Raw genomic sequence first — 576,716 nt, forward strand, 5'->3', positions numbered from 1 at the left:
TAAAGTCGACCGACTCCAAACGTTCAAATGGGGGCAAACTTAACCCCCTTAGAACCACAGATAAATCCCAGTCCGGGATTGGTCTCAGGATGCTAGGTTTAAGTCTCTCGGCTCCTTTGAGTAACCTCCTGAGTAGTGGATCTTTACAAAGTGATCTGCCAAGACAGGGAGATAAAGCAGCACCTCCTGCTGGGGCGGGGTTACCTATATAGGGGATGGGGTTAATTGCTTAATGATACTTGGTAGAAATTTTTTATCTACAAAAATTCCGCCTGTCCTGACCAGCTTCACAGGGGAGGAATCCCCACTTGTGCTGCTGGTTAGGACAACAGGGAAAAGAAGCAGCATGCTCTATCTTGGATCAGAATCTGCTCTTATTCTCTCACTGAAATGAATGGGAAGCTAAAAACAGGTGCCAAAAACCGCGTGTTTTCTAAGGCTACTTTCACACTCGCGTTTTGGCTTTCCGTTTCTGAGATCCATTTAGGGCTCTCACAAGTGGTCCAAAACAGATCAGTTTTGCCCTAATGTATTCTGAATGGAAAAGGATCTGCTCAGAATGCATCAGTTTGCCTCCGATCAGTCTCCATTCCGCTCTGAAGGCGGACACCAAAACGTTGCCTGCAGTGTTTTGCTATCCTCTTGACGAAACTGAGCCAAATGGATCCGTCCTGGCACACAATGTAAGTCAATAGGGACGGATCCGTTTCCTCTGACACAATCTGGCACAATTGAAAACGGACTTTCAATGGAGTTCATGACGGATCCGTCTTAGGCTACTTTCACACTAGTGTTTGGAGCGGGTCCGTCTGATGTTTCATCAGACGGATCCGCTCCTATAATGCAGACGTTTGCATCCGTTCAGAACGGATCCGTCTGCATTATAACTTAGAAAAATTTCTAAGTGTGAAAGTAGCCTGAACGGATCCGTTCAGACTTTACATTGAAAGTCAATGGGGGACGGATCCGCTTGAAGATTGAGCCATATGGTGTCATCTTCAAGCGGATCCGTCCCCATTGACTTCCATTATAAGTTTAGACGGATCCGCTCGCCTCCGCACGGCCAGGCGGACACCCGAATGCATCAGTCTGCCAGCGTTCAGGTGTTCCCTCACTGAGTGGAGCGGAGGCTGAACGCTGGCAGACTGATGCATTCTCAGCCGATCCGCCTCCACTGAGAATGCATCAGGGCTGGACGGCTGCGTTCGGTGCCGCTTGTGAGACCCGTCACGAGCGGACACCTGAACGCAGGTGTGAAAGTAGCCTTAGCTATGTTACAGATAATACAAACTGATCCATTCATGACGGATGTATGCGGTTGTATTATTGTAACTGATCCGTTTTTGCAAATCCATGACGGATCCGCCCAAAACACGAGTGTGAAAGTAGCCTAAATCTGTTGTGTGAGCATACCCTTAATCTGAATATTTGCTTCCTTATGGGTTTGAACTGGATCTTTAGTACCTCTATGAATGTATTAGATTGCTAGTTGTTTGCAGTTTATAACTTTTCTATACATGTGTATCTGCTCTTATGCTGTTGTTATGTAACCTCTGGTTCTACTTTCTATTGGTGATTTGGGTTTGAAATCACTGTGGTTTCTCAAGACTATACGCTATGACTAAGCATGAACACATGCGAAACGCCTAGGTGTCTTGAGACCTTTTATTATTTTTTCACATGCATTGATTTGTTTTATTATCTTGGAGTAAATATGCAAACGTTAGCTGCTCAATGCAGAGTTTTTTTGTTTTTTTCCAAGGCTGCGTGGTGTTTCTCCACCTTCCTCGCTGTCATTTGCTGTGTGGTGTTTTTCTAAGCCCAGTCCTCTGGATCACCATGCACTGAAAGAGGTACATGCCAGAAGAACTCTCATTTCTGAACTATCTGCACCTTGATCTTTGTCTAACATGAATGACAGCAACATTCACAAGAAAGATCAAGCCATTTTGATTATTAACCACTTCCAGACCGGGCCATTTACCCCCTTCCTGACCAGCCCTAATTTTGCAAATCTGACATGTGTCACTTTATGTGGTGATAACTTTGGAACGCTTTTACTTACCCAAGCCATTCAGAGACTGTTTTGTCGTGACACATTGTACTTCATGTTAATGATGAATTTAAGTCAATATGTTTTAACTTTATGTATTAAAAAAAATCCAAAAGTTTACAGAATTTGAATCTCTCTGCCTCATAAAATATTCATTAATTAATATTCCCCATATATCTACTTTATGTTGGCATCATTTTGCTAATGTAATTTTATTTTTTAGGACGTTAGAAGGTCTAGAATTTTTGAAGCAATTTTTTTATTTTTAAGAAAATTTCCAAAGTCAACTTAAGGACCAGTTCAGTTCTGAAGTCACTTTGCGAGCTTACATAGTGGAAACCCCCCCCCCCCATAAATGACCCCACTGTAGAAACTACACCCCTCGGGTTACTCAAAACTAATTTTAAAAACTTTGTTAACCCTTTAGGTGTTCCACAAGAATTAAAGGAAAATGGAGATAAAATTTCAAAATTTCACTTTTTTGGCAGATTTTCCATTTTAATCCATTTTTTTCTTTAACACATCGAGGCTTAACAGCCAGTCAAAACTTAATATTTATTACCCTGATTCTGCGGTTTACATAAACACCCCACATTTGGTCGTAAACTGATGTAAGGGCACACGGCAGGGCGCAGAAGAAAAGGAGCGCCACATGGTTTTTGGAAGGCAGATTTTGCTGAACTGGTTTTTAGATGCTATGTCCAATTTGAAGCCCCCCTGATGCACCCTTACAGTAGAAACTCCCAAAAAGTGACCCCATTTTGGAAACTAGGGGATAAAATGCCAGTTTTATTGGTACTATTTTGGGGTGCATATTTTAATTGCTCTATATTACGTTTTTTGTGAGGCAAGGTAACCAAAAAATAGCTGTTTTGGCACTGCTATTATATTTTACAACATTCATCTGACAGGGTAGATCATTTGCTATTTTTATAGAGAAGGTTGTTACAGACGCAATGATATCAAATATGTCTACTTTCTTTGTTTGTTTCAGTTTTACATAATAAAGCATTTTTGTAAAAAAAATTATGTCTCCATTTTCTGAACGCCATATTTTTTTTATTTTTCTGCCGAACGTCTTTTGCAGGGGCTCGTTTTTTGCAGGAAGAGTTTATGTTTTTATTGGTGCCATTTTTGGGTACATATGATTTTTTGATTATTCATTATTACACTTTATGGGGCAAGGTGACCAAAAAATTGGTTGTTTTAGCTCAGTTTTTATTCATTTATTTTTACAGCGTTCACATGAGGGGTTAGGTCATGTGACATTCTTATAGAGCAGGTCATTACAGACATGGCAATACCTAATATGTACTTTTTTTTATTTATTTTACTTTAACACAACAATAGCCGTTTTGAAGCAAAAAAAAAAAAAAAATTCAGTGTCTCCATTGTCTGAGAGTCATAGTTTTTTTAATTCTTGACCGATTGTCTTAGGTAGGGTCTAATTTTTTGCGGGATGAGGTGATGGTTTGATTGGTACTATTTTGGGGGGCAAACGCCTTTTTGATCGCTTGGTGTTGCAATTTTTGTGATGTAAGGTGACAAAAAATTGCTTTTTTTGGCTCTGTTTTTATTTTAGTTTGCTTTCAGTCTTCACCTGAGGGGTTAGGTCATGTGATATTTTTATAGAGCTGGTTGTTACGGACGCGGCAATACCTAATATGTATGCTTTTTTTTTTATTTCACTTTAACCCAAAAATAGCATTTTTGAAACAAAAAAATTATGTTTTAATGTCTCCATAGTCTGAGAGCTATAGTTTCTTTTATTTTTTGAGCGATTTTCTTATGTAGGGGCAAATTTTTTGTGGGATGATGTGATGGTTTTATTGATACCATTTTGTGGGACATACGCCTTTTTTATCACTTGGTGTTGCACTTTTTGTGATGGTATTTATCGGACTGGGTGGATTATGTGATATTTATAGAGCCGGAAGCGACAATACCAAATATGTCTATTTTATTTTTATTTTTATATTTTAAAAAAAAATATGTATTACTTAATTGGGGAATTTTTTTTTTTTACATGTGAAACCATTTTTTGTTATAAAACACTTTATTTATTTTTTATTTTACACTTTGCTTCCCCCATAAGGTCATACAAGACCTCTGGGGGACATTTAACTTAACTTTTTTTTTTCACTATTGATTTCTCCTGTAACAGTGGAAATACACCCCCAGAGAGGCTGTACAGCATAATACAGTGCTGTACAGCCTCAGTGCAGGGCTGATCGAGGTCTGTGGAAGACCCGTCAGCTCCTGCACTCTCCCGATCCCGGCGGTCACATGACCACCAGACCGGGACAGGAAGCGCATAGCTGTGTATACAGCGATCTAGAAGGCACCGAGAAACGGTCCCTGCCTTCTCTCTGGGTTGCCCTGCTGTCACTGACAGCGGGCCCCCCGCTCAGCAGCTGCACGATTAGAGTGCAGCTGCCATCTCTGAATGCATGGCCGGTTTCAGACAAAATGTGGCTCTGGGCAAAATCAAAAGGGGGGCCCGCATCTTGAATTAATATGCTAAAAACACAGTCCGACACCCCCGCCGATCAGCTGTTTGAACAGACGGCGCTTTCTGTTCACTGCTGCTGCCCCATAGACATACAGCAGCAGAGCAGGAAGAGAAGGGATATGGCATGTGCGCACAGCGCACGCCGTCTACTCAAACAGCTGATCGTCGGAATTGCCGGGTGTCATTAATATGAAAAAACCCGGAGAACCTCTTGAAGCTACCCCCAATACTGTGCTTGTTGTGCTCACCCCATGTCCACAAACACTATTCTCCCAGACTGCCCTCATTAGTAATGGCGCCCCCAATAGTCATAATACTCCCCAAGATAGCCCCCATTAGTAGCAATGTCCTCCATATTGCGTCAAATAATAATAACGCCCCTACAGTACCTTAGTAGTAATAATATAACAATAATGCTCCCAGTGGCTCTAATGTCCCCCTGTAGTGCCTCCCACTAGTTCCAATATATAATGCTCCACCCATAGTGCCAATTTATATATATAATGTTTCACTGTAGTGCCAGTATGTATATAATGCTCCTCCATTAGTCCCCAGAAGTGTCAAGTATATATAATGATCTCCTTTCCCCCATCCCTGGTGCCCCCAGCAGTGTGGACACTTAGTAATGCTCCTCCATTAGTCCCCAGAAGTGCCAAGTATATATAATGATCTCCTTTCCCCCATCCCTGGTGCCCCCAGCAGTGTGGACACTTAGTATAAAAAAAACACAGTTTTATCTGTAGCTTGTGTTGCTGTGTCCTGATGCATGCGGTCCCAATGACATCACCACTCCTGCTCCGGGTCTCACTTGATGACGTCATCATGCGAGACCCAGAGCAGGAGGTTGCAGTGATGTCATTGTGGCTTCTTGCTCTGTTCTAATGCCTCACAGGCTTGATGCCTAGCGGCCTGAGGCTTGTGAAGTTGGACGGCCATGAGTGCTCCCCCCCTTTATGGGACGAAGTGGCGCCCTAGGCGGATGACTTCCCTCCCCTATCCATCGTACCGGCCCTAATTCAGAGCACATTACTGCAGGAGGTATAACAGTAGAGGACTATACCTCCCAGCATGTCTAAGCCATTATTATTTAATATGAGAGCACATTACAGGGGGACGTATAAGAGGATGGGACTAAAACTCCCAGCATGTCCAAGCCGTTATTATGTAATATCAGAGTACATTACAAGAGGAGGTATAATATAAGACTACAACTCCCAGCATGTTGTTAGAAATACAGTTTCAAACTTAAGTCTTTTGTCTGTTTCAGATATCTCATAACTCTTTAAATTGCATTCCAGTCTCTTTGACGTGGTTTATCAACTCGCCTGCAAAGAAGAGACATGGCAGCTGCAATGTCTGGACGTGTAGTGGTTGCAATTTAGAGAAGTGCCCCCAACTGTTTGTCTGTAATGTTCATTGGATAGGCTGTATCCTTAGGTGTGCTTGTTCCTTTGGCCTCTGTCATGTTGAATTGCTGAAGTATAGATTCATTTTTTGCACTCTGGTTTAACAGGAAACTTCCATCTTTCTCACGCAGGATGTCATTTCCAAGATACTATGTCACTTCACCTAGGCCTTTAGTTTCGAATGTGCTTATTGAGGACTACTGTTAACTTTGCAATTTCATCGCTGTTTTTGTGAGCAATGATCAGGTCAAATCACTGCAAGAAATGCACCAAAATGATACGCAACTGACAATACTAGCTAATTCCTCAGGCCAATGTTAAAAGCTGAGAACTTTGGCAATATCTTCCAGTCAGGAACATATCGGAGCCCCTCATGCACCACGTCACGGTGTCTCAGCACGCATGGGGTCCTACCACTCAACTGCCCGTGGTGTGTGAACAGGGTCTAAACAGTGCTAGAAACAAACTCACAGCCAGGCTCTCACATGCCTCCATAGTGGTATCACCAATGCACTGTGAGGTAGAATAAAGCTGTGAGCCGCACCCACAACAGACCATGTGGCACCGAAGCTACCAGGTGCAAAAGAACGTTACCACCACAATGAAGTGGCACATTCCATACACATAATGATCAGGTCATCCACATAAATTAGCAGATACATCCATTCAGCGTCTACTTGTTTAGCGTATAGGCACGGATCAGCTTTGCGTCTTGTAAATCCTTCATTTAGTAGAACTTGATTCATCTTCAAGTTCCATGCTCGAGCTGATTGTTTAAGGCCGCAAAGAGATTTTTGCAACTTGCAGACAAGGTGCTCTTGTCCCTTTTTCTCATATCCTTCTGGCTGAGACATGTCAATTTCTTCTTCAATATCAGCATTAAGAAAAGCTGTCTTCATATCGTGATGTTTCACAATCATTGTACACATGGCAGCCACTGTCATAAGTGTTCTGAAAGTACTTTGTTTTTGCATTCTAGCTTTCCAGATTCTACAATCTGCCTTTAGGTGTCCTGGCTTTTTGCACAGAAAGCATTCCCGCTTTTCTAGCTGCACGTTACAGTTTTTATTTTTGTATTTCATCTTTAAAGCAGTCTCTGAACACACACTTGCATTACTCATGCTTTCTGTTTTGCGCTTGTCTTCATCCACAAGCTTGCCTTTAACATATTCCAGTGTCAGGTCATCATCTGGACGTGCATCTAGTGCTGTGACAAGTGTCCCATAACTTTCAGGAAGTCCACTTAATAATAGCGCTGCAGCATGGAAATCTTTTATATCTTCTCCAATCCCTCTCAGTCTCTCCACCATTTCTAAGGTTTGTCTTATATAGTCCTGCATGTGCTGGTCTTTCTGCAGCTTAGTCTGATAGAGCTTTCTGATTAAATACAGTTTATTGCTGAGATTAACTCTTTCATGCACTTTTTGTAATCCTTCCCACATGTCTTTAGCAGTCTGACAGTTACATACAGTCCTGATCAAAAGTTTAAGACCACTTGAAAAATGGCAAAAAATCATATTTAGCATGGCTGGATCTTAACAAGGTTCCAAGTAGAGCTTCAACATGCAACAAGAAGAAATGGGAGTCAAACAAAACATTTTTTGAGCATTCAATTTAATGAAAACAACGAATAAACTGAAACAGGCTGTTTTTCAGCTGATTAAAAGTTTAGGACCACACCTCCAAAAAAAAACTAAACCCCCCCCCAAAACAGAAATCCAACTTCCAAACATGAACTCAGTAATGAGTAGCTCTGCCGTTATTGTTGATCCCTTCCAAAATTTGTTTCGGCATGCTTGATGCAAGCGTTTCCATGAGGTGAGTGGGAACATTTCTCCAAGTGGTGAAGACGGACGCACGAAGGCCATCTACTGTCTGGAACTGTTGTCCATTTTTGTAAACCTCCCCCTGCCATCCATCCCCAAAGGTTCTCAATTGGATTTAGATCAGGGTAACACGCAGGATGGGCCAAAAGAGTGATGTTATTCTCCTGGAAGAAGTCCCTTGTCCTGCGGACATTGTGTACTGTAGCGTTGTCCTGTTAAAAACCCAGTCGTTACCACACAGACGAGGGCCCTCAGTCATGAGGAATGCTCTCTGCAACATCTGGACATAGCCAGCGGCCGTTTGACACCCCTGCACTTCCTGAAGCTCCATTGTTCCACTGAAGGAAAAAGCACCCCAGACCATTATGGCGCCCCCTCAGGTGGGATCTGCTTGTCATGCCAGTAACGTTGGAAACCATCAGGACCATCAAGGTTACATTTTTTCTCATCAGAGAATAAAACTTTCTTCCACCTTTGAATGTCCCATGTTTGGTGCTCTCTTGCAAAGTCCAGACGAGCAGTTCTGTGGCGTTTAAGGAAACGAGGTCTTTGAAGACGTTTTTTGTTTTTGAAGCCCTTCAGTCTCAGATGCCGTCTGATGGTTATGGGGCTGCAGTCAGCACCAGTAAGGGCCTTAATTTGGGTCGAGGATCGTCCAGTGTCTTGACGGACAGCCAATTGGATCCTCCGGCTCAGTGCTGATGAAATTTTTTGGGGTCTTCCACTTGACTTTTTTGTTCCATAACCCTCAGGATCATTTAAGAATTTCCAAATGACTGTCTTACTGCGTCCCACCTCAGCAGCGATGGTGCGCTGTGAGAGACCCTGCTTATGCAGTTCAACAACCCGACCACATTAAAAAAGGGAGCGTTTTTTTGCCTTTGCCTTCACAACGTGTGACTACCTGACAGAAAATTACAATGAATCCACATCTTTGCACAGATTTGGCCTTTTAAAGGCATGTGGTCCTAAAATTTGGATCAGCTGAAAAACCGCCTGTTTCCGTTTAATCGTTATTTTCAAGTAAATGCTCAAAAAATGTTTTGTCTCACTCTTATTTCTTCTTGTTGCACGTTAAAGCTCTACTTGGAACCTTGTTAATATCCAACAATGTAAAATATGATTTTTTGCCATTTTTCAAGTGGTCTTAAACTTTTGATCAGGACTGTACAATATATGTATGATTTGATCATCGTCTATGCACAGGGAGATTGCGCTGTGGGCCTTCTGATCTCTGTCTGACCACTCCTCTGTGGGCTGTGCAGGTCTGGGCTCATTTAGACATTTCCATGTACCTTCTCTTATAAGCAGCATTTTCATCTTGAATTTCCAGGATTGGTAGTTCTGATTTGTCAGATTTGCGATGGAGAACTTTAGGGCTGCAGCTAACGATTATTTGAATAATCAATTAGTTGTCGATAATTTCATTGATTAATCGGGGAAAAACACCAAAATTACAAAAAAAGGGGTTTATATGATCTTACTTGAAAAATTTTGTTCAAAGGCCATAGTAAAACAAATTGTGGATGGCACTGTTATGGGGGATCTGTGGATGACACACTGCTATGGGGGATCTGTGGATGACACTGTTATGGAGGATCTGTGGATGACACTGTTATTGGGGGGGATCTGTGGATGTCACTGTTATGGGGGATCTGTGTATGGCATTGTTATGGTGGATCTGTGTATGGCACTGTTATGGGGTATCTGTGGATGGCACTGTTATGGGGATCTGTGGATGGCATTGTTATGGGGGATCTGTGGATGGCACTGTTATGGGGGATCTGTGGATGGCACTGTTATGGGGGATCTGTGGATGGCACCTTTATGGGGGGATCTGTGTATGACACACTGTTATGGGGGGGATCTGTGGATGACACTGTTATTGGGGATCTGTGGATGGCACTGTTATGGGGATCTGTGGATGGCACTGTTATGGGGGGATCTGTGGATGGCACTGTTATGGGGGGGGGGGATCTTTGGATGACACTATATAGCATCTTATGCTATATGTGTCATCCACAGATCTCCCCCATAACAGTGCCATCAACAGATCCCCCTTCCCATAACAGTGCCATCCACAGATCCCCTCCCCATAACAGTGCCATCCACAGATACCCCTCCCCATAACACCCCGGCCCCGCCGCTCACAGCAGGAACTGGCAGTAACTTTTAGGCCTCATGCACACGGCCATTGTTTGGGTCCGCAAAATGGCGGGTCGGATGCGGACCCATTCACTTCAATGGGGCCGCAAAAGATGCGGACAGCACTCCGTGTGCTGTCCGCATTCGTTGCTCCGTTCTGTGGCCCCGCAAAAAAAATAGAACATGTCCTATTCTTGTCCGTTTTGCGGACAAGAATAGGCATTTCTACAATGGGCCGCCCGTTCCGTTCTGCAAATTGCGGAAGGCACACGGGCGGTTTCTGTTTTTTGCGGATCCGCGGTTTGCGGACCGCAAAAAACGGAACGGTCGTGTGCATGAGGCCTAACTTCAACTTTAAATCAGCGCATCTTTATTACCTGACAATAAAGCTCCAGTAGTTCAATAGAGAAAAAGAATGTCCCACGGCGTTGTACCGCTTGCTTAATAAAAAAGAACCCTCATTCTATTCCAACTACTGGGTGGTTCTTGCGCCGTGGGACATTCTTTTTCTCTATTGAACTACTGGCTTTCTGAGGGATTCCAGGCATCCCTGAACAGAAGCACTCATCCCGGGCTGCATACCATCCGCCGTGAGGGGCTTATGCCAACCTGACATACGTCTACATTAGAGTTGTGCCTAATTTAGCACAACTCTACCAGGTGAGCCTCCATTTTTTGAAGATACTACTTATTACCTATCTAAAACGTTATTACCCTATGGTGCGCCATTTTTTTGTTCTACAGCTGAACGAAGCCTGCTTTTATTAATGAAGCTCCAGTAGCAGGCAGAGCGGGCGGCGGCGTAATGTCACTCACTCACATGACGCGCCTGCTCTGCCCACTTTATGAATATGTGACGTTACGCCGCCGCCCACTCTGCCTGTTACTGGAGCTTCATTGTCAGGTAATAAAGATGTGCTGATTTAAAGTTGAAGTAAAAGCTACTGCCGGTTAAGGACCCGCAGGCATAGCGCCTGACCGCCTGCTCCCACCCGCATAGCAACGAATCGGCTGATTATTCGATAACTGGAATCATTGACAACGAATCCCGTTATCGAATATTATCAATAACTTCGATTAATCGTTGCAGCCCTAGAGAACTTTGCTGAGGCGATGGTGGCAGCCATTTCTGCTGATTGTCTTTCTGTTGCTGTCTCCTGCACTCAATTGCTTTAGCTCGCTGTATCTGGTTATATCCAGGCAGTGGCGTACCAAGGGGGGGGCAGGGGGGGCGGCCCGCCCCGGGTGCCACTCACAAGGGGGGTGCCAGCCGCGACTGAGGATAAAAAAAAAAAAAAAAAAAATGTGGCGAGTGGGCCGGCCCAGGCGTGGCACTGTGATAGGGGCAGGGCTCCAGATGGTCTCTCCCTCCCCCTGTGCTGCTGCCGCCGCGGCGAATAAGAAGAGGGACAGGGCCGGGGGAGGGGCTGTGGCCACTGCGCCACCAATAAAGATAACTGAGCTGTTAATACAAATACAGGAGGCGGGTGCCGGAATCAAATAGCCGGCACCCGACCTCTATGACAGGGAGCTGCGATCAGCTGCAGTTAACCACTTAGGTGCCGCTCCCTGTCACAGAGGTCGGGTGCCGCTATTTGATTCCGGCACCCGCCTCCTGTATTTGTATTAACAGCTCAGTTATCTTCAGAGTGGCCCCCCCCCCAGTATAATAAACATTGATTGTGGCGCCCCCCCCCAGTATAATAAACATTGAGTGCGCCCCCCCCCCCCCAGTATAATAAACATTGGTGGGCAGTGGGCAGTGCCAATGAGGGTTAAAAAATAAAAAATTAACTCACCTCCTCCAATTGATCGCGTAGCTGCTGCCGGTCTCCTTGTAATTTCTTCAGGACCTGTGGTGACGTCACTGAGCTCCAGCCTCTATCACATGGTACATTACCATGGTGATGTATCATGTGATGTATCATGTGATGAGCTCAGTGACATCACCACAGGTCCTGCGTCCTGAAGAAAAAGTACATGAGACCGGCTGCTACGCGATCAATTGGAGGTGGTGAGTTAATTTTTATTTATTTTTTTAACCCTCATTGGCACTGCCCACCAATGTTTATTATGTTGGGGGGGGGCGCACTGTGCCACCAATGTTTATTATACTGGGGTGTTGGGGGGGGCGCACTGCACCACCAATGTTTATATGTTTATTATGCTAGGGAGGGGGGGCGCACTGCCCACCAATGTTTATATGTTTATTATGCTAGGGAGGGGGGGCGCACTGCCCACCAATGTTTATTATGTTGGGGGGGCACACTGCGCCATCAATGTTTATTATACTGGGGTGTTGGGGGGGGCGCACTGCACCACCAATGTTTATATGTTTATTATACTAGGGAGGGGGGCGCACTGCGCCACCAATGTTTATTATGTTGGGGGGGCACACTGCGCCACCAATGTTTATTATACTAGGGTGTTGGGGGGGGCGCACTGCACCACCACACCAATGTTTATATGTTTATTATACTAGGGAGGGGGGGCGCACTGCGCCACCAATGTTTATTATACTGGGGTTTAAGGGGGTGCAGGTTTTTATTTTATTAAGGAAGGGTTAAGGGGTCTATTAAGGGGTGGTTAATGGGTTTTATTAAGGGGGGTTAATGGGTTTATTTCGTTAAGGGGGTGTGCAGAGGTTTATTATTTTATTAAGGGGTTTTATTTTTATTTATAAATATTATTGAAAACATTGAAAAAAGTTTGCATGTTTTCTTAACTTTCTTGGGGGGGGGGGGGGGGGGGGGGCCAAACAAAGGGTTCGCCCCGGGTGCCAAATGCTCTAGGTACGCCCCTGTATCCAGGGGTAATCTGTGTTTTATCCTGGGCTTCTGTAGCATGTCCTGGGCCCATAACCTGTTAGAAATACTTTCTGAGGCTAAACAAAGGACAGGCAGACGGTCTGTGCAGTTTGCTCGGTAACAGATCGAGCACTGAACTCTTTTATTTTGCGGACATAGCAAAAACAGGAACTTACAAAAATGTAACATTGCCACCTAGTGACCATACAATATAGTAGGCATACAGCAATGACATACAGTGGTTGTTGCTTATACTGTACAATACAAACCTTGTATGCTAACACATGTCCAAGCAGTTATTATGTAATATCAGAGTACACTATAAGGAGCGTATCCAGGGTGTTGTAATGTACCCTGATATTATATAATAATGGCCTGGACATGCTGAGAGTTGAAGTCCTCTCCTCTTATACCTCCTCTTGTAATGTACTCTGATATTACATAACAAGCTGGACATGCTGGGAGTTGTAGTCCTCTCCTCATACCTCCTCTTATAATGTGCTCTGATATTACATAACAGGAGGTATAACAGGAGAGGACTACAACTCCCAGCATTTCCCTTGCACTTACATTGAATCCATACTTCTTCACAAGCATGGCTGGTCTTCTTCTTCATTACTTTACTGCACTGCTGAGCTCCGCCTCCTGTTTTGGTCACATGATGGTGGGTTCATCACAGGTCCTTTATTTCCTCCTCTGCTGAGCTCCGCCTCCTGTTCTGGTCACATGATGCTGAGGTCATTACAGGTCCTTCATCCCTTCTTCTCTGCTGAGCTCCGCCTCCTGCATCTGACATTATTGCAGCTCCTGTCAGCATTGTGGTAATGATTTCTCTTATTTGTGAGGGAAGAGACTGTACACTGCATTGTAAAGTGCAGCTGTTCAGCTGTCCACCCATTTGCTTCCTCGGATGTTCAGCTAAACAGCAGCACTGAAGCAGGAGGCCCTTTAGACAATGGAGTCCCTATGTGGCTAAGGGTATAGACTACAAATAAACCTGTGTGTAGTCTGATCTTCCAGTCATAACTTATGTGCTGATAAACAATTATCTAAATCAAACAATTAGTTCCAGGTCATTGTCCACTTGTTCAGCCGCAGTTATATGCAGCAATCGTCTCCTCTGTATGGGGATGAGTGATTGTTCGTCCCCATGTAATTGCAGGTAGATAATGTGATAACATGATGGGTAAGGAAGAATAAACAATCTATTTTACTTAATTTCTTCAGACAATCATCTCACAATATCTGATCAACAAGCCCAAGGTGCAGCACTTAATTTATGGATAAGAGGGGTGGGTACAGCACAGCCCTTCAGCCTTGGCGCTCTGGCAACAAAACAATCCCGACACTGCCATTGTCTCTCACTTTCTCTTTATATCTTGGGCTGGCCTCAGTGCCTCACATCTGATACTGGCCACTCTGATGGTCTCAGCTAGCCACATGCCAATTCTTTGTGCACCTGCTGCTTTGTCTTACTCCACTGAACCCACCTCTCTGACTTGGCATTTGCCAACCAGGCGGGACTTGCATAGGTGAAGGCAGCTGAGTATCTGGAGCGGGGTATATTTGACCATGTCCCACTTCAGATTGTCCTCACACTAACACTAAGCTGGCCACTTACTAATTAGCTCCTAAACCCTACTTGGTTGATGTTGCTTCCAGTGGAGCAGAAATGCAGGGAGGGAATATCGGAATTCTGGGAAATTAACAGGTTCCTCTAGTCCGTTGATTGAATGGGATGCATACAAGGCAGTTATGAGGGGAGTACTGATAGCAGCGATAGCATTGCACAGGCCTGAACTACTCTCCACATGTAAGAAGCTGGAGAAGAAGTTGGTAATCGCAGAAGAGGCTTACATTGCAGATCCCACAGCGGAACATGAGGCAGTATGGCTTTCAGCTCAGAGGTTATATACCCTACACTTGACGTAATATACACAGAAATGTGTGTTAGCGCAGAAGCAGTTCATTTTTTCTGAGGGTGACAGGAGCGGTAGAGCTTTGGCGTATTTGCAAAGACAGAGACCCCGCAGACAGTGGTAGCAGCAATCAGGACTGAGCAGGGTGAGATGGTTACTACTCCAGAAGCTATATGTGAGCAATTTGTTAATTACTACTCTACCCTTTACTCCTCTAAAATGATGAGAGCTGAGACGCTTCCTTCAGAATACTCCCCTTCCCTCCTTAACTCAGTCGGAGAGACAGGTATTGGATGCTCCCATTACCCCAATAGAAAGCCAAACTGCCATTTTATCCATAGCAAAGGGGAAAATCCCCGGTCCGGATGGCTTCCCGGTTGAGTGGTATAAATTTCAGATTGACAAAGTTAGTCAAAGGCTGAGTAAGCTGTTTACATACGCACTGGAGCACAGGTCATTACCTGTGTCTTTTCATGAAGCTACAATAGTAGTGATCCACAAAGCTGGGAAGCCACCAGACCAATGTAGTTCTTATCGAACTATTTCGCTGATAAATGCGGATGCTAAACTTCTTGATAAAGTCTTGGCATTTCGGTTATCATCGGTCATTTTATCTATTGTTGTAATGATCAGTCAGACTTCATGCCAGGGAAAACCACCGATATAAACCTGAGGTGGCTATTCAGCAATCTACAGGTCACCCATGATAATGTGGGCAGTAGAGCGATCGCCTCACTAGATAACGAGAAGGCTTTCGACTTGGTCGAGTGGAGCTTTATGTGGGAAGTACTAAAGAAAATGGGGGTCCCCCAGAACTTCCTCAAGTGGTTACAATTGCTCTATCTGCAGCCGACGCCCCGAGTGAGAGTTAATGGGTATCTGTCCAAATCATTCTCATTGGGAAGGTTTACTAGACAGGGGTGCCCACTGTCACCCCTCCTGTTTGCTTTCGTAATGGAACTATTATCTGCGCGTATAGCGGGAAGTGCGAGAATACAAGGTTGGGATATTGCTGGCCTCTCTGAGAAAATTAGACTATATGCAGACGATATGTTAATTTACTTGGGAGATGCGGGCCCTTCGCTCGAGGCTCTACTTGAGGTGGTCAACAAGTATGGCTCATACTCGGGGCTAAGGGTTAATTGGGGTAAATCGGTACTATACCTGGTAGATGACGTAAATGCCAGATCTATATCCTCCCAATTGTCCCTGCAGATAGTAGATAAATTCACATACCTGGGGGTGGTTATTCATAGGGATGCCACCCAGTTCCTTGCCCTCAATGTGGGTCCAGTGGTGAGCAATGTCTTGCAAAAGCTTAAAGCCTGGGAAAATGTACCCTTGTCCCTCATTGGACGAATTAATATTATCAAAATGGTTATCCTCCCTAAGCTCCTTTATCTCTATAGGGCGGCCCCAGTGATATTGCCAAAGTCTCATTTTCAAGCACTTGACCACATATTGACCCCCTTTCTGTGGAATCGGTCGGTACCCCGCATTGCCATGTAAACTCTTTGGGCCCCCTTATGGAAGGGGTGGTTTCGCTCTCCCAGACATGTATCTATACTATATAGCCAAACAATTGAATTATGCATCCTGGTGGATGAAGGCAGATTTAAGCAAACCTGCAGTGGTACTGGAAGCGGCTTTGATAGGATCATACGAGGCCATGACAAATTTGGTCTATAGGGGAGGCAAATACCCGGTGAAACACCTTACTTCTCTTATGGTGGGGGTTATTAACACATGGAATACATTTGTTGTTGTAAAGGGGGAATATTAATTACCAATATTTATGGAAATATCAATAATTAAAATTTATAAATAAGAGGAGTCGTTCTAGTGATGACTCCGCCTATCTATACCTTAAGTAAAGAATAATACTTTCACCTTGCCTTACGCTAATTACTAAACTAGCTGCAAGCGCCTAACTGAGCTAGCTACTGCTAATAACCACACATTACACAGTAGGTATAATACAAATAATGCAAGATATTTATTATCACCTACAGTACACAATACACACAATACAGCACCATAAATACAGCACTAAATACACTATTCAATCCCAAGTTCCACCCACAAACTAACTATACAATACACTTACATACAGTACAGACCAAAAGTTTGGACACACCTTCTCATTCAAAGAGTTTTCTTTATTTTCATGACTATGAAAATTGTAGATTCACACTGAAGGCATCAAAACTATGAATTAACACATGTGGAATTATATACATAACAAACAAGTGTGAAACAACTGAAAATATGTCATATTCTAGGTTCTTCAAAGTAGCCACGTTTTGCTTTGATTACTGCTTTGCACACTCTTGGCATTCTCTTGATGAGCTTCAAGAGGTAGTCCCCTGAAATGGTTTTCACTTCACAGGTGTGCCCTGTCAGGTTTAATAAGTGGGATTTCTTGCCTTATAAATGGGGTTGGGACCATCAGTGGCGTTGAGAAGTCAGGTGGATACACAGCTGATAGTCCTACTGAATAGACTGTTAGAACTTGTATTATGGCAAGAAAAAAGCAGCTAAGTAAAGAAAAACGAGTGGCCATCATTACTTTAAGAAATGAAGGTCAGTCAGCCGAAAAATTGGGAAAACTTTGAAAGTAAGGGCTATTTGACCATGAAGGAGAGTGATGGGGTGCTGCGCCAGATGACCTGGCCTCCACAGTCACCGGACCTGAACCCAATCGAGATGGTTTGGGGTGAGCTGGACCTCAGAGTGAAGGCAAAAGGGCCAACAAGTGCTAAGCATCTCTGGGAACTCCTTCAAGACTGTTGGAAAACAATTTCAGGGGACTACCTCTTGAAGCTCATCAAGAGAATGCCAAGAGTTTGCAAAGCAGTAATCAAAGCAAAAGGTGGCTACTTTGAAGAACCTAGAATATGACATATTTTCAGTTGTTTCACACTTGTTTGTTATGTATATAATTCCACGTGTTAATTCATAGTTTTGATGCCTTCATAGTCATGAAAATAAAGAAAACTCTTCGAATGAGAAGGTGTGTCCAAACTTTTGGTCTGTACTGTATATATTAGACATATATACACACACATGCACAATTATACCACTTTCCTCTACACATATACATATATATCCTCAGATGCTTGGGGCACATCTATAAACATATACACATACATACATACAAAACCGGGGGTATGAATGGGCAGCAATAAGCCCACCTACATACTGTCATGCTGACATAAGTGTATATACATAGACATACGTGCAAATACATACACACATATCTATATATACACACACACACTCGCATATACCCGGGGCATCACATACAGGGGACATACTTATGTCCCCACTTGTCATACAGGGCCAATATATACACAGCCATACAGGAAATATATATCCCTATTGGCCATATAAAGGGGCCCATATATATACATATCAAAGAAGGGGCAGATACATATATATATACATACGCCCACCTGACTTCCCTCTACAGTTGTTGTGATGGGGGATAAGACGCAGGGTCCGACATGGTCACCAGATTTACCCCTATGGAGAAACCCTAAACTACCAGAATTAGTTTCTCTGCCGGACTTTGAGTTCTGTCCGCAGAGGGGCATTAAATGCCTCACCCAACTATACAATAGGGGAAGGGGGGGTTTAAGGCCTTCTCTGCTCTCCAGGCTGAATACAATATACCACGCTCATCCCTCTTTAGGTTTTTCAAATTGAGACATGCATGTGTGACCCAATTTGGGGTCGGCCCTCTGCGGCTAGAATATGGGGAAGTGGAGAAAGTTGCCAGACACGCAAATCATGGTAAAATGGTTTCCTCCTTTTATGGGACACTAATATCCTATCAATCTTCGCCTTTAGCTAAGGCTTTTACTAAATGGAAAGATGACATTACGGCCGTAGACTTGCAGCATGAGAGAGAATTGGCCTTCTCATGGAAGTCAATGGTCATTTGTGCATGGGATCAGCTGATTCAGGCTAAGTGGATACATAGAGTATATTTAACTCCAGTACGTCTGGCACGTATGCATAAACTTTCATCAGATATCTGTACCAGATGTGGTAGTGGCAGAGGGACATTGATGCACATGGTTTGGGAATGTCCAGTTATTGCAGACTTCTGGGAAGAAGTCCACAGATACCTAAACTCCAGATTGGGTCTTCCGGCAGTTATAGCCCCAGAAGTTAGTCCACTGGGCCTTGTCAATGACATCATTCCTACTAAGTATACTAGAATCTTTTACAGGTTATTACTGTTCTACGCTAGAAAGTCCATCCTGCTAAATTGGAAGCCTCCAAAGAGCCCTTCCTTGTCCCACTGGATCCAGCTTATTAATGCAACACAAACTATGTATAAATTGACCTTTGAAGCCAGGGGTACACCGGATAGGTTTGAAAAGATTTGGGGTCTCTGGTTGAGTTCCAGTTCGGTGTCATAATAGTTCATAGAAATGACTCTGGTGTCTGCAGGTCGCTGCCCGGGTGAATGTGGTGGGTGAATGTTTGACAGCCACTGATGAAGATCAGCTATGTACAGGAATACTAAGGTTACGGGATGTTGGTAAAATGTACTGATCCAGAACAATATGACAATGCTACGTAACTCCATATTCTTGACTGTCAGTTGAGGAATTCGAATGTAATGTGTTTCTTGTTTGGAACCTTATTGAGAGGTTTTGTTTTTCTCTTTTTTTCTGTAACCTTGAAAAATAAAAATAAAGTCTATTAAAAAAACAAAACACGGTGGTTATGGAGAACAGAGAGTTCTTAAGGGTGTATTAGATGGCCAGATTTTCTGCCCGATGAATCGCTAACAAGTTGGTATGCTCGTTAGCGATCATCTTGCATTGTAATACTGCCGCCGATTGCACGATGGGCATGCTGAAAGATCAGGATTTACCCGTGGCAGATTGTGCTGTCTTATTATGATCTGCTGCCTGCAAACCACTGTACAACAGGTGGACGAGCGTAGACATACCGATCGCTCCTCCCTATGTTGCTGAGGAGAGCAAGTGATTTCCATGAGGGGTGTCTAATACACCCTTAACTCCTTTCCCTCTGACCAAATGCTTTTTGCTAGCCTACTTACTTCAAGAGCTGTAAGCACTAAATGGTAAACTATATTTAACAATGAACATTTTTCCATTTTTATTTACGGTATATTAGAAGAATAAAAAATGGTTACAAAAGTGGACAACCCATTCTAGTCTGCTGTCTGCATGACCGTGTGGCCTACTGTGACAACCTGAGGTGCAATGCAGTGTTTGTCTGGTGGAGGACACAGGAGGTCCTCTGTAACACTGTTGCACAAAGGGCAACATAAACCTGAAGTCTAGTATTGCATGAAGTGTACTGTATGTATAAAACCAGAGTATTTATACAGATATACAATATGGATATACCAGGGGCGGATTGGCCATAGACATTACAGGGAAATTTTGTGATGGGCAATGCCCAGGGGGGGACATCCATGCCCTCCTTTCGGCCGCTGTCCAGGCTCATAATGAGCTCTCGCCTCCTATACTCCCTGCTCCATATCCTAATCAGAGACAACTGGGGGAGGACAGAAAATGGCATCTACTGATGGCCACCACATAGGGGCAGCTTTTGGGGCAGTATATTGTGCTACACTGTGGTATACGGTTCTGATGGGACAGTATTTTGTGCTATGCTATTGCTGACACTGCCTAATTGTGTTGCCCCACCTTCTGTCAGTTTGGACCTGCGGCCCACCTATAACATGGGGCCACTTTAGGTTCCCAGTTTGCCCCTGGGATATACTGTAGGTATACAACCAACAACCTTCTGCCCAGTTTTTTTTGGGGGGGTCAATATGGTATTTATAGATTTTTTTGGCACGTTTTGATACAGTTTTATTCCTGATATTTTTTTTATATCACTGATACCTTTTTCCTTGCAAAAATGTCCTTACGCATTTATTTTATCTGCCATAGAACTATACAGTATATATATATATATATATATATATCTTTATTTTATTTTTTCACACCTATATATTCTATAGAATCATATATAAGAAGCTAACATTGTGGCCTTTCTTGTGAGAAGTTAAGATCCATGTTTATTTTACATCATGCTCCCTTTTTTTCCTGATACATACGGCGAGAAAATAACTTGTTCCATACACTAAAGGGTTAATCACTCCATCTCCGTCACTTCCGGTACCGCGGACTCTGGGAAACTGCGCCGATCCCAGTCTCCTTCCCCCACTAACCGGATCAAATAAGCCCTATGGAGGCTTCTCATTATAGAATATATTTTTTATGCTTTTTGTATGTTGGTCTAATGAAATACTTTGCCAATACATTTATGAAAAGAGTGCGATCCACAGTGGAACGCACCACTTCCTGTATGACCGAAACTGACGTCATGTGCCATATGTTTGGGCGTTTTTTGTCTTTTTCTATATATACTATATATTGAATGTTGTATATTATTGCTCTATGTTTGCTCCTGAAGGGGAACCAATAAGACCCTGAAACGCGTTGAGACCTGAATTTATCATTAAAGGAATTAACAAGAAGCACCCCTTGTGGAACTGCCGTTTCTTCCTAAGATTCTACAGGCGATCCAGGCGAGGGAGGTTAGTTTTTGCGGGTGTCTTGAGCTTCAGGCCGCCAAACACCTCCCTGGTGAAGTAAATCTTCTTTTTGGGTCTCGTAATTCATCCAATTATGGTTATCTATATCCCACTCCTCAGGGATGTTTTGATGATTTTATGCTTTATAACCCTATGATGTATTTTCCTATATTATACTAACATACCACTTGGTATATTGGTGGACTAAAAGAAGTAGCTATTATTTATCAGCTAGACTTCATATTATTTCTACTATTACCTCTAACTGCTCTAAATCACGAATAGGTGTGAATAGGCGCCGTTGTTGTGGTTCTAATTTCTTTTTTTCACTCTTCTCATTTCATTTATGTAATGATTATTCATACATACATAACCACTGTTGGCAGCCTTCCCTTACCTCCAACCTTTTCACTTTTTCACCTAGTCCAGCTTTTTAGGCGCCCTGCAGTTATTTTCGGATCCCTCTGGGAGTTTCATCGAGGGGTTTCTTTGATTAACATTTTCTTAAAATTTTTTCTTTCCCTGCCCCAATGGGAACCCAGCCTGATAAGGCTAATTTTGTAAAATACAGTGGATTTGTGGACTGCATATTGATACAATCACTTCAGGGAAAGAAAGTTATCGTTGCCACCTATATACAGTGATGTAGGAACACGTTCTGTGCTCTTTTCCCTCTCTTCTTTCTTCTTGTCTGTCAGTCTTGTGTATTTTACTAGCATGCTCATATCTCGCGCCTTCTGAGCTTACGTACATTATTACATGGGGGAAAGACATTGCTATAGTACAGGGGTAGGCAACCTCTAGCTGTTGTGAAACTATAACTCCCAGCATGCATACTTCCTCTTCTCAGAACTCTCACAGAAATGAATGGAGCATGCTGGGAATTGCTGGAGTGCGAAAGTTGCTAATCCCTGCTATAGTATATGTATGACTGTGAAATCATATTAGAAATTTAAAATTTGCTTTAAACGTAACCTGTGCAAAAGTTCCTAATAATTTAGATATGTCTACAAATAATGAAAGCTGCTGATGAAAGTCCATTAAAGGGGTTGTCCCACAAAAAATATTCTACATTTTTCGAACCAGCACCTAAATCTGAATACTTTTGTAATTGCATGTAATTAAAAATTTGTTATAGCCACTGAGTTATTCGCTGAAATCTACCAATATAGCGCCACCTGCTGTTTGCCCCTTTTTATAATTTCTCTGTCCAGCTCACTGAGGTTGACATACATGCCCAGTGCCATCCTTCCACTGTCACCAGCTGCAGCAGAAAGGGCACACCCCCTGAGAAAGTGCATGCTGCCTGAGCTGCCGGCTTGAAATAAATCTAGCAGAGCAATTGGAGCAATGAATGGGGGATCTCCGGATCCATGTGAGGTACAGGGCTGGTTCTAAGTTGTTGGAGAGAGACTTTCTTGTACTATGTGATATCATTATTTTTTTTTTTACTCTACACATGGGGTAACCCTTGACTTATAAACTGTGTGCGGTCCAGCTGCCTTGGAACCCAAGCCTTGCCCTCCTTTCTATATATCCTCCATTGAGAATGATCTAATGCATTTATATATCCAAGCATCTCACCCAGTTATCCCTAGATACTGAAAGCCAGATGCCCTCCTCACGTTTCTACATAGTACAAGGAGTTTTTGGGAATATCTGGCTGGTGACACTGGTCAGAGCAACACATTTAGGCTGGGTTCACACGGGCGTTGCGGGAAAAGATGCGGGTGCATTGCGGGAACATGTGCCATTTTTCCCCGTGAGTGCAAAGCATTTTAATGCGTTTTGCACGCGCGTGAGAAAAATCGTACCCAGACCCGAACCCGGACTTCTTCACAGAAGTTCGGGTTTGGGTTCAATATTCTGTAAATTTTATTATTTTCCCTTATAACATGGTTATAAGGGAAAATAATAGCATTCTTTAATACAGAATGCTTAGTAGAAGGTAATTGAGGGTTAAAAAAATTATAATTTTTAGTCACCTCCTCCAATTGATCGCGTAGCTGCCGGTCTCCTGTTCTTTCTTCAGGATCTGTCAAAGGACCTGTGGTGACGTCACTGAGCTCATCACATGGTTCATCACCACGGTGATGGATCATGTGATGAGCACAGTGATGTCACCACAGGTCCTTTGACAGATCCTGAAGAAAGAACAGGAGACCGGCAGCTACGCAATCAATTGGAGGAGGTGAGTAAAAGTTTTATTTTAATAACCATGTTTCTTTTATTTTATAACCATGTTATAAGGGAAAATAATACAGTGAATAGACTTTCATCTTAGCAACCATGCGTGAAAATCGCACCGCATCCGCACTTGATTGCGATTTTCACGCAGCCCCATTCACTCCTATGGGGCCTGCGTTGCGTGAAAAACGCACAATATAGAGCATGCTGCGATTTTCACGCAACGCACAAGTGATGCGTAAAAATCACCGCTCATGTGCACAGCCCCATAGAAATGAATGGGTCCGGATTCAGAGCGGGTGCAATGCGTTCACCTCACGCATTGCACCCGCATGGAAATCTCGCCTGTGTGAACCCAGCCTTATGGCACACATACAAAAACCTGGTGCTCAGAGATTCTGTGTAAAGATTTCACTGCATGCATTTCTGAGATAGCCAAGCACTGCACACCATAACCGACTGAGGATTGAACAGACCATCACCTGTTCCTTTTATCTTAGTAGATACTTGTTCTGTCCTAATGATTCTGGAGCATCTTTTCTTAGAACTCTGCACTGTGCAGTTCCTCTGTTAGGACTCATGCACAAGGCCATGCCCGTATAGTGGTCCACAAACAGTGGGTCTGCTATATACGGGCACTGCCCGTGTGCACACCACATAACGGATGGGGACCCATTGAATGGGTCGCAATCCAGAAGGTGCGATACGGAACAGAGGCATGGAAACCCGCGGAGTGCTTCCATGGGGTTTCTCTCTGCACCACAAAAAAAATAGAACTGATCAAATTGAACCAGACTGGATCCATCTGCGGCAGCCGCACGGATGTTGACCGTGCATTGGGGACCGCAAATTGCAATCCCCAATGCACGGAACGGCCAAGCAACGTTCGTCTGCACGAGGCCTTACTCCTGCTAGAAATTGATAATCATCTGAGTTTTTAAAATGTAGGGGTGTGTCCCTACACAGTCTGACACTGTCCAAAAAGTGATTACAGACTGTGTAGATGTCACCACCTTTCAATGGTAACACCTAAATGTCAATTTTATTCATAAGACGGGAACAGCACAATGTAGAGTTCTTAGCAAAAATGATCTAGAATTGCAATTTAATGGGGAATACAAATATCAGGAGAGCGGACAGGTCCCCTTTAATTATGGCATATGATTATACTTCGGGCAAATCAGATAACATGAGGAAGGCATCCCGCTTACTTCATTTTCATGTGTGCACTTTTACATTTCTTTGATTGCCCACTTACCTCCTGAACTACATCGCGCAGCCTTGTGTATGAGCGTCAGGAACAATGATTCTAGATTCCAGCTGCTTTGTGTTTTTGTTCTCTGCACTTTTTTGTGCGCTGTTCTCCAGACTTGGCACAAAGAACATAACAGGTGTGAAAGAAATGTAGATTACAGTACGCAGCATTCAGTCCTCCAGGATCTCCCCGCTGTGAGTTATTGTTCACTGAATTTATATGATGAGTAGAATGTTAAAATCCCACTTGAATTATGATTTCTATGGATATTGGTTTCATTGCCTTTGACAAAATAAAAGGACACGTAAATTGGAGTATTTTTACTATTGAAATGCAATATGCTATGATTGTGACAGGCTAAAAATGCTATATTAATCCCCTTAGTGACCGTCGATGCAGGTTTCCATGGTGGTCCACTAGTAAACTTTGGGGCACATTTATTAAGACCGGCGTTTTAGATTCAGGTCTTAAAGAGATTGTCCAAGAATTAAGAAAATGAAAATACTTGAATATTACTTCATTATAAATATATTCCCAAATAACTTAAATTAGTTATAATGGCTCGTTTTGTCTGGGGAGTAATCATTAGGAAAAACAAAATGGCCGCTGTTCTATTAGTACACACAAAACCTGTCCTAGCCACACAGGAAGACAAGTTACTTTATACAGCTGAGTTAAAGAGCTGCCTCATCTTCCTCTCTGCTCTACTTGTCAGGGATTATGATCCAGAATACAGTTTAATATGGTCATCAGCTGAATCTCTGTAGGAATAGAGTTCATGAGCAGATGTGGCTAATGAGCAGCAGCTTTTGTATGCAGTCTCCATTACCACAGCCCCACATTACCACATTACCACAGAGCTGAAGATCTTCTCATCTGTATTCAGGATCATAATCCCTGACAAATAGGAGAGGAGGATGAGGCAGCTCTTTACCTCGGTGTTGTGAAGTAACTTGTCCTGCTGTGTGATTAGGACAGGTTCTGTGTGTACCAATAGGACAGCGGACATTTTGTTTCTTCTAATCATTGCGCCATAGACAAAACGAGACATTATAACTAATGAAAGGTATTTGAGAATATATTTATAATAAAGTAATATTTACATATTTTCATTTTCTTATTTCCTGGAGAACCCCTTTAATAAAACCCCATAGCTGGCGGTGGATGCACTGAAGTTATGAAGAGGCACAGGCCTCTCCATAACTTCTGCGCATGCAGCGCCAGTTCTAAATGTAAGACCGCTTTTTATTGAGCAAAAGTAGTAAAATGTCAAAAAATAATAATAATATTCAAATATGGTATCGCTGTAATCGTACCGAACCATAGAATAGTTTTTATGCTAAAAAATGAATGCTGCAAAATTTATAAAGTAAAAAACTCTGTGGCAATATTGCTTTTTTCCCTTCCTCCCAGAAAGAGTTAATAAAATGTAAACAGTGCCATTAAAAACTATAACTTGTCCTGGAAAAAACACGGCCTGATTCGACTAATGATGGAAAAATAAAAAAGTTATAGCCCTTAGGGCTCATGCACACGGCTGTTGCCCGTCCGTGGCCATATTGCGGCCTGCATACAGCGGGTCTGCAATACACGGGCACCGGTCGTGTGCACCCCGCATCACGAATGCGGACCCATTCACTTGAATGGGTCCGCAATCCGGGAGATGTGGTGTGGAATGGAAGCCCACGGAAGCACTACGGAGTACTTCCATGATGTTTCTGTCTGTGCCTCCGCACTGCAAAAAAAATAGAACATGTTAAATTTTTTACAGTGCGGATGGATCACGGACCCATTTAAGTTGAATAGGTTTCGATCCATCCTGACCGTCGCACAAATGTTCCCCGTGCATTGGGGACAACAATGCGGTCCCCAATGCACGGAATGGCCGCACAACGGCTGTGTGCATAAGCCCTTAGAATGCAATGATGAAAAAATGAAAAAAATTATTTGCTTGGTCACTAAAGCAGGGGGAAGGGGGTTAAAATCAATTATCTCTTTAGTACGGCTCTGCGCCCGAGATCTCGCGACCTTTTGCGGGATCTCGGGTGCCATCTTGCGTTTTCAAAACACCACCTTTTGCCACCGTCTCTTCATACTGGGCGTGCGAAATCTCGCGAGATTTCGGACGCCATCTTTTCATGCATTGGCCGCACCGCTGAGAGTGTATTCAGCGAGCGGCCCCTGCACTGCAGTTTTTCTCAGCTCCTGTTTTTTCTTAGTTTGGGGTGACTAACCCCTGTCGGGTACACCCATCATGTCCTCTGCACCCTCCCATAGGCCCTCTAGACCGGCCCTAGTTATGCATGAAATTCCTGCTCAGGAGACCAACCCCCCTCCTTCTAGGCAGGGGGTCATGCCTGCATCTATGGGGATATTACCGGTCTCTTCTGAGACACAGGCCCTAGCCCTTCAGCAGTCAATCTCCAATGCTATCATGACTGCCATGGGCTCCATGTCCTCAGTGCTGACGCATTCCATATCCCAGGTGCTTATTGCCAACCCGTCCAATCCACCTCCTTTGCCGGTCCCAGATGCCTCCAGAATTAATAGCATTGACGGCTTTGTCCCATCCCATAACGGCGCGGCTAGGTCACGCAAACGAGTCTGTCCGCGCCAGGCAGAACGTGCAAGGAATTGGAAATCGGCTCGGTCACAGCTCGAGGCTGATTCTGACTCATGTGTAGAGTCTGAGGAGGAGGCCTTGCTGGAATCTCCACGTGATTCCGAAGAGGAGGGTATGGATTTAGCAGCGGTCCCGGTTGTGTCAGGTTCTGATTCACCTCCGTTGCTATGGCCTAGTACTTCCAAGTCGGCAACGACTTCGGCTTCACCCGCTCCCCTTATGGACCCAACGGGTGAGCCCTTATTTGATCCAGACTCCCTCCACCACCCTAGGTCCGCGGAATGGCTTCCGGCTACCCATGTGGCCAGTTATCTAGAGGCCATGGTCCGTAGGCCTCTTAGCAAAGAGACACGGAATAAGCTACGTGCTGAGTGCTCACGGCCGGCTATCCTGAATAAGGTCTGTGAGACACCTGTGGTGGACCCTAAGATGGTGCAGTTTTTATCTAAATCGGGTTTTAGTCCCCGTAGAGGTCTGGATTCTGCTCTACGAGCCTGCCAAGACAAATTGCTGGATATCTTGGGGCCGCTAGCAAAGATCTTCAATCTGGCAGAGTCTGCCAAGACAGAAGGGCGACAGGTCAACCCGGAGGTTGGGACCAAAGAGCCATTTACATGGCAGGAAATGCAAACACATCGCTTGCCATTGAGCGGTGCAAGGCCATTTTGATTAAACTAGAGCCAAAACTAGCCAATGTGGCCCTGACGGAATCGGGAAAGGAGGCCCAGGGGTTTCTCTTCGGAGACCCATTTATAAAGAACCTCGGTAAATTTGTAGGAACCTTCACCGCCCTAGATAAAGCGCAAGCATCCATGCACAGGGTCTTCCACGGTAGGGTTTTCTCCAGGGCCGGCAGTGCAAGGGGCCGTCATCCTTTCAGATGCGGGGCTCGGGTCGAGGCTCCTTCTCCTATCGGACTTCAGGTCAGGATCCAAGGGACCAGCCATCCTTCTTCCCATCCCATTGTGTTCCAGGAAGAGTGAGAGCCTACAGAGGAACCCCGAATCTCAAGCGTCCCTTTGGTAAGTCTTCAACCTCATCCCCTTTCTTCAGCCAGTTGTTGTCTAGGGGGCAGACTCCAGCTTTTTTCTCATGTCTGGGCCACCATCACCACCGACCCCTGGGTTTTAGTCACGGTTCGGGGCTTTCAAATAGACCTCGTGGATGTTCCTCTGGTCGTGCCCCCTCCACACCCCATGTTCCAGTCCCAATCGGCGCGATCCCTTATGGACACGGAATTGGAGGCTTTATACCAAAAGGGAGCCGTGGAGCGGGCCCCTCATGCTCGCGGAGGTGTAATAAGCAACATATTTCTGGTCGAAAAGAAGGGAGGTCAACAGCGACCTATCATCAACCTCAAGGCTCTGAACGCTTTCATCAGGTACTGCCATTTCAAAATGGAGGGCATCCACCTTCTCAGGGACATGCTTCTGCCAGACGATTGGATGGTGAAGTTGGATCTCAAAGATGCGTACCTTACGGTCCCAATCGCATCCTCATCCAGAGATCTGCTCCAGTTTCTCTGGAAGGGGAGCATTTGATGTTTCACGTGCCTTCCATTCGGCCTGTCCTCTGCCCCCTGGTGCTTCACCAAGCTCATGCGCCCGGTGGTGGCGTGGCTCTGCAGCCGAGGGGTGAGACTCATAATTTACCTGGACGACATTCTGATCATGGCCAGGGATTGTTCCACCCTCCTGGTCCATCTGCAGATGTCTATGACCCTCCTTTCCGACATAGGTTTTATCATCAACCGCGAGAAGGCGTGCCTAACCCCGTCCAGAACCATAGAATTTCTAGGCTTCCTAGTAGGTTCGTCATCAATGACGCTCAGTCTCCCTTCAGCGAAGGTACGGGCGATTCACAAGGAGTTGCGACACACTCTGGCACTGCCCCAGTTTCTCTCCGTCATCTGGCTCGAGTGATAGGTCTCTTATCTTCGCCTATTCAGGCGATCTTCCCGGCACCTCTGCATTATCGCGCCCTCCAGCGACTCAAGATCGCCCACCTGCAGGCGGGAGCGTCGTATGCGGACCTGATCTCGCTGGATCCAGAGACCGAAGATTAGCTAACGTGGTGGATCGGCAACCTCTCCGCATGGAATGGCAGGGCGATCGTCGGTCCTCAACCGGATTTGATTGTGGAGTCGGATGCCAGTCTCCACGGCTGGGGGGCCCACTGCGAGGGAGTATCCACGGGAGGCCCATGGTCGACTGACGAGTCGCACCTACACATCAATGCCCTGGAGCTCCTGGCAGGTTCCTTCGCGATTCGCAGCTTCACCAGCGGAAGAGCCAGGGCATGCATCCGTCTCCGGATGGACAATATCTCGGCGGTTCGTTACATCAATTCCATGGGGGGCACCCACTCCACCATGCTGACCCACTTGTCGAAGGAGTTCTGGGATTATTGTCTGGCCAACGTCTCGGTGGTGGCGGAGTACCTTCTGGGACTCCACAACACCCTCGCCGACTGGAGCTCACGTTACATTTCCGATGCCAGCGATTGGAGGTTAGACGGGACGATGTTCTCCACTATCTCATCGCATTGGAGACCGTTCTCAATCAACCTTTTTGCGTCCCGCTGGAACGCCCAGCTTCCCAGATATTTCAGTTGGAGGCCGGACCCAGCCGCGGAGGCGGTAGACGCTTTTCTTCAGCAGTAGTCCGGTGCCCTGATGTATGCCTTCCTGCCGTTCTCTCTGGTTCCGCGAGTCCTGGCCAAACTCCGTCACCAAGCATCAGAGCTCACCCTAATATTACCTTTTTGGGGGACCCAATCCTGGTTCCCTCAACTGCTGGAGTTGCTGGTGGACAGGCCCCTCCTGCTTCCTAGCTACCAGGCACTGCTGCTGGGTCCCATGAACCAGCCACACCCGTTGCTTTTAGAGGGCTCCTTACGTCTTCTGGCATGCAGAGTATCAGGGTTCCTAGGAGATCCCGGAGGTTTCGGAGATGGCTAGATTCCTTTTGGAGAGTGCGTGGGCCCCCGGGACCAGAAGGTCCTATCGGGCAGCCTGGCAGTCTTGGTCTCGTTGGTGCTTCCTTTAGGACCTGGATCCCGCTACTACATCTGTGAATAATGTTATCCAATTCCTCACCTCTCTGTATGAGGAAGGCAAAGCCTACCGCACTATTAATGTCCTTAGGTCCATCATCTCATCCGGGCATAGGGGTTTTGAAGGCTGTTAGGGCTGAAACGATTACTCAATTAAATCGAGTAATTCGACACAAACAAATCCTTGATGCAAATTTTTTGCATCGAAGATTCGTTTGTGTCATGTGACCACGGAGCGGGAGTGAAGCGCTTGCTATTACTCCCGCTCCGTGGTCTCCCGCTGCGCTTGGAATACTCACCTTTCCAGCAGGGGGCCTCCGGACACTTCACAGCACGTCCATGGTCCCACGCTGCTCTGACCTCCTGACGTACGCACGCCGTGACCTGACGCACTGTGTGACGTCAGGCGCAGAGCAGCGTGAAACGATGGAGTGTCCACAGCACCCCTGCTGGAAAGGTTAGTTAGTGAAACTGAGGGGGTGGGGGCACGACTAAGGCCGGGCGCCTGGAGTGCACAGCGTCATAGTAACCAATGACACTGTGCAATCCGGGTGTCAGGAGGAGCATGGCAGCAGAGATTATGGCACAATGGGGGAGAGCTGATGGCACAATGGGGGGAGTAAAGCTGATGGCACAATGGGGGGAGTAAAGCTGATGGCACAATGGGGGGAGTAAAGCTGAAGGCACAATGGGGGGAGAGCTGATGGCACAATGGGGGGAGAGCTGATGACAGTGGCGGCTGAGATGATGGCACAAGGGGGAGAGATGATGGCATTGGGGGAGTAAAGCTGATGGCACAAGGGGGGAGAGCTGATGGCACAAGGGGTGAGAGATTATGGCACTGGGGGAGTAAAGCTGATGGCACAAGGGGGCAGAGCTGATTGCTATGGGGTGGGGATGAGCTGATGACACTGGGGTGGGGGAGAGCTGATGGCACTAAGGTGGGGGAGAGCTGATGGCACTAGGGTGGGGGAGAACTGATGGCACTGGGGTGAAGGAGAGCTGATGGCACTGGGGTGGGGACAGCTAAAGGCACTGGGTGGGGAGAGCTGTTGACACTTGGTGGGAGAGAGCTGATGGCACTGGGGGATAGTGGAGCTGATGACACCAGGGGGAAACAGAGCTGATGGCACTGGGGGGAACTGATGCACTTGGGCTGATCGCACAGTGGGGAACGAAGGGTGTTGGGGACTAATGGCAGGGGGTCTGATGAGTTTTTATAAAGGAAAACAGTCTATTAATTATTTTTTTATTAGATTACTCGATTAATCGTAAAAAATAATCGATAGAATACTCGATTACTAAAATAATCGTTTACTGCAGCCCTAAAGGCTGTCCTGCGGGACACCACCCGCTCGTGTGTCGGTTGCTTAGGGATTCCCGCCTCACTTGCCTTCGTTTTACGATCTCTTGGGACGTCTCCACGGTTCTGTCTTTCCTTTCGGCCAAGTTGGCTACCCTGTTTTGTCTTATCTCGTGCAAGAGTGTTTCAGATGTCCGAGCTTTGGATTATGCGCCAGGTCCTTTACCCCTGAAGGGCTTACGTTTAATATTTACCACCGTACTAAGACCAATATTAATTTGGTCTCTTAGCCCAGTTTCCCATCGTCTTTGGCTCTCTGTCCAGTCGCGTGCTTGAAAGAGTATGAGTCTAGGACCCTATCACTTTGGTCCCCAACTTTTTCGCAATTGTTCATTTCTTTCCGTCAAACCTATGCCCCGGTTACCAGTGTCACGCTGTCGCGATGGATTAAGTGGATTCTCTCCTTGTCGGGAATAGACACTTCCATTTTTACGGCACATTCTGTTCGTGGGGCATCCACCACTTCGTTGGCAATGTCAGGGGCTCGTCTGGAGGATGTAATGAAACTGGCACTGCCCCAGTTTCTCTCCGTCATCTGGCTCGAGTGATAGGTCTCTTATCTTCGCCTATTCAGGCGATCTTCCCGGCACCTCTGCATTATCGCGCCCTCCAGCGACTCAAGATCGCCCACCTGCAGGCGGGAGCGTCGTATGCGGACCTGATCTCGCTGGATCCAGAGACCGAAGATTAGCTAACGTGGTGGATCGGCAACCTCTCCGCATGGAATGGCAGGGCGATCGTCGGTCCTCAACCGGATTTGATTGTGGAGTCGGATGCCAGTCTCCACGGCTGGGGGGCCCACTGCGAGGGAGTATCCACGGAAGGCCCATGGTCGACTGACGAGTCGCACCTACACATCAATGCCCTGGAGCTCCTGGCAGGTTCCTTCGCGATTCGCAGCTTCACCAGCGGAAGAGCCAGGGCATGCATCCGTCTCCGGATGGACAATATCTCGGCGGTTCGTTACATCAATTCCATGGGGGGCACCCACTCCACCATGCTGACCCACTTGTCGAAGGAGTTCTGGGATTATTGTCTGGCCAACGTCTCGGTGGTGGCGGAGTACCTTCTGGGACTCCACAACACCCTCGCCGACTGGAGCTCACGTTACATTTCCGATGCCAGCGATTGGAGGTTAGACGGGACGATGTTCTCCACCATCTCATCGCATTGGAGACCGTTCTCAATCAACCTTTTTGCGTCCCGCTGGAACGCCCAGCTTCCCAGATATTTCAGTTGGAGGCCGGACCCAGCCGCGGAGGCGGTAGACGCTTTTCTTCAGCAGTAGTCCGGTGCCCTGATGTATGCCTTCCTGCCGTTCTCTCTGGTTCCGCGAGTCCTGGCCAAACTCCGTCACCAAGCATCAGAGCTCACCCTAATATTACCTTTTTGGGGGACCCAATCCTGGTTCCCTCAACTGCTGGAGTTGCTGGTGGACAGGCCCCTCCTGCTTCCTAGCTACCAGGCACTGCTGCTGGGTCCCATGAACCAGCCACACCCGTTGCTTTTAGAGGGCTCCTTACGTCTTCTGGCATGCAGAGTATCAGGGTTCCTAGGAGATCCCGGAGGTTTCGGAGATGGCTAGATTCCTTTTGGAGAGTGCGTGGGCCCCCGGGACCAGAAGGTCCTATCGGGCAGCCTGGCAGTCTTGGTCTCGTTGGTGCTTCCTTTAGGACCTGGATCCCGCTACTACATCTGTGAATAATGTTATCCAATTCCTCACCTCTCTGTATGAGGAAGGCAAAGCCTACCGCACTATTAATGTCCTTAGGTCCATCATCTCATCCGGGCATAGGGGTTTTGAAGGCTGTTAGGGCTGAAACGATTACTCAATTAAATCGAGTAATTCGACACAAACAAATCCTTGATGCAAATTTTTTGCATCGAAGATTCGTTTGTGTCATGTGACCACGGAGCGGGAGTGAAGCGCTTGCTATTACTCCCGCTCCGTGGTCTCCCGCTGCGCTTGGAATACTCACCTTTCCAGCAGGGGGCCTCCGGACACTTTACAGCACGTCCATGGTCCCACGCTGCTCTGACCTCCTGACGTACGCACGCCGTGACCTGACGCACTGTGTGACGTCAGGCGCAGAGCAGCGTGAAACGATGGAGTGTCCACAGCACCCCTGCTGGAAAGGTAAGTTAGTGAAACTGAGGGGGTGGGGGCACGACTAAGGCCGGGCGCCTGGAGTGCACAGCGTCATAGTAACCAATGACACTGTGCAATCCGGGTGTCAGGAGGAGCATGGCAGCAGAGATTATGGCACAATGGGGGAGAGCTGATGGCACAATGGGGGGAGTAAAGCTGATGGCACAATGGGGGGAGTAAAGCTGATGGCACAATGGGGGGAGTAAAGCTGAAGGCACAATGGGGGGAGAGCTGATGGCACATTGGGGGGAGAGCTGATGACAGTGGCGGCTGAGATGATGGCACAAGGGGGAGAGATGATGGCATTGGGGGAGTAAAGCTGATGGCACAAGGGGGGAGAGCTGATGGCACAAGGGGTGAGAGATTATGGCACTGGGGGAGTAAAGCTGATGGCACAAGGGGGCAGAGCTGATTGCTATGGGGTGGGGATGAGCTGATGACACTGGGGTGGGGGAGAGCTGATGGCACTAAGGTGGGGGAGAGCTGATGGCACTAGGGTGGGGGAGAACTGATGGCACTGGGGTGAAGGAGAGCTGATGGCACTGGGGTGGGGACAGCTAAAGGCACTGGGTGGGGAGAGCTGTTGACACTTGGTGGGAGAGAGCTGATGGCACTGGGGGATAGTGGAGCTGATGACACCAGGGGGAAACAGAGCTGATGGCACTGGGGGGAACTGATGCACTTGGGCTGATCGCACAGTGGGGAACGAAGGGTGTTGGGGACTAATGGCAGGGGGTCTGATGAGTTTTTATAAAGGAAAACAGTCTATTAATTATTTTTTTATTAGATTACTCGATTAATCGTAAAAAATAATCGATAGAATACTCGATTACTAAAATAATCGTTTACTGCAGCCCTAAAGGCTGTCCTGCGGGACACCACCCGCTCGTGTGTCGGTTGCTTAGGGATTCCCGCCTCACTTGCCTTCGTTTTACGATCTCTTGGGACGTCTCCACGGTTCTGTCTTTCCTTTCGGCCAAGTTGGCTACCCTGTTTTGTCTTATCTCGTGCAAGAGTGTTTCAGATGTCCGAGCTTTGGATTATGCGCCAGGTCCTTTACCCCTGAAGGGCTTACGTTTAATATTTACCACCGTACTAAGACCAATATTAATTTGGTCTCTTAGCCCAGTTTCCCATCGTCTTTGGCTCTCTGTCCAGTCGCGTGCTTGAAAGAGTATGAGTCTAGGACCCTATCACTTTGGTCCCCAACTTTTTCGCAATTGTTCATTTCTTTCCGTCAAACCTATGCCCCGGTTACCAGTGTCACGCTGTCGCGATGGATTAAGTGGATTCTCTCCTTGTCGGGAATAGACACTTCCATTTTTACGGCACATTCTGTTCGTGGGGCATCCACCACTTCGTTGGCAATGTCAGGGGCTCGTCTGGAGGATGTAATGAAACTGGCGAGTGGTCACGCGTTTCCACTTTTAGGGAGTTTTATTTCAGATCGAATCCACATGTGTTTGCCTCTATCATTAACTGGCTTTAAACTAGCAATAGGAGCTTCCGTGTCTTGAGATAAAATTCCATGATTTTCCTAGTTTATGACGGTCATGATTTTATGAAAGACACGGAGGCGAGTATTGACCCACCCCACTACCTCCCTCTCTCTTATGTCCGTACCTATTTGGTTTGTCTGTTCTGAGGGCTGTCTATTTATTTATTGATTATTTATTACTGTTTGGTTTTTACTTGTCTGTGACTGTACTGATAAGATATACGCCTCGGTCGTGTTTTTCTCTCTACTATTACCTGTTTTTATTTCCTCTTGTAGGCTGAGTCCATTAACCCCTAGGAAGAGGTTGTTTTTCCATCATTCTCACGAAGCTCGTTGCAGTTGGTGTTGGCAGCCGGCCAGTTGTTTATCTTGCCAGATCGGTTCTCCAAGTTGGATCGTCATCCATTGAATCTCTTATACAGGAGAATCAGATTTGATGGTCCTGTCCCTAACCTGCTAGTATTTACAGGTCCATCTACATACCAACTTGTGCTATGGATCATTTCATTTACAAGAAAAGACTACATATTCTGGGTGCAATTTATTTATTCCAAGTAAAGAACATGCAAAAACAATAAAAATTATAATAAGATAGTAGATTTATTGTTTGGAATTATACAGAACATAGTACAGTTCAAAAGACATTCCCTGAGCTCTGCCCTCTATAGACTTACCTGACACTAACACATATAGTCAATGGGTCTCTGCAGACAGAATCGCAGCATGCATTACTTTGGTCCAACTTTAGAGGTAGACTCGCTCATTCAAGTCAATGGGTCGGTGTAAAAACCAGAGAGCATATGGGCACCACCCATGTTTGGTCCGTTTAAAAAAATCGCACATATTAGTGGACGAAACAACATCACTCTTCTGAATAAGCCCTTGTTTTTGGTTTGGCATTTGTTACCTGTTTAAATGAGCAAAGTGGAATGTTCTGTGTCAACTGCGAATTTGATACTGAAACAAAGTACACCGTGATCTTAGGGGATAATCAGAAGGCGTATTCCGACAGCAGAATTTTGGGCCAAAAACCACCAGGAGACAACATGGATCCCACCTCCCACTGTTCATATGGACAATGAAACAACAGGACGCGGTTTCTGTGCGGCCACCATGTCAAATTTCACTGTCAAAATATTCTAACTGGACAACCTCTTAGGAGGTGATTTGCTATCTTGTACATGTTGGAAGTGGCAAGAATACATTTTTGCCATCCAAGCACGTGTGCCGTTTTGAGTTATTGCATGTGGCACTCACAGTATACACTGCATACATTGGACCCAAATTCACTTACCTGGGACAGCAAGCAGTCTAGTGTCTTTACCTGAGGGAATTAACAAACTCAACTACTAACATTAGAAAATGTGTCTAAACATTTAAAGAAGCTCCGTCACCAGGATCAACCTTATTAAACCAGACATTCTGCCTAGTAGGGCTCATCATGCTAAAACTATACCTTTCTTTTGTCTGTACGATAAAAAGCTGCAGAGAAATCTGACTTTTTATTCGTAGGCAAATCAGTAACTGGAGCACCAAGAGGTGGGGCTGAAACCTTTGAGCATTGCTCTGTAACACCCCCTGTGCTCTGCACACTCCCCCCTCCCTTTGATTGACAGGGATAGACATCAGGATGAGGGCAGAGCTGTGATCTAGCATCTATATATCATATACTCTATGTACTATAGCTTCACCACACTGAGATATGTTCAGAAAGCAAATCTATATATTAAAGGGCTTCTGTCACCCCACTAAAATCTTCTTTTTTTTTTTTTTGGGTACTTATAATTCCTATACTGCGATTTATCCATACATAATGTAATTAATCATTTTGGTTCAGTAGATACTGCAAAAAAACTTACTTTTATAATATGCAAATTACCTGTCTACCAGCAAATAGGGCGGCTACTTGCTGGTAGCAGCCGCATCCTCCTATCATAAAGACGCCCCCTCCTCATGTTGATTGACAGGACCAGCGGACACGCTCGTTCTCTGCTGGCCCTGTCTGCATTCAAAATCTGGCGCCGCACCTGTCTTGAGTCGGCACAGGCGCAAAGAGGGGAGGACGCTCGCTCGGCCGCTCCTTCCTCAGTGCGCCTGGTGTAGATGTGACGTCAGGTAGACAGGTAATTTGCATATTATAAAAGTACGTTTTTTGCAGTATCTACTGAACCAAAATGATTAATTACATTATGTAATTGTGTGTTCAATAAAAACATGGTAACATTTAAGTCTTTGTGTGTTATTAGTTTAAGCAGACTGTGATTGTCTATTGTTGTGACTTAGATGAAGATCAGATCACATTGTATGACCAATTTGTGCAGAAATCCATATCATTCCAAAGGGTTCACATACTTTTTCTTGCAACTGTATGTACATTTTCTGTTATTTTTTTCTCTCTCTTATTTAAAACCATATTAAAAGGCTATACTAAATAATAATAATGATACTAATAAAAAGGCCAAATTATAGGATAGTGTTTTTTTTGCTAAAACCTATTACTGGTTTATTCATAGACACAACATATGATTATAAAGAAATCAGTAAAAGTTACTAGCTTTCTAAAAAAAAAAAAAAAAATAATATTCTCAATGATTGATTATAGGGGCACATTTATTAGGACTGGTGTTTTAGACGCCGGTCTTAATAAAGGCCCTGCACCGACGGTGGTTCCACCGAAGTTATGAAGAGAAGCCAGCCTCTCCATAACTTCGGCGCATCTACAGCCAGTTTTAAATGTAAGACAGCTTCCTTGCTGTCTTACATTCAGACCATTTTCTACGCTTAAAACAGGTGTAGAAAATTATTAATGAGACGGGCCTGTCCCCGCCACGCCCAAAATTTTAGAACTGGCGTGAGCGGGGCGAAGCCACAGATAGTGGCGCAACTAACCGTTGCACCGCCATCTGTGCCTGAAATACGCCTAATTTAGGCATATTGCAGCTTAGTAAATGACCCCCATAGACCTTTCTTATGGGAGAAATGTGGAAGAAAAAAAATATCTAAAGAAAAACATTTTGACGTCTCTTCCAAGATTTAAACCTGGGATCTCAACATGCAAAACCAGTAAAGTAGTATATGTTTTTCCCATGCTTATACGTTACACACATTACTGGTGTCTTTAGAATCATATATTGTGTGGGAATAAAGCATTAATATGTAGATTAGCATTCTGAGCAGATCTCAGTGTGGTGAGGCTATAGTATATGGAATATATGATATTTACTTGCTAGCACACAGCTCTGCCTTCAGCATGTCTAGCCCTTACAAGGTAGTGCTCAGATGATTCAGCCCCACCTCCTGGTGCTCAAAACTCTAATTTGCATATGAAAAAGTACCGATATCCCTGTAGCTGTTTAGCATACAGACAAAAGAAAGGTATAATTTTAATCAGTATGATGAGCCCTACTAGGCTGTATGTCTGGTTTAATAGGGTTGATCCTGGTGACAGAGCCTCTTTAAAGATGAGTCTACTAAACCAGTTGAGGCCGTCTGTAGTAGATTTATATGGTTAGTGAGCCAGGTCTGTAAAGCCTGCGCCACAGTACTTTTATGGCTTCAGCTTTAGCAGGTTGGGTACCCACTGTCCTGCACAGTGGGAGACCCGAGAGAGAAGACAGAAGCTGTCATCATGAAAAATAAGAGCAACATACAGATTACAGCCAGAGAAAACATGGAAAGCCAAAGCAGCCTGGTGCTGAGGGATGGTTTAAAGGCAGAGGTTAAAAAATAATGTCTGGAAGACTTCCATGATAACAAACCAAATATTTAGATACAGCAGCAGATCAAACTGATCTGTGGATTACTGTGAATTGGATTACGCTGTCGTCCACACATAAAAATGTGATCAATTATGTGGTTAGACTGTAACATCATTGTTTCCAAACAGCATCCATAGGCCGGTGGCTTGGTGGACACCTTAAAGAGGACCTTTCATCTGGCAAAACATTGTGAACTAAGTATCATGATATGTATAGCAGCGCCCCGGGATCTCACTGCACTTACTATTATCCCTGGGCGCCGCTCTGTTCTCCTGCTATGCCCTCCGGTATGTTCGGTCACTTGGTTATAGAAGGCGGAGTCTTCCCTTGTTCTCCTGGGCGTCCTCTTCTCTTAGGCTGTAGCGCTGGCCAATCGCAGTGCAGAGCTCACAGCCTGGGAGTTTTTTTTTCTCCCAGGCTTTGAGAAAAAACGCCCAGGAGAACAAGGGCAGTCTCCTCCTACTATAACTAAGTTCCCTAAGTCTCCTCCTACTATAACCAAGTGACCGAACATACCGGAGGGCATAGCAGGAGAACAGAGCGGCGCCCAGGGATAATAGTAAGTGCAGTGAGATCCCGGGGCGCTGCTATACATATCATGATACTTAGTTCACAATGTTTTGCCAGATAAAAGGTCCTCTTTAACTTTGGCTCATAGTACTATAGATGTTATTACAACTGACCATATGCTTCAGATACACCACTTCATTATTCATGTACAAGCATAGCAGCAAAGGTTAAATGAGTTAGCACCAAAAATATTTTTTCTTATAAGGTGCTTGACGTGTGTCAGAAATTGTAGTGGTCTACTTAAAGGGGTTGTCTCACTTCAGCAAACAGTATTTATTATGTAGAGGAAGTTAATACAAGCCCCTTACTAATGTACAGTCGTGGCCAGAAGTTTTGAGAATTACATAAATATTGGAAATTGGAAAAGTTGCTGCTTAAGTTTTTATAATAGCAATTTGCATATACTCCAGAATGTTATGAAGAGTGATCAGATGAATTGCATAGTCCTTCTTTGCCATGAAAATTAACTTACCGTATTTTTCGCTTTATAAGACGCACCTGATGATAAGACGCACCTAGGTTTTTGAGGAGGAAAATAAGAAAAAAATATTTTTAACTGGTCTGTGGATGACGCACTGTTATGGGGGGATCTGTGGATGACGCACTGTTATGGGGGGGGGGGGATCTGTGGATGACGCACTGTTATGGGGGGATCTGTGCATGACACTGATGGGGGGGTATCTGTGCATGACACTGATGGGGGGGTGATCTGTGCATGACACTGATGGGGGGGTGATCTGTGCATGACACTGATGGGGGGGTGATCTGTGCATGACACTGATGGGGGGGGGATCTGTGCATGACACTGATGGGGGGGGGGATCTGTGCATGACACTGATGGGGGGGGGATCTGTGCATGACACTGATGGGGGGGGGATCTGTGCATGACACTGATGGGGGGGGGATCTGTGCATGACACTGATGGGGGGGGGATCTGTGCATGACACTGATGGGGGGGGGATCTGTGCATGACACTGATGGGGGGGGGATCTGTGCATGACACTGATGGGGGGGGGATCTGTGCATGACACTGATGGGGGGGGGGATCTGTGCATGACACTGATGGGGGGGGGATCTGTGCATGACACTGATGGGGGGGGGGATCTGTGCATGACACTGATGGGGGGGGGATCTGTGCATGACACTGATGGGGGGGGGATCTGTGCATGACACTGATGGGGGGGGGATCTGTGCATGACACTGATGGGGGGGGATCTGTGCATGACACTGATGGGGGGGGGGATCTGTGCATGACACTGATGGGGGGGGGATCTGTGCATGACACTGATGGGGGGGGGATCTGTGCATGACACTGATGGGGGGGGGATCTGTGCATGACACTGATGGGGGGGGGATCTGTGCATGACACTGATGGGGGGGATCTGTGCATGACACTGATGGGGGGGATCTGTGCATGACACTGATGGGGGGGATCTGTGCATGACACTGATGGGGGGGATCTGTGCATAACACTTATGGGGCTCTGTGGATGACACTTATGTCATCCACAGATCCCCATAAGTGTCATCTACAGATCCCCCATCAGATGCATCAGTGTGGAGGGAGGAGGCGGAGACACTCATGGCGGGACCCGGTGCAGTGACTCTACTCTAATACACCGGGCCCCACAGCTGTTAAACATTCAAACGGATCTATATCTAATAGTATATGCTCTGTACGGCTCTTACTGTAGTACTGTAAGTATAGCGCAGACCGGCATCTCCATCGGTCATGCGCCGCTTGCCGCACCTCCTTCCTCATACGCCCGTCTGCTCCAGCTCCCTCTGTCATGTGCCGCCTGCCCCAGCTCCCTGTCATGCGCCGCCTGCCCCAGCTCCCTTTGTCATGCGCCGCCTGCCCCAGCTCCCTTTGTCATGCGCCGCCTGCCCCAGCTCCCTCTGTCACATGCCGCCTGCCCCAGCTCCCTCTGTCATGCGCCGCCTGCCCCAGCTCCCTCTGTCATGCGCCGCCTGCCCCAGCTCCCTCTGTCATGCGCCGCCTGCCCCAGCTCCCTCTGTCATGCGCCGCCTGCCCCAGCTCCCTCTGTCATGCGCCGCCTGCCCCAGCTCCCTCTGTCATGCGCCGCCAGCCCTTTCATTCATAAAGTGAGATAAGCAGGCAGGCGGCGCATGAGGAGGGAGCTGGGGCAGGCGGCGCATGACAGAGGGAGCTGGAGCAGACGGGCGAATGAGGAAGGAGGTGCGGCAAGCAGCTCATGACCGATGGAGATGCCGGTCTGCGCTATACTTACAGTACTACAGTAAGAGCCGTACAGAGCATATACTATTAGATATAGATCCGATTGAATGTTTAACAGTTGCGGGGCCCGGTGTATTAGAGTAGAGTCACTGCACCGGGCCCCGCCTCCTCCCTCCACACTGTCACTGATACTTCGCTGGCCGAGCTGTGCAGCATAGCGGCCAGCGAAGTATTCGCTTTATAAGACGCACGGCCATTTTCTCCCCACTTTTGGGGGGAAAAAAGTGCGTCTTATAAAGCGAAAAATACGGTAATCCCAAAAAAAACTTTCCACTGCATTAAAGGACCTGCTGAGATCATTTCAGTAATCGTCTTGTTAACTCAGGTGAGAATGTTGACGAGCACAAGGCTGGAGATCATTATGTCAGGCTGATTGGGTTAAAATGGCAGACTTGTTAAAAGGAGGGTGATGCTTGAAATCATTGTTCTTCCATTGTTAACCATGGTGACCTGCAAAGAAACGCGTGCAGCCATCATTGCGTTGCATAAAAATGGCTTCACAGGCAAGGATATTGTGGCTACTAAGATTGCACCTCAATCAACAATTTATAGGATCATCAAGAACTTCAAGGAAAGAGGTTCAATTCTTGTTAAGAAGGCTTCAGGGCATCCAAGAAAGTCCAGCAAGCACCAGGATCGTCTCCTAAAGAGGATTCAGCTGCGGGATCGGAGTGCCACCAGTGCAGAGCTTGCTCAGGAATGGCAGCAGGCAGGTGTGATCGCATCTGCACGCACAGTGAGGCGAAGACTTTTGGAAGATGGCCTGGTGTCAAGAAGGGCAGCAAAGAGGCCACTTCTCTCCAAAAAAAAACATCAGGGACAGATTGATCTTCTGCAGAAAGTATGGTGAATGGACTGCTGAGGACTGGGGCAAAGTCATATTCTCCGATGAAGCCTCTTTCCGATTGTTTGGGGCATCTGAAAAAAGGCTTGTCCGGAGAAGAAAAGGTGAGCGCTACCATCAGTCCTGTGTCATGCCAACAGTAAAGCATCCTGAGACCATTCATGTGTGGGGTTGCTTCTCATCCAAGGGAGTGGGCTCACTCACAATTTTGCCCAAAAACACAGCCATGAATAAAGAATGGTACCAAAACACCCTCCAACAGCAACTTCTTCCAACAATCCAACAACAGTTTGGTGAAGAACAATGCATTTTCCAGCACAATGGAGCACCGTGCCATAAGGCAAAGGTGATAACTAAGTGGCTCGGGGACCAAAACGTTGACATTTTGGGTCCATGGCCTGGAAACTCCCCAGATCTTAATCCCATTGAGAACTTGTGGTCAATCTTCAAGAGGCGGGTGGACAAACAAAAACCCACTAATTCTGACAAACTCCAAGAAGTGATTATGAAAGAATGGGTTGCTATCAGTCAGGAATTGGCCCAGAAGTTGATTGAGAGCATGCCCAGTCGAATTGCGGAGGTCCTGCAAAAGAAGGGCCAACACTGCAAATACTGACTCTTTGCATAAATGTCATGTAATTGTCGATAAAAGCCTTTGAACCGTATGAAGTGCGTGTAATTATATTTCACTACATCACAGAAACGACTGAAACAAAGATCTAAAAGCAGTTTAGCAGCAAACTTTGTGAAAACTAATATTTGTGTCATTCTCAAAACTTTTGGCCACGACTGTATTGTTATTATTCATATTGATTCCTTTGCTGCCTGGATTAATTTTTCCATCACATTATAAAGGTTACTTTCACACTCGTGTTTGGTGGTGATCCGTCATGGATCTGCACAAACGCATCCGTTCAGATAATACAACCGTCTGCATCTGTTCAGAACATCTTTAACATAGCCAAAACTGATCCGTCTTGAACACCATTGAAAGTCAATGGAGGACGGATCAGTTTTCTATTGTGCCAGTGAAACTGATCCGTCCCCATTGACTTACATTGTGTGCCAGAACGGATTCGTTTGGCTCAGTTTCGTCAGACAGACACCAAAACGCTGCAGGCAGCGTTTTGGTGTCCGCCTCCAAAGCGTAATGTAGGCGGAACGGAGCCAAACTGATGCATCCTGAGCGGATCCTTTTCCATTCAGAATGTATTAAGGGGAAAAACTGATCCGTTTTGGACCGCTTGTGAGATCCCTGAACGGATCTCACAAACGGAAACCAAAACGCCAGTGTGAAAGTAGACTAATACTGCTCATTACGACCACTCTGAAATCCAACTGTGGTGGCCGTGCTAGAACACTAAGGCCTCTTTCACACGGGCGAGTATTCCGTGCGGATGCGATGCGCGAGTTGAACGCATTGCACCCGCACTGAATACCGACCCATTCATTTCTATCGGGCTGTGCACACGAGCGGTGATTTTCACGCATCACTTGTGCGTTGCGTGAAAAATTGCAGCATGCTCTATATTCTGCGTTTTTCACGCAACGCAGGCCCCATAGAAGTGAATATGCGGATGCAAGTGCGGATGCGGTGCGATTTTCACGCACGGTTGCTAGGAGACGATCGGGATGGAGACCCGATCATTATTATTTTCCCTTATAACATGGTTATAAGGGAAAATAATAGCATTCTGAATACAGAATGCATAGTAAAATAGCGCTGGAGGGGTTAAAATAACTAAAAATAATTTAACTCACCTTAATCCACTTGTTCGCACAGCCGGCATCTCCTTCTGTCTTCATCTTAGCATCTGGATCAAATGAGCTACACCAAACGTTTGTAACCCACACACAAACACATCTGTAAAATGGGACCTTTCTTGTCTTTATCCTATGTCTAGTGTAAAATATCCCAACCACTTCTCTAGTTGTACTTGTTACATGCTGCAGTAATAGTGACTGCCAACATAGAGGAATATCTAATATATTTCTGACAGTTGGGCAAGGTTTCCGGCAGTCAGAAAAGATTTTGTCTCACAGGCTGTCACCATAAACAATAGTTTTTGATTCGTTTTACAAAACAAACCAGGACAAAGTGGGCTTCTGCACAGGGCTGCATGGTTCAGGGGCAGCATTGAAATAGAAAAATACCCTGCACCTATCTCTTTCCCCCTGCAGAAAATAATAAATAAATAATTACTTGAATCCAGAGGAAAAAAGCAGTCTGGTTTGAGAGCTGCACTTATGCAAGCAGACAGACAGCGCGAGTTTGTGAGCATTCGCGTGTTTGAGTTCAAGTGTGTGTTTGTATTAAGTGTGTGACTTTAGATTACGTGACTTCAGTTGGGGACTACAGTAAGCTAGATTCTTATCACTGTATTGTATTTTTTTCTCTTTTATTGCTTAATCCCCATTAGTATGTGTTCCATTATTGACAGCGCAGTCCAGTGCACCTCTTGTCTAATGTATTCAGTCCTGGAACAGCCGTTTGAGGGTGCATATCTTTGATCAAAATGTGAGCAAATTGCCAGTTTGGAATTGCACATCGAGTATCTAACCGGGCGAGTTTCAACACTGAGAAGTGTTGACAATTTGGAAAAGAGTTTGCTGCTCACTGAGCAGGCACTCTATGGAGGAGGGTGGTGGCAATGAGGCTCAGGAAAGTGAGGTAGCTACTTTCCTACTGCCCTCCTCCTCCAGAATGGCTGAGATCACATCCATCTTAGGCCTCATGCCTTTCAATGGGTCCGTGGAAAAATCGGAAAATGCACCGTTTTGCAGCCGCATCCGTGTTTCCTGTCCGTCAAAAAAATATTACCTGTCCTATTTTTTGACAGACAACGGTTCACGGACCCATTCAAGTCAATGGGTCCGTGAAAAAACACGGATGCACACAAGATTGGCATCCGCGGCCGTGATCCGTAGGTTACTTTCATACAGACGGATCCGAAGATCCGTCTGCATAAAAGCTGTTTCAGACAGTATATTCTAACACAGAGGCGTTCCCATAGTGATGGGGACGCTTCTAGTTAGAATATACTACAAACTGTGTACATGACTGCCCCCTGCTGCCTGGCAGCACCCGATCTCTTACAGGGGGCTGTGATCCGCACAATTAACCCCTCAGGTGCTGCACCTGAGGGGTTAATTGTGCATATCATAGCCCTCTATAAGAGATCAGGGGCTGCCAGGCAGCAGACCCCCCTCCCTCCCCAGTTTTAATTTCATTGGTGGCCAGTGTGCGGCCTCCCCCTCCCTCCGTTTATTGTATTATCATTGGTGGCCAGTGTGCGCCCCCCCCCCCCCTCTATTGTATTAATATCATTGGTGGCCAGTGTGCGGGCCCCCCTTTCCCCATCATTGGTGGCAGCGGAGATTCCGATCGGAGTCCCAGTTTAATCGCACTGGGGCTCCGATCGGTAACCATGGCAACCAGGACGCTACTGCAGGCCTGGTTGCCATGGTTACTTAGCAATATTACAATATTAGAAGCATTATACTTACCTGCTGCGCTGTCTGTGACCGGCCGGGAGCTCCTCCTACTGGAAAGTGACAGATCATTAATTAGCACGTAACACACCCTCTGCCAGTGCTGGACACAATAGCAGCATCTCTGAACAAATGAGCTATTTAACATCTCACCTCACATACAATGAAACAAACTAAGATAGCCCATTCACCTTGTTAGCATATAGAGGGAAACCTGTTCAGTGTAAAACAGCTCTTTTGCAAGTATTGTATACAGCAGATACCAGCATTGTTTAACAAAGTTTCAACTGTAATTTGGTGACACATGTTCCCAGAGCCTCTTTAGAAATACCAGGATTGTTCCAATTGGACCTTGAGAAACAATATGCGCCCACCCCCAAAAAGCCCTATAAGTATGTGATGAAAAATAAAGATGTCAGATATTTAACAACCTAAGTTGGTCTGGGCTGATATTTATCTCTCTGATCAGAAGCAAAGGGATATTCGTTGCACAGGGAAATATTCACGGGTTGGAGGTCTGATGCCTCATCTCATACCAGCATAAACCTGCCTGAAGAAAACCGCTAACAAGCAGTCAGCAAGTAAGTATGATGCTTCTAATATTGTAATATTGCTAAGTAACCATGGCAACCAGGCCTGCAGTAGCGTCCTGGTTGCCATGGTTACCGATCGGAGCCCCAGTGCGATTAAACTGGGACTCCGATAGGAATCTCCGCTGCCACCAATGATCGGGGGGGAGAGGGGAGGCCGCACACTGGCCACCAATGATAATACAATAGAGGGAGGGAGGGAGGGGGGGGCCGCACACTGGCCACCAATGATATTACAATACAGGGAGGGGGGGCCGAGGGGGGGGGCCGCACTGGCCACCAATGAAATTAAAACTGGGCAGGGAGGGGGGTCTGCCGCCTGGCAGCCCCTGATCTCTTATAGGGGGCTATGATATGCACAATTAACCCCTCAGGTGCAGCACCTGAGGGGTTAATTGTGCGGATCACACCCCCCTGTAAGAGATCGGGTGCTGCCAGGCAGCAGTCATGTACACAGTTCGTAGTATATTCTAACTAGAAGCGTCCCCATCACTATGGGAACGCCTATGTGTTAGAATATACTGTCGGATATGAGTTTCACGATCTAACTCATATCAGACAGTATATTCCCATGGTGATGGGGACACTTCAAGTTAAAATATACCATCGGATTGGAGAAAACTTCGATCCGATGGTATAATAGGGACTCCTGACTTTACATTGAAAGTCAATGGGGGACAGATCAGTTTGAAATTGCACCATATTGTGTCAACGTCAAACGGATCCATCCCCATTGACTTGCATTGTAATTTAGGACGGATCCGTTTGGCTCCGCACGGCCAGGCGGACACCAAAACGACTTTTTTTTCATATCCGTGGATCCTCCAAAAATCAAGGAAGACCCACGGACGAAAAAACGGTCACGGATCCCGGACCAACAAAACCCCGTTTTGCGGACCGTGAAAAAATACGGTCGTGTGCATGAGGCCTTAAAGGGAGAAGAGGCTACCTTAACCATTTCTATCTTGGGCTGGGTGATCCTGGTCTTGTTTAAAATCTGAAAATCTAAGTGTTTAAACAAGACCATGATCACAGTGCTAGGTGAGTAACTGAAAGATACAGCTATTAGAAATAGGGTCAGAAGTGAAAGCTGAAGGTATATACAGCTTTCACAGGGGCAGTAACTTGCAATGTATCAGGGCTAGTGACATCAACTTTGTTTTTGTTTTAAAGCTGATAATCTAATCTTTTAAACAAGATCATCGAAGCTGTGTCCCTATTACAGTCTAAATATAGCTATGTGCCCATATTTCTGCAGGCACATAGCCCCCAAACAGCTTTCTAAAAAGGACTGCCCTTTCCCGCACAAACACTGTTCGGGATCAGCAGTGGGTGGGGGGTAAAGGACTGGGTCCTTTTTAAAGTAAGCCACCTAGCATGTGGTCCCAAGAAGCAGCAGCAGTAAGGGAAAAAAGTCCAGGACTAGAAGATTGCCCCTCTAGTTTGACAGGAAACAGGTGAGTATGGTGCTTTCCCTTGGTACCACATGCTGAAGGCTTACTTCATAAGGCGACCAAACCTGGAATAGCTTTTTAAGGACACCGCTTTTTTTTCCTCCCATCTTGTTAGTTGCCCAGGAGTCTGATACTGATGGCATATCCTTAGTCCTAGCCGATCAGCTGTTTCAGCTCACATTCACTTCTATGGGAGCAGTGGTGCAGTTACCAGTGGCAGCCATTACACAAGGGAGGGAGCTATGGAGTTCTGATGCTGACTTCCGGTAACAGCTGATCAGCAGGGGTGCAGGACCACTGTCAATCTGATACGGATGGCCTATCCTAAGGATAGGTATCAATATCAAAATCCTGGAAAATCCCAGTGGACAGAGCGGGTAACTACAGGACTGCTCCCACTGAAGTGAAACATCTGATCGGCAGAGGTGTGGGGTGGGCGGACCTCCACCGATTAGAAAATGATGGTCTATACAACCTCATTAAAGGGGTTAATAAATTCAGTGATGGCACATGCAGGGGAAATCATCACAGTGTTCCCCGTAATTCTGAGTATCAGCGCCAGCCTCAATAGCGCTGTCCTCCTGGGGATGCACTCCCACCTCTGCAGAGCATTACATCCCTACAAGGAGAGGCCAGAATCCCTAGTCCCTGTACCCAGGGGTCCACATAGAGCGTTACACCCCAGTGCATAGTGCCTAATTCTTACAGAACAAGTGATCCCATGGCACCCAAAGATCCCAGTCCACGCAGAGCACTGCACCCCAGTCCATGGGTTACATCCCAGAGCATGCAGAGCACTGCACCCCAGTGCACCCAGTCCATGCAGAGCACTGCACCCCAGTCCATGGGTTACATCCCAGAGCATGCAGAGCACTGCACCCAGTCCATGCAGAGCACTGCACCCCAGTCCACGCAGAGCACTGCACCCCAGTGCACCCAGTCCATGCAGAGCACTGCACCCCAGTGCACCCAGTCCATGCAGAGCACTGCACCCCAGTGCACCCAGTCCATGCAGAGCACTGCACCCCAGTCCATGCAGAGCACTGCACCCCAGTCCATGGGTTACATCCCAGAGCACGCAGGGCACTGCACCCCAGTCCACGCAGAGCACTGCACCCCAGTCCACCCAGAGCACTGCACCCCGTCCATGTAGAGCACTGCACCCCAGTGCACCCAGTCCATGCAGAGCACTGCACCCCAGTCCATGCATTGCACTGCACCCCAGTCCATGGGTTACATCCCAGAGCATGCAGAGCACTGCACCCCAGTGCACCCAGTCCATGCAGAGCATTGCATCTGTGGACAGCCAGCGTCCTCAGCCCCTGCAGAGCATTGCATCTCAGGACACCCAGCGTCCCCAGCCCCTGCAGAGCATTGTACCTGTGCTCAGCTCCCAGTGATGATGTGCAGCCGCTGCCCAGAACCCCGGTAATACAAGAAGCTGTCTAGCAAACTTCCTAGCATGGCTCCTCCCACAGGAAAGTCTGGTCACATGGGTATGATGTCATCAGAGGTCCTTTAGCCCACTAGGAAACAGCATCTACCAAGTGTCGAGTCCCCAGCCGCGATCGGCAGTGTGCATGGTGAGTTCCCGAGAGACGCTGGGACTTGTGGTTCCCCCGAGTCTTGGGCATAGCTGTGGGGATACACTGTGATGTGCTGAGTGTCTTGTCATTGGCTGGCAGTGTGCGATCCATCAATGTCACGCTGGACAGATCCCCAGAACTGTAGTAGATCCCCTCTGCTGTGTGGACGGCGGTCCCGGATCGCAGGGACATTGTGTGATCGCCTGCTGTCTGCGCCTGATCGCCTCCTTCACGAGGACCTGGGATCTCCCAGTGATTTTGACGCTTCATCTCCAGAACTCTATTCATATCCGCTAGCAGTTGTCTGGTTCCCATTGCTTGGGGGGGGGGGGGGGGGGGGATTTCTCCTGTGGGAGATCCGCATGCAGCTATTATTTCCCTCAGTGATGGAGCCCCCTGCTGCCCCCGGCTCCATCTCCTCAGCCTTCACTTCCTTATATATATATATGGTGCTATTTACTATATAATCCGTTTATTTGGACACTGTTCACATCAGAGGTCCATATAGGCTGCGGCCCCCTGGTCCTCGGTGCATCCTATGTTCCAAAATCTGGATGAAGAGGAGCAGCTAGAGGAGCTGGCTTCCCAGGGTCTTGCCTGGACCCTGTGTTTGGCCACGACCGCGTGTATTTTACGATCATCTAACTGCAGATCCGCAAAATTCGGATACCGGCCTTGTGCACCCTGCACTTTCCTCAGTCCCTATCATAGAGATGGCTATTCTGCATTTTTTGCAGCCCCCCTAGAAATGATTGGGTGCAAACCGCCAAAAATGGGGACCGAAAATAAGGCACGAGGCCCTTTGGTGACGTTTTTCGACACTTTTAGGCTCGTTTCACACCTGCAGCAGCAATTTCTCCAGAGAATAGCCTGCCGGAGTTCTCCAGATCCGGCACTGCCAGATGCGCCCTGTATGCCCGCTGGGCACATTAGCTATAATAGAGTCCGGCGGAAATCTGGCAAAAAGGCAGAGAATCGGCCGGATGAAAACTGCTGCTCGCGGCTTCTCTGCTGGAACTGGCGACCGGATCACAATGGCGCATATGTAATATATATATATTTTTTTACACCTGCAGTTTTTGCAGTTAACACGCCAGCTCCAGATGTTTACTGAAAGGGGTTGTTCGCCCCTGGCAGCATTTCGGGCATGGCCGGACCTGCAGAAGGAATCCTACCTACCTGATTCCAGCTCCTTCGCAGCTCTCCAGTCTCCTCACATATACATCCAATTTAAGGTGGGTCACGTAGTCACTGCAGCCAATGACTCTGCGTGTCATGTCGCCGGGTCACGTGATGCCAGGGAGACATGTTACTGCTGCAGCGGCCTCGTTACCCGTGTCAAACCAGGAGACCTGAGAGCTGCTGTGGAGCAAAGGACCTGGAACCCAGCAGCAGGGATCACGGAAGTGTGATTCAGGTCTGACCATGCTGGGGAGTCCGTGAACAACCCCTTGAAGGTCTTTTGGAAATATGAAATGCAGGACTTTCGTGAATTAGGTGGCGTTCTATGTCCTTCTTGCTTCTTTTTAAAAATGCAGCATGCTGGAGCTTTTGGCGGTAAATTTTCACCTTCTCTATAGTGGAAAACCCGCAGGAATAAACCCCTAGAGGTAAGACACACTGGCCCGGATTTACTGATCCTATAAGTGGTGTCTAGACCTGCACCAGATTTATCACAGGGGCTCAGGCTGGATGATAAATCTGGTGCAGGGACAGACACCTTTCTCTGACTTTATACCAACTATTGGTTGCTAAAGTTTTAGGCCAGAATTGTGGCGCCATTTTGGCACTAAATGGTGCATCTTGGGCCATGCCTCTGGTAAGCCGCGCTCCCTTGTTGAACAAGGTGCAGGGGGTTTCTCAAGAACAAGATGCGTCAGATTGTGCCAAAAATGCGCCAAATTGTACCAATTTGTAACATAATTTGGAGCCAATTATGACATTGTCTAGGTGCACTGTGACATTATAGTTAATGGGGCCAGCGGCCATATGGGGTGCGTCTGGCAGTGCCACTTGGGGCCACATCACTGCTGTGGCCAGTGATTGGCTGCAGTGACACATGTAACCCTGTCCCTGCTGGAAGTTTACCTGGAGGGCTAGAAGTCCACAGAAGACACCAGCCCGAATGCCGCCCCTGGGCACTTTCAGCCCGAATGCCGCCCCTGGGCACTTTCAGCCCGAATGCCGCCCCTGGGCACTTTCAGCCCGAATGCCGCCCCTGGGCACTTTCAGCCCGAATGCCGCCCCTGGGCACTTTCAGCCCGAATGCCGCCCCTGGGCACTTTCAGCCCGAATGCCGCCCCTGGGCACTTTCAGCCCGAATGCCGCCCCTGGGCACTTTCAGCCCGAATGCCGCCCCTGGGCACTTTCAGCCCGAATGCCGCCCCTGGGCACTTTCAGCCCGAATGCCGCCCCTGGGCACTTTCAGCCCGAATGCCGCCCCTGGGCACTTTCAGCCCGAATGCCGCCCCTGGGCACTTTCAGCCCGAATGCCGCCCCTGGGCACTTTCAGCCCGAATGCCGCCCCTGGGCACTTTCAGCCCGAATGCCGCCCCTGGGCACTTTCAGCCCGAATGCCGCCCCTGGGCACTTTCAGCCCGAATGCCGCCCCTGGGCACTTTCAGCCCGAATGCCGCCCCTGGGCACTTTCAGCCCGAATGCCGCCCCTGGGCACTTTCAGCCCGAATGCCGCCCCTGGGCACTTTCAGCCCGAATGCCGCCCCTGGGCACTTTCAGCCCGAATGCCGCCCCTGGGCACTTTCAGCCCGAATGCCGCCCCTGGGCACTTTCAGCCCGAATGCCGCCCCTGGGCACTTTCAGCCCGAATGCCGCCCCTGGGCACTTTCAGCCCGAATGCCGCCCCTGGGCACTTTCAGCCCGAATGCCGCCCCTGGGCACTTTCAGCCCGAATGCCGCCCCTGGGCACTTGCGAGCCCTTTTTACATATGAATAAAACTGCGTTTTTTCCTTTGGTGAACATCAAAACAAAAGGCGACAGGTACCATTGGACTCCTCTATAGTTCTGCCACAGCGCTATGTAAGCGGTGTAGAATGGCATACTGTGGTGACTCCCTTCAATTCTAGTAAGATTTGACAAGTCCATCACATAGTTTGCACCAGAGATGAGTCAGTCAGTTCATCATAACGAGTCCTCGATTCTGACGACGCTCACCCCTGCCGCTTGATTGACCAGGCCAGACATCTCGACCAGCCCTGACCATCTCGTGCCCACCCAGAGCAGCGGCCCATGAACACTGTTTGGGGCAGCTGCACAGGCCTGAGATTGTCTGGGCCGGGGGCGAGGTGTTCGGCCCTGTCAATCAGGGGGAGCCTTCGTCAGCAGTGGAGACAGCCCCTCGCAGGTGAAGAACTCGCTGTGATTCGCTCCTGACTAGCCACCACCGCTGTGACCGCCTCGTCTAAGTGAATGAGGGAGTCTCACTTTGTAGAGGGCCCGATCTCCCCTGTGGGCCCACGTCCGTACTGACACGCTGCTTGGTTCCATGGATTTTCATCACTGACCTCCTAACTAGCTTTAAATATCTAGATCATTAATCTCTATGACAACTAGATGGAGTGCACTCTCTGATTTAGCAGAAGGCGTAGGAGCTTCATTACTTCTGCTTTTTGGGCCTATTTCACATGAGTGATACGGAAGGAACGTGTCAGGTTCTGGTCAGTGAAAAACAGATGGTTTTGCATGGAAGTTGAGTATTATGTGCGATTGAGTTCAGCGCCCCGCTTTCTTCCATCAGGATCAGGCCTCATGCACACGGCTGTACCACGTTATTCGTTCCGCCAAGAAATGACAGCGCTCGTTTGCATGAGGTCCTACATCCGTTTTATATCCGGTTTTCACGCATCTGAAGAAGAAAGACTGAAGAATGACACCCAGCATGTCCTAGCAACGTGCATCCGGATGGAGAGCTCGCTCGTGTGTAATAAGCATTAGGCTAATTTCACACAAGCCAGTTTTTTGTCAGGATGTGGTCCGTTTTTACAACAGACAGCATCTGGACAGAACCCTGACCCATTCATGTCAATGAGTATATACACGAGCATTGTTTTTCACTGACCATCTGTCCGTTCAGGACAAATTGTGGCGCGTTCTATGTTAATTTGTTTTTCACACAGGACTGGTCAATTCAAGTCAATGGGTCACTGAAAAAAATGTTGGCATCTGGATGCAATCCGCTGTTTTTTTTTTTTTTTTTACTGATTTTTGTTAAGTCTTCAGTTATTTCCATCAGTTAGGGCTCATGAACACGAATGTATTTTTTTTCCCCCTTTTCCGTGCCTTTTTTTTTTTTTTTTTTTTGCGGCCCGTATGAGGATCCATTCACTTCAACAGGTCCGTATGTCCATAAGTGTTCCGTAAAAAAAAATAGTTCTATTATGGGCTGGATATTATGTTATAGCCATACATCAGGGACGGAGAAATCATTGAACACTGTAGGAGTCAATTGAATAATTTCCTTTTTGGTAGCCCAGCCCTAGGAACTTCCATGGAAATCAATAGAGAACAACCCATGAAGTTGTTGTCTGTATTTTGGGTCAGCGTCCCATTTTTTTTATGGATCACACGTTGACCCATTGGGCCCGTAAAAAATGCGGACAGCACATGGATTTCATCTGTGGGCTGTCTGCATCAATACAGCTTTATCGTAAATTATAGAACAAGTCTTATTGTTATCCATTTTGCAGACAAGAGTAGGCAGTAAATGCAACATGCAGATGGCCGATATCCGTATTTTGTGGCTCAGCGGTTTTCTGGCCGCAGAATACATACGGTCGTGTGCATGAGGCCATAAATGACAGCAATTATACTGAGTGGCCCACGAAAAAGTAGCCCGCCTCCAATATCTCCTAATCAAACTGCCTAAGGCCTATTGCACACGACCATATGGCTTTTTCAGTGTTTTGCCGTCCGTTTTTCATGGATCCGTTGTTCAGTGTTGTGTTTCCGTTCTGTTTTTCCGTATGGCATATACAGTAATTACATAGATAAAATTGGGCTGGGCATAACATTTTCAATAGATGGTTCCGCAAAAAACGGAGCGGAAACGGAAGACATACAGATGCATTTCCGTATGTGTTCCGTTTTTTTGTGGACCCATTGACTTGAATGTAGCCACGGAACGTGATTTGCGGGCAATAATAGGACATGTTTTATCTTTGAACGGAAAAACGGAAATACGGAATGCATACGGAGTACATTCCGTTTTTTTTGCGGAACCATTGAAATGAATGGTTCCGTATACGCAAAAAACGGCCAGTAAACGGGGAAAAAAAAAAAAGGCTGTGTGCAGGGGGCCTAATAGTAAATCTGTCTTTTTTGTCCATAGCAACGAGTCAGAGCTCAGCTTTAATTTTTTGAGTCCTGTAGAAACTATAAGCTGGCCTGTGATTGGCTGCCATAGACAACTAAGGCTCCATTCACACGTCCGCAATTTGCGGAACGGAATTGCAGACCCATTCATTTCTATGGGGCCGAAAAAAATAGAACATGTCCTGTTCTTGTCCGCAATTGCGGACAAGAATAGGCATTTTCTATTAAGTGTTGGCAATGTGCGGTCGGCAAAAGGCGGAACACACATTGCCGGTGTCTGTGTTTTGTGGATCCGCAAAACACACACACGGATGTGTGAATGGACCCCAAGACAGATTTACTATTATATAAACCTATTTAATGCCTAAATATATAAAAACAGTGTGGCGCAATGTTGTCCAATCTCATGTATATGACTGGGTCCGCCAATCACCGGTCGCAGCCGTCAATATGTAACCGTTCTGACTACATCCTGTAGCTCAATGATGGATGCATAGAAGCTCAACAAAGTCAGGTGAGGTAGCAGAGTCACATTGGAGCAGTGATGGCGGCGATTTTATCAATGACTATATCATCATTTGTTATTTCTAAAAACTTACAGCTTTTATTGACTGTTATTCTAAAATGTTTATGCAAAGAGTTATCTCCCAATTGAAGAGAACCATGTCTCTGGCGCCATTTTGTGGAAGTGGCTCCCTATGAGTCAGAATCCAACTTTTTAACCAAGCCTTGGGGTCTGATAAGGGAATGTAGACAGCTGTTTCTGGGTGCTTGCCCCTCGCCAGTGCAGGGTAGGGTTCTGGCTGGTGTGATGCCCTGCATTGCAGTTTAGGCAGGCTATTGGCTCACTTTAAGGCCGAATGCACACGCCCGTGAGTGGTCCGTGGTTACACAGGCTGGATTCCTGCTGAGAGCAGGAGCGCACGGCATCATTGGTTGCTATGACGCCGTGCGCTTCCTGCTGCCGCCGCAGTACAGTAATACACTGGTATGATCTATACTAGTGCACTACGGTACTGCGGCAGCAGCAGGAAGCGCACGGCATCGTAGCAACCAATGACGCCGTACGCGCCTGCTCTCAGCAAGAATCCAGCCCGTGTTACCACGGACCGCTCACGGCCGCGTGCATTCGGCCTAAAGAGAACAGTCTTGTATGGAAACTTACTGGAAGTACTCCATGGTATGGAGACTTATTGGCAGTGCTCCATGGGAAAACAATATGCAAGGAGGTATCTCCCAAGGAAAAAGAACCAACCCGCTAGCGCCACCTTGGGGAAGTGGCTCCCAATGAGTCAAAATCCAACTTTTTAACTAAGCCTTTGGATCTGACAAGGGAATATAGCCAGGCCAAATATCCATCTGTAGACAGCTGTTTGAGATGGCAGATGGTTCTTGTTAATTGGGAGATACCTTCTTGCATATTGTTTTCCCGTGGAGCATTGCCAATAAGTCTCCATACCATGGAGCACTTCAAGTGAGTCTCCACATAGGAGTGGTCTCTTTAAAGGGGTTGTCTCATCATGGACAATGGGGGCATATACCTATATCGAGAACGGAGCCCCGCAAGTGAAGGAGGGCGCACTGCGCATGCGCAGACACCCTCCATTCATTTTCTATAGGGCCGGCGAAAATAGCCGAGCACTGGCTCGTCTATTTCAGTCGGCCCCATAGAAATGAATGGGAGCGGAGGCCGCGCGGTATGCTCCCATTCACCTTCTATGGGAAGCCGGCTTGGTGGTGGCCGGACCAGAGTCCTCCAGCCACCACCTTGCAGGGCTCCGTTCTTGATATAGGTGCGGGTCCCACCTAGCGATATGCCCCCATTGTCCATGATGAGACAACCCCTTTAAGGAGATTCCACACTCTGCCTAATCTAAAACCTCTTTAACACTATAGTAGTCTCGTCAGATTAAATCCAGTAAGCTAGACCTAGTCATGACTTTGTCACTCTATGGTGTTTTGCTTGTCCGGTTGTAAATCGCTCTTGTCAAACTCCTTAGAAAGTCGTCACTTAGGAATGTAGGTTGTGTGAAGCAGGGATTTTGTAGATGCTTTATATTGACATTTCTGGAGCGTGCCGCTTGAAGGATTTCACCCAACCACCATAGTATAAGTGTTTGAAATACATTCCAATAGCCAAAATATGGAGAAATCCAGCTTCTATAAAAAGATAAAAAGCCATACACACAGACAAGTGTCTACGCGTTTCAGGTCATTGCATACAGACCCTTGCTCATGACAAGGGATAATATATGGACATTTGTTTGGGGGGCACTGGTTTAAGCAGTCCCCTGCATCTAGATCAGCAGCATTCATCTCTCTTGTCCTGTGTATCAGCGAAGGTGAAAGGTATCAGGATTGACTAGATGCAGCTGTGGTCTTCAGAACTAGGCCTGGAAGGTTTTAAGCCTCTGGATATATTCAGGAATTTCCATTCACTGGTAGCAAAGAGAAATCTTGAAAATGATGAAGAATTACTTGACTTCGGTTTAGGGTGATTATGAATTAAATACAACTGGAAATCCCCTTTAATCAGTGGATTTGTGTCTCTAAATACAGATCCACATTTGTGAATGCCATTTATTCTCTTTTATTGAGCCATAATTGACAATGTCTTCTGTAGATATGAAGTCAATTATCTGGTCACGGTACAGCTAGTGAGGCATAGAAAAGCGATCTGTTTACTGCATTAGCTATGCTTTGTGGCTCTCAGAAAGTACCTGAAATCCCAAGATGTAGGGTAGGGGAACATGTTAACGCGTTTGTCCGAAAGTGAATATCGCCGTGATTCTGGACTATTATTTCGAGTAGTACATATAAGGACCCCAGATTGCCATTTTTTATTTTCTTCTGCCCCTTGTTCCCCCTTTGTCCGCTCAAAGCTGCTCTGAAATACACAGTCCAGACTGCTGTGCTGTGCCATCATAATGGAGAGGACTTGTGCGCTTGCACAGCAGTCCTGACAATGTATTTCAATGCAGCTCTAAATGCTGACAGCGGAGATACAAGAGGCAGACAGGAAATAAAAAATAGTCATCTGGACTCCTTATGTGTAAATGTAATTGTAAATATATAGTATTTTTCGCTTTATAAGACGCACTTTTTTTCCTACTGTTGGGGAAGTGCTTATTAGTATGCAGGAGGCACTGGGAGTGCTGAGTGTAACGCTGGCTGTGCTCAACGCTCCCCGGTCGTCTTATGATTGCCTGCTGGTCGTCTGCGTTATGACTTGACGTCCCGCAGCGAGTGCAGGAAAAGTGCACTGGATGTGCAGAGTGGCGTCTCCTTCCGGAGCACACGAGGTAGGTTCATTCATTTGTTTTATGTCTGAGCTAAGGTCTGATACAGATTGGGGATCTGATTAAGTGGTCTGATCTGAGGTCTAGTAAAAATTTGGGGTCTGATGAAGATTGGGGGGGGTTAGAACTAAGGCCTGATGAAGATTAGGGGCTGATTTAAAAAAATAAAATAAAAAAATATCATATTTTCTTCCTCTTAAACCTAAGTGTGTCTCATAATTGGGCGCGTCTTATAATGGGAAAAATATTATATATAATAATTCCCCCCCCATTTAACATAATTTGTTTTCTGATACTGTACAGCTCCTACTACTGTGCTCCATTATAATGGCTGTTAATATAAATCTTACTTTAATGAGCCAAGAACACACTCCCCTACCCCCCAGCCTGTATTGTAAAGCCGTGGCTCTCTTCGGCAGTGATCCTTCTACATGAAAGGTGATAATATAGCATTAATTATACATCAGCAATGCCGCGCTTCTCCACGTGTCAAGTCATTACATTGCTTTAAGAGCAACATTTCCGATATTAGCGTTTAGAAACTCTTCTTAAAATATAAATTATTCGGCTGCTATTATTACACCAGGAGTACAGCCTGTTTAAAGAGATTATCAGCATTCTTTTTATCTTTTAATAAAATCTGATATTTGGTAAAAAGCTGGTAAGGCTGAGTTCACATCAGCGTTCAGCCTCTCCGTTCTCCTACTCCGTTATAGGAGCAGGAAAACGGAAAGGACGGATTCAGCACATAACTGAGCCGAACAAAGCCTACAGACCCCATAGACCATAATGGGGTCCGTTAGGTTTCCGCCCAGAGGAAGATTTTTGAAGCGGAGATAAAAATCCTGCACGCACTACTTTTGTCTCCGCTCCAAAATCATCTTCTGGGCGTAAACCTAACGGACCCTATTATAGCCTATGGGGTCCGTAGGCTCCGTTCGGCTCAGTTTTGTGCTGAATCCGTCCTTTCCGTTTTCCTGCTCCTATAACGGAGTAGGAGAACCGAGAGGCTGAACGCTGATGTGAACTCGGCCTAATATGTGACTGCACAGAGGTGTACTGAGGCCTTGTGGCGTCTTACTACCCCTTGTGCTCTGTACACCGCTGTATTAGATGTAACGCTTCTAGGAGGGGATATCATAATAGGGCGTCCTACGGCAGTGTATGAAATCTTAGACATGTGGCAGTACAGTAGGGTCCCATAGAGGTCTATGGGCAGCATCTTATGGCCTGGTACTACAGTAGCGCGCATAATCCACTAAAACATATGTATCGGACTCTCTAAAAACAAAACAGGACACCGATGTCTCTGTAGCACCGCAGACTGTGAATGGAACACCTATTTGACAGCCGCTCCTTTTAAACACCGTTTCATCATGGTCATGCGGGTGAGGAGGAATGAGGTGCATGCGGCCTCCGCCAGAGAAATCGGACATCTGTCACCTTTGCTGTATGTATCATATCCTGGGTGTTTGGTGGCAGAGCTTCTTTAAGACAAGATTATCTTTTATATATCTGCCATGGATGTAGTATTGTAGATCTTGATGACTTCAGTAATACTACAGCTTCTTATGGTGTTGGGAGGTCTAGCTTCTTGGAGAAAGCAGTTCCTCTTTTTCTGGAAAGGAGAAGCGATCTGTTTAGTATAATCCTCACCGGAGTACAGGCCTTGTTCTGCAGATATGACTCATTTAAGAGGATATCCCCATTTTAGGCAACTTTCACACTCTTCCGTTACTGATAATAAAACCATCTGCATCCGTTCTGAACGGATCCGATTGTATGATCTTTAACCTAGCAATGACGGATCCGTCTCTAAAGCCATTGTAAGTCAATGGGGGACGGATCCGTTTTCTATTGTCCCCTTTGACTTGCATTGTGGATCATGCCGGATTCCGTTTTGGTCTGACAGAAAGAAAGCTTGCTGCGCTTTGCTCTCCGGTATGGGAACGCAACCACACGGAATTGAATGCATTTTGGAGCATTCTGTTCAGTCATGTTTTGTCCTCATTGACAATGAATGGGGACAAAACGGAACCATTTTTCTCCAGTATTGAGACCTTATGACGGATCTCAATACCGGAAAAGAGAAACGCTAGTGTGAAAGTAGCCTTAGCAATTCATGCCCAAGATCAGAATACCCGTCGTATCGAGTGCCAAGGGTTATGGAAACAGCCGAGCTATGCTATGCTTCCTTTAGAACCCATTGAAGGGGTTTTCTGAGACTTTTATGCTTGGTGTTAGAGCTCCAGCTTCTCTCAGCGCACCAAGCGCAGCGCCGTACATTGTATAGCGGCTGTACTTGGTATCGTAGCTCAGCCCCATTCACTTCAGAGGGGCTGAGCTGCGTCTAGGCCATGTGACCGATGAACGTGACATAGCATCACTTAGGCTAAGCTGCTAGAAGGCTGGGATGCCCCTGTCTTTTTAAACAGCTGACTGGCGGAGGTCCCAGGTGTCAGACCCTCAATGATCAGATCACAGAGGTTAGGTCATCAGTTAAAAAATCTCGGAAAACCCCTTTAAGGCCTCATTCACACGACCGTATGTATTTTGCGGTCCGCATTTCGTATTTTGCGTAACGGAACAGCTGGCCCCTAATAGAACAGTACTATCCTTGTCCGTAATGCGGACAATAATAGGACATGTTCTATTTTTTTGTGGAACAGAAATATGAACATACGGAATGCACACGGAGTACCTTCCGTTTTTTTGCGGACCCATTGACATGAATGGTTCCGTATACTGTCCGCAAAAAAAATGGAACGGACACGGAATGAAAATTCGTTTGTGTGCATGAGGCCTAACTTCTATGTAGTCACAGAAATACTGTGGTTTACGCATAAGGGCTCTTTCACACTTGCGTTCTTTTCTTCCGGCATAGAGTTCCGTCGCCGGGGCTCTATGCCGGAAGAATCCTGATCAGTTTTATCCTAATGCATTCTGAATGGAGAGAAATCCGTTCAGGATGCATCAGGATGTCTTCAGTTCCAGAACGGAACGTTTTTTGGCCGGAGAAAATACCGCAGCATGCTGCGCTTTTTGCTCCGGCCAAAAATCCTGAAGACTTGCCGCAAGGCCGGATCCGGAATTAATGCCCATTGAAAGGCATTAATCCGGATCCGGGCTTAAGCTAAACGTCGTTTCGGCGCATTGCCCGATCCGACGTTTAGCTTTTTCCGAATGGTTACCATGGCTTCCAAGACGCTAAAGTCCTGGCAGCCATGGTAAAGTGTAGTGGGGAGCGGGGAGCAGTATACATACCGTCCGTGCGGCTCCCCGGGCGCTCCAGAGTGACGTCAGGGCGCCCCACGCTCATGGATGACGTGTCGCATGGATTACGTCATCCATGCACATGGGGCGCTCTGACATCATTCTGGAGCGCCCCGGGAGCCGCACGGACTGTAAGTCTACTGCTCCCCCGCTCCCCACTACTACTACGGCAGCCAGGACTTTAATAGCGTCCTGGCTGCCATAGTAACACTGAACGCATTTTGAAGACAGATCCGTCTTCAAATGCTTTCAGTTCACTTGCGTTTTTCCGGATCCGGCGTGTAATTCCGGCAAATGGAGTACACGCCGGATCCGGACAACGCAAGTGTGAAAGAGCCCTAAGAGAGGTATTCCGATGACATTCATGAATGATTGTATTATATACATTCCCGGGCAGGTATGGGCACCACGGCACTTCCCGGGCAGGTATGGGCACCACGGCACTGGCTACCAGAATCCCATGTTTAATCCTCCACTGCGAGCCGCGGGCTGCGCTTTCTGGCTGGGCCTCCTGAGCCTGCCCGTAAGTCGTGTGGTCACCGGCTCTTAAAGGCCCAGAGCACGCACTCTAATCTACCACAGCTTATGACTGGGTACTTAAGGCACCTTCCCCTGTACTTGTATACAAGGTAGCCCATTAACTGCATCTGCAGCTTAGTAGAGGACTGTGGGCCGTTTACTGCTTCAACTAGTTTAGTGCTATTAGAGCATCTGCCCATACCGTTATATCCTCTGTCTTTATACTGCTATGTTTAACCTTTTTGCTTACCGCCACACGACTACATACGTTATGGCAGTAAGCTCTTAACTGCAACCTGACTTATAAAAGCGTTGGGTTACATTGTGATCCTCTGGCGCCCCGTGGCACTTCAGATCGCTGTGACCGTGCTGTCATTAGACAGCTGCGCTCACAGTAAGGATCCTTGAGACCAGGCTAAGTGGCCTGTCTGCATGGCATTGTTGTAGCTGGGTGCTAAAATGATCCATTGCAGTGTAAAAGCCATCAGGGGAGCGGTCTTCTTGATGTGAGAGCACCTCCTACTGGCTGGAAAATTAACCATGAGCCTACAGTCTGTGAATTAACAATTTTTTTATTTTACTTTTTATTGTAATTTTTTAATGAAAACTGTGAATAAACTACCCAAAAAAGTAATAAATAAAAATTTATAAAAAAAATAAGTGAAAAATAAAGAAAAAAATTAAAAGTTACAGCTATAGTTAGGCCTCTTTCACACGAGCGTGTCCGGATTAGGTCCGGATGTGTCCCGGTGCATTGCGGCAAATGCATAGTACAATAGGGCTGGAGGGGTTAAAAAAAAAAATGTGTATATATATTTTAACTTTAATATTAATCCACTTGTTCGCGCAGCTGGCATCTCTTCTGTTTTCATCTGTGAAGAAAAGGACCTTTTGATGACGTCACTACACCATGGTGATGGATCATGTGATGAGCGTAGTGACGTCACCACAGGTCCTTTACCCAGGTCCTTAAGAAAGAAGACAGAAGAGATGCCAGCTGCGTGAACAAGTGGATTAAGGTGAGTTACATATTATTAATTTATTTTTTATTTTTTTATTTTTTTTTACCACTCCCGCCCTATTGTACTATGCATTCTGTATTCAGAATGCTATTATTTTCCCTTATAACCATGTTATTTCCCTTATAACCATGCCTGCGTTACGTGAAAAACGCACAAAGAGGAGCATGCAGCGATTTTCACGCAACGCACAAGTGATGCGTGAAAATCACCGCTCATGTGCACAGCCCCATAGAAGTGAATGGGTCCGGATTCAGTGCGGGTGCAATGCGTTCACCTCGCACATTGCACCCGCGCAGAAATCTCGTCCGTGTGAAAGGGGCCTTAGTACTAGTTTTAGCAATACTGCAATACAATAGCAGACTGTGCGTGCACACAAACATTTTTCCCCCTTTTTTTTTTTTTTTTTATAGTTTTAGCAGTAGTATAGCGGACCAGACTTTGTGTGTTTAAGGGCTCATTCACACAACCGTATGAATGGGTCCACATCTGTACTGCATGGGCGCAGACCCATTTATTTCAACGAGGCCGCAAAAGATGCAGATAGCATTCTGTGTGCTGTCTGCATCCGTTGTTTTTGTTCCGCGGCCCTGCAAAAATATAAAGCAATGTCCTATTCTTGTCCGTGATCGCATAGGCATTTTCTGTATATCGGAACGCACACGGCTGGTATACGTGTTTCGCGGATCTACTAAACATGGCACGGTCGTGTGAATGTACCCTAGAATATATTAACATACACATTTTTTTACTTAATTTTTTTTCCCCTTTTTGCTTTATTGAATAATTAAAAAATGTGGAAATATTTTGTCTTGAAATCATTTGTAACAGTTAGAAATTTTTTTTATAAGAAAGGAAAAATATACTTTCTTTCATCATTTTCACAGTTTTTCCTTAGATAATTTATTATATCTGTCATCTAATGGCACAAAAAAAAAGGTCTAAGATGTCCCGTGAAAAATAATATCAAATACACATAGGTTGGCTCGTACATTAATTTGTTATTTGCAGTTTGATAGGCCCTTTGCTAAAACGGAAAAATTGGCCTGGTAAGGAGTGTGGGGGGGGGACGACAAGCACTCCAGTAATGAAGTAGTTAACCTCTTGTGTGCTGGGGACCGTTTCAGCCTTTGTTAGGTGCTTCTGCTTTCATAGTATAACTAGCCACTCTGGTAATAAAGAGTAGAAGATAACAGCGACTGCACAAGTGAAAGCTGTCGAGGATGATCTCACGGAGAACAAACGTCCTGTCGCAAAGTGACCCTTTCCTCTCACTTCTTCTCATTAGCCCGGGTAACATAATGGCACATTGCATCAATAATACTTTTTCCAAACTAACATAGTAACATAGTACATAAGGCCGAAAAAAGACATTTGTCCATCCAGTTCGGCCTGTTATCCTGCAAGTTGATCCAGAGGAAGGCAAAAAAAACCCTGTGAGGTAGAAGCCAATTTTCTCCACTTTAGGGGAATAAAAAATTTCTTCCCGACTCCAATCAGAATAACTCCCTGGATCAACGACCCCTCTCTAGTAGCTATAGCCTGTAATATTATTACGCTCTAGAAACACATCCAGGCCCCTCTTGAATTCCTTTATTGTACTCACCATCACCACCTCCTCAGGCAGAGAGTTCCATAGTCTCACTGCTCTTACCGTAAAGAATCCTCTTCTATGTTTGTGTACAAACCTTCTTTCCTCCAGACGCAGAGGATGTCCCCTCGTCACAGTCACAGTCCTGGGGATAAATAGCTGATGGGATAGATCTCTGTACTGACCCCTGATATATTTATACATATTAATTAGATCTCCCCTCAGTCGTCTTTTTTCTAAAGTGAATAACCCTAATTTTGATAATCTTTCAGGGTACTGTAGTTGCCCCATTCCAGTTATTACTTTAGTTGCCCTCCTCTGAACCCTCTCTAGCTCTGCTATGTCTGCCTTGTTTACAGGAGCCCAGAACTGTACACAGTACTCCATGTGTGGTCTGACTAGCGATTTGTAAAGTGGTAGGACTATGTTCATATCACTGGAATCTATGCCCCTTTTGATGCAACCCATTATCTTGTTGGCCTTGGCAGCAGCTGCCTGACACTGGTTTTTGCTGTTTAGTTTGCTGTTTATTAAAATTCCTAGATCCTTTTCCATGTCAGTGTTACCGAGTGTTTTACCATTTAGTATGTACGGGTGACTTGCATTTTTCCTTCCCATGTGCATAACCTTACATTTATCAGTGTTAAACCTCATCTGCCACTTATCTGCCCAAGCCTCCAATCTATCCAGATCCCTCTGTAGTAGTATACTGTCCTCTTCAGTGTAAATTACTTTACACAGTTTAGTGTCATCTGCGAAAATTGATACTTTACTATGCAAGCCTTCTACAAGATCATTAATAAATATATTGAAGAGAATAGGGCCCAATACTGACCCCTGAGGTACCCCACTAGTGACAGTGACCCAATCTGAATGTGTACCGTTAATAACCACCCTCTGTTTTCTATCACTCAGCCAGTTACTTACCCACATACAGATGTTTTCTCCCAGTCCGAGCATTCTCATTTTATATACTAACCTTTTATGCGGTACAGTGTCAAATGCTTTGGAGAAGTCCAGATATACGACATCCATTGATTCGCCGCTGTCAAGTCTAGAACTTACCTCCTCATAGAAACTGATTAAATTAGTTTGACATGACCGATCCCTCACGAAGCCATGCTGATATGGCGTTATTTGCTTATTTCCGTTGAGATGCTCTAATATAGCATCTCTCAGAAAACCTTCAAACAGTTTACCCACAACAGATGTTAAACTTACCGGCCTATAGTTTCCAGGCTCTGTTTTTGGCCCCTTTTTGAATATTGGCACCACATATGCCACGCGCCAATCCTGTGGGACATTCCCTGTCAGTATAGAGTCTGCAAATATCAGAAATAAGGGTCTGGCTATGACATTACTTAATTCCTTTAGGATACGGGGGTGTATGCCATCCGGTCCTGGTGATTTGTCTATTTTAATATTTTTAAGCCGCTGATGTACTTCTTCCTGGGTCAGACAGGACACTTTTAATGGGGAATTTATTTTTGCATTCTGCATGTCATCTGACAATTTATTTTCCTCAGTGAATACATTGGAGAAAAAAATATTTAACAGCTTTGCTTTCTCCTCGTCGCTCTCTGCGACTCCCCCCTCATTACTCTTTAAAGGGCCAACACCTTCAGCTTTATACTTTTTAACATTTATATAATTGAAGAACATTTTAGGGTTGGTTTTACTCTCTTTGGCAATTAATCTCTCGGTCTCTAGTTTGGCCGCTTTTATTTGTTTTTTACATGTTCTATTTTTTTCCTTATAGTTTTTCAGTGCTTCCGTGTCACCCTCCTGTTTTAGTGTTTTATATGCTTTCTTTTTGTCATTTATTGCTTTCTTTACAGTTCTATTTATCCACATTGGTTTCTTTTTGTTCCTTAACCTTTTATTACCATAAGGTATGTACCTCTGACAATGAGTTTTTAGGATGTTTTTAAAGATATCCCATTTTGTGTCTGTATTTGTGAGGACTTTGTCCCAGTTAGTTTGGCCTATGGCCTCTCTTAGTTGGCTAAATTTAGCTTTTTTGAAGTTTGGTATTTTTGTTCCTCCCTGTAGAAACGCTCTTTTGAATGATAATTGGAAGGTTATTACTTTATGGTCACTATTTCCCAGGTGTCCCCCGACCTGCACGTCTGTTGTTCTGTCAGGTCTATTGGTTAATACTAAGTCCAGTATGGCCGTCCCTCTAGTCGGGTCCTGAACCAGTTGGGAGAGGTAATTGTCTTTGGTTATAGCCACGAACCTGTTTCCCTTATGAGATATACAAGTTTCAGTTTCCCAGTCTATATCTGGGTAGTTGAAGTCCCCCATAATAACCACCTCATTATGATTTGCCGCCTCGTCTATCTCGTTTAGTAGTAGATTTTCTGTGGACTCTGGTATATTAGGTGGTTTATAGTAAACTCCTATTAGTAATTTATTGTTGTTTTTAGCTCCATGTATCTCTACCCATAGTGACTCCACATGTTCATGTTCCTCACTTATATCTTCTCGGACTGTGGGCTTTAGACAGGACTTTATATAAAGGCAGACCCCTCCCCCTCTCCGGTTTTGACGATCCTTTCTAAACAGACTGTAACCTTGTACATTAACTGCCCAGTCATAGCTATCATCCAGCCATGTCTCAGTTATTCCCACTATGTCATAGTCCTCCTCACACATCACTAATTCCAGTTCACCAGTTTTATTAGTCAGGCTTCTGGCATTAGTATACATACATTTGAGAGGTTTATGTATATTTTTTACCCTACACCTTTCCTTCTGAATTGTTCTAGTCCCTCCTTCCATTCCTCCCCCATTCTTATTACCTTGCCCCCGGTCTCTATCTGCACTATCTTCCCCTCCTATAACGTAATTACCCTCCCCCCCAGTCCCTAGTTTAAACACTCCTCCAACCTTCTAGCCATCTTTCTCCCCAGCACAGCTGCCCCTTCCCCATTGAGGTGCAGCCCGTCCCTACGATAGAGCCTGTTGCCGATAGAAAAATCGGCCCAGTTCTCCAGGAACCCAAACCCCTCCATCCTACACCAGTTCTTGAGCCACTTGTTAATCTCCCTAATCTCCCATTGCCTTTCTTGTGTGGCTCGTGGTACAGGCAGTATTTCGGAAAATACTACCTTAGAGGTCCTTGCCCTCAGCTTTTGACCTAAATCCCTGAAATCATTTTTAAGGACTCTCCACCTACCTCTAACTTTGTCATTGGTTCCGATATGGACCATGACCGCTGGATCGTCTCCAGCCCCTCCCAGTAATCTGTCAACCCGATCCGCGATGTGTCGAACTCTAGCGCCAGGAAGACAGCACACTGTTCGGCGATCACGGTCTTTGTGACAGATTTCCCTATCTGTTCCCCTAATAATGGAGTCTCCCACTACCAGCACCTGTCTGGCCTGCCCTGCTCTCCTGGTTCCCTGCTTACTGGAGCTGACATTCCCCTGACTGGCAGAGGAAGTGTCTGGCTGCAGCAGTGCCGTCCCCAGACTGACATCCCCCTCATCTGCCAAACGTGCAAACTTGTTGGGGTGTGTCAGATCAGGGCTAGCCTCCCTGGCACTCTTCCCTCTACCCCGCTTTCTAACTTTTACCCAGCTAGCTACCTCACTTTCCTCAGCCTCCTCTCTGTCACCCTCCCCCTCATCTACCCCAAAGAGTGCTTGCTCGGTGAGAAGCAAACTCTTTTGCAAATTATCAATGCCTCTCAGTGTTGCAACTTGCCCATTTAGAGACTCGATCTGCGATTCCAAACGGGTAATTTGCTCACATCTAGAACAAAGATATACACCCTCGAACGGCTGTTCCAGGACTGCATACATCATGCAAGATGTGCACTGGACTGCGTTGTAAATTGTGCAACACATACTAAATAGGGATTACAACAGTAAAAAAGTAAAACAGTATAAATGATTTAGATTTAGACCCTGTCTGCTGTAGTTGAAGGACTACCTAGGATTAAGCCAACAACACACAAGGAAATTATATCCAACCTTAGTTTCCAAACTCCTTTTCTTAAACTCCTTATTTTTTAACTCCACTTAATAAGAAGCCACTTAGTAGAGCAAGCCTCAGAAAGAGCAGGCTCTGAAGAGTATAAGTGGCTCAATTTATAGCACCTGGTTGCCCCAGGCACTCGCCTTAATTAAGCAGAGAAAAAAAAAAAAAAAAAAAATTTTAAATGCAAGTACAAAAATACAAACACTTAACTTTCAATGATCTCTGCTGCAATCCACACTCAGCCACCTGCAATCACTCCCACAAAACCACACACAGCTCTAGAACTCCTTATTTTTTAACTCCACTTAATAAGAAGCCACTTAGTAGAGCAAGCCTCAGAAAGAGCAGGCTCTGAAGAGTATAAGTGGCTCAATTTATAGCACCTGGTTGCCCCAGGCACTCGCCTTAATTAAGCAGAGAAAAAAAAAAAAAAAAAAAATTTTAAATGCAAGTACAAAAATACAAACACTTAACTTTCAATGATCTCTGCTGCAATCCACACTCAGCCACCTGCAATCACTCCCACAAAACCACACACAGCTCTAGAACTCCTTATTTTTTAACTCCACTTAATAAGAAGCCACTTAGTAGAGCAAGCCTCAGAAAGAGCAGGCTCTGAAGAGTATAAGTGGCTCAATTTATAGCACCTGGTTGCCCCAGGCACTCGCCTTAATTAAGCAGAGAAAAAAAAAAAAAAAAAAATTTTTAAATGCAAGTACAAAAATACAAACACTTAACTTTCAATGATCTCTGCTGCAATCCACACTCAGCCACCTGCAATCACTCCCACAAAACCACACACAGCTCTAGAACTCCTTATTTTTTAACTCCACTTAATAAGAAGCCACTTAGTAGAGCAAGCCTCAGAAAGAGCAGGCTCTGAAGAGTATAAGTGGCTCAATTTATAGCACCTGGTTGCCCCAGGCACTCGCCTTAATTAAGCAGAGAAAAAAAAAAAAAAAAAGATTTTAAATGCAAGTACAAAAATACAAACACTTAACTTTCAATGATCTCTGCTGCAATCCACACTCAGCCACCTGCAATCACTCCCACAAAACCACACACAGCTCTAGAACTCCTTATTTTTTAACTCCACTTAATAAGAAGCCACTTAGTAGAGCAAGCCTCAGAAAGAGCAGGCTCTGAAGAGTATAAGTGGCTCAATTTATAGCACCTGGTTGCCCCAGGCACTCGCCTTAATTAAGCAGAGAAAAAAAAAAAAAAAAAAGATTTTAAATGCAAGTACAAAAATACAAACACTTAACTTTCAATGATCTCTGCTGCAATCCACACTCAGCCACCTGCAATCACTCCCACAAAACCACACACAGCTCTAGAACTCCTTATTTTTTAACTCCACTTAATAAGAAGCCACTTAGTAGAGCAAGCCTCAGAAAGAGCAGGCTCTGAAGAGTATAAGTGGCTCAATTTATAGCACCTGGTTGCCCCAGGCACTCGCCTTAATTAAGCAGAGAAAAAAAAAAAAAAAAAAGATTTTAAATGCAAGTACAAAAATACAAACACTTAACTTTCAATGATCTCTGCTGCAATCCACACTCAGCCACCTGCAATCACTCCCACAAAACCACACACAGCTCTAGAACTCCTTATTTTTTAACTCCACTTAATAAGAAGCCACTTAGTAGAGCAAGCCTCAGAAAGAGCAGGCTCTGAAGAGTATAAGTGGCTCAATTTATAGCACCTGGTTGCCCCAGGCACTCGCCTTAATTAAGCAGAGAAAAAAAAAAAAAAAAAAAGATTTTAAATGCAAGTACAAAAATACAAACACTTAACTTTCAATGATCTCTGCTGCAATCCACACTCAGCCACCTGCAATCACTCCCACAAAACCACACACAGCTCTAGAACTCCTTATTTTTTAACTCCACTTAATAAGAAGCCACTTAGTAGAGCAAGCCTCAGAAAGAGCAGGCTCTGAAGAGTATAAGTGGCTCAATTTATAGCACCTGGTTACACTGTTACACTTTATACCACTATCTAAATTCTTCACAGCTTCCATAACTTGCTTTCCGTAGCGATCCGCACCCTCCTTTAAAGTTATATTACCCAGAGAAACGAGGCTGCTGTAAAGTGTGCGGTATGAATATCCGCCATAGGCTCATTCTTTAATACCTCGTGATATAATGTCGTGGTTTATATTGTATCTCTTCTAAAAAGGTGCTTCCTGTATAAAGGCAATATTCCTATTTGCACAACGGATTGCGAGAGCTGATGGAGCCCTTCGTGGGATAGTAACAGTGTGATTTTAGTTGCTTATGTTATTTTAGGACACCACTTCAATGATGTGTGACTTGCAGGAAATAGAGTTAAAAGGAACTTATCAGCAGAATGTTACTCCTATATCCATTAGGGGATGTCCAGACCGCACTGCCGCACCACGGTTGCGTTGCAGCAAAGTGCTGTGTGCCCCTTCGAGCTGAAGCAGGATCAAGGGAACTAATTACACAATCCTGGACCATAATCCGCAGTGGTCCATGAGTAGTACTGCAGATAAAGAGTCCAAATCACCATTTTTTATTCTCCTACTGTCGGCTTTCAAAGCTGCACTAAAATACAAATCAGGACTGCCGTGCTGTGCTGACCTATTGGAGAGGACTCCTCGATGCACAGCAGTCCCTACTGTGTATTTGAATGCAGCCTGTGGGGGAACAGAGCAGTAGGAAAAGGAAAAGTAGCAGCTGGACTTTATCTGCCGCAATACTCGTGCATTACTGCAGATAATAGTCCAAAATCAGGGTGACAGATTTCCTTTAAAGGGAGTCTTTCACCCAATCTGAGCGTTTTAGACCATTATGGGCAGAGGAACAGCTTTTCATATTGCGCATGCGTCGGCCAACTAAAGACAGCTGGCCCGACGTCCTCTGGTGCCATTCGTGACTTTCGCCGGCTGGAGGCGGAGGAGGTAATAGGACAAAAGGGCTTTCCGGCTTTGTGATCACAGTTGCTGCTTACAAAGGGACCAAAGAGGAAAGTGCTCTTTATGCACATCATTATACTAGTTTACTATTATATTAGTGTATTAGTGACTGATGCCTAAAGAAAAACCTCTGTTATTACATTTTTCCATCTACCAATGAAACTTATAAAAAGGTTTATTCCACTTTTATAAACTATAATGGGCCTGGGAAATGATTGTGTTCAGTGACAAAAACTTAAAGGGAACCTGTCAGCAGTTTTATGGTGTCCTAACTAAGGGCAACATAAATAAGTGACTGATTCTCTTAGCAAAATGCTGGGTCACTTTCTTTAATTGACCCAGTCAATCTGCCAACATCTTGTATTGAAATGCTCCAGCTGATAATGATGAGTCCTGAATATTCATGAGCTCCTTACTCTCCCCGCCCACCTGCTGCTGATTGACAGTTATTTTCCATATGAATCAGCAGCAGGTGGGCAGGGGAGTGGCTATAGCTCTGAATTAAATAAACACTGGACTCAATGACATCACACTGGACTCAAATCAGCTCATTAGCATGCGGCATGTGGCATCTTTGTGTGTATATTATGAGTAGAGATGAGCGAACTTCTGTTTTAAGTTCGGCGTCTAAAGTTCGGCTTCCGGTTAGCGGAGGATCCCGATATGGATTCCGAATTCCGTTGTGGTCCGTGGTAGCGGAATCAATAATGGCCATTATTGATTCCGCTACCACGGACCACAACGGAATTCGGAATCCATATCGGGATCCTCCGCTAACCGGAAGCCGAACTTTAGACGCCGAACTTAAAACAGAAGTTCGCTCATCTCTAATTATGAGGTAACCATCTCTCACACCAGTAAGTGATACATCTAAGGTACTTTTTAGTAGTTAATGATTGTATATAATTAGTTAGTTAGAATATAATCAAATATCCACATGACAGGTTCCCTTTAAAGGGATTGAACCTGGTCATATCCCCTTCTTCACCTAGGCAGCTCCTCTAAGTGGAGCATTTCATGACCCGATGCTCTCCCTTGCCCTGCGCTGTATCGCGCAGGGCAAGGGCTTTTTTGTTAACATTTTTACACTACTAGGGGGAGGCTTCCACCTAGCAGTGTTACCGGTGACATCACTGGCACTAATAGGCAGTCTTTACCGCTGCCATAGCCTGTTTTAGAGGCTAAGGCAGCGCTAAAGCCTGCCCACTAGTGCCGGTGACATCACCGGGAACCCTGCTAGGTGGAAGCCTCCGCCTAGCAGAGACCCGGTACGTCACCAGATCTGCTGAATTGCTCCAGTGCGCAGCTCAGAGGGACTGTCTGGGTGAAGAAGGGAATATGTCCAGGTTAAGCTCTGAACCCGGACTACCCCTTTAATATTTGGTACCCATTTTAAACCATAACATAGGCACTACCTGTTTGGTTTAACGGAAGACATACAATGACACAGTGCCCCCACTCCTTCTCCTCATGATTTAAAGGTGTTGTCTCGCATCAGCAAACTGCAATTATTATGTAGAAAAAGTTTAGACAAGACACTTACTAATGTACTGTGATTTATTTTTACATCACATTATTCACTCCTCCTATCCAGAGGTTACGACCACCCTGCATTCCAGCAGCAGTGGTCGCGCTTGCACACTATAGGAAAAAGCGCTGGACTATACACACTCCTATGGTCCCGGCCACCAGAGAGGCCGGCACTTTTTCCGATAATGTGCAAGTATGACCACCACTGCTGGATTACAGGGTGGTCGTATCCATGGAAAGAGCAGTGTATAATGTGATGGAAAAAAGAATCAAGCCAGCAAAGGAAGCAATATGGAGAATAGCAATACATTAGTACCTCTTTAATGAAGGTGGATATTTTCCTGCCAGGGTGACATTTTTGGGCTACATTGTGAAATTCGGCATATTGAGCCTGAGGTATAACAATAAGCAGACAGGAGTGGGATGACTGCCATTACATCTCTGACTACTGCCAGGTTGCAATGTGTAGATAATTTTTTCTGATTTTACAAACTCCTATTAAATGGGAGGTAACCAGTTTCATACCTTGGGGGTCATTAACTAAAGACCGGTGTTTCACATGCCAATCTTATTAACATCCCCGCTGAAGGAAGATACAACTAATTTATTAAGAGGCAAACTTTCGATTTTCTGTGCCCACTCTGCAGATCACACCCTCCTGAACCCCTCTAATTTCAGGCATGTCCTCTTTTGAACATCATTTTACTGTTTGTATGAAGCTGAATAATGTGTTAATGATCTATACAGTGCAATCTTGCATTCTTGGCTTCAGACCTGAAATTTCCTGGCATTCATTGCTGTCTTTGCATTATAAAGACACAATTAAGTTGTTGAATGTTCACATTTCTTCTGGAGGCTTCGGCAGAAGCCTCAGTCGTAAGTTCTGTCAAATTTGACAGGAAAATAATGCAGCGTGCCGCACTGCTCTTCCTATTGAAACTGCACGCACAATGATGGAAACCCGATGCACCCCTTAGGGTACCTTCACACTTGTGGTAGAGTGATCCGGAAAGTAGTTCCGTCGCCGGATCCGGCAATCTGCATGCAAACGGACAGCATATGTAGACGGATCCGGATGCGGATCCGTCTTACAAATGCATTGCAAGAACGGATCCGTCTCTCCGGATGTCATCCAGAGAAACTGATCCGTTATATGTCTTTTTCACATGCGCATGCGCAGACCGGAAGGACTGATCCGGCATTGCGGTATTTTTAAAGCCAGATCCAGCACTAATACATTTCAATGTAAATTATTGCCGGATCCGGCCTTCCGGCAACTGATCCGGAATTTGGGACAGAGATAATACCGCAGCATGCTGCGGTATTTTCTCCGTCCAAAACGCCGTTCAGTGACTGAACTGAAGACATCCTGATGCATCCTGAACGGATTGCTCTCCATTCAGAATGCATGGGGATAAAACTGATCCGTTTTTTTCCGGTATTGAGCCCCTAGGACGGAACTCTATGCCGGAAAAGAAAAACGCAAGTGTGAAAGTACCCTTAGACTTCAGTGGGGTCCATCAAGCGCCGTTTGCAGATCTAGCACTCCATTAATAAGCTTTTTCTTTAGAAATCTTAAAGGAATTGACCACTTTCTGGCTTGACTAATATGTTTGTAAGATGACTATATGGCATTACTAATATAGCCTTTGTCGAAATTCTGCATCATTTGCTATATTTCATAAGGTATTTTCGCTTGTTGGTCTTTTGTGCTGTCCACATAGAGGTCTTGTCCATAAAATGGCTTATGGAGGGTCATGTGACCTGGCAGATCACTCAGTCTCTTCCATTTAAATACATAGCATCTGCACTTGCACTGTTGGAAGTTTAGTGCAGGTGAGGAAGGCTGAGTTATGTGTCTGGTCACATGACCCTCCATCAGCGGCCATTTTATGGACAGGACCTCTATGCGGACAGCACAGAAGATTTTTCATCGAGGGGACATGGCTTATGATGTATAGCAAACGGCATCAACAAAAGGTAAATTGGCAAGGGCCATATCCTCAGCTTAAACACAAATTGGTCAACAGTAACCAGAAAGTGGACAACCCCTTTAATGGAAGTGTGAACAGAGACTAAGCTTTGTCAGTAAAAAATAAAAATCTGTTTCCAGTAGCAAGCAGTAGATAACAGTATTGTTTTGTGTGCATTTTATACCTTCATTGATTTATATCTTGTGTTTATAATATTATGATATAATGTGATCTTATTTCTAATGTACAGTAATCTTCTGGGAAATAAAAAGAATATATAAATCCGAATGAAAGCTAGTAATTTTCGAATAATACAGATATGATTGAAAGTGAATCGAGCTGTTTTCTGAATAGTTTAGCAGAGTAGATATTTTATTTTATTATTTTATTTTTTTCCAGTTGTTAACATTAATGTAATTTTACTTTGTAGAACCTCAAAATGTCAACTGAAGGTCAAAGGGTAGATGATAGTCCAAGCACTAGCGGAGGTAGCTCTGACGGAGACCAACGAGAAGGTCTTCAAAATGAGCAAGAGCGGGAAAAGGTTCAACCTAAGAAGAAAGAAGGGAAGATATCCAGCAAAACAGCTGCCAAACTGTCCACGAGTGCCAAAAGGTACAATATTCCTCATTAATGTTGTACTTTATTTCCTCAGTATTCTCAATTGGGTTTTTAAGAGCATGCAGAACCAGTATTATCACATTTATAGGAGTCACAGTAAGTGTATAACGTCTTCATGGCTTTTTAGGCGATTGGTTGCCTTCAAAAACCAAAAACCCATCTGCAGATTGAAATAAACATTGATTAGTTCTGTCTCTTTCCAGGAGATCTGGGTGACAACTGATAGAGCTGACTTTCCTGTTCCCAAAAGTGTTGTCAACCAACTTAGTTCTGAATGACTACTCTAGCAAGTTAGGCAGTGACATGTGAGTGAAGGAGGAATTGCTGCACAACTAAGCAAATTTGCACTTAGTAGACTGGCAAAATTGGTTTTCCCACCACAAAGGGAAAGGCCACTGTGGCAGACTTGATACTTTAATGAATTACATTAATGTGATAAGAAACCGTGTAATACTGCAAATCCACTTAATTTTCTTTGCATGGTGCCTGTGACTTGACCATAAATCACTTTCATTCGACACATCTCCCTAGTCTAAGTAGCTTCACCAGGTACAGAAAGTGTTGTCCTGTGTGGAAGTTACTGAGGAACACCTGAATCTGTATTTGCTTCGGTTTACAGCCAGTCACTTTTGTGTTGTAATGCTATACAGCATATGGTCAGTAAAATATTTTATAGTGCTAAAATAGCTAAATATTAGTCACTTCACTTGACCAACCACAAATCGGGAACAAGCCATTCGTCCCACAGAAATGTCTGACCATGAATGATGGAGATGAAAGCAGCACTTGCATGTAGAAATTACCTCCTCCCCATACAGATTCATTGTTTTTGGGCAGCAAATTCCCATTAACACAAGATGATCTGTTGCCCAAAAATTATAATTTTGGTGTCCGCATTAACAATGCTTTCACTCAATGAACGAGTGTTTACTCGTTCATCAAGTGATCGGTAGGACCTTTACACAGGGTAGTTATTGGGAATGAGCATTACAAAGAACTCTCCTTCCCAATAATTGCCATGATCGTTGGCCAGTGTAAAGAGGCCTTAAAGAGGACCTTTCACTAGTTTAAAAACTAAAAACTAACTATATCAGTGGGCAGAGCGGCGCCCAGGGGTCCCCCTGCACTTACTAGTATGTCTGGGCGCCGCTCCGTTCGCCCGGTATAGGCTCCGGTGTCTATAGCTCCCTCTGTTGTACTGGGCGGAGTTTTTGTATTAGGGTTGTCCCTTGCTGCAGCGCTGGCCACTCGTAGCGCACAGCTCATAGCCTGGGAGCCTATACCGGGCGAACGGAGCGGCGCCCAGACATACTAGTAAGTGCAGGGGGACCCCTGGGCGCTGCTCTGCCCACTGATATAGTTAGTTTTTAGTTTTTAAACTAGTGAAAGGTCCTCTTTAAAATAGGTAGTGAAATATTCTGAACAGTCATCCATTAAATTCTGATAAAGATCGCACTACTGTCCAGCAGTGCGAGTAAATACAGTGGTGCTTTAAAGTTTGTGAACCCTTCAGAATTTTCTATATTTCTGCATAAAATTTCCCTTAATCAGATTTGAACACATCCTAAAAGTAGGTAAAGATAACCAAATCAAACAAATGAGTCAAAAATATTTGTCATTTATTTATTGAGGAAAATGATCCAATATCACAGGTCTGTGAGTTGCAAAAGTATGTGAACCTTTAGGATTAGCGCATGATTTGAAGTTGAAATTAGGTTTTTCAATCAATGGGATGATAAACAGGGATAATCCAAAGGAGATTTTTGAGGACCTCGGAAGAAGAGTGGATGGTGCTCATCAGGCTGGAAAAGGTTACAAAACCATATGTAAATAGTTTATCCATATTCCAGCGACCCTCCAGACTCCCCATTAATACGAAGGCTTATTTCCTTCAGCCTGTGTGTGTAAGATACCTGATGATCATCTTTTTCTCTCTAGTAGTTTAGTAAACAGTATTTTGTATTAAATCTGTCCTTGCTGTGCTGATATTTTGCTTTCCATGCTCTAACATCCTATGGGTTTGTGGCAGACTTGTGTTAATATGCAGCAGCCAATCCGAGGAGGCAGAGCTGCAGGAGGAAGAAGTAAGGGTACTTTCACACTTGCGTTGTTTCATTCCGGCAGGCAGATCAGGCAAACTGTATGCAAACGCATGTCATTTTTTCTGACTGAAAATACATTTTTCAGACTTATCAGGATCCTGATCAGTCTGAAAAATGCATTGCAATACCGGATCAGTTTTTCCGGTGTCATCAGGCAAAACGGATCCGGTATTTATTTTCTCATTTTTAAAGGTCTGCGCATGCGCAGACCGGAAGGACGGATCCGGCATTCCGGTATTTTGAATGCCGGATCCTGCACTAATACATTTCTATAGGAAAAAATGCCGGATCCGACATGCAGGCAAGTCTTCAGTTTTTTTCGCCGGAGATAAAACCGTAGCATGAGAGTCTTGGTTTCTTTTGGTTCCAAATGAACGAGCTAAAAAGTTTTCTGAGGGAGCCATAGTAAGACTTAGGGACGGGGATGGGTAAAACCTGTTGGAGGTAAGTGAGGCGAGGTAGTATTAGCGAAACCAAAAGGTTTTTACGACCAAACCAAGATATGGTAGGAATATTTAGTCTATTTATGTCAGGAGTGATGGACTGTAATAGGGGCAGGTAGTTAAGTGCAAATAGTTCAGACGGATTAGGGCTTATCTTGACCCCCAAGTAAGTGATATAGGGAGATGACCAATCGAAAGGAGAGTTCTCTTTTAGGCTCAGTTGGTTTCGTTGGGAAATCTTTATACATTTTACCAAGGATTTTTGTTTATTGATCTTAAAGTTGGATAGGAGGCTATACGTATCCAGATAATTTTGAATTATGGGGAGCGAAAGACTTGGGTTAGATGTCATGATCATGATGTCATCTGCAAAAGCCGCAAGTTTGTGATCTTGGCCTCCCAGCATCACTCCGTGGATGTCCCGGTCTGCTCTCAGTCTGACAAGAAGAGGCTCCAGGGCTAAAACAAAAAGTAAGGGCGATAGGGGACATCCCTGACGGGTACCGTTTTGTATTCTGAAAGGGTCAGTTAGGTCTCCATTGATCAGAACTGAGGCTGATGCTTGAGCATACATTGCGAAGGTAGCTTGCACAAAGGGACCAGGCAGGCCAAACCCAGAAAGGATTTGCTTCAAGTATTTCCAGCTAATTCTATCGAATGCTTTTTCCGCGTCTGTGCTTAAGAGGAGTAGCGGCTTAGAGCGAAAAACAGAGTGGTATATCACGTTTAGGACTCTAGACGTATTATCTCTGCCCTCTCTTCCTCTGACAAAGCCCACCTGATCCCCATGTACAAGCAAGGGTAAAAGGGTAGCGAGGCGATTCGCTAGCATTTTCGCTAATAATTTGAGGTCTATGTTGAGAAGTGAAATGGGCCTATAGCTTGCACAATGTTTTGGGTTTTTCCCTTCCTTGGGGATTAAGGTTATGTGAGCCATTGTCATATCTCTAGATAGCTGTTTCCCCTGTAGAGCCATGTTGCAGACTGAGAGCAGATGTGGAAGAACCACTTGTTGGTATGTCTTATAATACTATACTGGGAACCCATCAGGGCCTGGACTCTTGCCATGGGGAGATTGTGTTAGTGCCTTAGTCAGTTCCTCTAGAGTAAAATGGGATGCCAAACTAAGTTTATGCTCAGGAGATAGAGTGGGCAGGGAGATTGAATCCAGGAAGGACGCAAGGAGATCTGAGTGGGTTTCTGGGTTCAAAGTTGGGGGAAGGTTATATAGTGCCTCATAGAATGTGCAGAATTGAGTTCCTATTAGTTTTGTAGAATAAAGGGGAACTCCTTGGGGGGATTCCAGTTGGTGTAAATAGTTTGTAGCTCGCCTGTCCCTTATTCTACGCATCATAAATTTGGACGCTTTGTCCCCATGTGCATAGAATTTGTGTTGAGAGTTTAAAAAATATTTGGCAGTAGAATGTTGCATAAGAGATTTCAATTCTGCTTTTAGGGATGAGAGCTCCGTGAAGTGTGACTCTGATAGGGATTTTTTTATGTAGGTTCTCTAAAGAGAAAATCCTGCTACTCAAGGAATCTATCTTTTTATTCCTTTCTTTTTTTTAGGAATGCCCCAAGGCTAATGAAGTGCCCTCTGATGAAAGGCTTATGGGCGTCCCAAAGTGACTGGTCTGAAGTCTCGGGTAGTTTATTAAGGGAGAAATATTCCTTGAGTAGATTAGATATCTTTTCCCTAACCTCTTGGTTGTTCAATAGGGACTCGTTTAGTCGCCATCTGAATTTACTTTGGTTAGGTGTAGGTGCTGAGATCGAGAGAAATATGGGGGCATGGTCCGATAAAAGGATGGAGCCTATTTTGGTTCCATGACAGAGCTGGAGATGTTCCTTGGACACAAAGAGGTAGTCCAATCTGTGATATGATTTGTGGGGGTGGGAATAAAACGTATAGTCGTTCGTGTCTGGATTGAATATGCGCCATGCATCCATGAGGTGCAAATTCCAGAAACCTTCCCTTATAAGGCGTAATGTCTTAAGAGACAAACCCGACCTGTGGGATGAGGAATCAAGGAGTGGATTCAAGGTAGCATTTAAGTCCCCTCCAACTACTGTCAATCCCTCAGCAAAGGATTCTATTAGGGGAAAGATTTTAGCAAACCATGAGTGTTGTCCCGTATTAGGAGCATACAGATTAATAATGGTATAGGTTGGAGGACCAATAGAGCCTTTAACTAATAGGTATTTCCCTTCTGGATCTTGGAGGTGGGAGATATATTTAAAGGGAATCCTCTGGAATCCAATACTCACCCTCCCGGACGCAGCAGAATTACCTCCGCAATGATACCAAAGGGGGTAGTTGGAAAAGGATAAATTGGGGTAATGATTAAATTTGAAGTGTGTCTCCTGAAGGAGGAGGACGCTGGCCCCGGATTTGCGTAGCAATGTGAAGACCTGGCTCCTCTTAGAAGGGGAGTTAAAGCCCTTAACATTAAAGGACGCAAATGATAAGTCAGCCATGTGGTCTGTTGTAAGGGTGTTTACCTTGATGCAGCCAGGTCCCCCTCCTGGAGACCCACCTTTGAGTGCTACTGGAGCTACAGATTCGGGGAGGTGAGGCAGGAGCCAGAGGATTCTTCCATAATGTCATGCAAGTTGGAGTGAAGAAGACAAGTACCTTTAACCAAAAGTAAACAAAAGAACAGGTAACTATTAAATGAACTTTTGAATAATAAGGCCCATCTGTATGGGTCATTCTGAGGAGCATAATAAGGATCGCAAGGGGGGAAAAGGTTTATCAACCCTATTGTGATCCTCACAGCACATAGAAACAGCCTCAACAGTGAGGCAAAGTGACAGACTGATTAGGGATGTCAGAGGAGATTGTAAAAGGGGGAAAGGGGGGGGGGGGAAGGGAGATATAGGTGGGAGGACATTGTGAGCAGGGGAAAGTAGAGGGCATAAGGGGAGGAATTGCGAAAGGGTACATACGTGGTTAAATTATTTCTGACATTCAGGCTGCAGTTAGTTAACCAGGATCTACAGAGTCATCTGGGTGGTCTTGCGCTTGATCTTCTGGGACCTCAGAGTGCGTGGAGGTTCAAAGGGTGAGATCTTTGGGACCTCTGGCAAGTCGGTGAGGTCCTGGTAAAGTTCCCAGTTTTCTATTGGAAGTGGAGGAATTTGGAGATGTTCGTATACTCCAATTAAATCTATGAAGGAGGAGACGGTAAGACGGCACCCTTCATAGAAAAATGAGATCCCGAACGGAAAGGTCCATCGATATGGCGTCTTCTTAGCTCTGAGCCAGTCGGTCAGGGGCTTCAAACTTCTTCTTTTCTTCAGGGTGGAAGGGGCCAGGTCTTGGTAGACAGCTATAGGAACTCCTTCAAATGTCAGATCGGAAATGTTCCTTGCGGCTTCCAGCACTGCCGTCTTGGTTTGGAAGTTGAGGAACCGACAAATGATGTCCCTAGGTAGCTCCGAGGGTTTAGGTTTGGGTCGCAAGGCCCGATGCGCTCTTTCCACTGTTATATCTGTGTGCATGTCTGGGCCCAATATGGAGCTGCAGATCTCCGTCACCGCCGCCGGGATGTTAACTGCTTCGACAGATTCTGGAACTCCCCTGAAGCTCAAGTTGTTTCTGCGCCCCCTGTTTTCCTGATCCTCCACTGCATTATGGAGCTCGTTCAGGTAAGTGCGGCATTTCTGTAGGGAAGTGGCCGTAGCTGACTGATGTTCCAGGACTGCAGTTTGGTGAGACTCTAGGGCCACGACCCGGTCACCTATGTGGTGGACATCATGGCGGAGAGCCGTTAACTCACTCAGTATCGGTTCCATCGCCTTGCTGAGGGACTGTTTCAAGAAGCGACGGGTAATCGGGAGAGCTGTCTTGCATTGAGAGTCTTCCGTGTCGCTTTCCCCCTCGGACACCTCAGAGGAACGTTCGCGCGCCCTGTGCGATGTAGCCGGCGCCATTTTAGTTTCTCTAGCCGCTACTGTGGCGGCAGCCTTTTTTATAAATTTGTCCATATCTCCACTGATATTTGGAGGTTTAGGGACACTAGGGTTATCTCCAGCCCTTGGGTTACCAATCTTGACCATTGTCCCGTCTGTCGGCTTGCGTTAGCTAGTGCTGTGCAGGAATCGGTACGGAGAGCTCCTGACTATGCGGCCATCACAGTCCGGCGCTAGCTCCGCCCCCCCCTTTACACCCACTTAAAGGGGTTGTTGGGCTCTAGATATGATGACCTATCCCTAGGATAGTTACAAATATTTAAGGACAGCACTGACTTCCCATAAACGATCCTTGATGCAACAGCTTCTAGCAGTCAGGCTCATCCCACCCAGTTAGCCGGAATAATTGTACAAAAAAAGCATCTTCATCCTTCAGCTTTTTTTGGATATCCAACATGTACAAAACTAGTGACGTTTTGGCTTATTACATGCCTTCTCAAGCCATAAAATACAATTACACAGACATACAGATTTAAATACCATACACGTGGGACATAAACATAACACCAATCACATGGCATAAACTTTATTTCGGTAGAATATATCTGTGTCACAATCAATAGAATTGTAAAGCAGTTGATTGACGTTTCCATATTCCCTCCCTAGCACTAATTTCATATTACGTCATCGGAGGGTCTGCAAGATAGAACCTCCACATTATGACAGTTTTCCTATTTAACCTGCTCATGTCCGGAACATATCACACCCCGCATAGCTTTTATACACTGCTCAAAAAAAATAAAGGGAACACTTAAACAACACAATGTAACTCCAAGTCAATCACACTTCTGTGAAATCAAACTGTCCACTTAGGAAGCAACACTGAGTGACAATCAATTTCACATGCTGTTGTGCAAATGGGATAGACAACAGGTGGAAATTATAGGCAATTAGCAAGACACACCCAATAAAGGAGTGGTTCTGCAGGTGGTGACTACAGACCACTTCTCAGTTCCTATGCTTCCTGGCTGATGTTTTGGTCACTTTTGAATGCTGGCGGTGCTATCACTCTAGTGGTAGCATGAGACGGAGTCTACAACCCACACAAGTGGCTCAGGTAGTGCAGCTTATCCAGGATGGCACATCAATGCGAGCTGTGGCAAGAAGGTTTGCTGTGTCTGTCAGCGTAGTGTCCAGAGCATGGAGGCGCTACCAGGAGACAGGCCAGTACATCAGGAGACGTGGAGGAGGCCGTAGGAGGCCAACAACCCAGCAGCAGGACCGCTACCTCCGCCTTTGTGCAAGGAGGAACAGGAGGAGCACTGCCAGAGTCCTGCAAAATGACCTCCAGCAGGCCACAAATGTGCATGTGTCTGCTCAAACGGTCAGAAACAGACTCCATGAGGGTGATATGAGGGCCCGACGTCCACAGGTGGGGGTTGAGATTACAGCCCAACACCGTGCAGGACGTTTGGCATTTGCCAGAGAACACCAAGATTGGCAAATTCGCCACTGGCGCCCTGTGCTCTTCACAGATGAAAGCAGGTTCACACTGAGAACATGTGACAGAGTCTTGAGATGCCGTGGAGAACGTTTGGCATTGGGTCCGTAATGGTGTGGGGTGGCATTTCTTTGGAGGGCCGCACAGCCCTCCATGTGCTCGCCAGAGGTAGCCTGACTGCCATTAGGTACTGAGATGAGATCCTCAAACCCCTTGTGAGACCATATGCTGGTGCGGTTGGCCCTGGGTTCCTCCTAATGCAAGACAATGCTAGACCTCATGTGGCTGGAGTGTGTCAGCAGTTCCTGCAAGACGAAGGCATTGATGCTATGGACTGGCCCGCCCGTTCCCCAGACCTGAATCCAATTGAGCACATCTGGGACATCATGTCTTGCTCTATCCACCAACGTCACGTTGCACCACAGACTGTCCAGGAGTTGGCAGATGCTTTAATCCAGGTCTGGGAGGAGATCCCTCAGGAGACCGTCCGCCACCTCATCAGGAGCATGCACAGGCGTTGTAGGGAGGTCATACAGGCACGTGGAGGCCACACACACTACTGAGCCTCATTTTGACTTGTTTTAAGGACATTACATCAAAGTTGGATCAGCCTGTAGTGTGTTTTTCCACTTTAATTTTGAGTGTGACTCCAAATCCAGACCTCCATGGGTTGAAAAATTTGATTTCCATTTTTTTATTTTTGTGTGATTTTGTTGTCAGCACATTCAACTATGTAAAGAACAAAGTATTTCAGAAGAATATTTAATTAATTCAGATCTAGGATGTGTTATTTTTGTGTTTCCTTTATTTTTATGAGCAGTGTACATAGGAACAGAACGGCCCTTCTCTCCTGTACTCTATTGCCTCCATATAATTACACAACTCACTTGTGTCACATCCGGTCTGTTTGTTATGACACGCATAGCTCTACTACACATGACCTCCAAGATTAGCATCACAACCCCAATGCCTTCCTCCGTACTGACACTGATATTGATTGCCTATCCTAATGATAGGTAAAAGTCGACCTTGTAGCTGCTATATACCCTCTCGTTTTCCTCTTGTCACTCCTAAAGCGTCTAGGATGGAAATAGTCTGAACATCTCCTCTAATCCGTACACTGCAGTAATGGGCAGACTGTCATATATATTTATGGTTTGTCAGCATTTTTACATTTCTGAAGTGACTGAGGTTTTAGAAAGTACTTGTGACAAGTGTGACGAGTGACCTGTATGTTATCAGTGGAGCGTTTGCTGTATATTAGGTATAATAATCACACTCTGTTATGTGCATGCTTTAGTCCAGTGATTCCTAACCAGTTAGTCATAGGAAGCTGACTCACCTCTATGTCCAGATCAGTGTCCTAAACCTGATGGGTTCATGGATTATTTGCTGGCTGATGGATAGTATAATTTTATAAATGTGAACGATGCTACAAGGTCAAAATCACGTGGAACATTTATATGAAAAGAAAACAGCAAGGCTAGTATAATGTGAATGTCGCAAATGATCAACCACCTTTGTTAGGATATAATGTATTCATTTTTCTAAATTAGAATCAGTAATCTGAATTAGAATCCATTTTAAAGAGAACCTGTCACATCAAACATGGTGTTTGAGCATATTGTAGAGCAGGACGAGCTAAGAAGATTGATATATAATTTTGTGGGAAAAGATTCAATAAAACCTTACAATTTATTCATTTAAATTCCCACTCCTTCTGGACTTAGAAGTCATGGAGGCGGTCCTATCAGTGATTGTGCATACACAGATAGCTGTCAATCACTGATAGGACCGCCTCCACGACTTCAAAGTCCAGAATGAGCAGGAATTTAAATGTATAAATTATACGTTTTACTGAATATTTTCTCACAAAACTATATATCAGTCTGCTCAGCTCCTCCTGCACTATAACCTGCTGCCTGTACCTTACATTGCATTTTTGTGGTGACTGGTTCCCCTTAAATCAGTTTAAATGGCACAATTTTTTACAAAAATGGGATGTGACAAAAAGAACCCCTAAAAGCTCTCTTGCTAAGTTCACATCAGCACTAATGATTTTTTTTCTGTTCTGTTAAAGAACAGAAAAAACTGAGAAAAATGTTTCCATTAATTAGTTTGACTCCATTCCGTCATGTTTCTGTTTATTTACAGGAGAGAATGACAGAAAGGAGCTTTGTGTGTGTGGTTTTTTTTTTTTTTGCAACGTTAAAGTCAATGAATTTTACATAGTTACTACGGTTGAAAAAAGACTAGCAAGTTCAACCAAGAGATAGATGGGGCTGTTAACCCCAGAAGGAAGGGAGACTCAGATTTCTACACATTTTCATAAGCATTAATGTCATTTACTTTAAGAATTCATCTGAACCCTTTATAAAACTGTCCACTGTTCCTGCTGTGACCACGTCCTGGAGAAGTCTATTCCACAGATTCACAGTTCTTACAGTAAAGAAGTTTTGACGCTTCTGGAGACTAAACTTTTTCTTCTCCAGTCGGATGCAGTGCCCCTTGTCTTTTGAGGGCATTTTATATGGAACAGTTTTTTACCGTATTTTTTGTATGGCCCATTTATATATTTGTATAGGTTAATCATGTCCCCCTTAAGCATCTTTTCTCAAGACTAAATAAGACCTAACTAAGACCCTCCAGGCCCCTTATCAGTTCAGTTGCTCTCCTCTACTTTTTCCAGCTGCAGTGCATCCTTTCTATGGACTGGTGCCCAGAACTGGACTGCATATTTCAGATGAGGCCGCACCAGCGCTTTGTAAAGTGGTAGTACTACATCCCTGCCCTCGTTTAATGCTTAACAATATCCTGGTGGCCTTAGAAGCAGTTGATTGACATTGTATGCTGTTATTCAATCTATGACCTACAAGGACACCTAAATCCTTCTCTAAGTGACTCCCCCAGTGTTACATCCCCTAGGACAGTGATGGCGAACCTTTTAGAGACCGAGTGCCCAAACTGCAACCCAAAACCCACTTATTTATCACAAGGTGCCAACACGGCAATTTACCCTGAATACTACAGTCCAATATAGTGTATCTTCCATGTACTTTATCACTTAGCTATAATAGCCTGCCTACATTCAGTGTGCTGCCTGTGTTCATAGTGCGCCCTGCGCTGATGAATGGCAGGAAAAGTCTAAGGCATATTAGACTTTTTCCAGGACGTGGGTGCCCACAGGGAGGGCTCTGAGTGCCACCTCTGGCACCCGTGCCATATGTTCGCCACCACTGCCCTAGGACATATAAAGCACAGAGATTTATTACTACTAAGGGCTCTTTCACACCTGCGTTCTTTTCTTCCGGCATAGAGTTCCGTCGTCGGGGCTCTATGCCGGAAGAATCCTGATCAGTTTTATCCTAATGCATTCTGAATGGAGAGAAATCCGTTCAGGATGCATCAGGATGTCTTCAGTTCCGGACCGGAACGTTTTTTGGCCGGAGAAAACGTTTTTTGCTCCGGCCAAAAATCCTGAACACTTGCCGCAAGGCCGGATCCGGAATTAATGCCCATTGAAAGGCATTAATCCGGATCCGGCCTTAAGCTAAACGTCGTTTCGACGTTTAGCTTTTTCTGAATGGTTACCATGGCTGCCAGGACTTTAGCGTCTTGGCAGCCATGGTAAAGTGTAGTAGGGAATTCCGGCAAATGGAGTACACGACGGATCCGGACAACGCAAGTGTGAAAGAGCCCTAAGATGCATACCTTTACATTTATCCACATTGAACCTCATTTGCCAAGTTGATGCCCAATCACTCAGAGTGTTCAAGTCAGCTTGTAGTTTATGGACATCTTCCATAGACTGCACAGTACTACACAGCTTAGTGTCATCTGCAAAAATAGAAATGGTGCTATTAATCCCGTCGTCAATATCATAAATAAATAAATTAAATCGAGAACCCAGCACTGAATCTTACACCACTTATAACCCGGGACCATCTGAATAGGAATCATTGACCACAGCTCTCTGGACACGGTTCTTCAGCCAGTTTTCAATCCAATTACAAACTATGCTTTGCAAACCTGTAGACCTTACCTCAGGGCTTGACAAATTTCCTTCGAATCTAGGAGCCAGCTAAAAAAGTTAGGAGCCAGGCGGAGCCGCGTCATAAAATCTATATTGCGATATAATTTTTAGCATGTGCGATATATATCGCAATATATTGTTTTCTATATTTGGGGGGGGTGTTTAAACTTTTTTTTTTTTTTTTTACTTTTTATTTAATAACTATTAGCCTCCTTAAGGGCTAGAACCCTTGTCATATATTCACCCTAATAAAGCTCTATCAGGGTGAATAGGACTTTACACTCTCCCTGCTGCCCTGTGCTTTGTGCACACAACAGCAGGGAGCTGACCATGGCAGCCAGACTCTGATCAGCCCCTCCAGCCTCTGATCAGCCGCCCCACCCAGCCTCTGATCAGCCCCCCAGCCTCTGATCAGCCCCCCCCAGCCTCTGATCAGCCCCCCCAGCCTCTGATCAGCCCCTCCAGCCTCTGATCAGCCCCTCCAGCCTCTGATCAGCCCCTCCAGCCTCTGATCAGCCCCCCCAGCCTCTGATCAGCCCCCCCAGCCTCTGATCAGCCCCCCCAGCCTCTGATCAGCCCCCCCAGCCTCTGATCAGCCCCCCCAGCCTCTGATCAGCCCCTCCCTCTTATCAGCTTCCTCTGGTAACAAACCCACCCCCCTCCCTCCCCAGTATTAATCATTGGTGGCAGTGGCCACAGGGTCCCCCTCCTCCCCCCATCATTGGTGGCAGTGGGCAGTTCTGATCGGAGTCCCAGCAGTGTAATGCTGGGGCTCCGATTGGTTACCATGGCAGCCAGGACGCTACTGAAGTCCTGGCTGCGATGGTATGTTAGTGAGCAGCATTATACTCACGTGCGCCATGATCGCCGGGAGCTCCTTCTTCTCATAGGTCTGTGCGGCGCATTGCTAATGCTATAAGCATTAGCAATGAGCCGCACAGACAGAAGAAGGAGCGCCCGGCGGCCACGGCGCACGTGAGTATAATGCTGCTCACTAACATACCATCGCAGCCAGGACTTCAGTAGCGTGACTCCTGGCTGCCATGGTAACCGATCGGAGCCCCAGCATTACACTGCTGGGACTCCGATCTGAACTGCCCACTGCCACCAATGATGGGGGGAGGAGGAGGAGGGGGACCCTGTGGCCACTGCCACCAATGCAGACAAACATTCCCGGCACCCGACCAGGCTCTGACAGGACTCTGTGATCCGCGCGATTAACCCCTCAACTGAGGGGTTAATCACGCGGATCACAGTGTGCAGTCATAGGGGCCGGGATATGGCCAGCACATTCATTGGTGGCGCAGTGGCCACAGTCCCTCCCCTTCTCCTCCTACTCTGTTCTTAGTGGCCAGCGGCAGCCGCGCACAGTGGGGAGGGAGGGACTCCTCTCCTTCTCCACTGTGCCGGCTCAGGAAACCATGGTGCGCGCCGAGCGCATCTTTGAAAACGGGCTGACAAATACCCAAGCGCCAGGACCAAATTCCTGGTCGCCCTGGCGCCCGGGATTTGTCGAGCCCTGCCTTACCTTACCTATTAAACGTCTATGAGGAGCAGTATCAAAAGCCTTTGCAAAATCCAGAAACACTCCTTTTTCTTCTTTTGTATATACAAAGTGAAAAAACCCATTTAGTAACTCTGCCTTTTCTTTATCTTCAGTGACTAACCCCCCTTTATCATTATTTAGGGGACCTACCTGCTCAGACATTGGTTTTTTAGCATTTATATATTTAAATAATTATTTGGGATTTGTTTTGCTCTCTTTTTCCACCTGCTGTTCGTTTTGTATTTTTTTGCAAATTTGATCTCCCTTTTACAGATATAATTAAGTCCTTTGTAAACTTCAAAGGATACAGCTGACCCTCAGATTTGTATTTTTTTAAATGCGCTTTTTGTCATTTATTGCCCTTTTTACATCAGCTGTAAGCCATGGGGGGTTTAATTTTAGCCGTTTATACTTGTTATCTAAAGGAATACATTTTTTTGTGCAATTACTCATTGTGGATTTAAAGCTCTCCCATTTATCCTCAGTATGAGTCCTCTTGCACACGAACGTTGTGTGCCCCTGGCCGTATTAAGGCCCGCATACGGCGGGTCCGCAATGCACGTAACGGATGCACAACGTTCGTGTGCAAGAGGCCTTATTATGTGACCGTAGCTGCTCCCAGTCTATGCCCTGAAATGCTGCCCTCAACCCAGGGAAATTTAGCCTTTTTAAAATTCAGTGTCTTTGCTCTGCCTGACAGAGTTTGCTTCTCATAGTTTAGGGGGAATATAATAAAATTGTGGTCACTTTTACTTAGTGTTTCTCGAACAGTAACATTTCCAACAAGTTCTGCATCATTAGAGATTACCAGATCCAACAGGGCATTGCCCCTAGTGGGAGATTCTACAAACTGGCCCATAAAGTGGTCCTGCAGTAAGTTTAGCAATCTTCTCCCCTTTACGGTTGAGGCAGAATCATGACCCCAGTCAATGTCTGAGAAGTTCAAATCTCCCATTATGACCACTGTACCAGCCTGTGCCGCCCGCTCTATTTGGTTATACAGTTGCGTTTCTATCTCCTCTGTGATGTTATGGGGTCTATAGATTACACCAAGTATTATTTTTTCAGTGTTTATATCCCTTTGAACTTCCACCCATAAGGTTTCCACATCCTCACCATCCTCACCCACAATTGTCTCTTTCACACTTGTCTTCAGATCACTCCTCACATACAGGTACACGCCACCACCTTTTCTATTGACCCTATCTTTCCTAAATAGTGTAAAACCCTCAATATTAACAGCCCAGTCATGAGAAGAGTCCAACTATGTCTCAGCCACACCAACTACATCTATGTGCTCTTCTAGTACCATAGCCTCCAGCTCCCCCATTTTGCTAGCTAGACTTGTTACCAGCAGTTCTATTTTTCATCAGTGTATAGTTCTGCGCAGTCTTCTCCCTACTTTCCTCACTAACCCCAGCCCCCACTAAATCACCACTATCCCCTACTATATCCCACTCTCTATCTACCCCCTTATTAGTATGACCCCCCCCACCCTCCCCCCAGATTATAGTTAAAGGGAGTCTGTCATCAGCATTTCACTTTTTTAACCCTTCCCATAGCTCCCTAGCATGCTTACATTTAATAAAAACATTACCTCTGGCATCAATCCTGGACTTGTAGAACCATCAAAAACGATCTTTATAACTTATGCAAATGAGGGCTCGCAAGTGCCCAGGGGCGGCGTTACGCTCGTAGGTGCCCTGCTTGCTCAGCCTTTTCATTGCGTCCCCCCGCCCCTTCCTACCCTCCGCCCGCCCATCCTTTCCCTCTGACCGCCTTTCTACTAACTTGTTATTCCGCCGAGATCCCGCGCCTGCGCACTCTGTCTGTCAGCTGGCGCATGTGCACTGCGATGCCCATTCCTTGTATGGCATCACAGTAATTAATGCGCATGCGACGGCTTCGCGCCGTTAGCCGGCGCATCCGCAATAGTTACTGTGATGCCATACAAGGAATGGGCATCGCAGTGCGCATGCGCCGGCCCACGGACTGACTGCGCAGGCGCGGGATCTCGGCGGAATAACAAGTTAGTAGAAAGGCGGTCAGAGTGGCTGCAATGTTCCAAAAACTCAGTTTAAAGGGGTTTTCTAGGTTATATTTATTGATGACCTGCTAGATCATCTGCAGCCGTGAGCATGTGTAATTACAATCATTTCAATGGGACAGCTCGTTCCTATACACTTCTATTTCTTCTTGAAATGAATGGGACGGTTTGGGTGTAATTACACCTGCTCACCGCTTCAGACGTGACGGCAGGTAATCAATGAAGAGGAGGCAGCACTGGCACGACCCGCGCCTTCTTTTCAAACAGCTGATCGGCGGGGGGTGCCTGGTGTCGGACCCCCGCAAATTTGATATTGATGACCTATCCTTAGCAGCTAGCGAACAGTGTAGCCATCCTTGGCAAATGTATAATGTCCAAGCGTGATCTCGTACATCGATGTAATAAGGGTGTGCACATAGCATGACGCCACTGTGTTTTTTTTTATTTTTTTGGGGGTTTTTTTCATAAAGAGTTTTTGTTACATAAAATAAAACATGGAGAAATAATATTAAAAGCAGCATAAAAAATCCAGCTCATTTCTGCAGTTTATTACTTCAGCTCCGGTTCATGGGGCCTGAGGACATAAAGGTGATTTGTTTCTGTTTTATACGTCCAAGATGAGCTGAGTATATTTAGTTCAATCATTGATTATCCTAAAGCTTTTGGTTTAGGTACACTGTTTAGGTGAATGTATACAAAGGCTACAAAAATAGCGCTATGTTCTGAATTTCATTAATCCCAGTTATCCATATATTTTATTTATTCATTTATTTCTATTGAGATGCCCGAGATCTACTCCATTGACTTGTATGGAAAGCCAAAAGCATACATCTGTATTCTTAAAGGGGCTGTTCAGCCATATGTGCACACCCTTATTACATAGATGGTTTGGAAAACATTCTTGCTGCTTTGATATTGTACATTTGCCAATGATGGCTACGCTGTAGCAAGCAGCTTCACGGAAAATGCTAAATTCCTTGTTCAGCCATTAATATTTTTTAAAAGGAAAACACTGAGAATGTTGTTGTTGTTGTTTTAAATCCAGTAAATGACAAAGGAATACCTGGAAAACTTAATGCGATTGAGCTGAGATTTACAAAGTATAAACCGCTAGCGGTGCTTGATCATTAATCACACAGCCAAGGTGGTGCCCCCTTTATATTGATTCTGGGTTCACACCGGCGTGACGAAAGGCTCAGGGTGCTTTAAGGGTGCGTTCAGTTAAAAACGTGCGATTTTGGTACCAAAATAAGTCAGTCTTGTCTGCGATTACGTTCAGTTATTCAGTTTTTTTTTCTGTGCGGGTGTAATGCATTTTGATGCGTTTTTTTCACGCGCGTGAAAAAAACCTGAAGGTTTACAAACAACATCTCTTAGCAACCATCAGTGAAAAATGCATGCATCGCATCCACACTTGCTTGCGGATGCAATGCGTTTTTCACGCAGCCCCATTCACTTCTATGGGGCCAGGGCTGCGTGAAAAATGCAGAATATAGAACATGCTGCGATTTTCACACAACGCAGAAGTGATGCGTGAAAAACAACGCTCATGTGCACAGCCCCATTGAAATGAATAGGGCCGGATTCCATGCCGGCGCAATGCGTTCGCCTCACGCATAGCACCCGCGCGGAAAACTCGCCCATGTGAAATGAGCCATATATGTTGAACCAGGGTCACATTAATACTGGTTGGCATCTTCACTTGTTCCGATACAGGCCTCCACTCTGGCGTGGTAATGGTCATATAGATGCTGGATATCCTCCTGTTTATGTCATTTCAAGCTCTCTCAATTTGGACATGTAGTTCAACCAAGGTGGTTGTCGGCTGCTGTGCATGGAAGATCTGTTGTCCCAGTCCTAGATGTTCTCAGAGGGGAGAGATCTGATGATTGAGCTGGCCAGGGAAGCTGCTGGATACCCTGAAGGGCATATTATTTAGTGCGGGCAGTGTGTGAGCGGGGGTTATCCTAATGGAATACCAAATCTCCTGACCGAGTCACAAAACGCACTAGGACTGGTTCCACGATGTCCTGAAAATACAAAAGGCTGGTCAGTGTTCCTCCACAAATACCAGATGGGAATAGGCATGGTAGCTAATGGCACCCCACACCATGACACCCGGTGTTGGTCCTGGGTGTCTCCGCACTATGCATGATGACAGTAGTAGGTGCTTTCCAGCTCTCTCTCTCGAACTCTGATGTGGCCATCAGTGGCGAGCAGTTGTGTTCAGTGATGAAAGCGGGTCCTGCTGTAGTATTAATGATGACCGCATCGGAGTTCACAGGAGGGCTGGCGAATACCTACTGCATAGTGTGGAGACCTAAAGGACCAACACTAGTTATCATGGTATGGGACGCCATTAGCTAAAGCTGACCATATACATAACTGCAGGTTGTCTCACTCCAGCAGATAACATGTATCATGTAGAGGAAGTTAATACAAGGCACTTACTAATGTATTGTGATTGTCCATATTGCTTCCTTTGCTGGCTGCATTCATTTTTCCATCACATTGTACACTGCTCGTTTCCATGGCTACGACTACTCTGTAATCCATCAGTGGAGGTCTTCCTTGCACACTGTAGGAAAAAGCACTAGCCTATGTGTGGTCCCACTGTCCCGGCCACCAGGGAGGCTAGTGATTTTTTTTTCCTACAGTGTGCAAGCACGGCCACTGCTGCTGGATTGTAGGGTGGTCGTAACCATGGAAACGAGCAATGCATGATTGCTCAAGTGTATTTTACAGGTGAAACATTTTGACATTTGACATGTAAAACTTTCAAGGGAAATTACCGTATTGTAGAACGTGGCAATTTTTCTTTTTTTTACAATACACTTTTTTTTATTCTGATTTGTCCACACTGTATAAACCCATCCAGACACAGAAGGCGGTACCTGTCCACCTCGCCTGTCCCTAGTACTGCTGGCGGTAGAGCTGTTATCTGTCAGTACAGTTGCTACCAATTTTTCCTAAGTTAAAAACTGACATAAGACGCTCCTAAAACAACTGTCCCTAGTGACTTGTGTCCTATACTTCAAGCAGCTGTGACCCGTATGAATTTTGTCTTGCCCCGGCCTTGTCTTATTAGTCACGGCTAACAATAGGATTTTATTATACGAAAGCTGCAGCAGATGCTTAAGAGCTCGCAGCTAACAACACGTGTCGTCTGTTTTATGGCCGCCTGTATTATCGGAGACATTTATCATGAGGATTGTGACCTATAGACACATATGACAGATTTTCCGTACGTAGAAGCAGAAAGTGACTGCCGCCTTATTTCTAGATCTTCCCAGTTGCTATTAAGTCATTCGGAAAATTCTGAGATGCAAAAAGTACAAACATAAAATAAAAGGATAGGATGTCCATGAAATCTTACCGGATTGGTGTTCTGTTCCTGGCGCAGGCATGGTTCACGTCATGGGATATCTTCATGGTAATCCATGCCCAGGGATTGCTGCCTCCTCCTCCCTGATGCGATGATGATGTGATTGATTAGAAACTAAATTCTGAGGGCAGCGCTGCGCGAAGCAGCTGGAAGCATATACCGCCACCTGCTGTGCCATGGTCTCTTCATTCATCATCCGTCATATGTTGTTGGAGAATTCCTCCAGGCACATGTATTCTACCAGGATTTTATCATCTGCAGACTAGAAATGGGATTTCGACCTAACCTGTATGAGACTGCCCGGTGGCCAATCTGTATAGTTATATACCGTTCTGAATATAAAGGGTATGGAGCTATGTTAGGATATGGCCACTTTGGGCAGAATTTCCACTGTGGATTGTGCTGCTTTTCCACAGCAAAATCTGCTATGGATCAGTGGCAAAATCCATTTGATTTTACTTTGGATTTGCCCTGGTTTTAACTCTTTGCATTGCAGAGGGTGAAATCTGCACCATAAATTGACAGGCTGTGGATTTAAAATCCACCCTGCAGGTAACTTTACACTGCAGATTTTTAGCAGCAGCATGTGGATGAATTTTCTTATAAATCGCACTTTACTGTTTCCGTAAAATACTGCAGATTTGCCGCACAAGAGTATTTGACCCATGTCAATGACGCGCAAATCCGATCCATGGGGACATACCCTTAAAGGGAATGTGTCGCCATCTGAGGGCAGCATAAACTGGTGAAGAATACCAGTTGGGTCACTTACTTAAGTTGAAATCTGCATTGACAAGCTTCAACGTGGGCCATGCTCGGCATTCTGCACAAGGTTGGAAGTCCTCCTATCCAGGAGATCCTGGCTCTCCATCCCGCCCAGGGGCAGACTGGAAACGAAAAGTGGCCCCTTGTTGTAGAGGGGGTCCAAACTAACAGAAGGTGGGATAACACAGGTAGGCAGGGCAAACGCAAGTAGTCGGGGCCAGTGCAGAACAAAATACCACAGTGCAGCACAAAATACTGCCCCAGCACAACCAAATACCCCAATACAGAGCAAAAGAACTGCCCCAGCAAAACCAAATGCCACAGTGCAGCACAAAATGCCGACACCCTTGTCATAGTATTCAGCTGTATTACTACTGAGTATAGAAATACAGTTGATTTCAGGAGGGCACCTGTGCCTGATGTTCCTACATTACTTAATCCTGAGAGCATCAGATCTTTATGTACGCGGCTGGTGGCCATGAGGAGGCCTTGAGTGGCCCACTGGGCATCGTACCTCCGGGAAATTTCCCTGTAGGGTCTATGGCCAGTCTGCCGCTGGTACCGCCAATTGACAGCTATTTTCCTATTGCATTCATTCACCTGTGGGGGTGGGGAGAGCAAGGAGCTTATAAATATGAGGACTCTCTGGCGCATACTATGTATTGAAGAGCTCTAGAGCTGGAGCTATTCGATGGAGGTTTTAGCAGGACAGCTGGGTCAAGTCAAGTAAGGAAGTCACCCAGCATTCTGCTAAAGGTTTCAGTCAACAGTGTATGCTACTCTCGGATAGGGCAGCATTAAACTGGTGGCAAATTCTCTTTAACACCGAGGTATAGTCCACCTCAGGAGGTGGTCACTCTAGGAATAGTTGACAGTTTTAAAAAGGATTAGATGAATTCTTAGAATTAAATACCATGTATGGAAATGTGTAGAAGTCTAGTCTCTCCCTCCGCTTTCCTTAATTCACATGCTCACCCATCCCTTGGTTGAACTTGATGGACTTTTCTCTTTTTTCATGCATACTATGTCGCTGTGTAAGGTAGATCACTCCATAAACGAGCAGAAGATATACCTCCTGGGGTTTATTTTCGGTAAAAATGTTCTTCAATTGTCCCAGGTTTCAGCCCTGAAATCTGAGGCTGGAGGTTTTAGTTAGTGCTGTACTTATTACTTGTAATTGTTCTCATTTGTTATGCTTCTCTAGAACTTTTCCTTTTCAGACGGGAAGAACATTTGATGCAGACGGTTTCCATTATCCATTTTCTGCAGACAATAGCACTTTGATTCATCCCAGTGACTAGTTAATGAATGCATAGAAGTATATAGTACTTGAACCGCCATCATAAATATTACATGTGTACATATATTGGACACAGACATGGTTCATTTAAAGTAGTGTTTATTATTTTAGAATAGATATGTGTTATGCCCTCTGGATGTTCATGTTATAATGGATATGTATTACACAGCCAGCACTAGGGTACCTGGATCCGGTTTATTGCCATTTAGTGTGTTTGTGTAGTTTCCTCTTAAAGGGGTTTGAGGAAGTTATCCCCTATCCACAATAGTAATAGTTTTACAGGCTAGCAATAAAATTGTGGAATCAGGTAGTTGTCTCTCAAGATTACTTAAAGGGGTTATCCATGGCCTATAATGCCCCTCACACAGACAGTACTTACCTCGCTCCCCATCACCCACGGCCGCTGTTGCATCTCCCTGTTACGCGGATGAAAACATCCGGCGACGGCGGGGAAGGAGGTTGGGGGGGAAGGAGGCTGGGGGGGGGGGGGGCGGTTAGGGGGTTGCAGAAACGAGCCCCCCTAGCATCACCGGGAGGCTTGTTCCCGCCGCAGCCTGCTATTGGCTCAGAGATCAGAAGTGAAGCGGGTGCTGGGGAGCGAAGGAGGTACTTTCTGTGTGAGGGGCCCGGGCATATGGGGGGGCATTATAGGCCTTGGATAACCCCTTTAATCTTTCATCAGCTGATCGGTCGCTTGATTATACGAGCCAATTATTGAGAAAGAGCTTGTTCATGATAATTTGCCGATAATCTTGCAGTCTAATATGCCCTTTATCCCCAGAGGATCAAAATCCACTGAGGGAGATTTAGCAAACTGGTATAACGTAAAACTGCCCCTAGCAACCAATTAGATTCCACCTTTCATTTTTCAGTGCTCCGCCCCTTTGAAAAATGAAAGGTGGAATTTGATTGGTTGTATCTGCAACTAAGCCAGTTTTTCTTTACCCCCGTTTGATACATTTCCCCTTCTGTTCACTTTGTTTTGTTCAAGAATGCTGTATTTATGTATTTAATCATATATTTATGTAGTTTCAGCTCTATACGATCCAGATACGTTTAAAGGGGACCCTCACGGAGAGCAGCATAAAGGAGTGAAAGATATGCTGATTTCAGTGGTCTGTCACTTATCTGTTCAACAATGTAATGCTGGCGACATGCGTCTGAGAAGAGTCCCTTGCTGCCAGGGAAGAGTCCGGCTTATTCATGAGCTCCCTCTCTCCCCGCCCACCTGCCACTGAACGACCGTTTTCTCCTAGGGATAAACTAATAGAAAACGGCTGATCATTGTGAGGTGGACAGGGGAGCTGGAGCTCATGACTAAGGGTAGGTTCACACAGAGTTTTTGGGAGGTAGTTTTTCCTGCAGGTTTTTCGGCCAAAGCCAGAAGTGGATCGAGCAGTAATGAGAAGTATAAGTCCTTCCTTTTATATTTCTAATTCCGTTCGAATCCGCTTCTGGCTTTGGCTGAAAAACCTGCAGGAAAATTTGCTTCAAAACTTCCTCTAAAAACTGTGTGTGAACCTACCCTAACCCGTACTCTTCTCTGGCGGCCCATGACCCTTATCAGGCATGTTTTGGCAGCATTAAACTACATTCTTGGCAGCTACTTTACATTACCATATGGGTAACAGACCGCAGAAATCAGTGTGTCTATCACTACTCAGTGAGGGCAGCATAATGGATATGACCATTTTCCTTTTAAAATCACCTTTCAGCTGGATCAACCCTATGAAACCAGGCATTATGCCTGGTAGGTTTGATCCTGCTGATTAAAATGATACCTATCTTGTGAAAATCGGTTATGGCGTTCCTTTTATTCTTTATGGAAATGAGAGCTTCAGTGCATTGAGGGGCAGACGCTAGCCCCTCCACGCACCTCCGCTCCTCATCTTTCCAGGGCTGGTCACAGCCCTTGGTGCACTAAAGCTCTAAATTACATAAAGAATAAAATTATTTTAGCTCTAGAATGCTGAAACTGATTTCCACAAGACAGGTAAAGTTTTAATCAGCAGGAGCAACCCCACCAGGCAGTATGCTAGGTTTACTAGCATTGATTCTGCAGACACGTTCCCTAGGCTTTAAATATTCATTATATGGCTTTACTGTTGGGTTTCACTTAATAATATAGGGGCACATTTATCAAGACCGACGTTTTAGACGCCGTTCTTAATAAAGCCCTAAACTGGCCGTGGATCTGCTGAAGTTGTGAAGAGGTGCATCCAGATCCAGTTCTAAATGTAAGCTGCTTCCACGCTGTCTTACATTTAGACCTTTTTCTACGCCTGAAACAGCCCGTCCTGTCCCCTTCGCCCACACCCACAATTTTAGACCTGGCGTGAGCAGCGGGGCGAATTGCGCAGCCATCTGCGCGAAATTTAGGCGTATATCAGAATAGTAAATGACCCCCATAGTGCGTATATTATTACTAAAGTTCTCATTAAAACAGCATAAAATAGATATTTTTGTTTTCCAAAGTTTAAAATAATATGAAAAATCTATTTTTAAAAGGACAAAATTCCATAATTGCATGTGTTTAGGAATGGACAATTACGAATGCTGCTGTGAATGAACTGTGTAACTGAGAATGAACGTCTGGAACATAATATTTATTCAACCTTACATTATAAATATACATGCACCATTTATGTCTAATAAATATTTGCAGACCTCCCGAGGACTTTCTCGCCAGTGCACTACAGCGGTCTACCAGCTGAGCGCCTCAGTGTTGTATGCAGAATGATATGTGAGAATAAGGATACTTTCAGGTCAGGTCAGTAGACAAAAGGCATAAAAATACAAAGTGATCGTCACGTTCCTGCCCGACCCGGGTTTCGCTACCTCGCTTCTTCAAGGGCGATGAAGAAGCGAGGTATCGAAACGCGGGTCGGGCAGGAACGTGACGATCACTTTGTATTTTTATGCCTTTTGTCTACTGACCTGTTGTAAGTAGAATAAAACCTTTTAGAATAATATTCTCAAGGGTGCTTCACTATCTTGCCTATCTCCTTAAATCTTGTAGAGGAGGAGGTCTGGGAGGACCGTATCCTTTGGTTGTCGAGGAGAGGGGCTGACACCCTTGTACCATCCACCTGTGACCGGAATATATAGTTTCCAGCAGCGCGGTTCCAAAACCTATTTACTTGACTTTGCCAGTGTGAAACCTACCACACTAACCCGGGACCAGCAGCAGCGCAAGTAACTGTCCGTGTTGGGACACAGGACTGACTTTCTGTTTTATCTAAATCATCTAGTACTGCCTCCAAATGCCCGATGAACGAGCAAACGCTCATCGGGCAATGCATGCTTAAAAATCACAGTGTGCCGGCGGCAGATCGCGCTGTGTAATAGCCATCTGCCGCTGGGATACAGCTGACCTGCATGGGGACGAGCTATGGCATAGCGATCGCTCCTCCCCATTCAACGGAGTACATCGCTGAATGTAATAGCATGTCCTCCTCTTCCCTCCCGACAATCGTTTGCATCATCGGGGTGTCTAATACAACCTTTAACTAAGTGTTTATGATCTTTTAGTAGTTTAGAGATATGGTTTATTAGATGACCGGCACAACGTGAAAGTACCAGTCACACAGCTAGTTAACCCTGTGTGACAGAAAGGCTCAATATTTTTTTTTTTTAATAAAGACCAATTGAAAATATTATTTAGCCCAAAATGAGTAAAATGCAATCATAAAAATAATTACCCCTGAAGGTGTATATAGCCTTTAAGTGTGTGTTTTTTTTTTTTTTTACAATATAAAGTTGCAATCTATTAATCTAGCTTTATAGTATCTAGCACAGAACTGCATGATAATCTTGGAATTTTTATAGACTAGAAGCAGTGTATTTCTGAAAAGCAACTAATTAGAAGTCTGCTCTGTTTATTATCCCTAGTGGTAGTAGTGTATTTTATCCTAACCTTTTATATTCGGCTTCTAGCAGATCTGTCTGTCAGCAGATCTGAGGCCCCTGAACTGCTGACACTCCAACATAGGTCCTGTGGAGTCAGGTTTAATCCTACCTATGTCGCAGATCATACTGCAAGGAAAAAAACTGAAAAAAGTTTAATAACTCGTACAATATATGCAAATGAGTAGGCAAGTGTTTGTGGGGATTTCCTGAAACCGGGAAGTGTCCTGTTTTTACAGTCGAGTCTGCTAGAAGTGCGCACTGTGGAGCCAGCACCTGCTGGGCATTCTTTTCCTACTGTGAGCAAAGGGGTTCCACAGGACAGGGAATAAATGACTGGGGACCAGCCACTGGAACCCCCAGCGATAATGAAAACTGAGGTACCAGGGACCTCTATGAGAATGGAGTGGTGGTGCACATTCATGACCAACACATTTGCACCACCACTCCGGTCTCATACGGAAGTCCGTTTTTGTGATTACTGGAGATGCCAGCGATCAGACACTTATCCTGTGGATAGGGAATAAGTGTTATTAATTTTGTTAGTGGGAAACCCCCTTTAATATACTTTTCTGGGACCTTCCATTAATCCAGAACAATTCATAATCCAGCATTTATTACTATAATCTGAAAATTGCGGCAGTCAGATTGTTTGCAATTTTGGTTATTTATCCGGTCGTCGTCATCATTATCAAGAGTGGTTATCTATTTTGGCTTACATGTAACTGGATCATGAACGTTATATGATATTGTATCAATAAATAACCAAAATCGGAGTGCCGCAATTTTCCGATTATTGACTACGACTGCCCAGTAATTACAGTGTGCGGTGCTCCACTTCCACACTTATTACTATGACATCACATAGTGTGAATGTGCAGAGCTTTCAGTCACGGAGTGGTACTGCTCACCAGCCATGAGCGAGCGGGGGTTCAAGCTAAAAACAAAAATCCAAGTTCTACGTAAAAGGGTTGTCCCATCTGAACATTTATGGCTTATCAATAGGTTATGCCATGAATGTTCAATGAGGACGGTCCCACCCCTGGGACCCACTCTTATGTTAAGAATGGGGGCCCTGCTGTGAACATAGAGCATGCTGCAATTGTACGGCGTCCTCTCTGTTCAATGCTATGGGACTTCCAAAAATAACCAAGCCAACACTCGGCTATTTGGTTAAATAGAGGGGTGGCTGCGCACTCCTCCTGTTTTTCTCTCCTTTCACGTTTTTAAGATATTAGCAGGACTCTCCCCTATCGGACAATTATGGCACGTCTTATCTATATACCATGAATGTCCAGATTGGAAGACCCCTTTTGTCTTTTCCTACAATACTGTTAAGCCTTTCAGCTCCTCCTGCACTATAGCAGCTGATAGGACACCGTATTCAATGTGACAGACCTGCTTTAAAGGAATTTAACATATTATATTTTATTTTATATAACATTAAGTCTTGTTTCTATGCCCTGTATTAGGCATAATCCCATATGACATGATTGTATTTACAATTTTTTTTTTTTTTTTTTTTAAGAATTCAGAAAGAACTTGCGGAAATAACACTGGATCCTCCTCCAAACTGCAGGTAAGATGCCTTTTATTTTATTTTCAGAATAATGTTTATGATGACCATGGTAATGTAACCCAGCTTTTCCCTACCTACTGTAACGTAACACCACGTTAGCTCAAGTTTGTCAGGAAAAATATGGCGCTCAGAGTGAACACTATTTTTGTATTTCAGTAAATCTCCTTCATTGCTTTAATAATGCTCATTAGAGTGATCACATCCAGAGCGTTCTTCTGCAGGTCATGAAATGATGGGGTCTGCAGGAGTCAATGATTGTGATCTTGTTTCTTTATATGTTACTACAATCAAACATTCCTGGTCTGAACATAGATTGGTCCATACAAACTAACCTAAGATACTGAATCTAGTGGTGCTCGCATCTAGTCTGCAGTCTGTTGGAATGGTTGGGAACTGTTACTGTTCATTGTCATTTTAGAGCTGTATGACGTGTTCTGATATGTATATTTTAGGTGGTTCTCCTTTCTCATTTTACTTTACATGGTCTTTTAAAATTTCACCAATTGTAATAATTGGGACTCTGTGATTTTTAAATATTGGATTACTGTAATGTCTGTATAGTGTTGGTGATGGTATGTTCAAAACGATATGACAAGTCTGCACGTCGAGACGGTTGGTGAAGATGTGAACGGACAGATTGGTTTGGAGCTTTAGAACGGTTTTTGCTCATTTGAAATGTAGGTTTTTGTAATGCACTTTATTCATGTATCTATTGTCGTAACTGACTTCACTAATGTTCTTAGTGTAGTCAGAACCCCTCCTTTATCTGTGTTCTTTGGTCTGATCCATTTTATTGGGTAATACTGCCCTGCTGATGGCATGTCTGTGGAACAGACTACTTCACAAAAAGGGGTTCTGACTACACTGAGGTTGATTTAATTATACTAGGATTTTAGTTTGACCTCTGTTTTTGCTACAGATTGCAAAGCGAGGCAGCAACAAGAAATACATATACATTTGTCTCTGTACAATTACCCAATTTTGTGAGAAAAGGGAATTCACACTTTAAATCGAAGATGTCTGCTCCGTTTACTTTGCTTGTTTTTTGTGCATTTTCTTTTATATACCATACTTTTTATTGGGCTTCAAACAATGACTAAAATAGTCGCCAATGCAACCAAACAATACTGTTTAGCTCCTAGATTGGCTTCTTTTGAGTCCGGTAAAGGTGCCAATTGCCCAGGGTGCCACTGAAGAGAGCTTTCTGTAAACTATTACTATTAAATTGAATCTACATGTAACAGTATGCAGTAAGCTCCCTCTTGCGGTGGCTGCTGGTAGCCACTATGTAGAGAACATGGTTTTCTGTAAAGCCTACAGTCTAGTGCAAAGGTCGGTCATCCCATTGTCTAGCATGAATGCTTTCTTTATTTTACATGTAATGTTGATTTTTTTAATTTGGCAACCAAAAATATAATTTGGGTACCAATTAATATTTCTATCCTGGAGCCTTTCGTTATGTGCTTTTTATGCTGTTAAAGGTGTTGGCCACAACACCCCTCCACCCCCTGGAAGACCTGCACAGTGAAGCATGCATACGGTTCCTTGCCACTTGGTCTCAGCTCCTTCGCTTCCCAGCCTCAGATGCTCAACATCTGCTTTGACACCGCTGCAGCCAGTCACTGGCCACAGTGGTTACCTGCTCTCCTCGCATGATGTCAGCTGGTCACTTGATGAAAGGGGAGTAGGTCACCCGTGTGGCCAGCGATTGGTTAAAGCAGATGTTGACAGCAGAAGACCAGAACGAGGCAGCTAAGCCCTGGGAAGGAAGTTGTCGAGACTCAGCGGTGGGGAGCAGTATGCTTCCCTTTATTGGTCTACCCAGGAAGGAGCGGGGCTGCCTAAAAAAATACCCCGATTGTTTGCCAGCCTCTTTAAAGGGGATCTGTCACGTCCGGCAAGCCATAGTAAGTACAATAATTTATAGAATACCTGCCGCTGACTCTGGATCAGTAATTTGTATGTCGATACTCACCCCCATTCTTCTGTTGTGCTCCCCAAACTGGTAGTGAAATACATAGAGAGGACTTCTTCTGGAGTCCTCTCCATTATGTGCGCATGCAAAGGAGTCCTCTTGCCTTCCGTGCCTGGTTTGCGGGCACACAGTGGGGTAAATGGGGCTCTATATGGACATTAAATTACTGATCTGGAGTCAGAGGCAGGTGTTCTGTACATGTATTACTGTACTTATTTAAGCCTTGCTGGTGGTGACAGATTCCCTTTAAAGCGAAGCTCTGCCAAAAGCACTTTAGACTGTCAGTAGATTCCACAATATATAGGCCATTGTAAACTAGCCTTTGTCTGCTGATATATCTCCAGGACAAACCTAGACAGTTTGAAACGTCTGCTCCCCTGCAAAGTATTATTGGAATGCGTTCTCCGCATTTAACCATTTATTTCAAACCTCTCTCTACGTGGATCTTTACTTCCGTGCTATTAATTTTGGAATCTGTGGAGCAGTAAACCTTTTGTTGATTTCTGTTTCTGTATTTTATCAGCTATTTTTTGGGTATTTTAGAAGAGCAAGTCGGGTTTCGTGTCGGTCGCACCAGCCATTATCTCAGGAAATTGGCAGCAGTAGCTACAGAGGGAACATGCTTTTATGTTCTCCTGATTCTGTGTGGTTGGTAAATAAAACGGTGACACCTATTCAGAGCTCTGAATAGACGGATTCCATACTGGAAACAACCCTTTTAGAAAACGCCTTTGATTCATCTTTCAGTCTGAGTGGATAAGCACTTGCTGTCTAGATAAATCCTCATTTATCTACATAGTACGTCAGTTTTCAGATGACACCAGCCCACAGTCTTGTAATGTCACTTTTTTTTTTTCTACAAGACGGTTTATTTACACTACAGTTTCTTAAAGACAAGGACAGATCTACACAAGACACAATTGCTGAAATAAAATGCTGGATTTTTGTACATCAATAATTGCTTTCGTTGCAGGACGAAAGGTCAAAATGAAGCAATTATTCATACTGTAGCAAAGCGTTTCTGGCGGCTTCTTTTCTGTGTGAGATAAATCCACTTGTGTCCTAAACACAGTCTATGGGAGGGTTCAGATCAAGGCTGCGTATTACAACTTGTTTTGGTGTTGCTTATATGCTCATTTGCTTTCCTTTCCTTCAGTTGCCTGCTGAGATAGGTCAAGTCTCAGATTTCAGGCCACTTTGACTTTGCTTCTGGATCTCAGTGTGAAATAAATCTAACATGTACCATGTGCCATTTATAATACTGGTGTGTTGTTGTGTGGCAGAGGGCCCAAGCGTCAGGGTGTGGGCGCAACTGCAGCCTATCCACCCTCTGTGGCGATACCCCTGCAGATCACCGCTGATGTCAGTAGACCACTCAACATTTTGCTATTTCCACCCTGTCAGACCAATGAGGTTGACTTGCACTGTTGCACATGGACATTCACCATCTACTGTAACACCAATATTGTAATTTCCTAATACACCAAAAGCTCTCAAAAGACCTTTTTTTTTTTTTTTTTGCGAAAACCAACCCCATTATCGAGACCAGATTTCCTGTGACTGAATTTGTCCCACCATAATATTATTCATACTGACCATCTTGCTTAAAAAGACCACACTGTTAGGAGACCACTTTTCAATGCAATTTTGTGTGGTCCTCCCAACAAGGTTTCATGTTATACTTAAATTGTCAGCATTCATGGCTCCATTCTATAGACGGGTAGGCCGGAGTTTTACAGCTACCATATTTTTCTCTTTATAAGATGCACCTGATGATAGGTTTTTGAGGGGGAAATAAGAAAAAAAATATTTTTAACCAAAAGGTGTGCTTTTGTTGGGTTTTGAACTAATGGTGGTCTTGGATGACACTGTTATGGGGGTGATATGTGGATGACACATGTTTTCTGGTAACACACTCCATTATGTCAGTGGGGTCCACTGGCACCCGCTACACCCCTCAACATCCAGCTCAGGGACCAAGTAGAGTACACCGAGCGATGTGCAGCATTGTGCGCTGTTATTGGCTGGAATCCCCTCTCGTGGCTGAGCTTTGGAAGTTGATTGGCCCAGAGCATCTGGCACAGGCGGGAGTTCCGGAGGCGGTGACGGGGTTGCCCAGGTAACCGGCTCGATGATGCCCGGAGCTGGCGGGGCTGCGCGGGTGTCTTACTCTTCTCAGGTTATGTGACTGCATAGGAGAGGGAAGTTTTATTGTGTGTGAAGTAGACTGTAAAGTACCGGGCGCACTGTGGTAACGGGGGCGGGAGGAGGAGAGGGTCTGCACCCTGCTCGCTACCAGCCGTTGTGTTCTCCACACCATCTGCGTCCAGCCAGAGCATCACCTCCTCATCCCGGCTCTGAGAAGGACAGGGGAGACCCCAGCATTACCCCACACTGCATCTGTCACAACAGACGAGAGGAAGTTATAGGGATTCTCACATATATCGGATGAGACACTGGTTGAGGATTAATCCTCAACCAGTGGCTTTGGTTTGTTAAACTAGTGTAATCGTCTGTAGTAGTACTCCCTATCAAATCGGCGGGCAGGCCAGCAGTGTAACGTCACTCATTTATTCACGCTCCTGCTCCGCCAGCTTCATTAATGAAGTGGGAGGAGCGTGAATGAATGAGTAACGTTACACTGCCAGCCTGTCTTCCGCTTTGATAGTGAGTACTACTACATACGATTACACTAGTTTAACAAACCAGAGCCACTGGTTGAGGATTAAATAAACAGACTTTACATGTAAAGACTGCTGTGAGGAGGTCGCGGTGTAATGCAGTACAGTGACTGCATCGGGCCCCGCTGCCAGTGCACAGCAGATGCCAGCCTACAGCCCCTCCTCCCACCCCGCTTACTGTAACTGATACATCGCAAGCCGCGCTGTGCAGCATAGTGGCAGGCGATGTATCAGTGTCAGCAATGTAAAAATTGCACCATTTGCTTTATAAGACACACTGCCATTTCCCCCCCACTTTTGGGGGGAAAAAAGTGTGTCTTATAAAGCGAGAAATACGGTATCTCTTCTTTATTAAAGGGATTATATGGGGTAGCCAAAAATCCTCTTCTATATATTTAAAATGCTGAGGTATAAAACTTACTCATAGAATGTTGTCATCCAGAATCCCTCATTCTGCCACTCCACCCTGAGTCCACGTGACACCAGAAGTTCCGATGCTTCTTCCTACGACACGACCCCCGTATCACATAACTGAAAGGACTGCAGGCTGCAACTCCCCACACATTAATCTCAGATTGTAATCACTTACATCACACGATTTCTGTACTTGCGAGGCAACCTTGAAGGGATGGAGTCCGCTGGAGCAGCCATACTTGGGATCTTGCGTCAGTGAGCGGATCAAAAACAACAGTGTGTATTAAACCTCATGCAGGCGTCCGTGGAACACGGTCCGTGAGATACCGGACTGGCATTGCAGGAGCGCACGCCGCCGTCATGCCAGTATCCGGTAGCTCACGGACCGTGTTCCACGGACATCTGCATGAGGCTTTAGGTAAGGGGGTGGCAGTGAGAAGTCCCGTCCTGACCTCCCCTCCTCTCACAAGATGGGCAGAGCATTATACTGATTTATAATGCTGTGTGACCTGAGTCCTGAAATCTATTGTATTACACTGACCGTATTAGGTTCCTTGCATTCAATTCGCTCAACCTGGACATTCAGGAGAGCATCAAGCAGCATAGCCGGGTAATGTATGAGATAATTTATACATGGAAAACTCCTAAAAATATTATGGGACAATTACTAACACTGCAGTGAAGAGTTTGGGAGCTTTTTTTGTTTCAGAAGCTCCCAGGATAACCCCTTTAACTTTATAGTGAGGTGTTAAGGCATCCATACACCATCAATAGTTGTCATCCAGCAGCTATTCATACTGACTCCCCCAAACACGTACACACTGAGCTTGGCTAAGCATGCATGTGTTTTCGATGGTGAGAGGAGAAAGCCACCATCAGACCCCTCTGGAGATGGATTTTCTCTCCGGAGAATAAGTATTGGGCGTTGAAATTCAACTTGCTCGATTGTTCGCAGATGAAGTCGGGGGAGAGCTGGAAGCTCCTCGTATACATTAGATTGTCAGACAGTCTTGCTGAAGATTATGGCTTTGGCCAAAACAGTCTAAACTGTATTGGGTCCTTTAAACATGGTCTTCTAATAATACTGTATAATACAGGCACTTCTAAATGAAGTTTCACATTGGAATTATTCACTGGAATTATTCAGGTTGTGCAATGAATAGTTGTTTAGCCATTTATGTGTAGCTCTAGCGTCTGTGGCCCCCACCGGCCAAAGTGAGGGACCTGTTGGCCACGAACCATTACAGAGATTAGCAAAAAGTGAAAAATGTTGTTTGTAGCAGCGCTTACGGCAAAGGCTCTTGGTTTAGTGGTGGTGCTCGCAGTGTTGGGGACCGGCCTGTAGTACCCCCAGTCATCCAAAAACTAAAATGGGGACTGCAGCACTCCATAATCTTCAATTCATAAAGGTGATTTATTCCCCAAGCTGACATGCAACGTTTCGACCGCGTTGGTCTTTATCAAGCACGTCGAAACGTCGCATGTCAGTTTGGTGAATAAATGACATTTATGAATTGAAGATTACGGAGGGCTGCAGAGATTAGCAAAAAGTATCTGCTTCTGGTTTTCCTCCCAGAAATGGAGTCATTCTTGTCCTTGGGTCACTTCTAGTATTACCGCTTAGCCACATTCACTTAAGGTGCTTCCAGCTTTATGTCTTCCTTCAGGAGTTTTTCTTTCAGTTTGAAAATAATCAGAAAATTCGGCTTTTAGTCAAATGTGTTCCAACTGTGTGCAGGTATAATTGAAGGCGAAATGAATGTAAACTGCCGGCAAGAAATCTATATATACTTACAGCTACAGTTACAGGCACATTGGTGTGACATCCTCCGAAGCAGTCAATTACACATAGATTGGCTCTCTTCTGGGACTTGGTACACTGCGTATTTAAACGTTATTTACCTCAGATGGCTTCTTGAGCCTGGCAGCGCATCAGGGAACTGTCACAGCGGGCACCATCACCTCTAGGTGAAAAGTGACAAGTCATCCCTCTGGTCAGCAGTGGAACATGAAGGTTGTGAAAGCCAAAGTGATGAAGACCTATTTTCCTTCATCCATAAGCAAGTTAATGATCTTTCATGTCTGGTGCAAAATGAAATAAAATCGAACTCTGTTATTGATTATATTAAAAGAAAATACATGCAGCCCAGTTAAAGGGGTTATCCAAGTTAAAGCGGTTTTCCGAGAATTAAATACTAATGGCCTATCCTCTGCATGAGTATCTGATCGGTGGGGTTCCGTAACCCAGAATCGGCTGAGAAGTGCCCCGGCCTTCTCTCAGCTTTGCCTAGGCCTGGTGACATCACTTTCATCGGCCACGTGTCCTAGGTGCATCTCAGCCTCATAGAAGTGAATGGCCGCATCCCGGGCATTAAGGAGGGATCCACATGGCCTTATCAGCATTGTCCCATGTTAAGTGTCTCCTTCACTGTGCTGAGGTTTATTTCTGCCCAGTGATTGAGATACTATTTTTAGTATGGGTTTTGGAGGGAAAATTTCCCTCCGTTTTTGCGGTGGTCACTGGGCAGAGTGGATATTCTGCCCAGTGATGGCCGTAATTGGCTAAAGTTTAGGGCCTGTCTGGTTTCAGGGTTTCGGGTAGAGATACCCGGACCCTGGCAACAAGTACCTGATTGGTGGGGGGGTTCAGGAGTGGGGCTATAAGTGTCCTGGCTCCGCGGGCTGGCTTGCCTTTTGTCTGCGGAACCCCATGAAGCCTGGACCCACATGCCCCCCCCACCCTCTTTTCTGGAATAGGATGGTCATTGGCCTATATGGGTGGTTTTACATGGGTCATCCTGTGTATAGGATGGACTCTGAAGTTATTATTATTATGGTTTGAGTCTATGACTAGGCTCTAAAATGTGTTATTGGTTATTAATAAACAGGCCTCGGCCATTGGTTGTCTCCACTGTCTTGGTTATGTTTTTATTTCTATTGTATTTATAGTTGAATGTGTTATGTATTGGACATGTATGCGGTATGATTGCCATGGGGCTGAGCTGCGATACCGAGCACTGCCGCTATACAATGTACAGCGCTGTGCTTGGTGAGCATGGAGAAGGCTGCGGTGCTTACAGGGGCATCGGTGCCTTCTCAAACATCTGATCGCTGGGGTTCCTGGGCACCCGACCCACCCCAATCCGATATTGATGACTTATCCAGAGGATAGGTTATAAGGATTTAAATCTCGGAAAACCCTAAATGATAACTCTGGCAGCAACATTCAATTTGCTAAAATAACAAAAGATGCGCTGCTCATCATTTTTCTCCCCTGCTTCTTCCAGTGTACGTCCTCCAGTCCAGCTGTGATGATGACCTCTTCCTGGCTGTAGTAGTGATGTCCAGTACACACCAAGTCACTGTGCAGCCAATCACTGGCCTCAGCAGTATACAGTTCATGACCGCCGAGGCCAGTGATTGACTGCAGTGATAACATGGTGTGTATACAGGACATCACTGCTGCACCCAGGAAACGGCATGGGAGAAAAGGCGATGAGTAGGAATTCTTTAGTTTTTTTTAAACATATATACTGTTGCTGTCTGTGTAAATTTAACTTGTCAACCCCTTTAATGCAGCAGTGCAGGAGCTGCATGAACAAAAGGGGAGAAATATTTAATAAAGATGTTCTGAAAAGGGACAGAATGGGTTAAAAAATGAAAAAAAAAAAATAGTTACCATGTGGTTATCCCATGATTAATGTAAAAAAATGAAAATCAGACATCATATAGCACATGCCAATCTCTTTCTAACAAAGCTAGAACCAGCTCTGTACCTCACATGGATCCAGAGATCTCCCCATTCATTGCTCTGCTAGATTTCTATCAAGCTGACAGCTCAAGGGGAGTGTCTTTTCTGCTGCAGCTCAGGGGCGTGTCTTTTCTGCTGCAGCTCAGGGGCGTGTCCTTTCTGCTGGAGCTCTCTCCCTGTCACCACTCAGGAGGCAGGTGAAGGATGAAACTGAGCATGTGCGGCCTTCTCAGTGAGTAGAGCAAACAGCAGGTGGCGCTACACAGATACATTTTATTCAATAACTCAGTGGCTACGCTAAATTTTTAATTACTTGTAGTTACAAAAGTATTCAGATCGAGGTGCTGGTTTGAAAACAGTAAAACTGTAGAATATTTTTTTTTTGTGGGACAATTCTGTGCTGAATTCTGAAAATATGACTTAAAGCACCCACTGGTACCCGTAGGCGTGTTATCTTGCTTGTATCCTTGATAATGCACTTCGTATCTATTTGCAGAAATGCGTAGAGTGAGAACAGCTATACTACAACACGTGTGAGCGTTGTGCGTGAGGAAGGATACCAGACAAAAATAAATGCGTCTTCCTAAGGACCACAACACATTGTTCCTGCTAAAAGTCTTATTGATCCAAGAACATCTGATACACACTATATTAAATATTGACTTGAAGACACATACACTGAAGGGACAGTCTTGAGAACTGGACTGCCAAAGTAGTTGGGCAAAAGTACGTGGGCCCACACTGCCCATTCCCAGGGTGATGATTAATTGTCCTGCTGAGTCAAAGTGTCGGCAAGTCTAAAGACGCCGTATGGTTGAGAAATGCGGTTCACGTGCTCCAGTGGAGGAATAGAAGGGAGCTGAGAATTTAGGAATAAAGCAATCTGTAGGAAAATTAATAATAATGATGATTATTATTATTATTATTATTATTATTATTATTATCATTATTATTTACTTTTTGACCTTAAATACAAATTTTCCCCCTGGAGTGCTCCTTTAAATTCTGCACCCTTGCCAGGAGACAGTAAAATGACCTTTCCTTTATTATTTAGTTTTTTTGAGTAGTTATAACTTTTCGACAATAACTGTATTGTGTTTATTTTAGCCTTGGCAGGAACATACCTGGCCGTTATTAGCGCACACTCATTGGAAACCTTGGCAGCGCATTGTCTTGATAAACTGGATCATGCGCAGTAATATACTTAGTCTTATACTGAAAACCTTGCACCAGCCAAAAAAGTAACAATGACCTCTATCCAAGGCACACTTTTACCATCCAATTCAGAGCTGTGACCGTATTTCAGGAGGCTTTACACAACCTCGTCTGAAGTGCAAACAAAAGCTCCTCCACGCTGGAGCAATGCTCGTCACTAATTATTAGAGAATTGCATTATAGCTACGCCCTAATATGCTGCATTTCTGGAATAAAGCTAATTAAATGCTCTGAATGCAGACCCCAGACGTAGGGACGCTTGATTTTCGGGCAGTTTGTGGCTTCGGTCTGTCATGTACTGCCGCGAGGGGGTGTAGAGCGTGCTGATACTGCAGCAGCCTGGTCCATCCATGGAAATATCACTGATGTTATAGATTGTCTGTGAGTGAAAGTATGTGAAGAATGTGTTGTAAGAGAAATATTCTCTTACAAGACGTGAGGGGCAGATTACCTAATCCTATAGGTGGAGTAAGCTTAGACAGGTTGTCCAGACCTGCACCAGATCTATCACCGGGGCTTAGACTGGATGGTAAATGTGGCACAGAGATGGACCTTCTTTTTCTCTATACCAACTATTGGTCGGCTTACTTCAAGACATACTTTTATGCCAAATTTGTGATGCAATTTTGACGCTAAATTCCACATCTGAGGCCATGCCCTTTTCAGCTGAGCCAAACCCCTTTTTGCTCAAGATAGAAAAAATTGAGAAACCCTAGTTGCGCCGTATTTGCGCCAATTTTGACACTTTGTAGACAGATTCTAGACACAGACACATTAGTAAATGTAGGCCAATGTATTTAACCGCCGAGAAACAAGCAGTTCAAGTGTCCTCCCAACTCTCAACCACAGGCAGAGAGTCTGTCACCAACCTGACCGGATTTAGGTTGAAGGATGGAACTGAGCATGTGCGGCCTTCTCAGTGAGCAGGTCAAAGAAATAAGAAAAAGAACAAACAGCAGGTGGCGCTATACAGATACATTTTATTGAATAACTCAGTGGCTATGCAAATTTTTTAATTACATGCAATTACAAAAGTATTCAGATCCAGGTGCTGGTTTCAAAAGTAGAATATTTTTTGTGGTACAACCCCTTTTAATTGTGCTGCCTTGTCTTTAAACGCTGGTGAGTATTGATGTTACTAGCTTATAGTTGGATATGGCTTCATTTTAAGGTTCTTGCTTTTCTCTGCTGGGTTAAAACCAACATGTATTTTTTACAAGAGAATAGTGACAACTGGTTAAATAAAATTATGGTTGTGTAGCCTCCCAAAATAAACTAAATAAAAAGTTAGGAAGAAATCACAGACTTCAAAATGGTATAAATAAAAGATACAGATCACCCCGCAACAGCTATGTAGTCAGAAATATAAAAAGGTTATGGATGTCAGAATATTGCAATGTAAAGAATTATTTTTATGGCTTAAAATGAGTGTTTTATAAGCTGTCTGATTCACTGAAAACCTAAAAAAAATCATCTACCTTAGATTGTGAGCCCCATTGGGGACAGTTGGGTGCTAATGCCTGTAAAGCACTGCGGAATATAGTAGCGCTATATAAGTGCATAAAATAAATAATTTAAACCAATCAAATAGGTCAGTGGAGCACAAAGACATGACACAGATGTTACCTGTGTTTAGTTTTTCAGATCCTCTAAATTGCCCAAAAGGTTTTTATGATATACGTTCCCAGGGGAGGAGAGTTTGCTGAAAGTGTCCAGGTTCCCCTTCCTTACTCGTGCCTAACGCCGCCCCTCAGTAAGCTTCTGCTAGCCCTGTGTCTCTGTGACATCATATTTTCCCGTAGCCCCTCCGCGCATCACCGCCCGGCCTAGGCCGATTTCGCACCAGTAACCGGAACGCAACAAACCAAAATGGAATGCATTCTGGTGCACTCCGTTCCCGTTTGTTCAGTTTTGTCCCCATTGACAATGAATGGGGACAAAACTGCTGCGTTGTGCTGTGGTTTGAAATCTCAAAACCGGACAGCACAACGCAGATGTGAAAGTAGCCTCAGCAATTCTAGTTTCACAGACTCCACAACTCCCAGAATTGCTGAGGTGACTCTCTAACCACATTGCACTTTCTACTGCTTGTTTCTGAGTGGTAAGAACATTTCGTGTCCTTTAGATGAGTTGGATTTTCACTGTCTTACCTGCTCCAGCAGATTGTAAAAGGGTGCTAGTCTTGTGCATTTCTGATACTACAATTTGCACCCTGCCCTTTGCTAAACCCCATTACAGTGATTGCTAGGCCTTTTTTGTTCCTCAGGAAGCTGTAAGGCTTGCTTTCCACATCCAGGTTTTTAAGTGCAGTTTTTGAAGCCAAAGCCAGAAGTGGATTAGAAAAAGAGCAGAAGACTGAGCCTCATACTTTAGGGACATATCACCAGGAGACCTGATCTCTGAGACCTGTACCTACCTTTAGAACATCCACCCTCCATTCATTTCTGTGAAACTGACTGCTAAAACAAATTCAGAAGTCCCATAAAAATTAATGGGAAGCACACTGCGCAAGCGTGGCCACCATGCCATTCACTTTTTATAGTTAACTCTTGGCTATTTTCGGCAGTTCCATAGAAATGAACAGAGGGCGACTGCGCATCCATGGTCCGCTCTCTTTCACTTTGCGGATTCTGTTCTGGAGATAGATGCGGGTCCCAGAGGTGGGACGCACACCTATCAGACATTGGGGGCATATCCTAGCGTTCTCCCCCCAATGTATGAGATGGGCCAACCCCTTTAATATGTGTCCTACGTTTATCACTTGTTCCTCACTTTGGCTTCTAAATCTTCATCTGAAAACCTGAATGTGGAAAACAACCCTCAGTCAACTGGATGTGAGTCAACTAGATTTGATCACTTTTACGCCACTTTTTTTTAATTTTTTTACTGTTTAGTAGCTTCCTAAATCTGATCACCAAATGGAGCTACTTGAAGGACAACACATCTCTGCTGACTAGGGCTGCAGTAAACGGTTATTTAAGTAATTGAGTATTCTATCGATTATTTTTTACGATTAACCGAGTAATCTAATAAGAAAAACCTTCTTAAAATAACGTACTGCTTTATAAAAATGTCCCCCTTTCCCAGTGCCTTCTGTGCCATCCACCATGTCCCCCACTCCCCCAGTGTCATCAGATCAGCAGCCCCCTCATACCATGTCCCCCAGTGCCCCCATCATGGCACTGCCAACAGCACCTCCATGCCATCCAGATTGCCATGATGTCCCCCTTCCCCAGTGCCTCCTATGCCATCCACCATGTCCCCTAGTGCCATCAGATCAGGAGCAGCCCCTCCATGCCATGTCCCCCAGTGCCCCCATGATGGCACTGCCATCAGCCCCTCTATCCAGATTGCCATGATGTCCCCCTTCCCCAGTGCCTCCATGCCATCCACCATGTCCCCCCACTCCCCTAGATCAGCCCCTACATGTGCCAAATCACAGGTGCCCCCATTAACACCTCTCCCCCCCCCCTGCCAATTACTTTATACATGCCAAATCACAGGTGCCACCATTTCCCCATGCAAAATCACAGGTGCCACCATTTCCCCATGCAAAATCACAGGTGCCACCATTTCCCCTCCGCCTTTGCTTCCTGTCAACTTTATACTTACCTTTCAGTGCAGAGTGTGCCGACACATGGAGTCCGCAGGAGACACGTCTTCATCCCGGCATGCACTGGGGACCTGACGTCACACACAGCGTCAGGCAGCGCGCTGACAATGTGTGAACGCAAGGTCCTGCAGCGCGGTGCTGACGGGAGGGCATGGAGCGGTGAGCGAGAAGCTTCATTTTGCTCACTCTCCGTGGTCATGTGATTTAAACGAATCCTCGATGCAGAAAAACCTGCATTGAGAATTTTTTGTCTCAATTACATCGATTAAATTGATGAATCGTTTCAGCCCGATTGCTATTCGTGTGCATTTTTTCGGATATTCAGCATCTGAATAATCTGAGTTATTGGATTGACACACAATTCATCAACCCAAAAACAAAGAAGGGGCGAAAAAAAGTGGTATCCACCATAGCAGAATAAATCCCAGCTATCCCCCATAATGGGGGCTGAACATACGAAGCTCAAATCAAACCAAACACTGTAGCTACAATTAATCTTCAATAAAATGAAGACACATAATTGGCACCATAACAGTATCTGTGACTAATCGGATTATGTGATCTAATGACTTTTGGAAGGATTGATACCATTATTAATATATTGCTCATACCGCTGATACAGAATGAATACGTTGTTTATGTAGTTTGCAGTAAGAACGATCGTTCTCATAGTTTACATTTATGGCTAGCAGTTTATTAGGGTATAATTCCAGAAATATGTAGACTCCTTTATGGAATCGCTTAGTAAAGTGAAATTGCTCCTTTCATTTACGGTTTTATACTGTGTGTAGACATAGCATAACCTTGTGCTCTGCAGCCGGCTTTGGGGAACGCTACAGTCTGCGGATAAATAGCTTAGTGCGCGCCGTCTCTTTAATGTGGTATCCATGTTTATTTTGATTGTAAATGGCAGGTAAACCTTCTTCTTTAGCACTGGGATGGCGGTCCAGGGGATGGCGGTATATGTACTAAGATCATTTTGAAGGCACTGTTTACATGGAGCCGTTAGTGTCAGCTTCTTTCTACAGAGCTAAGTGTAAAGTACAGACTTGAGTTGTACTTCTGTTTGGCCTGGTGCCATGACCATTGGCTCAGATAGATTGACTGTGAAAACAAATGGCATTCGGCAGGTGGCTGACTCGGAGAGTGCTGCAGCGAGCAGGCAAGAATGACGGGCGTAGTGTAAAGTCACATCAGTGATATACCGGGGACTCGGTTGATGACATCTGTCTTTAAATTAATGTTTGCTATTATTAAGGAAAATAAGTCGCCTGTCAAAAAAGATCAGTTCTACTGTTCTTTAGTTATGTGTTTCTCAATAAGCTGGGTGACGACCAATATGGCTGCCATAACAACTCCCAGTAAGTATCTGTTCAACTTTCCAGGCTTCTGAATGCTACTCCTTTGCTCTGATGTCGATGCTTGTAATTCAGGGCTCTAGAAACGACCAGCAGTAATGGTCACTATATTGAATGACATCCAGTCTTTCAAAAATGAATGTGAGGTGTCGCAGCGAAATCCCTTTAAAAATCTCCATCCGTCCTCAAAAACAAATGATGGGAACTGAGTGAATGATCAAAGAAGGGTGAGAAGTAGCTTCTAGCCATAGCTAGGACTTGCCTGTAGGGTGGGTTTAATGAACACAGTGCATCAGAAGTTGGCTCTAAGAGAGAGCCTAGTCAGTATTGAGCCTAATTGGGTAGCCCCATTGAGACTCACATAGGCATTTCATAGAGCTATTCATGAGTGTTAGATGAGAAGGACTCCTTTGTGGTGAAAGGTGCCAATGGAACTTCAGAAGCTCTCGGCCAAATGGTTGTTGGCCAACAGCTATTCCCCCAACTCCCCTATACCCGCCCGTGCTTAATTTGGCTGAGCATGCTTACATTTGTGTTATAAAGTACAGTTCAGATGCTTGAACACCACAACTAAAAAGCCACAAAGAGATGCTGCTGCAGAGTACAATTTTAGGACCACCTGGTATGACCCCTACGCCATATAGAAAACTAGTGACAATAACCTCCAGTTCTCACAGGTGCACAAAATAGTAGTTACCAAATCATTTTGGGATATCCTATTAGTGACTGTCTAGCACTCCAAGCAACAAGCCTATCTAGGAATACAGTGTATTGGCTACCTTTCGATATATGTGGGACCACTAGCCGCAGTCAAGTACCTGTGTTACTACAGCATCGGTCCATCCATCCCCAATTCTCCGATCCTCATGCATGCTACTGAGTTGTAGAGCTGCTGTTGCGAACAGAGGCCTTTTCACCCCACAGGGAGATCTTTGCTTCTTCTCATCACTTGAGAAGCCCTGGCTTGTAGATGCTCACTCGGATGAAAACTAACAGAGGCCTTCTAAGGGACTTGTGTGAAGCTCCTTACTTTTTTATGGAGGCTTGCGAGGCACAAAGTTCTTTCTTCATACACTTTTAAGGATAGGTCATCAATATAAGATCGCAGGGGTCCAACTCCCACCATGCTGTTTTGCAGTAGGTCTGGGGCTGGAAAAGACACCGGAACTACACCGCTCTGTCCACTGTGTAGTGACAGGGGGACTGGTTACTGCAGCGCACTGCAAAACAGCTGATTGGTGAGTGTGCTGGGAGTTGGGCCCCTGCCGAACTGATATTATGGCCAATCCTATAATAAAGTTTGAGAAACTGTAAATATAAGCTTGTATAATATACTACTTACCATCACAGAAACGACCGAGAAGAGGGAATGGAAATGAGCTCGTAACAAGCTCTTGCTCTGATGCCACCAGATGTAAAGTAGCTATCTATTAGAGGCAGAGCTTGCTCATTTGCATACCCCCCGCCCAGAATTCACAGGAGCGTTGCCTGGCCCTTTAAGACTCACGTCACTTAGGCACTCTCCATAAGGAGGTATATTATTCCCCAAATCCTGACCTAAGCCTCTCACCCAGTTGAGCCAGTACTCTCTTCTTTGCACCTATGAGGGGCAATCACCCCGAAACAGCTGTCTGCAGATGAGATGCTGGCCTAGTTATTACCGGAGTCATGACTTAAGGCCTGTTTAAAAGGTCGAACATTGACTTACAGGGCAGCTGCCTTACATCTAGTGGCATTCGGGGCAGAGCTCATTTGCGTACCTTCTTCCCAGAATTCTAGAGAAGCATTGCCTGGCTTCTAAGTCTCCTCACGCCACTGTCCATAAGGAGAGAAATAACTGAGAAATGTAGGTTTTCCACTAGAAATAATCTTTGCTCTGAACCTCCACCCTCAATGAGAAATTGACCAATAACTGGTGTGAATACATATGTATCCACATTAGTCCTTCCATATTCTTTTACTCCTGGTTCACTCATTAGCATCACATTCATAACTAAGAAAAGACTAAACAGAATCTTTAATTTCTTGGCAGAAGAAATAAGTGAAGGTTATTATGAGGGGGCAGACGCTCTTTGATATTACGTCGTTCATTTTGGACCGCTGCTTTCTCTGATGCTGCTTTCTTTGATGCATGAATGTTTACAGTGATCAAAGTGGAGAGCATAATCTGAGGCTGCGGTCGCCGCTGTCTTTTCAGCCAGAATCTGTTTTCCGTTAATCACATGTATGTGAAATTGTCTGCTATCTGAGCTGAGCTCATTTCTGTATCAAGCCTTTAAATTCCTTATAGCTTTCAATAGCCCTCAAAATACAGATGACCTGGAAGTTTGATCTCGTATGTGACACTCTTCTGATGGCTTAGGCTACTTTCACACTCGCGTTTGGTGCGGATCCGTCATGGAACTGCACAGACTGATCCGTTCAGATAATACAACCGACTGCATCCGTTCAGAACGGATCCGTTTGTGTTATCTTTAACATAGCGAAGATGGATCCATCTTGAACACCATTGAAAGTCAATGGAGGACGGATCAGTTTACTATTGTGTCATAGAAAACGGATCCGTCCCCATTGACTTACATTGTGTGTCAAAACGGATCAGTTTGGCTCAGTTTCATCAGACGGACAACAAAACGCTGCAAGCAGCCTCCAAAGCGGAATGGAGACGGAACGGAGGCAAACTGATGCATTCTGAGCGGATCCTTTTCCATTCAGAATGCATAAGGGCAAAACTGATCTGTTTTGGACCGCTTGTGAGAGCCCTGAGCGGATCTCACAAACAGCCAAAACGCCAGTGTGAAAGTCGCCTTAGATGTGCTCCTAGAAGGCTGTATTATTTGCATTCTGGTAAAATTAGTATCGGAAACGCTCCACCCCCTGCCCGACATTAGACCATAGAGTGTTTGTACAATATTACTGAGAGATTTCAGCTCTGAAGCCAGCAGGACTATTATTGCAGCTTTGGGTTACAATACAGGCTACATGTCGTGTTTACCATGCCTGCATTTAAAATTTGATCATGTAATATAATCTGTGTCAGCTAGAAACATATGAGGAATTTGCTAATAACAGGTTTTGTAACGTCAGCAGGTCTTTGATATTATTAAACTAGCACAGAAAATAATGAAATCTACAAAGTTTGGCCAAAATTTCATTAAATACTGAGGGCATCTGTCAGCAGATTTGTAGCTATAAAGTTGGCTGACCTGTTGCATCTGCACTTGGCATCTGCGTTGATCCTCTGTTCATACTTATGGGTACATATGAACATGGGCCTTCAGCTGCCAAGTGCTCCATGTAAGAGGTCAGTCAATTTCATAGGAATAGATGACCTTTTAAAGGAGCTGGATGGGTGGTCTACTCTTGAAATCACGTAGCCATGTGGTCTAACCGAGCCTGATCCACCTAAATAATATGGAGAGGGGGGTGTGGTATGGGGGTGTGGCTATTGCAGAGGGAACAGTGTAGAATGTGGAGCGAGCCCCTTGAAAGATTACAGAGCAAAGCATGCTGGGTTTGGTTAGAAAACTCAACAGAAAGCAGATGAAAACAGGAAGTTCTGCATGTAAATAACCTGCTCAGGTATTTGAGGTATAAATTTTCAATGTGTGGGGTACTGAAAGCAAATAAAAAAATTATTTAAAAAATCATTACGAGACCGGAGAACCATTTCATTTTCTGACGCCATCTTATTTACTACTTTAGCTTGGGCAGAAAATAAAACCCTTGTATAGTTTGTAAATGTTAAAAATATAATCTTCCATGGTTCATGTGAGATGTCGTCATAATCTACATGCATTCCCTATACATTATCCGGCATCACCAAAGCAAAGGTTCATTCCACGGCGTTCTGTGCCTTTGTATGGACACAAAGGGAGGCTCATCTCCTCTCCACAGTTTGCCATCAATGTGTCCTACTACTTTTGCCCCCTCCCCCATTGTGCTTTGCTCATAAGCGTTATCTGTAAAGCCAGTTCATAAAGCTGGAAATGTACATACATTTCGTATTAGGAGGAAATGAAGATCCGTGATTTCCACATAGGGGCCCATTTAAAAAAAATAATTGTATTTTATTTATTCTTTTAACCATTTATTTTGGGTATCTTCAGATCTACATCACATTAGAAATCACGTTACATAGGCAAGGAACGGAGCTCTGTTACTTGACGTGTATCAGTCATTAAAAAAAACCCTCCTAAATATTCGGAATATGCGGTTTTTGCCATTGCCCTGAAATTTATCCGGACTATGATCATACGCTGTGCTGTAAGAAGGGCAGCATGAGGACAGAGCCAGTACCCTATGTGCCCCATGGAGTACACGTACCACAGGGCAAGGGTGCATTAGGCCAAACACAAATAACCCTTCAAATGTAACAGCAGTGGAAAAATAAAATATACTGTTATCTTGGCTATGTTAATTAATAAATGTCAGCTGGAGAGCATATGTGGGGCTCACACAGGCAAGGGCAGGGTTCACTGCTTCATGAGTAAATCATGGATCACATGTCAGAGATCATTAAGCTGGATGTCTAATGTCTGCTTAAGACGTTGTTACAAAGCTTTTACATGCATTAGCCCGAGCAGAGGTGATGATTTCCAGAAACCAGATTCACTGGCATCTGGGGTCATTCACTGCAATATATCCCACACACTAATATACCCCAGGAAATATTAACATTATTAACGTACATAGATGTGCCACAAATTGTCCACAAGAGGCCTGCAAACAAATTAGATTTGTTTCTTCCACGATAGCCCGAGACTTTCGATATGCAATTTAAGTATCGCCAATGTATCATGCATGTAAAGTTGGCCATACACATGACACGACCGATCTTTCCCAATCTTCCCATGCATTAACTGTGGACAAAAGTATAGGGAAGCATACACATTGCGCCTACAGAAGCTTTTAAGACATCCCTTTCTAAATCCTTATGCCTGAAGGTAGATTTAGAAGAACCAATAATCGTCCAGATTATCCTGCGAACGCTCGTACCCGATAATCTGGCCATCTAAATGTGCCGCAAAATGCTTGTTCATTGGGGGAGCCTGACGTTCGTGCAGGCACCACTAATTATAGTTTCTGGGCCGCAGATACTACGTAATACTCGGCCCTTGGAGAGGGCTCCCTGGTGAGCTTAATGCACACACAGTTGCTTGTATGGAGACACCCCTCCTACTTGGGGAATAGTAACATACCATTGTCAATTTATTCATAATTCTTTGTTAATCAGAAATGTATTAACCCGTAGGATACGGCTCTGGAGGACGTGACTTAAATCCCAGTGCCAGGTGGCTAGATAATTGGGCAGATTATCGGGAACGAATGTTCCAACCCTACAACCTGCATCCGATCTCCCGATGAATGAGTCGTTTGTGCCGGCAGCTAAATTATTGATTCTGGGCAGCAGACTGTGCTGTGTGAACAGCGATCTGCTGCACCGAAACAATGCATATGTATGAAGACAAGTTATCGCAATAGCGACAGCTCGTCCTCATACTGTGGAGGTGATCGCAGTGCTTCCACCCCACTGAACAAGCAGTCGACTGTCGGGAAGGAGCTCTTTCTTCCCGACCATCTGCTGCTCATCAGTATGTATAAATCCTGCTTTACTTACTGGATCATTACAATGATCATTTGAATATCGGTCATTAAATTTTCAAAATGGATTATACAACCTATGTGAAATTAAATTTCAAAGTAAGTACACCAGCCTCATTAGGTCTAAGAGATATATATTAATAATATATGCAGTTTGTATTATGAATTCTGGTTACATTCCTCTTTCATTTTGGTGTGAAATACTTTTTGGTGCTTCAAACAGTTCTTGGTGTACTCGGGTTTCAAGCCACATCTCATAAACATAAGAGTTATGGTATCTAAAGGCTATAGTCAGAGTTTGAGTGAGTTAAAGGGGCTTTCCTAGACTTAAAGGGAACCTGTCATGTGGATATTTGATTATAATCTAACTAATTATATACAATCATTAACTACTAAAAAGTACCTTAGATGTATTCACTTACTGGTGTGACAGACGGTTATCTCATAATATACACACAAAGATGCCGCATGCTAATGAGCTGATTTGAGTCCAGCGTGATGTCATTGAGTCCAGTGTATATTTAATTCAGAGCTATAGCCACTCCCCTGCCCACCTGCTGCTGGTTCATATGGAAAAAAACTGTCATTCAGCAGCAGGTGGGCGGGGAGAGTCAGGAGCTCATGAATATTCAGGACTCATCATTATCAGCTGGAGCTTTTCAATACAAGATGTTGGCAGAAATGGGTCAATTAAAGAAAGTGACCCAGTATTGTGCTAAGAGAATCAGTCACTTATTTATGTTGCCCTTAGTTAGGACACCATAAAACTGGTGACAGGTTCCCTTTAAATACTGATGACCTATCCTCAAGATATGTCAGTAATATCACATAGGTGGAACTAGCACAGCGTAGTGAACGCCACGGCTCCCCCTGTGCCAGAAGTCGGGACCCCACCAATCTATCCGAAGTATTGGTCATTAATATTTAATTTCTAGAAAATGCCTTTAAACAATATTTCGGGAAACAATAGCAAGCACTTCTGGATATGCCCTTATAATATTCAATATTCTGAAACCTACATTTTGTATCTTTTTAAGAGTAGAAATAATCTTTTTGCCATGAAATGAGATTCTGTTCCAATTTCTTGGAGGCCATGGTATAAATTCACATCATGTAGCAGTTCCACGGTTAATGTGCCATCATACCCATGGTAATGGTTTATGGGGTGATTTTAGTGTGGATGATTATTAAACATTTAGCAGCAGTGCATTTGTTTATCTTGTCTTTTATTGAGATCTCATCTTGATTCCCATTTGAGGCGGAAAGAAATGTGACTTAATGTTTCTCTATATTATCTGAAATTGCACATCTGTTTGTTTACTGAAGATCACTCAGCATGTGCGAGGGATAGAGCGCTTCACAAATTGCCGCTCCATTCCTTTTATCATATCTGGTTATAGTATAGTCTTGTGTAATCACAGTATATTAATTGAGATGCATTTTCCTACCAATATCATCTTCTATTTAATACGCCAAATCTTTATTCTCAAATCTAGTGTGCAAAATATGTATCCTTCAATAGAAAGAAAACTGTATCATACCAGCCAAATCAGAGACTTCTCCAAAAGAAAGAGGTGCCCATCTGCTGGTAGATGTTTCTATGTTCTTGCATGAAACATCTAGTTGACTGGATAATGTACCTTAGATGTAGCTTGGAGGAGGGGGGGAGGGTACTGCTTCTCAGTGAGACCTGTTTTCTGGCAATGCTCTATAGGAGAAAGTATGCAAAATAGCTCTCCTCGAAAAGGAAGAAAAAAATCTCATGTCTGCCAAGCCAGTGACACTTCCGAGAGGATGAAGAGGGAGGTACCAATTGCATACCTTTTTTTCCATGGAGCATAGCCTAAAGTATGTCTCCATACACCAGCTGGATCTCTTCAATGAGAAGCACTACACTCTTTAAAAATCCAAATTATAGCCTAAAGCAGGGATGCTCAACCTGCATCAGATCCAGAAGGCACCTGAAGAGGTTTTAACTCAGAAACTTGTTATCTGTGGAACCATTTTTATCAATGAAGGGGTTGTTCCAAGTTGGCAAGTTGTCCCCTATCCACAGGATAACCTCCCACTCTGATACTTTGAGCCACAGAGTTACGCTAACTCTTCCCCCTTTAGCTATCTGACCCCCACAACTAAGGGATATTATTTGCCACCCTTGATATATTAAGTGGACAAGACGCCTTAAACTAGGTAACTCACAATTACCCACTCAAACCCACTACTCTCTCTAGCATTCACAAGGTTAATACACCGATACGTAATGCTTCTTCTGAAGTTGTGAAATTGTTAAGAACACAAGAAGGCTCTTATTAAAGTGAAGTTTTAATATCTAAATTACAGTAGGTACACAATACCGTTATCAAAAGCTAAAAATACAGTGACATATAAATACAATGCAAAAAAATAATTGTTTTAAAATAAAAAGTATAAAAGAAACGGAACTTAATATGTTACAGGACAGTAGAAGTCCTGTTGCCTGGGGGTAGCAGGAAAGACGGCCAGTTCATCAAATGAGTTGTCCCCCAAAGAAATGACAAAGCTAAAGGGGCATACAGCTTAAAGGGGTATTCCCATCACATACAATGGGGGCATATCGCTAGGATATGCCCCCATTGTCTGATAGGTGCGAGTCCCACCTCTGGGACCCGCACCTACAATGAAAAAGGAGCGTGGAGAGCTGTGGCTGAAGGACCCCGGATTTCCCGAGGTCCGTCCACCACCAAGCACTGCTCCCCCTGCTCCCATTCATTTCTATGGGGCAGACGGAAATAGACGAGCCAGCGCTCCGCTGTTTTCAGCGGCCCCATAGAAATGAATGGAGGGCGGCTGCGCATGCGCTGTGTGCCCTTCATTTCCCTGCCTCGTTCTTATTGTAGGTGTGGGTCCCAGAGGTGGGACCCGCACCTATCAGACAATGGGGGCATATTATAGCAATATGCCCCCATTGTCTGAGATGGCAAAACCTCTTTAAGAAGGTCTGCTGATTCTACCACTAGACCCTCCCCCCCGCCTCTGATGGCCTTTTTTTACGACCAGGTTTTTGAGGTCAGTTTCTGACTCTGTCTACTAAGATATATTTTCTTGCAACTCCATACCACTTTCATGCAACCCGTTATAATGTTCCGCACACGTGCATATCAAATATGGAGGGGGTAGAGGCAGCACGGAGTGCGTTCTTTAATTACCACATCTTGCAGAGCCCTGATTGAGGTGACGTTAAGGGTCCATTTACACACCCGTATGTGTTTTGCGGATCCTCAAAACGCGGACACTGGCAATGTACGTTCCGCATTTTGCACATCGGCGGCACTATCCTAGAAAATGCCTAATCTTGTCCGTAATTGCGGACAAGAATAGGACATGTTCTATTTTTTTTCGGGAACTGAGGTGGTCACAGGCACTCCGTTTCAGTCATGCCACCAGGCATGTTTTCTGTTAGAAGCTGTGGCAGTTACAGTGAAAGAGATGTAGTAAAAAGAAGACGCACGCCCCCTGAGAAAGGACATGCCCCCGTGAGTTGTCCTCCTGTAGAGAATCTATCAGAACAATTGGAGCAATAAATGTGGAGATCTCTGGATCCATGTGAGGTGCAGGGCTGGTTAGAAAGAGATGATTTTCATTTTTTATATCAACCATGGCAGAAACACGGAAGGACATCTGAACTCGATGGCTCTAATACTTTTTGTCTCCATCTAATTTTCATAACTGACCTCTCGCATGGATTGCTAAGGGCAAACAGCAGAAAAGAAACACTTGAAAGTGAATGTAGTGAGTAACCATGAAGCCCGTCTGCCATCGCTGTTACGTTGTATCATTGCTCATTCACAGTCAGACGTCTATCAGACGCAATTATCATTACCATGGTGCTGAGTCACTTTAAGGAGCCCTGTCTGCCAATGTATTTTTCCTTTCCTTTGAAGGGAACTTTTCAAACGTATTTAATATTCCTCTGTCGCCTGAGCATGCAGCCCTCGGCAGTGCTAAAATGCTCTTTCATTACATAGTCACCGCAGGTCTTTATATTCTTAACGCATAAGTGCAGTGTCTACATCTAAAACCAAGGGTCTGAAATGTTTCAGCTGTAATTTAGAGGGGACCTTTAAACTCTAGTTCACGTGATATATATATATCCGCTATACACACAGCTAAAAAATGGGGCACCCCTGGGACCCTGTTCTTCCGGAGAAAGCAATTTGCTTTGAGCATATTGTTCTCTTCTGAGAAGGCAGCTGCAGCAGACCTGCCGGGTAAAAGCATGATCCAGCGCCCATTGTCAAGTCGTTCAGCCAGGGACAGGACATTGTGTGTGTGCACCTCCCACAGTAGTGTGAGTGACAGTCAGGCTCGATGACGCAAGGGAGCCTGACCCTGTCTGTCAAGCAACCGGGGAGCACTGGGAAGAGGAGGCTGCAAAGCTGGGGTGCACTCCCTGCCCTCAGTGCACCAAATCACTAATTTGCATACTGAATAAGAGACCTTTTTCTCAAAGATGCAGGAACAAATTAAAAAGCAAAAGTTATACTTATTAGACTAGGCAAACGCACTAGAAGGGATTGGGTTAATACCATTTACCTTTAAAGGCATTCTCCAGTTTCATAATTTAATTTTTTTTTATCTTCCCAGAGTACCCCAAACACTGCATATTTTCACCCGGTATACTTTTTTTTTAAAATTTTATCTGTTATGTAATGTCGGCGCTTTACTTGCCCTTCTGTCAGCACCAACGTCACTAGTAGTTTGTTTACATGCAGAACTTCCTGTTTTCCTCAGCTTCCTGTTGAGTTTTTAACCAAACCCAGCATGCTTTGCTCTGTCATGTTGTACAGGGCTTGTTCCGCCCGCTGTACTGTTTGTAGTAGTCGTGCCATCTGCACCTGTAATCTCTGTTCGCTAGGCAGAGCAAGCCCTGTGAAACATTACAGAGCAACAGGAGGTTCTGCCCGGATGTAGTGATTCCAATAAAAGGGCATAACGTTGCCTGCCTAGCCATTATTACCAGCATAAGGCCAAAGCCGGTTTATAATTTAAAGTGTAACTATCATTCTTTTTTATTTATGTAATGTATAGGGGCAGTGATACTGACCATTTTTGTAATATACTTTAATTACTGAAACCGTACATTTCTATTAAAAAAAGTGGCCCATTTTGAGCCTTAGCAACGTCTTCTGTTTATATAACACAGTCAGTGTTAGCAAGTCTCCACTACAGTTGCATCGGGTATCGAAGTATCGATACCCAATCGACACTTTTAGACCCGGATTGATCCGATACCAGGTTTTACCATTTAACGATACTAGGCTGCGCAGCCTAGTATCCGTTATAGAACATGGCACGCGCCGCTCTCAGCGCGCGCCATGTTCTCTTCAGCGGCACAGTGGAGAAGGAGGCAGCCCCTCCCTCCCCACTGTGCCGCTGCCACCAATGGGAACTTAGTACTGAAGAGGAGGAGAGGGGTTGTGGCCACTGTGCCACCAATGAATAGAATTAACCCATTAATTTAAGTGTAGGCAGCGGGTGTCGGCGGCAGTATCATGCACCCGGCCTCAATAACAGGGCACAGAGATTCCACAAACTGCGGCAATTAACCCCTCAGGTGCGGAGATCGCAGCGCCCTGTCGTAGAGGCCGGGTTTGTGATACTGCCACTGGCACCGCTGCCTACACTTAAATGAATGAGTTAATTATGTTCATTGGTCTCCCCCCCCCCAACCCCAGTATTAAAAAATGTAATCATTGGTGGCGCAGTGTGCCCCCGACCCCGATCGGAGCGCCAGCAGTGAATTGGCGGGCTCCAATCGGTTACCATGGCAACCAGGACGCTACTGAAGCCTTAGCTGCCATGGTAAGCTCCCTGCTGCTGGGCAGGGCAGCAGGGAGTGTGTAAAGTCCTAATTACCCTAATAGAGATCTATTAGGGTGAATAGGACAAGGGTTCTAGCCCCTAAGGGGGCTAAATGTTAGTAAGTAAAAAGTAAGAAAAAAAGTTAAAACAATCACCAAAGTACTAAAAGTTTAAATCACCCCTTTACCCAAATTTACATAGAAAATATATAAACAATAAAAAATAAACATATTACATATCGCCACGCTTGAAAAAGTGTGAACTATTAAAATATAAAAAAAATCTCCAATGCGGTAAACGCCGTAACAGAAAAAATATAAAAACCGAGCGAATTGCCATTTTTAGTCACCTTGTCCGCCCATAAAATAGGATAGGACTGTTCTATTATAGTTACATAGTTAATACGGTTGAAAAAAGACATACGTCCATCAAGTTCAACCAAGGGATACGTGGGGACGCGAATCCCAGAAGGAAGTGAGACTCAGATTTCTACACGTTTTCATAAGCATTAATGTTTTTTACTTTTAAGAATTCGTCTAAACCCTTTTTGAAACTGTCCACTGTTCCTGCTGTGACCACGTCCTGAGGAAGTCTATTCCACAGATTCACAGTTATTACAGTAAAGAAGCTTTGACGCTTCTGGAGATTGAACTTTTTATCTTCTTCAGTCGGAGTCAGTGCCCCCTTGTCTTTTGAGCACATTTTACATGGAACAGCTTTTCGCCGTATTTTTTGTATGGCCCATTTATATGTATATTTGTAAAGGTTAATCATGTTCCCCCTTAGACATCTCTTCTCAAGACTAAATAAATTCAATTATTTTAATCTTTACTCATAACTAAGACCCTCCGTGCCCCTTATCATTTTAGTCGCTCTCCTCTGTACTTTTTCCAGCTGCAGTGCATCCTTTCTATGGACTGGTGCCCAGAACTGGACTACATATTCCAGATGAGGCCGCACCAACTCTTTGTAAAGTGGTAATATTACATCCCTGCCCTCGAGTCCATGCGTCGTTTAATGCATGACAATATCCTGGTGGCCTTAGAAGCAGCGGATTGACATTGTATGCTGTAATTTAATCTACCATCCACAAGGACACCCAAATCCTTCTCTATAAGTGACTCCCCCAGTGTTACATCCCCTTGGACAGTGGTGGCGAACCTATGGCACTGGTGCCACAGGCGGCACTCAGAACCCTGTCTGTGAGCACCCGCACCCTGGAAAAAGTCTAAGGCATACCAATATGCCTTAGACTTTACCCGCCATTTATCAGCGCAGGGCGCACTATGTACAGCACAAGCAGCACACTAAATGTAGGCAGGTTATTATAGCCAAATGATAAAGTACATAGAAGATGTACTATATTGGACTGTAGTATTCAGGGTAAATTGCCGTGTTGGCACTTTGCGATAAATAAGTGGGTTTTTGGTTGAAGTTTGGCACTCGGTCTCTAAAAGGTTCACCATCACTGCCCTAGGACATATGAAGTAACGGCCAAAGGGTGAGAGAGGCGCTCATAGGGTAAGTAAATCGAGGTACAACAGCTTGCTTCAAAGAGCTGGTGGATACAATAGACTCACCTGTTTTGGTTGCACCGGAGTTGAGTGCAACCATATTGCAGGTGGGCTGTAAGGTATAAAAGTCGCAGGTTGGTGCTGCCAGATGCGTCAGGAGACCCCTTGGGGCGAAGGCCAGGTTGCCACTCGGGTATATATATATATATATATATATATATATAGGAAAATGTATCTCAGCTTGTCACTAAGAAGTGATCCAGCTGATAGATGATCATAAGGCGCAATTACCACAACCCGGTACAGGATACATCAAAATTTATTATGAGACTTATAATAAATTTTGATGTATCCTGTACCGGGTTGTGGTAATTGCACCTTATGATCGTCTATCAGCTGGATCACTTCTTAGTGACAAGCTGAGATACATTTTCCTAGGACATATGAAGCACAGAGATTATTGCCTAACTTTACATTTATCCACATTGAACCTCATTTGCCAAGTTGATGCCAATCACTCAATGTGTTCAAGTCAGCTTGTATTTTATGGACATCTTCCATAGACTGTACAGTACTACATAGCTTAGTGTCATCTGAAAAATAGAAATGGTGCTATTAATCCCATCCTCGATATCTTTGATAAATTATATAATAGGGGACCCAGCACTGAACCTTGGGGTACACCACTTATAACCCGGACCATTCTGAACAGGAATCATTGACCACAACTCTCTGGACACGGTCCTTCAGCCAGTTTTCAATCCAATTACAAACTATACTTCCCAAGCCTATAGACCTTACTCTACCTATTAAACGTCTATGAGGGACAGTATCAAAAGCCTTTGCAAAATCCAGAAACGCTATATCCACAGCCGCCCCTCTGTCCAGGCTACTACTCCCCTCCTCATATTATGGGCCGGACGCTCCATGAAATGCAGAATGCACGCAGCTTTTTTTGCGTTTTTATTTTTTTTGCGTGGTATTGAGTATCGAAATACTTTTTTATGGTATCGAATTGAAATTTTGGTATCGTGACAACCCTAGTCTCCACAGTTATGTAAACAGAAGACGAGGTGCGTTATGAAGGCTCAAAATGGGCCACTTTAGAGCTAGTTTTCTAATAGAAATGTACGATTTCAGTAATTAAAATAGATTACAAAAATGGTCAGCATCCCTGCCCCTATACATTACACAAATAAATAAAAAATGACAGTTACACTTTAAATCAAAACAGCGACTTTTTAAAAAAGAAATTGTCGCATTTCCTTTTGCACCTTCCTCACCACTTTTCTAAAAGTGGGTGTGGTAATGGCGGGAAGGGAGCGTGGCCAGCCACAGCGACAAATTTATCTTCATTTACGCCAGTTTCCTGGTGTAAATGAAGCCAGAAATCTATTGCAGCTCGGAGCTGTCGTAGATTTCTGGTTAGGTGCACGGACTCCAGAAGGATGCGCCTAATTTATGGAAAGATGCGCACGTCGTCCTAAATAAGGCGCATGCTTCGGTAGTGCCTATCTATCTATCTATCTATCTATCTATCTATCTATCTATCTATCTATATCTATCAGCTCCAGTCTTACTAAATCTCCCCCAATGTCCTTTCTTGACACTGGTTTGTGGTTTTTAAATCCACGCTAAAAATTTCTGCTTCCATATAAGTGCCGGCACGGATTCCCTTAGAGCAGGGATGCCCAACCTGCGCCCTCCCTCTGTTGCAAAACTACAACTCCCAGCATGCCTGGACAGCCTCCAGCTATCAGCCTACAACAGGGCATGGTGGGAGTTGTAGTTTTACAACAGCTAGAGGGCCGCAGGTTGGGCATCACTGCCTAAGGCCTCATGCCCACGAGCGTGGTGTGTTTTGCGGATCCGCAAAACACGGATGGCGTCCGTGTGCATTCCGCAACATGCGGAACGGCACGGACAGCCATTGATATAGCTGCCTATTCTTGTCTGCAAAATGGAGAAGAATAGGACAGGTTATATTTTTTTTTTTTTTGCGGGGCCACGGAACGGAGCAACGGATGCCGACAGCACACGGAGTGGTGCCTGCATCTTTTGCAGCCCCATTGAAGGGAACGGTCGTGTGCATGAGGCCTTAGAGGAACAATTGGAGGTAAAATGCATTTGGATTTCCCACAAAATGAACGCCGAAATCTGCATGGAAAGTTTGTCATCTGAACATTCCCTAAGTGTTGCCTTATATTTTTTTGAAGCAACGGCCAAAAGAGCATTCAATTTTTATTACAATATTATTGCAGGGCTTTTACCTTTTTCTATGTTTTGTCAACCTTTTTCAATTCTATTTTAAAGTTGTAAAATACTGATAATACCCTAATGACTTCTGTCTATTTAGCTATATTTTATATGCAGCGTTAGCGAGCTCCACGTTTCGTTTTGCTTCATTCAGGAGGCGTTTGTGCCCGGCTGTATTATTATGGGAAGGATGAATGGCTAAATGATGTTAGCTGGAGAACGGTTGCTGCGTCTCATGCCTATAATGGCAGGCTGCCAGCTTCCTTTAGTAGTGGAGCAGAATATTTACCTAGTGATAAAGCAGCATTCAATTAAGAAACCTACTGTGATGGTTTTATAAATAGCGTTTGGAAAACCCAATGTTCTCCTTGGTATTGAATAATATAATCATTATTTCTAGCACACCATATGCTTGTTCTTAATAGACTGAAAAGCCTCCACTCTCCATTGTGAAATGTATATTTGGATTTTCACAATGTAAAGAAAACGTAGATGGCTGGCCTAAATAATGTCTTTTTCTATTGCTACAGTCATTTTAAATGGTAGGAAAAACAGATACATAGATGATAGATTGATACATACAGATACATCCAGATAGATGGATACAGATACATCCAGATAGATGGATACAGATACATACAGATAGATGGATACAGATACATCCAGATAGATGGATACAGATACATCCAGATAGATGGATACAGATACATCCAGATAGATGGATACAGATACATCCAGATAGATGGATACAGATACATCCAGATAGATGGATACAGATACATCCAGATAGATGGATACAGATACATCCAGATAGATGGATACAGATACATCCAGATAGATGGATACAGATACATACAGATAGATGGATACAGATACATCCAGATAGATGGATACAGATACATCCAGATAGATGGATACAGATACATCCAGATAGATGGATACAGATACATCCAGATAGATGGATACAGATACATCCAGATAGATGGATACAGATACATCCAGATAGATGGATACAGATACATCCAGATAGATGGATACAGATACATCCAGATAGATGGATACAGAGATGCATACAGATAGATGGATACAGAGATACATACAGATAGATGGATACAGAGATACATACAGATAGATGGATACAGATACATACAGATAGATGGATACAGATACATCCAGATAGATGGATACAGATAGATGATACAGAGATACATCCAGATAGATGGATACAGATACATCCAGATAGATGGATACAGAGATACATCCAGATAGATGGATACAGAGATACATCCAGATAGATGGATACAGAGATACATACAGATAGATGGATACAGATACATCCAGATAGATGGATACAGATACATCCAGATAGATGGATACAGAGATACATCCAGATAGATGGATACAGAGATACATCCAGATAGATGGATACAGATACATCCAGATAGATGGATACAGATACATACAGATAGATGGATACAGATAGATGATACAGAGATACATACAGATAGATGGATACAGATACATACAGATAGATGGATACAGAGATACATACAGATAGATGGATACAGATACATACAGATAGATGGATACAGATACATACAGATAGATGGATACAGATACATACAGATAGATGGATACAGATACATACAGATAGATGGATACAGATACATCCAGATAGATGGATACAGATACATACAGATAGATGCATACAGATAGATGATACAGAAATACATACAGATAGATGGATACAGAGATACATACAGATAGATGGATACAGATACATGCAGATAGATGGATACAGATACATACAGATAGATGGATACAGATACATACAGATAGATGGATACAGATACATACAGATAGATGGATACAGATACATACAGATAGGTGGATACAGATAGGTGGATACAGATAGGTGGATACAGATAGGTGGATACAGATAGGTGGATACAGATACAGACAGATAGATGGATGGATACAGATACAGACAGATAGATGGATGGATACAGATACAGACAGATAGATGGATGGATACAGATACAGACAGATAGATGGATGGATACAGATACAGACAGATAGATGGATAGATAGATGGATACAGATACATACAGATAGATGATACAGAGATACATACAGATAGATGATACAGAGATACATACAGATAGATGATACAGAGATACATACAGATAGATGATACAGAGATACATACAGATAGATGATACAGAGATACATACAGATAGATGATACAGAGATACATACAGATAGATGGATACAGATACATACAGATAGATGATACAGAGATACATACAGATAGATGATACAGAGATACATACAGATAGATGGATACAGATACATACAGATAGATGGATACAGATACATACAGATAGATGGATACAGATAGATGATACAGAGATACATACAGATAGATGGCTACAGATAGATGGATACAGATTTAGATAGATACAGATAGCTATAAATATAGAGATAGATGCAGATAGCTCTAAATATACAGATAGACAGACGGCCACATGGGTAGATAGATTGATAGATACTAAAACAAAAAATCAGGATAGGTGCAATCCCTCTAAGATTGTCGGTTCTTGGTCTCACCATATGTAATTTGCAAAGAAGATGCAGCACTCCAAATGTGGTTAAGGGTGCAGACAGATAGAATAAAAGAATAATCCAGAGTCTTTAACAGGGTTTTCAAGAATCTTTCTATTCATGGTCGGTCTTCAGGACAAGTCATCAGTATCTGGCTTGTTGGGGGTCTGATACCCCACACTTCCACTGAGCATCTGTTTAGCACCTCCAGAGTCTGAAGCAAATTCTGAAACTACACACCTCTGTCCACTATGTAGTGCATGGATCATGTTACTGCAGTGCTGCTCCCATTGAAGTGAATGGGAGCAGCTCTTCAGGAACCAGCTCCATCCACAACACAGTAGACAGAGCTGGAGCTATTTAATTCTGGTGCCAACTTCCAGCGACAGAGCCACCCTGAAACAGCTGATCAGGTTTTGGACCTTCGCCAATCAGATATTGATAGCCCATCCTGAGAATAGATCAGTAGTAAAATCCTGGACAACCTCTTTCAGTTCCAGCAGGTTGTTTATTCACCCATATCACTGCAGGGTTTCAGTAGGACTGAAATGTTACTCATGTGGGTGAATAAGCAACCTACTTGAATTTAAAGACTGGAGTGCTGCGATTCTTCATTTTTGTGTTACTTGGACCCTGGATGAATGTCTGGTCCATCACTGCAATCCTTTAGATGTTTTTCTTTGCTCCTATGAAAGATAGTAAGGCCTCGTTCACATCACTGTTTCTCCTTTCCATTCTCCGGCTGAGCGTAACGGAGCCTAAAGACCCCATAGACTAAAATGGGGTCCGTTCGGTGTCCGCTCAGAACATGATTTTTGAGCGGAGAAGTGGCCAAAATCATGGTACTCTGCGGAAGTGGCCAAAATCCTTAAAAACTAAAATATAGCATTTAGTAATTATAACAAAAAACTAAAAACGAGGATTACAGGGAAATTTATAAGATTCGACAGAGAGAGGCCAAGCAAGTTATAAGAGCTTCTAAAGCACAGGCAGAAGAGAAATTAGCTCAGTCAGTGAAAAAAGGCCATAAGACATTCTTCAGATACATAAATGAAAAAAGGAAACTAAAACAAGGTATTACCAAATTAAAAACAAAAGAAGGAAGGTATATGGAAGAAGATAAAGAACTAGCTGACTGCCTCAATGAATACTTCTGTTCAGTTTTTACAAAGGAAAATGAAGGAAAAGGACCTCAGTTAGGAAAGAAGACTAATGAATCTTTTGATGCTTGTGTCTTTACAGAGGAAAAGGTTCTAAGTCAGCTGTCTAAAATTAATACAAATAAGTCACAGGGGCCTGATGGGATACACCCAAAGCTATTAAAAGAGCTTAGCGGTGTACTAGCAAAACCATTAACAGATTTATTTAACCAATCACTGGTAACAGGAGTTGTCCCAGAAGATTAGAAATTAGCAAATGTTGTGCCCATTCACGAGAAAGGTAGTAGGGAGGAATCGGGCAACTATAGGCCAGTAAGCCTGACATCAATAGTGGGGAAATGAATGGAAACCATACTTAAGGAGAGGATTGTGGAACATCTAAAATCCCATGGATTTAAAGATGAAAAACAGTATGGGTTTACTTCGGGGAGATCATGTCAAACTAATCTTATTGATTTTTTTGATTGGGTGACTGAAATAATAGATGGCGGAGGTGCAGTAGACATTGCTTATCTAGACTTTAGTAAGGCTTTTGATACTGTCCCACATAGAAGGCTTATCAATAAATTGCAGTCTTTGTGCTTGGACTCCCATATTGTTGAATGGATTAGGCAGTGGCTGAGGGACAGACAACAGAGGGTTGTAGTCAATGGAGTATATTCAGACCATGGTCTTGTTACCAGTGGGGTACCTCAGGGATCTGTTCTGGGACCCATATTGTTTAATATCTTTTTCAGCGAAATTGCAGAAGGCCTCGATGGTAAGGTGTGTCTTTTTGCTGATGACACAAAGATTTGTAACAGGGTTGATGTTCCTGGAGGGATACACCAAATGGAAAAGGATTTAGGAAAACTAGAGAAATGGTCAAAAATCTGGCAACTAAAATTTCATGTTGATAAGTGCAAGATAATGCACCTGAGGCGTAAAAACCCAAGAGCAGAATATAAAATCAGTGATACAGTCCTAACCTCAGTATCTGAGGAAAGGGATTTAGGGGTCATTATTTCAGAAGACTTAAAGGGGTTCTGCACTTTGTTTAAACTGATGATCTATCCTCTGGCCTGGGCGGGCTCCGTTCCCTTGAATGGAGCTTAGCCCCGCCCAGGCCAATCGATACAAGTCGTGACGTCACTCGGCCAGCGGTAAACAGTGAGAAGGCCGTGGCGCTGCTGAAAGGCCGCTGCCTTCTCAAACAGCTGATCGGCAGGGGTCCTGGGTCTCGGACCCTCGCCGATCAATCCAGAGGATAGATCATCAGTTTAAACATAGTGCAGAATCCCATTAAAGGTAGGCAGACAATGTCATAGAGCAGCAGGAAAGGCTAGCAGAATTCTTGGGTGTATAGGGAGAGGCATTACTAGTAGAAAGAGGGAGGTGCTCATGCCGCTCTACAGAGCACTAGTGAGACCTCATTTGGAGTATTGTGCTCAGTACTGGAGACCATATCTCCAGAAGGATATTGATACTTTGGAGAGAGTTCAGAGAAGAGCTACTAAACTAGTACATGGATTGCAGGATAAAACTTACCAGGAAAGATTAAAGGACCTTAACATGTATAGCTTGGAAGAAAGACGAGACAGAGGGGATATGATAGAAACTTTTAAATACATAAAGGGAATCAACAAGGTAAAAGAGGAGAGAATATTTAAAAGAAGAAAAACTGCTACAAGAGGACCTAGTTTTAAATTAGAGGGGCAAAGGTTTAAAAGTAATATAAGGAAGTATTACTTTACTGAGAGAGTAGTGGATGCATGGAATAGCCTTCCTGCAGAAGTGGTAGCTGCAAATACAGTGGAGGAGTTTAAGCATGCATGGGATAGGCATAAGGCCATCCTTCATATAAGATAGGGCCGGGGGCTATCCATAGTATTCAGTATATTGGGCAGACTAGATGGGCCAAATGGTTCTTATCTGCCGACACATTCTATGTTTCTATGTTACCTCAACAGTTGTATGAATGGAGGAAGCTTAATTACAGGTAGACCCGCATTGCTTTCTGACCACTTTATCTCGCTTCACTTATATAAATTGATCTCCATTGTCCTAAGGCTTTACCTTGGCGCTGCTCAAGCGGTTTCCAATTTCAGATCTGAATAGACAACATCTTTATAATATGAAATGACTGAGGACAATGCAAGATTCTTCTTATTAATGTCTGGGAGCAATGTGAGTAATGCAGATAGAAATCCTTCATTCCTATAAATCAGCACAATGCTTGCCAAATATCTCTTTCTGTGCGTAATGAACTTTTTAATTTTGGAAATGCCAGGAAGCTGACAATGCGATGCTGAGACAGACACCATTACAATTCTTACGTCTGAAAATAGATGGATTTTCGGAATACGTTTTATGCCCTCTCCGAATATTTTTTTTTGAAAGTCAGGATGCGACTAGTGATCCGAACATATCCTAAAATCTGCGAATGGCAGATGATTGATATGAATTTAGATAGATAAATCTTAGATAGGATAGATATTGGATGGATGTTTGTTGTCAGCTGTAGTTCTGAGTTGCATGTGGAGCACAGGCATGTTCTCTGCTGAGAGCGCGGTTAGTGAACGCTGCGTGTCCGGAGGATGTAGTAGTACAGTACGGTGTTCTACACCTGCTACTTCTACACCACTCATCTTTTCACTGCTCTGCAAACGGTCCCAAAAATAGGACTGTAAAAAGCGTTGTCTCACAGCTTCCTCCAGCTTTATGTCCCAGAACCCACGTATTTGTATAGAAGTAGTACTTGTTGGTGCAGGGACGCAGTGCTTATGGCACATCAGATCAGAACAGAGCATTGTTCACATACCCCAAAATCCTAACTTTGATGGTTGTATGGAAATGGTGTAAGTAGCAGCATCAAACTGTAATATCAGGGGTTGTTGGAGTAGAAGGTGTCTGTTAGGTTAGGTGCAGATCCCACTTTACTTTTATGGCTTGCACTACGTTTATCAGCTTTTTCACACTGATGAATATGATTATGTAGACTGCTAGGACTCATGCACCCGGCTGTGCGCTTAGCGGACCCGTGCTACGGACGTCCGCAATGCACGGGTCCCGACCTTGTGGCCGCTGCATGCGGATCGCTGACCCATTCACTTGAATGGGGTCCGGGATCCGCACCACAAAAAAAGTTTTGGGGGTTTTAGTAACTACCGGTACTTGTATTCCTCCATTCTTACACTCTCCGTATTCCGCTCCCCTATTTCTTCCAGAATTGATTGAATAAATTGACAGCTAGGCATTACCATTCAGTAGGTGTCCCTGCACAGTGGCACTGTCAGTACAGATTAGACAGTGTAAGTTTGTGTAGGGATATGTCCCCAACTGGTAACACACAGCTGTCAATTTCTAGGAGGAATAACAGAGGAATAGCACAGTGCATAGTTGAAAGCAAAAATGCTCCAAAATGATCACATTAACAATGCAAGCATTCACTAAAATAGACATCAAGGTCCTCTTTAGGAACTACTTGTATCCTCCATGTAATAGCCATTCTGGAGCATCTGTATGTTGTGCTATCCCTCTATTATTTCTACTAGAAGTTTATGAATGAATTTCTAGCAGTCGGCAGTAAAGGTACAGCTAGGTGTCTTCAATTGGGGGGCGTGTCCCTGCACAGTCAGGTGCTGATTGGATGATGTGCAGGGACACAACCCCAACTTTTATTGCCGACTGCTGTCCATTCATAAACTTCGAATTGGAATAATAGAGGAATGGCACAACGTATATGATGTTCCAGAATTATTACATCGGGGATGTAAGTAGTTTCTAAATGAGATCTGTCAGGAGAGGCGACAGGCTTTGAGCAGTACAATGTTGTAGATCATAGATGCAAAAAAATATAAATTGTAGATATATTGTAAATTCTACCAATGATAGAAAATTCTGAGCCCCATTATATTTTTTGATTAGGACCCCTTCCCAGTGGTGGGGCATCGGTGAGAGTGAGTTTGGTTTTTAATTATTATTATTATTGAAAAAATTTGTAACCCTTTGTGTCCAATGTTTTTACATGTCTCCCCCCCCCCCCCCTCAGAAAATAAGGATGCCTTCACACATTGCAGAATTGTCCACAACAAAATCCGCACCATAAAGACATCCCCCATGTTAGCCTATGGGGATGAAAAGTGTCAATACCTGCGTTCTGTTCCGCAGCGGAATTAACAATCCTCAGCTGAACAGAAGGCGAATAAATTTTGTTACGGTTTTCCTGTAGTTGAATGTGTCCATTCATTTCAGGGGACGTGTAATCTGCATAGAGATCCGCAACATTATTCACGCACAAAATCTACAGCAACAAAACCGCAACTTTGAAAAATCCACAACGTGTGAAGGCACCCGAATTGTGATATTAACTAGAAATTCAGCTGATGGGCGCTTCCCTAGTGGCGGCTACAGGTGGAAAAAATGTTATCATTTAATTGCCTGCTGGTGGGTGGCAGGCAGCACGGGGGTCCCCCTCTCTGGCCAGACCCCTGACGGCAGTTTCACCTCTACTGCACTAACGGCTGATTGTGGATATGAATTGTCAGATTAGAAGAGATTATTTCCTCAGTTATTGCCTCTAGCTGCCTCCCCGGCTTTACATAGTGTGTAGAAATGTAGGATAATGGCCCAGATTTACTAATCCTAAAGATGGCGTAAGATTAGACATTAGACAGTTGTGATAAGGTTTATCACAACTGGTGTAAAGTAGAACTGGCTTATTTGCCAATAGCAACCAATCAGATTCCACCTTTCATTTTTCAGAGCTCCTTTGGAAAATGAAAGGTGGAAGCTGACTGGTTGCTATGGGCAACTAAGCCAGTTTTCCTTTACACCAGTTGTGATAAATCTCCTCTATGGTGTCTCGACCTGCACCAGATTTACCACAGGGGCTCAGGCTGGATGATAAATCTGGTGCAGGGATAGACCCTTTTCTCTGACTTTATACCAGCTATCGGTCGGCTTACTTTGAGACAGACATTTACATCAGAATTGTGGTGTACACACATTTTAGGCCCAACTCTCTTGTCAAGCATGTTGGAAAAAAGTGTAGAAACCCTAGATCAGGAGTGCACAACCTTTTCTGGCTGGGGGCTACATTGTCACCCTGAACCAATTCAGAGGGCCACAAATAAAACTTAAAGGGGTAATACCAACTGAAATACTGTATTTATGGCATATTGAACATACAGTATATACCATTAATGTCTAGTTGCACTTCTAGTAGTCCCATCTAATGGGAGAATACATAAAAGATACATTACACACGTCTGTTACTAGATGGTTGGGGGCCGCACAGAATGGTATCGGGGGCCGCAGGTTGTGCACCAGTGCCCTAGAGGCACCCGATTCCACCACTTCTTAGACTGATGTTTGGACAGACACATTCGTAATAATGGCCCAATGTATTTTCATGAGACGTACAGGGCTGGTTGTAGCTTTGTTATATACTATATAATGTCTGATTTAAATTTTTTGCATTAATCATGGCATCAACCCTTTAATGCAAGGAATCACTTGTAATTCTTTACATTTATTTATTAGAGGATCTGGCACTATTGAGTAGCAATGCTTTTATTTTGTCTCTCCTATTCATTTTGGTGGGCATACTGGTAAAGCTGAATGGAGGTGGCAGTCTAGAGACATGGGGGGAGATTTATCATTCCCTTTACGCCTGAAAAGTGGCATTAAAAAGTTGCGGGTGTGACTTTTTAACTGCGACTTTTTACAAAATTGTCACATCTGCCACTTTTCGCTGTCCTCGCCACTTTTCTGAAATGGGTTATGGCAAGGTCGGGGAAGGGGGCATAGACGGCCACTGCAACAAATTTACCTTCATGTACGCCAGATCTGAAATCCGCTCTGAGCTGTCGTAGATTTCTGGTTGGGTGCACGGACTGCCAGAAGATGCGTCTAATACTTGACGAAGCGCGTGCCTCGTCATAAATTAGGCACAACCTTTCGGCAGCGCAGGGGATATCGAGATTGGCACAGAAAGCGCCAGTATAGATAAATCTCCCCCATGCAGTTGTCTAGCACCGACTTATTCCCGTTCTTCGCTGATCTGAGCATGCCTGTTTATTGGCGGAAGGGTCAACGCACATAGATGTTTGGCCATCAGCTTCTAATCTGTTCCAAAACCACAACTCCCAGCAGGCTCAGTCAGCCTGTGCCATGGCATGATGAGAGATGGTTTTACATCAGAGACCACAGCTCTAATCCTTCCGGACAACATGTATCTTTTGCACTTTGGTTAGTTTGTGTGTGCGAGAGCGGAGCACTCCCAACCTCACCACTGTCACACATGACTGAATGAGACCTTATTTCTTCTCCTTATGTCAGAGACTGAGACACATTTATTTATTTTACTTGCGTACATAGCACCAACATATTCCGTAGAGACATTATCATCTTTTGCAGACCCCGGTGGAGCTCACAATCTAAATTCCCTATCGGTTTGACTGACCGGAGCACCCAGAAGAAAACCAAACACAGGGAGAACATACAAACTCCATGCAGATGTTGTCCTTGGTCAGATTTGAACCTAGGACCCCAGCGCTGCAGGATACCAGTGCTAACCACTGAGCCACTGTGCTGCCCTTACACCTTTTCCATATACATGGTCAGGGGTGGCTTACTGCACCATGTTTGCTCATTCATACAGTATGTCTGCTCTGTTGCCAGAGACACATCTGTGTCCTTACAGCTGAGACCTCTGGAAACTGTTCTCCAGAAGGACACTAGAGGAGGCGGATGAAAGCTCAGCATCTCCACAGAGTGACCTTACCCTGTTTATTGCTAATTATAAGTCTATAGATTTCACACCAGACAGCACTACTGCGTTCACAGCTGAGCACTGCTTGTATGTCATAACCCAGACAACAGGCTACATCCTATTTCCTCACTCCGCTCTATTAATCACAAGCTTTATAAGAATTATTTTGCATTGATTCAGCCCCCAGAATATATATTCGATTAGCGTGAAATCTTGGGTATCTCTCTATAATAATAAAATCTGTGTGTGTGTCACCAGTTGTGCACTGAGCATGCGCGGCGTCCAATCAGGACACAGCGCTCCACACGGACACAGCGCTACAAGCAAGTTTCCCTGCAGGGTGTCACCCTATAGGCAGGCCATAGATCCCCCGCTGCAGTCAGCCCCTGCCACAGCTCCCCCCAGCGCCGTCCGCTCCTGCCACAGCTCCCCCGCCGCCGTCCAGCCAGTACGCATGCGCCACCTTCGCCGGGGGAGGCGTTGATCGGCCGGAGCGCTGTGTGATGATTCCTCTGTGCGCCGGCCAATTCTAGCGCCCGTTATTGTAACGGGCATAATGTCTAGTAAATTCATAATTGGCTTGCAGTAGGTGATCTAGTCTACACGCGGGACTTTCTGCACCAGAATCCTGCCTAGTAGCTCTGATGTTCTCACATTTCCTCTATGTATCGAACATTACGTCAGTTTTCATTGTCATCTGAGCCATTCTTTGTGATACCCTACTGTAGGTTTAAGCAGGACAGTCTACTCCCTTTTATTGCCGGCTTTGCTGCCAGAGGATTTGCCTAATTTATGACAAAGTGCATCGTTGGTAGCCTTTCTGCCTGCTGGAAAATCTACAGCAAGCTCCTGTCTGGCGTAGGTGGACATCAAGTTTTACGCCTTTTGCCCAGGCCCCCAGCACACCCCCGCTCTTCCCCCACCACTCCCTCGACACTCCGTGTTAAAAGCGGCGTTAAATCATACAGACGTTTAAAAAGTTGCAAAAACGGGGATGTGCGACAGTTTTATGCCAACAAGAAGCGTAATATTGTTGGTAAATGAACCCCACTATATTTTAGATAATATGTCTGGCTCTAGCTAAGGGTACTTTCACACTTGCGGCAGTGGATCCGGCAATCCAGACGCAAACTGATGGCATTTGTCAGACGGATCCGGATTCGTCTGACAAATGCATTGAACTACCGGATCCTTCTCTCCGGTGTCATCCGGAAAAATGGATCCGGTATAAATTTTTTGGGCATTTTTAAAGGTCTGTGCATGCGCAGACCGGAAAGCCGGATCCGTTTTGCTGGAACACTTAATGCCAGATCCGCCGCTAGTACACTTCAATGTAAATTAATGCTGCATCCGGCATTCCGGCAAGTGATCAGTATTTTTGGCCGGAGAGAAAACTGCAGCATGCTGTGGTATTTTCTCTGTCCAAAAAACTTAAGAGGGACTGAACTGATGTATCCTGATGCATACTGAACGGATTGCTCTCCATTCAGAATGCATTAGGATGAAACTGATGCATTTTTTTCCGGTATTGAGCTCCTGTGACGGAACTCAATACCGGAAAACAAAAACGCTAGTGTAGTGTGAAAGTGCTGTACCCTAAGGGCTCATGCACATGACCGTATGCCCTCCGAGACATACGGTCCGTGAGCAGGCCATCTGTCCTGGATCGCACAGCATCATCGGTTACTATATGATATTATAAGTGCAGGACAATAGTCCAGCAGGCGGCCCGATGCGCACAGCATCATAGTAACCTATGATGCTGTGCGCTCCCGTGTGCACGATGTATGCATATGCTGTTTCAAACGCTGAACTATTGTTCGGGCTCTGGCGGAGGGGCGGGTTCGGGCTCTGGCGGAGGGGCGGGTGTGGGCTCTGACGGAGGGGCGGGTGTGGGCTCTGGCGGAGGGGCGGGTGTGGGCTCTGGCGGAGGGGCGGGTGTGGGCTCTGGCGGAGGGGCGGGCTTGGGCTCCATGAACCGTGCGTGACTCCCCGCTGTGCACTTTGGATCTAATTTGCATACCAAACAAAGTAAATTTTTTGCCATTCTGAAAGAACAACTACCCCTGACAAAGGTAAAGTTTTAATCATCTTACACAGCACTACATAGCATTGCTATTGGCTTCATACAGTAAAAAAAGGGGTGACCTATTTTTATTTTATTTTTTTTCATTTTTCAAAGTGGTCTATGTTTAAGGGTCAAAAGTCAGATTATGACTCATTTACTTTTGCAAAAGTCACACAAAAGAAGCATCTCCACGCCAGGCAAACCGCTGGTCTACTTTTACACACATAGGTGTACACCACGTTGCACTGACGCCAAATATATTTCATAAATTTAGCACAGACCCACAAAGCAAAGACGGACTTAAAAATGACGCACAAACAAGCACAAATAATAAATTCCCCCCTTAAGTTTTATTTCAATTTTCAAAATATCCATACCCCTTTTTATGTTGCCGGACTACCCGGTTCAGATCTGTGGAGTGACTTTGGCAGTTTAGCACTTTGACTGTGTAAAAAGGTTGTGGAATGCATTTAGCGCCTTTGACTCTACAGCTGTGTATAAAGCCTATGGACATCTGCCCATCTAATCACAATTATGCCCCCCTTCCATAATCATCAGGACAACATTTACTTTTGTTCATTATTTTAACCATACTCGCCATTCATAATTTATTTGATTAGGATTTTTTTTAATTTTTTCGGATTTGAATCCTTTCTCAATGTTCAGCCACAAACAAAACTGCCTGGCGGACAAAGCTGTAATAATACTTTGACCGTATCACGCATGCTTCCCTAATAATGTCTGACATTATCAGATTGATTAACTCCGCATGGGGCCTTAATCAGATTCAATGGATGCAAGCAGCTGCACTCCACAAGAATAAGCAAACACAAAGCCGAGACTAGCGAGGTATTTTATATCGCCTTTATTAAGTGAATTATCGTTTCTTTAAACACAATGACGATAGCTTCTGTTGCGAGGACTTTATTTCAGCCTGGAAGCTGCTCCATTTCCTTTAAAGTGACAGTTTTAAGTAGGAATGGCTGCAGGAAAAATATTGCAGAATAATTGCAGTTCAGCGCTCGCCTTCATGTTTCCTGGAATGACGCCGCTTCCTCTTTTGTCTCTTACTGTGATCTTTTTATTGCGTTTTTACAGCTATAGTACGTTTCACACCTAAAATTTTATTTGATGCTTTGCTACAAATTTTCGATTTGAATGCCTATCACCTTCACATGTATGCTTCCGGAAACGATTCTATCTTACATCTACGTAGAAATAGGTTTACAGACCTAAATGATATGTTTGATTTCTTATCAACCTTTCCTAAGGCCTAACGTTTTTTTTTTTTTTACAATATATTTGTTAAGCATTTTTTAACTGAATGGAAGGATCCAGACGCAAAGGCCGAACTCCTTTACTTCCACTGGATTTAAACTGATGCCAAAATTCTCGAGATCCATTTTCTTATAAATCCCTAAAGCTGAACATCGTGAAGATTTCTAAAGGCAGTCCGTCACCACCGGGAACGTCACTATTAACCCCTTAAGGACAGGGCGATTCTTCCCATTTTTCATTTGTTGTCTTTTACTCCCTTCCTCCCAGGAGCCAAAACTCTTTTACAGTATATGTCCGTTCACATAGCCGTATGAGGGCTTGTTTTTTGCAGGAGAAGTTGTACTGTTTAGTGATGCCATTTTATATTGCATACAATGTAGTGAGACACTTGGAAAAAAAATAAAAAATTATGCAATTCCGCCACAGTTTTATGGGATTGGTTGTTGTTCCGTATGCGGTAAAAACGGAACTGTTACCTTCATTTTATGGGTCAGTACGATTACAGCAATACCACATAGCTTTTCTTGTGTTTTAAAATAAAGTGGCCTAAATGGGAGGAAATGCTCAAAAACCCCAAACACTGTGGCATGTTTATAACCGGGGGAGCAATTCCTCTGCATCTGATCCGTTGCTAACGGCAATCCCCAGCAAAAATGCATACAATGGAGTATTTACATGCAGCGATCTCCTTCACTGTATGAGGATGAGGGATCGCTATTTCACACAGAATCAATGTTTCTGCCGCCCAGAAGCGATGATAGATGTGCTTGATCACCCGATGAATGAGCGTTTTTGCTCATTCATCAGGTGATCGGTGGCACATCTAGATGGCCAGATTGTCGAGAATGAGCATTCGCAGGACGATCGTTCTCGATAATCTGCCTGAAAATCGGGCCATGTAAATCCACCTTTACACATATAATGCTACTTTCACACCAGCGTTTTTGTTGAATCAGTCATGGATCAGCAAAAACAATTCCATCACGATAATACAACCGTCTGCATCCGTTATGAACAATTCCGGTTGTATTATCTTTAACATAGCCATGACGGATCCTTGTAAGTCAATAGGGGACAGATCAGTTTTCTTTTGTGTCGGAGAAAACGGATCCGTCTCCATTGACTTGCATTGTGAGTTATGACGGATCCGTCTTGCTCTGCATCCCAGGACGCCCTCAGAAACGCTGCTTGCAGCTCTTTTGTGTGCGTCATGGGAACGCAATGAAACAGAACGGAATGCATTTTGGTGCATCCGTTCCCTTCAATTCAGTTTTGTCCCAATTGACAATGAATGGGGACAAAACTGAAGCGTTTTCCTCCGCTATTGATATCCTATGACGGATCTGAATAGCGGAAAGGGAAAACGCTGGTGTGAAGGTAGCCTAATCCTCGGATCTCCCCTTTACCCGCAGATTTATTCTGTGGTGGACATGGACACCCATGTTGCCCATTCAGCTCCTAATCGGTTTATCTGGCATGTTTGCATCGATGAGTCATTGTTTGCATCGAAATATTGACCCGCTTACGGAGTACTAATGCTTAAGATAAGGATCAATGGACAGAAACACATTTTATTTGCTCTGCCCACATATTGTCTTAAGAGACTCCAGACATATTTCATGTGTTGTTTTCAGCGTTGAGTTTCAGTTAGACAAATGATTAATTTCTACAAAACGGTTACATAATGATGTCTGTCCGGCTCTGACTGTTAAGTAATTTGTCAAGGCTTTAGTGCTTTCACTGCCTTGCCCAAGGCTTATAGCAGCTAAAATAGGTATCATATAACACTAGTTACGTGATCATTTACACTTTACACTTAATCTCTGCGGACTTAGAAGTGTCTGCATGAGCTGGTTATGTCTACAATGTTCACTTTAAATTCACTTTAGTTTTTTTATTACTAGTTACAAGGTCTGTCTAATGACATCAGTCATAAAGAAGTTCTCTAGTTTAGACAATCCCTAATTGTTAAAGGGGTTGTCCCATGAAAAATCTTCAACATTTTTCAAACCAGCACCTGGATCTGAATTCTTTTGTAATTGCATGTAATTAAAAATGTTGTATCGCCACTGAGCTATTCAATAAAATGTATCTGTATAGCGCCACCTGCTGTTTGTTCTTTTTCTTATTTTTTGTCCACCTCACTGAGGTGGTCGCATGCACAGTTTAAGTATTCAACTGTTACCAGCCTTATCTTCTGTTAGGCTTGTATCACACTGCCGGAAGGCCGTTCCGGCATAGAATGCCAGGACTCAGCCGGACAAAAACCGATGCGTGCGTTGGTTTTTGTCCGGCTCCGGATCACCGCCGGACCCCATTATGGTTAATAGGGCCGTATGGCATTCCGGTAGCGTCCGGCAATGCTGGATCCGTCAGGCTGCTCCTGCCCAGAATAGCCTGCCGGATCAGCAAACTCAAATGTGAAACAAGCCTTAGAAGCTGTGGCAGTTACAGGGAAAGAGCTACAGAAGAAATACCAAAGGACACACCCTATCAGCGGCTAGCCTGAAATAAGTCTACCAGAACAATGGCAGCAATGAATGGGGAGTTCTCTGGAATCCATGTGAGGTACAGGGCTGGTTCTAGCTTTGGTTCAAGAGATTGTCATGTATATGTATATACGATGCCGGATTTTAAATTTTTTACATCAATCATGGCATAGCCCCTTTAACATAGCCATGCACATTAGTCTAAAGTTGATCAAAATGGAAGATTTCAACCAAAACGAGCATCCACCAGTTGAAATTTAACGAACGATTGTTTCAGCCAACAGATGAGACCATAATCGTTTGAAAAGAAGATATTTACATCTTAAAGTTGGGCAAAAAGATCTTTTGTTCAAAGAATGATGATTTGCGAAAGGAAGAATCTTTCATTGAAGGAATGTTCCCAGGAAGATCTTTCGTCCATCCCCCGGTTTAATTGAATGTGTATAGGCAGTTTGGAGAACTGTAACGGGGAATATGGTGTAAAGTGTGTATGGCCTTGTCTGCAAAATAAATGTTCACCAGATGTTTGTTAAACTGCTGTTCAACCATTAACCATCTTCTCTCTGATGTGTATGGCCTGCTTTAGGAGACTTCCTGCCCGTTACGATTTCTGATCTACCGTATTACAAGTTGATTGACGCCCCTTTAGCTCCATTAACATGGAGAAGTCATTCTGTTACGTGTAGGAACGATCGTTAATGTGATTGCGCATTCACATACGGTTTCATTATTGTCAGCAGCACAGCCCCTGTTTACACTGGGTGAAGTGCTGCTGACAAATGAGGGTTTTAAGGTCTGCATAAAAGATAAGATGTGATCAATTATTTTCTCCCTTCTTTGGGTTATAAATATTTCATATGATAATTGTCAAAACATGCATTTGTGTGTCCACTTATTGGAGGACATGTTTATATGGTTCTTTCAGTCATGGGCCCTTTACGATAAGCTGTCTACAAATTGTGTTCTTAATAGGACCACAAGTGATGAGTTGTAATCTGTAGGTAAGTCTGGCAGTAAGTGTCACCACTGTGATGCCACCACCGGAGAAACCTATTATGACACAGTACCTGTTTGAATCAGTGGGTGGTCTTTCTAATACAGGACAGGTGCGCTTTATAACCCCCTTTCATAATGGCTAATAGATGAGGGCTCTGAACTGTGGACCCCTTTTTTTAAGGTTTGTATTTTAAAGGGACTTCAGTTGGTGATGATACTCATCCAGGCTAAGGCTACTTTCACACTTGCGGCAGGACGGATCCGACAGGTTGTTCACCATGTCGGATCCGTCCTTCCGCTATTTCACCGTGCCACCAGACCGCCGCTCAGTCCCCATTAACTATAATGGGGACGGGGCGGAGCTCCGGCGCACGGCGAAAGGACGCCGGACTAAAAGTCCTGCATGTCCGACTTTTTAGTTCGGCGGCTCTCGCCGTGCACCGCCGGAGCTCCGCCCCATCTCCATTATAGTCAATGGGGACGGAGCGGTGGCACGGCGAAATAGCGGAAGGACGGATCCGACATGGTGAACAGCCTGTCGGATCCGTCCTGCCGCAAGTGTGAAAGTACCCTAATTTGTGCACCTTGTTTCAGCACCTACCTCCTCTATTCTTTTTTGTTGCAGTTTTTTGCATCTTTATTTTTACCATCATTACATTTTGATATTTTATGTGTATAGTAATCCACCAACATGCCATGACTTCATGATTAGGGATGAGCGAACTTGTATTTCAAGTTCGGCGTACAAGGTTCGGGTAATCTAAGGTTTCCGTTATGAATGCCGCTGCCACGGACCATAACTTATGGTCCGTGGTAGCAGAATCCATAACGGAATTCTTAGATAACCCGAACCTTGTTCGCCGAACTTAAAACACAAGTTCGCTCATCCCTAATCATGATGCAATAAACTCAACGTGCAATGGCCTGTCATTGGCCATGGCACATTAAATGCAGCGATGACGGTGCTGTTCACCCATGATCCTCTGCACACACAATTGGCTTAGACATTAGTATGCGCCGTTGACAGGCAGCACAGAGGGATACAGGCAGTCATGATGCAGATCACATTCAATGATCTGTCAGCCAGAAGTGCCAGATAATTCTCTGTATCAGCCACAGTGCCAGCCACTGCCCTTCATGACTGTGTCAGTCACAATTGGGGATCGACCAATTATGGGAGTTACCGATATTATCGGCTGATATTCATGATTTTTAAAGTTATCGGCATCTAACCTTGCCGATAATGCGTCCAGCGCGCTATCACAGAACATGAGCGCTCTGCTGTCGGCGCGCTCATGTTCCCTCAGCAGCACAGGGGAGAAGGAGTCACTCTCTTCCTCCCCCTGTGCCGCGCTGTCAATGAGGAGAGACGGGAGTAGGAGGGGCGGGCGCACTGCGCCACCAATGATAATTAATGTCTAATACAAATACAGGAGGTGGTGCCCAGTCTATATGACCTGAGCGGTTAACTGCTGCCGCTGATCGCAGCTCCCTGTCAGAGGCAGGGTGCCGGCTGTGTGATTCTGCATCGACACCCCCGCCTCCTGTATTAAACGTTAATTATCATTGGTGGCGCAGTGTGCCCTCCCCAGTATTAAAAACATTGGTGGTGCAGTGCGTCCCCAGTATTAAAGTCATTGGTGGCAGTGGCCACAGGGTCCTCTCCCCTTCTCTTCATTGGTGGCAGTGGTAGCTTCTGATCGGAGCCCCAGCAGTGTAATCCTTGGGCTATGATCGGTTACCATGGCAGCCAGGACGCTACTGAAGCCATGGCAGCCATGGTAATCTCCCTACTGCTGTGTGTACTATGCACAGGGAGAGTGTGAATTCCTATTCACCCTAATAGAGCTCGATCAGAATGAATAGGACAAGGGATTAAAAGATCCCAGGTTCTAGCCCCTAAGGGGGGAAATAGTTATTAAATAAAAAGTTTTAAAAAATAAAAATAAAAAATAATATTAAAAAAATCTCCTATGTGGTGAACACCGTAACAAATTATTATTTTTTTCAAAAATGAAAATGCACAGAATATCGGTATAAGTTAAAGGCTATCGGCCTGAAAGGTCACAGGTTATCGACTCTAAAAAATCTATCTCGGTCGATCCCTAGTCACAATGCCTCGTTACAGTGCCAGCTAATGCCTTTCATGAGAGTGCCAGTCACAATGCTTCATAACAGTGCCAGTCAGTGCTCTCTGTTACATTGTCAGCCACAATGCCCTATAGCATTACCAGCCAATGCCCCCATAATAGTGCCAGCCACAAATGCTCCCATCTTTGTAGAAAGTGATGAACCAGTTTCCAAATGCTCCTTCTGACTGTGAAAAGGAGCAATATATTATGTTTGTGCTTAATTTTGCTTACATCAGGTTTACGTTTTGGGGGCTTTGTGACCAATTGTCAGTTGTCCATGAAATGCTGGTTTAAACGTACATAGATGTCCCGGAAGCCATTAATATTGTATGTGGAGGGACCTCTGTAATTATTTTCTCCCTTCTTTGGGTTATAAATATTTCATTATGTCATAAATAGTGTATATTAATTTTGTGTTTTTGTATACATATAAATCCCTTGATTTTCCTTTTGTAAAATTCTTAAGTCATTTTGTGATTATATCACAGGCTTTTTTTTTGGTTTGTGGCACTTTTCTTTTTCCTTCTTTCTCTTATCTCCTTTTTCTGTGCTTGTTTGTCTGTTTCTAATACAACGCCACATTAGGTAATTACCGAACGTGTTTACGTGGAGATCATGGATAGTGAGTAATTGTAATTATCTGTGTTCGTTACTGCTTTCTCTCAGCACTTCCACTTCACTTCTGCTTCTATCCTTGGCTTTTTTTATTTTTTTATTCACAATACAGTACGAAGTCTGTCAAGACAAGCAATAGACTTAATACCATACTGTCATTGACTATGGAGATCAAATCAAGCAGGTGATACATTTATTTTATGCACTTGTATAACGCTGACATATTCCGCAGCGCTTTACAGACATTAGCATCCAACTGTCCCCAATGGGGCTCACAATCTACGTTCCCTATCAGTATGTCTTTGGAGTGTGGGAGGAAACCGGAGAACCCGGAGGAAACCCACACAAACACAGGGAGAACATACAAACTCCATGCAGACTTTTGAAACCTGAACTTTTTGTGTTCTCTCCATCTACTAACTTAACAAAACCTGTTATCTCCCTCAGTGTGCGACACCATCATCACTCCTAGGCAGCACGCCCGCTCTCTTTGACACTGATCTCTCCTTCACCCCCTATATTCAGTCTCTCGCCCGTTTATGTCACCTACACCTCAAAAACATCTCTAGAATCTGCCCCTTCTCACTATGGAAACAACAAAAACTCTCATTGTCGCCCTGATCCATTCCCACCTCGACTATTGTAACTCACCATTAATTGCCCCCCCCCCCCCCCCCTCACTAGACTCTCCAGACTCTCTCCTCTCCAATCTATACTCAATGCAGCAGCCAGGGTCACCTATCTGTCTACTCCGATGCCTCCACTCTGTGCCAGTCATTGCACTGGTTGCCCATACAGTATAGAATCCAATTTAAACTGCTTATTCTCGCCCACAAAGCTCTCCACAGTGCTGTACCCCCCCTGAATGTCTTCCCTCACCTCTGTCTACCGCCCTACCCATGCTCTACGCTCTGTAAATGACTTAAGACTTACTTCCACCATATTCCGAACCTTTCACTCCTGGCTACAAGACTTCCAGTTCTCTGGAATACTCTACCCCAAGAAATTAGGTTAAATCACAATATACACAGTTTTAGGTGCTCCCTCAAAACACATCTTTTTCGGGTGACCTATCACATTACCTGATCTAATTCCTCTACATATATAGACCATCTATCATTTCCTGAACCTGATCCTCTACCAAATCTCTCCACCGCACCCATGCACCTGGAAGCACTACAGATACCAGCTAGTGACTGGCTCATGCAGCTTTATATCTGCTCCCCTATTTTCCCAATATGGCTGGACCATTGTACAAAACGAGCAATTTTACCTTTTGTTTTACCCCTATCTCCTCATAGATTGTAAGCTCTTGAGAGCTTAACTCGGACAACTCATTTTAAGGGGTTGTCTGAGATTCAGATATTGACAGATCATCAATATCAGATCGGTGGGGGTCTAACAACTGAAACCACCCCTGATCAGCTGTTCCTAGGACAGTAAGATCACGTTCATCGGTCACATGGCCTAGGAGCAGCTTACCCTCATTCAAGTGTATGGGGCAGAGCTGCTATCCTAAGCACAGCCTCTATCCAATGGATGGCGCTGTAGTTAAGCTGCAAGAAGGCCACAGCTCTCACCAGAGTCCCGCGGGCTCCTCAATCAGCTGATTGGCGGGGAGTGTCGGACACCTACGGATCTGATATTGATGACTACGGATGAGCGAAGCGAGCTTTGGATCCTAGATTTGAAATCTATTTGCTCAAAACCTCGGTTTAATGCTGTAAAGAGATCAGTCTCCGTACAGCATTAAAACGTATGGCCTCCGACGAGGCTAAGTCAGCTATACTTTTCCAGTTTAAAACTCAAATAGCAAACCATTTAAAACTTGGATCCGAACTCCTCTTCAAACCTGAGGTACCAGTTGAAAACGAAGCAGAGTTCCGATCCAAGTTTTAAAATGGTTTTCCAGTTTAAAAATCTAATACTGAAGTCAATCACCGAAGTGAGACTTTGGAAATAACTGAGGCCACATACATTTTAATGCTGTACGGAGACATATCTCCATACAGCATTAAACCGAAATTTTGAGCAAAGCGACTTCGGATCTAGGATCCGAAGCTCGCTTCGCTCATCCCTATTGATAACGTATCCAATGGGTAGGTCATCAATATTTGACCCTTTAACTGATGAGGCTGCAGGAGCAACATTTTGACCTGGACTGTGGCCAAAGAGGCTAAACAATGTGTATGAGAAAATATCAGAGAAAAAAGAAGGAAAAGGGAAAAAGAAAAGACAAATGAGAGAAAGGTAGTGGGAGGGTATAGGAATAAGAAAAGGAACAGATGAGATGAAGATTAGGATAGAACTTATCAGCACCTATGATGTTAATAGATGATGATGCCGACACGTACAAACAGCGGTGGTATACAGTAGTAACAGCAACAAAAAAACATGAAAATGGGGCTAGTCCTTTCTGTTATTTTTAACCTCCCTTTAGATGACATCTGTGCCCATTTTTTCTTAAATCAGAATAGGGAAACAACAGATAAAGGAAGGGAGAATCTGACTACTCAAACTTTTGTGTTTGGGGCAACCATATGGGGTAAACCAGGATTTCTTTGCCACTAGACAAAGTTTTACACCAGAGATGTTGATTTGTTAATAAGTTTTTTTTTTTAAATTTTAACTGAATTGTAAACAAGCTTTCCAGGCCAGAACACCTATAGGAATGATGGTGAAATAATTGCTGGGCTCCAGTATCAGCGTAAATATTTAACGATTACCACAGGACAATAAAGCTAGCGAAGGTGGCAAAAGCATTGCCCTGTAGAGATCATTTGCCAAATTCCTTCACAAAACTCCTGAAAGAGGATCTGGTCCTACCGCTGTGATTCCCCAGGGCGCAATAGTATCAATTGTGAGGAAACATGAGTCCTGTCTGTCTTCTCGCAGTGACACAATCTGATGGTTTAACAGCTTTGGCCAGAATCCCCCTTCGGCCAAGTAAGAGGATTGATTCTGCCTAAAGTTGCTGAAACTGCACTTCTGGCTACAATAAAATATCCCCTATGTGTGTGCCCTCGGTACATGGAACATGATTTTTTTATTGGTGAACTTCAGTAGTGGCTGTACATTTTATGTGTCATTGTTGTGTTTGCATAGCGTTAAAGTGTTCCTCCAAGGTTGCTGAAGTTCTCATCTAACCGAAGGTCAATTCTAACGATGGAAGATGAAGATAACATATGGGGCACTCTTGTGGAGACAGCTGTACAATGCCTGAGGTTTGCAGTAGGGGGCTCAGGCATTGTAAGGTTGCCTTGGCAGTAGTACCACCCTATCTGCTGGCTGAAGTCTAAAGGGGTATTCTGGTAATTTTATATTGATGACCTATCCTCAGGGTAGTCCATCAGTATCTAATTGTTGGGGATCTAACACCTCACACCCCCTCCGAACAGCTATTACTGAGTAGCTTTATTCTTGGAAGTCAACCCTAGAACGACACAGCTCTGTCCATTATGTAGTGGATGAAGCTGCTTACTGCAGCACTGCTCCCAGTAGGGTGAGTGGGAGCACTGGTGCAGCAACCAGCTCCTTCCACTACATAATGGACAGAGCTGTGTAGCTCCGTCACCCACTTATTGAGCTACTGCAGATCGGCAAGGGTGGGAGGGGGAACAGACCGCTAATCACATATTGATGGCGTATTCTGAGTATAGGTTGTTAATATAAAATTAACAGTAAACCCTTTTAGTTTCCGAGACTGGGAGACACAGGCGGCAGATCAGGTGGTAACAAGAACGTTGGCAGCTTTGTAATAATAATCCTGCAGTAATAGGGAAATTTAATCTACTTGCAGTATAAAGAGTTAGATATACTTTCACACCTGCGTTTTTGATGGATCCATCATGGATCAGCAAAAACGCTTCAGTTCTGATAATACAACAGCCTGCATCCGTTATGAACGGATACGGTTGTATTATCTTTAAAATAGCCAAGATAGATCCGTCATGAACACCAGTGGAGGACGGATCCATTTTCTATTGTGTCAGAGAAAACGGTTCTGTCCCCATTGACTTGCATTGTGTGTCAGGACGGATCCGTCTTGCTCCGCACCATATCGCGGACAGAAAAACTTTGCTTCCAGCGTTATCCTGTCCGCGATGGGGACGCAGCGAAACGGAACGGAATGCATTCTGGTGCATTCCGTTTCGTTCAGTTCAGTTCCTATTGACAATGAATAGGGACAAATGGAAGCGTTTTACCCCACTATTCAGATCCTATGACGGATCTCAATAGCGGAAAGGGAAAGCACAAGTGTGAAAGTAGCCTTAGTCATTTTTTTTTGCTTCCTCTGATACTAATATTTATATATATATATTTTTTTAAAGTCCACAAGATAATTTTTCACAAGAAAAATCTGTAAACTGGGGTGTCAGTTTGCTAATTACCTGTATGCTAGATAGTGATACTGTACTTGCTGTATGTCCTCCTAATTCCCAATTTGGGGGCTGTAAGAGATAATATCCCTTCTAAAAGAGAATGGGGGAGAAATATCAAGACTGGTGGATCCATCTGCCAGTCTTGATCTCCTTGCACTGGCGTGAGAAGCTCTGCCCTGCTATGCGCCAGAAACAGAAGTCTACGCCAGCTACAGGTTGGCGTAGACTTTCACATCTCCTTTTTGCTGCATCCGTCATGGATCACCAAAAACACTTTCGTCATGATAATACAACCGTCTGCATCCGGTTGTATTATCTGTAAAATAGCCATGACGGATCCGTCTCTAAAACCACTGTAAGTCAATGGGGGACGGATCTGTTTTCTTTTGCTTCAGAGAAAACTGATCGGTCACCATTGACTTACATTGTCATGACTGATCCGTTTTGCTCTGCATCCCATGACGCACTCAAAAACGCTGCTTGCAGCTCTTGTGTATTCGTCATGGGAACGCAATGAAACGGAACGGAATGCATTCTGGTAAACTCCATTCTGTTCACTTCAGTTTTGTCCCCATTGACAATGAATTGGAAAAAACTGAAGCGTTTTCCCTGCTATTGAGATCCTATGACAGATCTGAATAGCGGAAAGGGAAAACGCTGGTGTGAAAGAAGCCTTAGCGCTAAATTACTAAGAAATATGATACTTTCTTACAACTGCCAAGCAATATAGAATAATCCCTTGTATTCAGCAAGTTCTGCTCTGTAAAGCTTTTATTGCTTGGATAACAAATATTTTAGTGGTCGTAATGACACCGAGATGGATCCAGCGGTAATTTTGCGAGCTCTCTTGAGTTCTGCTCAACACTAATTGTATTGATATTTGATGGCAGAGATCATTTGGGGAATTTATCACTTTGTGCAGTAATGTTTATTATACCTTTATATTTTGTAGCAAAATAACTGTCCAAAATATAGTTTCTGACCCAAGAGTGATAACGAGATTACAGTTAAGGAGACTCCCAATTATACGATCAGTAATCACAGGTTTTATCCATCCGAGATCCGTGATTATTTTCACCTGGTGATATTGTTTCAAAAACTATTATTGTGCATTTGGGCAGAAGATAATGTGTTAAGCCAATTACAATCGCGTATCACGTCGCTGCGTGCTAAATCCTGGTTAATCACCCTGTAACATGCTTTCCATTTGTGTAGGCATGACATGTTTTTCTGTTTACTGGGCAATATGAAATGTGCTTATTTCTGTGTAGCTGGGGCATGTGAGCATTGAACCGAGGAAAGGTTATGGCAGATATGAAGTTATACTTCTGGAATGGTGCTTTAGATTTTCTATTAAAAAACACATTTCAAACTGATGGCCACATTTTAAGTGAATGTACACAGTTTCTGTATCAGCCATTAGAATCAAGTGTTTGAAACACCTCCTTACGGCACAGTGCACCGGATGTGAGGAAACATCTGGCATCCTTCATATGGTGTAGTCTTGCTCAGTTGAAGATCACTTTTACCTGGTCACTATTTTTTTATCCGTAGTCAAAACCAGAAGTGGATACAAAAGACAGAAGAAGCACAAGCGCTCCTGGTTTTGGTTTACAAATACTGATGTAAAGTACTGACCGTGGGAAAGTGGCCTTTCAGAAATTTCAGAGAGGGGACTCATTCATTTATCCACCTTAAGGGGAATTAATATTGATGACCTATCATCAGTATAGGTCATCAGTATCAGATGAGCGGGGGTCCAAGACCATGTGCTTGGTAAGCGCTCGGGAGACCGCCACACTCACCAGATCTCCTGTGAGTGCAGCAACGTCCCGAAACAGTCATCAATATGATTTCCTAGATAACCCCTTTAAAGCATTTTACAGGCTGCAGTTACCAGCTCTGTCCAGCATACAGTGCCTATTCCTGCATAACAGCTGATCTGTGGTGGTGCCAGGAGTCAGTCCCCCGCCGATATGATATTGATGACCTATGTTCAGGATAGGGAAACGATATAAAAATTCCAGAGAACCTCTTTAATATGATGAAATAAAATTGAAGTTTTTGATAAGTGTTGGTGGTAACTATCTGTTTGCGCCCTTTAAATGTGCCGGTATAGTATCTGTGTAGTATATCTCGTCTGACTCCCCATATTAACACTGTTTTTTTTCTTATAGCATTACAGCTTTATTATTGTGCTGCTGTATGTCTTCATGTGTAAAAATGACACTTTGTCTTACATGCAATGCAGCGTCTCTATTACAATCAATCAGCATCTGCCAGGTCACCAGGAAGGATACCCTTGTATCGCATTGTCAGTTGGTTGGTCTATCTTTCCCTTCTTTTTCAAGTTAAAGGGGTTCTGCAGTTTGTTTAAACTGATGATCTATCCTCTGGATAGATCATCAGCATCTAATTGGCGGGGGTCCAACACCCAGGACCTCCGCCGATCAGCTGTTTTGAGAAGGCTGCGGCGCTCCAGCAGCGCCGCAGCCTTCTCACTGTTTACCACTGGCCCAGTGACGTCACAACTAGCTCACTTGAATGGAGCTTAGCCCCGCCCAGGCAAGTTGATACTAGTCGTGACATCACTGGGCCTGCGGTAAACAGTGAGAAGGCCGCGGCGCTGCTGGGGCACCGCTGCCTTCTCAAACAGCTGATCGGTGGAGGTCCCGGATGTCGGACCCCTGCTGATCAGATGCTGATGATCTATCCAGAGGATAGATCATCAGTTCAAACAAACTGCAGAACCCCTTTAAGTATAAGGAAAAATTCATAAGCTGGATATTTAGTGTCATGATTTCCCTTTCATTTAGAATGATTCATGTCTTGTAATTGAGTCTTGCTAGAAAGAAATCTGGAATAGTTTATCTCCATTGCTTATAATATTGGTCGTAAAGCAGGTTGTTGTCATCTAATCTGATAAATTCTGGAACCAGAATGTGTATGTTACATTTTTTCCTGCTGTTTACTGATTTACTCTGAAATTGAATCAACAGGTACCATTATGCTTTGAAGATCATTACGTCTTCTACTGCCAGAAAATCCTGGAACCCAACCAGAAAAATTTTGCTATTGCGTTGTTGTAGTGCTGTTGTAGACCTTGTAAAAACTTAGATGAGTATTTATCAAGTTTAGAACTCCAGTTTTTGGCTTGCAAGTATCGAACGCAGTGTTTTGCAATACGTTTTGTGAGTGGTGGCTTCCCGCGCCACTTTCGGTAATAGATAGAAAAGTTTTTCAGGATTTCATTTTATGTCACATTTATAAAGTGCGACTGAACACCAGGTTTGACCCCCACCGATCCTGAGAAAGAAGGGTCTTCGATGCAGCCCCTTGACAGCCTTTTCCGTACACTTCAGCACTCGTGACCACCCGTTGTGAAGTGAACTGCAGTACAGCTTTGTTCAAGTGAACCAGCAGCACTCCTGGCCACCGGCTGTTCAGGGAAAAAACGGCAGCACCTCCATTCTCAAGTTCTGTTTGTCAGACCAGTATGATTTGGGAGGACTATCTAAAAGATAATCTAGGTTGTAAATCCTTACGGGGTCATTTACTGTCAGAAATACGTGTTTCTGTCGCAAATTGTGCCGCAATATTCAACTTTTCCCTGCTCACGCTAGGTCTAAAAAAGTGGGCAGGTAGTCCCATCTCATTCATCATTTTCTACACCTGTTTTATGCGTAGAAAATGGTCTAAATTTAAGCCAGCAAGGAAGCTGGCTTACATTTAGACTGGCAGTGGATACGCCGAAGTTACGTAGAAGCCGGTGACTCTAAATAACTTCGGCGGATCCACCGCCGTCTAAAACGCCAGTTTTAATAAATGACCCCCTTAGTCTCAGTTTACATAACTGGTCAAACCCAGTATGCATGCTTCACTGTTAAAAGAAACAGCTGTCTACAAACCTAATAAAATATATTTTAAGGGGATTACACAAGGTTAGAAAAACATGGCTTCTTTCTTCCAGAGACTTCATCACCCTGTCCATTAACTGTGTCTGGCATTGCAGCTGACCTCCATTGATGTGAAAAGTGCTGCCCTGCAGTAAAACGCACATCCTTTGGTCAGGAGAAGTACTGTTTTTGGAAGAAAGCAGCCATGTTTTTCTAATCCTGAATAACCCTTTTAAAGTATCTGAAGGAGAGAGAAATTGCTCAGTTGTAAGGATATGTTCTAGATTGAGGTTCCTTGGGTTCACTAGAGGGTCGACTGTTTATATACAATATGCAAACTCCCAATTTTAATGGCATCACAAACTGAGTTGTTATGATTACACATGCAATGCAAGTCTACAAGGCATAATACACTGCTCAAAAAAATAAAGGGAACACTTAAACAACACAATGTAACTCCAAGTTAATCACACTTCTATGAAATCAAACTGTCCACTTAGGAAGCAACACTGAGTGACAATCAATTTCACATGCTGTTGTGCAAATAGGATAGACAACAGGTGGAAATTATAGGCAATTAGCAAGACATCCCCAATAAAGGAGTGGTTCTGCAGGTGGTGACCACAGACCACTTCTCAGTTCCTATGCTTCCCGGCTGATGTTTTGGTCACTTTTGAATGCTGCAGTGCTTTCACTCTAGTGGTAGCATGAGACGGAGTCTACAACCTACACAAGTGGCTCAGGTAGTGCAGCTTATCCAGGATGGCACATCAATGCGAGCTGTGGCAAGAAGGTTTGCTGTGTCTGTCAGCGTAGTGTCCAGAGCATGGAGGCGCTACCAGGAGACAGGCCAGTACATCAGGAGACGTGGAGGAGGCCGTAGGAGGGCAACAACCCAGCAGCAGGACCGCTACCTCTGCCTTTGTGCAAGGAGGAACAGGAGGAGCACTGCCAGAGCCCTGCAAAATGACCTCCAGCAGGCCACAAATGTGCATGTGTCTGCTCAAACGGTCAGAAACAGACTCCATGAGGGTGATATGATGGCCCGACGTCCACAGGTGGGGGTTGTGCTTACAGCCCAACACCGTGCAGGACGTTTGGCATTTGCCAGAGAACACCAAGATTGGCAAATTTGCCACTGGCGCCCTGTGCTCTTCACAGATGAAAGCAGGTTCACACTGAGCACATGTGACAGACGTGACAGAGTCTTGAGACGCTGTGGAGAACGTTCTGCTGCCTGCAACATCCTCCAGCATGACCGGTTTGGCATTGGGTCAGTAATTGTGTGGGGTGGCATTTCTTTGGAGGGCCGCACAGCCCTCCATGTGTTTGCCAGAGGTAGCCTGACTGCCATTAGGTACCGAGATGAGATCCTCAGACCCCTTGTGAGACCATATGCTGGTGCGGTTGGCCCTGGGTTCCTCCTAATGCAAGACAATGCTAGACCTTATGTGGCTGGAGTGTGTCAGCAGTTCCTGCAAGACGAAGGCATTGATGCTATGGACTGACCCGCCCGTTCCCCAGACCTGAATCCAATTGAGCACATCTGGGACATCATGTCTCGCTCTATCCACCAACGTCACGTTGCACCACAGACTGTCCAGGAGTTGGCAGATGCTTTAGTCCAGGTCTGGGAGGAGATCCCTCAGGAGACCGTCCGCCACCTCATCAGGAGCATGCACAGGCGTTGTAGGGAGTTCATACAGGCACGTGGAGGCCACACACACTACTGAGCCTCATTTTGACTTGTTTTAAGGACATTACATCAAAGTTGGATCAGCCTGTAGTGTGTTTTTCCACTTTAATTTTGAGTGTGACTCCAAATCCAGACCTCCATGGGTTGAAAAATTTGATTTCCATTTTTTTATTTTTGTGTGATTTGGTTGTCAGCACATTCAACTATGTAAAGAACAAAGTATTTCAGAAGAATATTTAATTAACTCAGATCTAGGATGTGTTATTTTTGTGTTCCCTTTATTTTTTTGAGCAGTGTATGTTATGAAGAAATAAACTCTAGTGGTTAGGGATGAGCCAATAGACTTTGGATGCTTCCACTTCAAATTTACCTGTGCTTGATAAGAGGGAGCACAGTGTAATTACAATTACTCCATCCCATTCAAGTGAGTGGGACGAGCAGTTGTAATTACACAGGTAATATTGAAGCAGAAGCCACACTCACATGAGCGATACTGCCTCTTCAAACAGCTGATCGGTGGGAGTCCCAAGAATCAGACCCCCCGATGATCTGACCTCTCCTGACCGCTGGAAAAATTATTCCAAGCTCTACATATACCAAACGAAAAATTGCCTGGACTTAATTAGACTTAGAACTTTTACCGATGACCCATGCTTTAGGCCTCTTTCATATTATCCCTTCCTGCTGATATGATATTGATGACCTATCCCAAGGATAGGTCAATATTTTAGCACTCTACAAAGTACAAACCCTTTGAGATTCTTTAACACAGACCAATGGTTAGGGCACTTATCGGGGATGAGTTTTCCTAGAAAGGCTTGTTCCCCATAATTGCCCCGTGTAAAAGCCTGATGAGTGAGAAAACACTTGTTGACCCACACCCAGAATCATTATTTCTATGTAGCATATTGTCCTGTGTAAACATGGTTTCTGAGCAGCAGATTCCTAAATCTGTATCGGAACGAGCAATCACAGTAGCAATCAGGGGAGATGATTGCTCCATATAAATGCAACTTCACCTCCACTGACGATCAGACAATTATTGGGAACGTTTGGTTTGTTCCCAGTAGGTGTCTGAAGAATTGTCCTGTGTATAAGCATGGTGTAATGCTTAGGAAACACATTAGATATTAGATAACACATCCATTATTGTGCTGCAGCTTACATGTGTACTGGAAACAACCTACAGCATAGTCAATGTGGGGTTTAAAACAAGCCCACAATACATTGTCCAATTTTAATGTAATTTCCCTTGGGTAATAATGCAACATACACAGACATCACTTTTTATAACATTTGAAAAGCCCATCTTTTATCCTAGACTCATCCCATGATAATGCAGGAAGTTGATATATGAAGCCTTAAAGGCATGGTCATTGTCTAATGCAAGCCAAAAGTCTGCAATCTCTACTTCCTCTGTGTTTCTGCCCCAAAAATAAAATGACTGTTGCAGACAAAAGAAAAAAATAACCAAGGGAACATTGTATTTAGTTTGCTTTGAGGGCACTTTAGCAAATCAATTCACGTTAGTTTTTGTCCTTTGACATTGAACCTTTAGTCTTTGGCTGGAATAGCTGGAAGTTATTTGTGAAAATTTGCTATTTCTTCTCACAGTATGGTCAATTATACACAAAGAGAAAGTCCAGCTCACCCAATTATCCAAACACCTGCGTGCACGGAAAAGGCTGGTGAGCCTATATATCCTTGATATGAAAACACAATAAATTCCAGCACTCACGATTTTGGTAGCTAAAATCTTCGTCTTTTATTCAGGCAGTAGACAATAGGCAGGACATCCACCCACAAGTGTAGCAACTTTGACGCGTTTAGTTACGACTAAGAACTATTGTTCGAAACGCGTCAAAGTTGCTACACTTGTGGGTGGATGTCCTGTCTATTGTCTACTGCCTGAATAAAAGACGAAGATTTTAGCTACCAAAATCGTGAGTGCTGGAATTTATTGTGTTTTCATATTATGGTCAATTATAGCATTGATAAACTGTCTACCATGTTACCTAATGTGTGTAAAGCTGCCAACTCCAAGATTTGTCATTTTACATTGATTCTCCATTTTTAAAGGGGTCTTCTGGGATTTTCAAATTGATGGACTATCCTCAGGATAGGAAATAAATGTGAGATCGGCAGGGGGCTGACTCCTGGCACCCCTGCTGATCAGCTGATTGAGGAAGCCCCGGTCCACAGCCTCCTGACAGCATATCACGCACAGAGCTGTCCATTGGATAGTGGTTGTGCTTAGTATTGCAGCTCAGCCTCATTAAAGGGGTTCTCCGGGAATTAAGAAAATGAAAACACTTAAATATTACTTTATAATAAATATATTCCCAAATGCCTTTCGTTATTTATAATGGTTTGTTTTGTCTGCGGAGCAATCATCAGGGGAAACAAAATGGCCGCCATCCTACTAGTACATACAAAACCTGTCCTAATCACACAGCAGGGCAAGTTTTTTTCAGAGCACTGAGCTAAAGAGCTGCCCCATCCACCTCCCTGAATACAACTGATAAAAACTTTAGCTGAATCCCTCAGGAATTTAGTTCATGAGGAGACATGAAGTACATAGAGGATGGACAGAACAGACTGTGGTAATGTGGGTCTGTGATAATGGTGACTGCATAAAAGTGCTGCTGCTCATTATCCTCTCATGTCTCCTCGTCATCTTCATTCCCACAGAGATTCACCTGTATTCAGGATCATAATCCCTGACAAGTAGGAGATGAGGATGAGGTAGCTCTTGTTGTGAAGTAACTTGTCCTTCTGTGTGATTAGGACAGGTTTTGTGTGTACTAATAGGACGGAGGCCATTTTATTTCTCCTAATAATTGCTCCCTAGACAAAACAAGCCATTATATCTAATGAAAGGTATTTGTTTATTTATTTATTTTATACACTTATATAGCACTACTATATTCCGCAACGCTTTACAGACAATAGCATCCAACTGTCCCAAATGGGGCTCACAATCTAAGGTCCCTATCAGTATGTCTTTGGGGTGTGGGAGGAAACCGGAGTACCCGGAGGAACCCACGCAAATATATTGCTCATAAAATAATATTTAAGCATTTTCATTTTCCTAATTCCCAGAGAACCCCTTTAAAGAGGACCTTTCACCACTCCTGACATGCCTGTTTTAATAGCTTCATGCACATAATAACAATTCTGGAACTTCTATTCTTATGGCGCTATAATGTGCCATTACTAGAAGTTAAGAATGAATTGCTAGCAGTCTGCAGTAAGGGTACAGAGGGGTGTTAACAAGGTGGGGAGGGGGGGGGGGTGTACCTGCACAGTCTGAAAATGGCAGCACTGATTGGATAGAGTGAGTATGTGCAGGTTACCATCCCTCTGTACCCTTACTACAGACTGCTAGCAATTCATTCATAACTTCTAGTTGAAATAATAAAGGAATTGCACAACACGGAGCCATAAGAATAGATGCTCCAGAATTGTTATTACATGGGGAATGCATGAACCTATTAAAACAGGCATGTCCGGAGTGGTGAAAGGTCCTCTTAGCTTGAATGTGAATGAGCTGAGCCTAGGCCATGTGACCGATGGCCTAGGAAGGGACCTGAGTGTTCAGGGAGTGCAGTGGCCTCTTCATACAGCTCATCCATGGGGAAATTAAGGTTCTCATGGCCATCACTGGTTGAATGAGAATTCTGTAATCCCATAAACTACATTTATATCAAATCTACAATTTAAGTCAACTTTTATTTTTTATTTTAGTTTTTTTAATGAGATAGCTAATAGGTTAATCCATACCCAAGTAATTACTTTAGCTTAGTGTAGGAAGGTTTGTAGTCTCTGTAATAATGCGGGAGACTACAATGCTCAACATCTCCTTTCACGCTCTTTGTTTCTGATCCTTTCCTTGCCTCTGAATAGGTGGCCACAAATTGTAATGCTAGCACATTCACTGTGGGTAATGTGTGCTCACTGTTTTACGCACATACCAACTAATCCAACACAGTTTATTCAGATATCCCTGGGTGGTCGCCTGTCATGTAATGATGATAGTCCGCTGACATCTAAAACAACCTGGAAATAACCCCCTTAGAAAACAAGTTGGTGAAACGTTTTGTGACCTTAGCCCAAAAAAGCAAATATATTGAAAAAGTGAAAGCATTCTCATTTTTATATACAGTTAAAAACTGCAAAAAAATAAAATTTCAAGCCATTATTCAGAGTGGATACAGGCTCAAAATACATAAACATACAGTAATACCTATATGGTTTCAGTGTGAACACTCAAATAAAGTTATGCAGATTCTAATAGTAAAGTGCTTGACTTCCTATATGACAATATTTGGATTTGCCCCCATCTTGACGTCCTGCAAGCGGTCCGTGCATCCTCTCGCGTAAACCCTATAAACTCTTTGATAAAAATTGTACGTGTTGTCTGATCTGCCAGAAGAGGTTTGTGGGGGAAAAAAGTCAGAAAGGGCAGGGATTTCAATGAATACAAGTTATACCAAATCTTTTCCTACATATCTGTGTATCAGTCTGCTCAGCTCAGCTTCTCCTGCTCTATATGCTCTATGTACTACCCATGGATTGCACGGGATTTGCAACGTGGCGCATTCCCTTTAAGAGCCCATGCCAGATTATCATCACTTTTGTATAGATACCAAGCTCATAAAAGGAAACGTGTGATGTCATTTATCTAACTGGCTTAGTTGCCCCTAGCAGCCAATCAGATTCCACCTTTCATTTTTGACAACTCCTTTGGAAAATGAAAGGAGGAATCTGATCGGTTGCTAGGGGCAACTAAGCCAGTTCTACTTTACACCAGTTTGATAAATGACCCCAATGGTCTCTAATCAGTTTACTTCCAAAATTTCAGTGGAGATATTAGCCTCTCTAAAGAGGTGCTGTTTGGTTTGGCTTTATGACCTCTCTGAAAATCTCTCCTTTTACATGGTTCAATAATCAGGTCAATTATTGGGGTTGATAGTTTGTAGACCTGCTTGTTCTGATAATTGGCCTGTGTAAAAAGTGTCAGTGATGGTATGAAGAATGAGGATTACTGCATGTAAATGCAGCCTTATTCTCCTCTGGCAATCGGGCAATTATTCTCAACGTTTACGTCAGTCCCGATAATTGCCTGGTCTGTGTCAAAGGATATTTACTCTCCGAGGGAAGACAGCTACTTTATGTTCTTATGTCTATGCACCATAACATACAGTTGTGTTAAAAATAATAGCAGTGTGTTTAAAAAAAAGTTAATAAAGCTCAAAATCCTTCTAATAGCTTCTATTTCCATACACATAAATGCATTGGGAACACTACACATTCTATTCCAAATCAAAACATGAAGAGAAATATATCAAATTTGTGTTGTTCCTCTAAAAAACATTGAACAAAAGTGAATAGTAGACTGTTCAAAAGATTTTACTTTCCTTTGAATCACTTAAAGGGGTTTTCTCATCTCGCTAGGCTATGCCCCCATTGTCTCATAGGTGCGGGTCCCACCGCTGGGACCCGCACCTATATCGAGAACGGAGCCCCTAAAGTGAAGGAGAGCGCACTGCGCATGCACAACTGCCCTCCATTCATTTTTATGGGGCCGCTAAAAATAGCCGAGCGCTGGCTCGGCTATTACCGTCTGCCCCATAGAAATTAATGGGAGCATAGGCCGCGCATGCGAGGCACTCTCCCATTCACTTCTATGGGAGAGGCGGGGATTAGCGCTTGGTGGTGGACGGACCCCGGGAAATCTGGGATCCTCCAGCCACGGCGCTCCCTGCTCCGTTCTCGATATAGGTGCGGGTCCCAGCGGTGGGACCCGCACCTATAAGACAATGGGGGCATATCCTAGCGATATGCCCCCATTGTCTAAGATAGGAATACCCCTTTAACTAATATTTAGTTGTATAACCACTGTTTCTGAGACCTGCTGTACATCTGGGTTGCATGGAGTCGAGCAACTTCTGGCACCTGTGAACAGGTATTCCAGCCCAGGATGATTGGATTACATTCCACAGTTCTTCTCTATTTCTTTGTTTTGCCTCAGAAACTGCACCAGTTTTCTATTGGATTAAGATCCGGGGATTGGGCTGGCCACTCCATAACGTCAATCTTGTTGGTCTGGAACCAAGATGTTGCACGTTTACTGGTGTGTTTGGGGTCGTTGTCTTGTTGGAACACCCATTTCAAGGGCATTTCCTCTTCAGCATAAGGCAGCATGACCTCTTCAAGTATTCTGATGTATTCAAACTGATCCATGATCCCTGGTATACGATAAACAGGCCCAACACCGTAGTATGAGATACATCCCCATATCACGATGCTTGTGCCACCATGCTTCACTGTGAAGTGTACTGTGGCTTGAATTCAGTGTTTGGGGGTCATCTGACAAACTGTCTCCGGCCACTAGACCCAAAAAGAAGAATCTTACTTTCATCAGTCCACAAAATGTCTCTTTAGGCCGGTCAATGTGCTCTTTGGCAAATTGTAACCTCTTCAGCACAAGTCTTTTTTTCAACAGTGGGACTTTGAGGAGGCTTCTTGCAGATAGCTTGGCTTCACATAGGTGTCTTCTCATTGTAACAGTACTCACAGGTAACTTTAGACCTTCTTTGATCTTCCTGGAGCTGATTGTTGGCGGAGTCCTTGCCATTTTGGCTATTCTTCTATCCATTCGAATGGTAGTTTTTCGCTTTCTTTCACGTCTTTTAGGTTTTGGTTTCCATTTTAAAGCATTTGCGATCATTTTAGCTGAGCAGCCTATCATTTTCTGCACTTCTTTATATGTTTTCCTCTCTCCAATCAACGTTTTAATCAAGGTACACTGTTCTTCTGAACAATGTCTGGAACAACCCATTTCCCTCAGAATTTCAGAGAGAAATGCACTGTAACCAGCATGTACAACATCTGCTGCCTTCCTTCCTTAAATAAGGGCAATAATTGCCACCTGTTTTTTAAAGTATGAATGACCTCACTCATTGAACTCCACACTGCTATTATTTTGAACATGCCCCTTTCAATTAGTGATTCAATTACACAGAATCAGCAGCATTCTTGTAATGACTGTTGGGTCTGTTGGATTTCAATTACTCTACTACACCTGCTAGTAAATTATTTGCCATGTAGAAGTATCATTTCTACCAAAAACAGTGATTGATCAGGTTAGTGATGTCTGACTGCTGTTATTTTGAACACAACTGTATATTCACAGTATAGAAGAAGGCTCCAGCACCAAATGTAGACGTTTCAACAATCCCAATCTTTATTCATCAACATGTTCCAAATGGATACAGCAATCAGTGGCACTGTCTCCCACTTAATCCCAGAGAATCTACGCGTTTCGAACAGTAGTGTTCTTAGTCATGATCTGTATATTCACAGAGCTACCATAGGCGTTGTGTATTTACACTGTAGTTTTTGTGATTGAATGGCCTCATGACAAAAGATTTCCTGACTCGAGGACTGAATTAGGAAAACTAGGATGATCATGCAGGGACTCTGTTATCTGGCATTGAATGTTCAACCAGTCATGGAGCTTTGTGAATGGTTTTATTACAGAGCATTATCCCTAGAAATGGCACACCTGAAGCTCTCTGATAATCTGCTGCCGTATAATGCTTCAGTGACCATGACTGATTGTGCGCTCGCTAACATCTTGTGCAGTTATGAAGAGTTTCAAATGATGTCGCTTAATCTGTGCAAGGTTATTAAAGGGAAAGCGTAGGGACCGTGGTGGAGTTATAATTGGTGTTTGAAGCATAATTTTGCTGAGCAACATTTATTGTATATGCCAACTGTTTGAAGCGTTTAAAAAGATGAAGAGCGCATGAGCGAAGGATGGGCGAAGGGTCATTTTCCTAGTATGTGGCAGGTTGAATATGGTCTGCAGAATCTCACCATGCCTGGTCTGAGCACAGCGTCAGAAAAATACCATATGTTCAAACTGTTTGCCCTGATTTTCTTTTCTCCAGTTTAAAGTAATTCTGTACAATAGACGTTGCTGCCACTGACGTTAAGGACATTTTTGTAGCCTGCTGTTTGGTTAGTGTCACCTTGAGTGAACATTCACATTGAGTATTCTGTATACAAGAGCAAATCTATAACAGCTCAATGCCTTTCTATAGCCGTACATTTCATGTGTTTCTTTGTATAGCATTTGTTACCATTCCTGTTTATTGTAATTGTTTGATCTTCTTATGTTTATACCTTTTCCATTGAGAGTGTGAGGTTTTGTACAGTGCTGCAGAATTGGGTCACTACATATGGACTTGTATTTGCTTGTAGAGCTTTCTGGGTTCTATCCGCTATGGCATGAGCACCTAGGTGCTTGATCAAGTTTAGGCAAAAACATTGATGCGTTCTGGACACTTCCAACATACAATAAAGGCCTATAAGATGACCACACCACGCACCTAATGGTCTTCTGTATTCACGTTGCAAACACATGGACTGGTTTGTACTACTCTTTTTGATAATTGTGTTGATGGTTATTTACTTGAAGGTGAATTCAAAGGTTATTCGTTAGGGACGAGGATAAACTATCTTTCACGTTATATATTGTGATTTAAGCATGGCCATACACAGTAGATGTATGTTGGCCAAACCCACCAATTTTGTCTGAGAAGTCATGTGTATGAAAGGATAGGCATGGTTAGCCGTCAGCAGAACAAGTGTATGATTGGCCTTCCCAGGGATTTCAAGATATAGAGATATTTATGAACTGTGGCTCTCCCACCTTCCAGTCTCAGATTGACAGGTTGCCAGGTGAAGGCATCTGTGTTGGTCCCATGTTCATATGTGCCCGCATTGCTGAGAAAAATGATGTTTTAATTAGGGTTGTCACAATACCAAAATTTTGTTTCGATTTCAATACCATAACATTTTTTGCGATACTCCATACCATTCGATACCACTCGAAAAATGAAACGCCAAAAAATCTGCATGCATTCCGCATTTTATGGAACGTCCAGCCCATAATAGAACAGTCCTATCCTATGTTTTGGGGGGGACCAAAAAATGGCAAATCGAGCGGTTTAAAAAAAAAAATAATTCTGTTATGGCATTCACTGCATAAGAGATATTTTTTTTATATTTTAATAGTTTGGAATTTTTTAGGACGTGGTGATGCCTAATATGTTTTATTTATTTATTGTTTTTATATTTTATATGTAAAATTGGGAAAGGGGGTGATCTAAACTTTTAATATTTTGGTGTGTTTTTTAAACTTTTTATTTAATAGCTATTTGCCAGAGAGCTGGGTCTCCTAGGCAACTGTCAGCCTCTTAGGGTCCATTCACACGTCCGTATGTGTTTTGCGGATCCACAAATTGGGGATCCACAAAACACGGACACCAGCAATGTGCGTTCCGCATTTTGCGGACCACACATCGCCGGCACTTTTATAGAAAATGCCTTTTCTTGTCCGCAATTTTTTTGCGGAACGGAAGAGCAGATATGGAAGTGCAGATCCGCAAATGCGAATGCGGACAGCACATTCCGGCCCCATTGAAAATGAATGGGTCCGCACATGTTCTGCAAAATTGCGGACCCATTTTGCGGACGTGTGAATGGACACTTACTGTGTAAGACAATTAGTTTCAAGTAAAAAAAAAAGGCCCCTCACCATAAAATAGTGTTAAAATAAATAAATAAAAACAGACATCTTGGGTATCTCTACGTCTGTAACAACGTGCTCTATAAAAATGTCACACAATCTACCACCTCAGGTGAACGCCGTAAAAAAAAAAAGAACTGAGCAAAAAATGAAATTTTTTTGTCACCCTACATCACAAAAGTGTAATTTCAAGCGATCAAAAAGACATATGTACCCCAAAATAGTACCAATAAAACCGTAATCTCTTCCCGCAAAAAAATTAGACTTTGTCTTAGGTATTCGCCCAAAAGATAGAAAATATGGCTTTCAGAAAATGGAGACACTAAAACATAATTTATTTTTCTTCAAAAATGCTTTTCTAGTGTAAAACTGAAATAAATAAAAAAAAAGTAGACATATTAGGTATCACCGCGTGCGTAATGACTTGCTCTATAAAAATATTATATGACTTTCCCCCTAAGGTAAACACCATAAAAAAAATAAAAAAAACTGTGCAAAAAATGAAATTTTTTGTCACCTTTCATAACAAAAAGTGTAAGGCCCCTTTCACACGGGCGAGATTTCCACGCGGGTGCAATGCGTAAGGTGAACGCATTGCACCCGCACTGAATCCGGACCCATTCATTTCTATGGGGCTGTGCACATGAGCGCTGATTTAGACGCATCACTTGTGCGTTGCGTGAAAATCGAGCATGTTCTATATTGTGCGTTTTTGATGCAACGCAGGCCCCATCGAAGTGAATGGGGCTGCGTGAAAATTGCAAGCATCCACAAGCAAGTGCGGATGCGGTGCGATTTTCACCCACGGTTGCTAGGAGACAATCGGGATGGGGACCCGATCATTATTATTTTCCCTTATAACATGGTTGCAGAGGCGGGGCTGAGGTGAGGAAGGCGGCACTATTGAAAGGGAGGGCGGCGATTTCTAGTGGGAAGGCGGCGCTGGGCACCAGACGGAGATGGCTGCAGCCGGGCACCCTGTATGAAGCGACGTCCCCTTGGGCACATTAGGTAGGTGAATGACGGGTTATAAAAACCTGTTTTATATGCTAATAGAGCCACAGGCACATTTAATAAGGTCTGTTTCGGATTCAGGGTATTAGTAGGGACCTGGCTATATGTTTAAGTTATAGGCCTCAAATCTCATGACAGAATCCCTTTAAAGTGGGTTTTGGAAATGTTCTTAAAAATCTTTAAGAATTGATTCTAAAATTCTAAGCCTTCTAACATCCTAAAAAAATAAAATGACATTTAGAAAATGATGCCAACATGAAGTAGACTTCTGGGAAATGTACACTAACAACTTTTATGATATATCGCAATCTGCTTTAAAAGCTAAGGCTACTTTCCCACCTGCGTTAGGTGTGGATCCGTCTGGTAGCTGCACGGACGGATCCGCACCTATAATGCAAACGCTTGTATCCGTTCAGAACCGATCCGTTTGCATTACCATGATACATTGCATTGAAAATCAATGGGAGGCGGATCCGTTTTCAATTGCACCATATTGTGTCAGTAAAAACGGATCCGTCCCCATTGATTTACATTGTAAGTCAGGACGGATCCGTTTGGCTCAGTTTCGTCAGACGGACATCAAAATGCTGCAAGCAGCCTCAAAAGCGGAATGGAGGCTGAACGGAGGCAAACTGATGCATTCTGAGCGGATCCTTATCCATTCAGAATGCATTGGGGCTAAACTGATCTGTTTTGGGCCGCTTGTGAGAGCCCTGAAACGGATTTCGCAGGCGGACCCAGAAACGGCAGTGTGAAAGTAGCCTAAGACATTTAAATTTCAAAAATTGTGAATTTTTGCAAATTTTCGGTAAATATTGGAATTTTTTTTTATAAATAAAGGTCAAACTTATTGATTTAAATTTACCACTACCATGAAGTACAATATATCACGAGAAAACAGTCTCCGAATCGCTTATATAAGTAAAAACGTTCCAGAGTTATTACCACATAAAGTGAAACATGTCCGATTTGCAAAATGTGGCCTGGTCCTTCTGGTGAAAACTGGCTTGGTCTTGAAGGGGTTAAAGCTGCAGCCCACATATTTTCTAAATTGAGATCGTGAGTGAAAAATACTCCAGTCGAGTTCAAAGACCTGCGGAAGCTGGCAGAGGTGATGAAATGTAATTGTGTGTGGTACCTCTAAACACAGCCAAAATATTTCCCTGTTTGTTCTGAAACTGTGACCCTGAAGCAGACAGTCTGTAAAATCCCGTGACGGCAGAAATGGCATATACAAAACAGAGGTAACCGTCTTTAAGATCTCAGTAAACTACAAAACATGTTAGAGGACCCGTCAGCACCCCCGCCATTTCTGTTTTATAACAATTCAGGAGAATCTTTTCAAAATTGTGTGTTGTCCATTTGTTATTCCTTCTGGTTGTTACCAGCATTCATGGGGACAGACCCCTCTGACAAGGGGGAAAGGCAGCACTCTGTCAACGTATTCATACATTTCCAATAGGAATAGCTGAGGAATGGCACAAAAATATTGTTATTTTATAGGGTAGCGTTTACTAAAGATTACTAAAGTAGACTTATCAGGAGAGCCGACATGTTCTCTTTAAAAGAGCAACCCAAATAATCTCTACAAATCCTCTAGATCAGTGTTTCACGGTGTACTTAATTTGCACCAAAGTACTCCCAATGCTACTATCCTACACTTTACTGTCTATTAAAAGAGCAGTATGAGAACCTTGCTAGTACCCCATAGAGGCAAGTTGTGCACCCCCTGAGAGACACATACCAGAGCTTGAGAATCATGGCTGTAGAATAGTACAAAGCATGGTATACGGTTTGGCGGTCATGCATTCTGTGCCAAGTACTGGAATGGATCCTATCAGGTCAAGGCAAGGAAACATTTTTCAAATTTTTTGCTTGGGAAATAATTTTTGACGTGATCCCATCCTGTTTTCACTAATTATTTGTCTCCCTTACAGATCTGCATGATATTAGGTATGTTTTGACTGTTGTGCTCAGCAGGAAAAAGGTCAAGTTTGAAGGGACGCTTCTTTCAGAAAGGAGTATTTCAGTATTCAAAGAAAAAAATAATATATATTTTATTTTTTTATTTTTTTTGGCTGCTTTTCTTTTTTCATTTCATCAGTACTATGCCATTGACTATTAAATACAAAATATGTCTTTCTATAGCAGTCAGCACAGAGAGATAAAGCTCCTATATACAGTGCTGCCCATAATTATTCATACCCCTGGCAAATTTTACTTGACTTAAATTTGACTTAAAGTTACTTTTATTGAACCAACAAGTAATTTTTTGACGGGAAATGACATAGGTGTCTCCGAAAAGATAATAAGACGATGTACAAGAGGCATTATTGTGGAAAAAAAAACATTTCTCAGCTTTTATTTGAGCAAAAAGTGTCCAGTCCAAAACTATTCATACCCTTCTCAATAATCAATAGAAAAGCCTTTATTGGCTATTACAGCAATCAAACGCTTCCTATAATTGCAGACCAGCTTTTTGCATGTCTCCACAGGTATTTTTGCCCATTCATCTTTAGCAACGAGCTCCAAATCTTTCAGGTTGGAGGGTCTTCTTGCCATCACCCTGATCTTTAGCTCCCTCCACAGATTCTCAATTGGATTCAAGTCTGGGTCATTGTCATGCTGAAATGTCCACTGGTGAGCAAGGCCAAGTTTCTCTGCAGACTGCCTGATGTTGTCGTTGAGAATCCTCATCTATTGCTCTTTTTTCATGGTGCCGTTTACTGTGATTAGGTTCCGTGGTCCATTGGCTGAAAAACACCCCCAAAGCATTAGGTTCCCACCACCATGTTTGACAGTGCGGATGGTGTTCTTTGGGTTGAAGGCTTCTCCTTTTTTACGCCAAATGAAGGTAACATCATTGTGACCAAACAATTCAATTTTTGTTTCATGTAACCATAACACAGAAGACCAGAAGTCTTCTTCTTTGTCCAGATGAGCTTTTGCAAAGGCCAAGCAAGCTTTTGTGTGCCTTATCTGGAGAAGTGGAACCCAGCAGTGTGCAGTGTCCGTTGGATTGTCTGCCTTGAGACATTGCCACCAGCAGAGCCCAGATTCATCAGGATGGCCTTGGTGGTGATCCTTGGATTCTTTTTCACCTCTCTAACTATCCTCCTGGCCAGCAGTGGTGTCACTTTTGGCTTCCGACCACGTCCACTGAGATTTTCCACAGTGCGGAACATCTTGTATTTTTTGCTCAAATGTAAATAAAAGCTGAGAAATGTTTTTTTTCCCACAATAATGCCGCTTGTGCATCGTCTTATTATCTTTTAGGAGACACCTATGGCATTTCCTGTAAAAAAAAATAAAAAATTACTTGCTGGTTGAATAAAAGTAACTTTGCCAGGGGTATGAATAATTATGGGCAGCACTGTAGATAGAGATTCCATTGTAATTTCACTGCTGCTGCAAGGCAAAATGTTATCTGCTAGTATAATAGTAGGTATAGAATTGGGATAATATGACATCAGCTGGTTGAAGAGAAGGCCGTGCTCCGTGCAAGCGCAGCCATCTCTTCATTGTTTACATGCTTGCCGTTGACATTGCAGCAGTGAGCAGGTGTAATTACAAGCTTTCCCATTCACTTCTAAGGGATGGCTCTAAGTATACAAGTATATAGGAAGTGAATGGCACGGCTTCTAATTACACCTGCTCACCACTGCGATTTAGATGGCAGGTAAACAATGAGGTGAAGGTTACTCTTGCACTGGGTGTGGCCTTGTCTTTAACCAGCTGATCGGCGGTGGTGCTGGGTGTCTGACCCCCCCACCCAATCTGATATTGATGATAAGGAAACATGTTTATGTTTTTGCCCCTTTAATAGGAGCCTACCACTTCAAAGCTCACCATTTAGCAGAATCTTCAGTTTAGCTGTCTATGTCTTGTACTTGGAGAAATTACATGTAAAGAACAGTAATGGGATCACTTTCTCAGGCCTCATGCACACGACAGTATTTTTTCACGGTCCGCAAAACGGGGTTCCGTTGGTCCATGATCCGTGACCGTTTTTTCGTCCGTGGGTCTTCCTTGATTTTTGGAGGATCCACGGACATGAAAAAAAAGTTGTTTTTGTGTCCGCCTGGCCGTGCGGAGCCAAACGGATCCGTCCTGATTTACAATGCAAGTCAATGTGGACGGATCCGTTTGACGTTGACACAATATGGTGCAATTGCAAACTGATCCGTCCCCCATTGACTTTCAATGTAAAGTCAGGAGTTAATATACCATAGGATCAGAGTTTTCTCCAATCCAATGGTATATTTTAACTTGAAGCGTCCCCATCACCATGGGAACGCCTCTATGTTAGAATATACCATCGGATTTGAGTTACATCGTGAAAACTCATATCCGACAGTATATTCTAACACAGAGGCGTTCTGATGGTGATGGGGACGCTTCAAGTTAGAATATACCATCGGATTGGAGAAAACCCATTGACTTGAATGGGTCCATGAACCGTTGTCCGTCAAAAAAATAGGACAGGTCATATCTTATTGACGGACAGGATACACGGATCACGGAGGCGGATGACAAGCGGTGCATTTTCCGAGTTTTCAACGGACCCATTGAAAGTCAACGGGTCCGCAGAAAATCACGGAAAACGGAACAACTGCCACGGGTGCACACAACGGTCGTGTGCATGAGGCCTCAAACTGTATAGTGTAGGCTTATAAGCATTCACCTATCTTCTGACATTGGGGCATAAGAACATAACACTGGTGGGCAGCATGACTGAGACTCCCACTGGTCACTAGATTGAAATAGACCCATGCTGAGACCATTTGATTTCTTAAAGGGGTATCCCATTATTGTAAAAAAAAATTATCAAACATCATATAGTACATGACGGTCTCTTTCTAACAAAGCTAGGACCAGCCCTGTACCTCACATGGATCCAGAGATCTCCCAATTCATTACTCTGCTAGATTTCTATCAAGCTGACAGCTCAAGGGGAGTGTCCTTTAAGCTGCAGCTCAGGAGGCGTGTTTTTTTTCTGCTGCAGCTCTCTACCTATCACAGCAAATGAAGCAGTTGAAGGATGAAACTGAGCATGTGCGGCCATCTCGGTGAGCAGGATAGAGAAATAACAAACAGCAGGTGGAGCTATATAGATACATTTTATTAACCCCTTAAAGACCTCGCACGTGCTGCGGTCGCCATAGCCATGGGGTTACTGCTATTTTAAATAGCAGAGATCAGCGGCACATGTATGCGATCAGCCATAAGGCTGATCGCATACATTTTACCCTTCAGATGCCGTGGTGAAATGTGACCATTGCATCTGATCAGTCCGGAAGCGGAAGTCACGAGCTTCCGCTCCGGTAACAGCGTTCCCCGACTGAGATCGCTGAAATACACCAAAGTCTCAAGCAGGCTTCGGGGTCTATTTCAGGAATATACCAATAAAGGCCACTGGGTGGCAGCATTGTATTGATATAGTGCAGGCATGCTCAACCTGCGGCCCTCCAGCTGTTGCAAAACTAAAACTCCGAGCATGCCCGAACAGCCTACAGCTATCAGCCTACAGAAGGGCATTGTGGGAGTTGTAGTTTTAAAACATCTGGAGAGTCGTAGGTTGAGCATGCCTGGTATAGTGCAAAGGAAGTGTTCAATGATTGCTATTTAGCCATCAATGAACACAATGGACAATCTAATAATTGCCAGTTATTGTCACCCAAGGTGACTTAAATCAAGTTAAAAAAAAAGTTAAATTATTTTTTTTACAAATATAAAAAACAAAACAAAAAACAATAAAATATATTTATATCGTGGCTCACCCGTGTCTGTTAATGTGGTTAAGGTGCTCTGTTTTTAGGATGTTTCACCCGTTCATCCAATATGAAATCTATATTTCAAATGTAAGGTAAAATAAAAAATAAAAACAGGCACTCACCAGCTGGTATGTCTATAGTAAGATATTTTATATAAAATTTCACATAATATATATATAAAAACACCGAATAAAAGTCACAAAATTAATATGCACTGGAGTTGGCACATAAATCACATACGTAATATATAGTAGACAATATCACTCAATATATATCAAGAATCAGTAGCTTCAATCTGGTAGGTTGATGAAAAAATTAGCTTATAGTGAAAAGAATACAATTGAAGTGAAAAAGGTGAAAAAACAGAAATATGTAGGTGAAATGTCCCGTATAAAGATAATACCTGTGAAGAAAAATTTAATAGGAGCTGCTGGTAACAGCTGAAAAGAGCTTAATAGTGTCTTCTTAAATAGTGATTGTGTCCATACAGATTGATGTAATACCTGTATCCACACAGACTGATGTAGCAACTGTGTCCACACAGACTGATGTAACAGCTTATATAACGCTGATGTGACAATATGAGGCAGCAAATTTCACCGGCATTTAAAGTCCGCACTCAGGGGTCAACGTATATTCAAGTAATCGGGTTTCAGATGGGGCGTCCCCCTATCCATACACCCTCCTACCTTGCCCTTTTGGAATGCTTGTATGGTAGATGCTGCCAAAGGTGAGATCCGACACTTTGAATTCCCCGCTGCTGCTCTCCGGTCTCGGCGTTACACGTGATATCTTTGCGTGTCGCCTTCCAGGAAGTAATATGCAGGGATCGCGTAGTCTCGCGATAGGTCCAACCAGTTCCTCTTGCGCTGGTATCCAAATCACCGTCGGAATATCTGGGTTGACCAACAAAGTGTAGGTTTCTTTCCTCGGGTTAGGGTGGGTAATTTGTAGCTCGCAGGACCAGCCAGACGCGTTTCGAGGGGTCTCCCTCTTCCTCAGTGGCTATTTTGCGAGTGCTACTACCCTCTTCTTTTTATACTCAAGTTTTCACAAACCCCACCCAACACCCAGCTTGAATTCATCATCTTCTAATTTGGCATTTTACCATATCCTCAGTGCATAGTATTGCATATATCTCTATAGACACTTTACTTTATTATAACATATATTTATTACTAAAATCAATAAAAACTATGATTAATATAAAAGATTAAAACAATTTTATTTAAAACTCAAAAAGTCAGTCTTTGGATCCTCTCTCCTTCTTACCATCAACCTTTATTTGCTGTTTTCTTTCTTTTTTCTTATTATTTTGAATCTTCCTAATGTTTAGGTTTTCAAATTTGCATTATGAGATATTCTAATATATAGGGCTCTTCCAACCGCATTAAAAATCCAAAAAAACGCATCGAACCCCAAAAAACGCATATGCGTTTTTGGTGCGTTTTCAATGCGTTTTCTGTGGATTCCATTTTCTCTATTGTCCCTCATCACTTGGGAACAAAAATTAATAAAAATTGATAAGAATATTGTTGAATAATTTTTGTTTTTTGTTTTTTACATGGACTTTTATTATTAGGATTTTATTATTGTGTTACTGCCCCTTCTGTCTTTCGAATTACTCAGAGTTCTGCAATATTGAAAGATGTTAATAGCTGTCAGTTTGGAGGGAGCCAGATTCCGAGGGGAGATCCTGGTGCTGGTAAACAGCCTAACTCAGGATGTCCCATCAGAAAAGGGCACCCACCACCAACATCTACAGAAAACCGAATAATTCGAAATCCGAATTGAGTCCCCGTGGAAGGAGTGTTTCAAAATCAAAGATTCGTCTAGATTCCTGCCTTGACATCCTGGAGATATGGTCTCCTCCTCTCCAATGCACATCCACCTTTTCAAAGGCCACGAAGACCATACCTTCAGGATTTTCATTATGGTGTTCTTTATAATGCAGTGAGAGAGAGTGCTTTTCATAGCCATTTTTTATATTTGTAATGTGCTCTGACAGTCTTTTTTTCAATGTACGTTTTGTCCTCCCAATGTATTGTTTCTTGCACTGGCATTCTATCATATACAGAATGTTACTAGAGCTACAAGTCAGAAATTCCTTTATTTTCCATGTAAAGGAGTTTACCCGTGATTGAATTTCAGTGGTCTTCCTAGGGAACGATGTTAATTTACATATCCCACATTTCCCACATCTATAGAAGCCACTCAAATTCAACCAACCTTGCATAGATAATTTATTCTTTTTGTTTATAACTGTTGGTGCCACCTTTAAGGATAAATTCTGAGCTCTTGTATATGTTATTTGAGGACCATTGCTGACCAAAGGGCCTATTAGTCTGTCACTCAACAGATGATGCCAGTGCTTCCTCACAATCCCTTCTATTTGTTTATGTTGTTTATTGAAGGGTAATATTATTCTCCTCAGTTGGTCTTGTTCTTCTTCTTTTCTAACATCATTTATTTTCTCCATAAAGAAAGTCTCCCTATGTATGGATTTAACTTTTGTGAGTGCCTTGTCCAATACATTACTCGGATAATTTTTGTCTGAAAAACGTTTCTTCATAATTTCGGCCTCATTCCCAAAATCAATTTCCTCTGTGCAATTCCTTTTTATACGTTTGAATTGGCCCATTGGGACTTCAAGCAGCCATCTTGGTAGATGGCAGCTTGAAAACAGTATGTAACTGTTTCGGGATACCTCTTTTTGATATGTACTGCAGATCAACTTTTTATTCTGCACTCTAATTAACAGATCTAAAAACTCTATTCTCTCCAAACTTATATTAGCAGAAAATTTTAAATTGTATGCATTGGTGTCGATGTCTGCAAGAAACTTGTTAAGATCTTCCCTTGTACCTTTCCAAATAAACAGGATATCATCAATGAACCTATGCCAGAGTACCAGGCCTGCCCCCAACATGGGCAGAATCTCCTCACATTCCCAATGCGCCATGAATAAATTTGCATAACTGGGGGCAAACCTGGTACCCATGGCGGTTCCCCTGGTTTGAAGATAATAGTCTGATTTGTAGGCAAAATAGTTATGGGTTAGAATGAAATTTACCCCTTCTGCCACAAAGTCTATTTGTTTCTCAGGAAGGTCACTATGTATCTTTAATTGACTCCTCAATGCTTGTAATCCCTGATTATGATTTATAAATGTATAAAGGGAACTTACATCCAAAGTCCCCAAAATCCAGTCCGTTTCATATTTTAACCCTTCCACTATTTTGATGACTTGAGTTGTATCTCTAATATATGCAAAATTCTTTTTTACACTCGGCTGCAGAAGTTTATCAATGTATTCTGACAAATTGGAGGTTAGTGAACCTATGCCAGAGATGATTGGTCTCCCTGGGGGATTCATTAGATCTTTATGAACTTTGGGGAGACAGTAAAATACTGGTAGTCTACTGTGAGTGGTACTGATATATCTGAATTCCTGTTCATTCAGAATTCCCTTTTCCCAACCATCTCTGGCATAGTTCACCAACTCCCCCATATATTCTTTTGTAGGGTCCCTCATCAGTTTGGAGTATGTGTCAGTGTCCGACAACTGTCTTTGACATTCTGCCTCATATTTTTGTGTCTCCAAAATGACAATGGCTCCTCCTTTGTCAGCGGGCCGTATAGTGATTTTTTTCTGTCTTTTGTAGCTGTTTCAAGGCCTGTATTTCTTGTGCTGATACATTGTTTCCTATTCTTCCATTTGTTTTTAGTTTTCTTATATCTTTTTCTACAGACTTTTTGAATGCTGCCATTTCATGGCCAATTTGCTGCCTTGGGTACATCTTGCTCTTTGGCTTTAAGTTTGTATGTATAAAGATATCATTCTCCACAGAGTTCCTGATTATAGGGTTCCTCATAAAATGTTTCTTTAAGCACAATTTTCTAACAAATTTTTCTATTCCAATGTAAATATCAAATTTGTTAGCTTGTGCTGTAGGGGCAAATTTAAGTCCCTTATTCAACAATTGAATCTGGGTTGGGGTAAGTATTGTTTGACTAAGGTTGATAATTGCATCTCTTTCTTTCTGGAGTTTCATTATCTGTGATTCCTTCTTCCCTTTTCTCTTTCCCCTCCTTGTCCCCTTTGATCATAGTGTTGTTGGTACCGGTTTGGGATATGTTTTTCTTTTTCCCTCCTCCCCTGATACTCCCCCTCCCTGGGATTGTATTGTGTTTGATATTGATCTCTGTATCTCAGGTTGTATTGATGACCTGTTTCTTGGTAACGGTCCGTTTTTAAGGGGGATTTCATTCGTTCTGGTGTTGTGTGTCTTGTTTGACGTACTTTCGTTTTGTGGTGTGGAGGGGTCCCATCTAAAAAATGGTTATTCATTATTGGTTCATACCTGTTTCTCACCGGGATTTCATATTCTATATGTTGTCTATCTTCTCTGATATATTCTTCATTCATCCCTATATTTGAGATCTGGTGATTTTCGACTGGTATGTATTTATCTATTTCTCCTCTGGTGGTTTTTTAGAATTTTTTGCTTTTTTTTTATTAATTATCTCCTGTTCTATTAATCCTAAATTTTTACAGATTCTTTGTTGCCAATTCGTGATTTCTTCACTTATGGGAAATTTCTGTATTATTTCTTTAATTTTCAGGATTTTTTCTGAGGTTTCCTCTAAAATTTGATTCCTCCTTTTGATAAATAATTCCACCAGTGCTATAGATTGTTTCACCAAAAGATTATCCCATTCTTCCTTAAAGGAATCAGTTAATAAATCCATAGCTGGATTTTTAGAGAGCTGTAGTCCTTTGGGAATTATACCCAATTCTAGATGTTTCCCTAGGGATTTAATCTCCCACTTTTGCTTCAGTTGCCTAATTAACAAGGTTTCCAGCTCTCTAAAAGACTCCGTAATGGATTTTTCCATAGATCCATTTGAATTGTATGTATTAGTCTCCTCGAAAGAGAAAGTTTCCAACCTGACATTTTGGTTTTCTATAAACTGCCAGATGTCCATACTAACAGACAATGGGGGGCTCACCGATATGTAGGTGAATATAGTATTAAGAATAAAATATATTTATATCGTGGCTCACCCGTGTCTGTTAATGTGGTTAAGGTGCTCTGTTTTTAGGATGTTTCACCCGTTCATCCAATATGAAATCTATATTTCAAATGTAAGGTAAAATAAAAAATAAAAACAGGCACTCACCAGCTGGTATGTCTATAGTAAGATATTTATATAAAATTTCACATAATATATATATAAAAACACTGAATAAAAGTCACAAAATTAATATGCACTGGAGTTGGCACATAAATCACATACGTAAATATATAGTAGACAATATCACTCAATATATATCAAGAATCAGTAGCTTCAATCTGGTAGGTTGATGAAAAAATTAGCTTATAGTGAAAAGAATACAATTGAAGTGAAAAAGGTGAAAAAACAGAAATATGTAGGTGAAATGTCCCGTATAAAGATAATACCTGTGAAGAAAAATTTAATAGGAGCTGCTGGTAACAGCTGAAAAGAGCTTAATAGTGTCTTCTTAAATAGTGATTGTGTCCATACAGATTGATGTAATACCTGTGTCCACACAGACTGATGTAACAGCTTATATAACGCTGATGTGACAATATGAGGCACTATTAAGCTCTTTTCAGCTGTTACCAGCAGCTCCTATTAAATTTTTCTTCACAGGTATTATCTTTATACGGGACATTTCACCTACATATTTCTGTTTTTTCACCTTTTTCACTTCAATTGTATTCTTTTCACTATAAGCTAATTTTTTCATCAACCTACCAGATTGAAGCTACTGATTCTTGATATATATTGAGTGATATTGTCTACTATATATTACGTATGTGATTTATGTGCCAACTCCAGTGCATATTAATTTTGTGACTTTTATTCGGTGTTTTTATATATATATTATGTGAAATTTTATATAAATATCTTACTATAGACATACCAGCTGGTGAGTGCCTGTTTTTATTTTTTATTAAAACAAAAAACAAGTTTAAATCACCCCCCATTCCTTAAAATAAAAATACTTAACCAATAAAAAAATAAACATCATGGGCATCGCCACGTGCAAAAATGCCCATACAATTAAAATATAGTATACGGCAAATGGCGTAACGGAGAAAAAAGCCAATTTGCCATTTTTTTGTCACTTCAAATACCCAATAATTTTTTTTATAAAAAGTGATCAAAAAGTCGCGCGCACTTCAAATTGGTATCACTGAAAAGAACAGATCGTCCCTAAAAAAAATGAGACCTCACACAGCCCCGTACACATAACTACAAAAAAGTTATAGGGGTCAGAATATGGTTATAAAAATTTTAATATTTTTTTTTTCCCTCAAAGATTAAAATTTGTATTTTTTCAGTATTAAAACGCAAGAAAAATTATACAAGTGTGGTATTGTTGCAACCGTACTGACCTGGAGAATTTTACCGTATAGTATACAGAGTAAAAAATAAAAACCTTTTATCAGAATTGCGTTTTTTCCCAATTCTACCCTATTTGGATTTTTTTTTTCTGCTTCCTACTACATAGTATGCAACCGTAAATGGTGCCATTAGAAAGTACAACTTGTCCCGCAAAAAATAAGCCCTCATAAGGCTATGTGAATGGAAAAATAAAAAAGTTAGGACTTTGGGAAGGGAGTGAAAAACAAAAACGCTAAAATGGAAAATCTCCGGTTCCTGAAGGGGTTAAATAACTCAGTAGCTATGCAACATTTTTAATCACAAGCAGTTACAAAATAATTCGGATCCAGGTGCTGGTTTGAAAACTGTAGAATATGTTTCATAGGACAACCCCTTTAAACGAGCATTGAAATCAGTGGAGCTGGAAAATCTTCAGATATACCAAACTGTGATCCATTTCCATATTACTGTGAGTGTCAGTCTCGTCTGTTTGTCTTGTCTTTTCTGTATGTCTGGTACTTTGCTGCCTTGGTCATAGTTAAATTTAGTAATACAAATGAGAGTCCCTGCACTAATAATTGTGAAATTTAAATAGCTTTTCAGCCTTGGTTTGGGCAGCTTTGCACAGATGTGATGGGTTTTCAGCCCCATTTGACCCCTTAGAAATCACCTCTTGTCTGTGACCATGTCTTCTATGTGGTTATGTCACCTTAATTTACTGATTACCTCGGCAGTACAGTGAAGCTGAGGGGATGTGACAGCTGTAAGGCGGCGCTGCAGGGCAGTCTCAAATCACTCCCTTCTGAAGATACTAGAGCTGCTTGTGTGGATGAGATCTTCAGTTTTCTTCAATCACATAACAAGAACTTACCGTATGTCTGACTTTTTGTTATTGATATAGACAGACTTCCCACAATCTAATATTGTAAGTGGGAAGTCTGTCTATATCAATAACAAAAAGTCAGACATTTGGTAAGTTCTTGTTATATGATTGAAGATCTCATCCTCACCGTTTCACAAGCAGCTATAGTATCTTCAGAAGGGAGTGAGGGGAGACTGCCCTGCGGCGCCGCCTTACAATACACATGGGGCAGACTCATCATCGTATTTTCACCACTTTAATGCAATTTGTGGCACACACCATATCTGTGCTCAGGGACAGGCACTGAAAAAAAGCAAAAAGTTTCACCATGTTGTAGATGGGTCCAAACTGACAGGAGACAGGGCCAACCAAATACCTGCCCAGAAGCTGCATCTCTGTGATGAGCATTTGCCATGTTCTGTTCTTATTCATTTAACTAGGGGGCTGAGTAGGTAAAATGCACGCCACAGCACTGAGCCAGCCCTACCTTCAGCACACTACCAAACATACAGGAGAATGCAATGCTACATACGTATTACAGCCAGTGACATCTCCTCTGATGTAGATGTTCTCTTTCCTTGTCCTTTCCTTGTCATCTCCATTCAGCCCAGATCAGCATGATGACTTCTTTCAGCCATGTCTCACCACTACAGACTTTGCCACACGGACATCTTAGAGCCCCGACTTTTACGTCATCCTTCCCACCTTTTCAACAGAAACTCCCCATCTTGGCACTCAAACAGTGTCATCTTGCTGCCACCCCCAATACTGTGCGAGCTGTGCTCTCCTTTGCACCCAAATAAAATGCTATAGAAAAAATTGTTCTCCCAGTACTTATAATACCCCTTTTAGTGCCCACAGCATTAATAATGTCTGCTATTGTTCACCAGTATTAATACCCCCGTATTGCCCCTGGTAATATTAATGCTGCCTGAAGTGTCTCCGTGATAATAATGCCCCTACAGTGCCCTAGTGTTAATGAGACTATAGTGCCTCCAGAAATAATAATGCCAACATAGTGCCCCCTCTCTTAAAAATGTCCCCATAGAGCCCCCAGTAATGCCCATATATTCTCTCGAGGATTAAAAATGTCCCTATAATGACCAAGTAATGCCCCTATACCTTCCTTTAAGCTCTCCAAGTGACCAAGTAAAAAAAAAAATCGTACTTACCCAGTCCACGCAACCTTCTGCAGTGCAGTCCACCCAGCGCAGGTGGTCAGGCTAACATCATCATGCTACCTGCATCCCAACAAAGGCAGTCGTGATGATGTCATCCCTTCATAACCACCTGCACCGTTCTACTACCTCATGTGCTTCAGGCCTATAGCATATAAGAGCCATTGGCTCCCATACTCTGCCGCAGTATTTAACTACGTTACCATCCTGAAGATCGTACCGGACACCCCCAGCATTAAATAACCTTGGAAGTGTCCGATCTTTATGCACCTGGCCAGTGAGAAGGGCTTGCATTGCCAGGGGTGGACTGGGAACTTAAAGTGGCCCTGGAAAAAAACTAAAACGACATTTTGTAGTCACGTCTAAATTGACAGAAGGCAGGGCCAACTCTAGTAGGTTTGGCCAGCAATACCATATCGCAAAATACTGTTCCAGCAGCACAAATACCTCCCTAAAAAACCGCCCCTCTGGGGTGGCCAGCGCCAGCTGCCATGGTCTGTCCTCCTACTCCAGTTGCTTCAGGATGGCAACACATTTGAATTCAGTAGTCAAGAGGGGAGCGTCAGATCATTACTTCCCTGGCTGGCAGTTGTGAGGGCTCAGGTGACCCCCCCCTGGGCAGTGGCCCACTGGGGAAATTTCCCTGTAGGGTCTATGACCAGTACACCCCTGTGCATTGCCCTCTGAGCCTTGGCTGTAAGGTTTCCTGGTAGGTTCTTTGGCCAGTCCCTTTCTGCTTAATTTTCAACGTTTCACCCTTTTAAAAAGCAATGAGCAAATGGCTCACTCCTGCCGTCTGGCACATTTACTGTATTTAAATCCAGTAACCAACATACATAATTTAAACCAGGCATGCTCAACCTGCGGCCCTCCAGCTGTTGTAAAACTACAACTCCCACAATGCCCTGCTGTAGGCTGATAGCTGTAGGCTGTTTAGGCATGCTGGGAGTTGTAGTTTTGCAACAGCTGGAGGGCCGCAGATTAAGCATGCCTGATTTAAACCAACTCATAGCTGGCACACGGACCACCAGAAGATGTGCTGAATTCATTAAAAAAAATTGGTGCATTTTGCTTCGACAGTCTATCCAACAAGCCTGACACATGAAATGCCAATTTTAGTAAATCTGCCCAAAAATTCAGTGTTTGATTTTTCACCACCTTAGGCCTCATGCACACGACCGTTGTGTGCATCCGTGGCCGTTGTTCAGTGTTCCGTGATTTTCTGCGGACCCATTGTCAATGGGTGCGTTGAAAACTCGGAAAATGCACCGTTGTTCATCCGCGGCCGTGATCCGTGTTTCCTGTCTGTCCAAAAAATATAACCTGTCCTATTTTGTTGACGGACAACGGTTCACGGACCCATTCAAGTCAATGGGTCCGTGAAAAAACACGGATGCATACAAGATTGGCATCCGCATCCGTGATCCGTGGCCGTAGGCTACTTTCACACTCTCAGATCCGACAGTATATTCTAACACAGAGGCGTTCCCATAGTGATGGGGACGCTTCAAGTTAGAATATACTAAGAACTGTGTACATGACTGCCCCTGCTTCCTGGCAGCATCCGATCTCTTACAGGGGGCTGTGATCCGCACAATTAACCCCTCAGGTGCCGCACAGCAATGCGCCGCACAGACCTTTCACTTACCAGTAGGAGGAGCGCCCGGCCGGTCACAGACAGCGAAGGTAAGTATAATGCTTCTAAAATTGCTAAGTAACCATGGCAACCAGGACTGCAGTAGCGTCCTGGTTGCCATGGTTACCGATCGGAGTCCCAGCGATTAAACTGGGACTCCGATCGGAACTCTCCGCTGCCACCAATGATGGGGGGGATTTTAATTAGGAGGGGGAGGGAGGGGGAGCCCACTGGCCACCAATGAATGTACAGTAATACAGGGGAGGGAGGGGGGCCTCACTAGCCACCAATGAATTTAAAACTGGGGAGGGAGGAGGGTGTGCCCCCTCCTGCCTGGCAGCACCTGATTTCTTTCAGGGGACTATGGTACGCACAATTAACCCCTCAGGTGCGGCACCTGAGGGGTTAATTGTGCGGATCACAGTCCCCTGTAAGAGATCGGGTGCTGCCAGGCAGCAGGGGGCAGTCATGTACACAGTTCGTAGTATATTCTAACTTGAAGCGTCCCCATCACTATGGGAACGCCTCTATGTTAGAATATACTGTCGGATATGAGTTTTCACGATCTAACTCAAATCAGATGGTATATTCTAACATAGAGGCGTTCCCATGGTGATAGGGACGCTTCAAGTTAAAATATACCATCGGATTGGAGAAAACTCTGATCCAATGGTATAATAGGGACTCCTGACTTTACATTGAAAGTCAATGGGGGACGGATCCGTTTGCAATTGCACCATATTGTGTCAACGTCAAACGGATCCGTCCCCATTGACTTGCATTGTAAATCAGGACGGATCCGTTTGGCTCCGCACGGCCAGGCGGACACCAAAACGACTTTTTCCTTCATGTCCGTGGATCCTCCAAAAATCAAGGAAGACCCACGGAAGAAAAAACGGACACGGATCACGGACCTATGGACCCTGTTTTTGCGGATCGCAATAAAAAAGGTTGTGTGCATGAGGCCTTATATGAATGATCCTCTGGATAGATCATCAGCATCTGATCGGCGGGGGTCCGACACCCGGGACCCCTGCAGATCAGCTGTTTGAGAAGGCAGCGGCGCTGGCAGTAGCACCGCGGCCTTCTCGCTGTTTACCGCAGGCCCAGTGACGTCACGACTAGTATCACTGGCCTGGGAGCAGCTAAGCTCTATTCAAGTGAAAAGAGCTTAGCACCGCCCAGGCCAGTGATACTAGTCGTGACGTCACTGTGCCTGCGGTAAACAGCTAAAAGGCCGCGGTGCTACTGCCAGCGCCGCTGCCTTCTCAAACAGCTGATCGGCAGGGGTCCCCGGGTGTCAGACCCCCGCCGATCAGATGATAGATTCAGAGGATAGATCATCAGTTTACAAAAACTGCAGAACCCCTTTAAGGCTGCGTTCACACGGGCGAGATTTCCGCGCGGGTGCAATGCGGTAGGTGAACGCATTGCACCCGCACTGAATCTGGACCCATTCATTTCAATGGGGCTGTTCAGATGAGCGATGATTTTCACGCATCACTTATGCGTTGTGTGAAAATCGCAGCATGCTCTATATTCTGCGTTTTTCACGCAACGCAGGCCCCATAGAAGTGAATGGGGTTGCGTGAAAATCGCAAGCAAGTGCGGATGCTGTGCGATTTTCACGCATGGTTGCTAGGTGACAGTTTATTCACTGTATTATTTTCCCTTATAACATGGATATAAGGGAAAATAATAACATCTACACAACACCGAACCCAAACCTGAACTTCTGTGAAGAAGTTCGGGTCTGGGTACCACAGTCGGTTTTTTATCACGCGTGTGCAAAACACATTGCACACGCACGATAAAAACTGAACATCGGAACGCAATCGCAGTCAAAACTGACTGCAATTGCATTCCTACTCGCGCGGGTTTGCCGCAACACACCGGGACGCATCCGGAACTAATCCGGACACGCTCGTGTGAACCCAGCCTAAAGGTTTTTTTCACTTTTCCCCAGAAACAGCACCCCTCTTATCCATGAGTTATGTCTGGTATTGCAGCTCATTGAAAGGATTAGGGCTAATCTGCAATACTAGAAATGACCTATAATTAAGTATGGTGCAGTTTTCGTGGGGGGGAAATTGACAAATTTTTCTGATCCCCAGAAAACCCAATTTTTTTGTAGAAACGCTTTAATAATGTGTAATAACGGCGGCCATCTAGAAGTGGGGAATCCATTTATGTTTAGTTTCAGTGAATTACTAGAAACTGCTAATTTAATTTATGTTAACAAGCCTTTAAAAAGTACAGTTTGAAAGCTGCATTTGTAATTGACGATGTAAATGCCTTGAAACTGTAAATGATCTTTTTCATGTAATAGATTGAGCTCTGCTTGGCCTTTCATAGCTTAATTATTATAGCTATTGTGTCCATTAGTGGGGGATTTTTCTGTGCTTTAAAAGTACTTGACTCGCACAAGACCGGTTTGCCCCATGCTGCTAACACGGACTGCTCATAGCATTGTCGCAAATCATGGTTAAGAAATCCATTTTCATCATTTTTGTTCTTTAGCAAATATAATAAATTCTAAAAGATTCTAGGGGAGAAATATTAGCTTTTGCCTGCTGCCTCTACATTTTGCTACAATAGTTCTTTTAAATGGACAATGTTAATATGTTTTATTCTAAGAAGAAATATTTTATTATATAGAGATGATTTTCTTAAATTGCCGCAGAACCATGACCGTTTTTAAAATGAATATTGCAGTTTTTCAGCAAAAAAACTTCAAATAAAGCCCCATCTCAATTAAGGGGATTCTGTCACCTCTTTTTATCCTATAGAGATGTGGACATTCACGGCTAGATCGCCGCTAGCATGTCCGCAATATACCTGTCCTATAGGGCTGTGTGCTTTTATTTAGGGGGAAAAATGATTTTATATATATGTAAATCAGCCTGGTAAGGAGCCCAAGGGGCTGTACTAACCGTTCTGGAGCCCAGCCACGCCCCCCCTGTGAAGGAGCCCAACACCGCCTGTATCCACGAATCTCCTCCTTGCTCACGAAGTCAGATCGCCGTAATCTCCGCGATGCGCGAGCTCGCGCATGCGCAGTTCCTTCTCTGAGGCTGATGCCAGCACAGGGAAGGAACACTATGCTGACACTGCGCATCGCGAGATTACGGCGATCTGACTTCGTGAGCAAGGAGGAGATTCGTGGATACAGGCGGTGTTGGGCTCCTTCACAGGGGGGCGTGGCTGGGCTCCTTCACAGTGGGGCGTGGCTGGGCTCCTTCACAGTGGGGCGTGGCTGGGCTCCTTCACAGTGGGGCGTGGCTGGGTTCCTTCACAGGGGGGCGTGGCTGGGCTCCTTCACAGGGGGGGCGTGTAGCTGGGCTCCTTCACAGGGGGCGTGGCTGGGCTCCTTCACAGTGGGGCGTGGCTGGGCTCCTTCACAGTGGGGCGTGGCTGGGCTCCTTCACAGTGGGGCGTGGCTGGGCTCCTTCACAGTGGGGCGTGGCTGGGCTCCTTCACAGGGGGGCGTGGCTGGGCTCCTTCACAGGGGGCGTGGCTGGGCTCCAGAACTGTTAGTGCAGCCCCTTGGACGCCTTACCAGGCTGATTTACATATATATATAAAATCATTTTTTCCCCTAAATAAAACCACACAGAGCTATGGGATTGGTATATTGCGGACATGCTAGCGGCGATCTAGCCTCGCATGTCCGCATCTCTATAGGGTAAAAAGAGGTGACAGAATCCCTTTAAATATACTCTTTTATATTTGTTTTTCTGTGATTCAGGTCCACTTCTGGTTTTGGCTCTTTAAAGGGCATCTGTCAGCAGACTTGCACCTATGACACTGGCTGACCTATTACATGTGCACTTGGCAGCTGAAGACATCTGTGTTGGTCCCATTTTCATATATGCGTGCATCGTTGAGAACAATTAAGTTTGAATATATGCAAATAAGCCTCTAGGAGCAACTGGGGCTCAGCTCTCTCTGCAACTGCCGCACCCTCTGCACTTTGATTGCCAGGACCATGCAGTGAAAATGTCTGGCCATGTTAATCAAAGTGTACTGTGGAGGGCGCAGCAATTGCAGAAAAAGTGGAGACTCTAGATCAGTGATGGTGAACCTTTTAGAGAACGAGTGCCCAAACTGCAACCAAATACCCACTTATTTATCGCAAAGTGCCAACACGGCAATTTAACCTGAATACCAATATAGTATATCTTCCATGTACTTTATCATTTAGCTATAATAGCTTAATAGCCTATATTCAGTGCGCTGCCTGTGCTGTTCATAGTGCGTCCTGTGCTGATGAATGGCAGGAAAAGTCTAAAGCATATTGGTACGCCATAGACTTTTTCCAAGGCGCGGGTGCCCACAGAGAGGGCTCTGAGTGCCGCCTCTGGCACCCGTGCCATAGGTTCGCCATCACTGCTCTAGATGCTCCTAGAGGCTCATTTGCATCTATTAAAACATAATTTTTCTCAGCAATGCGGACACACATGACCATGGGACCAACACGGATGCCTTCAGCTGCCAAGCGCACATGTAACGGGTCAGCCAGTGTCATAGGGACAAATCTGCTGACTGATGCCCTTTAAGAATGCAGTAATCAATATCAGATCAGGTGAAAACTAAATAGTGGAAGGAGGCAGAAGCAGAAGGTTCCGTCCACAACGTAGAGGTCATGCCGACATTCTCTGTTCACTTGAACTGGGCAGTTATAACATGTTGAGGGACCGCAGCCATTGAAGAAGGATGGTGTTACACAGGCTGTATTTTTAAGTGCTGGAAAATGCCTTAACATACACTGTGAATCCACACATTTATTTTAGCGGTGTTTTTTGTTTTTGCAGTATAAACACCATCTCCAGATGTTAGCTTAAAGTCTATAGGAGAAATGAAATGCAGGAAAGAAAAGCCTATTTGCCTATTAGTGTTTGTAACAGTTACGACTAAGACCAGTATTTGATCGAAACGCGTCAACTTGGAGGAGCAAATGTGCTGTGGGGTCCACTATATGTTATCTTCAATTCAACCAATAAAGACGGAGTTTTGATATTCTTCTCTGAACTATCTTTTCTACTGCTGCTGATTGAAGAACTCACCTGGTTCGGTCCGCTCACAGGAGATTCAACATGCAGGGTTAGCTGGATTTGTTTTCTACCGTGTTTTTTTTTTTTTTTTTCTAATTTGTGGTATTTTTGGTCTGTCTGTGTTTTTTACACCCTTTTGGAATTTTCACCCCTTTTATTTATCCCCGTCTCTGTTGAGAATAAAAAAGTACCTGAACACATTTGTTTTGCAAAAGATGCCGTTAAAAAAACGCCATAACTGCATGTGGTATGGAAAAATACTTTTCTGTGGCATTTTGTTAGTTTTAATAAATGGCAGAAAAAAATAGTATGCAGCACCCCTAAAGCAATTTAAATGTCTGAGCTCCTTGTGGTCTTTCATTGGGAAGGTTCTTCAAACCTAAACAAATTCTAATCTGATCAAGGTATATAGTTAGAGTAGGCTCACGCCTCCATATTTCAGCTGAGAACAGATTGCTGGAGTTCACCAGATCTGGCCTATCTGGACTACCATTCACCGCCTGACTCCATTGACTATTTTCCGTCATAAGTGCCGGTTTTTCAAAGCCAGCATTTCACTGGGGTCCGGCGGTGAACAACAGTATCCCGCATGGTCAGTAAAACAGAGGTGTAAACCTACCCTAAAGGTCCCTTTTACACAGGACGATATTACAGCAGATTGTCGGGAAATTGTCGTTAGTAGAGGAGACTGGTGTATTTACATACACCGATCTCCTCCAGAGTATAGGGAGGAGCGATCACTAATGCCATTTATCTTCCCCATACTGACTCGTTGTTTGCCATTAGGAGATCGTGTGTACACGGCACAGTCTGCTACCAGTAAACGATCACTTTTGCATGCACACAAACTATTGGATTACACTATGAACGAGCGTTTTGCGCATTCATAGGGTAATCGGTGGTACATTTACACCGCCCAATCATCGCTAATGAGCGCTCGTTGACGATAATTTGTGCAATTCCTGGCCTGTGTAAAGGGCTCTTTAGACATGTAAAGGGGTTGTCCTACTAAAAATATTCTACAGTTTTCAAATCAGCACCTGGATCTGAATACTTTTGTAATCGCATGTAATTAAAAATTTAGCATAGCCACAGAGTTATTGAATAAAATGTATCTGTGTAGCGCCACCTGCTGTGTTTTTTTTTTCTTATTTTTTTGACCTGCTCACTGAGAAGGCCGCACATGCTCAGTTTCATCCTTCAACCGCCTCCTGAGCTGTGATAGGCAGAGCTGAGACACGCCCCCTTAGCTGCAGCAGAAGAGACACTCCCCTTGATCTGTCAGCTTGATATAAATCTAGCAGAACAATAAATGCGGAGATCTCTGGATCCATGTGAGGTACAGGGCTGGTTCTAGCTTTGTTAGAAGGAGATGGTCATGTACTATCTGATCTCTGATTTTCATTTTTTACATTAATCATAGGATAACCCCTTTAAAAAGACACGAAAGCTGTGTGTAGTCTTCTTGGCATCTCAGTAATAGCAGTTACTTTCCAACTGATGCTGAAAGGTCTCCTACTGACACAATAGTTGTAGTTCAGATGAATCCTGTGTTTCAAAAGTTGGCCAAAAAGTGTGGGATTAGAGCCCAAGGACAAAACCTGCAGTTCAGCTCAGCCTTCCTCTTTTTATAGCTATTCTGCTAATCTACAGAAGCTTTCAGCAGGCTTTTGTTGACTTGGGTTACATGATCTTGTTTTATTTAATGGCCTGTTGACCACTAGCTAGACTATGAGAAATTCTTTTGATAATGGGATTACATTTGCAGAGATGTGGCTGGTAATTGAAGCCATCAGCGTAGTAAGAACGTCCCTAGGTTACATCACATAGCCGTTGTTTAACGTGTATTCTTATAAAAACGTACCTTAGATAAGTGGTGCACTTGGGAATATTACAACGGTTGTAGACTAAATACTTGTATCAAGTATGCTTCGTTTAGATAAATAGCAGAATCAAGTGCCGCCGAGAGGTAGGACTGAAGTGCACCATTATCATAATTAATGACGATCAACAGTTTGTGTATTGGGTGGTCACTCAGTAATGCTTCTTGTAGAGCACCACAAAATGGAGTGCAAGCTGCAGGCTATATGTTATAGAGCGGGAGCTGCCGAGCAGATTGATATTTACCGTAGTTTGTGGAAAAACATTAATTTAAACTTGTAATTTATACATTTAAGTCTCTGCTATTTCTGATTTCATAGTTAAAAAGTAAAAGTGAAGACCATACCAATGCCCAGTCCGCTTGTACAAGATGCATCTGGCTTTCAGTTGGGCTCATCCCACCACAATTTCATGAATATGAAAGAGGCCAGCATCCTCATCTTGCATTCCCCTCACTTACCTCAAGGACGTTTTCGCTTATTAAAGCCTTTCTCAAGCTATACAATTGCATATCAAAAGTTTAAATAACATACAAAGAGGGAGTGACTAAGAAACCTCTCCAATCATAGCATGTAACCAGTGTAATACCAGTCACAACCTTTCACTATAATTATGACCCTTATCTGTACCAATCACCCAACCTCGTATTGTATCAGCAGAAAGACGGCAGGGTTTCTAGAGGGATCCAACCACGTTGTGATATCTGATTTCCATCTGTGCAAGACTGCAGCCATTGCTACTGTGCATGCTCAGAACAAAACTGCTCAGGTTTACAGGTCATCAGCTCGTCCTTATCAGGGTTCACATGACATTTCTTCTGCTCCTCCCCTGTACTGACGCACCAGTCCACTATAAGTAAGCAAGAAAGCGGCATATCTTCATGGTGGCTCTCTGCATTTCAGTTGGCACAGAGCAACATAAACCTCTCTTGGAAGTCTCTCCATGCGTGCACTGGCGCTTCGGATTAAAGCCCAGCACCAACAAAAACGTACATGTTTGGTTGTATGGAGTTAAATCCGTATACAGTGGCCCATATTTACTAATCCTTTCTCATTTGTAGTCTGAAAATGAACCAAATTTAGCATAGCGGTTGGTGTTGGATGATAAATCTGGTGCAACTTAAAACTGTCTAACTTACTTTATACCACCTACTTGTGTGTCCTGAAAACTTATTCCAATTCATCCAAAAGTCTCAGAGCCCAAAATTTGCCCTCCAAAAACTTTAGACCAACTCTAAATTGATCTAATCTGTGCCACAGTTATGCACCAGAATCATGGGCTTCAGCTTAATAGATATATCTGAAAGTTAGACAAAAGTTGGCCATGACAACATTCTAGTTTAAAACCAGGAAATGTCACCTGATTAACAAATCTGTGTCTAAAATGAGGTGTGCCAAAATGCCCAAAAGTGGCAAACAATGCCAAAAAGTTGCACACAAAAATTAGAATATCATGCACAGTTCATTTATTTCAGTAATGCAACTTAAAAGGGTTGTCCAGGTTCAGAGCTGAACCTGGACATACCCATAATTTCACCCAGGCAGCCCCCCTAATGTATCACGCAGGGCAAGGGCTTCCGCCCAGCAGTGTGTTCGGTGACGTCATCGGCTCTAATAGGCGGGCTTTAGTGCTGCCCTAGCCATTTTATAGGCTAGGGCAGCGCTAATGCCCACCCATCAGTGCCGGTGATGTCAGCGGGCTCACTGCTGGGCGGAGGCCTCCACCTGGCAGCCCTAAGAAAAGCCCGGTACGTCACTGGAACTCCAGAAAATGCCTTTGCACTGCGCGATTTAGCCCTTTGCCCCTGAAACGCGTCGACTTTGAATAAAAGGTTACCGGTTTGGTAACCTTATAATACGGAGTCCTTTCTGCATCAGTGCCGCACGAAACGGTCTCAATTCTTCTTTCACTGCATCCACCCACTGTTTGCATAGACACATAGCTGTGGTTCGCTTGATTAAAACTGTGTTTTTCTTTTGTTGATCTGAGGCTCAGTTTTGGAGTTAAGATGCTTTTTCTTTATTTGCAAATTGAGTCTTTGGTGCAGTTAGGGTGTCACTATTGCTCTTGTTGCACCCAAGCACCACCCCTTTCTGTGGGCAGCCTCTCCCTGAGGCTGAGATGATTGACAGAGCCAGGCAGTGGCAAAGCATCCGGGGAGGGACTGACCATAGGAAGCAGTGCAGCTATGGTGCAACAAGAACAAGGGTGACTCCCTTATTGCACCAAAGACCTAATTTGAATATTAAGAAAAAGTATTGGAACTCCAGTATGGAGCCTGGGATCAGCAAAATAAAATCTGTGCCTTTTTTAAAAGGGTTATCCAACCCCTAAAATGCCTACCCATACGCCCGAGCCCCTCACTCAGGTTGTACTTACTTGGCTCCCTGGCACCCGCGTCGCTTCTGATGCCCCCACTGCATCTCCGCGGGTGAAAACATCCGGATTTGGGGGTGGATCAGCCAAAGCAGGCCACGCTTGGAACGAGCCTCACTAGCATCACGGGGATAGGGAGGTTGCTGGTGACAGATTGCCTCTAAGCCTCTGAGCTGCAGATTTAGAGCGCTTTACCTTGTTTATGTGGCACTCTACATTCAATGGAAGCAGCGTCACAACCCTATAATGTAGTGTCATTCCACCCAAATAATTAAGCATTTTCTTGTCTTGGTAAGCTGGTCATGATATCAGATACACGTGGGTGAAATGATCATTTTGCTGACAGCTATCTCCCCCACTAAGGTGCCCATTCATCTTGGTTATTGCAGCATTGAGTCCACTGTATATAAACCACATGTAGAGCTAGAAGAATATCTGATTTCTGTCAGAGTCTGCCATTCCCAGGACCATTCAGATATTTTGACAGATCTAAAGTCTTGCTATGAAAGGTTTGCTGAATGTCACCTTGTCCGGTGTTGTGTGCACGTCTTGTCAGGTCCTATTCCTCCTTCCCTGCGACGTTCTGAAAGGCTCTGTTCTACAGGGACAGAAAGATGGTGATTTTTATCAATTACGAGCAGCACAAACAAAGCAGGCTGCAATGGAAGGTCTGGTCATAAAATAATCATGAGCACAACCATATAACTGTCTCTTAAGGAGGAAAACAGCTAGCAAATTAGCCGGTGCACTCGGATCTGTAGAATGGCTGCATGTGTAATGCGTTTCAAGGCAGAATTAAATCTGCTCCTGAAAGTGCCCAGGCAAGCAGTATTGCCGCTGAAAGACAATGAGATCATTCTGACAAGTGCCATTACCTCAGTACCCAGCTTGCTTTCCACAGCACTTAAATAACATTCATTATCTCCAATGAAAACACATATCCAGTCACCTTTGAGGTAAAGTCAAACAACCAATTATAGCTCTTAAGCATTATGAGTGATGGCGCGGCAGGATCTCCTTGCAGTGTGTACACCTTGTAACTCCCGTCTGTGCCCGTCACTGTGAATTCACCCAGAAAATCAGAACACATAGCTATTATAGGGGCTGGTTTTTAGTTGCTGTTATTTTTATATATGGTATAAAATAATAAATTAGGATACATCACCATTGTGCAAGCACTCTTCTCTCACTCTCTGTACCAAGGAACATAAGGGATTGTCTTTCATATTTCAAAAATGTGGCAAATGTAAAAAATAAAAACACAGAGGGGACAATTTATCAAAACTTGGGAAAAGCAACATAGTTGTCCATAGCAGCCAATCAGATTGATCTTTTCATTTTCCAAAGGAGCTCAGAAGAATGAAAGGTGGAACCTGATTGGTTTCTAGGGGCAACTAAGGTTACTTTAAGGCTACGTCTACACGACGACATTTGTCGCGCGACATTTTGCTGCACTAATGTGGCGCGACAATTTTTATAATGGCAGTCTATGGTGTCATACTGCGACAGCGACGCAACAGTCGCCGAAAATCCATTCGAGATGTTGCAGTGCGACACCATAGACTGCCATTATAAAAATTGTCGCGCGACATTAGTGCAACAAAATGTTGCGCGACAAATGTTGTCGTGTAGACGTAGCCTTACACTGCCATTTGGTACGGATCCGCACCGATAATACAACCGCATGCATCCGTTCAGAACGGATCCCTTTGTATTATCTTTAACATTGCCAAAATGGATCCGTCTTGAACACCAATGAAAGTCAATGGAGGACGGATCCGTTTTCTATTGTGCCAGATTGTGTCATAGAAAACGGATCCGTCCCCATTGACTTACATTGTGTGTCAGGACGGCGCCTCTAAATCGGCTGATCTAGCGCAGGGACTTAATAAAACCGGCGTCTGAAACACTGGTCTTAATAAATTACCCCCATAATGCGTAGACAGCCAACGATCACAAATGGGCAGCTAGGAATGAAATCTATGAAGGCTTCAGAATAGAATTGATGCTATTTTCTGTCCAGTTCTATTTGATATGGAAGAGAGGAGATAGTGATCATGACTTGCATCGGAAAGTCTGCGGGCCCCGGACATGACAGAGCAGCAACAATGCTACATGAGAGGTGGCCCCTGTGGCATAAACCTATTATCTTTGTTGCGGTATGAAAGCAAAATTGCCTCTCTAGCAAAGGTTCCTCTGCAGTAATTGCTCACAGAGGCTGCTGTCTACATGTGGTGGGGAATCTCGCACAGCCCTGGACAGCACTTCTTTCCTAGAATATATACAGTAGACTTGTATATATCTTAAAGGGCCTCTGGCATTCCATCTGTTCTGAAAGTACAACTCCCAGAATCCTTCTTTCAATTCGGTGGGAGTTACAAGAACAGCCAAGTAAATGTGCATGCTGGGAGTTGTAGTTTCACAGCAGCTGGCGTGTCGAAAATTGCTGATCCTTGTTCTACATTTTTCAAACCAGCAACTGGATCTGAATACTTTTATAATTGCATGTGATTAATAATTTAGTATAGCCTCTGAGCTATTCAATAATTTATATCTGTATAGCGCCACCTGCTGTTTGTTCTTTTCCTTTTTTTTTTGTCCGTCTCACTGAGCTGGTCGAACATGCTCAGTTTAAATCTTCATATGTTCTGTTCGAAACTGTGGCAGTTACAGGGAGAGAGCTGCGGCAGAAAGGACACACCCACATGAGCTGCCAGGCTGAAGATAATCTAGCAGAGCAATTGGAGCAGCAAACGTGGAGATCTGTGGGTCCATGTGAGATACAGGGCTGGTTCTAGCTTTGTTTGAAAGCTATTGGCATGTACTATATGATGTCTGATTTTAGACCTGCTCATTTTAGATGCAGTATTTCTGATTCCGTGCAGCATCTATAGCCACTTGTAAAATCACAGAACAGCGCCATCTGTTGTTTATGACTATACACAGCAGGAAGGTAGTAGGGGCTGGTCAGACTGCAAGGTGTACTCTGTGTTGTCAGAAATTCTTCTAAAAGTAAAAGCATGATAATTAAAAACTAAATGAGGAGCTCATAACTGTGAACCAAAGGTCTGAATAGGGTGCCATTTAAGACCTTTGTGGCAAATCTGCGTGTGCTTTTGCTGTGAATTAGCGCAATTTTGGGAAGAAGGTATGCAAATGAGCTTTTGAAGGGGTTGTGTCACTTGAGCAAGTGGCATTTATCATGTAGTGAAAGTTAATGCAAGGCACTGACTAATGTATTGTGATTGTCCACGTTGCCTCCCTTGCTGGCTGGATTAATTTTTCTGCTGGTTTCCATGGTTACGACCACCCTGCAATCAGGCAGTGGTGGCCGTGCTTGTACACCATAGGAGAAAGCGTCAGCCTCTCTGGTGGCCGGGACCGTGGGAGCTGACATAGGCAAGTGCTTTTTCTATAGTGTGCAAGCACGACCAGCGCTGATGGATTGCAGGGTGGTCGCGACCATGGAAACGAGCAGTGTATAATGTGAGGGAAAAATGAATCCAGCCAGAAAAGGAAGCAATATGGATAATCACAATGCATTAGTAAGTGCCTTGTAGTAACTTTCACTACATGATAAATGCCATTTGTTGAAGTGGGACAACCCCTTTAACAAGCTGTGCCTCTAATGCTACCAGATGTAAGGTAGCTATCCTATAAGTCAATGTTTGACCTTTTAAGAGGCCTTTAAGAGGCAGAATAGTGACTTATAGGATAGCTGCCTTACATCTGGTAGCATTAGAGGCACAGCTTGTTAAAGGGGTTGTCCCACTTCAGTAAGTGGCATTTATCATGTGGAGAAAGTTAATACAAGCCACTTACTAATGTATTGTTATTATCCATATTGCCTCCTTTGCTGGCTGGATTCATTTTTCCATCACATTATACACTGTTTGTTTCCATGGTTACAGACCACCCTGCAATCCATCAGTGGTGGTCGTGCTTGCACACTATTGGAGAAAGAGTCAGCCTCTCTGGTGGCCGGGACCATGGGAGCACACATAGGCAAGTGCTTTTTCCTTTAATGTGCAAGCACGACCAGCGCTGATGGATTGCAGGATGTCTGTAACCATGGAAACGAGCAGTGTATAATGTGATGGAAAAATGAATCCAGCCAGCAAAGGAAGCAAAATGGACAATCACAATACATTAGTAAGTGCCTTGTATTAACTTTCTCTACATGATAAATGCCACTTATTGAAGTGAGACAAGGTCTTTAAAAGCTCATTTTCATCCCTTTCTTCCCAGAATTTCAGAGGAGCGTTTCCTGGCCTATAGGTCTCCTCACGCCTCCATAAGGAGATATTGTATTCCCCAATTACTGCAATTTTGTGATGCAGCTCATTGAGGTGTGTTCACACGGTGGATTAAGAAGCTGGCAAAGATGCTGCATATTCTGCTCACCGTTTAACCCCATTTATGAACACTAAACCATGAGCAGACGACCATTGCAGCTTCCAGCACTAGTGTAAAACAAGCCTTACAGTGACCGCATGTGGCTGGGAGCATCTTCGCTGTCCAGGTAATTGCTCAGGAGGCAAGGGGTCCCCCATCTCGAGAACGGGACTTTATCTCTTGCCACTGTCACGGAAGAGGCAACCGTGCATGTAACTGCTCTCTTCAGCCCTAAATTTCACACAGTTGCAATGAAAATGGGCATACAGAATTACGGGTATGGCAGGCACATTGTACAAGCATTTATTAATTTGTCACCTCAGTTTATATCTGTGATATTAGCGTGTTCATCCATTTCAGTGGAAGGATCGGTCAGGCTGAAAAGCTCTATAAGATATAAGTTGCATTCCATACCAACTATGGAATCATCTGCTCTGTAAAAAAAAAAAAAATTTACACTTCTTCCCCACTCCCTTCCCCTTTTCTAAAATAACTTTTATCTCTGAAATTTATGAGGAGTCCATCCTGGTGATAACAGAACGGCTGTCTGCTCATTGAAGGATCTGATTACACTATCCTTAAAGTCTATGTAGAGGACCTTTCTATCTCATCCCAAGTGTTTTATTCACATTCATACAGGTCAGCACTTCTCTGTAAGGTCCTCCATGATTCTGGTGCTGCTTTTGATTTGGGAGCTCATCTCCACCCACCACATCTGGGAGAACTGCAAACTAAAGATCTAGCAAACATAGGAGAAAACTGCAAAAAATGTGAGATACAGTGCAAGTCATACAATGGGCAGAAATATAATAGTGTTATTACTCATGTGCATACACAGTACTACTGATTGATGCAGTTTTTTGAAAGGTTAGGTACGCTTTAAGTTATCTGTCTGTGTTAAAAGTGTCATACTGCTCTATGGGCACTGTACCAGTGTGCATGAGCACTTATTCTGATGGTTCAGGTTTACGGCCTCTTGGAAAAAAATAATAATAATAATTAAATGAACCATATTATAATTAAAGAGACCATAGTTACAGAAAGAAGTTTTTGCTGCCCACCACTATTTGCCGCCTCTGTATGCTTGAACCACCTGCAAATTATGTGGTTATGGGCATCAGCTGTAACTGTACAAGAAAAAATTCTCAAAATTGGGGAGTAAAACATGTAATATCTGTTCATGCGTCTAGTAAACACAATGCACAGGTGGCCTTGCCACAAAGTGGGAGTTGATGAGCAGCAGGATAGCAAGCACTCCGCAGTCTCAGCTTGTGTCTGCAGTCTGCTTCATAGCTGAGGCAGTGTCGGAGATCTTTTTAAGGCAGGGATTTTTAACAAAAGGCAAAATATATTTTATAGCAGAGTAATGCTTTTTATCTATTCTAGAAGAAGCCCTTTAAATATTATATTTGCAAAGTATTTTTAAAGGGGATCAGGTAAAATGCCTTGTCGGGCTAGCTCAGCTAAATCTAATGATACCTTTAACTTAGTGATCCGTTGCTTCATTCTGGAGAATGAACTACTTTTAAAAGGGGTTCTACAGTTTGTTTTAACTAATGATCTATCCTCTGGATAGATCATCAGCATCTGATCGGCAGGGGTACGACACCCGGGATCCCCACCGATCAGCTGTTTGAGAAGGCAGCGGCGCTCCAGCAGCGCCGCAGCCTTCTCACTGTTTACCACTGGCCCAGTGACGTCATGACTAGTATCAACTGGCCTGGGCGGGGCTAAGATCTGTTCACTTGAAAGGAGCTTAGCCCCGCCCAGGCCAGTTGATACTAGTCGTGACGTCACTGGGCCAGCGGTAAACAGTGAGAAGGCTGCGGCGCTGCTGGAGCGCCGCTGCCTTCTCAAACAGCTGATCGGTGGGGGTCCCGGGTGTCGGACCCCCGCCGATCAGATGCTGATGATCTATCCAGAGGATAGCTCATCAGTTAAAACAAACTGCAGAACCCCTTTAAAGAGGTCTTCCCTTAAGTCATGAATATCAGATCTATGTCTGTCCCGCACCCCCACCTGTCAGTTATTCCCTGCAGCTGCCAGTGCAGAACTAGTACTTCCTCTGCCAGGCAGAGAGATATTAAGGAACCTGGCCTTGTCGAAGGAGAGGGAGCGGCTGACAGAGGAAGCAGGAGGAGCAAGGGTGCACAGAGTGGCTTGTGTCTGCCCCTCAGTGCACTTAACTGCTCATTTTTATATAGATTAAAAGTACTTTTTCTCTAGAATGAGATAAAGGATCGCTAAGGGATCCATTACATTCAGCTGGGTTAGCCCTACAAGGCATTGTCTCTGGTTTATCAATGACTCCCTTTACCAAGTCAGAAAGGTTGTCTCAATCGCTTATGTGCTTAAAGTGGTTATGCCATGATTGATGTAAAAAATGAAAATTAGCCATCATATAGGACATGACAATCTCTTTCTAACAAAGCTAGAACCAGCCCTGTACCTGACATGGATCCAGAGATCTCCCTACTCATTGCTACAGTTGCTCTTCTAGATTTATCTCAGGCTGGCAGCTCGGGGGCGTGTCCTTTCTCAAGGGATGTGTCCTGTCTGCTGTAGCTTTTTCCCTGTAAGGCCCCTTTCACACAGGCGAGTATTCCGCGCGGGTGCAATGCGTGAGTTGAACGCATTGCACCCGCACTGAATCCTGACCCATTCATTTCTATGTGGCTGCGTGAAAATCACAGCATGCTCTATATTGTGCGTTTTTCACGCAACGCAGGCCATAGAAGTGAATGGGGCTGCGTGAAAATCGCAAGCATCCGCAAGCAAGTGCGGATGCGGTGCGATTTTCACGCACGGTTGCTAGGAGACGATCGGGCTGGGGACACGATCTTTATTATTTTCCCTTATAACATGGTTATAAGGGAAAATAATAGCATTCTGAATACAGAATGCATAGTAAAACATCGCTGGAGGGGTTAAAAAAATAAAAATTTAATTTTAACTCACCTTAATCCACTTGTTCGCGCAGCCTGCATCTCTTCTGTCTTGTTCTGTGAGGAACAAGACAGAAGAGATGCCGACTGCGCGAACAAGTGGATTAAGGTGAGTTAAAATATATATTTTTTTTTAACCCCTCCAGCCCTATTGTACTATGCATTCTGTATTCAGAATGCTATTATTTTTCCTTATAACCATGTTATAAGGGGAAATAATACAATCTACACAACCTTGAACCCAAACCTGAACTTCTGAGAAGAAGTTCGGGTCTGGGTACCACAGTCGGTTTTTTATCACGCGCGTGCAAAACACATTGCACCCGCACAATAAAAACTAAACATCGGAACGCAATCGCAGTCAAAACTGACTGCAATTGCGTACCTACTCGCGCGGGTTTTCCGCAATGCACCGGGACGCATCCAGACCTAATCCGGACACGCTCGTGTGAAAGAGGCCTAACTGCCACAGCTTTTAACAGAAGATAGAGCTGGTGACAGTTGTAGATATAAACTGAACATGCGCGACCGCCTCAAGAAACGAAACCAACAGCAGGTGGCGCTATACAAATACATATAGTGGCTATACAAAAATATAAATTACATGCCTTTACCAAAGTATTCAGATCCAGGTGCTGGTTGGAAAAATGTAGAAAATTTCATTGCACAATCTGTTTAACTTTCCCTATAAAGTACTTTGGGTGTTGGTTATCTGATGTAGTGTGTCACTTTAAGGCTCCATTCACACGTCCGTGGTGTGTTGCGGACCCGTAAATTGCAGATCCGCAACACACCAGCCCGGCACCCCTATAGAAATGCCTATTCTTGTCCGCAGCTGCGGACAAGTATAGGACATGTTCTATCTTTTGCGGAGCTGCGGGACCCGAAGATCGGGGCCGCGCTCCGCAAATGCGGATGCGGACAGCACACTGTGTGCTGTCCGCATCCATTCCGTCCCCCATAGAGAATGAATGGGTCCGCACCCGTTCCGCAAAATTGCGGAAACGGATGCGGATCCATTTGCGGACGTATGAATGGAGCCTAATAGGAATAGTTTTCTGATTGGTTACTGCAGGCAGCTGGACCACTTTTGTTTCTCCATGAGCCTCAGAATTCCTTTATCTTTACACGTTTAGTGGAACCCATTTCTGAAAACTAGGGGCACGATAAAGTGAAGGAGTCGTTGTCCTCTTATTGCAGATTACAGAATGGAGTACCACTGCCGTTATATGGGCCACCTCTGCCTCTAACTAAACTAATGAGACCACACAGTTCACTGGGTCTGTATTGTTAACAATGCAGACCCACTGAATAGTGCAGTCTCAGTTTAATGACATGACCGCGGCGCGTGGTCATACCCTTGGAGAAGGGAACCGCCATGGGGTTCTGCTTAGTGCCGCGAGTCCCGACTCCTGGCAAACTAATTTTGCTGGGTTAAGCCACTGCCAGCCAGGCATTTCCCCTGCTGTGGTCACTGTAGGATAAAGGTGGTATTTTATGATGGCATAACCAGGCATATATGGATGTTTTAATTGGATGATCCAAGTAGATCACATATCCCATTGTATACAGTTAGGCATTTAAATACAGTTAGAGAAGGAAAACATACCCATAAACCGCATGTTGATGGTTTCCATGTAGCAAAAAAAAAATAATTCTCCACCTCGCAGAGAATTTCCTTTCCAATAAACTGACTTCGAGTAAGAACAACGTATCCAGAACGGTTGCAAACCTTTTGACTTATTGAACTGAAATGCACTTTGTTGAAGCACAGATGAGGTGTGTAATGGCTGACTGACCTATCTATTCCGGGGTTTGTGTGACTTTCCTACGATTGTAGTCTCCTCCGTGCTCTTGTCTTTTGCTACAGTGGGTAATTTCAGAACAAGGCTGTCAGGACCCACTAGTGCTGAATGATGTTACCATCTCTCCAGCAAATACTGACATCTCTGTTCTATTTGGAGGAGCTCCAGGGCTTTGTGCAGTTTTCGCTTTCTTGAGATAGCCTTGGGTTCCTTGGTAGCTGCAATTTATAGACACTCGGAAGTCATCCTGCCGCATGTACCTTTGTACCAAATCCATTTCTCAGATGAAGTTGTAAGTGTCCATGTGTCTCCATTAGCTACATTTTTTGTCTCAGAACTCTGCACATCTTTGGAACAGTAACATGGCATATTAAAGGAAAACTCTAACCACGTTTTAGCTATTTACTAGCTCTACAGTCGGCGGGGAAAGCAGGGCTCACTATATCCATTAACTTTCTTTGGTCCAGCAGAAAGGTCTTGGAACAGGGTTTTCATTCCGATCATACCATTTCTAAAAATGTCTGGGAAAAACACAATTTCCTGTTTTTCTAGCAGACAAAATGTGATTTAAAAAAATATATGTGATAAAAAACATAAACTCCAGCAATTATAAAGTTATACTTTACTATTTATTCCTCCCTGCCACCATAACTTGCTTTTTAGAAGAGAATAATTCAATTTCTGTGCGCCATCTTTACTGGAGAAATCACTGGCTGCACCTCTGGTAATGTGCCCAAGCATCATAGGTGCCCAACCATCGCAGGTATATCTGGATCACATATAGAGGACACTATAGTTATGTAGATAATTTCCAGTGGTCAGGATGCAGAAGACCTAGCAATCGGGCACAGGGGATCCTGCGCAGCAGCACTCCTTTCACTGGCCGTATGCAGACTCTAGTCCGCGGCCAGGAACGGCAGAGATGACTTTTGCCAATAGCCTTACATGATCTTCAGAAATAATATTTAAAAAAAAACTCTGTTAATAATTTAATTAATTTATTTAAAGATTTATTTATTTATTTAATAATTTATTTAAAGAGGTATTCCCGTTATACTAAAGGCTATGTACATCTTTGGAGGCAATTTTTTATTATGATTTCATGTTACTCATTTTTGGCTAAAAATCTTTTTTTCAATTGGCCTTTATTAAAAAAAAAATATTGAGCTGTTTTGTCACAAAGGGTTAACATTTTTTTTTCTTTGTTTGTTTTATTGCTGTGTGACTGGTATTTTTACTTAGCACAGGTCATCTAATAAACCTTATCTCTAAACTACTAAGAGGTCATAAACACTTATTTAAGTCTCATTCTTCTCAGTAAGATTAGAACTGAGCTGTAATGATTGTTTATGATGTCAGAGAGCAGAGATAAGGAGCCCATCTGCTCCCCAACTGACGGAAAAAAGAGAAAATCCGGAGGCTGCTACTACAGCATGTCGGCTCTGTACAGAACAAAGGACGCCATATTTTTAATAACGACCAATTAAAAAAATTATAATTTTTAGCACAAAATAAGTACAATGCAATAATAAAAAGAATTGCCCCCAAAGGTGTACATAGCCTTTAAGTTATCCCCTAGTAACTTGATAACATTGATAGACATGATCTATGTATCACTTGCATTTTTCCGAGATTTTTTTTAACTGATGACTTATCCTTAGAATAGGTCATCACTATCTCATTGGCTGGAGTCTGACACCCAGGACCCCCGTCGATCAGCTGTTTGAGAAGGCACCGGAGCTCACAGTAGCTCCACGGTCTTCTCTCAGCTCACCTTGCACAGCGCCGTTCTTTGTATAGCGGCTGTGCTTGTTATCGCAGCTCAGTCCCATTTACTTCATTAGGGCTGAGCTGAGCCTAGGCCTTGTGACCGATAAATGTGAAATCGCATGCTAAGGCAAAGCTGCAAGAAGGTTACGGTGCTACTGTGAGCGCTGTGGTCTTCTCAAACAGCTGGTCTGGGGGGGGGGGGGTCCAAGGGCCCACTGATTAGATACTGATGATGATTGGTCATCAGTTAAAAAATCTCGGAAAATCCCTGTTTTTAATGTGTTTTTAATATTTATGAAAAATTAATAAAGATGTATCCACATATTCATGAATTTAGGGTCTGTGTAATTATTTTTATTGGTGGTAATAATAGTAAATAGCGAAAATCTAGCTGGCACACTGTATTATAGGAGCTCAGCTAAGCTGTTCTAGCTCTTAATCAGTCTGACAATTGTTTTCTGTACTATGAAAACTAGCAGAATTATGAATACAGCTCTGTGGTTTAGTACAGGCTGTAATTTTGATCAGTAAAAAATAAGTTACTCAGTTGTTCATAAGGACAGTGTCATAAATATGATGTGGGGGTGCATACTAGTGGTAGCTCTTATAGAATTATGTGTGTTGTGTGTCTGTCATTCACCAAATGGCTGACTGCTCTGAAGCCTCCGGTCTATCCCAGCAGGGTGGAGTCGGGCAGGATGGTCCTCTGCCAGCTACAAGAGATGCAGATGGACAGTTCTCCTCATGTTCCCGTCATAACTACGGTAACACCTCTGGCTGCCAGGTACTAACCTCAAAGAAGGATCTGCTAACCCGGATACTGGAGGAAGGAGACTCATTTTGGAGGGAGATTTGAAAACTTTAAAACAAAGGGATTTCAATATTCAATGCCCTCCACTCCCCTCATTAATTCCCCCTCCCAATGGAAGATCTGGGATTTGGTTAGTCAATGACTGGGCTGACCAGAAACTGGAAACCAGTCCTGGTTCTATAAAATTGTTGCATGGACATATTTCAGTTGTTACACCATGTGGGAGTCACAGCCGAGCTGGCGGGTAGCCATTTCTTCCCCTTCTGCCGGGGGCAGTAAGTTCTTATTACTGTTTTTACCCATTTATTTTACTATTACTGTTTGCGTGTTTTTTTTTTTACTTTGTCTCCTTTTACAGCTGTTTTTGTAAGCACTGCTCTATTTTTTGTGTATAAAATATTCTCTTTATAAGTCCACCTCGTTGCTTTAAAGAATCCATAGCCTGAACGCTTGACTGTGATTGCTTGTGAGCAGAACGTATATACGTGGATGGTGCAACGTCAAAGTCGGTGGTGGCAGCTGGTGTTTGGGGTGTTGGGCCTGTGAGTGTTTGGGGGTGATCTACACTCACTTAGCGGCCTAAGTGTGTGGTGTGCACGGAGTGAGGGCCTGGAGGTAGTCTGGCCCCTGGTAGACCCATCCCTGGATGCGAGACGCCGGTGCGTACGTGACAGGCAGTTTCACACAAACGTTTTCAGTGCAGACACCCTTTGTGGAACTCATTACCCGGACCAAACAATAGTCCTTCAGAACCCACAGCATCATCGTCACTTATGATTCTGTGAGTTCCTGGGTTTGTACTGTACTCATGGCATTATGTGGCATTACTTTTAGGCTAATTTCGCGAGTGTTCTGTCCAGGAAATGCGGCCATCAAGAAGCGTGTTACTGGGACCAAACATGTTTGTGAGAAATTAGCCTAACAGATGTGTGTGAATATATTAGATCAAAGGAAAATGTCATGAGAAAAATACCTATTATCCATTTATCTCTATTAGAATAAAAATCCTGAAACCCTGCAGTTTTCAAACTGGCCAGAAAGCCTAATAATAGGCTGACAATTCCTGTTCTGTAGAAATCACTTTTCGGCAGACATCTCATTATCTTCACAGACAGGATTGCAAAGATATGTAACACCTAGATATAAATAACACATGAAACCACCACTAACAACAGTGGATGGAGACAGCTCACTTCTTCCCCCTCCCTGCACAATAACCTCAGGTCACAGAACATGCCTAGAACACTCTCCCATAGACATCAATGAGTTATTTCCAGACTACAGGTTGCTGTGGTCCATGTGGCTGCTGTAAAGCATATCTCTAAACGCTGAACAGCAGCACAGGCAGGATGGCCATCCATATAATCATGTATAGAAAATAGAATAAAAAATTCTACAATCAGAAAATAAAGAGAGACTATTAAAAATATGTATCAGTATCTGGTTAAACAAGTATAAAAAAAAAACGTGTGTGCTCGAGCGTGATGCTCTAGTCTTCTCCCCGCTACGCAGCCAATAAATGTACAGGAAAGTACTGTCCCTCACTGTAATGCCGTAGCCATGTTACTGGCATTATAGTGATTGGCTGGCCGGAACGCTGTATAGCACCCGATGACATGTGGTTCGGCTCAGTCTTAGTCAGGGAGAGCTGCAGCAGAAGGGACAGATAGTGTAGGGACAGGAGTTGTTTTTTGTAGAAAGGTGTTAGAGACCCAAAAGTCCTTTTAGGGTCCATTCACACGTCCGTGGAATGGGTCTGCATCCGTTCCGCAATATCCCATTCATTCTATGTACTCTCTGCATCCGCATTTCCGGAGCGCGGACTCGATCTTCCGGTCAGCAGCTCCGGAAAAAAATAAAACATGTCCTATTCTTGTCTGCAATTGCGGACAAGAATAGGAAGTTCTATGGGGGTGCCAGCCGGGTGTATTGCAGATCCGCAATACACCCTCAACGTGTGAATGGACCCTTAAGGCCTCTTTCAGACGGGCGTCCCAGATTCGCTCCGGATGCGTCCCGGGTGCATTGCGGGAAACCCGCGCCAGCACACAATTTCAGTCAGTTTTGACTGCGTTTGCGTTGCATTGTTCAGTTTTTTTCTGCACAAGTGCAATGCATTTTGCACGCTCGTGATAAAAAACTGAATGTGGTACCCAGACCCGAACTTCTTCATTGAAATTCGGGTTTGGGTTCGGTGTTGTGTAGATGTTATTATTTTCCCTTATAACATGGTTATAAGGGAAAATAATAGCATTCCTAATACTTAAATGCTTACTAAAATGTTGCTTGAGGGGTTAAAAAATAAAAAAATTTACTCCCCTCATCCACTTGATAGCGCAGCCGGCATCGTCTTCTTTCTTCTTCTATCTTCATTCAGCAAGACCGAGCGCGATTACGTCATCAAAGGTCCTTTTGCAGGTCCTCAAAGAAGAAGACGTATTCTGTATTAGGAATGCTATTCTTTTCCCTTATAACCATGTTATAAGGGAAAATAATACAGTAAATTGACTTTAATCAATTTACTAACATCATCCCCTAGCAACCATGCGTGAAAATCGTATTACATCCGCACTTGCTTGCGGATGCTATGCAATTGTCACGCAGCCCCATTCATTTCTATGGGGCCTGCGTTGCGTGAAAAATGCAGAATATAGAACATGCTGCTATTTTCACGCAACGCACAAGTGATGCGTGAAAATCACTGCTCATCTGCACAGCCCCATTGAAGTGAATGGGTCCAGATTCAGTGCGGGTGCAATGCGTTCACCTCACACATTGCACCCGCGCGTAATTCTTGCCTGTGTGAAAGGGTCCTAAGGACTATTGTTTTATCTGGCTGCAATATATATATTATTAACGCAACCTGCGCTAAATTGCGTGCAATTGTTTGGCCGCTGCTGATAGTGACACAACCTCTGCTACATCTGTTGTGTTACATTAGCGCATCCTAAATATCTGTGACATTCAGCGCAATTGTTTGGCCGCTGGTGACAGCCACATTACCTGCGCTACATCTCCTGTGTAACCTTATCACATCCTAAATATCTGTGACATTCAGTGTCATTTTTTCTTAGCCGCTGGTGACAGCGACATTACCTGTGCTAAATCTCCTGTATAACGTTTGCGCATCCTAAATATCTGACATTCTGTGTACTTTATTTGCGCATACAATTACAAAACATGCGCTACTGTATGTGTGACATACTTGCAAGCATATATACCATTTAATATGCTCAAGGCAAGCAGTAAGGGACGGGGAAGTGGCCGTGCTGCTGATGGTGCACGCAGAGGCCGTGGCAAAACTGTGCCTGCTGCCAGACCACAAGAAACACACTCATCCACGATACCTAGCTTCATGTCCCAGTTTGCAGGGCAGCGCAAGACACAACTCTCTTAAAGGGACTCTGTCACCACTTTCTAACCCCCCCTTTTAAAAGTATTGTTCTCTCCATGGCGCCCTTGTGATTACAAAGGTGTTGTTATAACATAAATTCGCCGTCTCGTTTTGATAAAAATACCTTTTATCTAACCTGTCAATCTTGTGGATAAGGTGCCCAGGGCGTTTCTGAAGGTCTGAAGCTGCCGCCGCCGGTGCCCAGCTCCTCCCCTGATCCTTTCAGCGCCGCCTGAATGTAAAGAAATCCGCCTCCGGCTCTCGCTCAGGGCCCCCTCCTCCTTTTCAAAGATCCAGCGCGTGCGCACAGCGAGAGCCGGAGGCGGATTTCTTTACATTCAGGCGGCGCTGAAAGGATCAGGGGAGGAGCTGGGCACCAACGGCGGCGGCGGGCGGCAGCTTCAGACCTTCAGAAACGCCCTGGGCACCTTATCCACAAGATTGACAGGTTAGATAAAAGGTATTTTTATCAAAACGAGACGGCGAATTTATGTTATAACAACACCTTTGTAATCACAAGGGCGCCATGGAGAGAACAATAGTTTTAAAAGGGGGGGTTAGAAAGTGGTGACAGAGTCCCTTTAAGTCTCACCAGTGCTACCAGGTGGTCGGTTGGATTGGAGCAGATAATGTTTCCAGTCGGTTAAGCACCACCCTGTCTTCCACAAAGTCCAGTCTCAGTAGCCAAGAGTCTGATCAACAGAATCCTCACCCTGATCCTCCTTCCTCCCACCATGGAGAGTCTTGGCAAACAAGTGATCCCACACTCTGATATTCCGAGGAGCTCTTTTCAGCGCCATTCCTTGATTTGGGCCTGTCGACAAGCCCGCTTGAAGAGGGACATGAGGAGATATTGTGCACTGATTCCCAAACTCTTGAGCATTCACAGTCAGAAGAAGATGACGGTGGGGAACGGCAATTAGTGTTTCATGAGGTGGATGATGATGATGGAACACAGTTGCCAATAAGTCAACGGCAATTAGTGTCTCAAGAGGTTGATGATGAGGATGAGACACAGTTGTCAATAAGTGAGGTTCTTGTTAGGTCAACAAGTCAGGAGGATGACCAGAGTGAGGAAGTGGAAGAGGAGGTGGTGGACGATAAAATCACTGACCCAACCTTGGAAGGTGGCAAGCCGAGCAAGGACAGCAGTACAGAGGGGGAGGGATCTGCAGCACCGCAACAGACTGATAGAGGCAGTGGGGTGGCAAAAGGGAGAAGGCGGGCCACACCAAACAGGCCTGCGACTGTTCCCCGGAGCACCCCCTTGCGGCAATCTCCTTTGCCAAGGGGTAGGTGTTCCGTAGTCTGGTGCTTTTTTGAGGAAAGTGCGAACAATAAAAGAATTGTCATTTGCAACCTGTGCCGTACCAAAATGAGCAGGGGCGAGAACACTCGCAACCTCACCACCACCAGCATGATCCGCCACTCGGCATCAAAGCACCCTAATAGGTGGGCCGAACGCCTGGGTCCACAGTCAGTGTCTGCGGGTCACACCACTGGCTCCTATTCCCTTGTGTTACGTGCTGGCCAATCCCCTGTCCAAGACGCAGGCCTGGATGCCTCCCGCCCTGCACCTTCTCAAGCATCATCAGCTAGCACATCCACTTCTGTGTTCCAGCGCAGCGTACAGATGTCCATACCCCAGGCCTTTGAACGAAAGCGAAAATAGCCAGCCACCCACCCACCCACCCACAGGCCATAACACTACTAAATGTGCACCTTTCCAAATTGTTGGCCCTGGAAATGTTGCCATTTAGGCTTGTGGACACTGAGGCTTTCCGCTGCCTGAAGGCGGCAGCCGTCCCTCGTTACTCAGTCCCTAGTCGCCACTATTTTTCCTGGTGTGCCGTCCCCGCCTTACACCAGCATGTGTCCCGTAACATCCACCGTGCCCTGACCAACGCAATTATTGGGAAGGTCTACTTAATGACTGACACATGGACAAGTTCTTTTGGCCAGGGACGCTACAAAAAAAAAAGGGTATATGGTTCAATCTTCCTTTTCTCGTCCTCCTCCATCATATCAACATGCTTATTAGGCTGCCCTCACTGCTAATGTTTTAGAGGATCGGCTCAGCAGCAGGCCCTCGCCCCTAATGTTTTAGATGGTCAGATCAGCAGCAGGCCCTCGTCCCTAATGTTTTAGAGGGTCACCAGCAGGCCATCAATCATAATTTAAGGGTGTGTATGATGCCTTCCTTTATGTGTAATAAAGGGTGTATTGGAGTGCCGATTCCCCGTAATGTTTGGCAGCCCTTTCACTTAGTGCATAGACTTTATGAGTGTAGGAGTCCCACTACCTGAACAATTGTACCACAATGTGAATGAGGCCCTCCTTTATGTGATATACAGGTTGTATCGGAGTGCCTCTTCCTTGTAATTTTTGGCAGCACTTGCACTTAATATACAAGTAAATATACAGGTTTCCATTTTTCCTCTAAAATCGATTTTATCTTCGGTTTGGTGCGTATTATTGTCAGTCTGTAATAGTGGCGTACTACTCGGACAACGTTGTTTCCAGCGACCTGGGAGTCCAAGATGCATCCAGACATCCTCCCTATGCTGTTGCTGAACCATTTTGGTGGTGTTTCCATCAATTTCTGACCTTTTCCTATGAACAGGACACCCTCCCCTCTTCAGAGCAGGGTGTGCCTGGTTTAAAGCTCAGGTTCTCCCATTGACTTGCATTGTGCTCGTCTGCTGTGTAGAGCACTTTGGTGCTCGATCAACACTAATAATGACGCATTCATAATATATTTAAAGGTGTAATGTCTCATTCCACATGTTAACATAGCCAATTATCTAAAGGAAGATTATTGATTTTGCTGTTTTTGTGTTTTTTATTTTATTGCACTGGTAGTTTGTTCTTCCATAGAAATGTTGGCTTTCTCACAGCACCGAAGGAGCAGTTACGCTCACTTAGCAGGGTGTGTCCCTGAGGACATCTGGTAATAATGGGTGCTATGTGTCCTACATTGTGAGATAAAGGAAACAGAAGCGAGGACATTTAGCATATTTTTGTGCTTGCTAGGTTCTTTCCACATGCTTTGATTTAATGGTAGATTATTATTATTTCCATATTGCTGGTTCACCAGGCTGTTAAGCAAATTGTAATCATTCTGTTGAGCCCTTACTTACATATTAGGGAAGTGCTTATACAGCAAATCCCAAATACGTTTCATTCATCCAAATTGCTTTCTTTACACGTGGGAGCAATTTAATAGTAAGCAACAAGAAATTCCAAATGATCAGGTCATAGGCCTGAATTGCAAGCAGAAATTGTAAATTGAATTTATATAATGATTGAATTATTTAGCTATGTGCACAATGATTATTGGGACAATCTGACATGCTTGATCCCATAGCGAGAAGCTTTGTGTCAACCCATCCTCACAAACATGGGCCATGTGTTACAAACCAGGAGAGATGGTCGGTTATTCCATATTTTGGACAATTTACTCTCTCTCTTCTGTACAACATAAAAATCTTAAAGAATAGATATTGAGTGTCTGAGGTTGTCACAATTTAGTTTTCTCTCTGCCAGAAAAGCTGTACGAAATTGGAGGCATTTAGGGATATTTTAGGGACTATTTTAGGGACTCCATTAGTCATATGTAGGAGTGCTTTAAATGGGTTATCCAGGAAATGATAACCTACCCTCAGGATAGGTCATCATTATCACATTGGCCAGGATCTGAGTCCTAGCACCCCTGCTAATCCGCTGTGTCAAGGAGCCGCCGGAGCTCTGGTGAGCTTTGCTGGCTCCCGGCAGCTTCCCAATTACAGCGCCATTCATAGTGTAGCGGCAGTGCGTGGTATTGCACCTCAGCCGCCTTGACTTGAATGGGGCTGAGCTCCAACTAGGCCACGTGACCAATGTACCGTGACCTCACTGGCCTAGGAAGAAACCGTGGGGCTCACAGAGCGCCAGGTCTCTTCTAGCAGCTGTTCGACAGGCGTCCCACTGTCTGACCCCACAGATCTTATATTGATGACCTATCCTGAAGATAGGTCATCAATATCATTTCCTGGATAGCCCCTTTTAAGGGAGGGTCAACTGATTTTGGTCTACCAAATGACTTTCAGCATCTTCACTCTCAAAAAATTCAACCGTCATCCAACATGCAGATTGGCTGGGTTTGCACATTGCTTTTGTGGAGAAACTTGTGAAATCAATGTGGTAATTACAGGCACAACACATTGACCCACATTTACTAATGTGCATGCACTTAGATTTTGACGCAAATTGTGTTTCAATTTGGCACATCTAGGTATGGAGAGGTTATCCCAGGTTAGCCCAGAAAGGGGTGTGTGATTTAACGGGAAAGGGTTGTGGCTTTTCTGGACAGGGGGCACTGGCTAAGATGTGACATTTTGTGGTAAATGACCCCACAATTCCATTGTAAAATTCTGTTGCAAAGAAAGCCAACAATTAGTTGGAATAGAGTTAGATAAAAGTTTGTATCCATGCACCAGATTTCTCATTCAACCCAAGGCTACTTTCACATACGAGTTCATTGTATCTGGCTTAGGGCTGTGGACTGCAAATAGTGGTCCGCAATGCAAGAGCTCTGTCCGTGCGCACTCTGTGGTGCAGATGCACAGACCAGAAAGCCCACAGAAGAACTTTGTAGTGCTTCTGTGGGCTTCCAATCCATGCCCCCGCTCTGCAAAAGATAGGTGAAGTCCTTTGGTCATATCATGTGGTTCGCGGACCCATTCAAGTCAATAGGTCCGCATCCACACCACTGAGTGTACATGGTCAGTGGCCGTATATTGCGGACCGGCCGTTTGCAGTCTAGAAAACGAGCACTGAACCAGTACGCTCGTGGGCATGAGCCCATAGCCAGAGAGGGCCAGAGCACCGCCAGACCCCATTGGCTATAATGAGACACGGCGGAGATCCAGCCTATTTCTGGCATTAGTGCTAGGATTCAGCCATACAAAAACTAATGCTTGCATTAGTTTTTTTTTGTCCGGCTGAATCGCAGCACTCATGGTGGAAACCGTCCAGATTCCCGCTGTAATGGGTTCCGGTGTTCCTATGCTGGAACAGCCTGCCAGATAGCTTTGATGCATTTTTGGTTCATGTCTAGACATCTTGTCTAAGTTCACGCCACCTTTATAAGATTAGTAAATTCGCCCTAAATTTTGGATGCATTTTTGCAATGTGTTTGTGATGCATTTTTAAAATCAACAGAAAAGCAACATGTGAACTCTGCCGCAAAGTTAGGCATGTTAATTCTGCGTGTAAGGACGTACCCTTAAGCCGGTGTCACATCTGTGGCCCCAAGTCCGACAGAGAGCAGCCTGCCGGAGTTCTACGAATCTGGCACTGCCAGTTAAAACCGGAATGCCCACCGGCCCCATCAACTACAATTTGGTTCGGCGGAGATCCAGCCGCAATCTGGCAAAAATGCCGAGAATTGGCCAGACACAAACCGCTACAATCAGCTTTTTTTTGTCCACTCGGTTGCCAGCATTCTATGCCAAAACAGCCTAGTGGACATGTGAAGGTAGCTTTACCAAGGCCTAGTTCACACTTCAGGTATAATGGAAAGATCTGCACCTGTTCTGCGTTTCTGACCCGCACCTTGTTTTGGCTCAGGATCACCGATGGAAATCACTGATCAAATAAATGAAGTGTGAACTAGGCAAAACTGATAGTTTCAGCATGCTGTTCCTCTGTGATCTTATCTCTGCGGGTTGGTGAATATCAAGGTGCATGACAGCCCAAAGTCTGAACCTGTAAGAGATACTCGTATCTTTAGATCCAGCACCTTTTCAAAGGGCTTCATTCTTGCTCCTGTACCGTGTATGGGTATTTGTGGTACAAATAGTAACATCATTTGCATTACCCTTGAGCAAGAACATACAGCGATTACTGTATAATTCAAAGCGTACCGGAGCATTCAGCTGGAATAAGGACAGGACAGCAGTGTGTGTGAATGCTGGTGGAAGCCATAAGCTTAAAATTATACAGTACGGCTCATAATTGTAGGCAAGTTCAAAAACACAAGGGCTTTCAAGAATACTCTGCATCTTCCTGGAGTGTTCTTCTTAAAGTCAAAGGAAGATTGCAGATATTTTCAAGGATTTCAGGAATCATGGTATGCCAGCTATGGTAATGCCCTGTATCTACCAGCTCCAGAGCATGAAACGGTCATACAGTAATGAGTTCAAGCTTCTATTACACAGTCACTGAGAGGACCACCAGGCGTGGATCTAGAGCAGCTTACAGCACTTGGTATGGTCAGCTTTGGTATCCCATCTGTTTATTAGTGTTGTTGTGCTAGTATTTTGCAATGAAAATAATTGCTAAGTATATAGGTTTTTTGGCATAATGATAGGTTTCAGACTGAATAATTTTTTTATTAGTTTATAGGGTCTGCTTACGCTACATTTCTGCATCTGTTTTTTCTTTTGTTTGTTCTGTTTTTTTATGAAAAGAAAAAAGTTATTAGGTTTAACAATTCAAGATGCAAACAATATAGACATCTGTTTTGGTCCATCGGTGACTAACTCTAACTGTACAAATAAGGAACTTAAGTGATTTGATTCCCACCTTTAGGACCCTCACTTATATGGAGGAGAGAGGTTTTCTGACCACATTTGATGTCAAATGGAGGTGGCTGGGCTTGTTTATAGCCCTTTCCTTTAAAGGAGTTCTCTGCCTTTTTCTTACTGATGATCTATCCTTTGGATAGGTAATTAGCATCTGGTTTATGGGGGTCTGACACCCGGCACCCCCGCCAATCAGCTGTTTTTGAAGGCAGCGGCGTTCACAGTAGCGCCACGGCCTTTTCGTTGCTTCCTGTAGGCCATTGATATCACTACTATGTCACGTTGGCCTGGGCGCAGCTCAGCCTCATTCAAGTGAACGTGGCTGAGCTGCGCCCAGGCCACATGAGATAGTCGTGACATCACTGGCCTACGGGAAGCAGTGAGAAGGCTGCAAAGCTACTGCAAGCACCGCTGCCTTCTCAAACAGCTGATTGGCGGAGGTCCCGGGTGTCAGACCGCCGCCTATCAGATGCTGATGATCAGTAACAAAAAGGCAGAGAACCCCTTTAGTCTATAGGAGTTACTGAAAAAGCCAACCATGGTTTGCTCATTTTTTTTCATAACTCCCATAGACTTTAGCCCTTTAGGGTGGTGTAACACAACTTTCTGTGTCAGTTTTTTTTTTTGTTTTTGTTTTTTTAGCAGAAAAACACAAGTGGGTTGGAAGGTAATGAGAAATATAAAGGAAGGATTTCACTCAGCGAGCTCTCCGTACAGTATTAGAGTGTATTGGGTCCAATGAGCCGAAATTATTGCTCTCGCGAGATTTCGCATAATAACTTCATAAATTAATTTGTACTAGGGCTGCACGATATGGGAATTTTGTGCGATTGCGATTAGGGCCCTAAAAATTGCGATAACGATGTGCGATGCGATATTTTAAGGGAATTGTGCTAGAGGTCTATTTGCTTGGATTTTCCCATAAGAGCCGCTGACGCGGCTGGGTATGACATAGTTATGGGGGATCTGTGGATGACGCTGTTATGTGGGGGATCTGTGGATGACGCTGTTATGTGGGGGATCTGTGGATGACGCTGTTATGTGGGAGATCTGTGGAGGACGCTGTTATGTGGGAGATCTGTGGAGGACGCTGTTATGTGGGAGATCTGTGGAGGACGCTGTTATGTGGGAGATCTGTGGAGGACGCTGTTATGTGGGAGATCTGTGGAGGACGCTGTTATGTGGGAGATCTGTGGAGGACGCTGTTATGTGGGAGATCTGTGGAGGACGCTGTTATGTGGGGGATCTGTGGATGACGCTGTTATGTGGGGGATCTGTGGATGACGCTGTTATGTGGGGGGATCTGTGGATGACGCTGTTATGTGGGGGATCTGTGGATGACGCTGTTATGTGGGGGATCTGTGGATGGCACTGTTATGTGGGGGATCTGTGGATGGCGCTGTTATGTGGGAGATCTGTTGATGACGCTGTTATGTGGGGGATCTGTGGATGACGCTGTTATGTGGGGGATCTGTGGATGACGCACTGTTATGTGGGGGATCTGTGGATGACGCACTGTTATGTGGGGGATCTGTTGATGGCGCTGGTATGTGGGAGATCTGTGGAGGTGTAGATCTGTGGATGATGCGGTTATGGGGGATTTGTGGGGGACACTGTTATGGGGGACCTGCGGAGGACACTGTTATGGGGGACCTGCGGAGGACACTGTTATGGGGGACCTGCGGAGGACACTGTTATGGGGGACCTGCGGAGGGCACTGTTATGGGGGACCTGCGGAGGGCACTGTTATGGGGGACCTGCGGAGGGCACTGTTATGGGGGACCTGCGGAGGGCACTGTTATGGGGGACCTGCGGAGGGCACTGTTATGGGGGACCTGCGGAGGGCACTGTTATGGGGGACCTGCGGAGGGCACTGTTATGGGGGACCTGCGGAGGGCACTGTTATGGGGGACCTGCGGAGGGCACTGTTATGGGGGACCTGCGGAGGGCACTGTTATGGGGGACCTGCGGAGGGCACTGTTATGGGGGACCTGCGGAGGGCACTGTTATGGGGGACCTGCGGAGGGCACTGTTATGGGGGACCTGCGGAGGGCACTGTTATGGGGGACCTGTGGAGGGCACTGTTATAGGGGATGTGTGCTATGACACATGGGGCCACGAGGGGGGCCAGCATAAGACACACATATAGCATCTTATCCTGGTCCCCCTCATGGCCCCATGTGTCCCTTCATGTGTTAACTCTCCTATTCATAAAATGGCCAGCCTCTGTACTTTCACTATGAATGCACTCACACTGCAGAGAGCGGCAGAGAGCGAGCCGGCCAGCGCGTGACTGACGTCACTGGCACGCTCCTCCCACTTAATTCAGGAAGCAGGAGCGTGACTAAGTGACGTCAGTCCCGCCCCGGCCGGCTGCCTCGCTCGCTCGTCGCTGCAGTGCATGCATTCATTGTGAAAGTAAGTACAGAGGCTGTAATATATAATAATCGCGGCATTTTCGGCTCGGCCGAATCGCCAAACCGCATTTGACGATTATCGCGATTCGATTACTTTTGCGATATATCGTGCAGCCCTAATTTGTACTGTAAAAAACATTTCCCGACCTCGGATTTGGAACCCGAGTCCGGGAAATGTTTTTTTACTGTACAAATTAATTTATGAAGTTATTACGCGAAGTCTCACGAGACTTCGCAAAGCAATAACTTCGTCTCATCGGAGGCAATACATTCTAATACTGTACGGCGCTCCTGGAACTAAGTTTTATGCGAATCGACCTCGGATGTTTCATCCGAAGTCGATTCGCTCATCCCTAATAGTAATGATTTTTCTATTTTATGACATGGTATTTTAAGGTTATATTCACATGGCAGTATTTTTATGCAGATTTTGGTGCATATTCTGCGTCAAATCTGCGTGTTTTTAAAAGGGAATCTTGTTGCCAATGATATGATCACTGATTTTTTTTGTGGGGAAAATAGTTTTTTTCTTTGTGTTTTTTCTTTTTTTTTATCATTTTAAAGGGAGTATGTTACCTTTTTTTGCCTGTTCTGCAGCTGTGATGCTCCAAAAAATAAACTTTGAAGACATATGCAAATGAGGTTGCAAGGGCCCAGGGGCGTTGTCCTGTCAATAACTCCTTCCCTATGTAGCTATAACCCAGCCCAGTACGCTCTTGAGGTCACTCTCCTCTCGGCTGGGCACAGGCATCCGCCATTCAATATCCACTGTGGGCAGCGGCATCGAAGAACAGACTGCATGGGCGCACCTCCCGCAGTCCATCAGCCTAAAGTGAAAACTACTTCAGCCCCTGACTGGAGTAGTTTTCACTCCTCATTTACACCGGTTTCCGGAATTAAAAGATGGTAAATATGTAGAAGCAGAAGTCCAGTGGCAAGAATGGCCATTGACCAAATATTGTCGCGGGAGCGTTAAAAAAAAGTTGCTGAATGGGGTCTTGGGACTTTTTTACGCCAAAGTGTGGCATGTGCGCTTAATAAATAACTCCCATTGTTTCTGGGCAGCAGATCGTCCTTTGTAAACAGGGAAACAATGATTTACTGTAGGTGTCCACATCATCGAGCCGCTTGCTCATTCATCAGGTGATCGGTGGTAACCTTTACAGAGGGCAATTTTCAGGAACAAGTGTTTCTCGGAATGCCCCTTCCCGATAATTGCCCCGTATGATGGACTGCGTAAAAGGGCTTTTCCATTCACAATAGCTCAGTTTTGAATTTGTGTGGCTGGGTCTTTATCTTTCTCCTTTCGTTACCGTCATCGTAAATTCAGAAACCTGCATCAATTTTCCGTTGAGGCTTTGGGAAAGGTAGAGTAAATCTGTAGGAGAAATGTCAACCCTGAAGCTGTTAATCACATATGACCTTGAAATGTACATGGCTGGTTAACCGCTTACGTTTGATAGTGAATCCATATTTAGTGCCTGCTTGGAGGCCACTCGTACCAGTATCTTGGTCAGGTTAGGGATCACATCTAGTCTGTAATTGTAGCACAAGATTTTGCAGTTCTCTGCTCATCCTCCATGTGTAAAAATGCTTCATTCATCCCCTTTTGGAATAAATTAACATTTCTATACTCCTGATGTTTAAAATATCATCATAGTCTTTGGCGTTGATTTATCAAAACTGGTGTAAAGTAAAACTTGCTTAGTTGCCTATAGCAACCAATCAGATGTCCACATTTCATGTTTCAGAGGTCCTTTGGAAAATGAAAGGTGGAATCTGATTGGTTGCTATGGGCAGCTAAGCAAGTTTCCCTTCACGCCAGTTTTGAAGTTTTGATAAATCTCCCCCGGTGTTCACACGGTTGTTTACACAGTACGATCTTCTGCCCAGAAACGATAATTTAGGAGTCCTCGTAACACCTAAATGTTTCACCTGCTTTATTTCGTTAGTTCATTGGGTAATCTGCTGCACCTTTAAATGAGCAGATTATGGGTAATGAGCGTTAGTAGGAACGTTTCTCCCCAGTAATCTACCTGACCATCGGACAGTATAAACCCACCTTAAGGCTTCATTCACAACCCGTGTCCGTGAAGAATTCCGTGATAAGATTCATCCATGAAGAATCTGTGTTTGGTCCGTGTGTCTTCTTTTTGCTGTCCATGTCTCATCCATGTTTCACGGATACTGCGGGGCTTAATTTAATTCTCCGATCATTTCCTATAAATGGCCCGTGAAACACGGATGGCGTCTGTGTTTTTCACGGACACGCAGACTGTAGAGATGGATCCGTAAACATGGACAAAAATGGAGATGTGTGAATACTCATTCAAATGAATGCGTACGTGTGCTGTCCACAGAGAACGTGTGTGAATAAGGCCAGTTCTGCACATCAGTAAAGCATCTTTCAGTTTGCAGTGCCTGGTGTCCATTGTGTACTTCACTTGGTTCACTAACCGAATACGCAATAAGAATAATAATAAGTAAATATTCTCTCAGCTGTATAACAGTTTAGCATGTAAACCACAGTGCGGTACTGGATTCATTATACAATGGATACCAACAGCTCCCAATGCACCCCATTCAATGTTGTCCATCATTTTTACAGGAAGAGTATCACTGGAACATCCAACACAGTTGTGAACAGCACCTAAGCACTTACTCGGCAGATGGGCCCAAAGGTGACATTTTCATGGCTAGTCTGTAAATGCAATGTAGGACTGGCCCACCAGTGAACCAGAGGATCCTTTGGTGGCTCTGATACTATAGTGGGCCCCAAAGGTCCAGGAGAAAGATCCCATTTGGAGCTGCCTTTGGAGCCAATTGATTGCCATTAGAGTCTATTTCTTTGACTGAAAACCTATTAGACTTTATTGATGACCTAAGGGTTGGACAATAGTTTTCTCTGGTGGGCCCAAGGAACTCTAGTCCGACTCTGTGTAAATGTCATATTATTCTTTAGAGTTTGTGATCGCAGTCGCAAAAGAGCTAAACAGACTTCTGTGTTTAACTGATCCAGCAGAGGAACAGCCTACCAGAGTTTACCGGATCCGGAATTGCCGAACCCCATTGACTATAAATGGGATTTGGCAGTGATCCGGCTGCTTTCTGGCATAGGTGACCCATTCAGCCAGACAAAATCCTACATGCATGGCTTTTTGTCTGACCAAAGCCAGAAAACATCCGGATCCCATTATAGTCAGTGGGGCCCAACAGTGCACTGCCGTGATCGGCAATACCAGGTCCAGTGAACTCGGGAAGGCTGTTCCTCTGCCAAAACAGTTAAACACAGGTGTGAATCTGCCCTAAGGGCTCTTTCACATCCGCAGTGGAAGTTCTGTTATAGATTCCGTCAAAAAGACCGGACAAAAAAGTCCTGCATGCAGGACTATTTTTTTTGTCCGGTAAAAAAAACAGGATCCTGAACGGACCCCATTGTAGTCAATTCAGCTCCGTTCGTCTCAGTTACGTGCCAGATCCGAAATGTCTGTTAGCTGCAGAGCAGAACAAAAGAAATCAAGGACAGCGGTGTGAAGGAGCCCTTAGCAGTTTAAGTTACAAGCACGGCTTGATATAATGTATGGTGAAGAAGTTGCCATGTGTAAAATGGAGGGGGGTTACAAGGTGAACCCCTCCCTTTCACTGTTGCATAGAAATCATTAGTAAATCATCATGCTAATGCTGTGTTCCTCAGACTTGCCCTTGCCAGTACCATCATTAATCCTGCTGATTTTAGTGAGAGTGGTAACGCAGCAGACCCTGTAAGGGCATGTTTAGAAGAAACAAGTATGCTGAGAATAATGAACAGTCTGATAATGTTCAGATCATTGAAAACCATGCATTCAAGTTCAAATGTTGTAGTCATGAACAACAGAGTTCAGGTTTGGGGCATCTCTGTAAGGCCTTATTTAGACAGTCACTTCCATCAGTGATTATGAGCCAAAACCAGGCTTGGAGCCTACCCAGAGATAATGGAAAGATTTGCTCCTTGTTTTTGGCTTACAGTCACTGATGAAAATCACTGACCAAACTCTGACTGTGTGAATTAAGCCTGAGGCTAAGTTTGCATATGAGATGTGAACTCTGGCAGCCTGATCCGACAGAGGAACAAACTGTTGGAGTCCACTGTATCCAGCATAGCCACATAGGGCCATGCACCACTGGATTCCCATTGACTACAATGGGATCCGACGGGGATCCCGCCACTTTCCAGCGTAAATGGTAGCTTTTGGCCAGACAAAAACTTGAGATATGCCGATTACGGTGAACTCCAACAGTCTGTTCCTCTGCCGAAACAGGCTGCCAGAGTTCACATCACATATGAATGTAGCCTAATAATGTATTGGTGCTTTTAATAAGCGCACCTATGACTTCGACCTAATATCCTCTTTCTCTAAGAAAGAGAATCCAAAAAAGACAAGACTAAACTCATTGAGCTCTCCAAGTCATGTGCCAAACTTCGGTCTCTGCCACTTCTGGAACCTGCTGGAAAGGAAGTGTGGCATGCCGACTACATGCATGTCACCGCTGCCGGTCAATCAGTGGCCTCAGCAGTGACCTGTGCAGGTACAGCACATGATAAGCAGGAGTCACGATACATCATGATTGAGGGAGATGTCCCGAATGTCCCAGTCTGGTTGGAGTATCCAACAGCCATGAAAAGTGTCCGGATGAGTTTTTTTGGGGTTGCGCAAAGAGGTGGTCTTTCAGAGAGGTTTTTACTGTACATCGGATGCCAATCAGAGAAGAATATTCAGAATATCCATAATCTACCTATAGCAAATGTGGACATTTTATTATTATAACAAATTACATAGGGAGACATTTATTATAGAGTCTCTCTGCGCTGCCGGAGGAAGTACAAAGTTATATAGAGGTGCAGGCCTCTACATAAGTTTGGTGCTTCGTCTGGCATGCTGTGTGACAGACTTATCTTTACACCAGATATCTAGCTGGTGTAGATTTAACCCCTCTTCCACGCCAAAAAACTGGCATGGAAAATGATAAATGAGCCGGGCCTGCCCGCTTTCCCGCCCATGCCACCCTCCCTTTTCTCACCGCTTGAGAAAGGTTGCATGAGTGGAGAAAAGTCTCAAGGTTTGCCAAGACTTACGACACCTTTATGCCGTTTTTGACGTGATAATTGATCCCCATAGTCTTTGCATATTCCCAGGAGATTAGATCATGTATACTGTGTGGGTAACATACTGGCAGCCCAAATGGTTCGCTTGTCAGAATTTAGGATTTTCTACAATACAACATGGGTTACAGTGACCAAGAATTCTCAATTTTCAGTCTAAATGTTCCTTTACTTTTTGATGGGACGTAGCTGTCTAATAGGCGCCATTGTAAACCAAACCGTGTAACGTCTGGCCACTATGGTAAACATAAATGCTGTGTGTGCGTTTGGGCCGTGTTCAGACTGCAGTGAATGTGTTTTTGCGAAACTCACAAAAAAATTTATACCACTGCAGCATATAAACCTAGCCTTACTGCTACCAGTAGTGTACTATATTTTTGTTGTAAGTTGTAGATGTCTGCTATTGTCCTTCAGAGATAATCATGTGAAAAGGTCTTCTCACACCACCTTTGGCCTTACAAAATATTGAGAAATATGTGCATGAAGATAAAAATATTGTAATGGAATTAGAGTTCTTTAAAAGGAATCTACCACCACATCCCTGCCTATCAAAATGACTTATTGGATGTGCGCTTTCCAGCTGATTTCAACGCATTTTGCCCTATCTCTATCGGTGGCCCCATTGCATGGATATTCACGTTTTTTATTTTATGTGAATGAGCTCCTTTGTGCATCAAGGGCGTTACCGTTGCACCTAAAGCTCCGCTCACATTCCCTACACAGCCTTGAGTGACAGGCAGTGGCGATGTAATTATGCCTGGCCTTGAACTCTCGTGCTTGCACTTTCACCTTGGATATTCTTGCACACGCAGCACAGGCCTTAAACTTGCGGGTCAGGAATCTGTACTGCGTATGCATTGATCGCCAAGCCAAATGTGCAGGCATTAGAGTACAAGGCCAGACGCTGCCTGACCTGGGGCACCACCAGCAGGGAATGGGAGCGGAACTTTAGGTGCAATAATGACTCCATCTTTGCACCAAGGAGCTCATTTGCACAAAATAAAAATGTGAATATCTCTGCAATGGAACCACTAATAGTGGTGGGGCCAACTGCTGGCTGTCTGGAGTTTTTGTATTGAAATAAGTCTCTTGGACTGATAGGCAGGTATGTGGTGATAGATTCCCTTTAAAAGGGTATTCCCATCTGAGACAATGGGGGCATATCGCTAGGATATATCCCCCTTGTCTGATAGGTGCGTTTCCCACCGAATGCTCTCCCCATAGATGTAAATGGCAGCACACCGCGTATGCGCGGCCACTGCTCCCATTCACTTCTATGGGCCTGACGGAAATAGTCGAGCCAGCGCTCAGCTATTTTCGGCAACCTCATAGAAATTAATGGAGGGCGGCTGCGCATGCTCAGTGCGCCCTCCACCACTTTCAGGGCTCTGTTCTCAGTGTAGGTGCGGGGTGGGACCAGCACATATCAGACAATGGGGGCCTATCCTAGCGATATGTCCCCATTGTCTCAGATGGGAAAATCCCTTTAACATTTTATCCTATTTGGCCTAATGTAATAGGGATCATGTGACATCTACTCTATTTGTTACACTACACTCAGCTAATTATGGTTTTCTGTGTTTCTTTTGTGATCTTTGTTAACTTGTATTTAAATGTCATGAATTTTAAATCTTCATATTTTTGTGAAAATTGTGATTAGCCCTTCACCTCTGCTGCGCTAAATGCAACCACTGTTCAGCTCTCTTCCAGTGATGTGTTTGCTAATATCCATGTTGTAGGCTGAGCCGTCCAAAGCTGTGTAGGTGGTTTTAATTATTCATTACTTGGTTTGTACTTTATGGTGTTCTCATCTGTGCTTTATTATTCAAAGGTTAATGCAGACTCAGACAGATTAAAGGGGTTGTCCACGTTATTTATATTGATGACCTATCCTGATCGGTGGGGGTGCCGGCAGTCGGCCCCTGCCAATCTGATATTTATGAGCTAACCTGAGGATAGTAATAACAGCAATCCTAGGACACGTGCACCGCCACGCTACACCTGCAGTGCCAACTGATTCACAGTATATACTACCCTAAGGATAGGTCATCAATATAAAAAAAAAAATTGGACAACCCCTTTAACCCTTAGGATGGATTTACACCTCTGTGTTCCGAATGTATTCTACATCCATATTACTCTTTACGGCCCGACTTCTTGTTCATCTGACCCAAACTCGCAGCATCTTAGGAATCTAGGGTATGTGGGTTCAGGACAGGTAAACCGATGGTTGAGCTGGGACACATCTGAGTCATATGGACGTATAACTTGTTCTGAACACAGACGTGTGACTACAGCCATTGGGCAGTAAAACCTTCAGGTGATAACCATCTCTGTTGTTTAGCACTCTGGTTATCAATTAACACAAGGCACCAAATGGATTCATTCTTAAATAGTTACAATCATGTTTTTTTCCAATAAGGCCACATGCACATGACTGTATGGGTTTTGCGGTCCGCAAACTGCCGATCCATGAAATGCGTGTGCATGCATGTGCCATCCGCGTTTTTCGCGGATCCATTGATTTCAGTGAGTCCAAGGACTGCATTTTTAGGACCAGAATTTGGCATGTTCTATAATTTGTGGAATGACATACCGATGCGGAAAAACATACGGATGTCATCCAGGTGCATTTTCCAAATAAGCCACGTAATTCTGGTATTTCTGACCACAATGGCCTCTGTGTGATCCACAGTTTTAGAATTTTGTCCTCACCCAACTCTGAATGATCTCTTCATCCTAAGCTCAGCTCCATAAAGGTCATGCTGTAGCTGCTGCTCGCACACCCAGGAGCACTGTACGCTGTCTCCCAGCCAACAATTCTGTGCCATTTTCTAGTGGACTAGCTGAGTGTTCTGTTCAGGGTCATGGGTGAGCTCCCCATGATCCCTCAGTGTTAATCTGCTCTTTCATGAAATGTGAGGAGCAGCAGCCTGTCTGCAGATTCCTCTCAATGCTGACCGAGCAGCAGTAGCAGGGTGTTTGACATTATAGCTACGATTTTACTGGATAGACTGAGGGATTCTGCTGTCGGTCAAGCCCTGGTGTGAGGACATTTTCTAAGACATTCAGCTAGAATAATTAAGATGTTTGCTACGAAGGTGCTCGAGGGTGGACCAACCCACTCCACTGGAGCAGCTCACTTCCAAAATGAACCAGAGGGCTACCAGACGTGTGTCTAAAACAGCTGTTCAGCGAACCCTACTGTATATGGGGCTCTGAAGCAGACAGATGATCACTGCACCTCTGCTAACAAAGTTGCATCAGCAGAAAAGGCTTACATTTTCACGGCAGTATGGGAATTGGACCTCTGCTGATTGAAGAGTTGCCTTCTCCAATGAATCACGTTTTCTGCTTCAAATGGATGGACCTTGGCGTGTCAGGCAAGAAACATCCGAGAACAAAGACACTGCAACTATTCCTAGAAGAACAGAAGCTGATGGTGGCAGCGTTATGGTCTAGGGCAGGGTTTCTCAACTCCTGTCCTCGGGAACCACCTACCAGTCAGGATTTGAGAATATCCCACAGAATGAATACCTGTGGTAAGTCCTGATGCATGGACACGAATTATATCACCTGCTCAATACTAAGGAAATCCTGAGAACATGACTGGTAGGTGGGTCCCGAGGACCGGAGTTGAGAAACCCTGGTGTAGGGGATGTTCTCTGGGCCGCTTATCCATGTGGAAGGCACTCTCAGCCGATTTGGGTATGAATCCATCCTTGCAGATCACGTACACCCATGCATACTGATTGTCTTCCCTGGGGCAGATGTGATCTTCCAGAAAGACAATGCAACATGTCAGACGGCTACAAATGTCCAACATTGATTTGAAGAGCATGACCAAGACTTCCAAGTACTACCCTGGCCCCCTAATTCCCCAGACTTGAACCAATTGAGCCTCTGTGGGACCGGACCACCTTGATTGTCATGTTCGCTCTATGGATCCTGCCCCACGCCCCCTCAGGCAGCTGTGGGATGCACTGCGGTGACCATGTCTCCAGATACCTTTGACAACCTACCAGGACCTTATTGAGTTACTCCCATTCCGTCTAGCTGCTGACTGCGCTGCTCAAAGCGGTTACTCTGGATATTAGCTGGTGGTCATAATAATGTGTTTATACTATAAAGATTAGATTAATTTGTGCAGACTAGATGTGCAGATACAATAGTCAAATGCTTTGGGGCTTAATCAAGAAGTAAAACTTTAGGATAGGGTATGCTGATCATTTATGCACAGATAACCCCTTTATGTGCCTTTCATGCCACACTGCTTCAGCGTCTTTCTCCCATTTATGTGTTCCTCTACATTCCTCTCAGATTGGATAGCTGGAGAAGCCGTAAAGTGATCCAATGCACATTATTTAAAAAGCACTTTGGGGATTTGACTCTTAAAGCTGGATTTGGTCCTTGATTGTCATAGCTTTTAATGCTGATCAAGCTGCAATGTGTGATGCTCTTCTTACCGCGCCTCCGGAGACCTGTCATTAGCCGTAGAATATGAATTGAAATAACATCAGCACTTTAAACCAGATTTGTCTTTGCAAGCTTTAAATATGAGCTGTACATGATCGGGGCTGTTTCTAGCTAAATTAGTTCCCAAGGAAGCAACTTTGCATGGGTGTCTTCATTTCCTTGGCTTGAAGGGAGCTGACCTGTCAGATAGTGGATTTTAATTGGGAATATTTTTATGACAACGGTATTTCAGCGAGTTGTAGAGAGCTGGTGGATGGCCTATTCATGCACTTAAAACTGAGGACCCTGCAGAAAACAAACAGGATTCCTATATTTTATTGACAAAAAACAGGAGCGGATCCAACAAAATAGTGAATTAGTCTGCACAATATTTACATTAAAGGGAACAACATTTAAAGTCGGCGTTACAGCTCTTTCATTCTCAGGTTTTATGGTGGTCCCAGAGGTTGAACCCAACTGATCATGAAGTGATGGCAAATCCTAGCAATTTGGGATGCAAATACCCTTTTTTTAAATCATATAGGTCCACAATTCTGTGTTTATTAATTTCTTAATATATCTTTTCAGTGGATGGAGCTCTATTTTTCTGAAAGTGAGCTCTAAATATCTTGCATCCATATAGATTTAACAGATAACCTTCTGGCTGCCTCCAGCCACCAGTAGGTGGAGCTAACTGCATACTGTTTGTACATAGGAAATCAATAACAAAGCTGTATGCAGTAAGCTCAAGCTCCCCCTAGAGGTGGCTGCCAGCAGATAGAAAAACATAATGTTAAAAGACGGACGTACAGTTGATTGGAGTTAAGCTGATGCACTTCATTAATTATTTTCATGAATGGTTTGTCATACAACTTTGAAATTATTAGAACCTGTTCCTTTACTTATTGTTATACAACATGCAGTACTGTGAAGCATTGTTTCCACACCTGCATAAAATGTTTGCAAAGTAAGAATGCTTCAAAAATTAGTGTTACTAGTTCATTTTTATCAATTAACAAAATGCAAAGTGAATGAACAAACGATTGATTTAGAAATCTAAATTAAATCAATATTTGGTGTGACCACCCTTTGCCTTCAAGACACTTCTAGGTACACTTACGTACAGTTTTTGAAGCAACTTGGTAGAGAGGTTGTTCCAAACATCTTTGAGAACACCACAGATCTTCTGATATTGACTGTATATTTGTTGTTCTGCTGCAGAATATATTTGGAGCCATGATGGCTAAGTATCTGCCTGTATTTCTCAGCATTAAAGGGTTTCTCCAGGAACAATGTAAAATGCCCCAGCCAGGGCTCCAGATGGCGACCAAAATGGTCGCCAATGCGACTTAGAATTTACAAATGGCGACAAGACTTTTTAGTCTTGTCGCCATTTGCGACTAGACCCGCCGCCGCAGCTCTGCTGTTGAATACAGCGGCGGGGCACAGGAGCTGATAGTTCTCTGCCCCGCCGCCGATGTTCTTCTCAGCAGCGCAGAGGAGGAGGAGTCTCTCCCTCCCCCTGTGCTGCTGCTGCCGCCGCCGCCAATAAGAAGAGAGACAGGAGGAGGAGTGGAGGGGCTGTGGCCACTGCGCCACCAATGAAGATAACTGACCTGTTAATACAAGTACAGGAGGCGGGTGCCGGAATCAAATAGCCGGCACCCGACCTCTATGACAGGGAGCTACGATCTACGGCAGTTAACCCTTCAGGTGCGGTACCTGAAGTGTTAACTGCCGCAGATCGCAGCTCCCTGTCATAGAGGTGGGGTGCCGCCTCCTGTATTTGTATTAATAGGTCAGTTATCTTCATTGGTGGAGCAGTGTGCCCCCCCCCCCCAACACCCCAGTATAATAAACATTGGTGGCGCAGTGGGCAGTGCCAATAAGGGTTAAAAAAAATAATAATAATTAACTCACCTCCTCCAATTGATCGCGTAGCTGCTGGTCTCCTGTTCTTTCTTCAGGACCTGTGGTGACGTCACTGAGCTCATCACATGGTCCATTACCATGGTGATGGATCATGTGATGTACCATGTAATGAGCACAGTGATGTCACCACAGCGCCACCATAGTTTATTATACTGGGGTATTGGGGGGGGGGCGCACTGCGCCACCAATGTTTATTATACTGGGGTGTTGGGGGGGGCGCACTGCGCCACCAATGCTTATTATACTGGGGTGTTGGGGGGGTGCACTGCGCCACCAATGTTTATTATACTGGGGTGTTGGGGGGGGCGCACTGCACCACCAATGTTTATTATACTGGCCTGAGAAGCCTGACAGGAAAACTGACCAATATGTAGTATATGCAAGTGCCAGAGTGTAGTGTGTGTAGTGAGGCTCCGGCCTCTCACTCTAGGCATCTCTGCAAGTGGTGGCAACCAGTCCTGCTCACATTCTAAGAGAGGTTGCTTGGGGCCATTTTAAACCATTCTTGAAGAACCCCTTTAAGGATACCATTAATCCTGACCAAATAACCCAACTCCATTTGCTGAAATTCGGCTTACAAGGAACCTCCATGATGCTTCACTGTTGCCTGCAGACACTCATTGTACCACTTTCCAGCCCTTCGCAAACAAACTGCCTTCTGTTACAGCCAAATATTTCAAATATTGACTCATGAGTGCATAGCATCTGCTGCCATTTTTCTGCACTTCAGTTCCTATTTTTTGTGCAAAGATAAGTCACATAGTCTTGTTTCCACTTTACAAGTATGGCTTTTTGTCCATAATTCTTCAATGAAGACCACTTCTGGCCAGACATCTCGGAACAGTAAATAGATATACCTGGTTACAACTGGTTTCTGCCAGTTATGAGGTGATGGCACTACTGGACTTCTGATTTTAAGGGAAACAAGAATGATGTGTCTTTCATCTGCTGCACAGTTTCCTTGGCCAAACACTTCATCTACGGTCCTCAAAGTTGTTCTTTCAAGTTCTTTCAAAAGAGCCTGAACAGCACATCTTGAAACTCCAGTCTGCTTTGAAATCTTTGCCTGGGAGACACCTTGCTGTTGCAATATAAGTACTATGGGCCAGATTTATCATTAGCTCAGGTCAGAATAATGGAGTGAAAAAGTCCCAAAAAAAAGTCCCAAACGCTAAAACTGCGCACAAATTTGCGACTTTTTTCTGCTCTGCACTATGCTCGCCAGTTTTCTGAAAGTGGGCGTGTTTTCTTATGTAAATGAATCTCTAGACAGATTTACTATTGGGATTATTAGAAAAGTCGCAATTCCACTCCAGTGAGGACCATGCTTATCTTATGAGACTTTTTAATAGAACATGCGACTTTTTCATAAAAACGTGCGACTTTTTCGTAAAGATGTGCGACTTTTGTAAAGCTGCTTACTGACGGATAAACTGCTACCGTCAAACCACATTTATTACAGTCTTAAAGGGCCGATTATAAATCTGACTTGGCTAAAACTGACTTTAGCCATATGTTAAAGTGGAGTGAGCAGTCAGAGTAATGATAAATCTGGCCCTATGTGTCTTGTTGCTGTGCTCAGTCTTGCCATGGTGTATGACCTGTGATACAACACTGTCTTCCACAACCTCACCTTTGTAGTAGAGTTTGGCTGTTCCTCACCCAGTTTTAAGCCTCCTACACAGCAGTTTCTGTTTCAGTTAATTACTTTGTTTCAGCCTACATATGATAATGAAGATTATTATTACCTGTATGGTATAATTGTTTAACATACACCTCACTATAATCCTTCAAAATCTCTGACTTTGTGCAAGTGTACCTAGAAAAATTGATGCTGTTTTGATGGCAAAAGGTGGTTATACCAAATAAGGATTAGATTCAGATTTATCTTTTGTTCATTCACTTTGCATTTTTTAAATTTGATTAAAAAAAAAATTGCTACTTCTATTTTTTTATGCATTAATAATTTGCAGCATTTTTTCCAAACCTGCCTAAAACAAACTTTGCACAGTACTGTATATCAAATAAACCGTGAAGCCAAACCAGATGAACACACTGTTAGTGTAGTCAGGAATACGGATATATCATTTAAATCATAAAATATTTGTGTCTTTGGCTTCTTTTTGATGTGTGTGACATGCTGAGATAATGTGTGACAGATGCAATTACAAATTTATTCTTTTTTCATCATAACAGTTATCCCTTTTTAACCCGCTCGTGATGACTCTTTGACATTCAATTGTTGTGGACAATAAAATGTCTGCTATCTCTAGCGCTATATCAGCGTTGTCACTACAGTGAAGGCCATACATTATAACTATTACTTCGATGAGAGACAGTGAAGGGTATGCTGCCTCGTTTTAATCTTGCTCTCCCGAAAGCTAAGGGGACTGTTAGATTCATCGTATGTCTTGCTATATATTGGTGTCACTCTGTCAGATGGATCAAAAAGCAGATGACCTTATATTAACATGGTTGGAATTGGCTGTGGGAACTGTTGCCCACCAGCAGTATTGTCCTTCATATACTTATTCCGTTTAGTTTTAATTTTACATAGTGAAAACCATTTAGCATTCTTCTCCTGTTGTCGGTCTATCTCTCAAATATCAGGACTTCATTTATTGCAGAGCTGACAGAATTAATTGCCACTTCCCATATTGAAGAAGCCATTACAGATATTATCTAGTTCATTGTTAATATATTCGGGGTCTGTCTTAATCCTGTTAATATATCCCTGTTCACAGTATAGTATATAGGATTAAGGACATAAGAGAATGAAACCTTTTTAATAGTACAGAACAGGAGCAAGTGAGAATAGTTCTTCAATTACAATTAAAGTGTACTCGAGTTTAAAAAAAGGTTTAAAAAATGTCTGTGCTTTTATAACAGTAAAGGAACAGGTCGTTTTGGGTTTCCATAAAGTCTATTTAAGCCTAATTATTCCCCTCTGCAGCTGCACAACTAGATGCATTTCTCTCATAAGCAGGGGCACTGTACTGCTGTGACATCTTTTCCTTTTAGTTCCTCTACTATGTTTGTTTTGAGCTCCGGAGCTCACAGAACAGATAAGGAGGGGGAATCCTGCTTAGCGAAAGGCAAGACATTCCTGTGATTTTTCAGAAGCGGTGTTAAAACAGTTCATTTATCAGTCTTGCAATCTCAGCTAGCTCTGAAACTCGCCCCCATTTCCTTTGAGCAATCTTCTGTGTCTGCTACTAGGGACATATCTTGCCTGACAACAGGCAATGGACTCCAAATTAGGTGGAAGTGTCTCATAGTGGCTATGACTTTACAGGTTTTTTTTTCAGGTGTATGCAGACATGTTTTTCAAGTATTTAGAAATTTGCTAGTTACACCATTCTCTATTAAATTAAATAAAATTGTGTGAAAGTACATAGTCTTTAAGGTTTTACAGCCCCATGTAAATAAAGCTTAATCACTATATAATGAATAGTTCTGCAACTTTGTAATACAGTTTGCATTTCAGTTTCACAATATTTTCAAGATCTCTGCTTACTGTCAGTTAAAGGGGTTGTCCGAGTTATGAAAAAAAAATATATAGCACTGTAAATCTGATGGGCAGCAATATATAACTGAGCTAAGCAAGTTTTAGGTAAAAAAAAATAATTATTTCCTCATTTCACTGGTTCTCTTCTGGCCCTTTGTTTACCTGCAATAACAACAATCTCTGCCCCTCCCCCTGCTTTGCAAAGGGAGTGAATACATCTGCCCTGAGTAACTTGTCTGCCTGCTGGGATACTCAGCAGCATGTTGTATGTGTAGGACTACAAGTCCCAGTTGTACAGTGACACTGCTGATACACACAGGATCTTCCCCCTACCTGTTGTACAGTGCTCTGCAGAACTCCTCTGCCCAGCATTTGTCTCCTCACTGCCTTCAGCCCTGCGTCTGTGCTGCTGAAGGGGTTAAGAATCCAGGGAGAGAGCAATAAGCAGCAGCTGGCAGTGCAGGGGGGCGTGGCCAGCACTGTGACGTCTCGTGTACAGACTCGTATCTGCACTCTCAGGCTTGTTCACAAAACATTATCAGAGCAGGGAGAGAAGCTGACATCACAGGTCATGTGACCCTGCATGGTAAAGCTGTTACATTTGATTAGTTAGAAACATACAATGAACAAAAAAATTACTTTGACAACCCCTTTAACAATCTAAATTCCCTATCAGTATGTCTTTGGAGTGTGGGAGGAAAGTGGAGTACCCAGAGGAAACTCACACAAACACAAGGCGAACACACCAATTCTATGCAGATGTTGTCCATGGTCTGATTTGAACCGAGGACCCCAGCACTGCAAGGCACCAGTGCTAGCCACTGAGCCACCACGAGTTGGAAGTGGCAAATGTGCCAATTTTTGTGGCACATGCTGGATCATCAGGGGGCCAGGACTTCAGGAGGGTGGTGAGAAGGGAAAGTTGTGCAGCACTGATGGCACAACACCACAGATTCCTTGCCACCATCTATCAGACAACAGTTTTGATGATCACCTTCTTCCACCCAACCGGGGTCCTCTGGTCGAACCCCCGCCGATCAGAAGCTGATGATCTATCCAGAGGATAGATCATCAGTTAAAACAAACTGTAGAACCCCTTTAAGTTCAGTGGAGGAAGCCTGATGATATGGGGTTATTTCACAGCCAAAGGTGTTGGATACTTTACCAGGATCGATGGTGGTCTCAAGGCTGAGCTTTATGTGAGCATTCTACAAGATGAGTTACTTCGTACACTCATGTGCTATGGGTATGAATAGGACGACATGGTGTTCTAGCAGGACAACGACCCGAATCATACGTCGAGATTGGCAAAGAAATGGTTCAATGACAATGAAGTAGAGATGCAGGATTGGCCCCCACAGTCCCCAGATCAAACACTTGCGGGTAGAGTTGAAGAAAAAGCTGTATTCGTAACGCAAAGTCGAGTCGTCCAGTAGGAACCAACATGGGATCGTGTAGAAGAGACCTGGGAACATATTTCAGTCGAGACATGCTTGAATTTGAAGGATTCAGGCAGTGTTGAACGCCAAAGGTGGATTTACAAAATACTTATGAAAATTAAAATTTAGAATTTTAGGCACAAAACAGTAACAATGCAGTTACATGTTTGTGGAGGCGGTGCTTATAAAAGTGACGTATCTGACGTCACTACGTCAGGAGGCCAGAACAAGCGTAACTCACGCGAAACTGCCGTCGCCTCATGGTTCCTGTGTGGCGCACTACGCTTTGATTGCCTGCCCGCATGCCTTTTACCTTAATAAAGTAAAGATTGGACTTTCATGGTGAGTGCCGTCTCGTATCTTCTTACGCTGTGCGGGACTATTTGTGTTGAGACTGAGCACCACCAAAGTCGATTTTGGGTCCCGGTGTCACCGCTGAGAGGGGGAGTGTCCTCCCGGAATTTGAGGGGAAGCTGAAGCAGTGCCGTCCTGTCTGTGACAATGCAGTTACATGACAAGAATCTACACTATTAATCATATGCTAAATAGTTGCAAGTCCAATTTATGTATGAAATAGCTAAGATGATGGTCTATAAAATGATGGTAGTCTCTCATTCAAAGCTGTAGTGCAGGGGTGGCCAACCTTACAGACACAAAGAGCCAGAAAAAAAAATCGTATGACTGCCAGGAGCCACAAGCTATCCGTTTACACAAATATGCGTGCACACGACAGTATTACTGCAATTGAGTTCTCAAACATTTATAAGTGCATTTAAACCACCTTTCCTACCTGTAGTGTAGACAGCTTTAGTGAGACTTCTGGCAATCTTTGTTTTTCACAATGTGTTTCAAGATTTCTCAGATGACACCCTCATGCTCAGATGACCGCCCATGCTCAGATGACCGCCCATGCTCAGATGACCGCCCCATGCTCAGATGACCGCCCATGCTCAGATGACCGCCCATGCTCAGATGACCACCCATGCTCAGATGACCGCCCATGCTCAGATGACCGCCTTATTATCAGATGACGCCCCATGCTCAAATGACGCCCCATGCTCAAATGACCCCCCATGCTCAAATGACGCCCCATGCTCAAATGATGCTCCATGCTCAAATGACACCCCATGCTCAGATGACCGCCTTATTATCAGATGACGCCCCATGCTCAGATGACACCCCATGCTCAGATGACGCCCCATGCTCAGATGACGCCCCATGCTCAGATGACGCCCCATGCTCAGATGACGCCCCATGCTCAGAAGACGCCCCATGCTCAGAAGACGCCCCATGCTCAGAAGACGCCCCATGCTCAGAAGACGCCCCATGCTCAGAAGACGCCCCATGCTCAGAAGACGCCCCATGCTCAGAAGACGCCCCATGCTCAGAAGACGCCCCATGCTCAGAAGACGCCCCATGCTCAGAAGACGCCCCATGCTCAGAAGACGCCCCATGCTCAGAAGACGCCCCATGCTCAGATGACGCCCCATGCTCAGATGACGCCCCATGCTCAGATGACGCCCCATGCTCAGATGACGCCCCATGCTCAGATGACGCCCCATGCTCAGATGACGCCCCATGCTCAGATGACGCCCCATGCTCAGATGACGCCCCATGCTCAGATGACACCCCATGCTCAGATGACACCCCATGCTCAGATGACACCCCATGCTCAGATGACACCCCATGCTCAGATGACACCCCATGCTCAGATGACACCCCATGCTCAGATGACACCCCATGCTCAGATGACCACCCTATGCTCAGATGACCGCCTTATTATCAGATGACGCCCCATGCTCAGATGACCGCCCTATGTTAAGATGACCGCCTTATTATCAGATGACACCCCATGCTCAGATGACCGCCTTATGCTCAGATGACCGCCTTATTATCAGATGACGCCCCATGCTCAGATGACCGCCTTATGCTCAGATGACCGCCTTATGCTCAGATGACCGCCTTATTATCAGATGACGCCCCATGCTCAGATGACCGCCTTATGCTCAGATGACCGCCTTATTATCAGATGACCGCCCCATGCTCAGAGGCTATTTGACATAGGAGAGATGTGAGCATGGGGTGTCTGATTTTTAGTGTCTTATGTGAGCACTGGGGAGACTTATTTTGTGGGTTTGATGAGGATTTGGGGGTCTTATCTGAGCTCATACTACCCCCATGTCAGATAAGACCCCCAGATCAGTACTTTAATAAAATAAAACTGTGTAGGAGGCTTATCCTACCTCTGCTGCCGCTGCTCTGAAGTCTGGCGACCTCTCCACAGTGACCTGACGTGCACAGCGTCAGGTCAGAGCGCGGGCCTGCATGTATTAACGGGGGGGGGGTGGGCACTGCGCCACCAATGACAACTTTTAATACAGATACAGGAGGCGGGTGCCGGCAGAATCACATAGCCGAGACCTGGCCTCTATGCTGCGTTCCCCGGCACTTAACCCCTCAGGTGCGGGCTATATGATTCTGCAGCCAGAACCCGCCTCCTGTATTTGAATAAATGAGTGAGATAACTTCATTGGTGGCAGTGGAAACAGCCCCTCCCCTCCTCTTCCCCTCTGCATTCTCATTGGTGGCAGCGGCAGCAGCACAGGGGGAGGAGGGGACTGCTTTCTTCTTCCTTCTCCCCTGTGCTGCTAATATTTTGAAAGCTGCGACATCCCTGGCCCGCTCCCCTCTGCGAGCCGCATATGTAGAGGAGAGCGCGCTCCTCTGAGAGCCGCAAGTAAAGGTCCGATGAGCCGCATGCGGCTCGCGAGCCGCGGGTTGGCCACCCCTGCTGTAGTGGATGGTGAGATATGAAGCCTGAGTCAAAAGTTCAAAACATTGTTACTCTCTTGCTCCTCAATGTACAACATTTTTTATTTTTCTCTACCTTGATTGAAAAGCTTCTACCGTCTAGTTCATGCAGCTCCCATCTTTCTTCTTGGTTACAGGCTGTAAAAAAAGGCCGAGATTTATCAAAACTGGTGTAAAGGAAATATGGCTTTTTTGCCCATAGCAACCAATCAGGTTCCAATTTTCAGTGCTCCTCTGGAAAATGAAAGGTGGAATCTGATTGGTTGCTTGTGGCCAACTAAGGCTACTTTCACACTTGCGGCAGAGTGATCCAGCAAGCAGTTCCGTCACCGGAACTGCCTGCCAGATCTGGCAAAACGTATGCCAACTGATGGCATTTGTAAGGGCTCTTTCACACTTGCGTTATTGTCTTCCGGCATAGAGTTCCGTCGTCGGGACTCTATGCCGGAAGAATACTGATCAGGATTATCCTAATGCATTCTGAATGGAGAGTAATCCGTTCAGGATGCATCAGGATGTCTTCAGTTCCGGTACGGAACGTTTTTTGGCCGGAGAAAATACCGCAGCATGCTGCGCTTTTTGCTCCGGCCAAAAATCCTGAAGACTTGCCGCAAGGCCGGATCCGGGATCAATGCCCATTGAAAGGCATTGATCCGGATCCGGCCTTAAGCTAAACGTCGTTTCGGCGCATTGCCGGACCCGACGTTTAGCTTTTTCAGAGTGGTTACCATGGCTGCCGGGACGCTAAAGTCCTGACAGCCATGGTAAAGTGTAGTGGGGAGCGGGGGAGCAGTATACTTACCGTCCGTGCGGCTCCCCGGGCGCTCCAGAGTGACGTCAGGGCGCCCCAAGCGCATGGATCACGTGATCACATGGATCACGTCATCCATGCGCATGGGGCGCTCTGACGTCATTCTGGAGCGCCCGGGGAGCCGCACGGACGGTAAGTATACTGCTCCCCCGCTCCCCGCTCCTACTATGGCAACCAGGACTTTAATAGCGTCCTGGGTGCCATAGTAACACTGAAAGCATTTGGAAGACGGTTCCGTCTTCAAATGCTTTCAGTACACTTGCGTTGTTACGGATCCGGCAGGCACCTCCGGCAACGGAAGTGCATGCCGGATCCCAACAACGCAAGTGTGAAAGAGGCCTAAGACTGATCAGGATCCTGGATCAGTCTGAAAAATGCCTGATCAGTCAGAAAAAAGCATTGAAATGCCGGATCAGTCTTTTCGGTGTCTTCCGGAAAAACAGGTCCGGCATTTTTTTTTTTTCACCTTTTTTTCGGTCTGCACATGCGCAGCCGGAAGGACGGATCCGGCATTCTGATATTTTCCTATGGAAATACATTCCTATGGGGAAAAAAATCAGGCAAGTTTTCCGTTTTTTGGGCTGGAAATAAAACCATAGCATGCTGCGGTTTTATCTTTGTCCTGATCAGTCAAAAAGACTGAACTGAAGACATCCTGATGCATCCTGAACGGATAACTCTCCATTCAGAATGCATGGGGATATAACTGATCAGTTCTTTTCCGGTATAGAGCCCCTAGGACGGAACTCTATGCCGGAAAAGAAAACCGCTAAGGCCTCTTTCACACTTGCGTTGTTCGGATCCGGCGTGTACTCCACTTGTCGGAATTACACTCCGGATCCGGAAAAACGCAAGTGTACTGAAAGCATTTGAAGACGGAACCGTCTTCCAAATGCGTTCAGTGTTACTATGGCACCCAGGACGCTATTAAAGTCCTGGTTGCCATAGTAGGAGCGGGGGAGCGGTATACTTACAGTCCGTGCGGCTCCCGGGGCGCTCCAGAATGACGTCAGAGCGCCCCATGCGCACGGATGACGTGATCCATGCGATCACATGATCCATGCGCTTGGGGCGCCCTGACGTCACTCTGGAGCGCCCCGGGAGCCGCACGGACGGTAAGTATACTGCTCCCCCGCTCCCCGCTACACTTTACCATGGCTGCCAGGACTTTAGCGTCCCGGCAGCCATGGTAACCATTCAGAAAAAGCTAAATATCGGGTCCGGCAATGCGCTGAAACGACGTTTAGCTTAAGGCCGGATCCGGATCAATACCTTTCAATGGGCATTAATTCCGGATCCGGCCTTGCGGCAAGTGTTCCGGATTTTTGGCCGGAGCAAAAAGCGCAGCATGCTGCGGTATTTTCTCCGGGCAAAAAACGTTCCGTTCCGGAACTGAAGACATCCTGATGCATCCTGAACGGATTTCTCTCCATTCAGAATGCATTAGGATAATCCTGATCAGGATTCTTCCGGCATAGAGCCCCGACGACGGAACTCTATGCCGGAAGACAAGAACGCAAGTGTGAAAGAGCCCTAAGTACCCTAAGCCAGTTCTACTTTACACCAGTTTGATAAATTTCCCCCCAAAATCTTTTAGTATTTGTGTCCTGCAGCCATGTGTTACCCCCTTCCTTTTGCCCCTTCTTCTACTGTCTGTAGATTATCAAGAAGAAGGATGCAAGAATGCAGTAATCACACAAGACATGGTGGCTGTGAATAGTTTGTAACCATGGTGACACATAGCTTTACATAGGAAATGTATACTCAAAACTGCAAGAGCTTTTTAAAGGGATTCTGTCATGAGATTTGAGGCCTATAACCTAAACATATAGCCAGGTCCCTACTAATACCCTGAATCCGAAACTGACCTTATTAAATGTGCCTGTGGCTCTATTAGCACATAAAACAGGTTTTTATAACCTGTCATTCACCTACCTAATGTGTCCAAGGGGACGTCGCTTCATACAGGGTGCCCGGCTGCAGCCATCTCCGTCTGGTGCCCAGCGCCGCCTTCCCACTAGAAATCGCCGCCCTCCCTGTCTATAGTGCCGCCTTCCTCACCTCAACCCCGCCCCCGCAATCGTCCGGTCCCTCAGGTTATGCCTAGTGCGCACGCGCGGGATCTGGCAGAGGGATCGGACTATTTCGGAGGCGGGCTGAGGTGAGGAAGGCGGCACTATTGAAAGGGAGGGCGGCGATTTCTAGTGGGAAGGCGGCGCTGGGCACCAGACGGAGATGGCTGCAGCCGGGCACCCTGTATGAAGCGACGTCCCCTTGGACACATTTGGTACGTGAGTGACAGGTTATAAAAACCTGTTTTATATGCTAATAGAGCCACAGGCACATTTAATAAGGTCAGTTTCGGATTCAGGGTATTAGTAGGGACCTGGCCATATGTTTAGGTTATAGGCCTCAAATCTCATGACAGAATCCCTTTAAGTAGAAGGGTTGCACACTTTGAGGAAATACAGCATTCCAGCAGGGCTCAGCTTGTGTAGTAAAAATTATGATAAATCTGTAGGCTTTATATCTTGTTTCCTCTTTTGTTCTGTTTTTGGATGTGGGACAGGATATTACGGTGTCTTATGTGGTTTTATTTCTTAGATTTAACTGCCAACTTTAAAGCCGTGCTGTGGATTCAGGTCATCTTTTGGATATTGGAATGATGATAATAAACCAGAAATCTGAATTTCTTTAATCAATAATCCTTTGTTTTATTAGCCAGTGTATGTCTCATTAAGCAGTTTACTAGGGAGCCCTTCTGTCGGAGGTCCTGCGGCTCAGAATAGAGTACCCTGACGTTGCGCAGAGGTATCCTACTGGCTGCAGGTTTTCATTAGAGACTGCGAAACGCTGCGGCTGCTGCCAAGAACTTGTTTTTCTGCAGTTCCAACTTGGATCTCTGAGTAGTCTATAAATATTGTATGTTATAGGGGAAGTGTGCCATGTGGTCAAAAACTGTGCATATTTACTTAGGCAGCCAAAACTGCATAATTTTTTTCCCCATGCAGTTGATGAGCACGCACTCTACTGGTACATATCAATACCTCCTAAATGCTTACAAATAAGCACCTTCACATACACATCAGAAACCTGCACCTCCTGTTACCCCAACACGCCTATTAGGGGGGCATTCACACAAATTGCGGTTTTACCAAACACAGATACCGGCCGTGTGCATTCCACGTGCCTATTCTTGTCCGTTTTGCAGATTTGAAGTCCGCAGCACGTCAGTTTAGACAGGTGTTTCCAAGTGCTTGCTCCTCTTCAGTACAGTGTAGGATTCTGGCTGGCTGGGTGTGATGCCTTGAAGAGATGGCTCTCCTTCTTGCATATCCGTTTCCCATGGAGTATTGCTCATAAGTCTCCATACCATGGAGCACCTCTAGTAAGTCTCCATACAGCACTGGTCTCTTTAAGAAGATTCCGTACCCTGCCTAAACTACATCCAGGGCATCACACCCAGCCAGCCAAAATCCTACACCGTACTGAAGAGCGGTAGGCCCCCTGAAACGGCTGTCTACGGATGGACATCTGCCCTGGCTATATTCCCTTGTCAAACCCCAAGGCTTGTTGGAAAGTCTGATTTTGACTCCTAGAGAGCCACTTCCAAGAGGTGGTGCTGGCGAGATGATTCTCCTCCTTGAGAGATACCTCTTTGCATATACATTTTTTAAAGAAAAAATTGTTTCAGCTTTTTGTCATTTTTTTAATAAGCCAAGTGTTACAGTTTCAGGTCTTTTTTTTTAGGTAAATAAGTTGTATTGTCAGAACCTCGTGTACAAGTCTGCAGAGCATAGCACAGGAAATATAATCATGTCTGAGAGAGAATTCCCAGAAGAGTCAACCTTGTAAGAGAAATGTGCTGACACCAATCCAGCCTCGGAGATGTCTGCACTGTATTCAGCATTTCATACGAGTCTAATATATTTACCAACGATAAGGGAATGATGGTGCAAAAGCCACCGAATATTTACTCTGATTATAAACGCTTATGTGTGTACAGTGAAGCCATTAATTCTAGGCACGTGCGTCCCAGGAGACCTGGAAAGCCTCCAAGGCTTGAAATTTATAGGTTGAATGAAATAATAAAACCTAATAAATATTAAAAATCCATTCAGTTGAAAGTTTGACATCTAGGAATCCATAGACAGACGGACCTACTTTGAGAAGCATTTATTTCAACTGATTTTTCAGTTTAGTTTTCAGGATTTTTTTCCCATTTGCAAGATATTTTTTAACATATTAAATGTACGGGAATGAAAAAAATCATTCACATTTTAACAAAAATTGCTACTGTGGATTCCTCGCATCGCCGCAATGGTAATTTATTATGGAAAACTGATTTCCCTACAGAATTTCTTAACCTCTTAAAGGGGTTGTCTGGGAATACTTAATTTCTGGCAGGTGCTGGCAGCCTGCCTCCCCTACTGAAAGGATCGTACTTACCTGCTCCCCGCTGCTCCAGTCCTCCGCGCTGGCTCCTGCATCTCCATCTTCCGGTCCGTGGTTTGTTTTCTTCCTCCCCAGCTTGGGCATGGTCACCTGATTCTCTTCAGCCAACCGCTGGCTTCAACGGTGGACACATCACGGCTGAAGCGAGCGGTTGGCTGAAGAGGATCAGGTGACCATGCCCATGCTGGGTAGGAAGAAAACAAACCCAATCCCGAAATTATGTATTCCCGCCTTTAATGAGACAGCCTTTTTTGGCCAATAGGATGCAACTTTTTTTTATTTCCATTGTTGACGTAGCCCATATAGGAATTTTGTTTTTTGCGAGGCAAGATCTATTCTCCAGTTTCACTATTCGTGGTACCTTTTATTCATTGGTTAACCTTAAAAATGCATGTTTTTTTTTGTTGTTTTTTGTATGGGGAGAAAAAATAATTCCAATTGTTTTTAATTTTATTTCTTTTTTTTATCCTTCAGTGTACTGTATAAGTCCTCATGCACACTATAGTGTCTGTATCTTGTATCACAAACCATAAATCCAATTTTGGCATTTTTTACGCCACTTACTGTATAGTTAACATTTTAACAAATATGTAATTTTATTTCAATATTTTTTGCATCATAACTTAATTTGTAATCTGATTTCATTAGTTGTTCTCTTTTTTTTTTTATTTTTTTTCTTTATAACCTTTTTTTACTCCTACTATGGGACTGTGCCGTCCTTTGATCACTTCGATAATTATACATTTCTATACAGGTATAGGTACAGCCATAGGTTGGGCCTAATGCCATGACAACCTATCATCACCCTGCAGAACCTCCATAAAACTGCTTAGATGCCACAGTCACTATAGAATGTGGTATCTAAGTAATCAGTCTATCGTTGTATAAGAAAACCGCGCTGCTGCTCACTCCTCTGAGCCGCCTCTTTTTTCGGTACAGAGCAAATATCTGGCATGGAAACGGACCATCAAGCTCCACAGATGGGTATCTCTCCTCTACCCAACCTTCCTGTAGGCAATCAAGGAATCACAACCATAGTGAAGCACTGACTTCCTCCGTACATAATTTTTTTTTTTATTATGCTCACAAGCAGAAACTTGATTAAAACGGATGTATAAGATCACAAAGGTGCACAATCACAGGTCCGTTGCTATGTATCGAAAAAAGAGGAGGCTCAGAGGAGTGAGCAGCAGCGCGGTCGTCTTATTTACTGGATTCTGTGATTTTAACCCACATCACATTGAGGACCTGCAGCGCGATAAGTACAGCTACGTATCTAAGTGACTTTTTTCATTGTGATCTAAGGAATCAGAGCTATCAGATACCAGATTTTCTATATACAGCTAGAACACAATGTTTTCATATAATCCTTGACTCTTGGCATTTTTTTCATGTATCAGATGCTCTAAAATGTTTCCAGAATGTACACATCCCGCTGATTGCATTTTTTTATTTTTATTGCAGCGCTGGACCTAAAGGTGATAACATATATGAATGGAGATCAACTATACTAGGTCCTCCTGGTTCTGTATATGAAGGGGGCGTTTTCTTCTTAGACATCACTTTCTCCCCCGACTACCCATTCAAACCACCAAAGGTAAGTCATTAATAAATGTTTAACCTAAGATTGAGGAAACCTTTTCTAGTGTTAGGCCTCATGCACACAACAGTATTTTTTCACGGTCCGCAAAACGGGGTTCCGTTGTTCCGTGATCCATTTCCGTGTGTCTTCCTTGATTTTTGGAGGATCACCAGACATGAAGGAAAGTGAAAAAAAATCTAAGTCAAGTTTGCCTTGTAAGGCCTCATGCACACGACCGTTTTTTTTTGCTGTCCGCAAAACGGATTTCCGTTGTTCCGTGATCGTTTTTTATTCCGTGGGTCTTCCTTGATTTTTGGAGGATCCACGGACATTAAAAGTGAAAAAAAAAACTAAGTCAAGTTTCCATTGAAAATGATAGGAAAAACGGATCACGGACACGGATCACGGACGCGGATGACTATCTTGTGTGCATCCGTGATTTTTCACGGACCCATTGACTTGAATGGGTCCGTGAACCGTTGTCCGTGAAAAAAATAGGACAGGTCATATTTTTTTCACGGACTGGAAAAACGGATCACGGACGCGGAAGCCAAACGGTGCATTTTCCGATTTTTCCACGGACCCATTGAAAGTCAATGGGTCCGCGAAAAAAAACGGAACAACGGCCGCGGATGCACACAACGGTCGTGTGCATGAGGCCTAAATGATAGGAAAAAAACGGGCGCTGACGCGGATGACAATCTTGTGTGCCTCCGTGTTTTTTCACGGACCCATTGACTTGAATGGGTCCGCGAACCGTTGTCCGTGAAAAAAATAGGACAGGTCATATTTTTTTGACGGACTGGAAACACGGATCACAGAGGCGGATGACAAACGGTGCATTATCAGAGTTTTCAACGGACTGAAAGTCAATGGGTCCGCAGAAAATCACGGAACAACGGACACGGAACACAACAACGGTCGTGTGCATGAGGCCTTAGGCTACATGCACACGAACGTTGTTTGTTTCCGTGTCCGTTCTGTATTTTTTTCGCGGATAGGATGCAGACCCATTAATTTCAATGGGTCCGCAAAAAATGCGGACAGCACACCGTGTGCTGTCCGCATCAGTATGTCCGTTCAGTAGCTCCGCCAAAAAAAATAGTGCAAGTATAGGCATTATTACAACAGATACGCAAAAAAAAACGCATGCCATAGGGACGTCATCCGTTTTTCTTTTGCGGACCGCAGAACACATACGGTCGTGTGTATGTAGCCTTATACAGATAATTATCTCCTCACTCAGGACAGAATCCAAGGCCCTGGATGGAGAAGAACCTAATACTGTGACAATCTGCAGACACAGATGCGCAGTAAATCAGATGGCCACATTCCATAATGTCAGCATCAGCGGTATTAGAAGCTGACCCATTGGAGAATGTGCGCAGGGACAGCACTGCTGTTCTCTTCCTACTAATGTTGTTGGCTTTGGCTCCGGAATGTGCTTCAGCTGGTTTTATGGCTGTTACTTATCAGCAGGCTGATTTTCTTGTGTGGTGAGAAATGGACAGTGAAAGCATATTGACTTTCCTCGACGTATCTAACTGTATGCCATGCTATTGACCTGCGAGAATAATTATCCAATTTGTCTAGTTAGTTTACTACTTTCACACTCGCGTTTGGTGGGGATCCGTCATGGATCTGCACAGACACATCCGTTTTCAAATAATACAACCGTCTGCATCCGTTCAGAATGGATCCGTTTGTATTATCTTTAATATAGCCAAAACAGATCTGTCTTGAACACCATTGAAAGTCAATGGCGGACGGATCCGTTTTCTATTGTGTCAGTGAAAACGGATCCGTCCCCATTGACTTACGTTATGTGTCAGGACGGATCCTTTTGGCTCAGTTTCGTCAGACGGACACCAAAACGCTGCAAGCTGTGTTTTGGTGTCCGCCTCCAAAGCGGAACGGAGCCAAACTGATGCATTCTGAGCTGATCCTTATCCATTCAGAATGCATTAAGGGGAAAACTGATCCGTTTTGGACCGCTTGTGAGATCCCTGAACGGATCTCACAAACGGAAACCAAAACGCGAGTGTGAAAGTAGTCTTAGTTATTTAGCAGATGCGGACCCATTGACTTAAAGGGGTCCACGATCCGACCGCAAGAGACGTTCCGCATTGCAAAAAATAGGACATGTTCTATGTTTTGCAGTGCGGAGGCACGGCCCGAAATTTGTCCGTGCTTCCGTGGGGTTCTGATTCATGCCTGCGCAATATGGGTTAGGGGGCACTCACGCTTGGTGCATGAGCCCTGAGCGACAATCTGCAGGCCCAACGCCTCCACCCCTTACCCTATCTACTTACTGTCTTTCTGCAGAGGGATTTTGTTGGAGTGGGGAGGATTGTTTCCGATAGTATATTGCCCTAAACCAAATTAAAAGGGTTTTGCGAATACCTGTCCTCAGAATAGATCATCAATCTATGTTCGGTGAGGGTCCAGCTCCTGGCACCACCGCCGATCAGCTGTTTGAAGAGGCCTCTTCCTAGTCTGTGACGTCATGTTCATCAGTCACGCGGCCTAGGCGCAACTCAGTCCCATTCAAAGCACAGACGTTGTACAATGTATGGCGCTGTCCTTGGTATCCTTCAGGCAGCTGATCGGCGGAGTTGCCGGGAGTCGGACCCGCACCTATTTATCCCGGGGATAGGCCATCAATATTGAACTCATGGAAGACCCCTTTAATACTTTCACATTTTAGTAATATCTGATCATCTGGAAATTGTGTAATAAATGACAGCAGGGGAAATCCGTGTTCATAAGAATAATAATGCAGCTTCATGTAGCCTGTCAGTACTGGATGCTTATGTCTACCCCATAAGAAATAAATACATGTATCTGCTTAGAAATGCATGTAATGCATTGCTTGTGTCTCTAACTATTCCCCTTTCTAACATGTGCTGCTTTAGAATATGGTGTCATGACTTTATACATTTTGCACATATTGAGGCCAAGCCATTCTTTGCCGCCAGACTCTGTTTTAGGAATGAGCCTGTAATTGGAGGCTGAATAGACAATGCCCTGTGGCAGACTACTACGTACAATATCACATGCTGTATTTTGGTAGTATGTAAACATTTTAGGATGCTGCGGTTTAGTATGTGTTACAGTGTTTATGAGCAGCAGAGTTTGAACACGTTTGTGTTATTTGACCACATTTTAAGTGATGACGTGTGTAGCGCATAAATCCCGACATCATCTGGACCGATCATAAAGACTTGTGAAATATTATTCTGCTGCTTACATTTTGCTTTAGGCTGGTTTCACACGGGCGTTGCGGGAAAAGGTGCGGGTGCGTTGCGGGAACATGCGCAATTTTTCCGCGCGAGTGCAAAACATTGTAATGCGTTTTGCACGCGCGTGAGAAAAATCGGCATGTTTGGTACCCGAACCTCTTCACAGAAGTTCGGGTTTGGGATCGGGGTTGTGTAGATTGTATTATTTTCCCTTATAACATGGTTATAAGGAAAAATAATAGCATTCTAAATACAGAATGCATAGTAAAATAGCGCTGGAGGGGTTAAAAAAAATATATAATAATTTAACTCACCTTAATCCACTTGCTCGCGCAGCCCGTCTTCTTCTTTACTGTGTACAGGAAAAGGACCTGTGGTGACGGACCATGTGATGACCGGAGTGACGTCACCACAGGTCCTTTTCCTGTACACAGCAAACAAGAAGACAGAAGAGAAGCCGGGCTGCGCGAGCAAGTGGATTAAGGTGAGTTAAATTATTATTTTTTTTTTTTTAACCCCTCCAGCGCTATTGTACTATGCATTCTGTATTCAGAATGCTATTTTCCCTTATAACCATGTTATAAGGGAAAATAATAATGATCGGGTCTCCATCCCGATCGTCTCCTAGCAACCGTGCGTGAAAATCGCACCGCATCCACACTTGCTTGCGGATGCTTGCGATTTTCACGCAACCCCATTCACTTCTATGGGGCCTGCGTTGCGTGAAAAACGCAGAATATAGAGCATGCTGCGATTTTCACGCAACGCACAAGTGATGCGTGAAAATCACCGCTCATATGAACAGCCCCATAGAAATGAATGGGTCCGGATTCAGCGCGGGTGCAATGCGTTCAACTCACGCATCGCATCCGCGCGGAATACTCGCCTGTGTGAAAGGGGCCTTAGTGTTTTGTCCGTTTTCATTTAACCCTTTGAGCCTCTAAGGTTTTTTTGTTTTTACGTTTTCCTTTTTTTACTCCCTGCCTTTTCAGGGTCATTAAAGCAAAATGTAGAGATACAAAAAGAGGATTACGGTACAATTTGAACTTCCTGGTTTTAGAAACAGACCAGGAGTCACAAAATAGGTACCTAGAGTAGAGGCTATCAGAGGCGCCAAGGGGCGGAGGTGAGTTCTATATAGAACAATATATAAATTCAGAAAAATGAGCGGCACTCCAAGGATAAAAGCAGTGAACCCTTTATTCACACCGGTGGTGCAACGTTTCGGCTCTAGTCACGAGCCTTCCTCAAGCAAAGATACAACTCAAATGACAGTGATTATATAGGGAATACAGATCATGTGGTCACAACCCAGTGGGTGTGTTCAACAAATCATAACAATACATAACAGTAATTTGCAGTGAATACACATAGTACCTTGTAGTGCAGAGAAATATGCTGATCATCATTAGAGAACAGTGATATGTGCTAAATATAAAGCAGTATACGGATCGAGTACATAGACATGATCAAATAGTGTATCAACATATGGTATATTCATTATACATAAGTGTATGGAGGGGGAGGAGCAACGAAGTAATATCGCAGAACATACCCATCCAGCAAGGAGGCTCATTCAGCGCCGTGAAGTCGGCGTTGTAGATGTCATTCTGCGCAGGCGTGGCAGCGCACCAATAGCGAGTACTCAGCGAGCCAGGAATGCTACGCGTCATCACAGTGAGCCGACACCCCTACGTCACTGCAGGCGTCCTCCCGAAGGGACACAGTGTGTAATCCTATGCGCATGCTCAACAGAAAATCGAGCTAAACGCGCCATCTTTGTTGCTGGAGAGCTGCCCTTAAAAAAACCACTGTGCATATCGCACCCAACCAAAGACAAAAACGGGCATAGGGGGTTAGAGAAGGGCAAAAGGAATCCCATTTGGTAGGGTACCCATATGCCCCATCCTGGCAGAAAATCCACCGCAGCCACGATAACCGCAGTACCTGCAGGGATAACGCCAGGGATTCCAACCTCCCATCCTGCCCGAGAGGGATCTCCTCTATTTGGTCAACAGATGCTGCAAAAGTGTATACAGTTCAGCTCCCAATACCAAAGAAAAAAATTTATATGACAAAAGAAGATTTAATAGGGTGTCTTCACACGGTGCCTGCCAGCAACAGAACTGAACCCCACATAAATATAAGATGTAGAGTGTAATGGAATGAACCCCTTCCATGGTATGCTGCGTATACTCCGACCATATGTTCCATACCCCAAAGTGCAGAGTAAAAGTGATCTAAAAAAGAAGAAGAAAAAAACATTAGAGTAGGAATAATGTGAGTTGTATAACTCTCTGAGTATGTACACAATTGTGCGAAACAGTATCCAACAATGCAAAGAGGGCAAACCAACCCTCACAGAACATCCCCAAAATTATAGTCAGCGTTTAAGCCCTTTGGCTTCAAGCTGTCCAACTTGTGGATCCAGCTCAACTCTCTGCGTTTAAGTATCCTGGATCTATCCCCACCTCGCCGAGGCTGGGGTATATGGTCCAGGATCCAGCACCTCAAATCACCTTCTTTATGCATGGCCTCAGTGAAATGTTTCGATACTGGCAAATCCAGCCGTTTTTTGCGTATACTGAGGCGGTGTTTGTTGAGGCCTACACACGTGGCTTCTGGTCAATCATTTTAATAAATATAAGGCTCAAGACTGGTCTCTGAATCTGCTAAAGCACTCCTGAAGAAGAGGGCCTCAGACCCTCGAAACGCGTTGAGCCTTATATTTATTAAAATGATTGACCAGAAGCCACGTGTGTAGGCGGCATTCAATTATTTACATCTCTACATGCGATCCTGGCCGGGGGGGAAAATAGTCTCAGGTGTCTTGAGTTTATCCTGGTGACTGCCCCCCCTGTGAAGTGAGTGCATTTGTTTTTATTATTATCATTAATTTATGATCCCTAACATCACTATAGAGCTGAGGTGTTTTTTTCCTAAACTCAGAGCTCTTCAATAGACCTAGGTGAAGGTCTTTTTTATATTCTATACACAAATAAGAATCAACCTGTATCCTCTTCACGACTGGTACGATCTGGCGCCTGGTACGTGTTTCAAACTTTTTCCTCCACGGGTGTGAAAGGTTCTTTCTCCTCTCTCCTCTCCACACCGCCTATATCTTTTCAGGGTCATAACTTTTTTATTTTTCTGTTCACACCGCCATAGGCTTGTTTTTTTGCAGGACAAGTTGCAATTTCTAATGCTACAATTAAAATTGCATACAATGTAGTGGGGGGGCTGGAAAAAAATCCAAATGGGGTGAAATTGGAAGAAAAAAAAACAGTTTTTTTTATGTCAGTGGTAAAACTGACTTGTTACTTTCATTTTCCAGTTCGATTACGGCGATACTACATTATTTGTCTTAATACTAAAAAAAAAAAAACTTTTTTCTTTTCGACACCATATTCTGACCCCTATAACTTTTTTGTAGCTGTGTGTACAGAGCTGTGTGAGGGGTAATTTTTTGCCGGGGGATCTGTACTTTTTATTCATACCTTTTTAGGGTGTGTATGACTTTTTGACCACTTTTTAGTGATCATTTAGGAAGTGAAGTGACCAAAAAACATTGAATCAGCCATTTTGACTTTTTTTCCGTTTGACCAGAAGCCACGTGTGTAGGCGGCATTCAATTATTTACATCTCTACATGCGATCCTGGCCGGGGGGGAAAAAAGCTAATCTTAGTAAATGTGCCCCGTTGTCTTGTAGGGATAGCTCAGCTGAGTGACTGTAAATATATTTTCTTCCTGTAACCACTTGTAGCAAAACGTAAAACCTTCCAAGCTTTATTAAAAAAGTTCATGTTAAAAGCGCGGTGTGCACATCCAAAAATCGCTTCCGTGTTTCAAACTCAGGATGTGTTCTCAATCATAGCATGGTTTTAGATATAGATACTTTCCCAATACAAGATCATCCATCATGTGGGCGGAGGAACCACCTACGTAATGGGAGTGAATCACCTGCTGAAGCAAAACTATAATTAAATTGACAATGCTAATGCCTCAGGTACAATACAGCAGATCTGACCGAAGATTAAGACCATGTGGTATAACCGCATTCAAGGGGAAAATCCAGTATGCTTTTCTTTTCTCTTTTAAAGGGGCTCTCTCGCTTCATCAAATGGCATTTATCATGTAGACAAAGTTATTACAAGGCACTTACTAATGTATTGTGATTGTCCATATTGCTTCCTTTGCGGGCTTGATTAATTTTTCCATCACATTATACACTGCTCGTTTCCATGGTTATGACCATCCTACAATCCATCAGTGGTGGCCGTGCTTACACACTATAGGAAAAGGCGCTGGCCTCTTTGGTGACCGGGAGCACACATAGGCTGGTGCTTTTTTCCATAGTGTGCAAGCATGACCGCCGCTGCTAGATCGCAGGGTGGTCATAACCATAGAAACGAGCAGTGTATAATGTGATGGAAAAAATGAATAAAACCAGCAAAGGAAACAGTAAGTGCCTTGTATTAACTTGTCTACATGATAATGTTTGAAATGCTGGAAAGGGTGCGGTTGGAATTGTTGAATTTTGAATGAGCTCCTGGGAAATGTTCACCAATGCATTTCTTAAAGGGGTTGTCTCATGTGAGACCTTGATGGCATGTCGCTAGGGGCGGGTCCAAATTTATTCCCTGGGTCACTATGATTACAGCGATACCAAATACATACAGTTTTTTAACGTTTTACTACTTTTGTACAATAAAACCTCTTTTAAAAACGAAAAAAATGTTTTTACATTGCCACATCCCAAGACCCATCATTTTTTTAGTTTTCTTTCTATGGAGCTGTATGAGAGCTAGATTTTTGCAGGATGACTTGTAGTTTTCTTTGGTATCATTTTGGGGGTACATAACACTTTTTGATTGCTTTTTATTCCGTCTTTTTGTAGCGAATAAGCAAAAAGCTGCCGTTCTTGCTTTTTTAATTTTCTTGTTTTACAACGTTTACCATAAGGGGATAAATGACATGATAATTGGGTAGCACAAGTCATTCCAAATATGTGGAGGGGATTGTTTTTATAATGGAAATTTTTTTTTTAAACCTGGATTTTTTTTTTTATAAATTTTTTTTTTTTTTTTTTTTTTTTTTTTTTTTTTTTAACCATTTAAAAAACTCACTAGGGGGCTTTAATAGGCAATCTTTTGATTGCTTTTATAATTCTCTTGTACTTATGCAGTGTTAGAGAATTAGGGCTCATGCACACGAACGTATTTTCTTTCCGTGTCCATCCCGTTTTTTTTGCAGACTGTGTGCGGAACTATTCATTTCAATGGGTCTGCAAAAAAAACGGAAGTTACTCTGTGTGCATTCCGTTTCCGTATGTCCGTTCCGCAAAGAAATAGGACATGTCCTATTATTGTCTGCATTATGGACAAGGATAGGACTGTTCTATTAGGGGCCAGTTGTTTCATTCCGCAAAATACGGAATGCGCATGGACATCATCCGTATTTTTTGCGGATCCGTGTTTTGCAGACCACAAAATACATATGGTCAGTGTGCAGGCTCATGTACACGAACGGATTTTTCTTCCATTTCCATTGCGTTTTTTCACAGGTCCGTATACGGGACCATTCATTTCAATGGGGCTTGAAAAAAAAAAAAAAGAAATGACTCCGTCTGCAATCCATGTCCGCTCTGTGAAAAAATTTAAACTTGTCCTATTCTTTTTGGTGTTGCGAACAAGGATAGGCATTAGTACAATGGATCCGCAAAAAAAACTGATGCAATACGGACGTCACGTGGATGTCATCTATTTTTTGGCGCATCCGTGTTTTGCGGACCACAAAATACATATGGTCGTGTGCATGAGCCCTTATACTGAGAGGTGCAGGAAACACTGGAGGCAAGCCTGGGACCTTCATCTGCCCCCTGGCTGCTGTGCAGAGAGAGCCGTGATGTTCAATGTAATTTATGGGAGACTGAGGGAGTCCTCTCCCTCTTTATTCAGCTTAGATGCCACGGTTGCTATTGACCATGGCATCTAAAGGGGTTAAACGGCCTCATTCGGCACTTCTGCCATTCCAGCATAAGGCCCCTTAGTGACCACCATATAAAGGTGTATGGGTGTTCACCAAGGGGTTATTGACCTATGCTGAGGATAAGTCATCAATATCAGGAACCTGGAAAACCCCTTTTAAAAGTTGTTTGAGACGGTATTTTTGCTGGTTGGTGTTCTCCTATTTATTTTTCATCCTGGTTCAATGCTTTCTTTACTTGGATCATTCTTGCAGCAGGTTATTAATGTGAACTGCCAGCACACAGTACAAGTCATTAAAATCTTTCAAATAACTGTGTCCCGTGGTGACCCTGGGGAGGCCCCACTGTTTTACTAATAACACACCTGAAATTGTGTGCGTCAGCGTAGGTACAAAAACCTCAGCTTGTTATTGAGCCCTATGTCCCCGGTTCCCTACCCTGTGCACTGGATTGTAAGAGCTGATTCTAAACAACCATTAGTTAACAAAGATACTCGCAAACCTTTTTTCTACATGAAATAAATACTAAATGTCACCAGCATTTCTTTAAAGGGAACCTGTCACCAGTTTTATGGTGTCCTAACTGAGGGCAACATAAATAAGTGACTGATTCTCTTAGCAAAATGCTGGGTCACTTTCTTTAATTGACCCAGTCAATCTGCCAACATCTTGTATTGAAAAGCTCCAGCTGATAATGATGAGTCCTGAATATTCATGAGCTCCTGACTCTTCCCGCCTACCTGCTGCTGAGTGACAGTTTGTTTCTATAGGAATCAGCAGCAGGTGGGCAGGGGAGTGGCTATAGCTCTGAATTAAATATACGCTGGACTCAATGACATCACGCTGGACTCAAATCAGCTTATGAGGTAACCATCTGTCACACCAGTAAGTGACTACATCTAAGGTACTTTTTAGTAGTTAATGATTGATTGTATATAATTAGTTAGATTATAATCAAATATCCACATGACAGGTTCCCTTTAAGCAGTATAATTTGCTTGCATCCAACTGAAAACTGCATTTGGGAGGAGTATTATGAGAGAGCCATACCAGTCAGTTGCTGCCAATCAATAAGCATCTCTGGAGATGTATTGAAGTCATGCTGACTGGCTGACCGCCCCTGACTCGGCTATACACGGGATGCTCCTCCCACTGTCTCTTTCTTTGGATGCATGCTTACTAGAAGGTAAACATGATGTCTACCCTAAGTGCATCCTTTAAAGCAGCAGTGGGGAACCATTTTGCTGCCAAGGGCCATTTGGATATTTGTAACATCATTCGGGGGCCATACAAAATTCTCAATAAAAAATTTTTACTGCTGTATTTGGTCAAACATATAATTGACTTAGGGATAAGTTACAGAAATTGCACTTCAATTAAAATAATCTAGAGGGCTGTATTTTTGCAGCACAAAATAGCGCCTGCACTATATATATACAGTATATTACATACAATACAGGCGCCATATTGACCACACATAGCAGTCAAATTTTTAAGTTCAGAATGTTACTTATTTGACATTAATGGCAGGAAGCTAAACCCAGGGGGTCCAGAGAGGGGTTCACCCAGCTTTCACTCTCCCTGCCTCTTTCTTCGCAACTGTCCCTGCCTTTGTCCCTTTCTCAGCAAAATATCTGCCCCCACCTCCATCAGCCTGAAATCAGCCTCCTATCAGACCCCCCAGGCCTACATCAGCCTCAGATCAGACTCCCATCAGACCTCTAAGCCTCAGATTAGACCCCAATCAGACCCTTCCTAGCTTCAGATCAGACTCCCATCAGACCCCCAGCCTCAGACCAGACCCGGATCAGACGCCCAGCCTCAGATCAGACCCCATCAGACCCCCCAGGGTCAGATCAGCCCCTATAAGACCCCCCAGCCTCAGATCAGACCTTCATAATACCCTCCCTAGCCTCAGATCAGCCCCCATCAGACCCTCCCCAGCCTCAGATCAGCCCCCCTAGTCTCAGATCAGACCCCTATCAAACCCCAGCCTCAGATCAGACACCCCCAGCCTCAGATCAGACCCTCCCAAGCCTCAGATCAGACCCCCATCAGACCCTCCCCACCCTCCTTTAGCCTCAGATCAGCCCCAATCAGACATCAGATCAGATACTGTATTTAAGATAAACAAATAAACTTACCTCTCCAGCTCCGTACGGCGCTGCCTCTTGGCAGATTCACTTACCCTCCCTGTTCTTCTTCCTGCCGCACTATATTGTCACCTCACACCGCACAGCGTCAGGTCATAGTGCACGTCTACGTGCACTGCGTCCTGACGCTGGATGTGTCAGGACACAGTGTGGGGCTGAAAGAAGACCAGGGAAGGTGAGGACAGCCAGTGCAGTGCTGTTCTCACCTTCCTGTGCCTCCCGTATGCTAATGACCGCTTCCATAATGGAAGGGGTCATAAGCATTTTCACATTATGTTCTGGCAGGGGGCCGGGGGCCACATGAAATGATACCGTGGGCCGCATACGGCCCTCGGGTCGGAGGTTCCCCACCCCTGCTTTAAAGGGAACCTGTCATCAATGTTGTGCTACCCATACTAACGGCAGAATAAAGTAGAGACAGGTGAGTTGATGTCAGCGGTCTGTTATTTAAAAGTTAAAAATAAGTGGTTGCCGAGAACCAACAACACAATCATTGCAGACTGGGCCTGGAAAAGAGTCCCGGCCACCTGAGAAGAGTCCTGGTTATTCATGAATTCCTGCTCTCCTGCCCACCTGCTGATGACTGACAGTCTTCTACCTAGTTTTCTCCCTTTCTCTCTAGGAGAGAACTGTCAATCATCAGCAGATGGGTGGGAGAGCAGGAGATTATGTATAACCAGGACTCTTCTCAGGTAGATCTGACTCTTTTCAAGGCCTGGGCTGAAATGATTATGATGCTGGATCTCAGCAACCACTTACTATTAGCTCATGAGTGACACACCGCTGACATCAGCATTTCTGTCACTATTTTATGCTTCCCACAGTGAGGTCAGCATAAAGTTGATGACAGGTTCCCTTTAAATAAGGCATGAAGCAAGCACTGCAATAGTAAAGATTCTTGCCATATGCCCTGGAAGGTTCTTAAAGGAAATTTGTAACCAAAAATGTTATGTGCCAGTTAAAACCATATCCTTTTTTCTAATCTCTTTTTATTTTCTGATTACAGATTTATTTATTCTGTTTCTTGAACATGATTATGGGGGCGGCCATCTTGCCTGAGCTGTTCTTGACAGCATTTACAAAGCATTAAAAAAATTGCTTTACGGCAGCCCCATGGCCCTTAGACACAATGGTCAGGAAGGGACCCTACTGACTTCTATGGGAGAGTTTTCTAGGCATGCTGTGTGACCTGTGCAGATGTGATTGCACAAGGAAGGAATAGATGAGCTCTGACAATCACCTATTGTGAATGGTAAATCCTGTGTGATTTATATACATAGGTGTTATCATTACAGAATGACAGTCATTTCCATTCTTCTAAATGGGGTTATTTTCATGGAAAGCACATGGATTACTGCAAGCTCTGACTGATATTCAGTGAAGGGTATTTCCACAAAAAAATCTGCAGCATGTGAAGACACCCTTGTACTCTGTTTTTATACCCCTCCTCAAGACACTAAGCTTGAAGGAGTTATCTGGTTTCAGGAGAAAACCAGTCAAGCCTCGTACTTATCCCACGCTGCTGCTCCGGATTTCCCAGCCAGCCAATAAGAACTCAGATCAGACCTCAATGTGAATGACCCCCAACCAGACCTCAGATCACACCCCCATGCCTCGGATTACACCCCCATACCTCAGAGCAAATAAAATTTAAAAAATCGACTTACCTCTCCTGCTCCAGACGTCGCTGCTCCTAGGATCCAGCTCTCTTCCTCTTCCTGCCGTGCGCTGTGCTGTGACTCAACATGCACAGCGTGAGGTCAGAGTGCCGAAGACCAGGAAGCGGTGAGTACAGAGCCTGGGGAGCACTGCATTCACCGCTTCCTGGTCCTCCGCTACTTATGAGCTCTTCCATAATGGAACTTCTCATTAGTATTTGCCCCATAAGACGCACTGACCCCCCCCCCCCCCCCCACACACACACACACACACACACTTTGATGCGTCTTATAGGGCGAAAAATGCAGTATGTTGTAGCGTATTGTGCTACCTTCAAACACTTGTTCATCAGGGGTGCTGGGAATACAATCCCCATTGTCTAATATTGATGAGGTCATTAATATTTAAGTCACTTAAAATCCCTTTAAAAAAGTATTTGACTTTAATGAAGAACTGTAGAACTGTAAAATTACTAAAAAAAAATTAATTGTAGTAAAAATGATGTCAAATATTGGTCCCACAGAAATCACAGTCTGTGATTTCCAGTTTAGGCTAGGGCTACAGGACGACATGTGGCGCTCGACACATAGGGCACAACTACACTGCAACATGTGTTGCGCGACATTGATGTCGCACCAATGTCGCGCAACAATTTTAATAATGATAGTCACTGCGACTCGACAGTCGCAGAAAAATCCATCTTGGATGGATTTTTTGCTACTCTCGTGTCACAGCATGTCACAGTGCGACACCATAGATTATCATTATAAAAATTGTCGCACGACATTAGTGTGACAAAATGTCGGGCAACACATGTCGTCATGTAGCCCTAGCCTTAATGCTCAGTTGCTCCAAGAGTGAAAAGTTATACACCTATCTAATTTACTTTGAGGGGGTTTAGCAAAACAGGTGTGAATGAAAACTGGCTTAGTTGCCTATAGCAATCAATCCGATTCCACCTTTCATTTTTCAGAGCTCCTTTGGAAAATGAAAGGTAGAATCTAATTGGTTGGTATGGGCAACTAAGACACTTTTTTTCCTTTTGATAAATCTCCACTTTTCTGTTTCAGTGTGTGACCATTTTTAAGATATTTGTTTCAGGGCCAGCAATCCATTTCAGACGTAGTCCTGCAATTGTGTTTGCATTGCTGCACCCAAAGACCCATAACTTTTTTATTTTTCTTTCTACGGAGCTGTGTGAGGGCTTCTTTTTTCCTTGACAACTTGTAGTCTTTATTGGTACTATTTTGTGTTACATAAGACTTTTTGGTCATTTTTTATTCCATTGGTAAGTAACAGGGAGAGCCCGCTCCATCTGAAACCACTTAGATGCCGCAGTCGCTATTGACCATAGCATCTAGACTACAGGTATTGTTGACCTATTCTCTGTCTAGATCCTCAGTATCAGATTGGTAGAGGTCCAGTACCCAACATCCCCACCTATCAGCCATCTCAGGCAGCCACGGTTCTGGACGCTATACTTTGTACAAGGCACATCTCTGTATATGCCGGGGTACTGCAGCTTAGCACCCATTCAAGTGAATGGGAGGTGAGGTGCAGTACAGCGGTGCCGGAAACTACAGAATGTACAGAGCCTTCTACTTCTGTTCCATACACAGTATAGTTTCTGGCACCGTGGTTGCCCGTAACGGCTGATCTGATGTTGATGACTTATCCTAAGGATAGGTCATTAATATCTGTAGCCCGGACAATCCCTTTAACTCCCAGTAAACACCTTTAAATCTCCCACAATATTATATTCCCCCACACTATGCATCACCTTTGCCTGCACTACTGTAGAGGAATAAGCACAAAATCCTAGTCTTCCCATGAACTTTAAACTGAAAAAAATAAATAAAACCAAATCAGTTGCAGGAACTTCCACAGTTTGCAATAGATGCTGTTGTATGAATTCATTATTGAAGCTCAACTTCAGCGATTTATACTCCAGACATTTTAATTACAAACACAATAATGAGGTTGCATGTAATGAAAAACGCTTCAGCAGCTTGGCTGTGTAAATGTAATTATTTTTACATCATGTAGTTAATGTATAGGTTTTTTGGCCTGCTATTACTTAATTTCATATTCATTGCATTATTCTCCACCAGCTATTTAGCATGGCTGTTTTAAATATATGCTCTTAAATTAGCAATAGGAAACCAGCACTTATTAAAAATCTCTGCATGGCTAAATATTGGCCAGGCATAATATGTATACAACAAATGTTTATGGATATACCATGTTTTTCACCCTATAATACGTTTTAGGTTTAAGAGGAGGAAAATAAGAAATAACAATATTTTTCATTAGACCTCAGATCAGAGCCCCCATTAGACCTCAACTCAGAGCCCCAATCAGTCCCTCAATGTTAATAAGACTCCCAATCGTACCTCGGCTCAGACCCCCAATGTTATAGACCCCCATTCAGACCTCAGAATAGACCACAATGTAAATGATCCCCAATCAGACCTTAGATCAGAGCCCCAATGTGAATAAGATCCTGCATTTAGACCTCAGATCAGACCCCCAATGTAAACGACTCCGAATCAGTTCTCGGATCAGAGCCCCAATGTGAATGACCTCAATTCAGACCCCCATGCTCAGAGCAGACAAAAAAAAATCAGCTTAGGCTAATTTCACACTTGCGGCAGGACGGATCCGACATGCTGTTCACCATGTCGGATCCGTCCTGCGGCTATTTCGCCGGGCCGCCGCTCCGTCCCCATTGACTATAATGAGGACGGGGGCGGAGCTCCGGCGCAGCCCGGCGGTGCACGGCGAAAGCCGCCGGACTAAAAAACCTGAAAAGAAAATGATGCATAGTTTTCAAAAAATTGTAATAAATAAAAATCTGAAAAGTGTGGTGTGTATTTGTACTCAGCCCCCTGTATTCTGATACCCCTAAGTAAAATCCAGTGTGACCTAATTACTAAATAGAGTCCTCCTGTGTGTAATTTGTCAGTATAACTACAGCTGTTCTGTGAAGGCCTCAGAGGTTTGTTAGAGAGCATTAGTGATCAAACAGCATCATGAAAACCGAGGAGCACACTAGACAGGTCAGGGATAAAGTTGTGGAGAAGTGTAAAGCAAGGTTAGGTTATAAAAAAAAAATATTCCAATCTCTGAACATCTCATGGAGCACTGTTCAATCCATCGTCCAAATATGGAAGTAGTATGGCACAACTGCCAACCTACCAAGACATAGCCATCCACCTAAACTGACAGTCCAGGCAAGGAGAGCACTAATTAGAGAAGCAGCCAAGAGGCCCATGGTCACTCTGCAGGAGCTGCAGAGATCCACAGCTCTGGTGGGAGAATCTGTCCACAGGACTATTAGTTCTCCATAAATCTGGCCTTTATGGAAGAGGGGTAAGAATAATTTTTTAAAGCAAGCCATGAGAAGTCCCATTTGCAATTTGCCACAAACCATGTAGGGGACACAGCAAACATGTGGAAGAAGGTGCTCTGGTCAGATGACACCAAAGTTAAACATTTTGGCCTAAATGCAAAACGCTTTGTTTGGCGGAAGACTAACAATGCACATCACCCTGAACACAACCTCCCTACCGTGAAACATGCTGGTGGCAGCATCATGCTGTGGGCATGCTTCGCTTCGGCAAGGACAGGGAAGCTGGTCAGAGTTGATGGGAAGGTGGATGGAGCTAAATACAAGGCAATCCTTGAGGAAAACCTGGTAGAGGTTGCAAAAGACTTCAGACTGGGTCGGAGGTTCACCTTCCAGCAGGACAACAACCCTAAACATACAGCCAGAGCTATAATGGAATGGTTTAGATCAAAGCATATTCATGTGTTAGAATGGCCTAGGCAAAGACCAGACCTAAATCCCATTGAGATCTGTGACAAGACAAACAAGGAAATTGCTGTTCACAGACGCTCTCCATCTAATATGACTGAGCTTGAGCTATTTTGCAAAGAAGAATGGGCAAAAATTTCAGCCTCTAGATGTGCAAAGCTGGTAGAGACATACCCTAAAAGACATGCAGCTGTAATTGCAGCGAAAGGAGGTCCTACAAAGTGTTGACTAAAGGGGGTTGAAAACAAATTCACATCACACTTTACAGATATTTACTGTATTTTATGCCCAATAAGACGCACCTAGGTTTTAGAGGAGAATAATAGGAAAAAAATATTTTTCATTAGATCTCGGGTCAGACCAGCAGTCAGAACCCCAATGTCAATCAGACCTCAGCTCACAGCCCCTATCAGACCCACAATGTTAATAATACACCAGTAAGACCTCAGATAAGATCCCCATGCCTCTCATCAGCCCCCATATGCCTCTCATCAGCCCCTATATGCCTCTCATCAGCCCTCATATGCCTCTTATAAGCCCCCATATGCCTCATATCAGCCCTGTATGTGCCCGTCCTCAGCCCCCATATGTGCCCCCCATTGTCCCCATGCCACAGAAAACTTAAAATAAAAAATCCACTTACATCTCCTGCTTTTGGACGCCGCCGCTCCTCACTGCCTGCACTTGGTCTTCCTCCTTCTCCATCTGCTGTGCTTTGAACTGCCGCACACAGCGTGAGGTCACAGCGCACCCTCACACTGTGGGCAGCCGACAGCCGAGGACCAGGAAGCAGTGAGTACAGAGCGTTCACCGCTTCCCCGGTCCTCCGGTACTAATTAGCGCTTCCACTTTGGGGAGAAAAAACGGTATTTAAAATTCTCAAAACCATGTATCATATTCTTTGTGTTGGTCTATCACATAAAATTCCAATAAAATACATTAACGTTTGTCAGTGTAAATTGAAAAAAATTTGAAAAGTTGAAGAGGTATTAATCCCGTTTCAAGGCACTGTATATATGCACGTTTGACCAGTTTCACACAAGCATATTTAGTCTGGGATGTGTGCTCCCTGTGGGTCTACTGAACTTTACGTGCTAAATGCTGCCTGCGACTACAATTCAGTAGACCTGCGTGAAATAGGAAGTCCCAGCATCATAAATTATTAGTTTCCCAGACTGAATACGACCTAGCTAGATACTGCCCCTCACCGCCAGACCTAATTGACTATAATGAGATCCGTCCATTGCCGGAACAGCCTGCAGATGTTGAACTAGCCATTGTCAGACATGAGCGGATGATTCATCAGCTGTTGCAAGGTGTTTATAGCTGGTTATATTTCATGTAAATCATATATTGAGTATTAACCCCTTCATGCCCAGCGCCGCACATGTACAGCGCTGGGCGGGTGTTTAAAGATGGCGCCCGCTTCTGCCCTCTCCGGGCGCCATAGCCGCAGGTGGCCACCTGCTTCTTTTAGCAGACACCCGCGGCTCATGTCCACAACCGGCAGTAATGCCGATCGTGGACATTTAACCCCTCAGATGACGTGGTCAATCCTGACCACGACATCTTAGCGCGCTGAAACCAAAATTGCGCACTTTCGGTGGTGCTCCGGCATCCCCCCGTGTGGCAATCGGAGAAGCCGGAGCGTGTATGCAGCAGCCCCTGTCTTTATGAATGACAGGAGGCTGTTGCATAGTATTTCCTATGGAGCCCTTGTCCGTAATAGGGCTCCATAGAAAACTAGTAAAATCATCATAGATTCCAAGGCAAGTGCTTGATTGATTGTTCTAGTTCTGGGAACTATAAAAAAGTGTAAAAAAAAAAAAAAAAAGTCTAAAATAAATAAAAAACATAAAAATTCAAATCACCCCTTTTCCCAAAATAAAAATAAGAGCTAAAAAAAAAAATAATAAATACACATCATGGGTGTCGCGATGTTCGAAAATGCCCACAGTATATTAATATAAAAATATATTCCCCATACGACAAACAGCAAAACGGAAAAAATCGTCCAAATGGCCGATTCGCCGTTTTTGGTCGCTTCATTTTCTACACAAAATTAGATAAAAACTGATCAAAAAGTCATACACAGCCCCAGAATGGTATCAATGGAAAGTTCAGATCGCCCCGCAAAAAATGAGCCCCATAAAGCTCCGTTCACATAATTACAAAAAAGTTATAGAAGTCTAAATATGGCAACAAAAAAATAAAACTGATGTTTTTTCCCACTTTTTAATTTTTTTATCACTATCAAAACGCAAGACAAACTATACATATAATGTATCGCCGGATTCGTACTGACCTGTAGAATAAAAGTAACCAGTCAGTTTTATTGCACATCGAACGTCGTAAATAAAAAAAAAAAGTAAAACTGTGGTGGAATTGCTTGACAAATAAAAAAAGTTATGGCTCAGGCAAGGCAGGAAGCGCAATTAAAAAACAACTCAGAGCTTGAAAGGGTTAATTCATTAAATGTGATCACACCTATGGTGTGGCTTACTTTTAGAGCGATCTGATGCAGTGCCCAATCTGTCCTAGGATATATTACTGCCAAGTCTGTTTTGTTCCTAAAATTTGAAAATATACACTGCTCAAAAAAATAAAGGAAACACAAAAATAACACATCCTAGATCTGAATTAATTAAATATTCTTCTGAAATACTTTGTTCTTTACATAGTTGAATGTGCTGACAACAAAATCACACACAAATAAAAAAATGGAAATCAAATTTTTCAACCCATGGAGGTCTGGATTTGGAGTCACACTCAAAATTAAAGTGGAAAAACACACTACAGGCTGATCCAACTTTGATGTAATGTCCTTAAAACAAGTCAAAATGAGGCTCAGTAGTGTTTGTGGCCCTCCACGTGCCTGTATGACCTCCCTACAACGCCTGTGCATGCTCCTGATGAGGTGGCGGACGATCTCCTGAGGGATCTCCTCCCAGACCTGGACTAAAGCATCTGCCAACTCCTGGACAGTCTGTGGTGCAACGTGACGTTGGTGGATAGAGCGAGACATGATGTCCCAGATGTGCTCAATTGGATTCAGGTCTGGGGAACGGGCGGGCCAGTCCATAGCATTAATGCCTTCGTCTTGCAGGGACTGCTGACACACTCCAGCCACATGAGGTCTAGCATTGTCTTGCATTAGGAGGAACCCAGGGCCAACCGCACCAGCATATGGTCTCACAAGGGGTCTGAGGATCTCATCTCGGTACCTGATGGCAGTCAGGCTACCTCTGGCGAGCACATGGAGGGCTGTGCGGCCCTCCAAAGAAATACCACCCCACACCATTACTGACCCAATGCCAAACCGGTCATGCTGGAGGATGTTGCAGGCAGCAGAACGTTCTCCACGGCATCTCAAGACTCTGTCACGTCTGTCACATGTGCTCAGTGTGAACCTGCTTTCATCTGTGAAGAGCACAGGGCGCCAGTGGCGAATTTGCCAATCTTGGTGTTCTCTGGCAAATGCCAAACGTCCTGCACTGTGTTGGGCTGTAAGCACAACCCCCACCTGTGGACGTCGGGCCCTCATATCACCCTCATGGAGTCTGTTTCTGACCGCTTGAGCAGACACATGCACATTTGTGGCCTGCTGGAGGTCATTTTGCAGGGCTCTGGCAGTGCTCCTCCTGTTCCTCCTTGCACAAAGGCGGAGGTAGCGGTCCTGCTGCTGGGTTGTTGCCCTCCTACGGCCTCCTCCACGTCTCCTGATGTACTGGCCTGTCTCCTGGTAGCGCCTCCATGCTCTGGACACTACGCTGACAGACACAGCAAACCTTCTTGCCACAGCTCGCATTGATGTGCCATCCTGGATAAGCTGCACTACCTGAGCCACTTGTGTGGGTTGTAGACTCCGTCTCATGCTACCACTAGAGTGAAAGCACCGCCAGCATTCAAAAGTGACCAAAACATCAGCCAGGAAGCATAGGAACTGAGAAGTGGTCTGTGGTCACCACCTGCAGAACCACTCCTTTATTGGGGGTGTCTTGCTAATTGCCTATAATTTCCACCTGTTGTCTATCCCATTTGCACAACAGCATGTGAAATTGATTGTCACTCAGTGTTGCTTCTTAAGTGGACAGTTTGATTTCACAGAAGTGTGATTGACTTGGAGTTACATTGTGTTGTTTAAGTGTTTTTTTTGAGCAGTGTACAAGTAGTCCTATGCAGATGAATGGTTTTTTTTTTTACTTTTTTTTATTGTTATCCAGCTGAATCGGTCTTTTTTGCCCTGGGATTACTAGTGCATTGTGATTATTTGACTTTAGTTGACAGTAAACAACTGTAGTAGCCAGTGTCAGGCAGCTGCTGCCAAGGCATATAAGATTATATAGTGCAACAGAAGGGGCATTAATGCACGTCATGAGAACATAGTCCTGCCATGTTATAAATCACTAAGCAGGCCACACATGGAGTATTGTGTACTGTTTGGGACACATTTCTTCAGAGCTTGACCGTTTTCAAAGGCGGGCAACCAAAGTAGTAGGTTGACTACAGTACCCAGAAAGAGTTATTTAGTTTAGAAAAAAGGATAGGTGAGGGGTGACCAAATAACTGTATAATTATATCAAATCAAAGGCCAATACAGAGATCTCTCTCATGATCTATCTTTAAGGGCTCGTTCACACGAACGCGTGCTGCCCATTTTGGTATTGCGGATCCGCAATACACGGGCACCATTCCGTGGCCATTCTGCATCACGGATGCGGACCCATTCATTTCAGTGGGTCCGCAAATCTGGAGGTGCGGAACAAAAGAACGGAACGGAACACTACGGGAGCACTACGGAGTGCTTTCTGGGGTTCTGTTCCAGGCTTCGGCACCAAAAAAGATAGAAATTGCTCTATCTTTTTGCGGAACGGAGGGATGGCGGACCCATTCAAGTGAATGGGTCTGCGATCCCCAATGCGCCTGTCCCACGGACGGTGCCCCTGCATTGCGGAGCGCAATTTGCGGTCCACAGCACGGGCTTCACACGTTTGTGTGAACGAGCCCTAGCTGGACTGTGACAAGGGAACATCCTCTACAGAAGGTTTCTACATCAACATAGAAGGGGATTCTTTACTGCAAGAGCAATGGAGCTCCCTGCCAGAGCTGGTGAGGGGGCTGGATGCATTTTTTTAGTACAATAATATAAGTTATGGTTACTAGATTTCTGGAGAAGGCTTATTGATACAGGAAGTTGTTCTGGTTGCCAGATTTGGAGTCGGGAAGGATTTTTTATTTTTTTTCCTTAAGATGAGGAAAACTATCTTCTACCTCGTGAGGGTTTATTGCCTTCCTCTGGTTCAGCTCAGGATAATAAGCTGAACTGAATGGACTTATTTTTTCAGCCTTTCAAACTACAGTATATTATTATGGTGCCAGAAAAGGTTCAGGTATGACAATCATACAAAATCCAGCAGTCACCGATACGACACATTCATCAAAGACATCAGTAAGTTCTGTTTGAGAGATTTTTTAGCTCTTTGCTTATCTAATAGCGGTGTGATATTATTCTGGCCCGCGGATATTCCTATTCTTGTTTTTCTTTCTCAGCCCCGACATACGTGTTTGAAGTTTAGTTTTGTGGTAGCTGTAGGCTGTATAACCTTTATGTATTATTACTTCAAGTCTGTCTGAGTGAGAAAAATGGTCAGTCTCTATTCTTTGGTGAATCGTGGTTAATATCAGTGGGAGCTACCGGATAAAATCACTGAACCCATTCTCTCATGCTGATGCCTGTGATGACTTTTTTATATCAAATGTCTGACTTTGAAATGGTAATGAAACATTTCATATAGAATAGAACTTACCATATTAAAGTTCAGTACTTAATGGGAAACTTTGTGTTGGATCCATTGTGAAGAATATGTTTAAAAATCTGCAGAACTGGCCATTTCCAAATAGAAGGTATCTTCTGCCACTACAAGAACATCCCTACTGCCCTGTTGGTATTTTAAAGGGTTTGGCCAATCTGGGCCTTTCATGGCATACAGTCAGTCCAAAAATATTGGGACATCAACACAATTCTAACATTTTTGGCTCTATACACCACCTCAATGGATTTGAAATGAAACGAACAAGATGTGCTTTAACTGCAGACTGTCAGCTTTAATTTGAGGGTATTTACATCCAAATCAGGTGAACGGTGTAGGAATTACAACAGTTTGCATATGTGCCTCCCACTTGTTACGGGACTAAAAGTAATGGGACAGAATAATAATCATGAATCAAACTTTCAGTTTTTAATACTTTGTTGCAAATCCTTTGCATTCAATTACAACTTGAAGTCTGGAATGCATAGACATCACCAGACGCTGGGTTTCATCCCTGGTGATGCTCTGCCAGGCCTCTACTGCAACAGTCTTCAGTTCCAGCTTGTTCTTGGGGCATTTTCCCTTCAATTTTGTCTTCAGCAAGTGAAATGCATGCTCAATCGGATTCAGGTCAGGTGATTGACTTGGCCATTGCATAACATTCCTCTTCTTTCCCTTAAAAAAAACTCTTTGGTTGTTTTTGCAGTATGCTTTGGGTCATTGTCCATCTGCACTGTGAAGCGCCGTCCAATGAGATCTGAAGCATTTGGCTGAATATGAGCAGATAATATTGCCTGAAACACTTCAGAATTCATCCTGCTGCTTTTGTCAGCAGTCACATCATCAATAAATACAAGAGAACCAGTTCCATTGGCAGCCATACATGCCCACGCCATGACACTACCACCACCATGCTTCACTGATGAGATGGTATGCTTAGGATCATGAGCAGTTCCTTTCCTTCTCCATACTCTTCTCTTCCCATCACTCTGGTACAAGTTGATCTTGGTCTCATCTGTCCATAGGATGTTGTTCCAGAACTGTGAAGGCTTTTTTAGATGTCGTTTGGCAAACTCTAATCTGGCCTTCCTGTTTTTGAGGCTCACCAATGGTTTACATCTTGTGGTGAACCCTCTGTATTCACTCTGAAGTCTTCTCTGGATTGTTGACTTTGACACACATAGATTTACCTCCTGGAGAGTGTTCTTGATCTGGCCAACTGTTGTGAAGGGTGTTTTCTTCACCAGGGAAAGAATTCTTTGATCATCCACCACAGTTGTTTTCCGTGGTCTTCCGGGTCTTTTGGTGTTGCTGAGCTCACTGGTGCGTTCCTTCTTTTTAAGAATGTTCCAAACAGTTGTTTTCGCTATGTCTCTGATGGGTTTGTTGTGTTTTTTCAGCCTAATGATGGCTTGCTTCACTGATAGTGACAGCTCTTTGGATCTCATATTGATTGTTGACAGCAACAGATTCCAAATGCAAATAGCACACTTGAAATGAACTCTGGACATTTTATCTGCTTGTTGTAATTGGGATAATAAGGGAATAACACACACCTGGCCATGGAACAGCTGAGAAGCCAATTGTCCCATTACTTTTGTGGGAGGCACATATGCAAACTGTTGTAATTTCTACACCGTTCACCTGATTTGGATGTAAATACCCTCAAATTAAAGCTGACAGTCTGCAGTTGAAGCACATCTTGTTCGTTTCATTTCAAATCCATTGTGGTGGTGTATAGAGCCGAAAATGTTACAATTGTGTTAATGTCCCAATATTTATGGACCTGACTGTATATCGCTAGGATATGCTATTAATGTCAGATATGTGTGGGTCTCTTGTCTGGGATCCACTCCTATCTTCAGAACTGAGCCCCTTCCCCCCATCTCGCCAAAGTGAATAGAGCAACCTCTATGGGACTGCTTGGCTATTTCCTTCAGTCCCATAGCGGTGAAGGGAGAAGTGGCCGCACTTACGAAAACAGCCGCTTGTGCACACTCTGCTATTTTCGGAACTCCCATGACAATGAATGGAAAGCGCACCTTGCGCGCGAGGTGTGCTCTCTTTCATTTTAGGGGCCCCAATCTGGAGATAAATGCAGGTCCCAACTTTGAGACTTGCCCCTATCTGACATTGATGGCATATCCTATCATTATCTCCACTTTTTTTTAAATCAAAGGAAGTGTGCGAGTAGCAGTAGCCTGTATTCTGCATTGTTGTAACAGACTACTGAAATACTGGCCAGCACAGCAGGACTGATAACCCAGAATGTTTTGATAGTCCTACATCAGGTCTCCAACTGCTAAATACTACCTGAATATAGACACAGAATAACAGATCATCAGCAGAAGCTTGCTGATGTTTTCAGGTTGTAACATGTTTTATTCAGTAAGAATAAATAAGTTATGAAACGTACATTAAAGGAGATTGAACTGACATTTTCTGATTATATAGCTAATGTAAGTAAATGGTGGGGCTTCACTTTAAGGCTCAATACCTATAATCATATCATTGGGACCATGCATGTCACCATATTAAATTACTGCAGCATATGTGTAGACAGTTTCTCAATAACTGGGCTTTACTCCATTGGTTATCAGTTCAGTCTGACATATGTTTTGCGCAGTACGGTTCTGTTTTCTGCACCATATTACATGCTGCCAAGAATTGTGGATGAGACCTAAAGGAGTAATGTGCTTGTTTGTAACGTTAGTAACAAACGTTTTCCATATTTTGTAGGTGACCTTTCGGACGAGAATCTACCACTGCAACATCAACAGCCAAGGTGTCATCTGCCTGGATATCTTGAAAGACAACTGGAGCCCAGCACTAACCATTTCTAAAGTCCTCCTCTCCATCTGCTCGCTGCTCACAGACTGCAACCCTGGTAAGATTTTAAAAATTTTAAATTCAGGATTGCAGTTCCACTTGCTCCAGTGGACCAGTATTGTGCATTCTTTTATTTTCCTTGGTCAGTTACTTATGCCCCTGACCTTTTTTTTGTTTCTTGAGTTCATGTATAGTCCAGTAGTCCATGTAGCAGTTACATCACCCATGATTAGCAACAATGGAGCTAGAACATGTTCTCAGCCAGGGGCAGTCCGCTGTTTGCCGCTGGCGGGGTACATAACGAGCTCTCAGTTCTAATTAACGCTGTGAGAATCAGGTGCTCATATACCCGGCCAGCGACTGCACATGCCCTCCTGAATTCAACAGCTGTGGCCCGCATCTCACCTCCTTGCCCTCCGTCACCATATCTTTACCAGAGACAACTGGAGGAGGAAGAAAGAAAATGGCAGCTATTCATGGCACCACAGAAGGACAGCTTTAGAGACAGTGCTGCACTGTGGTATTTGATTCTGCTGGGGTGATATTTTGTGCTTGGGTATTGCTGACCCCACTTATTTGTATTGCACCGTTTTCCGTCAGTTTGGACCCACCTACAACATAGGGACATGTTTTTTTTTTTCCAGGGCCCCTTTAAGTTCCCAATCCACCCCTGTTCTCAGACGCCTCCCCTCTTCTCTTTGTATGGCTCCTCTTGTTGCATTTGCTCCTTATTTAATAGAGTGACTTGTCAGTGCTACAATGGCGTATGTTCTGTCAAGACATTAACACTACAGCATCCAGTCTACAATTGTAATCAATAGGGAAATACATTTTCCACACAATGTGATCTAGACGCCTCATCTCTTCACCTGTGGGATGCAATCTGATGGACTATGCTATATGCTGCTTTCACAGGCTTCCAGCATATTTCCCTGCAGAGATATTTGCTAAACCTAGTTACACACACTTCCATATGAGTCGTAGGGAAATGTGTATGGAACTAAACTTCTCTGTAGGCTTCAGATACTGTGGTAGACTGCATGAAAATCTAGAAAAAGAGGATAAGGATTAGGGTTTCTTGGCTCTGCTTAGCCTTCACTTATTTAGCCTACAGAAAAAAAGCAAGCACGGTACATACTCATCTTGGTGTCCTGACTGGGACCAACGTCCTCTCAGAGTTTGGTTTAGATGTCTGCTTCTCCAAAGCTCTCATAGGGCATGCTGAGGTAATGGGGATACTTTCCAAACCACAGTATAAAAAGAGAGATCATTGGCAGGTTCACCAAAACACATAGCAGCTGAATTTAGGAGCTAAAGCTTTCCTGCAGAAGAACCCTCTGTAAACAGCTTATATATGCGCAGAGAACTTTAAAAAAAATGAGGTTATCCAAACCTGTCCTTGTGTTTAGTATAGAACTTGTATCTCCATGCTGGAGGCACCTGTCACCATTGTTCACCACCACTCTCAGTTCCAGCACAGAGGCTCCCATCTCTGCTTTTTCTAGTCCCCGGCGGACTGGAAGTAAGAAACCCCATCCGTGGTCACATGCACTGCTGCATCCATTCACTGGCCTCAGTGGAGATGTGTCCCCAAAGAGGTTCAGCGGTAATGTGCCTCTAAGGCTGAGTTCACATCAGTGTTCAGCCTTTCCGTTCTTCTTCTCCATTATAAGAGCAGGAGAATGGAAAGGACGGATTCAGCACATAACTGAGCCGAACTGAGCCTACAAACCCCATAGACTATAATGGGGTCCGTTAGGTTTCCGCTCAGAGGAAGATTTTGGAAGCGGAGACCAAAGTTGTGCGTGCAGGACTTTTGTCTCCGCTTCCAAAATCTTCCTCTGAGCGGAAACCTAACAGACCTATGGGGTCTGTAGGCTCAGTTATGTGCCGAATTCGTCTTTTCCGTTCTCCTACTCCTATAATGGAGCAGGAGAACGGAAAGGCTGAATGCTGACTTGAACAAAAGCCTTAGGCTGGGTTCACACGAGCGTGTCTGGATTAGGCCCGGATGCGTCTCGGTGTATTGCGGCAAACCCGCGCGAGTAGGTATGCAATTGCAGTCAGTTTTGACTGCGATTGCATTCCGATGTTCAGTTTTTATCGGGCGGGTGCAATGTGTTTTGCACACGCGTGATAAAAACAGACTGTGGTACCCAGACCCGAACTTCTTCACAGAAGTTCAGGTTTGGGTTCGGTGTTGTGTAGATGTTTTTATTTTCCCTTATAACATGGTTATAAGGGAAAATAATAGCATTCTGAAATCAGAATGCTTAGTAGGTGATCAATTTAGGGTTAAAAAAAAAAATAAAAAAAATAACTCGCCTTCTCCTCTTGTTCGCGTAGTTCCCGGTCTCTTCTTTACTTCTTTAATGATGAGCTGTGGGCTAAAGGACCTTTGGTGATGTCAGATCACATGCTCCAATCACATGGTCCATCACCGTGGTGATGGACCATGTGATTGGAGCATGTGATCTGACGTCACCACAGGTCCTAGCCGGTAGTTCATCATTAAAGAAGTAAAGAAGAGACCGGGAACTACGCGAACAAGAGGAGAAGGTGAGTTAATTTTTTATTTATTTTTTAACCCTTAATTGATCACCTACTAAGCATTCTGATTTCAGAATGCTAATATTTTCCCCTTATAACCATGTTATAAGGGAAAATAATACAGTGAATAGACTGTCACCTAGCAACCATGCGTGAAAATCGCACCGCACTTGCTTGCGGATGCTTGTGATTTTCACGCAACCGCATTCACTTCTATGGGGCCTGCGTTGCGTGAAAAACGCTGAATATAGAGCATTTTCATGCAACGCACAAGTGATGCGTGAAAATCACCGCTCATCTGAACAGCCCCATAGAAATGAATGGGTCCGGGTTCAGTGCGGGTGCAATGCGTTCACCTACCGCATTCCACCCGCGCGGAAATCTCGCCCGTGTGAGCGCAGCCTTAGGGACATGTCACTGCTGAGGATAGTAAATCTCTGCAGTCATGTGCATGATCACGGAAGGGATTTCATCCTTTTTGGCCTGCTGGGGACCAGAAAGTGCGAAGACAGGAGCCTCTACGCTAGAACAGAGCCTCCTATCTAACTGAAATTAGTCAAACAATCCCTTTAAACTTCACACATTTCCAGGGGCTATATACGACACAAATGACATCACTATTGATTATGGTTGCCAATCTTCAAGCCTACTGCACTTGTGCCGACTAGGCTTTATCTGGGGTTACAGAGATCCATTGATTAGAAAATGAGCATTTATCCCCCCTGACAGGTCCCTTTTAAAATTCTGACTAGTACAGCACAATGCTATGATAATCCAGACAGATAATCTCATTGTAAGTACAAGGACCTCAGGAACAATAATTAAAATACCAGCGCTCTTTTGTAATGGCGCTGCCAGGAGAACTGGCCATCATCAGGTTGGAGGCACGCATTCCTGTCTCCTTGGATATGTGCATGTACCTGTATACTACAGTAATATGATAAAAGACTCGTGGGAGATATATTATGTTGTTTACATTTTTATCTTTGCAAAGCCGTAGCCCTGGATAAATGTCGTTTCTGCATTTCAATTAACCGCTGTCTTTCACGTGACTCTCCGGCATTTATTTCATGTTTATTTGCCTCCCGCCCTTGAATTGTAACACTATACCAATGACATGAGGCTTAGACAATAGATCCGAGCAGAGATAAAATCCAAGCATTGACCCTTCAGAGATTCTGGAGCTGCAGAACATTGTAGGAAGGCCATTACCATATGAATGCCGCCCCGCTTTATCTGATCTAATTGCTTCCTTTCAGCAGCTTTTATATGGCCTTCCAAGGGAAGCCGTGCCTTTTGTTTTTCCTACACAGCGAAGTTACTGCTTCCCCTTTAACAAGTGAAAAGACTATTAAGTGATTTCTGTTCATCTTGGCAAAATGTTCGGTGCTGTTGAACAAACATTCAAAGCATTTGAAAAAAAAAGCTAATTTATCTGCAAAGGAAAACGGCGGCAGTGCTCAAAGCAACCAATGACATCTAACAGATAACACCAGTTCACAGTGCGCTAGTTTTCCTAAATGTGACCAATGCACCCCGGTTCTCCTGGACATGATAAATAGTGATAATAGTATTGAGCACATAGTTCTCACACTACGTAAAATAGTCAGTGGTTACATGTGCTAAACATACTACACAGCAAAGTTCTCAAAGGGGTTGTCCCACAAAAAATATTCGACATTTTTCAAATCAGCACCTGGATCTGAATACTTTTGTAATTACATGTAATTAAAAATGGAGTACGGCTACTCAGTTATTCAATAAAATCTACCTGTTCAGCGCCACCTGCTGTTTGCTTTTTTTCTTATTTCTTTGTCCGACTCTCTGAGATGGCCGCACATGCTCAGTTTCATCCTTCAACTGCCTCCTGAGCTGTGATAGGTGCTGCAGCAGAAAGGACACGCCCCCTGAGCTGCCGGCTTGATATAAATCTAGCAGACTAATTGGAGCAATGAATGTAAAGATCTCTGGATCCATGTGAGGTACAGGGCTGGTTCTAACTTTCTTAGAAAGAGATTATCGTGTACTATATGATGTCTGATTTTCATTGTTTGCATTAGTTATGGAATTACACCTTTAAGTGATTAAATCTCACTACATAATTCCAGCAGATATTTACCGAATACAGCTATAATCTTCATTAATAATACCATTATATCAGGACCAATATTATCACCTAATAGTGACTGAATTAGAGTTGTTGCGATACCAAATTTTTTATTCTATTTCGATACCATAAAAAAGTATTGCGATACCCGATACCATTCGATACCACGCGAAAAAAATAAAACACCAAAAAGCCACGTGCATTCCGCATTTTGAAAAATGGCGAATCGCACAGTTTTTTTTTTTTTTTTTTTCTGTTCCGGCGTTCACCGCATAGATTTTTTTAAAATATTTTAATAGTTTGGACTTTTTGGACAAGGCGATATGTGATATGTTTATTTATTTATATATTTTATATGTAAAATTGGGAAAGAGGGTGATTTATACTTGGTGTGTTTTTTTTTTTTTTTTTTAAATCTTTTGAACCCTTGTCCTATTTACACTGATAGAGCTCTATTAGGGTGAATAGGACTTCACACTCTCCCTGCTGCCCTGTGCATAGTACACACAGCAGCAGGGAGCTGACCATGGCAGCCAGGGCTCCAGTACCGTCCTGGCTGCCATGGTAACCGATCGGAGCCCCAAGATTACACTGCTGTGGCTCCGATCAGAAGCTCCCACTGCCACCAATGAGAAGGGGAGGGGACCCTGTGGCCACTGCCACCAATGAGAAGGGGATGGGACCCTGTGGCCACTGCCACCAATGAGAAGGGGAGGGGACCCTGTGGCCACTGCCACCAATGAGAAGGGGAGGGGACCCTGTGGCCACTGCCATCAATGATTTTAATACTGGGGGGGTTGAGGGGGGTGCACTGCGCCACCAATGATAATTAACCTTTAATACAGGAGGCGGGTACTGGCAGCAGATCAGTGGCAGTTAACCCCTCAGGCAGGTGCCGCACCTGAGGGGTTAACTACCGCTGATTGCAGCTCCCTGTCAGAGGCAGGGTGTCGGCTATGCGATTGCGAGGGATCTCTCTGCACTTACTATTATTCCTGGGCGCCGCTCCATTCGCCCGCTGTGCCCCCATTACTGTCTCCTGCTCCGTATGCTAATTACTACAATCGGAGCGATGGGGAGGAGACATCAGCTTCTCTCCTGGGTGTTCCTTCTCCCTGCTGTGACGTTCTGTGCTGCGATTGGACAGCGCTACAGAAGGAACGCCCAGGAGAGAAGCTGATGTCTCCTCCCCATCGCTCCGATAGTAGTAATTAGCATGCGGAGAAGGAGACAGTAATGGGGGCACAGCAGGCGAACGGAGCGGCGCCCAGGAATAATAGTAGGTGCAGGGAGATCCCTTGTCTCCACTCTATGTAGCCTGGTAACTTAAAGTTTAGACCCATTTAAGTCCTGCTATCATTGGTGGCGCAGTGCGTCCGCCCCTCCTCCGCCCCTTTCTCCTCATTGGTAGCAGCGGTGGCACAGGGGGGAGGGAGAGACTGCTTCTTTCTCCCCTGTGCTGCTGAGGGAACATGAGCGCGCTCACAGCAGCGCGCTCATGTTCTGTGATACTAGACTGGATACTAGACTGGTATCGTATCTATACCGGGACAAAAGTATCGATTGGGTATCAAAATTTCAATACCAGCAACAACCCTAGACTGAATAATATATTCATACAGTTACCAAATAATGCCACAAAACAAGTATCAAATAGTAACTCTTCACCATGACCACATATACCCAACACAAAGACTAATATAACCAGTATTATCACATACAGGTGAAACTCGAAAAATTAGAATATCGTGCAAAGTTAATTTATTTCAGTAATGCAACTTAAAAGGTGAAACTAACATACAGTCCTGATCAAAAGTTCAAGACCACTTTAAAAATGGCAAAAAATCATATTTTACATTGTTGGATCTTCAAGTAGAGCTTCAACATGCAACAAGAAGAAATGAGAGTGAGACAAAACATTTTTTGAGCAATCAATTAATTGAAAATAACAATTAAACTGAAACAGGCTGTTTTTCAGCTGATCCAAATTTTAGGACCACATGCCTTTAACCCCTTAGGGACTCAGCCCTATTTTCACCTTAAGGACCAGGCCATTTTTTGCAAATCTGACCAGTGTCACTTTAAGTGCTGATAACTTTAAAACGCTTTTACTTACCCAGGCCATTCTGGGATTGTTTTTTCGTCACATATTGTACTTCATGACACTGCTAAAAGCAATCGATAACGCAGAGGCCCGGATGATCGGGGCAAGTGTCACATTGAGTGGTGGAGTCCTTCTGTATCCCCCTCTTGTGACACACTCTGCATCTTTTTTGGGTTCGTCCCTTCTTTCCAGTATGGGGGACCACACCTGGAAAATGTTGGCCAGGGACGATCCGGGCGCCTCCAATTCCCGAGGTACTCCGGCCTGCTCTTTCCCGGTAAGACTGCCTTATAGAATTGGAGGAATGTCCCTGTGCTGCCAGCGCTTCGGGATAGTACAAAAGAGTTGTACAAGGCAACCTGTACCAAGTAGACTGCAACTTTTTTGTACCATGCACGGGTTTTGCGCATGGCATTATATGGCTTGAGGACTTGATTAGAGAGATCAACTCCTCCCATATACCGATTGTAGTCGACGATACAATCGGGCTTGAGGACCGTTGCTGCGGTACCTCGCACAGGGACAGGGGTGATGCCATTACCGTGGATTGTGAGCAGTACAAGGACATCCCTCTTGTCCTTTATACCTGACCAGCAACAGGTTTCCACTGGTAAGGGCACGGGTCTCACCCCTGGGGATAGATACCTGGAGGGGGTGGGCAGGGAGGCCACGCTGATTTTTCCGCACGGTCCCACAAGCGAACGTGGATCTGGCGGCAAGGGACCTGAACAAGGGAATGCTAGTATAAAAGTTATCCACGTACAAGTGGTAACCCTTATCTAGCAGTGGGTACATAAGGTCCCACACGAGTTTCCCGCTAACACCCAGAGTGGGGGGACATTCTGAGGGTTGAATACGGGAATCTCACCCCTCGTACACACGAAATTTGTAAGTGTACTCTGAGGGGAGAGAGGAGCGCCAGGAGTTTGAATCTCCCACCTCTCTCCCCGCACCAATCAGCACCCTGGACAGCAGCCATCAGCACCACGGCTGACTGCAGCCCCATAACCATCAGACGGCATCTGAGACTGAAGGGCTTCAAAAACAAAAAACATCTTCAAAGACCTCGTCTCCTTAAACGCCACAGAACTGCTCGTTTGGACTTTGCAAGAGAGCACCAAACATGGGACATTCAAAGGTGGAAGAAAGTTTTATTCTCTGATTAATTCTTCATCAAGGTTAAAAAATTTAACCTTGATGGTCCTGATGGTTTCCAACGTTACTGGCATGACAAGCAGATCCCACCTGAGATGTTTTCTACGCGCCACAGTGGAGGGGGCACCATAATAGTCTGGGGTGCTTTTTCCTTCAGTGGAACAATGGAGCTTCAGGAAGTGCAGGGGCGTCAAACAGCCGCTGGCTATGTCCAGATGTTGCAGAGAGCATTCCTCATGACTGAGGGCCCTCGTCTGTGTGGTAACGACTGGGTTTTTCAACAGGACAACGCTACAGTACACAATGCCCGCAGGACAAGGGACTTCTTCCAGGAGAATAACATCACTCTTTTGACCCATCCTGCGTGTTCCCCTGATCTAAATCCAATTGAGAACCTTTGGGGATGGATGGCAAGGGAAGTTTACAAAAATGGACAACAGTTCCAGACAGTAGATGGCCTTCGTGCGGCCGTCTTCACCACTTGGAGAAATGTTCCCACTCCCCTCATGGAAACGCTTGCATCAAGCATGCCGAAACGAATTTTTGAAGTGATAAACAATAACGGCGGAGCTACTCATTACTGAGTTCATGTTTGGAAGTTGGATTTCTGTTTTGTGGATTTTAGAAGTTCTGTATTTTCCTTGCCTTTATGCTGTTTATGCACACCCTAGCCCTTCGCTATATGCCGCCATATTGCCACACACAGATGGGTGAACTTCTCTTTTCATGAGTTACTATAACATCTGTGCTTCGTAGTTTCATCCCAGGCCCATTGACTTGAATGGGACGAGCACTTGTAATTAGACTGCGCCTCCTCTACAAGGGACACCATGTGCAGTGTAATTTTGAAGCTGAAGCAGTGCTCGCATGAACGCCGCCTTCTCTTCAAATAGCCGGATCCCCGGCAATCAGATATTAATGACCAATCCTAAGAATAGATCATCATTATGTACCCTTTGCACAACCTCTTTAATAATATTTTTCCTGTGTGCTGAATGCTGTAACAGGCCAAACAAAAATGGACGATTTATCAGTTAGTGGTCACCTTGCCTCTTGCAAAAAATTGAATAAAAGTTAATCAATAAGTCATATGTACCAAAAAATAGTACTAATAAAAACTAGAGGCCGTCCTGCAAAAAAACAACTCTGTAGACACAGTAGTTATTCCCCCTTAGTGCCCCCTTCATAGCAGAATGCCCACTTAACAGTAGAATACCCCCCTATTGCCACCACACAGTAGTTATTCACCGTTACTGTCCCCTTTATAGTAGAATGCCCCCATAGTGCCATCTTCACATTAGAATGCCCCTTATGGCCCCCACACAGTAGTTATTCCCCCTTAGTGCCCCCTTCACTGTAGAATGCCCCCATATTGGCCCCACACAGTAGTTATTCCCCCTAAGTACTCCCTTCATAGTAGAATGCCCCAATAGTGCACCTTCATAGAATGCCCCCTTAGTGCCCCTTCACATGCCTCCTAGGTGCCCCCTTAGAGAGAGACAGAGTTGGACGGCACTTCTACAGCTAAGGCTCTGCACCTACTTGCACCCCTCCACCACAGGGCTAGCGCGAGAAAGATTCTCAGCTTCCTTGTCTGCGTTAGCGCTGTACAGATTCCAAGATTGCCCCTTATCAAGCCACGGGCACCTGCGCAGTCAGGCAGCAATCGTTGCGGACCACTGATGTCAAGCGCCGCTGGCTTGGTGGAGGGGGCTTGGCTGATGTATTCTGATTGAACAGAGCCTACCCTGGGATTCATTCTGGCAAAGTGATGAAGGTGCACGGGGGGGGGCAGCAGTCCATTAGCGTGTGGTCATTTCTGATTGACACGTTCATGGCGGGTGGGAATCGGGCTGCCTGGAACACGTGCACAATGAACGACACTTGATCTAGCAAGGAGGATGCACATGGAATGTACCACGTGATCGGGAGCCAATCTCTAGCCTGGAAGGAAACATTTAATCACTGTCAATTAGATAATGATTTTACATGGCAAGAGGAGAAGCATGAAATGGAAAACTTTAATCTCGCAATACCCCTTCAAAAATGTTCCGCTTTTCTGATACCTTTTTTTATAATCACTTTACCGCCAGTCACAGGTCTTTTATTTCATAGGAAAACTTACAGAATTGTACAATAATCACTATATATGAGGCTGGGTGTGTGGTAATGTGGTAATTATCAGATAAAATGTCATTGACTTAAATACAATTATGGAAATATATTTAGTAATTAGCATAAGAGACTTTTAGCATGCACTTTCCTGAGACCTGGCACATGTGGAACCGCCGAGCAGAGCTCTTACATAGTTTTTAAGTATTTGCTGTAAGTAAATTGTGCCTAAGGGTAAAATACACATTAATGCGTTGACTTGATTAAATATTAATTGAATTTGAGCAATATCTTCATACTACACTGCAACTAAGGTGAAGATATTTACTGACTGGTCTCGTATTGACTCTTCAGGCAGGTTGACTGTCTAATACAAAATGTCAGAAGAAGGGGAATATTAAAGGTAGACTGTGTTATACCTAGTGCAGGGCCTGGAAGGTGTGCAATACATGATGTCCACAGTACATGAAACTCTAAGTATTGCACCACCTCTTCTGGCCCCGCACAGGGTATAAGACAGTATGGTGGTGTTTCCGGGGTGTTCATTTATGTTGCATGCACAAAACAATCATCCACATCGTCATACCCTGTACAGTGCAAATATACATCATCAGTATAGATTTGCATGAAAGCCTCATCGAATAATATAACCATTAGGGGGGAGTATTTCTTTCGGCAGATAACTGGGCAGTTTTACTGTGCATTTTTATAGCTTTAACCCCTTAAGGCCCGAAGGTTGTTTGTTTGTTTTTTTGCGTTTTCTTTTTGCGCTCCCTGCCTTCCCAGAGCCATAACTTTTTATTTGTTTGTTCACATAGCCATATGAGGTCTTGTTTTTGTACTTTCCAACGCCACCATTGAATATTGCATATCATGTAGTGGGAAGCGGGGAAAAAATTCCAAATGGGGTGAAATTGCAAAAAAAAAAAAAAAAAGCAGTTTTGCGAGTTTTTTATTTACGACGTTCGATGTGCGATAAAATTGACCAGTTACCATTATTCTACAGGTCAGTACGAATCCGGGGATACCTTATATGTGTAATATGTTTTATTTTTTTGTTGCCATATTTTGACCCCTATAACTTTTTTGTAATTATGTGTACGGAGCTGTATGGGGGCTTATTTTTTTGCGGGGTGATCTGAAATTTTCATTGATTCCATTGTAGGGTGTGTAAGACTTTTTGATCACTTTTTATGACATTTTTGTGTAGAAAATAAAGCGACCAAAACGGTGAATCGGCCATTTGGATGCTTTTTTCCGTTTTGCCATTTGCCGTATGGGGAATATATTTTTATACTATGGGGGTTTTCGCACATTGCGACACCCATGATGTGTATTTTTATTTTTATTTTGGGAAAAGGGGGTGATTTAAAAAATTTTATTTTAAATTTTTTAATTTTTTAACTTTTAAAAAAAAAATTTTTGTTTAGTTGTGTTTTTTTACACTTTTTTTATGGGAACTATAACAATCAATCAACTGATTGTTGTTATCATAGATTCTGCACTTTCGGTTTCAGCGTGCTCAGATGCCGTGGTCAGGATTGACCACGGCATCTGAGGAGTTAAATGTCAGCGATCAGCATTAACCCCTTAAGGACACAGCCTTTTTACACCTTAGGACCAGGCCATTTTTTGAAAATCTGACCAGAGTCCCTTTAAGTGCTGATAACTTTAAAACGGTTTGACTTATCCAGGCCGTTCTGAGATTGTTTTTTCGTCACATATTGTACTTCATGACACTGGTAAAATGGAGTAAAAAAAAAAATTTTTTTTGCACCAAAAAATACCTAATTTAACAAAAAGTATCAGTTTCTCTACTTCTGTAATACATAGTAATACCCCCAAAAATTGTGATGACTTTACATTCCCCATATGTCTACTTCATGTTTGAATTGTTTTGGGAATGATATTTTATTTTTTGGGGATGTTATAAGGCTTAGAAGTTTAGAAGCAAATCTTGAAATTTTTCCGAAATTTACAAAAAATCTATTTCTAGGGACCAGTTCAGGTCTCAAGTCACTTTGCGAGGCTTACATTATAGAAACCACCCAAAAATGACCCCATCTAAGAAACTACACCCCTCAAGGTATTCAAAACTGATTTTGCATACGTTGTTAACCCTTTAGGTGTTGCACAAGAGTTATTGGCAAATAGGGAGGAAATTTGAGAATTTCATTTTTTTGTCTAATTTTTCATTTTAACCCATTTTTTCCACTAACAAACCAAGGGTTAACAGCCAAACAAGACTGTATCTTTATTGCCCTGACTCTGCCATTTACAGAAACACCCAATATGTGGCCGTAAACTACTGTACGGCCACACAGCGGGGCGTAGAGTGAAAGGTGCGCCATATGGTTTTTGGAAGGCTGATTTTTATGGACTGGTTTATTTACACCATGTCCAATTTGAAGCCCCCTGATGCACCCCTAGAGGAGAAACTCCCTAAAAGTGACCCCATCTAAGAAACTACACCCCTCAAGGTATTCAAAACTGATTTTACATACGTCGTTAACCCTTTAGGTGTTGCACAAGAGTTATTGGCAAATGGCGATGAAATTTGAGAATTTCATTTTTTTGCCTAATTTTCCATTTTAACCCATTTTTTCCACTAACAAAGCAAGGGTTAACAGCCAAACAAGACTGTATCTTTATTGCCCTGACTCTGCTGTTTACAGAAACACCCCATATGTGGCCGTAAACTACTGTACGGGCACACAGCGGGGCGTAGAGTGAAAGGTGCGCCGTTTGGTTTTTGGAGGGCTGATTTTGCTGGACTGTTTTTTTGGCACCATGTCCCATTTGAAGCCCCCCTGATGCACCCCTAGATTATAAACTCCATAAAAGTGACCCCATCTAAGAAACTACACCCCTCAAGGTATTCAAAACTGATTTTACAAACTTTGTTAACCCTTTAGGTGTTGCACAAGATTTAATGGAAAATAGAGATACAATTTCAAAATTTCACTTTTTTGGCAGATTTTCCATTTTAATATTTTTTTTCCAGTTACAAAGCAAGGGTTAACAGCCAAACAAAACTCATTATTTATGACCCTAATTCTGTAGTTTACAGAAACACCCCATATGTGGTCGTAAACCGCTGTACGGGCACACGGCAGGGCGCAGAAGGAAAGGAACACCATATGGTTTTTGGAAGGCATATTTTGCTGGACTGGTTTTTTTGACACCATGTCCCATTTGAAGCCCCCCTGATGCACCCCTAGAGTAGAAACTCCAAAAAAGTGACCCCATTTTAGAAACTACGGGATAGGGTGGCAGTTTTGTTGGTACTAGTTTAGGGTACATATGATTTTTGGTTGCTCTATATTACACTTTTTGTGCGGCAAGGTAACAAGAAATAGCTTTTTTGGCACCGTTTTTTTTGTTATTTACAACATTCATCTGACAGGTTAGATCATGTGGTAATTTTATAGAGCAGGTTGTCACGGACGCGGCGATACCTAATATGTATACAATTTTTTTTATTTATGTAAGTTTTACACAATGATTTCATTTTTAAAACCAAAAAAATGTTTTAGTGTCTCCATAGTCTAAGAGCCATAGTTTTTTCAGTTTTTGGGCGATTATCTTAAGTAGGGTCTCATTTTTTGCGGGATGAGATGACGGTTTGATTGTTACAATTTTGGCGTACATGCGACTTTTTTGATCACTTTTATTACCTTTTTTGGGAAGTAAGGTGGGCAAAATTTCAATTTCATCATAGTTTTTTATTTTTTATTTTTATGGTGTTCACCGTTCGGGTAAAGTAACATGACCGTTTTATAGATCAGGTCGTTACGGACGCGGCGATACCAAACATGTGTAGGGAATTTTATTTTTTTCATTTTTTATCAGTGATAAATGTGTTTTTTGATTTTTACTTTTTTTTCACTTTTATTCACTTTTTTTTGACCCAGACCCACTTGGTTCTTGAAGATCCAGTGGGTCTGATGTCTGTATAATACAGTACAGTACAATATATATTGTTCTGTACTGTATTTTACTTACACTGAACAGATCTATGCCTTTCAGCACAGATCTGTTCAGCACCATGGACAGCAGGACGCCTGAGAGGCGTCCTGTTGCCATGGGAACCTTCCCCGTCTGCTCAGTACTGCTCAGAACTTCGCAGACGGGGAAGGGTAAGGAGGGGATCTCTCGGGGGGCTCTCTGGGGGCTCTCTCCCTCCCCATCGGGGGGCTGCAAAGGCACAGCAGCCCCCCGATGGGAGAGGGAGGGAGCTCCCTGCGCTGTTAACCTTTTCCATACAGCGGTCCGTACGGACCGCTGTATGGAAAGGGTTAAACGGCTGACATCGCATCGCAGATGTCAGCCGTTTATACCAGGGTGCCAGCAATGTGCTGGCACCCTGGTATCCCCACTAGACACCAACGATTATACCAGGGGAGGCGGGCGGGGGATCGCGATCCCGCCTGCCGCACCGCCCGCCTCCCGCACCGCCCACACCGCCCGCAACCCTCCCCCTGCACCTCCCGCCACCATAAAAATCATTCGGGGGTGCAGGGGGGGTGAATAAAACTTTTTTTTTAGGCATATAAAGTTTCTGATCCCCACGGTCAGGGACCGCGGGGACCAGAAACTTCAGAAATCGCAGCAAACCGCAGGTCTGAATTGACCTGCGGTTTGCCGCGATCGCCGACATGGGGGGGTCACGGGACCCCCCCGCGCATTTAGCCTAGGTGCCTGCTCAATGATTTGAGCAGGCACCGGGTTCCGATCACTGCCAGCCGCACGGCAGTGATCGAAAATACACAGGGCGTACATGTACGCCCTGTGTCCTTAAGTACCAGGGCACAAGGGCGTACCTGTACGCCCTATGTCCTTAAGAGGTTAATGACGGTTGCAGACATTAGCCGCGGGTGTCTGCTAAAAGAAGCAGGTGGCCACCCGCGGCTATGGCGCAGGATCGGGCGCCATCTTTAAACACCTGCCCAGCGCTGTACATGTATGGCGCTGGGCATGAAGGGGTTAAAGGGGTTTTATCTGGAAGTACAATGGGGCACATTTATTAAGACCGGCCTGTACATAACTTCAGCACATTCAGCTTCCTTGTTGTCTTACATTTAGACCATTTTCTACGCCTAAAATGGTAAATGAGACGGGTCTACCGGCCCTTCCACGCCACGCCCACTTTTTTTAGACCTGGCTTGAGCGTGAAAAAGTTGCAGTCTGCACCAGAAATACGCCTAATAAAATCTGGGCACTGTACTTGAATTTCAAGGTGTATGTGTATCACAGTATCTCCCAGCTCGTCACCTGATGGCACCCACATTGAAAATTGCAAGTTTTTTGAGGTTCCATACATCTTCTTTCAGTGCACTCTTCTGGGGGACTGAATGTATAAGCATATCATTAGTGACCAGGGGCATACTGGCCTATGGGGAAATCTCCCGGTGGGCCTATGCCTAGGGGGCTGCTCAAGTTCTCCTCACGGCTGCCAGCCAGGTAAAAATTATGTTATACTCGTCTCTCAGTATTCATTAATGTAGGAGCTTCAGGCACTTATGCCCTTGGCCAGCAGCCGCAGATGCCCTCCTGAATTCAACTGTATTGCCATCCTCAGGACGATGATACAGTTCAATACTGTGGCGTGGACGGCAGTATTTTGTACTGCGCTGTGGTATTTGGTTCTGCTGGAACGGTCTTTTGTTCTGCACTACTGTGTTGCTGGCCCTGCCTACTTATGTTGCCCCTCCTTTTGTCAATTTGGACCCACCTGCAACATTTTTAGTTTTTTTCCAGGGCCACTTTTGAGTTCTCAGCCCGCCCCTGATTAGTTATGTCACACTCTAAGGCCTCATGCACACGGCCGTTGTGCGGCCGTTCCATGCATTGGGGACCGCAATTGCGGTCCCCAATGCACGGGCAACATCCGTGCAGCGGGCCGGACCCATTCAAGTTGAATGGGCCCGTGGTCTGTCCGCACCTCAAAAAAATATGACGTCATATCTATTTGCGGTGCGGAACAATTGAAAGAAACACACGGAAGCACTCCGTAGTGCTTCCGGTGTTCCGTTCCATGACTCCGTTCCGCATCTCCGGAATTGAGGACTCATTCAAGTAATGCGTGGTGCACACGGCTGGCGGCCGTGTATTGCCGAACCGCCGTTTGGGGGCCGCAATTCGGCCACGGCCGCCCAACGGCCATGTGAATGAGGCATAAGTGTTCACACATCCGAGTTTGACCTTCCCACGCTCAGCCTTCAGCTCTGACTGCTCTTCTTCAGACCTTCTAACACACTAATATTGGTTTGCTCAACTCTTTTGCTGGGGCAGTTTCAACATTTTGCTATGCACAAAGCCTGAAGTTCTCAAAGTAGATACCTGGCACATTGGGAAAATGCCACCAAGCTCCTTCGTGAAATTTTGCATCAAAGTGTAAGATTTTGAAAAAAAAATGGCATAGAAATTCATATTTGTGTCCAACCCTAGCAGAGCCAGAGATGCACAGCATGTGTAAGAAATAAATTCAGGAGTTCACACATTCGATTTATGCCTACGTCTACACTCAGATATCAAAGGGGAAGAGACCAGAAATCTTTGTAATGCAGATACGAGTACGGTGCCCATCTTCTCACTCTTGTAGTAGGAATAAAAGCAAATAACATGAAGAATAGTTGCTTTATCCTGCCCCAGAGAGAGAGTATAAGGGCAGAGATGGCAGTGACTGGCCATGCTCTTTCATCCTGTTGTGGTGGTAATCATGGTGACGCATTACATTTGTCCTTAGCAGTGCACGGGCTTATTCGAAATTGTGTATATAAAAATACGGATCGAATATGGATGCACTGTACAGATTTTTTTTTTTATTTTTGTCCTGTATTGTGTTTGGAATTGTCCATTGTTTTTGTTCCATTTTCTGCTTGTTTTTTTCATTCTTTTTGCAATTTTGTTGAAAGTGTGCACATGTGAACCATGCAAATATAAAAAAATTGATTTTAAAACCATTGACTTCTATGGGATAAAATGATACCAATACGGATCGGTAGCAACCTACTGCTTATTGAAAAAAAAAATTACGATATGCACATAAAACGGAAGCGTGAATAAAACGTGTTGGCACACTTTTTTACGGGGTTTGTTGGAACCCAGCGGATCCCACACATCCACCTTAATTACACATAACAGGCCTGTAAGAGAAATTTTTGCAATAAGCTCGCCATTCCAAAGTTATGTGGATCAACTGTGTAAATGGGCCTTTAATCTATAATATGGAAGTGTGAATGAGCTGCAGTGCACGGGCAGCAGGTTATAGAGCCGAAGGATCTAGTCGCATAGTCTAGTGGGGTTGTCAAACACTGATTAGGACACATGGATCCAGAGATCTCCCCATTCATTGCTCTGCTAGATTTATATCAAGGGGCTGCTTGCAATAATTTCTGGAACATGTCTTCATATAAGGCCTCTTTCACACTACAGTATTTCCATTTCAGTGTTTTGCTTTCCGTTTTTCACGGATCCGTTTTTTTGTTTCCGTTTCCGTTCCGTTTTTCCGTTCCGTTTTTCCGTATGGCATATACAGTATACAGTAATTACATAGAGAAAATTGGGCTGGACATAACATTTTCAATAGATGGTTCAGAAAAAAACGGAACGGAAACAGAAGACATACGGATGCATTTCCGTATGTGTTCCGTTTTTTTTGCGGACCCATTGACTTTAATAGAGCCACGGAACGTGATTTGCGGCCAAATATAGGACATGTTCTATCTTTCAACGGAACGGAAAAACGGAAATACGGAAACGGAATGCATACGGAACACATTCCGTTTTTTTTGCGGAACCATTGAAATGAATGGTTCCGTATACGGAGCGCAAAAAACGGACCGCAAAACGGAAAAAAAAAACGGTAGTGTGAAAGAGGCCTAACTCTGTTGTGCTATTTTTCATACTAGAAGTTTATGAATGCATTGCTGGCTGTTACCAGTTGGGGGTGTGTCCTGCAGAGTCGAACACTGTTCAATCAGTGCTGCTAGTGGCAGACTGTGCAGGGACACACCCTCCATGGGTAATACCCAGTTGTACCTTTATCTCAGGCTGCTGGCAATTTTAATTCATAAACTTCTTGTAGGAGTAATAAAGGAATGGCACAACGCAGAGTCGTAAAAGTAGATGTTCCAGAACTGTTGTTGCATGCGGAGGGCAAGTAATTACCAAAACAGATGTGTCAGGAGAGGTGACAGGTTCTCTTGAAGTGTGAACACCTTCCCTAATCATGTTGACATGCAAGAGTAACTACATTTAAATTGCATGTGCACAGGGACCAAACAATGGGGACAATTTTTAGCTTTTGTGAAGCTTTTTCCATAACTAATGTAATCAAGCTGGGGACATTCCAGCGCTGGCTGAGAGCAATTTCTTTTTCTATTTCACTTGAATGATTGACACTGTACACAGCTCAGATCATAGTCGACCTCCTCTACTTCAATCAGAAAGCGGCGCCATAGACACCTGGTTTCTGCTGTTTCACACCGATCACAGACATTTAACCCCTCAGATGTCGTAGTCTATTGGGACCATAGCATCTGAGGAGGCTTTCCCTCCCGAACAGAAGTCTGAGACAAGCGATTTAACAGTCTCTTGTTAAAGTCCCCTAATGGGACTTAAAATATGTGTAAAAAAACAAGTAAACAAATTATTTTTACATATTAAAAATCTAAATTTAAATGACCCTCTTTTGCCATTAATAAAAATAAAGGTAATTTGCACCGCCACACCCCAAAACGTCAACACTATTAAAATATAGACGTATTTATTCTGTACAATTAAAACTGTAACAGAAAAAAATGAGTCCAGTGCGATTCAGTTTAAGAACGGCATATGAAACGCTGGTTTAAGCCTCTATCAGATGAGTGATGTGGAACAGAACTTGAGTTCTGTCAGTGAAAACTGTCGCTTTTTCCCTCAGTTTTTGCTTGCTTGTTAGTGTTTTCTAAAAGCCTGTTAAAGGGGTTATATTTTAAAAGGTAATGATGATCATATCAGCAGAGGTCCAAGTCCCGGCATCCCCACTGATCAGCTGTTTCAGGGGTCCGCTTCGCTCACCGGAGCCCTGGTGAGCACAGTCTGCCCCCGGCAACTTTCCAAGCACAGAGCCGTACATCGTATAGTGGCAGTGCTTGGTATTGCAGCTCAGCTCTATTGACTTCAATAGGGCTGAACTGCAACTAGGCCACGTGGCTGATGTACAGTGATGTCACTTGCCGAGGAAGAGGCTGCAGAGCACAAGGACTCTCCTAACAGCTGATCGGCGGGGTCCTGGGTGTCGGGCCTCCGCAGACCTTATACTGATGACCTATCCTAGGATAAGTCATAAATATCTTTTCCTGGACAACCCCAAGTTCTTGTGTTTTTTCCACACGGATGTCGTCTGCTCTTGATGTGTTTTTCACACATCTGAAAGAAAAGCTGAAGAATAACACACAGTATCCCCGGGCAACCAGCAGTGAAAAACGGACTGCACACCAATGACTTACACGCACCAGTCCTGCATGAAAAACGGATGCAGATAGAACGTGCTGCACTTTTTCCTGAATGGATAGATGGTCATTTACAACCATGTATAGACCCATTGGAATGGATTGGGCAGGGTTCAGTCTAGATCAGGGATGCTTAACCTGCGGCTCTCCAGCTGTAAAACTCCCACCATGCCCTTCTGTAGGCTGTCTGGGAATGATGGGAGTTGTAGTTTTACAACAGCTGGCGGGCCGCAGGTTGAGCATGCCTGGTCTAGATGCTATCCATTATCAAAGCGTATTGCAACTGGGCGAAAACATCGCTCATGTGAAATACCGTAAACCTTTATAAATTCCCTCCAATGATCTGTGAGGATACTTTAACTAAAATCCAAAGTGATGGCAGCAGTTTATCTTTGACCTGTTGCAGTCATTTTCTGGGTCCGTACGATTATGGCGCTAGCACATTGATATCATTTTTCTTGTGCTTTAAAACTGAAAGAAAATTGACCTTTGAAAAAGAGAAACAAGATTTTTTGCTTTGCATCGTCATATTCTGACCCCTATAACTTTTTTTTAGAGCTCTGTGAGGGCTCCTTTTTTGCAGGGCGATTTGTACTTTTTATTGGTACCATTTTGTAGTGTGTGTGTATAGCTTTTTGATCACTTTTTATTCAAGTTTTTTGAGGAGGTGAAGTGACCAAAAAAGGCAAACTGGCCATTTAGATATTTACAGCATTCATCGTGTGGGATTAATACATTTTATATTTTAATAGTGTGGACGTTTTGGGATGTGACGCTGCAACTTTTTATTTCTTTTTATTAATGAGAAAGAGGTTGATTTTTGAATTTTTATATATATATATATATATATATATATATATATATATTTTTATATTTTAAAAAAATGTACTTTTTTTTTTTTTTACATTTATTTTAAGCCCCCTTAGGGGGCTTTAACAAGAGATTGTTAGATGGCTCCTCCCATAGGTAATCTTTCTGGTGGAGATAGTCAGTCTGTAATTTACAACATGCCAGATTAAAGAAATTTTACATGTGAGCGTGCGTCTGTGCCTGCTGCCTTAGTAGCTGTAGACTGTGGGGGTCCTCTTCGAATACCTCTATAATCTTGCTGACTTCCGTGACTGCAGTGAGTCATGTTGCCAGTAAATTCCAAGCTCAGAGGTGTCCATCATGATGTGATGTTTGATATAGCAGGTCCCTCATCTGGGAGCACACAGTCAGAAATTCAAGGCCTTTCTCTCATTTGCCTTGCGCTTCGTTACTAGTATTTGCAGAAGGTCTTGTGCTCTTCACCACGAGCTGGTAAGATAGGTGGAAACCTTGAACAACCCTCATTAAGGCTACATTCACACGACCGTATATGTTTTGCAGTCTGCAAATTGCGGATTTGCAAAACACGGATACCGCCCGTGTGAATGTTGCCAGCCCTGTGACAGAAATGCCTATTCTTGTCTGCGATTGCGGACAAGAATAGGACATGCTCTATCTTTTTTGCGGTGCCACGGATCAGAACAACGGATGCGGACAGCACACCTCTTTTGCGGCCCCATTGAAATGAATGGGTCCGCACCAGTTCCGCAAAATTGCGGAACGGATGCGGACCCAAAACTACGGTCGTGTGAATGCACCCTAAATGCTCTGTTACACACTGAATGTCGTTCTGGAAAACCGAGGTGATAAAAAAAAAAAAGAAAAGAATGACTTGTAAATCTGTTCGGAGGCAGACTCTGATATCCTCAGCAGAGCGTCCACTTACTGCGGCCGCCTTTATGCGTCTTAATATTTTAGACCTGCCACTCAGCAATAAAACAGATGTAAAATGATGACCGTATTGATCCGAAGACTGATAGATTGGACCTAACCCAACGCCGATCAATCACTTGGGGGATGCCCTGCGGGGCAACATTAAAGCAGCTAATATGTGGCTTATGCCTTTTATCAGTTGGTTTCATTGCTTAGTGTGGTTATCAATGATTTAGATGTCCTTCCTGGTCATTTGTCTTCTGGCAGATGCCGTCTTGCCACATTTCCGACTTCCTTAATAACATTTGATGGGATTTGTAATTAATAGAGGAATGTCCCTGTGTCCTGTACTGTCATGGTTAGGCAGGCATAATTCAGAATATGATTGTGTGGCTTTAATGGAGGTTACTGGATGTTGTAAGCATTCCCTGTGATCATAAGTTGCACTGTAATTAAGGGGATCCTACCTATTGATTTTGGAAACCGGCCTTTTCTTTGGGCCATAGGGAGTTCCAGCATTTGAAAAATCCATTTGGCCTTGTCCCACCATTTATCTGTATGTCCACATAAGAACACTATCTGTGTGTCCATAATCAATACACCAAGCAATAACACACCTTTTTATAATGTATATCTTAAAGGGGTTATCCCAAGGCTAATATAAAAAATGAAAATCTGCCATCATATAGTACATGACAATCTCTAACAAAGCTAGAACCAGCCCTGTACCTCACATGGGTCCAGAGATCTCCCCATTCATTGCTCTGCTAGATTTATACCAAGCTGACAGCTCAAGGGGAGTGTCTTTTCTGCTGCAGCTAAGGGGGCGTGTCTCAGCTCTCCCTATCACAGCTCAGGAGGCAGTTGAAGCATAAAACTGAGCATGTGCGGCCATCACAGTGAGCAGGTCAAAGAAATAAGAAAAAGAACAAACAGCAGGTGACACCATACAGATGCATTTTATTGAATAGCTCAGTGGCTATGCAAAAGTTTTAATTACATACAAATACAAAAGTATTCAGATCCAGGTGCTGGTTTGAAAACTGTAAAATATTTTTCGTGGGACAACCCCTTTAAGGGCCCTTTACCGACGATCTTGCGGTGTAAATGCACCACAGATTACCTAGTACAAAAGATCATTGTTTCCTAGTGGCAGACTGTGCTGTGTAAACACAGATTGATCCGGGAAACAATGAGACAGTATGAGGAAGAGCGATGGCAACAGCTATCACTTCTCCCTATATTCTGGAGGAGATCGCTAGTGATCAGCAGACTGTCGGAAGGAACCCTTCCTTCCTGACAATCTGCTTGTACATCGTCCTGTGTAAACATAACGGGATATGATTGCAGATACTTATTATTGTTTCGTCAAATAATCACTTTATGTAAATGACTATATTTAGTCTGACAGTAAGGGCTCATACACACGACCATATGCCCTCCGAGACATACAGTCCGTGAGCGGGCCATATGTCCTGGAGCGACATACATCATGCGCACAGCATCATAGGTTACTATGATGCTGTGCGCTCCCGTGCGCACGATGTATGCCGCTCCAGAACATATGGCCCCCTGACGGACCGTATGTCTCGGAGGGCATACGGTCGTGTGCATGAGCCCTTAACATGGGGTTACCATTTGTAGAAAGACCATAGCCAGGCCTTCTAATTATTTATATGTGGTAGTGCCGCTCAGCTCAATTGAAGTGAAATAGGATGAGCTGCAGTACCACAAACCACCTGTGGACGGGTGTGGTGCTGTGTTGGGAAGAAGGCAGCCATGTTTTTTTCTAATCCTGGATCTACCTGTAATTTATTGTGTATTCCTACATACAAGTCAGCTCACAGTCAGCAGGTCCACTCATAGCTGGGATACCCGGAGCACAGTCCTATCCAAATCTAAATCCCAGCACCATATCCGGATTAAAATATCATTTAGATTTAATCCATATAAAAAGTCCAGGGACAGGAACAATCACATGGTTTACGCATTTCAGCTATTCGGCATGGACTTTTTATATGGATTAAACTATATTTTAATCTAGCTAAACTGGAGTCAGACACATCTTTTACTTTCCAAAGGGTGAATTTTTAGCTCTTACATCTTATGTAGGTCAGGTATGGAAAAGAAATACGGTTGCCAATAGAAATCAGTTGGATCACTTCACGTACCAATTAGTGTTTTCTAGATACAGTAGAAAAAGGTATCTAGAAAGCATCTCAAAATACCATATTTTAGGTGCTCGGGGTACATAGTTCATGGGATTTGTCCAAAATAAGGAATAAATTCCTGATATGCTTTATTTTGTACTTTTTTTTTTTTTCCTCCAAAAAAACATATGGCCACTTTCTTCCAAAAAAAATATAAAGTGCCACACCTGTCTACAGGTTTTGTGCGGAATTGCAGCTCAACAGATTTCCTTTCTGTTGGGCTAAACTGCAATACCAGATGTGACCCATGGACTGGTTTTGCACTATTTCGGGAAAGAAGAAAGCAGCCATGGTTTTCTGTACTTCCCTTTTAAAGCAGTTTTCCCGGCTACTTTCACATCTGCGTTTTTGCTGGATCTGTGCACTCTGTTCAGTTCAGTTTTGTCCCCATTGACAATGAATGGGGACAAAACTGAAGCGTTTTGCTCTGGTATTGAGATCCTTTGACAGATGTGAAAGTAGCCTTAGACAGTTGGGCCTGATCCAGGAGAACAGGGTTTCCCTGACCCAGTTCTGCAGTGGTTGCTGCATCCAGGAGTTGACTAGATGGGGACTTCTCCTGGATATCCTGTGCATCCTGGACAATAAATTAATAAAGCTGGCCATACATTTTAAATAGCTGTTGGATCAAAGCGCTTTGGGCAGACAGCTATTTCTCTTGATGCCACCCATTCAAATGCACACTGGGCCGTTCGTGTATGTGTTCTGAATGGGAGAGGGGAATAAACCATTGACAGTCGCCTCTCGCATTGGCTCATGTTCCTAAAAAGAAATTGGTCCAGGATGTTGAAATCCATTTACCTGATCCTTCTCTCCCCTTACATCTGCCTTCTGGGAACAGTTAGGAGGCCCCCATACACATTAGATGGTTGGCGAAAATCAGCATTCAGTTGAAATTAACGTATATGATCAGCTATAGGAATTTCCTATTTCTGAGACTTAGAGGTTTTCTGACTTTTTTTTTCTTTCCTCAAAATAGGTTATCCGTATCTGATAACACCCAGAACACCCGCCAATCAGCTGTTTTAGAAGGCTGCAGCACTCTTGTGAGGGCCCCGGCCTTCTCACATCTTACCCAAGACCAGTGACATCACATTCCTCGGTCATGTGGCCTAGACACCGCTCAGTCCCATTCAAGTGAAAGAAGTTGAGCTGCAATACCAAGCACAGCCACTATACAATGTACAGCACTGTGCTGGGTGAGCTGTGAGGAGGCAGCGGCGCTCACCGTAGAGTCATAATCCCCTCAAACAGCTGATCAGCGGGGGTCCCTGGTGTCAGACACCCCCATCGATCAGATACTGACCACCTGAGGAAAGGTGATCAGTATAAAAAAGGGGGGGGGGGAACTTTAATCAACTGTGTTTAGTTAATGATTTGTATTATTATTAGTTCTGGAAATACAGCATAGCAAATGTGGGGGGGGGGGATTTATCAAATTGTGCATTCTAGAATTTTGGATTCAAAAAGTTACAAGAGTGTATCTTTTGTGACTTTTTGGGCTTATTTACTCAATTCCAAATTTTTTGCATTTTCACCCCGCTCCAGTTTTGAGATGTGCGAGGGCAGTTGACCTGATTGTGTTATTTCGCTTCACTCCCGATTTACCACTGGGACTTTTTTGCTGAGTTGCTACTGGAGTAGCGTTTCTCTGCAAAAGTCTTAGGTTTAAGATGCAACATTTGATAAATTAGACCAAAGCACGCCCATGCAGACTGGGGCAAAACTGACCAGATATTACCTTCATGATCAATTCCCCGTAATGAGCTTGTGTGACTTTTACTTGTAATGACATCTGTGTCTTTGCCTTGCAGCTGATCCTCTTGTCGGAAGTATCGCCACCCAGTACATGACCAACAGAGCGGAGCATGACCGAATGGCCAGACAGTGGACCAAGAGATACGCTACATAGGATTTATTACAGTGGACCTGAGCAAGCACATTCACTAAGTGCATCAATAGCTCCTTTATTTGTTTTTTCTTTTATTTTATTTTCTTTTTTTTACCTTTTGTGACAAAATACTGTATGTCCTTTTTATTAAGACTTTGTTAACTTGAATTCCCTTGAGAATATGTAGGGATTTTAGTTTCTGTGTAAGAATTGTTAAATATGTGATAGTATAGAGCTTTGTTTGAAAGCCTTGTATCAATATTTGTGGTTATTTTAGGAAGACTGGGAACTATAATTTATATTTCAGTTACCTCCTCTCTCTATATTTGCTTAATGTTAGATTTGAGTTTTTTTAATATTTTTTTTTTTTTTGTACCTAAAGTCTTTCATGGTGGGTGCATGCTGCGGGGAAGAGTGTTTTATAAGTAACATTTGAAAGAAAGAATCACTGTGCAAAAATACGCTGTGTTTACCCACTATGGACTCTCTAAATGAACAAAAAAGGGTATTTGGGGCTATTTAAAATTGCTTGTAAATGACTTGAGCAGGATGTTAAGCGGTTAATGTACACTTGTTTTATGAAACACTCAATAAAACACTGCAAAATACGCATATTTCCTGGAACAGCAGCGCTGAGCGCAACTTACAGAACCTTTGGATGCCTGCAAACAGAGGTCTTAAGTGGAAACCTACGGAAAGAAAAGATTTTCTTTTTTTCCTTTGTGTAATGTACATTAGTGTCATGCAACCTGATGAAAATAAAAGTGCCAGATGTATTTGCTTCTTGGAAGGTCATCCAGTCATCTCGATACATGCCGAAAAATTCATTTGCAATCCTATTCATTTTCTGTAACTATAAGGACAGGGCTAACTTGTAAAGTTGTCAATCAATCGAGATCTGACGCAGGTTTTGACCAACCAGATTGTCCAATTTTAGAAGCTCAGATTTATCAAAGGTTAGGTCTTCATTCACACGTTATAAAGGTCACAATAATTCTCTCACCAGATATACATTGTGGGCGACACTGCTTGCTATGGTGTTCACATTTGCAAATTCACGTACATGACCTTTGCCCATAGCATGGTGAAATGTTTAGGGTCCACTGTCATTGGATACTCGTGGCATGACCACATTGGGCACAAGCCAGTAAATATTAGAACATGTAAGCTCCTTAAAAGGGTTGTCTGGGACTTTAAGAATTTTGTATAGTTGCCAGGAATGGTATTAAAAGAAAATATCAACCTAAAATCCCCCAGCACAGTTCTGGTGGTCCTTACCAGACCTGCAGCAATGGCATCGCAGCAGTACCTGCAGGGACCGTCAGAGAAATGGGGGATTTTACCCATGGTTATAGGTTATTTCTTTATTTTATATCATTTCTGACTCTTAAAATACCAAACAGCCCCTTTAATTTTGTGCATAGTCTGAAAAATACCTTATACATTATATTGATCTGCCAGTGATTGCTCCTCTTTTTATTGTGATTGATAACATCATGACCTCAATGGTAACTTCTGATAGTGGACTGAGGAAGGACTATAGCGCTCGCTGATGTCAGCGGTCTTAAGCTGCATGCACAAGCCACGGGAGTGTACATGGCACCTACATGGTGGCACTAAGACTATGCCAGTGTATGGTGCTTTCATCCAGTACTGTATTATTGAAGTGTTCATGCCTAGATATCTCGGTATCTATACCTTCATAATATAAAAGTGATGGCACATGCAGCCTGTTTGTTTTTAAAGATTTCATATGTATGCCTTAATGGGGTTGTGTCATGTCAGACTTAGATGGTATATCACTAGGATAGGCCATCAAAGTCAGATAGGTGCGGGTCTCAGTGGTGGGAACGGCACCTATCTCCAGAATGAGCCCTCAAAAGTGACGTAGAGCACACTGGCCATTTATTTCTATGGGAGTTCTATAGAAATGAATGGAAAGCGCACTCCGCAAGTACGGCCACTGCTCTGTCTATGGCACTGTCAGAGATAGCAGAGCCAGTGCTATGGCTATTTTCTGCAGTCGCATAAAAATGAATGGGGGATGGCCGCGCATGCTTGTCTGCTCTCCGCTCACTTCGGGGGTCCCATTCTGGAGATTAGTGCAGGTCCCACCTCTGGTACCTGCACCTATCTGACATTGGTGGCATTTTTCTGCAATATTACACCAATGTCTAAGGTGAGACAACACATTTAACATGGAATTAACCACTTTTACGCACAACAATTTCAGTGGTGTTGCTATGGGACATACTAAATGCTCCAACTGTGACGTTATCATCCTTCGAAGTCGGATTTTTCTGTGACTGTTGCGTCTCAGTCTCAACATGTGGCATTGCGACACTATTGAATTACATCATTTCAAATATCGCTCGACACGTCACCATGTAGCCATAGCCCTTTGTGTCACACGACTTGATGTCGCCAGACCCTTAGATATACAGTATCATCCATAGATTTCTATTGACTTATTATGGCACTGTACAGTTCTGAGATTAAGAGAAAAAAAGACGGAAGATGGCCCTGGGCATGGGTCCTATTGCTGCAGATAAAGGCATTTTGCTTGTTTCCAAGGGAGCAGCTTGTCTTGGTACAAGTAGAAGGCCGTACAGTACATGTAGGACAGCTCTATATTACAGCGGGGGATGCAATCACTTTGCCCAGTCACATCCCTTATTCCATTGACATGCACATGCTGATCTGGGTTTTGCAGCCCATCACATGCACCACTGATCAGTACTGTCTTTGGTAAAGTTGAATGTGGCCCCGCAAAGTCCATTGTAAGCTTGAACATATTGTAACCTGAGGGACCACTGTATATCATCGTTTTAATATTCCGCTCGATGATCCATTCTGCTATTGAGAAGTAGCATGAAATTCATTAGTATGATATTATTAGAGAACTTTCCTGCGTTTGGTCAGTAGCTATATAAACATACATTGTATATTCCTATTAAGATATCACTTACCAGTTAATAAAACATCACAAGCAATTCACAATCTACAGAGACATTTATTAAATGTCCCCAAACTGGAAAAGACGAGGCCTCACACATATTTAATTAGCGTCTTCTTTGCAGACTTCGAGAAACATATGTAAATATGATTCCATGCTCTCGGCCTAGAACCGTGCTGTTCCATAGCTCATCATCATTATGCATACATTATACATGTGCCACTTAGGAGTGCTTCATTAATGGGATTATGATGATGATTATTCTGTCGTTTTTATTCTTTGTTTATGAAGTAGCAGCATAGTATTAAAGGAGAACGACCAGATATCACATTAAAACCCCGTATTGTATAAAAATGTGTACATTCTTCTCCTGAGCCTTTAGAAGTGGAAATTGAAGATATCCTGTGGGAAGAGCGAGTCATAAACTACTGAATAATTACAATGGGAATCTCAGTTTTTGGTCTTTCCCTTTAAAGTAGGAGTTCTCGTACACGGGTCAATGCTGGGCCAATAATGGAGTGCTGTTGAGGATATAGAAGTCTATCAGTGCTTGCTTAAAGTGTCTTTCACATGGCAAGATGTAAAATCACAATCATTTTTACAACCATTCATCCCCCGTTCGCTTTGAAAGTAACTATTTTAGGTTCCACGTGAAAGATGTTATCACATGACTAACAAGTGTTTTCCTCATTTGTCAGGTGAACGGCTGCATGTTTATTCCCAATAATTGTATGTTTCTTGACCAGAGTAAAAGAAGCCTAGCTGCCCACATTTGGGCACTGTTACAGATCTCCAAGTCCATTGTACAGCTATACAACCCCTGCTGAATTTACAGTGGCATGCAAAAGTTTGGCCACCCCTGGTCAAAACTGTTACTGTGAACAGTTAAGTTGAATATGAAAAATGATCTCCAAAAGGAATACAGTTAAAGATGAAATGCACTTTTCAACTTTTTAATCAATATGAGTGTATTATTTTTGTTTTGTACAATGTAAGAGTAAAAAAAAATAATGAGTAACTTGCAAAATATGGGGACCCAAGGAGATTTGATTACTTGGATAGCTTTGACCAAGGTCTCAGACCTTAAATAGCTTGTTAGGGTTAAGGCTTGTTCACAATCATTGTTAGGAAAGTCCGGGTAATGGAGATTTTAAAGCTTTATACATTCCCAGACTCCTCTAACCTTGTCCCAAAAAACAGCAGCCATGGGTTCTTCTAAGCAGCTAACACTCTGAAAATGAAAATGGTTGAGGCCCATAAAGCAAGAGAAGGCTATAAGAAGATGGCAAAGCGTTTTCAGGGTGCCATTTCCTCAGTTTGAAATGTAATTAAGAAATGGCAATTGGCTCGTAGGATTGCTAGAAAGGCAAATCAGAACCCCCGATTGACTGCAAAATACCTTCAGGAAGATCTAGCAGACTTTGGAATTGGAATTGTAGTACATTGTTCTACTGTTCAGTGAAACCTGAACAAATATGGCCTTCATTGAAGAGTCATCAGAAGAAAACCTCTTGAGACCTACCCACAAAATTCAGTCAGAAGTTTGCAAAAGAACATGTAAATACACCTTATATATTTTGGAAACCAGTCCTGTTGATCAATGAGCAAAGGTATGTTTGGAGATAATAGGGAACATAATGTCATAAAAATAACACCTCTCCAACCATTAAGCATGGTGGTGGCTCAATCCTGCTTTGGGGTTGTGTTGCGGCCAATAGCACAGGGAACATATCACAGGTAGCGAGAAGAAAGGATTCAATGAAATTCCAGCAAGTTCTAGAAGCAAACATAACACCAACTGTAATAAAGCTGAAGTTAAAAAAAGGATGGCTACTACAAATGAATAATAATCCTAAGCACACCTCAAAATCCACAATAGACTACCTCAAAAGTCATAAGCTAAAAGTTTTCAATGGACCTCACAGTCCCCTGATCTGAGCATCCTTGAAAATCTGTGGCTAGACTTCAAAAGAGCAGGGCAAGAAGCCCCACAGAACTGGAAGACTTTTGCAAGGAAGAATGGATGAAAATCTCAAACAAGAAATGAAAGACTCTTGGCTGGCTACAAAATGCATTTATAAGCTGTGATACTTGTCAAAGGCGGAGCTACTAAGTACAGGGTGGGCCATTTATATGGATACACCTTAATAAAATGGGAATGGTTGGTGATATTAACTTCCTATTTGTGGCACATTAGTATATGTGAGGGGGGAAACTTTTCAAGATGGATGGCGGCCATTTTGAATCCAACTTTTGTTTTTTCAATAGGAAGAGGGTCATGTGACACATCAAACTTATTGGGAATTTTACAAGAAAAACAATGGTGTGCTTGGTTTTAACGTAACTATTCTTTCATGAGTTATTTACAAGTTTCTGACCACTTATAAAATGTGTTCAATGTGCTGCCCATTGTGTTGGATTGTCAATGCAACCCTCTTCTCCCACTCTTCACACACTGATAGCAACACTGCAGGAGAAATGCTAGCACAGGCTTCCAGTATCCGTAGTTTCAGGTGCTGCACATCTCGTATCTTCACAGCATAGACCATTGCCTTCAGATGACCCCAAAGATAAAAGTCTAAGGGGGTCAGATGAACAGTTTCCTGGAAAGTGGATTGGTCATCGTGGGCCAGTTGAATGGCACCCAAGGTCTCCCGATCTGACCCCCTTACCTTTCAAGGTGCCCAAAGATTTGCCTCAAGGCCTTTTCCTTTTTTGTTATTATAAAAATGTAAAAGAGGAAAATAAAATAAAAAGTTTTTGCTTAAAATACAAAGGGAATGTGTCATCTTTAATTCTATGCCTTTTGGAGATCATTTCATCTTCAACTTGCTTAACTGTAATAGTAATTTTGACCAGGCTTGCCCAGACTTTTGCATGCCACTGTATTCTTTTTCCCAATCTGTTCTAATTTTATGAAAGTATATTATTTTATTCTATTTTCTGTACATGATTACCAAGGTAGTCATCTTGCCTAAGCTGCTGGTAACAGATATGCTTTACAGCAGCCACATGGACCATAACAACCTGTAGACTGATGGTGAGCTGCCTATTGTTAATAGAATGTGTATTATCTATATAAAGGTGTTACCTTTCATTGTAATCTTGCCTATAATAATGAGATGACTGCTGCAAAGTGATCTCTACAGGACAAAAAGTATCAAACTCAGTGGACATAATGAAAACTGCAAAATTCTTTTAATATAAAAAGATCACAAAAATAGTTAACCTAAAAACTTGATTTGAACAACAGGTCAGTTTCTGATAACATGTTCCCGTTTAAAGGTACTGATGTGGCCAGTGGAAATATGCTGCAGCCACACGTACAGGATGGGCTGCCACTGTGCTTCTGAGTTCAATGAGAATTTAGGAATTGCTGGCTTGTGAAGATTTCCAGGTTATACACAGCGTAAAGACTTGGGACGTGCCTGAAAAGATGAAGTAAAGATGTTTCAGTTTATTTTCACAAATGAGGCCTGTTTACCAGTTGGGACTATTGAGTTATGTTAGAACGTCTTGAGTCGGCATTCTCTTCTATATGGTCTCACACACTGACTTTATATGAAGGTTAGACCCAATTTTACCAGCTGCAATTTTATTCTGCACTGAATTTAATAAAAAGGTCTGCTTCTGGTCACAATTTTTGTATCTTTTTTCTTGTTTTAATCTCATAAGATACTGAATATTACATGTGTTTCAAATAGCTATGAAATTCAAAATGTTTAGATAAAAATCATTGCAGCCTTCAGGGGCTGGGTGAGGCCGTAGCTTAGACATAACCTCAAGCTGAATATGTCTTGACAGTATTCTGCATACTGTGGTTATAAATAGACGTCTAGCTTCCTGGAAGGTACATAAGAGAGAAACTAGAATTCTCCCTACTCAGCGCCATTGCATACACATCAGCGCAGCACACTGGCTTGTGTGAAGGTCTTTTCCCTTAGACGACATTGCTGTTTGCTTATAGATTATATTACAGTTATTAAAAAGTGTCGGCTGACAGCCAGATTTTCCGGGGTCTCTAATTTGAATCTAGTTATGCAAGACACGGTAATCCAAAAAATATGTGTAAACCAGAAATATGTTTACAGTGGTGTGAAAAGTATTTGCCTCTTTTGAGGAGACTCCAGTTATTGTAAGTTTCTGAATGGTTACAGGTTTTTTATTTATTTTTTACAATGACTAATGAGGAGGAGTAGCTTTATAATTTTATGGAAAAAGATTTAGTGGGTGGTCTCATGAGTGATTGCTACTGTATCTTAATATACACATCTACACTTAGCTACGGAGCTCAGAAATGACAAGTTTTTCTGAACCTTTTCCCATAAAACTATAAATCAATCTGATCAGCTCATCCTGCTGTATACAATGCTGCCTGCAGATTGCACTGCATTTTATGGTGACACTTTTGCCTGAAGGAATTTTAGTCCACTGTTTTAGATTTGAGAATGAATAAGCTTACATATATTTACTAAGTGTGATTAAATAATAAATAATCATCACTGGGCCTACACATACAATATTGGGGGGACTCTGCGTCTGCCATGTTGTAGCACATGGCCAATAGCCCAGGGTGTTACAACAGATAAGGTTATTAATTCAATCTATTCATCCTACCTAAATGCAGTGCCAATTAGCTGTCTGCGTGCAGCCAAGTTTATACCCTTTCAGACCCTCCCCCCAAAAGATGTCAAGTGTGCAGAATGCATATCTCTGAGATAACCACTCAGGAATGTAGCCTAGCACAATGGGGGTTGGGTATGCTATCTATCATTTCACAGAGTAAAAGTATATATATAGGGGGACAAAATTAAAGATGAAAGAACCAGTACTTAAAAATACACTAATCAGTACTTAAAAATACACTTACAACACAACTGTTTGCAGAGCTTTTAAGGTTTTCTGACCTCTAAAACTTAATTTTTGTAATATATATTTGTTTACAATTATTTTGTTTTCGTGTCACTGGTCACCTTGGTCCTTCATCGTTTCCTGTTGACAGCTCAATGCATGTGATCACAAGATAATTATTTTGTTGGGTTCCTTTGTCCTTTAGTGCTTTCCTTGCCAAGGACGTATGTCATATGTCCTTGCAGGGTTGCAATTCAGTAGCCAATGTCATATCAAGTACATCCTTGCTACTGATGGCTGGATCTTAAGCTGTTTAACAGATTCAAGCCAGGTTTCCTTTCAAAGCTGACAATCTCCATTTAAAACAAGACCAAGATCATGACTAGAGATGAGTGAATTTCTCAAAAAATCGAATTAAAAAACAGCTATTTCCTGGCTGCAGAAAGACTGTATAGTGGTGTAGAGCACTGTGCCTTTCAGTAACGCGCATAGGGAGTCTGCTGTGGTAGTCAAACAATACTGTGAGTCAGTATGACATGCAGATGACAGGCGTCGCTCTTGGAATCACTGCACACTTCACTTATTTGGGCAGTTATGGGGCCAAAACGGACCAAATAACTCAAGTGTGAACTCAGCCTTACAGGTCGATGTTAACGTCAAGAAGCAGCGCACTCCTTTTACACCGTTGTCAGCTGATTACACATAGATGTCTACAGAACCTGTTCTATTAAATGCTTATACATGTGGAGCCCCCCGACAGGGTGCAGAGGGTGTCAGCAGTAAGTTTGTGTTGATGTCACTGATTATTTTTCCCTTCCACTGATCGATCAGAGCAATAACCCCCAAAAAGCGGATCCTGTCTGTTGAGCATCCGCCTTCACTCTGTCAGCATTTGGTCAGTAATCCATCAGTATTGCTAAAGCCAAACAAAACAGGAGTGGATCCAAAACAGAGATTTGCATGTCTTCTGTGTTTTGTACCCACTCCTGCTATTGGCTACCAAATCATAAGCCAATTCTGATGCAAAATAGGGACCATGTCATACAGGCCTTACAGCTGCTACCTAGATGAAATCCGTTGTACGTCTCATTTTTCCTTTCTTCTGACAGATCAGAAGAAGGGTAAAATAAATGATGATGTCAGCCAGACCGAAAAGGCAAAATAGTGACCCAGTCATGGAATTGGGAGGGTGGGAACAGCATGAGGAGACCACAAAGTGCTTAAGTGGCAGCAGCATGAGGAGACCACAGAGTGGCCCAGTGACATAGTGTTGAGGTGGCAGCAGCATGAGGAGACCACAGAGTGGCCCAGTGACACAATGTTGAGGCAGCAGCAGGATGAGGAGACCACAGAGTTGTGATGTGGCAGCAGGATGAGGAGACCACAGAGTGGTGATGTGGCAGCAGCATGAGACCACAGAGTGGCCCAGTGACATAGTGTTGATGTAGCAGCAGCATGAGGAGACCACAGAGTGGTGAAGTGGCAGCAACATGACGAGACCACGGAGTGGCCCAGTGACATAGTGTTGAGGTAGCAGCAGCATGAGGAGACCACAGAGTAGCGATGTGGCAGCGGCATGAGGAGACCACAGAGTGGTGAAGTGGCAGCAGCATGAGGACAACAACAATGCAACATTTGTAAAGTGAGACCACAAAGTGGCCGAGTGACATAGTGTTGAGGTAGCAGCAGTATGAGGAGACCACAGAGTAGTGATGTGGCAGCAGGATGAGGAGACCACAGAGTGGCCCAGTGACAGTGTTGAGGTAGCAGCATGAGGAGACCACAGAGTGGTGAAGTGGCAGCAGCATGAGGAGACCACAGAGTGGCCTAGTGACATAGTGTTGAGGTAGCAGCAGCATGTGGAGACCACAGCGTGGTGATGTGGCAGCAGCATGAGGAGACCACAGAGTTGGGAGCAATACCAGCTGAAGATGGTGGCTGGCATTAGGATAACCTGGCAGCAGATGTGGTATCAGGCGGGTGGCAGCATCAGAATAGTAGCTGAAACAGGTATCCAGAGAGTGTTGGTGTGGCACCATGTATGATCTAGTCTGATGCATCAGGCACTGGTGTTTGAAAATCCTGGCTGATCCACGCCTGATTCATCTTCACAAAGGTCAGTTTCTTCAGGTGAGGCGAGTTCTTCGGGTAACTATGGCCCCTGTCACACTAAACACCCGCTCTGATGCCACACTGCTGGCCGGACAGGAAAGCTTGTCCAGGTCAAAATTAGCCAGTTGCGGCCACAAATCGATCTTGGCTGCCCAGTAGTCCAGGGGATCTTCGATGTGGTATGGCAGGGTGCACTCCAAGTATGCCACAACCTGCTGGTTCAGGTTCTTCTTAATGTCTAGCTGCTGCTGCTGGTGAGTAGTTTCTTCAGTAGGCAGGTGAAGAAAACTGGTTATCAGTGACTCTAGACTTAAAGTGTAACTGTAATTTTTATTTTATTTGCTAGTTTATTAGAGCTAGGCATGTATGCCTGAGTTAGTCTGTCAATGATTTTCAAAAGATCTGTAATTACCTTATAATAACAGCTTTCAATAATGTCCTCTGTCCCTTTCGTCTGTTCCCTTAAAAGACAGTTGCTATAGCTTGTCTGTCTCTGGCTAAGAAGACAGGAAGACGGAGGGGCGGTCCTTCACACTGCATGCCTGCATTAGGCTTCAGAGTGAGGAGACGTGTCTCTCAGTAATCCAATCTGATTGGCTGGCAGGGAGCTTCTGGCTACAGCAAGTGTGCATGTGAAGTGAGGGAAAGCAGTTTTGGCCTCAGAACTGGCAGAGGAGCCATCTTGAGATGGTCCTCATATTGTAAATGTTTAAACAGCCGTAACTAAGGGAAAAACTCAAGGAAAACTGGTATGTGAAGAAACTAAAGATTGCTTTATGCAGAATGCTGCTGCTGCAGAAGTAACATATGCTAAAAAAAAAAAATTTGGGGGATGAAAACATGACAGTTACACTTTAAGTTGCTGCTGATGGAGCTGGTACTGCTCCTGTTCCCCCACCCCCCAGCAGCCATGGTAGTGGAATGTGAGCGCAGAGGGCCTGCGTGAGGATAGGCGATGGCACACATAGGCAGCGGCCAACTGACTACATAGGATGTCTCGATAGTAGTTCAGTTTGTCCTCCCTCTCAGCGGGTGTAAAAAAAAGGCCCCCATTTTTGACCGGTAGCGAGGATCTAACATGGTGGTGAGCCAATAGTCATCCCTCTGCCAAATGGTGACAATTCGGCTGTCACTACGCAAGCAAGTGAGCATGCATCGGGCAATTTGCGCAAGTGCCTTGGAGGGACTCCCTTCCTCCATCTCCACTGCATACTGCCACGGTGTGTCTAGGTCATCTGCCTCGTCTTCCTCATCACCCTGTATCTCCTCTGGCTGGTCCTGCTCCTCATCTCCTGTCACCTGTGTAGAAAAACCACCCATTTCTCTACACATTGCTTGTGCTCGAATGTCCTCCTCCCATAGTTCATCCCCCACAGGGCTCATGTGGCCGTGAGATGTAGTTCCCATGTCTCCTGTCCCTGGCCAGTCAGATTTAGCAGCATCTGTTCCAGGACATGAAGCAGTGGAATGACGTTGTTCATCCCGTAGTCCTGGCGAATTACAAATAAAGTGGTCTCCTCATAGGGCCCGAGCAAATAGCAGGTGTCACACATGATCTGCCACTGGCTAACATCGAAGTTACACGGGAGTACCTCTGTCTGCCTGTATCATCAAGAAATCGTTTATGGCCTTTCTCTGTTCATATAATCGGTCCAATATGAGGGTAGAATTCCAACAGGTGGAAAGATTGCATATCAGCCTATGTTGGAGAATGCCGTTCTGCAGCTCAAGGAGGTTGTGCTTTGCGGTGTACGAGTGGCTGAAGTGCATGCAAAGTTTCCTGGCCATTTTCAGGATGCCTTGCAGATGGGGTGAAGACTTCAGGAAACTCTTTACAACCAGATTGAACACGTGCGCCATGCAGGGCGCATGGCTCAGCCCTCCTTGACGCAGCGCCGACCCCATGTTCTTCCCGTTGTCATTCACCATGGTTCCGATTTTGAGTGGCGAGTATTTGATTTCTTAATGAAGGACGCAGAGCAGTTTCTCTTCTGTGTGACTCTGTTCGCCCAGGCAAACTAGGTGCAGAACAGCATGACACCTCCGTGCCCTGCACATGTGGTATGCTGTAGGGGCACTGTGAATTGTCCCTGCAGTGGTGGCTGAGGACACAGTGGAGGATGAGGAGGCAGAGGCGGACATTGTTGCATGACCAACAGCGTGAGAACGTGGAGGAGGAAGCGGCGTCACCTGGCTAAGTGGCTGGGCAGGAACCACATTTACGCCGTTGGATGAGTGCATACTGTTGTCTCTTGGCAATCACTTCGGTGATTGATTGCTGATGGAATGACTGACGAGGAGCAGGAGTATCAGAACCAGCAGATGATGGGAAGAACATACAGTTTCCTTTGGCTGAGGTGGTGGAGCCTTGACTGCATGAAATTGGGTGCGTGCCACTGGGTGATGCAGCAGTTGCTGTGGAAGGCTGGACACCACATCGGAGCCACTCTTCTCCCAGGCCACTTTATGGTGACGCTGCATGTGTTAATGCAGGGCCGTGGTGCCAAAATTGGCACCCTGGCCACGCTTCATATTCTGCCCACAAATTCAGCAAATGGCCATGTTCACCTCCTCCAGCGGCCTAACAAAAATTGCCACAATGCAGAGTATGGCATTTTCCCCCCAACACTCCGCGCTGACTGCCTGCTACTGCTGCCTTCGTGAACCCCTGCACCGATATTTTCCGGTCAGGAAGCCTCCTGCGAAGCGGGTGGTGTACCCCGGGCACGTTTGGCTCCCGACCTCCCACTGCTGCCACCCTGCTGACTCATTACCACGCTGCCACCCTGTGGCTCAGCCGCTGCCTCACGCGCAAGCTGCCACCCTCTTCTGATGATGAAGCCCCTTCTTCACCCGGCTCCCAAGTGCGATCGGCTACATCATCATCATCATCATCCGCTACTTTCTGCACGTCACTGATGTCCCCCTCAACAGTCTCATGGCCAGGAGCCTGACCGATCGCAACACCTGCTCCCACGTGACTCTCATCATCACTACTTTCCCGCCTACCAAAGGAATCGGCCGGATGTCTCCTCCAGATCTTGGCTGGGCAGTAGCTGCTAACTGTCCTCTAGTAGCTCGTCCTCGCTGAAAAGTGGAGCCGAGCCTACTTCACACGCAGAGGAAACTGAAAATGACAGAGGAAGGTTCAGGACAGGTGGGGGCACAGGGCCTGCTCCTGGGCCATGCCAACTAAGCGTTGTATCAGAGGAACCCATCGACTCTTGGCTGAGGGTGTCTGATGTCACTTGCGACAAAGTCGAAGACCGAGTCAACCATTAAAGCACCGCAGGGTTTTGCCCACTGCCCGTTCCTTTTGAAGGGCCTGTCACCTGTCTGTCTGACATACTGTATAATAAAAGAATTAAATTAAAATAAGCCCCCCAAAAAAAGGTGTAGTACAATGTTGCTTCCCCGCTGAACTGCAATTGAGACATTTTTATTTATTTATTAATAAAAAACCCCACCCCACCCCCAAAAAAAAATAATCACAATTCACTGCAGAAGGTCAATTAAGACTTATACTTTTTCCCACAACTACACCCCAAAAAATAAATATAACAAACACAATTCACCTCCAAACGGCTAATGGGACGTACGTATATTCCCTTTTTCTACACCACGTAAATGGCTGTAGTACAATGGTATTTCTCTGCTGAACGGTAATTAAGACATAAATACTGTTTATGTTTTTTTTCTGATTAATAACCCCCCCCCCCCCAAAAAAAAAAATAATAATCACAATTCACCGCAGAAGGTCAATTAAGACGGATTCTTTTTCCTATATCTACACCCCAAAATAAGAAATATAACAATCACAATTTACCGCCGAACGGCTAATGGGACGTATGTATACTTCCTTTTTTTACACCGTGTAAATGGCTGTAGTACAATGTTAATTCACCGCTGAACTGCAATTAAGACATATATATATTTTTTTATGATTAATAAACTCCCACCCCAAAAAAATATATAATAATCACTATTCACTGCAGAAGGTCAATTAAGGCGTATTTTTTTTCCTATAACTACACCCCAAAAAAAAGAAATATAACAATCACAATCCACAGCCGAACAGCTAATGGGACGTACGTATATTTCCTTTTTCTACACCACGTAAATGGCTGTAGTACAATGTTACTTCACCGCTGAACGGCAATTAAGACATATACCGTATTTTTCGCTTTATAAGACTCACTTTTTCCCCCCAAAAGTGGGGCGTGCGTCTTATAAAGTGAATAGAACAATATTACATGGCCAGCACATTGCAGGCCGCGCTGTGTTGCATAGGCATAGCGGCCTGCGATGTGCCAGTGACATGTAAACATGGGCGCTATCAGGGTAGTAGCGGGGACAGGCGCAATCACTGAACTTCATTAAGCTGGGCCCCGGTCAGAGCAGTGGAGGACAGTGTTATAGGGGGATCTGTTGATGACTCTGTTACGTGGGGATCTGACTGCATTAGTGAGTGACATGTGCGGCTGGCCTGCCCGCTGCGTGCATAGTGAGTACTGTAGATAAGCAATTACTGCTAGTTTAGCAAAGCAGCACTGCTAGGGGCTGCTGCATACACTTTATATGTAATGGCTGGACTGCTATAACTGGGGCCCAAAGTAATGGAGTCAAATCCCCCCATAACAGAGTCATCCACAGATCCCCCCAATAAGTGTCCTCCACAGATCCCCCTATAACACTGTCCTCCACAGATCCCCATAATAGTGTCCTCCACAGATCCCCCAATAACAGTGTCCTCCACAGATCCCTCTATAAGTGTCCTCCACAGATCCCTCTGTAAGTGTCCTCCACAGATTCCTCTGTAAGTGTCCTCCACAGATCCCCCTATAAGTATCCTCTACAGATCACCCTATAAGTGTCCTCTACAGATCCCCATAACAGTGTCCTTCACAGATCCCCATAACAGTGTCCTCCACAGATCCCCATAACAGGGTGCCATCCACAGACCTCCCATTAGTTCAAAACCCACCCAAAGCACACCATTTTGGTTCAAAATATTTTATTTTCTTAATTTCCTCCACAAAAACCTAGGTGCTTCTTATCATCAGGTGCGTCTTATAAAGCGAAAAATACGGGTATATTTTTTTTGGTGATTAATAAACTCCCCCCCTCAAAAAAAAAAAGATCACAATTCACCACAGAATGGCAATTAAAATGTATTCTTTTTCCTATTTCTACACCCAAAATAAGAAATATAACAATCACAATTTACCACAGAACGGCTAATGGGACGTACGTACATTTCCTTTTAATATACAAAAAAGAGAAGAAAAGAAATGAATTGCACATCCAGCTGCTCTGCTTTGATCTAATCCTTGCTATTTTAGCAGAAAACAGCACTAAATAGCGCATGTGTACCACCTCTTTTGCTGCATGCTAAATGAGGCATTAGTGTACATTTTGATCAAAAGGCAAGAGCCCATTTACCACGCCAAGGTTGCCTCTATGAGTGGGTCCTACTCTAAAATTGGTGCGGCGCTGCTCGGCAACCACCGACGCTGTGGCACCAATCCAGCAGAAAAACAGAGTGCATGGTAAGTTCATTTAAACCCTCATGCAAAATACCTTGCTAATTAAAATCACCTGACCGAATGGAGGGAGTGCTGATCCAGGGACAGAATTTCTATGTACATATATAAAAAAGAAAAGAAATTAATCGCACATCCAGCTGCACTAAATAGCGCATTTGTACCGCCTCCTATGCTGCATGCTAAATGAGGCATTAGTGTACATTTTGATCAAAAGGCATTGATTGGCGCCACAGCGTCGGTGGTCGCCGTGCAGCGCTGCGCCAATTTTAGAGTAGGACCCACTCATAGAGGCAATCTTGGCGTGGTGAGTGGGCTTCTGCCTTTTGATCAAAATGTACACTAATGCCTCATTTAGCATGTAGCATAGGAGGTGGTACACATGCGCTATTTAGTGCTGTTTTCTGCTAAATAGTGGGGATTAGATCAAAGCATAGCAGCTGGATGTGCAATTCATTTCTTTTCTTTTTTGTATATTTCCTTTTAATACACCACATAAATGGCTGTAGTAGAATGTAACTTCACCACCGAACGGCACTTATGACATATATTTTTTCTTTTTTTTTTCCCTATTAATACACCCCCTCAAAAAAAAGTTAAACAATGTAAAATCAATGCAGGATGGCTAATAGGATGTACGTATCTATCCTATTAATACACCCTGTAAATGGCTGTATCACACAGAACTTGCCCCCCAATCACAAGCAAGGTTTGCTGAAATTGGTGATGTATTATATAGTGCAAACAACTTAAAAGCAGCAGTATAACAACAATTTGGATCCAAAATTAGTGCAGCAAGGTGTAATAGAATCGCTCGTATTACCCAGGCTGTACACTCTCCTATTGCACCCTGTTCTCCTTTTATAGTGTAGATAATGCCTCCCTTTCCTTTCCCTACACCTTGACTAATCTTTCCCTGAACTTGTAAATCGTTTTTTCAGCACAATGAAGTCTTTCCTACCACTGTCCCTAGCGCCTGCTGACGTCTCTCCCTGCACTAAGCACACTGGGAAAATAGCAGAATCCAAAATGGCTGAGGTTATTTATAGGGCTGTGACATCACAGGGCTGGCTGGTTGCTGATTGGCTGCATGCATGGCATTGTGGGTGATCCCTCGTTCCCAGAGTTCTTTGCTCCATGTCCTAACACGTGCAGCAGCTATTTTAGGAAACAATGTGATTTGTTACCACGAAGCGTGAGGAAATTTGGATTCGGTGTGAATCGAATTTTTCTGAAATTCGGATCGAATTCCACTTTGTCAACTTCGATTCGCTCATCTCTAATCATGACACTAGCCTTGATAAATCATGAGTTAGGCTGTAAAACAGCCAGAGGTATGCCAGGAGAAAGTAGCCAGGAGATGGAGGCTAATGTCTCTGTATAACTGTACATGTCCCCAGGGGGAGGTTAACTTGGACTTCTGTGCTTGTTATTAACCCACTTCACTCATAAATCAGAGAGCATATATTCCTGTTTGCAACCCATAGAATAAAGTCAACATATTATTTGTAGTGTATTCTTAATGTGAAAAAACTCATACAACAATGCCTTTTTTTTTTTTTTTTCACAACCTCTACCCTTCCACTACCACTCCCCCAAAAAATAAAAGGTAACCAATATATTTTATGGTGCCACTGGAAAATATTTCAAGAGCCTTGCCTTTTTCTTTTTAATTTTTTTTTGTAGCTGTATGATATAGCTACAAAGGGAAAAAAAGGTAAGGGTCTTGAAATGAAACCACAAAAAAAGAAATTGCTGGGTCCTTAAAAGGAGCATCCAAACTTTTTCTATTGTTGGCATATCCTCAAGATAGGCCATAAATTTCTGATCAGCGAGGGTCTAACACCCCACACCTCTGGCGATTACCTGCAGTGATGAGCGTCAGGTAACCTCTACCCTGCGATATTTCGCAAATATTTGGACGAATATTCGTCATATATTCGAGAATTCGTGATCTCCAGTTATTATTTTCTTGATTGCAAAAATCGGCAATCAGACAATTTGCAATAAAAATTCATGATACGAAAATTAGCGATACAAAAATTTGCAATCAACACTACTCCTAAAGTCAAAGCTATTACAGCCTTCTCATTGGCTCACAAGCAAGAAGCAGAGAGGGATCATGGGTACTGATGAAAAAAAAATCTAGAATATTCGCGATTATGAAGATATAGCACTATATTCTAGATATTTGCAAATTCTTGAAGTGGCAATATTCGCAATAAAAATTAGCGATTAGAATATTCGCGATCAACAGTAATTACCTGTTCTGGAGTAACTTCGGTGCCTGAAATATGCATCGGAACTACACAGTTAGACCCATTGTGTAATAAACAGAACTTGTTACTGCAGCACTGCAGGCCTTCAAAAGGTTGAGGACGTTCTGCAGTTCTAGATACCGCTAATGCACAAAATTTGTGCTATTTCTAAAATAAAAAAGTGCATTTTTTCTTAAAGATAATCCCTTTGATAATCCCTTTTTTTTATTATTAATAATTTTTATGACATTGTAGGCATCGCATCCTAAATGACCTTACATTGACTCATTTTTTTTACTATTGTTCGAACTATTAGTATTATAAAATGGCAGAGACGGACATTCATATTGACCTATTTTTAACAGAAGTTTGAGATTTCATTCATTTGATTTTTATCTGGAAGGTATTTACAGAAAATGTCTCAAACAAGATGAAAACTTCAGCTATGGCTTAAAGCAATAGTTTACAGCAATCCTTCTGTATTAATGATTATATTATCCCCATCAACCTTCTCTTGTGCCCTGCAGTAGCGCTCAGATCCAGGAAAATCAATATCTGCAGTTCTTAGTTTTTTTTTATTAAAAATATTGTTCGAGTACAGTTGGTCCCTATGCACCTTTATATTGTTATTACTTTGCATTCAAGCTATGGAAAATGAATGATCGCCATTCATCTCTATACTTTTGTAAAAATGTTTTTGCCATTTTAATGTAGAAAATATTTATTTAAATGCCATTGCTACACTTTGCTTACAAATACTATATGTGTTGCTTCATTTTTTCAATTTGTTATATGGCTGGCTATTCCTGGCTTTCTGAAATATGTTTTTGGGAAATTTGTGGAGTTTAGCAAAATTTGTGGAGACCTGTCTTTCTGTAAATAATTTGCGGCAGTAGTACATGAAGTAAGAGAGGAGGAACTGATGCTCTGTGGACAATGGGGATCTATCTACACAGGGGAACAACATAAACTCTTCCCTACTGGGAAAGTTAGGAGGTAGGATTTGAAAGAGTAGATTGAAGTGATGGATGTTAACATTTCTAAGGAATAGGGGAAGAAATATATTAATATAAATAATATAATATAAAAGAAGAAAGCGTGAAATAGATGACCACACATGGACTCTTACTAGTGGTTTTATTGTGTACCTGTAATACTGTAGGCCTGTTATCCTTTGAATATATATGCTAAGCTCTATTATGGTCAGATGGACTACTGTTGAGTCCACTCAGATTTAGGTGGTATTTATACTTAATGGGAATATGGCTAGGGACAAATTTTTTTGCCCATGACTTTCTCATTGATAAATTTGTTGCAGTTACATACATGAATTCCTATAGTCTGCAATGATCCCATGACAAAGTCTCTGTGTATCCCTAGCCTTACACACAATAAGTATTGTCAGCAATGCTGTACGTAAAGGAAGCTTGATAGCAAAGAGTAAAATGGAACACCCATTGGGGAGATTTATTATCTCCTTTGAGCCAGAAAAATGGTTTCGAAAAGTTGCAAGCTGTGTTTTTAAATGCAACTTTTCGAAAGAAAAACCATCAGAAATTAGGTTCATCCTCTGGCAGCGCAGAGGATATAAAGACCAGCGTAGAAAGCATTGGTCTTGATAAATCTCCCCCCATTATGTTTTCCACTTTTCCCACTCATATATGCTAAAATATATGGTTACTAGTAAAAACAGATGTGTTGTTTAGCCAGGGATTTGGAATTTCATGGATAGCCTTAGGCCTCTTTCACACGGGCTTCATGGTTTTGGGCCGGATAAGATGCGGGTGCGTTGCGGAAAAATGCGCGATTTTTCCGTGCGAGTGCAAAACATTTTAATGCGTTTTGCATGCGTGAGAAAAATCGGCATGTTTGGCACCCAAACCCAAACTTCTTCACAGAAATTCGGGTTTGGGTTAGGTGTTGTGTAGATTGTATTATTTTCCCTTATAACATGGTGATGGATCATGTGACGGACCATGTGATGAGCGCAGTGATGTCACCACAGGTCCTTTTCCTACTGCACAGCGAAGATGAAGACAGAAGAGAAGCCTGGCTGCACGAACAAGTGGATTAAGGTGAGTTAAAAAAAAATTAAAAATGTTTTAACCCCTCCAGCCATATTGTACTATGCATTCTGTATTAAGTATGCTATTATTTTCCCTTATAACCATGTTATAAGGGAAAATAATAATGATCCGTTCCCTGCGGTGAAAATCGCACCGCATCCGCACTTGCTTGCGGATGCTTGCGATTTTCATGCAGCCCCATTCACTTCTATGAGGCCTGCGTTGTGTGAAAAACGCAGAATATAGAGCATATAATCTCCCACAGAAAACTATATATGCACATGGGAGAACATACTCGCATTGGGTCAAACTCACATTGCATTGTAGTGTTGAGCGCGAATATTCGCATCGCGAATATTGCCACTTCGAGAATTCGCGAAGATTTAGAATATAGTGCTATATATTCGTATTCGCGAACATTCTATATTTTTTTTCATCTGAACCCATGATCCCTCCCTGTTTCTTGCTTGTGGGCCAATAAGAAGGCTGCAATGTCTTTGTCTGAGCTTAGCAACATCCCTCGCAACCAATAGGATAATTGGCTACCCCTTACTATATAAGAACCTCCCCAGCATCCACTTTCTGCAGTTTTTTGCAGTTCTGAGAGAGAGAGCAGTGTCATTGCTGTGCTCTCTGCTTTCCTGTGTCATTACATTAGATAGTTAGTTAGCTTATATATATAATACAGATAGTTAGTGGGAGATGGTCAGTGTGGGTTAGAGCGTGATAGAGTATAGCTGATAGGTTCCAGTGCAGGGTGTTAGGTAGTGTGATAGGTTCTGTTGTCCATACATACATGCTACAGACATAGTGCTGTGATGTCACAAGTTCACAACAATACTTAGTGCACCAATCAGTAATATGTAGTCAGACCTGCACGTATTGCGCCAAAATATGCGCATCATTAATTGCTGATTTGTGCAATCGCAAATATATTGGAGCACTCTATCTGCATATAAAACTATTGTAATGTTCTGCCGTGCCAACCATTTTCTCCAGTCTCAGGAAACTTCTAGCAGCTTGAAAATGTAGCAACAGTGACCCACGCCTGTATTGCGCGCGCAATACGCGCATATTACATTGCAGATTTTCGCAATCAAGAAAATAATGGCGAATTCTCGAATTCCCGAATTTATGATGAATATTCACCCAAATATTAGCGAACTATCACAAATTCGAATTGTGTGATATGTGCGAACGCTCATATCAAGAAGAGATGCAATAGTAATCATGATGTAACCTCCTTTGATTTAAGATTTAGTTGGTATGCCAAAAGCACTTAACACGAGCAGGCACATTTTTATGGTCATGTCAGCAATTTCACCTATTGTTTGAGATAAAATAGATTTGTAATGACAGAAAGAAAAAAAGCATCCATTAAGAATGACATAAATCAGATATGTATTACACCGAAAGTGTTTTATATATTTTTTTTTTAAATGAGTACAAAATAATACAAAAACACTTCTTAGTTTACTTTCAAGATAAAGAAAAGTGAAAATTAGTAAGACAGAATTACCATTTAGAAGTCAATGGGGGTATCAATCAGCTTGGAGGAGGCCTGCTTATAGAGAGGTCTGTGGTACTGCCCAGATGACTCCAGGAATTGTACTTGTATAGCTCAAGTGTGTCTTCTGAAAGAAGGAAATTGTAATGAAAGTAACAAGGGCATGGTTGAAATGGCGGTACACATTCCTAGGCTGCAGTCAATTCCGTTCAATTGCTAAAAAGCTGATGACAATATCCCTTTAAAGAGAATGTGTCCCCAGAAAATGACCTATTGTTTAAATCATATTTTTATGTTAAACGTATTTTTAGCCCTGTTTTGGGCATTAGTGGGCCAAGCTGAAATTTTTTCATCACTGTCTTCCAAAAGCTACAGTATAACTTTTTTTATGTTTCCATTGCTGTAGCCGTATGAGGGCTTGTTTTTTTAGTTTTTTTTAGGGACAGTTTGTAGTTTTTAATGGTGCCATTTTGCACATAACGTATAACTTACTGATGAACTTTTATTAACTTTCTTCGAGGGGGGTGGGAAAAAAACAGCAATACTGTGTTTTTACATTATAAATTGTGCAGCATTAATTTTTCAGCATGATAACTTTACTTTCTGGGGCAGTACAATTACAGCGATATCAAATACATATAGATTTTTTTATTCAGTTAATTTGGTGGTAAGTAAGCAAAAAACTGCAATTTTGGCATTTTTATTTTTTTATTTATGACATTCAACATACAGGATAAATTATATGATAATTATGTAGTGCGGATCGTTTATTTTTGCAATCTTTTCCTTTCAAAATTTTTTTTTTACTTGGATTTTTTATTTACTTTTTTAAATCATTTAATAGTTGTATAAGGGGACTATAATAGGCGATTTTTTTTATTGCTTCTAAAATAAATTGCACTATTCATGCAGTACATACAAAAAAAGAAAATAGGTCAGCACTACTCAGACTCCACCTGGATCACTAGAGACGCTCCACAAACCACAGGTGTAGTTGAAATAAAGTGCAATTCCTATCGTTGCTCCAAATGGCATGATGAAGCCGCCATTTGAAGAGTAGATACGCATGACACATTTGCTAATTATTTTGTTTGTGTCCTTTTTGTTATTTGAGGGAGGAATTTGTATCCCCAAAATATTAGATTATCTGTAGGGAGGGTTGCTTTTATGATAAACCTAGTATTATGAATGAGTTGTGGATTGCTTGGTCTTTTTCCTGCAATAAAGATAGTTTTTGATAATTACATGACATAGAATTTGAGTGCCTTGTGTTACAATGCCCGCCTTTTTCTTTGGTATTTGTCAAGGTATATTACAGTTGGCACCTGCTGTGGTTGGTTTTGGCACTACTCGTGTGCCATCCACTGGATGTAACTGTACATCAATTAGTGTCTATACTTCCGCATTTTGGATTTGCATTTATGTTCAAATATGGGAAGGGGATAAGAAACAGGTATTGTTTTGTGGTCAGTAACGCATTAATACACATTAGCGGTTTTGATTTTTGTTTTGTTTTTTAGCAGTAGGGGTTGCACAAAGTTATAGAATATAATAAAAATAATCCAAGCTGCAGCAAGGCAACACATTAAAGCCTACTATGAAAATGTTCCTGCTCTGAAGAGCATTAAAGGATTAATTATATTAATCAAATTACTGTGTTAACTAATAAGCCTCTATTATTTCTTGCCAGGAAAGCTCCTCTGGATATCATTGAATTTAAACCTTGGTCCGGAAATCGTGTAATCCTTATTATCAGTCTGAATAAAGCTCTATAATAATAATAATAATAATAATAATAATAATAATAATAATAATAATAATCCCAATTTGATTTATAATTATCTACAGAGATGCAGGGCTAAGTATTGCATCTTACTCACAAGGGAGATAGTAACATTATGAGTATCTCCCTGCTTCTTCATAGTTGTTAATAAAGTATAAATGTAATGCAAAAGTTAATTGCACTGAAGGCAAAGGTGGTTAAACAGCAGGGTGAAAAAAACAATACCGGTAGTTGCCTTGCCTGACCCCAAAGTTCATTGAACCAGGCAGGGAGCTGGAGACTGAATAAGCTGAAATTTTCAAGTTACATTCAGACGGCATGGAAAAAAAAAAATGATGTGGCTTTTTTTCCACCTGACAGAAGTAGAGAATGCATGAACATCTGATTAATAGGGTTGTCCAGGATATTTTAAATGATGTCCTATCCTCACCATAGGCCACCACTAGCTGACTGGCAGTGGTCCGATATCCCGCACCCTACTGATTAGATGGTCTGTGTAGCTCTGCAGATGGAAGTCAGCGTTGGAGCTACAAAGCACTAGAAACATTGTAGCATTGAAGTCAATGGAGCAGCGCTGTAGTAGTACACTCCCACTGTTATTTCAATGGTGCCGTGTGTAGCTCTGGCGCTGGCTTCCGTAGACAGAGCTACACAGACCAGTTCATCGAGGGGGGTGCTGGTTATTATACCTCTGCTGATGAGCTAGTGATAGACAATGCCGGGAATATGGTTCTTTTTCAGACTTGCATTTCAAATAGATAATAAAATTATTTACTGATAAATAGGCGTGAGCGAATCGTGCTTCGGATCGAAGATCCAAAGTCGATTTGTACTCCAACTTCGTTTTAATGCTGTACGAAGACCTTTATATTCCTGTTTTAATATGTTTTTAAAGTTGTAGAATCGAAAGCTGAAGTTATTCACCGAAGTGTCACACTTAACGAATTTTCCCTCTGCGAAGCCTATACAGCATTAAAACTAATTTCACGGTTCACTCACCCCTACTAATAAAGTTATATTTTTAGATGCTTAATTTGTACAGAAATTCACATTATGATTTTCAGTTACTGCATCATGTGACTTACCGTATTTTTCACCCTATAAGACGCACCTAGGTTTTTGAGGAGTAAATTAAGAAAAAAATTATTTTGAACCAAAAGGTGTGCTTTTGGTGGGTTTTGTACTAATGGTGGTCTGTGGATGACACTATTATGGGGGATCTGTGGATCATGCACTGTTGTGGGGGATCTGTGGATGGCACTGTTATGGGGATCTGTGAATGGCACTGTTATGGGGGCATCTGTGGATGACACTGTTATGGGGGATCTGTGGATGACACTGTTATGGGGGGATCTGTGGATGACACTGTTATGGGGGGATTTGTGGATGACACTGTTATGGGGGCATCTGTGGATGACACTGTCATGGGGCATCTGTGGATGACACTGTCATGGGGGGATCTGTGGATGACACTGTCTTGGGGGGATCTGTGGATGACACTGTTATGGGGGCATCTGTGGATGACACTGTCATGGGGGCATCTGTGGATGACAATGTCATGGGGGGATCTGTGGATGACACTATCTTGGGGGGATCTGTGGATAACACTGTCATGGGGGGATCTGTGGATGACACTGTCATGGAGGGATCTGTGGATGACACATATATAGCATCTTATGCTATATATGTGTCATCCACAGATCCCCCCCATAACAGTGTCCCTGTGTAGTGACCCCCAATACAGGGGGTGGAGGCCGGCAACTGGTGTTGAAATCGCAGCGGGGCCCGGTGAAGTCACTGTACTATTACACAGGGCCCCGCACACAGCAGTATTCATATGTAAAATGTAGGCAATCCATATGTAAAATTTTTAAATTCTCTGCGGTAGTGCAATCCACGTAGTACTCAGTATGAAACTCCGGTACTAGCAGACAGGCTGGCCGGTCACATGCTCCTCCCACTATTAATGAAGCAGGCGGAGCTTGCGCCTGACTAAGTGAGTGACCGGCCAGCCTGCCTGCTAGTACGGGAGTTTCATAGTGAGTACTAGGTGGATTGCCCTACCGCAGAGGATTTCTACACTTTACATATGGATTGCCTACACTTTACATATGAATACTGCTGTGTGCAGGGCCCGGTGTAATAGCGTACAGTGACTGCACCGGCCCCGCCGCAATTCCAGCAGTTGCCGGCCTCCTGCCCCTCCTTCCTCCCTGCTGATACATAGCAGGCCACACTGTGCAGCATCGCGGCCCGCAATGTATCAGTGTTAGCAGGGTAAAAATGGCAGCATTCGCCCCATAAGACCCACTGCCATTTATGGGGCGGAAAATACGGTAGATAGGTCTAACCATTCTGTTCTTATATTTATGTGTTAGCCAGGAAGCCAGTTTCTTTACTTCTTGTGCAGATGGAAACTACAAGCAGAGTCTGAAGGAAGATCATCATCTGCTGTATCTCATCCCCGCAGAAGCCCTTCATTTCTCCCACTACAGGCACCACCTCCTCCTCCACACCTACACAGAATGCTTAGAATCACTAAGTTGCTTCACGCAGCAGCAGCCATTTTGTTATAAATATAGTAGAGATTAAAGGCAGGTAAAAGCATATGGCGAACCAGCACAGAAAAAACAGAAAGCAGGGATGAAGCAACAGTAAGAACTGTTTTGACATAGTCTTTCTGGGAGGGAGATAGGAAAAAACAGCAATACTGCCACTGAATTTTTACATATAAATTTTGCAGTGTTCATTTTTTCAGCATAAATAACTGATAACTTTATTCTCTAGGTCAGTATGATTACAGCGATACCAAATACATATAGTTTTTGTTTACATTGTGAAACGCCTTGTAGTTTTCATTGTAGTTGGTACCTTTTTGGGGCACATAACACTTTTGGATCTCTTTATTCCAAATAATCAAAAAGCAGCAATTCTGGCCGTTTTTTTTTTTTATGGCATTCACTGTACTGGATAATACTTGCGTAGTGAGAGTCATTGCACCTATATCAAATATGTGAAGGAGATTTTATTTTTGCAATGTGTTCCATTGAAAAGTGTTTTTTTCAATGGAAAAGGCGTATTTATTATTGGAATTATTTTATTTAATTCCTTTTTTTTTTTTTTTACTTTTTTTTAACCCATTAATAGTCCCACAGGGGGACTTTATTAGGCTTCTAAAATACAAGACATTATTTCTATAGTGCATTGTATTTTAATGTCAGTGCTATAATGACATTGACCAGCAGTCTGTACCAGAGAAGCGCAGCTGGGAAACACTAGAGGCAGGCTTGGGGCCTACATCAGGTCCTGGCCTGATTGAACTGGCATGGGCAACCCGCGGTCTCATTTGCAGGGTGCCGATGGGAGATAGAGGGAGTCCGCTCCCCCTCTAACAGCAGCATGTAAGGGGTTAAACAGGGGCTTTTAGAGCAGGAGCATGACTGACTGACAGCTGTGCCCCCCTCTCTCTGCTACAGAGGAGCCCGGCCTAAGGCCTCTTAGTGACCGCTGTGAAAGGCATATGGGTGGTCACTAAGGGGTTAAAGGGAATGTCTCATGTATTTAATGTTAGCTCCATTAGCCCCTTCAGTACTGAGACACTTTTCTATGTGGTAATAACTATGGAAGGCATTTACTTATCCAAGCCGTTCTGACATTGTTTTCTCGTGACACATTGTACTTCATGACAGTGGTAAATTTGAGTCGTTATATTTCACTGTTATTTATAAAATAATCCAAAATTTAACAAAAATTTGGAAAAATTCACAATTTTCTAAATTAGAATTTTTCGACTTTAAAAACAGAAAGTGATACATCATAAAATAGTTATCAATCAACATTCCCCATATGTGTGCTTTATGTTAGAAGGCTTTTCAAATTTTCAACAACATTTCTAAAACCACTTTTTTTAGGCACCAATTCAGTTTTAAAGTGATTTTGAGGGTTTACGTAATGGAAACCACCCATAAATCACCCCATTTTAGAAACTAAACGAAAAAATTATTCAAAACTGATTTTACAAACTTTGTTAACCCTTGAGGTGTTCCACAAGAATGTAAGGAAAATGGAGGTGAAATTTAAAAATTTCACGTGTTTGGTAGATTTTTTATGTTAATCAATTTATTCTTGCAACACAGCAAGGGTTAACAGCAAAATAAACCCTTAATATATATTACTCTGATTCTGCAGTTTACAGAAATACCCCATATGTGGCAGTAAACTGCCCTATGGGCACGTGGCAGTTGTCAGAAGGAAAGGAACGGCATATGGATTTTGGAGGAAGATTCTGCTAGAATGTTTTTTAGTCACCATTTTGTATTTGAAGAGACCCTGACATACCCCTACAGTGGAAACCCTCAAAAAGTGACCCAATTTTGGAAACTATACCCCTTAAAGAATATATTAAGGGGGTACTGAGCACTTTGATCCCCTAAGTGTTTTACGGAATTTGGAAACACTTGACTGTGAAAATGAAAAGTTTAATTTCTTCCAATAAAATGTTGCTTTAGCCCCAAATTTTCTCCTGATTACGGCAACACCCCACATGTGGTGGTAAACTGCTGTGGGGGCACATGGCTGGACTCAGAATGGAAGGAGCTCCACATGGCTTTTGCAGCTCAGATTTGGATGAATTGGTTTACGGGTGCCATTGGTTTTTAATTTTTGAGTGATTGTCTTATGTGGGGGCTCATTTTTTGAGGTGATGTTTCCATTGGTACCATTTTGGGGTACATAAGACTTTTTGATCACTTGGTATTACACTTTTAGTGAGGCAAGTTGAAAAAAATGGCTGTTTTGGCATAGTTTTTACAGCATTCACCTGAGGGGGCATATAATATCATATTTTTATGGAGCAGGTTGTTACAGACGTGGTGATACCCAATATATCTATCATTTTTATTTTTGTTAAGTTTTACACAGTGAAAGCCTTTTTGAACAGAATAAAATTTTGTTTTTGAGAGCCATAGTTTTGGCAGATTGTCTTAGGTAAAGGTCTAATTTTTTGTGGGATGAGATGACAGTTTTATTGGTACAATTTTGGGCTAAATATGCCTTTTTGATTGCTTGGTATTACACTTTTTGTGAGGCAAGGTGACCAAAAAATGTCTGTTTTGGCACTGTTTTTATTTTATTTTTCACAGCGTTTAGCTGATAGGGTGTATCATGTGATATTTTTATAGAGCTTGTCCATACGGACGCAGTGATACCTAATATGTCTACTTTTCTCTTTTTTTTTATTTCTTTTAAACTTTATTTTGGAAAAATTACACTTTTTTTTTTTTTACTTGAAACTTTTAATTTTTTTGTAAGACTTTTTTTTATTATTATTATTTTTTTTTTTTTGTCCCACTCTGGGACTTTAACTTTTGGGGTCTGATCCCCCTGTACAATGCATTACAATACATCTGTATTGTAATGCATTGGCTGTAAGTGTATTACAGACTGTAATACACTTATAGCCTTCCTGCTTGTGAGATGCAGGGAGCTGGATCTCACAGGCTCACACGGAAGGCAGCCACGATGCCTAAGGAAGGCATCGAGCTGCCTTCCCTGCCATCGGGTCCCCGTCACAGCAATGCGGGGACCTGATAGACACCCGACTCCCATGAGCATAAGGCTTCATGCACACGACCGTTGTTCTGGTCTGCATCTGAGCTGCAGTTTTTGCAGCTCGGATGCGGACCCATTCACTTCAATGGGGCCGCAAAAGATGCGGACAGCACTGCGTGTGCTGTCCGCATCCGTTGCTCTGTTCCGTAGCCCCGCAAAAAAAACAACATGTCCTATTCTTGTCCGTACATATACAGCGCTGTTATCCTACGGGTTAATTAGATTATGCATGTAGAATGGTGTTGTCTTTTTTTATTTATTTTTATTGGTAGCTTTGGATACACATTATTAAAATGGAAACTGTATACACTTGAATTTTTGGTCATTTTTACATATAATGAAAGAGGCAGAAACAAGTTTCAGAGAACATGCTAGTAACAGATACGTTAATAAAGTACACAGCTGTTGCAATGGTGCTTGAAAGTTTGTGAACCCTTCAGAATTTTATATATTTCTCCAATAATTTATCCTTAAACTACATCAGATTTTCAAACAGGTTGTAAAAGTAGAGAAAGATAACCAAATCAAACAAATGAGTCAAAAATATTAGACTTTGTAAGTTATTTATTGAGCAATATGATCCAATATCACATATCTGTGTGGTAAAAGTATGTCAACCTTTAGCATTAGCAGATAATTTGAAGGTGAAATTAGAGTCAGGTGTTTTCAATCAACGGTATGACAATAGGGTGTGAGAGGGTGACTTGTTTTATTTAAAGAACAGGAATCTATAAAAGTCTGATCTTAAAGGGTTGTCTTACTACAGCAAAAGGCATTGACCATACAGATAAAGTTAATACAATCAGTTACTAATGTATTGAGATTGTCCATATTGCCTCGTTTGTTGGCCTGATTCATTTTTCCATCACATTATACACTGCTCGTTTCTAGTATTCATGACCACCCTGAAATCCACCAGTGGTGGCTATACTTGCACAATTTAGGAAAAAGTGTCGGCCTCTCTGGTGGTCATGACAGTGGTAGCGCACATAGGCACGCATGCTTGGTAGCTGTACGACCCTGTAAACAAGCAGTGTATAATGTGAGGGAAAAATGAATCAAGGTGGCAAAGAAGGCCATATGGACAATCACAATACATTAGTAAGTGCCTTGTATTAACTTTTTCTACTGATAAATACCATTTGCTGAAGTGAAACAAACTCTTTAACAACACGTTTGTGGAAGTGCAGAAGCATAGGAGATTTCTGAGGACCTCAGAAGAAGAGTTGTTGATGCTTGTCAGACTGGAAGAGGTTGCAAAACCGTCTCTAAAGAGTTTGGACTCCACTGAGTAGAACAGTAAAAAGATACCTTTTGTCATGAGAAATAGTGAGAATATGAACTTTTATTCTGCCAGGTTTGGTTTTTACTCCTGATGAGAAAATCTCCCCAAAAGGTATGTTTCTACTGCTCTCCGCAGTCCCTACCTTGTGCTGAAAGCAGTTTAACATGGTCAAAAGTACTGGTTTCTTCAGATAGCCATATGGGAATTATCCACTTCCTTCCTGTATTGTCTCTATGGAACAGAGATTATTACATTCTCCATGATGTTATGGAGTGCAGGCCCCTCCCCCAGAGGCAGAGATACATACAGATTCCTATTTGCATGCATAGTGTTACCCTATACTAGTTCTGTCATTATCCTCTTAGTAACCACCCATACGCCTATTTACGGTGGTCACTAAGGGGACTTAAGCTTGGCTACTGCCTTTTTACAGTGGCCTAGTCTAAGCACTGCAAGGGTCTCCCGTGCAATGAAGAGTGGAGGCTCAGCTCTCACATGAAAGCCTGTCGACCGCATCTTTCTCCCATTGGCACCCCACGAATGAAATCGTTACAGTCCCCTTGTGGGAATAGTAAATAGTTAAAAAAAAGTTTAAAAAGTTCCATTAAATAAATAAAAAAATCTCCAAGAATACACCTTTCTCCTTTATAAAAAATAACAACTCGTCAATGAAAAAAATTGCTAAATATTTGGTATCGCCAGTTCTGTAACAACCTGCGCTATGCAATTATCATGTCACTTATCCTATATGGTGAACGCCGTCCCACAAAAGTCAAGCTCTCTACAGACCGTAGAAATCAAAATAAAAAAATTCTAGTTGGGATGCGGCGATGCAAGAAATATAATCTTTTTTTTTTTTTTTTAAATAGGTTTTATTGTGCAAAAGTAGTAAAATGAAAAAAAAAAATGTCTTTTGTATCACTATAATTGGAATGACCCTGAGAATGAACTCTGCAAAATGTTAAAATTTAAAAACTCTTTGGCATTATTGCTGGGGTTTTTTCCCACTCCCCCAGAATTAGTTAATAAAAGTTAATCAGTAAGTTTTGCGTACCCCATAATGGTGCTATTAAAAACTACAACTTCTCCCACAAAAAAAAAAAACCTTCATATGGCTACATTAAAAAAAAATAATAATAATTATAGCTCTTGGAATGCGACAATTAAAAAATGAAAAAATATTGCTTGGTCATTAAGGCCCAAAACAGGCTGGTCACTAGGGGGTTAAACTGCTCCTACCTCAGAAGATAATGAGATGATTCTAGCCATCCTGAGGTAGCAAGGCTGACATACGAGGTGCAGAATACAGTAAATGCATTATGTATGTGCTTTAAGAGGACCTGTCATCACTCCTGAATTGTCTGTTTTAGTAAATACTTGAATTCCACAAAGGTGTACACAGATCTCATAGGGTTGCATAGCAAAACTTAGTATGGGCCCCCCTTCCCACCCAGTTTCCTAGTACACATGGGTCAATCATTTCTATGGAATGTAGAATGCGAAGTGTGACACTCCACATTTCTGATGAATTACTATTTTTTTTGTTAAGCAGAAGAAATTTTTATTGAAAAAATTGCAATAAAGTCACGCCTGGCCTCACCGACTTTTTTGGATTTCTCTGTCATAAAAAGTTCAACAGGTGCTTCATAAATGTGGCATTCATTCTGGCTACCATATTTCTCAATGTATTCACACAAGACTTTTTTCAGACAGGCGTACCAACTTAGGGATAGGTTGCTGGAGAGGGGCTACCCAAGGAGGACCGTGTTGGATGCACTCCATCGAGCGGCTTTGCGCCCCCCATCTAGTCTCCTCAGTGACAGTACAGGTGGTGACAACAGCGATAGGTTCGCCTTTGTTTTTAAGTTCAGCCCTGCAGCGGATATAGTTAAACGGGCAGTGCATAGTAACTAGGACCTCCTGAAAAGTGAATTGTCTTTGGGCGCAGTAGTTTCCAGCAAACCCCTTATCACCTTTAGGAGGTGTCATACCCTAAGGGACAGATTGGTCCATAGCGCTCTCCGGCTTCCCAAAAGGTCCAATTGGTTACAAAGCAGAATCCCAATGGGTAATCATAAATGCGGAACATGTTCACTCTGTTATCTGAACTCCCAAGCTAAAAGTCTGTCTCTAGGGGGCGTTACACACAAGGTCACACAGTTTATTAATTGTCGTACTCCATACGTGGTATACGTCATTTCATGTAGTTGTAGCAGGTTCTATATTGGAAAGACAATCAGGCCTTTGCTTCAACGGGTGCGCAAGCACTTTAACTCCATTCGTACTGGACGAGGTTCACCTTGCCTTATTGAACATTTTCGCTCAACTCACAATGGTGATCCCTCTGGCCTCTCTTTTGCTGGCATTGAGGCCGTGGGACCCATCCCTCGGGGTGGTGATCGTCACCGCCTCTTGCTGCAACGGGAGGCCAGATGGATCATCAGGACAAGTGCCATGGGACCCCACGGCCTCAATGATAAGAACGACATGGCTGTTTTCTTGTGATCCCAACACCCTGCAACCCACATACTGTCGCCACTCCTATAATTTAAGTCCTCAAAAACGTAATCCCCATAGCATCCTTGGTCATTGTCGCATATTGTCTCTCTTCCATGCAACCCTTTGCCTCTACGTGGCATTTATATGTCCCCTTGTGTCTTTATACTATTCTGGCACCTGGAATTTGTTGCCTAATTAAGAATCTTACATAGATTTTTTGCATTGTTTGCAATTTGATATCTCATGTGATATTATTACCATTGTCCTGTGTCTCTCTCTGATTTGTATTGCAGCTGCACATTCGGGGAGATCCGGGATCACCATGGTGATGTTCGGCAGCTTCTCTTTAAAAAGGTTCTTCCGTGCGCCTGCACGTCATATCCGGTCTGAAGAAGTACGACTTCCGCGCGAAACGGCCGTCGCACATTGTGGCCATCCCGCTCTCCTGCCTGCGCAGTATGCCGTTTGTATTGCAATAAAAGCAACCAGCATAACCACCGGTGAGTGCCGCGTCTCTCTCTATTCATCCACTTATTCACACAAGACCACTGGGGTAAATACATACATAAATCTCCTGCTTCCCATCTATTACAAAGCTGTCTGTCTGTGACCACCAATAGGGGGAGCTCAGTGCATAGGATTTTATTCTGTTACAATTGACTGAATTAGTCTACATTCACACAAACGTTGTACTTTGCGGATCCGCAAAACATGGATAACGGCCCATGTGCATTCCGCAATTTGTGGACCGCACATGCCGCGGCTATCATAGAAAATGCCTATTCTTGTTCACAATTGCGGACAAGAATAGGGCATGTTCTATTTTTTTACGGGGCCGCGGCACGGAGCAACGGATGCGGACTGCACACAGTGTGCTGTTTGCATCTTTTGCGGCCACATATAAATAAATGGGTATGCGGAACGGATGCGGACTCATTCATACGTTCGTGTGAATGTAGCCTTAGACTTTCCTAATTAGTAATACCCAATTTATTCCTAAATTTCTAGGAGAAATAACAGAGGAATTGCACAATGATGAGTCCATTTTAAGCAGTCATTGAGAAAGATGTAATATTTCAGAAATGTGTTTAGATTGCTATTTCCAAAAGAATAAAAAAAAAAACATCAAGCGCAATTTAAAAGAAATGTTTTTCATAAAAAGATGATTGTGATTTTCTAATACATTCTTTTTGGTATGTCATGATGAAGGACTATTATGTGAGGGTCCGAAACGCGTAGACTGTACATGTATTGAATGTCTGGATTTTTTACGGCAAGCAAATAAACTTCATCTTTTATGGGAAGCTGGATTTTTCAATTTGTCCACTTTCTTTTTGGTATGTACCAAATTAATTGGGGCAAAGTATGGAAATTCTGTACTAAAAACAAAAAAAAAATTTAATGGAAAAAAGGAACAAAGATTTTTTTTTACTTACCCAATATGAAACATATAGAGTATATACAGTATAGTGTATAAATGTTATGAAATATTTTAGCATCTTTCTATAGTATTAATCATTCACATCGGACTTTTTTTTCTTACATTTTAAGCACATTACAACACTTTAAAAATGATGAAATGATAATATTTAATATGATTTTATTTCTAGCATAAAGCCACATTGGCAGAGCACTAGAAGTGTAGAATAATGGAAAACTCTCAGACGTAACCATCTTTTAGATTAGTTTCACACTAGCCCTTAGGATCCAGCAGGTCGTTCCAGCAGGGAACAGCCTGCCGGATCTCTTTGCATTCCGACATTGCCAGAAGTTTAAATATGGCTATCTGGCCCCATTAACTATAAAGGGAGCCTGCGAAAATCCAGCCACAACTCGATAAATATGCCGAAAATCGGCCGAAAGAAAACCTCTGCACGAAACAGCTTGCCGGAATTTAAGCACTAGTGTGAAACTAGCCTTAAAAAAACTAGAACAAGAATTGATCTAGTGGTGCTGCTATTATTTTGACCCACCTCCTACTGTGTAGGAATAAGGAGCATGGCAAGTGTGATGATGGTCTGTTAAGAGAGTACACATCGAAACATTAGAATTAATCTTTTCATCTCAGAAGTCTTAGTCATTTATGTGGCTACTTCACCTAAAAATGTATAGATAAAATACCATTTAAAAAAAATTATGGGGCATATTTATCAAACTGGCTTAGTTTCCCATAGCAACCAATCAGATTCCGCCTTTTATTTTACAAAGGAGCTGTCCAAAATGAAAGGAGGAATCTGATTGGTTGCAACTAAGCCAGTTCTACTCTACACCAGTTTGATAAATGATGGTTTTTATTTAGTTAATTTTTGAAATGATTAAAAGACAAAAAAGATAAATTAAAATGGATGAGTGAATATTAAAGGCGCCATGATTGGCTGAGTAGGGAATCCAAGCCATTTTTTCTCGAGCCAGGACCAGGAAGTGGAGAGAATCAGGACCAGAGCAGCACTGGAACAGCAGAGAAAAGTTATTGGTGGTGAATAATGCTTCTTTCTTATTTTTAATCAATTCTGTGTCATAGCTCTGTAGCAATCACTATAGCAATGACTTGTCCCCATACAGAGGTGATTGCAGAGTTGTAAATGCAGCCGTCATCTCGGGTGGCAATCAGGCAATTATCGTGAGCGTCTGCTTCATTCCTGATAATCTGCCAGATCATCAGTCCATGTAAAAGGACCTTAACATACAGATACATCTCAATAAATTAGAATATCATTGAAAAGTTAATTTATTTCATGAATTCAATTCAAATATTCTATAGATTCATTACACACAGAGTGATCTATTTCAAGCCTTTATTTCTTTTAAGGTTAATGATTATAAATGAAACCCAAAAGTCAGTATCTCAGAAAAGGAGAATATTGTGTAGCGTTATAACAATTTTGGACATTTCTAATCATGTGTCGCATTGTGTTGTTGGAAGATCCCATCCCACCCAGGGAAGACAATCAGCATGTATGGGTGTACATGATCTGCAAGGATGGATACATACGTAAACTGGTCGAGAGTGCCTTCCACATGGAAGAGTGGGCCCAGAGTATAACACAAAAACATCCCCAGACCATAACACTGCCACCACCAGCTTGTGTTCTTCTAGCAGTGGTTACAGGATGTTTGTCACTTGACACGCCAACGTCCATGAGTGTGATGAAGCAGAAAATGTGATACATCAGAGAAGAAAATTAGTGGAGGTCCAATTCCGACAAGAAAATTGCAGCCTTTCTGCAGATGCAACTTTGTTAGCAGAGGTGCAGTGATCATCTGTCTGCTTCAAAGTTCCATACACAGAGGGTTCACTGAACTGTTGTTTTAGACCAGGGGTGCACAACCCGCATGCGGCCCCCAGAGCCAAGGTTTACGGCCTCTGTCCTCCTGGACAGAAACACAGCACCGCACAATGGATAATTACAGCCCCTGCCCCTGCACTGTAGCAGGAGCAGGACGGGTCCTTGGCTGTCAGTGACAGCACGAGACCCGAGGAGAAGGCAGAAACAGTGTATCAGCGCTTCTGCCTTCTCCTCAAACAGGTGAGCGCTATACAGGGTAGACCCGGCTTGGGGGTAGAGGAGCGCAGAGCTGCAGGGTCAGAAGACCCTGATCAGCTCTGCCTTGTACAAAGCCCCCACAGCAGGCTGGTTTCCCCTGTAACTGGGGCTCCTTTGGATGCCCTAGTTACAGTGGAAATAGTGCAAAAAAAAAGTCTGTGTCCCCAAAGGTCTTTCAGTGACCTCTTGGGGACAAATTATGTGGAAAAATATATTAAAACATTATTTAAAAGAATATATAATAGATCACAAATAAAAGAAAAAAAGAAATAAAATATGATGTGGCAAATACAAATAAAAGAAAAAAATAAAAGGAAAAATTTCAAAATAAAAGAGTGTTCGCTGCCCCCTAACAGTCTTTTTATGATCCTTTGGGGGACACATTATGTGGCAAAAATCTATATAAAAAAAACCCTGAAAATTAAAAATTTTAAAATTTGAAAAATTATAAAATACAAACAAAAGAAAAAATAAAAAGTGCAAAATAGTAGAATGTTCATTGTCCCCCAACAGTCTTTTTATGACATAATATGGAAATATTATATGGCAAAAATATATTTAAATAATAAGTAATAAACCAATTATAAAAAAATCCAATAAAATATTATTAGAGGTAGTCCCCTGAAATGGTCTTCCAACAGTCTTGAAGGAGTTCCCAGAGATGCTTAGCAGTTGTTGGCCCTTTTGCCTTCACTCTGCGGTCCAGCTCACCCCATGCGAGTGTGAAAGTAGCCTTACCTGCTTCATGCCGCCCTGGCCCCCTCTGCCTCCATCTTCCGATTCCTGCACTTTTACACCTGTCAGTGCATGGCCATGGTCACATACACCGCTCCAGTCAAAGACTGGCTTCAGCAGTGACATGCTGCTTGTGGCCACATCACCGCTGAAGCCAGTGATTGGCTGGAGAGGTGCATGTGACCATGGCCATACACTGTCAAGTAAAAACAGCGTGGGGAGCAGGTAAGTTTAACTCTTCGGTTTCAGGGACCATGCTGCAAGAACTTGTTAAAAAATCATTTTTACTGGGAAATCTCTTTAATCCAGGGGCAGATTGGCCATAGACCTCACAGGGAAATTTCCCGGTGGGCTGATGCCCAGGGGGCCTCCTCACGGCTGGCCAGTGAAAGTTTTTGGGGATGCATTTTGTGCTGCTGGCAGTATTTTGTGATGAACTGTGGTATTTGGCTCTGTTGGGGTGGTATAATATGCCACAATATGGTATTGCTGGCTCTGACTTCCATCAATTTGTACCCGACTACAAAACTGGGCCACTTTTAGTATTTTTCCAGGGCCACTTCAAGTTCCCAGTCCGCCCCTGCTTTAAGCCCTTATGACACTGTAGTGTCCCACTAGGTAGGCGTGGGCACTACACAAGGGTCAATTGGGTGACGTGTTACTCCTGCTCACAAGGGACAGTAATATTACATTTAACTGTGTACTTTAATGTATTTTTCTATGTATTTTTACATGCAATGTTTCCCCTGTGTCATGCATAGCAGGCCTATTAGGGTGAAGTTAGGCATCCTAGACACTAGAGGGAGATAGGGAGCCCCTAGTATAAATGTTCAGGCCCAGACAGGGAGGAGTTAGATCATAGTCAGGAGTCTGTGGAGACAGAAGTGAGAAGGCACCAGTCCGAGATATGCTGAGAGCCTCCTCCTGACATGCAGCTAGATAGTCCTGGTTTCTAGTTGCACTAGGAGGCTAGGAAGAGTACAGCCTGCCTGGAGACCAGTCATCCAGCCAACCAAGATGAGATACCCCAGTAGTAGGACAGCACCTCCTGGGAGAAACCTGCAGCCACCTTTCAAAGCCAGCAGTGAAGACAGCTAGGAAAAGGAGGTATTGTAACCTTAAGCAAGTGCCAGTACTGGAGGAAGAATTTTTATACCAAGGATTTAAGCCAGCACTTAGGCATCCGGGCCTTGGGATCCAGCCAGCTAGAATAGCTGTGGGGATAGAGCAGCATTGCACTGCAAAGCATTAACTGTTTGCCCTCCAAGTATCTTGCAAGATTGAAACCTGCTGTGAAGTAAACCTGCTGTGCACTTAGGATTGTAAAGGACTGCATTATCATCTACTGCAACTGTATGTATAAAGTTGGACTGTTTCCTGAAGTAAAACAACGTTTGGTTTACCAACTGCGTACTCTATTAATCCTCCTACAAATTGGTGTGCCACCGTTACAGGCACTGGCGTCACGATCCTTAAAGGGACCTTACCTAAGGCACTCAAAACACCTACAACATCCAGGGCACCTCACCCAACATCAGGCCTGGTCCCTATCTACAGAGTGTGCCCCAGAGGAACTAGTGTCTGCCTCTCCTTTCACTGTTGCATGCCTGCCCAGGGTTCTCCTCAGAAAAGTGAGTAACCCTCGATTGCCCATACCGTGACCTCACTGTCGCTGTACCCTGCAGGTTCAGGTGGCGCATCGGGTCTTTTCCCTTTACGAATGTTGTCCAGGGTCGCATGGAATCGCTCCAGGTTCTCCAGTTCTTTTATAGTTTTCTCCCGGCGAGGCAGCTCAGGGGACGGATATGGGCTCACCCACTTCTCCATTACTGTTGGTTGCCAAAATACTTTCGGGCCAATGAAAGAGCCCCGCTCTTGAAAGGCATGATGGGCCGGTTCTGGAGAGCGCGCTGGTTCACGCTCGCAGCCAGTGTAGTCCTCATCAGTTTCCCAGTCCTCCGGTTCTTTTCTGGGACGGGTCACAGCAGTGGCATATGGGCCTCGCAGGCCCTCGGCAGGGGTGAACTCCACTTCCTCTCCCTCACAGAGGTTATGCATGTACTCTGAGAGGTAGCTCCGCTTGACGGACCTCCGATTCACGTACAAGTCTCTGCCGGTGGTATAATCTTGGATAAAACCGTAGCCACGGTCCTTTTCAAATGCTACAACCAACCCCATTCTCCTTTCCAGGCGGGGTTGGGTGTCAGTGTGGCGCTCATGAACGGTCTTTGCCAGTTCCTCATAGTAGATCTTGGTCTTGGTAGTTCTCTTTATGGCGGCCTCCCGTATCTCTGCCATCAGCGCCGACCATTTAAACGAGGGCTGGAAAAAGTCTCTCCAGGAGCCATAATAGGTCTCCGGCTGTGTCCTCGGTGGCGGGCAGGTGGGTCTCTCCGGTCCCGGAGAGTAGGCCGGTGGAGCGTCCTCTTGCTCTACACCAGTACAATCCATTTGTAATCCAGTGGGTGCCGACATACTATCAGAGCAGTCCTCACTCTTCAACATGCTCGATCCTTCTCTGGAGAGTGACAGGGCGGCACCAATAATTAAAGACAGATCCTCCCATTGCTCTGGGAGGCCGCCCCCCAGGTACTCCAATATGGGGGAGGCGGAGTCCATCATTGCAGACATGCAAATGTCCAGACAGGGCGGTGGCGCGGACATATAGCCTTTCCCGCACATTTCAACAGAAGGCGCCAACTTTTCCCGCTAAACAAAGTATGAAGATGACGCAGCAGTAAATCCAAGCAAGCTAAGCGGCCATCTTTAAGCAAAAACGCTGTCTATTCACTGACAGCAAGCGATGGCTTAAGCAAACGGCAAACAGTCCAGACAATATAATCTTCACACCGCAAATTATTACAGTTCTCTTTGGCCCAGCAATTTTTCAATAAAGCAATAGGACTTGGTCACTTTAAGGCAAATAACGGCACACAGTTTTTGTATCCGCAATGGCGCAGGAATGATCGTATCCTGTTCGTGACGCCAATTTATGCAGCACGCCAGACCTGCAGGGTATAGCGACAGTGATGTCACGGTTATGGGCAATCGAGGGTTACTCACTTTTTGGAGGAGAACCCTGGGCAGGCATGCGGCAGTGAATGAGAGGTAGACACAAGTTCCTCTGGGACACACTCTGTATGGAGAGACCTGGCCTGATGTTGGGTGAGGTGCCCTGGATGTTGCAGGTGTTTTGAGTGCCTGAGGATAGGTCCCTTTAAGTATCGTGACGCCAGTGCCTGTAACGGTGGCACACCGATTTGTAGGAGGATTAATAGAGTACGCAGTTGGTAAACCAAACGTTGCTTTACTTCAGGAAACAGTCCAACTTTATACAAGTAATTGCAGTAGATGATAATGCAGTCCTTGACAGTACAAATGCACAGCAGGTTTACTTCACAATATGGCAGGTATAATCTTGCAAGATACTTGGAGGGTATACAGTTAATGCTTTGCAGTACAATGCTGCTCTACCCCCTCAGCTATTCTAGCTGGCTGGATCCCAAGGCCCAGATGTCTAATTGCTGGCTTGAATCCTTGGTATATACACTGCTCAAAAAAATAAAGGGAACACAAAAATAACACATCCTAGATCTGAATTAATTAAATATTCTTCTGAAATACTTTGTTCTTTACATAGTTGAATGTGCTGACAACAAAATCACACAAAAATTTAAAAATGGAAATCAAATTTTTCAACCCATGGAGGTCTGGATTTGGAGTCACACTCAAAATTAAAGTGGAAAAACACACTACAGGCTGATCCAACTTTGATGTAATGTCCTTAAAACAAGTCAAAATGAGGCTCAGTAGTGTGTGTGGCCTCCACGTGCCTGTATGACCTCCCTACAACGCCTGTGCATGCTCCTGATGAGGTGGCGGACGGTCTCCTGAGGGATCTCCTCCCAGACCTGGACTAAAGCATCTGCCAACTCCTGGACAGTCTGTGGTGCAACGTGACGTTGGTGGATAGAGCGAGACATGATGTCCCAGATGTGCTCAATTGGATTCAGGTCTGGGGAACGGGCGGGCCAATCCATAGCATCAATGCCTTCATCTTGCAGGAACTGCTGACACACTCCAGCCACATGAGGTCTAGCATTGTCTTGCATTAGGAGGAACCCAGGGCCAACCGCACCAGCATATGGTCTCACAAGGGGTCTGAGGATCTCATCTCGGTACCTAATGGCAGTCAGGCTACCTCTGGCGAGCACATGGAGGGCTGTGCGGCCCTCCAAAGCAATGCCACCCCACGCCATTACTGACCCAATGCCAAACCGGTCATGCTGGAGGATGTTGCAGGCAGCAGAACGTTCTCCACGGCGTCTCAAGACTCTGTCACGTCTGTCACATGTGCTCAGTGTGAACCTGCTTTCATCTGTGAAGAGCACAGGGCGCCAATGGCAAATTTGCCAATCTTGGTGTTCTCTGGCAAATGCCAAACGTCCTGCACGGTGTTGGGCTGTAAGCATAACCCCCACCTGTGGACGTCGGCCCCTCATATCACCCTCATGGAGTCTGTTTCTGACCGTTTGAGCAGACACATGCACATTTGTGGCCTGCTGGAGGTCATTTTGCAGGGCTCTGGCAGTGCTTCTCCTGTTGCTCCTTGCACAAAGGCAGAGGTAGCGGTCCTGCTGCTGGGTTGTTGCCCTCCTACGGCCTCCTCCACGTCTCCTGATGTACTGGCCTGTCTCCTGGTAGCGCCTCCATGCACTGGACACTACGCTGACAGACACAGCAAACCTTCTTGCCACAGCTCGCATTGATGTGCCATCCTGGATAAGCTGCACTACCTGAGCCACTTGTGTGGGTTGTAGACTCCGTCTCATGCTACCACTAGAGTGAAAGCACCGCCAGCATTCAAAAGTGACCAAAACATCAGTCAGGAAGCATAGGAACTGAGAAGTGGTCTGTGGTAACCACCTGCAGAACCATTCCTTTATTGGGGGTGTCTTGCTAATTGCCTATAATTTCCACCTGTTGTCTATCCCATTTGCACAACAGCATGTGAAATTGATTGTCACTCAGTGTTGCTTCCTAAGTGAACAGTTTGATATCACAGAAGTGTGATTGACTTGGAGTTACATTGTGTTGTTTAAGTGTTCCCTTTATTTTTTTGAGCAGTGTATAATCCTTCCTCCAGTATTGGCACTTGCTTTATATTAAATACTTCTGCCCCTCAGGTTACTTATCTGTACTTGTGGTATTGTCCTTGCTGTGAGGGATACTGCAGGTTGCTCCCAGGAGGTGCTCTCCTACTACTGGGGTGTCTCTACTGAGCTAGATTAGCCTCAGGAGCTTCAGGGTGACTAGGTGTCGCTTCTAGTTCCCTGGCATACACTAACTCTCCCCTGTCTGGGCCTACCTATATATACTTAGGGCTCTCTAGCTCCCTCTAATGTCTAGGAGGCTAAACTACACCCTAACAGGCCTGACACCCAGATAACACAGGGAAATGCATATTAAACATCACATTAATGTAAAGACATGTGAACCTTTGTGTAGCGCCCACCTTTACCTAGTGGGACACTACAACACTGCGAGATATTCAGGTAAATTACTGGGAACCAGTCTTCATAGGGATGCTCATTCATGATAGTGACAGCTCTTTTGATCTCATCAAGTTGATTGTGATAAGTAGGATTTGAGCCATTATTGAACTGACAGGAGTGGTGCCGGCCGATCTGCTTTGGGATTGGGACTACTAGAAGATCGAGTTTAGGCCAGAGGAGTTGGTGGGGGGAGGTTTAGTCGGGGAATAGTCAATTTAGGTAGCTTGATAAGCCTGCCTGAAAAGATTTGCTTTTAAGGTACGTTTGAAGGTGAAAAAGTTGTGGATTGACCTAGTATTGCGGGGCAGAGTATTCAAGAGAGTAGATGCAGTTCGAGAAAAGTCTTGAAGATGGGAGTGAGAGGTACGAATTATGGAGGTTATTAATCTTAGGTCGCTAACAGAACGGTGAGAACGAGTGGATTGGAGTCAAATGTGGCCCCAAGACAGCGGGCATGTTGCACAGGAGTTATGATAGTGCTGCAGACCGAAATTGAAATATCAAGTTTAGGTGAGTTAGTAGATGGGGGAAAGACAAGAAGTTCAGTTTTTGAGAGGTTCAGTTTTTGATACAGAGAGGACATGATGTTAGAGACAGCTGCCAGACAATTACTGGTGTTTTGGAGTAAAGTAGGGGTGATGTCAGGGGAAGAAGTGTATAGTTGGGTGTCGTCAGCATAGAGATGGTATTGAAAGCCAAATCTCCTGATAGTCTGTCCGATGGGGGCTGTATAGAGGGAGAAGAGTAGAGGACCTAGTACTGAGCCCTGAGGAACTCCAACATCAAGAGGAAAAGGAGAAGAAGAGCCAGCGAATGATACACTAAAGGAGCGGCCAGAGAGATAGGAAGAGAACCAAGAGAGAGCAGTATCCTTAAGGCCAATTGAGTGGAGCATGGTGAGGAAGAGTTTATGGTCAACAGTATCAAACGTTGCAGAGAGATCCACCAGAATCAGTAGAGAATAGTCACCATTTCTTTTTGCTGTTAGGAGATCGTTAGACACTTTAGTAAGAGCAGTTTCTGTAGAGTGAAGAGGGCGAAAGGCAGATTGTAAAGGGTTAAGAAGAGAGTTTGCACAGAGATAGCTTATTAGGCAAGAGTAGACAAGACCGTTCAAGGAGTTTAGAGATGAAGGGGAGGTTAGAAACAGGTCGGTAGTTAGAAGAACAGGTCGGGTCAAGAGATGGTTTCTTTAGTAGTGGGGTTATAATAGAGTGTTTGAAAGAAGAGGGAAAAATACCAGAAGAGAGAGAGAGGTTAAAAATTGTGGTTAGGTGAGTGATGACAGCCGGGGAGAGGGACTGGAGGAGGTGTGATGGAATAGGATCCCTGCTACAGGTCGTGGGTAGAGAAGAAGAGAGAAGCCTGGGAACTTCTTCCTCTGTTATAGGGTCAAAAAAGGAGAGAGAGCATGTGGAGGAATTGGAGGGAGGAGGATTGAAATTATTTGGGGACTGGGAGATTATTTCCTGCCGGATACTGCCAATCTTGTCTCTGAAGTAAGTGGCCATGCCATCAGCGCAGAGGTCAGTGACAGGTTCTGGAACTTTAGAGCTTAGAAGGGAGTGAAAAGTGTCAAAAAGTCGTTTTGGGTTATTTGAGAGTGAGGAGATGAGAGAGGTGAAGTACTTCTGTTTGGCAATTTTAAGAGCCGAATTATATGTTTTGAGCATAAATTTATAATGGAGGAAGTCTGCTGATATTCGCAATTTTCTCCATAAGCGTTCTGCACATCTGGAGCAGCGCTGGAGAAAACGTGTTTCAGGTGTGTGCCAGGGTTGCTGTGTTCTGTTGATATTGGAGCAACTTAATCTAGGGTGGTTTTGAGTGTCTGCTCATAATGATTGGCAGCCAAGTCTGGACAGGGGAGGGAAGTGATTGGGGTAAGAGCTAATTGTAGGGTGTTAATAAGTTGCTGCCAGTTAATGGTGTGTAGGTTTCTGTAAGTGTGAAAAGTAGGATTGTCATGAGAAAAGTGAGAGGTCTTTATGGTAAATGAAAGAAGATTGTGGTCAGAAAGTGGGAATTCTCGGTTACTAAAGTTTGAGACTGAGCAGTGACGGAAGAAGACTAGATCAAATATATTGCCCTGTTCATGTGTGGCAGAGGAAGTAGGTTATGATAGGCTAAGAGAGGAGGTTAAAGAGAGAAAGTGAGCAGCTGATGAGGAAATGGGATCATCAATGGGGATATTAAAATCACCCATAATAAGAGTTGGTGATTCAGAAGAGAGGAAGCCAAGCTGCAAAGTGATCCAGAAATTGGTGGGGGGAGCCTGGGGGACGATAGACAACCGCAACTCTCAGGGGGAATAGATGGAAGAGTCTGATGGTGTGAACCTCAAAAGAAGGAAATGTGAGAGAGGGTACAGGGGGAATGACCTGAAATGTGCACTGTGGAGAAAGTAGTATACCTAATCGTCCACCATTCCTGTCATCAGGTCTGGGGGTATGGGAAAAGTGAAGTCCACCATAGGATAGGGCAGCAGGGGAAGCAGTGTCAGAGGGTTGAAGCCAGGTTTCTGTAAGGGCCAGCAAGTTCAGAGAGTGTGAGAGGAAGAAATTGTGGATTGTGGGTAATTTGTAACGAACCGACCGTGCGTTCCAGAGTGCGCAGTTATAAGAGATTGGAGAGGATGTGCAGTAAACATTAATCAGATTTTGGGGGTTTCTGTGTGTGGCAGAGGAGAAGTTAGCAACAGAGGGAGGGCCAGGATTTGGTGAAATATCCCCTGCAGCTAGTAGCAGGAGAACAGAAAGAGACAGCAAGTGGGTGAAAGATTTATATTGGTGTTTTTTATGCTGCACCGTGGAGGAAGATGGGTCAGTGTAATGTATGAGGGTATAAAGTGTATGGGAACTTAACAAGGGTGAGGGAAGGAGGGAGAGACTGATGTGGAGAGAAGGGACAGAGGGTGGACAGTGTGGTTGAATTTGAAAGTAGACAGCCATAGTAATGAGAAGATTCCAAATGCAAATAGCACACTTGAAATGAACTCTGGACCTTTTATCTGCTGATTGTAATTGGGATAACCAGGGAATAACACACACCTGGCCATGGAACAGCTGAGAAGCCAATTGTCCAATTACTTTTGGTCCCTTAACAAGTGGGAGGCACATATGCAAACTGTTGTAATTCCTACACCGTTCACCTGATTTGGATGTAAATACCCTCAAATTAAAGCTGACAGTCTGCAGTTAAAGCACATCTTGTTAGTTTCATTTCAAATCCATTTTAGAATTGTGTCAATGTCCCAATATTTATGGACCTGGCTGTATGTGCAGACAACTTATCACACACCTGATATACTCACCAAGCCAGCTCACAAAATGTGACTTCCTTCATGAGTTACACACTGTCGAGGTTGAAAGTAGGAAAGTAGGTCATAATAATGTGACTCGACCCTAACTGTTTGTACTGCACCCAACTAAAACTAACACTGACTAATACTAACATATACAAAGATTTTAATTATTGCTTTATTATATTCATTTTTTATAACCACTTAACTAACACTGTCAAATACTTACTAGCAATGACATACTGACAGTCTGATATTGATGGACTGACACTGCCAAACTGACACCAAAGGACTGACTTTGAAAGGTGGTTGCTGACTAAGGCTCCATTCACATGTCCGCAAGTGTGGTCCGCATCCGTTCTGCAATTGTGCGGACCCATTCATTCTCTATGGGGACGGAATGGATGTGGAGAGCACACTATGTGCTCTCCGCTTTCGCATTTCCGAAGTGCGGCCCTGATCTTCCGGTCCGCAGCTCCGCAAGAAAATAGAGCATGTCCTATTCTTGTTCGCAATTGCAGACAAGAAAAGGCATTTCTATGGGGGTGCCGGACGGGTGTATTGCGGATTCGCAATGCACTACGGACATCTGAATAGAGCCTAACTGGTGCTGACACAATAACGCCAGTATAAAATTAGTTCAATTGCCCACCGCCATCACCATGGGGTTCAGAAGATGGGTCCCAGATGAGTTAATACTGCGGTTTAAAGACTCCACCCTCCAAGTAATTTACAAAACCACACATGATTTATGAATGTTTTTGGCCTATATATGGCCTTCGTCAGACACTGGAAGGAATTATTAGACAGAATACAATTAGAAGCAATAGTCGTACTTGAAACATGCATAAAAATGCAGCTGTCAGGGAGGTGTATACAATAAAGTAGACTAACAGAACTGGTTGAGTCCGAAAATGATGCTACTGTGACCGTGATCAGATAATACCAGCAAACTGTTCATAAATCACATGTGTTTTTTCAAATGACTTCTTGGATTGCAGAGATTTATACTACACTAACTACAGTATATTCATACTAAGCCTAATGTCCTAGATGTATATACAGTCTACATCTGTGGGGAAAGTGGGGCAGTAAAACAATATAGACTCTGATCTCTTTGCTGACACCCTGAAGGGATCAAAGCCTGTTACTGACTTTTTGCTAATCAGTAGTTTGAAGAGGTTATGGCATTCAAACAACTGCTACATCCTCTTTATGGTACACCAAGCACAACGCCATACATTGTATAGTGGCTGTACTTGGTATTGCAGCTCAATCCCATTTAGGGTCCATTCACACGTCTGCATGAATGGGTCCGCCTCCGTTCCGCAATTTTGCTGAACAGATGTGGACCCATTTATTTCAATGGGGCAACAGAAAATGCGGACAGCACGCCGTGTGCTGTCCGCAACCGTAGTTCTGTTCCGCGGCCCCGCAAAAAAAATAGAGCATGTCCTATTCTTGTCTGCAGCCATGGACAAGAATAGGCATTTCTATCATAGTGCGGTCCTCAAAATGCAAAACACACATGGTCGGTGTTCGTGTTTTGCGGATCCGCAAATACTTTAATGGGAATGAGATGCAGAATGCCCATGTGACCAAAGGACCTAATGTCACAGGCCAAGGGAAAGTGCTGACCCAAGCACCAAGGCCCTACTAACAACGAATTGTCGGGTATGCCAAGAGTTGTACCCTCATAATCTGATATTGTTCACCTACTCTAGAATAGGTCATCAATATTTAAGTTCTGAACAACCCCTTTAAAAAAGATGTACAGTGGCGGAAATAATTATTTGACCCCTCACTGATTTTGTAAGTTTGTCCAATGACAAAGAAATGAAAAGTCTCAGAACAGTATCATTTCAATGGTAGGTTTATTGTAACAGTGGCAGATAGCACATCAAAAGGAAAATCGAAAAAATAACTTTAAATAAAAGATAGCAACTGATTTGCATTTCATTGAGTGAAATAAGTATTTGAACCCCTACCAACCATTAAGAGTTCTGGCTCCCACAGAGTGGTTAGACACTTCTACTCAATTAGTCACCCTCATTAAGGACACCTGTCTTAACTAGTCACCTGTATAAAAGACACCTGTCCACAGAATCAATCAATCAAGCAGACTCCAAACTCTCCAACATGGGAAAGACCAAAGAGCTGTCCAAGGATGTCAGAGACAAAATTGTAGACCTGCACAAGGCTGGAATGGGCTACAAAACCATTAGCAAGAAGCTGGGAGAGAAGGTGACAACTGTTGGTGCGATTGTTCGAAAATGGAAGGAGCACAAAATGACCATCAATCGACCTCGCTCTGGGGCTCCACGCAAGATCTCACCTCGTGGGGTGTCAATGGTTCTGAGAAAGGTGAAAAAGCATCCTAGAACTACACGGGAGGAGTTAGTTAATGACCTCAAATTAGCAGGGACCACAGTCACCAAGAAAACCATTGGAAACACATTACACCGCAATGGATTAAAATCCTGCAGGGCTCGCAAGGTCCCCCTGCTCAGGAAGGCACATGTGCAGGCCCGTCTGAAGTTTGCCAATGAACACCTGAATGATTCAGAGAGTGACTGGGAGAAGGTGCTGTGGTCTGATGAGACCAAAATAGAGCTCTTTGGCATTAACTCAACTCGCTGTGTTTGGAGGAAGAAAAATGCTGCCTATGACCCCCAAAACACCGTCCCCACCGTCAAGCATGGGGGTGGAAACATTTTGCTTTGGGGGTGTTTTTCTGCTAAGGGCACAGGACAACTTATTCGCATAAACGGGAAAATGGACGGAGCCATGTATCGTGAAATCCTGAGCGACAACCTCCTTCCCTCTGCCAGGAAACTGAAAATGGGTCGTGGATGGGTGTTCCAGCACGACAATGACCCAAAACATACAGCAAAGGCAACAAAGGAGTGGCTCAAGAAGAAGCACATTAAGGTCATGGAGTGGCCTAGTCAGTCTCCGGACCTTAATCCAATCGAAAACCTATGGAGGGAGCTCAAGCTCAGAGTTGCACAGAGACAGCCTCGAAACCTTAGGGATTTAGAGATGATCTGCAAAGAGGAGTGGACCAACATTCCTCCTAAAATGTGCGCAAACTTGGTCATCAATTACAAGAAACGTTTGACCTCTGTGCTTGCAAACAAGGGTTTTTCCACCAAGTATTAAGTCTTTTTTTGTTAGAGGGTTCAAATACTTATTTCACTCAATGAAATGCAAATCAGTTGCTATCTTTTATTTAAAGTTATTTTTTCGATTTTCCTTTTGATGTGCTATCTGCCACTGTTACAATAAACCTACCATTGAAATGATACTGTTCTGAGACTTTTCATTTCTTTGTCATTGGACAAACTTACAAAATCAGTGAGGGGTCAAATAATTATTTCCGCCACTGTACATAAGAAAATGAATCACTTAGACCGGCGTTTTAGACGTCAGTCTTAATAACCCTGTACTGGTGCTTGATGCGCCTAAGTTATGTAGAGGCACTGGCCTCTACATAACTTAGGCTCTGGCTGTGTGACTTGCTTAAATCTACATCAGTTCTCTTGCTGGCGTGGATTTAAGTCATTTTCTACGGCAAAAACAGGATTAGAAAATGATAAATGAGACGGGCTAGCTGGCCTGCCCCCTTCCCCACACCACGCCTCCTTTTTCTGCTACCTCGGAAAAGTGGTGTGAGCAGGAAAAAGCCGCGACCGCATGTGCGAAAAAAGTCCGCCAAAAAGTGGGATACTTTGCTTCATAAATGACCCCTTTAGTACTTTTTAAAGGATTTTAAAAAAAATACAATATTATAAATGATGTCAAGGCTGAACATTCTGTTATCGTTCCAGGTCTGAATGATCCTCATTAAGTCTTCAACTTGTAGAATGAATTCCAAACTATAATCTCCCTTGGCATATCATAATACATCCTGTGCTGAGAGATTCTTCCATTCGCTTTCAGATTTAATATCTCCTTAAGGATTTCTTCTGGTCTTGGTTTTTTGTAGCTAGATAAGAGTTGGAAATGCTTTAACTTGCAGTTCTAGTGCAACAGACATTATTATTAAAAATGTAACTATTCAAGACGTACTGTATATTATGCTTAAAATACTGTATACCCTATCAATGCTTCATATTTATTACCTACCTGCCTCCTTTTTTTTTAGCTCCGTTAGATTCCTGTTCACAAAATTTCTGTGGAAAGGACAGAAACCCAGATTGCCATATTCACTACTGATGAAGAGATGTGAGCATGGAGAAATGGGGGTACCAGACATTGCTTCATATTACAAGGCTGTACACCTGTCACGGCTGAGGATGGGGGAAACCCTCAGCCGTGCGATGCCACGAGATGTTAGTCGATGCTCGGCCAGGACAACAGAATAAGGGAGCAGGACCCCTCCTAACGCATCCCTAATCTGACCCTGACTCCTAGCTGCATGAGCCGACCTTGAAGGTAGGAGGGCTCATGCTCAGGACCTCGGATCCCTACTCACCCTCCGCCGATCCCTGAACTAGGAGCTGGGTAGACTGCCCGTTCCTCCTGGATGCGGAGAAACAGGAGTCTAAACTGGCCGAGCTGCAAAGGGATATAAACATAAACAGACTATGGATATGGCAGGAGAGTGAAAGACTTCCACCCATACCTGCCACAGACACACTGACTGGATCCCTGGACACAAGTGCTGAAGTCCACACACAGACATAAAAGGACACAGCACACATAAACACACAGGAAGCCAGAACCATAGCTGCAATAATAACAGACACCACATAAACATAAACTTAACATCACATGACAACATTTATGACCACAAGGGTGGCCCTCACTGGCAGATGGTATAAAGTAGGAGGATGACTCCAGCAGACCATGGCTGAAGTAACCATGGTCGTGACAACACCTCAACAGGTGGTTAGAATTGCTAAAACCTAGCAAACAACTAGACCAACGAAGCCTGGGCGCAACAGCCTCTGGGCTATCCGCTACCCAAAGCCCTGTGGTTGCATGTGGCGGCTACCCATGGACACCGAGATAATGACCCACTACTCAGAGGTACTTGTGCTGTGTGGCTCTCTCTAAAAGATACTCTAGCCCCCTTCCCATCACCGCTCCTCGCATCTAGTCTACTACCGGTAGCTCTCACTAAGATTGACTCCCCCTACTCTTATTTTTGGGAAAAGCTTGAGTCTATCTCCATTTCAGATCTGTTCCCTCTAGGTAAGTTGCCCTCACAAAAGGCCCTACAAGATCTATTGCAACCAACCCAATTGACCCCACTACATTTAGCACATTTTCAGAAGCTAGCAATGAGATTCTTACAGGCTTTCCCATCCAAAAGACAACTCACTCCCTTGAAGGTTTCTTTGTCAACTGACTTGCCATTGCCGAGGAAGATGCGACGGATTTATTCTTTGCTCCTATCCCCCAAATCTCCATCTAAACTCTTCATAGGAGAGAGAGCTGAACATATCCCTTACTGATGCAGAAGTCCAGACAGTTCTCCGTTCTTCCCATGGCTTCTCCTCTTGTGTGAGACTGCAGGAGAACCATTACAAGCTTTTTACACGGTGGTATAAAACACCAGAATTTCTATTCGCACACAATCTCCCTCAGTCTAGCAAGTGCTGAAGGTGTGGGACCCATGTTGCCTCTCTGTCACATATCTGGTGGGAATGTCCCCTCATTGCGTCATACTGGAAGCATATTGAGCAGGCCATTCAGAAGATTTACTCTCCCTCTTTTACCCTCAGATTTGAATATGTGGCATTGGCCAGACCTAGCCCTGCCTACCACCCATCTAAAAAGAATCTCATTACTCATCTATACCAGCTGCCAAGGCCTTAATTCCTCTACACTGGCTTAGCCAATCACCCCCCTCACCCCAAGAATGGGAAGCAAAAGTGAACCAAATATGTCAATCCGAAGAACTCACTAGCCTAGCCAATAGGACAAGAGATATCTTAAAACATGGACTCCATGGCGACACTCTCAAGCTCATTAAATACATGTTACCCCAATACCTAGAGCTACATAAAGACCATCAAAAAGATTTGAAGATTATCTGACTGTCCACCCCCCTCCCTCTTTCTCCCATTTTCAACTGGTTTTATCTCAACAGGATTGCGTTATGTTATGTTATTGGATAAAAATATTTATGTACATCTCTTTTGGCTGTATAGATTGTACACATTGTCTAGTCCATGTGGAAACTCTATTTATCATATTATGTTGATTTCAATATTAAAATAAAGAATTAACAAAAAATGTACCTATTAAAGGGGTTGTTTCATCAGAGATACCCCCATTAAAATAAGTCCTGCTCACAGCAAGCAACTGATTTTGCCAGAGAAAATGCATCCAACCAGATGTTTCCCCTACAGCTGCCACCGAGGATGAATGGTGTGTGGTGGAGTGTGTTTACCTCCAGATCTTGACACTGCAGATATGTATGCGCTGGCAGGAAACCTCAGGGCAGGCAGAATATGTAGACCAGAGTCTTGCAAAGAGTTGCGATCAATGTTGTACGAGCCAGGGAACTATGGATACAGATATACAATGCATTCGGAAAGCCTTCAGACCCTTTAAAATTTTATGTTGTGGAATTGTCATAAAATAAAATAAAATATTTTCAACAATGTTCTGCACTCCAAACCTCATAATGATAAAGTGAAAACAGAATGTTCAAAATCTTTCCTTAGGATAAAAGAAAAAACTCAAATATTTTATTGATATAAGTATTCAGACCCTTTACTCAGGATTTGGGGTTTTCTGCAATTCTTCTCTGCAGATCCTCTAATGCTCTGTTAGGTTGGATGGGCACCATCAGTGAACAGCCATTTTCAGGTTTCTCCAGAGATGCTCAATTGGGTTCAAGTCTCTAGCTGGGCCCTAGGGCTCTAGCTGGGCCGCTCAAGGACATTCACAGAGGTGTCCCTAAGCCACTCGTTTGTTTTCTTGACTGTGTGCTTCGAGTCATTGTCTTGTTGGAATGTAAACTTTCTCCACCATCTGAGGTCCAGAGCACTCTGGATCAGGTTTTCATTAAGAATATCACTGTAGTTTGCTGCTTTCAACTTTACCTCAACACTGACTAGTCTCCCTATTCTAGCCACTGAGAAACACCCGCACAGCATGATGCTGCCACCACCATTCTTCATAGTAGAGATGATATTGGGCAGATGATGAGCAGTGCCTGGTTTCTTCCACACATGACACTTATGCCTTTTTTACACAAACGATACGGATTAGGTTCAGGAAAACTCGCACCATTTTGCAAGCAAGTTCAGTCAGCTTTGTTTGCGTTCAGTTCAGTTATTTTCGCGCGGGTAAAATGCATATTGATGCGTTTTTCACGAGCGTGATAGAAAACTGAATGTTTACAAGCAACATCTCTTAGCAACTGTGGCGAAACCAACCTCGCCACTGGGTTTTGGTGAGGACTGGCTGCTGGCCTCTTGCCCCTGGATTATGGGCCATATACTAACTTTTAAACCCATGAACCTATTCAAGTGAATTTTGGATAGGTTTGTCACAAAGTTATACTGTTTCAATTAATGTAAGTTATATGTATGGCCAATGTAAACTCACAAAGTTGTAACAATTTATAATAAGTGTAACTTGTCAGCTTGGGAGGAATATGCGGGTGTGTTTCTATTGTGCCATTGTCCCATTGTGTGTTTAAAAGGGTGATGTCTGTCCTGTTGTCTGCGCATGTGTATTGGTGACTTCTCTTTGTCTTGAGAGATAATTGGATTACGCCTCGGGTGTCTCGAGGGCAGAGAGGAGGAAACCATGATGCATTGTGGGGATGTGTTGTGTCTGTGTGTCCTAAGTGCTGTTTATCTGTCCTATGTCACAGTCTTCATTCTGGTCCCCTAGGGGGATGTACACCAGATGGGCTGTACTTACATTGTATGTGTTGTAAATTACTGATTGGTTGCATTTCAAACCCCTGTGGGCAGTACTATGTTTGTGGTTTATGAATAAAAGAGGCTGTACGTGAAGTACAGTCAGACCACTGTTTGACCCTCAACACGGAGCCTTGTCTCGTTATTGGGGGGATTCACTGTATGCTGTTAGAGGACCGATTGCCAGGATTGTATGCTTTTCCTGTTCGTCTGCTAGCAGCTATTCGTGAGGTTCCAGTTAGGAGTGCTACTTTGTATCCAGTTCGGGAGGTTGGTGTCCTGCAGTAGCTGTGCCTGTCTCTCAGAAAGGGGCTTATCGCCTAAACGGATTTTAACCCCTTGTCTGCGGAAACGGTCCGTTACATTGGTGGCAAGCAGCGGGATCGTTCCTACAGCCAGAAGGACAGCTACAGGAGACACCATTTCTGTGGATTCTACAATTTAAGGACAACGCATGTCCCAGTACAGCGTCCCTGACAGCAGCAGGATGGAACCAGCAGTGTTATACGAGGAGGAGGACCTGGATGGCCGGGATGCATTAAGGAAAGGCATCTGGTACCAGGCCCTGGATAATCTACAATACCAGTGGGGTGAGAGTCTCCCCACTGAAGAGCAGCGGTTGCAGAAGCAAGTGGCCCTGCGGATGCCCTTCCTGGGAGAGCAGCCCCTGGAGGAATGGGTGAAGGAACTAGAGCACCGGGTATGGCAGGAGCTATGGCTGGAGGATGCCTACCAGGCGCTTTGGTGGTATATGGCACAGTATATACCCTGGACAGCCGAACATGACAAGCCAGAGGGAGAGGAGTTTTATGGTCCTGGCTTGTTATGGGAGTCCTTTGCAGAGCCTGACTTCGGGAGCCCTGCACAGTCCAGACTTCAGGACATTTTCTATGAGAGGGAGGCTAGACACGAGTGGGATGACCCCCATGAGGTAGAGCAAGACCTGGCTCACCTAGCAACCCTGGAGTGGGAACTGGAGCAGGACTACCGAGATCTCTTCCACTCCATTGGGAAGGCTCAGCAGGACGGTAAGGTGACAGACCCAGATCCAGACCCATTCAGCTGGGCAGATATTGTAGAGTGTTACTGGGAAGGACCCCAGGTGGCTGGTAGAGATGGGACCGAGGTCTCTCCGCCGGTCCTGCAGGGAATTGGGAGCCCAGTCTCCATTCCCCAGCTGCAGTGTGAAGTGCAGGGAGAGGAGCGCAGCGTCCTCCCTCCCCAGCGGCAGGCTGAGTTACAGGGGGCAGAGGTAGTTGTTCCTGCCCCCCAGCAGCAGAGTGATATGCCAGGAAGGCAGTGTGAAATGCAGGGAGAGGAGAGCAGCGTCCTCCCTCCCCAGCGGCAGGCTGAGTTACAGGGGGCAGAGGTAGTTGTTCCTGCCCCCCAGCAGCAGAGTGATTTTTGGGGTATTGGGAGCCCAGTCTCCATTCCCCAGCGGCAGGCGGAGTTACAGGGGGCAGAGACAGTCGGTCCTGTCCCCTAGCGGCAGAGTGTCCAGCAGGGAATAGAGAGCCCAGTCTCCTTTCCCCAGCAACAGGACACTGTATTGGGAGCGGAGACGGTCGGTCGCCCTCCCCAGCGGCTGGAAGTATGTATGGGAGAGGAGCTCGTTACCCCCTCTCCCCAGCGGCAGCTTAACGCACCAGGGGGAGACAGTAAGCCCCACAACAGTGCAGATGGGACCGTGGTCTCTGCACTTACAGCACAGGGGGTAGAGACAGTCGGTCTCCCCCTCCAACAACCAGGCTCCAACCAGGCTTCTTCCGTGGTAGAGCTGGCACCAGGGCAGAGTACCGCTGATCCCTGCCCACAAAGCAACCTCCACTCCAATCCAGGGAGCAACACAGAGACCGGGAGTATCAGCTTCCTACATAACCTTGGTGGACTCACTGGACAGAGACAGGCTAATAAAGTCAACAGGTCCAGTATTTGGTTGTGGGTGGGCTGCCAGACTAACTCAGGTACCGACCGGCGTGAGGTCAGGTATCTGGTTAGTCTTCCCTGGGGGGGGGGAGATGTGTGGCGAAACCAACCTCGCCACTGGGTTTTGGTGAGGACTGGCTGCTGGCCTCTTGCCCCTGGATTATGGGCCATATACTAACTTTTAAACCCATGAACCTATTCAAGTGAATTTTGGATAGGTTTGTCACAAAGTTATACTGTTTCAATTAATGTAAGTTATATGTATGGCCAATGTAAACTCACAAAGTTGTAACAATTTATAATAAGTGTAACTTGTCAGCTTGGGAGGAATATGCGGGTGTGTTTCTATTGTGCCATTGTCCCATTGTGTGTTTAAAAGGGTGATGTCTGTCCTGTTGTCTGCGCATGTGTATTGGTGACTTCTCTTTGTCTTGAGAGATAATTGGATTACGCCTCGGGTGTCTCGAGGGCAGAGAGGAGGAAACCATGATGCATTGTGGGGATGTGTTGTGTCTGTGTGTCCTAAGTGCTGTTTATCTGTCCTATGTCACAGTCTTCATTCTGGTCCCCTAGGGGGATGTACACCAGATGGGCTGTACTTACATTGTATGTGTTGTAAATTACTGATTGGTTGCATTTCAAACCCCTGTGGGCAGTACTATGTTTGTGGTTTATGAATAAAAGAGGCTGTACGTGAAGTACAGTCAGACCACTGTTTGACCCTCAACACGGAGCCTTGTCTCGTTATTGGGGGGATTCACTGTATGCTGTTAGAGGACCGATTGCCAGGATTGTATGCTTTTCCTGTTCGTCTGCTAGCAGCTATTCGTGAGGTTCCAGTTAGGAGTGCTACTTTGTATCCAGTTCGGGAGGTTGGTGTCCTGCAGTAGCTGTGCCTGTCTCTCAGAAAGGGGCTTATCGCCTAAACGGATTTTAACCCCTTGTCTGCGGAAACGGTCCGTTACAGCAACTATCAGTGAAAAACGCATTACATACGCACTTGCTTGCGGATGCAATGCATTTTTCACGCAGCCCCATTCACATCTAAGGGGTTAGCGTTGCGTGAAAAATAGAAAATGGAACATGCTGCGATTTTCACGCAACTCACAAGTGATGTGTGAAAAACAACGCTCATGTACACAGACCCATTAAAATGAATAGGTCCGGATTCAGTGCGGGTGCAATGCGTTCGCATCACGCATTTTACCCTCGCGGAAAACTCGCTCGTCTTGAAGGGGCGTTAGAATTGAGGCCAAAAAGATAAATATTGGTTTAATCAGACCAGAGAATCTTGTTTCTCACAGAGTCCTTTTGGTGGTTTTTTTTGCAAACTGCAACTGGTCTTTCATGTGACTTTTACCGAGGAGAGGCCTCTTTCTGGCCACTCTGACATAAAGCCCAGACTGTTGGAGTGCTGCAGTGGTGGTTGATCTTCTGGAAGTTTCTCTCACAGGATCTTTGGAGCTGAAACAGAGTGACCATTGAGTTCTTGGTCACCTTTCTTACCAAGGCACTTCTTCTATTTATGAATTATGGAGCCAATGGTGACTTTCGGTTCATCAGAAATTTTTTGAACCCTTCTCCAGATCTGTGTCTCTATACAAACCTGTCTCTGAGCTCTTTTTGCTCTGATATGCATTGTATACTGTAAGACTTTATATAGACAGGGTCTTTCCATATCATGTCCAATCAACTGAATTTACAATAGATGGAGTCCAATGTGTCAATGTGTAGAAACATCTCAAAGATGATGGAGAGAAATATGAGGCCCCCAGAGCTAAATTCAAGTTTCGTAGCAATGGGTCTGAATAAATATATCCATGCAAAATGTTAGTTTTTCCTCTTTAATAAATTTGCTGAAGTTTCTAGAATTCAGTTTTCACAGGCCGCAACATAACAAAATGTGAAAAAAGAGAAAGGATCTGAACACTCCTAATTCACTGTACATTTGCATTTTGTATTGACACTATGTGTGACACACACAAAGCTCCAAAAGTTTGAATATGCTGGTAATCTATCTCTTCAGTTGTCTTCAGCATGCAGGATTATTTCTCTGAACTAAGGATGAATAAACACAAGTAATATACAGTCAGGTCCATAAATATTGGGACCTCGACACAATTCTAACATTTCTGGCTCTATACACCACAACAATGTATTTGAAATGAAACAAACAAGATGTGCTTTAACTGCAGACTGTCAGCTGTGTAGGAATTACAACAGTTTGCATATGTGCCTCCCACTTGTTAAGGGACCAAAAGTAATTGGACAGAATAATAATCATAAATCAAACTTTCACTTTTTAATACTTGGTTGCAAATCCTTTGCCGTCAATTACAGCCTGAAGTCTGGAACACATAGACATCACCAGACGCTGGGTTTTATCCCTGGTGATGCTCTGCCAGTAGAGATGGCTTTGAGGTTCGCCCGGCTGTCGTTTCGCGGCGAACTTTGCGTGTTCGCGATTCGCCGAACATGCGAACATATGGAGAAATTCGCGCCCGCCATATTCTTTTACCTTATGAAGAACTTTGACCCATGACACATCCATCAGGTGGTACAGGACAGCCAATTGAGACGTTTCAGCACATGGACATACCCCCTACCTTATAAATAGACCTGATCTGGCCGCCATTTTACATTCAGTTTTTTGCCAGTGTAGGGAGAGGTTGCTGTGTGGAGCAGAGACAGGCTGTTAGGGACACCAAACGCTAGCTAATAGGGCCACAAAAGTCCTTTTAAGGACTGGTATAGGTGTGCTATCGATAGGTGTGATACACAGAGGGGTGCGATATACTTATACTTTTATAATGAGTCAAAAACACATAGATCTATATAGTGATCACCTGGAAGTCAGGGACCTAGGGGCTAGGGGCTTACTAGGGACATTTTTATATAGGGTAAGGTTCCGGACGGGGTCGCTCTTATCAGGGTGGGTGGTCTGTGGTTAGGCTATCAGGGCTAGAATAGCACCCCTCTGTAGGGCAATATCAGGGACAGTTCTTTGCCCACCCTGTCCTTCAATACCACATCATCATCTAGCCCAGGGATAGATGGTTTTTGCTTTCCCTCCGGGATTCATGGATGTGCACTGGAACCCCCCGGATTGTGGTAGGACATATGATTTCTGATTTGGTGCTGCCGAGCACCTGATTTAGTGCCGCCGAGCACTTGTTATTACCTACCACATCTATGCTTTTTGCTTAAAGGGGTTCTGCACTTTGTTTTAACTGATGATCTATACTCTGGATAGATCATCAGCATCTGATCGGCGGGGGTCCGACACCCGGGACCTCTGCCGATCAGCTGTTTGAGAAGGCAGCGGCGCTTCAGCAGCGCCGCGGCCTTCTCGCTGTTTACCGCTGGCCCAGTGACGTCACGACTAGTATCAACTAGCGTGGGTGGGGCTAAGCTCTGTTCACTTGAATGGAGCTTAGCCCCGCCCACGCTAGTTGATACTAGTCGTGACATCACTGGGCCAGCGGTAAACAGTGAGAAGGCCGCGCCGCTGCTGGAGCGCCGCTGCTGGAGCGCCGCTGCTGGAGCGCCGCTGCTGGAGCGCCGCTGCCTTCTCAAACAGCTGATTGGCGGGGGTCCTGGGTGTCGGACCCCCGCCGATCAGATGCTGATGATCTATCCAGATGATAGATCATCAGTTAAAACAAAGTGCAGAACCCCTTTAACTTTAATAATTTAATTTATTTTCATTTTGAGGGATATCTTTTCCATTCACACGTCCGCAAAATGGGTCCACATCCATTTTGCGGAACGGGTGCAGACCCATTCATGTTCAATGGGGCCGGAATGTGCTGTCCACATTCGCATTTGCGGATCCGCACTTCCGCATCTGTGCTTCCGTTTCCGCAAAAAAATAAAACATGTCCTATTCTTGTCCGCAATTGCAGACAAGATTAGGCATTTTCTATTACACCCTGTACAGAATTATTAGGCAAATGAGTATTTTGACCACATCATCCTCTTTATGCATGTTGTCTTACTCCAAGCTGTATAGGCTCGAAAGCCTACTACCAATTAAGCATATTAGGTGATGTGCATCTCTGTAATGAGAAGGGGTGTGGTCTAATGACATCAACACCCTATATCAGGTGTACATAATTATTAGGCAACTTCCTTTCCTTTGGCAAAATGGGTCAAAAGAAGGACTTGACAGGCTCAGAAAAGTCAAAAATAGTGAGATATCTTGCAGAGGGATGCAGCACTCTTAAAATTGCAAAGCTTCTGAAGCGTGATCATCGAACAATCAAGCGTTTCATTCAAAATAGTCAACAGGGTCGCAAGAAGCGTGTGGAAAAACCAAGGCGCAAAATAACTGCCCATGAACTGAGAAAAGTCAAGCGTGCAGCTGCCAAGATGCCACTTGCCACCAGTCTGGCCATATTTCAGAGCTGCAACATCACTGGAGTGCCCAAAAGCACAAGGTGTGCAATACTCAGAGACATGGCCAAGGTAAGAAAGGCTGAAAGATGACCACCACTGAACAAGACACACAAGCTGAAACGTCAAGACTGGGCCAAGAAATATCTCAAGACTGATTTTTCTAAGGTTTTATGGACTGATGAAATGAGAGTGAGTCTTGATGGGCCAGATGGATGGGCCCGTGGCTGGATTGGTAAAGGGCAGAGAGCTCCAGTCCGACTCAGACGCCAGCAAGGTGGAGGTGGAGTACTGGTTTGGGCTGGTATCATCAAAGATGAGCTTGTGGGGCCTTTTCGGGTTGAGGATGGAGTCAAGCTCAACTGCCAGTCCTACTGCCAGTTTCTGGAAGACACCTTCTTCAAGCAGTGGTACAGGAAGAAGTCTGCATCCTTCAAGAAAAACATGATTTTCATGCAGGACAATGCTCCATCACACGCGTCCAAGTACTCCACAGCGTGGCTGGCAAGAAAGGGTATAAAAGAAGAAAATCTAATGACATGGCCTCCTTGTTCACCTGATCTGAACCCCATTGAGAACCTGTGGTCCATCATCAAATGTGAGATTTACAAGGAGGGAAAACAGTATACCTCTCTGAACAGTGTCTGGGAGGCTGTGGTTGCTGCTGCACGCAACGTTGATGGTGAACAGATCAAAACACTGACAGAATCCATGGATGGCAGGCTTTTGAGTGTCCTTGCAAAGAAAGGTGGCTATATTGGTCACTGATTTGTTTTTGTTTTGTTTTTGAATGTCAGAAATGTATATTTGTGAATGTTGAGATGTTATATTGGTTTCACTGGTAAAAATAAATAATTGAAATGGGTATATATTTGTTTTTTGTTAAGTTGCGTAATAATTATGCACAGTAATAGTCACCTGCACACACAGATATCCCCCTAAAATAGCTAAAACTAAAAACAAACTAAAAACTACTTCCAAAAATATTCAGCTTTGATATTAATGAGTTTTTTGGGTTCATTGAGAACATGGTTGTTGTTCAATAATAAAATTAATCCTCAAAAATACAACTTTCCTAATAATTCTGCACTCCCTGTATAGTGCCGACGATGTGCGGTCCACAAATTGCGGAATGCACATTGCCGGTGTCCGTGTTTTGCGGATCCGCAAAACACTTACGGACGTGTGAATGGACCCTCATAGTAAAATTATTAAAGGTTACGTTTTATCTTTATGTATATTCTAATGGATTGCCTTCCTTGTACAATGTTATAATATACTTTCTATGTTAGAAAGTATATTATAGTGCATTTGTATTGTGCGGCAGTTGTGTGCGGTTCTGCTGCGATACTGCAGGTATATAGAGGGACAAGCGTTATTGGAACAAATAATTTCTACTGGTGTGATATACCAGTCGCCCCCCAAAAAAACTGATTGAAGCGGGGTGTTATATACCAATATATTTTCTTTATAGTGCATTTGGGTACTGTATAGTGCATTTACGTATATGCGCGTACGCGAAAATTATATTGCCGATATTTCGCATTGAAAAAAATAATAAATGGAGATCGAAAATTCGAATAATACATCTGGTATGTCACTGTACATGTTGTGGGACTATTTGTGCACTTCTAGTAATTATTTCTTGGCTGCAAATATGAGCTGAAAGTTTTTCAGGTTCGCCTGCCATTAAAATGAATGGGACCCTCCGCGAACTTGCGGTTCGCGAACATTTGATCGCGTTCGCGCGATCGCGTTTGCGAACTGTCCCGGCAGATGTTCGTCCATCACTATCTGCCAGGCCTCTACTGCAACTGTCTTCAGTTCCTGCTTCTTCTTGGGGCATTTTCCCTTCAGTTTTGTCTTCAGCAAGTGAAATACATGCTCAATCGGATTCAGTTCAGGTGATTGACTTGGCCATTGCATAACATTCCACTTCTTTCCCTTAAAAAACTCTTTGGTTGCTTTTGCAGTATGCTTTGGGTCATTGTCCATCTGCACTGTGAAGCGCCGTCCAATGAGATCTGAAACATTTGGCTGAATATGAGCAGATGATATTGCCCGAAACACTTCAGAATTCATCCTGCTGCTTTTGTCAGCAGTCACATCATCAATAAATACAAGAGAACCAGTTCCACTGGCAGCCATACATGCCCACGCCATGACACTACCACCACAATGCTTCACTGATGAGGTGGTATGCTTAGGATCATGAGCAGTTCCTTTCCTTCTCCATACTCTTCTCTTCCAATCACTCTGGTACAAGTTCATCTTGGTCTTATCTTTCTATAGGATGTTGTTCCAGAACTGTGAAGGCTTTTTTAGATGTCGTTTGGCAAACTCTAATCTGGGCTTCCTGTTTTTGAGGCTCACCAATGGTTTACATCTTGTGGTGAACCATCTGTATTCACTCTGTCTTCTCTTGATTGTTGACTTTGACACACATACACCTACCTCCTGGAGAGTGTTCTTGATCTGGCCAACTGCTGTGAAGGGTGTTTTCTTCACCAGGGAAAGAATTCTTCGGTCATCCACCACAGTTGTTTTCCGTGGTCTTCCGGGTCTTTTGGTGTTGCTGAGCTCACCGATGCGTTTCTTCTTTTTAAGAATGTTCCAAACAGTTGTTTTGGCCATTCCTAATGTTTTTGCTATCTCTCTGATGGGTTTGTTTAGTTTTTTCAGCCTAATTATGGCTTGCTTCACTGCTAGTGACAGCTCTTTGGATCTCATCTTGAGAGTTGACAGCAACAGATTCCAAATGCAAATAGCACACTTGGAATGAACTCTGGACCTTTTATCTGCTCATTGCTATTGGGATAATAAGGGAATAACACACACCTGGCCATGGAACAGCTGAGAAGCCAATTGTCCCATTACTTTTGGTCCCTTAACAAGTGGGAGGCATATATGCAAACTGTTGTAATTCCTATACCATTCACCTGATTTGGATGTAAATACCCTCAAATTAAAGCTGACAGTCTGCAGTTAAAGCACATCTTGTTCGTTTCATTTCAAATCCATTGTGGTGGTGTATAGAGCCAAAAATGTTAGAATTGTGCCGATGTCCCAATATTTATGGACCTGACTGTATATTATAGTTATTTTGTCAGATTCAATTTAACATTAAAAAAAAAGAAAAACAATTGTCATTTTGTACTGTATAAGATCTATTTTAAAAAGAAAAGGATTAGGACATAATGTGGTATACCAGACTCTCTTATAGTTTATGCTATTTTGTTGTTAATGTCACTTTCACAGATGGTTTAAGTTAGTGAATACGTTTATGGCAGTTTCCCTGGTATTTTAAAGTAGCAGAGGGGTTAATGCAATCTTCTCTGATTACCTAGAGTAGTAAAGGATTTAAAGCTAGCTTTCCTGGCTGTCTGGATTATTGAAGAGGCTGATGTTTGCTTCCTTGTTCATTTTGGTTAATGACAGCTTTCCAGGTGGTCTGGGTTGTTGAAGGGTTTTCTGCTTTCTTGTTGGTTCAGGTTAATAAAAAGGTTAAAGGGGTTGGACACATTTTAGGGGCTTTTTTGCAACCCACCCCTTCTCGGCAGACCTGCAAAGGGAAGCATATTTACCTGCTCCCCACTGCTGGGTGTTGGCTGCCGGCCTCAGCTGTCTCGCTCAGGTCCCCTGCTGGCAATATCCTCCTTGGCAACTCTGCAGCCAGTTGGTCATGTGAGACTTTATTTTGCAGGATGCCTAGGAGTGGGTTGCTAACCACCCCCACTCCTCCAAGAAAAAAATGGTAGCAACTACTCTAATGACAGCTTTACTGGTCTAGGGGAGTTTAGGGCTTAATTACCTGGAGTCTAATGGTTTACACACCTCCACAGACTTTAGGATTTCCTGAACACAATAAGCTCTTCCCGCTCTGCACCATTATTGGTCAGCGCCAGGCAGTGACAGAAAATAACTAACAGCAGGATAATTCTCTCTATGATCTGCTAGAGTTAGAACAGGTACATTTTTCAGGATTTTGTCAACTCCCATAAGGAGATGGGAAAAATGCCTTAAAAAATACCATACCTAGAGCATGTTCCATGACAAAAGTGCCAAAAAATGCACAAACCTAATGCAAAGAGTGGCATGAAAAGAAAGGCTTTGAAGTAAATTTTGTAACTCACTATAGACTTTAATGAAACATCTGGCTGCCTGAAAAAATGGAAGACTCACTACCAACACTGGCAACACATATGTTTAGAAAAGAAAATTGTCACATATTGGCTCACACAATGTAACTTTGCTTGAATTTTGGAGAAAATTGCTCCAAAACTTGGTTCATTTTTGCACAATTTGGTTCATCTCATTTTAGATATAGTTATGATGCAAGTAAGCCAATATGAATAGCAAAAGGTTACGGCTTCTCGGGAAAGATGGTATGACTTAAAATGCACCATTTTGCTCCAAATTCAGGCACAAAGTTATGTCGCAAAGTAATCCATAAGAAAGAAGCTCCACAGCATTCACCAGTATGACACAACGTAGTTGTTATGAAGTATATGTGGATCCGCTTGTTTTGCTTAAACAGATTTAGTTTGGGGCTACTCCTAAGGGTGTTATCTAAGTGGATCTGGACTCTGCAGGGCAGCTACCACTTGAAGTAGTCTCTGTAAAAGTGACTGCTGACCCATGGGGGTCAAGATACACTGGGGCAGAGTTCTGAGGGATTAAGCAAAACCATAGTCAGGGATAGGCCAAGCTCAGGGCACGCAGAGTTTATATAACAAAGTAGACCAAGGACAGGTCGGGCAGAAGTCAGGTCAAACAGCAAAGGGTCATATCTGGGAAACAGGCAGAATTTGGTACACAGGCAGATGAACATAATTGGCACACCTTTGCAGGAACCTAGTGTACTAGAACCTATTGCTTAGTTACCTTCCCACAGGGGAAGGTGAGTTAAGTACCACTAGGTGGCCAGCCATTGGCTGGGAAAGATTAGGGTGCATGCATGCTGGCCCTTTAAGATCCCAAGGGACTTTGCATGTGACAAATGGGCCGTGCAGAAGTGGGCCTTGCCCTGCATGGAGGAAAGGAATGCTGACAGCACTACTTTGTCAGTCGGGCCATTTGGAAAGTCGACAGATCCAAGCCTCCCAAATAGAGGAGTGTTGGAGTGGGTGACTAGGAGGAGTGGGTAAATCTGCCCAACAGTGTTTATCAACAGTAACATTTCAAGAAAGCAAAATCTGGGGAGATGACAGAACAAATGAGGTGGGATCGGAAGGACATTTGAATGGTGAATATTTCATAGTTTGGTATATATCAAACTGGGGTTCTTACAGAAGATGTGAAACCTCAATTAACTGCTAAATTAACTGCTAAACACACAGGGCCAGATTTATCATTAGCTCAGGTCAGAATAATGGAGTGAAAAAGTCCCAAAAAAAGTCCCAAACGCTAAAACTGCGCACAAATTTGCGACTTTTTTCTGCTCTGCACTATGCTCGCCAGTTTTCTGAAAGTGGGCGTGTCTTCTTATGTAAATGAATCTCTAGACAGATTTACTATTGGGACTATTTAAAAAGTCGCAAAAAAGTTGCAATTTCACTCCAGTGAGGACCATGCTTATCTTATGAGACTTTTTAATAGAACATGCGACTTTTTCATAAAAACGTGCGACTTTTTCGTAAAGATGTGCGACTTTTGTAAAGCTGCTTACTGACGGATAAACTGCTACCATCAAACCACATTTATTACAGTCTTAAAGGGCCGATCATAAATCTGACTTGGCTAAAACTGACTTTAGCCATGTGTGAAAGTGGAGTGAGCTGTCAGAGTAATGATAAATCTGGCCCACAGTAACTAGTTAATAGACGTTTCCACTGGCCACTTTCACACAAGCGTACTGAAATCCATGCGTATTCTGTCCCTGGATTGCTCCTGGATGATATACAGGATGCTATCAGTATTGTAACAGTAATTCATCCAGATATAAATGTGTATTCCTTCCTGCATTTTTTGCACACTCCCATAGACTAAAATGTGCGCATTTAGAAGCAAATCCGCACAAAACTAGGACATGCTGTGTATTTAAAATTCTGATGGAAATGATACTTCCATGTGAATATCCCTATTTATAAACATTAGCACCGGGTTCCGGTTCATAAAATCTGGGCCATATACAGCTTGCAAATACGCTTGTGTGAAAGCGCCCATTCACTAGTCCCCCTTCTGATATGTTCTTAGTTTTACCTGTAGCAGAAGTGGACTAAAAATGACCCTGGAAAAAAAAAAGTTTAATTGACCCCATGTTGCAGGTGGGTCCAAATTGACAGAAAGTGGAGCAACCTAATTAGGCAGGGCCATCATATGTAGGCAGGGAGAACAGAAGTAAGCAATACCATAGTGCAGAGAAATATACCGCCCCAGATGAATCAAATACCACAGTGCAGCACAAAATACTGCCACCTGCTCCAAAGTATGCAACTGTATTGCTGTCCTGAGGACGTTGAGTTAAATTCAGGAGGGTACCTGTGGCTGCTGGCCAAGTGCGTAAAGAGAATCAGTTCATTATGAAGCCGGTTGGCGGTTGTGAGAAGGTCTTGGGTGGCCCTCCTATGCATCGGCCCACGGGGAACTTTCCCTGTAGGGTCAATGGCCAATCCGTCCCTGTCTCTCTCTCTCTTTGTTCTCCAAATGGTCACCGGCTCAGAGGAGGGAACCTTCTCTCATCAGGATATTATGACATATTTTAGCCATGTGCCAAAATATTATGACGGAAAAATCCCTTTACACTTAGTGAGATATGTAAGTTGCTGATATGCAGTTAGTGTCTCAGATTATTGACAGCTGATTTGTCTCCTTCTCTTGTCCTTTTAATGACCAGCTACTGAAATCCATCACTGTCCTCCTTAGGTCTTTCCTGTTGTACGACAAGTTACATTCATCCTATTAGGACATGGTACTTGTTTAGAATCTATTCCCATTAGAGACATGCTCGTTGTATTTACTCCAGCTGTGCACCCGGCTCTGCTTAGCCTGACAGATACATTTGTGCCTAATACCTAATTACACAGAATAATTACCTGTTCTGGAGAATAATTCTTTTAATGTGTTCAAAGGTCTTTTGAAAAATAAAACCTTCAAAGGCTGTCTTCCCTGCTCATGATATGTATTATCTCTCACACATATAACATGTACATAAACACAGTATATCAGGAAATAACATCATCTGAGCAGAGAAAGGGTAAGTCCGTGGCACAGATAGAGGTTTTCACATCCCCGCTGTGTTCTCCTTCCTGTTATGCATATATTTCTTACTAGCTCTTGTGAATGTCTCATGTCTATAAAAATAGCACAGTCCTGTGCTTTGGGATCACAAACTATTATACTGAATAGCACATAGGGGAATATGAGCAGTAATGCCATGTGCTGTGAACTAGACTGCACAGTTGTCACACTGCAAGATTGCATATTATTGCAGCCCAAAGCCAACATATTGCATCACATCCATCTACAGTAATAAACCTTGAAAGATTTTTCAGCCAAGATTTGACTGCTGCCACCTGGACTATGACTACTCTGCGTGGTACAAACCCTGGCAATGAAATGCTGACAACATACATATAGCAGCTGCATCGTTTAATAAAAGTTGCAAAATAACCATAAAGCAGAAGGCCTTCTAATATAATATTAATTCTACATAGAAAACTATAATGTAATGCTTACCTACAGTACCTCCTCCCATTCTCTCTACCACCACCAAACAGCTGTAGTGGTTGAAAGAGTGCTTAGTCTATATACCACCTCTAAGTATTTAAAGGGGCATTCCATTAGGTATAAGTTATCCCCTATCCACAGGATAGAGGATAACTATCAGATCGGTGGGGGTCCTACTGCTGGGACCCCCACTGATCACGAGAATGGGGGCTCCTTACCCCCTCGCAGCTTCCCTGAAATGACTGAAGTAACCGGTCTGGCCGCACATGCGCACAGCCACTCCAATCATTTCTATGGGATTTCTGGAGATACCCGAGTAGAGTGCTCAGCTATCTCCGGAACTCCTATAGAAATGAATGGAGCAGCCCCCACATGTGCGACCGGCCGCTCCAGTCATTTTAGGGGAGCAGCAAGTGGCCTGCAGAGAGCACGGGCCCCCATTCTCATGATTGGTGGTGTCCCACCGCTGGGATATGATCTGATAGTTATCCCCTATCCACAACTTGTACCTACTGGAATTCCCCATTAAGCCTGCATGAGACTTCTATTCTTTGCCTGAGCATTATGTAATGGGTCAGACTGAGAGGTTCTGAGTGGTAGAAATGGCTCGCCATTCCTAATCTAGGATGGCGGAAAGAAACAGTTGGACACAGGCGTTACTTAAACAAGGTGGTTTACTGGTCTCAGGTCGGAAAACAAGCTTGGTGGTTACAATAGTCTTATGACAGGCAACATGCTTAGTGGTTACAGTCTTACAAGTGGCAATAAGCTTGGCTGTTGTATTGTCTATCCATATTGGGGATCCAATTAACAAGTTGGGCATGATTTGTAGGGCTTGAGAGAGGGCCATTGACGGCTTAGCCACGAGAAGTTAGGTTGCCCCTTTCGGGGTGGGTGCTCCGCTTGTAGGTAGGGGTAGTGAAGGGACAAGCAGGGACAGGAGACCTGACTTCACTATGGACCCCACTTCTCTTCAAAAAGCCTAAAAGCCCTATGAAGAAAATTGAATCCATGCCTACTATGCTCCATTTTGTGGTGAATTAACCCGATTGGTGTAACCGTGAGTAAAGAATGGCCGGACATATGCTCTGGCTACACCATGATTTAAAAAAAAAAAAACATTTTATTTTTAAACTTATTGGCATTTGAGCTCACAGATTCCCACAATTGTCATCTTCTTATATGCCATTAGATTTCAGTGGTGTTTTTTTAATAAAGTGTAAAGGGTGTATTACATTAAACGATTTAGCAGGAAATCTGGATTGCCTGATGAACAAGCAATTGCTCGTTCATCTGGTAATTGGCAGCAGTATTACACTACCAGATCATCGCTATCGGACAGTCTAATACAGCCTTAAAGGGGTTATCCAATCACTATAAAGACCCCCAGTACCCTTCACTAGAGCATACTTACCTGCTCCCCGGCACCCGCGTCCCTTCGGATCGCTGCACGGCCGCCGCTCTATCTCCCCTTCGCGCGTCTCAAAACATCCAGTGATAGGGGGAACAGCAAATAGCAGGCCACAACGGTGACCAGCCTCCCTAGCATCACCTGCGATGCTAGGGAGGTTGGTCACAGAATCGCAATGCCGGGGAGCAGGTAAGTATGCTCTAGATAAGGGGCCTAGGCATTCTGAGGGTCATTATAGGGATTGGATAACCCCTTTAAGGTAGAGGGCACATATCTGGGCAATACTAGGGTACAGATTACAGTCTGTAACAATAAATAAAAAATCCTCACTGACTTGGTTATAACAAAAGCTCTGTTTCTCTGACAGAACACGCAAACAGGTATTTTACAGTAATTATTTGTGAGGTTCATCAATATTAGTAGAGTGTTAGTCATCCATGGAGACAGGAACTGCTGCTGTATGATACAGTTTTTATTCACTAGATCAAAAACTTAAATTTGTAAGTCTACCCAGTCAGCAAAAAAGGTCTCACACAACTTCATTTCTATGCTGATCAATACATACCATGAAAAACGTCATTTTCTAGAATTTCCACCGTTTGTTTGTTTTTTCAAACGAATCTCTTTCACTTAGTCTAAGCCATGATTTTTTGTCTATTCAATAATCTTGTGTTTCAGATTTAATTTGCAATATACACTAATATTTGTCTGTGGCACAGCAATCAAATCTTTGCAGGTTTATAGGTAATTGCATCGACCAAATGCCTGATAAAGAAGCAGGAAATCCTATAATTACACAGTGACAGTGTGCAGATTGTGGCCGGTCTGTGCACACACAGGGTAGTTCTTTTTTAATTTTTTATTCTGTTTATTAAAAGCAGATCAGCAAAATGACAAGAACAAGGGTCATGTACATACAATTCATACAGCAATGAATCCCCCATGTTCCCACTACAAGAACAAAGGAGTCGGTACGGCATTTAAAAGATCATGAGCCTTACACATGCGCATCTGACTGCATTTTTTAAATAAATAAAACAGTGAGCAAGAACCAAGGAAGGAAAAAGGGGAGGGAGAGGGGGTCGTGGGGAAAAGAAAGGGCAGGGCTACACTGCCAGAGGACCCAAGGTGTCACATAAAGATGATTTAAGGTACCAGGAGGTATACTGGAAGGGTTTGACCAACTCCGTAATATCCTCGGGGCTAAAGTGGGCAATGATGAAGGTTCGCCATTTGCTGAAAAATTTCGAAGCCGAGCACTCCTTGTGTCTTACTGCCTCTATTCTTTCAAAACCCATCAGCACCTTCAACTCAGAGATCACAACAGAAATGTCTGGCATGGTATCTATGAGCCAGCGTTGCAGCAGAACTCTTTTGGCTATCAGCAGTATAGAATGTAAGATGATCGGGATCTTAGTCGGACAGCCAAACTGTCCCCCATCAAGACGTATGTAGTGAAAAATCAGAGCCTGGGGCTCCATAGGCAAATCTAAAAGCCAGTGTTTTTTGATATAAGCGACCACGGTGACCCAGAAGTTAGCAACCTTGGTACACGTCCATATACCATGCCAGAAATCAGTTACCGAGACTCTGCAATTAGGACAATGAGTGATGCGATCCGGGAATTGAGGAGAGGCTGGAAAATTAAAACCAAAAATTGAATGGTGCATCATTTTAAAATATGTTTCACGCCACGTTTCGCTTATCACACACTGGCGGACCTTGCCCCAGCCCTCCAGGATTTTTTCCCAGATCTCATCATCCATGGTGATGCGTTCCCACTTCTTAAACAGAGTGGGTGACTTGGCCTTCGTGAAGTTGCCTGAGAGTGCCCTATATAACCTCGAGAGAGATACTGTTTGAGGAGAGAAACTGAGAACATCATCAAAGGAGTTCTTAATCGCCTCCCTTGACAAGTCTCGTAACCTGTGTGTACAGAAACCCAGAGTCTGCATAATTAGCAGGAAATGGGAATCAGGCAGGGCGTATTTTTCCTTCAGTTCCTTAGGGGTCAGCCATCGTTTCTCTTCTCGGTGCATCAGATGTTCCGCCCTGACCAACCCTCTAGACACCCACAACAGAGAGAGCAGCTGGTGGGTAGGGGAAAAGGAAGGGAGGAAAAGGGGGAAGAACACACTAAACAATGAAAAACAATGTATAACACTGCCTGTAGATATAGCGGGTGATGTCTGCCAGGCACCTAGGCTAGATGGTGTTAGCCTTTCCTAAATCTGGGTGTTGACTTCTCTTTTTTCCGCCATGGCAGAACTCCCGTATACCCTGACTAAGCAATAACAACCAGTGAGGCTAAATTATCAAGACCCCGTAAATTAAATAAACTCCTTGCCAAAAGCACCCGGATACGTCCAGTGCACAGGCCAGAAAGACAAGAACTGCTCAGGTCCGGGTGCCGCCCCTGTAACTCATGGGCAAGCATGGTAGTCCCTGAGATTGTGTCCCGCTTGAGACTAATGCATTTTAGCATCCCCTTCTGGAGTGCCTTCCCAAGCCGTTCCGCGAATGGTCATTCGCCCGGCGGGCCGTTGGTTCCGCAGACAGCTTCTGACCGCTGAGGATATAGGGCGACGCCACGCAGCTCCGAATTTAAGATCCCGCCGAAAGCCTCCTCTGCCTCAGAGGGGGATCTAAAAGTTACAGTACCTCCTTGTGCGCGGTGGATCCTCAGCACCGCCAGAAAAAGGAGCTGAAAGCGAATGTCCTTATGGTAAAGCTTGGTGCAAATAGGGCTAAAAGCCTTACGTTTTTTCGTGACATCTGCCGAGAAGTCCTCAAAGAGCAAGATTCTGTGACCTCTGATAGTGATTTGGTGCTGTCTCTTGCGAAAGCTGCGGAGCAGGGCCACCTTATCGTTAAAGTCTAGCAACTTAAAGATGACTTGATGCTGTCGTCCATCCCCGCCACGGTGAGACGCTGCTACAAAGTCCCTGGCCAAGCTTTTTTCCGGGCCTATCCTGTGGGCACGTTCCACCCTGCAGAAAAATTTAGGCCGAGGGCCTCGGGTAGTTCCCTTTCACATAAGTCCAGAAGCTCAGGTTGCTTAATAGATTCGGGCTGACCCACCACCCTCAGATTATTGCGGCGGGACCTGTTCTCTAGGTCATCCACCTTGGAGCGCAAGTATTCCAGGGCAAGCTGCTGCGATTGAATGACAGAATCAGAGTCCCCAACTTGTTGCTGGAGAGAGCGCAGCTCTTTTTCCAAGTTCCCTACTTGAAGACTGGTCTGATTCACCTCCTCTCTCAGGGAGTTAAAGGAGGCCATTATAGTCGTCTCCAGAGTCTTCTGGATGTCCGGCATAATGCGCAGCGCCACTTCTATGGCCAGCTTTTTGTAATCCAGTGGGTCAGGGCTACCCAGGGGAGTCACATCTCCCTGAAGATTCTGGGAGCTCTCATCTTGAAACAGCGGCGGCTGGCTATCCGCCATCTTTGCCGCGTCCTGTGAAGCTGCCTGCTGCACACCTGTAAGTTTCTGGCCACTCCGGCGTAAATATCGTTCCATCGGCGTCCAGGGGTAAGTAAGTGATGTCAGCCACACTTCCCTCGGGGGTATAATGGCCTCCCCGCGCTGCTAAATGATCGCTGGAATCGGCGGTAAGCGGGAGCTCCGAGCGTTGCTTCCTCACATGGCGGCGCCGGAACCAGAAGTCCCAGGGTAGTTCTTTACAGCAGTTGTAGCATTTTAGTATATTAGTCAATATATAAACCAAGGTGACTCACTGGATATGTACCTTGAATCATTGAATAAATAATATTAGATAAACCCCCCTCCATGTCATTACAGGCCACACGTAGGAGTCTTTTTAAAAAGTTACTTCAAAGGAGAGCTTATTAACTGTAATCTACAAGTAAAGAATATTTAAATGAGTTTCTTAAAGGGAATCTGTCACCTAGTTTGAGCATATTAAACTGTTAACATAGCAATGTTCAATAAAGTACCATCATTCCAGCATGGGTCTTCTTTCTTTTATTCAAGTTGTCATTTTGATTTTTCAGATATGCTAATTAAATTTCAAGGTGCCCAGAGGGGTGTTATTCCTCTCCTCTAGAGCCCAGTAACGCCCCCCTGCAGTGCCCAGCCCGCCTTTATTTCAAGCCCAGTACGCCTCCTCATAAATAAATTTACTCCCACAGCCGAGCCGAACGGCGCCGCCCCCTCTGCTACGTCATATAATTTATTCACCGCACGATCCTTGCGTCCTCCTTCCATGTCCATGAAATCTTGCGCAGCCGCAACAGCGCTCTGATTACATCACTGGGCTCTGCGCATACCCAGTGACACTATTGAGGCTGTTGCCCTCAGGAGCCGTAGGATCGGACAGGCGCAGGCAGTCGGCGATACTGCGGCTGCGCGAGATTTCATGGGCATGGAAGGAGGACGCAAAGATCGTGTGGTGAATAAATTATATGACGTAGCGGAGGGGGCGGCGGCGTTCGGCTCCGATGTGGGAGTAAATTAATTTATGAGTAGGCGTGCTGGGCTTGAAATAAAGGCCGGCTGGGCACTGCAGGGGGGCGTTACTGGGCACTAGAGGAGAGGAATAACGCCCCTCTGGGCACCTTGAAGGTTAATTAGCATATCTGAAAAATCACTTTTTTAATCAAAATGACAACTTGAATAAAAGAAAGAAGACCCATGCTGGAATGAAGGTACTTTATTGAACATTGCTATGTTAACAGTTTAATATGCTCAATCTAGGTGACAGATTCCCTTTAACAAATTTACAATATATTGCAACAATAATAATAATTATTTAATCTGCAGTATGCTGTATTCTGCAGAAATGTGGTAGATTTCATCCTTCAAGGCTTTGTATACCTTTGTAAGGATTTTTTATTTATGACTGCATTTCACGAATTATTAGCTAAAAATCATATTTTCAATTGGCCTTTTTTAAACCATTGAGACATTCTGTCACAAAGGGTTAAATGTGTTTCTAACTGTGTGACTGGTACTTTTACTTTGTGCCATCTAATAACCTATATCGCTAAACTACTAAGAGGTGATTGAGCTTTGATGAGTGTTTATCATGTCAGAGAGCAGAGATAAGGAGCCTGTCAGCTCCCCAACTGACATGTCAGCTCTTTACACAAAAAAGGTTTCCATATTTTTAATAAATACCTATTAAAAGGGCCCCAAAGGTGTACCTAACCTTTAAAGGCTAGGTACACCTTTGGGGGAATTCATTTTACATTTTTCATTTTACTCATTTTGGGCTAAAACTCAGTTTCTGCCTCTCTTTATATCCAGTCATGTGACTTATTTGCAATTTGCTCCTCCAGCTGCTTTGTTTTAGTACTTTTTGTGCACCCTGGCCTTGGAAACTTGTTAGTGTAAATTAGTGCTAATGTGCTTGTATCTCTCCTCAGTTCAGTACTTCATGAGATAATGGGGTTGTCCAGCCAGTAATATTGATGACCTATCCTGAGGATAGACTCCAAAAAATATATACAAGACAGCACTACTCAATGAGTCCTTTAAGTTATTCCATTTAGTGGCGGTTCCCGCAGTGTTGAGTCCTGGCCTCTGGATCTCCTCAGAAAATTGCAATATTGTAGAAAACTGCAGCACTCAAATGATGTAGAAATACTTCACATTTTATTCACACCGAATTAAGTGCCACAGTTTTCTACAATATTGCTATCCTGAGGATAGGTCATCAATATCAGATCAGTGGGGTCTTACTCCTGGCACCCCCATCGATCAGCTGTTTGAAGAGAAGGTGGCGCTTGTGCAATAATCTTTTCTGTTTCAACATTACATCGTCTTGCTTATGGTGGCGGCAGAGTGAAATTACAAGAGCTTGTTTCATTCTAGTGACTAGAACAAGCTCTTGTATGTACACGGTGCCGCCAAGACTTCCAAGACGACATGCAGTGTAATCCTGAAGAAGAAGTAGCACTGGCACAAGCGCTGCTGCCTCCTCTCCAAAGCGGTGATCAGTGGGGGTGCCTGGAGTCGCATCCCCACTGATCAGATATTGATGATGACCTATCCCAAAGATAGGTCACCAGTATTACTGGCTGCACAATGTTCCTTGGTCTTGTTTGTCCATCTGTTTGACTAATGTGATCATTAACTCTACTATATCATTTCTGAGTTACCGTGCTATAGACTTCCTGAGTTGTGTGTACTGTTCCTGTTTGTACAACATTGATTCTGTTCTTGGATCTTTGCACGTTCTGTGTCTGGATTCTGTGAAGGAGCTTCTAATCCATTTGTTTATTTTGTCTGCCTGGCTGTTCCTGATCTGTTCGATTGCCTGTTTGTGGTCTGAAGTATGTCCTCTGTTCTAGTTTCAGTGGTCATGTTCCTGTGTCTATTCCATGAATTTATTTCTGTGTATGTCTGAATTAGGTCCTAGCTCTGATTGCTAACTTGAGTTCCCCAGTTATAGTTTTTATCCGCTCTGCCTTGCCAAGTTTCTTTATCTGGAACTGTGTCCTGAACTGTTTCCTAGAGTTTTGCACTTGTTCTGTCTTACAAAGGTTCTTCAAATGTATCTGCTATGGCTGAACTGTGTCCTGAACTGTTTCCTAGAGTTCTGTGCCTGTATCCAGGGGTGCACCTAGCCTTTCTACTGCCTGAGGTGAAAACTCAAACGGCGCCCGAACCCCCAACGATAATTTCTTAACCTAACCCCTTTGCTCCAGCCCTACTGTTAAAGACATACTTGGAAAACATTACATACAGAGCTACAAAACATACAGGGTAATACAGCTCCACATATTGTGCCCATTGTGCTTCCTAATACTATACTGCAGAAACAGATAATCCCCCTTCCGCTGCCCCCCTATTGCCCCTAGCTAGTGCTGCCTGAGGCAATCGCCTCACCTCGCCTCATTGGTGGTGCACCCCTGCATGTATCTGCTATCTCTGAACTGTGTCATGAACTCTGTTCCATGGATTTTGAATGTTTTTTGCCCAGTTGTCCTCAGTCTGGTTCTGCCTGGTTCTGTCTATGTTCTTGCTTGTGATTCTGGTGCTTTGCACTAGTGGTTCTGACCCTGGGTGTTAGCTGCCACAACTTCTCCAAGAGGTAGCAGCTTGGTGGCTCCCCTGCAGTGAAGTCCTGATCCCTGTATAGGGGTTAAATCGTTTGATGTATAGTTATAGCCCAACGTCAAACTAGTTAGTTGGCACTTTGGTTCCACAACCTTTGTCTTTGGTCCATAACTATATGTATATATATATATATATATATATATATATATATATAATGCCTATAATAGTAGACACTGCTACGATCAGCTGCCCAAAAAGTCTCATTTTCTCTTCCTCTCTATGTTTGCCATAAAGTTTTTCAGTCTTAACCACCCAACCACCCACACTTCCCAGTCAGTGGCAGCATGCATGTCTCAGCCTCTGCCCACACATAAATACCATTGATTTTGCAGATTTGCTTTGTCATCTACTAAAACATGAGATTTACTGCTGAAATTCAAAGTGCAATATAATTGTAATTGGTGTGCACCAATTACACTGTGCTAGCTGCTTAGAAAAGGTGATGGGTAGGTAAAACGCTACAGGAAGCATGTGGCAAATGCCGAATAAGAATAGCTTAAGGCTTTGTTGCCAGAGGAAATAACATAACAGTCTTCTTACATGTAAATATATTTCACATATTGTAGTGAACTTGGCAGCGTTCCATTCACCAACTGATAACACTGTAAATAATTCCTTAAATTGTCTCACATTCTTCTCTCTGTGAAGGCCGGCTCCTGTATGAATTCCTGCTCTCATGCTATACTACAGTATTTGAGTATGAAATGGTCACTTTTTTTTGCTCCAGTGCATCTAAAAATAACAAATGAAGCAACTCTGAAAAAGTCTTGTTTTCTGTACACAGACCCTATGCAGACATGTGTCTCCATGGTTACGGACTACAGATAAACTCTGTAAAGGGACTATCCTGCAATCATTTATTACTGCAATCTCTCTTCCTACTTACACACATTAAAGGGGGGTAGAATCACAGAATTCACCTATGAGTACAGGATCTGACTACGCAAAGGGCTTGTCGGAAATCTGTAACCATTGAGACACATAGGACTACAGAATTTTTTTTTCTCTTTAAAGTCTGAGCCTGTGTATTTCAGCTTTCTTCCTTTAGGCTGTGGCGAATATAGGTTTTTCCAACCAGAGTGGAAAGACCTGGAGGTGGGGGGGGGGGGGGGGGGGGAGATTTATCAAACTGGTGTAGAGTAGAACTGACTTAGTTGCCCACAGCAACCAATCAGATTCCACCTTTAATTTTCCAAAGGAGCTGTGAAAAATGAAAGGTGGAATCTGATTGGTTGCTATGGGCAAATAAGACCGTTCTACTTTACACCAGTTTGATAAATCTCTTGCTTGGTGTCTGTTTGCCCCCTCCTCTTTCCATGACCCGTGGACCAGTTAAAGAAGAATTCCTATTTAATAAAGCGATGGCGTTTTTCTAAGAAATGCAATCACTTTATAATTTTTGGTTTTTCGGCTCCTGGGAAACCCACTGATCCAGAGCATAATGGAGCCACAACTCTAATTCGCAGTCTTTTTCCCACACAGCAGTGCCCCCAGCCAGCTGGCTCTGCAGGGAACTACAGCATGGCCCCATTCACTTGAATGGCACTGTGCTGCTGTTCTGTATATAGCAGGTGGCCAAAAGCTATACCAGCAATGTGGCCCCTTCATTTTCATGAATGGTGGGGATCCCAGAGGTACTGTAAGATCCCCATTGATCATTATGAAATATCCTAGTAATATGTCATTAATAAATGAGATGGGAATACCCCATTATGGAAGGTCTAGGAGAAGATGAGCACTGTACAGGCTCTATTGCTCTGTAGCAGGTGTTAGGCTGGGGTAAACCAGCGATTTTGGCCATGACACCCGTTGTATGGCTGAAGATCATACTTTCACTATGCTACAGTGAAGCATAGTGAAGGTGAATGAAATCACTTTGCAAAACTCAAATTCTGCTTTGGTAGTAGCTACTACGAATTTGAGCTTTGGCAGTGGCACAGGCAGGAGATTGACAGGGCCAGGTGGGATGTTTGGCCCTTTCCATCATACTGCAGGTTGGTGCTTCTTCACTTGTGGGGACAGGCCCCCCATAGGTCAAGGAGTCTGGCTATTGAGACAAATCAATTTGTTAGAATCAATGGACTCATCTCTATTACTGCTACGGCAACAATGCAGTTGCAAGAAATCAAACAGGACTCAATTTCGTACCACTAATTGTGTGCACGGCAAACCGCAATTCGCAACACGACTGCATTGACTTTCATTGTGTATTAGCATATTGAAATAAGTGTAGTACCCTGGAGCTAATAATAATTGACCCCCAGTGTTCTATTTTTACATTTTATGCTATAGAAGTAGGTACTCCTTGTTCCATTATTGCATTGTGCACTGCCACAACCACATGTCATAATGCATATTTTCTTTATTTACAGTTTTTTATAGCATAGTAGATATTTCTGTTCACCATGTAGCAAACTTCTCCTTTTCCATATAGCAGGCCTATGAAAGAAGAGTTGTTTCCAGTATGCCATTACGTGGCTGTGGTAGTATATTCCTCCTTTATTGAAGCATTGCCACAAGTGACTACTAGAAAGCTTCTGCATTGTGCTGCTGCTTTGTCAGGGAGATCATTCCAGTAAAAGATTGGGTTTAATTATTTGCTTCTCCACAACATCCGCATTCCTTCACTGTGTCAATCCCTGGGACAACTCCAGGCTGCTCTAAACCTTTCCGAACTATTACCATAAAATAATAAAATAGTCATTATTTATTTTACAGGTCGCCAGTTATCATCCATTATGACATAACCTTTCACAAACTAGCTGAGCAACGACAGACAGATAAATAATTGAAAAGAATAGTATTACACAATCTGTGTGTTGTCCTGGACATGTTGTGTCGCTTAACAGGCTAACGCTGTAGGACTTCATTTATATCTGTCAGTGGCGGCCGTTGCTACAGCATTTGCTGAGGAAATCAGATAAAAATCAAGGTTGTATTTATTGTCAATGTCAGTCACATAATACCAGTCATTGTCCATGCTTGGCATGAGTCACCTGTGACTGTCAAATGTCCAAGAAAAAAGAAAATGTTTACAATGCGGAATACGTATAGAAAAGGAAGAATACATTTATATCAAATATCACTAAAATATTTCAGCTATTGAAAGGACAAATGCAAAAATATGGTGTTACAGTAACAAAGGAAAAACCCTACTCCCAGTCTTAAAGTGGTAGCATGACATTAGAAAAAGAAGGTATTTTATTCTTTATTTATATTCCCAGAAACTGAACCCCTTTTCGATTGTAGAATTTCACAAGGTTTCATTGTAGACAAAGTCTGAACATAGCCTAAGGGTATGGCTACGCAGCAATACTGGGCTTGATATCCAACACTGCTGGATTTTTTGTGACTCTGGGATCGCTGTCGCGGCAAACATGCAAGTCGCACTGTGACCCCATTAATGTTCTATGGCTGCCCTGCTACAGTGCGATACTGGGGCGCATAACACGTGTCATGCCCAAAATCACTGTGTAGCCATACCTTTAGGCTATGTTCCCACTTTGTGTACAGTGGAGCCTTGTGACATTCATATTTTCAGCCCATATTTTCAGATTTTTGTAGACAAAATGTGGACATAGCATGAGGGTATAGCTACACAGCGATTTTGGGTGCGATATGTGTTGCGCGCCCAAAATTGGCACGTAGCTGTCCCTTTAGTAATAGCTATAGCTGATCTGGGCTGTGCTGTGCGGCTACTGTGCTTAAAGGTGTTTTCCAGCAATAATGATCTTTTAGCAAAGGCTTGCAGCCTGCCTCCTGAAAGATTTATACTTACCTGCTCCGGTCTCCAGGTCCTACGCTGTTGACATGTTTCTTGTGGCCACATCACCGCTGAGATCAGTTATTGCCTGAAGCAGTGCATGTGACTAGTGTTGAGCGAGCATGCTCGGCCGAACACCAGTTCGGCTCGAGCATCGCAGTGTTCGCCGAATACCTCGTGTGCGATGCTAGATTTAGTGTATTTAAATCCAATTTAGCCTCAATTATTGAAAAGTTTCTGCCAGGATTTGAACTCACAATCTTCTACATGAGAGGCAAGGACTTTAACCACTCAGCATTAAAGCTGCATGATAAACTGTATCAGAAAAACCTCATAGTAGTTTGTCATGTAGTAAGTATTACTATACAGCAAAAGTATAATTTCATATTTCACTGGTTAACATGTAGCTGTGTAGCGTAGTGGTTAAGGTTCCTAGCTCAAATGTAGAAGGTTGTGAGTTCAAATCCCAGCAGAAACTTTTCAGAAATAGAGGCTGAATTTAATTTAAACACATATATACATTTTTAGCCATAATATATTTACAAATATTATTATATATTTAGAATATATAATATATTATAATATATGTAAATATATTATGGCTAAAAACATCAGTAGTAGTTTCCCACATATTATGCATTCATATATATATATATATATATATATATATATATATATATCTCAGAAGTATGATTATATCTATCTATATATACAGTGGATATAAAAAGTCTACACACCCGTGTTAAAATGTGTGCACACCCTTAAACGAAAACTTTGTTGAGGCACCTTTTGATTTTATTACAGCACTCAGTCTATTAGGGTATGAGTCTATCAGCATGGCACATTTTGACTTTGCAAGATGTGCCCACTCTTCTTTGCAAAAACACTCCAAATCTGTCAGATTGCGAGGGCATCTCCTGTGCACAGCCCTCTTCAGATCACCCCACAGATTTTCAATCAGATTCAGGTCTGGGCTCTGGCTGGGCCATTCCAAAACTTTAATCTTCTTCTGGTGAAGCCATTCCTTTGTTGATTTAGATGTATGCTCGTTGTCCTGCTGAAAGATAAAGTTCCTCTTCATGTTCAGTTTCCTAGCAGAAGCCTGAAGGTTTTGTGCCAATACTGACTGGTATTTGGAACTATTCATAATTTCCTCTAGCTTAACTGAGGCCCCAGTTCCAGCTAAAGAAAAACAGCCCCAAAGCATGATGCTGCCACCACCATGCTTTACTGTGGTATGGTGTTCTTTTGTTGATTCGCAGTGTTGTTTTTGCGCCAAACATATCTTTTGGAATTATGGCCAAAAAGTTCAACCTTGGTTTCATCAGACCATAACACCTTTTCCCACATGCTTTTGGGAGACTTCAGATGTGTTTTTGCAAAATGTAGCCTGCTTGGATGTTTTTCTTTGTAAAAAAAAGTCTTTCGTCTTGCCGCTCTACCCCATAGCCCAGACATATGAAGAATATGGGAGATTGTTGTCACATGTACCACACAGCCAGTACTTTACAGATATTCCTGCAGCTCCTTTAATGTTGCTGTAGGCCTCTTGGTAGCCTCCCAGTCCAGTTTTCTTCTCGTCTTTTCATCAATTTTGGAGGGACGTCCAGTTCTTGTCATATTTTCTCCACTTGATGTGTTCCATGGTATATCTAATGCCTTGGAAATTCTTTTGTACCCTTCTCCTGACTGATACCTTTTAACAATGAGATCCCTCTGATGCTTTGGAAGCTCTCTGTGGACCATGGCTTTTGCTGTGGGATGCGACTAAGAAACTTTATTTGGGGTTAATTAGAGGCACTTTAAATGATGGCAGGTGTACGCTGACTCCTATTTTTGACATGATTTTGAATGTGATTGCCTAATTCTGAACACAGCTACATCCCCAGCTATAAGAGGGTGTGCACACTTATGCAACCACATTATTTTAGTTTTTTGTTTTCTTCCCTCCACCTATAAGATTTCAGTTTGTTTTTCAATTGAGTGGTATAGTTTATAGGTCACATTAAAGGTGGAAAAAGTTCTGAAATGATTTATCTTTGTCTAATTTTTTTACATCACAGAAACCTGACATTTTAACAGGGTTGTGTAGACTTTTTATATCCACTATATATATATATATATATATATATATATATATACAGTACAGACCAAAAGTTTGGACACACCTTCTCATTCAAAGAGTTTTCTTTATTTTCATGACTATGAAAATTGTTGATTCACACTGAAGGCATCAAAACTATGAATTAACACATGTGGAATTATATACATAACAAACAAGTGTGAAACAACTGAAAATATGTAATATTCTAGGTTCTTGGTTTGATTACTGCTTTGCACACTCTTGGCATTCTCTTGATGAGCTTCAAGAGGTAGTCCCCTGAAATGGTTTTCACTTCACAGGTGTGCCCTGTCAGGTTTAATAAGTGGGATTTCTTGCCTTATAAATGGGGTTGGGACCATCAGTGGCGTTGAGGAGAAGTCAGGTGGATACACAGCTGATAGTCCTACTGAATAGACTGTTAGAATTTGTATTATGGCAAGAAAAAAGCAGCTAAGTAAAGAAAAATGAGTGGCCATCAATACTTTAAGAAATGAAGGTCAGTCAGTCAGCCGAAAAATTGGGAAAACTTTGAAAGTAAGGGCTATTTGACCATGAAGGAGAGTGATGGGGTGCTGCGCCAGATGACCTGGCCTCCACAGTCACAGGACCTGAACCCAATCGAGATGGTTTGGGGTGAGCTGGATAGCAGAGTGAAGGCAAAAGGGCCAACAAGTGCTAAGCATCTCTGGGAACTCCTTCAAGACTGTTGGAAGACCATTTCAGGGGACTACCTCTTGAAGCTCATCAAGAGAATGCCAAGAGTGTGCAAAAAAGTAATCAAAGCAAAAGGTGGCTACTTTGAAGAACCTAGAATATGACATATTTTCAGTTGTTTCACACTTGTTTGTTATGTATATAATTCCACATGTGTTAATTCATAGTTTTGATGCCTTCATAGTCATGAAAATAAAGAAAACTCTTTGAATGAGAAGGTGTGTCCAAACTTTTGGTCTGTACTGTATATATATATATATATATATATATATATATATTTATTTATTTATTTTTTCCTACTCATTTATTTTGTGCCATACATTTTTTGCAATTACTAAAAAAAATATAAAATATATAAATTTTATTTAGCCTCTATTTCTGAAATGTTTCTGCCAGGATTTGATCTCACAACCTTCTATATTAGAGCCAAGAACTTTAACCACTACACTATACAGCTACATATTAACCTGCACTTAAATATGAAATGATACTTCTATATAGGAATACTTACTACATGACAAACTACTATGAGGTTTTTCTGACATAGTTTATCATTCAGCTTTATAGCTGGGTGGTTAAAGTCCTTGCCCTTAACGTAGAAGGTTGTGAGTTCAAATCCTGGCAGAAACTTTTCAGAAATAGAGGCGAAATTGGATTTAAATACACTGGGTGTCACCAAGCACTGACTCCATATATGGAAATAGTTATATATAGAGTCAGAGCAGGGACTCCTAAGCCGCGCAGTCACACTGGGGGATTCCCTCACTGTACAGCGAACTTCTGCATAGACCTCAGTGGGACCCGGCACACTCCCCTCTTCAGAGCAGCGGGTGCCTGGTTTAATGCTCAGTTTCTCCCATTGACTTCCATTGTGCTCGGGTGCTCTGTAGAGCACCCGAGCATCGCAAAGTGTTCTACCCGAGCACTTTGGTGCTCGATCAACACTACATGTGACCATGCTACTACACCCCCAGATTTAAAAAGCGTGGGACCAGAAGATGGAGAGAGCAGGGGCAGTGCAGAGGAACAGAGTGGTGGGGAACAGGCAAGTATGAATCTTCTGCTTCATTATTACCAGAAATCCCATTTAATGCATATCTTGGGTGGGCTCTTTAATTTCAAATACTGCAAACTTCTAATTTTGTGAAATAACGGTGAGAAAAGAAGTTTGGGAATAGCCAATCTGTTACAATCCGAATCAAGGATGCAAAGTTATCAGCTCAAATATTTTGGAAGTTCAAGTTTGCATTGAGTCGGGTTGTGAGATGTGTAATGGAATCTGTGTCATCCTCCTTTACAGATAATCCTTTGTTTCTAGCGCACAAATTGGTAGTCAGTAGAGATTAATGAATTGAAATTTGTTTCAGGACTGAATCTAACAAATAAATTCGACCCAAATTGAAAGCACTCAGATTGCTCTGAGAAGTTGTGTATGGCACTTTGAGGTCTCCTAGGGCTGTATCCAACCCCCCTTCAAGCTATTACCACCAAGACAGCATTAGTAATGTCAAAGTGACTGTGACATATATGGCAGATGCCTTCTTCTCTGTCTTCAGACCTGTAAAATGGTGGCCATTTTTTGAGAGATTATCTGAACCGAACAGCAAAATTCAGTAGGATTAATTTAGAATCGATTTGCTCATCTCTAGTAACGAGTGTAGGAGATATCGAAGGCATGGAAATCCACTTAAGAACATTTTTAACAGTATATTTCTCCAACTTCTTAATGTCTCCAGTGATAAAATATGGTTGTTAAATTAAGCGATCTAATGAGTTAGTAATATGCACCCCTAAATAGGACAAAGAGGATGATTTCCCAAAAAAGTAGAGCTTGGGTCTTACTAGTCTCTTTTTACAAACCACCAGGTACTAGGTGTAACTCTTTGCAGCCTCTAGAGCCTCTTCATACTGTGTTTTATGAAATAAAAAGGAATAGATGGTGCTTCTATTAGGTTTTCACTTGGCTGACACTTTGGTAATGACAGCCCGGTTGTCAGAGTGGTGAGACTGAACGCACAAGTATGAAATGGCTGTAGTGCAGTTTATCCCTGTAGAGACCCATCTTTGCCCAGCTGTTCCTGGTGCTGAAGACAAGTCAGATCTCAAGCTAACAAACAATGAGATCTGCAAACATTTATAAATATACGATAAATTCTCTGTTTTTGTTTTTTTGTTTTTATTACCCTCACATGCATTTTCCTATGTTCTAGACCATGATGCTTCACACAAAGATGCCACATTCAATCTTCTTGATTATATGGCTGTTGATTACATGACTAAGATAGAGATTTCTGTTCCCCTTTACTGTCAGGTGGGTAATAGTGAATGCCAATTACTAGGTGCACATTTATTGCTCAGCACAGTGTTTGTCAGTCATATTGGCAGCCTTTTGTTCCTTTGGGTGCTATCATTTAGCATTTTCCTATTGTCAGACTGTAAACCTGCTCTCCAAAAATAATTCAAATGTCTAAAAATGACAGGTTGCTTAATCAAGGGTCTCTAGGGTCCCTGCAAACAATGTCATATTTAAGGCTATGACAAAAGTAAATGGGTTGAATTGTACAGTTGAAGAACTGGATGGGGCATTTAACACTCTAACTATGTGGTAACTTTTAACCATCCTTTAAATTATCCATAATTCTAATTGTGCCACTATTTATCCTGTTAAATATCGGCCATGAATTTCATGCAATGTTCTATCTGCTATTTTTAACTACTTGTTACATTTTATGGGCGATTCTTTTAAGTTTATTATGCAATTTCTTTAATCTTGAAGTGCATTTATTAGCTTCATAACTACCTGTTTATAACAGGAGGTACAGTACATTTCTTTCTCTGCTTGCTTTGTTAAACATAGTTACAGTCTGCAACATTTTAATTCTCCCTGTGACTTTAGTCATAACTGAGAAGGACTGGAAAAACCTGTTTTGTTTCAGATTGTGCTATTTGCCTTGCTTGTGGCTATTATTAGATGAAAGCATACATCTACATAATTCACCATATATATTAAAATGATTAATTTACACTAAAAGTCTCCATTGTTTCTCCTCAAAGAGGTTCTGCAGCAGTTGTTGTTTTACTACCACATCCCATGTCTCCTTTCAAACAGGAAGCACGGGGCAGGGGGTTATTTGTCTGACTACTTCAACTTCTGGTTGAACTTGATGGGAATATGTATCTTTTAACCCTATGTAACTTTTAATTATTATTCTACAGTATGTACACTTATTGACAAACAAATAATGCACCAAAAATAAGTTCTAAATGAAATAAATGAAACTTTATATGTGTAAATATAATGATGATACATGTAAGTGATTACAATAACATCCATACTCAAACCTGATAGTTGTCAGATCCCAAACAGAACCTGGATTTGTTGCTAAAGACGATAAAATTCCAGTCCATGGCAGTACAGGTTTCTCTTCCATAGCACTACTGCAAGTGAAGGCAACCGTGGTTGGTTGTCATAGTCATGTAATGGGTCTCATGACAACAAATTTCCTTTTGCTAAGTGCCTGGAAATGGTCTGGGTAGAGACAGGGGTGTATAATGAAGGTGCCACCTGTATTTATAAGGTGGACAATGAAATTGTGGGAGCTACTTATGTTGTCTGCGGATCCAATGATCCTCTCTACTGGTGGTCTGCTGGGCCATCTGGAGCCCATTTGCCGGATGTGTGTGTGTCCTCGGGTAATCACTTCTCCCAACACCTCCTAACAGCTGGGTCAGAGCAGGCTAAGCGGTGACCAGTTTGTCAAAATGATCATCCTGCTTCTCTCAATCCAATGATGTGTCTCCTCTGAAAGTCTGTCAACTGTGCAAAATGTCTTTAGATACGTCTAGCAGTCAGCGATCTCTCACCAAGAGGTACCCTACACTAGGGTTGTCACGATACCAAAATTTTGATTCGATTTGGATACTATAAAAAAGGTTTGCGATACTTGATACCATTCGATACCACACTAAAAAAATACAACACCAAAAAAGCTGCGTGCATTCGGTATTTTATAGAACGTCCGGCCCATAATAGAACAGTCCTATTCTATTTTTTGGGGGGACAAGGTGACTAAAAAATGGCGAATCTTGCAGTTTCTATTTAGATTTTTCTGTTGCGGCGTTCACCGCATAGGAGATATTGTTTTATATTTTAATAGTTTGGACTTTTCGGACATGGCGATATGTAATATGTTTATTTATTTAATGTAAGATTGGGAAAGGGGGTGATTTATACTTAAAGGGAACCTGTCACCAGTTTTATGGTGTCCTAACTAAGGGCAACATAAATAAGTGACTGATTCTCTTAGCAAAATGCTGGGTCACTTTCTTTAATTGACCCAGTCAATCTGCCAACATCTTGTATTGAAAAGCTCCAGCTGATAATGATGAGTCCTAAATATTCATGAGCTCCTGACTCTTCCCGCCCACCTGCTGCTGATTGACAGTTATTTTCCATATGAATCAGCAGCAGGTGGGCAGGGCAGTGGCTATAGCTCTGAATTAAAAAAACACTGGACTCAATGACATCACGCTGGACTCAAATCAGCTCATTAGCATGCGGCATGTGGCATCTTGGTGTGTATATTATGAGGTAACCATCTGTCACACCAGTAAGTGAATACATCTAAGGTACTTTTTAGTAGTTAATGATTGTATATAATTTGTTAGATTATAATCAAATATCCACATGACAGGTTCCCTTTAATATTTTGGAGGGGTTTTTTTTAACCTTTTTTTTTTTTTTACTTTTTCTTTAATAACTATTTCCCCCCTTAGGGGCTAGAACCTAATATGTTTTAATCCCTTGTCCTATTCACCATAATAGAGATCTATTAGGGTGAATAGGACTTTAAACTCTCCCTGCTGCCCTGTGCATAGTACACACAGCATTAGGGAGCTTACCATGGCAGCTAAGGCTTCAGCAGTGTACTGGCTGCCATGGAAACCGATCGGAGCCCCGCGATTACACTGCTGCGGCTCCGATCGGAATTGCCACTGCACCACTAATGAGGAGGAGGAGGGGATCCTGTAGCCACTGCCACCAATTATTTAATACTCGGGGGGTCGGGGGGGCGCACTGTGCCACCAATGACTTTAATACTGGAGGATTGAGGGGGCAAACTGTGTCACCAATGTTTTTAATACGGGGGTGGGGGAAGAGCACACTGCGCAACCAATGTTTTTAATACTGGGGGGCACCGCCACCAATAAAGATAACGTTTAATACAAATACAAGAGGCGGGTGCTGGCGGCAGAATCACACAGCCAGCACCCAAACTCTATGATAGGGAGCTGCGATCAGCAGCAGTTAACCTCATGTTAAGTCTCCTGTATTTGTATTGATGGTTTAGTTATCTTCATTGGTGGCGCATTGGACACAGCCCCTCCCCTCCTCTTTCCCTCTCTTCTCTCATTGGTGGCAGCGGCAGCAGCGGCACAGGGGGGAGGGAGAGACTGCTTCCTTCTCCCCTGTGCTGCTGAGGGAACATGGCACGCACTGAGAGCAGGGTGTGACATGTTCTGTGATACTAGGCTGCGCAGTAGCGCAGCCTAGTATCGGTAAAGGGGAAATCCTGGTATTGAATCAATACCGGTACAAAAGTATCGATTGGGTAACGATAATTCGATACCTGATGCAACCCTACTCTAGTCTACACTGCTCAAATGTAGCCTCTGAGAGCCTTGTTATAGAGCAAGAAAAGCATTTTTACACCCTTTTTGGCAAGACCCAGTGTCTCATTAGACAACTGTAATCATTTACATATCACCCTGAGACATAACTGCATGTTGAGTTTTACCTCAATCCGACACTTCTATCTGGGTGCATTACTTTTATTTGTGTCAGTGAGTAACTATACCATGAAATCCATAGCAAAAAAAGTCTGCTACATCGGATGAAGCATTGTGTGAGTGATGTGGAGTGATGTACAAAAAGTAATCATTGGAATAAGTCGTAATGGGTTCTCTGATATGGCAAACCATACTTCTCCATCTCATAGTCTGTGAGATTAATCTGAGTTTTGCAAAAACACCAGGACAACTTATTGTACCTAAATGTTTTGTACCAATTGTAAGGTTCGAGAATAATGGAAAGAAGGAATAATGGTTTGGGAAATGGTAGTAAGACTCAGTCCATGTCCTTATAGTATCAGTTCTCTGGTTAGCCAGAATCCCACTCCACACTGATGAGGGGCAACACCCCGAAACAGCTGTCTGTGGATGGATAACTGGCTTAGGTCTTCCCCGTCACATCCTTAAAGTTTGTAAAAGAACGGGATCTTGACATAGGGGCTACTTAATGTGGTGTATCTGGTGATCTCTGTAATGGAGACACCCCTTTGCTCGTTTTTTCCTTCCTTTGAAGGATATCTGGCTTTCTCTGTGTTGAGGACCCATAACTGGGGCTCCACAGTTATTTTGCATACTACCCAAGTGACATTGAGAAGCCAAAGCAACAATGTACTCCACACTTGGATTAGTTTACAGGTTATAAATATGACTCCAAGAATTTAGATTTTTTTAATGGTGAGATTTTACAATGTTAAAAAAAAAATCCAAAAGTGGACAATGTGGGGAAATGCCATGAAAAGCATCATTACCAATCTATTAGATCTATTGCCACTGCCCCAGTAAATAATGATGCTTTTATTATTTTATGATAAAAAAATTGCTGGGCACTCACTAATACTTGGAACCACACGAATTTATTAACAATCAAACATGCAACTTGGCAGAAACTTGATTCAATGGCCGCTACACAGGCCTAGGAAACGTGTTTGAAAAGAAAACCACAGCAAAATATAAGAGAAAAGGCCACAGCGATTCGAATATAGTATGCCGTATGAAGCTGAAAGTCTTCAGACACTGGTGTTGTATAAAGTGAATACACTTACGTGTCCAAGATTCTACCCTTCAATTAAGCCCTTTGATTAAAATTTGTTTGTTCGCATCACACGCTGACCAACAGGCATGTCTCGATGTCTAATTCACCTTCAGGCCGATGACGTCCTAACACAGGTAGGCGGGTAGTTTTACTTCTCCACAACTGACGGCTTGTAGTTAATAATGAATCTGTATTGATCCGTAGATGAAAATCGCGTGGCAAAAATTTTAATACTTGCAGTGGTATAAAGTCCGAATTGGAAGAGGGCTCCTTTGTTCTTGACTTAGGGGGCAGTAGTACCAAATGCGTTTCTGGACTATATATTGTCCCTTCCTCTGGGACTCACTCACCCTTTTCTAAAATTCACTTCCCCATCCATCCTTTGGTTGAACCTGATGGAAGTATGTATTTTTTCAACCATATTAACTTTTCCTTTGTCTTACAGCAGGGATGTGGCCCCCGGCCCCCTGCCAGAACATATTGTGAAAATGCTAATGACCGCTTCCATTATGGAAGCGGTCATTAGCATGCGGGACCAACAGGAAGATGAGAACAAAAGCTTGCTGCTTTTTCAAAGTGCTGATTTTTATAAGTGCATTGGAGATATTCAGGAGACTAACTTAGAGTTTTTCCACTGTAGCAGAATTTCAGCTGTGTTTCTGGTGAATACTCAGACCCTGTGTTTCAAAACAGCAAAATTTCAGCTGTGTTTCTGGTGGATACTCAGACACTGTGTTTCAAAACAGGAATTTGTTAGACAGGTTATCACTATTGTGATGTATATATAGCCACATAGTATTAGCTTGCCTAATTATAGCTTGCTGATTTTTATAAGTGCATTGGAGATATTCAGGAGACTAACTTAGTCTAACTTAGAGTTTTTCCACTGTAGCAGAAGTTCAGCTGTGTTTCTGGTGGATACTCAGACCCTGTGTTTTAAAACAGCAGAATTTCAGCGAAGAGGAGAGAATATTTAAAAGAAGAAAAACTGCTACAAGAGGACATAGTTTTAAATTAGAGGGGCAAAGGTTTAAAAGCAATATCAGGAAGTATTACTTTACTGAGAGAGTAGTGGATGCATGGAATAGCCTTCCTGCAGAAGTGGTAGCTGCAAATACAGTGAAGGAGTTTAAGCATGCATGGGATAGGCATAAGCCATCCTTCATATAAGATAGGGCCAGGGCTATTCATAGTATTCAGTATATTGGGCTGACTAGATGGGCCAAATGGTTCTTATCTGCCGACACATATTCTATAACAGCGCTGCACTGGCTGTCCTCAGCTTCCCTGGTCTTCTTCCGGCCCCACACTGTGTCCTGACACGTACAGCATCAGGATGTAGTGCACTTAGATGCAGTACAGCATGGCGGGAAGAAGACCAGGGAGGGTAAGTGAATCTGCCAATTGGCAGCGCTGTCCAGAGCTGGAGAGGTAAGTTTATTTTTTTATTTATTTTAAATGTCTTATGTGAAGTCTGATTGGGGCTGATCTGAGGCTAATGGAGGGTGGGGAGGGTCTTATGGGGGTCTGATCTGAGGCTGGGCAGTTCTGATGGGGTCTGATCTGAGGCTGGGGGGGTCTGATGGGGACTGATCTGAGGATAGGGGGTCTGATGGGGGCTAATCTGAGTCTGGGGGGTCTGATGGGGCTAATCTGAGGCTGAGGGTCAGATAGGGGTCTGATCTGAGGCTGGGGGGTCTGGTCTGAGGCTGGGGGGCCTATTGAAGGTCTGATCTGAGGCTGAGGGGTCTGATCTGAGGCATGGGGGCTGATTAGGGTCTGATCTGAGGCTAGGGAAGGTCTGATGGGGGTCTGATCTGAGGTTGGGAGGTTTGATTGGGGGTGTGATCTGAGGCTGGGGGTTTAATGGGGATCTGATCTAAGGCTGGGGAGGGTCTGAAGAGGGTCTGATCTGAGGCTGATGTAGTCTGGGGGGGTCTGATAGGAGGCTGATTTGAGGCTGATGTAGGTGGGGGGCAGATCTGAGGCTGAAAAAGGGACAAAGGCAGGGACAGTTGCGAAGAAAGAGACAGGGACAGTGGCAGGGAGAGTAAAAGCTGGGTGAACCCATCTCTGGACCCCTCTGGGTTTAGCTTGGCTGCCATTAATGCCAAAGAAAGAACTAAATATATAACATTCTCAACTTAAAAATTAGACTGCTATATGTGGTCAAAATGGCGCTTGTACTATTTGTAATATATAGTTCAGGCATTTTGTGCTGCAAAAATACAGCACTCTAGATTTTTTTTAATTTAAGTGCCATTTCGGTAATTTACCCCTAAGTCACTTATATGTTTGACCAAATATAGCAGTCAAGTTTTTAAGTTGAGAATTTTGTATGGCCCCTGAACGAAGTTACAAATATCCAAATGGCCCTCTGTAGCAAAAAGGTTCCCCACCCCTGTCTTACAGCAATTCCCCCCTGCCCCCCCGGCCTGTGATGGCTGATAACAGGGAGCAATAGATTGTATTCCCTTGTGCTACAGTCATCCTCCCCTCTGGCCTGAAATTGCTGATAACATGGAGCAATAGATTGTATAGGTTGTCAAGGTGGTCTGGTCCAAATGGAGAAGATGAGAAAAGAGAACGTCTACATCAGAGGAGAGATCACTGGATGTAAGCGGTATGTGGTGCTACATTCTGTTAAAATAATTTAATATTTTATTGTATTTGAAATGAACGTGGCCCGTCAACTGGAAGCTTTTTCTAGGTGCAGCCCAGATATCCAGCCAAGTTTAAGACCCCTGCTTTATATCCTGTTTTCTAGTAAAAAGAAACAATTTTCCATAGCAAAATTTATTCTAAAAAATGCCTCACATACCAGTCACTACACAATATAAACATTAAACTGAAATGACAGTTACACTTTAAAAAACATACGCTTTTGTGAATGAGTCCATTCATCTTAAAAGTTATGTGTAATTCCTAAGTCCTAATTTCTGCACTACAAGTTCCTGACTTTTAGTAAAATTCCTAATTTAGGTTGCAGTCTCTATAAAGCATCACAGTCATTTCTTTGTGATACAGAAAGATAAATGGCTAATTTAACTACTTATTATCACATGGAGCTAACGGATATTTTTCATGTGTTTGACATTTTTATTTGCAGTAAAGATAGTTCAGAAACTCAAAACATTTTCCAACTGTAATTGAACTTGAAATTCCAGCTTTATAACTGAGTCTAATGTCTTCAATTTTATTAAAATAGCAAAAGTGTATTTAGTGACCCCTTAACACTGCCTTATTACTTCCTCAGCATTGCTTTATTACCAGAAAGAATAGCTGTAATAACAATGGGGTGGTATATAATATCTCAGCAGGAATAATTTTATGGGCAGTATATCAATGAAAAAATGTATGAAATGTATTTTGCCATGTATTATTTGACAGCTATAGCTAGCAGTAGATGGCTGTAGGGGGATTGCCCTCCCCTCCTTCATAGGACATACATTTTGCGACTTTTCATTAAAGAAACGCTCTGCATTCAACCAATATGGTTAGAAATGTATGTTGTAGTAAAAGCACTGAGATCTCACCAAAATAATACAAAACATACTGCATTACGGCATATTGCATGTTTCTATGACCAGGGTTTTTCCCATTTAAGACAGTAATGGTATTTGGCTAGAATCAGTGGCGTACATAGAGAAGAAAGGGCCCCATAGCAAGGATCAAACTAGGCCCCCCACACAGGACAGAAGGGTTTTTCCGCCTAAACCCCTTTCATTGTCCTGGCCATAATGACAATGGCCATATTTTCCACTGCTTGATTTGCTAAAAGTTGTTCCTTTAGAGGGTAGAGTCCTAACCAAGTTTTCACCTCCAGTAGAAGAGGGGATGATCCCAACTTGGCCCCCTTTTGCCCTGGCCCCCATAGCAGTCGCATAATGTGCCACTATGGTAGTTACGGCCCTGGCTAGAACATGGTATTAATGTCTGGCCAGTGTGTCTCCAACCACTGTAACCCTTAAAGATCCAAAGTGACAATGGTGTTATAGAAGTGGTGTGCCCCTTCAACTCTTGATGACCCAATTCACTTTTTTGGAGGCTACATGGTTGACCAATTATAGTCAGTGGTCTTAGTAAATGGGAGCTGACATGATCTGCTTTCCTTTTAATCTTTCAGTTGTCTTTTGTTCTAGCATTCAGTGATGGACAGAGCAGTATCAGCTCCACCAATTAGACATTGATGGCATCTGGCTCATACTTAAGTGAGAAAACCTATTTTAAGGAAAGTATTGCCAGGAAAGGGCCTATTTAAATTAAAGAGGTTGTTCACCTTGTATTAAGTAATAGGCCATCACTAACTGAATGGTAGGAGTTTAACACATCATACCGCTGCCTATCATATTTTAGACAGTAGCACCAGTACTGGAAGCAATCAGCTCAGTCTACTATGCAGTGGACAGAGCTTCCATTGATGCCAGAGCTATTGCCGAATAGCTAATTGGTGGGGTTGTGGCGTGTCAGACCCCCACCAATCAGGGAGTTTTGAAGATAGGTCTTCACTTAATTAAAAAGGTGAAAAACCCCTTTTAAGTTACAGTTTTTCAATTACCTTTATTAAAAATAATCCCGAAATCTTGCAGTATTCATACTGACCACAGAGTTCTCAATTGACTGACACTTCCTGTTTTGTAGAGATCTCTAGAGATCAGCAGTCATCTCATTATCAACACAGGTAGGATTAAAGCAACACCTCTATTAGCTGGAGGAAGATAATGGATGCACCACTGACAATAGGTGATGGTCACAGTTGACCTCCTCCCTCTTCCTGCACAATGATCTCTACACAGGTCACACAAAGAATGCCTAAAGCACCGTCCGGATAATGGGTCATCCAAACACCAGTTTCTTATGGTCTATGTGGCTGCTGTAAAGCAAATCTCTAAACTGCTGTTAACAGAGCAGAGCAACAGCCCTGGCAAGATGGTATGGAATAGTTCTAAAAGCCTCAACCTCCAAATGCGTCTCCCGTAACAGCCATATAAACTCTGTAGTTATAAGGGCAAAAGGATTATTTAAATAACGAGCAGTCGAAGATCTGCCCCACAATAAGTATACATTATGGCACAAATTGCCCAAAAAATTTACTCTACTTTTGTGGCGTAAAAAGACGTCTTATATTGCAACTTTTCACTGTTCCCTGTGGAGAAGTGGGTGGGGTTTAGAAGGGACCTCTTAAGGCCCGTCATATTTCCTGTATAATTTATGTTTAGGTATAAACTGTAGCTCTTAGCTGGTGTAGATTTGAACTTCTGGTGCACAGACTGCCGTTAGATGGCAGTGGCCTGTCCCCCTTAATAGATTTGGTGCATTTCGCGCTTACAGACTTTATATTAAGACTGGTGTATGTAATATAAGTCTTATTATATCTGCCCCTATATATTTATTGAGATGTCCACAGGATACACAATGTTCGTTCACTGCTCTCGCTACCTGCTATATATATATATATATTATGATCAGTAACCTGCAGTTCTTACTTCTGTCTTCTGTCTGCTTCTGATAAGACTCCAACATGATTTATAGCTCCAACATGATTTATAGCTTTCACAATGCTTCCCTATTTCCTTCCTTATCTTTCCTTCCTTCCTTCCTTCCTCTTTCCTTCTTCCCTTCCTCTGTACAGAGTTTGCTATCATGGATATCGGCCCCATGTCCCCACTGGAGCTCACAAAGTAAATTCCAAATTAACCTATTCAAACTGTTGCAATGCAACTGCCACAGTATGATATTTAGTGATGAAGCAACAAGAAAAAGAGTTGACACATTAAATTCCTTAAAGGAGTTCTCCAGGTCCAGGGCTGACCCTGGATATAAGCTATTCTTTTTTCTTTTACTACATATGAGTGAAGTATCGAAGCATTTCCTTGCTCTGATGCTCCCTGTTACTTTACACTGCATCATGCAGCGCAAGGTATGTTTGTTTACTGCCGGCGTCATACCAGGCATCACATCACTATGCTAGGCGGAGACTTCTGCCTAGCAGTGAGCTCGGTGACGTCACCGGCACAAATGGGTGGTCTATAGCGCTTCCCTACGATGGTTTGGAGGTGGGTACTATGCAAAGTAGCACAGTAATTGCCTCCAAAACAGCCTCCGGCAGCGCAATAGCTCACCCATTTATGCCGGTGACATCACCAGTATAAATGGATATCTAACATGTCTAGCAAGATCATATTGCAGGAACTACTATGATAAATTTGTCCTAGTTCTAAATTTAAGACATTTAATCATCTATCGCCCTCAATGTTCCTATTGTTTAACCTTATTATTTACAGTGTGAAGTAGCTGTATCATGGCAACACAATGAAATATGTGAAGGAGCTCCAAGGCATAATCTCATTGCTGGCTCATACCATGAAGACACAAACATTAATCCTTTATGACTACTTCGGTATGTATCCACAAGTTGATACTCTGATCAACAAAAACATTAAAAGCACTGACTGGTGAAGTGAATAACAATGATTATCTTGTAAGAATGACATCTTGTCAAGTAGTGGGATATATTAGGCATCAAGTTCTGGGAAAGCATAAGGATTTGATCAACTTTAACCAATTTGTGACTGCTAGACAACTGGGTGAGAGCATCTGAAAAAGAGCACCTACCTACCAAAAGCAGTACAAAGGAGGACAATCGGCAATCCAGAGAAAGGGGCAGCCCAAAACTCATTGATATGCTTGGGGAGTGAAGGCTAGCCTGTCTGGTCCCATCTCATAGATTGCGCAAATTGCTACAGAAGTTTATTCTGGTGATGATAAAAAGGTGACAACACACAATGCATCACAGCTCACTGCATATGTAATTTTGCAAGGGACCCAGGTTGCCCTTGCTGAGCCACGTCCACCACCTAAAATGGGCATCAAAGCTTTAGAACTTGACCATAAAGCAATAAAAGAAGGTGACCTTGTTTGATGAAGCACATTTTCTTTTAAATAATATAAATATCCAAGTCCATTTCACTGGAAAAGATGGCACCAGGAAACAAGGCAAACTGTTGGAGGCAGGACAATGTTCTAGTGGGAAAACTTGGGTCCTGGGATTCCTGTGCGTTCATTTATGTTACTTTAACACTAGAGAGCAAAAATTCGATTCGGCCGCCGGTTTTCTTAAAAAATTCTGTTCGATACGAATTTATTCATGGCAAATCGCGTTAAGCGGCTATTTCCTAGCTGCAGAGAGCCTATATAGGGATGTAGAACACTGTGCCTTGCAGTAACACACATAGGGAGTCTGCTGTGGTACTGAAACAATACTGTGAGTCAGTATGACATGCAGATGACAGGTGTCGATCTTAGAATCACTGCACACTTCACTTATTTGGGCAGTTACGGGGCTAAAACTGACCAAATAACTCAAGTGTGAACTCAGCCTTACAGGTCAATGTTAGCGTCAAGAAAAAGCGCACTCCTTTTACACTGTCGGCAGCTGATTCCACATAGATGTCTACAGAACCTGTTCTATTAAACACTTATACAAGTAGACTCCTCCGACAGAGTGGAGAGGGTGTCAGCAGTAAGTTTGTGTTGACATCACTGATTATTTTGCCCTTCCTCTGATCCGTCAGAACAATAACCCCCAAGAAACGGATCCTGTCTGTGGAGCATCCACTTTCACTCGGTCAGCATTTGGTCAGTAATCCATCAATATTGCTAAAGCCCCAAAAAAACAGGAGTGGATCCAAAACATAGATGACAAGTGAATGGAATATTTGCGTATCTTCTGTGTTTTGTACCCACTCCTGCTTCTTTTGGATACCAAATCATAAGCCAATTCTGATGCAAAATAGGGACCATGTCATGTAGGCCTTACAGCTGCCACATAGACAGGATCCGTTGTGCATCTCATTTTTCCTTCCTTCTGACAGATCAAAAGAAGGGTCAAATAAATGATGATGTCAGCCAGGCCGAAAGGCAAAATAGTGGACCAGTCATGGAGTGGTGAGGGGGAAGCAGCATGAGGAGACCACAGAGTGGCCCAATGACAGAGTCTGGAGGTGGTAGCAGCATCAGGAGGAGGCCACAATGTGTGGCACAATGACAGTGTGGAGGTGGCAGCAGCATTAGGAGGCCACAGAGTGGCACAATGACAGAGTGTAGAGGTGGCAGCAGCAGCATCAGGAGGAGGCCACAGGGTGACACAATGATAGTGTGGAGGTGGCAGCAACATCAGGAGAAGGCCACAGGGTGGCACAATGAAAGAGTGTGGAGGTGGCAGCAGCATCATCAGGAGGCCACAGAGTGGCAAGGTGACATAGTGTGGAGGTGGCAGCAGCATCAGGAGACCACAGAGTGTCAAGGTGACATAGTATGGAGGTGGCAGCAGCATCAGGAGACCACAGAGTGGCAAGGTGACATAATGTGGAGGTGGCAGCAGCATCATGAGACCACAGAGTGGCAAAGTGACATAGTGTGGAGGTGGCAGCAGCATCAGGAGACCACAGAGTGGCAAGGTGACATAGTGTGCAGGGGGCAGCAGCATCAGGAGACCACAGAGTGGCAAGGTGACATAGTGTGGAGGTGGCAGCAGCATCAGGAGACCACAGAGTGACCCGGTGACAGAGTAGAGAGGTGGGTGGCAATTCCAGTAGCAGCTGAAGATGGTGGGTGAAAGAAGGAGCACTTGGAATCAGATGTGCGGCATCAGGTGGGTGGCAGCATCAGAATAGTAGCTGAGGCAGGTAGCCAGAAGAAACCGGTCTCTTTTGTCAAAGTGTTGGTGTAGCAAAATGGATGATCTATTCTGATGCATCAGGCATTGGTGGGGGGAAATCATGACTGATCCACGCGTGATACATCTTGACAAAGGTCAGTCTCTCCACATTTTGGGTGGACAGGCAAGTTCATCTTGGGGTAACTATGGCCCCCGCCGCACTAAACACCTGTTTCGATGCCACACTACTGTCGGGGCAGGACAGCTTTTCCAGGGCAAACTCTGCCAGTTGAGGTCAAAAATCCAGTTTGGCTGTCCAGTAGTCCAGCGGATCTTCAATGTTGGGTGGCAGGGTGCTTTCCAAGTATGCCACCACCTGCTGGTTCAGGTCCTGCTCCAGGTCTAGCTGCTACTGGTGAGTAGTTTCTTCACTAGGCGGGTTAAGAAAGCTGCTCATCAGTGACTCTAGACTCAAGTTGCTGCTGATGGAGCTGGTACTGCTCCTACCCCCCACCCTGCTACAGCAGCCATGACAGAGGAACGTGAGCGCAGAAGGCAAGCCTCAGTCAGACCTGCGAGAGGATGGACGATGGCGCAGATATGCAGCGACCAACTGACTACATAGGATGTCTCTATAGTAGTTCAGTTTGTCCTCCCTCTCAACGGGTGTAAAAAAGGCCCCCATTTTGGACCAGTAGTGAGGGTCCAACAAGGTGGAGAGCCAGAAGTCATCCCTCTGCCGAATGGTGACAATTCGGCTGTCATATGGCAAGCAAGTGAGCATGCATCGGGCCATTTGTGCAAGTGACTCGGAGGGACTCCCTGCCTCCATCTCCACTGAATACTGCCACGGTGTGTCTGGGTCCTCTGCCTCATCTTCCTCATCACCCTGTAGCAACTCTGGCTGCTCCTGCTCATCCTCTCCTGTCACCTGTGTAGAAAAACCACCCATGGCCCTACACATTGCTTGTGCTCCAATGTCCTCCTCCTCCTCCAATTCAGCCCCCACAGGGCTCAAGTGGCTGTGAGATCTAGGCGCTACGTCTCCAGTGCCCTGTCCAGCCAGATTTAGCAGCATCTGTTCCAGGACATGAACCAGTGGAATTACGTTGTTCATCCTGTAGTCCTGGCGGCTGAGAAATAACGTGACCTCAAAGGGCCTGAGCAAACGGCAGGTGTCACGCATGAGCTGCCACTGGCTGACATCGAAGTTACACAGGGGAGTACTCCTGTCCGCTTGGATCATCAATAAATTATTTATGGCCTTTCTATGTTCATATAGTCGGTCCAACATATGGAGGGTGGAATTCTAACAGGTGGAAACGTTGCATATCAGCCTATGTTGGGGGATGCCATTCTGACGCTGCAGCTTTGTGCAGGACTGGTACTGCCTTTTTGGCAAAGAAATGACGGCTTGGGACTCTCTACCTCGGCTCGGCACAAGCCATCAGTTCTCTGAAAGATGCAGAGTCCACCACTTGGAAAGGGATGGACTGCAGCACCAGCAACTTGGCCAGGAGCACATTCAGCTTCTGCGCTGTTGGATGAGTGCACGCATAATGTTGTCTCTTGGCAATCGCTTCGGTGATAGATTGCTGACCGAATGACTGACGAGGAGGAGGAGGAGCAGGAGGATCAGGACCAGCAGATGATGGGAAGGACAGACAGCTCCCTTCGGCTGAGGTGGTGAAACTTGACTGCCTAAATTCGGGTGCATGCCACTGGATGATGTAGGGGTTGCTGTGGCAGGCTGGACCACCACATCGGAGCCACGGTTCTCCCAGGCCACTTTATGGTGACACTGCGTATGTTGACGCAGGGCGGTGGTGCCAACACCCTGGCCACCCTCCACCTTCTGCCCACAGATTCTACAAATGGCCATGTTCACCTCCTCCGCCGGCTTAACAAAAAACTGCCACACTGCCGAGTAGGTGATTTTACCCCCAACACTCCACACTGACTGAATGCTACCGCCGCTGCTTCCGTGAACCCCTACACCACTACTGCACCACTACTTTCTGGGCAGGTAGGCTCCTGCAGAGTGGGTGGTCTACCCGGGGCACGTTTGGCTACCAACCTCCCACTGTTGCCACCCTACTGACTCCCGGCCACGCTAGCGAATTGCTGGCTTCGCTGCTGCCTCACGGGCAAGCTGCCACCCTCTTCTCCTGATGATGATGAAGCCCCTAATTCACCCGGCTCCCAAGTGCGATCAGCTACATCATTATCATCGAGTACTGTCTGCACGTCACTGATGTCCTCCTCAATGGTGTCTGGGTCAGGAGCCTGACTGCTCGCAACACCAGCTCCCACGCCACTCTCCTCATCACTACTTTCCCGCCTATCGGCGGAAGCGGCGGATGTCTCCTCCATATCTTGTCTGGCCAGTAGCTGCTGACTGTTCTCTAGTAGCTCGTCATCGCTGTATAGTGGAGCTGAGCCCACAGCATATAATACTTCTCTGGCTGAGGTAACAGAAAAGGACAGAGGCAGGTTGAGGACAGATGAGGGCACAGGACCTGCTCCCAGGTCATGCCAACTAAGGGTTGTGCCTGACAAACATTTAGGCCTCTGCCACTCCCCTGTGCAGGGCCTGGCACTTCTCTGTCTGACATACTGTTAGACCAAATAAATAAATAAATAAAAAGGAAATTAAAACACCCCAAAAAAGTCTGTAATTTTCTAAGTCTGTAATTTGTAATCTAATAAGCCCTTTTTTTGCCACTAATACACGCCAAAAAGGGCTTTAGAACATATAACTGCACCGCTGAACGGCAAATATATATTTTTTTGCCACTAATGCACACCAAAAGGGGATTTAGAACATATAACTGCACTGCTGAATGGTAAATATATATATTTTTTGCCACTAATATACGCCAAAAAGGGCAAATATACATTTTTTTGCCACTAATACACTCCAAAAAGGGATTTAGAACATATAACTGCACTGCCGAACGGCAAATATATATATTTTTTGCCACTAATACACACAAAAAAGGGCTTTAGAACATATAACTGCACCGCTGAACGGCAAATATATATTTTTTTGCCACTAATACACACCAAAAAGGGCTTTAGAACATATAACTGCACCACTGAACGGCAAATATATATTTTTTTGCCACTAATACACACTGTATTAAACAGCACTTGCACCCCAATAACAATAATGGTTTGCTGGAATTACAGAGTTGTATAATGGCAATTTGGATCCGCAGTTAGTACATCAAGGTGTAATAGGATTGTTCCTATTACCCAGGCTGTAAACTCCCCTACTGAACCCTGTTCTGCTTCAATACTCTGAAATAATTCCTCCCTAGCCTTTCCCTGAACTTCTATACAGCAAAATAAAAGTCTTTTCTACCACTGTCCCTAGTGCCTGCTGACGTCTCTCCCTGCATTAAGTACACTGGAAAATGGCTGAATCTAAGATGGCTGAGGTTATTTATAGGGCTGTGACACAGGGCTGGCTGGCTGCATGGCATTGTGGATAATCCCTCGTTCCCAGAGTTCCTTGCTCCATGTCCTAACACGTACAGCAGCCATTTTAGGAAAAAATGTGATTCGTTACTACTAGGGATGAGCAAAATTTATTTGTACTGTAAAAAACAGTTCGGGAAATGTTTTTTTTACAGTACAAATTAATTTATGAAGTTATTGAGCGAAGTATCGTGAGACTTCGCAAAGCAATAACTTCAGCTCATCGGAGCCATTACATTCTAATACTATAGAGAGCTCCTGCTCCGTAACAAATTATCAAATTTTTCCTGAAATTCGGATCGAATCCCACTTCAACTTCAACTTCAATTCTCTCATCGCTATTTAACATGTACCACCTACTTTCACATTATTGCAGACCAAGTTACCCTTTCATGGCAACACTATTCTCTACTGACAGAGGCCTTTTTCAGCAGAATAATGTGCCCTGACACGCTGCAAATATTGTTCAGGAATGGTTTGAAGAACGTGACAAATAGTTTATAGTGTTACTTTGGCTTCTAAATTCCCCACATCTTTAATCTGAACAGGCATCTGTTTGATGTACTGCAAAAGTCTGTTCTGTGAAGATCCCAACTCGCAACTTACAAGACATACTGTAAAGTCTTGTGGAGTCCATACCTGAGCTGTTTTACCAGTGGGCCTACAAAATATTATGCAAGAGGTTTCTGATATTTGCGGACTCTATACTGACAGGGAATGTCCCACAGGATTGGCGCATAGCAAATGTGGTGCCAATATTCAAAAACGGTCCAAAAACAGAGCCTGGAAACTATAGGCCGGTAAGTTTAACATCTGTTGTGGATAAACTGTTTGAAGGTTTTCTGAGAGATGCTATCTTAGAGCATCTCAATGGAAATAAGCAAATAACGCCATATCAGCATGGCTTCGTGAGGGATCGGTCATGCCACACTTATTTAATCAGTTTTTTTACGAGGAGGTAAGTTCTAGACTTGACAGCGGCGAATCAATGGATGTCGTATATCTGGACTTCTCCAAAGCATTTGACACTGTACCACATAAAAGGTTAGTATTTAAAATGAGAAACTCGGACTGGGAGAAAACGTCTGTATGTGGGTAAGTAACTGGCTCAATGATCGAAAACAGAGGGTGGTTATTAGTGGTACACACTCAGATTGGGTCACTGTCACTAGTGGGGTACCACAGGGGTCAGTATTGGGCCCTATTCTCTTCAATATATTTATTAATGATCTTGTAGAAGGCTTGCATAGTAAAGTATCAATTTTCGCAGATGACACTAAACTGTGTAAAGTAATTAACACTGAAGAGGACCGTTTACTACTACAGAGGGATCTGGATAGATTGGAGGTTTGGGCAGATAAGTGGCAGATGAGGTTTAACACTGACAAATGTAAAGTTATGCACATGGGAAGGAATAATGCAAGTCACCTGTACATACTAAATGGTAAAACACTCGGTAACACTGACATGGAAAAGGATCTAGAAATTATAATAAACAGCAAACTAAGCTGCAAAAACCAGTGTCAGGCAGCTGCTGCCAAGGCCAATGAGATAATGGATTGCATCAAAAGGGGCATAGATGCCCGTGATAAGAACATAGTCCTACCCAGGGCTTTTTTTCTCAGAGAAAAGGTGGTGGAACTCACCCCCCCTCCCCTGGCCACGCCCCTACCCAACCCTAGGACCACCCCCCCTACCCGCCCCTAAGACCGCCCCCTACCCACCCCTAGGACCGCCCCCTCTACCCAACCCTAGGACCGCAAGTAAAATTTGGGGGGGGGGGGGGGGGCTATAAAAGTCCAGCCCAGCAAAGAAACCCCCCAGATGGGGATGGCACTGGATCTGGGGATGGCACTGTTAATGGGGGGATCTGAGGATGGCACTGTTATGGGTGGAGGATCTGGGGATGGCATCCACAGATCCCCCATCCTATAACAGTGCCATCCACAGACCCCCCCCATCCTCTAACAGTGCCATCCACAGACCCCCCCACCCCATAACAGTGCCATCCACAGACCCCCCACCCCATAACAGTGCCATCCACAGACCCCCCCACCCCATAACAGTGCCATCCACACACCCCCCCACACCCCATAACAGTGCCATCCACACCCCCCCACCCCATAACAGTGCCATCCACAAACCCCCCCACCCCATAACAGTGCCATCCACAAACCCCCCCACCCCATAACAGTGCCATCCACAGACCCCCCCACCCCATAACAGTGCCATCCAGAGACCCCCCCACCCCATAACAGTGCCATCCACAGACACCCCCACCCCATAACAGTGCCATCCAGAGACCCCCCCACCCCATAACAGTGCCATCCACAAACCCCCCCACCCCATAACAGTGCCATCCACAGACACCCCCACCCCATAACAGTGCCATCCACAGACCCCCCACCCCATAACAGTGCCATCTACAGACCCTCCCACCCCATAACAGTGCCATCCAGAGACCCCCCCACCCCATAACAGTGCCATCCACAAACCCCCCCACCCCATAACAGTGCCATCCACAGACACCCCCACCCCATAACAGTGCCATCCACAGACCCCCCCACCCCATAACAGTGCCATCCAGAGACCCCCCCACCCCATAACAGTGCCATCCACAAACCCCCCCACCCCATAACAGTGTCATCCACAGACACCCCCACCCCATAACAGTGCCATCCACAGACCCCCCCACCCCATAACAGTGCCATCCATAGACCCCCCCCACCCCATAACAGTGCCATTCACAGACCCCCCCACCCCATAACAGTGCCATCCATATACCCACCCCCCCCACCCCATAACAGTGTCATCCACAGACCCCCCATTGCCGCTCCAGTATAGTTATACAATGTGTAATGAAATGAATAATGATTCCTGCTGCCCCTCAGTAGTATAACATTCAATGTATTTGTACTCACAGCCGGCTACTGACATCGTAATCCAGGCAGGCCGGGCAGAGGAGCGGCAGCGTCACTGACTGACGTCACGTGAGTGCGCCGCCTACTTTATGAATGAAGCAGGCGGCCCAGGCAGGTGACGTCAGTCAGTGACGCTGCCGCTCGTCTACCCGGCCGGCCTGGATTACGATGTCAGTAGCCGGCTGTGAGTACAAATACATTGAATGTTATACTACTGAGGGGCAGCAGGAATCATTATTCATTTAATTAAACATTGTATAAGTCTCTACTGGAGCTGGGGGCCGGAGCACAGTGAACGCACCGGCCCCAGCTCCTCCTCCCAGTCCCTCCCCGCTGATAGATCGCAGCTTGCGATGTCAAAAGGTGGCGGAACGCCGTTCCGGTGCGTTCCGCCAGAAAAAAAGCCCTGGTCCTACCACTTTACAAATCGCTAGTCAGACCACACATGGAGTACTGTGTACAGTTCTGGTCTCCTGTCAACAAGGCAGACATAGCAAAGCTGGAGAAGGTCCAGAGGAGGGCAACTAAAGTAATAACTGGAATGGGGCAACTACAGTACCCTGAAAGATTATCAAAATTAGGGTTATTCACTTTAGTAAAAAGACGACTGAGGGGAGATCTAATTAATATGTATAAATATATCAGGGGTCAGTACAGAGATCTATCCCATCATCTATTTATCCCCGGGACTGTGACGAGGGGACATCCTCTGCGCCTGGAGGAAAGAAGGTTTGTACACAAACATAGAAAAGGATTCTTTACGGTAAGAGCAGTGAAACTATGGAACTCTCTGCATGAGGAGGTGGTGATGGTGAGTACAATAAAGGAATCCAGGAGGGGCCTGGATGTATTTCTGGAGTGTAATAATATTACAGGATATAGCTACTAGAGAGTTATTCTGATTGCCTGATTGGAGTCGGGATGGAATTTTTTATTCCCCAAAAGTGGGGAAAATTGGCTTCTACTTCACAGGTTTTTTTTTTTTCCTTCGTCTGGATCAACTTGCAGGATGACAGGCCGAACTGGATGGACAAATGTCTTTTTTCGGCCTTATGTACTATGTTACTATGTTTAATGTTATGGCTGATCAGTACAATATGTTCATTATGTACAATATCTCAATTACTGCTGCTTAGCATTTAGGGTACCTCTGGTTGAAAAGGTAGAGCAAGGGGTAGCTTGCATAGAAATGATTCACATCTAAATAAGTAGATGAGGAGATTCTAACGGGCTATGAGGTACCTTTCTGTCATGGATTGCTATAAACTAAGGCCCCATGATGTACAGGTACATCAAGATGATCATGTGGACACAGATGATGGGTTACCACAGCAACAAGAGACCTAAAAAAAATGCCCCCAGTCTGCTATAACTATCAACTTATTAGGCAATGTTGGTGGCATTTTACACTAATAGGCTATAATGTTTTGGAATCCTGAGTGCTCCAAAGCATTATGCATGTGATCAAATGACTGATTCAAGTCCCCAACAGGAATTAAAAGGAAATTTGAAATAAAGTTTAATCACTTAGTGTGTGCAATGCGTAGGTATGCTAGACCCTATTTTTTATGGAATTTTGATGTTTTTCAATAAAAGCTACTGTTTTAGAAGATATATTTCCCCTTTTGTTATATGGTAAGCACTGAGGCCAGGTGCGTGGATCCTAACTTCATTGGCAAAGGGGATTTCTGCGATACACAGTTGGGTGAGCTATAACTTACATTTTTAGATGTCTTTTAATGATATCTTGTGTGACAAATTATGTGGCTAAAATATACTAAAAACAAGTAAAGAAATGAATTGATAAAAAAATAATAAAATACAAATAAAAGAAAAAAATTAAAACGCCCACGCCAATAAAAACCGATACCCTTATAGCCCAGTTCACGTGAAGCTATACATAGCATATATCAAATGACAAAATAGGGAACAAATTTTAATAATTTATTTTGGTGTTGGTTTGCATGTTTAAAGAATAAGGATCTAGATTTTTTTTTTTATGACTTTTTTAAAATGTCTTGCACAAAATGTCTTGCACAAAATGAGCGGCGTCCTCTACAATGAAGGATGTGCTCATTAACGAATAGGAGACAGGATGGAAGGTAATGTCGCTACTTAACCACTTCCCATCTGGGCCATTTGCCCCCCTCCTGACCTGGCCTAATTTTGCAAATCTGACATATCTCACTTTATGTGGTAATAACTTTGGAACGCCTTTACTTATCCAAGTCATTCAGAGATTGTTTTCTCGTGACATATTGTACTTCATGATAGTCATAAATTTGAGTCAATATATTTCACCTTTATTTATGAAAAAATCCCAAATTTACCAAAAATTTGGAAAAATTCACAATTTTCTAAATTTCTATTTCTCTGCTTTTAAAACAGAAAGTGATACCTCATAAAATATTTATTACTTAACATTCCCCATATGTCTACTTTATGTTGGCATCATTTTGGCAATGTAATTTTATTTTTTTAGGACGTTAGAAGGATAAGAAGTTTAGAAGCAAATTGCCAAAACCCACTTTTTAAGGACCAGTTCAGGTCTGAAGTCTTTTTGTGGGGCCTACATAGTGGATACCCCATAAAGGACCCCATTGTAGAAACTACACCCCTTAAGTTACTTAAAACCGATTTTACAAACTTTGTTAACCCTTTAGGCGTTCCACAAGAATTAAAGGAAAATGGAGATCAAATTTTAAAATTTCACTTTTTTGGCAGATTTTCCATTTTAATCCAATTTTTTCTTTAACACATCGATGGTTAACAGCCAAACAAAACTCAATATTTATTACCCAGATTCTGCGGGTTACAGAAACACACCACGTATGGTCATAAACTGCCGTATGGGCACACGGCAGGGCGCAGAAGAAAAGGAACTCCACATGGTTTTTAGATGCCATGTCCCATTTGAAGCCCCCCTGATGCACCCTTACAGTAGAAACTCCCAAGAAGTGATCCCATTTTGGAAACTAGGGGATAAGGTGCCAGTTTTATTTGTACTATTTTTGGGTACATACGATTTTTTGATCATTCATTATAACACTTTATGGGGCAAGGTGACCAAAAAATTGGTTGTTTTAGCACAGTTTTTATTTATTTATTTTTACAGCGTTCACCTGAGGGGTTCAGTCAAGTGACATTTTTATAGAGCAGATTGTTACGGACGTGGCGATACCTAATATGTATACTTTTTCTTATTTATTAAAGTTTTACACAATAATAGCATTTTTGAAACAAAAAAAATGTTTTAATGTGTCCATGTTCTGAGAGCTATAGTTTTTGTATTTTTTGAGAGATTTTCTTATGTAGGGGCTCATTTTTTGCGGGATGAGGTGACGGTTATATTGGTACCATTTTGTGGGACATACGCCTTTTTGATCACTTGGTGTTGCACTTTTTGTGATGTAAGGTGACAAAAATGGCTTTTTTTGACAGTTATTTATTTAATTTTTTTATAGTGTTTATTGGACTGGGTCGATTATGTGATGTATTTATAGAGCCGACCTTCACGGACGCGGCAATACCAAATATGTCTATTTTATTTTTTCTATTTTTTATTTTTTTTGTTATTCCTTACTTGGGGAATTTTTTTTTTTTACATGTGAAACCTTTTTTTTCTTTTCTTTTTAACACTTTATTTTTTATTTTATTTTTTTACACTTTTCGTCCCCCATAAGGTCATACAAGACCTCTGGGGGACATTTACTTCACTTTTTCTTTTTTTTTTTCACTGTTGATTTCTCCAGTAACTGGGGCTGACATAGTAGTCCCAGTTACAGGAGAAATTCGCCCCCCAGAGAGGCTGTACAGCGCAATACAGCGCTGTACAGCCTCAGTGCAGGGCTGATCGAGATCTCTGAAAGACCTCACATAGCTCCTGCATAGCGCTTCCTGCTCTGCATACACAGCGCTCGTCCCTGCCTTCTCTGCATACACAGCACTGTCCCTGCCTTCTCTCTGGGTTGCCCTGCTGTCACTCACACCGGGCAACCCGATCAGCAGCTTAGCAACGATTAGCGTGCAGCTGCAGTTTCTGAACGGACGTTCTGGAACGCCCATTCAGAAATAGAGAACCACCTCCCGGATGTTTATAGTCTATGGGCGGACGGGAGGTGGTTAAAGGATAACTGTCACATTTAGACCCTAATTTAAATTTTCATATATGTAGTTACTAATAACATGATATTCCAGAATCAGTTACTATTAGACTGACTTACCCCATATTTAATAAGATTCAGCCCTTAGCAACCAGTCTGCATAAAACTGCAATTTCACTATTCAGTTAAGATGGCCGCCACTGCCCTCACCCTGAGGCTAATCCCGCCTGCCCTCACTAGCCAGTAACAATAGCCCCCCAAAAGTGTCAGTAACCAGAGCCCTCCCCCTAAAGGGTTAATGTCCTGCAGCACAAAGGGGTCCTCTTACCACATGTTGCTTTCATTTATACACTGAGCAGATGGCAGATCTCCCTTCCCTGTTGTGCGCTGCTTCAACTCTGCATTCTCCAGCTCTGCTGAGTGAGGGAGTGTCTGCCAAGTGCAGGGACAGGGAGAAGTGCACACAGCCCAGGCACTGTTATCAGCTGCTGGGGAGGACCTGGCTTTAATCATTTACTTACAGTCCCTGGCTGTCAGTAATGTGAGCCTGCACGCTGCGTGCTTCGTCCTTCAACAGATAGACGGACCATGCCTAGCAACCCTATTTTAAGCACAGGTAAAAGTAGGCAGTGCAGGGAACAAAAATGTGGAATTAAAGGGTAATTGAGAACACAGTGAAAAGTTGAAATAGGGCCACCAAGGTGATATTAATCACCACAATCCAATACTCCCAAAAAAAAAATACGACAGTTATTCTTTAAGTTGCTATTATACTACATGATTTTATTCCTGATAATTGACCTGTATAATTGTGCCGCTGATCAGCCAATAAAGAGCAATCACTTGGCTAAAAGATGTATGATTATCGTCAGCACATGTCTCTGTGTAATCAGGGATATGCTGCTGATAATTAATAGAACTGAATGAGGGAGGAATGACTGTGGTAGCGATCATTCCTCCATGTTCACTGTGCATCGCCAATGCAAATGAGTGCCAATTGACTTTTTTTTGGCGGACCATTGAAAAGGAATTCTTCCCTTATTTGCCCTCATAGCATAATGGACTCATCTGTTTGGAACCTGAAGGCAGTTCTCTCCTGCAGCACCCCAACTCGAAACTGTCAAGGACGTGATGCCACTCTGACATAGTGAAGGTCCTTCCTTCGGTGCTGCAGACATTTTCTCTGTTTCTACCTTCTCTGTCCCAATAGTTTTTTCTGTTTGTCGGGTTGATACATCACAGGTCAAAAAATAAGAAAATTTAATATTGGTAAAAAAATAAAAAGTTATGGCTCTTTCAATGCGATGAGGAAAAAACTAAAAATAATAAAAAAAAGTTGCTCCCTAAATTCCAAAGAAGGTACTAAATAGGTACTAAAACACTGTACAACTCTGACACTTTATAGTCAATTATTTCTACTACCTTGTTCTCAAAATTGTCTTCATTCTATTACTTACCGTATTTTTAAGAAGAAACAGTCTGCTGATTAGCACAAATATATGAAGTCCATTGAGGAATAGACTCACAACTAAATTATTTTTCCATTCAAGTTCCAGTAACAGTGATGCCCCTGAAAAACAGTTCTCAGAAATGTAACATAGTTCAGTTTATTTTGATAAAGCTGATCGCAGAGCATGAGAAAACTTCAGTTTGGCACATCAGCATTTTCCTGAATACATTCATTTGGACATATTGAAATTTCGGTAAACGATGCAGTTGTTACATGCAACAAATTGTTTTCTGGCTGTACACAAAGTCGTAGTGCGACGCAATTAATATTTCATTGACAGGATAGCATGTGGAGCCCTCACTGGACAGCATTGTCTCCTATCAGATGAGAAAGTAACCCTGTTTTTCATGATGATGCCATCTGTGTTTGTTCTGTTTAAAACTGTCAGTTTTTAACTAATGCTAATCTGGAAAAAAAAACAACTTAAAGGAGTTGTCTCACTTTAGCAAATGGCATTTATTATGTAGAGAAAGTTAATACAAGCCACTTACTAATGTATTGTGATTGTCCATTTTGCCTCCTTTGCTGGCCAGATACGAGAGCCCGACACCTTTTCCTATATTGTGCAAGCACGACCATCACTGCTGGATTGCAGAGTGCTCGTAACGTAAGCCCTGGATACAAGAAGTGTATAATGTGATGGAAAAATTATTCAAGCCAGAAAAAGGGGCAATATGGACAATCACAGTGCATTAGTAAGTGCCTTGTATTTATTTTATCTACATAATAAAAGCCATTTGCTGAAGTGAGACAACCCCTTTAAGCTCTCCTGCTGTCACTGGTATTTGAGGTTATTTTAAGATGCCTTCGGGACCTATTTTTTTTAAATAGCTGCCTCATTTTCTATTTAATTATTTGATACCACTAACGATTTGAGCAGTGTTCCTAAACTCTAGTCCTCAGAGCTCACTTGTCAGTCATGATTTGAGAAGATCCCACAGGATGAATGCCTGTGGTAAGTCCTGATGCACTGACACTAATTATGTCACCTGCTCAATACTAAGGAAATCCTGAAAACATGGCTGGTAGGTGGGCCCTGAGGACCGGAGTTGAGGAACAATGGATTTGAGAATAAACACAACTGTAGTGACACAAGTCATTGGATGCCTTCACTGAAGTACTGTAGATCAGATGTATTTAAATGTAGCTGGAGACCTCCTGGAGACAGTCAATTAATTATTGTCATCAGCTTGAGTATGGACTTTTTGAGGTCACACATTACTTGGAAAACATTCCCATAACGATTTCACTTCATAGGGTAACTATTAATGTGTCTGGTGTCTGTGACATGGTCCAAACTGTGAGCTGTTTTTTTTTTTTTACAGATATAAGGAGAGTAAACCAAATGGGAGGTCCAGTGTGCCCATACTATTATCACAATGCATGCTGGATACCATTGCCATATAATCACAGAGTACCTTCATATAATCACAGAGTACCTTCACCAGTACCTTCACCAGGGCAAAATGTAACCTTTACTAATGATCATTAAAACTCACCCAGATTGTGCCCATAAAAAGCAATTGGCAATAAGGCTGGGTGGGACAAGGAAAGGAAAAATATCTAACCATCACAATTGCCCTATCAAACTACAAGCCCTGCCTAGCAAAAACGGAATGGCCGCCCCTGATAGGCCCTATATGTCCCTGACAAAGGATAGATACCGCCACCCGAGAAGAGACCTATTATGACTCCAGTCAAGCAGTAATGTCATTGGTCAATGAATGTATCAGAAAATAATAAAGTCACAAGATAGATAAATAATCGCACATAATACATATATGCTCCTAAATAAACCAGTGGCATCCAAATATGATTAACAGTGGAAAAAATTAGCACAAACCATATGTCTCAGGAATGCAAACTTTGTCCCAACGTGTTTCTCTGAACCGTTCTCTGGGGTCAGTTCATCAGGGGACCACATATAACAGAAAAACTCCACAAATCAAACAATACAAAAATGGAGGCAATAATATGTGTGCAAATCAGATTCAACTAGGGTGATAATGCCCATATGATAATGGTAATTCTCATGGCCAAAAAGAATAACAATTTTCACAAATTTGGGACCAAATATAATGCATCTGCATCACACACCCAATGTCCACAATGCTGATACTAATAATACCGCAGACCAGTTAACTACTGATAGTACTAATATGGCTGTATATGTAAAATTGGAATAACAGTAGGAAAGGCTAATGAAAGTAACTATCGACGTAGCAAAGAGGGGAAAATATGGTATTATACTTTTAATCTCAACTGAAATGCCAGGCCTGGAGAGGGTATGATAATTAGGTCATTCTGGGTCAGTACAGGAGCATTGGTGATGCAGTGGAGGCCATCTAGATGGAAAGTCCGTCTCTGTCCATACCTACATGCAGTCAGCATCACTCTAAATACCCGTGCACCGAAAACCAGAAGTCACGTGACCGGAAGTCGACGGTCGAACGCATGGTGGAACGCAAATACAGGAAGTGAATCGCAGATTTACTGGTGATACAGGAGGAAGGACAAAGAAACCATTGGACATAGAATTTATGGTACAGATGGGAAAGCCACTGTACCCTAGTAATACAAGAGGATTGTTTGACCATTGAAAAGTAATATTTTACCATAAACACGGGGGATGGTGAGGTAAAATAGGGGGAAGGTTACTGTCCCACATATTATAAGGTATATATTGGGTGCACCATTTGATTATAAGTAGCACCCTACCTCACCCATATATGAAAAATAACAATAGACGGACTAGTCTAAAAAAGTCATTATTTAAATAAAACACGCAAAATCGATATAGTCATTAAGGCCACAAGGGGTGATAGTATTCAACCTATATGTCCATCTGGCTTCTTTTTGTTTCAAAATGGTGTCAAGATCTCCACCTCTAATACCTGTCCTAATTGTCTCTAACACGTAAAATGTCAGCACTCTGACATCACCATTATGTTTCAAAGTCACATGTCTGGAGATAGGTTTATCACGTTTGCTTCTCCCAATCCTCACATGTTCCAAAATCCGTCTCTTAAATGCGCGGCATGTTTTGCCTACACACATCAAATTGCACGTACATTTGCAGAGATATATCACACCCTCGGTGTTGCAGTTAGCAAAAGAGCAGGTATAGTATGCCCGATGTCCACCGAAATCTGAAAACTGAGACCTTCTATCAATAAATTGACAAGCTTTACAATGGCTGCAACGAAAGGTACCAGTCTGCATTTTTGCTGGGGAATGCCGTTAGCAACGGATCAGAGGAATTGCTCCCCCGTTATAAACACGCCACAGTGTTTGGGGTTTTTGAGCGTTTCCTCCCATTTAGGCCACTTTATTTCAGTTATTTTTCTTGATATGTTTAGAATGTGCCATTGCGTACTGCTGGTAGCATTCTGTTGCACCTGGTAGCCTGTGTTACATGGCCTGTTATAGGTGGGGCTTACAGCCTTATCTCCCCCACTACATGAGTGATTTCACTATGGAGGTATGTGGGAGCTTGGCTGTAAGTTGTATCTTAACACCTCTCAGTAGTCTAGTGGTAGGAACCCATGCCACACTGAGATACCTTGATGGTGGTGCAAAAGGGCTCCGATGTGTTCCTGACAGGAATACATTGGCTAAAGTCTCAGCTCTTAACATCAGCTTGAGGGATTAGCCAGTGTTGTCAGTTGCATATCATTGTGGTGCACCTTTCGCAGTGATTTATGTATTTTTCTATTTGCATCCACACACTATTCCATCTTGTGTAGGATGCCATTGTGGTGCATGTGGTCCACTGCCGACATCCTCCATTGTATCCATTTTTGCTGGGGATTGCCGCTAACAACTGATCACATGCAGAGGAATTGCTCCCCCGGTTATAAACACGCCACAGTGTTTGGGGTTTTTGAGCGTTTCCTCCCATTACGGCCACTTTATTTCAGTTATTTTTCTTGATATGTTTAGAATGTGCCATTGCGTACTGCTGGTAGCATTCTGTTGCACCTGGTAGCCTTTTGATCGTAAACATTTGATCGCGAACGATGTTCATCCATCACTAGCGGTCATTATATATGGACAGGTCTTACATTTGGTCTGGTCGCAGGGGAATATTCCTGTTATTGTTGGGGAGGACAGTGAGCTTATGACAATGATGTTTTTAAGATTAAGGGGCTGCCTATAGCACAGGACTGGAGGGTCTGTCAATACGAAATTCAAACAGTCATCTTTATGTAGTATTAGATATGGTCTCCTTATAATTTCCAGATTTGGGTTGCAGGTGATTACTAGAGGTACCCGATAATTTTTAAGGTTTTGTTTTGTATTGTAGGAACTCACTTCCTGGCAATTTAGTGGTTCTGGCACTTTTTGAGGCTTTCAATGTGTTCATTCCTGTCTCCAGAGTTTGAAAATATTCAATTGTATCTAATAGCTTGACTGTAGATGATGTAGTATTTTATATGTTTGGGGTGGAAACTGTCCCATCCAAGGTATGTTGTGCAGCCAGTTGGTTTCTGGTAAAGAATTGTTTCTATTTTATTGTTCTGTATCTTGATAATGGTGTTCAAAAAGTGTTAAACAGATTGTGGGATGAAACTGATTGAAGGGTTCATGGAATGTTTTTAGTTGTTATTCAGATCCAGTCCAGATGATTATGATGTAATCAGTGTAATGATAATAGGCCAATGGTTTATTGGGGCAGGAGGATAGGAAGTCACATTCAAGGTTGCACAGATTTGCATATTATGGTGGCATTGTGCTTTTCATTGTAAGTTCCACTACAGATACGGTGCCAATTCCTTTATTTTTCATAAAAACCTTGCAGGCTTTTAATCCATCCTGGTGTGGAATATTGGAATATAAAGATCCCACAGAGGGGGCTGATCTGAGGCAATATGGGGCTGCTGGGGAATGATCTAAGGCAATATGGGGCTGCTGGGGAATGATCTAAGGCAATATGGGGCTGCTGGGGCCTGATCTGAGGCAATATGGGGCTGCTGGGGGCTGATCTAAGCCAATATGGGGCTGCTGGGGGCTGATCTGAGGCAATATGGGGCTGCTGGGGGCTGATCTAAGCCAATATGGGGCTGCTGGGGAATGATCTGAGGCAATATGGGGCTGCTGGGGGCTGATCTAAGCCAATATGGGGCTGCTGGGGAATGATCTGATGGAATATGGGGCTGCTGGGGGATTAGCCAGTGCAATAGGGGGCTGCTGGGGCCTGATCTGAGGCAATATGGGGCTGCTGGGGAATGATCTGAGGCAATATGGAGCTGCTGGGGGCTGATCTGAGGCAATATGGGGCTGCTGGGGAATGATCTGAGGCAATATGGAGCTGCTGGGGGCTGATCTGAGGCAATATGGGGCTGCTGGGGAATGATCTGAGGCAATATGGAGCTGCTGGGGGCTGATCTGAGGCAATATGGGGCTGCTGGGGGATGATCTAAGCCAATATGGGGCTTCTGGGGGCTGATCTGAGGCAAAATGGGGCTGCTGGGGAATGATCTGAGGCAATATGGAGCTGCTGGGGGCTGATCTGAGGCAATATGGGGCTGCTGGGGGATGATCTGAAGCAATATGGAGCTGCTGGGGAATGATCTGAGGCAATATGGAGCTGCTGGGGGCTGATCTGAGGCAATATGGGGCTGCTGGGGGATGATCTAATCCAATATGGGGCTTCTGGGGGCTGATCTGAGGCAAAATGGGGCTGCTGGGGAATGATCTGAGGCAATATGGGGCTGCTGGGGCCTGATCTGAGGCAATATGGGGCTGCTGGGGAATGATCTGAGGCAATATGGAGCTGCTGGGGGCTGATCTGAGGCAATATGGGGCTGCTGGGGGATGATCTAAGCCAATATGGGGCTTCTGGGGGCTGATCTGAGGCAAAATGGGGCTGCTGGGGAATGATCTGAGGCAATATGGAGCTGCTGGGGGCTGATCTGAGGCAATATGGGGCTGCTGGGGGATGATCTGAAGCAATATGGAGCTGCTGGGGAATGATCTGAGGCAATATGGAGCTGCTGGGGGCTGATCTGAGGCAATATGGGGCTGCTGGGGGATGATCTAATCCAATATGGGGCTTCTGGGGGCTGATCTGAGGCAAAATGGGGCTGCTGGGGAATGATCTGAGGCAATATGGGGCTGCTGGGGCCTGATCTGAGGCAATATGGGGCTGCTGGGGCCTGATCTGAGGCAATATGGGGCTGCTGGGGGCGGATCTAAGCCAATATGGGGCTGCTGGGGAATGATCTGAGGCAATATGGGGCTGCTGGGGGCTGATCTAAGCCAATATGGGGCTGCTGGGGAATGATCTGATGGAATATGGGGCTGCTGGGGGATTAGCCAGTGCAATAGGGGGCTGCTGGGGCCTGATCTGAGGCAATATGGGGCTGCTGGGGAATGATCTGAGGCAATATGGAGCTGCTGGGGGCTGATCTGAGGCAATATGGGGCTGCTGGGGAATGATCTGAGGCAATATGGAGCTGCTGGGGGCTGATCTGAGGCAATATGGGGCTGCTGGGGAATGATATGAGGCAATATGGGGCTGCTGGGGGATGATCTAAGCCAATATGGGGCTTCTGGGGGCTGATCTGAGGCAAAATGGGGCTGCTGGGGAATGATCTGAGGCAATATGGAGCTGCTGGGGGCTGATCTGAGGCAATATGGGGCTGCTGGGGGATGATCTAAGCCAATATGGGGCTTCTGGGGGCTGATCTGAGGCAAAATGGGGCTGCTGGGGAATGATCTGAGGCAATATGGAGCTGCTGGGGGCTGATCTGAGGCAATATGGGGCTGCTGGGGGATGATCTGAAGCAATATGGAGCTGCTGGGGAATGATCTGAGGCAATATGGAGCTGCTGGGGGCTGATCTGAGGCAATATGGGGCTGCTGGGGGATGATCTAATCCAATATGGGGCTTCTGGGGGCTGATCTGAGGCAAAATGGGGCTGCTGGGGAATGATCTGAGGCAATATGGGGCTGCTGGGGCCTGATCTGAGGCAATATGGGGCTGCTGGGGCCTGATCTGAGGCAATATGGGGCTGCTGGGGGCGGATCTAAGCCAATATGGGGCTGCTGGGGAATGATCTGAGGCAATATGGGGCTGCTGGGGGCTGATCTAAGCCAATATGGGGCTGCTGGGGAATGATCTGATGGAATATGGGGCTGCTGGGGGATTAGCCAGTGCAATAGGGGGCTGCTGGGGCCTGATCTGAGGCAATATGGGGCTGCTGGGGAATGATCTGAGGCAATATGGAGCTGCTGGGGGCTGATCTGAGGCAATATGGGGCTGCTGGGGAATGATCTGAGGCAATATGGAGCTGCTGGGGGCTGATCTGAGGCAATATGGGGCTGCTGGGGAATGATATGAGGCAATATGGGGCTGCTGGGGGATGATCTGAAGCAATATGGAGCTGCTGGGGAATGATCTGAGGCAATATGGAGCTGCTGGGGGCTGATCTGAGGCAATATGGGGCTGCTGGGGGATGATCTAATCCAATATGGGGCTTCTGGGGGCTGATCTGAGGCAAAATGGGGCTGCTGGGGAATGATCTGAGGCAATATGGAGCTGCTGGGGGCTGATCTGAGGCAATATGGGGCTGCTGGGGAATGATCTGAGGCAATATGGAGCTGCTGGGGGCTGATCTGAGGCAATATGGGGCTGCTGGGGAATGATATGAGGCAATATGGGGCTGCTAGGGGCTGATCTGAGGCAATATGAGGCTGCTGGGTGATGATCTGAGGCAATGAGGGGCTGCTAGAGGCTGATCTGAGGCAATATGGGGCTGCTGGGGAATAATCTGAGGCAATATGGGGCTGCTGTGGGATTATCTGAGGCAATATGGGGCTGCTGGGGGCTGATCTGAGGCTTTGGGAGCTGATATAAGGCAGTGGGGGCTCCTGGGGGTAATATGAATGGGGGCTACTGGGGGCTGATATGAGACTGCTGGTGGCTGATGGGGCATATGGGCGCTGATGAACGGCTGCTGGGGGCTGATATGAGACTGCTGGGGGCTGATGAGTGGCATATGGGGGCTGATGAGAGCCATGGGACTATTATCTGAGATCTGATTGGGGGTCATTCACATTGGAGTCTGAGCTGTGGTCTGATCTGAGGTCTTGTTGGGGTCTTATTAACAATGGGGGTCTGATTTGGGCTGTTAGCTGAGGTCTGATTAACATTTGGGGTCTGATTGGGGCTGTTAGCTGAGGTATGATTATTGGTCTGATCTGAGGTCTAATGAAAAATATTTTTTGTTTATTGTCCTCCTTTAAAACCTAGCTGCATCTTATGGGCCGATGCGTCTTATAGGGTGAAAAATATGGTAATACAGCCACCTATCTGCCTATAGCACAGGACTGGAGGGTCTGTCAATACGAAATTCAAACAGTCATCTTTATGTAGTATTAGATATGGTCTCCTTATAATTTCCAGATTTGGGTTGCAGGTGATTACTAGAGGTACCCAATAATTTTTAAGGTTTTGTTTTGTATTGTAGGAACTCACTTCCTGGCAATTTAGTGGTTCTGGCACTTTTTGAGGCTTTCAATGTGTTCATTCCTGTCTCCAGAGTTTGAAAATATTCAATTGTATCTAATAGCTTGACTGTAGATGATGTAGTATTTTATATGTTTGGGGTGGAAACTGTCCCATCCAAGGTATGTTGTGCAGCCAGTTGGTTTCTGGTAAAGAATTGTTTCTATTTTATTGTACTGTATCTTGATAATGGTGTTCAAAAAGTGTTAAACAGATTGTGATGAAACTGATTGAAGGGTTCATGGAATGTTTTTAGTTGTTATTCAGATCCAGTCCAGATGATTATGATGTAATCAGTGTAATGATAATAGGCCAATGGTTTATTGGGGCAGGAGGATAGGAAGTCACATTCAAGGTTGCACAGATTTGCATATTATGGTGGCATTGTGCTTTTCATTGTAAGTTTCACTACAGATACGGTGCCAATTCCTTTATTTTTCATAAAAACCTTGCAGGCTTTTAATCCATCCTGGTGTGGAATATTGGAATATAAAGATCCCACAGAGGGGGCTGATCTGAGGCAATATGGGGCTGCTGGGGAATGATCTAAGGCAATATGGGGCTGCTGGGGCCTGATCTGAGGCAATATGGGGCTGCTGGGGCCTGATCTGAGGCAATATGGGGCTGCTGGGGGCTGATCTAAGCCAATATGGGGCTGCTGGGGAATGATCTGAGGCAATATGGGGCTGCTGGGGGCTGATCTAAGCCAATATGGGGCTGCTGGGGAATGATCTGAGGGAATATGGGGCTGCTGGGGGATTAGCCAGTGCAATAGGGGGCTGCTGGGGCCTGATCTGAGGCAATATGGAGCTGCTGGGGGCTGATCTGAGGCAATATGGGGCTGCTGGGGAATGATCTGAAGCAATATGGAGCTGCTGGGGGCTGATCTGAGGCAATATGGGGCTGCTGGGGAATGATATGAGGCAATATGGGGCTGCTGGGGATGATCTAAGCCAATATGGGGCTTCTGGGGGCTGATCTGAGGCAAAATGGGGCTGCTGGGGAATGATCTGAGGCAATATGGAGCTGCTGGGGGCTGATCTGAGGCAATATGGGGCTGCTGGGGGATGATCTGAAGCAATATGGAGCTGCTGGGGAATGATCTGAGGCAATATGGAGCTGCTGGGGAATGATCTGAGGCAATATGGAGCTGCTGGGGGCTGATCTGAGGCAATATGGGGCTGCTGGGGGATGATCTAATCCAATATGGGGCTTCTGGGGGCTGATCTGAGGCAAAATGGGGCTGCTGGGGAATGATCTGAGGCAATATGGAGCTGCTGGGGGCTGATCTGAGGCAATATGGGGCTGCTGGGGAATGATCTGAGGCAATATGGAGCTGCTGGGGGCTGATCTGAGGCAATATGGGGCTGCTGGGGAATGATATGAGGCAATATGGGGCTGCTAGGGGCTGATCTGAGGCAATATGAGGCTGCTGGGGGATGATCTGAGGCAATGAGGGGCTGCTAGAGGCTGATCTGAGGCAATATGGGGCTGCTGGGGAATAATCTGAGGCAATATGGGGCTGCTGGGGGATTATCTGAGGCAATATGGGGCTGCTGGGGGCTGATCTGAGGCTTTGGGAGCTGATATAAGGCAGTGGGGGCTCCTGGGGGTAATATGAATGGGGGCTACTGGGGGCTGATATGAGACTGCTGGTGGCTGAATGGGCATATGGGCGCTGATGAACGGCTGCTGGGGGCTGATATGAGACTGCTGGGGGCTGATGAGTGGCATATGGGGGCTGATGAGAGCCATGGGACTATTATCTGAGATCTGATTGGGGGTCATTCACATTGGAGTCTGAGCTGTGGTCTGATCTGAGGTCTTGTTGGGGTCTTATTAACAATGGAGGTCTGATTTGGGCTGTTAGCTGAGGTCTGATTAACATTTGGGGTCTGATTGGGGCTGTTAGCTGAGGTATGATTATTGGTCTGATCTGAGGTCTAATGAAAAATATTTTTTGCTTATTGTCCTCCTTTAAAACCTAGCTGCATCTTATGGGCCGATGCGTCTTATAGGGCGAAAAATATGGTAATACAGCCACCTATCTTCATTACTTTATCAAAATAAATGTTTTGACTGACCCTAGGAAAAAGAGTGTTCTATTTGACTCTGATAGGTGCATCAGATTTAGCAACAAGGGGGCAGATCTAGAAACAATGTGACTTCATGGCTTTAGCCATATAAATATTCCTCTTTAATGGCATATGATCACGCTGTGATAAATGTCAATTCTGTGTTTATTACAGAATTAAGTTAAAATTAGAGACAAGAAAACTACAGATACAGAACATTTATTTATTGGTTTCTCTGTAGCTTCCCTTGCTGCCTAGTAGACAGTGAACAGCACTTCTGTTAACATACCTCCCAACTTTCCATATTCCACTCCTACTTTCTTCTAGGTCAGGTCCACAGCAAGTTTGACCTAATTTGAGTCAGAATTCTGGTGCATTTTCAATAGTAAATATGTTATTATATGTATGAACCAAATCAACGTTGGCTTCCCTTTGTTTCCAGTAATTGTGGCAAAAGAACACACACCGTGAATGTTCCCTTATGGATGTGCCCTATTATTGCATGATATTTACTAGAACCTAAATGAATACATACACATATGGACATATTTTTTGTACCCCTCAGTTAAAAAAAGAACCCACAATGGTCATTGAAATAACTTGAAACTGACAAAAGTAATAAAAAAATTTTTTTTAACTGAAAATCAACTAGTGAAAATCAGACATTGCTTTTGAATTGTGGTTCAACAGAATAATTTATAAAAACAAACTAAAGAAACTGGCCTGGACAAAAATGACGATGCCCCTAGAAAAGATTGAAAATAATTTGACCATAGGGATATGTTAAACTAAGATGTATCCTGTAATTGGAATCAGTCAGTCTGCCTATTTAAAGGGTGAGAAGTTGTCACTGGGCTGTTTAACAAAGAAAGTTAAAGGGCTTCTATCACCCCCCAAAAGTCATTTTCGGGCTAATTAAAATCCTTATAGTGCGATTATTCAATATATAGTGCTCTTACCCTTATCTGTTGTCTAGTTTCTTTAAAAACCGCACTTTTATAATATGTTAATTACCTCTCTACCAGCAAGTAGGGCGGTTACTTGCTGGTAGCCGCCGCATCCTCCTTTCAAAAAAACGCCCCCTCCTCTTGTTGATTGACAGAGCCAGCGAGCGCTCTCCTCCTCTGGCTGGCCCTGTCTGCCTTCTAAATCTGGCGCCTGCGCCGTACCGGTCTTCAGTCGGTGCAGGCGCACTGATAGGAGGACGCTCGCTCGGCCGCTCCTTCCTCAGTGCACCTGCGCCGGGTGTAGATGTGACGTCATCGGTGCAGGCGCACTGAGGAAGGAGCGGCCGAGCGAGCCTCCCCCTATCAGTGCGCCTGCGCCGACTGAAGACCGGTACGGCGCAGGCGCGAGATTTAGAACGCAGACAGGGCCAGCCAGAGGAGGAGAGCGCTCGCTGGCCCTGTCAATCAACAAGAGGAGGGGGCGTTTTTTTGAAAGGAGGATGCGGCGGCTACCAGCAAGTAACCGCCCTACTTGCTGGTAGAGAGGTAATTAACATATTATAAAAGTGCGGTTTTTAAAGAAACTAGACAACAGATAAGGGTAAGAGCACTATATATTGAATAATCGCACTATAAGGATTTTAATTAGCCCAAAAATGAAAAATGACTTTTGGGGGGTGACAGAAGCCCTTTAAGGAGAGAGTTGTTCAGGAGATTAGAAAGAAAATTATAGACAGATTGCCCAACCCCTACAGGCCAACTTGTTAACATTGGCAAGAATGCTACAGTACAGTGCACACAGTACTGAAAACTCATCCTGGTTTACTCCAAAGCATTGTACGAGTCTTACTAAATGTCCTCCAGTATGTGGTGGAGGAGGGCTTTGCATTAGTTAGGGGCCCCCAATGAATGGAGTGCTCCGTTATCCTGGAACCCTTAGGGCTTGTTCACACGACCATGTGAAGCCCTTGCCCGTGCTGTGGACCGCAAATTGCGGTCCGCTAAGCACGGGCACATGCCGCGTGGCAACCGCATAGGGATCGCGGCCCCATTCACTTGAATGGGTCCGCGATCCCTCCGTTCCGCAAAAACATAGAGCAAGCTCTATCTTTTTGCGGTGCAGAAGCACGGAATGGAACCTCAGAAAGCACTCCGTAGTGCTTCTGTAGTGTTCCGTTCCGTGGTTCGGTTCCGCACCGTTCCACATCTCCGGATTTGCGGCCCTATTGAAATGAACGGGTCCGCATCCGTGATGCGGAATGGCTACGGAACGGGACCCGTGTATTGCGGATCCGCAAATGCGGTCCGCAATACGGGCACGGGCTTCACACGGTCGTGTGAACGAGCCCTTAATCTGGCCCTAGTCAGGAGAGTCCGAGCATGGGGAAAATGTACACGGGGTAAGTAACTATACAAGCATATCTGCTAAAAACTATAGTAATCCGGGTAAACCCCTTTAAGTGCATTTATAATTATACCATGAGACCCACTCTGTCATTTCAGAGGTATTTAATTTACTGGTAAAAGACAATTATACAAGGACCAGTGTATAAGGCATTATTATTATTATTATTTATTATTAAAGCGCCATTCATTCCATAGCGCTGTACATATGAGAAGAGGTATACATACATAATACAGACAATTGGGTATGGCAGGATCCTTCAGCTATCATTGTATTATACTGTTTCATTATAGATCATCACATCAGACGTGCCCTGAAAACATATGGACATATCATTTACCCATTTATAGTCAGGTACATAAAAGAGGTCATGTAAACGATGACGAGCCGATAAGAGATTGTGTACTCAATGGTCTCTGATCTAGACAACATAAACGCTGGTTGTCTCCTCTTAGAAAGCATTGTGCAATTTAGACGGTGCATTTTAGTGCAGCATCAAAAGGAGACAGGGAAGCATCCTGCTGACAGCAAGCGAAGTCCTCTGTCCTCTGGAAATGATGTAATCAATTCCATACATTCGCACATCAGCTACTTCTGCAGAGTGACACAAACCAGGGCTGTTGCTAAGCAGCAATTCCTCAGGGGATAGGTAGGAATTTCAATTTGTTCCATGCACTTCACCTTTCAACCTCTTTGCACTCATCCCTCCACTCCCCTACATCTAGAGTATGTAGTCAGGGAGCTTTTGTGCATGAGGCGACCTTTGATTTGCAAAGGTTAGGGAATGCTTGCTCATTGCAAGGTTTTCATTGTATAGATGTTACCATCTCAAAGTCCTGTAACGGAGAACACTGGCATCCACTAATCAGGGGGCATGAACATCTTATTGAGTCTTAAGATCAAGGGCAATTTAAAACAATGGTCATTAATCTTACTGACTGGTGAAGGGTAATCCACCACTTAGTACTCCTGGCACTGGAGACATTAGGAGGCTCAAAGGCAGAATATGTAAGCATGTCGACCTTTGCTTAGAAAAAGCTCATAATATTTGTAATACAGGGTCGCATTTTATCTTTTTTACTTTAAATACTTTATGTGATATACTGTCCACACAATAATTTCGTATACTGTACAGATAGCTCTATGCATGTCCTATACACATAAATGCCACTATATACTGTAAACTAAAATACCATCATAATCTGTACATATATATATATAGCTACTATATTATACACATAAATACTGTCACTAATATGCTGGACATATAAATACTACATGTACTATACACACAAATACCACCATATACTATAAACAAAAATACCATTATACACTGTACATATAAGAGGGAGGTCCCTCAAAACATTACATAGCAGAGTGCTATTGCTCCCTGTCTTGAATGAACTTGCCCGGAGAAAGAGATACTTGCACACTGACACAAACCCCCAGCCAGATGGTGCAAGCAAAATGGACTAAGGTTTTAATAACCCTGTTTTTGATATATGTATTTACCTTTTTTCTTAAAAAAAGGGCACTAATTTAATATATTCATGGTTATATAAAACATCTAAGAATTACATGGACAGAGGAAGTCCAAATAGTCAGGATAAAGACTAGCCACTAATCTGCTATTAAGAGACCGTGTACACACATATATATATATATTTTTTTATATATATATATATATATATATATATATATATAAATATATATAAAAATGTAATGAATGGCAGCACCAACTTTTTGAATTGAAAATTGGGTGCAAGCTCCAATAGGAAAAACGTCCCAGGATAATAGAAAAAAAAAAAAATAGAGCAGCACTCCGGTATGGTGAAAAAAGAAAACTATTTATTCACCCAGTAGTGACGCGACGTTTCAGCTCCAGCATTAAGCCTTTATCAAGCTTCAGAAAGGCTTCATGTTGGAGCCGAAACGTCGCGTCACTACTGGGTGAATAAACAGTTTTCTTTTTTCACCATACTGAAGTGCTGCTCTATTTTTTTTTCTATAAATATATATATATATATATATATATATATATACACACAGTATACTGTATATATATATAGCTACTATATTATACACATACCGTAAATACTGTCACTAAAATGCTGGACATATAAATACTACATGTGCTATATGCTGTACATACATGTAGCTATTTTATACACATAAATAATTTTACATATGGCACATATAAATAATATATCTATATACTGTACATATAAAACGCTGCAGACTATGGTGGCGCTATATAAATATAGATTATTATTATTAAATAGATTTTCTGGGTTCAAGTATTCTAAGGATAGGCCATCAATATCAGATTGGTTGGTGTTTGATTATCAGGGGTGCCAGGAGATGGTCTCCCACTGATATGATGTTGATGGTCTATATTTAGGCATTCATGACATTGTGTTGAATTTTTCAACATTCATTTTATTGCTGACTTGGACTGACATATTAGTAAGTGAGTGCTATGGAGGTTTAAATAACTTTACAACCGTATCTTAGCCAGCTTACCCAAATAAAGGTTTCACATAGGGCCAACCGGGTAAGGATTTAAAGCAAGTCAATATACACTTCAGCCAGCACTGCTGAGCAGGAATGAGGAGGCAGGCAGGAGGGCAGGGGTCACATCCCTACGTCTGAGAGGGCAGAGGCCCGAAGCTATGGAAGATTGGGGCTGGGACACAGATGTATGTCCACAACTATGCCACTGCGGTTCAGATAATGTATTGCACAGAAATCAGTTGATGTGACAGCTGCCTGGTACCCTTAAAAGTCACTGCAGAATTACAGCGTATTACTGTGTACCAGGCAGCTGCCACATGAGTGTCCTGACTATTCAGCCTGTGCCCCCACCACACAATCCTAACAGCGCCTGGAGCACCACCCACCCTCAGCTAGCTACACCCCTGGTAAGTGTGCACACACCACAGTGAAAGACGCAATAATTATAACCGTTCCATCATCTGAGCTAGCTTGCAGCCTTGCAGTTTTTTGACTAAAACTAGATCCTTACTTCAAGGTCTAAGAAAGGCTCCAGATTGAGCCAAAACATTGCATGGACACATGAGGACCTGGTTGAATTGATAGCTGTATGCTGTTGCCTTTTCTCTTCACAATGGCGCATGCTGTGTGATAAATTTGACACAACTCACTAGATATGTTAGAAACTATTCTCTTAGATTAGTTTCACACTTCGTAGTTCTGGCATCGTGCAACAGTTTTTGTTTGGCCGAAGCCCGGCAGTGTTTTTTGTCCGGCCAAATCCCATAGTCAGTAGGGCCAGTGGCCATTTTGATAACATCCAGCAATGTCGGAACAGCCTGCTGGAACTATGAACAGAAGTGTGAAAGAAACCTTACTTATGCCACCACTTGGCTGGCATACTTGGTATGCTTGGTATCGCAGCTTAGCCCAAATCACTTGAATGGGGCTGAGCTGCATCTAGGCCACATGACTAATCAATATGATGTCACTGGCCTAGGCTAAGCTGCAAGAAGGCCGCAGCACTCCTACGAGCACCTCAGCCTTCATAAACAACTGATTGGTGGGGTTCCTGGGTGTCGGACCTCCACCGATCAGATACTGATGAAGTCATCAGTTATAAAAAGTCAGAAACTCACTGGCATATTTTACAACTCCCCTTAGCTACTCTCCTTTTTTTCTAGACACTTTACAAAACTGTTGAAGGAGGTGTAAAAAATGTTTCAAACACATAAATTGAATATAATAAATTAAAAGTCAATTAAAGCATACCTACATTTTCCAGTGACAGGATCAGCTATGATGTGTGTTAATGAACAGAAGTTCTATTTCTATTAATTATGACTTGTAACATGCATTTATCACCAGTTTTCCAATCTGCAGGCTATATTTCTAATCTTTCCTGAGCTAGCTGACAGAGACATAAATGGCATTTTATGGCAACATTTTAGAGAATACAGTACAATGCAAGTAGATGGGGTTTTAAAAAAACTCCACTAACAGATAACATAACAAAAAAAAAACTAGCGGACTCTAGGGATGCTGCAGATTTTCAGAAAACCAGAAACTGATAAAAGGGGTTGTCCAGCCTAGGAGCTGACCAACTCAAACCTGTGACCAATTAAAAAAAAAAAACTAACACCTGTCTGCTATCCTGCCGTTTCCGCACTGCATGCCCCATTCCTCCAGTTTTAGGTCTGATCTGGATCAGAAGTGTCTTGGTCCCATGATCACTATGGCCAATCACCGGCCTCAGCTGTTACATGTGCTAGAACAGCACATCACTGCTAATGAGGTGCTAGAGACATGCCGTTCTAGAACATGTGACCGCTGAGACCAGTGATTGGCTGCAGCAGTTGCAGGACCAAGCCACTTCCAGTCTCAGGGGAAATTAAAGTGTCCAGAACAGGGCCACGGAGCTGGGACTGCAGACTGGAGAGGCTTTTTATTTATTTTTTCTTAAATTGGGCACAGGTTCCTAGGATTGGGTTGGTCAGGTGATAGGCCAGACAACTCTTTTAATTTATGTGAAGTAAACCTCTAGTTATATTTAGTACTATTTTCTGTACATCAGTACTACCTAAGTGTCTGTTTTAAGAAACACATGTCTCACTCTAATAATCAATGGTGGGTTTTGCAGTGGAAAAATGGCCAGGGTAGCACACCATTCCTCTGCTACAGTCATTGCTTCCCTTTGAACCCACAATATCCTACTCTTTTCTCACGTTGCATGGGGCTTTAGCAGTGTGTATGTAAGTTTTATCCTGATTGCTCTTCTAACGAGTTGTATCAAACAGGAGGCTGCACACTAAGGCCCCTTTCACACGGGCGTTGCGGGAAAATGTGCGGATGCGTTATGGGAACACCCGCGATTTTTCTGCACGAGTGCAAAACATTGTAATGTGTTTTGCACTCGCGTGAGAAAAATTGCGCGTGTTTGGTACCCAAACCCGAACTTCTTCACAGAAGTTCAGGCTTGGGATCGGTGTTCTGTAGATTGTATTATTTTCCCTTATTACATGGTTATAAGGGAAAATAATAGCATTCTGAATACAGAATGCATAGTAAAACAGCGCTGGAGGGGTTAAAAAAATAAATAAAATAATTTAACTCACCTTAATCCACTTGATCGCGTACCCGGCATCTCCTTCTGGCTTCATCTGATCTCTGTGCAGCAACAGGACCTCATTCCGGTCATCACATGATCCATCACCATGGTAAAAGATCATGTGACGTACCATGTGATGACCGGAGTGACGTCATCAAAGGTCCTTTACCCAGGTCCTAAAGAAAGAATACAGAAGGAGATGCCGGCTGCGCTATCAAGTGGACTAAGGTGAGTAAAATTTTTATTATTTTTTTTTAACCCCTCCAGCGCTAGTTTACTATGCATTCTGTATTCAGAATGCTATTATTTTCCCTTATAAGCATGTTATAAGGGAAAATAATAATGATCGGGTCTCCATCCCGATCGTCTCCTAGCAACAGTGCGTGAAAATCGCACCGCATCCGCACTTGCTTGCGGATGCTTGCGATTTTCACGCAACCCCATTCATTTCTATGGGGCCTGCGTTACGTGAAAAACGCATAAAGAGGAGCATGCTGCGATTTTCACGCAACGCACAAGTGATGCGTGAAAATCACTGCTCATGTGGACAGCCCCATAGAAATGAATGGGTCGGTATTCAGTGCGGGTGCAATGCGTTCACCTCCCGCATCGCATCCGCGCGGAATACTCGCTCCTGTGAAAGGGGCCTAAGCATTTTCACAGAGGAAGTATACAGTATTTCTTTTGGCAATGGTAATGTATATATATACTTCCTATTTTGCTGCACTATTTTTTTTTTTTGAATCAGATCTTTTTTATTAAACATTTTACAGTGTAAATACACATTTTAACACATTGTAAACAAGGATGACATAGAAATATACTGTCCATAAGGCTAAAAACAACAAGGATATCAGCCTATGTGTAGTAATTAAGTACCCAACCGACCCCCCCCCTCCCTCCCTCCCTAACCTGCAAAGTACAAAGGCACATTTTTAAACATTTCCATTCAGACGTCGAAACGACAGCCATAAATCCCATAATTTTCCAAATTTCGCTGGGCATCCACGCTTCTGATAAACCATCCGTTCATAACTTAGCATCGTGTCAACCGCACTTAGGAATTCGCCTAGGATTGGCGGCGCTGTCTGTATCCAATGCAGAGCGATTAACTTTCTAGCAACATATAACATTCTACCTATAGCTATTTTATGTACCTGACCTGTGGCCAGTTCAGAGACATATCCCAACACACACACTTTAGGGTCAGAGGGTACTCGTACCTTGTAAACGTCCTGTATTGTCTGACGTACCAACTCCCAGTATCTCCCTAACCTCTCGCACGTCCACATCATATGCAACAAATCTGCAGAAACCACAGAGCATCTTGGACATTCATCCGTGGGCCTGAACCCTATACGGAACAAAAAAACAGGAGTTTTGTAGACTCTATGGACAATAAACAGCTGCGAGAGTTTACGTCCTTCACTCAGGGAAGAGAGAGGTATCGCCTCCAGTATATCAGACCATTGGTCATCAGTTAATTTGCGAAAACATCTTTTTCCCATTTACTTTTAGCCACCAGTGGATGGGACACTAGAAACTTATCAAGCAATAGCTTATATATACAGGATATCATACCTCTCCTCGCCCCTCTAGACAAAATCTGGTGCAGTGCAGCATCTCTCCCTGCCACCTCATTCGTACCTTTAAATGTGGCGTTGTATGCATGTCTCACCTGAAGGTACTTATAAAAGTGAGTTCTAGGCAGTTCATACTTCTCCTGAAATCTGGCAAATGACATGAACTTCCTTTCCTCCAAAAGGTGGCTCAACCTCAGAATACCCTTCCTTTTCCATGCCCCAAACTCAGACAAGGAGAGGAATTCCGGCAGCACGGGGTTGTCCCACAGTGGAGTGTATTCTGTATTGCCGAAAACCCCCCTCAGGAGCTTGACCTTATTCCATACGGACTGCATCAAGTGTCCCAAATCGCCCATCGGACCACTCTTTCCAGTCCCCCTAGTCTCAAGGATCAGCATTAGGTCATTAGAGGACAAGCAATGTTTAAACAACTGACACGACATCTCACTCGACTCCTGTTCCATCCACCCCTTGAAATGTTGGCATTGCGCAGCCAGGAAGTACACCCAAGGGTTTGGCACTGCAAGGCCCCCTTCTGTTTTAGGATATTGTAACGTTTCAAGCTTAATTCTCGGTTGCCCCTTACGCCATATGAGCTCCCTAAAGATAGCATTGATTGGAACAAATTTGGACTTTGACAGCCAGACCGGGGAGTTATGTAGAACATAAAGTAGCTGAGGCATCAACACCATTTTAATGAGGTTAGCTCTTCCCGCCACTGACAGGTATAGTTTACACCATGCCTTAGTTTTATTACGAAATTTAATAACCAGCGGGTCAAAGTTAAGGCGCCCAAAGTCTCGGATTCTCGGGGATATATGGATACCCAAATACTTAAAGGTCGCTACACATGGAATACTTCTGTCTCGCACTGTCTGTGATTGTACTTGCCCGTCAAGCAGCATAATCGCCGACTTACTCCAGTTAATAGTCAGACCCGACAGGTCCCTGAAGCAATCTTGCTGCACTATTTTGGTGACTTCTAGCTTTAGGTAACATGTACCTCGAACAAACATAAAGATATGTTCATTAAGGCCTCTTTCACACGACCGTATGGCTTTTTCAGTGTTTTGCGGTCCGTTTTTCACGGATCCGTTGCTCCGTTTTTTGTTTCCGTTGTGTTTCCGTTTCCTTTCTGTTTTTCTGTTCCGTTTTTCCGTATGCCATATACAGTATACAGTAATTACATAGAAAAAATTGGGCTGGGCATAACATTTTCAATAGATGGTTCCGCAAAAACGGAACGGATACGGAAGACATACGGATGCATTTCCGTATGTGTTCCATTTTTTTGCGGACCCATTGACTTGAATGGAGTCAAGCACCGTGATTTGCGGACAAGAATAGGACAAGTTCTATCTTTTCACGGTACGGAAATATGGAAATACTGAAACGGAATACACACGGAGACACTTCAGTATTTTTTGCTGAACCATTAAAAAGAATGGTTCAGTATATGTTCCGCATACTGAACTCAAAAAACGTCCAGTATACTGAACGCAAAATACTGTCGTGTGCATGAGCCCTAACAGTGTCTGCCAGCTAAGTGATCCTGCTCAGTCGCACCCAGAGTGAGGTTTCTAAAGCTGTTCCAAGCTTGGAAGAAGGCCCAGATATCACTCTTGTACCACATAATATCTAAGGCCTCTTTCATACTTGCGTTGTTCGGATCCGGCGTGTACTCTACTTGCCGGAATTACACGCCGGATCCGGAAAAACGCAAGTGTACTGAAAGCATTTGAAGACGGATCCGTCTTCAAAATGCTTTCAGTGTTACTATGGCAGCCAGGACGCTATTAAAGTCCTGGTTGCCATAGTAGGAGCGGGGAGCGGGGGAGCGGTATACTTACAGTCCGCGCGGCTCCCAGGGCGCTCTAGAATGACGTCAGAGCGCCCCATGCGCATGGATGACGTGCCATGCGATCACGTGATCCATGCGCTTGGGGCGCCCTGACGTCACTCTGGAGCGCCCCGGGAGCCGCACGGACGGTAAGTATGCTTCTCCCCCGCTCCCCGCTACACTTTACCATGGCTGCCAGGACTTTAGCGTCCCGGCAGCCATGGTAACCATTCAGAAAAAGCTAAACGTCGGATCCGGCAATGCGCCGAAACAACGTTTAGCTTAAGGCCGGATCCGGATCAATGCCTTTCAATGGGCATTAATTCCGGATCCGGCCTTGCGGCAAGTCTTCAGGATTTTTGGCCGGAGCAAAAAGCGCAGCATGCTGCGGTATTTTCTCCGGCCAAAATACGTTCTGTTCCGGAACTGAAGACATCCTGATGCATCCTGAACGGATTTCACTCCATTCAGAATGCATTAGGATAAAACTGATCAGGATTCTTCCGGCATAGAGCCCCGACGACGGAACTCTATGCCGGAAGAAAAGAACGCAGGTGTGAAAGAGCCCTTATCTGGATTTTGAATTAAAAAAAAAATCCCATCCATTTAGGCTTCATGCACACGGCCGTTGTTTGGGTCCGCATCCGAGCCGCCGTTTTGGCGGCTCGGATGCGGACCTATTCACTTCAATTGCGGAAGGCACACGGGCGGCTTCCATTTTTTGTGGATCCGCGGTTTGCAGACCGCAAAAAACTGAATGGTCGTGTGCATGAGGCCTTAGGCTGGGTTATCACATTCAAGATTTTTTATGCAGTTTTTGGACCCAAACCAGGGCTGGATTAAAAAAAAAAGATGAGGCAATATCTGTGCCTTTATTCTTACTCCCCTCTCTATGACCCACACCTGGTTTTGACCTAAAAAACTGCATCAGAAAACCTGGATGTGGAAACCTAGCCGAAGGAGTAGGCAAAAATGATACAGGTACAACTACTGCTGGCCAAAGTGACAGGGGCACATTTACTAAAATCAGCTTTACAAGCTGGCCTTATTTTCCCCCCTGAGCTGCTGAAGTAGAAGGCAGGCACCTCGTCATTAATTAAGCACATCTATGGCAGTATATGTGCCTGAGGAAAAAAACTAAATTTTTCTACTACATTTAGGCCTGGAGTAAAATTTATACATTTTCTGGGGCTAGAATTTTAACATGGCCCCGACAAGCCCGCACTCCGCCCTCATCCCACCCAACTGTCGAAAACTGTCATTGTGACTAAATATTGTTCAACGGCTAGATAAAAAAAGGGGGGGCTAGATGCACAGTCACAAATAAGCAGCGGAACCCTTATCCAGGAGTAGGTTCAGTCTCCTTACAACAGTCAAATCCACAAGCAATTGCAGGGACCGCGCTGATACCAGCAGAAATAGACACAATGCAGACTTCAACACACGCTCCAGCAGGCAGCTGTTATCAATCCACTCCTATGGACGTCTCCTGCAGCGTCTTGATACCAACCGAAAACTTCGATATACGGCACCAGTTCCTGACCCGGGTTTCGCCTTAGGCCTCGTCAGGGGTTAAGGAACTGAATTCCCTCAGACTCGATGTTAAATATCCTTCCCAGATTGGAGCGTGTGTTGATGTCTGCATTGTGTCAGCAGTAGTTGTACCTGTATCATTTTTGCCTACTCCTTCGGCTAGGTTTCCACATCCAGGTTTTCTGATGCAGTTTTTTAGGTCAATAAATAAAAAATACAACCAGCACTTAAAGGGCTTCTGTCAGCCCACTAAACTGTTTTTTTTTTTTTTGTTTACTAATAATCCCTACACTGCGATCTCTGCATACATAAGTTAAATAATCATTTCTGTTCAGTAGAATTTGCTAAAAAGCGATTTTTAAAATATGCAAATTACCTTGCTACCAGCAAGTAGGGCGGCTACTTGCTGGTAGCAGCCGCATCCTCCGACCCTAATGACGCCCCCTCCGCATTGTGATTGACAGGGCCAGGGAACGGAATCGTTCTCTGCTGGCCCTGCCTGTTAGCATTCAAAATCTGGCGCCTGCGCTGCGGCCGTACCTATCTTCAATCTGCGCAGGCGCACTGAGAGGCGGCCACTCGCTCGGCCGCTCCATCCTCAATGCGCCTGCGCCGATGACGTCACATCTACACCCGGCGCAGGCGCATTGAGGAGAGAGCGGCCGCCTCTCAGTGCGCCTGCGCAGATTGAAGATACGTACGGCCGCAGCGCAGGCGCCAGATTTTGAATGCTAACAGGCAGGGCCAGCAGAGAACGATTCCGTTCCCTGGCCCTGTCAATCACAATGCGGAGGGGGCGTCATTAGGGTCGGAGGATGCGGCTGCTACCAGCAAGTAGCCGCCCTACTTGCTGGTAGCAAGGTAATTTGCATATTTTAAAAATCGCTTTTTAGCAAATTCTACTGAACAGAAATGATTATTTAACTTATGTATGCATAAATCGCAGTGTAGGGATTATTAGTAAACCAAAAAAAAAAACTGGAAATAGGTACGATGCAAAGTTGCCTCTTGCAGCGCTAGAAAACACCCATCTGTGCTGGTGACATCACCGGGGTAAATGCTGGGGGGAAGTCTTGGCTTTCCATAGTGATGAGAAGCCCGGTACGTCACCGGAACAATAAAAACACATCCTTGCGTTGCGTGATTTCAGAGTGACAAGGGGGAGCATCAGAGCAAAGAAATGCTCGTATGCTCCACTCATATGTAGGCTACAAATAAAGAGCATCATATTACCAAGATCGGCCCTGAACCCAGAAAATCCCATTAATAGTATAGATTTGATAAAGTTTAGGGTGCGGCCACACATGGTGCCTGCCTTTTTCACAGGAGCCCAGAACTGTACCCAGTACTCCATGTGTGGTCTGATTAGTGATTTGTAAAGTAGCAGGTCCATATTTCTCATCACGGGCATCTATCCCCCTTTTGATGCAATCCATTATCTTATTGGCCTTGGCAGTAGCTGCCTGACACTGGTTTCTACAGTGTAGTTTGCTGTTCACCAAAATTCCTAGGTCTTTTTCCATTTCAGTGTTTTACCATTAAGTATGTACAGGTGACTTTCATTATTCCTTCCCATGTGCATAACCTTACATTTGTCAGTGTTAAACCTCATCTGCCACTTCTCCAAGCCTCCAATCTATCCTGATCCCTCTGTAGCAGTATACTGTCCTCTTCAGTGTTAATTACTTTACACAGTTTAGTGTCATCTGCAAAAAATGATATTTTACTATGCAAGCCTTCTACAAGATCATTAATAAACATATTGAAGAGTTGTAGTTGTACAGAAAAGCAGATAGGCTATACTCTACTATGCACTGAGGAAAAGGTATATTTTATGAATACCAAAAAAGATTCATAAGGTCTATAGGGGTCTATGAACTAGTTTAACATACATGCCCGGAGGTAGCCTAAACATGCACACTCAGCCTACATCATTATGGTTTTCAAACAAGCTGCATTACTTCTTGATGTGAATATTTATGCCTTGAGTGTGTGTTCAATATAATGGGGGAAGGGGGGGGGGTAGTTCCTGTGTAGGTCAAGATGTTAATTTGTTTTCCACTAAGGGCCTGTAATTAGGGGCCTAGCGAGTAATATTCAGCCTAAGCATTTTGGCTAAATGAGTCATCCAAGTGTTTGGTTTTCACAGTTTAATTATTAGTCATGGAGGTCGGGAGGCACGCATGCTATATTAGTCCTGTTGACCACTATCAGGTCTAATAGTGTACTTAGGAGGATATTTTTATTATATAGTAATTATGGGCCAACAAACCTTCTTTAGTGGAAGGTTTAGAAATAATATTATGACAGTGCTTTCATTATAAGGATCATGTATTTCGAAGGCCGGTTTGTGAACATGGCCAAGTTCCTGTTTCATACACACCCAGACCTATTTTTAATGCAGCTTCCACTTTTTTGGCACATTATATTGAGCACTTGGAGAATTGACAATGCAAGTGTAAACAGGGCGAATTTTAGACCTGGAAATAGTTTATATTCAGGTCACCGCTGCAATGATAACATCATTGTGCATTTCTTTTACTATTCTTGTAGCTGTTTTGTTCAGGAGATCTTTTTAAGGCTCCTTAAAGGAGTATTCTATTAGATTGGGGGTTCCTACCATCAGAGACCCCAAATTGAACAGAGGGGCAGGACAGGCATTAGAAATGCTGCTCCATTCATAGCAATGGAAGTTCTGTAAATAGCAAAGCTCTGTACTCCATCTCCCATAGAGATGAATGGAGAGGCAGTGCACATGCTGGACCTGTTGTGACCTTCATTTCAGGGGCTCCAAAGGGGCACGGGGTACCAATTCTCATGATTAGTGGGGGCTCCCAGAGGCAAAACCTGTAGATGGGGGATAACTTTTAACAACTAGATTACCCCTTTTAAGGAGCTCCATAAGGAGTTTCAAATAAGTTTTCTTTCCAGTATTCCAGTTTTAGCCAATAAATGTTATTGTTTGTATAATGAAAAGTTATACTTTTTAAAATATACTTTCTGCATCAAATCCTGACAGCTTTCAAGATCTCTGTTTGCTGTCTTTCAACGATCACTCCTGGTCATTTGATGGACACGCAGGCGAAGAACTAATTACAGCTACAGTACAGTTATCAAAACTGAGTATAAGGACCGAGTAAGGGCGCCCCCTGGGGTAGTGGGTGCTATTAGTTGATCTGTATAATGTGTTGTTTGTACTGTTCATTCATTAGTGGTATTATAATGCTGTTTACTGTTATATTTAATGATAGTGTATACTATTGTTACACAATCCCTTTGAATCCAAAGAAAAAAACAAACAGCAGTCTGGTTTGAAGTTGTCTGGGAGCAGCAGCTATATAAGCTGACATAAAACACGAGTTTGCAAGCATTCGTATCTTTGTTTGCAAATGAGTGTCTTAAGTGTGTGACTTAAGCTAAGTGACTTTAGATTTAGGGACTTTAGGGGGGGGGGACTACACTTTCATTTTTTTTTGTTTTTATTGGATTGTATTATTGTATTTTTTCTTTTCTTGTGTAATCCCCATTAGCAAGTACAGTTGCAAGAAAAAGTATGTGAACCCTTTGGAATGATATGGATTTCTGCACAAATTGGTCATATAATGTGATCTGATCTTCATCTAAGTCACAACAATAGACAATCACAGTCTGCTTAAACTAATAACACACAAAGAATTAAATGCTATCATGTTTTTATTGAACACACCATGTAAACATTCACAGTGCAGGTGGAAAAAGTATGTGAACTCTTGGATTTAATAACTGGTTGAACCTCCTTTGGCAGCAATAACTTTAACCAAACGTTTCCTGTAGTTACAGATCAGACGTGCACAACGGTCAGGAGTAATTCTTGACCATCCCTCTTTACAGAACTGTTTCAATTCAGCAATATTCTTGGGATGTCTGGTGTGAATCGTTTTCTCGAGGTCATGCCACAGCATCTCAATCGGGTTGAGGTCAGGACTCTGACTGGGCCACTCCAGAAGGTGTATTTTCTTCTGTTTAAGCCATTCTGTTGTTGATTTACTTCTATGCTTTGGGTCGTTGTCCTGTTACAACACCCATCTTCTGTTGAGCTTCAGCTGGTGGACAGATGGCCTTAAGTTCTCCTGCAAAATGTTTTGATAAACTTGGGAATTCATTTTTCCTTCGATGATAGCAATCCGTCCAGGCCCTGACGCAGCAAAGCAGCCCTAAACCATGATGCCCCCACCACCATACTTCACAGTTGGGATGAGGTTTTGATGTTGGTGTGCTGTGCCTCTTTTTCTCCACACATAGTGTTGTGTGTTTCTTCCAAACAACTCAACTCTGGTTTCATCTGTCCACAGAATATTTTGCCAGTACTGCTGCGTAACATCCAGGTGCTCTTGTGCAAACTGTAAACGTGCAGCAATGTTTTTTTTGGACAGCAGTGGCTTCCTCTGTGGTATCCTCCCATGAAATCCATTCTTGTTTAGTGTTTTACGTATCGTAGATTCACTAACAGGGATGTTAGCATATGCCAGAGACTTTTGTAAGTCTTTAGCTGACACTCTAGGATTCTTCTTCACCTCATTGAGCAGTCTGCTCTGTGCTCTTGCAGTCATCTTTACAGGATGGCCACTCCTAGGGAAAGTAGCAGCAGTGCTGAACTTTCTCCATTTGTAGACAATTTGTCTTACTGGTGGACTGATGAACAACATGGCTTTTGGAGATACTTTTATAACCCTTTCCAGCTTTATGCAAGTCAACAATCCTTAATCGTAGGTCTTCTGAGAGCTCTTTTGTGCAAGGCATCATTCACATCAGGCAATGCTTCTTGTGAAAAGCAAACCCAGAACTGGTGTGTGTTTTTTTATAGGGCAGGGCAGCTGTAACCAACACATCCAATCTCATCTCATTGATTGGACTCCAGTTGGCTGACACCTCACTCTAATTAGCTCTTGGAGATGTCATTAGTCTAGGGGTTCACAAACTTTTTCCACCTGCCCTGTGAATGTTTACATGGTGTGTTCAATAAAAACATGGTAACATTTAATTCTTTGTGTGTTATTAGTTTAAGCATACTGTGATTGTCTATTGTTGTGACTTAGATGAAGATCAGATCACATTTTATGACCAATTTGTGCAGAAATCCATATCATTACAAAGGGTTCACATACTTTTTCTTGCAACTGTATGTGTTCCATTATTAACAATGCAGTCCAGTGCACATCTTGTGAAATCTATGCAGTCCTGGAATAGCTGTTTGAGGGTGCATATTTTTGTTCAAAATGTGAGCAAATTGCACATTTGGAATCCAAGATGTTTAACCTCTTAATAACTGGGACATTTTCCATTTTTTCTTTTTCATTTTTTACTCCTAGCCTTTCCTAAGCCATAACTTTTTTATTTATTTTTTATTCACAAAGCCCTATGAGGGCTTGTTTTTTGCAGGACAAGATTCTAATGTCACCATTTATGGTTGCATAAAATATGGTGGAAAGCAGGAAAAATTTTTCCAAATGGGTGGAATTATTACAAAAAAACACCATTCTGCCACAGTTTCTTTTTACACCATTCCCTATGTGGTAAACCATTTCACCATTTCGTACGTGGAAAACCTGTTACTTCTATTATCCAGGTCAGTACGATTACAGTGATACCACATATGTATAGTTTTCTTGCATTTTAATACTGACTCCTAGAACTTTTTTGTAGTTATGTGTACGGAGCTGTGTGAGGGCTAATTTTTTGCAGCAGGGTGATCTGTACTTTTCAAAGATACCATTTTGGGGTATGTATGCCTCTTTGATCACGTTTTATTTAATTATTGTGGGAGGTGAAGCAATCAAAAAACGGCAAATTGTCCACTTTTTTTCTGTTTCGCCATTTGCCGTATAGAAAAAATATTTTTATATTTTAATGATATGGGTGTTTTTGCACACGTAGATGTCCGTGATGTGTATTTTTCTTACTGTGTACATATTTTTATTTACATTCTGGGGAAAGGGGGTGATTTGAATTTTTGTATATACTTTTTGTAACGTAAGGTGAATTCGAAAGATTTGAGAATGAATAAGCTTACACAGGCTCTTCTCTCTCTGCAACTATTGCGCCCTCTGCACTTTGATTGACAGGGCTGTCAGTCCTTGGTTTACCCCAGACCCACATGGCCTAGATTCAAACAATGGAATTTTAACAATAAACATCCTGCAAAATGACTACTTTCCATGATCCACAATTTTTTTGCAAAAACTGTCTAAAACATGAATCTTCATTGTATTCTCAAGAGTAATAAAACACAAAAGTAATATTCTGAAATGTACAAATGACCAGGGAAATTCTTTACACGTGAAGGAAAGGGTTCTTTGCAGTTAGAGCGGTCAATCTATGAAATGCTCTAACCTAAGAGTAAGTAATGGCAGTAATGACATTCACAAATTGCTAGATGCTTATGTAATGACAAATGACACTGAGAGTTATCATTCATTTGGCATTGACAATTGATCTGAACAAGGTAAAAATTTATGGACTTTGTTTTTCAGCCTACTGATGTCAAAATATCCCAAAATTTATGGCACAAAATACAATAAAAATAGGTGTGTCCGATGCATTCCTCCTTGGGCTATGAGTATATCATGAGATGTGGTGTGAATTTAGTCTAATTTAGTGATATCTATTATTCAGATTTACAGACACAACTGTTTCATACCTCCCAACATTTTGGACATTCAAAGAGGGACGCTTATGGTTAGTTATGTGAAAGATCCATTTTCCCTGCATATTTATACACTTCAATAGTTTTCTCTTATGAAAAAGTGAAAAAATTATCTGAATATAGTAATTTCTAAAATTCTAATTGCATCAAATAATAAAATAATATACAAGGAGGGCTCTAATATGCACAAGGGAAACAAACACTTTCTGGATCAATATTGTAAATGCAATAATAAAAATCTATACTTCAGATAAAAAGGGACTTTTATGGAGCAAAGAGGGACAGAGGGACTTGGGTCAAAAAGAGGGGATGCTCCAAATGAGGGACAGTTGGGAAGTATGGACTGTTTTCCATTATGCAAAAAATTTATATACATAAGATGTATAAGGCCCCTTTCACATGAGCGAATTTTCCGCACGGGTGCGATGTGTGACGTGAACGCATAGCACCCGCACTGAATCCTGACCCATTCATTTCAATGGGTCTGTGTACATGAGCTTTTTTTTTCACGCATCACTTCTGGGTTGCGTGAAAATCGCAGCATGTTCTATATTCTGTGTTTTTCACGCAGCCCTGGCTCCATAGAAATGAATGGGGTGGCGTGAATAACACATTGCATCTGGATGCAATGTGTTGCGTTCCGTTTTTAATGCATGTTACTTAGCAACAGTTAAAGGTAGATTCCACAGGAAATGAGCATTTTCTGTGTCTGGCTCCTGCTACCTGTGCGGAGCTGCTTTATTGGACATATTGCTGCCCTTGCTGAGCCACAGCCAAGATGCCAATGCAACCCACCAAGCCTATGGATGTGGAGAAGCTTATAGTGATGGTCCAGGAGAGGCCCTGCATTTGGGACACCAGGACGGGGGACTATCAAGACCGATACAAAAAGGATGCCGCCTGGGTGGAACTAACAAAGGAGGTGGTCTCAAGTGTGTGGTCAATAACCCCTGAACAAAAGCACATGAGTTAAGGTAAGTACACTGTCCATATACACTCACCTAAAGAATTATTAGAAACACCTATTTTTTTTCTCATTAATGCAATTATCTAGTCAACCAATCACATGGCAGTTGCTTCAATGCATTTAGGGGGGTGGTCCTGGTCAAGACAATCTCCTGAACTCCAAACTGAATGTCAGAATGGGAAAGAAAGGTGATTTAAGCAATTTTGAGCGTGGCATGGTTGTTGGTGCCAGACGGGCCGGTCTGAGTATTTCACAATCTGCTCAGTTACTGGGATTTTCACGCACAACCATTTCTAGGGTTTACAAAGAATGGTGTGAAAAGGGAAAAACATCCAGTGTGCGGCAGTCCTGTGGGCAAAAATGCCTTGTGGATGCTAGAGGTCAGAGGAGAATGGGCCGACTGATTCAAGCTGATAGAAGAGCAATGTTGACTGAAATAACCACTAGTTACAACCGAGGTATGCAGCAAAGCATTTGTGAAGCCACAGCACGCACAACCTTGAGGCGGATGGGCTACAACAGCAGAAGACCCCACCGGGTACCACTCATCTCCACTACAAATAGGAAAAAGAGGCTACAATTTGCACGAGCTCACCAAAATTGGACTGTTGAAGACTGGAAAAATGTTGCCTGGTCTGATGAGTCTTGATTTCTGTTGAGACATTCAAATGGTAGAGTCAGAAGGAGAACATGTATCCATCCTCTGCTGGCTACTTCCAGCAGGATAATGCACCATGTCACAAAGCTCGAATCATTTCAAATTGGTTTCTTGAACATGACAATGAGTTCACTGTACTAAAATGGCCCCCACAGTCACCAGATCTCAACCCAATAGAGCATCTTTGGGATGTGGTGGAACGGGAGCTTCGTGCCCTGGATGTGCTTCCCTCAAATCTCCATCAACTGCAAGATGCTATCCTATCAATATGGGCCAACATTTCTAAAGAATGCTATCAGCACCTTGTTGAATCAATGCCACGTAGAATTAAGGCAGTTCTGAAGGCAAAAGGGGGTCCAACACCATATTAGTATGGTGTTCCTAATAATTCTTTAGGTGAGTGTATATATACATGTGTGATATTCAGTTTTTGTTAATTAGCATAGCACATGTCTAACGTTGTCCTTCATTACATAGCACATGTTAAACATAGTTTGACATGTGCTATGCTACTGACGACATTGTTTGACGTGCTATGCTACTGACGACATTGTTTGACATGTACTATGCTACTTATGACACCCCTAGGTTAGCACATGGTAGTGATACGGTATTTCATCTTGAAAAAAATTGTTTTATTAAATTGTTTATAGTTGAAGAAGTAAAGAATAGATGAAGGTGCTCCCGGAACCAATTCTGAAAAGAAATGACCCATCAAGGTCGCAGTGGGTCGGGCCCACTTAAGAAAATTCCCTATATGTTTAAGGAACAACTAATGTTCCTTCGTGACATAATGGACATGCAACCGTAAGTATATATATAATCATATATGCTTGGTAATGTATAGGAAATTATCAAATTGACCAAAATAAAATTTACAATTTGGAATACATTTTTTTGTAATGCTTTCTCTGTTAAAGAATGGAGGACAACCTGGAGAAGGAGAGTAACCAGGCTACCCAGCAGCATTCTTCCGCAGCTGAGGAGGAGAATCCCCCTTCACAGGCTACGGAAGATATGGCCGAAGCAAGACCTTCCACCATCTCCACGCCCCACATCCCTCCTGCAGTTGAGTCGGCACCTTCACTTCAGCTGCCGGCACGTCGGAAACGGTCGTTGCCATCAGCTGAAGTGGAGGTGAATATTCAGGTGCTCGACTATCTTTCACGAGCCCACCAGAAGGACCATTATGAAATGTATGGTCGTAGTCTGGGCACTCTTTTGAAGGGAGTGCCTGAGGATCTTTACTCGCGGACCCAAGGCACATTTGGGAATGTTCTGGAGGCAGACACTCCTCCAAATGACCCCATCAATGTATTTCGGGCCCTAGAAAACTGGCGCTTATATTGTAACATCAATGGGCCACCACCTAGGGCTCCTCCACAGATACCCATCAGGCCTCCCCACTACCCTCCTCCTCGCTAAACATTTGCCCCTCCACCCCAACAATATGGGCAGCAATACATTGGTGACACATCATATACAGTATGCACCAAGCTTCCTCCACATCTCAGGCTGCTCCACCCCAGCACTTAGGACCCTCTTCTCAGGGCACTTACAACCCCTCTCAATGTTATTATAATTTGTATTTATGTTTGTTATAGTGTAAGAAATTATCAGTACATTGTCAGATCAGAGTATTGTTTTTTACTTGTTTATTTCTACATTTTAAAAACTAAAGACAAAAAAGGTAATTGGTTTTATTTTGTCTTTAAAGAAATATACACTGTAATTTAATTTAAATATAGTTGTAAAGATGACTTGTTATATTGTAATAATGAGGGATTTGTTTATATTTCACACACATTTCAACTTACATTATGCATGAAAAATAATATGTAAGCTCGCAACCCACGTCAAGGGTCCTCATAAGAGTCCCTAACTAATAAAAATCAAAAATACTAACTAAAAAAATTATCCATTCAGGATGCAAACACTCTATAGTCAGCTTCAGGGGACGGGAAAAAAAAATTATGTTGCTCAATGTAGTGTGATGTTTCTGAAAAGAGAATGAAACAACTGGAGACATAAAATATTCTGAAAATAATTCCCTCACTCTCAGTCCTGCTGAACCAGCTCTTCCAACTTGAGAGGGGTCTCCATGGGCTGCTGCTGTAAAGATGTTCGCATCTTCATCAGTAGTGGCCTCATACATGCGAATGTAGTTATAAAAGATTGTGTAGTTAGTTCTCCATAACATTATTAACATTTTCCGGGGCAGGCTGGATGGCCGAAAGAAATATACGCCATTTTCTGGCTAAGATCCCAAAGGCACACTCCATAAACATTCTGGCCCTGCTTAAACAATAGTTGAACGTGTGCCTTTTATCATCCAATCCTCGCCTGGGGAAAGATTTGGCGTTAGGGCAAACCCCTTATGCCAACTATGACATATGGTGCAGGTGGGCCAGAGGAGCCAGGACGAGGAGCTGGCTGGAGAATGTCCAGTTGGTTTGACTGAAGCCACCGACCCATTCTGGAAGCTCGGAAGATGCGAACATCAGCCGAACTTCCATAGGCCCCAATATCTACAACTATAAACATGTAGTTTGTGTCAGCCAAGACCAACAAAACTACAGAGAAACACAGTTTATAATTATAGAATCGGGACCCTGAGTTCGGTGGCTTCTTCACCCGTATGTGCTTCCCGTCAAGGGCACCAATACAATTGGGGAATTATGCCCTCTCCAGAAAGCCCTCGGCAATCTGAAGCCACTGCTGCGTTGTTGGTTGTGGCAGCACAGAAGCTCACATTCACAATCAAATGGTGGCACAGGTTGCCCTCACTATCCCAGCAATTGTGGAGGTCACCATTCGAAATTCAAAATGCAATGAGGAAAAAGAATTTTCTGTGAACAAAAAATAAAAACGATCAGGGAACGGTCAAAATACTATCACCATCCACTACATGTATTTAATATGCAACATCAAATCATCTATATATCGGAAATAAATTACATTTATGTGTTTATAAGTGTACCTCAGAGTTATAATTGTACCTCAGAGTTATAATTAGCCGTTCCTCAGCTGAAACACTATGCCGCATGTTGGTGTCCATAAAGCCAGGCCTCAACTCTGCCAAAAGCTGATCAAAAGTAGTTATGGACATGTGGCAATAATTATAAAATTTTGCAGGGTGCTCACCAGAGGCACAGACAGCAGAGGGTCCCTGTGCAAAGAATGTGCCTGCCCCAACCCCCCCCCCCCCCCCAGTGCATAATCCTGGAAGACCAAGGAGCATATAAGGCTGCACAGTGCTTTTGGCCAACAATGCGTCGTGCAACCAAGGATCACAGCAGCACAATGCATTTAGTTAAAATGAACGGGGTCGCATTGTGTTCTTCAAGTTTCTTACAATCACAATCAGAAAGTCGCAAGAAATTCAGCAGGTTGGACTGTCGGGTCACGGCCCCATTTACTTTTACTAGTTGCGATGTAGAGTAGTGTTGCTTCAGGCTTTGGCTGCACAATGTGTGTTGCAGCCACAGCTACCTTGTGGTGCTAGCGTAAGGGACCATTTAGACGGTCATATGTGTTTTGCAGTTCGCAAATTGCGGATATGCAAAACACGGAAACTGCCCACGTGCGTCCTATGATAGAAAATGACGATTCTTGTCCGCAATTGTGGACAAGAATAGGACATGTTCTATCTTTTTTGCAGGGTCGAGGAACAGAAGTACGGATGCGGACAACACGCAGTCTGCTGTCTGCATCATTTGTAGCCCCATTGAAGTGAATGGGTCTTTTTCACACATCCTCACAGGCACTCTCACATACACAGACTGTCATACATGCAGGCACTCTCACATACAACAGTCAAACATGTATGTACTCTCACATACACATACTGTCATACATGCAGGCACTCCCACATACACACACTGTCATAGAAACATAGAAACATAGAATAAGAACCATTTGGCCCATCTAGTCTGCCCAATATACTGAATACTATGGATAGCCCCTGGCCCTATCTTATATGAAGGATGGCCTTATGCCTATCCCATGCATGCTTAAACTCCTTCACTGTATTTGCAGCTACAACTTCTGCAGGAAAGCTATTCCATGCATCCACTACTCTCTCAGTAAAGTAATACTTCCTGATATTACTTTTAAACCTTTGCCCCTCTAATTTAAAACTATGTTCTCGTGTAGTTTTTCTTCTTTTAAATATTCTCTCCTCTTTTACCTTGTTGATTCCCTTTATGTATTTAAAAGTTTCTATCATATCCCCTCTGTCTGGTCTTTCTTCCAAGCTATATATTTTAAGGTCCTTTAATCTTTCCTGGTAAGTTTTATCCTGCAATCCATGTACTAGTTTAGTAACTCTTCTCTGAACTGTCTCCAAAGTATCAATATCCTTCTGGAGATATGGTCTCCAGTACTGCGCACAATACTCCAAATGAGGTCTCACTAGTGCTCTGTAGAGCGGCATGAGCACCTCCCTCTTTCTACTGGTAATGCCTCTCCCTATACACCCAAGCATTCTGCTAGCATTTCCTGCTGCTCTATGACATTGTCTGCCTACCTTTAAGTCTTCTAAAATAATGACCCCTAAATCCCTTTCCTCAGATACTGAGGTTAGGACTGTATCACTGATTGTATATTCTTCTCTTGGGTTTTTACATTAAATTTTAGTTGCCAGATTTTTGACCATTCCTCTAGTTTTCCTAAATCCTTTTCCATTTGGTGTATCCCTCCAGGAACATCAACCCTGTTACAAATCTTGTGTCATCAGCAAAAAGACACACCTTACCATTGAGGCCTTCTGCAATTTTGCTGAAAAAGATATTAAATAATATGGGTCCCAGAACAGTTTCCTGAGGTACCCCACTGGTAACAAGACCATGGTCTGAATATACTCCATTGACTACAACCCTCTGTTGTCTGTCCCTTAGCCACTGCCTAATCCATTCAACAATATGGGAGTCCAAGCCCAAAGACTGCAATTTGTTGATAAGCCTTCTATGTGGGACAGTATCAAAAGCCTTACTAAAGTCTAGATAAGCAATGTCTACTGCACCTCCGCCATCTATTATTTTAGTCACTCAATCAAAAAAATCTATAAGATTAGTATGATATGATCTCCCTGAAGTAAACCCATGCTTTTTTTCATCTTTCAATCCATGGGTTCCTTATAGAAATGGTTTCCATTAATTTCCCTGACATTTATTGATGTCAGGCTTACTGGCCTATAGTTGCCCGATTCCTCCCTACTACCTTTCTAATGAATGTGCACAACATTTGCTAATTTCCAATCTTCTGGGACGACTCATGTTACCAGTGATTGGTTAAATAAATCTTTTAATGGTTTCGCTAGTTCACCGCTGAGCTCTTTTAATAGCTTTGGGTGTATCCCATCAGGGCCCTGTGACTTATTTGTATTAATTTTAGACAGCTGACTTAGAACCTCTTCCTCTGTAAAGACACATGCATCAAAAGATTCATTAGTCTTCCTTCCTAACTGAGGTCCTTTTCCTTCATTTTCCTTTGCAAAAATTGAACAGAAGTATTCATTGAGGCAGTCAGCTAGTTCTTTATCTTCCTCCATATACCTTTCTTCTTTTGTTTTAAATTTGGTAATTCCTTGTTTTAGTTTCCTTTTTTCATTTATGTATCTGAAGAATGTCTTATCGCCTTTTTTCACTGACTGAGCTAATTTCTCTTCTGAATAAGGTGTCTGTGGATCGCTACAGCTGGGTAATGGATTCAAGGTGCTCTTGGTTTATGTGACCCACCCAGTCACAGAAAAGAGTTACAAAATATATAAAGGTTAAACCAGGCACTCAAATATGGAGTAAATGGATCAAATTATTTATTAAAGGGAACATTCCCACAATAGTAATACAATATAACAATAAAATATACCGTTAAAATATAAATTACAATAAAATCACTTAAATTCACTCAAATGACACTAATCAAATAGCAGAAAATAGGCATATGTTCTAAAATAGTGACTTGAATTTAAATACTGCGGTCGTTATTCCAATCTAAGAAAAATTCAATTCCGTGCTTTGTAACAAAGTCTTATGAACAAAGTCTTATGAACACTCGTCAGTCTTGGGTAATAACAAAGTGCAATTGTGCACAACGGTGGCGTCCCACCTAATTGAGCAACTATGTTGCTTTGTTTTACCTGGCCGGTATGTTCTTATCCTGCGTCCGGACCTGAAGAGATGCACTGTGGACACGAAGTCACCTGGATATCCGCCCACGAAAACTATGTTTGTGGCTATGTTTGCAGGGATTCCTCCGGTGTTCGTTGCTTTCAATCACAGCTATTCGGCTTCAAAAGTCAAACTTCAAAAGTCCAGGGGAGCTACTATTCCAGCATGCCGGTACAAGGTGTTTAACCATACGCGTTTCGGGGTTCTCTGAATGACCCCTTCCTCAGTGGTAACCTTGAAGTGCTTCCCCACATCCTTTTATATGAAATTGTGGAAAAAGGCAAAGTCCGGACTAGGATCTCATCACATCAAAAACATGGAAAACTCGGATTGTCCGATATAGTCATTGTAAACGTTTTTCCTTATGCAATTCTTAAAGTGCGGTTTTTGGAATGCGTTTTCTTAGATAAATTGCGTTTTATGCTCCATTGCTGCTTAAATATAAATTAGATAATATGCCACATATTTTTAATGCAATATAATTTTTAAAAACTTATAAAAAATATAAAAGTGTAGAAAATGTATAAAAATATCACAAAATCCCTTTATTTTTATTCAACAATAATTTAAGGGGGGGGGAATCAAGGGTCGTGAGGTCACAAGAAACCAAAAAGTTCCCAATCAGCATTCAGTCCATTTGGGACTAGGGAACCAAAATCAAATCTAAATTTGGATTCCACCCTTGACATTTTTTTAATCAAATCACCTCCCCTCCACTCTGGCGTCACGGTTGTTAAAGCTGTATATGTGAGACCTGTTGGATCATTATTGTGACATAACTTAAAGTGCCTTGAGACAGTATGATTTTCATAACCTTTACGGATATTCGCTACATGTTCTGAAATCCTTGTCTTAAGGCACCTCATTGTGCGACCAATATATTGTTTTCTACAGGGACAAGTTAACAGATATATAACGTTCTTACTGTTACATGTCAGAAAGGTTTTAATTTCATATGTGTATTCGTTGCTGGTCGAGGAAACTTTCATTGTTTTTCTCGGGAAATTTGTTATTTTACAATTTGGACATGTTCTACATCTAAAAAATCCCTCAAAACACAACCATTGGCTATCCTTTTTTTTTAGAACTATTTCTCAATGTCCTTATCGTAGGTGCTATTTTTAGACCTAAATTATTAGCACGGGTATATATTATTTTTGGTTTTGCCGGCATCAATGGTCCTATAATTTTATCCTTCTGCAGAATTGACCAGTGCTTAGCAATGATGGTTTCAATTTTCTTATATTGGGTATTGAAGGGCAGAATCATCTGTAATTCCCCACATGTCTTATCGTCACTGCTAGATGCAACTGGTTTATCTGCAAAAAAATCCTGCCGGTCTACTTTGTTCAAAGCCCCTTCAATACAGTCACTGGGATAATCTTTTTCAACAAACTGCTGCCTCACAATTTCAGCTTCATTCTCAAATATCTCATTCTTTGTGCAGTTTCTTCTGAGGCGCCTGAATTGGCTTATTGGTACATTTAGCAGCCACCTGGGAAGATGGCAGCTTGAATGTAGAATAAAATTATTCCTCGCTGTAGGCTTATGATAAGTACTACAGCTGATTTTATCCTTATCAACATCAATTTTTAGATCCAAAAATTCGATCCTCGTTTTGCTCACATTGGCTGCAAACTGGAGGTTTTGATCATTCGAATTGATGTTAGATAGGAAAGAACCCAGTGCCAAGTCTGTACCCCTCCAGATAAAAATCACGTCATCTATGTACCGTTTCCAGAGCACCAGATCCGCACCCAGTACCGGCAGAATATATTCATCCTCCCAATTCGCCATAAAAAGATTTGCATAATTTGATCCATTTACTCCATATTTGAGTGCCTGGTTTAACCTTTATATATTTAGTAATTTCTCTTCTGCCTGTGCTTTAGAAGCTCTTATAACTTGTTTGGCCTCTCTCTGCCTAATCTTATAAATTTGCCTGTCATCCTCGTTTTTTTTTTTTATAATTACTAAATGCTATCTATTTGTTTTTAATGATTTTGGCCACTTCTGCTGAGTACCACAGTGGTCTCTTGCTTTTTTTGCTTTTACTGACAAGCCTAATGCAATTTTCTGTTGCCTTCAATAGTGCCACTTTTAAGTAGTCCCATTTCTTCTGGACTCCATTGAAACTGTTACAATCTGATAGGGACTCGTATACCACTAATCTAATTTTAGAAAAGTCAGTTTTTCTAAAATCTAAAACTTTTGTTTTTGTGTGGTGTGAATCAGTCACTGTACTTATAGTAAACCACACTGACTGGTGATCACTAGATCCCAAGCTTTCCCCTACAGTAATATCAGATACCAAATTCCCATTTGTGAATACTAAATCTAAAATGGTCTCCTTCCGGGTTGGCTCCTCCACTAATTGCTGTAGAGATAATCCCAGTAGGGAGTTTAGAATATCTGTACTCCTGGCAGAACTAGCTATTTTGGTTTTCCAGTTTACATCAGGAAGATTAAAGTCTCCCATAACGATAACTTCCCCCTTCAATGTCATTTTAGCTATTTCCTTAACTAGTAGATCATCTAATTCTTTGACTTGGCTAGGTGGTCTATATATCACACCTACACGAGTTACTTTATGATTATCAAGCTGCAAGGTAACCCAAACTGACTCTAAATTGGTCTCGCTAACTTGTATTAAATTAGATTTTATGCTATCTTTCACATACAGGGCCACCCCTCCCCCTTCTTGCCTTCTCTGCCTTTCCTATATAGAGAGAACCCTGGTATTGTTATATCCCAGTCATTACTCCCATTGAACCACTTCTCAGTAACAGTCACTAAATCTATATTCTCAGATGCCATTATAGCCTCAAGTTCATTGATCTTATTCCCTAAACTGCGAACATTTGTAGACAAGACTCTGAGCTTCTCATTTCTTAACCTCTGTGCTACTGGCATCTTCTAGCATTGTTCCGGGGGGCAGTTGGACTGCTGGATTATCACTCTTTTGCCCCCCTTTCCTAGTTTAAATGCTCCTTAGCAAATACTTGGAACTGTTCACTGAGGACATTCGTTCCCTTGAGAGATAGATGCAAACCATCTTTCTTGTACAGTTCTTTTCCATTCCAATGAGAGCTAACATGAGACACAAAGCCGAACCCTTGGTTCAGACACCATTCACCAAGCCCTACATTGAATTCCTTAATGCGCATCTTCCTATCATGCTGAAGGTTATGCACAGGCAAAACTGCAGAGAATGAAACAGTTGATGCAACCTCCCGTAGTGTGTGCAAAGTTACCTTCACCTTTGAAACCTCATTGCAAGCCAGATCATTTATCCCAAGATGGACAATAACATCCACCTCCCTTTCCTGCTTTGCTTGCCTAACAATATTAAGGATACGTCGGCTATCCCTGCTAGCGGTAGCACCAGGGAGACATCTCACAACACCATTTTTCTCAAACTTCACACCTCTTGTGATGGAATCGCCCACCAACAGCTGCTTACTATCAGTCCTCATCTTTTCCTTTTTGTCTTTGGCTGCAGTCTTGCATACTTTAGGCATGGGAGATGATTGTTTCTCACCCACTGTGCTTGAGCCATCCTCCATGTTGCTCTTGCACTCTGAAAGTGCTGCAAATGAATTATGGAGAGCCACAGACTGTGGGACATGTCTTCTATCAACAACTCTCAGTCTACCAGAACCTGCAGTAACCCATCTTCCATTTCTAGGGGGCCTCTGTGGCAGTGGCATTGCAACGTTCTCAGCCTTAGTTTGTTTAACGGTTAATTTACAAATCTCAGATTTCAAAAATGCAATTTCCTGCTGCATTACGGAGAGATGTCTACAGATCAGACAGCATCCAAACCTCCGAAGAGTGGAACCTGAAATAAAAGCACAACAATTCCTGCACAGAACCAGGTCTGCCATTTTAAAGAGGGGAAAGATTTTAAACAAACAAATCTAACTTTTTTAGATTTTATCCAGCTCCAGATTACCTCCTGAGTATCTCAAATGCACTTATAAAAAGCAGCACTTGGATAAAATGCAGCAAGCTATAATTAAGCAAGCTAATACTATGTGGCTATATATACACACACTCCCACAAAAGCTCCTCCCCCAACAACAAATTGAATACCTTAATCACCTATGCTCATTTGCAATCAGACAATAGTGATAACCTGTCTAACAAATTCCTTACCTGTTTTGAAACACAGTGTCTGAGTATCCTCCAGAAACACAGCTGAAGTTCTGCTACAGTGGAAAAGCTCTGAGTTAGTCTAAGTTAGTCTCCTGAATATTTCCAATGCACTTATAAAAAGCAGCACTTGGAAAATGCAGCAAGCTATAATTAGGCAAGCTAATACTATGTGGCTATATATACACACACTCCCACAAAAGCTCCTCCCCAACAACAAATTTAACACCTTAATCACCTATGCTCATTTGCAATCAGACAATAGTGATAACCTGTCTAACAAATTCCTTACCTGTTTTGAAACACAGTGTCTGAGTATCCACCAGAAATACAGCGGAAGTTCTGCTGTTTTGAAACACAGTGTCTGAGTATTCACCAGAAACACCGCTGGAGTTCTGCTGTTTCGAAACACAGTGTCTGAGTATCCACCAGAAACACCGCTGAAGTTCTGCTACAGTGGAAAATCTCTGAGTTAGTCTAAGTTAGTCTCCTGAATATCTCCAATGCACTTATAAAAAGCAGCACTTGGAAAATGCAGCAAGCTATAATACATGCAGGCACTCTCACATACACACACAGTCATACATGTATGTACTCTCACATATATACACTGTCATACATGCAGGCACTCTCACATACACACACTGTCATATATTCAGGCACTCTCACATACACAGACTGTCCTACATTCAGGCACTCTCACATACACACACTGTCATACATGCAGGCACTCTCACATACACACACTGTCATACATGTATGTACTCTCACATACACACACTGTCATACATGCAGGCACTCTTACATACATACTGTCATACATGCAGGCACTCTCACATACACACACTGTCATACATGTATGCACTCCCACATACACACACTGTCATACATGCAGGCACTCTTATATACACACACTGTCATACATGCAGGCACTCTCACATACACACTGTCATACATGCAGGCACTTTCACATACACACACTGTCATATATGCAGGCACTCTCACATACACAAACTGTCATATATGCAGGCACTCTCACATACACAGACTGTCATACATGCATGCACTCTCACATACACACACTGTCATATATGCAGGCACTCTCACATACACAGACTGTCATACATGCATGCACTCTCACATACACACACTGTCATACATGCAGGCACTGTCACATGCACACACTGTCATACATGCAGGGCTGTCACTCTTTTACACTAGATTACATATAGATCCCTTTCTCATCTCCTGGCTCTGTATTGCTGGTCCTTGTGTCCTTAGCCAGGCTCCTGCCCCTCTCAGTAGCAGGGCTCTTCCTTCTTTCTAGCAGAACTGGCTCATTGGAGGAGAGGATGTCAGTGCTTTTGAGTGACAGTTTGTAGACCAATCAGCTCTCCATCTCCTGGTCAGTAAGGTTGGGTCCACAAGGTCCTATTTTTGATAAAATGGCGGCAAAATGCTGTGTTTTTTTGCCGCGATTTGTTAAAAATCAGACCCTGTGGACCCAGTCTTACTGACCAGTAATGCTGATTACACTAAAACCTACCAGCCCTCCTATGAATCAGTGCTGCTATTCAGCCCCTGACCAGCAGATCATCTCTCAGACCCTCTGAAGTTCAGGAAGGGGGCCCCACTGCAGCCAGCTACTTTTCCTACTGTGTGCAATCGCACAGTGGGAGGAGCTTACCGGCAACTCAGAAAGCTCATTTGTTAGTCACGATCTCCCCAGTGGGCCAGTCCAGGCTGGGCCCCCTCACACTCTGGGCCCCTGTGCAGCTGAACCAGCTGCACAGGCGGTATGTCCGCCCCTGGTGCTCACGTAGGTCTGCATACAGACTCGTAAACTGACCTTTGCAAGCCCTCTGCAAAATAATAGGATGAACCCACATCCTTTTCCTCTGCGCTTCCTCCTCAAGCATTTCTCTCCGCTCGCCAAAGCATCGATACACCAGCCAGTGCAAAAGCACTTGGTCAGGATTTGATAACGGGAAAGTAGATTATATCCTCACAAAATTAAGCTTTCCAAAACTGAAGAGCATGTTGTTTTTTTTTTATATGTGTTTCAAATAAACATGTGACTATAGAAGATGGTTGCGTTTTTTTTCACGCGCGTTAAAAACGCATGCCATCCGGATGTCATCCGTGCGGAAAAAATGCAAACACAACACAATCGCAGACAAAACTGACTTAATTTGCTAGCAAAATCGCACATTTTTAACTGAACGTATGCTGAACTCATCCAGACCTAATCCGTCACGCTCGTGTGAAAGAGGCCTAAGGGTAAATTTATCATTTAGTTTACGCCATAAAAATGGCATTAAAAAGTCAAAAACTTTTTTTTTTAAATAGTCGCAAGTGGCGTTTCTTTACGCTTGCCTCGCCACTTTCCTGAAAAAGGAAATGACAAAGGCGGAAAGGGGCATGGCCAGTCATACAGACAAATTTAGCTTTATTTATGCCAGTTTTCTGCTGTAAATGTAGCTAGAAATCTATGGCAGCTTCTGTTTAGTGACACTGAATACTGGAGGATGCGCCTAATTTATTAATTTATGACAAGGCCTGTGCCTCGTCACAAATTAGGTGCATCCTCCAGCAGCACAGGGGATAAACGCCGGTCCTGATAAGTCGACCCCATAGTCTCTGTGTCTCCACCACATTTTTTGAGGCTATGCTATGAGGTATCTAATATCTTTAAAGCATTGGCTCTCTTTAAGCAGTGATTATTTGCCGTGTGCTTTACAAATGTGTCACTTTAAACGGCGTAATCAGCTGTGGCTGTGACAGAATTCACCCTTCTATAACTGTGGCGCTGATAATCAGTCTTGTGTGCAGCGTGTTGACACATCTCTATTAATTGCAAGGCATGCCTGGCTGTGCACTCGGTAAAGTCAAACATTATTGAATGGAGCGCATACAGTATTCTGGAAAGTGCCCAATCACTCATCACCAGGAACAGCTGAAAGCTCAGAGAGCCACTGACTATTTACTTAAAGATTGTACAATGGGTCTCAGCCAGTACCGGACAACCCGCCGCCGATGACTAATGCAAGCTCTAGTTTCATGTATTTGAACCATGGAGAATATTAAGAGGTACAACATTTCTACAAGGTACTCTGTCTAAAAGTTCAAGAGAAAAAGGCACAGGGAAAAACATGATGCATACATACAAGTAAATGCATACTTGCCAACAGTCCCTTTGTTGTGGGACTGTTCAATGGACTAGACGGCAACAGGTTTTTAATGCTAATTCACATTAATAGAGGCATTTCTGACAGTTTGCACTGCTGGAATGGGATAGACAGGGCTTAAAAATATGACCTGGCCTGGCAATACTGATCTCTGGCTTTTTGAGAAGAAAATAAAAAATATATCCAGGACCTCTATGGGCACTACATGAATGGTGTAACCCGTAAAATAATAAATGGGGCACAGTTTTCCATCTGTGGAAATGGCACAGATGTTTTGCAGCAAAACAGTGCACATAGCATCACACTGCCTCCACCAGCTTGGTCTCTTCCCATTGTGCATCCTGGAGCCATATATTTCCTAGGTTACAGTTAGAGATGAGCGAATTTCCAAAAAATGAGATTCAGCGGGTTTGCAAATTTTTTTAAAAAATTTGGTTTGATCCGAATATATTTGTGGCTAATCGCGTAAAAAAACTGCTATTTGCTAGCTGCAGGGATCCTTTTGTAGTGGTGTAGAACACTGTGCCTTGCAGTAACACGCATAGGGAGTCTGCTGTGGTAGTGAAACAAAACTGTGAGTCAGTATGACATGCAGATGACAGGCGTTGATCTTAGAATCACTGCACGCTTCACTTATTTGGACAGTTACGGGGCCAAAACTGACCAAATAACTCAAGTGTGAACTTAGCCTTACAAGTCAATGTTAGCGTCATGAAGAAGCGCACTCCTTTTACACTGTCGGCAACTGATTCCACATAGATGTCTACAGAACCTGTTCTATTAAACGCTTATACAAGTAGAGCCTCCCCCCCCCCCCCCCCCCCCGACAGAGTGGAGAGAATGTCAGCAGTAAGTTTGTGATGACGTCACTGATTTTTTTGCCCTTCCTCTGATCCGTCAGAACAATAAACCCAAAAAACTGATCCTGTCTGTGGAACATCCCCTTTCACTCAGTCAGCATTTGGTTAGTAATCCATCAGTATTGCTAAAGCCCAAAAAAACAGGAGTGGATCCAAAACAGAGAGGACACGTGAATGGAATATTTGCATGTCTTCTGTATTTTGTACCCACTCCTGCTGTTACGTAGAAGGGAAGAGTGAATCCCTGAATTCCACCCACACCTCTATCCCTACTTGCACGGCCCATCCTAACTGACAGCGTACAACTTGGCGGCGGTCCCTCGCCTGGGTACATGCAGGGGCCTACTGAAGAGAGCAAAAACGTAACGGAGTCAAGGAAGCAAGGGTCAAGGCCAGGAGGTCACGCAGGACACAAGGACAAGGCAAAGCAAGGCCAAAAACAATCTAAAGTCAGAAGCCAAGAGGTAACGTCAAATCTAAGGAGTTAGCAAGGTCGAGGTCAAAAACTAGCTGAGGTCAAAACACAATAGGAAATCCAAATAAGCAGGTGAGGGTAGAAAGACCAATCACAGGCAACCTGTGGCCAGCAGGCTGCCTGTTTAAATAGCCCCTACAGGTGAGTAACTTGACGTGGCTAGCATCACGTGACTCGCATTGCACGCCACACAGCTCAGCGCCGATTCATTCCCATCGGCGCTCAGATCCCCTGCTGCTCGTTGCCTAGGGGATGGAGGACACTGGCTGCGCTGAGGAGGAGCGTGCGGCCGGATCCTTCCCGCCTCCTGGTTCCTGTGGAGATGAAGACGCCGGCCACGTCCCTGCTCCCTCACAAGCACGAGATGCCGGCAGCGCTGTAAAGGGGAAGCGCGTTGCTGGCTCCCCGTTACAGTACCCTTTCTTGCACGAGGGGCCACCGGACCCATAACCACTGGAGTAGGTTTCTCCGGGTGAGCTAGATAGAACTTTCTCACCAACCTCTTAGCATGCATCTTAGTAGCTGGCACCCAAGACCTCTCCTCAGGACCCAAACCCTTCCAAAGAACCAAACATTGCAACGAATTTCGGACCCTTCTCACATCAAGGATTCTAGAAATTTCTAATTCCAATTGGCCGGCAACCTCCACTGGCAGCGGAGATTCCTGTGTAGGGGAAACTGGTGACACATACTTTTTCAGTAAGGATTTATGGAAGACATTATGGATACGAAAGGAGTCAGGTAATCGTAACCTAAAAGACACAGGGTTAATTATTTTAATGATTTCATAAGGACCAATAAACCGCGGTGAAAATTTACTTGAAGTTACCTTCAGAGACAAATTCCTGATAGATAGCCACACTTTATCTCCCAGCCCAAAACGTACTCCTAGCGAGTGCCTCTTATTAGCTTTTTGAATCTAATTAACTTTTTTCAGGTTCGACTAAACCTGGGCCCAGACTGTTCACAGTTCTTTGACTACCACGTCCGCTTCAGGAGTTTGCGAGGAAGACGGCGAAACTGAACTAAGATTACAGAAAAAAGGAGACATACCAGAAGACAAATTTACCTGATTGTTAATGGCGAATTCCGCCACGAACAAATATTCCACCCACCGATGTTGGTTATCGGAAACATAACACCTCAAATATTGTTCTAGAGACTGATTTAGGCGTTCGGTTTGACCGTTGGTTTCAGGATGAAAGGCCGAAGAAAAAGACAAAGAAATATTAGACTTCTGACAAAAAGCCCTCCAAAACCTTCAGACGGATTGTACGCCTCTATTAGAAACGACATTATCCAGAATCCCGTGTAAACGTACAGTATCACATGATCTACGAACAGGGAGGCCAAAGTCTTAGCATTAGGTAGCTTAGTCACAGGAGTAAAATGCACCATCTTACTAAATCTGTCAACCACTACCCATATCACCGACTTACCCTCAGACACCGGCAAGTCAGTGAAAAAGTCCATGGAGATATGGGATCAAGGTCTACTAGGGATGGGCAGTGGTCGTAACTCCCCCACCGCACGGGACCTAGGAATTTTGGACCTGGCACAAATTTCACATGAAGATACATATGAGTGGACATCTCTAGAGAAAGTAGACCACCAGTAAAACCTGGAGACAAGTTCCTAGGTGGCATTCATACCCGGATGGAGGGAGAGTGAGAGGCGGCACAGAGGATTAGGAGGCGGTGCAGAAGTCTGGAAAGGCGGCGTTGGGCACGAACGGCGGTGGGTGCGGCCGGCACCTTGCATCCCTTGACATCCCCTTGGGCACCTTATTTCTTTGAGTGACAGGTTAGTAAAACCTGTTTTTTAGCAAAATAAGGCTACGGATCACATTTAGAAGCCCACATTAGGAATCCTGATGAGGCCCTGAACATCAGCATATGTTTAGCTGACAGGGGTAAAACCTGGTGACAGAATCCCTTTAAAGGCCATCTTCTACTCGTCCCCCTCCTTAATTCGAATAAGATTGTAGGCCCCCCTGAGATCGAGTTTAGTAAACCACTGAGCTCCAAGAACCTGATTAAACAGGTCCAGAATCAACGACAAAGAATGCAGATTTTTGATAGTAATTTTGCTTACCTCTCTGTAGTCAATACAAGGTCTTAATGCCACATCTTTTTTCTCAACGAAAAAGAAGCCTTCCCCCATAGGAGACACCGAGGGTCTAATATGACCTTTGAGTAAACTATCCTTCAAATAATTCCTCATAGCCTTCCGTTCAGGACCGGACAAATTAAAAATACGACCTCTAGGGTACTCTAGGGTATTCTGGAATCAACTCGATGGCACAATCATATGGTCTATGAGGAGGAAGTAACTCAGCATCGGACATGGCACACACATCGACGAAGTCACTGATGTATGGGGGAAGGGTTTCTGACCTAGTACTGATCCCAGCCTGAATAACGGGTAGACAGCATGAATCGCATTTAGGTCCCCATTTCTCTAATTCACCCGTGGACCAGTTGATGACTGGGTTATGATTCTGATGCCATGGCATGCCCAGAACTACCTCCACGGGTACATTTTTTTATTTAAAAAAAAGAACAATTTTAAGTATGACAAGCCCCCACAGTTAAGGTTATCTCCGGGGTACAAAATTCTACAGTACCATTCCCCAAAGGAGTGGAGTTGATAGCAATAATGTGGATAGGATCAGAAAGAGACATATTGGGTACCCCCATGGAAATAACATAATTATAGTCAATAAAGTTAGAGGCGGACCCTGAATCAATAAATGCCTTACCAAAACCTTTGCAAGAGCCCAAGGAAATAGTTACTGGTAGTAATACTTTCTATCTACCCACTTCCGGGAGTACCTTATCCTTCAGGGCGTTCGGTCCTGGTGATCTCCTGGATGGAGGAATCTTAGGGCACTGTCGTGGCCTATGATCAGACCCTCTGCAGTAAAAGCAGGCACCCCTCTGATGTCTTTGATCCCTTCTGGTCATTCCGATCTGCAAGGGCTGTTCTGGAGGATTTTCTGATCTGACTCTCAGGGTGAGGGATCAGGGTTGACCACCATGTGTGGAAACATTTGTTGTTCTCGTTGTCTATCCCTTTGTTGTACGTCTTGTTTGTTGTTACATGTCTGGGCTGTTGTTGGTGTTTGTCCCTGCATGTGTGCAAGACGTTTTTCCTGTGTGTGTTGTAACTCCGTGAGGGGGCTGGTTTCCCGGAGGGGTGAACCATAAGTCTGTATGCAGTGCTGCCTGGGGCTGACATGCACTTTGTGAGCATGGGGGGCTCTGGCAGAGTTGGCATGCTGGATTCCTGTGTGTTCGGGCTCCTGTACTGATGCACGGGTTCCAGTTGTGGAGGCTTCGGCAGATAAGTGAGTTGTCTTGTTGTTCTTACCTGACGATCCTCTAGCTGTGTATGGGCTTCCCTTTTCCCTGCTGTTAGGCCATTTAAGACTCCTGTTCATCCGTGTCTGGGAAGAACAGGTCGTCTCTCCCCTGCTCCTATGTGAGGGATTATCAGGGTGACTCAGGGCCATAGGTATCCTGGTATGAGCCATCCTACCATCCAGGTCCGCTCATATGGTTAGGAGTTAGGGTGAGGATTAGGAACCCTTTAGGAGGTGACCTGCTCCCTTATTCCGGCGTCCTGGCCTAGCTGTTTTCCCATTATCCTCGACATTGTACGGTGGGGGATTTCCCCCACTCCCCACCATGACAGTATGTCCTAGGAGGCGCGTGCGGCCGAATTCTCCCCGTCTCCTGGTTGCTGTGGAGACAAGGACGCTGACCGCGTCCCCGCTCCCTCACAAGCACGGGATGCCGGTGGCGCTGCGAAGGGGAAGCACGTCACCATCTCCCCGTTACACCTGCTTTTGGCTACCAAATCATCAGCCAATTCTAATGCGAAATAGGGACCATGGCATGCAGGCCTTACAGCTGTTACATAGACAGGATCCATTGTGCGTCTCATTTTGCCTTCCTTCTGACAGATCAGAAGGAGGGTCAAATAAATGATGTTGTCAGCCAGGCCGAAAGGCAAAATAGTGGCCCAGTCATGAAGTGGGGAGGGTAGGAACAACATGATAAGTCCACAGAGTGGCCCTTTGACATAGTGGTGAGGTGGAGGCAGCATGAGGAGACCACAAAGTGGCCCAATGACAGAGTTTAGAGGCGGCAGCAGCATCAGGAGGAGCCCACAGAGTGGCACAATGACAGTGTGGAGGTGGCGGTAGCATCAGGAGGCCACAGAGTGGCACAATGACAGAGCGTGGAGGTGGCAGCAACAGCAGCATCAGGAGGAGGCCACAGAGTGGCACAATGACAGTGTGGAGGTGGCGGTAGCATCAGGAGGCCACAGAGTGACACAATGACAGAGTGTGGAGGTGGCGGCAGCAGTAGCATCAGAAGGAGGCCACAGGGTGGCACAATGACAGTGTTGAGGTGGCAGCAGCCGCATAAGGAGGAGGCCACAGGGTAGCACAATGACAGAGTGTGGAGGTGGCAGCAGCATCATCAGGAGGCCACAAAGTGGCGCAATGACAGAGTGTGGAGGTGGCGGCAGCAGCATTAGGAGGAGGCCAAAGGGTGGCACAATGACAGTGTGGAGGTGGCAGCAACAGCAGCATGAGAAGACCACAGAGTGGTACAATGACAGAGTATGGAGGTGGCAGCAGCAGCATCAGGAGGAGGCCACATGGTGGCACAATGACAGAGTGTGGAGGTGGCAGCAGCATCAGGAGACCACAGAGTGTCAAGGTGACATAGTGTGGAGGTGGCAGCAGCATCAGGCGACGACAGAGTGACATGGTGACAGAGTGGGGAGGTGGGTGGCAATACCAATACCAGCTGAAGATGGTGGGTGAAAGAAGGAGCACTTGGCATCAGATGTGTGTCATCATGCGAGTGGCAGCATCAGAATAGTAGCTGAGGCAGGTAGCCAGAAGAAACCGGTCTCTTTGGTCAAAGTGTTGGTGTGGCAACATGGATGATCTATTCTGATGCATAAGGCATTGGTGGGTGGAAATCCTGGCTGATCCATGCCTGATTCATCTTGACAAAGGTCAGTCTCTGGGTGGACAGGCGAGTTCTTCTTGGCGTAACTATGACCCCCGCCACACTACTTTCCAGGGCAAACTCTGACAGTTGCGGCCACAAATCCAGTTTGGCTGCCCAGTAGTGCAGCGGATCTTCAATGTGGGGTGGCAGGGTGCTGTCCAAGTATGCCACCACCTGTTGGTTCAGGTCCTGCTCCAGGTCTAGCTGCTGCTGCTGGTGAGTAGTTTCTTCACTAGGCAGGTGAAGAAGGCTGCTCATCAGCGACTCTAGACTCAAGTTGCTGCTGATAGAGATGGAACTGCTCCTACCCCACTCCCCCACCCTGCCACAGCAGCCATGGCAGAGGAAAGTGAGCACAGAGGGCCCCCTCGGTCAGACTTGCAAGAGGATGGACGATGGCACAGATAGGCAGCAGCCAACTAACTACATAGAATGTCTCTATAATAGTTCAGTTTGTCCTCCCTCTCAGCGGGTTTAAAAACGGCCCCTATTTTAGACTGGTAGTGAGAGTCCAACAAGGTGGAGAGCCAGAAGACATCCTTCTGCCAAAAGGTGACAATTCGGCTGTCACTACGCAAGCAAGTGAGCATGCATCAGGCCATTTGTGCAAGTGACTCTGAGGGTACCGTTCCTCCATCTCCACTGCATACTGCCACGCTGTGTCTGGGTCCTCTGCCTCGTCGTCCTCTTTGCTCTGTAGCTCCTCTGGCTGCTCCTGCTCCTCCTCTCCTGTCACCTGTGTAGAAAAACCATCCATTTCGCTACACATTGCTTGTGCTCCAATGTCCTCCTCCTACTCCTCCTCCAGTTCAGCCCCCACGGGACTCATGTGGACGTGAGATCTAGGCGCCACGTCTCCAGTCCCCTGACCAGCCAGATTTACCAGCATCTATTCCAGGACTTGAAGCAGTGGAATGACGTTGTTCATCCTGTAGGTCTGACGACTGACAAATAACGTGCCCTCTTTAAAGGGCCTGAGCAAACGGCAGGTGTCACGCATGAGGTGCCACTGGCTGACATCGAAGTTATACATTGGAGTACTCCTGTCCGCTTGTATCCTCAAGAAATCGTTTATGGCCTTTGTCTGTTCGTATAGTCGGTCCAACATATAAAGGGGGGTATTCTAACGGGTGAAAAAGATTCATATCAGCCTATGCTGGAGGATGTCGTTCTGCCGCTGCAGCTCAAGGAGGGTGTGCTTTGCGGTGTACGAGTGGCTGAAGTGCATGAAAAGTTTCCTGGCCATTTTTAGGATGTCTTGCAGATGGGTAGAAAACTTCAGGAACTGTTTGACAACCAGATTGAACACATGTGCCATGCAGGGCGCATGGCTCAGCCCTCCTTGACGCAGTGCTGACACCATGTTCTTCCCGTTGTCGGTCACCATGGTTCCGATTTTGAGTTGTCGCGGAGAAAGCCAGGATTTGATTTCTTGATGAAGGACACGGAGCAGTTCCTCCACTGTGTGAATCCGTTTGCCCAGGAAAACGAGGTGCAGAGCAGCGTGACACTGCCGTAAAATGAAATAAAATGAGTCACTAGGTTTCAACGGTACTTGCGCTGCTGGTCTCCCGAAATGAAGTGGGTTCTTCACAAATGCAAAGTGTTAATATAGTGGGACCGCGCTGCTCCTTGTTCACACAAGGCGTTTTTCCAGGAATGCAGGTAATCACTTTCTCTGGCTCAAGACAGACACCCTTCAGTTGGATAGTGGTGTGCTATCCCAGATTGAAGCTCAGCAAATCTATGCTGGATCGTTAAAGGCTTTTCTGCAAGATGTCATAAATCACACAATAGTGAGAGTACCTCCGGCACAGTAAAAACTTTCTGTTTTATTATACTCACAGAAGTAAAAAGGTTATTCAGCATATCAATATGATAGTATTCTTTCCGCACAGCCCGACCCGGGTTTCACATAAAGCTTCGTCAGGGGCGAGAATCTACCATGCCTAGGGTAGGCGGCTATTTAACCCCCTTCCCCCCACATGGCACACCTGATGATTGCATTACTAATCTAATTGCTCTAGGGATTTCTCCAAATTGCTCATTTTCCAAATAAAATACATAAAGAATAAATAAATAAAATGCAAATAAAATACACTCCATCAAACATTAAACTTTCACCAAAAAAATGTAAAATTTTTTTTTTTTAAATGTAAAGCAAATGTAAAAAAAAATAAAAAATTTCAAAACTTTTTAAAAAAAAAATTAAAAAAAATTAAAAAAAAAATTCTTTTTTTTTCCTTCTTCCTTTCACAAATAAATTCCACAAAAAATCGCAATGGTTTTTTTCATGCTGACTCTCCACTTTGGGAGTTATATTCTAAACACGGCTAGATCAACCAATGACTGACTACAAAAGTGCTTCATTCATGAATTCACTCGTCCAGGTGAGTGCCCTCCCCTTCTGGACAATTCCTTATTCCACTACTCCGGCGCAATACAATGTCAATACCCTAAATTTACCTAAACCAGGCACGGCTTGAGGTCGAATTCTATATTCATCCCTTTAGGTTGAAGGGTGCCTAATCTGTATATCCATTCGATCTCTCCATTCGATCACAGAATAAAGATACTTACACGGATAAACTTGGTGTTGGTGAGTTCAAGCTATCTGATAAGGATTGTCCGCAGTAATTAAATCTGCTTATACAGGCCAGGCATAGAGGTCTCACTAGGGATAAATCGCTATTACAACAATCGGAGTCAGAATAACCACCATGTGCCGAGCATCGAGATACTTGAGCCGAACAGGTGTTCCGCCGAGCATGCTCGATCAACACTACAAATAATATTTATTTTTTTTGCCACTAATACACGCCAAAAAGGGCTATAATTTTTTCACTTTACTACACAATGTCAAATACTTTTTTTTGTGCCACTATTACATGCCAAAAAGGGCTTTAGTACTAGTGTTGATCACGAATATTCGAATTTCGAATTTTTATCGCGAATATAGGTACTTCGAAAATTCGCGAATATTTCGAATATAGTTATATATATTTGTAATTTCGAATATTCGATTTTTTTTCCTCCTTTTTTTTTAATTCTTTTTTTTTTTTTTTAATCAGTACACATGATCCCTCCCTGCTTCTAGCTTGTGAGCCAATAAGAAGGCTGCAATATACTTGACTTTAGGAGTAGTAGTGTTTGCGAATTTTGCTCTATATTAGTTTTTTTCGAATATTCGCTATATTGCTATATATTCTTGTTTTACAATATTACGAATATTCGAAAAAACGAAGTTATAGCAATATATAGCGAATATTCGAAAAAAATCGAATATTAAGCAATTTAGCTAATATAGTGCTATAATCTTCTTTGTCTAATAGTTGTAAGTTGAAAAATTCGCAAAAAAATTCTAATTTTTTCGAGTAAAAAAAATCGTGAATTTTCGAATATTCGATTAATATTCTACAAAATATTTGCGAAATATCGCGAATTCGAATATGACCCCTATCACTATTTAGAACATATAACTGCACCGCTGAACAGCAAATATATATTTTTTTGCCACTAATACACGCCAAAAAGGGCTTTATAACATATAACTGCACTGCTGAATGGCAAATATATATATTTTTTCCACTAATACACACCAAAAAGGGCTGTAATTTTCTTACTTCACCACACAACAGCAAATACTTTTTTCGCGCCACTAATACACGCAAAAAAAGGGCTTTATAACATATAACTGCACCGCTGAACGGCAAATAACATATCTATTTTTTGCCACTTATACATGCCAAAAAGGCCTTTAGAACATATTACTGCACCGCGGCAAATATTTTTTTTGCCACTAATACACACCAAAAAGGGCTTTATAACATATAACTGTACCGCTGAACGACAAATAATATATATATTTTTTGCCACTAATACACACCAAAAAGGGCGTTAGAACATATAACTGCACCACTGAATGGCAAATAATATATAAATTTTGCCACTAATACACATGCCAAAAAGGGCTTTAGAACATATTACTGCACCACTTAATGGCAAATGGGCCCTTAGTTTTTTTCCACTTATACACGGCACAAAAGGCTTTAGTACATATAACTGCACCGCTGAACGGCAAATAATATATATATTTTTTTTACACTAATACACGCCAAAAAGGGCTTTAGAACATATAACTGCACAGCTGAACAGCAAATATATATTTTTTGCCACTAATACACATCAAAAAGGGCTGTAATTTCCTCACTTCACCACACAACGTCAAATACAGTAATTCTTTTTTGTGCCACTAATACACGCTAAAATGGACTTTAGAACATATAACTGCACTGCTGAACGGCAAATAATATATATTTTTTTGCCACTCATACACGCCAAAAAGGGCATTAGAACATATAACTGTACCGCTGAACGGCAAATAGGCCATTATACACTACACAAAAGGCTTTAGAACATATAACTGCACCGCTGAACAGCAAATAGTACAGTCGTGGCCAAAAGTTTTGAGAATGACACAAATATTAGTTTTCACAAAGTTTGCTGCTAAACTGCTTTTAGATCTTTGTTTCAGTTGTTTCTGTGATGTAGTGAAATATAATTACACGCACTTCATACGTTTCAAAGGCTTTTATCGACAATTACATGACATTTATGCAAAGAGTCAGTATTTGCAGTGTTGGCCCTTCTTTTTCAGGACCTCTGCAATTCGACTGGGCATGCTCTCAATCAACTTCTGGGCTAATTCCTGACTGATAGCAACCCATTCTTTCATAATCACTTCTTGGAGTTTGTCAGAATTAGTGGGTTTTTGTTTGTCCACCCGCCTCTTGAGGATTGACCACAAGTTCTCAATGGGATTAAGATCTGGGGAGTTTCCAGGCCATGGACCAAAAATGTCAAAGTTTTGGTCCCCGAGCCACTTAGTTATCACTTTTGCCTTATGGCACGGTGCTCCATCGTGCTGGAAAATGCATTGTTCTTCACCAAATTGTTGCTGGATTGTTGGAAGAAGTTGCTGTTGGAGGGTGTTTTGGTACCATTCTTTATTCATGGCTGTGTTTTTGGGCAAAATTGTGAGTGAGCCCACTCCCTTGGATGAGAAGCAACCCCACACATGAATGGTCTCAGGATGCTTTACTGTTGGCATGACACAGGACTGATGGTAGCGCTCACCTTTTCTTCTCCGGACAAGCCTTTTTCCAGATGCCCCAAACAATCAGAAAGAGGCTTCATCGGAGAATATGACTTTGCCCCAGTCCTCAGCAGTCCATTCACGATACTTTCTGCAGAAGATCAATCTGTCCCTGATGTTTTTTTTGGAGAGAAGTGGCTTCTTTGCTGCCCTTCTTGACACCAGGCCATCTTCCAAAAGTCTTCGTCTCACTGTGCGTGCAGATGCGCTCACACCTGCCTGCTGCCATTCCTGAGCAAGCTCTGCACTGGTGGCACTCCGATCCCGCAGCTGAATCCTCTTTAGGAGATGATCCTGGCGCTTGCCTGGACTTTCTTGGACGCCCTGAAGCCTTCTTAACAAGAATTGAACCTCTTTCCTTGAAGTTCTTGATGATCCTATAAATTGTTGATTGAGGTGCAATCTTAGTAGCCACAATATCCTTGCCTGTGAAGCCATTTTTATGCAATGCAATGATGGCTGCACGTGTTTCTTTGCAGGTCACCATGGTTAACAATGGAAGAACAATGATTTCAAGCATCACCCTCCTTTTAACATGTCAAGTCTGCCATTTTAACCCAATCAGCCTGACATAATGATCTCCAGCCTTGTGCTCGTCAACATTCCCACCTGAGTTAACAAGACGATTACTGAAATGATCTCAGCAGGTCCTTTAATGACAGCAATGAAATGCAGTGGAAAGGTTTTTTTGGGATTAAGTTAATTTTCATGGCAAAGAAGGACTATGCAATTCATCTGATCACTCTTCATAACATTCTGGAGTATATGCAAATTGCTATTATAAAAACTTAAGCAGCAACTTTTCCAATTTCCAATATTTATGTAATTCTCAAAACTTTTGGCCACGACTGTATATCTTTTTTTGCCACTAATACACACCAAAATGGGCTGTAATTTTCTCACTTCACCACATAACGGCTAATAAGCCCTTTTTTCCCACTAATACAAGCCAAAAAATGCTTTAGAACATATAACTGCACCGCACAAGGGAAAATAAGATGTAGAAGTATTTACTTGTAATAAACCCTGTTAATGGCTGTATTAAACAGCACTTGCACCCCAATAACAAGAACAGTTTGCTGGAATTAGAGACCTGTATAATGGCAATTTGGATCTGCATTCAGTGCAGCAAGGTGTAATAAGATTGTTCCTATTACCCAGGCTGTAAACTCCACTACTTAACCCTGTTCTGCTTTAATAATGTGGAATGATTCCTCCTTATCCTTTTCCTGAACTTCTATACAGCAAAATAAAAGTTTTAAAGTCTTTTCTACCACTGTCCCTAGTGCCTGCTGACGTCTCTCCCTGCACTAAGTACACTGGAAAATTGCTGAATCCAAGATGGCTGAGGCTATTTATAGGGCTGTAACATCACAGAGCTGGCTGGCTGCTGATTGGCTGAATGCATGGCATTATGGGTGATCCCACCTTCCCAGAGTTTCTTGCTCCATGTCCTCACACGTGCAGCAGCCATTTTAGGAAAAATTTGATTCGTAACCATGAAGCGTAAGGAAATTCGGAATTCGATGAGAATCTAATTTTTCCTGAAATTCGGATCGGATTCCACTTTGTCAACTTCAATTCGCTCATCTCTAATAACACCTTCTCTAAAAAGATTTTCTGTGTTGGCGCTTTCCACTAAAAAACTTAGCTACAAGCCTATTCCTGTGCACCATTAAAGATATCAAAACAAGATTATTAAAAGAAATCTCCACCAGCTCTATAGGAAATAGTTGGAGGGCTGCAAATGTCTGTTTTAATATCACTGCCACAACTAAAGTAATGATTTAGAATAGAGAGGATCCCCGTAAGGAAGATGTGTGAACCATGAAATTCCATTTAACTCCATTGTTACATTTTGTTTTGAACATCAAATCTCCTCTGGGGCTCAACAGCTTATTTCCCATCTTGCTAAAGGTTTTTCCTTGTGGTACCATTGAAAGCAGTAAATCAGCATTTTGGATCATAAGCAGAGCACATGAGGGTAGTTACTTTATCTTGCTGTGTAAAATAGTAATACATATCTCCTAATATTTCCCAGTAGAAATTATTTTTATCTTAATTGAGTATTTCATTGCCTAGGTCTGTAGCTAAGGCAAGTTTATAGAACAAACATTTCACTTTGATCAGCTTGGTGGAATTAAACTGCAGTCTTTATCTTATATTACACTATTAAAGGTTTGATAAAGACCTTTCAAAGAATGACAAAATTGATGTACTGTGTTATACCAAATACACAGCCTTATCGGGAAGTATATGACCAAATCTACCAATCATATTCTCAACAAAGTCCTAAAATTAAAAAAGTATTCTTGCAAAGGTTTTTAGGACATATAATGGTAACTCACCAGTTGTATTCTAGCAGTGTAAATTGTTTTATCTCAGCTCAGTTGCATTTAGTCATTTTGTCCTGTCTCACGGGATCAATTTAAACTGGCCACATTAGCATCATGAGCTGCCAATATAGAGTTATGACTACTACAACATGGAAGGTTTGGCATTGACACTCTTCACATATTCATATCAGGACCAGATTAAATTCTATGGAGTACTTTGGGCAACAGTCTACCATCTTTCTACTAACCTTGGCTTGGCAAGCATAAAGCATGTTTACCCATATTTCCACAGCCTCCTAAAGGCCAGTGTGCGCTGTGAGAAGGCACAAGGTGCTATAGTAGATGATAGATACGTGTCACTGAGGTGCCTGGCCTCGGTGAAATGAACCAGTAACGATTTGTCAGTAACCCTAGGTTACTGACACTTGTTAGTAGTAGTTTAGCTGCTAGCTGCAGCTGATCCGGGCCGGGTTTTATTGGAGTAGGCAAAGAGCAGGATGGGATGACTACTCCCATGTATCCAGACCGGGTTTTGGCTGGCTTATATAAGCTAGGAAGCCGAGGAGAGCGGGGGTTGTGTGTTGCTAGTCTGGAAGTGTGATAGACTGGGAGTACAGCTGTGTGTTCCGGCAGAGAAGCCTGCTATTGCCAAGTCTTTTCCTCCTCAAGCTGGTGGTGAAAACCAGGGACTACAGAGGACTGTGAGTTAGACCACTTCACATGGACTGTGTGTTTTTGTGTGTTTACATGCTGAAGTAAGCAAGTATTTGTTGAATTCATTTTTGGACTAAATAAAAAGACTATTGTTTGAACAATATCTGAAGTCACCATTTGAGCTGATCGCCACAGTGCCAACATCTACCCAGGTTTGGATCTCTTGGATCTCACTCTGTTTGCCCTGGTTATTTTCCCCATAATCTCCCTTTTCTTTTGTAAAAACATGGACAGTCTTCCAAGCTGAATGGTATGTTTATAGCAAAGAACAGCTTTTCATGTTTATGGCATTGTAAAGTGGATATTCGAGACACCAAAAAATGTAGGTTATAGGTTTTATAAAACCATGAAAGAAGACTTAAAGGGGTTATCCCACCTTCTGCTTTCCATGCCGTTGCTGCTCTGTCCTCTTCAAGAAACTGCTCAGTCAGGGGGCGTTGTCCTTTCTATTGATTGACAGCGGGATCAGCGCTCTTCTGATCTACTGACTCTGCCTCCTTTCTTTAAGTGCGTGCTCCCGTGTGATTCATTCCAGCAGCCGCCTCTGCGCTCCTACTCTCCTATCCCTTCCTGCAACTAGATACCCATGGTAAGTGGACTGACAAGCGCAGGAGAAATAACCACCGCGCAGGCGCAGAGATTTCTCTGGAAAAAAAAAACAGGACAGAGGAAAGTTACTGATCTGCGCAAGCCCGTGAGTCAGGTCGGGCTGCGTAGAATTAAAAAACAGGAGGATAGTGCGCAAGCGCGGCCACTGTGCCAGTATCGCTGGGGTGGCCGTAACTAATAACTACCAGATGTAAATAAGGCTGCAAAAGAAGGTCATTTATAGAGGGAAGGAGGAGGAATCGCTAATAACATGTATTGGGTAAGTTGCTGGTGGTGGCATAAACAACCGATTTAAGCATACTTGAAAACATGGGATAACCCCTTTAAAGGGGTTATCCCATGATTAATGTAAAAAATCAAAATCAGACATCGTACAGTACATGACAACCTCTTTCTAACAAGGCTAGAACCAGCCCTGTACCTGACATGGGTCCACAGATCTCCCATTCATTGCTCTGCTAGATTTATATCAAACTGACAGCTCAAGGGGAGTGTCCTTTCTGTTGCAGCTTTATCCCTATCACAACTCTGGAGGCAGTTGAAGGATGAAACTGAGCATGTGTGGCCATCTTACTGAGCAGGACAAAAAAATAAGAAAAAAACTAACAGCAGATGGTGCTATACAGATACATTTTATTAAATAATTCAGTAGCTATGCAAAATTTTCAATTACATGTAATTACAAATGAGCATTTTATTAGTTCACCGGGTGATCGACTGCACCTTTATGAGGGAAGACTGTCACCAACAAGCATTCGCAGGAACCTTTGTTCCTGATAATCTGCCTGAATATTGCCCCGTCTAAATCTACCTTTACTCACCTGTCATATCCTTGTCGTTCTGCACCTTATGAATGTAGCGGTGGGTCTCTCTTCGTCAGTGAGATCACGAATACCCCATATGACCACTAAGGTTAGTGATTGGCCACAGTGATCTAGTCGGATAGTCAGGTACATCATCAATGCAGCACTAGAAATAAAAATCGGCCTGAAGCACTCGAGTTGCAGTACTGAAACGGTGTCCGATCGATGAGGAAGACTTTTATTGTTTACACTCCTTGCCTTTACATAATGTTTTGGGGTCTTGAAAAAAAAACTTAAAAGGGTTTTCTGAGATTTTTATACTGATGACCTATCCTCTGGATAGGCCATCAATATCTGATCAGTATCTGTTCATGGGAGTCTGACACCTGGGTCCCCCGCCAATCTGCTGTTTGAGAAGGCTCTAGCACTTGAGGTAGCAACATGGTCTTCTGTCAGCTCACCAAGCATAGCATCATACATTGTACAGTGGCTGTACTTGGCCATGTGACATCACGTTCATCGGTCACGTGGTCTAGGCAAAGTCTACGCTGCAAAAAGACCTCTGCACTTCTCTGAGCACCAGTACCCTCTCAAACAGCTGATTAATGGGGGTCCTGGGTGTCGGATCCCCAATGTCCAGATACTGATGACCTATCCTGAGGATAGGTCATCAGTATAAAAATCTCGGAAAACCCCTTTAAAGATTGGGGGGGGAAACACTTCTACATATAACTATGCACCATAAATGCACAATGCTCTAAATATTAGGCTTTATATAGAATGTCCAAAATGTACAGACAGGAGGTAAATAGCATGATCGAGTAAGAAAACAAACTGTAGATTCGTAGTTATGTCTATAGCTTGTTTGCCGCTTCACAGAGTAAAACCCAATGAGTGTTACTATGAGGTAATAGGACATAACATGTTTATCAAGAAATAATCAGAAACTCTTTGCAAATCAAGGAGGCATCTAAAATAAAATTATCTCCAATTCACACAGTAAGAGTACATTCACACGACAGTATGTATTCAGTATCCGTTTTGCGGTCTGCAAAATACTGAACCGTGTGTCCGTACATCATCCGTATGTCTTCCGTTTTTTGCAGATCTGCAAAAAACGGAAGGTGCAAAAAACAAAGAGTTCATCATTGTTGTCTATGTAACCCTATTTGGAAAAGTGACATGATCGCATAGGCGCCATTGTCTTGTGCTTTAATAGTCGGATAGAGCTTAGTGGGACTCCTGTGCTTATCTAGAATTGGATTCTTGCTTTTTCTGTGCGACAATAATGCCAAAAGACATTGAGAGTGAACTTCTTCTGCGCTGGCTCCTTTCTCGGCGATTTGGACGGCATTTGCCAATGCTGCACGAAGAACTGGGGAGGAGGAGGAGGCAATGGGTCCATCTTATTGTCTCTCAAAGGCTCAGGAAGGGACAATTCCCTACTTTGTATGATGACCTGCGGCGGGAACCATTGAAATTTCAGAACTTCTGTTATATGTCAGTGGATTCTTTCGATCGCCGGCTTGAATCCATACGTCAGGACCTAACTTTCCAGGATACAAACATGAGGCGCAGCATAGCATATGAGGAAAGGCTCCTAGTCATGTTGAGGTAAAAAGAAATTACGCTTGTATTTACAAGTAAATTATTTTTGAATGTAGGAGTACCGTGTTGAACATTATGTGAATATCACTAGGGTTAGTGCTGAGCAAATTGAACTCCACAAAAGTGGAATTGGATCCGAATTTCAGGGAAAATTATATTTCCCCCGAAGCCAAATTTCCTTGTGCTCATCCATTTGAGCACGAAGAGCCAACTGTCGCCATCTTGATTAAAGATCTCGCACAAAATCCTGTCCACATCATCTCTTCAAACAAGGTGGCCGGCTCTTTGGAATCAAATGGATATGGGTTATGATTTTTTTTATTTACTTTTCTATCAGATGCCGCGATCGGCTATGAACGCGGCATCTGATGGAAACAATGAGGGCAGCGCAATCACCACTCCCTGTCATTGTACCCACTACTTACAAAGAAATGCGCTTCATGACTAAGTAATTCGTTACCAAGTGAATTTTTTTGTAAATCGAATTTATCAATGCTTCGTTCATCACTACATATCCTAGCAATATGTCCCCAATGTCCAAGATGGAACTAGCCCTTTTATAAATTATTTATTATATTTTCTAATTTCAACAATCTCTGGGATCGTCTGTCAAACTTGTAAAGTGATCTGGCAGCGTCTCCGAGAAGCGGTGATGCCCACCCCCAAGATGGAAAGGGTTTCTAGGATTCTGAGCCGTTTCCTAACTGCATTGGGGCACTTGATGGCAAACACATACATGTTTAGAAGACAGCTCACTCAGGGTCCTATTACTTCAATTACATGCAGTACTTTTCTGTGGTGCTGTTAGCCTTGGATGACAGTAATTACAGGTTTGTAACTGTTGATACTGGGGCCTATGGGAGCACTTCTGACGCCCGCATCTTATGTGCTTCCAGAATGGGTGAGCGACTTTGTGCCAATAAGTTAGCCCTGCCAGAGCCCAGAAGACTTCCCGAATAAGCAGGTCCTCCGGCTCCATTTGTTATCGGGGCTGATAAAGGGTTTGCATTATCATCCCATATGATGCGTCCCTTCCCCAGGCAAGATTTGGATGACCGGAAGTGCATCTTCAACTACCGATTGACTCGCGCCGTCAGTATGTGGAATGCGCTTTTGGAATACTTTCCGCTAAATGGAGAATGTTCATGTCGTCACCTCAGATGGATCGGGATAATGTCACCCTGGTGATCCAGAATTTACAATGTGTCCTTTGATGCAGAAGTGCTCCAAAATATAACAACACATGTCAACTTGGAGCAGATCTGCCATGGACAACCTGGAACTGCTGGACTAGCTGTTTGGGAACTCTATGCGAACTACTTCAGCAGCCCATAGGGTGCATTGTTGTGGCAAGTGGACGCCATCCGTGGTTGTCGTTGATTTCAGCTAGTCTTTGGTATTAAATTATTTAAATTTCTGCATACTTTTTTAGTTAGTTCCCCTTTTATTTTTAGTGATAGTGTAGGGTCTCGCAAGAGAATGAGGACCCTTGGCGTGGGCTTGCGGGCTGGGGTATTTTAGAAGCCAATTTATTAATTCCTTTTAAAAAAATGGCCTTTTTAGTTTTTTTTTATATTTTGCAAGTTTTAATATTTGCTATAAACGTAGGTTTTTCAAGTAATGTTTAAAGGGAACCTGTTAGCACCAAAATAAAATGTCACCTGCGATGCAAGGGAGGCTTGTCCCCGTCCCCGCCTGACATTGGAGGCTCCCCCCCGATACCAGATGTTTTCATCAGAGCACGAGGAGAAGCAGCAGCGGCGGTGTGGGGACCAGGAGCGGTGCAGGGAGCGGGGACCCAGGTAAGTATATTCAGTGTTGGGGCCCCGGCATATTGAGAGGCTTTTTATAGGATTGGATAACCCCTTTAAGTTGTTGACATGAGGTAATAAGAAGTCCGAGGCACATGATCGTTTTAAACAACTTTTATTCTTCCGCAAGTCGTATGCAAAGGAGGTTCCTGAAGTCAAGGGGGCAGCGACTTCAATCGTAAATCCTCTGCCCCCTTGACTTCAAGAACCTTATTGGCATACGACCTGCAGGGAAATAAAAGTTGTTTTACAGCGATCATGCGCCTTGGACTTCTTAATTAAGAACATCATTAGAAATCTGATGTCAACAGCTTTAAAGGGGTTGTCTGGGTTCAGCGGTGAACCCAGACATACCTCCATTTTCACCCAGGCAGCCCCCCTGACTTGAGCATCGGAGCAGTTCATGCTCTAATGCTCTCCTTTGCCCTGCGCTAAATCACGCAGGGCAAAGGCATTTTCAGAAATTCCGGTGACGAACCGGGCTCTCCATGGGGCTGCCAGGAAGCCTGGTGACGTCACTGGCACTGATGGGCGGGCTTTAGCGCTGCACTAGCCAGTAAAATGGCTAGGACAGCGCTAAAGCATGGCCATCAGAGCCGGTGACTTCACCGAACACACTGCCAGGCGGAAAACCAAACCAAAGAGCCCGTGCCCTGCGCGATCTAGCGCAGGGCAAGGGAGCGCATCGGAGCATAAGATGCTCTGATGCTAACATCAGGGAGGCTGCCTGGGTGAAAAGATGGATATGTCCGGGTTCAGCTCTGAACCCGGACAACCCCTTTTAAGCTACTCCTGGTGGTTTTTGGTCCATTTTGGGGCTAACAGATTCCCTTTAGGGGGACCATGAAATTCATTGTTTAAAAATTTTATTTAATTTATATAAAAAATTTATATATAAAAAGTATGTATTTTTGGCCTAAAATACCCTTTAATACCACATTACCATCAACCAATTTATTTTTGGTCTGTCCCCAGCTACTTATATCTAACACGGTATACAATGGTTGATGTAATGAGATGCCCGTTTTAAAGTACGCACAAATTTTATTATTACGCCTATCATTTTTTTTTTTTACATCTGGACATATCCCTTTCTTGACCCCTCCAGTCCCTCTGAGTGGAGCACTGGAGCATTTAATGCTCTGATGGTCTCCCTTGCCCTGTGCTGTATCGCACAGGGAAAGGGCAGTTTTGTTTATATTTTTACACTGCTAGGCGGAGGCTTCTGCCTAGCAGGGCTCCTGGGGACATCTAAGCCGAAGCCTACACCTAGCAATGTAAAAATATAAACCAAAAAGCCCTTTCCCTGCACTATTCATCATAGGGCAAAAGGAATCATCGGTGCATGAAATGCTCTGATGCTCCACTCAGAGGGACTGGAGGGGTGGAGAAGGGGATATGTCCGGCTTTACCTCAGAACCCCCGCTAGTTCATTTAAAGGATAACTGTTGTATATTTTTTTGGGGGAGTATTGGATTGTGGCCCTATTTCAACTTTTCACTGTGTATTCAATTACCCCTCAATTACCCCTTAATTACCTGTGCTTAAAATAGGGTTGCTATCTGTTGACGGACGGAGCACGCTGCGTGCAGGGTCACATTACTGACAGCCAGGGACTGTAACTAAATGATTAAAGCCAGGTCCTCCCCAGCAGCTGATAACAGTGCCTGGGCTGTGTGCACTTCTCCCTGACCCTGCGCATGGCAGACGCTCCCTCACTCAGCAGAACTGGAGAATGCAGAGTTGAAGCAGCACAGACCAGGGAAGGGAGATCTGCCATCTGCTCAGTGTATAAATGAAAGCAACATGTGGCAAGAGGACCCCTTTGTGCTGCAGGAGATTAATCCTTTAGGGAGGAGGGCTCTGGTTACTGACACTTTTGGGGGGCTATTGTTACTGGCTAGTGAGGGCAGGCGGGATTAGCCTCAGGGTGAAGGCAGTGGCGGCCATCTTAACTGAATAGTGAAATTGCAGTTTTATGCAGACTGGTTGCTAAGGGCTGAATCTTATTAAATATGGGGTAAGTCAGTCTAATAGTTACTGATTCTGGAATATCATGTTATTAGTAACTGCATACACTCACCTAAAGAATTATTAGGAACACCATACTAATACGGTGTTGGACCCCCTTTTGCCTTCAGAACTGCCTTAATTCTACGTGGCATTGATTCAACAAGGTGCTGATAGCATTCTTTAGAAATGTTAGCCCATATTGATAGGATAGCATCTTGCAGTTGATGGAGATTTGAGGGATGCACATCCAGGGCACGAACCTCCCGTTCCACCACATCCCAAAGATGCTCTATTGGGTTGAGATCTGGTGACTGTGGGGGCCATTTTAGTACAGTGAACTCATTGTCATGTTCAAGAAACCAATTTGAAATGATTAGAGCTTTGTGGCATGGTGCATTATCCTGCTGGAAGTAGCCATCAGAGGATGGATACATGTTCTCATTCTGTTTACGCCAAATTCGGACTCTACCATTTGAATGTCTCAACAGAAATCGAGACTCATCAGACCAGGCAGCATTTTTCCAGTCTTCAACAGTCCAATTTTGGTGAGCTCGTGCAAATTGTAGCCTCTTTTTCCTATTTGTAGTGGAGATGAGTGGTACCCGGTGGGGTCTTCTGCTGTTGTAGCCCATCCGCCTCAAGGTTGTGCGTGTTGTGGCTTCACAAATGCTTTGCTGCATACCTCGGTTGTAACGAGTGGTTATTTCAGTCAACGTTGCTCTTCTATCAGCTTGAATCAGTCGGCCCATTCTCCTCTGACCTCTAGCATCCACAAGGCATTTTTGCCCACAGGACTGCCGCATACTGGATGTTTTTCCCTTTTCACACCATTCTTTTTAAACCCTAGAAATGGTTGTGCGTGAAAATCCCAGTAACTGAGCAGATTGTGAAATACTCAGACCGGCCTGTCTGGCACCAACAACCATGCCACGCTCAAAATTGCTTTCTTTCCCATTCTGACATTCAGTTTGGAGTTCAGGAGATTGTCTTGACCAGGACCACACCCCTAAATGCATTGAAGCAACTGCCATGTGATTGGTTGACTAGATAATTGCATTAATGAGAAATAGATCAGGTGTTCCTAATAATTCTTTAGGTGAGTGTATATGAAAATTGAAATTAGGGTCTATATGTGACAGTTATCCTTTAAGTTCAATCGATCAAATAGGCTTTTTTTGCAGGGGGACAGCATGCCAGATCCATCACTAATGACAGCGCACGGTTGCATGGTAGTGATGGATACAAAAAGCTATTCCCCTGCCAGAATAGCCTATCAGATCCATTGAACGTTAACAAGCCTAGGGCTCAAATAGAAGTTGAAAATGACAAAACACAACATGATTACATTTCTGAATCAAAACTTTTTACTTGAAAAAAGTAATAAAAAAAAAGAAAACTACAAATCAAACAGTTCTCGAGAATAAGATTCCAAGGGGTGTGAGGTAAGGAGAATCTCTCCCAATTGAGTTGTGGAGGTAGAAGTAATGGGATATGACTGCCTTCCATATTCTCTCTCATGAGTGACAAAGAATTGATATCGGTGAAGGTGTTTGCCTTCTACACACTTCAATACTCGATGCAATTTGTGGACTTCTTATATTGATGGCTTTTTCAACAGGTCTGGACTCTGGTCTTTCAATCTCCACATTTGCTACAGCTGATGGTGATGTTGCAGGCGGAGCTGGACCTTCAGTGTCAGTTAAAGAATCATCCTCTTCTTCCCGAAGATTGTCCACAGTTCTGCAATCGAAATTATGCTCTTGTAATTTAAGTTTAAATAAAATTTAAAAGGAACTTAAATATATACGAGACTTACGGTCTTAACTCCATTATTGGGGAAAGGAATTTAGGTTGGTTGCTGTATAGGTACGGCTTCTTCTTCAATCCACTGCGACCTTTGGCAGCATTGAGTTCACGACGTTACTGGTCACGACTAGTGTTGGTCGAGCACTAAAGTAGAACAGAGCACCCGAGCACAATGGAAGTCAATGGGAGAACCAGGCATCCCCTGCTCTGAAAAGGGGAAGGTGGCGGGACCCACTGAGGTCTATGCAGAAGATCGTTGTACAGTGGGGGAATCCCCAGTGTGAGTCCGTGCTTAGGAGTCCCTGCTCTGACTGCATATATAAATATATCTATATATGGAATCAGTGCTTGGGGACACCCAGTGTATTTAAATCTAATTTAGCCTCTATTTCTGAAAAGTTTCTGATTTGAACTCACAACCTTCTACATTAGAGCAAGAACCTTAACCACTCAGCTATAAAGCTGAATGATAAACTGTGTCAGAAAAACCTCATAGTAGTTTCTCATGTAGTAAGTATTCCTATACAGCAGAAGTATAATTTTATATTTAACTGCAGGTTAACATGCAGGTCTTGGCTCTAGTGTAGAAGGTTGTGAGTTCAAATCCTGGCAGAAACATTTCAATAATAAAGGCTAAATTAAATTTAAACATGTGTAATATATATATATATATATATATATATACAGTACAGACCAAAAGTTTGGACACACCTTCTCATTCAAAGAGTTTTCTTTATTTTCGTGACTATGAAGGCATCAAGACTATGAATTAACACATGTGGAATTATATACATAACAAACAAGTGTGAAACAACTGAAAATATGTCATATTCTAGGTTCTTCAAAGTAGCCACCTTTTGCTTTGATTACTGCTTGGCACACTCTTGGCATTCTCTTGATGAGCTTCAAGAGGTAGTCCCCTGAAATGGTCTTCCAACAGTCTTGAAGGAGTTCCCAGAGATGCTTAGCACTTGTTGGCCCTTTTGCCTTCACTCTGCGGTCTAGCTCACCCCAAACCATCTCGATTGGGTTCAGGTCCGGTGACTGTGGAGGCCTGGTCATCTGGCGCAGCACCCCATCACTCTCCTTCATGGTCAAATAGCCCTTACTTTCAAAGTTTTCCCAATTTTTTGGCTGACTGACTGACCTTCATTTCTTAAAGTAATGATGGCCACTCGTTTTTCTTTACTTAGCTGCTTTTTTCTTGCCATAATACAAATTCTAACAGTCTATTCAGTAGGACTATCAGCTGTGTATCCACCTGACTTCTCCTCAACGCAACTGATGGTCCCAACCCCATTTATAAGGCAAGAAATCCCACTTATTAAACCTGACAGGGCACACCTGTAAAGTGAAAACCATTTCAGGGGACTACCTCTTGAAGCTCATCAAGAGAATGCCAAGAGTGTGCAAAGCAGTAATCAAAGCAAAAGGTGGCTACTTTGAAGAACCTAGAATATGACATATTTTCAGTTGTTTCACACTTGTTTGTTATGTATATAATTCCACATGTGTTAATTCATAGTTTTGATGCCTTCAGTGTGAATCTACAATTTTCCTAGTCATGAAAATAAAGAAAACTCTTTGAATGAGAAGGTGTGTCCAAACTTTTGGTCTGTACTGTATATATATATATATATATATATAAGTTTTAAGCCATAATATATTTACTAATATATTAACATATATTATTATATATTTAGAATATATAATATATTATAATATATGTAAATATATTATGGCTAAAATCATCAGTAGTAGTTTCCCACATATTATGCATTCATATATATCAGAAGTATGATTTTATATATATATATATTCCAGAAAATGAACGGCACTCCATTGGATGGTAAAAAAATAACTCCTTTATTCACCGCACTGGTGAATAAAGGAGTTATTTTTTTACCATCCAAAGGAGTGCCGTTCATTTTCTGGACTATTATTGGGGTAAGAAGTATTTTTCCTTGAGAATGTGCACACACAATTTTCTCATTTAGCTAGTGCCGCAATTTTTCTCCAGTATGTGTATATATATATATATATATATATATATATATATATATTTATATATATATATATATATTATTTTTTGTAATTACACATTTATTTTGTGCCATAAATTTTTTACAATTACTAAAAAAATATAAAATATATAAATTTAATTTAGCCTCTATTTCAGAAACTTTGCAGAAATAGAGGCTAAATTAGAATAAAATACTCTGACTCGAGCATTGCTCTCAAGCGCACGCTGTGTTCGTCCAAACATCGCGATGCTCAATTCAAAATGGTGTTCGGCCGAGCATGCTCGATCAACACTAGTCACGACAAGAATTCTATCTTATTTTAACCATTTTCAATGCAACTAAAGAAAAAAATGTAAAACACATTTGCATCATTCAGTATGGAAAACAATAATTTTCACATAGCCAACAGATATAGAAATTAGTACAAAATGCAAAAGTTTCCTCTGACACTTTGGTAGTCCCATGTCTCTTCTAAAAGGTTCAAATCCAGACGTCGATAAGAATAGAACACTGCCCTAGGATTTGCAAACAGGGAATGCTAGAAAACTTGCATGGCTGGGCACACATATTCATATTTCACATTGCTATCACATTTTGCAAAGTGGAATATGTTGATTTTTAAATGATAAAGTTTCCTCTGACACTTAGGCCTCATGCACACGACCGTAGTGTGTTTTGCGGTCCACAAATCGCGGATCCGCAAAACGCAGATGGTGTCCGTGCGTGTTCCGCGATTTGCGGAACGGCACGGACAGCCTTCAATATAAATGCCTATTCTTGTACCCAAAGCGCGGACAAGAATAGGACATGTTATATTTTTTTAGCGGGGCCGCGGAACGGAGCAACGGATGCGGACAGCAAACGGAGTGCTGTCCGCATCTTTTGCGGCCCCATTAAAGTGAATGGGTCCGCTTCCGAGCCGCTAAAACGGCGGCTCGGATGCAGACCCAAACAACGGCCGTGTGCATAAGGCCTTACCAAGTGATGGCCAATTCTTGCTTTTGGAGGTATCCCACTCTCTTCCGAGGATTTCACGTGTGACCTCTTCCCATGACTGATCCTTGACCGATCCAATACGGTCCTGGTAGAGGTCACTACGTGTGTCCCACAATTCAGGGCGGTCTTGAATTAGGCCGATCAGACACTCTACGTCCACATATGCCATAATCAGATTGGAGCTACTGAAAATGATGTCCTCATTGTTGGTGCAATTTAGGCTACTTTCACACTTGCGTTCAGAGCGGATCCGTCTGGGGTCTGCCCAGACGGATCTGCTCATATAATGCAGACTTGGGATCTGTTCAGAACGGATCCGTCTGCATTATATTGTAGAAAAAATTCTAAGTGTGAAAGTAGCTTCAGACGGATCCGTCCAGACTTTACATTGAAAGTCAATGGGGGACGGATCCGTTTGAAAATTGAGCCATATAGTGTCATCTTCAAACGGATCCGTCCCCATTGACTTACATTGTCAATCTGGACGGATCCGCTTGCCTCCGCACGGCCAGGCGGACACCCGAACGCTGCAAGCAGCGTTCAGGTGTCCGCTTGCTGAGCGGAGCGGAGGCTGAACGCTGCCAGACTGATGCATTCTGAGCGGATCCACATCCACTCAGAATGCATTAGGGCAGTACGGATGCGTTCGGGGCCGCTTGTGAGCCCCTTCAAACGGAGCCCCGAACGCTAGTGTGAAAGTAGCCTAACAGTGTCTGAATATTTTGCACCTGTTCAGAGGGCAGGGTCTTTAATTTTGCTGAAACGGATCCTCAAAAAAACGGAAGACATACGGAACTATTCTGTATGTATATCTTCCGCAAATTTTGCGGATCCATTGAATGGGGCAGCGGACCGATTTTTGCGGTCAAGGATAGGACATGCTTCAGAAAATGCGGAACCACAGATGCCGACAGCATACTAATTGCTGTCCGCATATTTTGCGGTCCCATAGGAATGAATGGGTCTGCATCCAATCCAGAAAAATGCAGTTCAGATGCGGAAATAAATACACAGTCGTGTCAATATACCCTAAGGCTACTTTCATACTCGCGTTTCACGGATTAGTTCGAAAGGGATCTGTCTCAGAAATGGCAAAACGGATGCGAACGGACCACATTCTAACGAATCCGTCCAAACAGATCCGTCTGTAAAGCGGATCCGTTCGTTACATTTGCTTCGTTTTTGTTTCCGTTTAGCAGATCCGTTTTTTAAGGAGGAGGCGTGTCTCAAAGTGTCCACCCACTTTTACAGTGTATTTAAGCAGGGACACCTCCATTCAGGCTCTTTGTGCTTTAGGACCATGTTGCCTGCACACTTACGTCTGCGATTGAGGTTACTAATCCTGAAAGTGAGATGGAGAAGACGTGCCCAGGAAAGAAGAATACGCCGGTATTGGGTCCACCCGATAACTTCCAAACGAATGACCAGAGGTGTTTTTTGTTTTTGTTTTTCTTCTATTTTTTCATTTTTTCACAGGTTTCTTGCTACGGGAAAAAGTCTGTCATCACTGCATTACCAATATCGGATGGGAATTTCGACGATCTCTGGTATAGTCCTTAATACTTGTCGTGCCTTGTGGCAGGTATTGCACAAGGATTACATACTACCAGGGCTTTTTTTCTGGCGGAACGCACCGGAATGGCGTTCCGCCACCTTTTGACATCGCAGCCTGCCATGCTCCAGCATCGCAGGCTGCGATGTATCAGCGGGGAGGGACTGGGAGGAGGAGCTGGGGGCCGATGCGTTCACTGTGCTCCGGCCCCCAGCTCCAGTACAGTTATAGAATGTGTAAAATTAATAATGATTCTATTCATGAGGCCCCCTCTGTAGTAGAACATTCAATATATCCATCCTACTCACAGGGCTGTTATCGTAATCCAGGCCGGCCGGGCAGACGAGCGGCAGCGTCACTGACTGACGTCACGTGCCTTCCCGGCCTACTTTATGAATGAAGCAGGCGGCGCAGGCACGTGACGTCAGTCAGTGACGCTGCCGCTCGTCTGCCCGGCCGGCCTGGATTACGATAACAGCCCTGTGAGTAGGATGGATATATTGAATGTTCTACTACAGAGGGGGCCTCATGAATAGAATCATTATTCATTTTACACATTTTATAACTGTGCTGGAGCAGCAATGTGGGGGGTCTGTGGATGGCAGTGTTATGGGGGGGGGGGGTCCTGTGGATGGCACTGTTAAGGGGGGGGGGGTCTGTGGATGGCACTGTTATGGGGTGGGGGGGTCTGTAAATGGCACTGTTATGGGGTGGGGGGGCTGTGGATGGCACTGTTAAGGGGGGGGGGGTCTGTGGATGGCACTGTTATGGGGTGGGGGGGGTCTGTGGATGGCACTGTTATGGGGTGGGGGGGGTCTGTGGATGGCACTGTTAAGGGGTGGGGGGGTCTGTGGATGGCACTGTTATGGGGTGGGGGGGTCTGTGGATGGCACTGTTATGGGGTGGGGGGGCTGTGGATGGCACTGTTAAGGGGGGGTCTGTGGATGGCACTGTTATGGGGTGGGGGGGTGTCTGTGGATGGCACTGTTATGGGGTGGGGGGGTCTGTGGATGGCACTGTTAAGGGGGGTCTGTGGATGGCACTGTTATGGGGTGGGGGGGTCTGTGGATGGCACTGTTAAAGGGGGGTCTGTGGATGGCACTGTTATGGGGTGGGGGGTCTGTGGATGGCACTGTTATGGGGTGGGGGGGTCTGTGGATGGCACTGTTAAGGGGGGTCTGTGGATGGCACTGTTATGGGGTGGGGGGGGTCTGTGGATTGCACTGTTATAGAATGGGGGGGTCTGTGGATGGCACTGTTATAGGATGGGGGATCTGCGGATGCCATCCCCAGATCCCCCATTAACAGTGCCATTCCCAGATCCCCCATTAACAGTGCCATCCCCATCTGGGGGGTTTCTTTGCTGGGCTGGACTTTTATAGTCCCCCCAAATTTTACTTGCATCCCTGTTCTCTAAAGGTTTTGAAAAAACAAAAATAGGGGTGGGGAGGAGGTATAGGAGAGGCGCCAAAACCGAGCAAAAATGCACTAAAAGTTTTTTATCATGGTGCTAGAGTGCTAGCATATTATGCATATAGGTCAAAAGCTTCTATATATAAAAAACATAAAGTAAAATAATAATAATAATTGTTAAAAAAAAAAAATTAGATAAATTTTATAATTGAAATAAAATAGTAGAAATAAATGAGGTCCCTTCTGTGGTGAGCACAGAGGGTTTAAGGTGGAGGTTAAAAACCAAGGTTAAAAGAAAGGAATAAAATGGATGAATAAACATCCAATGAGGCACTTACTTCACTGGGGGGTCGTCAGCAGGATAAGCATAAAACACCTGTGACGATTCCCCCCTGGCCAGGATCGTGTGTAGAGTCTTAGTGAATGATGGCAGCAAGGCGGTGTGCTTCTGATCAATTCACCTTTATTAGCAGATAAGTGGCTCAACGCGTTTCGGGGATCAATGTTTCCCCTTCATCAGGAGCAAGTGGCTATCTAATGTTTTTTATATATAGAAGCTTTTGACCTATATGCATAATATGCTAGCACTCTAGCACCATGATAAAAAACTTTTAGTGCATTTTTGCTCGGTTTTGGCACCTCTCCTATACCTCCTCCCCACCCTTATTTTTGTTTTTTTCAAAATCTACATTGAGTGCCCTACTTGGACATTTTTTGGCTGCCACCCTTGCACTACTTAGACTTCAGTCACCACCACTGTCGGCGCCTACTGTCAGACACAAGGGGATTTTTTTTTTTTTTCTCTCTAGATCCTTTAGTGTCTGAATAAACTTCCTCCTCTTTTCCTTCTTCTTTTCATGTTCTCTAAAGGGGCGGTTTTAGGGGGCGGTCCTAGGGGTGGGTAGGGGCGTGGCCAGGGGAGGGGGGCTGAGTTCCACCACCTTTTCTCTGAGAAAAAAAGCCCTGCATACTACATCCAACTACAGAACAGTGGCTTCAAATTGCAGACAAGTTCCTGGAAATCTGCCAATTCCCTAATTGTGTCGGAGCTGTGGATGGCAAACATATAAGGATTGTAAAACCTCTGAATTCTTCAACTACAAAAAATATTTCTCAATTATCTTGATGGCCATTGCGGATGCTGATTACCGGTTTGTCGCTGTTGACATTGGAGCTTATGGGCGGACAAATGACTCGATGGCTTTCAAAATCTCAGCAATTGGACGCCTCCTGTATTCAAAGGACTTTGGATTGCCACTTCTGAGACCTTTGCCAGGTACTGATGGACCTCCAATGCCATTTGGGGTAGTAGGGGACGAGGCGTTCCAAATGTGCGAGAACCTCATCAAGCCATACTCTGGCCATGACTTGAACACTACGAAGAGCGTGTTTAACTACAGACTGACACGAGATAGACGACTGGTGGAATGCGCCTTTGGCATTTTAGTTGCCAAATGGCGTATTCTCACCAAAGCCATTAATCTTAAGGTGGAAACCATAGACAATATAGTCAAGGCTTGTGTAGTTTTAAATAACTATCTTTTATCAGAGGAACCACTGCGCCTGGACCCGCAAGAGGTTGATTGCACACTCACCAAGGCTGCAACATTTGTCATATCAGTCAACCCTTGCCGTCGCCCAAATGAGGGACAGTTTCGCCAATTACTTTGTTTCTGAAGCGGGCAGAGTGAGTTGGCAGGATGATGTTGTTTAATTGTTTAAACTGTTCTCTCTTATGTTAAATAAAGATTATTCTTTTTAAACACCTTTTGTATTCTTCTTTTTTTACTCAGCCCCAAAAATGGTTCTGCTACACTGCTGATATATTAAATTTTTTTGCACACAAGCTAATGCCACCCATGACGTTTTCATTACGCATGGCATAGTTCACGTTCCAACATCACTTTTGTGAACATTTACATGGTGAAGATCCTCTTGGGTAGCATTAGCTTTTGTAAAATAAATGTGAAGGGTAGTAGCCACACATATAAAAGGGGGGTGTCTCCGACATAGGGTGCATATTGCTAGGATATTCCCTCCTTATAGGTCCGGGTCCCAACGCTGAGACTAACACCTACACTGCGTGCAGAATTATTAGGCAAATGAGTATTTTGACCACATCATCCTCTTTATGCATGTTGTCTTACTCCAAGCTGTATAGGCTCGAAAGCCTACTACCAATTAAGCATATTAGGTGATGTGCATCTCTGTAATGAGAAGGGGTGTGGTCTAATGACATGAACACCCTATATTAGGTGTGCATAAATATTAGGCAACTTCCTTTCCTTTGGCAAAATGGGTCAAAAGAAGGACTTGACAGGCTCAGAAAAGTCAAAAATAGTGAGATATCTTGCAGAGGGATGCAGCACTCTTAAAATTGCAAAGCTTCTGAAGCGTGATCATCGAACAATCAAGCGTTTCATTCAAAATAGTCAACAGGGTCGCAAGAAGCGTGTGGAAAAACCAAGGCGCAAAATAACTGCCCATGAACTGAGAAAAGTCAAGCGTGCAGCTGCCAAGATGCCACTTGCCACCAGTTTGGCCATATTTCAGAGCTGCAACATCACTGGAGTGCCCAAAAGCACAAGGTGTGCAATACTCAGAGACATGGCCAAGGTAAGAAAGGCTGAAAGACGACCAACACTGAACAAGACACACAAGCTGAAACGTCAAGACTGGGCCAAGAAATATCTCAAGACTGATTTTTCTAAGGTTTTATGGACTGATGAAATGAGAGTGAGTCTTGATTGGCCAGATGGATGGGCCCGTGGCTGGATTGGTAAAGGGCAGAGAGCTCCAGTCCGACTCAGACGCCAGCAAGGTGGAGGTGGAGTACTGGTTTGGGCTGGTATCATCAAAGATGAGCTTGTGGGGCCTTTTCGGGTTGAGGATGGAGTCAAGCTCAACTCCCAGTCCTACTGACAGTTTCTGGAAGACACCTTCTTCAAGCAGTGGTACAGGAAGAAGTCTGCATCCTTCAAGAAAAACATGATTTTCATGCAGGACAATGCTCCATCACACGCGTCCAAGTACTCCACAGCGTGGCTGGCAAGAAAGGGTATAAAAGAATAAAATCTAATGACATGGCCTCCTTGTTCACCTGATCTGAACCCCATTGAGAACCTGTGGTCCATCATCAAATGTGAGATTTACAAGGAGGGAAAACAGTACACCTCTCTGAACAGTGTCTGGGAGGCTGTGGTTGCTGCTGCACGCAATGTTGATGGTGAACAGATCAAAACACTGACAGAATCCATGGATGGCAGGCTTTTGAGTGTCCTTGCAAAGAAAGGTGGCTATATTGGTCACTGATTTGTTTTTGTTTTGTTTTTGAATGTCAGAAATGTATATTTGTGAATGTTGAGATGTTATATTGGTTTCACTGGTAAAAATAAATAATTGAAATGGGTATATATTTGTTTTTTGTTAAGTTGCCTAATAATTATGCACAGCAATAGTCACCTGCACACACAGATATCCCCCTAAAATAGTTAAAACTAAAAACAAACTAAAAACTACTTCCAAAAATATTCAGCTTTGATATTAATGAGTTTTTTGGGTTCATTGAGAACATGGTTGTTGTTCAATAATAAAATTAATCCTCAAAAATACAACTTGCCTAATAATTCTGCACTCCCTGTATATCGGTGACATAGCCACACGTGATCTGCCAATGCTACCATTCACTTTTATAGGCCCAATGGAAGTGGCCTATCCAGCGCTCGGCTAATTTTTGATAATGTGCCTGCATAGTGTGCTCACCAGCACTTTCATATTCTCAGTATAGGTGCATCTACATGTGCTGGGGTATGCACCTATAGTCAAAGGTGGCATATCCCAGCCATATGCTATTCCCCAATATTGCAAGGCACAATTGTGTTTTTGTTGTTTGACAACATCACACAATCTGCCTTGTTATGAGAAATAATGCTTGAGCTGAAACCGGACATACCTATATTTTGAACCAAACTACCACACTAAGATGAGCTGAATCTCGCAGGGCAGAAGCAGTTTATGGAGATTCGTGATGTACTGGGATGTCCATTGCTCTGCCAGGCGGAGGCCTGCGCCCATCAGTGAGGCATCACCAGCACTATTGGGCTGACTGTAGCCCTGCCCTAGCCTGTAAAATGGCTAGAACAGCGCTAAAGCCTGCCCATTAGAGATAGTGACGTCACCAAACACACTGTTAGGCGAAATCCTCCGCCTAGCAGTGTGTTATTGTAAGCCTTGATCTGCCCAATCCTGCGCAGGGCAAAGGAGAGCATTGGAGCTTGAACTGCTCAGTTGCTAACAACCGTGTGGTTAGTTGGGTGCAAAGTCTGACAGTTGTGAAAGGTACACAGTTCTTTAAAGAGTTGTGATTCAAAGGCAGATCCCTGATCTGTGAGGATTCTCTCTGGGCATCCATATGGCAACAAGAAATGTTTCCAGAAAGTTGTTTTTGCGGTCAAGTCTTTGACAGGCACGGCTACAGCAAATTTAGTGTAATGGTCAATGATGGTCATAGGATATTTGTAACCTGAGCGACTTGGTTCCAACTTCACATGGTCAATTGCTACTATTTCTAGTGGTGTTCTGCTCACAATGGAATGTAAAGGTGCTTTTTGGTCATGTTTCTCATTTCTTCCAACAGCACAGGTAGAACATTCTCGACACCATTTTTCAATGTCTCCTCTCATCCCAATCCAATAGAATCTTCTACGGATGGTGGCTTCTTTTTTCTGCACGCCAAAGTGTCCTGATTGATCATGGTACATCTCAATAATTATTCTTGCATCTCGGCGTGGTATTAGGATTTGATATAGACGATCCCATGTAATTGGGTCTAAAGTTCTTCTTAATAGTAGGCCCTTCTGTAGAAAGAGGTGTTTTCTGTGTCTCCATAGTTTTGACAACTCTAAATCAGCATTCTTCCTGCGGATTCTTTCGGGTGTTCTTCCACTGGTGAAGAAATCTTGCAATTCACCTAACACTCTGCTTTCATTTTGTAGCTTGATCCGTCTTTCTTTGTCTACATGGGATTTTGGATCCACTTGTTGTTGGAGGTTAAGGACCTTTTTCCCTCTGACAGTGATGATGTCTTGGTGGGCAAGGTTTTTGTAGAAGTATGGCATCTCTACCTCTTCCCAAACATCCTCTTGTGAAGTAGGGTCTTCTTTGGTCGGCAGACGGGATAATGCATCCGCATTTTCATTTGCTTTTCCTGTTCTGTATTTCACAGTGAAATTGTAGTTAGCAAGGCGTGAGGCCCATCTTTGTTCCAACGCTCCTAACTTGGCGGTGTTAAGATGTGCTAGTGGGTTGTTATCTGTGAAAGCCACGAAGGGTGTTGCGGCAAGGTAATCTTTAAATTTTTCTGTAACAGCCCACACGAGTGCGAGAAATTCCAATATGAAGGAACTGTAGTTTTGGTCGTTCCTTTCAGCACCTCTAAGGCTACTTTCACACTAGCGTTCTGCTGTCCGCTCGTGAGCTCCGTTTGAAGGGGCTCACGAGCGGAGCAGAACGCTTCCGTCCAGCCCTGATGCAGTCTGAATGGATGCGGATCCGCTCAGACTGCATCAGTCTGGCGGCGTTCAGCCTCCGCTCCGCTCGCCTCCGCACGGCCAGGCGGACAGTTGAACGCTGCTTGCAGCGTTCGGGTGTCCGCCTGGCCGTGCGGAGGCGTGCGGATCCGTCCAGACTTACAATGTAAGTCAATGGGAACGGATCCGCTTGAAGATGACACCATATGGCTCAATCTTCAAGCGGATCCGTCCCCCATTGACTTTACATTGAAAGTCTGAACGGATCCGCTCAGGCTACTTTCGCACTTAGAAATTTTTCTAAGTTATTAATGCAGACGGATCCGTACTGAACGGAGCCTCCGTCTGCATTAATATGATCGGATCCGTTCAGAACGGATCCGATCAAGCGCAAGTGTGAAAGTAGCCTAAGAGATCTACTAGCGTAGGAAATGACTCTTTCTTTACCTTCTTGTACTTGCGACAAAACAGCTCCCAGGCCTTTCTTACTTGCATCTGTGTAAAGATGAAATGGCTGTTGGTAATCCGGATAACCTAAGATTGGTGGTTCTGTTAACTTCTTTTTCAGAAGCTGGAAGACAATTTCTCTTTCAGTGTTCCATTCAACTGGTATTAGAGATTTCTGATATCTTTTAGGATGCCCTCTCAAAAGTTCCAATATTGGCTCTGCAATTTGGGCAAATTAAGGAATGAAACGTCTGTAATATCCTGCGAAACTGAGGAAACTTCTCACTTCTTTCATCGTAGTAGGAGTAGGCCAATTTCGGACTGTGGCTATCTTTTCTGGATCCGGTTTAACACCTTCAGAGCTGACGATATGCCCTAAGTATTTAAAGGGGTTATCCGAGTTATGGGAAAAAAAATAAAACCTAACCAAATTAATCAGGATATACATATACATTAGTCAAGCTTAATTTTTTGAAGAAAAAAAAACGATCTTTACACCTTTTCTAGGTTCTGTTATTGCTGTGTTTACATGCAGCAGTAACAACAATGACTCATCTCTCCCTCATGAATATTTGTGGGAGGGGTTGATCTGACCTTCTCCTCACCCTGCAGTGCCATCCACAGATCCCCCTACAGTGCCATCCACAGATCCCCCCTCCCCTAAACAGTGCCATCCACACAGATCTCCCCCCTAAACAGTGCCATCCACAGATCCCCCCTCCCCTAAACAGTGCCATCCACAGATCCCCCCTCCCCTAAACAGTGCCATCCACAGATCCCCCCTAAACAGTGCCATCATGATGATCATGGCACTGTTTAGGGGAGGGGGGATCTGTGGATGGCAATGTTTAGGGGGGATCAGTGGATGGCACTGTTTATGGGGGAGATCTGCGGATGGCACTGTTTTTGGGGGATCTGTGGATGGCACTGTAGGGGGATCTGTGGATGGCACTGCCTGCCATCCACAGACCACAGATCCCCCTACAGTGCCATCCACAGATCCCCCTCCCCGACGCTCACAGCAGCAGTACTAATCAGTCACTTCATTTCTCAATGCAGAGGTATTTTCTTATTATTTTGAAATCTCAGAGTCTCTGACTCTTACTTTGGCTGAGCTCCGGTAACAACAGCAGGCAGTGCAGGCAGCGTTCATTCACTGACGTCACGCGCCTGCTCCTCCTAGTGGGAGGAGCAGGCGCGTGACGTCAGTGACAGTGAGTGAGCGCCGCCCCCCGAACTGCCTGCTCTGCTATTACCGGAGTACAGAGCTAAGAGATATCCTGTAATAATGCAAGTAAAGAGCTCACTACAGCGCCCTGTATATTCTAACCCCCAGGCAAGCGTCCCTCTCACCATGGGAACGCTTGGGAGTTAGAATATACCATCGGATTTGAGTTTTTTACGATCTCACTGAGCTCGAAAAACTCAGATCCGATGGTATATTCTAACCAGGCAAGCGTCCCCGTCACCATTGGAACGCCTGGGGGTTAGAATATTTTATACCATTGGATCTTCTGACTGTTACTCTGCTTGGCCAGCTCGGGGCCCCAACCAGTTCGGGGCCCCAAGCTATTGCTGGTTTTGCCTGGCCTGATGATCGCGCATATGCGATCACCTATTAGCCGCAGGGAGGAACTTTGAGGTAGCCGCGGCACAAGTGAGGATCGCGCATGCGCGATCAACTCACAGCCGCACGGACTGTAATCCAGAGAGGTGGGGGCGTGGCCAAGGCTGATGACGTTCCGTTTACATGGCTTAGTCACTCCGACAAGCAGAGAGCTCCATGTAAACGGAACATCACAGCTGATGACGTGGGCGGTCACATGACTGTTTAGTGTAGCAGAGAAACGGCACAAGATAGGTACTGCAAGTGATTTAGGAAAACTAATGTATAGAAGAAATAAAGCCAAAGAGAGAAATTAAGTTAACTCGGATAACCCCTTTAACTTCTGGCTTCAGTAGATGACACTTGGATGGTTTGACTTTTAGTCCATGCTTAATGAGAACTTGAAAAACTTCGGCCAGATGTTTAAAATGATCTTCATAAGATTTGGAGTAGATGATGACATCGTCTAAGTACAACAGGACAGTTTCAAAATTTTTGTGGCCCAGACAACGCTCCATTAACCTCTGAAAAGTTCCAGGCGCATTGCAAAGTCCAATGCAGTTGAACTCAATTGAACTTGAACAACAGCTCTAAGGGCTTCCTGCAAAGATAATGCAAAGTCTCTGAGTGACTCACCCGTTTGCTGTTTCTTGCTGAAGAACCTCATCTTGACCTCTGACACAGTCCTGGGTTCAAAGGTGGTGCAGAGACGTTCAAATATCTGCTCCAGTGTCCTCCTTTCTGAGCTTGGCCAGGATTTCACTTCTCAGAGAGCAGCTCCTTCCAATTGCGCAAGAAGCATCTCCATCTGCTGTTCTGGGGATACAGGGTACAATCTGAACACAGCAAGTATTTTTTCTTTAAAGTCCCTTAAAGTGTGAACTTCTCCAGAATACCGTGGGAACCAGGGGGCCCCAAAATAATAAGGCATAGTTAAAGGCATTAAACTTGGCGCTGCAGCAGTTGGTATGGCGCTGGGGTCGGCTGCGGCTGCCGCAGGATGTCCGCGGAGGTCAGACTGCATGTTATCTTCATGTACAGACATGCTGACAATAGGTAGATTACAGTTAAGTAGGTCAATTGTGGCTGTAGATACTTTTTATGTGGCGTTGCTATGGGCGACCGCTATCTTGCGGTGTACGGCCCTTTAAATACTTAATACCGGCTGAATACAATACTCAGGCAGCGCTTACTTGAGCTTCTGGTAGCGCTCCTGGCTAGCGGTGCTCCCTTTAGCTTAGTGGGGCAAATCGGAGTACTCACAGACTGAATGCTCTATTTGGGGCACGGCAGGCAATGCGATCCTCTCCGTTAGCTCGCCTGGTATAACTCTTGCGATACTTTGGGATACACGCACGTCACACTCTCCTCCCGTGCGCGGCGTCTCCCTTAGATGTGGTTACAGGCAGAGGAGGCGGTGCTGCATTTGCATACAGGGCTTGACCAGACAATTTTGCATAAATGGCCGGCACAATATTTTCCTGCTCCTCAGGGGGTGTCGCTAACTTGTCCACAGTGATGGCGCAGTGTATATATATATATATTTTTTTAAACAAGAGCTCCGGCGGCCATCTTAAGTACATGGAAACAGTCTATTCACTGACAGCAAGCCGTTTTAGTGACACACAAATGTTGGATTTTCTCACTTTTAACACTGCGATTTTTATGCTGGGGACTAGTATAGCATCTCCATATACTTTCCAAGCAATTTAAACAGTTCTGTAGCCCAAAACAGCGCACAATAAGCAAAAGTCTCTCAATAAAGAAAAAGGGGCTTATTCACATGCGACAATCTCTCAAATATGGCGCAAGGGTTAATATCCTGTTCGTGACGCCAAGAAAAGATATTCAGCCAGCCAGTAGCGCAGGGGCAACACGTGAGGTGCACGGTGGACCGATGAGGGGCCAAATTATAACACACAGTTCATCAGTTTACTCACGATTAGCAGAAAGTCTCCCTGGGCTGGCAGCACAGTGTTGAGGTGGACAGCATGAAATCCTCCGGGGCACGCTCTGTGGTAGGGAAGCATCAGCCAAGATGGTGGTTGAGGTGCCCTTGATGTTAGGGGTGCTTAGGGTGCTTGTTGCGGCTGAGTCCCTTCATGGTTTTTGTCGTGACGCCAGTACCGTTAATGGTGGTACAACCAATAGTGGTAATAATGAGTTAGGCAGTGGTAAGATGCAACTCAGAACTTTTACTGTTGATGACTTTGGTTGCAGCAGTACAAAAATACAGTCTCTTGATGTTAACAGAGTTGATTCTGCAAATCCACTGTTTCTAGGCTTTTTAGGCTTGCCTTGGAGCTTAGCCAGATATTTTCTATATCAGTGTAATTTGGTAAGGTGGCCGGAGGCTATGGTATCCTTCACCTGAATATCCCAAAGGTCTTTGATGCCTGATTTGTGGCTTTTATCCTTTGGATAGATAAATCCTTTTTCCTTGTCCCTTTTTGGATTAAACTTTCATCAGAGCAGAAGTGCTAGATCTGCACTCTCTCACTCTCAGCAGACTGAATAATCAATCAACAACTACTGACCTGTCCCTGGTCCTGTCTCACTAGGCCTGAACTAGGTATATATATGGCCTAAGTTTTATCCCCATCTAGTGGTCAGAAGTATAAATTACACCTAATCTGCCTGGTAGCAGGGATTTTGCAGATACATTAATACAAAGTCATACAATACCGCACAATACAATTGTCAAGATAAAAAGTGCTTTTAAGCAGTGCCCACACACACGTAGTGGGATGCTGCACATCTCCTGCTCCTCCTCCTCATCTTCATTCAATTCGCGCTGAGAAGATGAACTGAGGGTGGTCTGGCTATCACCCTGTGTACTGTCTTCCCCCATTCCCCCCTCTTCCACATGCAAAGTGTCTGCCTACATTGTGAGCAGTGAGCGTTTCAGTAGACACAGAAGTGGGATGGTTACGCTGATAATAGCGGCATTGCCGCTCACCATCTGTGTTGATTCCTCAAAGTTGTGTAAAACCTCACAGAGGTCAGACATCCATGCCCACTCGTCGCTTGTGAAGAGCGTAAGCTGACTGTAAAGGTGATGATCATGTTGCAGCTGGTATTCCACTACTGCCCTCTGCTGCTCACAAAGCCTGGCCAACATGTGGACCGTCGAGATCCAGCGCATGCTCATGTTGTACAACAGTCAGTGAGCTGGCAATTGCAAACGCTTCTGCAGCGTTGCCAGACTGGCAGCAGCTGTAGATGACTTTTGGAAATGGGCACACATGCGGCGCACCTTCACCAGTAGCTCAGGAAAATTGGGGTAGGTTTTGAGAAACCGCTGAACCACTAAGTTGAACACGTGGCCTAGGCATGGTATGTGTGTGAGCTTGCCAAGCTTCAAAGCCACCACTAAGTTACGGCCATTATCAGACACAACCATGCCTGGTTGTAGGTTGAGTGGCGAGAGCCACAGTTCAGTCTGGTCCCTTATACCCTGCCACAGCTCTGCGGCGGTTTGCTGTTTCTCACCTAAGCAAATTAGTTTCAGCGCGGCCTGTTGCCGCTTCCCCACTGCAGTGCTACACTGCTTACAGCTACTGACTGATGGATGACTGGTGCTGCAAGATGATAATTCAGAGGTGGAAGTGGAGGAGGAGGTGGAGGAGGAGAAGGGGGGGTGCAGCCACTAATGTAGTTGGTGGTGGAAATCCTGATGGAAGTAGGGCCCGCAATGCTTTGCGTTGGTAGCACCTGTGCAATCCCAGGGTACGACTCACTATCGTCCTCCACAACGCTCACCCAGTGTGCCGTCAGGGAAATGTAGCGTCACTAGCCAAAAGCACTTGTCCATGTGTCAGTCGTTAAGTGGACTTTCCCAATGACTGTGTTGGTCAGGGCACGGGTGATATTACGGGACACATGCTGGTATAAGGCTGGGACGGCACACCGTGAAAAATAGTGGCGGCTGGGGACAGAGTAACGAGGGAAGGCCGCCGTCATCAGGCTGCGGAAAGCCTCAGTGTCCACAAGCCTAAATGGTAACATTTCTAGGGCCAGCAATTTGGAAAGGTGTGCATTTAGTGCTATGGCCTGTGGGTGGGTGGCTAGGTATTTGCGCTTTCGTTCAAAGGCCTGGAATGGACATCTGTACGCTGCGCTGGGACACAGAAGTGGATGTGCTAGCTGATGGTGCTTGCGAAGGTCCAGGTGCAGGGCAGGAGGCATCCGTGCCTGCGTCTTCGACAGGGGATTGGCCAGAACGTAACACAGGAGAAGAGGAGAAAGTGGTGTGACCCGCAGACACTGATTGTGGACCCAGGCATTCGGCCCACCTATTAGGGTGCTTTGATGCCATGTGGCGGACCATAGTGGTGGTGGTGAGGTTGCTAGTTCACGCCCCTGCTTATTTTGGTACAGCACAGGTTGCAAATGACAATTCTTTTCTCGTCCGCACTTTCCTCAAAAAAGAGCCAGACTGCCGAACACCTACCCCTTGGCAAGGAAGATTGCTGCAAGGGGGTGCTCCAGAGAACAGTGGCGGGCCTGTTTGGTTTGGCCCGCCTTCTCCCTTTTGCCACCCCACTGCCTCTTCCAGCCTGTTGCGGTGCTAAGAATCTCTCCCCCTATGTACGGCTGTCCTCGCTCGGCTTGCCACCTTCCCAGCTTGGGTCAGTGATTTCATCGTCCACCACCTCCTCTTCCACCTCCTCACTCTGGTCATCCTCCTGACTTGTTGACCTAACAAGAACCTCACTTATTGACAACTGTGTCTCATTCTCATCATTAACCTCTTGGGACACTAATTGCCGTTGACTTATTGGCAACTGTGACTCATCATCATCATCCACCTCGTGAAACACTAATTGCTGTTCCCCACCGTTATCTTCTTCTGACTGTGGATGCTTAAGAGTTTGGGAATCAGTGCACAAGATCTCCTCATGTCCCTCTTCAAGCGGGCTTGGTGAGAGGCACAAATCAAGGAATGGTGATGCAAAGAGCTCCTCAGAATATCAGCGTTTGGGATCACTTGTTTGCCAAGACTCTCCATGGTAGGAGGAAGGAGGATCAGCGTAAGGATTCTGTTGACCAGACTCTTGGCTACTGAGACTGGACTTTGTCGAAGACAGGGTGGTGCTTAACTGACTGGAAGCATTATCTGCTGCAATCCAACTGACCACCTGGTCGCACTGGTGTGACTTCGAGAGTGGTGTCTTGCACTGCCCTGCAAACTGGGACATGAAGCTAAACTCAATTACACTGAATGTCACAGATATTTAGGATGCTCAAACATTATACAGGAGATGTAGTGCAGGTAATGTCGCTTTCAACAGCGGCTAAGAAAAAATTGCACTGAATGTCACAGATATTTAGGATGTGCAATCGTTATACAGGAGATGTCAGCAACGGCCAAACAATTGCGCTGAATGTAACAGATATTTAGGATGTGCAAATGTAACACAACAGATGTAGCAGAGGTTGTGTCACTGTCAGCAGCGGCCAAACAATTGCACGCAATTTAGCACAGGTTGCACTAATAATATATATTGCAGACAGATAAAACAATAGTAGTTAAAAGGACTTTTGGGACTCTAACACCTTTCAGCACTAAACCCTGCCTAAAAAAAAAACTATTCCTGTCCCTACACCATCTGTCCCTTCTGCTGCAGCTCGCCCTGACTAAGACTAAGCCGAACCAGGTGTCATCGGGTGCTATATAGCACCCGATGACGCGTTCCGGCCAGCCAATCACTGTAATGCCAGTAACTAACATGGCTACGGCATTACAGTGAGTGCCAGTACTTCCCCGCACGTGCGGGGAGGTGACACGAGCATTGTGATGTGCCGAGCGTCACGATGCTCGAGTCAAAATGATGTTCAGCCGAGCATGCTCGCCCAACACTAATTGTGAACTCAAAGTGACCCAAGAAAAAAATATGAAAGTGGCTCCATGCTGTAGTTGGGTCCAAATTGGCAGAAAGTGGAACCAACACAAGGAAACAAGCTCACCAATAACACATTGAAGCACAAAATACCACCCCAGCAGAACCAAATACCATAGTGCAGTACAAAACACCGCCTCAGCAGAAGCAAATACCACAGTGCAGCACAAAATACCACCCCAGCAGAACCAAATACCACAGTGCAGTACAAAACACTGCCTCAGCAGAGCCAAATACCACAGTGCAGTACAAAATACTGCCCTCACAATTTAGGGTACTTTCACACTTGCGTTATGAAGATCCGGCAGGCAGTTCCGTCACCGGAACTGCCTGCCGGATCCAGAAATACGTGTGCAAACGGAGAGCATTTGTAGACGGATCTGTATGCGGATCTGTCTAACAAATGCTTTGAAACACCGGGTCCGTCTCTCCGGTGTCATCTGGAAAAACAGATCCGGTATTTTTTTTTTTTGCATTTTTAAAGTCTGCGCATAACGGAAAACCGGATCCGGTTTGCCAGAACACTTGGTGCCAGATCCAGCATTAATGCATTTCAATGTAAAATAATGCCGGATCCGGCATTCCGGCAAGTGTTCCGGAATTTTGGACGGAGAAAATACAGCAGCATGCTGCGGTATTTTCTCCAGCCAAATACCGTAAGAATGACTGAACTGAAGACATCCTGATGCATACTGAACAGATTGCTCTCCATTCAGAATGCATTAGGATAATACCGATCAGTTTTTTTCCAGTATTGAGCCCCTAGGACGGAACTCAATACCGGAAGAGAATTACGTTAGTGTGAAAGTACCTTTATATGATGTGTCAATTGATGGTTCCATTTTGTTCCATTTGTCTATTTATACAGTGCTTCCAAACCTCTGTAATTTGGTGCCATACTGTGAAAATGTTGTATTTTCTTTTATCTCTTGCTTCTTTTTCAATAAAAAGAGATTCAACACAAAATACTGCCAAGAAAAACCAATTACTACAGTACAGCACAAAATGCTGTCCCAACAGTTCTAGAGGGGCTCCAGTAGAAATAAAGCCCCCCTATAGGGCCACCAGTAGTAAAAGCCCCCTTATCGTGCCCTCAATAGTAATAATTCACTAAGTACCCCCCAGTAGCAATAATTATAATGCCCCCTATAATGCCTCCAGTAATAATTATCCCCTATAATGCCCCCAGTAATAATAATACCCCCTATAGTTCCCCCAGTAATATTTCCCCTATAGTGTCCAGTAGTGACTATTTTACTCCCTATTGCGTCCCCAGCAGTAATAATATTGACCCCTATATGTCCCTATAGTGTGTTCCTCCAAATTGACCCATTAGAGACTAGGAACTAAAAAAATCAAATATTTGTCTGACTCCTGCTCCATGCCACCAGGCCATGAGTCTCTTCTGGCCTCCAACCTGAGATGCTTGCATCCCGAGAGAAGCAGTTGCAATAAAGTCATTGCACCCCCTGCATCCTGGCACAGGTGGTCATTAGGGATGAATCGACTTCAGATGAAACATCCAAAGTCGATTTGCATAAAACTTTGTTCTAATACTGTACGGAGCAGGAGCTCCGTACAGTATTAGAATGTATTGGTTCAGATGAGCCGAAGTTATTACTTTGCGAAGTCTCGTGTGACTACGTGTAATAACTTCATAGATTAATTTTTACTGTAAAAAAACATTTCCCGAACTCGGGTTTGGTTCCAAGGTACCACTTGCAAAGTAATAACTTCGGCTCATCTGAGCCAATACATTCTAATACTGTACGGAGTGCTCGCTCTGTACAGAAGTTTTATGCGAATCGCCTTCGGATGTTTCATCCGAAGTCGATTCGCTTACCCCTAGTGGTCCTGATCATGCCATCACTTTGCAACTACCTGTGCTGTTGATGTATTATCCCATAGGCATCAGGCCTAGTTGCCTGTGGCCTGTGGGGTGATCAGGGGGCAGGAAGCTATTGGTTCTCTTGGCACACTGTAATACTCAACTGTATCACCAACCTGAGGATGGTTTTACAGAGTTGAGGAGGGTGACCTGCGCCTCACTTCGGGCCACTGGCTTGGGTGACCTCTGCACTCCAGCTACTGGATAGTTTCCCGGTAGGATCTATGGCCAGTACAGTCCTGGTGGTGTCTGCCTGGTCTGAGTTTTGTTTTTCTGCTAGAATTGCCAGCATAGTCATTGGGGAGCTTAAGAGTTTACTGCATTACTAAGACTGGTGTTTTATACACCGTTCTCAATCCAATTACGTTGCAATAAGATGCGACAAATAAATAAATAAATAAATTAGTTGCATCTTTGCCTGTCTATGCAGCAGAAAATCAAAGCTATCAGCTGGCTCAGATTTGTGCAATAATTTACACCGGTTTCTGCTGTAAATTATATTAGTTCCATCAACTTTCTCAAAAAGCAACAGAAGCTATGTAAAAATCCAAAAAGTCAAAGATTTTTTGCATAAATGATGGTTGCACATATATCTTTTTCCCCCATAATGTGCAGGCTGCAGCAGGCAAACAGAATATTTATAATTAAAAAGGCTGTCCGGGCAATAAAAATTATTCAGACAAGTCTTAGAATAGCGTAAAAAAAAAGATAAAAAATCAGACCTCACTAATCCCACATAACTGCTGTTCTTACCGCTTTCTGACTCTCCAGCTGGTCTCTATTTCCAGAGGCCTCTTGACAAGCAGAAGATGACTGCTGAGCCAATCATTGACTGCAGTGAGGAACCTCCTCACCCAGTGATTGGCTGACCGGAAGTTCTTGTGTCAAGAAGCACCAAAAATAAGAGATCAGAAGGGGACCTGGGAATCATTAGAATGGGATCAATGGGTATAGGGGAGGGAAGTATCTTTTTTTTTTTACATCTTTTTTTACCAGAAAACCCTTTTGGATAGTGTAGGATATTTTTTTATTGCCCCAACAACCGAATTTTTTTGTATCACATATTACCAAGCTGTGCGCAACTACGAAGTCACTCCATGTATACTACCTCATGTCCTGGCTCTGTAGTTTGCTGTTTGTTTGGACAGCCTTACTTAACTTTTGAAGTCAGAACATCGTTGCGGCCAGAGAGAGCCCCCCCTTAGAGCATCATATATTACACTAATCAATGCAATGCTCTTCTGTTGGTATCTTTAGCTAGGCCGATCAAGAAAACAATAGAAGTGTCATTCCATTTCTAACAAAATAATAGCAAAGACAGGTGCACTCTGCGGTCTTACTAAACCCTCAAACTGATTTTAAAATTGAGAGATTAGTCAACAATGTCCTACGGTGTAGAACATGTCTAAGCCCGGGCACCACGCCAAGGTTTCTCAAGTAGCCCGGGACCTAACACTCTTCTACCTGAGCCGTATGGGCAATACCAGGAGCCAGTGGGCAAATTACAGGAGCATATGGCCGACTCACAAACAGCTCACCAGTTACCTCCAGCATGTAGCCATGCTTCCAATGGGAGGAGGGAGGAGTCTGCGAGTCCCACTCAAGACTGGCTGATATGGCCCAGGCCTCACAGGTGCACCTAAATGTGGCCTGTAGATGGAAAACAGGCACATTTAAATTGGAGTTTATACACCTCCAGGAATCTCTATATATACAAACTGAAAAGACTAGCGTGGTATTAGCAGGAGGTGCTCAAACCCACATGCAGTCGTGCATACATCTACCATTAAGTTGCGGACTACCTTGCAGATCTTCCACTTACAGCAGCAGTAAGACAATATTTTGTATTTAATTGTCAGGCAAAATTCTCATGGATTCCAATGCTAATGCATTGGAGTCTATGGGGAAAGCAATCTAATGATTAAAAAGTGTAATAAAAAAAAGAAAGAAAAATGTTTTTGAAACCATTAAAAAAATATAAAAATATAAATCACCCCCTTTCCCCAAAATAAAAATAAAAATACATGAACAATTAAAAAAATAAACATCATGGGCAATCTCTTCAACTCCCACAAAAATTGAATAAAAAGTGATTAAAAGGTCATATACACTCCAATATGGTATCAATGAAAAATACTGATTGCCCCGCAAAAAAAAAGCCCCCCACTGCTTCGTACACATAAAAGTAATAAAATTATGGAGGTCAGAATGTGACAATGCAAAGAAAAAATTTGTTTTAATTTTATCAGTATTAAAACGCCCACAAAAAAACTATACAGGTCAGTTTTACCTAGGGAACGCCGTAAGAACAAAACTCATAAAACTGTGGCAGAATTGTGTTTTGTTTCTCTATAATTCCACCCCATTCAGAATTTTTTTCCTGATTCTCACTACATTATACGCAAACTTAAAAGGTGCCACTAGAAATTACAACTTACGCTACTTTCACACTGGCGTTTTGGCTTTCCGTTTCTGAGATCCGTTCAGGGCTCTCACAAGCGGTCCAAAACAGATCAGTTTTGCCCTAATGGATTCTGAATGGAAAAGGATCCGCTCAGAATGCATCAGTTTGCCTCCGTTCAGTCACCATTCCGCTCTGGAGGCGGACACCAAAACGCTGCCGAAACCGTTGTTCATCCGCGGCCGTGATCCGTGTTACCTGTCCTATTTTTTTGACGGACAACGGTTCACGAACCCATTCAAGTCAATGGGTTCGTGAAAAAACACGGATGCACACAAGATTGGCATCCGCGTTCGTGATCCGTGGCCTCAGGCTACTTTCACACAGACGGATCGCAGATCCGTCTGCATAAAAGCTTTTTCAGAGCTGAGTTTTCACTTCGCGAAAACTCATATCCGACAGTATATTCTAACACAGAGGCGTTCCCATAGTGATGGGGACGCTTCAAGTTAGAATATACTAAGAACTGTGTACATGACTGCCCCCTGCTGCCTGGCAGCACCCGATCTCTTACAGGGGGCTGTGAGCCGCACAATTAACCCCTCAGGTGCCGTACCCTGTAAGAGATCGGGTGCTGCCAGGCAGGAGGGGGCACACCCCCCTCCCTCCCCAGTTTTAAATTCATTGGTGGCCAGTGTGCCCCCCCTCCCTCCCTCCCCTGTATTACATTCATTGGTGGCCAGTGCGGCCCCCCTCCCTCCCTCCCTCCCCTGTATTACATTCATTGGTGGCCAGTGCGGCCCCCCTCCCTCCCCTGTATTACTGTACATTCATTGGTGGCCAGTGGGCCCCCCCTCCCTCCCCTGTATTACTGTACATTCATTGGTGGCCAGTGGGCCCCCCTCCCTCTCCTAATTAAAATCCCCCCCATCATTGGTGGCAGCGGAGAGTTCCAATCGGAGTCCCAGTTTAATCGCTGGGGCTCCGATCGGTAACCATGGCAACCAGGACGCTACTGCAGTCCTGGTTGCCATGGTTACTTAGCAATTTTTAGAAGCATTATACTTACCTGCGATGTCTGTGACCGGCTGGGCGCTCCTCCTACTGGTAAGTGACAGGTCTGAGCTATAAGCAATGCGCCGCACAGAAGCCTGTGAGATCCAGCCCTTAGGCTGGGTCTCACAGGCAGGCTGTCAGTATAAAAGCTGACGGCCAATGCAATACAATACAGGTTGTACTGTAATGCATTGCAAAGGGAATCAGACCCCAAAAGTTGAAGTCCCAGAGTGGGACAAAAAAAAAAAAAAAAGTTAAAAAAAAATAAAGTAAAAAAAATAAATTCAATTTCCCCAAATAAAACGCATAAAATTGTAAAAAAATGAAATAGAAAATAAAAATAAAACCAGACACAAAAAGTGGTATACCAAGCGATCAAAAAGTCATTTGCACCCTAAAATAGTACCAATCAAGCCATCATCTCATCACGCAAAAATGATTCCCTACCTAAGACAATCGCCTAAAAAATAAAAAAAAATATGGCTCTCAGACTATGGATACCCTGAACTGAAACAAACAACCAAAATAAGTAGTCATATTTGGTATTGTCGCGTCCGTAATAACCTCCTCTAAAAAATACTGTGTGCATGATCATCCGTGTGCATGATCTAACCTGTCAGATGAACATTGTAAAAAAATAAAAATAAAAACAGTGCCAAAAAAGCTATTTTTTGTTATCTTGCCTCACAAAAAGTGTAATATAGAGCAACCAAAAATCATATGTACCCTAAAATAGTACCAACAAAACTGCCACCTTATCCCGTAGGTTCCAAAATGGGGTCACTTTTTTGGAGTTTCTTCTCTAGGGATGCATCAGGGGGTCTTCAAATGTGACATGGCAACTTAAAATTATCTCAGTAAAATCTGCGTTCCAAAAACCATAGGGCGTTCCTTTCTTTCTGCTCCCTGTCTTGTGCCCGTACAGCAGTTTACAACCACATATGGGGTGTTTCTGTAAACTACAAATTCATGGTAATAAATATTGAGTTTTGTTTGGCTGTTAACCCTTTCTTTCTTAGGGGAAAAAAAAAGATTAAAATGGAAAATCTGCCTAAAAAGTGAAATTCTGAAATTTCATCTACATTTTCCTTTATTTCTTGTGGAACACCAAAAGGGTTAACAAAGTTTGTAAAATCAGTTTTGAATAGGTACCTTGAGGGGTGTAGTTTCTAAAATGGGTCCATTTATGGGTGGTTTTTACTATGTAAGCCCCACAAAGTGACCTCTGAACTGGTCCTTAAAAAGTGGGTTTTGGAAATTTTCATAAAAATTTTAAGATTTGCTTCTAAACTTATACGCCTTCTAACGTCCCCAAATAAAAAAATGTAATTTACAAAATTATCCAAACATGAAGTAGACATATGGGAAATGTAAAGTAATAGCTATTTTAGGAGGTATCACTATCTGTTTTAAAAGCAGAGAAATTGAAGTTTTGAAAATTGATCATTTTTCCCCAATTTTTGGTAAATTTGGTATTTTTTGTAAATAAAAATGAAATATTTTGATTCAAATTTACCACTGTCATGAAGTACAATATATGACGATAAAACATTCTCAGAATGGACTGGATAAGTAAAAGTTCTTAAAAGTTATCACCACATAAAGTGACGCATGTCAGATTTGCAAAAAATTACCTGGTCTTTAAAGTGAAAATCGGCAGGGTCCTGAAGGTGTTAACTGTTGCCTCTGAATAGTTGTCTACAGTTGTAGCAATGTTACATTGGCATCTAACGTGTTGCATATCATTGAAGTAAATGCTATATAATTCTGGCAGCTAAAATGAATTTAATAAAAGCGGGTTTTATAATGGATGGCAATGATCATTTCCTTATTACTAATTTTCAATAAGGCCTCTTTCACATGACCGTATGGCTTTTTCAGTGTTTTGCGGTCTGTTTTTCACGGATCCATTGTTCTGTTATTTTGTTTCCATTGGGTTTCCGTTTCCGTTCCGTTTTTCCGTATGGCATATACAGTATACAGTAATGACATAGTAAAAATTGGGCTGGGCATAACATTTTCAATAGATGGTTCTGCAAAAATGGAACAGATACGGAAGACATACGGATGTATTTCCGTATGTGTTCCGTTTTTTTGGTGGACCCATTGACTTGAATGGAGCCACGGAACTTGATTTGCGGGCAATAATTGGACATGTTCTATCTTTCAACGGAACGTAAAATTGGAAATACGGAAACGGAATGCATATGGAGTACATTCAGTTTTTTTTTTTGCGGAACCATTGAAATGAATGGTTCCGTATACGGACCGTATACGGAACGTAAAAAACGTCCCGTAAACGGAAAAAAAACGGTCGTGTGAAAGAGACCTAAGGATAACAAAAATATTGCATTTCCATAAGTTTCTGTTAAATAGCTTGTTACATCACATATTAAGACTACATGGAAATGATGGTTTTTCGCAGGCATGCAGACTGGAGTGAATTTTAAGAATCCAGTGTTCATTTGGATGAGAAATAAATAGCTGGTAAGCTTTAGCTATAAGAAGCTATAAAATAAATCTATCCGTGTGTATTAGCCAAGGTAATCCTGCAATATAAATTGCACAAATGTGACACCAGTCTATGACCATGTAATTATAGTGTGATCATACAAAGAGTGCAGCACTTCAATGGCTTGAAAATCAATTCTATTTATATACTTAACAGAAGCAGAGGATGATCCCTATCTGCGGGAGCCGGAGGACACAGCACTCAATATAATCGCAGCCATCAGAATTTTTTTCTGCTCAGTTTTTCCCTGCAGTTAATTGTCACATAGGCTATTTATTCATCTACAGCAGAATCTGTACAAAGCTGTTCATTTTGAACATAATCACATCATCTTTAATCATTTTCTTCTAATTATTATTAAGATTTGGTAAGGATGTAATAATTATATAGTTAAAAACATTTCAAAACAGATTAAAAAATCTATAACTCAATGATGCTTTTTAGTGATACATGTGGATTTTTTTTTTACTATGAAGGACAAGGTCACAGGAGATCACAATGGTACTGATCTTATCATCCTCACTACTCAAAACAGCAGAACAGGGGCAGGTTCGTAGAAATGTCTCTCTTGCACACAACCGTATGTATTTTGCGGTCTGAAAAAAACGGATCCGCAAAAAATACGGATGACATCCGTGTGCATTCCGTATTTTGCGGAACGGAACAGCTGGCCCCTAATAGAACAGTACTATCCGTGTCCGTAATGCGGACAATAATAGGACATGTATTATTTTTTAAAGGAACGGAAATACGGAAACGGAATGCACACGGAGTACCTTCCGTTTTTATTGCTGACCCATTGAAATGAATGGTTCCGTATACGGTCCGCAAAAAAATGCAACGGACACGGAAAGAAAATACGTTCGTGTGCAAGAAGCCTAAGGCTCCATTCACACATCCGCAAAGTCTTTTGCGGATACACGGATCCGCAAAACACGGAAAGCGGCAATGTGCGTTCCGCATTTTGCGGACCGCACATTGCCGGCACTAATAGAATATGCCTGTTCTTGTCAGCAATTGCGGACAAGAATAGGACATGTTCTATTTTTTTGCGGAACGGAAGTGCGGACCCGGAAGTGCGGATCCGCAATTCCGTGTCCGGGCAGCACATCATGCTGCCCCTTAGGAATGAATGGGTCCGCAATTCCGTTCCGCAAAATGCAGAGCGAAATTGCGGACGTGTGAATGGAGCCTAAGTGTTGCAGTTAACCCTTTCAACCCAGAGACAGTTTTCACCTTCCTGCCCAGGCCATTTTTTGCAAATCTGACATGTGTCAATTTATGTGGTACTAAGTTTAAAACGCTTTTACTTATCCAGGCCATTCTGAGAATATTTTTTCATCACATATTGTACTTCATGACAGTGGTAAAATTGAGTCAAAACATTTCATTTTTATTTATAAACAAAAATACCAAATTTACCAAAAATTTTAAAAAATTAGAAAATTTCACTACTTTTATAATAGATAATAATACCTCCAAAAATAGTTATTACTTTACATTACCCATATGTCTACTTCATGTTTGGATAATTTTGTGAATGCCATTTTATTTTTTGGGGACGTTAGAAGGCTTAGAAGTTTTTCAGAAAATTTCCAAAACCCACTTTTTAAGGACCAGTTCAGGTCTGAAGTCACTTTGTGAGGCTTACATAATAGAAACCACACAAAAAATGACCCCATTTTAGAAACTACACCCTCAAGGTATTCAAAACTGATTTTACTAACTTTGTTAACCCTTTAGGTGTTCCACAAGAAATAATGGAAAATAGAGATGAAATTTCAGAATTTCACTTTTTTGGCTGATTTTCCATTTTAATCCATTTTTTTCCGCTAACAAAGCAAGGGTTAACAGCCAAACAAAACTAAATATTTATTTCACTGATTCTGTAGTTTACAGAAACACCCCATATGTGGTCGTAAACTGCTGTATGGGCACACGGCAGGGCGCAGAAGGAAGGGAATGACATGCTTTTTGGAGGGCAGATTTCGCTGGAATGTCACATTTGAAGACCCCCTGATGTACCCCTAGAGTAGAAACTCCAATAAAATGACCCCATTTTGGAAATTATGGGATAAGGTAGCAGTTTTGTTGGTACTATATTAGGGGACATATGATTTTTTGTTGCTCTATATTACACTTTTTGTGAGGCAAGGTAACAAAAACAATTCACTGCAAAAAATGCACCAAAATGATACGCAACTGACTATACTAGCTAATTCCTCAGGCCGATGTTAAAAGCTGAGAACTTTGCCAATATCTTCCAGTCAGGAACATATCAGAGCCCCTCATGCACCACGTCACGGTGTCTCAGCACGCATGGGGTCCTACCACTCAACTGCCCGTGGTGTGTGAACAGGGTCTAAACAGTGCTAGAAACCAACTCACAGCCAGGCTCTCACATGCCTCCATAGTGGTATCACTAATGCATTGTAAAGGTAGAATAAAGCTTTGAGCCGCACCCACAACAGACCATGTGGCACAGAAGCTACCAGATGCAAAAGAACGTTACCAACAAAATAAAGTGGCACATTCCATACACATAAAGACAAAAACGGGTGAAAATGCTCCAAACCCAGACACTGTAGCATGTCTATAACCGGGGGAACAATTCCTCCGCATGCGGTCCGCAGACAATGGCAATCCCCAGCAAAAAATGCGTACAATGGAGGATGCCGGTGCGGACAGCATGTACCACAAGAACATCTTACACAAAATGATACATTGTGAAGATGAAAAAATATACATACACAATTTACTGCAAAAAATGCACCAAAATAATACGCAACTGACAATACTAGCTAATTCCTCAGGCCGATGTTAAAAGCTGAGAACTTTGCCAATATCTTCCAGTCAGGAACATATCGGAGCCCCTCATGCACCACGTCACGGTGTCTCAGCACGCATGGGGTCCAACCACTCAACTACCCGTGGTGTGTGAACAGGGTCTGAACAGTGCTAGAAACCAACTCCTAGCCAGGCTCTCACATGCCTCCATAGTGGTATTATTGCATGTGAGCGCCTGGCTGTGAGTTAATTGCACTGTTCAGACCCTGGAATTGCTCCCCCGGTTATAGACACGCTACAGTGTCTGGGTTTGGAGCATTTTCACCCATTTAGGCCACTTTTTTCAGCAAGGTAACAAAAAATAGCTGTTTTGGCACTGTTTTTATTTTTTGTTATTTACAGTGTTCATCTGACAGGTTAGATCATGTGGTATTTTTATAGAGCAGGTTGTTACGGACGCGACAATACCATAATATGACTACTTTTTTTGGTTGTTTGTTTCAGTTTTACATAATAAAGGATTTAAAAAATAAATAAATAATTTTGTGCCTCCAAATTCTGAAAGCCATAGTTTTTGAAATTTTGGGCTAATGTCTTATGTAGGGGCTAATTTTTTTGGTATGAGATGACGGTTTGATTGGTACTATTTTAGGGTGCATATGACTTTTTGATCGCTTGGTATTACACTTATACTTTTTATAGACCCCAATGAAGAAGGTCATAATTGACCCAAACATCCGGGAATTATGTCTCATGTGGCTATATACTTATGATGTACAAATTATCTACTCTGGATGTATACAAAATCTTTTGGAGTGCCGTGGATTAACTTTATACTGTTCAAACCACTCTCAAAGGCACACACACTGGATCCAAGGTGTGCAGAGTACATATTTATTTAATAAAACAATGCCTAAGTAAGGCATCGGGCTGCCTCCCCTGCCATCGAGTCCCCATCACAACAGCGCGGGGACCAGATGGAAGCTCTCTCCCTCCCTCCACACATCGCACGTGCCGCGGTCAGCGCTGACTGAGGCACATCAAGGGTTAATGCGCTGGCATCGGTGTGTTCACTGATGCCGACGCATACAGCAGTGGTCCGGCTATAAGTGACTGCTGGACCCCTGCCGCTGATCAGGCAGGTGCAGGAGCTGCGCCCACCCGATCAGCGGCAGGGGTCCAGCAGATCAGTACGTCTTGCTGCGCCGTACTATTACGGCGCTGGTCGGGAAGGGGTTAAAGAGGATTGAATCAATTAATTAGAAGATCTTCTGTCCCTGTGGTGGTGTGTCCCCGCAAGTGAAAAAGCGCCCTCTCCCCCCCCCCCCCCCCCCCCCCCCGCTGCTAGATTGACACGGCCAGACATTTTTAGCGAGCCCTGCTAAAGCTGTGCGTTGTTTTCCAGCAGTGACTGCGCAGGTACTACTACCCAGAAGTTGCTGCTCTAAAGCCGAAACAGAGTTTCTGCCCTTGCTTGGCTAATTGAAACAGCAGAGCAGGCAGGAAATTGTCAGGGCTGGGCTAAATGTCTGACTCTGTAAATCTAGTGGCAGGTGGGCACTTGTGCACCGGTGAGGACAACCCCCCGCAGTTAAAGAAGTCCGGCTGATGAGACAAATCAATTCGTTAGAATGTAATCACTCATCCCTAGTTGCTATGTTGTCTTTTTCTGTGAGTTTTATCACGGTGGTTGATGTGTGAAGATATTGCTTATACATACTAGTTATAGTGCACCCTGCTCTTTTACTTCCCTCTCAGAACATCCACCTAATGTGTTCAGGGCTAGTGGTCACACATGCCCTGTAGCTCAGTCACTGCACCTGGATCTTCTTGTATACTGCAACGTAAAGACTATAAATTTAAAATGCAAAGAATGATGGCAGAATTGATTTTTCTCCATTCTTCTTTAAAAAAGAAGAGCCACCAACTTACCTGGCTGGGCTCCAGTGCTGTGGTCTGTGGCCGGGTGAGACATGCTTCTGGCTGTGCCCCCCTGATGCGATGCCTAGCCATACACCCTGGCGACGTGGCCGCGTCCTTGACAACGGAGCACAATGCTCTGTTTCTCCCCGCAGAGTACACACACTGAGGGAGATTAGGTAATCATTTCCTTTAAGTGTTCCTCGTTATTTGCAGGCAGAGTGACAACCCAGTTATCCCACTGCTGTTCAAACTGGTATTCTGGTCCAATGGGGCGTCGAGTCCCTGGACCTATCAGGTTCTAATCCTGGGACTCAGCTCTCTATTTAAATCCACAGCAGGTGTATACTGTATGGGGACAAAAGATCATAAGTATGATCATTCCTCCCCATGCAGATTGCAGACTGCATATTGTAGAAGGGTCTTAAATGGGTTGTCCAGGAATTTGATATTGATGGCCTATCCTCAGAATAGGTCATCAATGTCAGAAGGCGGGTGTCCAATACCCAGCACCACCGCAGATCAGCTGTTATGTAGATCTGATTCAATTCAATGCTCCATCCACTACTTAATGGACTGAGCTGTGTCGTTTTGGCACTAACCTCTGGCGCCACTGCTACAAGGTAAAAGCTGATAGGTGGGGGGTACAGGTTGTCAGACCCTCGCCAATCTGATAGTGATGGCTTATCCTAAGAATAGGCCATCTACATCAAAATCCTGGAGAACCCCTTTAAGCCTTGTTGCAAATGGATGACGGGTTTCCTTTAAGATATTGCATACTATCACTTTAAGTATCTCTCTAGGCGACTTTTTTCCTGTGTCCGTGAAAAAAAACAAACAGATGCCTCCATGAGATTTTTGAGGCTAGTTGATTATATTATTTTGGTGGTAATTATCATCATTTTACAGCTCACAGTAAATGCTGGTAATGAGTTCTTAGCAGTAGATTGAGCTATACACATGTATTATGTATGATCTTTCTCATTCATTGTATTTTTCCAATTTGACAGTAAATAATGTTGGCTGTCCATTATTTTGGGATAAGTTGTCCAGAAAAAAAGAAAAATTCTGGTTGGCAACCCTGATAAAAATGTCGTAGACATACTAAAACAGTAAAACCGTCAGATCAATATCACAGACTGTCAAAATAAGTAAAAAAGAAAGTCAAAAGTAAAAATACTGCTATGTAAAGTAAGTGCCCCAAAGCATAACCATATCTTTCTTGTGAAATTCTGGTCTGGTTCTTTTTTATTTTTAAGCAAAAAAAGTTTTAGGTGCCCCATAGGCAAGGGCTGGCCACTCTAGTGAACCTGGCGTCTCTTGCATCATTGCTACTGGCTCTGAAATCTCAGGGACTGTTAATCAAACAAGAGGGGGGAGGTGCAGGGTGACATCACTGGTGGAGGAGGAGCAATGGTGCACCATACGGAGCTGCCTCACCCATGGTGCACAGAAAACCTTATTTGCATAAAGCTAAAAAGGAGCATTTCTCATAGGGAGACACTTCCAATAGGTGACACTAGTGAGACGGTTCTCTTTCTCTGGGAGATACTTCTTTGCATATTTATTTTCCTACAGAGCATTACCACTTATTAGGCCCCTTTCACACGGGCGAGTATTCCGCACGGATGCGATGCGTAAGTTGAACGCATTGCACCCGCACTGAATACCGACCCATTCATGGGGCTGTTCACATGAGCGGTGATTTTCACGCATCACTTGTGCGTTGCGTGAAAATCGCAGCATGCTCTATATTCTGCGTTTTTCACGCAACGCAGGCCCCATAGAAGTGAATGGGGTTGCGTGAAAATCGCAAGCATCCGCAAGCAAGTGCGGATGCGGTGCGATTTTCACGCACGGTTGCTAGGAGACGATCGGGATGGGGACCCGATCATTATTATTTTGAATACAGAATGCATAGTAAAATAGCGCTGGAGGGGTTAAAAAAAAATCTAAAAATAATTTAACTCACCTTAGTCCACTTGATCGTGATGCCCGGCATCTCCTTTTGTCTCCTTTACTGAACAGGACCTGTGGTGAGCATTCATTACAGGTCAAGGACCTGTGGTGACGTCACTCCGGTCATCACATGATCAATCACATGATCTTTTACCATGGTGATGGATCATGTGATGACCGGAGTGACGGCATCAGCATTGAAAAACAGCTAATTAGATGTAGAGGAGTTATTAAATAGCAAGCGCTCATCTTTTCATACTTTATATGAAAAAAAGACCCCAATAAGTAACAAAGAGAAATTATGCTCTCTGATATGGAGGAGATAACATGAAGGGTTAAAGAGGTTGTCTGGGCTTTTTCTATTGATGACCTATCCTCAGGATAGGTCATCAATATCAGATCGGTGGGGTCCGACATCTAGCACCCCTGCCGATCAGCTGTATGAGGAGACTGCTCGCTGCTGTATGTCTATGGGACAGGAAGAGAGAAGGTAGACGGCACGTGCGCGCTGGGCATGCCATCTCCTCATACAGCTAACGAGTGTCGGACCCCCACCGGTCTGATATTGATGACCTATCCTGAGGATAGGTCATCAATAGAAAAAGCCCGGAGAACCCCTTTAATGTCATCTCTTTCCTGGAGTGATTTAAACCCATACAGGGATGGGAGCAACATCTGTGAGTCTCCTCTCTCTGCTTGCTGTCTGCTCATCCCCCTCCAGCCACCCTTTTACCTTTCCGCACAGGATGCAGTGAGAGCAGCAAGTACAATATATGCAGCATTCTCTTCAACCTGCCCTAATTCTAAGCAGACTGTGACAAAGCCACATTACAACAAGACTAATAAAAGAGCTCTAATTGAAGCCTAGCCTGAGAAAGAGCCTTCAGAAGAGGCCTCCTAGCTGGTCTTCTGGAAGCAAAACAGCATCCTGCTCTGCTTGAATAAACCCAGCTTGGGCTAATCAGTGGGGGGAATGGTAAAAGTAACTGACTAATTTATGTGATTTGGTCATATCTGTAACAGACAATTTTACATTACTATTCAATGTGGTTTAAACATGGTTGACATGCTTAAAAAGGTTGAGGACTCCTGGTCTAACATTATCCTCCATCCACTAAGGACGGCGGCTGTGACTGCGAGTCCCGCTTCTAAAGTGTGTATAAAAACATTAGCCAGGGATTGAGATATCTCTTTTCTCCGGTTTTTATTATGCTGACATTTAAATCAAAAAGTGAAATTTTCATAACATCACTTTATTACAGAACCCGCACCTGCTGACAAAGGGTGATGTATGCTTCTTTGTAATTCTAAATGAAGAAAGGATCTTCCTCTAAATCATGATCTTGTCATGATGGTAAATCATCTCGGCAGAAGACGTCAGGAGCACAGCACAGTCTGTTCTGCAAATTTCTCTTCTTTCAACTTTCATTTTGGATGGATTACACGATCCGGACCGTCTGATATATTTACATGATGAGAAGAAAGGGAATTGTATGTCATATATGTATTTATGTATGTCACATATACGTGTAGAATAGCTATATGCAGCTGATTGTCTATCATCTATTATCTATCTATCTAATATCTACAGTACGTATCTATACGGATACCCTCTATAATATCTTATGTACAATTACTCTGTTCAATGTGGTTGACTAAAGCCTGTATTAAACAAATATAAGGCTGGCACTCAAATATGTGGGATCAATAGAGGTAACAATTTATTCAAATATAAAATACAGACATCAAATAAGACCATATAATAGATATAAAAACAATGATAAAAAATATGTGAAATATGGGTATGATAATATATATGAAAACAGTATAAAAAACCGCAATTGCATCAATAAGCACTGGGGGCAGTGGGCTGTGGGTAAATATCAATAACCCCTGAGATCTGGAAATGGATCTTGATATGAAGTGCTGACCTTCTATCTAAAGTCCTCTGAATCAGGTATGCACTAATCTGAAGATGGCCTCTGGCCAAATGTAGATAACAGTCCAGGTATATGAAAATTAGTCCAGGGAAAAAGTGTATAATTCGGACTGCTCACACTGTGTCACTGGATCAATGCCAAAGTAGATACACTGTTGCAGATCGTGGTTAGAGCGGGACCGGTTTAATCTTACCCTCTAGTTCGGGTCCGGACGCTGGGGAGTCTCTCCCTCTCACCGCTACTCACCACGCTGTATCAGTTTCCGTTCGTGTTCTATGGCGTCCTCGCTCGAGACTATAGTCACGTGATATCAGTCTCGCGGGTTTTGCCTGTTAAAGTGTCCGGTCTGTTTTCTTCTCAAGATGATTAGAGGTAGGATTTCCGAGGAGCGCTCCAATATTCAGAAACCTTCCTTATTGACTCCGGATCCTTGTTGATGGGGGTGAACTCGCCAGACGCGTTTCGGGGACGTCTCTCCCCTTCCTAAGAGCCACTGAGGAAGGGGAGAGACGTCCCCGAAACGCGTCTGGCGAGTTCACCCCCATCAACAAGGATCCGGAGTCAATAAGGAAGGTTTCTGAATATTGGAGCGCTCCTCGGAAATCCTACCTCTAATCATCTTGAGAAGAAAACAGACCGGACACTTTAACAGGCAAAACCCGCGAGACTGATATCACGTGACTATAGTCTCGAGCGAGGACGCCATAGAACACGAACGGAAACTGATACAGCGTGGTGAGTAGCGGTGAGAGGGAGAGACTCCCCAGCGTCCGGACCCGAACTAGAGGGTAAGATTAAACCGGTCCCGCTCTAACCACGATCTGCAACAGTGTATCTACTTTGGCATTGATCCAGTGACACAGTGTGAGCAGTCCGAATTATACACTTTTTCCCTGGACTAATTTTCATATACCTGGACTGTTATCTACATTTGGCCAGAGGCCATCTTCAGATTAGTGCATACCTGATTCAGAGGACTTTAGATAGAAGGTCAGCACTTCATATCAAGATCCATTTCCAGATCTCAGGGGTTATTGATATTTACCCACAGCCCACTGCCCCCAGTGCTTATTGATGCAATTGCGGTTTTTTATACTGTTTTCATATATATTATCATACCCATATTTCACATATTTTTTATCATTGTTTTTATATCTATTATATGGTCTTATTTGATGTCTGTATTTTATATTTGAATAAATTGTTACCTCTATTGATCCCACATATTTGAGTGCCAGCCTTATATTTGTTTAATTTATTAACCCTTTTGACTGATTGGGTGTTCAGTCTTTAGGCTAGAGCACCAGCTCCGTACGAAAGAGGTGGTGAGCTATCCACTATCTGTATCACAATTAAAGCCTGTATTACACTGGCTGATAGTCATAGAAATGATCTGGCAGTGTAATACAGCCGCCGATTATCTGATTAACGAACATACAGCGACAGATCGTGCTGTCTAATCACAAACCGCTGCCAGCTAACAACAAGCTAGTATAGGGACGAGCAATGGCATTAGTGATTGCTCGTACCCATACTGTGGAGGAGATCCCTGCATGTAATAGCAGCACTCTCCTCCGCTGACGAGCAGGCACTTGCCGGGAAGGAACGCTCCCTTCCCAACAATTGTCTGCCTGATCTCTTAGGCCCTTTACACGCGAACAACACAGATTGTGTCCGGATCTGTTCAGGAAAAGACTGAGGGTTTTGCGCACAGGTGCAATCAGTTTGAGTTTTTCACGCACGTGAAAAAAAACTGAAGAATTAAAAACATCTCCTAGCTACCATCAGTGAAAAACGCTTTGCATCTGGACTGCATCCGGATGCAATGCGTTTTATATGGAAGCCCCATTCTCTTCTATGGGACCAGGGCTGTGTGAAAAATGCAGAATATAGAAGATGCTGCCATTTTCACATAAAGCAGAGATGATGCCTAATAAACAACGCTCATGCACACAGACCCATAGAAATGAATGGGTCAGGATTCAGTGCAGGTGCAATGCGTTCAATTTGGGCATTGCACCTGTACGGAACATTTGCTCTTGTGAAAGGGGCCTTAATCTAATATAGCCCTAACTTTTCTGTAACTGGCATCTTTGTATGATTTGGCCAATAAAAACACCATGCACCAGACTGCCACTGATCCATGGTAATGGTCCGTCACATGGTCCATCACCATGGTGATGGACCATGTGACATACCATGTGATGAGCGCAGTGACGTCACCACAGATCCTTTTCTCCCAGGTCATCAAAGAAGAAGAAAGAAGAGAAGCCGGGCTGCGCGAACAAGTGGATGAGGTGAGTTAAATTATTATTATTTTTTTTTAACCCCTCCATCTCTATTTTACTAAGCATTCTGCATTAAGAATGCTATTATTTTCCCTTATAACCATGTTATAAGGGAAAATAATAAAGATCGGGTCCCCATCCCGATCATCTCCTAATAACCATGCGTGAAAATCGCACCGCATCCGCACTTGCTTGTGATTTTCACGCAGCCCCATTCACTTCTATGGGGCCTGCGTTGAGTGTAAAACCCACAATATAGAGCATGCTGCGATTTTCACGCAACGCACAAGTGATGCGTGAAAATCACCGCTTATGTGCACAGCCCCATAGAAAAGAATGGGTCCGGATTCAGTGCGGGTGCAATGCATTCACCTCACGCATTGCACCCGCATGGAAATCTCGCCCGTGTGAAAGAGGCCTTAGAGACGTCTTATTACAGCTGAGGGCAATTTGATAAGGATAGATAAGTGATGAGTTAGTTATGTTACTCTGTAGTGTCCCAAAACTGTACAACAAAGCAAATAAATAAATATGTAGGCTGGATACATATATATATTCACATATCACATAATTAAGTCCTTTCTTTCAACATTTTTGTGCCATTTAGCAGCTTTAAACTAAACAACTCTAGAAATGAATGGCGAACGTAAATGGGCTCTCCGTCATGGAAAGCAGTACTTGTCCATATGATGCTAAATGAAAAAACAGAGGCCCTTAGATCCTGTAATATGGAGCATGGAGTTATATCATAGAGACAAAGTGGGGATTGCGGAGTCTGTAAATTTAGACGTTCACTTCACCAATTTCCAAATCTCTGAGCATTCAAACCACTATGGTGCCACGCAGAGATTTCCATTACAGATTCAAAGAAATTATTTTCCGCAAGCACCAGGCAGCCGGATTAGCATTTCATCAACAAATCAGTTCTGTGTCACTTCATTACCATCAGTGTAACAAATGTAGCAGCATCTAATATAAATCTAGGCTGTGATATTTTACCTTTCATGTTTAAAACGGTATAGTCTTGAGGCAGGCATCTGGTCATTTATCCTTATATTGTTATTTGTGATGCTTTATCATAAAACGCAAAAAGAAAAGAACCAGAAAGCAACTCTATGGAGAGCATCAAAATCCACAGGTACCTTCAAAGACATCTTTATTTATTGCGCTAAGCGTTAAGCTACGGTGTAGGCATACATTTCACACAGCTATTGGCAGAATGCTGATTCGTCTGACAGCTATCCCTATCAAGCCCCCCTCCCCCAATAAATGCAAGCTTGGCTCGTTGGCGTCACCCACAATGCTAGAGAGGTTCGTCCCCATCGCCGCCTGCTATTGGCTGGATGTTTTGATCCGCACGATGGGGAGATGCAGAGGCGGTTGTGAGGGGATCAGGAGCGACACGGGTGCCGGAGAGTGGGGTAAGTATAACCTATATGCAGTGGCGTACCAAGGGGGGGGGGGCGGCCCGCCCCGGATGCCACTCACAAGGGGGGTGCCATGACGGAGTCACCCCTCCATCCACTGCTGCACCGCGACGCGACTCCGCCAGGCGCCGGCTTCTGTGGAAGGATTATTGCGATTATTGCGCTGACGCCGCGCCGCCTTCACGGATCTTTTAAAGAAGCGGAAGGATCCATTACCAGCGGTCGGACGGAGCCTGAGGCATCATCAAAATGTGAGTAAATAATTATTATAGGGGTTGGATAACCCTTTTAAATCATCTGGTTTGGCTGAAATGATGTAGTCTGTATGGCCAGCTTTAATCTTCAACAAAAGAGATAACACATAAGAAGGTGCTTGCTCTGAGTCTCAGTGTGTTAGTTTTGTTTTTGCAATGAACTTCTCTTCGATTGGAAAACAATTGCATTTTATAAAAGGGTGACTATATCTGTAAAACATAAATTCATTATTTTTATGCTCCAAGATGGAAAAGAGAGAAAACTCTAGAAACTAGAAAAACTACAATCCCTTTACTGGCATAGGTCATTCACTGTTAAATATAGAGATTTCATTGTAGCATGTAGCATTCTCAGTTATTATTGGTCCAATTTATAATGTGAAATGTACTCTTTCAGCAGATATGAAGGCAGTATCACATATCACACACAAGCTAAGAAACAAATGCTCAAAAATGGAACTTATTTTGTAATCCAGTCTTTATAGTCAATGTTGTCAACCTCATTGATGCAGTAGCAGCCCGGAGGCAGTGTTATCTTGCGCTCTAGGTCCTTGCAGAATGGACTTGCCTCCTGTACTTCATACCCTCTGAGCAGATCTTGGGGTAACCCTGTCCTTCCCTGCAGGCTGTGGCCTGCTTGCCAGTCACGTCTCCCACTCAGTTTTTAGGGTGCTCATGCACTCCCCCTGGACCTTAAAGTGCCAGTGCACACCTTAATCTTCACCAGGCTATGGCTGTCCACTTTGAGGTACTTAGTCAGTGAAAGGTTGAGGCCACCCATTCTTGTTTATTTCAGAAAAACTTGCAAAAAATCATCAATTTTTTTTTTAGCTTGGAAAACCAAAAAATAAGTGATAAAGGTGAAAGGTACTGTGTTGTACGGTTCTTTACCTTTATTACTTGTTAGTGTAGTGAGCAGATACAGGACCGTATTGTTCTATAGTTACCAGGACTATTAACTGGTACTAGGCTGCAATCGTACAGGCTGAGGTTATTATACATGCAGACCTTATAGGAGGGGCAAATGGGCTAGAAGTTATATTCATGTAACAGAGAATGAAGCGCCAAGTAAGATGTCTATGAGACAACTACCTATCTCTGTAGTACACCATGTTGGGCACTGGCCATCAAGGAGCTTGCCCATTTATTGCAGGTAAAGTGTTTTTTTTTCTGTATCTCATGCTGTATGAGAAACTTATTATTCACCTAGCTATTGTTTAAGCCTATTTATTCCTGTACCTTAGAATCCACCTTAAAACAGATATTAAAATGAATACATTAACAGCATTTAATGTACACTGACCAAAAGTCCCCTATTTTATGAACTGTGGATGTCTGTAGATGTTTGACACCCCAGCTATGGTACTAGAGGCAAAGAGTTGCCTAGCAGTCCCAGGGATCTCAGGATTAAATTGTCCACGTATGATCAGAATGGCATAGGTTAACTTGGGGTATGGAATCTAAATAAAAACTGATATTCTCTTTATCCATAAACTTGATATTACTTCTTAGATTGACAGCTATTCCTTCTGACTTCACGTTAAACTACAAAACTGAAATATGCCTAATCCTTCTTTCCCCTGCAGTAGGGAGATCCCAATACACAATAGATAGCTGGCTCATCCCGCTGAAATCGGCATGTTTGCTTGATCTTTATCTATGGTCAGCTTTACTTTAATGATAAGACATACATTTTGTTAAACATTATTTATAATCAGTGCTGGTTGCCAGAGTAAATAGGAACCAGAAAAACCATACTGGGAGCTGAGATGGTAGTGCGGCCATGACTAATGCAGACAGTGGAGATATAGTTAAAAAAAAACTGAGATGAAGTAAGGTGTAGCCAAGAACTGGATTCAGAAGGCAAATGGATTAAAGCATCTGTATGATTAAAATGGAATCAGAAGACCTGGAATGCTGAGTAGTGAGGAAAACCCTGAAGCTCAGGCAAGGAATGCATTAAGGCAAGGCTACATTTTATAGCAGGGAACAGCAACCTCCGGCACTCCAGCTGTTCTGAAAATACAACTCCCAGAATCCTCCTTTCACTTCTATGGGAGTTACAAGAACAGAGTAAGAGTGCATGCTGGGAGTTGTAGTTTCACAGCAGCTGGAGTGCCAAAGGTTGCCGATCCCTGTTATATAGCATAGCTCCATGCAGGTTGCTATATTAAATCAATGGGCCGTTGCAGAAGGACCAGAACCATTTCTGGATCCAGAATTAGTGACTGATCTTTTACAGTGCTTGACACAGATGATATTAGTTGTGACTCACATAGATAGTCCTTGAGCATGAATTGTTGAGTTAAGTAAGAGTGCTTCTCTACCATCTTAATTTTTCCCAAGATGAAAAATATTGGGCATGGAGGTAAATTCGGTGTAGAATTTATGTATACATTTGGGGAGAGATAAGTATTAAACCTACAGGGAGCTTTCAATACTTGCATCATCTAAGGAATTCCGTTAGCATAATATTGTGTGATATGCCTCATAAAGTTATAAAGATTATATTTAGATAGATGGGGGAGCATGCATAGATATCTTATTTATAGGCACGTTGTGAGCTTACAATTCATACTTAATCAAAGCTGACAATGTATGTTGAGTCCCGTAATCAAATTGTTCTTCACAAGCCACGTTCTTCAGCTTGTTCTTCACAAGCCATTCATCACTTATGAAGAGAGATCTCCATCTTCCATTACATATACATTTTACTGCTCTTTGCTGTTCGCCTCCTCCTGAAATGTAAATGTCACAGAAAGGGTTTTATTACTTACTGATTCCAGATTCAATTACACATGCGAGTGTCTAACAGCAGCCAAAATCAGCCGAGCTTTGTCTTTACTTGCCAGAGACCTGATCGCAGTACTGCAGTCACTGCAGGAATAAACATGTCCAGCACAAATTAAGTTTTGTTTTATTGCCTGTGATCTTTGTTACAAAGTCCAGGGATGTTCTCATATGGCTGATATTAGTGTATGAGTACTGAGAAGCGGAATGCAAAATAGTAGTGAATGAGCCCATTATCTCGAGTTCACACATGGATTGGAGATAAGTGTAGTTAAAAAATGCACCAATTATCACATTCATGTGCAATAAAAATGCACTGAGCTCAGGTTCACACATTGCAGTTCACTTTCCAAATCAGGAGAGGATTTAAAAGAAGGGTTTAAGATAAGGACATCCTAATAGAACAAAATCCAGCATCCAAACTATAAAATTGCTTAAATAACTTTATTTAGAATTAAATAGCAAAACAAACACAATGTATTTATTTCACGCTAATGAGACTCTTAGTCATAGCTAAGACTTAGCAACTAATAGCTATGGTATGCTATGACTAACGGCCTTCATGACAAACACCACTTCTGCGTTTCCAGTCTATGAAGCCCTAAGTCATAGCTACAGTCCTGATCAAAAGTTTAAGACCACTTGAAAAATGGCAAAAAATCACATTTAGCAGACTGGATCTTAACAAGGTTCCAAGTAAAGCTTCAACATGCAACAAGAATAAATGGGAGTGAGACAAAACATTTTTTGAGCATTCAATTTAATGAAAACAACGAATAAACTGAAACAGGCTGTTTTTCAGCTGATCAAAAGTTTAGGACCACATGCCTTTAGAAGGCCAAATCTGTGCAAAGATGTGGATTCATTGTCATTTTCTGTCAGGTAGTCACACGTTGCGATGGCAAAGGCAAAAAAACTCTCCCTTTTTGAACGTGGTCGGGTTGTTGAACTGCATAAGCAGGGTCTCTCACAGCACGCCATCGCTGCTGAGGTGGGACGCAGTAAGACAGTCAAGTGGAAGACCCAAAAAATTTCATCAGCACTGAGCCGGAGGATCCAATTGGCCCCATAACCATGGGACAGCATCTGAGACTGAAGGGCTTCAAAAACAAAAAACGTCTTCAAAGACCTCGTCTCCTTGAACACCACAGAACTGCTCGTTTGGACTTTGAAAAAGAGCACCAAACATGGGACATTCAAAGGTGGAAGAAAGTTTTATTCTCTGATGAGAAAAAATGTAACCTTGATGGTCCTGATGGTTTCCAAAGTTACTGGCATAACAAGCAGATCCCACCTGAGATGTTTTCTACACGCCACAGTGGAGGGGGCGCCATAATGGTCTGGTGTTCTTTTTCCTTCAGTGGAACAATGGAGCTTCAGGAAGTGCAGGGGCGTCAAACGGCCGCTGGCTATGTCCAGATGTTGCAGAGAGCATTCCTCATGACTGAGGGCCCTCGTCTGTGTGGTAACGACTGGGTTTTTCAACAGGACAACGCTACAGTACACAATGCCCGCAGGACAAGGGACTTCTTCCAGGAGAATAACATCACTCTTTTGGCCCATCCTGCGTGTTCCCCTGATCTAAATCCAATTGAGAACCTTTGGGGATGGATGGCAAGGGAAGTTTACAAAAATAGACAACAGTTCCAGACAGTAGATGGCCTTCATGCGACCGTCTTCACCACTTGGAGAAATGTTCCCACTCACTTCCAGGAAACGCTTGCATTAAGCATGCCGAAACGAATTTTCGAAGTGATAAACAATAACGGCAGAGCTACTCATTACTGAGTTCATGTTTTGGATTTCTGTTTTGGGGGGTTTAGTTTTTTTTTGGAGGTGTGGTCCTAAACTTTTGATCAGCTGAAAAACAGCCTGTTTCAGCTTATTCGTTGTTTTCATTAAATTGAATGCTCAAAAAATGTTTTGTCTCACTCCCATTTCTTCTTGTTGCATGTTGAAGCTCTACTTGGAACCTTGTTAAGATCCAGCCATGCTAAATATGATTTTTTGCCATTTTTCAAGTGGTCTTAAACTTTTGATCAGGACTGTATGACTTTAGACCTCTCAACTATGGCTTCAAATGCCTGAAGTACGAAAATGCTTGTCTTTATTCAGTATTCTATTGAATTGAATGGAATTCTAGAGTTAAGTGATTTTACATTCCAAAGTCCGGGGCGATAGATTTCTCTAATACTTTATGTTCCTCTGGTTATCCCTGTATTCTGCTGAAGATGTAATGTCTCTCCTATCTAAAGGGCCATGAGTGTAGATATATACTAGGTGGGTGTACACAGTGATTAGGTTCAGTTATATAAATCTCCTGACTTGCGCTGCCTATCTATGCCATCTGTGTGTGCTGACTCTCCAGTATAGTTTTATGGGATGTAGCTTCACACTGGTCTCCCTGCCTCCGGCATGAAATAGCTGAGGGCAGAGAGGGAGATGACAGAGCAGAGAGGGAAGACAGGCTCAAGCTATATCACATAGGACTACATGGAGACCCTGCAGTGTGAGTGGAGAGAAATTCAGTATTATTGATTTGTTATGGGTGCCCTCAGGGGACTCAGAGCAGTGCAGTATTCTGGGACTCTGCCCCCTCTGATTCTACAAAACCAGGCATTATGGGAAATGTAGGATTCATTAGGAAAACCGTATTTGATGGAAGGAGGAATAAAGATTGCCAAAAACCCACAAATTACACATCAAATAAAACAGGTATACACAAGGCAGAAACAAGAGCCTCTATCTTATTCTTTAATAATGGCCTACCCTGCATAGGCAAAAAAAAAAATTCCTGGCATGCTTCTTTAATAAAATAAGCTGACAATATCAATTGCCTAATACAGGGATTTCAGACAAAGCAGTTTATATATAACCCTGGAACATGAATTACTTATATAATTTCACAAAAAGGGGTTGTCCAATGAAAAATATTCTACAGTTTTCAAACCAGCACCTGGATCTGAATTATTTTGTAATTGCATGTAATTAAAAATTGTGTATAGCCATTGAGTTATTCCATAAAATTTGTATAGTGCCACCTGCCTCCTGAGCTGTGATAGGTAGAGCATGGACATGCCTCCTGAGCTGTGATAGGTAGAGCATGGACAAGCCTCCTGAGCTGTGATAGGTAGAGCATGGACAAGCCTCCTGAGCTGTGATAGGTAGAGCATGGACAAGCCTCCTGAGCTGTGATAGGTAGAGCATGGACAAGCCTCCTGAGCTGTGATAGGTAGAGCATGGACACGCCCCTTGAGCTGCAGCAGAAAAGACACTCCCCTTGAGCTGCCAGCTTGATATAAATCTAGTAGAGCAATGAATGGGGAGATCTGTGGATCCATGTGAGGTACAGGGCTGGTTACAAATTTGTTAGAAAGAGACTGTCATGTGCTGCATGATATCTGATTTACATTTTTTACAGTAGTCAAGGGATAACCCTTTTAACTGTTACATTAAGGCTATATTTTTATGCTGTTATAAGCGAAAAAATAATAATTATATATATATATATATATATATATTGAAAGTGATTCATCAAAATGATTAATGATATCCCCAAATGTGTAATGTGAAGCTCCTATGCAAATTCTTTCGTTGGACTGTGGGCATCTTTATCTAGGTCTATCAAGAGAACAACTCACCTGTCATAATGTCATCCCAATTCTATAGCTACTATTATCATGAGGATTACCCATGAGATAACAACTTCCGCCTACAAAAGCAGTAAACTCATTTCTTTTGACTATTACAGAAGGACAATATTTTATATTTAATTTCCAGTGGCATAGAACTGCCAAAATTAAAAGAAAAGCAGCCAAAAATTAAAAGAAGTGCTTTCGATGAGTTTAAAAACATGTCTTGTTTCAGCATTATTGAATGCTAATTGGTTTTCCAATATACTGTAGTTTCTATATCAGTTCCTAGTAGTTTTCAAGATCTCTGCCACAATACCCATGTAACACGCTGAAAATGACACAAATATGATTATTTAGATCTGTGACTGGCTAGGAGTTCAGATGCAGCAGGATATTTCCATCACTGAATTTCTAGCAGAGACCTGAACTCTAGCCTGTTTTTTAGGGTTTATTTGGGATATCAGTGCTTTAACAGCCATAAATGTTATAATTTATGTACTTACAGAGGTATCAAACGTGCTGCAATGAAAAACTGGCTTATTTGCTTATAGAAACCAATCAGACTGATCCTTTTATTTTCCAAAGGAGTTCTAAAAAATGAAAAGTGGAATCTGGTTGGTGGCCTGGGGGAACTATGTCAGTTTCCTTTTGATAAATCTCCCCCTTAGGGCTCATGCACACAAACGTATTTTGGGGTCCTATTATTGTCGGCATTACGGACAAGGATAGGACTGTTCTATTAGGGCAATATAACAATAACATTTACAAAGACAGGTGCACTCTGCGGTCTGACTACACCCTCATCCGGATGTTAAAATTGAGAGTTTAGCCAATATATCCTACTGTGGAGGACATATCGGAGCCTGAGCACCGCACCAAGGTTTCTCAAGTAGCTCGGGACCTAACGCTAAACCTACCTGTGCCATATGGGCAATACCAGGAGCCAGTGGGCAAATTACAGGAGCTCAAGGTCCGACTCACAGCAAACTCCCAGTTACCTCCAGCATGCGACCATGCATACAATGGGAGGAGGGAGAGAGCTCTGAGCCCCAACCCAAGACTGGCTGATATAGCCCAGGTCTCACTTGTGCATCAGAATGTTGCCTGTGGATGGAAATAAAGGCACATTCAGACTAGGAGTTCTTACAACTCCAAAAATTCTATATACAAACTATAAATTGGCGTGGTATTAAAAAGCAGGAAGTGCTCAACCCCATATGCAGTGGCGCATCTATACGGGAGGGGGGGGGGCAGATCCGCTGCTAATGGCGATCCCCATGCATACAATGGAGGATGCCTGCGGCAGACCACAAGTACCACAATACACATCCTACACAGGATAGCAAATGTGTGGATGTAATAGACAATAAAACAATATAACAATAACATTTACAAAGACAGGTGCACTCTGCGGTCTGACTACACCCTCATTCTGATGTTAAAATTGAGGGTTAAGCCAATATATCCTACTGTGGAGGACATATCAGAGCCTGAGCACCACGCCAAGGTTTCTCAAGTAGCTCGGGACCTAACGCTAAACCTACCTGTGCCGTATGGGCAATACCAGGAGCCAGTGGGCAAATTACAGGAGCGCAAGGTCTGACTCACAACAAACTCCCAGTTACCTTCAGCATGCAGCCATGCTATTGTCTATTGAGGTACTTGTGGTCCGCTGCGGGCATCCTCCATTGTATGCATTTTTGCTGGGGATCGCCATTAGCAGCGGACCACAAGTGGAGGATCTGCCCCCCCTGTATAGATGCACCCCTGCCTATGGGGTTGAGCACGTCCTGCTTTTTAATACCACGCCAATTTATTGTATATAGACCTGTTCTATTAGGGGCCAGCTGTTCCATTCCGCAAAATACGGAATGCACACGGACGTCATACATATTTTTTGTGGATCCATTTTTTACGGATCGCAAAATACATACGGTCGTGTGCATGAGAATTTAGTGTCTCAATTAATTCCTTCTGTACTATACTGGTGCTTGCTTACGCCATCAACAGCACAACAAGAACCACTATTCTTTCCTGTTAAAATTTTCCATTCTAGCATTTTTCTAATAAAATAAGAAGTTACAGCCCAGAAAAAGGGATTCTAATAAAAAGTTTCTTCTTTATTAAGTTCATGTCCAGTTCAGATTGCTGACACACTTAAAGGGAACCTGTCACAGGGATTTTGGGTATAGAGCTGAGGACATGGGTTCCTAGATGGCCGCTAGCACATCCGCAATACCCAGTCCCCATAGCTCTGTGTGCTTTTATTGTGTAAAGAAATCGATTTGATCCATATGGAAATTAACCTGAGATGAGTCCTGTCTCTGACTCATCTCACATACAGGACTCATCTCTGGTTAATTTGCATATGTATCAAATCGTTTTTTTTACACAATAAAAGCACACAGAGCTATGGGGACTGGGTATTTCGGATGTGCTAGCGGCCATCTAGCAGCCCATGTCCTCAGCTCTATACCCAAAATCCAGGTAACAGGTTCCCTTTAAAGGGGTCGTCTCATCTTAAACATTGCTGGCATATCGCTAGGATATGCCAGCAATGTCAGATAGGTGTGGGTCCCACCTCTGGGTCCCGCAACTATCTCCAGAACAGAACCCCTGAAGTGACTGGAGAGCAGCTGCCCATGCATGGCCACCCCTCCATTCACTTCTATGGGACTGCAGAAAATAGCCAAACACTTTTCTGCTATCACCTACAAACCTATAGAAATTAATGAATTGGTGGCCGCGCCTGCGTGCTGCTCCATTAATTTCTATGGGATTTCTGAAAATTGCTGAGCGCCTTTGCTTGGCTATTTTTATAGCACCTATATAAATTAATGGAGAGCAGCACACTGTGCGTATACGGTGCCCTCTCCTTCACTTTTTGGGGCGCATTCTGGGACACATCATGTCATGTCTGACATGTTCAAGATGAGACAACCCCTTTAACAGCTAGTCAGTGACAGTCTAAAGAAATGTTACTCCCCTTTTATACTCCCCACATACACAAACTGTAAGTAAGATTGCTCCTTTTTGGTGACTTTTGTTTAAGTTGCAGTTGATCAATCTGGCATACGCCTAATTAACATAATCCGTGCCCACTTCTCCACCAATTTGTCAAAAGTGGCAAAAATCATGTCAAATCACAAAATGTTGTTTGCTCAAGAATGGTGGTCTCCTCAAAGAGGCAGCCTTTTGGAGAGGATTCACTGTTTAGCATCAGGCTATAGACAATGGAAAATATAAGCCATTGGTAGTACACATTGAACGGTCAAATTGCCTCAGGTCGGCTACACTATATCACTATCTAACCCACACTGACTATCTCCCACTAACTATCTGTATTATATATATATATAAGCTAACTAACTAACTATTTAATGTAATGAGAAAACCAAAACTAATTCCCAATTAAACGTACTTAACCCATATATAAACAAACTACACACTCCTACAGGAATATATGGATCCTCACCATGTCAACAAAATAAATAGGCAACCACAAAGTATAATGAATAAATACATAATTTTATTATAAGCGGCATAATACACATGATTGACATAACACAATAAATAGGGCTGGTGGTGCGTGGTTGGTGGACTATTATATAAAATACAAGTGCAAAAAGGTCAGATCAGCAGAATATATAAATACTGTACCGAAGTAGCAATTAGCTACAACATTGGTACACCGTGCTATAGTAACAGCAGGTATAGGCACATGCAATGCTAGAAATATTGTTAAAACACACTAAGGGTACTTTCACACTAGCGTTATTCTTTTCCGGCATTGAGTTCCGTCCTAGGGGCTCAATACCGGAAAAGAACTGATCAGTTTTATCCTAATGCATTCTGAATGGAGAGCAATCTGTTCAGGATGCATCAGGATGTCTTCAGTTCAGTCTTTTTGCCTTTTCAGTACGGAGATAATACCGCAGCATGCTGCGGTTTTATCTCCGTCCAAAATTCCGGAATACTTGCCGGAATGCCGGATCCGGCATTAATTTGCATTGAAGTGTATTAGTGCCAGATCCGTCATTAAGTGTTCTGGCAAAACGGATCTGTTGTGAAAAAAATAAATGCCGGATCTGTTATTCCGGATGACACCGGAGAGACGGATCCGGCATTTCAATGCATTTGTCAGATGGATCAGGATCCGTCTGACAAATGCCATCAGTTTGCATGCGTTTTGACGGATCCGGCAGGCAGTTCCGGCGTCGGAACTGCCTGCCGGAATCCTCTGCCGCAAGTGTGAAAGTACCCTTAGGATAATGTGCATCAACATAGGTTGACAAAAATAACAATGCAGAAAAGCTGTGCTATAAAGATAAAGATAATTGTTGATACTGACCACACCAAAGTCCTCAGCAAAGACAAGCACTAACCAGTCCTCTCCCCGACGCGCGTTTCGCGTACTGCTTTTTCAAAGGGTGATAGCTACACTGGCAATGGTGCTCCATAGAAATCCGACACAAATTACGATGCAGATGGTCACAAAGGGCATTCATTGGCCCCAAGATTTAAACAGAAGTTCAGTTGAAATATGATAGGTTAAATAGCCATTAGCTATCCATCTCACCTTTGTATTATAATGGACGCTGCTCACTATATGGCACCTGAATCCCTGCCCATGTACACCATGAGTGCGACCACGCGCATAGAGTGTGATCCGCATCATCACGGAGCAGCGGGACGCACAACCACCCCGGCACATGCGCAGAAGACCAGGCGCACCGCGGCTGATCTATTAGATAAGGGCAGCTAGGTTGACAATGGTATAGAGGCAAGCCAACATACATTGGAACAAAGTAATTGACAGATCTCTAATAGTAAATGTCCCACCATGGAACAGATGCAAATTACAAGAACATGATGAGATAAAGTTAAAGGGGTCCTGCACTTTCATTTAACTGATGATTTATCCTCTGGATAGATCATCAGTATCTGATCGGCGGGGGTCCGACACCCAATCAGCTGTTTGAGAAGGCAGCGGCGCTCCAGCAGCACCGCGGCCTTCTCACTGTTTACCGCCGGCCCAACTAGCGTGGGCGGGGCTAAGCTCTGTTCCCGGGTGCCGAGGATAGATCATCAGTTAAATGAAAGTGCAGAACCCCTTTAATATATACAAAATATAAGTTGAACATGAATAAATAAAATGATCTGCATAAGCAATATAAAATATATATTAGATGCCCAATCAAAAAATACATGATTAAACATAAAACATATGATAATAGGAAATTTCTTATATGGATTTTGTGTATTTTATAAACTGTAATGTGTCAAATGGTGCCATAATCAAGACAATATGTGCAGATGTATGTACATACATAATTGAGTCTACAAATAGTAATTAATACTGCATGATAGCATTAACATAATAAGGTAATGTTATACAATATAAATAAAAAATGCAGAGTTAGTAATAAAAACCAAATACTGCATACATAAAGTAACCATATTCAAGAATGTGTTAATAGATACAAAATACATAATAATAATTAAAACTGAGTGATGAATTAATAGTATTAGTGAAAACTAAAAAGAAGAAAAGAGAACTGTGAAAATCTATAAAGTTGAATTTAAAAAAAAAATTATTCGAAAAAATATTTTGGAATGAATATTAAGTTTATACCTACATGTAAATACAATGGAAGTGTGTGCAAAATTGTGTGTGCGTGCAAATAAGAAAACATGATATCATAGTAGTGAAGATGAGACAAGGAGTGGTGATGTGAACATGCTAAAAATAGTGAAGCGTGTATGAAGAACAAACCAAAAACCAAGTGCTTGTGCACTATTAAAGTGGTGTAAAACAGAAAAACTGTGACGTAAAAGTAAGTAAAACTTACACACAAAGAAGTAATATGTGCAAAAGTGATAGGTGCTTATTGAATAAGTGGAACATGACAACGTATGATGCACTGATACACACACAAAATCACAAATCACCAGAGATGCAACCCCTTCCTAACAATCATTCAATATAGTGAGGTAGAATTAAGAATGTGAAAAATCAGAAACCAGATGATAAAAAAAAACTGAAAATAAACCAATTGCCATCGCAAGAACTGCATAAAGCCAATGGGGCACATGAACCCCAATGTTCCAGGTCCGCCCACTCACCTCATACAATGGGGATGATTATACCAATCACTAGTTACCATTACCAATCACTAGTTACCAATTCAGCCAGCCTAAAATACACTGCCCAATAGAAGTACAGATGGGTGATGGAAGCATAGGCCAGCAACCTAAAGTAATTCCAGTCAAGACATGTTAATCATACATGAAGCACCAACCCAGTTAGCATACAACAAAAATTTAAAAGACTAATAAACAAAAGATTAGGCACGTGTCCTTACAAAAAAGACTCAAAGGGTATTTTGTCATTAAGACCATGTGGTGTTTGTGTTTTGAGCTTCACTATCCATTTGCTTTTGTCACGGAACCATGAACCAGACGTACAACAAGAGATAAGTGAAAATAAGAAGGCTTTATTGAAAATAAAGCAAAAGTCCAAGCGGATGGTGAAACCGAGCAGAGTCTTTGCGAAGCCAGAGGTCAGGAACCAGAAGGGTAGTCAGACGAAGCCAGGATCAGGAACCAGCAGGGTAGTCAGACGAAGCCAGGATCAGGAACCAGCAGGGTAGTCAGACGAAGCCAGGATCAGGAACCAGCAGGGTAGTCAGACGAAGCCAGGATCAGGAACCAGAAGGGTAGTCAGACGAAGCCAGGATCAGGAACCAGCAGGGTAGTCAGACGAAGCCAGGATCAGGAACCAGAGGCAGCAGCAGTCTTAGAAGCATGTGAACACAAGAGGACCAAGCAAGGAACTGAAGCCACAGACCTCCTATATATATGAGCTAGGCATCCAGCTCCTCCCAGGGGAAGGAGGAGCCGCAGGGTGGAAGGCTACAAGAAACCCAGAAACCAAGATGGCCGCTAGCACATGTCAAACGAAGGAGAGCAGCAAGCAGGTAAGACCATGACAGTACCTCCCCCTCAAGGGCCCCTCCTCCGCGGAGCACAAAACGGTTTCTGAGGGAAGCGTGCGTGGAAGGCTCGGAGCAAGGCAGGAGCATGGACATCTGCGGAGGGAACCCAGGAACGCTCCTCTGGACCATAACCACGCCAATGGACCAAAAACTGCAACCGACCGCGGACCAGGCGTGAGTCCAGGATATTGCTCACCTCATATTCCTCACGATTGCCCACTTGGACCGGACGAGGCCGAGGAACCGAGGAAGTGAAGCGATTACACACCAGTGGCTTCAACAGGGAGACATGAAACACGTTGGAGATCCGCATGCCAGGAGGAAGCGCAAGGGCATAGGCTACCGGGTTTACCCTGCGAAGCACTCGGAAGGGACCAACAAAGCGAGGCGCCAGCTTGGGAGTGGGCACTCGAAGGTTGAGGTTGCGGGTGGACAACCATACACGGTCTCCGACCTGGTAGGAAGGAGCAGGCGCTCGTCTGCGATCAGCCTGGAGTCTCTGGCGCTGCGCAGAGACCTCAAGGGACTTCTGGATCTGTACCCAAGAAGCACGTAGGACGGAAAGGTGATCCTCCACAGCCGGAATATCCTGGGGAGAGAATACCTCCGGTAACACGGCAGGTTGGAACCCATAATTGGCCATGAAGGGAGACGTCCCAGAGGAAGAGTTCACCGCCGTGTTCCTGGCAAACTCAGCCCAAGGCAGGAGGTCAACCCAATTGTCTTGGTGATCGGAGACATAGCAACGAAGGAATTGCTCCAAGGCCTGATTGGATCGTTCTGCGGCCCCATTGGACTGAGGGTGGTAGGCCGAGGAGAAGGAGAGATGAATCCCCAACTGGGAGCAAAAGGCGCGCCAGAACCTGGACACAAACTGACTCCCCCGATCCGACACAATCTCCTTAGGCAAACCGTGCAACCGGAAGACCTCCCTGGCAAAAATCGTGGCCAACTCTTGTGCAGAGGGTAACTTCTTGAGAGGAACACAGTGGCACATTTTGGAAAACCGATCCACAATCATGAGAATGACCGTATGGCCTCGGGATGCAGGGAGGTCCACAATGAAATCCATCCCCAGGTGTGACCATGGGCGCTCCCCGGTGGCTATGGGTTGCAGAAGGCCCAACGGAAGGTGCCGAGGGGACTTACTCTGGGCACAAACGGAGCATGCCGCTACATATGCGGCGATGTCGGAACGTAGGGAAGGCCACCAGAACAGACGTGAAACAGCCCAGGACAGCTGATTCTTTCCAGGATGCCCCGCGGTCTTGGAGTTATGGTAGGTTCGCAACAACCGAGTGCGCAACTCCTCAGGCACAAAACATCTGCCGTTGGGTCTCCCAGAGGGAGCACCAGATTGAGCCGCCAAAATCTGCTCACCCAGGGGAGAGGTCAGGCTGGTGCGAATGGCGGCCAGGATCTGATTAGGAGGTATGACCGAAGTCGGAATCGACTCCTCCCTGGACAGCTCGGAGTACTGCCGTGATAAGGCATCCGCCCTGATGTTCTTGGAACCGGGTAGGTAGGAGACCACGTAATTAAAACGTGACAAGAACAGAGCCCATCTGGCCTGACGTGGTGTCAATCTCTTGGCCTCAGAAAGGTAGGTCAGATTCTTGTGGTCCGTCAGGATGAGAACCGGAACCACCGAACCCTCGAGCAAGTGCCTCCATTCTTTAAGGGCCTGCACGATGGCCAATAACTCCCTGTCACCAATCTGATAGTTGCACTCCGCGGAAGACAGTTTCCGGGAGTAAAACCCACAAGGAAGCAGAGGACCCTCTGGTGTTCTACGCTGAGACAGAAGGGCGCCTACTCCCGTCTCAGACGCGTCCACCTCGAGGACAAAGGGCAACCCAGGGTTGGGATGCGACAGAATCGGAGCTGACACAAAGGCGGACTTTAGGGCCTCAAAAGCTCGGATGGCCTCGAGCGGCCAGACCTGGGAATTACTGCCCTTCCTGGTCAGATCCGTGAGAGGCTTGGCCAGCATGGAAAAGTCCCTGATGAACTTCCGATAATAATTGGCGAAGCCCAAAAAGCGCTGCAGGGAACGAAGACCACTGGGCTGGGGCCACTGTAAGACAGCCGAAACCTTCTCAGGATCCATGGAGAACCCCTCAGCGGAAATGATGTAACCTAAGAAGGTTACCTGGGATCGGTGAAATTCGCATTTCTCAAGCTTACCGAACAGCTTGTTCTCTCGTAACCGTTGCAACACTCGTCTGACATCCAGAATGTGGGCCTCCATGGATTCAGAATATACCAAGATGTCATCCAAATAGACTACCACACACTGCTGCAACAGGTCACGGAAAACATTGTTGATGAATTCCTGAAAGACTGCGGGCGCATTGCACAACCCAAAGGGCATAACCAAGGATTCGTAATGACCGGTCCTGGTGTTAAACGCGGTCTTCCACTCATCGCCCGCCTTGATCCTTACCAGGTTATATGCCGCCCTCAGGTCGAGTTTGGTAAAGACCGTGGCCCCTTTAAGGCGATCGAACAGCTCGGAAATCAAGGGTATCGGGTAAGCGTTCTTGATCGTGATGCGATTGAGACCCCTGTAATCGATGCAAGGCCTCAACTCACCGCCCTTCTTTTTCACAAAGAAAAATCCAGCCCCTGCCGGGGACGAAGATTTGCGAATGTGTCCGCGTGAAAGCGCCTCCCTCACGTACTCCTCCATGGCCTCATTCTCCGCTACCGACAGTGGATAGACTTTGCCACGAGGAGGAACGGCACCAGATTGTAACTCTATGGCACAATCGTATGGGCGGTCCGGAGGTAGGGCAACCGCGCGCACCTTATCGAATACATCCCGGTACTCCTCGTATTCAGGAGGCAACAGAGAGTCCGAGGAAGTACACAGCAACTTGACAGACCCATGGATGCAACTAGCCCCACACTGCGGTGACCACGAGAGGATCTCGACCGATCTCCAATCGAAAGTCGGATTATGCTTCTGGAGCCAGGGGTACCCCAAGACCACCGAGTAGTGTGGAGACGAAATAACCTGGAGGCAGACCGACTCTCTGTGAACGGCACCAATGGCTATCCCCACTGGAAGGGTCTCATGAGTCACGTGTGGCGGCAGAAGGGGTCTGCCGTCTATCGCCTCAAGAGCCAGTGGGGAACCTCGAGCCTGCAGAGGAATGGAATTGGCGGCAGCGAACACACTATCAATGAACAAACCACCAGCACCAGAGTCCACCAACGCCTGGGTCGTCACCGAGCCCCCGACCCAGGAGAGGACAACAGTGATCAGTGGTTTGTCAACACGGGAAACCGGGGACGAGGAGACTCCACCCAAGATCTGCCCCCGACAGGATCTCAGGGTACGAGCGTTTCCCGGACGGTTCGGACATGCCAACCGAAAATGCCCACCGAGACCACAGTACATGCATCGGCCCTCGCGTCTCCGGAGTGCCCTCTCCCCCTCGGACAGGCGAGCAAACCCCAGCTGCATGGGTTCACCCCCAGACAAGTCATCCCCAGGAGGCGTGGGAGGAGAGGGAGGCACGGGTGGGACAGCAAACGTAGGCACCAATCTGTTAGAAGACCTCCGCAGGTTCTCCTTAAAGGAAGGTCTCTCCCTGAGTCTGGTGTCAATCAAAATCAGGAAAGAAATAAGAGACTCGAGCTCAACTGGTAGGTCCTTAGCTGCAACCTCATCCTTCAAGGCATCCGAGAGACCATGAGAGAAAGCAGCGACCAGAGCCTCATTATTCCAGCCCACCTCTGCTGCCAGGGTACGAAACTCAATGGCGTATTCAGCTACGGATCGTGAACCCTGTCTGATGGACATAAGGAGCTTCGCAGCAGAGGCAGCACGAGCCGGCACATCGAATACCTTCCGAAGAGAAGCAACAAAACCGGAAAACTCGGCAACCACCGGATTGTTGTTCTCCCATAAAGGGCTGGCCCAGGCCAAGGCCTTGTCCGAGAGCAGCGAGATCAAGAAGCCCACCTTTGATCTCTCAGTAGGAAAGGCATGTGGCAGCAACTCGAAATAAATGCCCACCTGGTTAAGGAAACCTCGGCACTGAGTTGGCTCTCCCCCAAAGCGCTGTGGAAGAGGGGCAGAACCGGTCATACCCCGAAACACCGCAGGCGCAACAACAGGTGTCGGGGTAGACTCTGGCGCAACAACCGGAGCGGCAGTAGGAGCGAGCCCAGGAGCGACAACCGACCCATCGGCAACGGGAGCGAAATGAGCCGTGCGTTCAAGCAGGGTTTGCAACGCCACAGCGAACCGACCCAACAGGTGATCCTGCTGATCAAGTCTGGCAACCAGCGTGGGTAGCGAGGATGGCCCTGTACCGTCAGAATTCATGGCTTGGTCCTAATGTCACGGAACCATGAACCAGACGTACAACAAGAGATAAGTGAAAATAAGAAGGCTTTATTGAAAATAAAGCTGTAAAGCAAAAGTCCAAGCGGATGGTGAAACCGAGCAGAGTCTTTGCGAAGCCAGAGGTCAGGAACCAGAAGGGTAGTCAGACGAAGCCAGGATCAGGAACCAGCAGGGTAGTCAGACGAAGCCAGGATCAGGAACCAGCAGGGTAGTCAGACGAAGCCAGGATCAGGAACCAGAAGGGTAGTCAGACGAAGCCAGGATCAGGAACCAGAGGCAGCAGCAGTCTTAGAAGCATGTGAACACAAGAGGACCAAGCAAGGAACTGAAGCCACAGACCTCCTATATATATGAGCTAGGCATCCAGCTCCTCCCAGGGGAAGGAGGAGCCGCAGGGTGGAAGGCTACAAGAAACCCAGAAACCAAGATGGCCGCCAGCACATGTCAAACGAAGGAGAGCAGCAAGCAGGTAAGACCATGACAGCTTTCCACTTGTTCCATCCATCTAAATAGATCACTACCCCAAGGGGTACCTTGTCGATTTCGCAAAATTGTAGATCCTGCCACCGGTTGTCATGTTTGTGTCGAAAGTGTCTCACTATTGATTTAAGTTTTGCAATTTTATCTTTCTCCAGGTTACTAATCTTAGCGGCTGCTCGTATATCCCTCTGATGTTCCTGAATGCGAATGCGGAATTCACGTGTGGTCATACCGACGTATATGAATCCACATGGACAGGTGGCATAATATATAACCCCCGATGTGCTACAATTAATAAAGTGCACAATGTTGTAAATCTGTGGACCAGAAGAATCACTAAAAGTATCAGTTTTTATGATAGTCTTGTACGAACTACAATGGCCACATTGCACTGAGCCCCATTTGGGACCACGTGATTGAAACAAATAACTGGACTTCGGTGGAACATAATGGCTGCGCACATTATTGGTCCAATGTATGTTGGCTTGCCTCTATACCATTGCCAATCTAGCTGCCCTCATCTAATAGAATGGCCGCGGTGCGCCTAGTCTTCTGCGAATGCGCCGGGGAGGTTGTGCGTCCTGCTGCTCCGTGGTGCGCGTGGTCCTCCTCTTCTGGACTGGGTGGCGCGCGCGCGCACTCATGGTGTACATGGGCAGGGATTTAGACGCCATATAGTGAGCGGCGTCCAGGTGAGATGGATAGCTAATGCCTATTTAACCTATCAATCTTGGGGCCAATGAATGCCCTTTGTGACCATCTGCATCATAATTTGTGTCGGATTTCTATGGAGCACCATTGCCAGTGTAGCTATCACCCTTTGAAAAAGCAGTACGCGAAACGCGCGTCGGGGAGAGGACTGGTTAGTGCTTGTCTTTGCTGAGGACTTTGGTGTGGTCAGTATCAACAATTATCTTTATCTTTATAGCACAGCTTTTCTGCATTGTTATTTTTGTCAACCTATGTTGATGCACATTATGCTAAGGGTACTTTCACACTTGCGGCAGAGGATTCCGGCAGGCAGTTCCGACGCCGGAACTGCCTGCCGGATCCGTCAAAACGCATGCAAACTGATGGCATTTGACAGACGGACCAGGATCCTGAACCATCTGACAAATGCATTGAAATGACGGATCCGTCTCTCCGGTGTCATCCGGAATAACAGATCCAGCATTAATTTTTTTGGACGGATATAAAACCGCAGCCTGCTGCGGTATTATCTCCGTACTGAAAAGGCAAAAAAGACTGAACTGAAGACATCCTGATGCATCCTGAACAGATTGCTCTCCATTCAGAATGCATTAGGATAAAACTGACCAGTTCTTTTCCGTTATTGAGCCCCTAGGACGGAACTCAATGCCGGAAAAGAATAATGCTAGTGTGAAAGTACCCTTAGTGTGTTTTAACAATATTTCTAGCATTGCATGTGCCTATACCTGCTGTTACTATAGCACGGTGTACCAATGTTGTAGCTAATTGCTACTTCGGTACAGTATTTATATATTCTGCTGATCTGACCTTTTTACACTTGCATTTTATTTAATAGTCCACCAACCACGCACCAGCAGCCCTTTTGGTTTTTAATCATGTTTTTTATTTATTGTGTTATGTCGATCATGTGTATTATGCCGCTTATAATAAAATTATGTATTTATTCATTATACTTTGTGGTTGCTTATTTATTTTGTTGACATGGTGAGGATCCATATATTCCTGTAGGAGTTTGTATCTAATGTAATGACAGAGCAAAGCACAGATCACAGCAATGACACTGCTGTCTCTCTCAGAACTGCAAAAAAACTGCAGAAAATGGCTGCTGGGGAGGTTCTTATATAATAAGGGGTAGGCAACTTTCCTATTGGTTGCTAGGGATGTTGCTAAGCAAGAAGGGAGGTTACTGATGAAAAAAAATCTAGAATATTCTCAAAATGGCGATATTCGCGATTAAAATTTGCGCCCAACACTATTCTCCAAGTGACTTTCCAAATAAATACATTTTAAAATTCCAGTTTTCACACTAACCATTAAAGTACATGCTATAGAGTGACACTTTGGGGGACATTTATCAATAATGGCGTAATTTGCGCCCAAAATATACTGACATTAAAAATCTAAAGTGGTGACTTCGCCTCATATATCAAAAGTTGCACACCACTTTGAAAAGGTGACTTTTTTAAATATAACCTTGATTGTCTGCCTATTTCTGTCAATTTTATCTCCAATAGCAGTAAAATGTGACTATTTTTAAAAACGAAAATGCGCCGTTTCAGCCAACCCAGCCAGACCACACCTGCGACTTTTGATTCGTATTTGTGACATTTCCAGGGATAAATTGCGACTTTTGTCTCAAACTCGGGACGTTTTTGTTATTATTTTTTTAGTTGAACGTCAATTTACTGACAAAACCCTGTTGTTTAGCTCATTTATATTAGATAAAAATAAATGTGTCCTGTTTTAATACTTACCTATGACTTGAGTTGGTATTTTATTCATAAATGCAACTTTTTGACAAAAAGTTGCGTCTTTATGCCATAAATGTGACTTTTTACACAAAACACCACCAAATAAGCCGGCTTAGGGTACTTTCACACTTGCGGCAGGACGGATCCGACATGCTGTTCACCATGTCGGATCCGTCCTGCGGCTATTTCGCCGTGCCCCCGGGCCGCCGCTCCGTCCCCATTGAATATAATGGGGACGGGGCGGAGCTCCGGCGCAGCACGGCGGTGCACGGAGAAAGCCGCCGGACTAAAAAACCTGACATGCAGTAATTTTAGTCCGGCGGCTTTCGCCGTGCACCGCCGTGCTGCGCCGGAGCTCCGCCCCCGTCCCCATTATAGCAGCAGGACGGATCCGACATGGTGAGCAGCATGTCGGATCCGTCCTGCCGCAAGTGTGAAACTAGCCTTAATTGTCAGCAACAATTTGAGCCATTTCTGTCAATAAGAGGATGATAAATGAGGTGTAATATGCACCAATTTGATAGCCCGTCCACTTAGACATTTCTAATTCATTTCTGGCGTGATGCACTCTTTATGGTGAAAATTATGGAGAAAACTGTTGATATATTTGGCGCAAATCAAAACACCATTCTTTTTGGCGCATTTTATGCCATAATTCAGTGCAACATGCTTAGTAAAGATCTTCTATCTTCATTCAGCAGGACCTTTGCTGACGTCCTTTTGCAGGTCCTGAAAGAAGAAAGAAGAAGAAAGAAGACGATGCCGACTGCACGATCAAGTGGATAAGGTGAGTTACCGGTAATTTTTTCTTTTTTTTTTTAACCCCTCAATCGACATTTTAGTAAACATTCTGTATTAAGAATGCTATTATTTTCCCTTATAACCATGGTATAAGAGAAAATAATAAAATCTACTGAATATCTAACCCAAACCCGAACTTCAGTGAAGAAGTTCGTGTTCGGGTCTGGGTACCACATTCAGTTTTTTATCATGCGCGTGCAAAACGCATTGCACCTGCGCGATAAAAACTGAACAACGCAACGCAATGGCAGTCAAAACTCACTGAAATTGCATGCCCACTCGCGCAGGTTTCCCGCAATGCACAAGCGACACATCCGGAGTAAATCCGGGACCCCCGTGTTTAAGAGGCCTTAAGGATGCAGCCAGTTTTCATTGCTTTCAATTTTTCCTCTCGGCCTTCGGAGACCCATTACTTTTCTGTTCACATATATGACTGTTTTTTTCAGGATAAATTGTATTTTATATTTTTGAAAACTATTTTTTCACTTTAATTTTTAAACCCTGAGGGGAACTGAAAATGTGTTTGCTTATACGATAGACTGCAACAATTTGACATCTTTTTATTAACCCTGTCAGAGGCAGGGCTTAATAGGATGATTACCATGACAGGTCACAAGATCCCAGACTGCCAAACTGATAGACACCCCACGATTTTGCCCTCGGGCTAGTGCTTGTCAGATGGAGCCCCCTCTCCCTGACTACCTGCTCAGATGCTACCTAAGAAGTAAAATTATTGGGATTATATCCGATCCTGGTAACCGCTTACGTGTGGCAGCTGTATTATACAGCCAGCACTCACCACCGCTCCATAAACCCATCCACCAAAATTCAGCAATTGTACAGCAAATTTCACCAGTGGATTAATCAAACATTTTTGCAAAGCTGCTTCACATTTTTTTTATTATGGACTAATAGAAAAATTGGTTACAAAAGTGGCCATAGTTTTCAAAAGGAACCTGTTATTATGAAAATGCTATCCAATCTACCGGCATCATGCTATAGAGTAGCAGTGTCTGAGTAGGTTGATGTATAATTTTATGGGAAAAGATTCATAAGAATTTGTAATTTATAGATTGAAATACCTGCTCTTTCTATGCTTAGAAATCCAGTGGGAGATCTTAGCCTTGACTGTATGAGCATACCTATAAAGATGATTGTCAATCACTGAGAAGGACCATCCTAAGAAAATAAAGAGCAATGATTTCAGGCAATACGTTACATGTCATACTGAATTTTTTCCTACAAAACTATATATATCAATTTGCCCAGCTCTGCCTCTGGATGTTCACAGATCAAACTGCATGTTCTATGGGACAGATTTCCTTTACAGTGGCTGTTCAGTGTCACGGTCCCTCCCATGACAGAGGTGAGACTATCGGAGAGACTGGTGGCACGTGAGGGTATCTGACAGTCTCTCTGTTTTCTCCTTTCAGTATTGTGTTTGGTAATGACCACACTTCTTGTCTGGTGCAGCTGGTGGTCATTACTGAGGCTATTTAGTTCTGACTCACACTGCTTACCTTGCGGTTGATATTTCCTGCTGGAGTTGGTTGAGCTGGTGTTTTGTTCCTTTGGATCTCCTGCTCCTCCATTCTGCTTTAAGCAAAGTGCATTTTGTCTTGCATTTTGTTGTTCGCTTGAGTGTTTTGTTGTCTAGGCCTCAGGGAGATGCTGGTTCCTTCATCTGGGAAGGAACCAGTAGTCTCATTCCTTGCCACCATTCCCAGTGCCTTCCAGGGTCTTCAGGCCCTAGGTTCCGGTGTATGAGTATTTCCACCTTCAGGGTCTACTCATACTGGCAGGAGTCAGGGAGAGGTCTAGGGATTCCTAGGAGGCCACCATTCCTCTCCCTTAGCTTTGAGGCCTAGTCTCTGGTTTATTCCTTCTGTGTGTCATTTGGTGTTATCCCCTCCCCATTACCCGTGACAATCAGCCTATCAGCGGTGCTTGCCAGCTGGAAACAGTAGAAGGAGATGGAAGCAGAAGGCTCTATCCACTGTTTAGTGACCGTCCTGGGGTACATCTCCCATTCACTATACTGTAATATTTACTTACAGCTTCCTTTTTATTGGAGTCTCTAAGGTGTTCCAATCCCTAGAAGACTTCCCTTGCAATTTACTGTAAATTACTTTTATTCTTACCCATTAACTCTTACCAGATGCTTTACTAAATCAGTCATGAAATGACTCTGTAATTGACTAGCCCAGCAACTCAAGGTTTAGAACAATTCTGTGGTTTTATGTTATTATACTATCCCAAAAAACATTTAGAGGTCTACTAAGACACATACTGATCAAATTAGTTCTTGAATATATATAACGTAACATTGGGACCATTTGAGCTAAAACAGTTCCTTACATAAAACGCAATAGCAGTGCTGAAGAATATCAGTGTTTTCTGAAATAACCCTTCTTCATCAGAAGTCGCAGGGATCAAGTTTTTTTGAGTGATTCCATTCATATCTGCTTTATGACCTTCTGAGTGATTGCATTTCTACACATTCCAGGAACATTAAGTGTTTCAAGGGTTCTCATCCAAGACACAGCAAATCAGATTCATCTGAGAAATATTTGACTCTTTTAACTATGGCAGTCACTAGATCTGTCACGAGTTGGAGGTCACAGGAGAGACCACCGCGTCGTCAAGCAATAAACAAACGAAAATCAGGTACAGACACACAAGAGTTTATTGCACAAACAAAAACCAGGGAAGGCAGCACAGACAAAACATGAGCTCTATGTACCGTCAGCACAGTGGGAGAAAACCCCCACTGCGCCACTGTCTAGTAATACTCCAGAGGGGCGTGACTAAGCAACTCCTGGTATTCACTAGGGCCCCAGAAGGTAGGGTTACGCTTTGCCGCAGGAAGTTGCCAGGGTCCACTCTGGAGCGTGAACTAGACAGTGACAGCAGGAACCAATGGACAACAGGTACCAGAAGGTACTGACGGCACATAGGCAAACATAACAGTGTTACGGCTGTATGTGAGCAAAAAGAGCATGCACATAAAATAGAGCTACTGACCGAACCCAAACTAGGGAGGATAAAGGGTGACCCCTGTCAGACCCTCAAAAGCTCTCCCTATGCTGCTAAGCCTTCCAATGAACGAGGTACTGGAGAGAACTGCGGACAATGCGAGAGTCCACAATTCTGTAAACCTCAAACTCCAGATTGCCATCAACCAAAATCGGAGGAGGAGGCAAAGAGGAGGGTACCGTGGGCTGGACATATGGTTTTAAGAGAGATCTGTGAAATACATTATGTATCTTCCAAACCCGTGGAAGATCAAGACGGAAGGCAACAGGATTGATGACTGACAAGATTTTATAAGGCCCAATAAACCTGGGACCCAATGTCCAGGAGGGAACCTTCAGTTTAATATTTCTTGTAGACAACCACACCAGATCACCCACACTCAGGTCCGGACCAGGCACACGTCTCTTATCAGCCACACGCTTATACTTCTCACTCATCTTTCTAAGATTACTCTGAATCTTTTGCCAAATGGTAGACAAAGATGAGGAAAATCTCTCCTCCTCAGGTAAACCAGAGAATGTCCCAAACTGCGGATGGAACCCATATGCACCAAAGAATGGCGACTTATCAGAAGATTCCTGACGACGGTTGTTCAGAGCAAACTCAGCAAGAGGGAGAAATGAACACCAATCCTCCTGGTTCTCTGCCACGAAACAGCGCAAATATGTCTCCAGATTCTGATTGAGGCGCTCAGTCTGACCATTCGACTGCGGGTGAAAAGCAGAAGAGAAGGACAGTCGAACCCCCAGGCGAGAACAGAAAGCCTTCCAGAACCTGGACACAAACTGCGTGCCTCTATCGGAAACAATATCAGAGGGAATGCCATGCAATTTAACAATATGGTCGACAAAAGCTTGCGCCAACGTTTTATCATTGGGTAAACCAGGGAAAGGTACTAAATGAGCCATCTTGCTAAAACGGTCCACCACCACCAGGATCACCGACTTCCCTGAGGAACGAGGAAGATCCGTGATAAAGTCCATGGACAGGTGTGTCCAAGGATGGGAAGGTATGGGTAACGGGAGAAGGGAACCTGAAGGCCGTGAACGAGGGACCTTAGCGCGAGCGCACGTCTCACAAGCAGCCACAAAACCCTCCACCGACTTACGAAGAGCCGGCCACCAAAATCTCCGAGCAATGAGATCTACCGTGCCTCTACTCCCGGGGTGACCAGCAAGAACAGTATCATGATGCTCCTTGAAGAGTTTGTGACGTAGCTCAGGAGGCACAAACAACTTCCCAGAAGGACAACGGGCAGGTGCCTCAGTCTGGGCAGCCTGGACCTCGGCCTCCAAATCCGAATATAGAGCAGAAACAACTACCCCCTCCGCCAAAATGGGACCCGGGTCCTCGGAGTTTCCTCCTCCCGGAAAACAGCGAGAGAGAGCATCAGCCTTCACATTTTTGATCCCAGGGCGGAATGTGACGACAAAATTGAATCTGGAGAAGAACAGAGACCATCTGGCCTGTCTCGGATTCATACGCCTGGCCGACTCCAAGTATGCCAGATTCTTATGGTCGGTAAAAACGGTGATAGGGTGCCTGGCCCCCTCCAACCAATGGCGCCATTCCTCGAAAGCCAACTTGATGGCCAACAACTCCCTATCTCCCACATCATAGTTTTTCTCTGCCGGGGAGAGTTTTTTAGAGAAAAAGGCACAGGGTCGCCATTTAGCAGGAGAAGGGCCCTGAGACAAAACCGCACCCACACCCACCTCGGAAGCATCCACCTCAACAATAAAAGGTAAGGAAACATCGGGATGCACCAAGACGGGAGCAGATGCAAAACTCTCTTTAATCTTAGAAAAAGCTGCAAGCGCCTCCTCCGACCAAGAGGAAAAATCCGCCCCCTTTTTTGTCATGTCAGTGAGGGGTTTGACAACAGAGGAATAATTCAAAATGAACTTTCTGTAATAGTTCGCAAAACCCAAAAAGCGCATCAATGCCTTCTGATTCTCAGGAAGCTCCCACTCAAGTACAGCACGGACCTTCTCCGGATCCATGCGAAAACCAGAAGCAGAGAGGAGAAAACCCAGAAATTGAATCTCCGATACCATAAAAACACATTTCTCCAGCTTGGCGTACAATTTATTTTCCCGCAGAATCTGCAGAACCTGAAAAAGATGATCCTGATGGGTCTGAACATCAGGGGAAAAAATCAAAATATCATCAAGATACACCAATACAAATTTCCCCATTAAATGGTAGAAAATACTGTTAACAAAATGCTGAAAGACGGCCGGAGCATTCATCAGGCCGAAAGGCATAACGAGATTCTCGAAATGCCCGTTAGGGGTATTAAAGGCCGTTTTCCATTCATCCCCCTCTCTGACCCTGACCAGGTTGTACGCGCCTCTCAAATCCAATTTGGAAAAAACCTTGGCCCCAACAATTTGGTTGAAGAGGTCCGGGATCAGAGGAAGGGGATAGGGATCGCGAATCGTGATACGGTTCAGCTCCCTAAAATCTAGGCAAGGTCTCAGAGAGCCATCTTTTTTTTTAACAAAAAAAAAAACCAGCGGCAACAGGTGATTTTGAGGGACGAATATGCCCCTTATCGAGACTCTCGGAGATATAGGTTTGCATTGCGATTCTTTCCGGTTGTGAGAGATTGTAGAGGCGAGCTTTTGGCAGCTTGGCGCCGGGAATGAGGTTAATGGGACAGTCAAACTCCCGGTGAGGAGGTAGCTCCTGAACACCGCTCTCGGAAAACACATCCGAGAAATCAGAGAGAAATGATGGCACAGTTTTAGTAGACACCTCTGCAAAAGTCGCTGTAAGACAATTCTCTCTACAAAAGTCACTCCACTCATTTATTTGCCTTCCTTGCCAATCAATAGTGGGGTTATGTCTAGTGAGCCAGGGTAACCCCAAAACTAGAGGAGAAGGCAATCCGTTAAGGACAAAACAAGATATATCCTCCACATGAGTGTCACCTACAGCTAACCGGATATTGTGAACAATGCCCTTCAGAGATCTCTGTGAGAGTGGAGCAGAGTCAATAGCAAAAACAGGTATATCCTTTTCTAATGTGCAAACCTGAAAACCATGCATGGCTACAAATTGAGTATCAATAAGATTGACGGCCGCTCCACTATCAACAAAAATCTCACAAGAAATGACCTTGCTCTCTAGCGCCACCCTGGCAGACAGGAGAAAACGGGAACTGCAGGTCAGAGGAAAAGCATCAATTCCTACATCAACTTTGCCCAAAGTAGCAGATGAAGCAGAGTTTGATGATTTACCTTTTGAGGTTTTTCTCTTATTATCGCTCTTAGTACAGTTCAAGAATCTCCTAGACGGACAAACATTTGCCAAATGACCTATGTCCCCACAACAAAAACACACCATACTCTGAGGACTAAATCCTCTTTTATCAGGGGCAAGTCGACCTAGCTGCATGGGCTCCTCCGAAGAGGGGAGCGAGACAGGATGAGGCCCCTGCACACTGAATGAGTCCGCACCACTGCCCCTAGACTGACAATGGCTGGACAGAGAGGTCTCGTTTCTTTCTCTTAGACGCCTGTAAGGCGTACCGCCAATGACATGGCAGACTCTAAGGACGTTGGTCTCTCATGGAAAGCAAACGCATCTTTCAATCTCTCTGAGAGACCATGACAGAACTGACTCCGGAGTGCAGCATCATTCCAACCTGAATCAGCTGCCCATCTCTGAAATTCAGAACAATAAAGCTCCGCAGACAGTTTGCTCTGGCATAAAAAACGTAAGTTAGATTCGGCCAGAGCAACACGATCCGGGTCATCATATATCTGCCCCAGGGCCACAAAAAATCCTTCCACGGATCGAAGGGAGGGATCCCCTGATGGCAGCGAAAAAGCCCAAGTCTGAGCATTACCCCTGAGCAGGGAGATGACAATCCTCACCCTCTGCTCCTGATTACCAGAGGAATGTGGACACAAGCAAAAATGGAGTTTGCATGCCTCTCTGAAGCGAACAAAACTCTCACTGCCCCCGGAGAACGTTTCCGGAAGTGAGACCTTTGGCTCGCAACAGACTCCATGGGCCGGAGCAGAGCCCAATGCTTGAAGCTGAGTCATAGATTGACGGAGATCCGCTACCTCCAAAGAAAGACCCTGCATGCGGTCAACCAGGCCAGAAAGCGGATCCATGTCAAAAAAGACGGTTTCGGTGGATTATAATGTCATGGCTGTATGTGAGCAAAAAGAACATGCACATAAAATAGAGCTACTGACCGGACCCAAACTAGGGAGGATAAAGGGTGACCCCTGTCAGACCCTCAAAAGCTCTCCCTATGCTGCTAAGCCCATGCCCGGATCCAAATGGTGGAAGGAGGCATGCCCGCGTACCTAAGACTGATGACCACTGTAACCCCTACAATAGTGGAAGGGGCACGGCCACCGGTGCCCTGCTCAGTATATGGAGGGAACCGTGGTCGCCTCGGATCCAGTCAGAAAACACACAGATACACAGCAATGTCTGCACACTTAGCTGAAGGGGCTGCAGCCACAGTGAAGACGGATCCAAAGACAGGCTGGCAATATCCGGAGTACTTGCTGCAGCAGAACACAGGTCCAGTGAAAGGATAGCATACAAGGGAAGATACTCAAGCAAGAGCTACAACCCAAATGAGAAATATAATCCACACCTACAATAGGAGGAGGGGGAATATAAAGGCAGGGAAATCAAACACAGGAGAAACAGCTGGGAGGAAGGAAACAGAGAACTCCTCCCAGCTCTAGTAGTGACATCATCACAGGGGTGGAGAAACAGAGCTGTGAGAACGTCCCAAAGCTCTGGTAGTGACAAACAGACAGGCAAATACAAAACAGGGCAACTAATAACACAAGCAGAAATACATAGCAAGGAAACAGGAGTGACAATGAGCAAAGAAGGACTAGCTCCACCAGTGGTATACTGCGTGGCCTTGCACATAACACTCTGCAGCTAGGCGCGCTGCAGCAAGGGCTTGCTGAACAGAGACATATGAATACACACAAGGTAACTAAAAATACAAGCAGGAGTTCACGCAAGGGAGCAGGAGTGGCAATGAGCAGAGAAGGACTTGCTCCACCAGTAATAAACTGCATGGCCTTGCGCATACCACTCTGCTGCAAAGAAAGGTGCAGCAAGGGCTTGCTGAACAGAGACATATGAATACACACAAGGTAACTAAAACATAACTGGCAGAACAGATAACAGAAAGACAGGAAAGAGGATGTCAAAGAGGACGGGAGAGAGGACGTCAATTAACAAGTAGGGAAACCCAGAGAGCACAGACAGACACGGATCCCATGGGTCAGCAGCATGGGAGAGAGAGTACACACTAGGAGCAGGAGCAGGACAAGACAACACACACCAGGAGAGCTGACCCAGAACTGAGGAAACCTCAGCCTTATATACAGGTTCCATGGGTGCAGCAGAGAGGCCACACCCATGGAGCAGACAGAGAGGATTAACTCCTAATAAACACACAGGGGAGTTAACCCATAAAGAACCACAAATGACACACAGGAACGGAGCTGCAGCGAGAGCATAGACAGAGGTCACAGCCAGAGGTAACGACTGTGACAAGATCTATTTGTGTACAACTGCAGAAAGGGATATGGCATAAATAAATACAATTTGTTCTACCTAGAGTTTTATTAACACCACATAAAGGTAGAGCTAGGTGATTTTATTTTTCAAAATAAGGAAGATTATCAATTTTAATCAAGTAATAATTTTAATTCTTTTTTTCTTGTGTTTTCTATGGCCAAAACGTTTTAATTGTTCTGTTGATGTAGCCATTCGATGGCTTTTTTTTTGCAAAACAAATGGTATTTTTTATTGACACCATTTTGGATTCATATAACGACTTTTATTAACTTTTTTTGAGGGGTGGAGGGCGGTAATGGAAAACAGCTATTCTGCAATTGTTTTTTGCACTTTAAATTTACAACGTTCACCATGTGACGTAACTAGCATGTTAATTTTATTCTATGGATCAGTACAATTATAATGATAGCAAATTTGTAGAGTTTTGTTTGTTCGCTCCTTTTGCCCAATAATAGCATGGCGCACGGAAAAAGAGTCACTGCATTATGTCACTGCATTCCAAGAGCTATAACTTATTCATTTTTCCCTCAATGTTGCTGTGTGAGATGAGGGAGATGTGTTTTTTGCTGCTTACTGACTAACATTTATTATTTTCTGAGGGGGGTAGGGGAACAAAAAAAATTTTTTTTGTTTACTTTGTTCATGGGGTGGTTTAAAGGGGTTGGCCCATCTAGGACACTGATTGCATATTTCTGGAATATCTCCAAAACGGGACACCCGAATTGAAGGACAGCATGCACGGCGTGCTCACCATTCATCGTTGTGGGGGATCTGAAAATAGACCAGCACCGTCTCTCTATTTCTGGCAGTCCTGGTGGGCAATGGAGTGGCGGATGTACTTGCCCAGTGCGCTTTTCACTCATCGCTGTGTGAGTTTCAAAAATAGCTGAATGAGCATGCTTGGCTGTTTTCGGAAGTCCCATAGCAGCGATTGGAGAGCGATCTGCACATGTGCATTGCCTGCCAGGATTGACAGAAATGGCAGAGCTGGTGGTTGGCTATTTTCGGAAATTCCCTAGCAGTGGCCGCACTTACGTAGCTGCTCTCAATTCATTCTGGATATAGGAGCAGGTTCCAGAGGTGAGACCCACACATATCCTAGTGATATGGAATCAATGTCCCACTCCTTTAAATAACAAGTTATCTTTATTATACAGGTTGTGACATGTGTGCTTTTTTTTCTTACCACTTTTACAAAATATAACCACTTTTTATGGAAACAATGCTTTTATTTAAATATGCTATAAATATGCTATGCTAATATAATATTTTTTTACTCTCACTAGGGGACATAACATTTATAATGCACTGGTATACCTTGTATTCTAATGCATTATAGCCTGTCACTAAAACAGTGACAGTCTGACTATAAGACATGTGGCACAGTCTAATAAGCATCTAGTTGTGGCAGGCCTGGGGGCCTTTGTTAGGACTCCGGTTGCCATAGCAATGAATTGGCACCCTGCAATAGCATTTTAATGGGTCAATGGGGACAAAGGGAGTCCTAGGACCATAGTAACAGCATACAGATATGTGCCTGTCTGTATCCAAAAAGCATCTTTTGAGCATCAGCTAAAAATGCCTTTGCTCTTTACAAAGTACCGTATGTTTGGTTAATAGCAATTATGAGCTAGCTGCTGCTCAGATCTATGCCTTTAATGCTGACATAGTCTTTGCTTTAGAAAGCTGCAATGCAGTGTATTATCACTTATTCCCTAGAAAAATCAATATACGTGTTAAAGGGAATAGTCCCTACCTTACCTTAATGGCTGCCTCATGTATTATGTTAGAGTCCATAGAAGAAAAATAATGTGTTTCTTCTTATTTTTATTACTTTTATTAATCCAGTAGCTTTTGATTATTTTTTATCTGTGGTGACCTTACTGGAGGCACACCCTTCCTGCTATTTCTGTATAGATTGTATAGCAGGGTGTGTGCGCTTTATGGCAGCTGCAAAGAATGGTAGTTAAAGAGGTTCTTCGGTACTTACAGTCAGGTCCATAAATATTGGGACATCGACACAATTCGAACATTTTTGACTCTATACACCACCACAATGGATTTGAAATGAAACAAACAAGATGTGCTTTAACTGCAGACTGTCAGCTTTAATTTGAGGGTATTTACATCCAAATCAGGTGAACGGTGTAGGAATTACAACAGTTTGCATATATGCCTCCCACTTGTTAAGGGACCAAAAGTAATGGGACAATTGGCTTCTCAGCTGTTCCATGGCCAGGTGTGTGTTATTCCCTCATTATCCCAATTACAATGAGCAGATAAAAGGTCCAGAGTTCATTTCAAGTGTGCTATTTGCATTTGCAATCTGTTGCTGTCAACTCTCAAGATGAGATCCAAAGAGCTGTCACTATCAGCGAAAACATTAGGCGTGGCCAAAACAACTGTTTGGAACATTCTTAAAAAGAAGGAACGCACATGTGAGCTCAGCAACACCAAAAGACCCGGAAGACCACGGAAAACAACTGTGGTGGATGACCGAATAATTTTTTCCCTGGTGAAGAAAACACTCTTCACAACAGTTGGCCAGATCAAGAGAAGACTTCACCAGAGTGAATACAGAGGGTTCACCACAAGAGGTAAACCATTGGTAAGCCTCAAAAACAGGAAGGCCAGATTAGAGTTTGCCAAACGACATCTAAAAAAGCCTTCACAGTTCTGGAACAACATCCTATGGACAGATGAGACCAAGATCAACTTGTACCAGAGTGATGGGAAGAGAAGAGTATGGAGAAGGAAAGGAACTGCTCATGATCCTAAGCATACCACCTCATCAGTGAAGCACGGTGGTGGTAGTGTCATGGCGTGGACATGTATGGCTGTAAGAATGCTATTATTTTGCCTTATAACTATGTTATAAGGGGAAATAATACAATCTACAGAACACCGATCCCAAACCCGAACTTCTGTGAAGAAGTTCGGGTTTAGGTACCAAACATGCAGATTTTTCTCACGCGCGTGCAAAACGCATTACAATGTTTTGCACTCGCGCGGAAAAATCGTGCATGTTCCCACAACGCACCGCACCTTTTCCCGCAACACCCGTGTGAAAGGGGCCTTAAGGGCTCATGCCCGCGAACGTATTTTTCCTCCGTTTACGTTCCATTTTTTTAGAGGTCCGTATATGGAACCATTTGTTTCAATGGGGCTTGAAAAAAATGGAAATTACTCTGTGATCATTCCGTGTCCACGTGTCCGTTCCGCGAAAAAAATAGAACATGTCCTATTCTTGTCCGTTTTGCGGACAAGGACAGGCATTGTTACAAGGGATCCGCAAAAAACGGATGCAATACAGATGTCACACGGATGCCATCTGTATTTTTTGCGGATCCGTGTTTTGCAGACTGCAAAATACATACAGTGGTGTGCATGAGCCTTAATCAGTGGTGCTTTACTTATTTTGGTTATTAACATTACATATTGGGCAACATTAAAGAGACACTTCCATCAATTTTATAATGCATATCAAAGGGGTTTACCACTTTCTGGGGACTTGTGACCAATGTGTATATAAGATGACTATATGGCACATACTAATATCGCCATTGTTGATATTCTGTGCCATTTCATAAGCCATGCCACCTCATTAGGCAGATCATCTGTGTTGTCCGCATGGAGGTCCTGTGCATAACATAGCTGCTGATGGAGGGTAATGTGACCAGGCAAATCACCTCCATGTGATGACTCCTCTATTCAAACACACTGCACCGGCACTAAACCTCCAACAGAACAAGAGCAGATGGAGGAGACATTACATGGATTTGATTTGCCTGGTCACATGACCCTCCATCAGCAGCCATTTTATGGACAAGAACTCTGTGTGGACAGGACAAAAGACTTGGTAAAGAAGGGGGCATAAATTATGAAATATAGAAAATGGGACAGACTATATTAGTAAGTGCCATATAGTCATCTTACAGACACATTGGTCAACAGTAACCAGAAAGTGGCCGACCCGTTCAACAACCTGTATGTGAATATTCAATTTTTTTTTTTTAAACCAGGTTCATGGTTTTCTGGATATCATGTTTTGAAGTCACTCCATACATTCTGTTCTGGTTCTTTAACTTCCTCTCAGATTTTGAGCATGGCAGTTTCGTCTGCATTTTTAAGTCAGAGCATCACTGCAGCCAAAGAGTGCCGCCGTAGAGCATCAGAGACTACACTAATTAATGCAGTGCTCGTCTGTGGCCATCTTTATGTAACATCCCGGAGTATGTCACTAAACTCTTTCTTCCCTGTTACAACATGTTAGGTGTATGTGTATTGTCATCTTGTGTAATCTAACATTGCATTCTCAATTCTTTGCATTTTCCAGGCCTGTTTTATATATTATGCTGTAATTTCCATGTACACCAGCAGGTGGCAGCAATATGTTTAGCAGGACCTTAGCCAGTTTAGTATTGCTAGATTGGAATAGTACATTCCAATTTAGCTCCCCCCTCTTTGGGGAGGTGTGGAATGTTCCCACATCCTGCCTCATGGGGAGGAAGGAAAGTTCTAGTTAGTGTACCAACCCCCCGGCTAGGGGAAGGCTGTGTTGGTAGGAGCTCCCAGAAATAGGGATCCCAGACCAGGATCTGTCTCGGCTGAGACCAAAGATCACCCTTCCCAGACTGAGCCCTCAGCCTCAGCTGGTTGACAAGCAAGCAGCACCTCCAGTACTACAGATCTCCGGGAAGAAACATTCCCTGCGAGCAGAACTGTGAGTGTTAATCCAAAGACCCGGAGAAGCCAAATCCCTCCTTCAGCTAGTCAGGCCCACACCAAGCAGACAGACAGAGCAGAAGATAGATACCTGCCAGATTCTCCAGGCATATGTTAAGAAGCAGAATAGATATATTGATTCCTGCCACATATTGCCAATACCTGCTGGGACCAAAGACTAATGCTGTTACTCGTATGGATTTAAGCTGCATTAAGTAAAGACAAGTTGGATTATATCACCAGTCTGGATCTCATTCCTTATTATCAAAGTTCCTCAGTTACTCCTACTAACAACACTCAATTTATTGCAAGTGAGCCAGGATCCAGGAGTCCAGCCGTACCAAGGTAGGAGACACCGTTGACACTATACCTACTACTACATAGAGACATTATCCCCACTCTGGCATTCCTCACCTGGTACGTGAGTTATATCATCTTAAAGGGCCCTGAGACTATAACCTACGCACATTGCAATTGGCGTCACGAATAAAAACTATTAATATTGCGCCAGTGTGCATCAGTCCCAATCCGGCTTACTGCATTTATTCTAGACCTATCAAGAGAACAATACACCATGTTCCCCTCACAGCAGCAACATCTTCCCCTCCCAGCAGTACGCTTACAAGAGATTACCTAGCTATATAGGAATTTAATCTCTCTCACTGCTGACTGCTACAAAAGGACAATATTTTGTATTTAATTTTAAATGGCATAGTACTGCCAAAAATGCTAAAAAAAAATTGTTTTCTGTGAATAACGAGTTTATAAAATACCCCTTTCTGAAGTGTCCTTTTAAGAAAAGAAAAACAACTGTAAGTACAGTAAACCCATGTTCTCCCAGAGGAAATCTGCTTAGAATTCTCCTTCTCAGCCAGTTTCATTACCGTAATCTGATTTCTTAAAGATTTTTCTTTCTCTTTTAACAATTTGGCACTAGTCATACCATGTCATTCTCTGAGTAAGGGCTCATGCACATGACCGTATGTATTTTGCGGTCCGCAAAAAACGGATCCTCAAAAATTACGGATGACGTCCGTGTGCATTCCGTATTTTGCAGAAAAGAACAGCTGGCCCCTAAAAGAACAGTACTACCCTTGTCCGTAATACGGACAATAATAGGATATTTACACGAACATACGGAAACGGCATGCACACAGAGTTACTTCCGTTTTTTTTTTTGCTGACAAATTAAAATGAATGGTTCCGCATACGGTCCGCAAAAACAAATAGAACAGACACAGAAAATGTGCATGAGCCCATAATTAGCATTACAAAAAAAAGAAGACAAGCTTAAAGGGCATTTGTCAGCAGATTTGTGCCTATGAAACTGGATGACCAGTTGTATGTGCACTTGGGAGCTGAAGGCATCTGTGTTAGTCCCAGAAGTATTAATGTATGCAAATCAGCCTCTAGGAGCAATGGGGGCGTTGCTGTTACTCCTAGCGGCTCAGCTCTTTCTGCAATTACTACACTCCCTGTACTTTGATTGAGAGGGCGAGGTGTGATGACGTTTACACTGCCTGGCCCTGTCACTCAAAGTGTAGAGGGTGCAGCAGTTGCAAGGAGAGCTGATCCTCTAGGTGTAACCGCAACACTCCCATTGCTCTATAGCAGGCATGTTGTAAAACTACAACTCCCACCATGCCCTGCTATAGGCTAATAGCTGTGGGCAGTCTGGGCATGCTGGGAGTTGTAGTTTTGCAACAGCTGGAGAGCTGCCCATAGCAACCAATCAGATTCCACCTTACATTTTTCAAAGGAGCTGTCAAAAATAAAAGGTGGCATCTGATTGGTTGCTATGGGCAACTAAGACAGTTCTAATTTACACCAGTTTGATAAATGACCCCATATGTTTTTATTGGAAAGACAGATGCTGCTATAACTGAAGTTGTAACTCTTGGTTGTACATTGAACTTGACGACTAATTACCAATATTAAGTTTACACAGAACAGAGGAATAGAGCTACTGTCCTATATTGTGAATTTTCTTTTGCTCTTGAGGGATTTTTATTTTATTTTGAGGAATTCTAATCAGGTTATTTTTAAGCCTTAGGGCTCTTCCACACGAGCTGATGCCATGCGGGTAATCCGCTGCGTGAAAGAGAGCCAAGCCCCATTCCGGACAGCAGAGACACGGAGCATTGACATGATTGATAATGCTCCGTGCCTCTTTGTGATCTTTTTACTACAAAATCACAGTGAGATAGAGTTGTCACTGTGATTTTGTAGCAAAAAGATCACAGAGAGGCACGGAGCATTATCAATCATGTCAATGCTCCGTGTCTCTTCTGTCTGGAACGGGGCTTGGCTCTCTTTCAGGCAGCGGATTACCCACACAAGATCCGCTCGTGTGAAAGAGCCCTTAGGGCCCATTTACCCGGAATCGATACAAAAGGCAAGAAATGAACTATTTGTTTCTGATGACTGGCTGCTCATTCAGCTTCATTAACATGCAACATTCATCTACTCTGTATTGGGATGAACGATCGCTGCAGTGATCATTTGTCCCTATAAAGTAACATTTACACAGGAGATGTGCTCCAGACAAACTATGGCGGTCATTTATCAAACTGGTGTAAAGTAGAACTGTCTTAGTTGCCCATAGCAACCAATCAGATTCCACCTTTTATTTTGGACAGCTCCTTTGAAAAATGAAAGGTGGAATCTGATTGGTTGCTAAGCCAGTTCTACTTTACACCAGTTTGGTAAATGACCCTGCATGATTTTATCTGCAGCCTAAATGATCAAATCACCTGACAAAAAAGCATTTGCCCATTTTTCAGGGGTGGGCAGCATATTTACCTGGGCCAATGAATGCGAAAAATGGTTCATTTGAACATTCCTTCCTGATAATTGGCCCATGATCTGTGACTGTTCATGTAAGTTGGCCCTTAGCTAGAACTAGTTTCAAGAAAAATATGTTTTTTGTATGTTTACAATTCGCAAAAGGATTAAAAAATTTTATGTATCGAGCTATGTAATAATAAAAAACAGCTCCACTTGTGCATCTCATTCTAGCTCCATGAAAGCAGCCAGCAATCTAAGCAATGAATGTTTTATTCCTTGGCTACGTCCAAAGATATGAATATCTATATGTAAAATAAATGATTTAAAATAACTGATTACAGCACAGATGTTTACAGGCCCCTGGACATCGTCATGGCAACCAGAATAAAGACATCCAAAGTGGCCTGAATTCTGGGAACTGGAAGAGAATGCAAAAAAGAAAGAGGTTTATTACGACGTTACTTCCCATTGATTCACGGCTAAACAGCTTCCGTTATAAACATGTTCAGAGCCTCTTTAACTATATACTGTATGTGGCCACCACATTTGTTAAAATTATGTACAACCACACCCTGAAAAGAAACTGCACCCCAAATCATATGTACTGCCTAGTAACCGATGCCCATTATATGGCAATAACTGAGCTGAGTTTTTGACAAGATCAGCAAGAAAAATGAATACATTTACAATACTATTAATTTCATTGCTGTGTTGCCTCTTAAAGGTGATGGTCACTTTAAACAAGTCTTGTCTGGCAGTTGCTTCTAACAATGAGAATAACTTGGGATTTCTAAATTGATGTTTCAGGGGACATTTTGAATTTCAAGGAGACTATATAACTATAACTATGTAAAAGACAAATAAAAGCAGACAAACTAGAGACCAAGAGATTAATTGCCAAACAGAGTAAATCTAACCCTGAAATGTTCTTCAATTATATAAATGTTAAAAAGTATAAATCTGAAGGTGTCGGCCCTTTACAGAGTAATGAGGGGGAAGTTGCAGAGAGCGACGAGGAGAAAGCAAAGCTATTAAATATTTTTTTCTCCACTGTGTTCATTGAAGAAAATAAACTGTCAGGTGAAATGCAGAATTTCAAAGTAAATTCCCCATTAAAAGTGCCCCGTTTGACCCAGGAAGAAGTACAGCAGGTTCTTAAAAAGATTAAAATACAGGGTGGGCCATTTATATGGATACACCTTAATAAAATGGGAATGGTTGATGATATTAACTTCCTGTTTGTGGCACATTAGTATATGTGAGGGGGGAAACTTTTCAAGATGGGTTGTGACCATGGCGTCCATTTTGAAGTCGGCCATTTTGAATCCAACTTTTGTTTTTTCAATAGGAAGAGGGTCATGTGACACATCAAACGTATTGGGGATTTCACAAGAAAAACAATGATGTGCTTGGTTTTAACATAACTTTATTCTTTCATGAGTTATTTACAAGTTTCTGACCACTTATAAAATGTATTCAAAGTGCTTCCCATTGTGTTGGATTGTCAACGCAACCCTCTTCTCCCACTCTTCACACACTGATAGCAACACCGCAGGAGAAATGCTAGCACAGGCTTCCAGTATCCGTAGTTTCAGGTGCTGCAAATCTCGTATCTTCACAGCATAGACAATTGCCTTCAGATGACCCCAAAGATAAAAGTCTAAGGGGTCAGATCGGGAGACCTAGGGGGCCATTCAACTGGCCCACGACGACCAATCCACTTTCCAGGAAACTGTTCATCTAGGAATGCTCGGACCTGACACCCATAATGTGGTGGTGCACACCCTTGCTGGAAAAACTCAGGGAACGTGCCAGCTTCAGTGCATAAAGAGGGAAACACATCATCATGTAGCAATTTCGCATATCCAGTGGCCTTGAGGTTTCCATTGATGAAGAATGGCTCCACTATCTTTGTACCCCATATACCACACCATACCATCAATATTTTTGTTCCAACAGTCTTGGAGGGATCTATCCAATGTGGGTTAGTGTCAGACCAATAGCGGTGGTTTTGTTTGTTAACTTCACCACTCACATAAAAGTTTGCCTCATCACTGAACAAAATCTTCTGCGTAAACTGAGGGTCCTGTTCCAATTTTTGTTTTGCCCATTCTGCAGATTCAGTGCGCCGATCTGGGTCATCCTCGTTGAGATGCTGCAGTAGCTGGAGTTTGTAAGGGTGCCATTTGTGAGTAGCTAATATCCGCCGAAGGGATGTTCGACTAATGCCACTCTCCAGTGACATGCGGCGAGTGCTACGCTGTGGGCTCTTGCTGAATGAAGCTAGGACAGCCACTGATGTTTCTTCATTAGAGACAGATTTCATGCGTCCACATTTTGGCAAATCCAACACTGAACCAGTTTCACGAAACTTAGCAAGCAGTTTGCTAACTGTAGCATGGGAGATGGGTGGTCTCGTAGGGTGTCTTGCATTGAAATCTGCTGCAATGACCCGATTACTGCGTTCACCAGACATCAACACAATTTCTATCCGCTCCTCATGTGTTAACCTCGGCGACATGTCAATGGCTGTAAACAAAGAGAAACTTGTAAATAACTCATGAAAGAATAAAGTTACGTTAAAACCAAGCACACCATTGTTTTTCTTGTGAAATTCCCAATAAGTTTGATGTGTCACATGACCCTCTTCCTATTGAAGAAACAAAAGTTGGATTCAAAATGGCCGACTTCAAAATGGCCACCATGGTCACCACCCATCTTGAAAAGTTTCCCCCCTCACATATACTAATGTGCCACAAAGAGGAAGTTAATATCACCAGCCATTCCCATTTTATTAAGGTGTATCCATATAAATGGCCCACCCTGAAGACAAATCGCCAGAACCAGATGGCATACACCCCCATATCCTAAGAAAATTAAGTAATGTCATAGCCAGACCCTTTTTTCTAATATTTAAGAACTCTATAATGACAGGGAGTGTTCCACAAGATTGGCGAATAGCAAATGTGGTGCCAATATTCAAAAATGGTTCAAAAACAGAGCCCGGAAACTATAGGCTGGTAAGTTTAACATCTGTCGTGGGTAAACTGTTTGAAGGTTTTCTAAGAGATGCTATCTTGGAGTATCCCAATGAAAATAAGCAAATAACGCCATATCAGCATGGCTTCATGGGGGATTGGTCATGTCAAACTAATTTGATCAGTTTCTATGAGGAGGTAAGTTCTAGACTTAGCCGCGGTGAATCAATGGATGTGGTATATCTGGACTTCTCCAAAGCATTTGACACTGTACCACATAAAAGGTTAGTATATAAAATAAGAATTTTTGGACTGGGGAAAAATGTCTGTATGTGGGTAAGTAACTGTCTCAGTGATAGAAAACAGAGGGTGGTTATTAATGGTACACACTCAGATTGTGTCACTGTCACTAGTGGGGTACCACTGTATTGGGCCCCATTCTCTTCAATATATTTATTAATGATCTTGTAGAAGGCTTGCACAGTAAAATATAAATTTTTGCAGATGACACTAAACTTTTTAAAGTATTTAACACGGAAGAGGACAGTATACAGCTGCAGATGGATCTGGATAGATTGGAGGCTTGTGCAGATAAGTGGCAGATGAGGATTAACACTGACAAATGTAAGGTTATGAACATGGGAAGGAATAATGCAAGTCACCCATACATACTAAATGGTAAAACACTGACATGGAAAAGGACCTAGGAATTTTGGTGAACCGCAAACGAAGCTGTAAAAACCAGTGTCAGGCAGCTGCTGCCAAGGCCAATAAGATAACGGGTTGCATCAAAAGTGACATAGATGCCCGTGATGAGAACATAGTCCTGCCACTTTACAAATCACTAGTCAGACCACACATGGAGTACTGTGTACAGTTCTGGGCTCCTGGGAACAAGGCAGACAAAGCAGAGCTGGAGAGGTTTCAGAGGAAGGCAACTAAAGTAATAACTGGAATGGGTGGACTACAGTACCCTGAAAGATTATCAAAATTTGGGTTATTCACTTTAGAAAAAAGACGACTAAGGGGAGATCTAATAACTATGTATAAATATATCAGGGGTCAGTACAGAGATCTCTCCCATCATCTATTTATCCACATGATTGTGACTGTGACAAGGGGACATCCTCTCCGTCTGGAGGAAAGAAGGTTTGTACACAAACATAGAAGAGGATTCTTTACAGTAAGAGCAGTGAGACTATGGAACTCTCTGCCTGAGGAGGTGGTGAAGGTGAGTTCACTAAAAGAGTTCAAGAGAGGCCTGGATGTATTTCTGGAGTGTAATGATATTATAGGCAATAGTTACATAGATGGGTTGTTGATCCAGGGAGTTATTCTGATTGCCAGATTGGAGTCGGTAAGGATTTTTTTCCCCTAAAGTGAGGAAAATTGGACTCCTTTTGAGCTAAAAATCATTTGTTAAATTGGTCTTTATTACAAATATGGAGCCCTTTTTTCTGTACAGGGCTGAGATGCTCTAATAGACAGATCTGAATTTTCTCTCTGCTTCATCATCCAGCTAATCTAACGGAACTCTCTGACATTATAAACACTCTTTATAGCTCAGTTTGTATCTTATTGATAAGAATGTGGCTTAAATAAGTGTTTACGACCTATTAGTAAATGACAGAAAATGGTTATTAGATGACCAGTACAAAGTGAAAGTAAAAAGTAAGATTCACACAGCTAGACAAACAGTTAACCCTTTGTGACAGAATGGCTCAATATTTTTAATAAAGACCAAATAAAAAAAATTATTTTTATCCCAAAATAAGTAAAATGTCATCATAAAAAAAAATAGAGCAGCATATTATAGAGCAGGATCAGCTGAGGAGATTGATATGTACATAGTTTTATGGGAAATTATTCAGTCAAACAATTTTTACATTTTAAACCTCTGCTTTTTCAGATTTTTCTGCCTTTTTCTGACAGTATTCACGGGGGAGATGCTGTGAGTGGCATAAGATCTGTGAGACTAGCAACACATTGTTTGATCTGACAGGCTTTCCTTGTGGATCAATAGTTGTCTGTGTTGTTTCTGGTAATGGCTACAACCCTTGTCTCCAGGTGTTGCTTATGTGGTCATTTAGCCATCCTTATTTATAGTTGCTTCTCCCATTATGCTGTGCGGTTTATAGCTTCTGTGCCTGTGGATTGTTTGTGGTAAAATCTCGGCTGAGTTCCTGGTGCTTCTATAGCCTCTTTGAAGTTAAGTCTTTCCTTTCCCTTTTGTATTTTGTTTGGGTTCTGTGTGTTGCATTTCCCTATTGTTTGTATTAGGCCTAAAGTAGACTCCTGTTCGTCCTTCCCTTTGAAGGAACAGATAGTCTCATCCCTGCCATTAGTACTAGGTTCCTATAGGGCTATATAGGACTTTATGTATTCCTGCGTATGAACTAACCTACCTTTGGGTTCTGTTCATACTGGTAGTCAGTCAGGATTTTGGTTAGGGTTTTCACTAGAAGATGTTCATGTTCCTTCCCTAGTTCTCAGGCCTGATTCCCCGTTTCCCTCTTCCCTCCTATGCTCGGTTTGGTGTTTCCTTCCCACACCGAAGTGTGACATTATAAACCGCCTTAACCATCCTTTTTTGTCTGTTTGTGTGCAGCCATGGATCCTATTGCTACACTGGCAGGTCAACTGCAAGGGCTGTCTTTGGAGGCAAGTTGACCTCCCCACGACCGTCTCGCAGATACACAGATCACAGGCTGTTGGTCCTGGTGGTAGTGGTGGTTACCAGGAATATCTGGAGCCTAAAGTTGCCCTCCCAGACAGATTCTCTGGGGGGACGTGATACTGTAATTTCATTTTGTTTAGGGAGGCATGCAAACTGTATCCACACTCATCTGGGGATGAGAAACAGTGAGTCGGTGTGGTTATTTCCTTGCTTAAGGGGGATGCGCAGTCATGGGCTTTTTGTCTGCTGACCGGATCGCAGTCTCTCCGGTCGGTAGATTAATTTTTTAAAGCTTTTGGTGTTATCTATGATGATCCAGATCGGACCTTTCTAGCCAAAACCTAGCTGCGTGGCCTTCGTCAGGGTGATCATTCCACTGAGATTTATTGCTCTGAGTTTAGGAAGTGGACTATGGATACGGAGTGGAATGATCCTGCCCTCCGTAGCCAGTTTTGTCAAGGGTTATCAGAGAGGCTGAAGGACGCTTTGGCCTTTCATGATACCCCAGTGTCTCTGGAGGCTGCTATGTCTGTGCCTATAGGCATTGATAGACGCCTAAGAGAGAGATTTAGGGGCCCCAACTCTCAGGACGTACTATCACATGATGTATCGTCCTCCTCTGACAGTTTGGGTGAAGCTACTCCTGGGTTTATGTCTGGGGACGAACCCATGCAATTATGGGAAGCTACTCCTGGATCTGCTTTTAAGCATTCTGGTAATAGGAAGGGAGTGTGCTTTTTCTGTGGACAGAAGGGACATTTTATCAGAGTATGTCCATACATTCAACGGCAAAAAGAAAAAAGAGGGACATTTAATTCCCATCTGACTCTTAGAGGGGTGAGAGGAAAGTCAGAAAATGTGCATTTGTCTTTCACTGGTAGTACCTGATTTCTCCTAACTACTGAGGTGGCGCTAGAGTAAAAGATTGTGGGGATTGAGGTGTTTATCGACAGCGGGGCCGTGGTGAACTTGATTGACGCTAAGTTTATCCATATGCACGGGTTGTCACCGAGTGCATTAGAAAAAAACATTTCCATTTTTGCTATTGATTCTGCAGAAGTGTTTATCTTAAGTGGTGCATGATATCAGATTAAGGCCTCTTTCACATGGCTGTAGTGCTCCCGTGGCCGTATTGCGGGCTGAATACGGCGGTTCCGCAATACACGGGGAAATGGCTGTGTGCATTCCGCATCACGGATGTGCACCCATTCAATTGAATGGGTCACAAATCCGAAGATTGGGTGCGGTGCGGAACGGAAGCATGGAACGGAACCGCATGGAAGCACTACGGAGTACTTCCGTGGGGTTCCGATCCATGCTTCCGTTCCGCAAAAAAATAGAACTTGCTCTATCTTTTTGCGGAATAGACAGATCACAGACCCATTCAAATTGAATGGGTCTGAATCCGTTCCGGCCGCTGTACGGACGTTACCCGTGCATTTGGGGACGCAAATTGCGGTCCCCAATGCACGGAACGGAACCGATACGTTCATGTGAACGAGGCCTAAGAATTTATCTTGTGTTTTGTGTTGGAGGGTCTCCCTGCTCCGGTGGTTCTGGGTTTACCGTTGTTAAGCAAGCACAATCCAACCATCGATTGGCAAGCTAGACAGATTCTGGATTGGGATGATTATTGCATTGACAATTGTCTGAATACATATTTTCCTGTTTTAAATACTAAGACATTACCTTCTTTTATATCTGATTTTGCCAATGTATTTTCTGAGAGTGGATGCCAGGATTTACCTCCGCATCGGGAATATGATTGTCCTATCAACCTTATTCCCGGAGCTAAGTTGCCAAAATCTAGATTGTATAACCTTTCTGAACCTGAAAGACTGGCCATGAGAGAGTATATTGCCGAGAGTTTGGCTAATTGAAACATAAGACCTTCCAAGTGTCCAGTGGCAGCAGGGTTCTTTTTTGTTAAAAAAAGGACAGAGTTCTTCGGACATGTCTGGATTTCCATGAACTCAATCAGATTACTGTCCGTGATCCTTACCCTCTTCCTTTGATTCCCGATTTGTTTAACCAGATTGTTGGTGCAAGGTGTTCTCCAAGTTGGACTTAAGGGGGGCATATAATCTGGTCAAGATCAAGGAAGGGGATGAATGGAAGATGGCTTTTAATACTCCTGAGGGGCACTTTGAGAACCTGATCATGCCTTTTGGGTTGACCAATGCTCTTGTGTGTTTCCAGCATTTTGTGAATTACATTTTTCATCACCTTGCGGGGAGGTTTGTAGTCGTGTATTTGGATGACATTCTAATTTATTCTCCAGACGTGGAGATACATCAGGATCGCGTTAGACAGGTGTTACAGATCCTAAGAGATAATAAATTGTACGCAAAATTAGAGAAGTGTGTTTTTGCTGTACACGAGGTGCAGTTTTTGGGCCACCTGCTGTCATCTTCGGGTTTTCGAATGGATCCAGAGAAAGTCCGTCCTGTAATGGACTGGGATTGAGCCGAAAATCTGAAGGCTCTTATGCGGTTTTTGGGGTTTACCAACTATTACCGAAAATGTATTCAGAACTATTCGACAATAGTAAAACCTTAACTGACATGACTAAGAAAGGGAAAGATGTTTCAGTGTTGTCTGATTCGGCGTTGCGAGCCTTTTCTGCAATTAAAGAATGCTTCTCTTGTGCCCCTATATTGGTGCAGCCGGATGTATCACAACCTTTCATTGTGGAAGTGGACGCATCCGAGGAGGGGGTAGGAGCAGTTTTATCACAAGGCCCGTCAACTGGTAAATGGCGTCCATGTGTCTTTTTCTCTAAAAAACTCTCTTCCGCAGAGAGAAATTATGATGTGGATAACAGAGAGTTACTGGCCATTAAGTTGGCTTTTGAGGAATGGCATCATTGGTTGGAAGGGGCGATTCATCCGTTCACGGTGTTCACTGATCACAAAAACCTGGTTTACCTGGAGTCGGTTAAACAACTGAACCCAAGGCAGGCCAGATGGTCTTTGTTTTTCACCAGATTCAATTTCACTGTCACCTTTCGTCCTGGGGTTAAGAACGTCAAGGCAGATGCCTTGTCACGTCGTTTTCCTGGAGGTGGTGATTTTGAAAATCAGAGTCCTATACTGTTGGAAGGGGTGGTGATATCCGCTCTTTATCCTGACCTAGAGGTGAAGGTGTTCCCTATGGGAAACTGTTTGTATCATTGGAATTGCGTCACAAGGTGTTTGAGGAACATCACTGTACGGTTCTTACAGGACACCCTGGGAGCGGATCCAACTATGTGTCAGCCTGTAGTATCTGTGCACGCGCTAAGGTGACACATACTCAGCCTTCTGGATCTCTACTTTCGTTGCCCATCCCATCCAGATCATGGACTCACTTATCCATGGATTTTATCACTGATCTACCTAATTCTTCAGGAAAGACTGATATTCTGGTAGTAGTTGATTGCTTTAGTACAATGGTGCACTTTATAGCGTTGCCAGGCCTACCTAATGCTAAAACACTTGCACAAGTGTTTGTTGACAACATTGTGAAACTCCATGGCATTCCCTCTGACGTGGTCTCAGATCGTGGGACTCAGTTTATTTCCAGATTTTGGAAGGCGTTCTGTACTCGACTGGGATTACAACTGTCCTTTTCTTCGGCTTTTCATCCTCAGTCAAACGGACAGACGGAGCGCACTAATCAGAGTCTGGAGACTTACTTGAGATGTTTTGTCTCTGAGAACCAGGAGGAGTGGTCTTCATTTTTGTCTTTGGCAGAGTTTGCCATAAATAATCGTAGACAGGAGTCCACTTGGAAGTCACTGTTTTTTGGGGCATATGGGTTCCACCCGCAGTTTGGCACATTTTCTGGTTCAGCTACTTCTGGTATCCCTGAGGAGGAACTTTTTCGTCATTATTGTTATCTATATGGCGGAAAATTCAAGATAACTTGATGAATATGGGCAACAAGTATAAACGTGTGGCTGACAGGAAACGTATGAATGGTCCGAACCTAAGTGGTGATTCTGTGTGGCTGTCCACAAGAAACATTAAGTTGAGGGTACCTTCTTGATAGTTGGGTCCAAGGTTTATTGGTCCATATAAGATCACTACCATTATTAATCCTGTAGCTTTTCGTCTTGAACTTCCTCAGGCCCTGAAAATTCATAATGTGTTTCATAAATCTTTGTTGAAGAGATATGTTGAACTTTTGGAGCTGTCTTTCTTGCAACCCACTCCTGTCATGGTGGACGGTAGTTTGGAATTTTAGATCACCAAGATAATTGACTCTCGAGTTCTCCGTAGATCTCTTCAGTATCTTGTTCACTGGAAGGGTTATGTACCAGAGGAGAGGATGTGGGTACGGGCATCTGACGTGAATGCCAGTCATTTGGTGAAAGCTTTCACAGGCTCCACCCGGATAAGGTCGGTCCTGGGTGCCCAGAGGTCACCCGTAGAAGGGGGGGGGGGTAATGTAACGGAAGTACCGAGACATACGGACGTCCCGGCGACAGTGAGTGGCAGGAGATCTGTGAGAATGGAAACACATGGTTTGATCTGACAGGTTTTATTTGTGGATCAATAGTTGTCTGTGTTGTTTCTGGTAATTTGCCACACCCCTTGCCTCCAGGTGTTGCTTATGTGGTCACTTAACCTTCCTTATTTATAGTTGCTTCTCCCACTATGCTGTGCAGTTTATAGCTTCTGTGCCTGTGTATTCTTTTTGGTTGGATCTCAGCTGAGTTCCTGGTGTTTCAATAGCCTCTTTGAAGTTAAGTCTTTCCTTTCCCTTTTATATTTTGTTTGGGTTCTGTATGTTGCATTTCCCTATTGTTTGTATTAGGCCTGAAGTAGACTCCTGTTCATCCTTCCTTTTGGAGGAACAGGTAGTCTCATCCTTGCCATTAGTACCAGGGTCCTATAGGGCTAGATAGGACTCTAGGTATTCCTGCGTATGAACTCACCTACCTTTGGGGTCTGTTCATACTGGTAGTCAGTCAGGATTTTGGTTAGTGTTTTCACTAGGAGGTGTCCATCTTCCTTCCCTAGTTCTCAGGCCTGATTCCCTGTTTCCCCCTTTCCTCCTATGCTCGGTGTGTTTTTTTCCCTCCCATACAGAAGCATGACATAATAGTTCAGTGAGGAGGTTGCTGATATCTAATATCTATGGCAATCTTAAATCTTTTCATTATATACTATTGTCCTCTTGAACTACAGTATTAGTAAAGATAGCTAACACCTTTCTTAGATAATATATGTGCTCGGCTTACAGCTCTCAGATCAAACAGATGCAAACGCCAGACTATTCAGCATTAGAGCCTCATTCAGCTTCTTTCAAAGTGCAGATGCAATCATTCTCCAATTAATTACATGTACCATGGAAGCAATTCAAGAAAAATCTGAAAAAACAGCTGTGGATCGAGTGAGTCTTTTATACACTGCTTCCTTCGACAGTCTTGTATTGTATCTGTGGTGCATCTACTACATATAATGATTTGGAAACTGTTTAAATGTATCCTTGTGTTGGGCAACATTTCACAAGAAGAAAGAGAAACAATGTTTATCATCCAACACGGCACTTTGCTGGCATAAGGCTACTTTCACACTAGCGTTGTTTGAATCCGGCGTTCAATTCAGTCACCGGAACTGCCCGCCGGATCCGGAAAAACGTGTGAAAACTGATTACATTTGAATCCTGATCAGGATTTTGATCACAATGAAAAAATGCATTGGAAAAAAGGGATCCGCCATTTATGGACTTTAACTTTTTTTTCACATGCAAGTCAATGGGAAAAAGGCCGGATCCGGCGTTCAGTCAAAGTGTTCAGGATTTTTGGCCGGAGGTAAAAATGCAACATGCTACGGTTTTCTGAAAAGCCTGATCAGTCAAAAAGACTGAACTGAAGACATCCTGATGCATCCTGAACGGATTGCTCTCCATTCAGAATGCATGGGGATAAAACTGATCAGTTCTTTTCTGGATTTGAGCCCCTAGGACGGAACTCAGGTTAGTGACTTTTTAAATTCCATTCCTCCTAAATCTACTCCTTGCCACTTTCCGAAAAGGGGACCTGGTTAGGCTTAGTGGGGCCATTATGCCAGTTTTCTGGGCGTAAATGAGGACTGAAATCTATACCAGCTATGAGCTACTGTAGATTTCAGTTTAGGTGCATGGACTGCCAGAGAATGCACATAATGTATTCTTATGTATTTATACTGATTGCTTGTTCATATGTCTGTTTGATGAAATATTCTGTGATATATAAACGCATTGCAATTTATTTGCTGTGCACCTTACTAAGGCTACTTTCACATCTGCGTTTTCAATTCCGCTATTGAGATCCGTCATAGAATCTCAATAGCAGAAGAAAACGCTTCAGTTTTGTCCCCATTCATTGTCAATGGGGGAAAAAACTGAACTGAACAAAACGGAATGCACCAAAATGCATTCCGTTCCGTTTGGTTGCGTCCCCATCGCGGACAGAAAAACGCTGCAAGCAGTGTTTTTCTGCCCGCAATGTGGTGCGGGGATCTGTTTTTTCTGACACAATAGAAAACGGATCCGTCCTCCATTGACTTTCAATGGTGTTCATAACGGATCCGTCATGGCAATAGAAAACATAATACAACCGGATCCGTTTATGACGGATGGATGCCGTTGTATTATTGCAACGGAAGCGTTTTTGCAGATCCATGACGGATCCACAAAAAACGCTAATGTGAAAGTAGCCTTATTTTTAGGAAGGGATATTATTGGATTTTATGGTATCATAGGATTCTACTACAGTGGGCTCACATTATCTATGTGAACCCTCGTTATGTATACTTTGTACATGTTTTTGATGGATTGTTTTAGATGTTCATATGATGATTACACTGTTACTTTCTTACATTATATCAGTCAGGGATGGGTATATGAAAACATTTAAGTCACAGTCAAGCATTAAGGAACACTAAACACAGAAATTCACCTTTCCTTAGATCCTTATTTGTTTCAAATTGTACTAAAAAATGAGAACTCTATAAAGAATTTTTCTCTGTGTGTCTCAAGAGATAAGGCATTTGTCCCTCCTTCTCCACACAATTCTGTCTCTGGCTGTAAGACAACTGGCTGCATGAGGAGCCTCTACTTGCTGCACTGTCTGAAAGAGAAGATGACCTTCTTTGTCTCCTATTTCAGACAGTGGAGTGTGGGGAAACAAAGTCTCTCAATGAAGGCACAGATTTAGTCCCCCTGACACGCTAGTTCTGATCTCCTCAGTGTGGCAGGAATGTAGATGGTTGTATCTGCAGTTATCACACAGGGCTTTTCTCCATGTGGCGCAGTAGAGCAGAATGTGCGCAGACTCCAACAGGCGGTCCAAGGTTGCTATATCTTCATCCTGGCAACCACTACACGCGCGCTACTCAATCACAGTCTGCCCTTCTTTGTGACACAGTTTTGCACACTGACTCTTACAGAGGCTTGCTTACAGGCAGCAGGCTTAGTTACAGTCCTAATGTATGTGCCTTGCCTTGTATCAGGATGCATAGGGTAGGCAGCTTCTATCAACCCCTCTACTCTGGCCTCAAATCCTCAGCTGTTCCTGGCCCCAAGAAGGTGCACTTTTATGGCACCTTCTATAGGAAAGTATAGTCTATACTCTGTTCCAGCATCAAGGGTTCTGTGCCCACTCCTTATGGTCCCCTGCAGACTGGAAGTGTGACATCCCATTTGTGGTCACCATTGCAGCCATTCACTGGTCTAAGTGATGACATGTCCCCAAGCAGCATGTGATCACTGAGTCTCACTGGTCACGTAGTGCTTGGGGACACGTCATGTGACCACGGATGGGATGTCACACCTCCGGTCCAAAGAGGTAGCGGGAGCAGCAGAGTTAGGACCCTCAGCACTGGAAAACAGAGGAGGTGTATTTTTGCTTTATTTTACTTTCCCAACCCTAATTAAATATGCTTTTGGGGTGCTTTTTGGAAACCCCTTTTAAGAATAAAACAATTTTATGATGTGATGTGGTCTGAGACCCAAATTACCATAATACACATCCCCAAAATCACACCATCCCCTCCAAAAGCATGCTGGTGGCAACATGATATTTTAGTATGTGTATGTCTCTGCAGTAGGCATTACAAAACTAGTGGACGTAGAGCATATAATTAAGGGCTTATTCAGACGGCCGTATGCTATCCGCAAAAATGCGGATCCGTTTTTTGCGGATTAGATGCTGACCCATTCACTTCTATGGAGCCCTTTTCTATTCCACGGTTCCGCAAAACAAATGAAACATGTCCTATACTTGTCCGTGAAAATCAGGACATGGCCCCATTGAAGTCTATGGGTCCGCAAAAATACTGAATGCTATCCGTTTTTTTGCGGATCCGCATACGGCCGTCTGAATGGGCCCTAATGCAGCAAAACTGAAGAAAATCTGCTGCAGTCTGCATCTGCAGCTTGATATAAAACTGAAGTATAAGCTGCAGGTTTTGGATTTAAGTAGCAAAAATATCTATGGCCCGAAAGCATCTCAGTGACCAAAATGCATACGTGAAAAGTACAGCATCCCTTCTGAAAAGCATAGTGATGGCAACGGCCCAATATAGGAACGCATCTCTCCATTTGGTTCTGAAAGCAAGTGGAAAACCTGCTGCAGTCTGCAATTGCAGACTGAAATAACATGTATTTCAAAGCAGCGATCACAAGTGTAAAGTCAAAGCCACAAAGCAATGTACTGGAAGAACTTGTAGCTTGACGTGAAAATCACTGTTTACACAACTGCAGCTTCACAAAGCTTTTAACACTGAGGGTGAATATCCCCATTTATAAAGCTGCCCTATAAAGAAAGGCTTTGGGTGATGTCAAACTTAGCAGCTGAGGTTTGGCTGATGTGCAGCTGTGGCTGAAAACAGCAGCAGAATGGGATCCTGCTACAGATCAGCAGTGTTGCAATGTTTGCTTCTTGCTTTGTGCTGTTTTTAGGTAAATGTATATTGGAGAAATATTGCTTCTTGCAGAAAATATTTTCATAGTATGAAATTAGAGGGGGGGAAAAATTGGAGGCATACAGAGGTACATGGTTGCGGCCATGTGTCATATTACAACTCTGTACAACTCATAGGTTGTACTGAACTGTAATATAATGGCATGCATGAGACAAAAGGCCAGAAAACAAATCTGCTGCAGAACTAGATGCAATAGGCAGCAAAATCTGACGTGAAATCCTTATGTGTTATAGATCTCATGCATATGGCTATACCTTTTTTTTGCAGTCCGCAAATCGCGGATCCACAAAACACAGATACCATCTGTGTCCATTCTGCCGTTAATAGACCAGTCCTCCCCTTGTCCATTTTTTTTTTTGCGGGGCAGAGGTACAGATGCGTACAACACACTGATTGCTGTCCGCATTTTTTGTGGCTCCATTGAAGTGAATGGGTCCGCATCTGAGCCGCATTTTGGACCCAAACAGCATTCATGTGCATGAGGCCTAAAGCTGAAAAAAACAGCATCAAAAACTATAATAGAACCGCTCACACAGAAGTATAAAAAACTAATAAATTATAATTTGCTTGCTCAAGGTAAAGTCCATGGACTCGACAGATTTACCAAAACTACTGCAGAAATTTACATCAATTATGGCTGAAATCTGAATAAATTGTTTTTCTGGTGCACATACGACCAAAGGATGCCCCAAATTTATTAAGATTTGGACCTTTCAATAAATTTGGTGCATTTTACTCCAGCGGCCTTAGGATGATAACCAACATATGAAATGCTGGTCTTCATAAATTTCCCCTATTATTTCTCTTCTACAGACTTAGGGCTCATTCACACGGCCGTATGAACGGATCCGCACATGTTCCGCAATTTTGTGGAAGGTCTGTGGATCCATTCATTTCTATGGGCCCTCAAAAGATGCGGACAGCACACCGTGTGCTGTCCGCATCCGTTATTCCATATCGCGGCTCCGCAGAAAAGATAGGCATTTTCTATTATGGTTGCGGCCATGTGTGGTCCGCAAATTGCATGTTTTGTGGATCCGCAGATTGCGGATGCGCAAATCACTACGGCCGTCTGAATGGGCCCCTAGGCTACTTTCATATCTGCGGCATTGTGATCTGGCTGCCAGTTCGAGCAGAGAATGTCCTGAATCGTCCAGACAAAAATTGCAGCAGTTACTGTTCGGCCAATTCTCGCCATTTTGCCAAATTGTGGCCAGATCTCTGCTGGTCCCCATTATAGTTAATGGGGTTGGTGGGCATTCCAGTTGCACCCCGCAGTGCCAGATCAGGAGAATTGCGGCAGGCTTGCCAGAATTGCTGTCAGATGTGGAGCTAGCCTTACATTATAACTAATGAAACTATAATTAAATGCATGAGATGTTCCCATTAAGCTTCAGTATATTATTTTTCTTCCTGCACCTAATTTTTATTATAATTACATAGTTACCGTACATAGTTAATACGGTTGAAAAAATACATAAGTCCATTAAGTTCGACCAAAGGATGGGTGGGGATGTGAATTTTAGAAAAGGTTAGTGTGATCCAGATTTTTATACATTTTCATAAGCATTAATGTTATTTACTTTTAAGAATTAATCTAAACCCTTTGTAAAACTGTCCACTGTTCCTGCTGTGACCACGTCCTGAGGAAGTCTATTCCACAGATTCACAGCTCTTACCGTAAAGATGCCTTGATGTTTCTAGAGACTGAACTTTTTCTTCTTCAGGCAGAGGCAGTGCTCCCTTGTCTTTTGAGGGGAGTTTACATGTAACAGCTTTTCACCATACATTAATTGTACGACCCATTTACAGTTGCAAGAAACAGTATGTGAACCCTTTGGAATGATATGGATTTCTGCACAAATTGGTCATAAAATGTGATCTGATCTTCATCTAAGTCACAACAATAGACAATCACAGTCTGCTTAAACTAATAACACACAAAGAATTAAATGTGACCATGTTTTTATTCAACACACCATGTAAACATTCACAGTGCAGGTGGAAAAAGTATGTAAACCCCTAGACTAATGACATCTCCAAGAGCTAATTGGAGTGAGGTACCAGCCAACTGGAGTCCAATCAATGAGAGGAGATTGGAGGTGTTGGTTACAGCTGCCCTGCCCTATAAAAAACACACACCAGTTCTGGGTTTGCTTTTCACAAGAAGCATCGCCTGATGTGAATGATGCTTCGCACAAAAGAGCTCTCAGAAGACCTACGATTAAGAATTGTTGAGTTGCATAAAGCTGGAAAGGGTTATAAAAGTATCTCCTACAGCCTTGCTGTTCATCAGTCCGAGGTAAGACAAATTGTCTATAAATGGAGAAAGTTCAGCACTGCTGCTACTCTCCCTAGGAGTGGCCGTCCTGTAAAGATGACTGCAAGAGCACAGCGCAGACTGCTCAATGAGGTGAAGAAGAATCCTAGAGTGTCAGCTAAAGACTTACAAAAGTCTCTGGCATATGCTAACATCCCTGTTAGCGAATCTACGATACGTAAAACACTAAACAAGAATGGATTTTATGGGAGGATACCACAGAGGAAGCCACTGCTGTCCAAAACAAACATTGCTGCATGTTTACAGTTTGCACAAGAGCACCTGGATGTTCCACAGCAGGACTGGCAAAATATTCTGTGGACAGATGAAACCAAAGTTGAGTTTGGAAGAAACACACAACACTATGTGTGGAGAAAAAGAGGCACAGCACACCAACATCAAAACCTCATCCCAACTGTGAAGTATGGTGGTGGGGGCATCATGGTTTGGGGCTGCTTTGCTGTGTCAGGGCCTGGACAGATTGCTATTATCAAAGGAAAAATGAATTCCCAAGTTTATCAAGACATTTTGCAGGAGAACTTAAGACCATCTGTCCACCAGCTGAAGCTCAAACAGAAGATGGGTGTTGCAACAGGACAACGACCCAAAACATAGAAGTAAATCAACAACAGAATGACTTAAAGGGCTTCTGTCACTCCACTAAATTTTTTTTATTTTTTTGGGCTACTTATAATCCCTATACTGTGATATATCAATACATAATGTTATTAATCATTTTGGTTCAGTAGTTAATTAAAAAAACGGACTTTTATCATATGCAAATTACCTGTCTACCAGCAAGTAGGGCGGCTACTTGCTGGTAGCAGCCGCATCCTCCTTTCATAATGACGCCCCCTCCTCATGTTGATTGACAGGGCCAGCGAATGCGCTCGTTCTCTGGCTGGCCCTGTCTGCATTCAAAATCTGGCCCCCGCTGTACCTGTCTTCAGTCGGCGAAAGGCGCACTGAGGGGAGGACACTCGCTCGGCCGCTCCATCCTAAATGCGCCTGCGCCCTACTTGCTGGTAGACAGGTAATTTGCATATGATAAAAGTCAGTTTTTTGAATTAACTACTGAACCAAAATGATTAATAACATTATGTATTGATATATCGCAGTATAGGGATTATAAGTAGCCAAAAAATAAGACTTTAGTGGAGTGACAGGAGCCCTTTAAACAGAAGAAAATACGCCTTCTGGAGTGGCCCAGTCAGAGTCCTGACCTCAACCCGATTGAGATGCTGTGGCATGACCTCAAGAAAGCGATTCACACCAGACATCCCAAGAATATTGCTGAACTGAAACAGTTCTGTAAAGAGCAATGGTCAAGAATTACTCCTTACCATTGTGCACGTCTGATCTGCAACTACAGGAAACGTTTGGTTGAAGTTATTGCTGCCAAAGGAGGTTCAACCAGTTATTAAATCCAAGGGTTCACATACTTTTTCCACCTGTACTGTGAATGTTTACATGGTGTGTTCAATAAAAACATGGTCACATTTAATTCTTTGTGTGTTATTAGTTTAAGCAGACTGTGATTGTCTATTGTTGTGACTTAGATGAAGATCAGATCACATTTTATGACCAATTTGTGCAGAAATCCATATCAGTCCAAAGGGTTCACATACGTTTTCTTGCAACTGTATATATTTGTATAGGTTAATCATGTCCTCCTTTAATAAATACATTTAATTAACACTAGCAATTTGACTGCAATGTGTGAATGCACCCTTAAAAATGTATACATGAAAGGGTCCACCAGTTGACTTCAATGCTATAAATGTAAGAAGCTGCCCCCATGGTGGTCTGCTATTTGTGTAAAGATTAGTATTTGGTAATATTTTCATTTAAAGGATGTTATCTACAGGAATTCAGGTAATAATGGAAGCAGCGATTTCCTCCTGCAGGGTAATTGTGAAGGCCATTCTCCATTCACTCCTGGAGCTGTGTAAGGGCATGTGCTGGGTAATTGCCAGCTATTGGTAGCTAAATTCAGTAGCATTAGCCACATGCATAAAGTAGTAATTTCCATCAAAAAAGATCTTATGGTCTATATCCAAGCTCAGCAATTCTACCACCGTATACAGCTTGACCTATTATGCACTGTAATTCTTAATAAAATACACCACTTATTTTAGAGATAAGGATGGGACCAAATATACCCATATATACATTTTAGTTATCTATTTGAAAAAAAAAAAAGCCCAAAGGCGTCTGCTCTCCAGTATAAGGCCCATAGAGCCAGAAGAGAACCACATTCCTTGTTGTCGCAGGAGCCCCACAGAGTTATATACATCTGACATGCTTTGGTGTGGAACATGACCTGAAGAACTTACATACTACAGAGGCAACGAATGATTTGTCATGTGAACCATAGAGTGGGCAAAAAGAGCATAGATTAAAGTGATTAAAGGCTATATACACCTCTGGGGGCAATTTTTTAATGATTTCATTTTACTAATTTTGGGCTAAAAATCATATTTTCAATTTGTCTTTATTAAAAATATTGAGCCATTCTGTCACAAGGGGCTGTTTTTCGAACTGTGTGAATCATACTTTCACATTCGCTTTGTGCCGATCATCTAATACACCTTATTACTAAATTACTAAGGGATCATAAACACTTATTTAAGCCACATTCCTATCAGTAAGATAAATACTGAGGTATAATGAGTGTTTATAACATCAGAGATCAGAGATAAGGAGCAGGCTGAGCTGCCTGATGGAATAAAGTAAAAATTCAGAGCCTGATACTAGAAAATCTCAAGGCTGCACAGAGAGAGGCTGAAAATGTTTTTTTCACTAAAAAACAATAAAAAAAAATATTTTTTGCTCAAAATTAATATAATGCAATAAAATTTTAAAAAAATGCCCCCAAAGGTGTACATAGCCTTTAAGTGTTTAATACTGATGACCTATCCTAGGATAGGTCATCAGAATCTGATCGGTAGGGGTCTGACTCCCGTCACCCATGCAAATCAGCTGTTTGAAGATATTGCGGTGCTCCACAATCATAGCAGCCTCTTCCTAGCCTAGTGATGTCACGTTCATCGATCATATGGCCTAGAGGCAGCTCTGCCCCATAGAAGTCAATGAGGCTGAGCTGCAATACTAAGGACAGCCACTATACAATGGAGAGTGCTGTGCTTGGTAAGCTACGAGGAGATTGTGGCGCTCACTGGAGAGCTGCAGTCTCTTCAAACAGCTGATTGGTGGGGATGCTGGACTCCCACTGATCACATACTGATGACATACAGATTTTTTTTTGTATTTTAGATTATATAACTGAGCCTATTGCCTCAAGACAGATATGAACATAAAAATAAAAGCACCTATCAGTAAGTGACTAGTACATGTAGAACGCACAGGATGCAATAGGGGAACTGAATGCTACTGGAATCAGGGAAGATGTTTTACACAGCAGAGGCCTGGGGGTAATGTCTGCAAAAGGCAGTAATGCCGATCGTGGACATTTAACCTCTCAGATGCCGTGGTCAAATGTGACCACGGCATCTTGGAGCTCTGATTGGTGGGGATGCTGGACTCCCACTGATCACATACTGATGACCCATCCTGGGGACAACCCCTTTAACTTTCTCTACTTTAACTGTCTCTACTGGCAAAGGAAGCTTTTTAATGAGAGATGCTTGAAAATTAGTTCTCCAACTATTACTGGGTTGTCTTGCTATGGGGTGCAAAGCAGTTTTTTAAATGTTGAAGCCCTTAGATGAGAGAATTTTCGGTTGCTTCAATGTGTGTCTATTAAAAGGTTTGTATGACATTAGAAAAAAAGAGACTGCTCTTGTCCACGGTTTATGTCTGGCATTCAGTTTAAAGGGCAACTCCGTCAGCCCCAAAGACATTGAATAGAGTGTGCACACGTGACCACTTATCCATTCAAACTTCTTTTGACTGCGGTTGAACAGTGAGAAGATATGAGGGTCTGAGAACCTCTTCTAGTGATCATGGCGCCCACAGCAATAGGGCACCAATGCATCAGACGTTTATCACTATTCCTGTGGACAACTCTTTTCAGGGGAATACCAGACACAGCCTATGGACAGGAGAGGCGCTGTTTCTGGGAAATCATAGCATATTTTTCCTTTAAGTATACCTATCGTTAGAACATTCTCAATCTCTTCTTAAACATAGATGTAAATTAGTTGTAGGGAAGCTGGAAATATTATTGCAGATTTATCAAAACTGGTGCAAAGGAAAAGTGACTTAGTTCCCCAAAGCAACCAATCCGATTCCACCTTTCAATTTTCAGAGCTCCTTTGGAAAATGAAAGGTGGAATCAGATTGGTTGTTATGGGCAACCATTTTTCTTTTATATCAGTTTGATA

General features: G+C 43.7%; 1 protein-coding gene across 1 annotated transcript; it reads left to right on the forward strand.

Annotated features, from left to right (window-relative positions):
* Positions 1-49,832: 49,832 nt before the first annotated feature.
* Positions 49,833-300,337, forward strand: LOC121001871 (ubiquitin-conjugating enzyme E2 E2). The gene is made up of 6 exons (XM_040433093.1): positions 49,833-49,939; positions 75,831-76,015; positions 102,493-102,543; positions 248,747-248,879; positions 274,271-274,418; positions 299,653-300,337. Exons 1-6 carry the CDS (start codon positions 49,937-49,939, stop codon positions 299,748-299,750), a joined length of 618 nt encoding a protein of 205 aa, XP_040289027.1. The 5' UTR covers positions 49,833-49,936; the 3' UTR covers positions 299,751-300,337.
* The last annotated feature ends 276,379 nt before the right edge of the window (positions 300,338-576,716 follow it).

The sequence above is a fragment of the Bufo bufo genome, chromosome 5 (genome assembly GCF_905171765.1).
Source record: "Bufo bufo chromosome 5, aBufBuf1.1, whole genome shotgun sequence".
Classification (NCBI taxonomy): domain Eukaryota; kingdom Metazoa; phylum Chordata; class Amphibia; order Anura; family Bufonidae; genus Bufo; species Bufo bufo.

Coding starts and splice junctions, on each gene's coding strand:
- LOC121001871 (XM_040433093.1), top strand. Junction 248,880..274,270: donor ACCCATTCAAACCACCAAAG/GTAAGTCATTAA, acceptor CATATTTTGTAG/GTGACCTTTCGGACGAGAAT. Junction 274,419..299,652: donor GCTCACAGACTGCAACCCTG/GTAAGATTTTAA, acceptor TTTGCCTTGCAG/CTGATCCTCTTGTCGGAAGT.